A 576,716-nucleotide genomic window follows, 5' to 3' on the forward strand; every position below is an offset into this window, starting at 1 on the left:
ATTCCACCTGAACATGAGGCAGAGCTTCTTTCCTGTGCTGTGACCAAGCACTGGGACAGTCACTGGACACTGGACAGTCTGGACAGGTTGACCAGGAAGGGTGTGGAGTTTCCTTCCCTGGAGATATCCCAGGACTGCCAGGAGGCAAATCCTGTGCCATGCTTTCTGGGATGACCCTGCTTGAGCAGACGGGTTGGACCAGATGTCCCACTATGTCCCCTTTAAATTGACCAATTCTGTGCTGAGACATTGGAAGGGGCTGCCCAGGGAGGTCCTCCATCCCTGGAGGAACACCTGGACACGACACTCAGTGCTCTGATCTGGTGACAAGATAGTGATGGATCACAGATTGGACTCGATGACCCGGAGGTCGTTTCCACACTAATTAATTCCGTGACTCGGCCAGCTGGCTTCGTTACCACGCTGGGGGCAAAGAGGAAGGACTACATCTCCCAGCACGCACCGCGGCGGGCCGCAGGGTGATGGGGCGTGGCGCTGCGCGATGCACGCTGGGAGTTGTAGTCCGGCCGGCATTGGCCCGGCGCGGCACCTCCCTCGCCAGCGCTCCTCCCCGCTCCGGCTCTCCCTCGGCAGACGGAAGCCGGGCAGGGACGAGGGAGCCGGGAACGCTGGAGCGGCAGGATGGGGGACTCCAAAGTGAAGGTGGCGGTGCGTGTCCGCCCCATGAACCGGCGAGGTGAGATTCCCCCTTCTCCCTCAGCATCGTCCTCCCCTGTTCTTACCGGGAGCGGCGCGGGCCGGGGGTGCCGGTCCTTGGGGACAGGTGTCCGTGGGGACAGGTGTGTCCCAGTGCGGTGAATCGCTGCGTGTTCGTGTGCGCTTAATTATTTATCAGGAATAAACACGCCCCGCACAGGCACGGGCGGGTGTGTGGCCGCAGCCGCGCTCTGCTCACCCCCCCCTTTCCCGATATCTTTTTTTTTTTAAATCTTTCTGGGTTTATGGCTTTATTTTCCCCCGGGGAAGAGCCCTCTCCGCACCTCCTGCACCTGCTTTACAGCCGGTTCCTGCTGGGACAGCGCTTCCTTCTTCCTGCTTTGCGGTTTTTGGGGGAAAATTCTTCTTTTTCCGCATTTTGCCCTGTGCTAATTCGCCCCGCTGCTCTCCAGCGGGACGCTGTTCACCACATGACAGCGGCACAAGGACAAAAAAACAAGCAAGAAAATACAGAAGAGGAATCGAGAATTGACAAGAGAATTTTTTTTGTTGTTGTTGTTTTTGGGTTGTTGTTGGTTTTTTGTTTTTTTTTTCCCCTCGACGAAACTTGCCTAAGGGTTATGTTAATCAGACCGTGGTCTGGGCAGCTGTTTAAATGTTTATTACTTGTCTTAATTAGAAAAACTGGCTCTGGATGATGAGGAAGTGAGCATCAGCCAAGGAATGGGAAGGTGAAGAAGGCAGAAATCCAAGAAAAGTGTAGGGTAGCTTTTTTTTTTAATCCCACATTCTCACAGGATCATGCCAATAATTCTTTATAGGGAAAGGGAATCCAGTGAAGTCAGTTTAGTAGTTGAAGCAAAAATGGAGGGAGAGGGGAAGCCCTTTATTGTCTACATGATCTGGCATACAATATCTTTTTAATGCCTTTCTATAAAAAAGAAAAAGGGTTAAAATACTGAATACAGTGATTCTACATCTGTAAAATGTCAGTTCACAAGAGCTCCTGAGTCCCATTACCAGAGCAAGAGATGGAGTTGGTGTCTTTACAGTCTGGTGGTTTAGGGAAAAATTGAGGATATTTTGACCAAAAGCTGCATTTTGTTAAACTTCAGGTGCCAGCTCTCAAAACTGAGGAGGATCCATCCTTAGAGAGAATGGGTTGGAGCAGATGGAGAGGCAGTGTTGGTGGGAGCTGGAAGGTGCTGCCTGGTGTCAGTGACAAATTTGGGCTTTCCTCTTGCTCATGTCCCTTTCCTGACATAGCTCATTTCCTTGGCTGTGCCCCAGACGTCTCCTGACTGCTTGGTGTTCCTCACCCCCGGGATTAGACAATAATTCAGGTTGGAATTGTTGGAATTACTGACTTCTGGAGCACGTCAGATGAGATGAGGTTGCACAGGGCCTCGACCAGTGAAGTTTGGAATCTCCCAGGGTGAATAATGCACCTCTCCCACATAAATCCTACATCTGCCCAGCCCTGGGTTTGTCCACATGTCCTTTTCCAGCCAGGAAGCAGTGGGAGAATAAAGGAATCTAGAGGAAATCTAGATTGCATCTCTTTCATAGAATATCCTGAGTTGGAAGGGACCTACAGGTCCAACTTCTGTTTGTCTTTTATTCTGTATAAACTTAAAATTGTTATGGAGAGGATGACTCCTGTCAGGAGGCTCATCCAGGAGTGAGGGACATTTGAATTTCAGTCCTTAATGCTCATCAGAGAGAAGGGGGGTCTGAACCCACCCACTCTTGGCAGTTTGCTGCTATTAAACATCCTGTTATTTGTGAGTGATGCCTAAATCCATTTAAGTCTAGCCTAGAAGATCCATGGCTTTTTTTCCCTCAAGCAAAATGTCCTGGAAGTGTTTGGGTTTTGTTTTTTTTTCCCCAGCAGATTATTTATCAAAGTTCAGATGTGTTGGTCAGGTCTAAATAACTGATACCTCCCTATGGTATTTTTGATGCACCTTGAATTTATAGAAACAAACAGTGAAACCAAAGCTACAATTTTTCTTGCCTATTTAATGTTTAATTTAAGCATTTGTGCAACTGATTTTCTGAAGAGTCATCCTTTTTTAAGACTTCTGTGGCCTTGCTTTTTTTTTTTTTAAGCTTTGAGGCAAGAGGCAGCTTTCCTGGAAGCTCTTTCATACGCATTTTGTTCTGAGCAGTATTTATATGGAGTTCTGGGGCTTTGGACCTGAAGCAAGTATTTGTTTTCTTCAGGATCACGAGTAATGTTCTTTCCTTCCCTCTGCACCAAAAGGGCTTAACATTGCAAACCTGTCAGATGGCTGAGACTGTGGAAAGTTAAGCTTTGAAATATTCTCAGTGTTTACTTGTGGTGGTGGTGGTTGTCTTTGGTGTTTGAGTTATGAATTTCTTAAGGCAAGGGTTTATTAGGTTAATAAAAGTGGTGTGCTTAACTGTTGGGAGTTTTTACAGCCCATAAAAGTCTAATGGGTTCCTTGCCTGCATGTGGAAGGGATTTGTGTATCAAATAATTGGTTATTTATAGCACTCACATTTCAAGGTGTTTGGATTGAGGGTCCTGCCTCATTCTCATGCAGAGTGGTAATCCATAAATTCAGTTTATAGCACTAATTTTTAGTGAGGGGAAGCATTTCTAATTGTATTTGGGTTTGTTTTTTTTTTTTTTTTTTTTGCATCCAGGCTACTTTATTTTGGATCTTGTATCAAATTAGACCTCAATCCTACCAAGGCTGTGTGGAAGCTTTGTTTTTATAAAAAACTGTGTCCACACGTTTGCAGTGCCATGTCTGAAGTTGGAGGCCCTCCTGGGTGGCAACTGAGGTGTCTTTTTTTTTGCATCCCTTCTACTTTGCAAGCTGGGATCTCGATTAACAGGCTTTTATGAATTAAATAATTCAGCACTGCTTTGTTAGATAAGGCTGTTGGTCTTTTATTTTCTCGGCCCTGTAATTCGCTAAAGTATTTCCTAGTGCACTGTGTTATTCAAATGGGGGTTTGATAGCAATCAGGAAGTTCTTTTGCTGTTTTATTTAAGAGTTGTGGTGGATTTCCTTTTATGAGTGTCATGTTTGACTTCTCTTAGCAGATATTCATCATATTTCAGGTAGATGCAAATCTCAAGCCATACTATGAAGCAAAGCAAATGACAGCTGAAAGCTTTTTTAATTAAGATTTTTCTCACTGAATGCTTTGTTTTCAGGTGATGTTTGGGTATACAGGCAGTACATAATCTGTTAACTCATTGTGTTTCCTTGTGATTTTCCATCAGTTTAGTGTCGTGTTAGTTAATGCTGATAAAAGCTTTTCTCTTTTAAAAGAACATGATTTATGCTCAAGGATATGGCCAATGACACTTAAGCCAGTCCAAGCTGCCACATCTCACTTGGGTCAATGCTTTTTTGAGCAAGAAAGGCAGGAAAGCAACTTGCCTGTATTCTGGTAATGCTGCCAGATTAAACTGTTCTGGGATTGTAGTGCAAGACCTGCAGCTCCAGTTTAAATATCTGGATTAAACTGTTCTGGGATTGTAGTGTAAAACCTGCAGCTTCAGTTTAAATATCTGGATTAAACTGTTCTGGGACTGTAGTGCAAGACCTGCAGCTCCAGTTTAAATATCTATCTGGATTAAACTGTTCTGGGATTGTAGTGCAAGACCTGCAGCTCCAGTTTAAATATCTGGATTCAACTGTTCTGGGACTGTAGTGTAAAACCTGCAGCTCCAGTTTAAATATCTGGATTAAACTGTTCTGGGATTGTAGTGTAAGACCTGCAGCTCCAGTTTAAATATCTGGATTGCCTGTAAATACACATTCAGCTATCTGTTATATTAATATGTATATTTATCCAGACTATCAGTGTTCAAACAGGGATCTTCTCATGCTTTGATGCTAAAGGTTCTGTTTCTTTGTGAGGAAAGAATTTATTTCTGTACCTGGACAAGCTTCTGATCATTGTGTCAGGTGGTAATTTTGTGTCCGCCTACTCTTCTTGGAGGAGGTTTCATTTCCAGCTCCTTGAAATGTTTTTGGGGTTTGAAGTGAGGAGGTGGGGGTTGTTCCTGTGATCTTGTTTGTTTGTTTTCCCCTGGAAATTACAACAGAGACAATTTATCTATAAATTGAAGTTTGTGCAAGCAGGTTTATAAGAATAATCACAGTATTAAGGGTGTGAAATGGCACCTGTTGTATCCTGATGGCAATGTGCAAACCACGAGGCTTTTCTTCACCATTATCCTTCTCATGCACGAGTGCCTGGAGTTTGGAATATTTCCTGGTGATGGTTGATAAGCTATAAAATAGTGTTTGGGCTATGAGCAGGATTAACCTTGAGATAAGGTGCCAAATGGGTAAAGGATGCAGAGTTAATGTTTCATCTTGTGAGGCAATTGTATTTTAAGAGCTCCTAAGCTGTTACTCTCCACAGCCAGAGACTCCCAGCCATGCAAGGTGGATACCACAAAGGAATTTTAATGCTAATTGCACCTTCCCAGCTCCAAGTGCAGGGGGAGGTTCCCCTGCTGCTCTGGTTTCAGGTTGGCTGCTCCTCCTGAAGATCAGATACACCTGGAATAATTCTTTTGGGTTTTGGGTGCTTGATGGCAGAGCGAACTCTTAATTTTGTGCCTGTTAACTCCAGAGTGTTGAAATTCCTTGGAGTTCACCAGAATCCCCAAACTGATTTATTTCTCAGTCCCCATAAGCCCAGGGGTGTTTTCAGCAGCAGAGCTGGCTGTCAGCAAGGTCCATGTCCAGATCCATGAATTTAGCCTCCACTAAAAATGTTTGGGAAGCTCTTGCCTTGCAGAAAATGAAGCAGCAGAGGATACAACACGTTTTTTTTTTTTTAGCATTTGGACACCATGGAATTAACATGAGAGGGCACCTTGCCTGTTCAATGTGCTCGTGAGTTTGAGCTGACTTTCCCCTCATGGGCAAGCTTTGATAGCATCCCCTTTCCAGATGCACTTGTACATATTTAATGATCTTTAATTGCTGCAAACTGAATATTTCATGACTTACATTTGAGCAGTTCATATAACAAGAGAAGCTTGAAAGGTGCCTTCATGTTGGTTAGATGTGAGATACAAGTGAAATTACTGTGTTTTTGTCAGAATTTATCACTTGTGTCTTGCAATCAATTCCCTAAAAGTGCCTTTACCCTCTTTTTTTTTTCCATATAAGCCCTCAGCATTGTCATGTAGATGGAAGTTATTTTCACATTCACTCATCTCCTCAGTTAGTTTTGCCTTTATTTGTGTTGGCTCCTATGTAGCAAAGGGCAAAGAGAAAAGTCACTCTTGGGAAACAAATATTGGCAGGGAAACTTGAGGACTTGTTGTCTTTGAACTGGCTTTCACATTTCTTTTTCAAGCAAAAAAACAACAGTAAACCCCAGACAACAGCTTCTCATTTTTTTTTAGTTGATTTTTGTGATAAACAAATATTTTAAGTTACTGTTTAAACAATTCTGGGTTTTTGCCATTTGTTTTTCCAGACCAGAGAAACCAATTGTAATTTTTTATTCAATGCAACTTGACGGCTCAGGGCACAACATTCCAGGACTAACCTCCAAGGGAATGTTAATCTCCTGAAAATCTACTGGCAATTTAAAATATAAAATTTCTATCGTCTGTCTTCACAGGAGATTATTTGAGCTTTTGTATTTGGGGCCAATTTTGGCTTATGAGCTTAGGAGAGGCACTTTAAACCTTTCACATTTTATTTGTTATACTTCAATTGGCTTTTCCAGCTTTTTTGAGGCTCTACAAGGCCAGTTGTTCTGGTTCCCAGTGACTCTCTAGAGTTTGAGGCCCATCTCCAAAGGGTCCTGAGGTGTCACTGAAGGTACAGCTGCCCTAAATCTCCTGCTGGGATCAGGAGGAAAAAGAGACAGCTTTTTTTTTACCTGTCTTATAATGTGTCATGGCTCTGTTTTAGTGGTGTTCAGGATCAAATGCTGTTTGAAAGGGCTGGAAAATTGTCAACCTTCATAAAGTGATTTCTTAAATTGAGATCTGTTGGAAAAACTTAAATGGAAATCAAAGCTCTTGATTAATTGGGAAGTGCTTTCTCTTAATTCACAGTCATGGAATGGTTTGGGTTGCCAAGGACCTTAAAGCTCATCCCATTCCACCCCCTTCCATGGGCAGGGACACCTTGCACTATCCCAAGTTGTTCCAAACCCCATCCAACCTGGCCTTGGACACTTCCAGGGATCCAGGGGCAGCCACAGCTTCTCTGGGAATTCTATTCCAGGGCCTCACCATCCTCCCAGGGAACAATTCCTTCCCAATATCCCATCCATCCCTGCCCTCTGGCAGTGGGAAGCCATTCCCTGTGTCCTGTCCCTCCATCCCTTGTCCCCAGTCCCTCTCCAGCTCTCCTGGAGCCCCTTTAGGCTCTGCTGCCATCTCATACAATGTGAAAAAATAGGGAATGTAAACTGGAAAATTTTGGAGGCTCACAAAATTTGTAATACACCTTTCATCTCCTCTGGTTGTGGTTCTAAAAGCTCTTTCTACCCCATGCCCCCCCAACCATGAGTTTAAAACCCCCTTATTTACTGTGTCATTGTTCATTTTAAGATTATTTCGAGCTGCCCTGCCAAAGCCATCTCTTGGGATCATTTTGTTTGAGTCTGAAATGCAGTGACCTGAGGTGGGATGGTTTTTAGGGTGGTGGCTGAGGAAGCTGCAGTGTCACCACGTGGCAGTTCAGGTGTTCTTGTTGTGCCACCCTCTAGAGCTGGGTACAATTATCCAGCCTCTGTTATCAGCCGGTCCATGAAAACAGTTCCTTCCCTGATCCATAAGCAAAGACAGAAATTTCCCAGAGGTGAGAACATCCAGCATTTTCCAAAATCCCTCTCTCCCCTTCCTCCAGGATTCACACACACTCCTTATCTCTGCCCCAAGCCTGATTAGTACAATTTCAAGTGGCACTTTTGCCAGTGTTTCCTAACTCTGTTGTGGAAAATCTGCTGTGGTGAGTTTATTATTACCAGACACGTGACTGCTTTTACAGAGGGATTGGAAATTCTTACCTGTGGTGAGAATGGGCCAGTGCCTGCTGGATCCACTGGGTTTGCTTTTCCAGCTCTCTCTTGCTTGCTGACTTTTTCACCTTGTTTGAAACCCACTGAATTTCTTAGTGAAAAAGCCCAAAGCCTGTATGGGGAGTGAATTATTTTTACAACACCCACAATGCTTTTATCGAAGGCGTAGTAGTAATTTGGGATTTACACAAGTATGGTTTCAACTGAATCCCTGTTTTAGAAAAGTCTTGTGAGGAGCTGAAAAATCAAGGGAAAGGGGAAGGAGAGTGGTTTCATTCAACCCCCACCTTCCAGTTTCACAAGTAAAATAAAAACTCATCCAAGGAACTCTCTGTGAGCAGCTTGGACACAACATTTAACAATTATTCTTACACTCAGCCCAGCTTTGCTTAACACTTCTACAGCTGTGAAATGTAAATGTGGAGGAGTGACTCAGATACGTGTTACTCTTTTATTATGGATGTCACAGCTCTCTTATTCTGAAGCTGTGAAAGAGATTTTCATTCTCTGCAATAAATGGTTCTTGATGTTGAGAGTTTGAGTTTTAATTCTTCAAAGAGGAATTAGCTGATTAGTTTCTTGATTTGATGAAGCAAATGAGTAGTTGATTGTGTTTGCTCGGTAATGACTGAAAGTAGAGGCAGGTTAGCAATAATAATAGGTGAGATTTTCTTTTTATTTGAGATCTCCAAAGTTTGACAGTGAGCCGCTTCTGTCATCGTTTAATTTCATCTTTAATTTCTTAATTTCATGCTGCCTGAAAAAAACTCACTTGAAGAAAATAATACCAAACTTTGACAAGTGAGTCCTTACTACAGGAAAAATTAATTGGGATGTTTGGATGTGCATCGTTATGATCTTATCTTGGTGCATCCCAATTTTGCTTGTTGTTCAGGAGCAGCTCCTCTGGGAGACACTGAAACTAGTAAAAGTAAGGGTGGAGTCCTTGTGTGATCATATCCAAAAGAGCAGGCAGATAATTTGACTATAAGGCCAGCCTGCTTTAATGATATTAAGAACTTAATGAGGTGGAAATGATGATAAGTTTCAGTAGTGGCTAATGTAAGATTCATCTCTCAGTGTACCAGAAGCATTAAAGAATTCAGAAATCTGCCAAAGAATGTAATGGAGCCAGAATTTGAGGAAAGTGAATGATGTGCTGTTCAAACAGAATTTAAACTGTTTCTTCAGCTGAGAGTTTCCATGTGAGCCTTTGGCCAAGGTAACTGGGATAAGCAGCCTTAAGGCTGTCTGGATCCAGACCCAGCTTAGAGGCTCAATATAAAACTGTTTCTTAAGGGTTTGTTTCATGTGACACCATGAACTGGTGGAGCACTTCCTCTCTGCTGGGACAAGATCTCTCCCAGCTCCTCTTTTCCCTCTGCACAGCTCTCCCCAGCTGTTTGCATGGCCAAGCTTTCAGTGGGCTGATGGAGTTTTCCATGGGGTCTGGATATATCCATTTTCCATGCTGGGTAGTTTTCTGCTGCTGAAGTGACTTGAGATGACTTAGAAAGGCTCTGCTGAGTGTGGTAGTGGCAGAAGGTGAGCAACAGGCACGGGGGGGAAGGACTGGAACCTCTCTGTTTGGAAATTGCTGCTAGTTTGGCTCACCACATCTTCCAAAACCGTGCAGCACACCAAGGTGAGGGGTTTTACCTCTGTGAGATAATCAAACAAGGTGTGCTGCACACGACAAATTGGCTTTGAGCCTTTTTTTCTTGTGAGGACGTTTGACTTTAAGGCAATCTCTTATCCTGCCTGTGTGCTTTCTTAAGGGCATTTCACAAAGAGAGGTTTAATGAACGCTGTAAGATGGAGTTCACTGGGCAGTCATGGATGCAAAGTCTGCCATGGGTGTTCTCTCTCAAGAGCTGCATTAAAAAACGTGGCAGAAACCATGCTGCTTGCAGACCTTATGCTTTGCATGAGGCAGGTAAAACCCTTCCTCAGGAGCTGGGAAAAGCAGGTCACTGCAATGCAGGGTGTTAATCACTAACCAGCCAGACCAAGATAAAGTGCCTTGTCGGATATGGGACGTAGGAAGAACATGGTTTCATCTGAGCAAGCATGTGTTGCATATTAATGATAGGTAAATTGGCTTTCAGGGTGTGGGGGGAAATTAAAATAAACACTGGCTTCTGGAACTCGTCTGGCTCTTCCTCCTGCAGAAGCACAATGTAATAACAGAGGAGCACTTTTGCTCAGGAGAATTTCAGTTTGTTGTGACTGCCTGCTTTGGCTTTCTTTGCTGCATATCAGGTAGAAAAAGGCTGTAAGATTTCTTTTCAAAAATGTTCATGGAAGAAACTCCCTCTCATTGTGTCATTTATCAGGAGAGAGAAGTCTGCAGGATGCTGTGCAATAAGATCTGTGGTCTCTGCCTGAGAGATTTCCAGACTGAGTTTATAAGGTGCTGTGAGGTGAAAGAGCAAGTACAGGTGACTGTGCAGGAGGAAAGAGCAGAGATGAAGGAGGATGAGGATTATAATTAACATGATTAGACATGAGGGTATTTGGGTGATTCAGCTGAGGTGCTGAACCCTGTGTAGAGGTTATTCAGCATAGCCCCTCGTCATCCTGGTGTGGGAGGGTGTGAACAGTGAGTCATGGCCATTGGAATCAGCACTTGGGAGCCCTTTCTAGGTTAATGTCACTGTGCAGGGACATGTTTGTGTCCAGCCCCATGTCCTGAGTGTCTGTAGCAGTGACTTTGTGTATGAACAGTGTGTCATGGCCATGGGAATCAGCTCTTGGGAGCCCTTTCTAGGTTAATGTCACTGTGCAGGGGCTTGTTTGTGTCCATCCCCGTGTCCTACAGCAGTGACTTTGGGTTTCAAGAGTGTCGTGGCCATGGGAATCAGCACTGGGGAGCCCTTTCCAGGGCCAGTGTCACTGTTCAGGGACATGTTTGTGTCCAGCCCCATGTCCTGAGTGTCTGTAGCAGTGATTTTGGGTGTGAACAGTGTGTCATGGCCATGGGAATCAGCATTTGGGAGCCCTTTCCAGGTTAGTGTCACTGTGCAGGGACATGTTTGTGTCCAGCCCCACGTCCTACAGCAGTGACTTTGGGTGCAGGCTGTGTGCTTTATCCCATACCGAGCTCAGTTTGTCACTGGGTGGATACTTTGGACTGCTGTCAGTGTTATCTGAAGCTTTTATTTTGCTTTCCCCGCCTCTGTGGCCGAGAATTCTCACACACTCCAAATATCCTCATTACTCATAGCCCACATCTCACTGCTGAGCCTCACTTGGGAGAGCTGGACTTGCGGGGGAGCCTGTGGGGGAAGGACAAGCCCTTCTCTACGTGCTTGCACCTAAATTATTTTTGATGGGACTTGAATTTCTGGGAGCAGGTGCCCCAGGACTGACAGCTGGCACTGTATCACAGCAGTGGCCACAGAAAATGTGCTGCAGATGGCAAGGGCAGCTTTCCCCACGAGCCTGTGAGGCATTGAGGGAGAGCTCAATAAGAAGAGCTGTCAAAGTGGTACCAAGCCTAAATGGTTCTTTTCCTCCCCAGAAGAAATTTCATACTGCCCTTGTATATGCTGATTGTCCTTCAGTGAAACCCAAATGCTTTTTTTTTTTTTTTGCTTTGAAAAGAGTGCTTGCTTTAAAGCTGGACAGGATCCATCCCATCAGAATATCCCTAGAAGTGGAATTTGGCAAAAGTCCTGTTTCTATTCTCTGGCTGATGGGTGGCTGTCAGACTGCATGAATAAATTTGGTGTCTGGAGGAAGTAATGGTGTATATAATCCCAGTGCTTTAGGAGCAGCACTTGACACTCTCTCATTTCTTTATAGAGCTTGATCTGCATACAAAATGTGTGGTGGATGTGGATGCAAACAAGGTTATTCTTCACCCAGTAAACACCAACCTTTCAAAAGGAGATGCCAGGTAAGATTTTTGAATTGGGAAGGTCAGATTGCATAAATTAAATGTGAGTCTAAGAGCTAGGAAATGTGGGCCTTGAGAGAAGGCTTTTAGTTAAGAAATTATATAAATTCTTTCTGCAGTGTATTTGCCATTATTCATAATATAAGGCTGATTTTTACCATGCTGGGAAATTGCTTTGAAAACCTTTTGCATTTTTTTTTCCTGCACCCAACAATATGTTAGTGGTTAATGAGTCCATGGACATTCATTTTCTCATGTGCTGCTATGGGACAGGAGAAATTTAAATCTGCAAAACAATTTGAGCGGAGCACAGTTTGTCATTTTGGAATGAAATTAATTTTCACAGTTATTTTCTTACAATGGGTCATGGTGTAAGAAGGTGAAAGGGAGCATTTTGGAGGGATGTAGCTCTAGGAGTTTGTTGACAGTGGAGCATTCCAGGGATCAAAAATCCCTGGAGAAGTGGCTGAGGGTAAGGACCAGTTTGTGTCGGAAGTGGCATTAATCTGTTAAATTACTGTGAAACTGAAAAGTCATGTAGTAAGTGATAGAGTTAAGCTTGTGACTATTTAATTGCTTGATGCAAGGGGGAGGAAATGAAAAAAACACATGCATGAAACAAAATAATGGTACAGGAAAAGGCAAAACCTGTTGCTGCATGTCTGCAGTCAATCATCTGTTTTCTGGGGGGAGAAAAGGAAGAGGTCTTAAGGGTAACAGGAGAAAAATTCGGTTCAACACATAGAAAAGCTTTGTTTAAATTTTCATGTGATGCTGAGCTGTGTATCAGGGGTCAGTATTCATTAACTGATCTCTGATAATTTCAACTCCTCAAACCCAAGTGGTAGTAAATGGACAAGCAAAGAGATCATCAGGTGCAATGTTTACCTTCCATTGTCATTGCTGAAGGATTTATTACAGACAGAGGGACTGGAGCTTTAATAAGTTACTTAAAACCACAGAGACTGTGTGTGTGGAGGGGGGTGTTTTTGTTTGTATCGATATCCTCCTCCTCCAGGAACATGTGCATTGTTCAGCTGCCAAAACCCTGTGTTGATTTGAGCCTCTAAAAAATGGCAGGAAATTGAGATTCTCAGAAGCCAAGTCAGCCACAGCTGGATTCAAAACGTTACTCGTAGTTTCTCTTAAAACATGGCAATGAAATGCCTGGTTTCTGGTTCTTAATATGTGTTTAAAAACGTTCGTGGGGCAGCCACACATCATGCAAATCGTGTCCCTTGGCAGGGAGGGCTGGCTTGGCAGTGGCTTGAGGTCCCACACAAGGTGGTGAGCTCAGTGTGAGAATCCAGAGCCGGGGCAAAGAATGCTTCATTTGCATCCTCACAAATGGCCATTGCTAATCTAAGCAGGAAGCACAGGAAATTTATATGGGGTGGTTTAATAGAAGAGGGGAAAGTGGAGGCCCATTAACTGCACTCTGGGTTTGCCTGCACACGGTGAGACAGCAGATCCCAAAAACACGAGCTGCACAGGTGAGGGTTTGGAACAGGTGACACCCTTGAGAGGCTGCTGCTGAATTGTCTTGGCTTCTGCAGCTCCATCAGAATCTTAAATTTATCAGCTCAAGGAGGAGGTTATTTGTAGTTGCAGTTTTTCTAAGTTTGAGGCTTAATTTATGCTCAGGTTCTGCTTCCTTTTCCAAATCCACCATCAACTCCTTTGCCTTCTGTTACAAAATCAATTCCTTTGGATTTCAGAGTTTTCTGGTGTCTCAAGTGAGCTGAAGGAATTCTGGCAAACTTTTTAACTAAACAGGGAAAAGAGAAGTAATTAATATTGTAAATAACACAGTTGAGCTGCTTGCAAAGCAGAGCAAGTTTGAAAACCTCCAGAGCTTTGCTGCATTTCTCATTGAGATGCCAGGGTCAATTTAGGAACTGGGAAAAGAATTTTAGAAACAGAATTCTGTGCTGTCACATCCCCACTTGTCATGACTCAGCCTTGCTCTGGCAGGGAGTGACATTTGGAGAAACAACCCATGACTTTTGGATTTAAGCATTTTTTTTCTTCCATCCTCTCTGGGAGAAATCAAGCCTGGGAGATGGGGAGAAGCAAATAAATAAAATCCCCCCCACTTGAGATGTGTGGGACCTGACTTGCAAATTGTGTCTGTGTAATTGCCACTGAAATGTTCTCAAGTTTTCTGAAAAGTGTCTGTAGCTGTTTCAAATGTGGCATTAAAAATTAAGGAATGTTTTTAAAATCCGGGTGATAACTGATGGACCTCGCTGTTTCTTATGTCTAAAAACTGAATATATTATTTATACATTTCTCTAGAGATTTGAGGATTAATAACTACATGTAAAACACTTGCTCTTAAAAAAAGTCTCTTTTCATATGGCTGAAAAAAATCAGGTATTCTCCTGTTATTCCTTAACCAAGAAATGACCTTTCCTGAGCTGGAGAGAGACAGCAGTTATTTTATTGAGCAATCCTTAATGTTGTTCTGCAGGTTTCAGTAACTTGATCACGTACAAAAGATCAATTTTAAAATCCAGGGGATGACCTCCAGGCTGGGCAGGCTTTGCTTTATTAACCTTGGGCTTTTGAGGGGGGTGGCTTTGGTTGGGTGGCGGTTTCTTGTGTTAAAATTAAAATTATAACGTGTGGAAAATGCTCACTCTTTTCTTTTCAATTAATTGTGACAGATCTTCGAGTTCTGTCACAAATTTCCCCAAATGACCTCTGTAAGTCAGAAGCTCCCCTCCAGGATGTGTGAAGCTCCGGGGATTCTCTGTGGATGGATAATATCATTAGCATGACTTGTCTCCTCTTTTGTTTGCCCTTCCTGAGCTGTCTGCTCCCTCTGCTCTCCCTGTTGCAAAGGTCAAGGCTGAAGTTTCTTTATCAACTCGGGATTTACTCTGGGCTGCAAAGATTACTCAAAGCATTCTTACTCGGTGGCCGGGGCTTGGAGAAGAGGGTGTGAACTCATTGTGATTGAAGTGAATAGATAAGTCCCGGGCAACAATTGGAATGTTTATGGGAATTAATTTTTTTGGAAAATCTCCAAATTGACTCTTAATTACTCCAGGTTCCTTTGTAGCCTTTTTTAAAAATTTTAACTATCATTCTGCTTGTGGTGTAATTTTGCATCTCCTATACAAGACCTGTTAAAAAGATTGATTTTTTTTTTTTTTTTAAACAGGTCAGACAAAGGAGGTTTATTCTGTCTTACAGACATAACTATAATTGATGTGTAGCTGATATGAGCTCAGAGATCAGTGGTGTATCAGTCTGGCACAGCCCTGTGAATCAGCCGTGGTATTTGTGAAAGCAAAGCATTCATTAAATCTGCCCAGCAAACCACCTCTGAGCCTTTTTATTAAGAGAAAATGCTTAAAAATGAAACAAGTGCTGACTTCACTGTACTTTTGTTGCAGCTTGTGGTTTCTAGCTGCTTTCCCACTTGTTTTGCAGAACAGAGAGATTCCAAAGACTGGCACAGGGTAAAATCTCTTCCAAGGAATGAGTGCAGCTAACTGGAGCTGACAAGTGTGTTAAACCAGGCTGGGTTTTTCTTCTTCAGCTATTGTAATGTCTTTATAATTAGTGCTTTGTAGCAGATAATTCAGTAATTGAGGATCTGTATAAAGATTTGCTTTTAAGGTATCTATTTCTGGATTTAAACCGGTTTACTTTTCTATACCCACACAGTTTTTTTTGCTCATCAAATCGTGGTGCTTAAACTCAGTTTGGTTGTTTTTAAGGAGTTCTGGAAATTGAAGAGTCTGTTGTTATCTCAGGCTCAAGGATTTTTGTAGCCTTACAGCAGCTGAGCTCAGTGATTTCTGCTTTGATGAGGAACTGGATGAAGCCCAAGTCTATTTTACATAGGAAAGAATATTTTTAGAAGATTCTTCTGCTATTCCAATTCCCATTTTCTTGCTGAGACAAATGACAGTCCTGAAGAAGGTTTTGAGGAGATGGGGCTTGGAGCAGCCTGGGGTGGTGGAAAATGTCCCTGTCCATGGCAGGGGGTTGGAATAAGATGAGCTTTAACCACCCAAACTATGATTCAAGTGAGCAATAAATTGCTGATTTCAGGTGGATGATGAATTTCTGGCAGCCCTGAAAATGAACAGCCCAGTGTGTTCAAACTTTGTCTTTGGACTGAGGTTTCTTTCTTCTTACAAAGCTGAAGAATCTTTTAATCCTTTTGAAGAAATGAAAATTAGGGCCTGGCAGAGATTTAGATATTGAGAAAATACTCCCAGAAAACAAGAATTGGGCTCTCAAGGACTAAGCCGACATGAATTCACTCTTTTTGAAAGGGTTAAGCTGAAAGTGGAAGCATAGCAACAAACACACGTGACTCCGAATTTTAAAAACAAGCAGCTTGCTTGCTAAAAAAACTGGAATGGGGTGTTCTTGCAAGCCCACACAAGCTCTGTGCTAGCCAGGAATCCCGTGCTGGGGAGGCAGGATAAGCTCCAGCTTGGCACATCCTGAGCAGTTACACAATGTTGGCTCTGCCCAGAGCAAGGTGAAGTCACCTTTTACCTGGCCAGGGGTGTGTGGGTGACTCCTTAGTGTGACTCCAGAACTGCCCTTAAAGCTGCTAAAAGCTGGGAATAAGTCGTGACTTGAGCAGCTCTTGTTGTGGAAAGTGTTCGAGAGCTCAAATTCCTTAGATAGTGATGGGAAATGGTAATTTTAGTGTGGAAGTGCCTGAGTGCTGAGGTGGCAAAACTGCACTTAAATCGATTTATTGTGCAAAAATTAGAGGTAAGGGAGTGTAATGTAGATTGGGGTAAATGTACATTGAGTGGAAAAACAATTATAAATGAAAAAGATCTCTGTGATGTGACAAAGTATATTTAACACATATTTCAGTGAGCTATACAAGGAATATATGTGGCTTGATAAGCAAAAATCCCAGTTAAACAAGGGTTTGGCAAAAATTGAACACATCGTGGTCCTGTTTGTCTTTGTTCTGTACCTTAGAATTTTTGCAGACAAACATGCATTTGCCACACTCACAGAGTCGAGATGCTGACAGCATTATATAGATGTTCTTAAATATGTAGATATAAATTGGAAAAGTTGACTGGTAGGAGTAACCAGGTAAAATTGACTTTAAAAAAATAACTCATGGCAGCAGGAGCACGTTGGGGTGCAGAATTCCCTTCCACCCTGGTAAAGGAGGAAAAGGAGGCAAATGTATGAAGGCATTGCTATTTATGGAACTAATCTGCACAACTCCACAGTCCCAAGAAAACAGACAATTACTGGTAGATAGTCATGGAAAAATGCCCACATTTTCTTGAAAATCACCCAGGATCCTGGCTGATGTTAGGCAAGAACCACTTGGAGAGTTGTCTCATCTCAGGCATCTGTGTCCCCAGCTGTTCCTGCATTTGGCTGAGGAGTCTCAGCTGTTGGACACGGCCAGAAATGGAATATTGGGCTCACTGAACCATTTGCATGCTGTGGTACAGTTGCTATTTGACAGCAAAGCAATTTAAAGGGAGAAATATTATTCTCTTTGAAGATGGGTGAAAGCTAATTGCTCTGCTTTTGCTTCTCTGTATCTTTCCTTGGCATTGTATTAATTCTGTATAAACGGCTCAGGGTGAGGAGAATTCAAATTAGGATGTGTGGAAGGGGGACACAGTCGAATTAAGGAAGAAAGGTTCCCCTGGCTGAGGTGTCATAAAATTCTAGACTAGACACTAGTGCATAAAATTCTGAGAATGAAATTTCTGGGTTATATATTCTCTCACCATTGTCATCCAGGGAACAGATTTGTGCAGTTTTTTCATGTGCAGCAATGTTCCAGGAAGTTGAGAGGGTAAAGGAGTGTGTGTGTGTGTGTGTGTGTGTGTGTATTCCTGAGGCTGAGAGCTGACATCCAGAAGAAAGGGAAGTCTGCCCCTCTTGACATCCAAACTTTGGTTTTTGGGCCCAGAACAGCTCACAGGAAATTCATGTTTGCACAAACAGCACCATGAGGTTTTCCTGCACTGCCAGCTTGGCCTCTGTTGCATCCCTGCTCAACTCTTAGCTCAAGCATGAGCTTGTTCTTTAAAATTATAGTTGTTTTCTGCTGGATTTTATTGGTTACTCGACAGCCTAAAGAAGTTGGAAGAGAAGGGAAAAATAAGGCTAACTTCAAATTGACAGAGTAATTTAAATGATTGAATGAAACTGTGGTGGAAACGTTGCTTTTTCAGTCTGCTACCAGTTTTGTAGGAAGTGGTATTAAACCTATAATTTAGAGGTGAACTTGTGCTGGGGGTGGTTTAGGTTGGATATTAAGAACAATTTCTTCACTGTGAGGATTTCAAACATTGGGAGGGGCTGCCCAGGGAGGTGCTGGAGTCCCCATCCCTGCAGGAGGGATTTGAAATTTGTGTGAATGTGGCACTTGGGGACACGGAGCAGTGCTGGGAGAATGACTGAACTTGATGCTCTTAGAGGACTTCTCATAATTCTGTGTGCATTAAGGCCAGACTTCATCCAGCTGCCAACCATCTGTTTCTCTCAAAATTATCTTCTGATGTAAAAATTATATGACTGAACACTTCTGAAGAGTTCCTGCAGTGCCTAGAAATCATTTTATTAAAAGTGTCCTGGGGACAGCAGGGCTGGCACCCAAGGCTCTGGCACTGCACCTCTCAAGGCTTTGCCTGCACAAGGGAGGAAATCATTTAATTTGCACAAGGAGGTGAAGGCTCACCATATAAAATCCTTATCTTTTGCAAAATTGAGAAGTGGGAGTTCTGCCAGGAGAAAAGGGGGTTGCTGCACTTCCAAGTTGTGCTTTTGAGGAAGTGTTTGCTCCAGCTCACGTGCTTTGACTGAAGTAAAAGTGAAAATCTGAGACAGACTAATTTTTAATTCATTTTTGTGATGGATAAAAAGTAAACAGAAGTTTTGAGCTCTTCTTGTGTGTGTCAATGTGCTTAAAACAGCTCTGTAACCTATTTTGTGTTGCCTAAGTAAATAAATTGAGTCTTGTGTAAATGATTCCTTTTATAGCTGATTCCCTTCCCACCAGCTGAGTCACACCTATTTACATTTACCCTTTTTTTTATGGCAAACATAGTCATATCTAATTAGAATTATCTGTTATTTAAAAGCTTTGTGCCCATATGGCAAGTGAAAACTGTTTAACATGAGCCACGTCCTCCTGAAGTGAGAATTGGGTGGTCATGTCACTACTGGAATTATCCTTGGCCTCCTCATATTCCTTGGATGAACATCAAAGAAGCCTTTTTTGATTTTGCTGCTCATTTGACCAAATTGGTAATAACCTCTGTTGCATTTGAGGGAAAGAGCAAATAGATGAAAAAAATTAATTTTGTTTCACATCGTGTGATCTGAAGTACAACCTTCAACTTGTGCTTTATTGATTCTTAATCTCTGGTGCTTTTTCTCCTTAAAACTCCTTAAAAGTATTTGTAAAGTACCTGCAACCTTAATTCTTCACTTGATTGAAAGGTTTTGCTGTGGAGTCTTAACTGCAGGTCCTGAAGTCCTCGTGGGATTCTTGACCTGCTTGCAGATGGCATTTGGAGGTGGGTGGTGATAATTACTCAGCATCCAATCCTTCAGGAAAGCTCCTCTGGAGCTGCCAAAGGCTTTTAACTGGGATTTCTCCAGGAGTTGATTTCTGCTGCAAACAGAGAATTACCTGTAATTTCTCACAGTGGTACCAGCAGTAGGGGCCACTTCCCAGAGCTGAGTTGTTTTCTCAAAAAAACCTCTACACAACCACAAAAAAATTCCCCAGAACCCCTCTTGGTGCTTTGTTGAAGCTATTAGAATGAATGTGTTTAATATTTGAGTGGAATATAGCTTTTATTGAGCCATCTACTGCAATATTGAGGGAACTGTCTCAACAGTTTTGGTTTTCAAGCCCACCTCTGTTTGAAGCTTCCAGTAAGAGATTGTTGAAGCTTCAAGGAGACTGTGAAGTTTTAATTGTTTTCTTGACTTGTTAAATCTACAAAACAGACAAATTATTTTGTTTTAAGAGGAGTCTCTCTCCCTCTCTCTCTCTCTCTATATATATATATATATATCACTTTTTATGCTCAACCAATTTTGTTTTGGGGATGTTTGAGTTTAAACTCCAAAATCTTGATCTCACATTAATATAATGAGATCAGAAAGAGATGCAGGAGAGGATATTTCCCATCTTCCAACATGATTGATTATTAATAACCAGAATAATTGTGCTGTACAGCTCTCACACTCTCTGCTGCAGATCTGTGTAGATTTGTCCCCCCAGGCTAATTTGAAATATGATAATCTGAATGCTCAGGGTTGAGCTGCTTTGGCAGGACAGGGTTTGATGCTCCTTTAAGAAGGTGGATGATGCCTCATCACATTATCAGTGATTCTGTGGTCAACTGAAAGGCTCAGACAGATAATATTGCATATAATCTTCTAATTTCCTTATGTTTTAGAAAATTGAATAAGAAAAGTGTCAGGGTTTCTTTCCTAAATTCTGTACAGGCTTAGTATGAAAAGTAAAGCAAAGGAGAAACCTCTTAGTGTCTTACAGTCATTGTCCTGAGGAAATTTGAACAAGTTTTTAAGAGTTACTTGAGTGCATCAGTTTGAGGTAATTTGTCCTTTTTTGTTGTGCTGGTGCTAATTTTAGGATGGCACTGTTGAATCTGATGCTTCCTTGCATTTATGGGATTTTTTTCTGATTTTTGTCACCAGCCCTGGAGAGTCTGAATGTAGAGGAACTTGTTTCTGTGTATGTTTGTTACAGCAAAATGAGTAAATTGGAATTGCTGGTGCACCTCAAGATTTGCTTCAGTATTTGATGTTCTTCTACCTATTTGAATTTCAGTAGGTGAGGGGAAAACACAAGGGGGGCTGTTTGTTCTCCTCCTCCTGTGAGGAGAAATCAACATTCAGCATCTTGTAGGTATTTCTGTTTTCCATGAGCTCGGTCTGCAGGAATGCAGCATCTGCTGCTCTTGCATGGGCAGCACCCTTCCCTCTGCTGGGAATGCTTTTCCTTCCTGGAAAAAAAACTCTGCAAGTCTGGCATTTTATGGCCTCCTTCCTAAAAGGAGCACTAAATTTTGTGCTGTTGCAATTTTGGAAGTAGCAAACTATCTTCCCTTGGTTGTAATTTAAATAAGTTGTGTCTTTATCCATTTTTTTTTTTTTTTTGTGTGGAGCTGGACAGATTTTGGGGATATAAATCTGGCTGTTGGGATGAGCATTGCATTCACTGCTCTGGGAGTATGTGAAATAAAATGACATTTTAATTAGTGCTCAAAAGTTAATGGCAGCCTTGATAAGCATACAGTGCCTTACAAAACGAATTATCTAATTGGAGCTCCTTTGAGGAGAGGAGCAGTCAGGGTAACAGGGATTTTTTTTGGCTAAAGGAAGGGGGCTGGACATGATGGATGTCAGGAAGGATGGACTTCTCTAAGAGCAGTGGCTGCACGAGGGGATTTAAGTTTTGTCTCAGCTCTACCATGGGCTCCTTATCTGACTGTGAACTGCAGATTCCTCTCTTCCATTTCAAGCCTCTAAAATAAATCTAGCATTTTTCCCTTTTTTTTTTGGTTGAGATCTAGTCCAAGAAGTATTTTGCTGTGTGGGAGGGTGGCTTTTTATTGTTTGAGGAGGATGGCTTTTGGTTTCTTCTTTTTGTTATTGTTGTCGTCTTGGGGTTTTTTTGTGTTAGGGGATTTTTTGGTCTTTTTTTTTTTTTTTTTTTTTTTTTTCCCCAGCAAGAAGCTTCCTGTGCTGGTGTATAATTAATTAGGTCACATCCCTCAGTGGGGCCAGAACTCTGGGCCTTTATATTGTGATAGTGACGTAAGGAAACCTTATATCTTAATGTGTATTGTCTGAGGTTCTTAGGCTCATCCACTTACTTGAATTTTCAGCCTTTTGGAAAGCACAATCCCATTTTCTTCCTTTCTCCTCAGGGTTTGTAGCCTCCTGCCAGCATTTTGTTCTGTCCCTCAGCAGTTGTAGCTTTACTGTGCTGACCAGATAAATGAAATGAAGGAACAGGGTATCCACTCAGCTTTATCTGAGTAGTCCTGCAGTGATGAGCACTTCCAGATCTCTGGATTTTTTTAAAGCATTATTTGCATACATTCATGATCTGAGTTTTATCTATACTTGGTTGCTAATATAATCACTAAAAAAATAGGACCTAATATGAATAACTCTGATCAAAGTTTAGCTCTGATCAAACTGCCAGAGGGCAGGGATGGATGGGATATTGGGAAGGAATTGTTCCCTGGGAGGGCGGTGAGGACCTGGCACAGGGTGCCCAGAGAAGCTGTGGCTGCCCCTGGATCCCTGGAAGTGTCCAAGACCAGGCTGGACAGAGCTTGGAGCAACCTGGGATAGTGGGAGGTGTCCCTGCCCCTGGCAGGGGTTTGAAAGTGGATGATCTTTAAGGTCCTTTCTCACCCAAACCATCCTGGTTATCCATTAACCAGATATTATCCATTGTTTTATTCCTCTGTTAAACCTTTTCCTGGTTTGAAGGCTCTTCTCTCTACTCCTCTGAGCTCTTGGTGTGGTATTTGCCATCAGCCAACTTCCATATTGGAATATATATATATATGTCACAATCCATGTATTTCTGATTTCTTCCCAAAAAAATGCACCTAAAGAAAATGTCTTTGCAGAGTTTGCAGCCGTGGCACCATGGAGAATTACAAGTGCTGTGCAGAAACTTCAGAGGTGTGAAGTTAAAAAAAACCCAAAAAAACAGAGAAAAACCATACACAAATTTTGTGGCATAGAAGAGAGAAATAGGGATGGATGTGAAAGGAAGCAATTTTCTGGCTGCTGAAACCACATTTGTACCAGCTGAGGCTTACCAACATCTCTACTGCCTGCAAGTTTTCTTATTTAAACTCTGCCCTGAGCAGCAAAGAGGCTGTGAAGCAACTTCGTACTGAAAGCTCCCACCCTTGCTCTGCTCCTGCCTGTGCAAATCCTCTCTGCTGTTTGCACAAATGGTTTGATCTCTCCCTGTCACCACTGAGGAGCCTTCCTGTGCTGCTAAGAGTTGAATGGAATTGCAGGGGGAGCACTGGCAAGCCTTTCCCAGTGCTCCCAGTGCAGGAATTAAATGATGTTAGTGGAGCCCCATGGCAGGTTCACACTGCACAGGAGTGCACGTGGTGCAGAGTAAAGCTCAATCCTGGGTGCTGAGTAATTACTGCAGCATGTGGGCATAGGTTTGGAATTGGGCATAGTCCCCCCCGACCTGATTTCTGGTGGTAATTAAGAATCTCGTGGTTGAGTAGTGAGGTGTTTTACTTGTGAAGGTGGCACAAGGTGGAACTGGTAGAGTTCTCTGGAGTGTGTGATGTGAATGCTGGTACAGCTTTTTGTGGAATGATGTCAGTCTTTGGAATCACAGAATGGTTTGAGCTGGAAGGGACCCTAAAGCTCATTTCATTCCAACCCCTGCCGTGGGCAGGGACACCTTCCACTATCTCAGGGTGCTCCAAGCCCTGTCCAGCCTGGCCTTGGACACTTCCAGAGATCCAGGGGCAGCCACAGCTTCTCTGGGAATTCCATCCCAGCCCCTCCCCACCCTCCCAGGGAACAATTCCTTCCCAATATCCCATCCATCCCTGCCCTCTGGCAGTGGAAGCCATTCCCTGTGTCCTGTCCCTCCATCCCTTGTCCCCAGTCCCTCTCCAGCTCTCCTGGAGCCCCTTTAGGCTCTGCAAGGGGCTCTGAGCTCTCCCTGGATCCTTCTCTTCTCCAGGTGAGCACCCCCAGCTCTCCCAGCCTGGCTCCAGAGCAGAGGGGCTCCAGCCCTTGGAGCATCTCTGTGGCCTCTTCTGGACTCTCCCCAGCAGCTCCAGGTCTTGTGCAGGGTCCCCAGAGCTGGATGCAGTGTCCCAGGTGGGGTCTCACCTGAGCAGGGCAGTGAAGGAGAATCCCCCCCTCCCCTGCTGTGGGATGAACCCAGGGTAGTGTTGTCTGTCTGGGCTGAGACTGTTGTGCACTCTGTAGTGAAACATTTCCTCATACTTTTATTTTCTTTGTCCTTTATTCCCTGCTCAGGTTTCTCAGGTGACATTTCCCAGGTCAGGTCATGCCAACAACCCCTTTCCAGAGGCTGTGGCTGAGGTTCCATGTGATTCATCTCTTTTGCTGAGCAAGGAGATCACCTGGCTGCCTCCAGGTCAGAGATGTGAGAGGCAAAGGAGTCCTGGAATACTTTGGAATTTCTCTTGGAGTGATGGCAGGTTTACTCATGGCAGTCTTGAACTTACTCATGGCTTACTCATGGCAGTCTTGAGCACAGGGATGTGCCTGTGGAGTCACAGGCTGGAAGGGAACACAGGCTGCTCCATCTCTCCTTCCTCAGGCAGGGTCTCCTGGAACTGTTTACCCAGGATTATGTCCAGATTTATTTTTTTAATATCTCCAGAGATAATTTATGTAGCTCTCTGTGCATTAATAAAACCATAAGTTGTTTGTATACTGCTGAAGAGTGACCTGATTCCAAGTGGAATTTGGATTGCACCTGCCTTGCTGAGATTTGGGAACTAAGCTGACAGAACTCAGTATAAATACCAGCTGTCACTGGATAATTGTGTCCATAATTAATATGTTTGAAAGTGAGAGACAAGTTCATTTTCAAGGCAGTAGTGATGTCAGCAGTTAATTGTAGCTTCATTTGTGAGGGGTTGTTGGCAAGCCACAAGTCTGCACTTTTTGGTAAATTATATTTAGCAGGACATCCATCCAGAAACTATAAAAATTAATCACAATTATCTAGTGTTGGTCTCGAATAATTATCTTCTAAATGAAAACTCAGTTTATACCTCATGTTGAAGTTTTAACCCAAAGAAATTCCAATTCAAGCAGTGTTGAGTGCTGCTTGTGTTAATGGCTGCTTTGGCTTGTGTGGACACAACCTCTGCAGGACGTCCTTTGTCCTAAAAAATCAAGGCTTTAAAAATTAATTTTTCTTTCCTTCAGTCATTTTTCATTTGGGGAAGATTTTGCTTGAGTTTTGGTGTTAACTCTGGGAGGTTCTTCAGCACATCACTTACACAGATATAAATATATATATATATATATATATATATATATATATATATATATATATATATAATATAAAGATTATAACCTTTAGCAAAATTTGCCAGACACCCTCCATGTGCCTTTCATGGCTTTTGAAACAACTTTTTTTTCCTTCTATTTTGAACATTAGATCTTTGACAATGGCAGATACTGGTAAAGTGTTTTTTAAGTTTGCTGTAAGGAAAAACACTGGACAGGAGAAGATTTGAACAGATTAATTCAGACACTGCAGGCGAGGTAGAAAGATGAGTGTTTAGGATTTCATGTGCTCTTGGTCTTAGACTTGCTGCAGATTTTGGCAGATAAAATCCCAAAGACTTCACTGGCACTAACAAATTCTAAAACTGTTGCCAAATTGCATAAAAGTCATTAAGCCTTGTTTATTGTCAGGATTAATGCTTAGAGCTTAATTCCTTCCATCCTTGCAGGAAAATGAAGTTCATTTTTATCATAAAAGAAAGTATCTTCACAATTTAGTCTCTCCTGGCATCTTAAGGCCAACAACAAACTAATTATAGCATAATTGTGGTTTTTCCTGCTGTTGACCCATCTGTGTGCAGTGGTTTATGAAATATTATAAAAATGGAAGAAATGGTCATAAGTTAAAAATATTTGCTGTTTTGCAAGTGGTTGTGCTTGGAATTATGACTGGAGCTTTGGAGCAAGTTTTTAATCTGCATTTGCAAGGGAACATAATGAAAAATGAGTTTATAGTCAGACTTGAAAATCTATTTCTGGGAACTCAGAAAAGGAGGAAAAAATCTTATGCTGAAACAGTTACTCAATTTTTAATTATGATTTGAAGGATGTCATTTGAAGACCTTTTATTTATAAATATGATTCTTTTAGAATACAGTACCAAAGGCAGTATGGAAAATGAGTAATAATGGCAGGAGTACAGTATAAGATATTTGTTCTCCCTTAAAAGGAGATATTCAGTTTATTATTTGAATTTCAAGTTGCTGGAGCCTGTTCTTATGTGATTCTCTTGCCACTGATGCTTTTCATTGCTAAACCAACCGAATATACTCAATTTATGGCTTCTCCTATAAGGCTCATTTGTAGCCTTTTTCTATGATTAAATGCCAAAAGAAAGAAAATTTAAAAATCAGACCAATGGTGCATCTGAATTTGGGGGAGGGTTTCTTCTGTGTCTCAAACCTTATTTTAGTTTTTGAGTGGCAGAAGGGAAGGGACCCCAAAATGGCTTTGAAAAGTCCCTACAGAGTGACCTCACCCTGTTTCCATGGCAGTGCCTCTTGCCAGGAAGGGCTCAGTGCCTGAGACAAAGCAAACTTATCCAAAGAGAGAATTATCTGTGGCTGCAGGATTGCTGCAGAGGACCTGGAGTGATCATAAAGGATGAAGAACCCATTAGAAGTGATTTCAGTGTTTTCAGGATGATGCTTTTTCAGGAGATTCCTCTTTTTTTCCCCTTCCCACTTGTCTCCCTTCTTCCCTTGATGAAATGATGGATGAAACATCATGTTTGTGATGTACAGACATGGATAAGCAAACTGTTGGCTTGGTCTGAGTGGAATATATCAAATTATAAAATGGTTTGGGTGGGAAGGGACCTTAAAAGTCATCCCATTCCAACCCTGACACCTTCCAATATCCCAGGTTGCTCCAAACCCAGCCTGGCCTTGGACATTTCCAGGGATCCAGGAGCAGTCACAGCTTCCCTGGGCAACCTCTGCCAGTGTTTTACCAATTCTGAAGCATTTTGGGGAGCACAGTTCTCATTCTTGTCTGGTACATCAGTTTGCTGCCCAGGAAGCAGAGTTAGATGGAGAAGTGAATTTTTGGGTTCCAATCAGCTGTTAAATGATGCAGAGTAGTTGTAACACCAAGCTGGGGTGGTTTGGTCCTGTGCTGGGTGTGAGTAACACTTTTCCACCTATGAGCTGCTAATGCAGGGTATTTAACTTCTCAGCAATTCTGAGGAGGCATCAAAACCCAGCATTTTCTGCCTTTTTGAGTGAATCTTCCTTTTTTAAAGGGTGTGCTTTTCTTGGCTTGGTGTTCTTGCCTAGGTGACCACAGCTGCTCTAAATGTTGTATTAATTTTTAAGTAGCACACAGCTATGGGTTACTTCACCACTAATTGAGAGAATTTGGTGGCATCAGTGAAGTGAGCATGTGGCAGCTTTGCTGGCTCACAATTCTCCCCAAAGCCATCAAAGAGCTGCAAGTGCTGGAGTTTTGTTTTAACCCCCCCCTGCAAGGTTTACCTTGCCATTTATCAACTGAAACAATGCAGCCACAGAGAACTTCAAAAGCCTCTTTGCTTCACAGCAGTGATCCAGGCAGAGCAGGTTCCTTCCTGTAAACACTCACTTTCCATAGCTCAAAGTCTTTATTTTTAAAAATATCTTTAGTAGGAATCACCTACTGATGCTGTGTCCAGGAGGTTTTCAGTGTGTATGATCCTTCTGTGCTGTGGGAAACTAAACTGATCTTTCCATAATCTTAGGGTGGATTGAATTGAGGTTTTTTTGTAGATTTTTTTTTTTTAATGTTTTTACATGCTATAACTCTTTATTCCTGGTAGTTAAAGGCAGACCTTGCACACAGAACCCACCAATGCATACCATATTTATCTGATGAATCACTGCTTCAAACCAGCCTATTCCCTTTCATCAGGTTTTTAATTAGCAGTGGTTGAGGATCTAATGCAGATGGAAATATTGTTGATCACCTGAGGCTGCTTATTGCAGTGAAAGATTTGCTGCTGCTAAGTCTTGTGGTGTCAGCAACAAATGCTGGTTCAACACTGCTCATTTCAAATTCTACAAGGTAAATAGGGAATTCTACAAGGTAAATAGGGGCCAATTGAGTTGTTGGAAATGACAGATATTTTCTAATAATCTGAGTGATTAATTATTCCCTATTTTACCTTCTGTCCCACTTGGTTACTGATACTGTCTGCTCATCTGCTGGCACTTGAAACTTTAGATACCATGGAGATTTTGGCTGAGGATCTCTCTCATGTGGGGATGCCTCTGTAAATGGAATATTGATGTTACAGTTTCCTTGATAGAAATGTGAAATGCCTGTTGATAGATTTTATTAATAGACTTAATAGCTTTCTATTTAGCTAAATCCAAAAAATAGTATTTTTATTTCTGCCCTTTGGTACTTGAAAATTAGGTGCTTTTAAATTTTTTTTGCATTAGTAGTTCTGTGAAAACAAGGCCATTTTCGGTGCTGTAGCCTTGCATGTTTGCTCTTTTCCATGGCATTTTTCATTCTGGGATTTTATTGGAATAATCCCAGTAATAAGTAAAATATCCATTCCCATTATATAAACCAGGTAGTCTTTAACCTGGGGATATGGAATGGCTTTAGCTGCTTATCCCTTGTTTCTTAATTGTTGACAAGGAGTTCTCTTGGAAAGGTTTGTAAGACACCTTGGGATAGGACTGAAGATAAAATGTGATATTTTGTGTGTAAGATACTTTCTGTCAACGTGTATTTGTCACATTACTGAAATTGCTTTGTTTTGCTGAAATATACCTTCACACCCCAGGTTTTCGAGGCTGAGGGATCATAAATAGTGAAGTATTTCATTCCAGAGGATCTCAGTGACCTCAGTGCTTGATACAAAGTGGTACCTTGGAAACCTGTGTTGTGACAAAAGAAAGGTGGCACAAAGACCAAGAGTATGAAAGCCTAAAAGTAGAAAAATACAAATTGGGAATTTATCTGTACCACTCTTAAGGGCACAGTTTATGAACTTTTGGAGCTATGACAGGTATCAGTGAGTTCTTGTTGGCAGGAATGAGGATATGTTTCAAAAGGGAGCAGTGATGGCCAAATGCTGTAATTGTGCAGCTGCTGTTTGCAGGGTCAGGTTGGCTGTGTGGCATTTCTTTCCAGCTTTAATATCTCTGAATATTGAGAGGATGTGATGGCCAGACTTAGTGTGGTCCATGGTTGTGGTTTGGAAAGGATCCATGGTTGTGGGGTTGGAAGGGATCTTAAATCTCATTCTGTTCCACCCCTGCCATGGGCAGGGACTCCTTCCATTATCCCAGATTTCTCCAAGCCCCATCCAGCCTGGCCTTGGACACTTCCAGAGATCCAGGGGCAGCCACAGCTTCTCTGGGCAACCTATACCTCCCCATCCTCACATCCAGGAATTCCTTCCCAATATCCCATCCATCCCTGCCCTCTGGCAGTGGGAAGCCATTCCCTGTGTCCTGTCCCTCCATGCCTTGTCCCCAGCCCCTCTCCAGCTCTCCTGGAGCCCCTTTAGGCTCTGCAAGGTTCTGGTTGCCTTGGCAGGAGCAGCTCCACGAACGAAGCTCAGTTAATGTGGCAGAAGGGAAGGAGTCATCTGGGAAAAGGCAGGGCAATACTTTGGTTTTGGGCCTTAAGAAATACAATCTCCTTCTTTTTTCATCTCACACCATCTCCTTCCTTCTTCCCTTCCTTTCCTTCTCACACCATCTCCTTCCTTCTTCCCTTCCCTTCCTTCTCACACCATCTCCTTGCTTCTTCCCTTCTTTCTGAAGGCCTTCAATGCTGGACAAAATTATTTGTGCTCTGAAATTCTCTTCCTTAGGTTGGCATGACTGCCAATAAAACATGGAGTGGGGAGGGGGGATGAGAAATAATGAGCTCAGGCTCTGCTGCCAACACAGCCTTGGATAAGTCATTGTTCCCCTTTGTCATATCCAAGCAGTGGGAAAAATGCAAGGAGGCATCAACAGACTTGTGGTTCTTTAATTTTGTTAAAAAAAAAATTTAAAAAATAAAGGAAAGCTTCACATTTATTCCATCTGTTTCTGAATCATCTTGTGTGTGTTGATGGCACAGGTAATGTCAGTGAACCACTGGGCAGATGCATTCAGGAACCCAAACCCAGCCTGATCTAAGGTTTATAATATTTAAATATGGATATTTTTTTAAGTAGGGTGCTGTGGTAGTTTGATAGGATGTGTTTAAGAACATAAAGCAAATAAACTCACTGGGCTTCAAATATTGCCTACTTCATTGTGTATTGGTAATTGATAGATCTCTGGGCTCATTAGTTTAACTAAGCAGGGTTATTTTTATTTTATTTTATTTGCATCAAGTGCAGGGATGTTTATGTGTGTACTTGTCCATGGTTTTCTTTCTAATGAAGGGTTGTTTGCCATTAATGGTTATGTCATTTGAAAGGTTTTCATGTTGGATTTTTCCTTTAAGCTCTTGTAAATCTTTGGAAAAAATTACATTTAGCAGTTGAACTTAAAAAAGCAGTTCCATTGGGGAAGAATAAATAGGGGAAGATATTGAGAGATCTGATTTTTTTTTTTTTTTTTTAATTTTTTCCCCTGTTAATTTCTTTGGGGTTTGCTCAGTGATTTTTAGGCAGGCCCAATCCTCTGCCTGATTTCTGAAAGGAGCCTTGGACTTGACACAAGCCAGGACCCTTTGAAAGTCTAACAAAAAAGCTTGAGAGTTTAAAAATCAATCTCTTGGCATTGGAACCCACTTCAGCTTTAAAAATAAAAATCATTCTAGGTATTCCTGATGTTTGTAATGTGCATGGGTTACAAAGGAGCTGTGGGGAATTGCAGCACTGGCAGCTTTTCAAGTAACCTCTTACAATTTATGCCTGTAACATTTTCTCTTCCTTTCTTTTTTTGCAAGTCATGTTTTAAGCACATTTCTTTGCCTTTCAACTCTGGAAGGCAAATGTGGTGTTTGAAATGCTGTGTTGTACTTGGAGAGGCTGGATTTTCCTCTTATTCTATGAAACAATAAATGGAAACTCGTGTGTTTGGAATTGCACAACCCAACTCTTCCCCCTGGGAGCGTTCGGTCATTAAATTCCTGATGAGAAAATTGAAGTTCAAGGGTAAAAATAGAGGTGGAAAGAGGGAGATGTGTGCGAGGAAGGGTTTTTATCAGGTATTTGCTTTTAACACAAAAATGTTTTGCAGCTCTTCTGTGTGGGCCAAGTGTTGGAATTCATTCCAGCACTGATTATTGAGAGTTTCAAAACTCTGTGTCCTTTTGGTATCAGTTGTACCCAAAAGCAGGTGGCCCTGGGTGCCTGGGCAGTCAGGTGAGGCTGCTTCAGTCTTGCATAAATTCTGATTTATGGATTGCACTGTGGGAGGAGGGAGCAAACAGCACAGAAGCCACCCCTTTGATTTATAATAGTGCCACTTGTACAAAGTGCTTTATTCCCTGCAGATTGATTTCCTGGACACTGTGACCAGCAATGCTTTGGTGTCACCACTCAGTGCAGCCCTGAACCAGGGTCAGGACAGGTTGTCCCCAAGGATAAACCCCATCTCCTCATCCTAAACATGTTGGAGTAGTGATAAGCCACAAGAGAAACCCTCCTTTGTGCTGCTGTTCAGTGAGAAGCTGCTGCTGATTAATTAAGCAAAGAAATTGGGTGTGATGAGTGTGCAGTGACAGTCCCATCATTCGACATCCTCTCTTCTTCTCCCTGTGCTTAAAATAGCACCTTAAATTTCTGTGTGGCTTTATTTTTATGGGAGCTGGTTAGGAAATCCTGGATTGCAAATTCCAAGAGCGTGGGCAGTTCTAACAAAGGCAGTTCTGTTGCTGCAGTACCTGTAGACAGAAATTTTCTCTCTGTGTCCTGTTTTCCTGTGGCATCAAGTGACCAAATTGAATATCCAACATCTTTTCTGTGTTTGTTGTTATGCTTGACAGACTCATTCAATCAGCTGCATGAATGAGCATTTAAGGGTTTTTTTAAGCCAGTGGACAAATTATGGTAATTAGACATCTTGTCTATTTTGTTATCCTGGCTGCAGAACAATAATGAGGTTAAAGGGATACTCTCAAGGTGACAAAGGTACCAGACTGTCTTACCTAAAACCTGTAATTTTTCTCCTGTATATATCTGAATACTTTGATTTTTAGAGTGTTCTTTCTGCCTGTATTTAATTTCCTGACATTTAGAGGCAGAGAGAAGGGGCAGAACAATATAAATGTGTGGTGTGAAATCCATATCAGCTTATTTCCTGGAGTTTGTCTCTTTTAACTGCTGTTAAATAACTTGACAGGCTATAAAATTAATTTTATGCAATGGGTCACCTGTAATGGTTCTGGAAATTCATATTTCATTACTGAATGTGGCAAACAGGCATTTAATATTGCAGAAAACTGAATGCAATAGAGAAATGGTAACTCCTTAGGGTATTGCTGTTTAGCAATGCCAGTGTCTTTTATATGGGCTTTGCTAAATAATTGTGTTTACATGGCTGAGAATTTGATGCTCATAATCAGAGGTGATTAAACAAACAAAAAAATGCAACCAGCTAAAAGCCAATCAGTTTAGTAATATCAAAAGTGGATAAATTAGCTGATATCATATATTAAAGTTAAGCTTGTGTTCAAGGAGAGCCAATAGTGGTAGTCAAGGACAGCAGGGCTGGTCCTGAAGGTTGATTTTTGGGGAACTCACTCAGCTGGAACGTGTGATTTGAACTTTACATCAATATCCATTTGCTTTTTTTTCCTCTCCTGTACCGTATCAATTCTTGTATTTAGTTCTTATGGTGTCACAGGTTTTTATCTGAAACTCTGATACTCATTTCAAACATGTTAAGTTTGTTTTCTTTTTGTCAAAGTCCTTTCCCTTTGCAAAAAAAAAAAAAAAAAAGCTGAGGGAAAAGGACTTCTTTTACCCACTGCTTTCAGGACTGTGTTTTGGGGAAAAACAACTGTTAACTATTTTTTTGCAACACAGGCATCATCCTAGAGCAGCTGACCTTGGATAGTCTCCCAACCTGCCTGCAAAATAAGGATTTTTCCTTTCTTGTTCCTGTTGTCAGCAGCAGCAAGAGGAGGAGGAGGAGGATGATGATGGCCTGGTCTGGCTAAAGGAGTGGGTCCAAATTTGTGTTTTTAGGGCTGGCTGTGCAAGGGGACCATGGGTGTCCTGCACTGTCACTAAAGGCTCTGCAGAATGTGATTTGCTGTCTTGAAATGCAGATTTGTTCATTTTGGCTTCACGGGTTCTTTTAGAAAATTGTGATGGTTTTGTTAAGTAAATAAATATTTAATAAAGTATTAAGTCACTGTCTCACAGTGATTTCAGCCATGGGCTGTGTGAGACATTCAGCAAGGAATGTGGAGAAGGAAAATGTGTGTGGCTGTTCAGGGTGATTTTACCCTGGTGTCTGCTCATCTCCCTCATCTCAGCCCTGTGCTCCAGATGAGCAGAGCAGGCTGGTGACTCTCAGAGATCATTCTGGCTGCTCATTTTCCCCCTCTCCCTGTTCAGAAAGGAAATATTTGCTACATGTCTATGTTTTTTATGGTGCAGCATTTCTTTCAGTTTGTTTCTTTAAATCTCTTCTAGCTGCTGGTGTACAGCAAACTTCTTTGTGAAGTTACCAGTTTGGAGATGATTATTTTTCCCCTCAGTTCCTGCTTTCTGATGATTTGTAGTGGTGGACAAAATGTGAGCTCTGTGGAATAATTAATCCACAAATATTCTGTAGTTTGTTTTTATTGAGGCTTCTGGTCAACTTTCATGCAATAACTTTCCTTCTCCTTCCCATTCCCACCCCTACCCCCACCAAAACAGAGGTTGACCATTAAAGATGTTTTCATTTGGAAACTTGTACGTGTGGGTGGTTTTGTTTTATAATGAAGCAACTGAGTTGATACATCCCCACAATTTGGGGGAGTTACAGCCAGGAAAACACCCCCATGGAAATGAAGATGGTTGTGTTTATTTGTTTATTTGATGTAAGTGGGCAAAGAATTGTTGGAACAAGGAACTGTTGTTAGAAAATATTTTTTATGGTAATGATACAAATGGGAAGGAGAGGAGCTGACCTTCAAATTCCATGTTATGTTCCAAGTGGGATTGTTGGGTTTTTGCAGTGACTGTGAAGCTGCTTTGTGACTCTGAGTGATGCAGCCACCAGGGAATCCAGCAGGACAGTTTTAGAGGAATAATTTATTTAATGATTCTTGTTTTGTCATTCTCTGTGAAGAGTTGTGTGTTGTATGTATGATCTTTCATGGACAATTTAGTATTTGGTTTCCAGCTTCTCAAAAGGGTCTGGTGTATTTTGGATTTAGAAGAATAAAATATGGGTGATTATAAGAGCATTTGCTTCAGACTGAGAGTAAGCCAGTCCTTTTCATCTGATAAAATTCCAGTATCTGCCTGTTTATCAGCATAGATATTCATAGCTGCTCTTTGTAATTCAGAATGAGCAGAAGGTATTGTTGAGCACCTTTCTAACCTCCAAATTCCATTTAGCATTAGCAAAAATAACGCATTTCTTGGTGATGTGAGTGTTTAAAATAATTAAAACAGCTTCTCAAGATACAAGTAGACATCTGCTTTTATTCTTGTTTTAGGGAACTGCTGTGCTCAGTGCTAAATCATGATAGTGTCACATAAAGGGCTTTTGCATGTGCTGTCCCATATGAAACACAGTCAAGCAGACAACAAGTTGCATCTAAAAGCAAAATATTTTTCAGCCAGAAGAGATGAGCAGCAGGCAGCCTGGGAGTTCAAAGTTAGAATTCAGCAGGAAACATCCTTTGGCTCTGTTCAGTGCACATGAAAGCCTCACATCCCATCCCTGTTTATGAATACCAGCAACTTGCTGTGTAGCCTACACTTTTGCAGGCTAAAAATAACTTTTTTAACAGTGCAAACTTGGCATCAGGAGCTGACAAGTTTATTTGGTATCACCTTTAGGTGTTGTTATTTTTTTTTTTTTTTCAGGGAAATTAATTGCTTCTTTACTGTGTGTGTATGGGAGCTATCACACTATTTAATCACTGAGATCAGAAAATACAAAACTCTTTTCCACATGGCACGTACGAGGGTTTGTCTTCCAAATAGATCCTTGGAAAAGGAAAAGAGAATTTTTAAGTGAAACCAGCTGCCAGCAAGTGTCTGGTGCTGGTGGCTACTGTGGAATGAAAAAACAGTGTGAGGAGGTAAATATTAGTTCAAATTTTGAGTTGGAGTTGATTTTTTTTAATCTTATTTTAGGTTTTTCCACTTCTAGAATTTCAACTTTCTGCTGAGAGTGTTGTACCCCAAATGATCAAGAACTCACATGGAACACAGACTGTATTTCCCTCCTAAAGAAATGATACAAAATTTGCTCTAATTGTGATATTGTAGTGATGGTGGATTATTTTTAAAGGTTGCAAAAGTGCACAACTCCCTGACAGGAGGTTGTGGTGAGCTGGGGGTCAGTCTCTCCCCCCAGGTAACAAGTGACAACATGAAAGGAAACAGCCTCAGATTGTGCCAGGGGAGGTTTAGATTAGACATTAGGAAAAATTTCTTTGTGGAAAGGGTTGTCAAGCATTGGAATGGGCTGCCCAGGGCAATGGTGGAATTGCCATCCCTGGAAAGTGTTCAAAAAATGTGTGGAGGTGGCACTTGGGGACATGGTTTAGTGGTGACCGTGGTGGTACTGCTGGTTGATGCTCTTAGAGGTCTTCCCTGACCTTTATGATTCTAGAATTCCACCTTTAGGTGAAGAATTTAGAAGTATGAACAAGAAATTCCCTCAGATTCCAACAAAGAAATGTGATTGCTTTTCTTGGTTATTGGGGTTTTTTTTCTCTTTAATTGCTTCTTGACAGAATTAACTGGTGACAGTATTTTTGCAGGCCTATGGTCAGTGATGAGAATGGATATATTTTTAATATTTTCCTCAATGCCCAAGTATCCATTTTGTATTAATCATTTGTGGGCAGTGGGAATCAGCACAGAAGTCCCAGTTCCTGGGTGATGCATTGCTCTGTTCACTGAGACTTCCTATAAAACCAGTTTATAATGGTGATGTTCACAGAAAAGCCAAACAACTGCTGTCCTCATCCAGGGTGGACATTGTAGATGCTTTAGTCCAGAAAAAGCTTTGGAGCATTGAATTTACAGCATTAGATCTGTCCTGCAGTTGGAACAAAGTAATTTTAGATTAGATCTAAGAGGGTTTTGAAAAGGTGGTGAGGTACAGGTGCCCAGAGAAGCTGTGGCTGCCCCTGGATCCCTGGAAGTGTCCAAGGCCAGGCTGGAAGGGGCTTGGATCAACCTGGGATAATGGGAGGTGTCCCTGCAGGGTTGAATGTGATGATCTTTAAAAGATCCCTTCCAAACCATCCTAAAATTCTGTTCTCAGTGACTTCATGAGCCTCGTTCACACACAGCCCTGGGGCATCATTTCTCATTATCCAACTCTCTGATTCCCTGTTCTGTCTGCTCTTTTCTCTATTTTCAGCCCCTTTATATTGTCTAAGGGAGGGGAAGATGCTAAAGAGCCACAGAGCTGCATTTGTGCAGAACAGAACACTTGACCATACAATGAACTTTAAATTGGCCTGAACTGAATGTAACCCAGCACATGTGTAACGTCCTGAAAGTGACTTTTTATTTTAAATATCTGCAACCATAAACAGCTTTTGCTCCAGAAACAAGAAGGGTCTAAGTCTCCTTTTGGGGTGGTTTGGTTTTTTTTGTTTTTTTTGTTTTTTTTGCTTGAGGCAGAGGTGTTGAAAGGGATTTCAAAAGAGGAGGCATGCTGGGGAGATAAACAGCTCTGGGAATAAGAGCAGCACAGGAAGTGAATCCATGGTGTTGCTTGTGGGAAGCTCTTAGAAGTAATTCGAGATAAGAGTGAGGCAGGAGGAAATCTGGTTGGCGGCTGTGGCATTTTCAGCAGCAGCTCTGACCTTGGCTTGTAGGTGCTTTGAGGCTGCTGGGGAAAGATTTGCTGCCAGAGCTCCTGGGTTTTACCTGAATTCCCTTGGAAAATCTGCCTGCAACCTGCAGAGTGTAAGTTCTCATCCCACAGCTAAAGACCCTGCATTCCTCCTTCACTTCACTGCAAAAATATGTGATAAAAATGGGTGATAGACCAGAGGACTCGTGTTTGCACTTTTTAGAAGCCTAATCTAATCCTGGAGCACCAGGAGCAGTGTCCCAGCTGTCTGCCCAAGGGTGGGAATTGCATCCTCCTTGCAAACACTTCTCTGCCCTGCTCTGGGACAAGGTGAGAGCTGGCAAAATCCAGCAAGTCTGGCCAGGATCCAGGCCCAGGTTGGCAGGATTGGTGGGATTTAGTCTGACACAATTTATTTGGCAGCAAGGGATGAGTGATGGTGCACGGTGCGTGTTTCACCTTGTTAAATATCTGCATTCTGCTGCCAGAGCATGAAATGATAACTTAATCCCTGATTGCTCCTTACAGGCCTGCAGGCCACAGTCTCTGGAAGAATGTTTGTCAGCCAAAAAATGATGTGTATCTTCACCAAGCCCAGTTTCAGTGCCTTTTCCTGTTAACTCACTTCTGAATTCATTTGGGGCCAGATGGTTTTGCACTCTCAATGTCATCGCTCCTGCACTTGGTCCTACCACTCCCACTCCTCTCTAATGCCTGTTCCTGATTCCCATTTTCCCCAGCATGAATAAATCAGCAGCAATAATGAACAAACCCTTCAGCAGCTGCCACCTTGGTTTTTGGGGTGCTGAGTGTTGGTAAAAGTGTTTAGTGAAAGAAGTTTTTGTACACAAGAATCATTGGAACAAGAAGTAAGGAATAAAAGTGTATTCGAAATTACTTTCCTCATTAAATTCTTCAGGATTATCTGATTGCCCAAATGAGAGCTTTCAGTTGGAACATAATGGACATGAAAGAACTGCAGTGCTTTGAAACAGTTCTGTAGTGTGTTGACTCAAGAACAGTTCACAAAATATTTCCTACACTTAAAAATGACCACAGCCATTTGCTGAGGTGGGAGGGAGAAGAATAGACAAAGCAGATGGGTAGGTTCATCATGTGGCCAAAAGAAGAATTTGGGAAATTTAGGGCACAGAGGAATGCTACAGTGAAATCAGCAACACCTATTTAGGAAGAAATAATTGTGGCTTGCCTACCAAATAATGAAGAAACCTATATTTCTTCATTATATATTTCTTTCCTGCTCACTCCAAAGATCGTATTTTTTGTCTTCAGAGCAAGTCTTGATGCAGATCTGTTCACTTTAATGCAATTCTAGGTTTAAGCAAATCTTTAATTCTGCCTAGAGCACTCTGACATTTTTTTTCAGCAGTCTGGAGCCATTAGCAGGGCAGATACAGGACAAGGGAGCCGAGCTGTCATGGTGAAGGCTTGCCTGTAATTTTCATAATATGCTGTATTTTCCCTTTGCTTTTCAGCAAACAGGTCAATTATAGCTTATTTCTCATCCTCGTGCTGGGAAGGAAAAACAGCTGATTGGAGTTGTACACTGAGGATAAGGATTGCTTTTCTAGGTCAGCCAAAAGAGAGCTTGGTTCAAAAATGTTACCCTGGAAAGCACTTCTTTCTTACTTTCTTTGGGACAAAGTTGGCATTTATTTCCTCGTGCCAGGTACTCCTGTTGTAAGATTTCTGGAGGTAGATGGGATATTGGGAAGAAATTGGAATACTAGAATTGTAGAATTGTTTAGGTTGGAAAAGACCTTTAAAATCAGGGAGTCCAACCATTAGCCCAGCACTGCCAAGCCCACCATTAAAAATGTCCCTAAGCACCACATCTCTGCATTTGTTAGATCTCTCCAGGGATGGTGATAAGATTATTGATTGCTGCCTGCTTCTTTATCTCCATGCTATCAGTCAGGTTGTCTTAAATGGTTTGGAGGATTACAGACAGCATTGAAAGCCTTGATCAGGGAGGGTACAGAGTCTGTGCTCTTGGGAAGAGCAAAAGCATGACATCATTCTTTTCTGAGACATACAAACACTAATTTTACTTTAACTGAATGTTTGAGGCTTCTGATACTCATCAGGCTTTGTTGAAGTGCTCTTTTTGGGATGCCAGTTCCTTGACAAGCTGCTGTTCTCGTTAGCAGCATGGTCCAGATGAGTTGTGCTGTTCTTTCACCTCCCAGGCTCCTTGGATGCTGATGGAGGGTTTGGGTTGAGAGTACCCAGATCTTGTGCAGCAGCCTCTGGGTTCTCACTGTGATCATGGAACGTGGATGTGCTGAAGTGAGAAAATTCAGGTGGTTACTGAACAGTGGAGCCAAGACAAATCGCTTTTTAATGCTAATGACCAGCCCTTCTTGCCTGCAGCTCTTACCTTCTCCCCATCCACCATTACACCAACATCATTTGTGGTTTCCAGTGTGTTTGTATTTTAAATACTGCTGGAATCTCTCATTTGGAGCTGGATCCAAAACAAGCCAGGAATAGACTTTACCACATGAAAATATCATTGTGCTTAGCAGGCATTTGCTTCTGGAGGCACCAGAAATGACTCAGGTCTAAATTTTGGCATGGGCATGTACCCTCTTCATCAGCTGGAGATCCAGTGGTGCTGAAATTGCATCAAGATTCAGAATGTACCCAGTGAAATTCCCAATCTTGTAAATGCCCTGTGCATGCACAAACCACACCATTAAGATTGATTTCTCTACAAAATGTGGCCGGAACAATGTTCCCTTTTGAATTGCTGCCACTTCAGACATTTCCTACTTGCTTAATGCCTGGTGGATGTACTAAAAAATGGGAGAACCAAGCCCAGAGAGAGAGAAAGGTGGTGCTCTCTCCACTGGAGGACAAGGCAGACCTGTGGAACTGAAAAAGAAAGTGAAGGAAGCAATTTGACTTCTTATTTAGACCTCAGGGCTGGAAGGTGCCTCCCAAATTGCATCTGTGATTATCTAACACAGATTGCCTGGACAGTCACGAGGATAAATGACTGAAAGTTCTCTGGGGATGTCAGGAAATGTGGACTGTCAGGTGTTAGGAGCACAGAGATGCTGCTGGTAATAAGTAGGAGAGTAGATGGGGAATTAGCAAGTACTCAGAGACATTTGTGCTTGGAGGGAGTTAGTGCTAATTTAGAAGAAATAGAAAACATTACCAACATTTTTAGAGTACTCCTGCTGAGACATTTGTTTCCCTAAGTTGAAGGGTCCTTACAGTAATTTTCTTAGTGTGGAATGATTGATTAATGGGAGGGTGAAGAGCTTGTTGGCTGCTCTGGAGCCTCCATGGCTGTGGATCCCTTTGTACTCCTGCAAATGTCTCTTTTTAAATCTTTTTCTCTTCCTTGTTTGAAGCAGAGAGGGGCTGAGGGAGATTTTAGAGAGGAATTCTTCCCTGTGAGGGTGGTGAGGCCCTGGAATAAAATTCCAAAAGAAGCTGTGGCTGCCCCTGGATCCCTGGAAGTGTCCAAGGTCAGGTTGGAGATGGGGCTTGGATCAACCTGGGATAGTGGAAGGTGTCCCTGCCATGGCAGGAGGGTGGAACTGGATGAGCTTTAAGGTCCCTCCAACCTAAATTGTTCTGGGATTCTTCTTTCTTGAAAGAATATTGGATGCACACATTTGTATTTAGGTACTTGTGTAAATATCACAGAGTCCATGGAAAAATCATCTCTCTTTCATCTGGTTGATGTATTTGTGTTTTCAAGGAAGACAGAAACTCAAACTGGTTTAAGGTAGAGGCTCTAATGAATTTATGGATTGGGTGATGTAGCTGGGTGATTTACCAAAGGTGGAAAACTTAGTCTTGGTGGATTTGAGAGAGTTCTTCAAATACCCATTCAAGGATTAAATTCCTTTTAGTGCCAATCTTTTGCTTTCCATAGTACCCAGGAGATCATTCTGGGATTAATCCTGTACCAGTGGCTTGGCTAAAGATTACCCTGGATGTGAATGCTGAGTTTGTTGATGCTGTAGAACAAGATTACCATATATTGGATATTTTCCTGTACATGCTGCTCCACCTGCCATCATTTTCCATTTGGGATCTCCTGGAAAAGTTAAAAAGCTGCCACATCCTAAGGAGGCTTTTTCCCCTCCCTCACATGGTTATAAAGAGGTAGCTGCAGCCCACATCATTAAAAAAAATACTGTAATTCACAATAGCAATTGAAAGTTTGGGGACTGGCTGTTCACCAAACATTCTCTAGAGCACAATAGTGTCCTGCCATCTGAGTATTTACAAACAAAAGGATAAAGTTGTAATCCCCTTGTCATAACACCAGCTTTATGGGATCCATGCTCTGCTTGAATGTGGTCAGGACTAAGCAGATTATTGTACCAACAATACAGAAAATTTAGCTCCAAGTACAAAATACCCCAAACCCACAAAGCTGCTGCTCAACCCGAGTTCTTGGGGTTTGGGACTTTTTTTTTTTTTTTTTAATTGTTTTGAGTGAGCTGGCAAAAATTAGTTTTGTCAGTAGAAACTAAGTAACCACCAACTACGCCTGGAATGCCTTGGAGCACGGGAGGAATTTTCTAAGGAACAGTGATTACCTTTGTTCCTTTTAGTTTAGGCTTTGAACTGTGTGTGCTCTTTCACAGTTTTTTTGTTTGTTGGTTTTTTTTTTTTTCCAAAATGCATTTGGGGATTTTGTTTTAAAGAGGCTGTTTCGAATTGCAAAAAAAAAAAAATCTTTTGCTCAAATGGGGCAGTGGGATTTTCTCCCAAAGAGCTCAGTATTGTCGTGGAAGTAAAAATGGGACTCTATAAGAAATATATTAATTGCAGGACATCATCAAAAATTGGAGTTTGGCCTCAGCATTCTGATACCACCTGGCCTGCATGTAAAAATAGGGTAAAAATATTTATCAACTCTTAAACAATTATGAAACCAAACAGCCTTAGGCACTTTACAATCTGAAATATTCTGTGAAAATGGATTTTAAAGTATCATAGGATAAGCTTGAAGTGATCAGATTTGATTGAATTGACTTTTCCTCTCATTGTATATACCTGGCAGCAGCAAAATGGATTGCAAGTTGTATTTGTCTGGTAGAGAGAGAGAGGGGAAACAGCTTCTCAAAAAATTCTAATTTTTGTTACCAGCTGTTATACTGCTGTCTTTCAGTTGTGCCTGTATTAGTAAAATCATTAAATTCATTCTCTACATTTTATTTCATCATTGTCTGACGCTTTTTTTATGCCATGAAAGAAATTCTGCAGCTCTAATTTTAACAATTTTATATCTAATTTTATTTAACAATAAAACTCTGACTACTGCAGTGCTGGCTCTTCAAAATACTTCATTCTGAGTCCTTTAAAAAAAAAGCCAAAAACACACACACACAAGCTACCAGTTAAAGGATCTTCTTCAGAAAGATACCTGGGCTCCCAAACTTCAAACAAATCCAAGATCTTCCTGATTTTTTTTTTTTTTATTTTATTTTTTTTTGTGCCTCCTTTGCATCTGTTGCAAGGCTTTGAGATTTGCTGGTGCTGGAGTTCCTCAGTAATTCCTGCACCACTTCTCAGCTTCTCCACTCTAGGAAGGTCTTGTAGTGAAGGATAGGGAAGCTTGGAAATCATAAGCCCCAGTTAGTTCAGAATAAAAGACTAAATAATAAAATAAAATCCTATCTCCTGTTCAGGCAGGTGTCTGCACTTCCTTTGGAATTCCACTTCTCTACACCCAATATTTGCCCTCTGAGATCTAGCCAGGGAATATAAAATGATAGAAAATCCTGATCTGGAAGGGACCCACCAGGATCTTCCAGTCCAACCCTTGGCCCTGCACAGACACCCCAAAATCCCATCCCTGAGAGCATTGGCCAAACATTCCTGGAGCTCTGGCAGCTTTGGGAATGTCCCCATTCCCTGGGGAGCTGTTCCAGTGCCTGACACCCTCTGGGGGAAAAACCTTTTCTAATCCCAACCTAGGGAAAGAAGAGAATTTTCTTGAGAAACCCTTCAGTCCATGAAATCCATCACGTTTTAAGCCACTGCTCTTCAAACAAAGCCTCATTTCCTTAGCAGAGCTCAGTGCTGAGGTGCTGAGAATGGGATATTTGATTTTTGAGGTGATGATAATTGATGATTTGATGTTCTTGAGGTGCTCCTGGCTCTGCTGTGGCAGGTGGGTGAGCAGGAGCAAGGGAAAACACCTTTAATTCCAGTGGGGGATTGCAACAGGACAATTTTTAAGGGTCCCTTCCAACCCAAACCATTCTGTGATTCCATAAAAAAATCTGTACAGGGCCCTCAAAAGAAATTGTGCTTCAGGGTTTTCCATAGCAGTGCTATTTTGAGCCATACTTAACCAGGGAAAGAAAGACTTGAGGGGGTGACAAACTCTGCCCAGTGTAATTTTAGTTCTTTCATTTCATGGAATATTGGTAAACGATGGTGTTGTGTCTGTCAGAACCTAGGATAATTGTTGCACAGCTTCTATCTGCAACAACTTATTAATAAAATCCCAGAATTCCAGAATGATCCAAAGAGTAAATTACTGTTACACATCATGGCAACTTTATTTTTAATAATGATATTTTTTTAAGCCAGCTGGGAGCATAAAGATGTGGCTTTCCAGAGTGATCTCTGGGAGACACTGACACTTTTTCACTTGTAAACACCAAGGAGTTTTTCCCCCCATCAGTTTTTTTTTCTAGTTGCATATTTAGCTGCTTTCTAAAGTTTATGCTGAAGGGCATAAAATAACACTAATTACACTGAAATTTGATGTGGTTGTTTGTGCAAAGGTTATGGAACATTTAAAGTGGGAAGTAATAAGAATTTCTGGAGAGATTTGCTGAGACTTTCCTGATTCGTAGTAGGAATTGTTGCCTCTCTTTTTTTTTCTTTTTCCTAACCCTCAAATTTGTATTATATTAGTCCAGAAGCTTCCAAAAATGACAAAATATGATGTTTCAATCCCATAAATCCAGCATAGCCTTGTGCCACTTGGCAGTATCACTCAAATAAACAGTTTGGATGTTGTTGCAGTTGCTGTTGCCACAAGAATTTTATTTAAAAAAAAAAACAACAAAAAAAAACAAAAACAAAAAAAAACCCAAACCACCCAGAGAAGAAAACCCATGCCTGGCATGTCAGCTCCACTTCTGGAGCTCTTTCCCCTGCTTCCTGCCTTGCCACCTCCCACCTTTCTCCTCCCTTTGCCCCAGCTGCCTGTTTCTGATGGAGACAAGAAGTGAGATGTGCTGTGACTGATTTGGAGCATGTTCTGCTTTGCCAGCTGCCTGCTCTCTCGGAGCTCAGCCAGGCACAAGAGAAAGGGGCTGAGCTCTCCTCCAGCCAGGGTTCACCTCTGCTCCTTTGCTGGGGTGTTTTTCCCCCCTCAACATTTGCAAAATCTGAAATCCAGTTAAGCTTACTAAACCTTCCTATCCCTTTTGAGCGTGGAAAAATTGGGTGATACTAAAATGCCGCTGATAACTATGGTTGGAACAGTTTATTGTGTTTGAATATGTAATTTAATTATTCTATTAAAAGATTGAAGTAGTAGTGGTATTACATGTGCACTGATGATCTTAGCTGGGACCTGCTCTGATTTTATTCATGTTTTTTACAGTGTGCTTGAGATCTGTGGAACCACCAAAATGTTCATAGAAAAGCAAGCGTGTCCTGATCAAGAAGCTTTGTTTCATGTATTTGGGAATTTTGTTTTAAAGAGGCTGTTTCTGATTGAAAAAAAAAAAATCTTTTGCTCAAATGGGGCAGTGTGGTTTTCTCCCAAAGAAAACTGTGTAAGAGGTAGTTTAAACAGAAATTATTCCCCAAGCTCCGTGTCTTCATTCACTCTCAAAGCAGCAGATAGAAATCTCAGAACAGATTCCATGGAATCATGGAATGATTGGAGTTGGAAAAGACCTTAAAGATCATCTCGTTGCAATTTCCTGCAACAAATGAAATACTGTTAAATGTAGGATGTTGTTTCAGAGTAGTCTTCCTCCTTTTTTAAATTTTAGAATTAAATTTGATACATTAGATTCCCCCCCTTACTTCTGTTTGACATTGAGCTGAGAAGAGATAAAAGAAGGGAGTTGGCAAATTCCTGTCAGACTGGATACAAGTGAAAACAAGTAGCTGGAAGCATCTCAGTGACATCCTTCAGTGGCTGAAAGATAACTTTTCCCTCCCTGCCTTGGATGCTTGTGCTAGATGGGAATTTTTGGCTGTGAGCCGAGGAGCTGCCTGCAAGGATGGCAGCGTCCTTGGGGATGGAGAGGGACTGGGGACAAGGGATGGAGGGACAGGACACAGGGAATGGCTTCCCACTGCCAGAGGACAGGGATGGATGGGATATTGGGAAGGAATTGTTCCCTGGGAGGGTGGGGTTGCCCAGTTTCATCCCTGGAAGCTTCTCCGTGCCAGGGCCTCCCCACTCTCATGGGGGACAATTCTTTCCAGGTATCTTACCCAAATTTCCCCTCTTTCAGTTTGAACCCGTTCTCCCTTGTCCTGTCCCTCCAGTTCCTGCTGAGCAGCCCCTCTCCAGCTCCCCTGTCACCCTGCAGACACTGCAAGATGTTGTGAGGTCTCCACAGAACCTTTTCCAGCCTGAACAGCCCCAAATTCCCCAGCCTGTCTCCTTAGGGGAGGTGCTCCAGTCCTCTTGCTCCACCAGTTCCGTGTCCTTCCCATGTTGGGGACACCAGAACTGTGTGCAGCATTCCAGGTGGGATGTGACAAGAGCAGAGTAAAGGGGGAAAGTCACCTCCCTGTTCTTTGCACGTGTTCCTGTCATGTGTGTTTCGTTTTTGGAGATCCTTCCCTGCTGTGTGGGTGATGCTGTTCTTGGTATTTACCTTTTCCTCCCTCTGGGATGGATGGGAACGCTTGGGTGTGAACTCCTGGTGTGTCCTTGCAGCCAACCAAGCTGCTGTGGGTGCTCTGTTTCCCCATCTATTCATTTCCCAAGGGATTTTTGAATCAGGCTAAAAGTCTTTTCATGGCTTTCTGGGCTCAGCATGCAGCTGCAGCATTAATGGGCTCATATGTGCACAGCACAATGCTGTGTGATGCAGGCTGCACCCTTAATGCTTTCCTTGGGGAAACATTTGTCCCATTTATTCTCTCCATGGTTAAAAGTACATCAAACAAGCTGGAGCTCTTGTGTAGTTGTGCTGTATCCCAAATGCTGCATGCTGGGTTTTGTGAGGCTTCTGTTCCCTCGTGTTTGGATTAAATCAGACCCAAGAGCTGGGTTTGTGTGTTTGTGCAGCCCTTCAGAAAATGAGATTCTTAGTTCAGACTAAAGGTCTTAAGTTAAGCTTGGTGATACATAGCCCTGTGTAATCCATCATTTCAAAATTGTATCTGTGACAGAACTTCTCAGATTATGTCCTTATGGCTGCTTTAACCCAAATACTCAATAATATGCCCTATATTGAGGGCTGGGCAGATCAGCTGGGTTGTTGCAATTTAATCCTGCCTTGGAATTGGGCTGGGGAATGTGAGCAGGGCAGTGTCACATCTCTGTGTGCTAAGCTCAGACTCTGAATCCAGGCTTGCTGTTCCCTTTATTTTACAAAGGAGAATGTTCTTGTAGGAGCAGTAATTAATCTGCCCTGTAAGCAGAGCTTCCCTAAAAGCAGTAAAGTGCAGGAAAGTGCTCCATGAGCATTTCAGAGCACAGAAAGCCATGAAAATGCTCCTGTGTCTCTCTGAGAGGGATCCAGAGGGGCTCTCTGGAGTCTCCTGTGTCTGGCTCAAAGCCCCAGCAAAGGAGATTCCCTCGATAAAATCCACCCAGGAACAACAGCCAAGAGTCCACTCCAAGCTGGCTGCCAAGGACCTTGGGAGAGCTTTTATTTCAGCTAAGCCAGATGGCAGAGGAAAAGGGGTCATGTTGTCATTGCTGACTTGGATGACCCTGTGACACAGGGTGACCTTGACTTAAATAATCATCCTGCTCTCCCAAGTGCCTGTCGTTCCTGTCCTGTCAAACAGACACAGCAGAGATCCAGGCAGAGTAAAAAGAGGTGATGGATTTGCCTAAAAAATAATTGTTTTTGAGAGACAGTGCTCGGAAAATCCTATTTTTAAACTTGCTTCTCAAGTGAGCAGCAGGAGCTCTGAGGGTAATCCTGTATGGCTCCCATGTCTTTCTGCTGCTCTGTTCAAAAGAAATCAGTGTTGCTTGTCACAAGACTTCACTAATTGCTGATGTCAGGAGTTCCCTGATGTTGCTTGGAAGGTCCAGGACAAGGGGAATATCAGTGACTTGTTGTGTGTTTGCTGCTTTTCTCCAGCCTCTGATGTGGGGAGGCTGCATAACCTGCAGTCATTGACTGGGTATTGCTGGTATTTTAAAGGTCACTCCAGTAATTTTGTACTTGCTTAAAAACAAACAAACAGACAAAAACCTCCAAACTTTTAAATTCTGCACATAACAGAGTAGAGGAATTGCTGTTCTCTGCTCATTCTTTTGGGGGAAGCAAATGTTTGCTCTGCTGTCCCAGCAACCAGAGAGAGCTGGGTTGGGCAAGCCCAGGGGCTGGACTCTGAAATTTCCTCTTGAATAACACTCCTGAAGTTCCTGTTCAAGTGGTTTTGGAAATTTTTATGTTGCTTGGGTACTTTGTTTTTAAAAGGCAGTGACACCCAGAGAGAGGGAGAGGTGTCACAAGAAAAATAAACCTGTGAGAGAATGAGGAAGAGATGCAGCATGAGGAAAATCAGTGGCTTTGAATTTTAAATCGGCTCTAAGCAGCATCTCAAATCTTGCCCCTAGAAGGGTTTATAAAACAATTTGGCATCTGTAAGCAAGGAGAGATCCGAGGAGAGAAATGAACTTCATAAATACAGCGTTCCAATGATTAATGCTAGCACAATTAAGCTAAAATCACTACAACTAACAGTCCTTGTTTTTCTTTTGTCTTTTCTTCCCCTGACTTTGTACCAAATCCTTTCCACTCCCGATGCATTGGGGAACAGCAGGACTCACCCAAAGGTAAGGGTTTTTTATCAATGTGTGAGAGTTGTCCAATCACTTGCTCACCCTTGGGTTATCCAGATATTAAAAGCATTTTGCAGAGCTCTGTCTCTCATCAGCTGCTGAGTAAGAAACTCGAAGCATCTCCTTGCTGCAAAAATGCTCTGTGCAGCCTGTGCCAAGAAATGAGTCAGAGGAACAAATGAGAACATCCACACTCAGCACTGCAGGCTCTCAATGGAGGATATTTGTTCTTTGTGGGCTTTTTAAAAGCATTTTCTGGTATTTGTGTTAAAGCAAACTCATTTTGTTTTTTAATGGTCCCGTGACTTTGTGCTTGTTCTGAAGACTCAGCCTTGGTATATCAGGGTTCAGCTCCATGGATGTGCTCCTACAGCCAGTGGTGTTTTACTAAATCTTCTGAAAGCTAAACATAATAATATGTTTAGCTGTAAAATGAATTCAAAAGGAAAGAAAAAAAAAAAAAAAGCACCTTAATTTTTAATACACAACTTGTTGTTTCCTCAGAGGATATAAAATAACTGCTTTATCTCTCGATGCTGGTACATCACTGTAGTACAGGGGGGGAAACAAAGTATTTTTGAAGATAAGTTATTTAAATTTCAAGGATTTTGCTATGTTAAGTGTTTTCAAAATGTTGGTAGTCAGCAATGTAACAATGCAGGACATGCAAAGGGGAAAGAGCAGCTTCCATTAAGCTTGGAGGGGAAATCCACAGCCAGAGAGCCCCCCCCATTTGCACTTCCTTTTCCCTACATCCTACAGAATAAATTTTGCCTGTGTGAATGTAGGTCAGACATTACCCTAATTAATACTTTTCCATGCAGATACCCAGGGGAGGTGTTTTTGCAAACATCTGTCCCAAAATATACATTGTATTATTTCAGGTCACCTTTCAGGACGAAAGGTGCCTGTGGATCTTTTGATGGATTTATGGCAAAATTGGAAGTTTTCTATTAAAAATATTCTAGTGCTGATATTTTCATGATAAAACTGATTTGCTTCCTATTATTCATTGCAAATATTAGACTTTGATGGCTGCCTTGGTTTGTCATGGAATGTAAATAAATACATATTCCTCTTGTATGGAAAGAGCTTCCTACCCTAAGGCTTGTTTTTAATTTATGCAGACAAGAGGCAGGGGGAGATGGGAGGCAGAAAGAGCTAGAGGACATCTGTCAGTTTGCAAAAGAGAAACTCTGGTGAGAAATGAATTGCAAGGATGGGTTTGGAGGGAGAAATGGGAGAGCTCCTTGACATCCACTGGGTTGGCACAGAAAGGAGCAGATAGAAACAAGGAACAAATAAAAGAATGCAGGAAAATAAAGTGTTTGTTTAGGCTTCAAACTCCTAGAAAATAAGGAATTCAGTGGGAATGTGTGTTGAGTTCACAATGTCAGAATGTGAATAAGGTGTTGGATTTTGCAGCTGTTCTCCTAAGGTGTCCTGGTTATTTCCCTGCAGGTGTTTGCATATGATCACTGCTTTTGGTCTATGGATGAATCTGTCAAAGAAAAATATGCAGGTAATAATATTTAGTGTGGCTTGGTTGTCTCCAAGTGGGAATGATCTGATTGAAAATGCAGACCTTGCTGCAGGGCACAGGCCATATGGCACAAAGTGCTGTCCCTTCTATGACTGGCTGCTGCCAAAAGGAAAAGGGAAATCCTCAATCATTCCAGTTTCTTTTCTCTAAAGGTGACAGTGGCAATGGGCACTGCCACCCCTTTGCAGTGCAGAGTGGAGAAAACCCAGCACAACTCCTATTGACAGCTTTATTTAAAATACTGCTCCAACTCTTGTCATTTTAAATGCATCAAATCCGTTTATTTCTTTTGAGCAGCATTGTTTTATGTAATTTCATGTTTTTCAGTGCTGATGGGAGTTTGGCATCATGGTAAAAACTGAAAAAGGAATATTAATAAAAGCCTGCTTTCATTTAAGTGTATGTGAATTCAGATGCTTTAGTGAGAATGTGTAATGTATTCAATAAAAAGTTTTCTATGTATTATTATAATGCATTTTGGCATATAGTTACAGTATAAATATGAAATATATTTGGACTTGTCATTCCTATAATTTATTCCTTTCATAATTGTTATCCTTTAAAATTTGGGATCAGTTGAACTTGTTAACATTTTTAAAATAAAAATCATAAGAAAAATCAATGACACATACACTGCTTAATTTTAATTTCTTTAACAAATAACTAATGAATAATAACCTATCAAAGCACTGAGAAAAATATGACACTTTCAGCCATACATAGGAATATTACATACTTTGTTTCTCAGTTTAACAGTGGTGCCTATATAATTGATATTTTGGTCTGTTTTACTGTGGAAGTGTTACCCCAGCTGAGCCTGGCACAGCTCTTGGTGCTTTTGGTGGGGAATTTAGCATGGATTTGGCTCTAAAGATAGGAACTTCAGGGAGAGAAAGGAAGAGTTTAAAGGAACATTATTTGAGAGGACTTTTCAGTCCATAAAATTCTGTCATGCCTTGTTCAGACTTGAGGTTTTTTTCTGGTTGTAAAATCAATTCTGAACATAGTTTTTGTTCAAGTAGTTACTACCCAGGTATTTTAAGCCTTCCTTCCTCTGCTTGGAAAATGATCCAAAAAGCTCAAAGTTCAATTACAAAAGAAGGAATACACTTTACTTTTTGCTAATGCAAAATATCCTGTAAATGTCCATATCTTCCACATACTTGTGATTCCTTCTCTGCAAAAATCTCCTCGTGGTATTATCCAATATCTTACCCAGTAAAATTTTCCAGTGCTCTGCTGATTCCCTTGGATTAAAATCAACTGACTGTCATTAAAATGTATATTTTGAGGAGGTGTCATTTCCCCAGCAGATTAAATTCTGCAGTTGATCTTAGTTTAGATTCTCTGCTGATAAAACCTCTGAGTATGAACCTTGATAGGATGTTACTTTAAGCACATCCAGGTATATCCATGATTATCCCAGCCCCTGATTTTTACAGCAGCATAAACCTGGAGCACATCCTCTGCTCCTTTTCCAGGGAGCAAACCCTGGATATGATTTAGGCAGCAACAGCAGGAAAACCCTCTCAGCTCTTACCTAATTATCAAAGAATCCAAATCGAGGGACAAAAAGCTCTTGCTGTGTTACAATGTTGGCTTGTGTGTTTTATTTTCTAGGTCAAGATGTTGTTTTCAAGTGCCTTGGAGAGAATATTCTGCAGAATGCCTTTGAAGGCTACAATGCTTGTATCTTTGCCTATGGGCAAACTGGTGAGTCCCAGGGGAAGGGAGGAGCGTTCCTTCCAAAGGTGTTGTGTTCTTTCCACGGCTCTTGTGACATTGTTTGAGGAGAAAATAACCTTCTAACGTAGATAAGAAATGTTTTCCTCTTTTGTAACATCAGATACGAGGTGGGCAGGATGAGAAGGAAGGTTTTGTTGCTGCTGGCTACCCTTATTTCTCACACTTCATTTATAATCTTTGGCATGACCATGATCGTCCTTGAGCTCAGAGCATTGCTCAGATTTTCTGCTTCTGTGGTTAAAATAATCTTGAATTGTCATTTTCATGTAATGTTTAAAGAGTAATATGAAGAGTTTTCTCGTTGTGGGTGTTAGTGGCTTGTCATCTACAGTAAGGTTGTATCTACCTAAAAGTTCTCCAGCACTCTGAAGCAAATTTCTTGTTTTCCTTTTAATTAAAATAGTCTTTAGCTCAGTGGTGTTTCGGATACTTTAAGGCAGAAAAAGGAACAAATATCTTTCACTGAAATGCATTAAACTCTTTTATTTCCTATCAATATTCTGCACAGCAGGAATTTTGTTCCATGTTCTCTAATAACAGCTTCCTTCACACAGGGTCTGGAAAATCCTACACCATGATGGGAACTGCTGATCAGCCTGGATTAATCCCTAGACTTTGCAGTGGGCTCTTTGAAAGAGCACAGAAAGAAGAAAATGAAGAGCAGAGTTTCAAAGTGGAAGTGTCCTACATGGAGATTTACAATGAGAAAGTCAGAGATCTCCTTGACCCCAAAGGGTATGGAATTTGTGTGTGAATGGCACTGTACTATTTGTCCTACACTCTTCTTTCCATAACCAGTTTGCCTTAATGGATCCCATCTAAAACATTTCCCTAGGATGGCTTTTGCTGCTTCCTGATCTTAGCATCTCCTCATTCTAAATCAAAATAAAGTAGCAAGACTAAAAGCTTGGAGTAAATTTACCTTTTGTGAAGTGACAGCACTGTGTGTGTCAGCTTTTTACGTGTTATAAAGCTTTTTTTGTGTTTGCAGTCTGGCCCTTGCTCTGTGCTTCAGTGGGTATTTATGAGGCCATCCTGTTTGAGATGTGTCAGTGAGAAAATGAACTTTGTGTAAATGTTGTCTTAAGTCAGTCATGTGCTTATAAATCCCTTTTTTTTTTTTCCCCCCCAACCAGAAGCCGTCAGTCATTAAAGGTTAGAGAACACAGTGTTTATGGCCCTTACGTAGATGGCCTATCCAAACTAGCTGTTGCTAGCTACAAGGTAAGGATCAACTTTATGAAAGGTTTATCTTGACATCCTAAACACCAGGTGCTGTCCCTTAAGCTGGACAGAATCACTAAAATGCTCTTTTATCAGTAATCTTAGAGCAAGAGAGCTGCAGAATGTTGTGTTGTGATCCCTGGGGAGAGCAAGGCTGACTGCAGAAACTCCCTTCGTCTTGTGCTACAATTCTTTAATATTTTCAAAGCCCTGGAGAAATGTTGAGTGTCCCCAGACCAAATCTGAGCCTCAATATTGAATATACTGAATTTGGGCTTTTTTTTTCCCTCCTAATTTCTCAGTTTCCACCAATCTTCTTATCCACACAATAATTCTGGAAGTAATTCAGCTGTTGAATGGAGCAGATTTCCTCTCAACCTCAAGATGAGTGCACACTGTCATGAGAAAGTGTTCTGTGATTAATGACAGGCCCAGGATTGAGCAGGGACAGGCTCTCTGTGCCACACTGTGTCACTTTTTGCCTGTCATGCTCTGCTCAGTGATTTCCCTTCCCAGTAACTGGAATTATGAACTGATGGTTGTTTACCAAGCAAATTCTTGAGAGCATCACATGAAAGTGGCTTGCAGGATAGTCAGTGTTCATATGTGCATTCACAAAATGCCCTGGTTTTTTTAAGGAGCATTAATTTACTGTGGGGAAAATGGATAAATATGGGATGGAATTTGTCAGTTTAACCAAAACATGAAAACAGTGCAGTCCCACTGTTGCAGTTCCTCCAGGTGTTCATCCACCTCTCCTTGGTGGTTTCTGCTAAGACAGGACACATTTCATGCTTTGCCTTTCCATGTTGCCCAGCAGCTTTGTGTAATCCAAAATTTGGAGTCAGTGGTCTGTGGTGGTCCTTTGTTTGACTGTTTATTTGAGTTGTTTTAGCATCACCCAGCTAGAGATGCAGAAATAGAAGTTGAGCCCAAGACCCTGATAAGAACTATTTTAAAATTAGAATTATTTTACACAATTGCTGTGAAACCCCAAAGCAGGGGGGCTGCACCTTTCTCAAGCATCACAACAGATCAAGCTCTTAAAATTTGGAGGAATGTAATGACCTGTTCAGTGTGGTTCTGTTTTCTAAACCTTCTGTAAGTATTCCAGATTCTCAGACCATGACAACTGAGCCTAAAATGTGACAGGGTTCAAAACCAAGTTGCTGTATCCTCACTTCTTTCTCTGCTTTTGAGTGTTGCTGTGTGCAGCCAGGTGCATTATTTTTGTTGATAATTTGATATCTATGTTGAAGAGTGGGTGAAGTTATGACACTGTGGAGTTTCTAGGCTTTAAATGGAGGGGGGGGAAATCACTTTGATTTTTTCCTCACATTTTTCTGAATAAACAAATGGGAGGCTTAGTGAGAAAATGCTATATTTGGTCAAGATGAGATGATTTTTGGAGTTAATTGGGAAGGATTTTAATGCAGATATTCTCATGGCTGTGAAAATTTGTATTTAGGACATCGAGTCCTTGATGTCTGAGGGCAACAAATCTCGGACAGTGGCTGCCACCAACATGAACGAGGAGAGCAGTCGGTCCCACGCTGTCTTCAAGATCATCCTCACCCACACCCTCTATGATGTGCAGTCAGGGGTAAGAAAATCCACTTTGTAAGGTCCAAATGTCAGGCCAGGATGTGTCTCTTGCTTTAATATATTTGACAGGAAAAGAAACAGTTCTTTGGAAGCAGCAGTTTGTAGTAAAGGCTAAAGATAAAATAGGTGAAAAATAGAAATACGCCTGAGTGTAGCTCTGGTGATCTCCTTCCCGTGGTTATTTAATACAAATTTGTAAAAATTACCAGCTTTCTAAATTAATGCAAATTTGCATAAATTATGAACTTTCTAAATTAAAAAAAACCCGCTTAATTTAAATATTTTGCATTGTATGCCATTAATGCTTTTATGTGTATGTATTAACTATTGTTAAAGCATTTAAAGCTGCAAATACTTAATTTATGTTTCCTTATATATAAATATGCCTTGGAGGGGTATGTGAAATACATTATGTCAATATTATTTAGTCCTTCACAGAAAATGGTGATAAACTGGAATGAACTGAAAGAAGTATCTTTAAACTTCATTGATAGATTCTATACTTGGACAATTCTTTAATATTTTCAAAGCCCTGGAGAAATGTTGAGTGTCCACAGAACAAATCTGAACCTAAATATTGAATATATTGGAAAGCATAATAAGAATTTGGGCTTTTTTTCCTCCTAATTTCTCAGTTTTCACCAATCTTCTTATCCACACAATTTTCCTCGTTCTCTGTTTGGATTTTTTTTTGTCCCTTTGCACTTCAAATCAGCATCATACTGTGCTGAAACTTTTTGATTTTCCCATAATTTGTCATTCCAGTTTTGCTGTGGCTCTTCTGCATGGTTTTTGTGGTTGTGATCTACCCTGCACCCTCCAGTGACCCCTGTGTGAATTTCTGCAGCAGATTTCCCCTTTTTGCCCATCTGCTGGTCCTTTCAGTCCTGGAAATGGAACGTTCCATGGTCACATCATGTTTTGATAATTTTAGGGTGACATTTTTGAAAGCTTTATTGATTCTAATCATCCCATTCATTGATGGGAATGCAGCATTTTGCATTGGGATCCCGAGGTGCTGCAGGTGCAGATGCTGCAGAAGAACAGGATGTGAGCAAGCTGTTCTCACAGACTTCAATTTCAAATTGATTTAGGGAATTCGTGGAGTGTTGCAGAATGTCATTTTGGGTCAAAGGAGATGAAAGGATTTGTAACAAAATATATGTTACAGTTTTAAATACTCACATAGCTGGGATTGTGTTCCAGGAGGCTGATAAGGATCAAGGAGACTTTGCAATTGTGATTATTTATGCAAATTATAACATGCTACTTGTCAGGTTCATTCCTGAAAAACAGAAGAAACCCTGGTATAAAATCCAAGGATTTCAGGAGACTGTTTTCAAGATGAGATTGTGAACCTCATGTCTCTGCTTGTGACTCCTTTGGCAAAACTCTGAATTTTTCATGGTTCAGCACTTGATTATTCTGAGATATCTGAAGATATCAGAGTGACTTCACATCATCCCTGACTTCACTGTTATTTCTGAAGCTGCAGGTGGTGACTTAGCCCAGGACACTGTTCAAATCCAGCAATTCTCAAAGGGGTTGGAACAAGAGTTGAAAAACCAAAAAATGAAATTTGATTCCTTTTGTAAAATATATCAAACAATGTAACTTGATTGAAGTGACCTGACAGGGGCTGTTGTCTGATTCCTTCCCCAGACATCAGGTGAGAAGGTGGGCAAGCTCAGCCTGGTGGACTTGGCAGGCAGTGAAAGGGCAACTAAAACTGGTGCTGCAGGAGACAGGCTGAAAGAAGGAAGCAACATTAACAAGTAAGACTTTGAGATTTATTTCTTTTCATTTTTTCATCACCATTATCTGCTAAATAGAACCTAATTGTAAAATAGGATGAAGCTCTTGTAGGCAGTTTTCTCCTTTCCTTCTCCCTACAAAGCTCCTGTAGTCAATCTTTCTCCTTCTTTCCATTTCTCCTTCTGGCATGCAGTACTCTCAGATATGGGAAAAAGATCTCCATCTTTTTCAAAACCATTTCTGTTCCTGCACCTGCCACGAATTTCATTGTGAAAACCCGATTATTAAGACTGAAAACATACTGAAAAAAATAGGAGTGGAGCTTTTGTGAAGAAAGAATGATCAAAATTAAACTATGAATTTTTTTCCTCAGAGCATATTTTTGGTAGAGAGAAAGTCACTGTCTAAATATGCATTTGACTTATGAATATTTACCCTTGTTAATAACTGCTTGTGTTCTCTGGGCAGATCCCTCACAACTCTGGGGCTGGTTATTTCTGCCCTGGCAGATCAGGCTGCTGGCAAGAACAAGAACAAATTTGTTCCATATCGTGATTCTGTGCTCACTTGGTTACTTAAAGTAAGTAAGGGTTTTTTTTTATTCTTCTTCTTTTTTTTTTAAAGTGAAATAAAGAGAAGAAAGGGGGAGAAGAGTCTCATTGAATTAAATCAAAATTCTGTACTTTTTGTCTCATTTTCTGGGTTTTATGTTAAGCATAATTGTCTTTGGAAAATGAGCTGGATGTAAGCCATTAGTATCTCTGCAGACTAAATATGTTCCCTGTCTTCTGCTGACCTGCAGTGGCCTAAGGATTTAAAAATAAAATTAAAAGCAGTGTATATTTTATGGGTCAGTGTAAGTACAGCTTCACACACAACCTTGGGGCTAATTTAATTTGGGTTATGTCTGCATGCAGCTGATTTTGCATACTGCTATGATTAACTCTGAAGATGTTGATAAAGACTATTACCTTTTCCTAATTGTCTAATTTAATTGTTAAGATATTCTACTTTGGTCAGGAGAGTATAATTGCAGAGCATTTTCCTGGTTTACAGTCTGAGAAACAGGTCAGGAGACTTCAGAGATGGTGTTCATGTGAAATGAGCAGTTAAATAATTTTCTGAATTGTTAAATATGAGATTAATATATGTCAAATTCATTTTTTTTCCCCTTGTGCTCTCTTTAGTTGTTATCCAGGAGCAACTGAGATACTTATTAGAAAGAAATAATCTGAGAAGAAACTGATTTGTAGCATCACCAGCCTTTCTTTGTCCTCTTACTTTTTGTAGGTGCTCTGGCTACATTTTCTTGCCTTGGCTTCCCTACCCTTTCTTAGCAATGTTTTTAGGTGTTGTTTAAATTTCACATCCCTGGGATTTAACTGCACATGTGGAAAGAAGAAGACAAAGTGACTTGTAGGTTGTACAAAAGTGTGGAGATTAAAAAAAAACTAACACATGTTTTCTTGCAGAAATTTGAAAACAAAGTTGATTTCAGTGCTTAAGTAAAACAAAATCCAAGCTCTCTTGACACACAAACGTTCATTTTTTCTCAGTGCTCCCTTTTAATGAACCTTTTAGCATGACTTATGAAATGATTTATCCCTAACAGGTATGGACATCAAATAGCCAAGTAAAAATCTAAATGGCACAACACAAACAGTGTCTGAGTGAAACAAATCCTCATGGCACAATGTTCTTGCACTGAGGCTTTTTCAGTGTTTAAATACATTTTTACCTCTCTATATTTACACTCAGTTTTTGCTCTCATTCATAAGAAACAAGTGATTTTTTTTTTTTGGCTCTCTGCAATGATGGCAACCAAGCCACTGCTCAGCTTCACTTCTCCCCAGTGCTCTCAAGGTTCCTGATGTGGCTGCAGCAGGGTGGAAACCTCCCTCATGAATTTCCAGCCTGGCTGCAATTAGTTCTGCTGCTCCATTTCTAAACAAATGCAGGGAGCAGACTGCAATTCCTGTTCAGCACCTGTCTGAGGCATTGTGGCCACCGTGCCTGGGACTCCACTTTTGTTCTGCCTCCTTTCAGGCAAACCCTCTTTGTGTCCAACATCAGCCACTTTAATGGCAACAAAAGGGTTTTGGGGGCTTTTGGGGTTTTTTTAACAAACAAGTTCTCATTGAAGCTTTGTTTTGAAAGGGGGAAAATTTAAACTTTTTTTTTTTTTTTTTTAAATTAGAGATCAAAGGAGGGATTTATTCATTTAAAGAGAAGCCATGAGATGGTGGGCTGTCCTTTCTCCCTGGTTTTCAACTTTTAATTATGATACCAAAGCAGATTAAATGTGTTCTAAGTGCAGGAATATCTGTCATACAGTGTCTCTCCCCACATCTAAATCAGTTCAGGAGACCTCAAGATCTGACACTTTTTGCTTAATTTTGTTGAGGATTTTAGACTAAAGTGTCAGGTGAAAAATATCATTGCTTGAGCAATGGCATCAGCTTATGTGCAGGGAGCAAAAGAGTTTTGTCAGTTCTGTAACTTCTTGTTTTAATCAAATTATTTTGGCACAAACATTTCTTGTTTTCCCACCTTAATCAGAAGCCTGATGGCTGCTGTTAAAAACATCATTTCTGAGCTCTACATTTGGAGTTGTTTTCACAGTAATCTTGCTGCTAGAGGAGAAAAAGCTAGTTAATTCTTAGAAATAACTGATTTATTTCCATTCTAACACATGCAAGCCCAGCCTTGTCAGACTCGTTTACAGACTCTCTTCATTAATTAGAGGCTGATATCCTATTTTTTCACCTTTCTTGCTTATCATTAAAGAAACCAGTGAAATCAGCACATGGGTTTTATACATGAAACTTTATGAGACAGTCTGGCATTGGGCTTGAATTGCTACCAGAGGGACTTTGCCCAGTTTATAGTGGGTGTATTGTGGGTTCTGGTGTATCACTGTTACAGTGTTCTCAGCTGCCTTTACAGCAGAGCTGTAATTCAAATAATGAATTCATCCTATTTTGGAGCTAATTAGTGCAGTGAAAGACATTCCCAAAGTGCAAACCTTTAAGTTTGGATTTGGGAGGGGAGTACCTGGCCAGCTCCCTGCCAAACTTCAGCTTTTGATACAGAAGAGGGATTGCAGTTGCAGGGTGTCATTCCTAATTCCAGGAAATCCCATGGAATGATTCATTAGTGCTCCTGTTAGTCTTAAAGTTTTAAGTTAAAAAACATTTCTGTGGTACAGAGGGAACCCTCCCAAGCCATGGATTAATTTGGAGTAAACATTGGCTAATCCTTGGATGAGAAGAGTCACGGTGAGATCAGTCAGAAATCTGTTCTTTGGCACTGATTTCTGTATAAACACACTGACCTGCATGTGCTGATTGTGTTGTACACTGTAAATATAGAGAGATTTATGTTTCATATGAGCTCCATGCCCTTTTGCATGACCAGAGACAGCCAAGTGCTGCCAGCAGCCTGACTGCTGTCAAACTGGTTTAGGCATCATTCAACCAAAAAGAAGAGTCTTGGGGAAATATTAAAGGGGCATTTTAATGATTGCTGGGGAAAGCTCCACGTGTGCTTTGGAACTGAAATGGTTTGACAAGCAGCTAATGCAGTCAGATTGTTCTAATGGCAATGCCTGACCTACATTTCGTGGGTTATTGAAGATGAAAATTAGGAGCGTGGTTTGTCTCAGAAAGAGATACTGGGTAAAAAACAAACAAACAAAACCCACCCCAAAATTCCAAACAGACCAAAGAAACCAAAGTGCCAAACAGAAGAAAAAAATCTGCTACACCATTCAAACCAGAGTATTTTATCTTTAGATATCTATATTTGGTCTAAATTGTAAACCATAATCTTATGGTCCATAAAAAGATGGATTCCACGAAAGAAGGATTCATTCCTTCCTGGAATCCATCCTTCCTGGAATCCATCCTTCCTAGAATCCTTCCTTCCTTCCTGGAATCCATCCTTGTTTCCTTCCTTGTTTCCTTCATTTCTTGTTTCCTTCCTTCCTTGTTTCCATCCTTGTTTCCTTCCTTGTTTCCTTAATTTCTTGTTTCCTTCCTTCCTTGTTTCCTTGTTTCACGCCCTTCTTCTCTCACAGCCCAATTCCAGGAGGGTAATTCCTGATGTAACTCAGTTTAGATTTGTGAGCTGTGCCAGTGGGAGGAAAGGAAGGGTCCCATTCTGAATGTTTATAGGAATAAAATCAGTTGTATTGTTTATGAAGAGATATTTCAGTAATTTATTTCTTGAAGACATCTCTGGTCTTTAGAATGAGATCATCTGAATTCATCGTGGTTTTGCCTGAGCTCCCTCAGTAGCATCTGAGAAGTTCAGTGCTGAAGTGTTTACATTTCTGGTTTGTAAAGCAGAAAACACAGAAAGAAACCTTTGAAGCCTTTACCAGACCCTGTAAAGCCCCAAAACAGAGCCTTTTTTTCATTCCTGTCCAAAAATGTCCAAAGCCAAGAATGACGTTCCCTGAACGAGCTTTCAAAACCGAACACTCCAAATCACGGCTTTTTCTTAACATACACATCTTAAACCCATCAAACCAAAACAAAAAATGATGATTTTTTTTTTAAACATCAACCTTCCAGGACAGCTTGGGTGGCAACAGCAAGACAGCCATGGTGGCCACGGTGAGCCCTGCTGCCGACAACTACGACGAGACGCTGTCGACGCTGCGCTACGCGGACAGAGCCAAGAACATCGTCAACCACGCCGTGGTCAACGAGGACCCCAACGCCCGAATCATCCGTGAGCTCCGGGAGGAGGTGGAGAAGCTGAGGGAGCAGCTCACCAAGGCTGAGGTAACCAAAATGGGAGCTTTGGAATTTCCCCCTTGAACCCTTCGCGGCTCTCCGAAAGGAATTCCGTGCAGGAACGTTGGCGGGGGGATGTTTTTCATCTTCTTTCATATCGGTTTTTTTTTCCCCCCGTATCTTGACATTCCGTTGGATTGGAATGGAATGGTTTGCTCAGGGAGGTGGTGGAGTCAGCATCCCTGCTGGATGTGTTTAAAAAAAGACTGAATGTGACACTCGGTGCCATGGTTGAGGTATTAGGGCATGGGTTGGACTCTATGATCTTGAAAGTCTCTTCCAACCCAGTGATTCTGTGAATTCTGTGATTCATTGACACATTGAACACCTTGTTGAGCATTTTTGGTTTTACTCTGTGATGCAGAGGACATGGAGAAATGGATAGTCCCAGTTAAGGCTGGGTGATTTCTAGGCAGAGCTCTACCAATACATTACAAGAATTCATCGTGACCACATCCTGTGAGATGTGACTTCAGTTAAATAAAGTTTTCTTGCTTGTTTCCAGCTGTGGAATCTCTTACAGGCACTAGGCAATCTCTCTCTACAAATCCCTCTCTTCTACAAGGGAAGTTGTAGCCAGGTGGGGTCAGTCTCTTCTCCCAGACAACCAGTGGCAGCATGAGAGGACACAGCCTTAAGCTGCCCCAGGGGAAATTTAGGCTGGATATTAGGAAAAAATTCTTCACAGGAGTGATTAAACATTGGAACAGGCTGCCCAAGGAGGTGGTGGAGTCACCATCTCTGGACATGTTTAAAAGAAGACTGGATGTGGCACTCAGTCCCATGGATTAGTTAAGGTGGTGTTGGGTCATAGGTTGGACCCAAGGTCTTTCCCAGCCTATTCTGTGATTTCTTCCACAGTGAAATTTCAAGAGAAACCTGGTTTAAATGTTATATGAAGGCCAAGAATTACTGTAATTCTGAGTTCTGTTCCCAAAGGGACAAAGCAATGGTGATGTAATCCCTGTGGTTTGCACTTCAGAAAAATTATGATTACAGCATTTGCATCACGAGGTATGCAGGGAATGCTGGCTGTGATACTGCAAATGACTTGTGGATTTTGGACTCTCCTCATTTGAGCTGCTTAATATCCTAAGCATCCACTGGGTGTATTATTAGTTTCTTTAAGGTATCTCAAGTTAAATATCTTAATATTAAATATCTAAAAACTCCTCTAAAATATCAAGCACAGACTTAACAGTACTGTTGAGAGTTGCAAGTAATCCCCGTTTGTTTTATTTTTTAGCATTACTCCCAAAATAATGGCAGCTGTCCAAAGTAATGAAGTAATGTTTCCTAAGGATGAAATAATAAATATTTCCTTTCCCAAGTATTAAAATCCCACCCTAGTTGTCATCCCAGTGGCATTGACAAAGAGCAGTGAAAAACCAGAGCAATTTGCTGTTAAGAGGCTGCACAGTAAAGGTCAAACCCCACACTCACAGCCTTGTGCTCTTTTCAGTTCATTACATTTGTTGCCCATCTAATTGTTCTTACAGAAATGTGCATAAATAACTTCCTGAAGTGAACAAAAGCACTGACTCATTATGACAGGTTACATTTTCAAAGCTCATTTCCAGATATAGAAGTTGTCAAGTTGTGGGTTTGGGTTTTTTTTACCTTTTGGTGTCAGTGTCCTTTTCTTTCCCAAAGAGCCAGAACAGAACATGACAGATGACTTTCCCCTCACAGAGTATGGAATTATCCTCTTTACCCCTTTCCTTTTATAATCCATGCATTTTGGTCTTTTTTTTTTTTTTTTAATTGGAATTCACATCGTGTTTTAATTTATCTGTGCCATGGCCACCATCTTGTCCCTCCTGGGAATTCACCTGCTTCCAGCAGAGAAGCATCCTGTGGGTTGGGATCAGGCTGAGCCCATTTCTTTAGGATTTATTTGGGCATTGTAGGGAATGAGGAGAATTACTCAGGTCATTTTACAACTGAAATATGTGAAAATGTTCACTAATTATCCAAAGAAATGGACAAATTAAACCTTGAGAGTATCTGGGCTTTGTCATTATGCCTTGGAAGTGTCAACTCTTTTGCACTGATCATGGTTTTTCTGGCATTATGAATTTTTGTTTGGGAAATTGTCTTGGCTTCACTTCCCTTGCTGTGTGGAATTCATAGAATCATGGAGTGGTTTGGGCTGGAAGGGACCTCAAAGCTCATCCCATCCAACCCCTGCCATGGGCAGGGACACCTCCCACTATCCCAGGTTGCTCCAAGCCCCATCCAACCTGGCCTTGGACACTTCCAGGGATCCAGGGGCAGCCACAGCTTCTCTGGGAATTCTATTCCAGGGCCTCCCCACCCTCCCAGGGAACAATTCCTTCCCAATATCCCATCCATCCCTGCCCTCTGGCAGTGGGAAGCCATTCCTCCTTGTCCCTCCAGACTCTTGTCCAAAGTCCTTCTCCTTTTTACCCCATATTTAGGTGTTTAAAGCAGAAGAAATCCACACAGGACACATCAGCTGACATTTCCTAGACTGTTGTGTCTTGAGGCAGAGGAAACTCCTTTCTTAAAACAGGATTTTCCAATCCTGGCACTTGCTCCTTTTCCTGAAGGAACTGCAGTGTAATGAGGCCTCTCTTTGATCTGGATTCCTCTGAGAAGTTTTGGGTTTGTGGTGAGGGAATGTCTGATGCTGGAGGATGATGCTCCCATTGTTTAATTGGCATTGCTTAAATGCCAACCAGCCAAACCCATGTTCCTCATTAACAGTAATGAAATAATGACATGAGGAAGTCCACAGGCTTTTTGAAACAGGTTAGTAGGAGGTGGAAGTTTAAAAACCATGGAATAGTTTGAGTTGGAAAGGACCTTTAAAAGCTCTTCTAGACCAACCCCTTGCCATGGGACACCTTCCACTATCCCAGGCTGCTCCAAGCCCCATCCCTGGACATTTCAGGGACAGGGGGATGCTGATACCTTTTCAATTTTTGGGGGCCATGGGAATATGTTCTTATTTTTAAGGTAGTCCTTGTTTGAAACATGGGCCTTTGAATATTTCATCTAACAAAATCAGAGCTGTGGCCAATTAGCAAGAAAATGGAATTCTAGTGTCCAGAAGCACGTTGTAAAGTTTCCTTTGATACTCACTCTGTAAACTGCATGTAGAAATGCAGAGGTGCATAACCAGAAGAGCTGCATTGTTCCTCTAGAAAAAATATTGCACACATCATTTAAAAATGAGCAGTAAAAATATTTTGGTGGTGTGGCAGTTTGCTGAGATGTGTGGTGTCATTTTGAGGGTTTGACAGCTGAGGGGACATAGGCAGAGCAGCAGGATCTTTAAAAATGAAACTGTTTTTGATATGAGTCACTTGGGATGTGGAAATAAAATTAGTTTGTGTATATCTTTGTGCAAATCTGCCAGTATCATGTAATTGGTTTGTGTTGAAGCACATAAACTCCATGTTAACATCTGTATTTGAAACTAATTAAAAGAACTTTCTGGTGGATTCTGCCTTTACGTGCAATGTGTGTTTTAAAGACCCCTTTTACTTACTGCAAAGTGTGCCTTGAAAAATGAGTCATGTTGCCTTTATTCCCCCATCTGTGTGGCTGCAGAGGGAAAAAAAAAACACAAAGCACAACAAGCTTTTCTTGTTTCATTTGCTTTCATTCCTGCAGGCTATGAAATCACCAGAATTGAAAGAACGATTGGAGGAATCAGAAAAGTTGATTCAGGAGATGACCGTGACCTGGGAAGAAAAATTGAGAAAAACTGAAGAGATAGCTCAGGTTTGCAGCTTTCTTTCCTCCTTCCCTGCCCCCAGTTTTTATGAAAAATAGGTTTGTTTTCTTTGTCTGTCAGTTCATAGAGGTTGTCTGAGTCTCTCCCCACATTTATGGGTAAGTAGGTCAAGCTTGCTGCCCTTTTGAAAAGCTTCACTTAATTCCTGTGATAGATGGGTGCCTCCCAGATTACCACTCCAGTGACAATAATAAATTGTCACTGTATGCAAATGGAGAAGTTATTTAAAAAAAAAATAATAATCCACGGGTGAGAGGATTACAGGGGTTTTTATATTCTTCAGGCAGTAAAAATTGTGATGAGGGAGCATTGAGAGCATTCAGTGCAAGGTTATGGACTGAGTGCCTCAATGCACCAGGCAAAGGGCATTCAGAATGTTAAAAAATAGAACTCTTGAGGATCTCTGTGTGTTTTAATAGCTCCTAAACTGATATTTAGGGCCTCACACCATAACTGGAGATGATTACATTGGAAAAATGATGCAAGTCACCACGGTTATTGCATGACACTCCTGGCTCTTCCCACACAAATGCTGATGTGTATATTTGCAGAAGGGAGCTTTGGAGGGGGAGGACTGTTGGGAGGTGATGAATAGTGTGTAATAAATAAAGGGAGAAGGGAGCCTCTGGTACAAAGCCCTCTTGTAGATGCCACAATCAGAATAGACTGTGTTGACTTTGGTTTTAAAGATCCATTGTAAGAAGTGCTGCCTGTGACTATGAGGGCTTCCTGCTTTTCACTGCAATTCCTCCCTGTGTATAAGGGTGGAAAAAAAATAGAAAATAATAATAGTAAAAAAATCCTGCTCTTATCCTACACAATAGTTTCTAGGCATTGGATGTATGAGGACATTGAAAAACTGAAGTAATGGACTCAGCTCTCCAGACTAAATGTGCTTTGATGTTTGCATGTTGCTGCTTTAGCTCTCCACCTTTCTGTCCCTAAATTCCCAGCCTGGTAGGATGTTTCATAGCTGGGAGTTCCATGAGCCTTGAAAAAGGGATGTTTTTTCCAGAGGAGAGATAAGGATGAGTGTTTGTGCAGCACAGGCTGTTTCAGGACTGTTTGGAATCAGTGGAAGCCACTCTTGTCACTCCCCTCCTCACCTGGACAGGGAAGAGAAGATGTCACAGAAAGCTCCTGGGTCAAGATAAGGACAGGGAGAAATCATTCACCAATTACTGTCATGGACAAAACTGATTTGACTGGGGAAAATGAGTTTGTTACCAATTAGATCAGAGTAGAGTAATGAGAAATAAAAACTAAATCTTAAAACACCTTCTCTCATCTCCTCTTCTCCTTTTTTCCCAGGCTCAACTTCACTCCTGGTTTTCTACTTCCTACCCCCAAGTGGGACAGGGATATAGGGAAAAGGGGCTGTACTCTGTTCTCAACGTTGTCTTTGTTGCTTTTTCGTGTGTCAGGGTGGAGAGATATTTGTAAATCTTTGAGGAAAGGATGATTCCTAATAGAGAGCAAGGACCATCAAAGAGGCATCAATAAGAATTCAAAGCCTTTAACACCAGCCACAGGAACAGGCAATTTTTCACATTTGCAGTGAGCATTTGACATACTTTTAATGTTTGGTTTTTTTTTTCAATGTTTAAGTTAATTAACATTAGGTCTTGAGAAAAAATTAACAGGAACTGGCTCTTTTTGTCTCAGTTAATCCTATGAGATTCACATTGTGGGCCAAGTTGTCCTTAGGGCAAGATGTGCTTTATCTCTGTAGATAAAAAGGATTTTTGTGAACTTCAGAGCCTGGCACTGATGATCGGAAGAGAGATCTTTGACATCACGCTGCAGTTTCTCCTCTGTTCTTTGTTTTCCCTCTCTCACACACACACACACATGACTTTTCCTTACAAGGACATTATGTTGGGTTCGTAAGCCTGTGGGGAGACAGGGAACAGAAAAATCAAGAGCAAGTTGTGCTATTTTTTTGCAATTTTAATCTTGATTAGACCTGGTAAAACTGAGCAGAGAGTGATCCTGAATATTGTGACATTCTCAGTTTCTAAATATAAAGCACACTGATAGGTAAAGATAAACATTCCAGGATTATTCCTACATTATCTAATGTGATATTTTTAAAAGTCTCAGCAGCACATGGAAAGAAAGCACTGTAGGTCTCTTCTATGTTTTTTTTTTACTTATTAGTTTCAGCCTCTCCTGTTTCTATTTCTTCCAGTAATCCTATGAGAACTCTCCCGTATTTATTTCTTTTTTTTTTTTTTTGCTATTGCAGACGGTGAGTCTCACTTCAGTTTCTCTCTGATCCTGGGAACAATCCTCAACTTTTTTATCCCAGTGAATTTTTTCTGTAGAAGAATCCCTTTCTGTTCCTAAGTCAGAAATGTTTAATGTTCTTCTTTCACTGCTCTGGTCTCACCCAAACCCTTCCCTTTGAGAGATGTACATTTCTGCACAGTAATGCTTTGTTGGGCATTTCTATGAAGTCTTTTGACAAGAACAAAACACCATCCAAAATGCTGCTATTCTTGTTCAGCAGGAAGTGTTCTTTGCATTACTTAAATAGCAGGTTGCCAGTTTTTTGTCATTTTGATTGCTCTGGAACAAAGGATAGACATGGAGCTTGGCTTGGCAAGGATTTAACTTAACTTGTTGCTTTTTAGCTCGAAAGGGAGAATAAAGGGCTCTAGAGATGGCTTTGTGGTAGCATTTTGCTGTTCCAGTGAGGTCATGGAGAAGCTCTGCAGTGCTGCAGGAGGCTGCTCCCTGCTGCTTTCAATTCCCACTGGGAATATGGGAACGCATGGCACCAAAGCTCCGAGAGCAGAGGGGCCAGGACAGGAGGAATCACAGACACCCCTGCTCAGAGCTTGGGACAACTGAGGCTTCTGTGCCTCACCTGTTGCAGAAGGAAGAGTTTCCTGTTCTAGAAGTATCAATCCATCATTTCTGCCTGCTGGCATCAAAAGATGGGAATGGATTTCCGAAGGGTTGTGCATCAATTCCCATAAATTTTGATGGCTGCTCTCTTACAGGAGCGTCAGAAACAGCTGGAAAGCCTTGGCATATCCCTGCAGTCCTCTGGAATTAAAGTTGGGGATAATAAGTGTTTCCTGGTTAATTTGAATGCAGATCCAGCTCTCAATGAACTCCTGGTGTACTATTTAAAGGTAAAAATTTATTTTTGTATATGCAAGTTCTTTAATGTCAGAAGTGGACCTCTTAATTCATTCATTTGGCAGAGGTGTACTTGGAGAGTTTTATAAAACTATAAATCTGAAAATATTATGAGTTTTATGAGTACAACCTTTTTATTTCAACTGTAATTCTTGGAAAAGTTTTGGGATTTGATGTTTTTGTTCGTTTTGGTTTTCTTTGGCGTTTTTAAAAAAGAAATTCAGATGCTTTCTTTTTGAGAAGTCATCTCCTGTTCTGGGATGAGGGTTTTTTTTATGTAAACTTTCACAGATTTTTAACCCTGAAATTGTTCTATATGAAGGTTGGGCATATCAGTAGTGAGCTTTTCCATGTGTAGTCTAAATTCTGGCTGCTGTCTTCAGTTTATGAAATGTATTTTTAATCCTCTTCGTGCAAATTGCCAGCAGTGAAAAACAAGTTCTGTTCTGCCTCAGCACTTCTGATGTGCACTCCCTGTTTCTGATATTAACCATCAAACACATGATGTGACCTTTGGACCCTGTGCTGAAATATTTGGGCAGTTTATTGTGGTTTTTACTAATTGTAGTTTTTACTAATTGTAGATGGGGACTCAGGAGGTCAACCATTTTAAAGTCACATCTTGAAGTGCAAGTTCTAAAAATTTCACAGCAAACGTCAGTGGTTTTGAGCTTCACATTAAATCATTCTCCTCCCTTTGAAGTGGGGTAGTTACTCTCAAAACAGCCACAAAATCGGCAATTAGGCTGAAAGATGGTTTTGGTTTAGTCAGTTTTAGGAAATATGTGATCCTCTTTTATATCAGCCATCGTGGCTTTGCAGTATCTCAATAGAAACAAGGCAAAACACTTTTTCCATGTTATTTCTGCTAAAAAAAAAAACACATTAAAAAGGAGAAAAGAGCTGAGGTTTTAGGAGAGGTTGACTCTTTCCCAGACAACTTGCACATAAATGTCCAGAGTGTGACTCAGCTGCTAAATCACTGACAGATACTGGGACAGATCCCACTTTCTCCCAATGGTCACTGGGAACAAGGAAAAGTCTCAGGTGGTTCTGTGCTGTTTTCCTTTTCTAAGGAAAAATTGGGGTACATTTTATCTCCTTTAATTAGTCTTTATTATTTTTTTTTAATAACTCAGATTTGTCTTGCTCCTGGGAAATTTTGGTATAAAAATCCCCATGCTTTGAAATTATTAAGATAAAATTACTTGAAGCTGTTTTTCCTAAAATCCTGAGATTTAACTCTCTTGTTCCTCAGAATATTTGCCCACATTCTCTCTGAGCTGTGTGTGTGCTCCAGGTCCTTCAAGTACTGAAGAACAACCTGAACTGACCTGCCTAAACTGTTATATCTGTTATTCCTGAAAAATTGCTTGGAGATGCCTTAAAAAAGAGATTTTTATCCCAAAAGGGGGATCCAGCCCTGGCAGTGTTGGAGTCCCCATCCCTGGAGGGATTTAAAAGCTGTGTGGATGTGGCACTTGGGGACATGGGGCAGTGGTGGCCTTGGTGATGCTTGGGGGGGTGGTTGGATGGTTTTAAAGTGATTTTTCCAACCTCAGCAATTTTATGTGTGGGGTGATCCTTCAAATCTCCCCATACCTTGAGTATCCAGGAATTTCCTGATGTAGGTGGAACTTCCATAATCACCATGGATCTGCCACTGTGAGCCTCCCTTAATTCCTGCCTGGAATCCTTTATTCCTTTGGCTTCTACAACATTCTGAGGCACTGAATTCCTCCATTAAATCATAAAATTCTCTTCATTTTCAATTCAACATTTTCATGTTTTAACTTTTGCCTGTAAACTTCCCTGCTTCTTGTTGTGGTAAGACAAAGCTTTTATTTGCTTCTCTTTTTCCCCTCTAAGGGAATTATTGAACAGCTGTGAAATTTTGGGGACCAGATGATACAACACACCCAGAAGGAGAATGGGTGAATTAGACCCAGTGAACCTCTGCAATGCAGTGTTAACATGTGAATTTAAATTTTTCTCCAGGAGCACACGTTGATAGGCTCAGACAATTCTCAAGATATCCAGCTGTGTGGAATGGGAATTCTTCCTGAGCACTGCATCATAGACATCACCCCAGAAGGCCAGGTTATGCTGACCCCTCAAAAAAATACCAGGTGAAAGAATAAAATGCAGCCACAGCTGTTTGATAGTTGTCATTTTATCCAGTATTTTATGATTAATGGTGAAAAAGATACTTGGAAAACAAACTTCTCTATCTCCTTCATAGTAAGAAGAAAAATCCTGCTTCTTGTATGCTGCTTTTACATTTTAATTGTCACCTGTTCCTCTGTAAACTCATGTTCCATTCCAGTGAGACTTCTCTCAGGGAGGGGGTTTGTAGCCCAAATTTTCAAAGAGAAGATGAGTAAATTGCATGTGCTTTCAGCAAGCAGATACTCACTGATTTGCAGCTGTGTAGATGTAACTCCTATCAAAATTTGAATTAATTTTCTAGGGAATCTGTTGATATGCAAAGAGCTGCTGAAGCATTTGTTGCTTTATTCAATTAAGTAGCTCTACTTGAGCAGCAGCTGGCATATTCAGATTGATCACAAAATGACATGCAGAGTCAGCATCTCCAGTAATTTCTTGTTAATGTGAGAAACCGCAAAATTCAAATTTTTCACATTTACCCTGATTTGTGGCTGATCCTGCTTGGAGCCCATTGGACTGGGTGATAACCTGAGATTCCCTTAAAATTTCTATTTCGTATCTGTATTTCAGAGCAGTGTGCAAGTAGTATTTTTTTCTAGTGACCTTTTTTTCAGGCTGTTTATTTTTAAGCTCTAATTTTACTCTCCAGACACAGCTGGAGTAAGATCTGTCTAAATGTAGTGAACTTCATGAGCTTAGGAGGTCAAAAGGAGCTGAATTTGAGGCGTGTGTGAGACAGCACTAGATATATTTTGTGGGAATATTTTACCTGTTTGCAATCCATAAATCTCTTCTCCTGCCTTTACTTGTTGTAGTAATGAAAGGAATATTAGGAGGGGGGAAAAAAAATTAAGCTTGATATAAATATATTTACTTCAGATTTTTACCTTTTTGCAGGACATTTGTAAATGGTTCTGCTGTCGTGTGTCCCATCCAGCTCCACCATGGAGACAGAATCCTGTGGGGAAACAACCACTTCTTCAGGTAACAAAAATTATTAAAGCAATTGTAACTTGGCATCCACTTTGTTTTGGCTTAAGGTACGAGGAAAGATGGGGATTATAAAAGCAATACTGATGTTGGAGTGGTTTTTAATGCTAAATATTATTACAAGGTCACTGTGCTCTCTTGTCTCTTGTAATCCCAACCATATCTGTGACCTTCCTGTATAAAACAGGATCACTGTCAAGATTGTACTTTGAAACTCTCTGAAATGTCTCAAAAGTCAGTGGATTTGAATGATAATCTGAAATTTCATTGCTTTATTTTATGCTTAAAAGGAGAACCCATATAAGAAAAGTGAGATATCACTTCATTATTGCCCCTAAATTATTTGGATGTGGAATGATTAAAAAATGTCATGGTTATCTAAACTAGTATCAGGTACTTAATTATGAGAATGTAGAATAGATGAATTAGTTCACCTTCTGCTCCTGTTTTTGCCCTGAGGAAAATTACACCCACAGGAGATCAATACAATTTGAAAGGGACAAAATCTTCTGATTTTGGAGGCTCTACTGAATTTTAACAATTCTTGAAAGCACCCCTGTGTTTTCAGAGCTGACCAATTGATAGTTCTCTAAAAGTTTTCTTCTTATTTAAAGGCTGAATTTGCCAAAGAAGAAAAAGAAGGCAGATCATGAGGATGAGGAGAGGGACAACTCCATGAAGTGCAGTAACAGTGTGGAGCAGCTGGATATAGATGGGGACAATTCCAGTGAGGTGTCCAGTGAGATTAACTTCAGCTATGAATATGCCCAGATGGAAGTCACCATGAAAGCTCTTGGTAGTAATGGTAAGGAGCCACAAAAATTATTGGGAATGTCTACAAAATATGAGAATAACCACTGGTTTTTTCCCTCATAACTTCCTTTTGGAGAGTTTTTCTTGTGAATGACTCATAACAGTCATTTTTGTGCTTGAGGAGGGAAAAATAACCATGGCAGACTGTTTGGTTTGGCAGTTCTTGCTGAGGGGGAAAGCCAAAAGTGGAATGCTGGTGGAACTGCAGTCTCAAATCAAAGTGTTTTCACTTGGCTGTTTATTTTTCTTGTGTTATGTCTCACTCAGGCATTAACTGCAGTGATTTCTGTCTCTGAAACCGTGTTTTTGAGTTTTTGTGGTCTTATGGAGCTGTCCCAGAATGACATTATTTGGGAAACAGGATGACTTTTTTTTTTTTTTCCCAGCTTGGGCTCTTCCTTTTCTTAATTCTCTTAAATCATCTGCCCTGTAAACATTTCTTTTGCTTCAGAATTCACCAGCAACTTTTTAAACACACGCTTCAACAAAATCAAGAGTTTTCGACGCCCGTGCTCACACCACGCATCCAGGACGCTCCCCAGCATGGATTTCACCGTAATACTTCCATTTTCAAATTCTTTCTAGACCCCATGCAGTCAATCCTGCAAAGCCTGGAGCAGCAGCACGAGGAGGAGAAGAGATCAGCCCTGGAGAGGCAGAGGTTGATGTACGAGCATGAGCTGGAGCAGCTGCGGCGGCGCCTCTCTCCCGAGAAGCAGCAATTCCGCAGCATGGACAGGTTCTCCTTCCACTCCCCCAGTGCCCAGCAGCGCCTCAGGCAGTGGGCAGAGGAGAGGTGGGTAAACCCCCTGTGACCATCAGGGATGTTCAGTGAAGTTTCTGCAGTGAATTTCCAAGATTCACTACAATTATAGGAAATTGAGGGCTCGTGGCGGGGATTGGGGAGGATGCAGTTGAAATATTTAGCTGAGAATTACAGAGTGATGGAGCAGGTTGGGTTGGAAGGGACCTCAAAGACCATCCAGTTCCACCCCTGCCGTGGGGAGAACACTTTCCACTATCCCAGATTTCTCCAAGCTCCATCCAACCTGGCCTTGAACACCTCCAGAATAACCAGACCTAAAATGGTAGAAAATACAAGAAATAATGAGTTCCTGCTTTGTTAGGAAGGAGAAGCTCTGTCCTGATCAGCAGCAAATTTAACTTAAGGATGGAGTAATTGGATGAAATTTTGAGGTTCCTATGTGAGTTCATTCTTTCATGGGTTATGCATGACTCAGTTGCTGGGAAATTGTTTTTCCTCTTGGCTTAGATCCAGCTGTCTGACCTGAGCAGGTTCTCACAACCAGAAGAGTGCAAATATAAGAGGGGAGTAAGAGGATGATACAAAGAATTTTAATCCAGCTCATTGTAAAAACCATATAATAACCACAGAGGGGTCACTGTCCACTCTGCCTCTTCCTGGGTGATGGCACTGAGGTTATTTACTTCAGCCCCTAAATAATATTTTCCACTATTACTGTCAAAAAGAGCAGCTGCAGGAAGAAGATGAAACCCTAAATAAATGAGTGTGGTAAGGACATAGTCATGAAAAAGACAAATCTTATATATATGGCTAGAAAAGCAATTTTGGAAGTAAAGAATATTTCAGACAGCCTGAGAAGGCTGCTAGCTGTGTGCCTGGGATGGTTTTTGGCCCCAGATTGCTGGGCTGCACAGTTGCCACTCTCTGTCACCCTTGCCAGGGTGGCCAGTGAACAGGGGGGTCATGTCTGAATAAACCTTTCTCTGTAGCATGGAACATCCACATCTGTGATAGGAAAACTCTGGAATGAGTCACACAATAACTGCCTGTTCAGCAGATGAATGGAGAAGTCTCCAAAACTAGCAGCATCCTCATTTTCATATTGCTAAATTCATATAGATAGATGGTTTTTTTCCCCAGTTGAAATGTAATTTCATACACCTGATTTTTGTGTTAAAAATGATACAATTATTTTGGTGTGAAGGGACCTGAAAGCCCTTCCAGTTCCAGCCCCTGCCATGGGCAGGGACACCTTCCACTATCCCAGGTTGCTCCAAGCCCTGTCCAGCCTGGCCTTGGACACTTCCAGGGGTCCAGGGGCAGCCACAGCTTCTCTGGGAAACCTCTGCCAGGGCCTCCCCACCCTCACAGCCAAGAATTCCTTCCCAATATCCCATCCATCCCTGCCCTCTGGCAGTGGGAAGCCATTCCCTGTGTCCTGTCCCTCCATCCCTTGTCCCCAGTCCCTCTCCAGCTCTCCTGGAGCCCCTTTAGGCTCTGCAAGGGGCTCTGAGCTCTCCCTGGATCCTTCTCTTCTCCAGGTGAGCACCCCCAGCTCTCCCAGCCTGGCTCCAGAGCAGAGGGGCTCCAGCCCTTGGAGCATCTCCATGGCCTCCTCTGGACTCTCTCCATGTCCTCCTTATGTTGGGAGCCCCAGAGCTGCACCCAAGGGTGCTGTGTAGGGCAGTGTCCAAACCTTTGCACAAGTTCAGGTGAAGTCCAGGGCTTGTGAATGTGAGATTTTCTGGATTTTCTGCAGGGGCTCATCTGTCCATTATCTGTAGCAGCCTCACTCTAATGTCACCTGTCCCTTCCCTTTTCAGTCCTCACCCACGAGCTCTCAGTGGCCTCCTCATCCATTTGTTTTGCTTTCAATACATAAACCTCATGATTTTTCCTGTCTCCCCTTTCCCAATCCTGTTCTTCCAGAGAAGAAATGCTGACCCACAGCCTGAGGAAGCTGCGAGAGCAGATTGTTAAAGCCAATCTGTACGTGAGAGAAGCCAGTTTTATTGCAGAGGAACTGGACAAGAGGACAGAGTACAAAGTGACCCTCCAGATCCCAGCTTCAAGCCTTAATGCCAACAGCAAGGTACAGTCACCCTGAATTTAATGATTGTTTAGTAAGTTTAGCCCTCAAATTTCTTTTACTCTGACTGTAGTGGTTGAGTTAGTTTTCCACTAATGTGCATTAAACACGTCTCTGCTACGTCCTTATCTTATTTTATACCATGAAAATCCTATCATGTGCCTTAAAAGAGAAATGTTTTGGTGCAAGACCTTTCCCCTGGTGTTGAAGTTCCCACTTGATGCTGTTGCAGAGTGACAAAGTCTGCAGGTTGAGTAACATCTATTGCAAGTGTTTACTGTCCCTTTGTGCACATTTGACTTTACATCATCCCAGTGAGCTGTGAAAATTCTGCCATGCCCATTGTGGAGGGAGGAACTGGAGCAGGGTGGATTTGGATTATTTGTTCCCAGGCATCTTAGAAATTTTGGAAGGGGAGAGCTGAACCCAGAATTCCATGTCTCAGGCTGGCTACCTAAGCTGGTGTTATTTCTTGAGGCCAAATGAGTATTTTGGTGATACTCAGACAGTCCTTAGTACAGTAGATGGATTTTATTCCAGGTTTATCATTTTTGTTAGTTGTTTTATAAATTTTTCTCACAGTTTTCTGGGAAAGACACATCCAGAAACAGGATGATAAAGGGAGTTAAGTGTCTGCTCTTGTTGGAAGTTGCAGGCAGTAGTAATTTTAGCTGGAGCTCCAAGCCTGCTGTAACTTGAGGGTATTTGTGAAATGCTTAAATGTTCCCATTTCTAACACTTATGTGAGGTGAAAATCCACAGAAACCAGTGCCTGTAGCTGTGATTAGACTTCCCAGTTAAAATGAACATACCAATACACTGTGACAGCTGAACTCAGAGCCTGTCACATTTGGATTTGGCTGCTCAAGCCAGAATTAAAAAAAAAGAACAGACTTTTCCCAAAGATACTCTCAAGTTTGTGTTAGTTTTAAACTCTTATTTCACTGTTGTGACACGGAATTCCTTTTTGGCATCCTTTTAATTGTTTTGCAGAGAGGTGCAATTCTCAGCGAGCCTGCAATCCAGGTGAGGAGGAAAGGGAAAGGCAAACAGATCTGGTCACTGGAAAAGCTGGAAAATCGACTGGTGGATATGAGGGACCTTTACCAGGAGTGGAAAGACTGTGAAGAAGACAATCCAGTAAGTAAAAAACTACTCCTGTAATTACATTCCTGCTACATTTTCAGGAGGATCGTTGGGTGGAGATGGGAATATGCAAAGAGCTGAGTTTCCCTGAGGTTTTGCTTTTCCTAGTACTGAACTGGCCCTCAGCATTTCATGAGCCCTTATCTTGTCACTCTGATCCCTGCTTGCATGCATGGTTTGGTGAGGGAATGGAGCACACAATGGGAATCAGCAGGTAACACAACAGCAGATAATATATTCAGGAATCTGGCAAAGTAAATTTTACCCAAAGTAAAATTCATTCCCATTCTTCTTGTGATCTAATCTGGCCTCCTGCTTGAGCCCCTTTTTCTTTCACTTGGGCTGGTTGTGCAACACTTTGGAAAGTGTTTCCTGGGAGGTTTGGTTTCCTGACATGACTCTGGATTTGCTTTGCAGGTGATGAGAGCTTATTTCAGGAGAGCTGATCCCTTCTACGATGAGCAGGAGAACCACAGCCTTATTGGAGTAGCCAATGTTTTCCTTGAGTGCCTGTTCTATGATGTGAAGCTGCAATATGCTGTTCCAATCATCAATCAGAAGGGAGAGGTTTGTTATTCTTTATCATCTCTCCCTACCCAGTGTTTAATTACAGCCTGTGGGATCCTATGCCAGGATGGAGTAGATAATTTCCAGTTTCATGTGCACAAGTTCTCTGCTAATGACGTGGAATTGTGTAAATCCCATAATACTTTCCTGGGCTTTTCAGACAGCTCTGAATCTCCCAGCACAGTGATTGTGAAAGGAGAAAACTTCCAGCACCTTCCTGAGGGAAATAACCCAAAATAAGTCCTTAAGATGAGCAATAGCTCCACTGGTTTCACTGCCTGCCATCAGGAAAATAAGATTCTTAAATACATTCTGTAAGAACAATTTCAAAGGCAGCAGAGCACACCAGGCAACGTTCTCCATGCTCTGCTTCAAGTGTGCACTTTGCAGCCTCTCCAGAGGCTGGTTTGAAGGTGAGATTGTTCCCCAGGTCACCCCAGTGATTGATTTCTTTATGGTTTTTGCAACAAAAGCTTTTCGATTCTCGCTCCGAAGCATTCTTCGTGTGGTGCAACAAATTCAGAGTGCAAGAGCAGCACAGAAAGGAATAAAATATTACAGAACTGGGAGGGGCTGAACCTGGCCCTGCTTTTTGGCACATAAATAATTGTGACTCCTGTGCTGCCAGGTTTCAGGTCGTCTCCACGTGGAAGTTGTTCGAGTGAGTGGGGAAATCGATGACAGGCTGGTGGGAGGTGAGGACAGTCCTGACTACTCCAACGAAAATGACATCCAGGAGAGAAAACTTGTCTGCAGGGTGAGTTCCACGTGTGTCCCAACCTCTGAGCAACCTTTTCTCTTCCCATCCTGGGTCAGAAAGAAATCCTTGGCTTCTGGATATTGGATTTGACTTTGTTACTTCATTTTGTTTCTTATAGAATGGCTGAAGTAACACAAGATAATTAGTTGGGATTTGTTCCTTTCACTAATTACACTTATATGCCAAAGGCTCACCCCAGGAAGTTTCCTGGAATGCAGGGAAGATCTCTGTATTAGGATTGGCACTGCAATGTCCAATTCAAGAAGAGTCACAGAATCTGATAAGCTCCCATCATTCTAGGAATCATTATCTCTCAATATTTCTTTTTCTCTCGATATTTCTTTCTCTAAATATTAACTGTTTTGCAAAATATGTACAGTGTGTTTGTTACTGTTAGTAATAAAAAGAAAATCAGTAGGAAGTATTTACTAGCAGCTCTGTGTCACAGTAAAACTACAAGCTACAGGTAAGAAAAGAAAGGCAAAAAAACATTAGAGGGAATGGTCCCCAGCCTTGCTGACTTCTGGACAATATGAACAATTTGGGAGAAACTGTCCTTTTTTCCCCCCCCCACTTTTTATCCTGTCCCATAGAGCTCCAGTGCTTAAAAGCAGTATTTTGGGGTATTTTGGCAAAAAATATTTCTGCCTGATCGTGGGGATCATGCTGCAGAAGTCCAACTCATTTGGTCTTAATTTGACAAAGAGGGAATAAAAGTGATTAAATATATGGTGAACATGATGGCTTTGTTTAGATCACAGTGAGAATTCACAACATTTTCTTCCTATTTGGCCTTGATTTGATGAGGGGACAGGCTAATTTTGCATTCTTTGGGGTTGATCTTGGGTTATTTCCAGCATCACAGTGTAAGAGCAAGTAATGTCTTAAACCAAGGATCTTTGGAGCATAAAGGAGCCACTGGAAATACGAGATTTTTTTATTGTATTCCTCTTCAGTTGCAATGGGTTTAGTGCATTTCACCATTAAAAATGAGCAGAATGTCCCTTCCAGGAAATATGAGCCTGGTGACATCTAGTGACTGTCTTCAGCTCCTGCACTCCAAATATTGTCCCCAATGAGTATCAGTGCAGAAATTTTATTTCCTAAATTGTTTTTGGTTTGCTGTTCTTTTTTTTTTTTTTTTTTTTTTTTTTATCCTTTGCAGTGGAACATTGTTTTTAATTCCATGCCTGATGAAGAAGTGCTTTTCATTTCTTTCTCACCTCCTTTCCAGATTAAAATACTTCAAGCTACAGGTTTGCCACAGCACCTGTCCAACTTTGTGTTCTGCAAATACACATTTTGGGATCAAGTGGAGCCAGTTATTGTTGCCCCTGAGGTGGATCCTTCCCAGTCTTCCATCAGCAAGGAGCCACGGTGCATGGTTGTCTTTGATCACTGCAATGTAATTTATTTTTCTGTTTCATTAATTAACTGTAAGGCAGGCAAAAAAAAAAGCAAATTTAGGTTTGTGCAGCAATTTAATCTGCCTCTTTTCTCACATTATATTTCCTGATGCCCTAATCCCATTTTTAATTTCATTATGTTGATACACTAATATTTTTTAATAAGAACTTAAATGTCTTCAGAGTCCATTTTTTTCTACACTGTTCATTTGTACAAAAAGTACTGAAGATGAAGTGGGTTAATAAAGGAAAACATCACTTCATCAGAGACTCTTCTACTGTGGATATTAGAATTTATCCACAGTAAAATTCACTGTGGATGAGGGATATTTATCTGAGGATATTTGATGTCAGTAACTGAGCTGATCACTCTGAACTCTGATGAAATGAGGATAAATGTCCCAGTTTTGGGACATGGGGCTGCTGTGGATGCTGAGGTTGGGTTGGTAGAGGTCAGAACAGACTATTTAGGACAAACTCTTTTCTTCCCACTGGCTTTGGAGCAGAGGCATCTTTAACAGAGCCATCCAAAGTCAGTTTGGATGAATCCCAGCCCAGTCACCCCAGTTCTCACTGTGTTCTATCCCTCCTCATCACACTGAGCAATTTATTCCTCTTACCATTTGTGAAATGGATGTAACACCTTCTGATGAGTTTTCATTTTCTGATTCTGACCATTACAACATAGGCTTTGATTTTTTTCTGAGCTATTGGCTCAGGGCTTGCAACAGCCTGTGATCATTTTTCAGCTCCTTATAGACTTTAATCTTTGAGAAATCACATACCTTTAACCTTCCTCCTGATTTTATAGACTGAGACAACACTTCCTTTCCCTTGGATTGTATCTTGGGAACCAGGGGAATTTTTACTAAATGCATTTTATTAAAGTCAAGGCAGTAAAATCTCCCAACCTGTGTCACGTAGCCACAGTTACCAACTGATTTTTTTTTTTTTTTTTTTTTTTTTTAACCTTCCAGGAGGTTTCTGTGAATATTTCTGAAGACTTCATGGAACATCTTTATGATGGTGCTTTGGCCATTGAAGTTTATGGTCACAAGCAGAGCGGTGACCGCAAAAACCCAGCCCTGTGGGATTTGGGAATAATTCAAGCCAAAACACGCAGCCTTCGGGACAGGTGAATGTGCAAAATGCATCTTTTGGTTTCGAATTTAGGAAAAAATCACTGCCTGAGGTGCCCAGTTTTGAAGCAGCTTTGGGGTAAGGAGTTAAAATTTTGAATTGGAAAGTCCACTCCAGTTCATTCCTTGCCATGAAATGCCATCCCTGTAATGCTTCCACTGGAAAAGTATTATTCCTTATTACCTCAGTTTGGATAAATATGCAATATTGTGGTAATTCAGACTGCAGGGGGGTGTTGTTTGTTTGCTGCCACCATTTTTTTTGTCCCCAGAGTAATCTTGTAGGATTTTCTTAAATATGAGTTGTTTTGCCTCTTCAATTAGAAGGCAGCTCTGCATCTTAATTTATTGGCAATTACTTCTCTTTTTACTTGCAGCTTAAGCTTATGTTGACTGTTAAGTTGCATATAGGGAAATTTAAAATAAAATTCAGGGAAATACAGCAGAGAGGAAAAGGATGCTCTAAAATAGTGAGTTAACAGCTAAGTAGTGAGCACTCCTATCCCTTTTAATTTTGAAGTTCTACAAAAGTGGCTGTTTCTTATTAATCTCTGGGAAGAGTAGGAGAGAAAACAGTGATATGAAGGAGGTCAGGAAAGTGCTCTGAATCTTGAGAGCTTGTGAGACAATGTCATATTTCATTCTTCTGTCTTCCATCTCAATCTCATTGCCCTGACAACACCTGGGCTTCTGTGGCAGGACTTGAGACCAGAGCTTAAATGTGGAATTGGGGTTTGTATTGGAATCAGGAAAAGGCTTATTTCTGATGTTTGACTAAAATAGCTGTCAGGAAAAATCAGAAGCACTGCACAGCTGCTACCTGTGTGCTCACAAATGGTGCATTTATTGCAGCAAGTTTGTTGCTGCTTCGGTCTGCACTCTGAGCTCAGTGTTTGGATGTTTTAATTCCTTTGTGTTTGGGAAGAAAAACCCCAACAGAACAAAAGGAACAACCCAGCACCTTGATTTGTTCTGCAGGTGGAGTGAGGTGACCCGAAAAGTGGAGCTGTGGGTTCAGATCCTGGAGCTCAATGAGAACGGGGAGTACTGCCCAGTGGAGGTGACCCCTGCCAAGGACGTCAGCACAGGAGGCATCTTCCAGCTCAGGCAGGTGAGGTGGCACAGGCAGGGCTCCAGATGTGCAGGAAACATCTGGAGACCTCGGCTTTGGACGGCCAGGGAAGCACCGAGCTTAGGTGTAAAATGTGATGTTGTGGAAAACAGATGTAAAGTGGGAGACAGCAAAACTCAGCTTAAAGGTGACCAAAGCCCTCCCTGTCACCTTTTTGCTCTGTCCTGTGCCAGCACCTGGCAGAAGGGACATCAGTCTCCACTGAACTTCATTATTTTTTAAAGAGGTCCAGAGTTCCCTTTTATTCCATCCTACCAGCCAAGCACTCCTTTGTTCTTTGAATTCTACCTGCTTTAAATTGTTAATGCTTCACTGAGCAGCTCACGTTTTTAAAAGGTGAGCTGTTGAGAAGCTGCTGCCCAAAGAACACGAGGAATCAGTAAAAGTTACATCCAGGCTGCTCCTCTGACCTCACCAACTCCTTTGATTTTTTATTTTAATCTTCTTTTTTTTTTTTATTTACTTTTATTTTCCCCTTTACAGTTTTACTGAAGAGCACTTGCTTTGCTGCACAGTGGGTCAGAATTTTTAGCCAAGGAGAGCAGAGTCAGGAAAAGTTCACTGAAATTCCAGTAGCTCACCAAATTAGACTATTTGCTCTCCTCTTTTATAGGTGGGGAAAAGATCCCGTTTTCTGCCTTCAGAAGTATTAAAAATAAAATCCTATAAGGGAATGTTTGAAAACCCTCCAGAAAAGTAAACTGGGGAGTTGGTGAATGCTGAACTTTTATTTTTCACTGTAAATTCATAAATCCTATGGCTACAAATCCTTGGAACTGGAAGGGGATCTCTTGAACACTGGGTCATTGGGATTGCAGCACTTTGTTCCTCCTAAAAGAAAAATATAATACTCCTTGCCAGTGGCTGCCAGTAGAGGTCTCTGTGGAATTAAACTTTCAGCACTTTATATTCATTTATTTTAAACGAGCATTTCAAATTGTTCTTTTGGACAGGGGCAATCTCGACGAATCCAGGTTGAAGTGAAATCTGTGCAGGAATCTGGGACCTTGCCACTGATGGAGGAATCCATATTATCTGTTGGCATTGGCTGTGTTCAAATAAAACATGCCAAGTCTCAAAATTATCAGGTAAAACTCTGAATATTTACTGGCAGCTTTTTTCCTAGAGCTGGAAAGCACGAAGGGAATCATTTTCCATGGCAGAAATAACACTTGTAAGATGTTTTGTATCTCTTCTGGTTTTGGTTGGGGTTTTTTTCCTGTCTTTGAAAGCAGCACAGCCTTAATACCCCACTCTTAGAAGAAAAGAAAATACAAACATGACTAAAATCCATTAGGAGTTTTTCATGTAGTTTTTACTTCAAATATTAAACATGGAAAGCAATATTTAGTAATTATTAGAAATAAAAATTAATTTAAAGTATTCAAATAAAAAATTCAAACTAAAGTAAACCAGTGCAACATAGATTTAAATAATTTCCAATTCCAAATGTTAGAATTCCATGAACCACTTGTGGCCCACAGTGGATGTTGGACAGTTTTTTGATGATCTCATACACACTGCACCTCATGTGTATCCCTCTCTTTTTAGGCATTGTCTTCTTGCAGTGCTCCTGGGAGTTTCTGGTGCACTTTAACTTTTTCCTCCCAACAGATAAAATAGAATTCAGTGACTCCCTGGGGCTGGCACAGCCAAAATCTTGTGCAGCACAACAAATCTCTGAACTTGTTTGATTTGCTGCCCTGCTTGAGACAAGGCCAGCTAAATGAAAAAGTAGATATCCCAAAATATTTATCCCAAAATATTGACCCTGTGGACAGTGTGTGATTCAATCCATGTCTGATCCCCTTTTTTTTCTTATTCAGGATGGCATTTCCTTTGAGCTCTGAAGTATTTGGGATTTCTCTTGTCTCCTGACTGGGGCAGTCCTTTCCCATTGTGTGTCCAGGGTACAAAAACGGGAATTTTTGCACCTTTCCAGCAGCACCCTGGGCAGATTGTTCCTGTTATTTCCCACTATGCTCCTGCTGGCTCTCCCTGCAGCTTTTCCATCACAGCAGCCCCTGATAGCCACATTTCCTTCCTATAAAGCCAGGAAACTCCTGAAATGGAGCAAATTTCTCTCCTAGGACAGAATGATTGATTCTTGCAGTTTTTCCTTGACCCAAAACCTCCAAGTGCCCCTTTCAGCTGTTTTGTAGGATCAAGTCCCAGGGGAGCATCCTCTCTGCCTCACCTTATTTATTCCCCAGTGAATTCCTGACCCACTGAGCAGTTCCAGACCAGACTTATCCCACAGAGCTGACAATCCCCAAAATTAGTACATTCTGTTAAACCCAACTAGAAAGAGAGAAACCAGTGAGTTGTGCCTGACACTGATAACCCCCATGGGAAAGGACCATTGAAAATCAGATTTTATGAGACCTGTTGCTTACAATAGGATTTGGATATCAACACCTGGATTTTCAGTCCCTTTATTATCATTTCTCTTATCTCAGGTAAATGAGGTAGCTCTGGAATGTGAAAGATTTTCTAAAGACCTTGAACTGAGGAAATGCTGCCTCTTCTCTATGGCCTTTTAATTTTAGCTTAGCTAAGTTTTTGCTTTCATGATTATGGTAGAAAAGGAGGCTCTGGTGGCTCATTATTGCTTAACTAGATAAGTAATAACTCCTTGAGGATTGGAGTCTTCTTTCCTTTTCCATTCCCTGTGAGGAGGGGCAGTTGTGCTCTTGGCAAGTGACTCTGCTTGGGATGAAGGTCAGGAATTAAAAGTGGTGTCTGCCATTGGAAAATAATGGGAAGAAAAGGTTGAAGGTCTGCATTGTCCTCCTGGGGTGGCTGCTGTTTTAATTCCTTAATAATTATAGTAGATTTTTACAGTTCTTCCAGTCATTTGTGCACATCTCAGTTTTTGGGGGCAGTTCTGGGTCCCCCATGACAGGAAAGACCTGGAGGAGCTGGAGCATGTCCAGGGAAGAGAACAGAGCTGGGGAAGGGGCTCAGCCTGGAGAAAAGGAGGTTCCAGAGGGAATTTTCCTCCCTGGAATTCCCTGACAGGAGGGGGCAGCCAGGCAGGATTGGGATTTTTCCCAGGGAACAGGGTCAGGATGAGAGAGAACAGCCTTAAATTATTCCAAAGCAGGTTCAGGTTGGATATTTGGAACAATTCCTTCTTGGAAAGGGTTGTCCAGCCCTGGCACAGCTGCCCAGGGCAGATGTAGAGTCCCCATCCCTGGAAGTATTCAAAAAACATCTGGATGGTTGATGGTTGGATTCAATGATCTTAAAATTCTTTTCCAACTTTATCAGTTCTGAGATTCTGGGATTTTATCCAGACTGATTTTTCAGCACTTGCTGTAACATTCACACTTAAGTCTTAGAGGTAAAGCAGCATTTTTCTTTGCTATCCAGGATCAAGAGGTTTTAAGCTTTTTCTTTCTTGTATTCCACTTTCCTTCAATTATTATTACTTGTGATAGTTACATTACTGTGATTTTTTCCATTATAATTATTGGATTGTTCAGGTTGGTGTTTGGATGAGATGACAGCAGCAAATCTTTGGGATCTCAGTGTGTTTTAATTCTGTGACCATGCCATTGCTAAACTCAGACTTTTATTTTTATGTAAGACTGTTAATATTGCTTAAAATACCTTTTGCATTCAGTGTCTCCTGCTATTAAAAAAATTAATGGCATGTTTTTTGTGTTTTGGCCTAGGAAGAAGAGGATGAAATGGACAGTTACCAGGTAAAAATTTAAAATTCTCTCCTACAAATGCAGAAGTTTACAGATCAAAGCATTCTAGACAAGGAACTGAATGTTCTTAAGGATGCTGAGGTGCTTTGGGTTTTTTAAGGGATATGAGCACTTGAAAAAAATTATTTTCAGGACACTTTTGCAAATTCCATAACTGTGGGATGGTGTGGGGTAGGGATGGATTCCTGACATGAGTCTGCTAAACACTGAGGGGAATGGTGAGGACTTGGGGTTTCCAGCTCCAGTGGTTAGAGAGTTTTGGAGTAGTTTAGGGGCAAAGAATTGTATAAAATGAAGGTTTTTTTCAGCTGGGTAGTACAGAAAAAAAAGCTAGAGAGTTGGCAGGCAAAATACTTCAAATAAGACGTGGAAATTTGAAGGGTCTGGATGTGTCTTCCCTTTCTTCTGCTTGGCTGTAGGATGAGCAGAAATGTTGAGAAAATGTATAAACCACAATGAGGAAACCTTGGCTTTCCTGGGCCAATATTTAATAAATGTAATTCCATTTATTTAATATTAATATTTAGTGTAATATTTTTTCCCCCCCTCTCTTTTTTTAGGACAGGGATTTGGAGAGGCTCCGTCGGAAGTGGCTCTGTGCCTTAACAAAGCGCCAGGAGTACCTTGATCAGCAGCTGCAGAAACTCGTGGGCAAACCTGGTAAAGAAAATGATATTAAAAGGGTAATCACAGTAAAAGGTTGAGAGGTGTGCACACACTTCTTACCTTAATATGTCATCAGATTTAGAAGAGACGTTCCTGGAAATTTGGATCTCTGAACTCAGCTGTAATTCGCTTTTTTGGGGGGCGAAGCTCAAGTTGGAGAAGCCTTTATGAAGTTATTTGTAGTTTTGGGGTGTATCTTTGTGTGCTGGATTTTGAGCAGAGCAGGGTTTATCCTGCCATGGATGCTGTAAAATCAGTGCCACGTTGCAGAGACACTTTTTTTCAGAGCTGCTCTGCTGTCCTGACCTCCATCCTGCCTTGCAGATAAAACAGAGGACGACGCCGATCGGGAGGCTCAGCTTTTGGAGATGAGGCTGACTCTCACCGAAGAAAGGAATGCTGTGATGGTTCCTTCTGCTGGCAGTGGCATCCCTGGAGCTCCAGCAGAGTGGTAGGAACATCCATTCCCAGAGGAGGGATGTAAAAATGATGCACAGCCCGTTCTTGGCTTTGGATTATGACCTTTTTTTTTTTTTTTTTTCCTCAATCTGGCCTCTGTACCCTGCATGAGCAAAGTTGTTAAAATTAGGCCTCTTGCTTAAATTATTTTATCAGGTTGTGTCTCTGAAATCCAGAAATGCTGTTTGGTAAACGATGCTGTTATTGATCAGGGTATAATTATAACCTTCTGAAAAAAGGAATCAATATTTATTACCACTGCACTCGCCATTTAAAAAAATTAGCTAATATGTTAACTACCTAGTTCATTCACTTAAAAGGCTGCCCTCTCATCATAAAACTGCATCTCCAGGAGCATTTTGTTGCACTCCTGGTTTGAGAACAAACTCTGTTTAGTCAGCAAGTGTTCCCTGTAATTTTGTGAACATTAAAAATAGTAGAGAGCACTAGACTGAGACCGCTGTGCTTGGATCAGCTGTGAGCAGCAACTGCAGATGGGGATTCAGGGTTGTTTCACCTCAAACTCATCTTCAGTTGCTTGCAACTTCCTGAACATCTTCTCTGAGAAAACCTCTAACAGTGTTTATTGATGGAATTGAGTGTCATGGAGTTTTAAGCTGAAGTTTGTCAGAGCTTCTAAAACGTAGAAAACACCAAGTTCTTGTTGGAAACACATCAGCTTTCACATCAATGTGTTTCATTAGGTTTGAAAACAGTGGAGCTGCAGGAAACTTGCTCCAGGAGGAATCTGGTTTGTACCAGAGGAAATGTTCAGTGTGATTCAAGCACTTTATATATTACATAAGACTCCAGCCTGCTCTTGTTCGCTATAAATTCATCAGTTTTGCCTCTTCAATATTTGTTTTGTAAGGAAGAGTAGTAACTGTGTGGATTGGCAGCATCAGTATTAGTTTAAACACTTTGAGACTGACTTTTCTGATTCCCCATTTTCCCTGTCATCACTGAAGTAGAGGGGTTTGCATTTCATGAGTGTGTGTGTGTCAGAGTAAATAAACTTAATTTTGCTATTAGCATTTAAGAGAGAGAAAACACTTCAGAAAGCAGAGGTCAAAGAAGATAATGATTCCAAGAGAGCTGATATAAAAGAAATACTAATTTATTTGAGTCTCTTGGAATCTGCAGCAGTAAATTAAAATAAAGAGGTTTGGCAAGGTTATCAATGGTCTGGCTAAAAATTGCAGACTGAATGCAATGTCCTGGGGCTTTGGGTCATCAGGGACGTGTGCTGGGTAAAATCTCTGTTGCTTTAAATGCCACCATTGTCCCTGTCTTGTATTTTAGGACTCCTGTGTCTGGTATGGAAACTCACATTCCTGTCATATTCCTTGACCTGAATGGTAAGTGGCCCTTAAGATGGCAGAGTAATTTGAAAACAAATTTTGTCCATCCAGTGTCATTACAGAACTGAAGCAAGCTCTTAAAATTCACAAAAGCCTGGAATGGCAGGTGGATTAATTGGAGAAGTGCCCATTTTTTCCTGAAACATACTCTTTAATGTTTCAAAATAAACAATATTGTGTATGGAAGGAACAATAAGTTTTAATATCCCGTGTTTTCAGTGCATCCCAATGCAAGATCCAGTTTGAACAATGTCTTTGTCACATGGTCCTGCCCAGAGATGGGCAACTGGAACCAAGAAGGTGACAGCCCCAAAGCAATCCAGGGAGTTAAATAAAGCAATCCAATTAAATAAATCCTTGATGGGATGTTTAAAAGAGGGTTAACATTTGGATGAGAAGTGTCAGGGGAGGAGGGGAGGTGACACTCAGGCTGTTGTGAGGAGACCTGAGCTGCAATCTTCTGACTTTGGTGGTTTTTCCACGTGGGACAGCACATCCATGGATCCAATGGCAAAGAGAGGAGCTGGTTAATAATTCTTGAGGAGGAACTCCAGCCAGGAAAAGTTTGAGCTTCTCAAAACCCTGCTTAAGGGTTTGTTTGATCATGATTTAAAATTTTTCTCCTATTCAACCAGCAGCTTATCTTAACAGCACCACATCTTTAATGCCAAATGAGCTCAGTGCTGAAAATCCACCTGTGGGCAAGGAAGGGGTGTTTGCCACAGGGGGAGATTCCTGCCCTTTATTAGACACATTTGAGCCTGTGTCCCCAAATCTTTGTGCACATTTTCTCTGTAGAAATGGGATTTATTTATTTTTTTTTTAAGTGGAACAATGCATCTTTAATTTTGTAGGTGAAGTCTTAAGTAGCCAAGCTGGGGAGCTGAGGATGAAAATATGAATTCATGACTTGCTGATGTTTTTTAAAAAGGATGATTGCTTTGTGTTTCCTCACCTTCCACATGCCCTCCTGTTTGCAGCTGATGACTTCAGCTCCCAGGATAACCTGGATGACCCAGAGGCAGGAGGCTGGGATGCCACTCTGGTGGCAGAGGAGGAGGAGGAATTCTTTGAGCTGCAGATTGTGAAGCATCACGACAGTGAGGTAAGGGAAGCTGCACACCAGGGAATTTTAGTCTTTTAATTGTTCTTTTCATATGTTCACATGTGAAAATAATACATCAAATATGTCCTAGAAATGCATATGAAACATTTGAAAGAATGTTTCTCCTGAGAGCAACTGTGTTTTCAAGGAATGTTCAGTAGGAGTATAACCATGATTGGGAAAAGAGTAAAACTGAAGGAACATCCTTCATCCAAATCCAGGCATTCCAAAAACCTGAGATTGTGTTTAACAAAGCAAAATCCCTGAGCAAATTAGAGTGCAAAAACCCCAGCTGGAAAACCAATCAATCTTAATTGTAAACATTTTTACCTCTGCATTGTTACACTCATTATCTTCCATTGTGCCACATATCTCATAGTTTCACAACTTTACAAATGTTAGTTTATAATTTCTGCTATTAGGTTTAGAATCTCTGACTTATTTTATTCCTTAAAGCTTTGCTCCTTTCTCTGAAACTTCTTTGTTTTTCAGAGCAGCTTTATTCCTGGTAGTTCTCTTAGGGATTTTTTTTTCTTCTGATTTGTATTTAGAGCCTGGAAATTTGGCTACCAGGCCAGTTTTCTTATGGCTTGAAGAGAAACCATTTAAATCTTCAATAAAATCTTTTACTTTAACGTGCAAGAAGAAAAATTCCAGCTTTTACTGTATTGCTAGAAAGGCTTCAGCAAAGTTATTTCTCAAATACAGACAGGAAAATTTTTGTGGTGTGATGGAAGATTTCCACTGCAATCTCTGTTGCTCTCTGGTTTATCTTAATAAATTAGGCCAAATGGTCCTGCACTTCTGCATATTTTATAATTTATTTGCAATGATCCTGGGTATTCAAAGATCTTTTTTCAAGAGGAAATGTTCCAGAGTTTGAGCAAGTTGGCATTTTTAATCCCAACGTCTTCATTTGGCAAACTGATCTTGATTTTTAAATGGCCTCTTCTAAAGTGCAGGGGATTTTTTATTTTTTTTTTTCTTCCCAGGGAGCGAAACGGAGAAGCTGACTCTCAGAATTTATGTATTATGTATTTTTGCTAATGACGCTTAATTAATTACAGTTAATTATACACCTAATTATGCTTATTAGAGGATACATTTATATTTTTTTATTTTTTTCCCCCACCCCTTCTCCTTTTTGCAGGTGAAAGCAGAAGCCTCGTGGGACTCCACGGTCCACGACTGCATCCAGCTCAGCAAGGGCACGGTGGCAGAGGAGAGGGTTTACCTGATTGTCAGAGCCACTGTCCAGCTCAGCCACCCCGCAGAGATGCAGCTGGTGCTGAGGAAACGCATCTGTGTCAACGTCTATGGCAGACAGGTGCACGTCCCTGCAGCCCTTCCCACTGCCCACGACTTAAAATTCCCTCTTCTCTCCCCCCATCTCAGCCTGGGTGGAAGTTTGGGAGCAGCGAGGCTTTGAGCTGCCAAGTCTTTTCCCCTGGTGTCCCTTGTGTTGTGGGTGATGACACAGCTCGTTTTTTAGGGTGTCTAAATATGAGAAATTAATTTTTCCTCTTAACCCCCTAAGTGCTCTCTGACTGGAAAAAGAAGAGTTAATTTCTCTTGAGCTCGGAGTTAATATTTTGCAGAAAGGGATTTCTCTCTTTCCCTAGCCCTGTATTAAGTTCACACATTGCTGCTAACCATTTGTATTTTACACCTCCAGAAATTTAGAATATTTAGAAATCAACCAGGGATAGTTGGAGGAGAGATCCCTTTTGTTAATTCACCAGAGTTAATCACTCTTGGTCCTTTATGTTTTCCAGCTGGTGCTCTTACAGTAATGTGTAGGTGAGAGCAGGATGTTTGATAAATGGCAGGCAGTGAAGTTGTCATTCCATTTGCAGCATCATGCCCTGAAAATAATATAAATCCTGAGAATGATGAGGGAGGAAGGAGTTTGTTCAGCACTGTCTGAGAATCCAGCCTCCCCTGGCAGTGATAATGACAAAGCAGAAAGCCTGGATTGTTATTCTGGTTGCACATCTGTAGTTAAAATCTGAAACAGGAGCGAAGAGAAAAGGGTGTGGTCACACCCAGAAACCCTGTAGGCAGCTCCCAGTGCTGGAAGCAGAGCCCCAGTTCTTGGTGCTTCCATCAGGCAGAAGCTTTCTCTCAGCAAGGGAAGAACAGTGAATTTTTTGGTCATATGGAATGGGAGACTGTCCTGAACAGATCAATTGAATGTGCCAATAATCACAATCGGGTGAAGTCTTCATCAATTCTGTTTTCTACAGATTTAGTCAATGCCATTTTTTACTTTCATTCGACACAGAATCTTTGGCTTTCTTGCTGTTTTTCTAAAAACCCCCGTCAATAACCTTTCCTGGGAGTTTGTCTCAGCAGCATCTTTGAATGACTCATCTCTGCATTAATTCAAGAGTCCAGTTCTTAACCCTGCAAGGCGCCAAGTCAGCATAAACAATGACCATGCCCCTTAAATCATTCTTCATAACGATCTCTTTGGTCAAGAATTTAATGTCTGTACTTGTCAATATTCAAGAGAAGTCACCTAGGGCTCTGTCAGGAAAAAAAAAACCACCTCTAAAAGCAGCTGATGCTTGGTGAAACAGTCACCTTGCAAGGAAGGAAGTGAATCCTTCTCTGTAACAGCAATAAGCAAGCAAATGATTTTTTCCAAGTTGAAATCTTCAGCTCTTATATATTTGTTGGTTAGACGTTGGAATTTGGGCTTCTTTCGTTGTGAACTGTATTTATTTCAGCTGGAATTTGTTAATCCACATCTTCCTCCTGTTTATTTCAGCTGGAATTTGTTAATCCACGTTTTCCTCCTGTTTCCTCCCCTGCAGGGTTTTGCACAGAGTTTCCTGCGAAGAATGTCCCCCCGAAGTTCCATCCCTGGCTGTGGCGTCACTTTTGAGATAGTCTCCAACATTCCAGAGGTGAAGAAGAAATCCGAGTGTCTCAAATGGGCCAAGAGCCTCTAATTTTGTGCTTTCTCCCATCACTTTGAGCGTGCTGGCTCTTGCTGCTGCCAGCATCAACCGTGGTTTGTAAAAGATGGAGCCTTTACATGCTGTGACTTAGCAGCAACCTCTGTCTTATCAGTGTCACTGTGTGTTTTGTTGAGTGAGCATCTATTTGCTCAGGTCCTTGAAGAGAGAGGAGGGGGGGGAAAAAAGGGAGGAAAAATGGGCAGGTGAAGTGCCTGCTGCAGGGAGCACAAGAATCTGTGGAAAAAAAAAAAAAATAACAAAGTGGCTTTTACTCAGTAATGTAACTCTTGATTCCTGAGCATGTTCCCAGTTAGATGCTAATCCTTTCCTTCCAAAGAATTCTCTATCAGAGCACTTGTGAAAACATTAACACATGAGGAGCCAAAACCCTGATTGCTGCCTGGCTCTTTCATGTTCTGCTGCATTTTGCACTCTGTGTTGAAATGCTTCTCAAGCAATGTTCTACTTTTTTTCTTCTTGCAACTCACTCGAAATTTTATTTTCCTCTCAGGTTCGATAACGCCCCAAATGTACTCGAGCGCTTTTTAATTATGAAATATCTGAATGCAGCCCTTTTGCTAATTAATGGCAATGTCTTGCTGTGAGACTCTCAGAAAGAACCCAAAAAGCCTCAAAACAATAACCACGTACAGCTTGAGATGTCTGTGACAGTGACAGGAGCACCTGTGCAGGTTGCATGGCACGAGGTGTTTGTTTGGATCAGAATCTTAGATTGAGTATTAGGAAGAAATTTAGAATAAATATTAGGAAGAAATTTAGAATAGAAAGTAGGAAGAAATCCTTTTCTCCAAGAGTGGTGAGGCAGTGATTTCCCAGAGAGGTTCTGGACTCCCCATCCATGGAAGTGTCAAAGGCCAGGTTGGACAGAGCTTGGAGCAACTTGGGATGGTGAAAAGTATTCCTGCCCATGGCAGGGGGTGGAATTGGATGAGTTTTAAGTTCTCTTCCAACCCAAACTATTCCATGATTCTCATCTGCCCCTGAGCTTAAGGACAAACAATGCTGACCTGGTGCCATGGGGTTTAAAAATGCATTTTCTCCGGGAGTGATGTGAGAGATTTGGGGTTTATTTTAAAATGTTTCCCGTCTCTTTTTGCTTCCCCAGGATGCTCAAGGGGCTGAGGAGAGGGAGGCACTGGCCAGGATGGCAGCAAACGTGGAAGATGCAGCTTCAGCTGACTCTGAAGCCTACATTGAGAAATACCTGAGGAGCGTCCTGGCCGTGGAGAACATCCTCACCCTGGACAGGCTGCGCCAGGTGTGGCTGCAGGGCTGCAGCAGGGAGTGCTCTGAGAGCACTGTGTGCAATCCAAACGTGCTGCTGAGTGCACACAAACTACCAAACAACCCCAAAAACCAGCCCAGTGCACACCTCAGCCTCCCAAAGTGAGCCTGTGGCAAAGATCCAGGCAAGCAGAGATGTCCTCCAGCACAGATGGGGCTGGGAGTTCTCTGCTCAGGGCACAGTTCTGGGGTGCTTGGGTTGGTTTTAAGGCTCTTCATTGCTAATTCTGCTTCAGGAAGAGGAATTGTGTTTGATTTTGATTTCTGAAGCTTTAGCAGTACTTTCTGCAATTGCCAGAATTTTTGTCACTTTGCCCACATTCTACTTTGAATTCACCGAAGCCATCCTGCCAATAAAAAAAGACATTGATTGGGTTAATTTTAACTACTATAACTTGATCTGTTTACCAGGAAAAATACAGGACAGAAAAGCATTTATTGAAAATTCTCCTGGATATAAATTATGCAAGCACAAAGAGAAAAGTTATGCAAAACAAGCTGGAGCTTGTGCCTGCCCACTATAAATTCACAGGGAAGTGTGATGCACTTTAAATATTGAAAGCAAGTTCCTGTCATTTATAATTAGTTTAAAGGATTAAAATAGGAGCTCAGCTAGGAAAGAGAGTCTTTGCATCTCTGTCATCTCCTAGAATCAAGACTAGCTGCAAAATCTTCCACGTGCCAATCAGCAAAATACCAGATGTTAAAATTTATCCATTCATAATTTTAGCTGTGTAAACTTTACAGACAGCAGCCTGTGCCACAAGGCAGCTTAGAAACATTTGACTTGTATAGACAAAGCTATCCTGGGACAATCAGAGCTTTAATTCTTGCCAAATACATTTCTTTTCTTTGTTTTGTTCTCTGTGACTGCCAGGAAGTTGCTGTAAAGGAGCAGCTGATGGGGAAAGGAAAACTCTACCGCAGGAGCCTGAGCTCCCCCAACGTGAATCGGGTGAGTTTTCCCTGCTGGCATCTCCAGCAGCTCCACTCTTCATTCTCAGCTCCTGGACTCATGGAATAGAGCAAAGAATTTCCTTCTTTTTCACCCCTCTGTGCTATTTTTTTTTTTTTCTGAACACGGGAGATTTTTCCTTTCCAAGTTGAAGAGGGGATTTTTTTTCTCTTTTTCTTTAGAAGATTTAAAAACAAGTTGCAAGTATATGCTGAACTTAAGCTTTGTACCAGTGTTGTGCATAAGAAAAATGCACAAAATTTCTGCTGCCCAAAATTGGGAAATAATCATTTGATTGAACTGGTAATCACACCAGTGTCAAATTCTGGCTCCTCTGGATCAAGAATTAAATTCTCACCTTTAATCTCTTGAATTTTGATTCTGCTTTAACCACAAAACTTTCTTTTCAACCTTACTAGTCAAGAGGCATAGCTGTGATTTTTTTTTAAGTTCTTGTTAAGAAATAATTCTGCTTCTTTTAACTCTTCCAGCTTTCTGCAAGCCGCCAGGATTTAGCCCCTCCTTATAACCTGAGCAGTAACAGGGTGAGTATCTGCAGATCTCCTGGGGAAACTCAGAAAAAAAAAGGAAATTATTCTACCAGTGATTAGGAACATAAATGGGAAATATCCTTGAAAAATGGACCACTCCATGTGCTCCTGGATCCTTGGGACAGATAGGTTTGGATGTGCTGCTCTGGGGAAGTTCCCAGGTCTTGTCCCAGCCCCTGTGGGATGCTCAGGAGCATTGTGCAGCTTAAGAGCTCTTCCAGAACTTTCAGCTGGGTGGAGGGAAAAATTGTGGGAGAAAGGAAGAGGTTTGGGTCTCTATGTCAGCTCAAGTCCACTTCTAGACAGAGGAAAGGCTGTGAAGAAAGTCCCTGACCTCCCAGTGGTCCTAAATTTGTGGTGGGTCATAATTCAGGCCTTAAAAACACCAGTGTAGACCCAAAGCATTTCTTTAAAAGGTGAAAAATTAAATGTAAGCTTATTTTCCAAATCCTAGATCAACTGAAGGATCTCCTCCTGATAGATATTCTGCCCAGCAAGCGTGGAGTCATTTTGAGGGGGAGAATCTGGTGGTGACAAGGCATTTTAATGCATAATGCAGTTGCACAGAATAATAGAATTTTGATGTAGTGCTCCAGCATTGGTTGCTAAATCTGCTACATCTGATCCATGGAGAGAATGTTAAAATATGTGCAGGTGATAAAGTGTTTGTAGCAACTCCTGTTTGGAGAGAACTGTGGGGTGTTTCAATGTTGTAAGGTTTTTTAAAGCAAAAATTAAAGATTAGGATTCTTAATGATTTCTGTTTTTCTCCTCCTTTTCCCTCAATGATTTCTCTCATTGCATGTTTCAGAGTCCAAAGGTCCCAGCAGAGGTAATGCATTAGGTCCACCTAATGAGTGGGATAATAATTTTTATCTCACTATAAAGTTGATTTTGCTCACTCACACGCTTTTATTTCCTGCTTTGAAGATGCTGCTGGTGGTGCCTCATTTGCATAGCACAGAGCAAACGAGTTTTTCCATTGAAATCCTGTCATTAATGCAGCGTGAACGGGTACAAAGCAGAGAACTTTTCTCCTTGGGTGCATCTGATGGGTTCTTACAGAGCTGCAGCTCTTTAGTGCCATTTCTCACAGATTTTTTGGACAGACTGAAGTCACCTCACACATAACCCCCTTTCAGCTGAAAAAAATAGACACAAAAGCAAGCAAATATCTAAATATCTGCAGTGAATATTAGCCTGGAGATGACATAAACCTGAGACTTTCCAATCTTGCTCAGGCTTCATGGCTTTTATAGTGTGAGCAACTCTTGATTTCTGTGAACAAATGACTTTCAAATAATAACTGGGCCAATGGAAAACATGCTTTCCCTTAGTTTTATGTTATTGCTTTTCAGAGGAATGACCCCTTTACCCAAGCTTTGGTTAACTGGAATTATTGGCAGTGGTTTGCATGAGGTTTTGCAGCTCCTGGCCGTGGCTGTAGTTGCTGGCAGAGACTTCTGTGCTGCAGGAATGTGGAGCTGAGGTGGTGCAGCTGCTCCCCTTGCTTGCAGTGAGCTTCAATGCAAGGCACTTGTTCCTCAGGACATGGAGGTGCAACTTCCCCAGCTGGGAATTCCTGGTTCCAGGTCACCTTGGACTGGGCTTGGCACAGCCTGGCTTAGTGCAAAGTGTCCCTGGCAGGGAAAAATGGAATTAGGGGATCTTGAAACACTCCCAACCCAAACTATTCTGTCATGCAGTGATCCAGTTTTCAATAGAAAGGTGAGCAAAAGCTTTTGGAATCCCAGTGAAATATTTAACAAATCCTTAAATGTCCCTATAGCACACAGACATCCCAAAACTCACTGGTGAGACCAGTCCTGTCCCAGTTTAGCATAAAGGACCTGAAAATGGCTGGATAGGCAAAGTTTTGGTTAAGCTGGATGTCTCTGTCTCTTGATGAGAAATTTGGTGGCAAAGAGGTCTTCTCCAGCAGTCATGGATTGTTATTTTGTTGTTATTTTACCAGGATTTGGGTGTTGTTTATTATAATAAGCCAATCCCAAACAAGAGATTTAATGTATCACAGGAAAAAGCAGTCACAGGACAGTAACAGCGCCTGAACTGGGTGCAGAATATTGGTGGAAGCCTTTGGCACATTCCAGAATATTCCTCTCCTTAACTTTTATTCCATTACTTTATTTCTCTCTCTAATTATTCCTTGCATCCCTGCTGCCTTTACCATGGATTTTTAGCTTTGGGCAAAGGGCTCCTGAGTCTCATTCCTCTATTTCAAGCACCATCCATGCTGGTAAAAGTTTGGAATGTGGATGCTGCTCCATTCTCCAGCACTCAGAAGAGCCAGGGCTCATTCCCCTGTTTAAATTAAATTAAAAAAAAAAAAAAAAAAAAAAAAAAAAAAAAAAAAGAAGAAGAAAAAAAAGACATTTAAAAAAATAATATTTAAACAAGACTATTATATGAGTTGAAATAAGAATTAAAGATGATGTCAAAGCAGCTACAACAGGCAGCTGAGAATTTCAAGAATTAGGACATGGATTCATCTTGCAGACTTTGGTAGCAAAAACGTGGATGGGTGGTCACATCCTCCTGAAGAGCTGGAAAAGTCCTTCCCCAGGACTGGAGCAGAGGTGTGGGATTGGCACATTTTGGGAGAAAAACACCTTCAAGAATATCCCAGTGTGCTGACAGCACCAAGGGATTCCAGGGAGCCAGGGTGACTCTCACACTGAGCTGTGCATTCCTGGGAAGGATTTAAGTCACTAATGGGAATTTTTAATTTCTGAATTTACTTCAGGAGAGTTTTCTGGACTTTCATATTGTCAGCAGGACTGCACATGGCCTCACCTTTAGGTTCTGTCTGCTTGCTTAAATGAGAAAAAGGGAATTTTTTACTCCTTTTGTCACTGCAGATGTGATTAGGGGAGGGTGAAGTTGAGTTTGATTTCTCCTTGCACATAAGTTGATGTAGGGATATTGACAGTCTTGATATCAGATACAGGGGCTGAATTTTCATGTTCAGGGGGGCTTTTGTTGGAAATTTAATTCAATTCAGTTGGATTTAAATTTAAAAATCGAGTTGACTAAACTGGATGAATCAGAGGCACAATGAATGGAAGGCACCTCTGAGGTGTTTTACAGATCAGATTAAATCACATATTGATAAAAAATATCACGAGTTGCTTTAAAACACTCTGAAAAGAACCATTTTGTCTTGGACAGGTGTCCCCATAGGCCCAGTATTTGTAGCTGAAAATCCAAGTAAGACAAGATGTTGCCATCCAACCTTCAAGTTTTTCTGGGAACCAGAGTTTATTTTCAGCAAATTGATACCATGTAGATTGAACTTGAATAATCCTGCTGTTCATGAGAACAAGTGCCTTTTGTCCCAGCTGTGTGTCCCAGCTGTGTGCTTGTATTCCAGTGCTCCATGGTCACCTTTTCCTAACTGCTGAAATAATAAAACACAAGAACTATTCATTTCTCTTACCCAGTGGCTGCATTTTAATGGTCTGTCAACTTCAAGGAAGGATTTGTCAGGTAAAACCTCCAGATGACTTAGGTAGTGATCATCCCTACCTGCCCTAAAGGTTTTGTGCATGAAATAAATTCACCAGGGCTTTTCATGGATGATGTGGGAAAGAAGGGAAGGCAGAGGAGGAGAAGGTGTTATAAAAATAAACCACTTTATAAGCAGCCCTGCATTAAAACACATCAAGGGACGTGCATTTTTCTGGTGGCTACTTTGATTTGTTAAATTAAATTCACTTGACCTCTGTTTGGTCACTTGGCAGAGAGCAAATATATTCATGAAATGATGGCTCCTCTGGGCAAATGATTTATAAGCTTCCTCTCTTTCTCTCACCACCCTTCTTGAGAGAGAAAAGATTCACAGCACTTAAATAATAATAAAAAGAACAGACTTAAAACTTGCAGTGGTGCAGTTGGGGAGAGTGCTGGATGACATCCAGATGGGAAACTTGGGGACTTCACCAAGTTAATATAGTTAATTGTTATTTTTGGTTTTATTTTAATGAGGATGACATGGATTATCTTTCATTCCAGCTTAGTAAAATCATTCATAAATTCCCTTTTCCCTCTACACAGTAGTTGACACTTCCAGTTGTCTCCAGTGTTTTCTTTTCCAAATGTTTCTCCACCCATTGCCCTGATGCACCTAATTTTGATGATTTGTTGTCATCTCAGAGTTGAGGGTCACAAATCTGACCCTCAGGTTAAAACCACGATCTCTGCACTCTCCAAAGCAAGTGTAATTCAAAAACCCAACATGCCTTAAGTAAACAACCACACAAATCCTTTTCTCATTCCTGTTCTCAGGACCTTCACTTCATTTAGCCTGGCAAAATACTGAAATTTATTTAGAAAATGTACTCATCCATAGTTATCAAAAAGATCCTAGGAAAAAAACTTTTTACTACAGAAAAAGTCACCAAATGCTGCCATTCTTTCTGTGTAGGATGAATATTCTGAAAGTGTTCTGCTGGTCCTTAGTGCTACTCAATTTTTTTCAGCATTCCCCAAACAGGGCTAGAAAGTCAAGGTATTTGCCTGAAATAATTTTTCTCTTGGAACAGTCAGTGAAGGGCAATTCTGACTCAACAGATCATGACTCAGAAAATTGTTTAGTTGCTCTTTACCTGCACTGAGTCCATGTTCTAGTAAGCTACAATACTCTTGAGTATCTGTAATATTCTTTCTGTTTCTTCTTTTTCTGTGGTCTCCAGAAGCATTTGGGCTTGGCTCAAGATATGTCACCTTGATGTGTTTGTCTTTGAGTGGATCAGTATCTCAAGATCCAAAAGGATCACTAATCAAGCTTTATATTCTCCAAAAATAAAGCTTTCAGTTGCTTTTCACTCTTCTGTAGCTCTTTTTTCTAATCCAACACCTACCAGGCTGATGGCAGACTAGGCCAGGAGGCAACAAAACCAATATTTCAAGATTATTTTGAGTCTTGTGCTGTTTGGTTTGAGTCTTCTATGTTTTCCTAATCTTTGCACATGGTAAGGCCACCTGAGAGAAATCTGCACTAATGGAAACACAAAAGCCAAAACAAAAAAAAGAATAAAAGGAGTTTGGGGATGAGGAATGGGAAAAATGATTTCATGGAAGCATTTGGTGGAATTTTCCAGCCTCAGATGTGACTTTTGGATGTGTGTAAGACATCAATGAGTTGCAGGTCAAAGATAATGCTGGAATTGGAGGCTTAAGGAATGGGCAGAGCAGGAGCTTTCAAGAAGGACTTAAACACCTCAAAGTCCTCAAAAAGAACAGACAAAACAAACCCCTGCTGCTCCCAGCCTGGCCTCCATCACGTTGACTTTCAGGATGCCTCAGTGGCCTCAGACATCCATCAGTTATCCCAAATTTGTCTTCCCAGCTGCAGCACTGCCTGTAGCTGGAGCAGGAGGGCTGAGGACAGGTCCTGCTCTGCCCAAGTGAGGTTATTTGCTATTCAAAGCAGGAGAATTTCCCTGGGACTGACTTATAGATCCAAGTGGAAATGATTCTTGCCCTGGGCTGCTCACTGTGACCTTCAGCCCATTGGAGAAATCTATTCCTCCTATCCTGGCTTATTTATTATTTGTGAAACATTCATGACTTCCAAGTTCCAGTTAAGATTAGTTTGGCTGCCTGTCATTTTTATGTTCAAGGTCAGATTAATTCCTTGCATCCAACAGTGGGGAGCTTGTTAAAAAAATATATTTTCCCCCTCTTTCTCCAGGAAAAAATATGTGAAACTTATGGTCTGGGATGCAGCAGGTCCTTCCATCCCTTGTAACTCGTGCACCATTTTACTGTGGAAGTATTTCTCTTCCTGTTACATCTCTTTAAAACACAAACACAATTCAGGTGTACAATAAAATCCAGATTTTGCACCAGCTATAGTAAAACTCTTTATCAAATTTTAAAAAAAAGAGATTAGACTTCAGTTTTTATCAGTTTGGCTGCACCATCCTGTCCTTGCAACCTCTGATTGTGGAAAGGTGCTGAGAGCATTTTGCCACCTGAACAGGACAGCACTTCCCTACAAGACCCTAAGACTTCTTGAAGAGTCTGAGGCTGGACTTTTTTAACCCATAGGCTCATAAATGAGTCTCCTATAAATTAGGTAAATGAGAAGGAGCTGCTTTGGCAGCGTGCTTTTGCATGTCAAAACATTTTCAGGACACCCCCGTGGAATTTTGGTTTCCCTTCCAGCTCTGCACACTCAGTTTGGTGAAGCAAAACCGAGCCTTGTCCTGCACATCCACATGAAACTTCCAGCACACACCATGGCCAGTCACTTGGAGTAATCATTGCAGATGAATTTATAAATGACTTTACCTAGCAAGATGAGAGAATTCATAAAAAAATATTTTTTGACAAGTAGAGTCTTGATGCTCACGCACTGATGTGAAACAGTGGCCTGGGGTTTGTCTTATAGTCAAGAAGTTTTGTCACTGAGCCAGTTTTTGGCTGTGAGTTTGAGAGGAAAGTTCCAAAAGCACAGTGGACCTTGGTGAAAGCAAGAGAAATCACCCCTCGTGTGCAGGGTGGTGTGTGAGATCCATGAGAAAACCCAACCAGAGAACCCTGGGATCTTGGGAAGGCAAAGGAGCTGCTCTTTCCTCTGTCACTGTTTTTTCCTCATCTGCATCAGGCTTTTGTAGGGCTGAAAATAATCTGCTTTCATCTTCAGAACCCTAACCTGTCCTATTTTTTTTTTGTGGCTGCTGCTGTCCACAGCTTGGATATTCCAACTTTCTCTTTCCCAGAAAACTTTGCTGTGTCTCAGTTGCTTCCTCTTGATGTGATCAGCTCCTTTCTCTGACTCCAGGCACAAAGATCCAGCCTTTAGGTTTTGTATTTCTTGTCTTGTTTAAAGCTCTGTCCTCACCCTTTTTCCTGGTGCTGCTTCCACTACTCCTGAGCAGATACACGAAATATTCAGGAATTTTGGGCAGACAGCACCATATTAATTTCACCTGGTTGTAACATACTCAGCTTCCAAAACACAGCAGCACAAGTGAGTGAAATATTAAAGCTATGAGGTCTAGAAATTAACTTTTTCTGTGCCTTCAGGCTGAGGGTGCTCATCTTTGCAGGGCTGGGTCTGCCAACTAAAAGCACCTCTGGGGAAGGGTCTTTGCTCAGCTCTGGCACTCTGAGCTTGGCACAGGGGCTGTGCAGGGTGTGTGAGGTTTGTTGTGCTCCTGCTGTTGTGCTAACTTGGAAAAAATCCTTTTTTTTTTCCCCCCTCTAGGGTCGATGGGAGAGTCAGCAGGATGTGTCCCAAGGTGCCACAAACTCCAGTAGAGGCATTAGTCCCTCTAGAACCTCCCTGCCAGGCTCTGGGCAGCAAAACCACTCTCCTGATCCAGGTAAGGGCTCTCCTACAGCTCAGAAAATTCCTGATCCAGGTAAGGGCTCTCCTACAGCTCAGGAATATTCCTGATCCAGGTAAGGGCTCTTCTTCAGCTTAGGGAACTTTCTGAGTGTGGGATGAAGTCACTGCAGCTCTTGAGTGTCACAGAAAGTCAGAGAGTTCTTTCCCTTGGCTAATTCTTTGACCACAGAAGTCATCTTAGATTAAAAAGAAGTTCTTAAATTTTTTATAGAAGGTTTTAAGTCAGCTTTGGGTTTGTTGTTTGGGTTTTTTCCCCCCTTTCTCCAGAGAATAATTCTTTTCATGTATAAATTTATTTTTTTTTTCCAACAGGTATTGGTAGCCTGGCTGCTTCCTACCTGAATCCTGTCAAGTCCTTTGTGCCTCAGATGCCAAAGCTGCTGAAGTCCCTGTTCCCTGTTAGAGATGAGAAAAAGGGCAGGCAGAGCTCCCCCTTAGCACAGCAGGTAAAGCATTAAATCACCCACTAAATCCAATATTGGTGAGTGCTGCTGGGCTTGCTGGCAGAGAGCTGCTTTATAAAAGTTGTTGCAGAGCAAACCAAGCTTTTAGGCAGAGCAAAACCTCGTGATCCATTTCCCCTCCATCCTGTCCAGGGGTAGTGGAGCTGCTGGAACTTATTGACACACACACACTCAGCCCACTTGGCTTTTTACAAGTGCCAGCTCCACTCCCTGGGTGATTTATGGGCCTCCCACTCACAGCAACAATGGTGAAATTTATGGAGGGCACTTAGTGTTGTTTGTGTATTGCCAGGAGGAAAATGTAATTCTATTTTTAATTCCTTATTTCATATCCCCTCCCTCCCAACCCTCAGCCCAGCTTGTGTCACCTTTTACCATCTTTTCTTGTGTACTTGGGGCAGTTGCTTTTGTTCATTCTTATCTGTTCCACATGTCATGGAAACATTTGATTTCCTTTTTTCCTTTTGGATGTTGTGCTGCAAAGCTCCCACCTGCTCCAGGTGTGACTTCTGTGCTCTGAGCAGAAGTTGATGCACGGTCAAGCTGACTGAAAAAACACTTCTATCTTTTTAAAAAAAACCACCAGAAATAGAGAATCCTATTGTAAATCATAAAATCTCCTTTATTTGTGAGGCTGTGGTTTATTTTATAAAGGAATATTTCCCTCTAGAGTAAATTTTGAAGGTTTAACTGCTGTGAGGATGAATCTGGAGCCAGATCTTATGTGAAAGTTTTTGGGAGTCCATTCTGTCCATGCTGGCTCTGCTCTCACCCTCTTCCTTTGCATGGAGTTCTGGAAGCTCATCACTCATTAACTCAGACTTTTCCTCACCTCTTCCCATGCAGTCAAACATTTCACAGAATATCTTCCTCAAAACAAACCCTGAAATCCCTGAAAAATCTTTTTTTTTTTTATGAATACAGGTATTTTGTTTGCTAAAACTAAACTTAAACACGAACATCCCAGGAGTACAGGAAGTTGTTTTGGCATAATAGAAATACAATAAAATATTAAATAGAGCAAAAAAAAATCTGCTAACACTTAAATATTTTTAAAAGTAATTTCTGGCACATATAGCACAAATAAGAATGAGGCTGTTTTAAAGTATTTTTTAGCTTGATTGGGGATTAATTTTACATTTTCATGTTGCCCTTTGCTTGGTGTTGAGGCTGGAATTGTACAAACCTCCTCATGTGTGAACTGTGGAGAATTAAAATGAGGGTGGTGACTTTCTTTAAAGGTATTTGGGTATGGAAAGATGCAAATAGGTGCTCTTACAATTGCAGTGAGAGCCTTTCACACCTTCTTGAATCCTCAGTGAATCAGTGAGAGCTGAGAGGAGAAACGAGGCCTAATTTCCTGCCTCTAGTCTAACCACCTGTTCCCACTCCTTTCCTGTTCAAGATCAGTCGTGGATGATTTGTCTAGAAATCAAGTTTTAAACTACAGAGACAGCTCTTTAATGAGATTTTTAGTTTATTTTATGGATTACTATGGATAATCAACCAGGTCATGATCTCAGTGATTTTTAATAGGAGAGGAAATGCTATTAATGCTTTGTTTTATAAAAAATTAGTATGTGATGCTTCCATGCTGGAGAGCAGCCCAGGGTTTCCATGGCCAGTGGATCTGTGGAATAGAATGAATTCTTTACTTTCAGGTTTTGCAATGGAACAAATCAGCTGTATTGCAAATGCACCTCCCTGATTTGAGAGGTTTTACAAATTCCTTGCAGCTCTCTCTTTAGGGAACTGGGGCCTCTTCTCTGCTGTCAGCAATCCCAGGGGATTGTGGAATATCCTGAGCTGGAGAGATCCACAGAGATCATTGATCCAACCCCTGGCCCTGCACAGACACCCCAAAATCCCATCCCTGAGAGAATTGTCCAAACATTCCTGGAGCTCTGGCAGCTTTGGGAATGTCACCATTCCCTGGGGAGCTGTTCCAGTGCCTGACACCCTCTGGGGGAAAAACCTTTTCTAATCCCAACCTAGGGAAAGAAGAGAAAAGAACTGAAGGAATTGCCCCAGAATCAGCTCCAGTTTCTTCTGTGCAGCACAAAAATAAAGAGGTGTCTGGCTTTTGAAGATCATAAATGTCCCATCCCATAATCTCCTGTTCTTTCCAATGGCCTGAGGGTGCAAATGTGGGCAGAGGAGTTGAGCTGGAGGTGGTGATGGATGGCTGGGGGACATGGGGGGCTCAGGGGTCACTGCCAGCCAGGCAGGCAGAAATTCCTGTGCAACTGGAGAAACTGTGCCACTGAGGGGACACAAAAAATGATCTTTGTGAGCCCCAGGGAATACAGAACAGCACCTGGAGCTCTGTGGGAGGAGGGAATTTCAGTGCACACGGGCAGGGGACATAAATGAACGTGCAGGGTGGGAGAAGTGGGTGGTGAGCTAAAAAAATGTAAGGGAGATGCAAAGCCTAAAGGAATTTTGCCTTTCCTTGCAAAGGGATCTGACCCTTAACTGGGAGCTGCTGGAGTTTTGTTGCTTTAAACAATTTGGGAGAGCAGGGTTTAGGAATAGAAATGACAGAGGGGATGGAAGGGTCTGAATCATCCTTTCCTGGGCTGGAAGCTGAGATATGGGGAGATTCAGGTTGGATTTTGGGAAAAGGTTCTTCCCTCAGAGGGTGTCAGGCACTGGAACAGCTCCCCAGGGAATGTGACATTCCCAAAGCTGCCAGAGCCCCAGGAATGTTTGGACAATGCTCTCAGGGATGGGATTTTGGGGTGTCTGTGCAGAGCCAGGGGTTGGACTGGATGATCCTGGTGGGTCTTTGCCAGCTCAGGATATTCTTTGATTCCATGAAAAGGAAATTTCCAAATGAGCAGGACTGAACCTTTTCCCAGATTTAGAGTTAAGGTCACCACAACTATCCCAAGTGGCTGTGGTACCAAATCTCTGATGCTGGTAAAAAAGGAGATCAGTTCTAATCAGTCATTATAAAAATACACTTTAAAAATTATTTTAGCAGCTTTTTATTTCAGTCCTGCCCATAAAGCAGCATCGACATTAAGGTGAGCGAGCCCACACAAAATTACCTTTACAAAGGGATCTTCCCTTGTTCAGAGTGGTTGCTTGAGCTTAAAAAAAAAACAAAAACAAAAAAAAGGCAGAGACATCCCAGTCAAGGTGGTGGCAGTGAACAAAATTGCTGTCTTTGACCTTCTGCTGCAAGTTTAGTAACTAATCTGGAGAATAATGAACCGCAATTAATGAAATCTGCTCTCGTATTCAAGTGTGTTTCTCAGACAGCACATAAAATAATTGAAAGAACTTCCTGCTCTCTAATTAGTTAGATTGAATTAATTTGGCATAATAGGATTCTTTATGTAACTCACAGAATGGCTTCCGATGAAGCTGTTTATGTACCTAAAAGATTGGGTTCTGATGAAGCTGTTTATATACTTTAAAGTTAGAAAATGCCTATTTTCTCCTTTATCTGATGCCTTTAAGTTAATTGCCAGTAGTCTGTAAATAAAAAAAATAAATTAAAAAAAAAAAAAACAACAATTTAAACCTTTCTCGATGGCTGGAATTGCTTTTTATTTTCCCAGCCTATTCTTGAAAAAGCTGAGAATCACAGAGTGCAAGATTTGGAGCCTTCTGACCCTCACTGCTGATGGGGAGAAGTTTAAAATCTTTGTATAAAATAAGGAGGTGGAGGGAGAAGCTGAGATTCATCTGTCTGTGCTTAATTATATTATGCAGGAATTGAAACTCCTCTTTTTTATTCACATGCTGAGGCTTTCCCTGTGTGCACCAAGCAGAATTCCTGTTCTTTTCCCTTGTAACCCCATGGCTCTCCAGGAACTGTGTAATCTACATTTCAGGGCATCACTGGGTGCTGACATTAAAATGGACATATTAAATTCCAGTTTCTGGGGTTTTTTTTGGCATTGCTGTGGCAGAAGGAAATTCCTGTGGCAAATTTGGTGAGTGGATTTTGGTCACCTTCCTATCCAAGAATCTTTTTGGGTGCTCAGATGTCTTTTTGTTAGCACATGGCTTGAGAGAGAGATGTTGAGCCACAGATTTGTTTAAAGAAAAAGAGAAACTCTTTGAATTTCCATATAATTCATTTTTTGCTTTATGGTGTAACCACATGGAGAGGGCAGCTGTCACTTCTTTCCCTTCCACCTTCTGATGCAGGCATAGAAATTAATCTTAAAAACTAATGAAATGCAGTTAATGAAAGGCTTTCTAAATAGACAAAACCTCTTTTCTGGCACTCCATTAAAAAATAACAGTTTCATGCATGGGCCTGGTGCACTGTATAATTTCTAGAACTGACATTCCTTAATCAAATGTAAATAATGTGGCCTTGGAGAACCTTCTTTAACATCTTGAAGGCTTTTTTTTTTTTTTTCCCCAGAGTTTCAAGTGAAAAATCATTTGGATGCTACAATCAGCAGAGCTCGTGTGTCTGTCTCCTTGTGACTCAGTTGTTGGTGTTTTGATTTCTTCCTGAAATCAGTTTTCCCTGTCATCCTCAAATACAAATAGTTTTTGATGAGAATGAGTGTGGAAAACTGGCTTTGGAAGTTTCAAATCAAAAAGTCGAATTTCTTTATCAACTAACTTAGAAATGGCTATGAATTAGTCTTTTAATATGCCAGGATCTGGAAATGAGCTGCATATGAAATTGTGTGGTTAATTTTGTATAAATTTTACTAGAAATGGGGAATTCTGAAGTGTTATTATGGGCTGAAACATTCCACATACAGAATGTGGAATAAGAGGGGGTTGTTTGGGTTAATATTTAAATGCAGAGTGTATTTATAGAAGAAAATGAGCAAACACCAAAAAAACCCAACAAATTAACTTACACTGGATTTCAGATCTCCTTGTGGAAGGCAGGAGATTTTATATTTGAGTAATTAATGACTTTGCCCTCAATTTTTAAATAATTTTCAATAGGAATATTGTTGGGGTGGGGGGGTACCTTTTAGAAATTGATTCTTTTTTGGGGTGGGGCTACGTACTAGGGAATTTGGAATTCTCCCTGAATTTCCATGCATGCCTTGTGGAAGTATTTTCTCCTGAGTGCTCCAAACTGATTTAAATCTCTGTTTAATGAATTTAAATCTCTGTCCTGCTGCAGAAGTTCCCAGTAGCTGCTGTTAAATAGTGATGGGACTGTAACACTGTCAGTGGGAGGGTCCTTGGGCTCAGCCACTCCTGTCTGGTGATGGGAAAGCAAAAGAGAAGAGCAGTGGAAGTTTGGGATAATGTCCCTTTAGGGTTGTGTCAACCTTGGCTAAACCATACCTGGCATTCACAGGCAATTCTTGGCTGCACTGGCCTGATCTGGTCTCTTAAATGCCACTGAACTTTCTGCATATTGGGTGTTAATACTGAGGGATTTTCATCCAAGTGACACGAAATCAAAGGCTTTGCACTGAGGTCATCACTCACTGCTGCCAGAGGCTTTTCACAAAGTGTTTAATGACACAGACATACCAAGTGTGTTTTGCTGAGCTCTTTAAAGAGGTGGCCATTTTATACCTGTGGAATATATGGGATGAAAAAATGTTCATTCAGGATTAATGGTGGTGCCTCTGTAACTGGGCAGAGACACACAAAATGCTTTTCCTCTTCAAGCTCACCAGCATGGCAGGTTGGGCTCTCTTTTGGTCACCTCAGAGAATGTGCACAGTGAGCTCTCAGTGAGCAGAAAATGTGCACTTGTAGAGATCAAAGATTCATGGAATTACTGGGATGGTTTGGGTTGGAAGGGACCCCAAAGCTCACCCAGTTCCACCCCCTGCCGTGGGCAGGGACATCTTCCACTATCCCAGGTTGCTCCAAGCTCCATCCAGCCTGGCCTTGGACACTTCCAGGGATCCAGGGGCAGCCACAGCTTCTCTGGGAATTCCATCCCAGACTCTCCCAGGGAACAATTCCTTCCCAATATCCCAATATTCCCTCTGGCAGTGGGAAGCCATTCCCTGTGTCCTGTCCCTCCATCCCTTGTCCCCAGTCCCTCTCCAGCTCTCCTGGAGCCCCTTTAGGCTCTGCAAGGGGCTCTGAGCTCTCCCTGGATCCTTCTCTTCTCCAGGTGAGCACCCCCAGCTCTCCCAGCCTGGCTCCAGAGCAGGGGGCTCCAGCCCTGGGAGAATCTCTGTGGATTCCTCAGGTCTCTGTCCACAGCTCCACCTCCTTGTGCTCTTGGCCCCGGGGCTGGAGCAGCTCTGCAGGTGGGGTCTCACCTGAGAAGGGCAGAATCCCCCCCCTCCCCTGGTGCCCAAACTGTGGGATCATCCCAGCATTTGGGGGATTTCTGGGGTGTGAGTTCACCCCCCTGGGGCACGTCCAGCTTCTTTATATCCTCATCATCTCCCTGCACAGAGCAGCAGTTCTTAGGAGAAGACAATCAAAGATGCTTTAAAGTGAAAAGCTTTCATGTTCTCCCTCACTCAGGGAGTTTTGTCAGCTTGGTTGAAGAAATTCTGCCAGAAATCATCACTGTAAAAGGGCCAGTGGATAAATAGAGGCATGGAGTTTAGCAGCCACTATCTACAAACATTTCATGATAGAATTTGGCTCTGCATCCAGAAATATTTTTCATCCAGCAACATCTTCCCAGCTACTCCCAACACTTTGTTTTTAGGGTTCCCCCCCCTCCCCAAGGAATTTTACCTCACAAATTTCACCCCACAGATCTGGTGTGGTGCCCCAGTGAGGCTGATCCTGCCCAGCTGCTTCTTGTCAGCACCAAAGCTGGGAAGTGCCCCCTCTCAGAATTGCTTTTTTCTCCCTGTTATTCTAAATTTTTCTTGGCAAAGTTGCTGTAGTTTTGGAGATCTGTCATGCTTTCTGGAGGAGAACTTGATGAGGAGTGATTAAAACCTAATGGTTTTCTTTCTTTTGCTGTGTGATACCAACTGGATTTTTAGATTTTTGTGGATCTGCAGGCTGTAAGACTGGAGGTTTTGGAGAGATAAAAACCCAAACAAACGCTTTACTCTGTTTATTTGTTTTAGAGGGAGAAAAGGGACTCAAAGGAACTGAGAAATGGCTTTAAATACTTTTCCTTATTCCAATTCTGAGTGCTTATTTCTGGATAATAAGGCTGGACAAATTTTATAAAACCTAAACTTTGTAGGGTTTCTTCATTGATTTATTCTGATCCATCTGCTTCCTGGAGCCCCAGGTCCTGACCCAGTGAGGATCTCAAAATGCACAAATTTGTGCACAGAAAACAGAGCCAGTCTGCTCTGAACCCCATTCCAGTGGTGAATTTTCATTTAGCAGGTTTAGGAACAAGCAAAACCCCCCCTCTCTCCTGCTTCCTTTTATTGAACTGGAGCTTTAATGTCCTCAAAAAGTTTATTTGGGTCCATGGTGACCCTGTTGGGGTTTTGTCCATTTTTTGTCTTTTTATTTTCTGCCTTGAACCACCTTGGTTTTTAATGCCTGGCAATCTCTGTATATAAAATAAAAGCTTTTTCTCTCCCATGGTTTATTTCTCTTGAGGGTAAATCATATTCCTGCTTTACTGGGCTTAGAAGGGGGGTGCAAGAGGATGTTCCTCACTCTTCAGCTGGAAGATTTTAATGCTTCAAACAGAATGTTCAGTTCTGGGAATCACTTGTCTGGGAGCTGAGCACTGCCTGTGTGTTTGTACAGAAGGAATCCTTGAGTCCCTTGGAAAAAAAAAAAAAAGAATAAAAGCAGGCAGCTCCCAAACTATGTAATGTGTCTGCCTTAAGGAGCTCTTCCCTTCAAAGTCTGAACCTGCCCTTGCAGTGAATATTTAACAGTTCACAAGAGATTTTTCTGCCTTTTTCTCCTCTCTCCTCTTCATGCTTCCCTTTCCCAAGGTTCTGCACTGATCTGGTGGTTCCTTCCCCTCCTGTGTGACAGCCCAAGCTGACAGCATAACCTCAGATTTATATCAGGGGTCACAATGGGCTGCTCAGGTCTCAGGAGAGGGATTATTTCAAATCTGCAACATAAAAACCTGAATATGGAGCAAGTGGGGGCTGTTTTTTGTCAGTGGCTGCGTGTCCAGCCCTGTGCAGCAAGCACATGAATTTCCAGGGAATGTCCTCCTGGAAAAGGGCATGCACAGACCTGGATTCTGCCTTCCTTTCTGAGTTCAAGCCAATAATGCTCACATCCAAGCTGAATTTAGAGACTGGAAAAGGAGAAAGAGTTCTGGAGATCAAACCATAGATCCTTCATGTTGTAATAACTCAGCACCACCCCCGTGGTCAGGACCAATCCATGTCCTCAAGTGCCACATCCAGAAGTTTTTGAGCACTTCCAGGGATCCAGGGGCAGCCACAGCTTCTCTGGGCACCCCTGCCAGGGCCTCCCCACCCTCCCAGGGAACAGTTCTATCCTCATCTCTAACCTAAATCTTTTTTAGCTTAAAACTATTCCCTCTGCCTGTGTAAAAAGCCTCTCTCCCTCTTTTTTTGACAAACCCCATTTCAAGCACTGAAAGTCTGATTCAGTTTTTTCATCCTTTCATGGCAAAGGTTTGCTTAGGATCCCAAATTTTCAAATACCAGCTTTAACGTTTACCAGTTTGCCAATGCTTAATCCTTTCATTGAATGATTCTCTTCATTTCCCTCCCCCCAGGCTGTCCCACGAATTATGGTTCAGTCAGCCAGTCTGGATGCCAGTGCTGCAAGGATAAAACAGGTGAGCACATCCCAGGATACAATTTTTATATTCACCTGCCAGAGGTGGCCAAAGCTGCTTCAAACCTGTTGCTCTTGTGCTGCTGCCTCGCTGTGAGACACTGAAATTCTGCTGGGTGTTTTAGGTCCTGGTAAAATCTCCTCTCCTATTCCTGATTACACTTTTATGTTTGAAAGCATTAGCAGATAATTAGCTGAAATTTAGCTGGTTTGCTGCTTTAAAAGGAAGATTTCTAGGCTCTGACAGGGTCTATAAGCAGGATGTGTCTGTTCTAAGTGTGGAGCTTATTTCTCCATTTTGCCATGATATCATGGAAAAACTCTTGCTAAGCTGGAGGGAAAATAGAGCCTGTGATCTCCCACTTTTCATCAGAACTTCAGTCTCCTGAGCAGCACATCAGCTTCCTCCCACTGTGCTTCTATTGTCTTAAAAAACTGTGTTATCCAAAGGGAAAATCCAGAGAAAGAGCAAAGTTCCTGAGTCCACATGAACACCACCCTTGCCATAGGAAAGTGAAAAATACGTTTTTCTGGAATATTTTTTAATTTTTTTCTTCATTACATTCCACTTAGCAATAGCAAACCTTTGATTCTGAAATTCTAATAATCCAGTCAAATCCCTCTTTCTTCAAATGCTGCATAAGTTTCCAGTGGAAAAGGTGTTTTGGGAATAAGCTGAAAATCCTGTAGTTTGGGACACTCAACCACTAGATGGGAGAAATCACAAAATTGTGACTAATGACCAAAAATGTTCACCTGAGACAGGATTTGTTCAAATCTGTCCTTCTCCAGCCTCTTTTTTTTCCCCCCTCCTTCCTATTAGGACTCTCCCCCCTCCCTCCTTCCCAAAGAGATTTAGAGACATCCTAATCTTTTAGAGTACATGTGCTGGCAAAAGATATTGATCTATCAGATTTAGGAAACTTTACAGCCAAGAAATACATCACTGAAATGGGCTGTTAATCTCATGAGGTGCAGTTAATTTCATCCTCTGGAAGTGCGAGGTGCTGGCGGCACTGAGGTGGGAATGGCATTTGGAAATGGGGACAGAAATGACAGTTTAGGTGCAGGGGGGGATGATTTATCCACCCAGAGAGTTGAGCCAAGTATCTGTGAGAGACTTATGGATCACAGCTTGCTTCCCATTCCATATAAATCCTGCTGTTCAAACAGCAAATGACCATTCCTGTAATATAAATAATTTTTCAGTAAATATTGGGGAGTGTATTTCTTGGGGTTGACATTTCCCTTATTAATGGAAGGAGTGAGCTGACAATCCTCCCACGCTGGCAGGGCTGACTTGGGATCAGCTTCCATCTTCTGGAGATGGCAGCTACACAGGGATTTAGATAAGCTCAAAGCCTTGCTGCTTCTCAAAGGTCTGGTATCTGTGCTTTTAGGCCAGATTTTGGATTTTATTTTGGATAACAGAGGCCCCACGTTCCCTCTCCCCCTGTGTTTCAGATGAGCCAAGAGGAAGCAGCAAAGCAGCCTCTGGAAACTGTGGCACAGACAGCCGAGGTGGACAAGAGTCTGGAGAAGACACCCAAAGTGCCTTTGCAGCCACCCACAGGGGAAATCCAGGCCCAGGACTGCCAGGAGGGACCTCCAAGCCCCCTGAGTGAAGCCTCCAGTGGATATTTTTCCCACAGTGTCTCCACAGCCACCCTATCCGAGGCCCTGGCTGCGGGAAGCGACGCTGTGGCTCAGCCAGGTCTAACACCTGCAGGGAGTGACTCCCCTGCTCCTGCAGTGGCTCAGGTCCCTTCTGATGTGCAGGGACACTCAGACAGGGCTTCTGAGAGCTCTCTGGCCACAAAGAGGGAGAATCCCCCCACCTTCAGCCTTCCAAGTGCTCCCCCCAGACCGAGGGATAGCCCCGAAGTCAATGGAAAGTCTTGCACTTCTCCTTATCCCAGCGAGCAGGGAAACGATGCCTCTGCAGCCACTGATGCAAAACCTCTTCTCTCTACCTCCACTCTGAGGGAGTCACTATCCAAACAATCACTGGAGGCAGCAGGACAAGCCAGGAGAAAGGAGACATATTCTGGGGCTTCAGAACTGGGGTTTCCCAAAGCTCATCCCGAGCAGCCCAGCGCTGCAGCATCCCCCTTCAAAATCCAGAAGGTGAAGACCTCGGAGCTGAGATCCTTCACGAGCATGCTGGGGTCAGATCCCACGAGTTCCCTGGGCACAGAAGAGCAGCAGGAAGGAGAAAAGAGCACATCCAGTGCCCGTGGACTGAACCACAACGGGTCAGAGACAGCAGAGGAAAAACTGGAGGTGATTTCTGACTCAGAAGATGGCAACGAAATTCCTGAGTGGCTGAAAGAAGGAGAATATGTCACAGTTGGCACGAATAAAACTGGCATTGTGAGATACATTGGGCCCACAGACTTCCAGGAAGGAACATGGGTTGGTGTGGAGCTGGATTTGCCTTCAGGTAAAACATCCCCTGGATCAGGTGGGAAGCAGCTGGCGTGTCCCAGCTGGCAGAGCTCATCCTAAAGCTGTTTTTTGGGGTTTGTTACCCACTGGGGGGTGATTGCCCATTGCAGGGGGCATTTTGAAAAGGGAAATGTGTAAGGTCTTCCCTCCTGTCACCTTTTTCCAAACCTACTCTCACTCCCAGCCCCTTTGAGATCCCTACCCAAACCATTCTGTGATCCCTGACTGTCCCTTTTCAGTCATTTCTTTGGCTTCTTACACTGGAAGTAGGAATCAGGATTCCTTTTCCATGCACTTTGGTAAACAATAGCTGCAGGAGATAGGCCTTGTGTCCATAGGATTCTCTCCTGGGCTTCTGCTGTGAGGATAAGGCTGTTTAAAGCACAACAGGAGTTGTGGGATTTAGCTCAAAGGGACATTTAAGCTAAATGAGTTGCAAAATCTCTTAATAGTTTTTAAGAGGTAATAGGATTTTATTTTAAAGTAAGCTTTAAAATTGCAAAAGACTATTTCTGTGTGTGTGTATATACATATATAGTATATATATTTATATATATATAGACACTCCTATACATGTGAAAAGCAGTGGGAAATAATCATCCACTGACCACCACTGATAATTTGAGATTTCTTTCACCATCTCATTTGTCATCCCTGCCTGACTCTTCCCTGTACAGTTGTGGAACTCCCACATTTTAGTGTTTCCAGGATTTTTTTGGGACCAGGGTGCAGTTTCTGGGGAGGCTGCTGCTGTTCCTGTGCTGTTGGTGTGGAGTAGGGTGTCTCCAGCACAAGGGGAGAGGAAGATGATGGCTGGGATTTGATCCGTGCTGGAGTTCAGGCTTCCCAACCCCTTTCCTCTCCAGGAGCAGGCAGGATTGGGGGAAGTCAGGGAGTTCCAGTGGAAAATCCAGGAGAGGTACAGCGACAGTGAGAGAATTTGGGCTATCCAGGGCACATAAAACTCCTTATTCCAAAGCTTTTAGCCAAGTGCAGCATTCCCAGGCTGGGTGGTGAATGTGCACATCCCAGGGAGCCTGCACTCCTCTCTGCTGCACATTTCCCTGGGGATGGAGCAGCTCATCCAGCAGAGCACTGCCCAGGATCCAGAGCTCCCAAATCTCCTGTGCCCCGTGTGCTCATCAGAGCTGAACTGAGCAGTGACTTCCCAGCTGGTTTCAGAAAACTCTCTGGAGTTTTCCATCCTGGAAAGCAAAGTATAGCTCTTGATCCTTTTGCAAGCTATATTAGTTATTCAGTCCGAGATTTGTGCCTCATTTAAAAAAAAATATATATGTATATTTACAGATTCATTTCAATTTTGGAAGGTCACCTTCCCTCTGTCAGACTGCTCCAGTGCTTATTTGCACATCCCAGTAAGCAGCAGCTTCCATGGAAAAGTCAGTAGATTTTTGGCCTGCTGAGGACTCAGCTGCTGATGTTGCTGGAATTTTTTTTTCCCCCCTTCTGTTTCCACAAGAATTAAGACCCTGATTTGTTGGAGCATATCTAGCTTCTGGCACATCTGGGGCTTCACTTGGGGAATGTGGTCACAAAGTGGTGTCTTTGTCACACTGCAGACAGGGACAGAACTCCAAGGACATGGGAATCCAAGTCCTGGCCATGTGGGGGTACATTGGACCCAATGTGCTGATGGTGGAAGGGGGAAGGAAACAAAAGCCAAAAGGGTGACTTTATATCATTTAAAGAGCTGTTGGATCTTTCCACCTTCCCTTTATGGATGGGAGCAACCCCTGAACAGTGATCCTGAGAATTTTAAATGATCTAAAAGGAGAAATAGAAAGATCTCAACAGCACCAGTGTAGAAAAATCATCCTTCGTGTTCTGTGCAGGGTTTATGACACGGCAGGAGAGACAATCCTCAGCTTCAAACATCAGTTCAGAAAGCCAAAAGCTCTTTTAAAGTTTTGCTTTCCCTTCTTTTCTGGTACTGTGGTAATGGAATTATCAAATTATTTTTACATATTATTTTTTATTATTATTATTATTACCAATTATTTACCACTTTGGGAGAAATTACAGAGCAGGTGGGAAGGCAGGATAAGGCAGAGTGTCCCATTCAGAGTCACTCTCCATGCAGTGCCCTTGCTGAAGTTTTCCCTCCAGGGTGGATTTTTAGGGAACAATCATTCTCCCTCTCACCACTTTTCCCTTGCCTCTTCTCTGGGTGCAGTAGCACCAATTTGCACAGAATAAAAACCCATTTTGTAAGAAAAAAAACCCTTTCCCTGTGAGGGTGGCACAGTTTGTAGCCGCCACATCCCCGCAAGCGCCCAAGGCCGCGATGCAGCTCCGGGACAATGGAAGGTGCCGGGGCTGGAAGGGGAGGGGATTTAACATCTCCAAATCATCCCAGAGCAGTGTGTGACTCCCTGCTTGTCGTGTCGCAGGTAAGAACGACGGCTCCATCGGAGGGAAGCAGTATTTCAGGTGTAACCCCGGCTATGGGTTGCTGGTGAAGCCGGGCAGGGTGAGGAAGGCCCCGGGCCCGGCGCGGCGCCGCAGCTCCGGCCTCAGGCTGCAGGGAGACAACAGGAGGAGCGGGAACTTCTCTGGGTCTGCCTCCAACCTGGCCTCCCTCACAGCCCTGGCCAAGGCAGAGGGAGGATCCACGCTGCGACTGGAGAAGAGCCAGAAAAACGCGGAGAACAGGAAATCCTGGGCGAACTGAGAGATCCCAGCCCAGCAAACGCCCTGGGACGCGGCCGGGGGAGCTTCGGGAAGCAAAACCAAGCATGGCAGCTTCCAGTTGGTGGCAAACACTAATGAAGGGTTTGTTCTCTCTGCTCTGGGTGATTGACAGATAATTCTTTGCCTCGTGGTGGTGCTGGATCCTTCGTTTCCTGTCCCAAGTCCTGGCGTCTCCGATGGCAGCCGGGGTGGGTGTAATGAGCTCCTTCTCTTCCTCCTTTCTGAGGAAATTTGGTCAAACCACAGCACAGCTTCCACTAAATCTTCCCCAGGCACCCTCCAAGTGCAGGGCAGTTCCTGAAGAACCTCCCCAAAGTAGCAGCTCTGTTGTAATTCCAGAAGAGCTGAGTCGGTATGGTGTAATCATCACGAAAGGACAAGGTGGGAATGATTGCAGACGGGCAGAAAAGTGAAAGTAGAACTTGGTTTGGAGATAAAGAAGCCCCAAAGTCCCTTTATTTAAAGCAGCAGCAGCCCTTGGGTTATGTGGCTGGGACCAGTGCCTGTTTGGATCGCTGCCCTGTTATCCCGCTCTCCTGTGGAAAGCAGTGTCGTGTTTCCAGCTGGTTTGTTGGGAATGGGAGAAAGCCCAGCTCTGTCCTATTTGTGATTTTTGATCCATTTAATGTTTGCTGTCACCATGACAGGATCCCCTCTCTCACTTGCCCCAGAGTGGCAGGACCTTCTCCTTGGTTCCTCCCTGTGGGCCAAGAGGATTTTTGGAGAGCTGTCAGCACTGAAGAGCTTCCCTGTTCCCACCCAGCCTTTGGAGACACTCACAATTTTGCCAAGCAGGGGTTCTCTGTCCTCATAACAGGATCAATCCAGTCTATTTATTTTTATTTATTCTTTTAAAACATGAAATGTTTGCGCTTTACAATCATCCCTGCCCGGCGCTGCACAGAGGAGCTCTCCCAGCTCCATCCAAAGAGGAGGTGCCTCTGTGCTCCCCAAAACCAGCCTCTCTCTTGGAAAGGGGGAGGTTTGGGCTGGCTTTTATAAAACTTGATTTTATTTGTGGCTGGTTTTTAGCTGCCTGTGGCACAGGGGATGTATCCCTGTCCATGTGTCCATGCATGGATCAGCCAACGCTTGTTCTTCTATCAAATCCTGAAAAGCCACAGATTTTTCTATGCTGAGCTGTTTATATCTTGTTTAGTCATCACAGGGGGATTGGACAGCCTGAGCAATAAATGTTTTAGCTACGTGGGGACTATTTAGGATGCTAAATTAATGATTAAACTTTAATATCTCTCCAGTTGCTGCCCGTGGGTATCCAAGTGCCTTAAACATCTGGTTCCGAGGTCCAAGGGAAAGCTCCATTGGCATCAAAGGAGATAGGGATGCTTAGTGAAGGAGATAATTATGCTGATTTACTGTAATTAATATCATTTATGCAGAAGGAATAAAATTAAAATAGAAACTAATCTGTAGCAGAAATAAGTGGGCTGGGTTCCGATGCAGCCTGTGTAGAGCTCTGCCAGGGGTTGTGTATCCTTCCAGCTTGGTGTAAGTAGTTTCAGTGTTTCCTAAATTTTCCTCAAGAAATCTTAATATAAAATGTACAGAGCAGCTTTTTAAAGATATTTTTAGTGTACAGTTTTCCCTTTTTTTTCCCTTTGCACGAAGTTCCTGTCCATCCAAGCTACGATGGGGGAGGAATTTGGTAGTAAAGAATTTGGATGCTGAAGTCCCGGGTTTTAAAATTAAAAACCGGTTTTATGAACGCAACCCATACAGTGAAATACTCTTAATTTTGGGGTCTGAGGAGTCTTGCCAATGAAAGACCACCCACTAATTAATTTGATGCCTCTTACACTGCCTTGTTGGTTCTGTGAACTCCACCCTGACCGTGTTTTTAATTGCACTTTGTTCTGATGTGCTGCCGGAAGAAGCTGATGTGAAGCAGCCCCTCCCCAGAGCTGTGTGTTTTTAGTCTCAGCATTTCAGATACTTGGATTTAGGGATGTCTTTAAAAAAACTCCTCCATGTTTGCTCAGCAGCCCCGTTTGGGGGAGATGCAAAGGGAGGAACCTCCCAAGTCCTTTTGAAACCTCTTTTCTTGTGCTGCTCTTTGGGAATCCAGGATTTCCTCAGGGTCCGTGGAAAGTCCAGGCTGCAGGAGAGAAGGGGAGGAGCAGGAGGAGCTGGCTTGGTGTTTCTGCTGCTGGTTAGAAACTCCTCTGGCCTCTTCGGGCTCCAGCCCTGGCCATGGTTTGGTGCTTGCACTCCTGGGACACAGAGAGGCTGATCCGACTGACCCAGGCTGGATTCCCTCTCCTCCCACCCCCAGCCGTGCTGCAGAAGCACAGAGAAAGGTGTGAAGGATGCTTGGAGCAGCCCACACCTGCTGCCTCCGTGGGATAACCTGTCCTGGAAGCAAATCTGTGCAGTAGGGCTGGGATGATCCCAGGAATCCAGTGGGAATGAAGAGCAGGAGGAGCTCGTGGTGCCTTCATGGATGGAGGACCTTGCTCAGAGCTCTCTTGGTTTTCACCATTTCCTCTGATTTTGGAAACAAAACCCGGCCTCAGATTGCACCCTAAATTCACTCTGATGCAGTACAAGCTCCAGAAAGCCAAAAACATCGAATTTGGCCGTGAGGTTGTTCCTGGAGGATTCCCCGACTCTCTCCTGCTCCCTCGCAGCTTTCCTGGGCACGTGTGGTCTTTTCTAAAGGTGTTTTTTCAAATTTTTGGCAGAGTGAGTGCACATTCCTCTACTCAAAGCCATCTTACTTTGCCCCAGCTAAGCTAACTAAGCAGAAAAGAGGTAAAAATCATCATGGAGGTAGTAATATCTGTTTTTTACTGATAATATTAGAAAAACTCTACTCTCAGCCTAAAGGAGGAGGTGCTCTTAACTGGAACCACCCAGCACTGAGGCTGGTGTGTGAATAGCTATGCAGATTTTTCCAAGATTTTCATGCACTTTATACAGGGAAGAAGAAGATTTCATGCAGGAGAGTGTCAGTTTTATCCAGTGTCTCATCTCTGGTGTCTCTAGGGGGTTCAGTCCTGCTGGCTGTGTCCCTGAATTGTGGGTGGGTCTCAGATTCTTGGAAATTGGTGCTGGTGGGTTGGAAAAGCTCCATCCCTCCCCTGTGTTTGTAGGGCTGGGAGTCCCCCCACCCCACAAGGTGTCTGTGGCACCAAGCCAGCCAAGAGGAGGCTGCTCAGAGGGGACTTTTTGGGGTTTTCTCAAGCCAAGCCACACCTTTTTCCTGTGTTAGGTTCAGCTCTTGAGGTGTTTTGATCTCCATGTCCAAAGTCAAGCCTGTTCACCCCGAGGCTTTGGCCCTTTGCTGTTCCATGATGTTGTTGAGGAAAATGAACAGAAGCAAATTCTGTGTGGTGACACCACCCATGTCCTTGAACAGAGGGGGCTGGGGTGGAAATTTCAACACCCCTGTGCTCTCCTACAAAGGCAGGACCCCCTCATTCCTCCCCACAGTGATGGAACCCCACAAAAGCAGGGCCTGGGTGTTTTCCAGCCCTGTCCATGCCCTGTGGAGCTGCCAGAGCCGTGTCTGTGGTGATGCTCCCGCTGTCCCTTGGCCAGTTCCTCCAGTTCTTTGCACAAGATTTCCTTTTCCCAGTGCCTTATCCCGGGGCCAGCAGCGAGGCTGGGTGGCCTCGGGGTGCCTGGATTTTAGGGGATGAGGCAGTGAGGGACAATGTGGGCTGGTCACACTTCCCAACACCTCGAGTGGGGTCACAGTCAAGTGTCTTGTTCCTCCATCCCCCCTGTCCATCTTTGGTTTCTGCCCTCTCCACCGTTCCCAAACCAGTGTGTCCCTGCCAGGGTGACACACTGCAGGGGCTCTGTGTACTTTAAATGAGCTGAAATCCAAAGAGACTTTGTAATGAGCTGTAAAGTTTTTAATGATTTCTGTACCATACTAAATGACTGTAATATTGTATCATACGTGCGATGCCGCCTGCAGGACCTGAATAAACGTCTTCTTTAGAGCTGGCATGTCTGTGCTTTATTGTTCCCGTTAGTGGCACCAAAATGTTTAGAATTGGAATAGCTTAGCTTGAAAAAGTTGCCAAAATTGATTCCCAACACTGCCCAGGCCACCACTGACTCATGTCCCCAAGTGCCACATCCTCACAGCTTTTAAATCCCTCCAGGGCTGGTGATTCCAGCATGCCCTGGGCAGTTGTGGCAGTGCCTGACCACGCTTTTGGGGAAGAAGGTTTTCCTAATATCCACAGTGGCATGAGGATCCCAAGAACTTCTCTGCCTTGCTCCAGGTGTGGGGAGGTCACTGCCACAACCAACCCTGCCAGCCAAAAAGACCTCGGGGTGATAAGACCACCCCCCCTCAATATTTCATGATGTCCTTGAAACCCCCTGCCTGGGCCACATCATTTCCTTTCTCTTTGGCACCGTTTCTCTCCCAGACAGGGTTTCATGTTGGAAACAACAGGCAGGGTTTGATTTGGATTATTTTGTGTAGTTTTTCAGTTTATCTTGGCTTTTTCCTAGAGCAACAAATGCTGTGTTGATCCCCCCCCATCCCCACTGAAACTCAGCGAGCAAAGGATATTTTTATCAGCGCTGTCTTGCAATCAGCACACGAAAACAGCTTTTTTTTCTTCTTCTTTAAAGCCACTTCCCTTTTATGTTTTACCTTCTGAAAGAAAAAAAAACCCTCTTTGGCTGAAACACAGGAGTTGTTTGAAGCAGCATCACTTTGTTCAAACCTCGCTCTTCCCGGAAGGTGGCTGTGGCACCTTCCCCACGCTGCCACGTTCTGTTCTGCAGCCAAAGCTGCCTTGAAAAGGCTCCCATCAAAAAGAGCAAGAAAATAATTTTTAAAAACCTCCAAAACTAATAAAGAACACTTTTCCCCCCGTTTTCCTTCAAATTAACACAGCCTTCCATCGGCCTCTCTTGGCTTCAAACACTTTGCCATGGGAGGCAGCAGCCCCTGAGTGGAGAGAGGAGCTGCCCTGCCACGAGCTGGCCACATTTCCAAGGGGGTTTTGCTCACCTTTGGGCACCAACCTGTGATAAATTATTGTTTTTTCCCTGATCAATCTCATTTCCCACCAAAACAGGCACACAAAGGGCTGGAAGTGCAGCTTCTTTGCAAAGCACAGACCTCCAATGTGGATTTATTCCTCTTGTGTTTCTTGTAACATCTCCAGATGGAGCTTTTTCTGTATTCCTGGTTTTCAGCTGTGAAAGACAGAGTGGGCTCATCCAGCATCCCAGGTGTTGCAACAGACACCCCTGGAAGTGTCCAAGGGCAGATTGGATGGAACTTGGAGCAGCCTGGGATAGTGGGAGGTGTCCCTGCCCATGGCAAGGGATGGGACAAGGGAGCTTTGAGGTCCCTTCCATCCCAAACCATTTCAGCCTCCTCCCTCCAGAAAATTCCCTCTACAAACACAGCAGCTCTGGCAGCTGATGATGGGGAGGGTTAAGATAAATTTAATCCTCCTCTTTTATGTCTGAGAGGCACAAGGAGCAGTCTGAAAGGTTCTTCCACCTCTGAAGTCCATTATTCATCATCTGCACCCCTCCTGAGCTGCTTTCCCCCCTGTTTTGGGGTGTCCATCCTGAGCAAACTCCCCAACCACAGCTGCACATCCTGATTTTAACCAGGATGGCAGGACCCAGACACCATTTCACTGAATAAATCAATTCCTGTGACTTTGTGTCTCCTCTGCCACCCATCTCAGCTTCCACATCCTGCAGGAATTTCTTCCCATTCTGAGGAAGTTTTTCCCCACCCACCCACCCACCCCATAAACCCTCTCTGAGATCCCCCCCAAGCTGCTCAGCCCAACCAGGCCAGGACCAAAGGGCAGCCACAGCCCCCTCCTGCCTCGGGCTTCTCAAAATCACCCCTGTGCTCAATAATTCAACATCTTTTGGTTTTATCACCGAGTTGCCCCAAGGTTTGCTCCCTCCACACCTTCTCAGCTGCTTGAGCAAGAGATTTTTATTGTTGGGATGGGACTCACAGGGCCCTTCCTGAGGTGGGGGAGGTTCCCAGAGGGAAGGGCACAACAGCTTTGTATGACCTGTGGCAAAGGAGGCAAAACTCCAAAACTTTCCCAGGCAAAGGAGGGAAAACTCCACTCTCAGCATCTCCTTTGAGTGGAAAGAGCCCTAAAAGGTCTCTGGAATCAGCCCATGGCTCAAATCCCAAGTGACTCCACTGCTTCAAATCCACCATCATCGTGTCCAGCACTTTCCAGAGGGGGAGTGCACAAAGAATTAATTTTTCCCCAAACAAACCCGAATTTTCTGCACTCACTTAATTCTCAGCACACATTTTAGGTCTCACAGCCAAGCCCTGCACAAAAAGGACGATGCAAGAAAAGGGTCAGTGTTGAGTTATACATTTTTATTTTCTAATAGGTACAATACTAAAATAAACACAAATTAAAAAAAAGTTTTATTAAAACAAAACTGTACAAAAAAGCAGTTATACTACATTTTAATTACAGAACAGTCTACTGTCCAAAAGGCACTAATCCAGAATAGGAGATACAATGATACAGGACTCATTTGAACTATTTTAATCAATACAATAGAGCACTTGTTTCTCTGTCCATTCACATACAGAAACAAGGACTTTTGCTACAGTCATTACACATTGTTATAAATATGAGCCCTACATGGAAAGGTGCAGTATCGCTCTCCCCGGGCCGCCCGTCGGCTCGAACAAAGACAGGGATTAAATTAAAAAAGAAAAAAAAAAGGGCCCAAAGGGTTGATGGTTCATTTTCACAGCACCTGCTGCCAGGGGAAGGTGTGATGGACACTGACCCTCAGCTGCATTTGGGATGGAGGCTGGACCAGTTTCCTCAAGGGACTGTGGTGGGAATGAAGGTGAACTTCCAGCATCTCCTGTCTCAAGCTTTCCATCAGTTACTCCACTACACCCTGTTCATTTCCTTTGGTCCTTTGTGATTCCCAAGCACACCCAGGGTTCTTAGGTTTCCTACACTGTTCCTTTTCTCCTCGAAGGGAGCCATCAGCACCTTGCAGATAAAGGCAGTGATTGGGAGAAGAGTTTGGAATGTTCTTCTCAACATTCAGTGCCTTCACTTCAAGGGCACCTGGCATGAACAAGTGGACCCCTCTCAAGGCTGCTCCAACTTTCCCAAAGCAAAGAGCCCAAGTGCCCCAAAGCCACCAGGGGTGGATGTTGCTGAGGGGGCACAGGGAGGGTCACAACCCATCACCTCCCCAGCCTTCCTGACAGCCAAGCCCCCAGGAGCAGCTCCCCTGTGGGGTCTGAGGTTCACCCTTGGGACCATCCTGGCACTTTCTTCTCCACAATCAACTTCCCACCACGAGGATCTGCTCATCCTCCCTCCTGACCTATCCAATCCATTTTTTTTTCCCCAAAAAATGTCAGGCTGAGGAGCAGCAGCAGACCATGGAAACGTGCAGAGGAGTCGGCCAGCACATGAAAATTCAACTTCACAACAAAAAGCGCCCGGGAAATAAAACATCCGAGCAGCCCTTAAGATCAAGACCAAGGTGGATGTGAATGGGATGATGATGATGATGATGTGATGATGAGGAGGATGATGAGGGGCATCACCTGACTCATTCCCTGTGGAGGAAGGAGGTCGGACGTGCGGCAGGAGAGGGATACTGCACCTTTGGAACAGTGTCATACACATAAGACAAAGACAGGCATCTGGATGTTAACAAAAATAAGTAACAAAGAAATATGATTAAACAAAATCTCTTCTCACATCATCCTATACTACATCCTCCTTCTGCTTAGCAGAAAATTGTACGTACACAAAAATACAAATACACAATTTTGTAGAACAGTCTGATTTTAATATATTTATATATATTTATATTTATATGAGTGGCAGGTTAGTTCATTATATAGAGCTTTTTGCACTTTTGGCTCATATGCAACAAGGCTTTATAAATTCAGCTTTAGCTTTCATTCAGGTTTTATAGCTTCTTGAACATTTGTTTTCACATTTAAAGCAGCATCCAATTTGCAAGAGGAGTTGGTGGTGGCTACAGCAAGGATCAGGTCAAGAGGTTATTTGGGGGCTGGGGGGGAGGAGAATATACATTCCAGTGTGTGTGAGTGTGAGTGTGAGTGTGAGTGTGCGCTAGTGCTCATGGAAAACTGACCAGAGGGTGAGCACACCACTCCAGGATCCCATGGTTACCTCTTGAGGTAGGCAGGACACCTACAGCAGATGAGACACAGGGCCCAGCTGGGGCCAACCAGCAGCTGGGTGGGAGGAATGGACAGGGCAGGGATGGGACACGGCTCGTCTCGGGTGTCACTGATACATCTGGTGACACTGAGGTGACAGGAGATGCACGGCTGGCACCCGCCCCCCAGGTCGAGGTCACAGTGGGACAAAGTTGAGACACACAGAATTTGGGTGTGAGGAAGCTCCTCAGCCTTTGCTGGGGTTTTGCTCCGTTTTTCTGTGGCTCTGAGGATGTTCCACCGTGCCCTCGCTCGTGGGTTTGCAACACTCAACTACAGCATCCATCAGCTGTCACCAACATCCTCTGCCAGTGACAATCACTTCTCAGGGAAAATATCACTTCCAAAAGGCATCTCAGAGCAGGGCCAAGGGTCTGTGTGTGCCACAGAGTGGATTTCCATCAGGAAAATGTCCTATTTCCATCAGGATCCCACAGGATCACTGCTTCTATCAACACCCATCCACTCCCCAGGGGCTGAGTTTCTGCCCTCTGCAGAGATGTCCTCACAGCTTTCCTTGCCAACAGTCCTTTCCCACCTCACTGTTGTCAGAGTGAAAAGATTTTGTTGCTAATGAAAAATAAAACTTCTACACACTGATTGCTTTCATTTGCTGAACCCTTAAGTGGTACTAAAACACCTTCAATAGTGTTCTGTTACCTCCTTTCACTCTGGTCAGAAGAAATCTTCCTTAAATGAAATTTCTTAAACTATCACTCATACCTTTATTCTTTAAACTCACATAAAATTCTCACCTTTACAAAATTATAACCACCTGCCAGTAGTTAGGATTATTTGGACAAAATGTTTAGCAGGTGCCACTATGGTAAACCTAGAAATAATTAAAAATATAGGAAGAAACTGCCTTTGGGATTCCAGAGAGGTTTTGGCTGCCCCATCCCTGGAAATGATCCAGGCCAGGTTGGACAAGGCTTGGAGCAACCTGGGATAGTGGGAGGTGTCCCTGCCCATGGCAGGGGGTGGGACTGGACGATTTTTAAGGTTCTTTCCAACCCAAACCATTCTGGGATTCCAAAGGAGGTGATTAAAGAAGCACATCAGCTTTTTCCACCCACACCTGATTTTCCAGAGGTGGATGTTTATCACACAGAGCTCCTTCTATCTGCAATCCAAGAGGCAGTTTCCTACTGAATTCCATCCAAGCTTCCCCCCTCTTTGCCATCCACCCCAAATGAGAGATTGCAAACGTTTGGCTGAGAAAAGAGATCCCCCCAAAAGACTGAGAACCAAGGGGGGCAGCACGAGGGAAGAACGGGGAGATTTTTCCAGCCGGATTCTGCCACGCTCTGGATTCACTGGAGGGATGTGCAGAGGGATGCAGGGAGGGCTCTTTTCTTAAGAGGGAAATGAGGTCTAATCCTATTCCTCCAGCTCACTCTGGAGTCCTGGTCCTCACTTAGGCACTTTTTAAATCGACACTAAGAAAAAAAACCCAAAAACTTAAACTGAAAGAAGCACTGCACGCATCTCCCGGGCTTTGGGCAGCCTTGGGAAGATCATCAAGACCAAGAGGAAGAGAAGCCAAGGCAATGTCAGGAGAAGAGAGCTCACAACTGACTCTGACTCGTCACCCTTTGACAGAACTGAGCTGAAATCTCAGTTCTGCTCCTCCTGGGTTCTCTCTAGGGCACAGCCTGTCCCAAAGCACAGGATGTGACTCCCAATGGGACACCCAGCTCTCCCGGCCTCAAGCTGCAGCACTGGTGGCAGAAATGCTGCCCAGAACCACCCAGAACTCCAGCAGCACAAAAATTCAGCACATTTTGTTGAAACAAAATCAGGGAGGCTTTGATGAGATCCAGAAAGACATTCCTGAAGCCAACAGCAAGGAAAAAAGTGGGGTTTTGCTTTTGGGTTCTTACTGGGTGATAGAATGGGGAATCTGTCCCTCCCAAAAGACCAAACAGGGCTCTGACCCCACAGCAACCAAAAACCAGTCACCAGCTTCAGGTCAGCACAAGGCTCAGGGTGACACCCAAATTCACACAGAAGGCAAAAAAAAAAAAAAGCAACAGAAAATTCAGTGGATAACACTGGAAGATGGGAAGCTCAAAATCCAAACTTTGTTTTCACTCTTTCATTTGGAAACGTGACTTCAGGATTTTCCAATGATTTTCAAGCCTAAACTAATTTGTGAATAATAATAAAAAGTTACTCTGGCTGCAATGAGGGATCCCTAACCCTGGATAAATGAAGTGTCCAAGGGAAGCAGCAGACTCCTGGGAAAGCTGTGCCAAATCCAGGCATCCCATCCCAAACACCCACATTAAAAGCAGGCACCCAAGCTGGGAAAATCCACTGCTCCAATTAAGATTCCAGCACAAAGGGCAAGCAAGGCAAAGTAAATTGGAATAAAAAAAGGCCAGGCTGGACAGGGCTTGGAGCAACCTGGGGTAGGGGAAGATGTTCCTGCCCATGGCAGAGGGAGGAACTGGATGAGTTTTAAGGTCCCTTCCAACCCAAACCATTCCACAATTCTATGAAAAAAACCATTTCCACCTTGTCCCTCTCCCATGGTCCAACTACCTGATTTCACACAGGGCTGTGCAAGTGAAGAATCTGCTGTAAACTGGCTGAATTTATGAGCTGATTTTTTTTTTTTTTTAAACCGGCCAAAGTAGATAAAATTGTTATTTTTTTCATATAAACTTTGACTTCAAGTAATTAATGGATACAGCACCATCTAAAAGGCCAAAGGAAAGGGGAATGTTTCCCAGTAAACAAATCTTCCCAGTAAAAAAAACCAGACAGTCCAAGTAATAATTTAAAAAATACTTTAAAATTGCTATTTCTGTGATTTTTCTAATCAGGAAACTGCAAGGAGGGAAAGGAGAAGGGTCTGAGAGCTGGGAAACTCCAGAGCACAAAGTTTGGAAGCTTCTGTTTAGCACTGGACAGCTTTTTATAGAGTGGAAACAACATAAATCCCTTCCTTGGAGGCTGCAAGGACAAGAGCTTCAGGTCAGAGCACTTCAGAATAGGCAAAGCAGGTAAAATGGGATTATCAGGGTGTGAAGCAGCTTGCATGGAAGATAAAAGAAATTATTTCGATGAGAAGCACTGAAAATAATGTGACAAATTCAGTACCAAAAATCAACTTCAGAGGGAAGCAAATGGCTCAGAGCAGTTGAGGAGGGGTGAGCTCAGACTCTCCACAGGAATTCCTCAAGGATTGCAGGCTCCAGGGAGGAAATAAGGAGACACCAGTTTAGTTGTGCTGGCTGTGGGATTTTTTGAAACTCTCTTGACAATGATATTTGTGAAAATCAGCTGCTGAGGCATTGCAGCCCAAAGAAATGGTCATAATTGATCAAATTCTATTTATGCTGAATTTTTGGGGTAATGGTACAAGATTTTTATGGAACTGGAACTGGGGTTAGAGACATTAAGGCACAAACATGTTCTCTGATGGAAAGTATTTGCTGCAGAGAACCCCCCCAGAACTCAAATCTCTATAAACTATTCAATATTCTGAACAAGTTCTAAAGGTAAAAGACACATTTTATCTCTTTGGAGTCACAGATACACAATTAAGGCCAGAAGGGACCAGTCTGTCACCTACAAGGAGACCCTGGAGGTTGGGTGGCCTCCCACAATCCTGATGCAAACTTTTTATTCCATCTACTTAACAAAAAAAAAAAAAAAAAAAAAACAAAACAAAAAAAGAAACCAAATCCAACCTTAACTGAAAGTGTCTCTCTATTCTGCATCACTCTTTACAAATTCATCACATATATCCAATGGATTTATAAACATTCCCACATCTCAAGAGCATTTATTTTCTCCAAGGCCCTGGAGAAAGAGGACTGAGACTTAATCAGCTCTGCAGAATAAAGATTTGTGTGAGTGAAGAGCTCTGAAGGAAGGAAGTGCTGAATTGAACTGTTAGAACTGAACTGTTCCTGTGTGCCAGGTGGGAATGTTTGGTTAAACTGAAAGGGAACTCTGCAGGAAAACCTTCCAGCATTTTCCAGAGCCTAAAGGGGCTCCAGGAGAGCTGGAGAGGGACTGGGGACAAGAGATGGAGGGACAGGACACAGGGAAAGGCTTCCACTGCCAGAGGGCAGGGATGGATGGGATATTGGGAAAGAATTCCTGGCTGTGAAGGTGTGGCTGGGATGAAATTCCCAGAGAAGCTGTGGCTGTCCCTGCATCCCTGGAAGTGTCCAAGGCCAGGCTGGATGGGATGGGGTTTAATGGCCCTTCCCCATCCAAACAATTCCAGGATTTTCTGAAGTACCTCTGTGAGAAAATGAACAAAAGCACAACTCGAATTCCAGTAACTGCTCCTAAACCACTTAATTCCCTCCTCAACAAAAATCCCAACGTGTTCCCCCTTTTCAGGGAGCAGTTCCAGATGTTGTGCAACACCCCTGGGTCTTTCCCAGCAACATCTTGAATTCCTTCACCATTCCAAACCCAAACTCATCCCACTCCATCCCAAACACTGCAAGTGGAGATGCTCCTGCTGCTGTTTTCACTCCCTAATTTTACCAATTGTTTTCAAGGTAAGAACAGCTTGGATGTCTCAGGGACATTACGTGGTTGATAAGATCTGCTCCCAATGCATAAAAGAACTGGCAAACCTGGTCAGTGAGTGGATATTTGGGATTCCTGGCCCTGGTTAGCTCCTGAAGGGCATTTTCCACCCTGTCCCTACATCCCTGTCAAAGAGAGAGACAGCAGCAACTTCATCAGCAGGCAGACTTAAAAAAAAAAAATGTTATCCGAAGTCAAACGTGCTTTGAGGAATGGAATAAATGCTTAATATTCTTAATGGAATATACTGGGTGAGAAATATTAATTAATAATTTACTTTCATTATCTCTTTGCCCTCCTTGAGCGATCTGACGGATAAACTGTGTAAGTAAAATGTATTTTTAAATCTCAAATGATGTCAAATATATCTCAGAAGGCTGAATCCAACCTCTTAATTAAAGAGGTGGGTTATTTAAGCTACATATGCCATCTTGCCATAACAAGGAAGACTTTAATTAGTTAAAGAGAAGGGAGAGGAGGATGGGAAGCTGAATTGAGGCCAGTGACAGCAGCAAGTGAATATCTAAAAATGTATTTTCTAAAAGAGAAGTTGTTCCCATTGCTACTGTGAGTGCAGTGTGGGAACTGTGCTGGAAGAACTGAAGTACCCACGGGCACAGCTCTGCTCTGAACTGGGATTCACAAAGATTTCAGTGCAAAGAAGCTGAAAAGTAACTGGAAGATTTCAATAAAAGCCTAAGGAAGTCCCTAAATTCTCTCAAGAATTTTTTGGTGATAGAACCTGCTAGTTTTACTAAATTTAATTCAGAGTCCCTCTAAGCATCTTTACTTGCCAACAAAGTGTGGAAACCTGCCTGAAAAACGGAGAACAGCACTGTGGAAAAATGTGGTCAAGAAACTTAAGGGCAAAAATGGCTCCAGAGTGCTCAGTGGGCAACAGATACTCACAAAAAAGGATTTAAAAGGCACAGAACACCCTATGGCAGATGATTTTGGAGAATCTAGCAACAGATCAGGGGAAAATGATGATATTGGGTCACCACCAGATATCCTGGGTGAATGGCAAGGATGGTGTCCAGCCAACTCTCCTGTGGGGGGAAATTTTGAGATTTTTTTTTTTTAAGGAAAAAAGGGGAGTTAGCTCCTATCACTACACTGTGTTAACTGAGAGAGCAGAGCTGGAGGAGAACGTGGCAACAAAGTGCTGCTAAGGCTTCCAAAGAGGGAATGGGAATTTGGAGTGGCACCCAAGAGCCAGGGACATTCCCTGCCCCAAGGAAACCTCCACCTGCACACAGGTGAAAATTCAGGATGAGTCCAGTGGAGTTCATGGCTCGTCCTCTTCATCTCCTTAAATCCAAAATGAGCCAGAAGAGCTAAAGCAGGCCCTGGGCAATCTGTTCCCAGGCTGTCACACAACCAAATGTCCTCTTTGTCTCCCAAACTCACAGGGAGTGACACGTGGAACAGGGAACACAGAATCAGGGGGAGCAGCTTTGCATAGAAAACTGAGCTCGGTTCAGTCCCTGCTGTTGTAAGTCACCATTCACTGAGGTCATTATTTAAGTTTACAGAGGAGCTGTGTTCCAAGTGTCACTAATAACACTGGTATTAAAAGAGAATTAGGGGGCGGGAGATCTTCTGTTTTCAATCACAGAAAAGACAGAAATCCTTTTAATCACGGCCATGCCAATCCCCGTGGTTCTAAAGCTGCTAATTACCCGTCAGGGACACCCAGCCCATTGAAAAAGAGCTGCCATCACTGTGACTGCCATACTCCCATGCATTTATCCTGCCCATCCCAATTACCCTGGCTGCAGCCTGAAAGGATTCAGCACAAGTGTGCTGGCTGTTTTGATCAGCAGAACACACCCGCTGCCATTGAGCAGAGAGGGAATAAATGGCACAGGGAGGTTTCTGCCAAGGCAGCTGAGGGAGAGATGCTCTGCACATACAGAAACATCAAAAACCCATCACCAGCTCAATGAGCTTCAGTTCATTCCTGCTTGAGCTCTTGGCTGGAGCACTCCAGATCTCCCTGAAAGAATGGCAAAGAGCTCCACCCTGCAGCCATCAAGCACATTGGTTCTCCAGCCTGATTAAAAGGGGCATTTAAAATATTTTGTGAATTTTCCCCTGCGTGTTTCAAATGGTAAATTCTTTTCTAGCAGTTGTGGCTGCTCCATCCCTGAAAGTGTCCAAGGCCACCATGGATATTGGAGTTTGGAACAACCTGGGATAGTGGAAGGTGTCTCTGCCCATGGCAGGAGTGGGACTGGATGATCTTTAAAATTCCCATTCCACAATTATCTGAAGTAAACTATAAACCAAACAATTACAGCCTATTTTTAAGTGACAAAATCTAAGGCCAAGGATGGCACTAAAATCTTTAGTAAAAGAGTTAAATTTTTTTTCCCTCTGCCTCACTGAGATAAACTTCCATTGGTTTGATTTGCATTTGTTGGACAAAAACCAACATCAAATCGCTGTCACCTTACTGACAGTCCTCAAAACATTCAACCACGCTCTTTTAGTTGTAACACTTTTCTCACAAAGGAAAAAGGATAATTTCAGTGTCTTTTAAATCTGGATTTGTAGCTGCCACCTCTAGAATGCCTCTGGTTTTCATGAATGTGCAATGTCTTTAGTCAGACAGTTTAAACCCCATAAATTTGACAGCAGAAAGAGAGGCTGAAATGAAGGTTTTAGGGCTGTACCAAATCCCTTTTGGCCAATAACTGATCCAATATCCTGAGTTAAGTATCTCAGCTGCTCAAAAGCCCAAGGGGGAACGTTTTAGGTTGAAATGTCTCTGCAAATCTTGGGAATTGCAAGGTAGTTTTTTGGTCAGGCCATCAACCTTCCCTTCCAAGGAATCACAGTGAAAACTCCACAAAACTCCATTAAAGTAGCTGGGATCAGGATCCAAGCCCTGACTGCTGCTACAAACACACAAAATCCATGTAAGGAACATATATTAAGGTCACTGACATGTAACACAATTTGAAGACCAATCCTGCCAACAAAGATTCCTGCCAAATTCCAAAAGCTGCACCAAACCAAAGATTATTGCCTGTAAGCTTAAGACTTTGATCAAAATAATATTATCAAGTTAAAATAACTTCAAAGAGTGCAAGAGCTACTTGAGTGGGAAAACTCAGATAAAATAAGAGCAAAGTTTTGACAAAACTAAATTTGCTGGTAATTACACAGTGAGTTTGGAAGAAGCTGATGAGCACTGGGAAGTGGGAGCTGCACCATGATGGAGCTGGAGTGGGAGGAGGAACATTATTACAAATATTAATTAAAATGAGTTAGGGATAAAGCAGAGGAGGGGCTGGAAACCATCCCCAACTGAACACCCCCAGCTCAGGATTATGGGCAGAATCTCACCCTGAATTTAGCAATTTGCAAAGGGAAGTGTGACTCCAGCTTTGGACTCCAGTTAGGATCACACACAGGGAACCAACATCCTGCATCAAGGCAGCAATTTTGAGTTTGGAAAATTCTTATCCCAATTTTAGTGGGTTTATCTGTATGAAAAATAAAATCTATTTCAAATACCACAGTGCTTTTCCTAGAAGTGGCCAACAGCATAAGGAAAGGGGGATCCCTTCTTTATGCATATGTGAGCATAATCTGATTTTTTCCCAATCAAACCCTTTCAGCTGCTAATTAACACCAATTTGTGATTTACTGACCCAAAATTTCTGGCTTACCACAGTAGTCACCAGTGGGCTTGAGTTAACTCCAATTTTTCCTGAAATAGGTTCAGCTATGTGGAGTTTCTCACTTGCACTCACAGCAGCAAGACAAAGATAAATCTTCACAAATGAAGGCAAAAACTGATCTACAAACCACAAATGTTACAAAAACATGAAAAACTTACCAGTCTGATGTTAGGCAATGAAACAAACAGAGTAAGTCAAAAATCCCTGAAGAACTGTGTAAACAGAGCAAATAATTAATGAAATCTCTAACTTATGGCTTGATTGGAGCCTGGAGCCAGACCCTGCAAATAAAGCTCCTCTCTATTAGTAAACTAGCAAAGATAACTTTTATATAAACAGCAAAACAGAAAAAAAACCCTCAACAGATTTAAAGAATTTCTTTAAACAAGTCAACATGTACAAATGAGAACAAGGGAACACCTCAACCTGAGCAGGTCTGCACAGAATCAGAGACTAATTCAGGTCAGAAGAGACCTCTGGAAGTCTCAAATCCAACCCTGTCCAGTTGAATTTTGAGTATCCCCAAGGATGAGAATTTCACTGATTTTCTGGGTCATTTCTACCACTGAGCATGAAAATATTTCTATTTCTATTCATCTGGGATTTTCCTTAATGCAACTTTAGCCCTCTGCCCCCCAGGTTTTTGCTGGGCACCTCTGAGAAAAGCCTGGCTCTGTCTTCTCTGGAATCACAGCATATCCTGAGTTGGAAGGGACCCACAAGGATCATCAAAGTCCAACTCCTGATCCTACACTGGACCCTCAAGTTAAAACTAATTTATTAAGACAGTTAAAACCCCAAATCTGGGATGTCCCCAGAGCCAGCCTGGACAATCCCAGCTCCTGCAATCTTCCACTATGTGACATGTGCTCCAGCCCTCCCATCTCCCCCCTCAATGGTCCCACAAATAATGGACAGAGGGGTCTAAAGCCTTTCCATGACCTCCTGAAGGCTCTTAATGAGATTCCTTAATTGCTGCAAGGGTGCACTGCAGACACACACACAGAGCACAGGATTTCACTATAACCACGTGTGTGTCTACAGAGAATTCAGAAGATCAACAGAAAACAAATCTGCTGATTTTTTAATCAACTCATAAGGCTTTTGCAAATGTTTGGGATCTCATACTTCAGGAAAAAGGGTGGGAGAACTAAAAAAGAAAAACCAACACCAAAACAATCCAGAAAAGAAGCGGAGGTAGAAATTGTTTTAAGAAGACGGTCAGAGAACAGCAACTCAAGTAAAAAGACTTTATGAGGGATAAAATATCAGCCAGAACTCACTCTACGAAGGTAAAAGCCATCTGTGACCATCACAGATGAGGAGCTTGTTAAATTAACTCCTTCTCTGTTCACAGAACAAAAAGTTAACTCGGATCTGCCACCAGAGCCACTTGAAGGGAACCCCCAGAGAACAAACTGCAGTGACTCCAGCCTGGCTACAACTGCCCCTCCACTGCAGTGCTACCAAAATGAGGCTTCATTTCCAAGGAAACCCACAGACAGAAAGACAAGTCCCATACTGTGGAAAAAAAAAAACCCAAAAGAAAGAATTCCAGGATTCCTGAATTCCAGGACACACCTTCTTTCACCTACTCCAGATCACATTCACTGATCTCAGCACCTGTCCCATTACAGATAATTCACCTCAAACTAAAAAAGGGATTGACCAACTGCAAATGGCTCCTTATGAACTTGCAGAATAAGGGATCAGCCTGCCAGGAGCACCCTGGGGACAGCTCAGGTCCCACTTGTTCCTCTGAGGTGCCACTGGCTCCTCGGACCTCCCAATGCCCAAAGAGAAGCCAGAACAGACACACCCCAAACACAGACCCCACGGAACCAAGGGGCTGATTCCCCAAATATTTGAGATTTTCTCTGGTAAGATGATGATGTGGGAAGGTAGAAAACTGCTGTGTACAGCCCAGGAAGATCTGCCAATCTCCAGTTGTTCATATGGGGTTTTTCACCTGTTTAACCTTCAGGGAAGATACTGGTGTGGGATGTCAGCAGCTTCCTGACAGTGACAAAAAGAATTAAGACCAGATTATACTACATTAGATGGTAAAGACACACAGTTTCAGTGGTGTTACTTTGTTCCTGCATCACATGAACCTATAATCAGGATACAGAAGTTCTAATACTATTTTTATTCTTCCCTATTGCTCTAAAAAGGCAAAGCCTCAAACAATGCCTTTTTTTTTTCCTACAGATACTATAGTAAGCAATAAGCAATATTTCTCTTAAAATTGCAGCTGTCCAACAGTTTGAGTCTGTTCTTTTTAAAATGAAACAGCCAGAACAAATGGTGGTGGCAAGCCCAACGTAAAGAGGTCATCGATTATTAAAATCTCTTTACTATAAATCGTGGATGTTGCTTGTCAGCTCAGTGTGTGACTGTGGAATGAATAAGTAGGTAAAATTCCACTAAGGCTCGAGTTTGCTCGATCATTCTGCTGTGCAAAAATAGAAATAAAAGCTCTCCCCATCCTTTCACTCCTTTGTACCAAAACATTCATACAGGCAGTAAGAAAATAACTGCAGTGGTGCAATGGTCACTGATCCAAGTCCTGCCTTTCCTGAGTCCACCCTGATGCTACTCATGAATTTCTCTACTCAAGAAATGCAATAAAACAGAAAAAAAAAAAGACGGCTTCATTCTGCTCCAGTGATCTACATCTAAGGAAAGCACATAAATTCTCCAATGAAATCCATAAGTGAAAGTCGAGGCCAAGCCCTACCTATAGATCTTCCAAGGGACAAAGAGGTGGCAAGGCAGTGCCCTCTGAGAGCACAGGATCTCCTCTTGGGGGCACTTTGGGGAGCACTCTGCTCCACAGGGACAGAGGGGAAGCTGATCTGGAGGGCTCAAAGCCTGCTGAGGAGCCACACTGGAGGGGTCACAAAGCTCTCTGAGAGTTAAGAGGGAGGAAAGGATGAGAACAAGGCGAGTCACAGGAATTTCTCTTTGCTCCAGCTCCAAAGTGGAGGGGAGCAAAGGGAAAGCCATCCTTCAAACTGAGCTCTTTCCCCCTCTTTTATTCCCACACAAACTGGGAAGATCAAGTGGAATGTGGAGGAAACGCTATGCAAACTTTTTATAGATGTGTCTCCGTAGCTTTTTAATTTGTTCTCCGTTAATGTAACACAGCCCTGCCCGTCTCTAACACTTCTCGTGCTGTTTCCATCAAAATGTTTCCTCTTACCGGCAGCAACATATCATTTTATCAGGATGCCAGGAGATCATTTCCACACAATGCTAGCAGATGTAATTTTCTTAGATGCACACACAGTTCATCATTTAGATACTAGATGACAAGGTGATCGCAGGGTGACTCTGTAATGCAAGTTTGCTGTTTGGTATTTGGAATTCTCAAATGATAAAAAAAAGACTTATCAAATATAAATATCTTTAAGAAAAAAGTAACAAAAGTGCTACATATGATCAAGGAAAAAAATTCCATTAGTTCCTGCTACTTAGAGTAGGTTTGCTTTACAAATATTACCACATCCATTATCAGTATGGCTTCCAATTATTAATTAAATTGCTCGTAGCAGTATAGCTTTCTCACACCTTAACAAAGACAGAGTAAAGAGAACACAAAACATTCACACCCCATTTCTCAGGTAAGAGATCCTCCTGCTTTCAAACAAACAAAAAAAGTTCATATTTAGGAGAATATTTATGCTCTGATGGTTATCTAGCAAAGGTCAGATGTCGAATTCTCCAGTAACCTTTCAGGCTAGTCAGGACGTAGGCATTACTTACATGGGCGTGTAAAAATCCACTCACCCATTTTAGGACCTTAACAACCTTCCTGGAAAACATTGCTTTCAGAAGTGGCAAAGTGGAGAGGGGAGTAGGGTGGGGACAGAAAAGGTGAGAGAGGAGGAATTAAAGGTGAAAATTGTTAATGACAGATGGATAAAGAGTCTAGACCTCTTCTGAGCAGGCACTGCCAGCCATGCCAAGAAGGAGCAGTGGTTCTGAGAAGTGGACTGTTGTCCATTAGACATTCAGCTCATTTTTTCATTTGATCCCAGGCTGGGCTTCAACCATGGTCCCAGAGGCAGAAGGCAGCACTTCTCCACTAAGCCACGCAGCTTGTGACAGTAGAGGATGTCTGTGTTGAATATGTGAGCATCGACCAAAATGTGGGAATGTGTTTCCAATGGACATTCTCAGCACAGCACCCGAAAGTGAAGTCACTGTATGACCAGTGAGGCACGGCTTATTGCAGCTGGAAATCATTTATTCCCATGCTGGAGTGGGGTTTCTAAGTGTTCTTTTTACTCTCTGTTGATAATCCCGGTCTGGTGTCCATGGACCCTGTGCCACTACCTCAGCTTGCATCCTTTCAGTCTCAGGGCAGGGAAAGCATACAGACTATTGGTTTTAACACCATCTCTAAGGTTATCCAAGATTTTAAGTGTAGCCTAAGACTTGTAATTGAGGGCTGTCTAAAATACCTGGAAGCACTTTGAATGCTAAGACAGAGCAGCAAGATTTTTTTTTTTCTTTTTTTTTTTCTCTTTTTTTTTTTTTTTTTTTTTTTTTTTTTTCGGATTTTACCTTTCTAGCCACTGGGGGCCGGGAGAGGGAGGTTGGTTGGTTGATTGATTATTTATTGGGAATTAATACTGAGAGAGTATATGCAAAGGCTGAGGGCACCATGCCATCTTCACAGAACAAGACCCTAACAGCTAACTGACGTACAAGAAACTGCAAAGTTATACTGTAAGAACACATATTAAGGACCGAGGAAAGTCTGCTAAGGTGCTACGTCTAAAACTAAGTTACTTCTTGCTTTGACCCTCCCCTTTCTTGGCATCAGTCGTCGTCCAGAGCTTCTGTCTTGATCTCGTTGGCTCCTTGCCGGGCCAGTGCCAGGATGGTGTGGTTGACTGCTGCCATCTCCACAGCTAAAGAAATGGGGTCTTGGTGGTCACTGTGGCTAGTGCTGTCATCCTGGCAATCATGTGGGAAAGGAGCAGAGAGAAGCAGGGTTATTTCAAAACCACAGAGGACAAAACAAATGCGCTGAGTGATGGCGGAGGGGACAGAGAGGGGTCACAACGTGGGTTTTGGATTGGTTTTGCTCGTTGGGTTTAGGAGACAAAGGGGAGAGAGGCAGGGAGTGGGGAACTCAGTTCTGGAGGAAAATATTGAATTATAAAGACAGAAGTGATATACAAGGTTAAGTGAGGAAAGCAAATGAAGAAAGGAATCACTGGGCACAGCACAGGTCCATGCTTATCGTTGGAATATCCAGTTCTGGTCACCTGGCCATGGCAGGGGGTGGAATGAGATGAACTTTAAAATCCCTTCCAACCCAAACCATTCTGTGGTTCTCTGATTTTCTATTTGATGGCACAACAGAAGTCAAAAAGGCAGAGGAAAAAAAAAACATCCCCAGGGAATGAGAAGAAGCTAAACAGAGTCAAGTCCTCCAGTTTGGGGAAGAAATGGCTGATGGTTGATATGATAAATGTTTATTACAAATAATTGGAAAATAAGAGGACAATTGTCCATGGTTTTTTATGATCTAATAATCAAAGACACTGGCTGGAATGCTAATGTGATCCAAGGCAGCAGTGGGAAGCACTGCTCACTTAGCACAGCTCAGTTCAGGATTCACTGATTTTTACATCAGACAAAAGTAAAAATGGCTTTAAAAGGCGGGGGGTTGACAAATCCAGGGAAAATTAGTGTGCTAAAAATTATGGAAACTCAGGAAGCCTCCTAAAACTACTGACTTCCAGAAGCTGGGAGTTACTAGAATGAAATAATTCCATATATATTAAAAGAACTTTTTCTCAAACTGCTACTAGAACCACGTCACAAACTGAGCCTAACCCTTGGTCCAAGTCAGCATCCTGTGAAAACACTGAATTCACACAGATATAGGGGAAAAGTTGCTGGAAAACTCTTTGAATGCTAAGAAAACCAGTGACTGAAGGGGACTGGAACAACTATAAATAAAATATGGAATTTTGGGAAAAATCATGGTGTTTTCCCCTCTTTAAAATAGGGCACTAATAGTTATCCCCCTGTGATCTTGGCTTTTTAAATTATTATCATTTACAGAAAGGAAATGATAAACATTTATCAGTCTCTCAACAGCCTTCAAGTGATGAACTTGTGTGATTTGAAATTTAAAACGTGCATAGAGCATTTTTAAATGAAGATGATGGGTGGCAAATGTTGAGAAGGACAAAAAAGAGCCAGGATTTTGTAAAATCCTGAGGTTATTTAGAAGGATTCATTCATTTATAACAAGGGTCTGGTAAATTTTAGGGCCTTTCAGAAATCTTTATCACGGTACAAATACAGAGCCCTAAAATCTGGGGGTTTAGGCACTTATTTAGTATTTACATGAACTTTGTGTTTTAAAGTTTATTAGAGTTTAAGTGGTGCTGTGGAAAACAGAATTTCTGGGTTTAACAGCTAAGGGATGTTAAATGGTCATCAGGAGAACTTGCCATTTAATCTGCTTTGCTGTTAATTACTAATTAAACCTCGTAGAGGAGCCCAGATTACTGAGAAATGTCATTTCTACGGCCTCTAAACAAAGCTCTTTAAATTTTAAAAACCAATTTATTTCTCTTTTCGGAGTATGCCAGTTAAAAAAGAAAAAAATATAGAACACAAAAGAAAAACACAGAAGAAAAATATAGTTTGGGAGTCTACATCAGTCTCCACCTCAGTATTCCAGTCCTGCATCTGTCTCACAGGGAATTTTCTGGGCTTGGTAGTGGTTTCTAAATATTTTATGGCAGTCACAGAGCAGCTTCTCATCACTGAGAGCCAGAAAAGTTGGTCCCACCAAATCTGCTGGTGCTGACCTATAAAAAGGGTCTCAACCCCCATCAGGAGCAGAGCAGCTGGGGATGCCTCTGCCAAGGATCTGCTGAACTGGGCCAGTGCCAAGTGTGCCAGGGACTCATTCCAGGACACTCAGCTGCTGTTCCACTCCACCAGCAGCCTTTGGGGAGGGAGAACTCCCAGCTTCTCCCAAAAGAGGCAGTGAAAAGTGATCCAGCCCAGCTGCATCATCTGAAACACCTCCTGAAACATCTCCTCTCAAAAGCAGGTGAGTGAATTGGTTTGAGTGACTGGTGCCAAGCACACACAGCCCTGGGGGGGGTTTGGCCAGCATTGGGAAAATTGGGAATGGGATGCAATTGCAATACCTGGCAGGAAGGGTCACCAGCTTTAGGGTAGGTGAGGGCTCAGAGTGTGGGAAGGGGTATTCTTTTGCTAGAGAATTTGAAAAAGAAGTTGCTGTCAAGGGTTAAAAATAACCAAGAAAAAGAGAGAACAGGCAAGAATTAAAATGCAAAAACAAAACAAAACAAAAAGACAGATAACATGTAAACAATCAAAACAGTGGCACACTCTTGCAGAACAATATGGAATAGGCCAAATAAAGGTCAGAGCTTAGAAAATCAAATCCTTTCCCCCCCACCCTTCACCCTTTGCCTGTCAGTGACTGAGGGATGATCCTGAGAAGCTCCTGAAAGGTTTTCCCACAGAACAGAGGGAGCTCAGGACCTTCCAGGAGGGTGCTCAGTGCTCAGAATCCTGCTGGGAAAGGCTGACACAAGGAATTCTGAAGGGTCCTGGGCAGGACTCCCTCCTGCTCATGTCTGGGGCTGGGTCAGCAGCTCACAGCAGGTGTGGCCCTGACTAGAATTTGCAGGAAGAAATCAGAGGTGCAGGAGGTGCCCAGTATTTTTGGGGATAATTGTTGGTGCCTGACACACAGGACTGTGAAAGACTTGTCCATCCCTTCATGAGGGAGTGGAACTCAGTGCTGGGGAAAGAGAGTGTGCTATGGCAGGGCTCTGGCTGAGGTGAGGCTCTCCTGCCTTGTCTCAGACATTGTGTGTGGTGTGAGGGCTGTAACTTGCTTGTTTGGAGCAGATCCTCCTGTCTTCTTCTACCTTCTCTGCTTCTCTGCCTCCCTCGGAACATCGTCCCTCCTCCTCCCCGTTGCGTACTTGCCAAGTGTCCTGTTGTGAGACAGCAAATCCACCTGGGTCAATACTGCATTCTCACCTTTTCCCCACCACAATGACACAAAAAAACCACACAAAACAGGATCTTCAAGAGGGAAAAGGGCCTTTTTAGGTGTTTTGAGTTCTCCCTGTTTGGGGCATGTCTCTTAGGTTGTAATACAGGATGTGGCCAGCAGTATGAATTCTATCACCAGCTGTTAAACCAGCTGGGGCAGTGATCCTGATCTCTGTGGGAGATATTCTCTGTTAATGTTCCAGCTGTTAAACCAGCTGGGGCAGTGTTCTTGATCTTTTCCACAACCCATCCTTCCTCCAGGAGATATCTCCTGTTAATGGGCCATGGAGTCCCAGTGCATGGCTGATAAAATTCCATCATCCCATTGACTCCCAGTGCATGGCTGATAAAATTCCATCATCCCATTGGGTCCCACTAATTAACTGATAAAATTCCATCATCCCATTGGATCCCAGTGCATGACTGATAAAATTCCATCATCCCATGGAGTCCCCCTGCATGGCTGATAAAATTCCATCATCCCATTGGGAGATGCTGCACCCAGGGGGAGGGGCCAAGCCTTTCCTACCTAGATAAAATCTGAGATTTGGAACACCAGGGCAGCCTTTTCCCACTGGATTCCAGAGTAAAAACCAGACCCTTCTACATCATCACTGGAGCTTTGGAGGAAACCTGCACCTTCTACAGGAGCACTGCTCCAACTGAACCACATCTGTCACTGCAGGATTGGCAGCCACCGTTGAATGGGACTGCACCAACCCCTGAGTGACTGATGGGGGGTCAGGTTTGATTCTGACTCTGGCAGTGTTTTGGGTTTGTTTATTGTAATACTGTATTTTTATTTTAATTTTCCTAGTAAAGAACTGTTATTCCTATTCCCACATCTTTACCTGGAAAGCCTCTTAATTTCAAAATTATAGTAATTTGGAGGGAGGGGATTTGCATTCTCCATTTCAAAGAGAGTCTCCTGCCTTTCTTAGCACACACCTGGCTTTCAAACCAGGACAGGCCATGAGGCTCCAGTGCTCACCTGCTCTGAGTAGTCGTTGCCGTCCACGTCGTCGCTGTTGGAATGACCCCCTGGACTCTGTACATCTATTCCATGGCTCTCCAGGATTGCTGCTTCTTCGAAAAAAGCAAATGGATCCCTCATTTATCTGATGCATTGGAGTAGTTAAAGTAACTTGGGTGGGTTTTTTTTCCCCAGTTTTACAGGAAGTTAGAATAACTGGAGGAACAGTTTTAGCCCCTTCCTCTTCACTCTCCAACATTTGGGAAGGTAGCACAGGTACAAACATTGGTTTGCCTGAAATTCTTCCCTGCCAACTACCAGACTTGTCTGTGAGTACAAATCCCTGTCTTCCAGCCAGTCCTAACAGAAATACAGAAATCAGTGTCATTTCTAAGGTACTGCAGTGGCAAAGGGATTCCCTGTCAATCTTCCCCCATAGTTTGGACTGGCAGGACTCGAAGGGGGTGGAGAGTGTCTGAAAATAGATGGGAGAAATTTCTGAAATCACTTCAGGGATTTGAAAACACAAAAATCCATCTTCCAGTAGGATCCATATATCTACAGTTCCCTTTGGTTCTTTTTAATCTTTTTCCAAACCTCCTCCCCAAACACTAAACTCCACCCACTTTGGACAGAGTTTGTTTTATTCCCCCATCCATTTGAGAAGCCATTTTTACTTGTAGAAAAATAAATTTAGTTAAACTTCAGTAACGTGTTAAATGATGCAGTAAGAGTTCTTTTCTTATTCAGAAATAAGGCAAAATAGGGGAACATTTGAAATAATTAAAAATACTGGAAATAAGCAGATATGGATGTCTGCTCACTCATGTGTTGCAAAAGTAATTCTGCATAATATTTAAGTAAGAGCATTAAACTTTTTATAAATGGCAGGAGTTTGTTGAATCCAGGCCACTGAGGTAATTTATTCTCTGTATTATATTCTCTCTATATTATCAATATCAGAGGGTCTCCTTCCTACAAGTTCAGAGTCACTTTTGATTTCCTTCTGATCAGCTAAGAACCCACAGGGTTAACTCTGAAGTGACTTTTGTTTTTTCCTGATCATCAACAAAAAAGATGGCTTTTTTCCAGCCACTTGTCCCTGGGCAAAACCTTGGAAAGCTGTCAGGGGCAGAGATATAACCAGGATAAACACCACACTCAGTTTGTGAACCTGCCAACATCTCTATCTCCTTTATTTATAATTTTGAGGTTTCATTTCAGATTTCAGTTTGGATACTCAAAGGAGGGAAATGCAACTCTCCTTCCACTTACAAAATTCTCATTTTGCCTTTTAAAGCAGATCTTCCAGTAAAACTTTGTAACTGCATCGCTTTTCCTGCACTGATGACAGAATTCTACAAATTACACGTATTTCACCAAAAATCTGGGAACAGCAAGGGACTCATTTTCATAATTCCTCCACATTTCTCCTGAGGCTGTCAGCACCTCTGGTGTTTTCACTAATTTATTCTTACGTAATTGCCACCTCTCCTGAGCAAACCCCAAGCCTTGCAAGGCAGGCTCTGTGATACATTACCAATATTGGCTCTTCTCTTGATCTCCTTCCTCCTGTTGGCAAACCAGTTGTACACTTTGAGGGAGGTAACTCGCTCCAAATCCGATAATTTTTTTCCTAGGAAAGCAACAGAGGGGAAAAAAAACATTGTTCAGTGGTGTTAGACACTGGGTTCCAGAGAAGCTGTGGCTGCCACATCCCTGGGAAGTGTCCAAGAAAAGGTTGGACAAGGCTTGGAGCAACCTGGGATAGTGGAAAGTGTCCCTGTCCCTGTCCTGGGATCTGCTCACCCAAACTTTTCCGGGATTTTATGGGATAAACCCCTGAAACACAGACAGCACTGGCAAGTCATTGTAACTGAGAAAAAAGTGAACTTTATGTGGATCAAATTCCTGTGTTCAGGTGCTGTGGCACTAACTGCCAAATATCTCCTTTTCTTCTTTTTAAAAACCTTTTAAAAAAAGATTCTTCTTTTTAAAAAAATCTGAAATACAGGAATTTCTTTGCAGCTTCAACCAACTCAATCCAGAGCCATGGCAGAAGAAAGGGCTGCTTTTCCAGTCCAAGTACAAAACTGAGATTCCAAAAACTGAAATTCCTGCCACAAAGCCCATCCCTGGGGCTCCTTGTCTTACTATGTGTCACGGGAGTACAGTTCATTGTTTTATACAGCAGTAAAATGAATGAAGAGGTTTTGTGTCACCCTTGCAATCTGCTTTCCTTTCTCTCAGCCCCCAGCACCCATCACACCCTCTCAACTGTGCCAGGACACTCAGGATATTTTGAGAGAATGGGGGTGGATGCTGGAAACCAGATCACTGGATTTTTACACTTAAACCCACAAAAAAACCCCAATAAAATCCAGAAGGCAGCTATAGAAAAAACTATGCCTTTATCTGGTCATCAGTATAAATAAGGGAAGACTGGAGGAATTCAGTATTCCAAGGACATCCTGGAAACCTTTTCAGTTGCTCTTGACCCTATATAAAATATTCCCCATATCTGCATCCTCAGACCTCTGCAGGCTACACAGGGGTTGAGCTTCCCCTGCTTCTCACTCCTGCTCAAATTTTATTTATTCAGCATACAAAACACCCATGTAATTGCAGCAATCTGCACACTTAAGTTAAGTTAGGAGAGATGAGACAAGTGAAAGAAAGAAAACTCTGGAAATTGATAGCTTGGCTGCTGCCTAATGCTTTGCATCAGCACCACTGGCAGTATTTTACTGCTCCCTGACATGGCCTTGCAGCACTTTGTTCCAAGTTGCTCCAAAAACCAGCAGCACAGTCAGGAATCAAATCCTCATCTCTCTCTGGTCCTCTACCTGCTGGATTTTTCAGGAAAATTTCAGCAGGTGTTAAGAGTGCTCAACATTGTACAACAGGGCCCTGGAGGTGGGAAAACCTCTGGTTTTGGAGATACTGAAAACTGAACCATCTCATCTAAGCTGGTTCTGCCTCACCAGATGAATTCCAGAGGACACTTCCATTCCAAACTGGTGTGACTCTGTCACCCTGGTGACAGTCCCAGCTCTCCACAACTCCCTGAAAAGGTAACAAGGTGGGGATCCATCTTTTCTCCCAGGGAATAGAGACAGGATAAGAGGAAATGGCCTCAAGCTGCACCAGAGGAGGCTCAGGTTGGATTTTGGGAACAATTCCTGCCTGGAAAGGGCTGCCCAGCCCTGGCACAGCTGCCCAGGGCAGGAGTGGAGTCCCCATCCCTGGAGGGATTTAAAATCCCTGTGGATGTGGCACTTGGGGACACAGATCAGTGGTGGCCTTGGCAGTGCTGGGGAATGGTTGGACTCGATGATCCCAGAGGCTTTTCCATCCTAAATGATTTTGTGATTCCATGTGCATGACTCACGCCTTAGTTGCCTTCTCATTAATTTTTATTCTGGTTGTATGAAATCTAAATATATCCAAAACACAAGTTCTGAGATCTATGTAAATGTTTGGTTAGCAAAACTAAGCAAAGGCAGGTGCATCCACTAGCACTACACTGAATATTCATTCTCCTCTCCCAAGTATAACTTCTCCAGAAACAGGGAAAATGCAACCTGTTAACCTAAAGAAAAGGTTCTCCATTCTCAGGTTCTAATATGAGATCCCTGCCTGGAAGCTGAAAAATATTGAAAAACAGAAGAGCTGAGCTCCTTCCTCCTCCAAAATCCTGATTTATCAGTCAAAGGCTGATGAGCTTGGAGGTCTTTTCCAACCCAAATGATTCTGTAAATATCAGTCAGAGAACAAAAGTGCTGAAAGCTCTTTGTTTTTGGGCAGGACCCCCCAGCAGCTCCTCACCTGGTTTTTGTATAACTGCATTACAGGCGTTGGCAATTTCTTCTCTCTTTGCCTCGTCGGGATATTGATTCTCATTGAAGTAACTGCAAAAGAAGAAAGAAAAAAAACAGATTTTTTCTTAAAAAATCAGAGCATGAAGGTACCAAAGCAGCTCCACTAAAAGGTGTCAGCTGCTGATTTATGCAGCACTACTCCAGAGGTACCAGTAACAGTGAATTTTATGGGTAAAGTAACATCAGCCTGCACTTATGTCCACATGGAATCCCTCAGATAAATAAAGTATTTTCTTAGCATTTGGAATATTATAGGACACCCAAATAATAATAATAATAATAACAATAATAATAATAGCCAATAATAGGACACCCAAGAATGCAGGAAATTCCATGGATATCAGAGTTAAGATTGTCAAGTGAACCATCATCTCCAAGACACTGCAGGCCTTTGACTTTATTTTCATTTATTTATTATTTATCCCCTGACACACCCCCAGCTTAGGTAGAAGGAGCTGTTTAACATTTCTTTTGATCCTTGTTCATATATATTAGTTAATATATACACATCCACACATACTTTAATATCTATATTATGCAAAACCCCACAAATACAGCAGAGACAGATATGGTGTGGAGATGCTATGAAATTACACAGGACAGTTTCTACAGCCAGATTATTTTTTTTAAAACCACAATTAAAATTGTTTCCATCTTCCTCAGAACAACACAATGAGTACAGCACGTTTCTAACAGTATTTTTTTCTGGAATAATTGTGATTTTATTGTACTTTATATGCAGTAAACATCCTATAAAAGTTAAAACTGTTTCCTGTTTTTACCTCATTGAACCGCTCTGCAAATTTTAATGAACTGATTTACATTCCACAGAGCTTATCAGATCTGCATTAAAACCAACAAAATGTCCTGTTTACTTCAATGGACTCTGTTAATCACACCACAAGCACAAGGGACTACCACTGTTTTTTCTGTAGATTATCCATAATATATAATCCTTGCATTTCTTTTATCAACTTTGATCAGCAGCAGGTCTGGCTGTTGGACAGCTGCTCTGGATTTGAAAAGAAGATATTTATTTCCTTTAACTGCAGAACATTTGGAAGTAGGATATTCAGACATATTGAGGTAATTATTATTTTCCATTATTATTCATCCAGTGGACTGGCCCCAGTTACTTTCTATGGAAATCCAGATTCTGTTCCATACAGGAACTGTTTCTGTCCAAACTTTGAACACTCAGGTTGAATTCTAAATTTGGTGGAATTTTAGGGCAGCTCTGCCCTCAACTTTATTTCAAGTGTTGGAGAAGTTGGGAGTTTGTCAGCCAACACTTCCACTATTGGAGTGAATTAATTACTGGAATTAAGGTGACTGAGAAATCAAAGGAGGAGTTCCCTGACACAGGTTTGGTATTTTTGTTCAGCTTTATGAGAATTTAGAATGAACATCACACCCTCTGGACATGATAATTTTTAAAGTGTATTCTCCCCTCTGCCATGTCTATCCCCTTTCTGTGATTCCAACCTTTGAAGTGATGTTGTGTGTGTCTATCTCAACTTGCAAATTTCTGTTCAAAGAGGTCATGTTCTGTACAAAGGTGCATTTTTGGGGAATGGAGAACTTGGAAAGCAGAGCAGAAAACACTTTTTCCAGTACTTAGTGATGGAAGCAGAAGCTCAGGATCCCATGACAATATTCCAGCTCCATGACAATATTTCAGTTCCATGACAATATTCCAGCTCCATGACAATATTCCAGCTCCATGACAATATTTCAGCTCTCCCACCTACACAGCACTGTCCTCTGCCCAGAACTAAGAATCATTTCCTCATTTGAGCACCCTGAGATAAAGGAACACCAAGAGCTCACAGCTGAGAACTGCTGCTCTGTTATTTATTGTTATTCCTAACCAGGAATCCAGGTCAGCACCACATGTATAAAAACCAACATTTATGGAAGAAATCACAAAACACATAAAATTATCAATCAAGGTGTCTTTGAACTGCCCATTCTTGTTGATGAAAAAAATGGAGACACTAATTAAAGCAGCAAAGACAACACCAGAGCCACCAGTGACCCTTTTCTTGTCACCTAACTCAACAATGTCCCTTTATCAAGCCACAACCAGGCTTTTGCTGCCTCCAACAAGTAACAAAAATATTTTCTACCAACAACAAAACTTCAGGCCATGCTTACAGTTCTCTGGGGTAACAGGAAATCTCCCTGTGATGGAGCAAATTTCCAGAACTGGACAATGAATGAGACACCTCTTCTAGAAAATGAGGGAGTTTTGTGTATTCCAATCATTTTTGTGATTCAGAAACTGCTGAAGCAGTAATTCTTATCTCTAAACATTTTACAACTAAGTTATAAAAAATTCATCTGCCTGACATTTTTCATCATTCTGAAACGTTTTCTTTAAATTCAAACACGAATTTCTGATCTTTTCATGTAAAATGTCTAAAAATTTCTACAAGCAAAGTGATTCTCACTAGAAAACATGAAATTATTCTCATCCTACATCTCCAATTTATGAAAAAGCATCAATAATCTCAGTGAGTTGTCACACAGCTGTCCTGGTCATTTTTTGTGGGGATCACAAAGGCAAGTGGGTACCAGCTGAGAGGGGAATTAGTGGAGCAGTTAAAAATCTGTTTCTGCATTGACAATAATTTTAGAACCTGTTTCTCCTTCCCCCTGCCTGATTATTCCTTATCCTCATTAATTATGTGACTTCTCCTTCCCCCACATATTCAACCTCCCTATAAACTTGGCCAGTCCTCAACTTGTGCTCCCCAAAATTGAATCTTCTCCTCAGAACTGAATCCCACGATGGTGTGGGGTGGAAGGGACCTTAAAGAATTCAGTTCCAACATCCTGCCATGGGCAGGGACACTTTCCACTATCCCAGGTTGTTCCAATTCTTGGACACTTCCAAGGATTCAGGGGCAGCCTGTGCCAGGGTCTCACCACCCTCCCAGGGAAGAATTTCTCCCCAAAATCCAACCTAAATCTTCTCCCCTTCAGCTTAAGGCTGTTGTTGAGGCCATACAGTTCCTCTCCATGACCATATTGTGATTTTAGTGTTTGAAGGAGTGCAAGCTGCTTTATCAGAGCTCATACCCTGAAAGGAAAAAGTCTCCCAGCTCCAGGTAACCCAAAATATCCAAACCCTAATTCAGGTAACCCAAAATATCCAAACCCTAATTGCTGATTTTTCTCCTCAGCCTCCAAATTTCCCTGTGCATAAACTCTACCAACACATCACATTTTATCCCCATCCCATCAAGGTCTTGTGGCTGGCATGCCATGACACAAAGCACAACATTTAAAACCTCCCACCATGTGGCACTCGAGGACATGGCTTAGTGGTGAACATGGTGCTGCTTGGTGATTTTAAATGTCTTTTTCATCCCTAATGACTCTATGGTTTTATAATTCTATGATTCCTGGAAAGTAGATGAGAGTAATTAAGTTTTCAAGATAGGGAAGCCATGGAAAAAAAATTCAAGACTTCATCACTTACTATTTTGTTTGCTCATGTAGAAGTTGTGAAAACACTGTGATTTTTTTTGGACGACAGTTCTTCTTGCAGTAAATTAATTATTCTGCCTCTAGTTCTGTTTCTTATCAGTCAGGTACACAGGGAAAGAATGCAGGATGTCTGAAATTCCCTTCACAGCCACAAACCTGTTCACAATCTGAAAAGTTTCTGAAAGCTACAGATGAAAAATATGAAGCAATATGAACTTAAAAGGAAAGAAAAAAAAGCAAAGGAGCAGGCACAAGTAACTCCTGCAAAGGCACACTGCTTTCTAGACAAAGGGCAGCTGTCAGCTGAATACCTTCCATGAAGAAACCAAATGATCTCTTTTGTAGAAAATGACAGTGGAGGATTAAAATGAAAAGTGGCCAAATAATTTACATGAGATGAGAATCCATATGATGGTAAAGAATGTAGATATCCTTGAAGCCGTTTCATTTCAATAACACTGAAGCCCAGAAAAATTGCAGATTCAGAGAAACCCTCTTTCTTTCAGGGATAATGTGCTTAGGACAATGATGGAGAGGGAATCCATCTCAGCCCAGGGCTCTGTAATGGAAGGAAAAGCCTCCCCCTGACTCTTTACCAAGGTGCCCCTCTCTGAATTCCTGCAATAGCTGCCAATCTTTTTTTTTTTTTTTTTTTCCTTCTGTTCTCCAGGCTGAGATATCAGATGCATTAAGCAATGCCTCAGTAGTGTTCCTGATAATCCACACTGAAAGTTTTGTTGCTTCCTATCAGCTTTGCAGCTGCCAGGGAAGTGCCTGAAATGACAAACACGGAGTGGCAGAAGGACGGGTGGGGTCGGTGCTTTTCCAGATAAGGAAAGAGATAAAGCCCCCCAAAAACTGATCAGAAGACCCCAAGTCGAGGAAATGCTTACTTTAAAGCAGGACCTAATGGTTAAAACTTCCAAGTGTGGCAGGGTTCAAAGTGGAGAGGCTCCAGTGTGCTGCAGGATAACAATTCAGGTGCTGCTGCAGCTGAATCACTCAGGTGAGGTCACTCAGGTATGGGGACACAGATCATCCTCACTGGAGGAGGAATAATTGACCTTGCAATTAATGGGAGGGAAGAATACACAGATGGATATTGCCTGAAGAACAGCACATGTGCTGCAAGCTCACTCCCTTACTTCACTTCGTGTTTGCATCCCTGGGTTCCCACTTCCATCCCTGTGGGAGCTTCACCTGCCAGTGAAATATCTTTTGAATATTTCAAAATACACTTGTTGGGGTTCTCTTCTTGGGGTTCCAACTCCTCTGCTGGAGACCAGAGAGTCACAGGATGGGGTTTGGGCTGGAAGGACCTTGAAGACCCCTCTAATTCCCACCCCCTGCCATGGGCAGGGACACCTTCCACCATTCCAGGTTGCTCCAAGCCCCGTCCAAGTTGGCTTTGGACACTTCCAGGAATGGGAGATTCATCTTCCCCAAAACTCAGGCTGGAGTCCAGCTTAGCACAATTTAATCACAGAGCAAAGGGAATGATCCCATCCTCTCCTTCATTCCCCTTTTCTGCAGGAATGTTTTGTGCCCTGGTCCAGCTCCTCACACGTGCCAAGAGCAGCGCTTGTGCAGCCAAGGGAGGCGGGAGGACACGGCTGGAAAAGCAGCTGGGCCCAGCTCCTTCCACAGCAGCTCCCAAACATCCTCTCCAAAGGGATGCTGAAAGCAAAGCCAGGGCCACAGGCTCGGCCACCAGCCCAGGGAGGGATGGAAAAGCAGAACTGGCCAGCTCCCACCCCTGTGGATGAACAGAAGCTTGTGCTGTCCCCAGGGATGGAGCTCCCTGCCAAACCCTCTGGTGTCTCAAAATACACGAGGTGAAAGCTGCTCCTTTGGCTCTGATAAGATGCCTGTAATTTCAGCTCCCTATCTGGTTTCCCTCCCAACAGTTCCTCTGCTTTCCACTGACAAAGTACAGAAAACACTCAAATGGAGTTACCTGTTTATCTCTCATTAGTGCATTTATCACCCCAGTATCACCCAGCAGCCAGAGGTCACTGTTCCAGGCTTTGTGGCTTTTAGCAGAACTATTATTCAGGCTGTCAAATCAATGGAAATATTTCTGAAGTTAGTCTGTCATCTGTGCCTGAGATCTTATCTCAGCATGGCATGAGACAGACTGTCAGAGAAGTGACATTCAGAGCATAATCTCATCAGAAAGTGTAATGACTGGTTTATTTCCCAGTAAATACTGGCCAAGAATATCACTAATGCCATTCTCAGTGAGGTCAGCAGATGACACCAGTTTTATCTGCTGATATTTCTACTGATTCCCTAGTAACGACATTGCTGTCAACTAAACCCACAATATAAAGTCATTTTTATTTTTGACAGCAAAATTAAAACTTAAAGATATCCCCTCCACAGATAAACTCTGATGGAGCTGAGAACTTCCCTGGTGAACTGGGTGAACTTCAGTTGAGGCATCAGCTCAACCAGACCTTCTAAACAGCAAAACAAATTTAATAAAAAAAATCCCTAACCCAGAAAAACTACTGATAAACACGATGGCTGCAGCTCTCTGCTGTTTTTTTCCACAGCACCATCATTTAGCCAATGGATTCCACAGGTCCAGGGATTTAGAGGAATGGAGAAACCACTGCAGGACTGTATCCTGACTTCTTCTACAGCACTGACAAGAGGTCACTCAGCAATTCTGGAATGAAGCCCAGATCTTCTGTCCAACCTGCAGATACCCAGTCCCAACATTAAAAATTGGGGGTTTATCCAATGCAGGAATACTTTAACTTTATTCCAACTTTACAAACAAACTGTAAAAATCCTAATTTTTAAAAAATCTCTCTCAATTTCAACCTGAGCTTTCAGGCTCAGGGTATTGCCACACTCTGCCCAGCACAGTTTTTAAACCTCTCACTCTAAGAAATGTTTCATTCTTAGATTTCTTTTCATTCCAAGTGCAAATCCGGAGGAGAGATCTCACCAGCACTCGATCACTTAGAGCACCAGACAGAAAGAAACTGAAATTATTTCACACCTCAGGATGTGTCTGCACACATCAATTCCAGAGCCATGTCAGTACACATTAAAAACCCTCACACAACAGAGCTGACTCTCAATTCTGGTTTTACAAATCATGTCTAAACTCAGAGAATTGTTTCACTGATGTTTCTTAGCAGGAACCTCCTCTGCCACGTAGATTAAAATGCCAAAAATACACCTTGCACGGGAGTGGGTGAAGCTGGATGACCTTCAGAGCTAACAGAACAACGAGGTTTTCATTTTTTCAACCTCACTTTCTCAGAATTTTGACAGTGGTCTCCAGGACCACAATCCTATCAAGCTATTAATATTATCCTCAAATTTGTTTAGAAATAGAATTAATTGATAATAGCTCTGAAAGCCTCGTACTTGCAGAAGATAATCTGTCACTCCTAATCTCTAGCACCCTACTGTTGAGATAATTAACAATTAAAAAAAAGAATAGTTGAGACATCCGAGGTGGTGATTTACTCTTCCTCGTAATTGGATTTGGTGATAAGAGCATTTTTGAAATTACACAACAGGCTTCTTCTGAATGGCAAGATTTGGAATTTGCAGCAATTTGAAACACAAAGGTACTTCCTGCTTAAGGCACCCTGAAGACACTGACAGCTGAAATTTTGAATATCCTTAAATTTACTGGCACCACCAGAATTTCAAAGTCAACAGAGTTCACTGAATTGTTCATAAAATAAAAGTGGACATTTTTTGAAGCCAACACATCGAGACAAAATAAAGTGAGAATTGTCCTGGGATATTTCAACGAGGTTGGTGTGAGCAAACAGCATCTTCAAAGCTCTTCCTAACAAGGCATCTAAGAATGAATAATAGGATTTCTTGTTCCCTTTTATTTACTTAAAATATTTAAATGGAGACCTCCATGCTTGCAGGGATATTTATGTGCATTAAATCCACTGGACTTTATGAGTGATAAACAAAACCTTTCTGCAAACAACTGTGAAACAAACATCTCTTCTTCATTTTTTAACGTGGCACAGGGCATGAATTATTCCAGTTGTATTTTGGATTATCTGCTCCTCACAAGCAAAGCCAAAGCAGGGTCACAGCCCATGGGTGAAAGGTGTCCAAGGAGGGATGAGGCACTGCAGGAACCAGCCCTGGGCCACCCACAGGGAAAGGCACTTCTGCTGCTGGTGACCCAAAATTCCAAGCAGACAAACTCTAATCAACACTGAGGCTATTGCAGACACCACTCACAAGACAAGAGAGGATTCCAAGGCTTTATATGGCAACGTAAATAAATAGCAAATCTTGGTTTTTTTTACATTACTCAATGCAGAATATCTTTATTTGCTCTCTGGAACAAAATATTCTATTCAGCAGAGCCAGCAGGTTTTCAGCTCATCAGGTTGGGTATTCCTAGAACAGCCCATCCCTGCCTGAAAACTGTGCTTTAGTGGGAAGCTCAGTGTGTAAATAATGTCAGTGTGAACACCAAGGTCCCTCAGGTTGTCATTTTTTGTCTCATCAAGGTTTTTGTTCTTCTGGATGGGAATCTTGGAGCCTCCCATTTTCCTAAGCCTCAAGTCATGAAATTTGGGATTAATCTTAGTATAAACTGACAGCTCCCAACATCACCACCAGCATTTACCCTCAAAAATCCACAAGTTTTTGTTTTCAGTTTCCAGTCTTGGACCAGATTTGGTTCAGCTCAGCAGAGCCCTCAGTTGCTGCTGCATTTTCAGAAAATAAAAAATTCAGCTAAATGAGAGGATCCTGCAGGATTCCACAGACAAGGCCAATTCCTGCAGCACCTAAAGTCAAGATGAAATCTGACTTTGGGCTCAATACATGTATTTTTCCTAACACTCAATGTATCTCTGAGATCTGGGCCAAAATTGTTATTCCATTAAGTGTTGTACAGCCAGGTAGCAGAAAATGTATTTCCTTTTTTAATATCAATCTATTTTGTACCTTGCAACCTAAATACAACATAACAGATGGACAGAAGCAAAAGAAAATGAGAAATAATGAATGAGCCCAATAATGCCAGTGCATTAAACTACTACAGTGCCAAGACCAACTTCAGGAGGTTCTTCATACACAACACAGCAAAGAACAAGATTTAAGGGAAGTTTTAAGCCATCAGGAAACTCTGGGATCTTTTAAAGAATATTTCTCAAACCCGGCAGCAGCAACATCATTTTCTTTATTTGCTAAGGATTGTTCAGTGACCATTCACCATCCATAGGGAGAGGAAATAGGTGAATTTATTATCCTACTTTTTTATAGTATTTTTTTTTTTTTGCCTACAGGATTGTGAAGCTATCTTGGAAATAATAAGCTCCCAAGACTCAAAGATTATTTCATTTACCAACACCCATCATGTCTTCTATTTTAAGAGCACTTTTTATACCCAGATCATCAACTTCTTTAAAAGCATTCTGAAATTGTCTTTTTTCATCTTACCCTTTAATATTATTACAAGAATTTACAGGTAGAAGAACAGCAAAGTTAAAGGATACAGAGCCAAGAAACCAGATTAAATCAATCCACAGCTCTTTACTCCAAGATTTGTGCTCCTTGCCCTGAGCCATGGTTTTTGCCATGTGTTTAAATGTCACTGTCACCCTGGCTCCTACCAGCTGAGTTTCCTGAGGACAATCCTTTTAGGAGGCATGGCTTAAACAGTGCTGGTAGTAAAACTCCAAAAAACAACTGAGGAATTGTTGACCAGAAAAACTAATTATTCTTAGCATTTCTAGACATTACTGAAGTATTTGATGAAGTGACAAAGGGGAAATTCTTCATGATTTTGGAAAAGACAAAGATTAGTATAATTATGAGATAGGGTAGAAAGGAAACATCTAACTAAGAGGAGGCTGAAAAATTAAACTAATGGCATGGAAGGCAATAATCAGGGATACTCCTCAAATATCATCTTTGGAGCATCTTAAAAACAAAAACAATGATCCTGACAGAAAGTCTGCACATGGTGATGAATCTGCTGAGACCAAAGTCAGAAGCCACATCAATACAATGAATTGAAGCACCATAAAAAGTAACAGAGAATCCTAAGGGCAAGAACTAAACAGAAATTTAATGGTGCAGCATCCAAGGTCACCCACTTTGGGAACAACAACTTCAGAGGCACAAAAAGATCATCAGCTGGGAAGATCAGTTTTTGTGAAGTCACTGTGACCAAAAGATACAATGCAACAAAAGCACCAAAAAGGCCAAGCTTGACATAGCTGAGGATGCTGCTGTTCCCAAATCAGAGAGAAAAGCATTATTTCTATGCTGTTGACAGAGTTCCTCACACACAGCCAAGTATTCAAAACAAATTATGTGTCTTCCAAAGGAAAATCAAACAAATAAGAAAGCTGTGCTATCCTGGATCACCAAAAAAAAAAACAGCCCCAAAAAAAGAATTAAAAAATAATCTAGGATGTGGTAGTGACTTTTGTGGCTAAAGCCCATATGGTTCTCTGATAGAACATTCTTTCAGGCTGTTTAAAGTGCTCCACAGTCTGACCAAGAGCCCATAAATACATGATGCAACAGCTGAAGAGTTTGACTTGGAATTTTCCTCCCTCCCTTCTCCTGGTAATGACTCTCTTTATTACTTGTGTAAAGAGCTCACATCTGTTACTCCATGGCACAGAGTTTCCCCTGGCTGGACTCTGTTCAGAGCTGAGTGCAGTGAGAGTCAGGAAGGATCTGCACAGTTCTGGAAAGCAGGAATGGGAAAATCCAACCACACTCTGGGCTGGACGGTGCTCCTGGATCCTCCTTGTTGACAGGAGCAGCAAAGCCAGAGGTGACAAGGTGCCAGCCTGGTCCTCAATTCCTTCTGAACAATTCCCAGATCGCTCAGGAAGTTAATTCTGTAATTCACTTCAGTGGGTTTGTTCCAGGGCTAACATTACACACGGGCTGGGTGAATCCTGCTGGGAGGGGTAACTCTTCCCTCAGCTCAGAGCTTTTCTGGACAGACCAAACATTATGAACAAAAAATGCAGCTAGGGGCCACTTCACACAGTTTGTGTGACAAGTTTGTCATGGCTTTCCCTGCCTCCTGAATCCACATTAAAATAGCTGAGAAAATTTAGCTGATTAATAAAAGCTTTTTGTTCCTAATTCCTTCTGTGTCCTGTCACAGGAAGAACAACACCATGAAGGACTGAGGCAAATCAAGAAATCTCAAAGAGAGAGAAATCCCAGCACCAGACTTGTATTTTTACAGTGTTCTTACAGCAGGCAGCATCTAGAGGTCTCAACACGATTGTAAAGAGCAAGAGGTTCTGTGTATGAACTCAGCACAAGCCCTTGACTCACACAAGTTGTGCCCTAAAATGACTGGCACTAACAATTACATTAAATACAGCTCTGCAAGGCAAATTATTTATACTGGATACAAATAAAGCTGGCATTTTTGAAATTCACAGCAATTAACACTCCCACGACTGAACTTCATTTGTTATCTTGGCATTAAGCAAAGCACTGCACGTGGAAAAGAACAAATTCCAACTCCTCACGTATACATGACCAGTGTAAATCAGCAGCACTTCTTCAGGAAAGACTATTCCAAGAAGAGATACTCTCAATCAATACACGAAAGTGATCAGCCAAAAAAAAAAACAAAACAACACAGATGTTAGGCTGGAGGTCAGGAGAACAACAGGACTTGTATTCAGCTGCTTGTGTAAACTGGAATATTCACCCTGGAAATATGGAAATCAGCTCTGCTTGGGTCCCCACTCACCTGCCCCAGGTCACTACAAACTGAATGTAAGAATAGAAGAGGTCCAGAGAAGAGTGACAATTAATATTATTAGAGGCAAGGGAAGCCTTGGTGTCTGAGAAGAGATAAGAGAGTGACTGTTAAGTTCAGAGAGGAGATAAACAAGCAGCACATTGATAGCAGCATGTACAGAGAATGATCCTGGATAAATGCAATATTCTGCCTTATTCTTTCTCATGATACTCATGCCAGAGGGACCTTTGACTTTTTAAACACATTTTAGCATATAAAATGAAACTAGGTATAATTAGTTCTCTGGAAGTACCCTGAAGACCTCAGCAAGATTTAGAAGGAATTACATATTTATGTGAATAATAAGAACACCCAGGGCTGCAATAGCAGGATTAAAAATACAGGATAGGAGATAAGAGCTTTTGTCCACAGCCACATGGCTGCTGGCCAGGTGTGAACCAGGCACAGGATGGAGAGGACAGGTAGAAAGAATGATAAACACCACAACCATCATCAGCTGGGAGGAGACCCTGCTTGTCACCTTCATGAGCAGGAGGGCAGAACACTGAGGATCTCAACTGGTGCTGGAGAAATGCAGCAGAGTACCTGGACTAAAGGAGAATTCCCATTCCTAAAATGTGGGTTTGCTGCACAAGCCAGTGTTGTTACAGATCAGACTGACAAAGTTGCTTTTTCTAAATGTTGATTTCAGTTATTCTGACCTTGGCAGATTAAAGAATTTTATCTGAAATCTGCTGCAAGGAGCTGCCCCTCCCGCAGATCATCTTTTTATTATTTTTAAAAAGAGACAGAGACAGAGAACACAAGGATACAAAAGGCACCTGAGCTCTCTAGAAAGCAAAATAACTCATGAGGTGCTGGATCCTTGAAGAAACCAGAGTCTGGCAAGGCTTTGGACAGACATCCTTGCATTCTATTTTACTGCCTGCAATCTGCCAAACAACTGGGATTTGCTTACAGCTGATTAGAATAGGAAGCTTGTATATTATGCATGTCTGAGAGGGAACAGAGCTTGATCTAATGCAAAATAAGGCAGATCCTGTGTGCCAAGCAGAAAATGGCTGCTCTTGCATTTTATGAAGACACAGAGAAATGACCCTGAGCCAAACCACTTGAACCTTCACACAGGCAGATGATTCTTGCCTGTGTCTGAATGGTAAAGTGAATTTTGCTGGGTGCCTTTGCAAAGTGCCTTCGCTCACATCTCGAAGCATTTCAGGAGCACAAACAGCAAAGATCCTAAAAAAAACCCCATTCCCTGAGTCTCCAAGGACTTAATGAAGTTGAATCTCCCCCTGGAAGTTGCTGACTAATAAACACCTTATGACAGGATTGAAAGAGCTGGAAAAAAAAATATAAAGAAATCACCTGATGTTTCTCTCTGCATTAAGATCAAGTAGCTCAGAACCATCCTGACAGATTTCAGCTGATTTGCTCCTGAGAAATGTTCTGTAGCTCCTGTAGATAACCTGCTTAGTGCTGTGCCATTCCTGAAGTCAGGAAGTTTTTCCTAATGCCAGCATTCCTTGGTAAGCCAAGAATTAGAGGCTTTTGGCATTTTTCCCTTAGTTTGACTCATCTCCCAAGCTGGTAGTGGATATTTTACAGCTGAGAACAGCGAGTCACCAAAAGGTTCAAGGACACCTGAGGGTCACAGGGACAGCAGAGATAATTCCCAGCCCTCCTCACCTCCCAGCAAAGCCAGGAAAGATGAGCAGCATTCCCAAGCCAACCCGTGGCCATGGTTATATTGATGAGAAGCTGCTGTTCTGTTTCTAACAATGTAGCAGCCTAATGGAAGGGGCCAAAGGACATTACTTCCTGCTCTGCTGTCAGCTTGGAAAGGGAGAAACGCAATGAATCCCAAACTTAAATCTCCTCCAAAGCCTTGCAACAGGAAACTTAGATCCCCTTTGGGGCTGGTATTAAGGTTCTGCTGGAAGACATAACTAAGAGTAATGGGATGAAATTAACTAAGAAAATTTCCTAACTGAATTTCAGGAGCTAATAGAGCTCTCGTGCTCCCCAGGGAAGCCGTGGAAGCCCCGGCGCTCAGGAGAGCTGCAGTAAAAAGCGCTTTCACAGTCGGAAGGATTTCTAACGAGGCACGTCAGCCCTCATCTCACTCGGGGCCAGGACCATGCCCAGGACACCTCTTTGGGATCAGAGAGGGAGATGTGCCTCTCCCTGGAGGGGAAATGAGGTTGAATCTCCCAGCATCACGATGGGAATGCTGCAGTGGCTGATCTCGGCATGGAGATCACCTTCCCTGGCTTGGGTGCACTTTGGAGGGTAACAAAAGCACGACTGGTTAAATCACACAGAGCTGGGCAGTGATGCTGCAGTAATCATGGAATTATGGAATGGTCTGACTTGGAAGGGATCTTAAATCTCATCTTGTTACAATTCTGACACCTTCACTATCTCAGGTTGCTCCAAGCCCTGTCCAGCCTGACCTTGGACACTTCCAGGGATCCAGGGGCAGCCACAGCTTCTCTGGGCACCCTGTGCCAACCTCCTCACCTTCACAGCCTGGAATTCCTTCCCAAAATCCTATCTATCCCTGCCCTCTGGCAGTGGGAAGCCATTCCCTGTGTCCTGTCCCTCCATCCCTTGTCCCCAGTCCCTCTCCAGCTCTCCTGGAGCCCCTTTAGGCTCTGCAAGGGGCTCTGAGCTCTCCCTAGATTCTTTTCTGCTCCAGAAAAAAAAAAACCCCAACTCTCTGAGAGAAAAGATGCTCCCCTAATCCTCATGGACCTAATGCTCTCCTGTAGCTCAGCAAAATCAAAGGATCCCTCTTCCATGCTTGCCAGTACAACCATGCCTGTAAAGAAACCAGGAACTCATCCAACTCAAACCAAACAAAATCAGAACAAAACCAGGCAGAGCAAACAACTCCATGGAATCTCCATCTTTTTGTTAAAACTTCCTGAACTTCCTGGTGCCCCAGCTGTGCATTCCTGTCCTTTGCCCCAGCACAGCCCTGGCACAGCAAGCCAAAACAATTCAGGAAAATGCAAGGGGAAATAAAAAGAATTTATTTTTCCTGAAGCAGGCTGAATTGGCTGCTATTTCCATCAGACAAGAAACATCTCTGGCACAGAGCAGGGTGGCAGGAGCAGGGAAACTGAGGAGGAGGAATTGAGAAGGGTGGCAAGGCAGGGTAACACCTAAGGATGAGCTGGTGACAAACTGTTAATTCAGCTCAGCTCCAGCAGGAAACTGTACCCCCCTATCTTGGGAAATCTACACCCATTTCTCTTCTGAATAAAGCCAAGTGAAACACCTGACTCTGTTTTGCCACCTATGAAATGGGGATGATGGGGATCTGTAGCATCTCAGTCTTATTTAATCTAAATACACCTTCATGAAAGGAACTTCAGAAGCACAGACGAGTGTTAAAATAAAAACCCAGAGCCATAAAATCAAACCAAATAACCCTCAAGTCTCTGCTCCCTAGACAAACTGAAGTAAGTTCAACTGATAAATTATTCATTTTTGTTTAGGGCAGAATTTACAGTTATTTTAATTTAATCTTTGGATAAAGAATATACTTAAAAAACAACACTCAACTCCCCCCCTCAGTCTTTAACAGCACTCATGAAGAGTGCCTTAAAATGGGTATAAAATAACTGATTCTGCTGCCAATCTTAGTTATTCTTTTTTGCCTGAAAAACAAGATAAACCTCTACTCCAACATATGATTAGAAGAGAAGCATAAATCACAGGGGGGGGAAAAATAATAATTAAAAAATAGACTGACAAGACAACACAGCTTCATTTAAAAAAAAAGAGAAAGCCCTAAGGGAATTTTCAATTTCATACTTCTAATGAGAAGGGTTGAAAAGAAGAAGCAAAGCACAGAAAAGAAAAAAAAAAAAACAAAAACAAACCCACAACATTATCTGTGGGACAAGAGGTAACAAAAAAAGAACACGAAAGTGAAGCAGAAAGAGGCTTTCAAGTTTAACCTCGGGTTTGCACAGAAAGGACTTTTGCAGTCTTAGCTCTGCTCCCAAAGGAGGCCAAAGCCACACAACAACATGCACACACTCAAAACTCAGCATATTCCATGAGCAGGAGGCTCCAAAAGAGAACAGGTCAAGGTTGGCATCAGTAGCACTGCAGTTGTCTGAACCACACCTAGTCTGCAGTTAAATATAGAACTTTACTTTCTGGAACCACTGCTCCTCTTAACCTTCAGAGTATAAATATTCAGGGAGATATCTACAGAAAAATAAAAAGTAAAGGGAATAAAGAGACCCGAATCTATTGTCCAAAAAAAAAAAATCTAAGACCAGGGATTAATAAACTACCCTGGGAGGATTCCAAAAAAGCAGTGAAGGCTGGAGAATTGAATTACAGAAACCACAAGCAGCATCCTGGAAATCCAGTATAAACCAATTAGTTCCTTTAATACACATACCCTGAACTCAGACCCTCAGGTACATCAGACATTGCAGGATATGGCCCTAACTCTAATCTTTATTCTATCAGGTTGGCACCAATCTAATAATTAATTGAACTGAAATTTTTTGTTGATTTAAAGCTTTTTAACAAAAGAAAAATTACCCCTTCGACCCTCACCCTTCTCATTCAGTTCATGGATCAAATCCTGACCAGGGCTGGGCATTTTCAACTGGAGAGCCTGTTCCTAAGAAACAAATCCATCAGAATTTTGCAATCACACTCAGATTCTTCCCTTGAAGTGCTCTCACAGCTGGTTTGACACATGGACTTTCAGCAATTCCAACTTTTACCAACTGAATCCAAGACAAAAGCAAAAGCAGGGGGCACAATTAAGTGATGAAGCAGGTCAACACCTTTATCCTCAGCCAAAAAATGTTTACACAGCATCACAGCAGCATTTCACAGGGAAGGAGGAGTTCTGCAGAGATTCCACTGAGCCCTGGATTCCATCCTCTTATCTTCAGCCATTAAACTAAACCATCAAAGTTAGTTCTAATTGCAGAGAGAAAGGTGCACAGAGCCCTTCTCTGAGTGCATTAGTGGGATGGAATTGTCTCCTGGATCTCTGTTTCTCCTTCCTGGACAGGTATCAGCCCAAATAAACGAGAACTTTCCTGAGGTTCCCAGAGCAGCAGCTCCAAACCAGGTGCCTAAATCCTTTTGTGCACCAGCATCAGAGCCAGAAGCTGCAGGACACACAAACACAGAGCACTGAAAGTTGCATTTCATTAGGGAGAAAAAGTCCATTAAAAGTGAGATGTCTCCACTCAGAGTCAAAACTTAATCCTGCAGAGGAAAATGTAAATTACCAGACAAATGGCACCAGCCCACAGGCAATGCCAAACACCATTTTAGTGGCCAAATGTTTATTCCTGACCCTGGGCCATCAAGGGAACCTGATCTGCTTGGGCCAGAGGGGGCTGGTTACCTTCATCCTGCTGCTGTTATGAATCCTATCATGGCCAAGCCTGGAAAACTCCAGTGACCTGTAAGTGAAATTAGTGACTTTTTTTTTCCAAGGGCTCCCAGAAGAGCCTTTTTCTCCCATTCTTTCCAAACTTGTCACATAAAACAGCTCATCCTTACAGCTCAACGAGGCCCATTAAAGCACAACAGTTAAACAACCAGATTCCCATTGCTTTATGGTGCAGCTTTATTGTCACACAACACTTTTACTGTGTTCTTGCCTCGAGTAAAACTCCTCAGCTTTGCTTCCCAATACCCCACAAAAGGCTGTGAAAACCCAAAAGTGACCCAGCCAAGGGTTTGGCAAATTAATATTAAAAGCCAGGATTAAGGCAACGTGGAAGCAGCAGAATAAGGAGAAAACTCTGGCAGCAAAGACCTTACAGAGCACAAGACACAATGAACAAAACCAAGAACAACAAAGAAGAAGAATTTAATGAAAATTTAGATTGGGCAATTATGTATCTGCATTCACAACTGGATGATTTCCAGTGTCAAAACCAACTTGATTCTTTCAATATCCAAACCCAAATCTCCTATCTTTCTAACAGATGTACTAAAACACCACAGTTTTAATTTCTAGAGTGTCCCAGCAGAGCCTGGCTTGAGGAGAGAGGTGGATGAGGAAAGGGTGGCTTGCTCAGCTCTCTATCAGCAGTTTATCCAGCAAAGGAGTCTGAGGCACAATCAGGGTTCAAACAGCAAATAACAGCAGTTACTGCACTTTGGGCCAGACAGAAACCAGGAAAAAAAACCAGCCATGCCCAAAGAGCTCTAAGTCTACTCCCAATAAACATTTCACACACAGAGGGGTGAGCAGGAGATGGCACACAGAGCTGTGGTCGTTCTGTCCTTCTGCACACACAATCAGGACACTCAGACAAGCATTTCAAAGTGCTAAAGAATCCTGTCCTGCCCCTTGTTCTGCCTCTGTGGAGGGGGACACTAGAAAAACACACTATCAGATCACACTTTGCATTAGTTGGGTCTAACAAAGCAGAACAGATTTCAAACATTTACGTTATTTCCTTTGGGGAAACATCCAGGCAAAGCCAAAAATATCAATGCCAGATAAAATATCAGTGCCAGGCCAGAATAGGGAAACAAACATTTAAGTTACTGGTTCCAGTCCTGTAAAGACACAGAAATGTGTCCAGCCTGTGCTCCTGAGGGAGCTCAGGATTTCAGTCTTACCTCAGGCAAAAGATGCTTTCCTGCTCCTAATCAGTTCCCAAGACCCCCCATGCAAGCAAGAGGAAAGGGAAACATTAAAGAAATGGTAAAAGCACATCCTACAAATCTGCTGGCTGAGATCTCACTGGGGCTGCAGACCCAGGAGGAGTGCAGCACACACAGTCATCCACTCCTGCCATGGGAAGGAGGCTCCTCACATTCTCAGAGGGGAAAAAACTCCTCCCAGCCATTTAGCCCTCGACAGAAATAAGCATTAATCCCTAAACTCCATCCAAGTTCCCCAGTCCTTTTCTACTGTACAACATTATCCACAAAAGAGACATTCCTGTAAGCAGAGGGAAAGAGCAAAGCATGCCTGGGCTCAGAGAGGAGAGCTGGGAGCTCTAATGATCACCTCTGCATATGGATTTGAAAGATCCACTTTGCTCTGTGCTGCTCCCAGCTCCTGTAAAAGGGTTCTAAGAGCCTTTTTGGACCAGGAATCTCCTGCTTGTTAGGCAAAGTTCTGTGCCCTGAACAATTACAGCGCTGCTGAAATGCTGGTATATCCACTTTAAAACACCACGAGGCATCAGGAGGACAAGTCAGAAAAGTGGAAAGGAGAAATGTAGAATGGAAAGAGCTTGCAAGACCCTCCCAAGAGAATCTGGATCAGGATAAGTGGAAAAGTTTCTACAAAAGCAAAGGAAGAGCTGAACACCAACATGCTCAGACTAAGCTAAGGACATGATGTACAAAGAAAACCCCAAAAAACTGTCAAGAGCAGTGTTACAATTTTTTAAACAACACAAGAGGCAAAACAGCTCCTCCTACTCCAAAACTCTTACACTCTTGAAGCTACAGCACATCCATAAAGACAACACTGGGTGCTCAATAGAGCAAGGAAAAGGATTTTTATGTTGGCTTTTGATGTCCCATGTCCAAACCCCCTGAGAGAGCCAGCACATACCTCTCCATAACAGCCAGGCACTCCTTTCTCCACGTGAACCGACTGCCTCGCCGTAGTCTGAAGGTCCCAGAGGTAGCTGTGACTGGGGGAGGTGTCTGTCTCCATTCTGGCTCTTCTATTGGCATGGGAGCAGGTCTCATGCTTAGTGTAGCCCCTAAGGACAATAAACACTGTGTTTCCCAGAGGGTTAAAAGTCAGGCCCATCCTGTCACTCCTGCTCGTGGGAGAAAAAAAAAAAACAAAAAAAAACAACAACAACAAAAAAAACAAGACAAGACAGGTGATGAAACCGTTCAAACTGGGGGGAAAAAAAATTATCAAAGGTGCCTTCAAGATACACGAAGCCAGCTAGAATTCCCATTTCCCAACCTCCAAGGTAGAAGGGGATGACCATGGAAATCCAAGGAGCTGACTATGGAAATCCAAGGAGCTGATTATGGAAATCCAAGGAGCTGATGGGCACTCAGGAAAATCTGTCCTGTCTTCATCAAGAGGAAAAGGATCAGACAGAAAGGGTGAGCTGTGCCCCAGCTGGGATTCTTTTAGGTTGTGCTGCCACCTCAGCTGTCAGAAAATAGGAAATAGCAAGTTTCTATTTAATTATACAGCAGTCTCACGAAGCAAAATGGAAATTTATACCAAAGGTATTTCGACATGTCCAAAGAGCTGAGGAAATACCTGAAGCAGCTCCACCAATAGAAACACACCCTGTGGCCTGGGCAAACATGGGCTCAAGAGTGCCAGGGTGCCTGAAAAAAATCACTGAAAACAGATTAACATTACAACCTTCCTGTCCTGCTCCCCCTTCTGTGGATTTATTTCTCCTTTCTGTGAGTCTGAGCTGGAAAGCATCAGGCATGAGACAGGATTTGGCAAGATGCCTTCAGGAAAGGCCCCTTTGAAACTTACCCCTGATCCCTTCCACAACAGCCTCTCAGTTAATAAATCAAGATAAATCAAGACACTCTGGGAGATCGATCTTTCCTACATCCCTGGGTGAGGATGGAAAGCTGGGATAGGACACAAGGACAGAAACCAGGGAAGGACAGCTTTGTGTTCAGTGACTTCCACTGCAGGGAAGAGAGAGTTGTTCTAGTGTGCAACAAAAAAAAAAAAAAAATTAGAAAAAAAGGTTGTGTGAAAAGATAAATCACCACCTATACCCCATAAATATTCTGAGCTCCAGTGGAATTCCTGCACTGAGCCAGCCTGGACAGATGCAGGAGAAGGAGCAGGAATCCTGCTCACACTGCTGGGCACACTCAAGAGCAGGGCTGTGACAGCAAAGCCCTTTGGGTGCTCAGGCTCACTCAGAATTGTTGGGATTTAATCATCAAAACAATGTTAGTGCAATAACACTGCTCCTCTAATACACACAGGAGTGAAAGGGTCAAGGGAACTTAAAGAGTTTAACCAATAAACAAATTATTACAGCTAAAAAGCAAGAAATGAGCTGTTTAGGCACTTGGCCGTGTTCCTTTCCAGAAATGCACACGGAGTCTTTCCCTTCCTGCCAGGGACTTGCATCTGTGCTAGGTAGTGGAGCCCAAAAATAATTTAGAAATGTTCCCCAGGAGGAGTGAGTAGGAAGTGAAGCCCACAATCTCTGCCTTGCACACACAAGGCACGGTGCCTCTCCCTAATTCCCAGCTAACGAGCCTACACAGATTACTGGGTTCCACTGGAACATGAAATATTTCCTATAGTGCCAATTTACTGGGAGGCCATTTCAAGGAGAGCTCCTTATCTAGTCTTTCTGCTACTTGCACAGTTTTAGGGGGCTGGGTGGCTATCAAGTTGGCAGGCTTTAAATACACTTCAAAAACTTTAAAAAAAAAAAAAAATTTAAAAAGAGGGGAGAACAGGAAAAGAAATTAGCTTTCCCTGCATTGTGTTAGCAATATACTTTCTCCACCTGAAGATTTGATTTCACAGGGAGAGTACAGGAGCATCAGTGATGCCTCACAACATCAAGGCAAGAGCTGCAGAGTCCTTCCATTAAATTTGCCTGAGATTTTTCAGACAAAGGTTGAAAAAAAAATCTGCATCGAAAGCATAAATTTTCTGCTGCTGCTACAGGTATGTTCACATACTGAATATAATACAGTTTTTTTGTTTTAGTAGCCTTCCTTGATCAATTTAGCCATTTCTCTTTTCTATGGGGTAACATCAATATCAGCAGCAGATAAGAGAAGAATATGCTGAGAATTACAAGCAAGTACCCCCACACAGCAAGAGAGGAGGATCTGAATGCATAAAGAGGCCCAAAATGGGCTTGGATGAATGTCTGGAAAAAAAGGTGACATGGGATGCTCTGAGCCCCTTCCAGAGCCTAAAGGAGAGTTGGAGAGGGACTGGGGACAAGGGATGGAGGGACAGGACACAGGGAATGGCTTCAAACTGCCAGAGGGGATATTGGGATATTGGGAAGGAATTGTTCCCTGGGAGAGTCTGGGATGGAAATTCCAGAGAAGCTGTGGCTGTCCCTGGATCCCTGGAAGTGTCCAGGGCCAGGTTGGACAGGGCTTGGAGCAACCTGGGATAGTGGAAAGTGTCCTTGCCCATGGCAAGGGGGTGGAATGAGATACTTTGAACCCAAATTTATAATTTATAAATAAGGAACCTATGGAGCTTTTCCTCATCCCCCTTCTCTTCAATAAGCTCCCATTTTTCTGCTGCTCCAACACTCCATCACAATATTCTCACCACTCAGCTCCACTTCTTTATAACTTAGCAAGTTACATCCTAGTCACCAGTTCACATTCTTTTTTTAAACCCCTCAAACAGCTTTTAAGGAGAAGTGAAACTTCTCTCCTGAGCAGACAGAGTGGAGAAAACTCAGTGCAAGGTTTTCAGTGTATGCATCAAACAGCAAGACACCTGTGAGGGCTGCAGAGGTGAAGTGCCTGGGAAGAACTCCCTTCACACACACAAATGAAAGGAGACAGCTCTCACTCCCTGCACCTTCTCCTACAGCACTTGGCTCTCTGTGAATTTTTTGTGTGACTGAGGATGCTGCAGGCAGAGGTGCTCTCCAATTGGATTGTGGATTTCTCCACGTTCAAAATTCCTCCTGGCCAAGGCTTGTACATCCCAGAGCCCATCCTAAAGGAAAGGAGATGCTCCAAGAGCATCACAAGCACTCACTGCTTCCCATCCCCAGGCCCTGCTGTGGAACACTCACAGAAATCCTCAGGCATCTCCCAGCTCCAAGAAACCATTTCTGGCAAGTTTTTATTTGCAGCAATCCTGGTAAGAACAGATGCCTCACAGGATTTTTAGGCAGGCTGACCCCAGATCACACAATAAACACCTCTTGGTCAGAGTGATCCGTGCTGGGCTGAAATGAGCAGCACCCTACAGGTAGGGAGGAAAAGGAGCAGAGCAGGGACTGTTTGCTCTGCAGCTCTGTGGAACAGCACATCACCAACCATCCCTTCCCAGTGCAAACCTCGTGGGACAGCCAGGCCCTGATTTGGGGTTGGCTTTTCTTTCACAGCTAAACAAGAATTGCTATGAAAATAACAAAAGAGATGCTATGTCCTGATAATAACTCCCTTTCATTTTCCCTTTTGTTCAAGGAGGAAGAGCCCATGGCTCTCTCCAAGGTGACCACAGCTGCCTTCCTATTAGAGAAGAGTGGCAGAAATAAATACCCAGCCTAAATGGAAGCAGTCTGTATCCATCTGTAACTTTAACACATCATTTCGAGGTGCCAGCTTCAGTTTGCACTATGCAGAAGCAAGAGACAAGCTGAAGTTACTCCATAACAAACTTCCCACATTGTCCAACACCCAGTGCCAGGGAAACTAATCAGGCTAACAACTACCAATCTTAAAAAAAAAAAAAATAAAATCTTTATTTAAAACCGATGGGCTCTGAAAAAAAATAGTGAGAACATTGCAGGACACTACCAGCCTCTGAAATATATAAAATTTATCTATTGCCAACAGGCTCTTAGTTCTCTACAAAACACAGGACAGACAAGTGGTGCCTGTGTGAAAAAAAAGCTCCATCTAAATGAAAAGCATCCCTATTAATTGGAATAAAGACCTTTAAACACCAGCATTTAGCATTGACTTCTTTCCTCCAACAGCAAAAAAAAAAAAAAAAAAAACTGCCTTTCACCCTAATTGGCAACTTCTTTCAGAAAAATTTACACTCAGTAGCACACTGGAATTCACAGCATTGCCATTAACTCTGACATCACTCCTACCAAGAAAACATTGATTAAGACATTTTTTTGAGCAAGATTATTGCATACAGTGGGACAAGTGGGTGTTTTTCTCTTGTTCCATGAGACTTCAAGTCTCCTTTGCAACATTCCAGTCTGGTGCTGTCTGAACACCCACCACCAAGGACAGGAGAAATGCAGAAACTGCCCATGCAAACCAGCAATCAAACCAAGGCAAATAAACAGCACATTCAGGAGCTCAAAGCCAGCTGGAAAAGAATGGAAGGGATGGAATTGCTGAGTCTTGTCCATATAGGATCAACATCTGAAAACCAGCAAGGCCCTAAAACTGCCCTAAGGCTCCCCAGCACCAAGCCCTTTGGTTGGTAGATGCAGAACTGCTTGTGGATGATTTAAAACATCACACAGCACATTAAAAAAAAAAAAAAAAAAAAAAAAAAAAAGATAAATAAAATATCTTTTGATACATATTTTAAGTCATAATTTGTTTGTATAAGCACAGTAAAAGACAGGTCGTGCTGTGAGGAGCTGAAGGCAAGGCAGGGGTGTCACCAACAGGGAAAAGTCTCACCTGTATCCTGGAGATGGGAAAGAGAGAGAAAAGGTGAATCCTACAAGTTGTACAGAAAAACTGGCAGGGTCAAGGCAAAATCTGCCAAGAGACCTCCAGTCCTTTCTACACAAACTATTTCCCCTTCACAGTTTAGAAAGTGATTACATCTGCTGTCTAGTCCTACAAAAATGGCTCAGTTTTTGGTTTTCTTTCCATTACTACACAAATTCAGTCAAAAAATGGATTTTCTCTGAAGGTGTAGTTTTTCAAGATAAGGAATTCTAGAAATTGGGGAACTATAGAATAGTTCCCAAAAGCCTCACTTTGCCCTCTGATAGCTCAAACCTGCAGGTCCCTCTGCACACAGACCTGACTTTCTCTCAAAGGACTGAGATTTCCCTCCCAGCAGCTGGAATTGGAAAAGATGGGATTGGATGAGAACAGAAAGCCAAATGTCACCTCTTAGTAAGTGAGCAACTAGAAAATAAACACATGGCAGTTATTTCATCTCTCCAGTTTCTTCCAATGAGGACAATCTTTCACATCCTACATAGACTGTGGTGATGGCAACACTTTTTTGGGAACATGGCAGGAAGCTCCACTGATTTCCTCATTTTCTGGTTTTAAGGAAGACACCAGACCAGCTACTCTGTCTGCTAATCACAAGATACTCTAAATAGTACCCAAAACTTCAGCTCCAGATTGGTTTTTTAACAGTGATTTAAAGCCAGGATTCTCTGGACAAGGTTGGTACCTCCCTTTACACACTTGTTCATACCCATGTTAATTATTCTTGGCTATCTGCTCTGACCTGCAATATAATAGATGGCAATAATTCAAAGCAGTGGATTATCTTACAGTGAATAAATAAATGCAACCCCATTTTCCTCAGGTAGATTTTCCCAACAGTGACAGGAAAACTGAAGGTTCCTCCCTTTACCTCAGCCTCTAAAAAGAAACCAAGTGCTGTCTGGTTCTAAAAGGAATTTAAGTGCATCCAAGCAGTCCCTTGGCTTAGGCAGAGGAAACAATTTGCCTTTTACACTCCTTGAAAATGCTGTTTAAGATCTCTTATTGGGAAAAAGAAAACAACAACTCTTCAAGGAGTTTTTCCATGTCTAAAGCAAAGCAGAGTTAAAGTCGATTCATTTCCATTTCAGCCATAACCTTCAGTGTGGGAAATCTTCCTTCCTTAGACATCTCTCAAGAGCAAAAGGATAAGGTGTGAGCTCATGGATATGGGGAAAAAAAAGAAGGTAAAGAGGAAAAATTAAAGATTTTAGAGCTAAGTTGAGCAAGGGTTCTGTTATTAGCAGAAAATATTATTTCCTAAACAGCTTCATGTGATACTGCAAATAAAGAATGCAAGGCTGGGATAAATCCACACAACAGGTTTCATCTGGACAGGGTTTTGGTGGTTTTTACACTTTCCAAAAACTCTCAAGTTTTCTCCATTATTTTGGAGGCAGTATCTTTCATCAAAGGGAAATGTCTGGGAGTTATTTTGTAGGGTAAAACCTGAGCCCTTCCAAGCAGCTGGTACTGGATGCTTGTACCCAGGGATTCTGCTGATCCTCAGTACCACAATTCCAGCCAGTGTAAAAATCAAAGCTTCTTGGCACTTTGACTCTTTAAAACAATTTTAAGAAAAAGAAATATGAACATCTTATAATGCTTAACAGAAAAAAACAGGCTCAGCTGTCCCTCTGAACCCTCCCAACTTAAATCTGAATTATTCTCAGGCCAACTGTCAGCTGGAGCCTCTTGATTTTCAGTTTACACACAAAGCAGAAGTTTTGAGGCTCTGTTTCCACTGAAATTTTTCTTAATAGAATTCTGGATATTGAAGCCAAGTCCACATTAGAGAGGCTGCGTTTTAAATTCCTTAAAACAATTACCCAGTTAATTTAATCAAGCCAATGTTTAAAGGAAATTAAACGTAAATATTTTGATCTTTACAATAAAACTGTTAAAAGGGAAAAATAAGAACTGTGGTCAAACAAAATCTATGGAGAAGAACAATACAAGGAAATTAATTCAACTGTGATTTTGAAGATTGCTGGTTAGTTAAAGATAATGAGGAGCTTTACTTCTCTTTTTGTATTCAAGATCTATTTTGAGATTTGGAGAAGCAGGTGGGATTTGAAAGACACATCTCCAGCTTATCACTGTAACTATCAACATCTCATCCATGAGCTTGAGAGCCAACCCAAAACCCTCTGAAGATCCTCTCTGACAAACTGTGTGAGTTTTTTTTGCTGCAACTTTATATTATGCAGCCATTATTCATGGTTTCTATTTGTTCATTCTGAAGAGCTTCAGTTTATATTTCACATTAAGTGATTATAACTTCACTGGCTGCTTCTGATTCTCAGATTTAGTGAGAGGTGGGAGGGTAGAGCTGGACAGGCAGCTCTGGATGAGGCAGCTCTGGATGAGGCAGCTCTGCATCATTTGTTGCAAAGCAAAAAGCAGATTTGTTCCTACCCTCCTAAAAAGTAACCTGGTCAGAGAGAGAAGCTCTGGAGTGCCCCAGACCAAGAAGTGAATTATCAGTGCTAATAAATAAAAAGCTTCCATTCTGTAAATAAACAGCAGGAGATGTTTAGGCTGCATTTGTTTACCAGGATTTGTCTTCTCAAGCTGGTACCATCTGTAAAATGCCCTTTTCTTCTGTTCACTCAGGTCTGACCCCTGCTGCAACAGCCAATGGGAGATCCGGCTCTGACTGATACCTGCAAAAACCAGGAGAGAAAAAAAAAAAAGAGAGAAAGAGAAAAGTCCTTTACCAAACATTTTAAGTGGTTTATCTACTGATAACAGGTGGTGTATTACAAAGCCCAGGGACTTGTGATGTTTCAATCCCAGAAAAAGCAGAGCTGAAGCTTCCCTGTTCTGTCCCAAACTGTTTGAATTTCTCCCTGGGGTTATGTTCAACTTTACTCAAGGAACACTCAAGGAATCTGCATGATCAGCCCAAAAGCAAAGAGGGTAAAAATTGGGAAGCCAAAACTATCACAGACTTGAATTCTCCACACCTTCCCTAATGGCTAAACTTCATCTGTGAAATGGGAACAAGTCCCTTCCCCACTATTATATATAAATAATGATTGTTAGGAAATCCTTATCATTCAATGCTTGAACAAGAAGGGAGATAAACACAGAAAACAGTTTATGTGATATAGATCACATCAGCCCAGAAACGGAGCAAACCAACTGTCAGCAGCTGTAACAACAGCCAGAAATCAAACCAGAAAGAGCAGCTGTCTGTCAGCAAAGCAGGAGCCAAGGTACCCAGGCATGATCAGGGACAAAACACTGCAGTTTTTAAAGCAAAAGTTCTAAGAAAATAGTAAGAAGGGGAAAAAAATCCTAGAAGTTAATACAGTTATTTCCAAAGCGTGACAGGGAATGAAGGATCAATGCAGGAAGGGCAAAAAGTGATCAGCAGAGGAACTAAATAAAACAAAAAGTGCATGAAGAGGTCAGCAATAGGTTCATCTAAAAATATAAAAAATGCAGTTTGCTGAGGAATTGAAGCACCAGCTCAGAACTCCCTGTGCCCTCCACAAGGCCCTTCAGCCATCAGAACAGGTTAACAACATCCAAACTCTCCTGAGAAGTGAAGTTTTAGGAGGTACTCCAAGTACCAATATACTGCCAACACCACCTGTGCCACCACCTGCTTGGTGATACCACCTGGGCAGGTAGAGGCTGGTCTGCACACAGAACCCAAACCACCTCCCCCCTCTAGAGATGCATCAAGGTTTTTATAAGCTCTCATAATCATATTTAACTCATGAAAAACAGCCCCCTGTAGTTTTACCACTTCTAATGTGGGGGTTTATTATGCTTTTTTTTTCTTTTTTTTTGTGTGTTGAAGGTAGTTAACTTCAGAATGTCTCAACTTGACTCTCAGGTATCATATTCAAGTGGGTTTACAGCAACCACATTTTTAAAATCACTGGGTTTGTACTCTTAATTGTTCTTCCTCAAACAGAATTCTGGAGGCTATGAAGTTTTAATTGTCCTGGGGGAAAGGGATTGGGTGTGTTTTGTTTCTCACTGCTCTTCAGCAGAGCTGTGCCCACAAAACAGACCCTGATTTTCCCAGAACCCACTCCCAGAGATTGCCTTGCCCTTAACTGACAGAATTCAGCAACAGCTGGGGCAGCCAAGAGCTGCCTACCCCCAGGGCCCAGAGTGGGATCTAAAACTGAGTTTATACTACTGGGCCAGTGGAATTATTCAACCAAACACAACCCTCAGAGCCTGCCAAGTTTACATCAAGTAACTGTGGAAGCACACAAGTTAATACCAAAAGAAAGCCGTGTAAGCTGATAACATTCTCTGGCCCAAAACAAGGCTCCAGCCCAGTTGAAATGTTGCCATCTGATCACCAGTGGAAAGTCCAAGTTTTGAAAATTCACAGCTCTTGACCTATTATGATTTATAAAAGGCATTTCTTGTGCTGGGTTGTTGGGCACAAAGGTTTGTGTCTCACTGCTTTTGGCTGCCCTGCTCTCATTAATTAATCACTGGGTAACAGCTCCAGTCATTTACTTGTTTACTACGGTCCACTTACACTTATTGCAGTGAATTAGTGTGTGTTGAGTGTTTGGATAACAACCTAAGATACAAACACAAAGCACTGGTAGATAAAAATTATAAATAGAGATTAAATGTCTGCCCTGAGTGGAAAATCCAAATTCTGCTCAAGAGGCTGCCTGACACTGTCACATGTGGCACAGATGTCACCACTCCAATTTACTGGAGGGCAAGGCAGAGCAGCAGGAGCCAAAAAAACTCAAGCTGGGTCTTGCCATGGCCACTTTCATGGAATTACAGAAAAATTGGAGTTGGAAAGACTTTTAAAGGTCATCTAGTTCAACACCCCCTGCAATGAGCTGGGACATCTTCAACTGGATCACGTTGTTCAGAGCCCTGTCCAAGCTGACCTTGAATGTTTCCAGGGATGGGCAGACACCAACTTCCTGACCAACTTGTGCCATCTTCATTATAAAAAGCTTCTTTCCACAAATTATGCACTGTTCCAATGTCCTGAACTGCATCAAAGTTCTCCCAAACAGAGCTGGATCTGTGCTGGGATCCTTTTGTGGCTGTCATTTAGGCACAGTAGCTGAGCCTCTGATTTGCTGTGAGTACTCACAGCTCATAAAGCTGCTTCTGCAAAATGTTTTTAAGGCTTAACATTTATCTGTACCTCAGCAAGGTTTAGAGGCCCCAAAACCATATCCCAAAAGCTTGACCAAGCCAAGGTCACATGCAAAGTCTTTCAGAAGAAATTCATCCAGGATCTCCCAAATCCCAGTGCTGTGGGATCCAAACCCACCCTTAACTCTTTTTAACGTAAAAAAACAAACCCAAACCCCCCCAGATTGTCATGTCAGAGTTTCTTGCATCTCAAGTGGGTTTCACACAGCTGACTCACAGGACAGTGACCACCAGGACCCTCCTGCCACGTTGTCTCTAATCACACTTTGCTTTAGGGAATTGCACTGGCAGGAAAAAAGAAATCATTCTGTTGCCAGAAGCAATTAATGAAATAACTTCTCCAGATTAGTGAAAACCCAGCTGTGCTGAGGAAATTCACTCTCCAAGTGAAGCAGGGACCTCAAGGAGGGCTGTGGTGCTCCAGGATCAGCATCAGCAGGGCCAGGAACACACCTGGTTATGGACACCAGCAGTTTTCTCACAGAAAACACTGAAGGAAAGTTGTACCCACAAAGGATTATTGCAATTCAGATGCTGACTGCTTGTGTCACACTCACTCCTTCCACAGCAGATCACACTTCCCAGTGATAAAACAATCTGTGCTCACTCCCCTGGCCAGCCCTGCTGTCTCCTACACAACCGATTTGGGGAGAGTTTCCCTTCCAAATATATAAAATAAATAGCAAAATAAATCATCATGAGAAGGCCACTGCTATGTGCAGCTCAAATCTGCTCATAACTCTCAACTCTGCTGTTCATCAAGTCTTTGGGAACTGGTTTTCACCTTCCCAGATAGATTTGTTCAGCAGCCCTGCTTTGCATTTCTTTCATGTTTCTTTCAGGAGAGGTTTTCAGAGCCCCTGGAATACGTCAGACCTGGAGAAGAAAGTTAACTGCCTGTGTTTTAATTCTTCACTTTGTAAGCAAAGTCCCAGATTCAGAGAACAAGTGCTTGCAAAGGACATCTATCAATTCAGGAGATTAGCAAGGCTTGTTTACAGAAAACCTGAAAAGATCAAAATCATAGAAAAACAAATCTCTGTGCTGTCATGAGTATTAAAAGAAAAAAAAAAACAGGAAGGAAAATATTTCTCAAAATGCAGTTTCATGCCATTTGAGAGGATCAGCAATTCAGAAATTTTGTGAATTCTCTTCACAATAGAACTAGTTAAGTTCCCCTGTGTACTGGCATTTGCTCAGCATCCCTGTGTGTGGGTTCCAAACCTGTGGGGATTTTATTTGTTCCAGCAGGGCTTCAAGGCTGCCCTCCACTGTGTTTAGCATAATCTAAAGCCAAGTCCTGGACATCTCCTATCAATTAAGGCAGAGACAGGAGGACAGGGCTGGGTTGCACAAGTGGAATAATTGGGAAAGGTACCAGAACAGCACCCTGCAAAGCTCTATGTGTATTTAAAAACAACCCAAAAAATGACTTTGCATTTTACTGTTGATGGGTTTGGGGTTTTTTTTTTAAATGGTGGTTTGGTTTTTACGTTTTTAAGAACTGAGAAAACGGAATTGAAATTTCTGCTCTGTAACCTGAGGAAAAAAAAGGGTGTTTTTTTTTATTCCTTCACTCCATATGTGTAAAAAACAGGAAAGGTAATATTTCCAAACCTTGCAGAGGCATCATCCATCAAACCACTTTAGCCCATCTGCAGAGGGCTCATCCCTGTGCTCTCCTCCCTCTCTCCTTTACTGTAGAACAGAAAGACATCAGCTCCTGCAAACATTTCCCCACCCTCCACGTAACTCTGCAAGCTCAGACAGCATCTCTGAGAAAAGTTTACATTTCTCTCTTTTCTCCCTTTACCTTCTGATCATAACCTGGTGCCCAAGCACAATTCTTGTGGCAATTTAAACAAATTGCAGCACACAATTTCCAATTTTATTTGATAAAAATTTGGCAGCTCACCTGCCCCACGTGGGGCTGAAGCCCCAAGCCCTGAGCAGGCTGCAGTGATGTTAAAAGGAGCTCCAAACACCAGGATAGGAAATTCCGCAGGAACTATTATTAGCTCCTGTTTATACTGTCATTTTTCTTATCAGTAGGAGATTATTTATACAGAACCCAACCCAAGTGCTTCTTGTTTATCTTATTGCAGACACCATTAAAAAAGTTTCTATAAAAAGCAGCTCCTGTTTTTAGGACCAGCACTAAGAAGTGTTATGCTAAGTTTTTGCTTCTTATCAATCATCCCTCTATTTTCAAGTCACTTTTTAATACCCTGTTACTATTTTCCAACCTGCCCTGTCCTCTCCATACACCAGGCAGCTCTGTAGAATGTCTTCCACATTTAATTTTTTTCTGTCAGATTCATTATCTAAATGACTTTTAAAGTTTCTGGTAGTTTTATAAGAATTAAGAGAGCCTCAACATTTTTCTACTTCAACAGCTGACTTTAACCTTCAGCTCTGTGTTCCTCTCTCCTGTATCCTCCCTCTCCATCACTTGCCTTGTGCTACAGCAGGAAAAACAAGAGGAAAAACTGTTTACTGATGCAGAGCTGCTCTGTAGGACTGTGGATTCTGTGCTTTGCAATGTTAGAATTAAGATGGGAAAAAGAAGAAACATGCTTCTGAATGAAAGTGTAATTTAAAGAATTAACAGAATAAGGTTAAAAAGAGGTTTTGAGGGGTCACAGTTACAGCTGAGGTTTCTGCACCAAGGACAGAACATGGCAAGTTACAGAATGAGGATAAATAAAGTCATAAGGACTGAGGAAACAGAGAATTGGTAGAGGTTGAAAGGAAAAGTTGCCAGCAGAGGTAGCCAAGCCAAGCCAAGCCAAGCCAAGCCACTCTCCTGGACAGAAATTCCAGCCATAAATTTTTCATTTCTTTCTTGCCTCTTCCCAGGGCAGAAGGGGTGAAGACTAAACGCTAATTTTTCTGTTTTCCTCTTGTACAAGTAACTTTTTACAGAAAATCTTTATCAGTAAGACTAAGGCTGTAAATCCTGAGGTGATGCCATTTGGAATGATACACTCTGCAAAGCATCTGCCTATACAAACTGCTTTTTTACTGAACCAGAAGTGGTTTCCAGACATTCCTTGGGAATCTCTTCCCCATCTGAAAGGGATGTTGGAGGCATCTGAAGAATATTCAAAGTCATCCAACACTCACCAGGCCTGAGCCAGCTCTGGAAGGGAGAGCCCTGGGACGCTCTGCTCTGGATCTGTCCTGAGCTATTTCAGTCACTCCTCACCACTCCCTGCTTTTGAGAGGAAGCTGATGTTTCTCCCTGCTAGAGCCGAGCTCACTCTTTAATCTGGTCCTTCCAAACATCTCTTTGAGATTTACCTTTTCTCTCAGATAAGCCATTACTATGTACTTAAGAGTGGCATGGAAGTGCTACACATCTGCTTGCACAAGGCCAGGGGTTTATTTAAAATGAATCAGCTCCCACCAAGCACAGGGAGGATGACTGAGATGCAAAGATGTACTGGCTTCCCATGGATCTGGCTTAAAAACAAGATAATAACACAGTGCCTTCAGCTCAGCCCTCATTCTGTCCCACTGACACCCTGCAGTATTTCTCTGGTGAGCACACTGTGGATCCCCCTCGTGTTATGCAGGAGAATTGAGTGGGAAGGGTGTCATTTATTCACAGGAGGAAACAATGAGAGCTCCCAAAGGCTCAATGCCAACTGAATGCCCACTGAAATCCAAGAGAACAGGCTCAGCAGGGAAGGAGGGAAAGGATCAGGTGTGAAGGGATTGGTCTTGCCTTTCCTACAGCTTCTTGCAGGGTATCAAACACATGCACCAGAACACTCAGTTAATTATAATTAGATCCATTCCTTCCACAGACACAGACTTGGATCAGACTTGACTCAATGACCCCACATGTGGGAGTCTCACTGACCAAAAAACAAACACTGGCTCCTTTTGGAAAGATTCCTTTTGTGCAGTTTTCCCCTCTCTGCACTATTCCTCTTGTAGGGGAAGCCAGCCTGACTTGCTGGGTGTTACACAGGGCTTAATTCAGAGATGGGTTCCTCCAGGACTATATTCAGGCAAGGAATGAACAAAAGCAGGAGAGTGACTCACTAAAATTTTAGAGTTCAGGTACAATTTAAGCAACTCAACTTACACATTAACTTTTGAAGCATTAGTCCTAACATCTGGTAAGAGCAGTAACATGCCTTACATTTACACAAACTGTTAATCTCACGATTTTCCAGATGAAACTGAGACAAGTCATTTTACCCAGGATCACAGAAGACTTGGAGACATGGAAGGAATTCCTGGTTCTGTGGCTCAAGCACCAGTTTGTGCTTGCCCACCTCAAATGCTGCCATGTCTGCAAACCCACAGTTCCCAGACAGGGGGGTTCCTATGACGTTTCAAATCTTGGAAATATCATAAAAGAACAACTTCCCTCCTACTGCTTTGGCATTCCCAGACATCAGGGTACCTTAAAAATTATCTGTTTCAAGATCTTTATCCAAGCTTGGGTTAAAAAGTTGACAAATCTTAGAGGTATAACATGGGATTGAGCTTTCTGAATTTTATCAAGTCTTCATCCTAAAAGAAGGGCTGGAGTGAATCCAGGGAAGGGAACAGAGCTGGGGAAGGGGCTGGAGCACCAGGAGAGGCTGAGGGAGCTGGGAAAGGGGCTCAGCCTGGAGAAAAGGAGGCTCAGGGGGGACCTTGTGGCTCTGCACAACTCCCTGGCAGGGAAGAAGGGACAGGATGAGAAGGAAAAGCCTCAAGCTGTGCCAGGAGAGGCTCAGGTTGGATACTGGGAACAATTCCTGCCTGGAAAGGGTTGTCCATCCCTGGCACAGCTGCCCAGAGCAGGGGTGGAGTCTCCATCTCTGGAGGGATTTAAAAGCCATGTGGATGTGGCACTTGGGGACACAGATCAGTGGTGGCAGTGCTGGGGAATGGTTGGACTCCATGGTCTTAGAGGGATTTTCCAATCAAAATGGTTCTGGCTGCTCCAGGCAAGGGCTGGAAAGGAGAAACAGTAACACCCCACCCCATGGAGGAGCAAAAGGACTTTGTTACCCTCTCTGTAAAGCTCTGGGAACACACCCAGGGAAGAAGTGGCACCACTGCAGTGAGTTCACCTGTCTGGATGTGAGAGAGAAGGGCACAGGACACCCAGAACCCCCTGCTCCTTCCAGGTAAAACCTGAGCTGGTCTACTCATCCCTCAACCTCCCTTCGAATTTTCATTAATTGTGACTCAAAGGATGGATAAAATTTCCAACTCTCATCCTCCAACTCCTGGCTGCAGTGGCACTAGCTATAGCTGTGTCTCCTGACTATTCATATAGTTTTTAATATATAAATACACATTATCTCTCTCTCTCCATACCCAGAGATGCAGATATGCATCTATTTGCCACACTCAACAACAATTTAAGAATTAAGGAAAACCGTTTTCATTTTAAGATAAGAACTTCAGGCTTTATTATAACGCTGTAAAATAAAATCTGCCAGCACAAGCCACAGGAAAAAAAAAAAAAAGGAAAAAAAAAAAAGTGATTCACTGGGGAAGTTCCATGATGTGCAGGACAATGGGTCTTAAATCAAAGGCATACATTATCATGACTAAGCTGACAGATCTGCACTGCAATGCAGAAAGCCAAGTGATATTCCAACATCTGCACCATGCTCAGACAGGCAGTTCAGCCACAGAGATTCCCAAAAAGAGGAAAGGACTCTCCCAGCTCTTACCTGTTACCTGTGCAACAACTGCTTGGGAAATTCTCCGGTTGGCGAGGAAGGCTTTGATTTCCTCCTTTATCACACTGCTGTCCCTCCTACCAAAACAAAACAACAACAGGACACACAAAAAGATGGACAGACCAAAGTGTACCTGCAAGATTCAAAATACCTTTATTTTCCTTTATTTAGGGGACAAGGAGTGGGGAAGGCTGACATTAAAATAGTGCCCCAGTGCTGGACACTTCTTTTAACAAGTGTCACGTTTGATCAAAGTACCATAGCAGGAGAATGGATGACTCATGTCCCATATAATTCATATTAGGTGCAGCACTGCCATATGGAATGTACAAAGTTTCATTACACAGGGATGAATAAATCTCTCATACCAGCATAAAAAACCTCACTCATAAAAATGAGGCAGAAAAATAAAAAATAAAGGATAGCAGACCCTGCATGGTTAGTTACCCAAATGAATATGCATACACCAACCCTCCCCCAGCACCCCAAGGAAAAGATCCAAAATTTTGCAACCTCTGTCCTCACACCCCTCCTTTAGTCCCCTTCTTAGTCCAGAGCTTGCCCTGAATGAACTGAGGTCTTGGTATGATTTTTAAGAGGTCTGCACAGGTAGTTCAGAAGGGGCTGAAACTGTGCTAAAAAGCAAATAAATTGGAGGTTGCACATGTACTGTGACACATAGCAAATTTCAATTGCAATAAACACATACTTTTCTCCTCCTCTTCCTCTCTCCCTTCCTGAGAAGGGCATTTATGAGACATTTCCCTTCCCTTTCTCCTCTCCTGCCCCAGCTACACTGAAGGCTGACTCAAGCTTGCCAATGTAAAATGCAAAATGAATGCTGTGCTCTGGGTTCATTTTTATTTATGTACCCAACACTCATCTTCTATATGCCTGCAAAACACGAGTAATTTCAGTTTAAATAAGCACTAAAAGCATTACCTGAGACTCACTGCACAGGAACCCAAACCTCAGCCATGGGAATTTGGCACTGTGCTGTACTCACCCCCTTCCTGCAGCCGACAGCAAACGAGGTTGATCGGCTTTTCTTAGTGCTCATCTCTAATCCTTTCCCCAAAAGCCACATCTTTCCCTGAAATCTCCAAACTGATTCCAACACATTTCTATTCTGGAGCTTATGGACCCCAGTTCTCCCATAGGTACTTCAGGAATGGTGCAGTTTTGGGGGGGGAAAAGGAATAAATTCCAACATTATGACCAAAATTGTTTTGAGACATTTGGCCTTTCTTCTTATTTCTTTCTGCTCTCAAAGCCCACTGACTTGGACTTTCATCCTCAGGAGTATAATCCCCTTCTTTCATCTTTGCCATAATGCTGAAAAGGAAGCTGCTACAAGTAAAGGAAGGTCAGCCCTGATAAAACCCAAATGGCTCTCAGAGAAAACTTCTGCTTCTTCTTTATTATTTGTATTTTCTTGCATCACTCTGCAAATCCCTGCCACAAACTATAAACAAACAATGTTCATCCTCTCCAGATCCCACTGGAAATCACTGACCAATCCAAGCTGGATTCCTTGCTCTCCCTCTCTGTGGAAGGAATTATAATGGGTGTGAAATAGTGGAGGATATTTGATATTTGAATTGATATTTGATCAGAATCCTGAATAAAAGCAGGGTGGAAAACGAGTGCTCTAATCAATCTCAATTTTTGGTAGAACACTGGAAAAATTATTTCAACAGTCAGATTATGGGACACCCACACAGGGCCAGGGGCTGCCTCCACAAGGCAGGTGAGAGATTCTGGGATGACAACTGCCTGAAGCAGCTCCTGCTCTCCTGATAACCATCATCAAATCCTCACGGGCTGGTGTGGGTTGGAAGAGACATTTCAGGTCATTTAGTCCAAACCCACTATGATAAGCAGGGTTATCTTCAACCGTCCCACCTGACTTTGAATGTTTCCTGAGATGAGGCATCCACCAACCTCCCCGGTGCCAACATTTTACCACCCTACAATCCCTATTTTATCACCCATTCCCGCTGAGTCCCTTCCCACCTCCAAACTTTCCGCACTCACCTCATCAGCTCCTCCACTTTGTCATCGATGTCCAGATCCTCCTCGGAAGCCTCGAAGCTGTAGGACCTCTGGGCCATGCTGTTTGCCAGGGGGTAGCGGGTGGGTGACATCTTCCCGTTGAAGGCAGACAACCTCTCGTTACTCTCCCTCCCGTTCTGGTTCGTAGTGCAAGGCTGTGGGGAGGTGTCGTAACTGTTGCTCGGGGACGGTGACATCCCGGAGTGCTGCGTCTGTGTCGAAGCCGTGGCCGTGGAGGACGATGCCGGCACATTGTTGGTGCTGTTGCTGTAGGAGCCTCCTCCGTAGCCTGATCTCCTCCCGAATTTGTCGCTGTGCTCTTGGTCCAGACGGTCCAAGGTTTCCAGGGCGTGCAGGATCTCGTGCCTGGTCATTCCCGTGCGTCTCAGGCGCTGCAGGAGGTCGATTTGTTCTATGGTGAATCTTGGCTCGTCTGTGTAGTGAGACATGGTTTCCAGCAGGCTGGAAACGAGGTAAAATACAAAATACTTCAGTTCAGTAGTTCTATGTGGCACATGGAAAATATTTTATACATTTTGGTGCAAATAAGACACACACACACATGCAACAGCTCCAAAATCCAAATAACCTCAGCAAGACGCCTGTCGTGAATGCCCATCTCACTACACAGCAGAAAGGTTTATTTTCCTTGGAGTGCTCCAACAGCACTTCAGACCTTCCCTGACATCCCCCACACCTGCACCAACCCTGCAGTTTGTGCCCTTTTGCTTTGGATAAACCACTGCTACAGGGACTGTGGCTGCTCAGTAATTAAGGCTGCAACTTGATTCCAGATAAAATTTTGCCCAGTGTTAAGTACCCACCAGACAGGCATCTCAGATTTCTGTGGTGGCCACAGATCTGATTTTTTTTTTTTTTGGACACGTTTTAACCAGTTATGACATGAGATTTGTGAATCTCAACTCTTTCAAATCTTAACTACAAAGAGTTCAAGTTGCCCTAACTTTTGTTGCTACCTTGGAAAAAAAAAAGAAGATAAAAACACATCCAGCGGAAATTCTAGTGGCCTGTAGGACCCAAGTTGATTTGACTGAAGTTGGATTTCTGAAGTTAGGAACTTTTGAACCTGGAATGTTGTCAAAGATTGCCTGCCCTGACAAGGAAAGTGCAGCACATCCAATTACTCCTGAGCTTTCATTTAAAGAATTAAGTCTTCAGCCTTTTCCCCTCCAAAGACTGGCTTCTCAGGTAACTCGCCCATCCTGGTGGCTCAACAAAATAATTTTTAACTCCTAAACTTCCCAAGATACCACAACAATTAATATTATTTATTGCAAAACCTAAGAAATGGAACTGAAAAAAAAAATCACAGTGTGCTCCCTTAATGACTCTTCTTTCCTGAGTCTCCTGGCTACAGATCCAAATGTCACACAAACAACAAGATCTCCTCCTTCAGAACTCTAGATCTTGAGAAGAAGGGATGGCAGATGGAGGGCAGGCAGAACTTGGCAAGCAGAATATGGCATTTTCCATCCTTCTCAGGAATCTTCTCGTGAGTCAAGGGTTTATTAGCATTCCTGCAGGAGAGGAGGGTGAAGAGATCACTCAAACTCCAGGAGATGTGACAGAGCTGATGTACAATCCCTGTGAGCCAGAGCAAATCACAGCTGAGGGAAAGTCAAGGAAGAATTCCAAGGACCCTGTGAAAGCCAGGAAAGGGACAATGGCTGAGACACCTTCCAGGGACAGGGCTGCCTATTCCTCCCCACAAATATTGAGGATGACTCCTCATGTCCATTTCTGCCCTGGCACAGAGAAGCTCCCAACAGGAGTCATGGAATGACTGGAAATCCATAACTGGGGCTGAAGAACAACATTGAGATCTGTTTTGTTGGAGTAAAGCTGTAAAGACAAAGCCAGGATGCACAAATCCACAAAAAAGCCACTTGCAGCCTGGGAAATACAAAAATGAGAAGAAAATCCCATCTTTGCCTTTATCCAGTGACTACTGAGCCCTTTCCATTGTTCTGTGGGAGAAGGAAGCAGGAGGACAAGGCAAGGGGATGACTCCCATCCAAGAAAATGCCTGAGTGAGAAGACAGACGTTCTACATCCACATCAGCGCTTCAATGTGCTGTCCTGGAAAAATTGATTACTGGAAACGTCCAGGCCATTTTCAATTTTCCAAGACAAGCACCCAGACTGTTGAAGCACAGGAGGGCACGGCAGGCAATGCAGCAGTCGACCTGCAACTGACTGGAATTGTAACAACCACAATCTGCAAGTGGAATCCCAGCCTGAGACCTCTGGAGCTTGACAGGGAGCGTTTGGGAACAGACTTTGTGTTCTAGGTCTGGCCTCTGAGATGGAGGCAGGGCTGCTCCATCCTCCTGTCCCAGCTTTGGGAGAAGTGTCACACAGACTTACTGACTCATCACAGACAGCTCTGAGCAGCACAGTTTTCAAACAGAAAATCTCTTTAACCATCTGGCCTTGAGGTGGTTTTCACTGGATGTGCTGGTTTGGGCATTTCTTACCTGTGTTTCTAATGTCACCATTTCCTGGATCATTTATCTGTCAATACCAAGTTTCATGTGCTCAAGTTCTTTGTTTGAACTGGAGAATTTAATGAGCCAGAAATCCCTACTTTACAGACTCTTCAACATTTAATACTAAAATATACTCTAAATTATTTAATCATCCATTTATCACAGACACAGAAACCCTGAACTTTTGTCCTTGTAGTCTCATGAACTAAAACAGTGCCATCTGACAAAAGCAAGACTTTCTAGATGGCTTCAAGAATGTCAAGAAACACAGAATTATGGAATTACAGAATGGTTTGGATTGAAAGGGGCTGTAAAATCATTTAGTTATACCTAAGGAAGTAAAGGTGGACTTAAGGCAGAGACATCTTCCACCATCCCAGGTTGATCCAAAGCCTGTCCAGCCTGACCTTGGACACTTCCAGGGATCCAGGAGCAGCCACAGCTTTTCTGGGCACCCTGTGCCAGGGCCTCAGCACCTCCTGCAGCAGTTGGTGGCCATGGCCAGCGATTCTCTCTAAAATTTGGGTGTCATTCCTAATTTGTCTAAAGTGCCAGGGCTCAGCTCCTGGATCTGGGTGCCCAGGCCAAATTAATCTCCTTTAGTGAATTACACATAATGATTTGGTGAATCCTAAGTGAATTCCAGCTAATGAGGTGCAGAGTTCTCAGATTCAGGGGCAGGGGTTGACCTCCCATTGCTCGTGGCCATATGAGGGAAAGAGCTCTGGTCTCAATTTGTCCCTCTGATACAGCTGAGCTTGTGCAGGAATTTCAATTCACAGGGATGCAAAGACTGCTGGGCAAAGCCACCCTCTGCCCAAAGAATAAAGATATTCAATGGCTTCCAACTTGTATTCTGGAGTCCTGTTCATCAGTGGATTTTAAAGCCTTGCAGAAAATAATTTAAGAGTAGCAAAACTACTGTCAAATTAATCCCATGACACTGTGCTCAACACAACCTCTGGAAAAATGTGGACAACTTGAAAAAAGAAACTAAGTAAAATCAATGATCTGCTTGTCTGTCCATGCAAAAAATTCTTTCAGCCCTCCAACACTTTTAAGGCAACTTCTGGGTAATTTTTCAACACTTAAGAGGTAAGAACACCAAAATTAGAGCATCTCCCTGCTGGTCTCACTAATGTCATACAGAGATGTCCAAAGTGCCTTGTTTAAATTTGCACTGACACATCTCATTGGTCTTCTTGATCTAGAACTCCTGTTCCCATCTTCACATGCTTCTCTACACAGCCATGAGATCTAGAAATAACACTCCTGAGGGACTTTTATGTATTAAAAACAACTGTAGAAACTCGGAATTTTCCATTAAAACCCTAAAACAAATATTGCAAAATGTGGTATTATTGAACATGTTCCAACATTGCCAACTATCCCCAACTTTTTAATGAGTAACTACAGCAAGCATTATTTCAAACTATTACTGGAGCAGGGCTTCAGTTATTTTCCCTTTTTAAAATATTTTAATAAACTTACCCTGTTTAAAGATCAATTTACAAAGCAGTTAATTAAATCAGCCATTTTAGAATCACCCTAATTTCATTCACCTCATTAATGAGTGGATATTCTCCACCACTTCATCCCCCCCACGTTGCAGTAAGAGCCTCTTATCCTCCTGCACTCTTCTGGCTACCTGTAATTCAATTTACTTCCCCCTCTTTTTCCTTGTGAAATACAATCAACTGCAAAAGTAGCAAGGAATAAAATAAGATAGAAGCAAGCAGAATGATTGGGGGGGTATAGGAGAAAATCAAGTTGGAAAATATTTTCCTGAGAACACGGATTGTGGACTGGCTTTGCTGTAGGCAAACTTTGTTACCTGTGTAGCAAAATATCCTCTACATCCCATGCTTTATCTGCTATCAATACTCTCACCCCTGACAATGGGCTGCCAAATTTCTTTGGGGAGACAACCAAAAAAAAAAAAGAGACATAACCAAGGGAGAAGAGCTGTGCATTTTTCTCCTTGAAATTTTGCATGTAAAATCTCTGCAAATTTCTAATCAAGCTCAAAACTAAAAGTGACCGATTTTTTAACAACTGAATCTTGCACTTTAAAACAAAGTTTCTTTAGGTTCTGACAGAAAAAAAGTAAGTAGCCTAAAGTTTCAAAATTATTTACATTCCTTACATTAAACTGGCAATCATCCCAGAAAGATAGTCCAGTTTTACCATTCTAAAGCATTAAAACTTCCATGTTCATCTTGCATGGCTCATCCAAAATCAACCTGAGGTACCTGAGTATCACACTGAAGGGAGAACACTAAGAAGGTAAATAAAAAGGAATTTATTTTCCCTCCTAAACCCACAGATATAAAATATCCAGCAGGTCCCAACCAGCCCAGTGCAGCACCACTCCTTCCTTCTTTGTGGAGTGCAGGCTGTTCAGGGGCTGCTCTCACCAGCATTGCCTTTCCTCCTCATTCCATCAAGATTTATTTAACTTCTTTTTTTTTAATTAATTTCATCCTTTGGATGTGAGGTTCCCTCTCCAGTTTGACTGCTCTGATCTCCAGTGGGGATACATGGCCAGAGTGCTCTCTTCTCTTATTTTCCTGCACTGTACAGGGAAAAGTAAGGAAAAATACATCAAGGGTTTTCTCACCTACTCTCACAGCCCAAGCCCACGCTGATACAAGAATCATTTACCCAACATTTAAGTTTCTAGGTGATGGAGCACAGCAGAATAATCCCATAAAAACAGCTACAAGCTAAGTCCATGTCCAATTGAACTCGCAGAAGTTCAAAGCAATTCAATTACCCGTTTGGGAATAAGGCCAGACAGCAGCCTTAACACCTCTAACACTTGAGAAAATGGCTCTGGACTCTTTAATGATCACAAGAAATCATTTTTTCCACTCTTCTACTCACTGTAGATGAGTAGGAAGCACTCTAGCATCACTGAGGAGATGCTCTTCTGCAGAGGTCCTTCTCCAATTCCCATTAAAATTCACTGCTTTATCTAATAAGCAAAGCTCAAGACTCACAAAACCAGTTGTGCTTTTTGCTATAAGTCCTATATTTGATATAATCTGCATAATATGGATGTGGGCAAGAGCCAAAGTGTTCAGAACAGGATCCTAAGTCTGGTAATTGGTTTAAGAATGATTCTGATCAAGTCCCATCAACTGAGGAGAGCAGGATGGGGAGAGATGCCAACATTTACCCTTCTGTGACACACAGCACAGGGCAGGACCCCCCTGCCCTGCACTGTCCTGCTCACAGGGACATCCAGGATTTGTCACCTCATTTATTACAGCACCAACACTTTTCTCAGCATCACAGGCACCTCCTTGGTGTCACTCACTGCCACCTCACCATTTAAATGGAAGAGCAAAACCACAATGCAAATGGTGGCTTTCCAGCTGATACAGGTTCTTCCAAAGTAAACAGCTAAAAATCACTTTCTAACTTGCTAATTAAACCAGGGTTTTATCCACCATCACAGCTGAGAGTTGAATTCCTATTCCTGTGTGTCTGTGCATCCACTACTGGTGAGAACTGCAGCCTTAACAGCTCTGGAGGTGGATGTCCTCCTGATATTAAAAATGGGCATTAAGGATGGTGAATTTTTGGGAGGGGGGGGGGTTGGGTTTTTTTTTTAGGTTTGTATTTTTTTTCTTTTGAGACACACCACTTGAATTAAGAAAAGAAGTTAAATCCATGGCCTCTCTGACCAAAACGAGACATATTCAAGATCAAGAAAAAGAATACAAAGATTACTAAAGTAACAGCTTCAATGTAGTAAAGTCCTTTGACTAAAAAGGATCTTTTGCAAACATATCTTTTGTTTTTGTTACAGGGAGGAAAATCTTGGCAATTCCATGAACTGGAGGAACTACATTCTGTTCAAACTTAGGTGGCTGTTCTGCCATGTTCTGAGTTTGTATTTTTTTACTCTCAGTAAATGTGCAGCAAAGACAAATCCCCAGTTTCTCCCTAGTAGCTGGTACAACACTGTGGGTTTGGCAATTTATCATATTTATGAGTTCTGAGGACCAAGCATATGGCATTGAGAGACGAGGTTGATCAGGGCCCCATCCAAATCTTCACCCCATCCCAAAGGATGCAGCTGATTCTTACAAACTGCTCAAAGGAAGGGCTTTCACTGAGTTACAGCTGTTCACAAACAGCACTCACAAAAAAGCCCCAGAATCCCAGAATATTCTGAATTGGAAGGGACACACCAGGATCATCAAGCTCAGAGGCAAAGACTGTGACCCTTCCAAGGCAGCTCTAAGGCACTGCTGGAAGAGAATTGGGCATTTAGGGCATAACAGTATCCAGTCTTCTGAAATTCAAGCTTTGGCCTTTTCTGTTCTTACTGAACAAATCAATCTCCTTCAATTCAGAGGGTGGTGAGGTCCTGGCACAGGTTTCTCAGAGAAGCTGTGGCTGCCCCTGGATCCCTGGAAGTGTCCAAGGCCAGGCTTGGAGCAACCTGGGACATCCCTGCCATTGGAATGAGATGATCTTTAAGGTTCCTTGCAACCCAAACCGTTGTGTGATTCGATGATTCACAGCAGTGTAAGTATTTCAGAACCACCTAAAACTTTGCACCATATTAAGCAAAGCTGCCTTCAAAACCAGGAGCTGATGCTGTGAATTCTGGGGCGTAACAGAGGATTAAGGATCTGACTCATCACTTATGCTCATCAGTTGCAACTCCAGTATTTTCAGAGGAGTTGTACCAGTTTTCAAGAGAGAGAGAGAGAGAGAGAGAGAAAAAACCTCAGGCCTAAAGTGCTCATCATGTCAACGAACACAGAGCCATCCTCACCCATACGTTTGCATAATTATCTCCTGCAGTTGCATCTCTGGGTTCTGATTTTCAAAAAAAAAAAAAAAAAAAAAAAAAAAAAAAAAAAAAAAAAAAAAAAAGAAAAAAAAAAGGCCTCTACTCCCATTCATCCTGATTCACAAACAAAATGTAATTCTTGTAATGACTGCTCTCATCCCGGGGAAACGAGAGCCTGGAGCTGCTGCAGCAAGGAGGGAAATGAGGCTCTGAGCTGAGGCACGGAGCCTGAGCGTCAGCAGCTCTGTTTAGGGATGCAAAACAGCAGCTCTGGAATGCAGAGCTCTGCCACAAGCCTTAGATCAAAATGGGGACAATTAATAAGAGCAGCCTGAAACTTCTGAAAATAAATCCGGCGTAATCAAATACTCACCGCTACACAAATTAGAGGAGGCAAGCTGAGAGCAGAATATCAACACATCATTTCTTCAGGAGCCTTCGAGTTTCTCAGCTGGTTAAAGAACCCCAAACCCCGACTCACTGCTCTACACAAGCTGCTCTTCTACTTACTCTCTGAAATTCTCTGCTGATAAAATAATTTTAATGGATGCTGGCAGTGAGCAAACCCAGTCGTTTTGCCACTTGGGTGAGTAACTTACTCTGCTTTACATCTCTGGGAAAGAGAGAGAGAGAGCTTGAGATTGATCTTACAAGGCAAAAATATAATATAAATGGCAATTATTGTCATAATCCAAGTCTTACAAAAGGGACTGACCTCTGACTAAGCACAGGGCTGGCAGCCAGATACTTCTGAATTCTACTCAAGGCACACACTGATTCACACTGACACCTTATCTGTCTAACCCTAACCTTCCCTACTTCCAAAATCTGGGTTTCCTGCTATTGTTGCAATTCTACAGTAACAAGGCAGGAATTCAAACTCTGAGCCTGGATTCAAGGGCAGAATGAGGGATCAGCAGGACTAACAAACACAGAGAAAAACTGTAGTGACAGCTGAGTGCTGAAGCAGGGCCCAAAGGCCAAACCTATGCCAAGAGCAAGGAGGAGCTCTTGGATTTGGGAGCCAAAGACTAAACTTTGGATATATCAGCTCTGTAACAGCTCAAAAAGCAGGACTTGGGTGCTTTAGTTACAGTAAACCTCATTAATACACTGAAATCGTGTAATCCATGTGAAGAAAAGTCATTTAAAAGTCATTTAAAAAGTCATCAATAAAACTGAGACATGGGTCTGCCCTAATCACCAGACTGACCCATCCCTGGAAGTGTCCAAGGCCAGGTTGGATGGGGCTTGGAGCAGCCTGGGATAGTGGAAAGTGTCCCTGCCCATGGCAGGGGGTGGAATGGGATGAATTTTAAAGTCCTTTCCAACCCAAACCATTCTGGGATTCCAACCCAAATCACTCTGGGATTCTATGATAATTCATAATTTTTACCCATCAAGATTACAAGTGCTACCTTCTGCTTCCTCCATTTAATTTCAAGCAGAATCTCAGAACTCTTCTCCATTAATTCTGCCACCTGGGCTATCTAAATACTCCAATCACAAGATCCCTGAGGCAGGGAAGTGACACTACACTAATTTTTGTGACCAAGAGCTCACAGAGAGGGGCTGGATTTTGGACAAGTCCAAAGTCACACAGGAATTTTCCAAGAAGACAGAACAAGAGCCTGGCCAAACTCTGAGCATTTTCTCACCACACATACAGGGTCCATCTATAGCATCACACATGACAAGGTGCAGGAAAACTTTCAAGCAAAGCCATCACCAGGATTTCCACCACCTCTTCCACATATGAAGAAAAAGAGACATTCTGAAGTATTTCAGGCACCTTCATTCTCCTTCAGCTTCTACCACCAGCACTAACAACTAAAACACTTCCTTAGAAGAGAAATTAATTACTTCAGAAAAGTAAAATCAAAACCCAGCAAACAGTTGAACCTCATCTATCCCTGTTTTTGTGCTTAACTACAAAGCAAATTATTTTCCACTAGGAAAATAGTTTACAAGTGCAGAATTACTGGCATAGCCTTAGTGAAGACAGAGATTACACTTGGAGAACTCAGGAATAGATAACAGTGTCTCCTTGAAGAAAATAAATCATAACAGCAAAAACCATGGGCTTCTGGCCACTGCTGCTTCCATATTGGAGTTTTATTTTAGTTAAAAGCATTTCAGAAAGAAATGAATATCCTAATTAATGCTCTTAAAGCAACAAACATTTCTTTGTGTAACCCAGACCCAAAGCAGAGAAATTTCCTACAAGACAGACAAGACCCAGTCTACATTCCACACTGCCAAGGCCACCACTGACCCATGTCCCCAAGTGTCACATCCACACAACTTTTAAATCCCTCCAGGGATGGGAATCCACCACTTCTCTGGGCAGCTGTGCCAAACCCTTTTGAGGAAAAAAAAACTTTACCATTCAACAAGATTTTTTTCTTTAGGTCATTTTTGCTGTGAAATCATGAATTAACTCATCTGGTTTATTTTAAAGTAAAACCAAGGCTCAGGCAGGACATTGTTTCAGTTAAAGAAGCTAAAAAAGCCAAATGAATGCTCCCACAGTCTATTTACACAATACCTTGTCACCGAAGACAAAAAGGAGAAAATCAGCTGAGTTTTCTGTTACCTGAGTTGAATTAACCTGTTTTGTGTCACATTTTAAGGACACTGGACAGCTACAGCTCAGCCTGTGGTGATTTTCTAAGCTACTTTAAGTCCAGTGCCTGCTCTTCAATCTGTGCTGACTTGGTGGAGTTCACACTCCTGCTCTTTTCTTCCTGCTGCTTTTCCTAAACGATGACAAGGCTTCAATCCAGTCCTTCTCCATCTGCATTATTCACCCTGATTTTCTTTTCCTCACTCCCCACACACCCCTGCCATTGCTGGCAGTTAAATTCCTAAGCACTGGCCTGGTAATTCAGGTAAATTTGAAGTGATGACAGTGAAACTGTCTGGTTCTATCAGAAATCATACTTTGAGGGATGTAAAACATACTGATGGTCATAGCTCACTATTAACACATATTAATTAATCAATATGGACTACAAAGCTCCAGTAATTACTCCTATATTTATGGGGAGCCCAATAGAGATAAAGCAGTGTTGGCTACAGGACTTAGTTTTAGATAAATTCTTAATTCCTGTGAGGCCAAGATCAAGAGTTCTGTGTTCACATCATGCCCCAAACTCCTCTCCAAGCACTGACTCTCATCCCACTAAGGGTAAAAATGAGGCAGTGAAATGGTAACTGCACCCAGGTGACTCCTACTCTTAGGAGTAACTCAACTACTCTTACCATGGCAGTTCTGCAACTCTTCAATCTTAATCTTAATCTTAATCTTAATCTTAATCTTAATCACTACTTAAATTCAAACTTCTAAAATTTTTTTAAGGCTCCATTTTCTTCTTTCCCCTTCACAATCCCATTTACCCTTTTTTAAAGATATCTGTGGTTTAATCTGGAAACTTTCTATCTAAATGGGTCATCTTGGCCCATTTCCTCTAATTTAATACTCTCTAATCCTCTCCAAATAGGTTCCCCCCCAGTTTTTCCTCAGTCAAAAATTATTCACCTCTACTTCTACAGCATCTTCCACAGCCATATTAACTGTACATACATTGGAATAAATCAAGGAAGCTGCTACTGCTCCAGAAAACTGCACAGGAGCAAAACATGACTGAAATCAAGCTAAAACCCAGGAAATTCAACCTAAGCAATTCCCAGTCTGGAAATTTCTGGCAAAAGCCTGACACAAAGCTGTGAGATGTCCTTGTGCTCACTCAAAACACAGAGGAGCTCTGAGGTCACCCAGCAAACTCAGAATTACTGGAATAACAAAGATGCCCAGGGTGATGTGGCCTTACCTCCAGACTTCTCTCCTGCTGTGAAGCAGATCCTTACAATTTCAAGTGGTGATTTTAATACTGAAATCCAACATATTTTCAGCTAAATAGGAAGAAGAGGAGGTGGCTCAAGGGACTGGCAGCAAAGTAGGAAACCACCAGTTTTGAACAGAACACTAAATCACCAGCAATAGAAAATCACTAATTAATGGCTTTTTGAAATCCATTGGAGCTTGGTTTCCAACACTAAATCCCTGTCAGTCATTATTTTTTGGTGTGACTCCTTCTACAGAAAGCTGTGACTGCACTGCCACTTGCACTATCACTGTCCAAGGATAGATCTTCATCCTTGAAATAATCCATTTGGGAAAATGTGCTGCATTCACAGCAGCACAGTTCCTTGCCACCTATCCTGCAGAAAAGGTTTCTCTTCCCAGCTCAGTCTGACAGAAAGAACAATCTGAAGTCAAGAGGTCAAAGTATCTCAGGAATCTGATTGCAGGGGACAAGCATTTGGCTGTGCCTGTAACAGGGATATTGAGAACAGCAACACAGGACTGGCCAGTGGGAGGTGAGTGACAGCACAGTGCAGGTAAAGCTCTTCCTTTCAGCCTGAGAAGCTTCAAAATTTGAATTAATTTGCTTATTTATTGAAGAAACAGCATGGAAACCAATTAAATTGAAGATATATGACAGAAGTAATTAAAAGGAACAAACTGATTTCAAATTGCACAATGAGATTTGGACAATCTCGACTGGCACTGGAGTTCAAGATACTCGAGTTGCTTGGACCAACACATCCAGCACCAGGGTTAGGTGAGGTGCCCCAGGTTCTCTGTTTCTGCCAGAGGCCACTAAATTGAAGGTGGCTCATCCCTTTCAGCAAATCTAGAGTGGTGTTAAACTCTTTATCCCTCTCATTTGTTTAGCTGCTGTATGGATATCTCTCCTTTACATTGATTTTTCTCTGATCAAGACTGATTTTCTAAGAAAAGCATAATTTTTCCTTCTGTTTCAGTGACAGAAATGTAGAAGCACAAACAACTCATGAACCAGACCAAGTGAGGAATTCACTGTTACTATTCTCTGATTTAAATGTCCAGTTACTTTCCTATTCCTGGTTTAAATGTCTTCCCTGGTTAAAATCTTCCACTAAACCAGGGAAACTCTCCACCTCAGCCAACTGCTCATAATCATTGTAACCACCTCTCTGCTCTTTTTAGACAATTTAACAGAAGAACACCACAAAATTACTTTTAATTGTTATGACTTTCTTCAGCTTGTACTTACACTACTGGAAAAGTTCTGAGCATACTTTACATGAGGATGGGACGCTACAAAGCCTCTTGAGGGTCTTCAGTGTTATTCACCATTCTGTAAAACACAAGGAAAAAAAACAAGAATATTAGAGATGTCTGGGAGAGGCAAAGAGATCCAATCACATCATTCTGGATAATCTGTCACTAATCCAGACTCACAGACTTCAATGTACACGGCAGATTCTTACAGAGAAAGTTGATGTCTGGTGTTGTAATCAGTCCAGAGACAAAAATTTAAATTACAATTGATTTCTTTTGGCCACAAGTAAATTAATCTATGCAATCATTTAGCCTTATGACAGTTACCTAGCCTTTTAACTCACAAAAGCTATTAAAAGGATTATTTGGCCAACATCCGCAAAGAGCTCAGGAGACAGGTGCTGTGTTCTGAGGAGGAATGACCTAATAGAATTTTCCTCAGCTATCACTGCTGATGTCTTTCTCTACAAACTAACACGGACTGAAAGTGCTCCAAAAGTCAAAACTATTAACCAAGAGGAAAGAGAAAAGCAGGATGTTATATCCAGGCAGAGCTGGGATAGAAAATGAGTGGATACAGCAGCACAGGGATCATTTCCTTTGCTCCACCTGTAACATCAGCAATCGTGGATTGCTGATCCATGGAGAGCAGTCATGGATGGACAAATCTTGGCTTTTCTCAGTGGTTACAAGTGCTCCAGATATTAGAGAATGACTCTTCCTCCCTCAGTACCTGCTGAAGATGTTGTGGAAGAACTGCACCTCTCCCAGATGGAGCCCACTGAGCACACAGGGATGCAGTACAGAGCTGGTTAGGCTGGAAAAGCCCTCTAAGATCACAGAAGCCCAGAATGATTTGGGGTGGAAAGGACCTTAAAGCTCATCCTGTTCCACCTCCTGCCATGGACAGGGACACCTTCCACTATCCCAGATTGCTCCAAAGCCCCATCCAGCCTGGCCTTGGACAATTCCAGGGATGCAGGGGCAGCCACAGCTTCTCTGGGCACCCTCTGCCAGGGTCTCACCACCCTCACAGGGAAGAATTCCTTCCCAATATCCCATCCATCCCTGCCCTCTGGCAGTGGGAAGCCATTCCCTGTGTCCTGTCCCTCCATCCCTTGTCCCCAGTCCCTCTCCAGCTCTCCTGGAGCCCCTTTAGGCTCTGCAAGGGGCTCTGAGCTCTCCCTGGAGCCTTTTCCAGGCTGAACATTCCCAGCTTTCCCAGCCTGGCTGCAGAGCAGAGGGGCTCCAGCCCTGGAGCAGCTCCATGGCCTCCTCTGGTTTCACTCCAACAGCTCCACATCTTCCCTGTGCTGAGGACCCCAGAGCTGGACGCAGAATTCCAAGTGAGGTCTCACAAAGGAGGAAAATCACCTCCATCAAGACCATGAGTTAAACTGCTACCCCAGCACTGCCAAGGCCACCACTGGCCCATGTCCCCAAGTGCCACATGCATGCTGCTCTTCAATCCCTCCAAGGGATGATGATATCATCTCTATGTGGCTTTTTTTTTCCTTTTTTCCTCCATGAAAAAACTGATGAACTTTCAGGACCAAAGGCTGGGCTGAAAGAGCTTTCCCAGAAGTGGCAGCACTCAGCTTTTGGCCACCAGCTTTCCTGGGAGCCTGTCCATAAGAGCATTCTCCCACCCACTTGTGGCCAGGGAAAGCTCTGGGTGTTTCCAGGGAGGGGAGGTGCTGACAGTTGGCTGCTGCCCTTCCAGAACAACTCATTTGGCCCTCACTGAAGTCTTGAGCTGCCTCTTTCTCTCCAGGAAAAGAGGTCACCAAGATGAATGGTCCCAGCAGACCCTCATAGGCCACGTTCTGTGAGCTGGGAGAGAATCAGTGACACCAAACCACTGATGGATGGAAGAGCCAAACACCCAGGTCCCTCCCTGTCAACCACCCCAAACCTTTTCGAGAGACTCCCCCACCAAACCCCTCCTCTGTCAAATCTCTTAACTGCATTTTCAACATATTCCCCGAGGCAGTCACAAAAAATATGAGATCATGCTGCTGACTTCTTGCCAAATTTTAATACAGAGAGCTGTTTTGTTTTCCAAAGAGGAACAAATTAGACTTAAATATATACAAACTTTCTGAAGGTCAGAGGGGCTAATGATAAAGAACTGGATTCCTCAGAGAAAGATCTGCTTCCAGAGTGAGGAGTGTGGAGGTAGCAAAGAAGAAAACCCAGACAGGAAAGAAAAAAATCACCTTCCATCATCATGAAATGCAGGATTAAAAGTAGAAGACAAAGAGATAAGAGAAACAAAGAAAAGGCTGCTGTAACTCAGGTTTTGAGATGACAAAGGCAGGAGGATCGTATTAGTGATAGCAATGAAAGAGGAAAAAACTGGTATGGACCTGAGATGTTTTAAGAGAAGAGCCATTAGGATCTAGACCAAATTTGGGACATGATTAGAGGAGGAAGACGAGCTTTTCCAAGAGACTCCAGATCTGTGAGTGCAGACAGAGGACGACAGCATTTCAGCAGAAATAAACATCAGCAAATCCACGAGAAAATAGGGCTAATTCTCTGGTTTTGCTACACTAAAGTGTCAGGCAGGTTTATTACACTCAGAATGCAACCACAAACTGTCCCAGACTAAGTAAGGAAGGACAGGGAATGCTCAAATCTGCCTTGGGAGCAGGAGTGCTGAAAGGAAACCCAGCTCCAGAGAAAGGAGAGGAAGCTGGTGCTTCCTCTGGCTGCTGCCAGCCCCGAGCGGCCGCTATTGAAAAGGGACACAAACAGTCTTTGACTCCACGTTGGTCTAAAGTTCAGCGGCACAGAAATACCTTCCCCACCCCCAGACACATGTGAGAAGTTGCTTCAATGCTTTTGTCACTTTAAGGGCACATCAGGCAGGGAACGAGCAAATCCTTCACTTAAAATCTGAGTCAAAACAATTCAATGCTGACCAACATAAATTGCATCAGCAATAAATCCTGACTCTGAATCGTGACTCAATATCCCTCTTAGCACAAACTAAAGCACCAAAGCAGTCCGAGCACAGCAGCCAAGGCAGGTGTCACCACTCGTTGTGGTGATATTGGAGTAAGAACTCACAAACCTTTGCCCTTTTCGAATTATTCATTAAATAAATTATCTGCTAACCCAGGGAAAACACAACCAGCTCCCATTCTTATTTCTGGTAGAGACAATAAAAAAAAAAAAAGCCACTATTAATATGGAAATCATGGCTGCAGTTGTAGAATCAGATGTAATGAACAATCTTGTCCCCAGCTTAAGTTGCTATAAAGGCAGCTTAAATTTACAATGGATGAGTCTTCATGGCAATCTGTTTTTCAGATATTAAAAATCTCATTTTCTCGGTGCCAAGGACAAGTGGAAGTGTGAAGCACTGGAGTATCAACTCTGCATTTGTCTCACTTGACATGAAATCATTCTCATTTTAGTTCTGATTTTTAATACATTCTTGGGATCCCCTTCAGTTTTCTTCATTTCTCACTGTGTGCAATTAAATGTTTTGAAGTAGAGCTTGCCCTGATCCACAACACCCTACAGAAGCAAGGAGAAAGTCACTTGGTAAAGATGAGGCTGATATCACTTATTTGGAAAAGAAACTCATTTTCTCTTTTAATTTCTGAGTGACTCACATAGTATAAAAATAATAAAAAAAAAAAGCCATCACTTTGTATTTCACTAATACCTTCCTTGGTGAGTTCTTCAAATGGGCTTTACAAATAACAAACTAAAAGCTTTTGTCCTTGGGGAAGACAAACATCACCATTTTGACATAAGTAAAACACGAACAGAGGGGCAGAAATCTTGGCTTAAAGCCACCCAGGGCAGTATCAGTGGCTGAACACAGCAGAGGCCCCAGCACTACAATTGTCACATCACCCCTGAAACACAGAACCACCAAGGTCCAGAAATTCAGCCCCAAGAACGAAGTTCTACCACTGCTGAACTCACAGTAAAGGCAAATCCCCAACTCCATGCATAATTGCAAACCAATACTCTCCTAGAGGCAGAAAAAAAAATTAAAACTTAGGTATTTTACTCAATGCACAGCTTAAGGTGTGTAATTGTGAGGTTTTCTGTGCACCTCTGTGCACACATGTCCATGAATATGCGCTGGGGAGGTTCAGGCTGGACATCAGGAGGAATTTCTCATGGAAAGGATTGTTAAACATTGCAATATGAACAGGGAGGTGGTGGAGTCCCCACCCCTGGAGGTGCCCAAGGCACAAATGATGTGTGACTCCATGCTCTAGACTGGGTGACAAGCATCTGTCAAAGGTGGGACTCATCCCAGTTGGATGATTTTGGAGGTTTTTTCCAACCTAAATGATTCAACTGGCTTCTCTACACTGAGGCCAGTGTGAAGTAAAGCTGTTACCTGGTTTAATTTCTGTCCCAGGACATCTTGCCCCAAAACCAGAGAGCAAGGATCCATCCACCCTGGTTCATTCTGGTGATTAATCACCCTCTCCACAACAAATCTGTACTTGATTTCTACTTTGAAGATGCCTGGCTTCACATTCCAGACAGTAGCCTTCCTCTGCCAGCTCCAAGTCCTTTATTCCTGGGAGATGTTCAGACAGGCTTTTATTTACACAAAAGTCCAGGTACTGCATTTGTATCAACACTTAAATTCATCTGGGTACGTGCACAAAAGTAGGACTAGTGTCCAAAATACTGGAGCTAATCTAGGACTCTCTAGCCCACTTTCCCAAAATAGGCATATTAGGGGGGAAAAAAAATGTGAAAAAAGCTCTTCCATGTGACTGGAGGATGTGTTTTATTTGTGCCCTGGCTAGGAACCTTCTCCAGGCACTGCCAGCTCCTGAGCACACCCCACGGCTCGGTGACGTGCAGCATCCAGTTCCACGTGGAAATCCTTTTCTCCAAGCTCCCTGCTCAAGCAGGGCCACCAAAGCCAGTTGTTCAGGACCATGTCCTGAGTATCTTCAAAATTTAAGACTTCATTTTCTCACAGCAACCTGCGCCAGTGAGTGGAAAGCAGCAAAAGATTACTTTTATGAACACAAAAATCCTTGGAAAAAAATGCTCAGAAGTCACCTCCAGTCATTGCTGTTCTCATTCTTACTGTGACTGTGTTGTTTACCAAACCTTTCACAGTACAACCCTGGAGCAGGCCATATTTTGGGATTATGGTGAGGGAATGCAGCAGCTCCTTGTCAAGTTAACAAGTTTACAAGTTTTTTATGGGATCTTGTTTTTTCCTCTGAACTCTGAGGGGAAAATACCAGCTGAAGCCTCTCCCCTTTAGAAAACAAACACCTCAATCTTATGATACAGCCACAGCTTATCATTTATTACTGGTAAATATAAAAAAGCAAATAAATTATTTCTCCTACAATATGCTCTGCAGCACATTTGCACAGGACAATTAGCCACGGATCACACTCAAAACTATTTCTCCCTTCTTCTCCCTCCCAAATCCCACGCAGAAGAAACCTCCTTGCCCAAATTTACTGGAATTTCCTAGAGCATAGAGCAGAGGCCAGGCTCCACTTTGAGGCACACTGGCAACAGATCCCACTACAGAAAAAATGAACTCACAAAATCATGAGGTTTCCCAAACTCCAAGGCTTCCAGAAAGGTAGAAAGGACCATCTGTATTTAACTGAGAAGGACCCTGAGCTATTCCAGAAGTCCCAGAGATCCATCAAAGGCAATGCAATCCCAGTAAAAGGATGTAATTTAGTGTTGCTTTGTCCTTAATTGCAGCTGGAAATGAAATGGTGTCACCAAGCCACCTCTGCAGACCCATTTGAGCAGAGCACCCAAGCTGTACTTTGGTTATTGCTTACAACTGAGCTTCCAGCCTCAACATCCCAACCATCTGTACTCGTTTATCTCCTGGACTGCTGCATGTTGAACCCTCCAATCATGGCTAAAAATATGCCTGGAATCAAAGATCAGACTTGAGTTGGCTTTTCCTACTAAAATTGAATAAAATGGTGCCATGTGAATGTCATCAGCAGAAGAATGGCAGCAAGGCACAAATTCCTGACCAGCAGGGACAGCCAATGACTGCTACAACTCCATTTCTTTAGGGATCAAACAGGTTCTCAGTCACCTCAAATCAGTTTGACCACTGAAATGGGGGAGAAAGAGTGAATTAGGAGCCACCTGACTCCTGCTGAGCTACAAGAGGCAAGACAGGCCCTGGAGTGGAACTGAGATTTAAAGCCCCTACATGACACCAGCAGGGCCTGGTGACAAAAGTGGTGACATCTTGACAAAACTGATGGATGGGAAACTGCCAAGTCCTTGAGTCTAAGCTTGGGCCAAACATACAATAAATGAGAGGCTCCTTCAAAAACCATCCCAATTAACACAAATTACCTTGACAGTTTTCTGTGAGGGACACAGGAGCCCTGGACATGCCCAGTGAAATGAAGTTCTCTATTGCCAAGCACAACATCCACATGCCATGAATCCACCTCCACTGCAGACTGCTTGCCCCAAAGGGCATTCAGGAGTCCAACAGGAAGAGGAACTCTCAGATTCTACAGAGGTTATAGTAGGGAAAGGATAAGGTCAACAAGGGACACTGCAGAAGATACAACAGCTCCAAGAAATCAGAGTGTTCATCCAACTGGACAGGAAAGGACTTTTCTTCATCCATGACTTCTCCAGGGAACACCTCAGTAGATGCCCCAAACTCTCCTGAGTGAAACTCCAGAAACTGCACTTGGCATTGGGTCTGTGACAGAGGGAGATTCATTGCAAGACAAGGGCTTTGAAATGTGTTGATTGAATCAAACTTGATTTCCTTTTTATTTGACTTGATTTTAACTTTTCCCGTGCCAAATTAGGGAACACTTCCAAAAGCTGCATTTTTTCATGGAGTGGTCCATCATGCTTGGAATTTGCATTTGCATGGATGTAAAACCCTTGGCAGGCACAGAGAACTGCAACTACACAATCCAATGAAGATGCTCAATACAAGAGGCACATTCAGATGAACTGAGTTCAAGAACCTACAAACAGTTGCTGACCCAAAAAAAGAAACCAGAATTGTATCTGCCATCACTTGTACCATGAACAAGCAAGATAAATAAGTCATGTCTCACAATCCTTTATTTTTACACTGCAGTATGGCACAAGAAAAAGTATTAGGAGGAAAGTGGTACCATTTGACAAGAGCAAATTCACTGCATAAAATTTAAGTATTAAATGTTTTAAAACATTTTTGGATTTAAGATCATCATTACTTTTTCCCAAAAAGCAATGTGATAAAACGCTGTACAAACAATAAACTTGGTAGGAACTTTACAAAATATAAAATGGTGTTCTGAAAAATGCTGTGAGCACTCAGTTGTAATAAAATAAGAATGAGGCTCTTTTTCACCTCCAAGAAAAGTCTACACAAAAAATTGTGCCATAAAAAGAGGCTGAGAGCAGGGCAGTGTCACCAGGGTGTGCCCTCTGCTCACAGCTGCTGGAGGTCACAGGGCACCCATGTGTTGTTCACTTCAGACCACGAGGAGTTCTGTGACAATCCTGAGTCTGCCAGGGATGCTGGCACAGGGCTGGGATGTGGCAGACGTGTCCCCAGTGCAGCAGCACAGATCAAACGCGTCCCCTTGGCCCGCTCCACCCCGTGCCCTTGTCAACCTGTTGTGCTGAAAATATCGATCTGTGGCTCCACCGTCCTTTTCTGCTTCCCCCTCTTCTTCCTCCCGGCTGAGCTGGACTTTGATCAGCTTCTCCTCTAAAGGAATTATCCGTGGCAAGCAAAGGGGCCGATCAAAGTTTCCTTTTTCACAGCTTTGCCAGAAGCCTGAGGGGCTCTCCCACCCCTGCACAGGAACACGGAGCAGCAGACACAAGGGACACAGAGGATGAGCTTTCAGTCCAAGGTAAAGCTGTACTCTGGTGACTTTATACCAGAGACTTCATCTTGTTTCTACCCAGTGACTCGTGCAGAACAGAGTTGACTTCTCCCTGCCCAGAGCAGGGGCTTGGAACTCACAGATCTTTGACTCAGACACCAATTCCACGTGTGACACCCACCCTGCTGAACTGCAGGTACTGCTGGCACTCTGATGTGGGCACAGAGCACTCTCAAAGCCACCTGAAACAAAACACTGATTCCAAAGTCAAGAGCTAGAGAATCGTGGAATCACAGGATGGTTTGTTCTGGAAGGGACCTCAAAGCTCATCCAGTGCCACCCTGTGTCATGGGGCAGGGACACCTTCCACTGTCCCAGGTTGCTCCAAGCCCTGTCCAGCCTGGCCTTGGACACTTGCAGGGATCCAGGGGCAGCCACAGCTTCTCTGGGAATTCCATCCCAGGGCCTCATCATCCTCACAGCCAAGAATTCCTTCTCAATATTCCATCTAACCCTGTCCTTTGGCAGTGGGAAGCCATTCCCTGTGTCCTGTCCCCCAGGTTCTTGTCTAAAGTTCTTCTCCAGCTTTCTTGTTGGTCCCTTCATACTCCCCAAAAAATATTCCCAAAAAAGAAATAAAATATTCCCAAGCACCCACTAGAAATGGCAGTAACATTCAAGCAAACATCAACTGGATGCTCCAGCAAAACATTCCAGGAGCAAGCACAGCCACTTGCCCTACCTTAGCCCAGACCACACACCCAAATGGAGATCACTTGCCAGCTAAATATTCTTCTTTCATAGGCCTTCTCCTGCTTAACATATTAACAGGATTTATAGAAGTGACTGTCTGGAACACTGCTTAACAATGTTAATAGCACAGTTCCAAGAAATCAGTAGTTTGGCAATTGCAAATCCAGCAATACATGCTGAAGTATGTGCTCACGCTTGCTAAACCTGTAATCCGAGTTCTTTTTTTTTTCCCTCCCCATAATAAGTGGTTTAAATTTAGTAGGAATGATTCACTTGCTGCAGGTTCACTTGCTTTATTTCTTTTCTTTTTTTTTTTTTTTTTGCACTTGGAATCCATCTTGGATGACATCTAACAGGAAGATTGGAGGAGGGAGGCAGAACCTGGCTTTTTAAAGAAAAGCCAATCTATTACACTGAGCATCTTTTGTAATTTTAAGTTAAGTATCTCCATAACTCCAATTTTCTCCTTCAATAAGCAGCAGATACAGGGCAGACACAGACCCAAGCAGGGCTCTAGTGATGCTTGTGCTCTAAAAGCTGGGTCCAGGCTAGAGAATAGACCATTCTCTGTGGTCTTAAATACTCCATCCCCAGGTGTTCTGCTCTAGCACTGGGATCCCAGAACCCAGAATTACTGAGGTTGGAAAAGACCTCCAAGATCATCAAATCCCACTTGTGACTGATCCACACCTTGTCACCAGCCCAGAGCACTCCTGGCATTCCTGGACACCTCCAGGGATGGGCCCTCCAAACCTCCCTGGCAGCCCCTTCCAGTGTATGACCACCCTTTTGTTCAAGAAATTGTTTCTGATATCAAATCTAAATCTTCCCTGGCACAGTTTGAGGCAATTTCCTCTTGTCCTGTCTATTTTTACCTGGGAGAAGAGGCTGATCCCACCTGGCTGCACCCTCCTGTCAGGGAGTTGTAAATCCAGCTGGGACCCTCCTGTGCCACTCTCAATATAACCAGGCTGAGCAGCAACTTTGGTTTGCATGAGCCAGGCTTGGGGACGAGGATCATGGACTCTCAGGATGGTTTGGGTTGGGAGGACCTTAAAACTCATCCCATTCCATCCTCCTGTCACAGGGACACCTTCCACTACCCCAGGTTGATCCAAGCCCTGTCCAGCCTGGCCTTGGACACTTCCAGGGATCCAGGGGCAGCCACAGCTTCTCTGGGCACCCTGTGCCAGGGCCTCCCCATCCTCACAGGGAAGAATTTCTCCCCAGCACAGATTCTAAACCTACTCTCAGTTTAAAGCCATTCCCTTGTCCTGGGAAGGAGGGAGGCAGCAGAGCAGGTGAGAGCTTTGGGACAGCACCAGAGGAACTATTAAAGTAAAACTTTGCTAAATATATCAGCAGGGCAAAGTAGGTGGGTCAGAACATCCCTCCAAGAGAAATCCAGATTTGGAAGCATAGCCCAAGTGACAAGGTATACATTCAAAATAGGTATAAGCACAAACATAAGGGCTTTAAACAAGAACACTCAGAGGATTTGGAGTTTCCCTTCCCCCCTCACACGTATATTTTCAGCCAAAAGTCTGCAATGGAAAATACTCCTTAGGAAACAGGCAAGGAAAATAAATGGATGCACAGAGAGGGTGAACTGACCTCCAGTCTCAACTGAAATTATTTAGGAAGCTTGGGACCAAATTTAGACTGAGCTATGGGCCTAAACCCCCTCACCTGTGAGTGGGCTGAGACTCAGCAACTCATTCCATGTGTGACACCAATGCTGTGTATTTCCTGAGCACACAGGACTGTCAGAGCTCTGGAAACCAAAATACTGACTTCCAGTGTCAAGGATTATAGAATCACACAATAGTTTGGGGTAGAAATGTGGTTTAAAGCTCACCTCATTCCAACCCTGACACCTTCCACTCTCCCAGGTTGCTCCAAGCCCAAATGTCCAACCTGGCCTTGGACACTTGCAGGGATCCAGAGGCAGCCACAGCTTCACTATCCACTCAGCCAAGAATTTCTCCCTAATATCCAATCTAAACCTCCCCTCTCTCAGAAAGAGCCATTCAGTAAGACAAGAGGCTGAAGTTGTATGATGGAGGCTTCTGAAAAACTGATGAATTTCATTGGGCTGTGACAGAGTTCTGCTGAATCTTCGAACAGGAAATCCAGCTTCAGCTGTGGGTATGTATTGGAAGTGTTGATAAAAGCCAAAATTGCAGAACATTTGGAAATGCATAATTTAGTAGAGGACATTCAGTACAGATTCATAAAAGGAAGGTCATGCCTGACAAATCTGCTGAAATCCTTTTTATTATACGACCAAATCGTTAGGTTAGACAAGAGTGAAACAGTGGACATAAGTTATCAGGATCTCAGGAAAGCATTTGATTTTGTACCACTCAGGCTGATTTACAAAGTCATAAAGTATTGTGCAGGGAGAAGGAATTGAAATGGATTAAGGGACATTTTAGGGATAGGCACAAAAGCAACAGAGTGAGTGGAAGGAATCTAAAACAAGTGTAAAGGTCAGGCTGCTGCTAAAGGTGTAAGAACAGGGTTTGAGAATTGTAAAACTTCAGCTCAGCTGCCATTGGAGAGGAAAGAACACCTGAATTTGGTGGCAGAATTGCAGAAGGCTTTTACTAGTGGTAGTAAATCTGGAGGAAATCAGGTGCAGAAAGGTGCTGCACCAACCTGTGGTATTCACCTGTACTGGAGCTGAGGTGTGAAGGGAACTTCTGGCTGGGAATCCACACTCACTTTTAAAGAGGATTCAGTAATTTTATGGTCATTAATAAAATCTGCAGCTCCTCATACTGTGGTAATGATTTGGGTAATTAAATCTGAAGCTTCTGGGAATTAAGCTGATGGCCTGAAAGGGTCAAAAAAGCAAACTCCTCTGGTGCTTAATCACAGGAAGAGCTTTACAAGCTGGATGGGTGCATTAATTGTCCCATACTGCCCACGATGTGACACACAAAGTGGATCTCTGGGCTGATCCAGCACAGCTCTCCACAGAAATCACCACGATTTCATTCGTGTAGGACACAGCAAAAGAAACCAGCATGGCTTTGTTAGCCCCTCTGAGACAATTCTGCACAGACAAAAAGAACTCCACTCATCCCAAGGTTTTCCACAGGCTGCTGGTAATACCTTCTCCTGAAAAATGCCAATTATTCTCGTGGCTGGCAGACTGGACACGAGCTCTGTTGCTTGATGACGATACAAGGAGTTTTTATCCTTTGTCTTTTCTTCCCTAAGCGAGCAGCAAATCTTTACAACGACGTCCTCGTGAGCCAGGGTAAAATTCCTCACAGAAAACTGAGCCTCAGCTGCTGCTACTTGGCTCAAGGTCAGCTGAGATAAAGATGAGAACAGAACGTGGATCTTCTGATTCCCACTCCTGTGCCCTGAATTCCAGGCCACAGTGCTGCTGCCACCACCTGTGGGGACAGTCTTTCAATCTTGAAGGCTGTCAAAAGCCAGCAGCTTTTCTAAGCACTAAAAAAAATCACTTTAAATAAACTTCAGTTTGAAAAAATAAAAAAAAAAAAGAAAAAAAAAAGTTAGGGGAGAACAGGTGGACTCCTGTGACACCAGAATTCTTCAATGCACAAAGAATCTTTCATCTCACTGTTCTACACGGCACCTTTAAATATTCTTCTACATAAAGGCATGATATGCAAGAGCAAAAGAATAACTGAGAAACAGTAATCCCTAACAGATCAACTGTGCTTTATCTACACAGATTCTGCTTTCATAAAAGCACAGAGGAAAGAGGGAAAAAAAAAAAAAAGAAAGTACATTCTTATTGTTTTCTGAAGCTTAAAATAACCACAAAGTGAGAAAAATCAAAGCTGTTCCATAGAACAACCAGGGAAAAAAAGTCTCACTGAGCATTTGAGAAAGACAGTAAATGGCAGAAGATGGAATTAGAGATTTAGTGAGTACCATGGTCACCAAGCTCAGATCCTAAATTTGGTCTGTGCTTAAACCAGGGTGGTTAAATGGAAGGATCTGCTAGAATGTATGTGCCCCATATATAATTATAGCTTTCACTGGCAGCAAAGGCTACAGTTCTGGCTGCCATTACATTCTCCATTTTCACTTGCTAACTTCTCTGAAAACTTTCCTTTTTTTCCATACATAATGCAAGTGGATGCAGGCAGTGTCTGCAGGAAACCTGCTAACTGTGAGCCAGTCAGAAGGTAAAGGGATGGGAAGAATTAGGAACAAATCATCTGCACTCAACACAGACCTGCCATCAGTTTATGCTCAAAGCTGATTGATTATGAAGTTTTTGCACTTCCAGAAACAAACAGAAAATGCATTATCTACTACAGCTGGTTTATGAACCAAACATTTGATCTTAGGTTAAGTACAAGTCCAGGTTGGTGCTGGGGGAAGCAGCAGCAAAGTGGCCAAAATAATATGTAAAAAACATTAATTTATCCCCCACATTCAGATATTCCAAAGCATTGAGCTGTTCTGCACCACCAGTGGGCTGCTGACATCAGGGTTTGTCCAAAACCTTCTTAACTCAATCTGTGTTACCTGCTGGAATGACAATCCACAGAAAAAAAAAAAAAACTCTGTAACCCCCCAAACTTCTCCCTAACCCAAAATCTTCCTGGCCATGACACAGCTTATTCCCTAAACCCTCTCTGCAGCAGCATCTTCTGGGAGCTGTTTTCCTGAGAGGAGCTCTCCACCCTTTCCTACAGCCAAGGAAATGTAAGATATCCATTTGTTCCAGCCCAAAGGGGCCAGGAACCAGCTCAGAGGTTCAAAGGGATCCTCTCAGAGCAAGGCTGACTCCTCAAAGCTGCATTTCAGTGTTGTAAGGAGATAACCAGAAACCATGTGAGGAATGATTCCATCCCTGTCTTCCATCATTTCCAAACACTTCTTTCCAGCTCCACACCTCACCCTGTGTTTCAAAGATCTGGGAAGATTCTTTATATTTGGCCATTCAGACTCCTGGAGGGAGGTTTGTATTTATAGGTTGATGTATTTTTTATGTATACATTTTATTTTAAACACAAATAAATGGAAGAGTCCATTAATCCCATCCCATTCAGTCTCACTCTAAAACAAGAGAAGCAGCAGATGGAAATAAACCCAGATTTACAAATGTGTCATTCAAATACGAATTCAAGTTACAATGACTGTCAATTAAACAGAGGTGCAAGATCTTTTTGTGGTGTGAGTGCTTCCATCCCTTGATTTCCAGCTGCTGGGGTACCAAGATGAGCCAGCAGCATCCCACCAAAATATATTTCAAGAGTCATGATTGTACCATCAAGGAACTGCATTTTCCCCCTGCAACACTTGCTGCTAACAAAATTCAAAAATATCTGTGCAGTATTTCCTGTGTATCAGTGATAAAACAAGCTGCTGTTAACAAGCTTCCAGTTTTAAGGACAATTAAAGAAAAGATCCAGTATTTTTAATTCAAACATGACTTCAACTTTGATTCTGAACTTTTAGATAAGTCTCCAAACGTTCTCCAAGTGCATGGATATTGATAAAAGGACAGCCAAGACATTCAGAGGTCTACACCCCAAAATCCAGGTGGGAATGAGTGTAAAACTTTTCCTGTGAAAGCTTTTAGACCCATCCCCATCATCACCTTAAGGTTTTTCTCTGAGCTGGACAGGTACTGACTTGGAAAGTTATTTTTCCTGTCTGAGAACTAAAAATTTTGACTCCAGTTACTCAAGAAAGGTATCCAAGTTTGGAAATTGGATGTCCACCAGAAGACTGGAGAATATATAAATCAACACATCAGGCCTAAAATGTAAAAGCTACTGTTTAATGCAAAATGCCAAAAATAAAATGTGAGTTCCTCTAGACAGTCTGCAACAGGCAATTATCTAAAAAACAATTTTTCACAAAGTTCTGCACATTCCTGCTGACCAACAATTCTGCTGCCAAGCACAGGAGACAGAAGGATGAGTTTTTATCTTTTTAGTTAGTTCTAAGAATATTATCCAAAACACTGACTTAAATAAAGGGGTACTTTCAACTTCATTTATTACTTAGTTCTTTATGATTCTTTACACCCAGTTGATAATGCACTGGCACACTTATCTCTTATATAAATTTCTGTCACCATCCACCCAAGGAGACAATTTGTTAAGCCAGTTTAACCCCTGCTAAAACATGACTTACCACTGAAAGCACAGCCAAATTCCCATGCCTGAGGTGAGTCCTAGAATTTAAACAACTTCTGGAAGACATTCCAAAGTTACAGCAGCAAGACTGCTGCAAGTTCCTCTGGAGAACACAACAGCATAAAAGTCACTGGCTATGAGCTCTCATCTCTTAGTCAAAATAGATGGATCTTCCTAGACTGATTTTGTAATTAAGAAAAAAAAAAAAATCTGATTATCACAGAATCCTGGGATGGTTGGAGCTGGAAGGGACATTAAAGCTCATCCCATTCCACCCCACTGCCATGGGCAGGGACATCTTCCACTATCCCAGGCTGCTCCAAGCCCCATCCAACCTGGCCTTGGACACTCCCTTGGACCTGTTTTAGCTTTTGCTCTCTTGCTGGCATTGGATTACACATAATGAGCTCTAGAGGAGAGGGGTGATGGAAATAATGAAATACCTGCATCACTGGAAAGGGTTAATAATTACACAGTGCTGGTTGGTGTCCTGCAGTTCCCGCCAAGGATCTGCACCATTTCAGGATTTGAGAAAGAAATGGAGAAGTGGGTAACTCTGACAAGTCTCTTTTTTAGAATCCTCCTTCAGAATCCAAAGGAGAAAGTGAAACATCTTATCCTTCCCACTGTCCTCACACAGTTCACATTTGCTCTTATTTCAGCTCCAGCTCCTGAAATCAAATGATCTGAAGTGAAAAAATAAAAGCTGAGAGATGTGAAGTAAATAAATACATCATATACCTTCCTGTGTCCTTCACTTCGCCAAACCCTGACTTAATAAGAATTTATTTGGTATATGTGATGCTGTAAATAACAAGCAGCAGTTAATATCAAAAGACTACTCAGCCTTAATACTTTGGAATATAAAGGTCTTGGCAAAAAACCAAACAGGATTGGTCTTAAAAAACTTTCTTAACCTGTAAAAATGAGTTTGGGGCCACTTTTACCTGTGACTGAGACTTATCAGACAAGAACCAGCAAGTGGCCTTGGTGGGAAGAGCTCACAGCAGAGGAGCTCCAGAATGAGTGTCAAGGATTATCAGGAAAAATGGTAATGGAGAGATTTGGGCAGGGGCAGAGAAATGACACCTCATGGCCCTAATTTTGCCAGTCTATAAATCAAAATAATTTCGATTGGAAAAGATCTCCAAGATCATCACATACAACCTGTGACCCATCGTGACCTTGTCACCAGCTCAGAGCACTGAGTGCCATGTCCAGGCATTCCCTGAACAGCTCCAGGGATGGGGACTCCAAACCTCCCTGGGGAGTTCCAATGCCTGACCAGGGAGAAATTCCTCCTGGTGTCCAACCTGACCCTTCCCTGGCACAGCTTGAGGCCATTTTCCCTCCTGTCCCTGTTCCCTGGGAGCAGAGCCTGAACCCCCCCTGGCTGTCCCCTCGTGGCAGGGAGTTGTGCAGAGCCACAAGGTCCCCCCTGAGCCTCCTTTTCTCCAGATTGAACAACCCCAAAACCTGGGTGTGGTTTCTGCCACTTCTCCAGCTGCCAAATGAAAGCTGACTTCTGCAAGGAATGTTTTTATTGCCATCACAGACAGGGTTCCTGGGCTCGTCTGCCCAGTCTGACCCTGCAGGATCCGATGTTCTTAAATGGCCTGGGCACAATTTATGTGCAGCCATTCCGGAGCGTGGATGCACTGTAAAACACGGAACAGCAGGAAAGGCTCCCTCCACATCCACAAGGAGAAAACTGACACCATAAGTCAACATCCAGTTGGCTGGGGGAGAAAGGGGGATGACACACACATGGCATATAAATGGATGAGATCACAGCCTCAGCGCCCGCTCGAAAGCAATCGAGTAAGACTCGCCCTTAATATTCTTAAAACGTTTTTATTTTTGAAATATAAGATGTGGAAGTGCCCCATTTTTCACTGGCTGAAGCCAAACTTGAAATAACAAAACAGTCCTAAGTAGTTAACAGGCTACAAAACTGCCCCTGATTTCCAGGCAGCGCTGCAGACTTGCAGAGTAACACTGTGTACCCATTAACTCCAAGTCCACAATTTGGCCAGAATTTGTTTTGCTGCATTACAGCCAAATCACTTTTTGTGTCTGTCTTCCTCCTACGTGGGATTGCCTGAGCAGAACAGGATGCCAATGCTGAAAGCACTGACTGTCTCAGACGTTACCATCTCTGATTAAGAAGGCCCTTTTATTGCAGGATCACTTAGACTTTACAGATAACTGTTGCTGCATTGAGATGAAGTTACTGGCAGGAAAAGCTTACGGCAACTCAGGGAACAGCAACCAGAATATTAAGGCTCCCCAAGTGAGCTATTTCAGAAGTCCAGCACAGAAATTATTTTCCTAATATCCTTTTCTTGCTGAAAATCAGGTTGACTCTTTCCTGGACTCCCCACAGAATATGAGAAAACATCATATTCCTCATTTTCCTACAAGAAACTTCCACATTGGGTTTGCACAACTCCTGGCAGGTGGGGTGGGTTATCGAAAGCTTCACTTTAAAGGTCCCTCTTCTTTCCTTCCACTGTAGGAATCCTCTCAGAATTCATCTCTCCATCCTTTTCCTGCCACATTCTCAGCTTCTACATGAATTTCACATCTTGTTTCCAGTCCTGTTCCTGCCCCACATTCCCATCCTGCTCTGGTTTGCTTGTCCAGCTGAGCAAGAGCAGGAGTGTGCTCCAGCTGCCCAGGAGCTGCATCTACAGGGGCTGATGAGCAGGGATCAAAGACTGCAGCTCCCATATCCACATCTTTGAGGGACCAGACACAAAACAAAAGAATCAAGTGTTTCACAGCAATGGACAAGAAATCCTCATTTTTTATCCAGGCTGGCACATAACCTCAAGGATATCCTTCCACTCCATTTTATATCTACCACTCCCTGAGTTACAAGTATGGGGAAACAACTCTTCCCACTTAATTTCCCTTTACTATTTGACATTTCTATTCCATCTCAACTTGTTTTTATTGCAAATGGATATTCCAATATATAAACTATCTCAGTCAGTTGCATCGGGCACCAACATATGATTTGCAGTCAGATACGGGTGGAATTTTTTTGATTCTGAATTAAAAATCTAATCTAGGATGTGGGACAGAAGCACCCAGAGGTGGAAGGTCATGTGGACCATTAACTTCCCCTTCCAGTTTTACAGATCTAAGCAGCAAGTGTTTTGCATTCATATAAAGGCTTTTTGTCCTCATCAGAAAAAAAAATTGTTTTCTAACTTATTAAGCAGAGCTTAACATCTGCAAGAGCCTGGTTCTTGCATCACTTTGTCAATTCCAGCAGAAGCCACTTGAGTGATGGCAGGGACAGCTATTTATCACCCCATCACCAAGGAACACAAACAGCAGCAAATGAATGACCTGACAATACAGAACTCAAGTGAAACTGAGAGTGACAAAACCTTGGGACCTCACTTTTGCCCTGATTTACAGTGCAGTATATTCAACAAAGGAGTGCTGGTTCATCAGCATGGGGAGGGTGTTTGTTTTAAAGTGGTACAAAAGTCAAAAAGTACAATTAAAATAATTCATTCTAATTTTCTGGCAGGGGGAAAGGGAGGCTCTGCAACATCCTGTACTCAAACGCTGAAAAGCTTCAGCAGAGGCACTGCACTCTAAGCAGCACCACAGGTTTGATATTGTGGAAGATAGGAATTATCAACTCAACATCTCCAACTGTTGCTTTTTTTTTTCCTAAACATAAATATTTACACAGTGCTGAGGATGCAGAGTAATAAGCAATGAGTTAATTACCAAAGGATTTAAGGTGCTCCTTAGAGTTGAGACAAAGCTATCATCATCCCATCAATGTTAACAAAGTGTAATAGAAAATCTTAACAGACCCCAATCTCCTGCCTCCGCTTATTCCATCTCCACTGAAGCTGCTCTTAGGCTGCAGTAAATCTTGTAGCCCAAGAACAAAAAAATACAAGGGTGAAAGAGTTTTGGTTTTAATCATAAGAATACAGAGCAGCGTTTGCCTGCCTCGTTAGCTTTAAGAATTTAAACAGTGACCAAACCACTTGAACTCGTCTGCAAGACACACTCCACGCTCAAATTAAAAAAACCTGCTGAAGTCCTTCAGAGAGGAAATAAGAAATTTAATATGTATTCCATAGCTTAGTGCATTTTTCACCTTGACTACCAAACCAGGATTATATTCACAACCAAAAAAATGCTAGGAAACTACCTGAATTCATATTAGAATTTGAAAGGCAAGATGTAAAAAAGAAAAAGTTTTGAATTGGATTTTAATTTTTTTAGCCGTTACATTGCAATTTTGATCAACTACTCCAAAATATACACTTAGTACAATGTTATTTAAAATTACATGGAAAGTATTTAGCAGCATTAGTTATTGCTGTGTTCTGGGAGGCAAGAAAGGAAGGGAAATAAATCCCAGTCCTGGCTGGTGAAAACTATGGCAGAAGCACTGGGAAGAAGAGTCAAGTGCTAAAGCACTTTTGCCCTCTTTGGCAGATATAAGGAATAATTTGTTCATTTATAAATGTAAACGTTACACAATTTAAATGAGGATTTGTTGAATTATGTACCTTCAGGACATATTCCTACCCCACTTACCCTACCAGCTAAGCATTCCTGCTCCTGCCCAAAGAAAGAAATGAAGGAATTAACTTCAGAGCTGTACCTGTTTGCAAATAAGCACACTTCAAACAGTTACCAGCCAATGAAAATCAACCTATCTTTAGGAAAATAATGAAAGTACAATCCCAAAACAAGATTAAAATCAATGACTTAAATCAAAGCTTCCCTCTTGCTGATGTAAATCAAAGTGATTTAAATCACCAGTTTTGATCAATTCACTCATTTGCATAACATTGATCGTTTATCCCTTAAAATGTCATCTAGGGGCCAAAGTTAGCTGGGTGTTTCTCTAAATCTCAATTCAGCCAGCATAAATAAAGCTTCTGTGTTCTTACTTAAAAATTTCTACAATTCCCTATCAGCCCTAACATTTCCATTCCTGATGTCTGATCATCTTGGGGCAGCCGAAGTGGTTTGGAAGATAAACGGAGGCGATCCCGCGGTAATCCCCGAGCACAACCCAGAGCCACATCCCCCTGCTGCCAGGGCTCTGGAGACATCCTGCCCATCACCAAACACACAAAACGTGCTGATGGGACAAACAAGTGTTTCCAAGATTCCCTCAGCCCATCAATTCCCTTTAATACAGTTGGGTAGCCAGGGGTTATTGATCTATGGTGGTAAATTTTCACAGCACGCTGTTTTCCCGCATTGATCACGGGAGCAAGGCAGGGATTAACAAAGCTCAGGAGCTCCTTCACTCCAGGAAAACTGTCTTTGCCAAAGGCACTGCAAAGGTTACCCAGAACTGCTCCAGCCCTGGAAGTGTCCAAGGACAGGTTGGACAGGGCTTGGAGCAATCTGGGATTCTGGAAGGTGGCCCTGCCCATGGCAGGGAGTGGAACTGGGCAATTCTATCCATCTTGTGAAAGTCGGATTTTCCTCCCAGTCCTCCTTGGCTTGCTTTGGTCTTTCCTACAAAAACTATTTTTGATTTGTACAGTCCTTCACAGCTACCATAATTTTTGTCTCGTTTCCTTCACCCTCAGACTCTTCACCTGAATTTTCCAGTCATGCTGATACTGCTCAAACCCTTTCAGATATCAACTCTTCTCCTTGGTTCTGCCTTCTCATCCTGAAGCTTCTGCTTCAAGGTACAACAAGGAAGGAAACGCTGGAGAAGCTGAAAGGAGATGAGAGCATAAAGGATGGCAGGATGATACAAACTGAAGTCAAAAAATCAGGGTGATGAGGGGCTGGAATGAATTTCCCAGAGAAGCTGTGGCTGCCTCTGGATCCCTGGAAGTGTCCAAGACCAGGGTGGATGGAGACTGGAGCAACCTGGGATAGTGGAAGGGGTCCCTGCCCATGGCAGGGAGGTTGGAATGGGGTGAGTTTTAATGTCCCTTCCAACCCAAACCTTCTGGCATTCTATGAATTTTCAAACACATGAATCTACTAAGAATTCAAACAATGCTCTGCTCACACAACATTTTATGCAAATAACAGCTCTCAAAAACAAAAAATAACCACTGAGTGCTTTTACCTATTTTATTGGCATACACAAAAACATGACTGTCTCAAGTACCCGGCAGTTTTATTTTTTTAAAAGCAAACATTTTAACGTAACAGCACAAAGCCAATAACTGTATCCTGGTCACTTTGATCCAATTACAATACATTTTAAAGTATTACAGTACTTTAAAGATTAAATAGTGCTGCAGCTTCTCCATCTAAAGTTACCATGCTGGAAAGTTCTTGGTTAGAGAACGACTGGCCCTGACTGAGCTTTTCCACTTGGGAGATTCAAAGTGGATTTAGCAGGATTACCAGTATACTTCAGCATTTTCAAGATCAGAACTTAAATGATATCTCCAACACACAAAAAACAGTGGAAGAAAAAGAATTCTGTTCCTAAGAAAACCAGGAAGCTATAGACCCTAAGCAGCTTTATGCTTTTGACTTCAAACTAAGAGGGAAGGAATGAAAACAGTGATGGAGCTTTATCAAAATCTATGTATTTATGATCTAGTCAGTTATCACTAATTGGTAAATAAAACAAAATATGCAATAGGAAATGACAACATTTTTAGATGACAAAACTCAGATCATACTAAAGGCACTTTTTTCTTCAACACTGAAAAAAAACCCCTAACTTTATAAATACTAGATTATTATGCTGACCCAAAATATCCTAGCTGGACAAACCACCAAAAAAACCCTACCTCAAATCCCTGTGTGTAGCAAACAGCATTTTCCCCATTTTTAAAAAGATGGAGCTTAGCTCTCTTCAGGAGAGCAAACAGCACAGACCTAAGGAACAGGAAAAGTTAATATCCCAAAAAGCAAGCAGAAGCTGCTCTTATGGCTGTGTACAGACACTTCCTGCCTCAAGATCTTAAAAATTCACTCCCCAATGCACTCAGAAAACCAGAGTTGTCATAAACTGATGCCCAGATTTGTTTCCCAACCTTTTTTTCTCTTGTTAAACTGCTCACAATTTATTTTTAACTACTGCACAGAAGCTGCATCTGTCGAGGATGCTCTTTTTGCAAGCAGAGCTCCTGCTCAAGAGACTGCAGGGAGACTTGCCTGCCTTGCCTTCAGCAGAGTTAAACCATTTCTGAATAAGAAATTATTCTTCTACACAGTAATTCCAATTTTAACCTTTACAGCTCTGCCACCTGCCAAAGTCGCACTGCTTTGTCAGGAAAAGGACACGCCCAGAGAAGCTGCCCCATCCCTGGAAATGTCCAAGGCCAGGTTGGACAGGGCTTGGAGCAACCTGGGATAGTGAAAGGTGTCCCTGCCTGTGACAGGGGGATGGAATGGGATGAGCTTTAATGTCCCTTCCTACTCAAACCATCCCAATTCTACACTGCTGCTGCCTCTAATGTCTCACGTGAGCACAAAAGAAGGATTTAGAAGTAGATGGTCTATGTTTAACTCACATTTAGAGCCTTTAAAAGTTAAAGGAGTGCAACGAATGATGCCAGGACAAGCATTATCTACAAAGATAAACGAGCTCAAAATAGCCAGCAGAGCCTTGTCAGCCAGTGAGCACAGGCCATGGACGTGGATCCTGCAGCAGGAACAATTTAGGAAGTTCCTTCCCACCAATCTTCCAGGGACTCATCTGAAGAACTTTGGAGCAGGAACAAGAAAGAAGTCAAACCAAATCCTGTTATTGAAACAGCTAAAGGCTTTCACACAGACACTACATATTAAGAGCTCACGCTCAGCATATTATTTCAGGTATTTTTGAAGTCCAGACATGCCATGAATACATTCTTACTTGTAGGGTCTTTCCCCTCAAGGAAAAAATCCCTGGAATACTCAAAACTGGGCAATACCCAGAGTTTTTCACTCTGCAGCTCCAGGACAGCATCACCTCTCTCTCTGAGGCGGGGGTGAGTCCCTGGCTCAGGCTGCCCAGGGAGGTTATGGACTGACTCCCCATCCCTGAAGTGTTCCAGGCCAGGCTGGACAGGGCTGGAGCCCCTCTGCTCTGGAGCCAGGCTGGGAGAGCTGGGGGTGCTCACCTGGAGAAGAGAAGGATCCAGGGAGAGCTCAGAGCCCCTTCCAGACCCTAATGGGGCTCCAAGAAGGCTGGAGAGGCACTTGGTACACAGGCCTTGAGAGACAGGGAAAGGGGGAATGGCTTCCCACTGCCAGAGGGCAGGGATGGATGGGATATTGGGATGGAATTGTTCCCTGGGAGGGTGGGGAGGTCCTGGCACAGGGTGCCCAGAGAAGCTGTGGCTGCCCCTGGATCCCTGGAAGTGTCCAAGGCCAGGCTGGATGGGGCTTGGAGCAACCTGGGATAGTGGAAGGTGTCCCTGCCCATGGCAGGGGGTGGCACTGGATGAGCTTTAAGGTCCCTTCCACCCCAAACCACTCTGTGATTCCAGTTCAATGACTGCCTAGTCCATCCCACTGAAAGGCTGATCTCAGAGGAGCACCCAAATTTGGGAAATGAAGTCCTAGAGCAGGCACAGCAGTGCTGGGCTGTGTGTTCACCAATCCCCAGGCAGCAGCAGCAGCAGGATGCCAATCCCACATCCAGCTCAAGGATATCCACGGAGCAAGGCTGGGGCTGCCACCACACGTGCCCTTGACTTCACAAACACAGCTGCAATACTCACAAGCAAAGGTGCATCTGCATCACTGCAAAGTCATGCAGTTTAAAAATAAAAGCTTGAAAATGACTTTCTAATTTGAAATAATTTAAATTAGAAAAACGATTTTAAGATGCGTATTTTGCAAAAAAATTTTCCAAGGGAGAAGAATCTCAAGGCAGTGAGGCAGTGGAAGTCACTTGGTAAGCACTGGGAACCAGTGTCTGATGAAGTGCCAACCCATCTTTCAGGCAGAATCCTTGTCTGCAAGTACAAAAGAACAAACATTTTCTTTTTACTTTGCTTATTTAGCTCAGTTCAATGACTGCAGCTTTCAAAGTTGAGAAATCAGTTGGGAATTCAGAAAGCAGGAAAAACAGTTTCTCGCTTTTAAATGAGGAATAAAAATAAGGTAAGTTGATGAGCTCTGCCAGCTCTATGGTTTTGAAGGACAAGGTAACCAGAAATTAGGTGAAATTTAGCTTAGCAAGACTCACTGTATTTAATAAATGTATTTTAGAAGAAAAGCTGTATTTTGACAGAAGTGTAACACAGCCTTAACATCAAGTAAAACTGCACTTTGAATTGAATTAGTTTCCATCCAAATGGAGCTTGACATGACTTTAAATAGGAATCAACTGGGAAATATGCAGGATTAACCATGTTCTAATTCAGCATGTAATAAATGTATAGGAAGCAATGTAATTGCTCAGGTTACATCCTGACACCTGCTACAAAACCCTGAAGTTCTCAGCAAAGCCCAAGAAATACAAGTGAAAAACAAAAGTAAGGATCAATTATTCAAACCAAAGTTTCCTTCCTGCTTTTTAAACCACTTTGATTTGCATCGATCCACGTGCTGCAGTGTTAACTTTGTACAATTCCCCACCCTCTGAAGCCACACTCAGGTCCATGGGATGCATTTATTGGAGGAAAAGAACTTCTGGGATGGATTTCATGGATCTTATCTAGCTGGGAGACAAACCTGCTTCTGCTCTGAGCAGCTAAGGGAAGAGGAGAAAAGGAAATGCTGGGAGAGGACAACCAGAGGAATTTGGGTCTTGAGTATTACTTCAGTAAGCAAATGCATCATTCCTTTAGGAAAAAACATGCAAATTAAAACCAAATCACTTTTTCTGATCACCTTCTAAAAATATGAACTGGAAGGGGTTGGGCATGAGTTTGTAGCACATGGAATATAAAGGAAATATTCAAAGAGGTGTAGTAAGTTGTTTAGAAATTATCAAACTGCTGTGAGCAAGCAGAGTTGGTCACTTCCACACTAGGAAGCTGTAAAAGCAATATCAAGAAATTTAGAAGGCAATTTACTCACTGTCAAGAAGTAGAGAAGGTTTTAGCCTAAATGAAGAATAAGGCAATTGATGAAATTTTGTATCAGATCTATTCGAGACACCAAGATGAGACATCAACAATATCACAAGCCAAGGCCAAAGCTTTCCAACAGCCACACTGACAAACTCAAAGAGGACAAAAAACTTGTGTTTTTTGGTCAGAAGAGTCGTTTAGGAGAGTTTTATTTTAAAACAAATGACCAGGAATGTGCAACCTTTCCATTGATATCTGACTAAATACAAAGCAGCCTTGAGGAGAAGGAGCTGGGGGTGCTGGAGGATGAGAGGCTGGACATGCCCCATCCATGAGCTCTCACATCCCAGAACTGCCCCATGGCCTGGGCTGATCCCCCAGTGTGGGCAGCAGGGGATGGGGGGATCCTGTCCCTCTGCCCTGCTCAGGTGAGACCCCCACCTGCAGAGCTGCCTCCAGATCCAACAGCAGAAGGAGGTGGAGCTGCTGGAGAGAGTCCAGAGGAGGCCGTGGAGATGCTCCAAGGGCTGGAGCCCCTCTGCTCTGGAACCAGGCTGGGAGAGCTGGGGGTGCTCACCTGGAGAGGAGAAGGCTCCAGGGAGAGCTCAGAGCCCCTTGCAGAGCCTAAAGGGGCTCCAGGAGAGCTGGAGAGGGACTGGGGACAAGGCCTGGAGGGACAGGACACAGGAAAAGGCTTCCCACTGCCAGAGGGCAGGGATGGATGGGATATTGGGAAGGAATTCCTGGGTGTGAGGATGGTGAGGCCCTGGCACAGGGTACCCAGAGAAGCTGTTGCTGTGTCTGGATCCCTGGAAGTGTCCAAGGCCAGGCTGGACAGAGTAACCTGGGGTAGTGGGAGGTGTCCCTGCCCATGGCAGGGGATAGAATGGGATGAGCTTTAAATAAACCTCCCCACCCAAACCATTCCATGATTCCTTGCACAGGTGAACACTGCAGCACTGAGCTCTGCTGGGACACAGAGCAGGCAATGGGGTTTGAACACATCCCATGGTATCCCAGGGCTGAAATGGCCTGGCACAACTGGAGCACCGTGTTTGCTGTGCACAGCATTTGCAGGGTATTTTCAGGGATGTTCTCCAATGGCCTTGTCTACACAAATTGAAAGGATTAAACCAGACCTCAGAGCAATTTAAATAAATCTGCACAACCCGAGTGTCACTGTGAGTGCCTCACAAAGCTTCACCTGAAATTGGTTCCCTATCAGCTTAAATTTGTGTCTCCACACGTGGGAGCCCTGCTGAGCATAGGAGGCAGCACCCACAAATTGACCTCTAACCACTGCCCTGCACAGAAGTAAAAGTGATTTATACCTGGTTGTAATTTCACCCAGTGTAAGGTGTGTACATAGAAATAAACATAAATTCTATGTACATACAAATGCATTTGGGTGTACATAAAATATACCCAAATACAGGAAAAGAAGCCACCCACTTGTGCTCCAAATCCATAAGCTTCTCCCAGCCATTCCATAAACCTCACAACCAAATCCAGAGCTACTTTATAAAAACATGAAGTCTGCAACTAAACCTTAAAATAAATAAATAATAAAAGGTCATCATTCATCATCCTGACATCAAATCAGCAGACTGGGACTCCAGTATATCAGAGTGATGGATATAGACTTGTTTTAAGGATGGTTTAGTCTGCATTATGCCAGAACATTTATTGTTGCCTTTAAGACTGTTTCCTTTCCAAGATGTTTCAAATAAAAGCAATAGTCTTCTTCTCCCTTAACTGCTGTCTGAGAATCCACTATTCAGCAAAAACAATTTTCCCCAAAAAATCGTGACTAGGGAAGCAACAGGACATTGAGTGCTAGGAAACACAATTTCTTGTTTTTCCTTATTTTCTCTTGCTTGCCAGGTGATCTAATAACCACTCTTTGATGGATATCACGATTTAAGCCTCTCTAAGGCAAAAATCCTTCCTAATAAATGTCCAACCACCACAAAATCTTCTCCCTTCATCACTTATCACCGCTGATGTTTCACTTTGCCACAGTGGCAGGATGCTGGAGCACCACTTTCCTGGGCCCCACTGTCCCACAAAAAGTCCTCCCAGTCCATCCAGTCCAGCTTCCACCTGCCCTCTTGCCCTTCTCACTCTGCTTTTCATGGGGTGAGATAAAAAAAGCTCTTTTATCTCTCTAAACATAAACTCCAATCTTGTATTAAATGCTATCAAATGAATACACACTTCCAGTTGTAACTCATATATATACACATATATATACATATTTCCATCACCAGAGCACACTGGAAACTATTAATTCTCATCTCAACCTCTGATGGTGGCAAAACACATCAACTTTACAGGCACAACAATCTCATATGCCCTGTCCACCCTGGCTGCTGTGTACAGCACTTCTTCCCTTTGCCTTGCGCCAGGATCTCGTTTCTTAACCTTAAAAAAAGTCCAACTTTTTCCAAACAGCTCCATGGGCTACCTTGTATCCCACTAATACTACAAGACACAGCAGACTCATAAAACCACTCACCATTTTCACCAGAACATTTTCTTAATTACAAATATTGATAAAAACCTGCATCACTTCTGCTTCTCAGACAATCCCAGCAACACTTGAGAACACACAGCACTTGAGAACATGCCCAGGAGAAAGAACATTCACATTTGCTGCAATTATTTCAGGGACCTTTTTCTAACTCCTTACAGTCCACCAGGAGACAGTAAGTCAGTACCACCAATATGGAAAGTTGCTGTTTGATCCAGATCTGAACGAGACCTCCTTGGGTTTGATTTCTGTTGTAAATGGTGCTTTGTAAGCACAACTGGTAATCAATTTGGAAAAGAGGAGAAAATGTAAAGGAATAAATTATCATTTCTACCTGCTTCCTTTACTCTCCACCTCCCCCATCACAGTTTTACAGCCCTTCTTTGAGCCTGATTAGGGAAGCAGACAAACCAGGAGGGAGAGGAGCTGCAAAGGCCCAGCAAAGGGAGGAGAAGTGGCTGCCAGGGCAGGGCAGGGGGATGATGTGTTCTAGGAGCTGCCCCCATCTTCCAGGTTGCTCATATCACTTCCTTGCCTGCAGCACAACTGAATCAAATCTTTGTGAGTTAAAAGGGTGCAGGAAGCTGTTCACAGATGTGGGGGTATTTGCTCTTCAAAGGAAAAAAAAGACAAAAAGCCCCACAAACCCACCCACGTTACAGCAACCCTAGGTCTGCCTTTACCCCTTCTGTGAGAGCACTGCTGTGTATCCTTCATTATATTTATAAATAGGGCTGGTTTTGTGTCACAGGCTGTCATTTACACTGACTTCTCTTTCTCTCAGCTCATGCACAGGAGCTCCTTGGCCCGAGTTTGTAAACACAGACCTGTAAGAACAGGAATAGATACACCATCATGCAATACGAGGCCATAATTCCACCGGGGAGAACGCGTGAAAAGAACCCCAGGTAATTGAATTGTTTGTACATATTCACACAAATAATCTTAGCCCTTGTCCTGACACTAATATAAGAACACAAGCCTTATGGAGCCTGAAATCTTCCCCTGGAGAAACAACTTTGCAAAAGCAATGGAAGAAAGCACGCTGGGTAGAAAAGGCTGTTTGTAGCTTTGCTTGCTATTTAAACCAGGCTGATTAATCTTTAAGATCCAGCAGCTTTTCAGATTTTTGCCTTCCCTCCCTGATTCCCTTATTCTACAGTCTTTTTATCAGTGCTTTAAAGTAACAGCACACCAAGGGCTCAGCTACACCCAGGGCTGTGCACACAAACCCCAATAAGTGAAAAAGCAGAGGCTCATGTGAGAGCTCAGAGACCACCAGGCAGCTGGGAACAGGGGACAGAAGTGGGAAACAAGGAACATGAATCAAAGAAGAACTGGAATGAGTGAATCTCTATGAGATGCTTGAGTACAGCAACCACAGCCCTTCAGAAAACGTGACATGGCAACAGGACAGAGCCTCAAGCTGTGCCAGGGCAGGTTCAGGAAGAATTTCTTCATGGAAAGGGTGGTCAGGCATTGGAAGGGAGTACCAGGGAGGTTTGGAGGTCTCCAAGCAAGGCCTGGATGTGGCACTCAGTGCTCTGGGCTGGGTGACAGGGTGGGGATCAGTCACAGCTTGGACTTGATCTCTTAGGTTTTTTCCAGCCTTAATGATCCTGAGTTTTTTGTGTTTCCAGTTGTCTTCTCCAACTGGAACCATCAGGGTTCATGTCCAGGCTTTCACTTTGAAAATGAGATCGCAGGTCCTGGTAAAATTAGAGATAGAAAACCAATAAATCCTCAAAGCTAGCATACAAAATAACCCCACACTCTAAAAATTTGATAGAAGATGCTAATATTGACAGTTTGCTTTCATGTGCAGCAAGGTGGGAATGGAGGGCAAGAAGATATTCAGAGAAGAAATATGAATGAACAAAAGGCATTTATAAGGAGCCTGGTACCTGGAATGTGGCACAAAAGTCAGGCCACCCCCTTCCTAAAAACCTCCTGTAGCCTAAAGCCCTGACTGTGAGGTGATCCACCCCATAAGGTTAAATATCTCTATAAATATTTTCAGGTCTGGACTTTAAGATGTGAAAGGTAGTCAGTCCAAGGAAGTCCTTCAGCACACCAGTGGGAAATCTGGCTTATGTGGAACACTGAAAAAACAAGCTGTAACAAAACCTCAGTATGAAGCAAAGTACAGAAGATTTCCACCAGGAAACAAGGCAAGTGCAGCACCTCACTTCTCCTGAGTTACTTGGCAAAGAAGGAATGAAGAGAGAGAATCAAACCACCATTAGTCACTGGGGTATAACTGCACCATGTAAAGGCTGTTTGCCTTTGCTAGAACAAAAAATCCTGCCTAAACTATATAGATGCAATGCATATGTTGCACAAAGGCAAGTTTACATAATAAAGAAAAAATATATTTGCTTTGATCTCGAACTGCCCCATAAATTTTTAATAACAGCTGTAAAACAGAACTCTTTGGCTAGAAATCCTCAGCAGCAATGAAATTTAAGCTCCCTACTCATTACAGGTTAAGAAAACTCATTTCTAATCCATTCCTTGTAGAACTGTTACCAACTTCTTACAAGGAGAAATGCAAATGTCATTTCCAGCCATTTATTTGTAGATTATTCTCTTCAGCCTGGCTCTCTCCAAAACAGAGGGATAAGGGATCATTCAATCTGGTTGGTCATCTTTGGTCCTATTAACAGAGGCATTGCTAAATTCAGATATCACAATCCTCTCATTTTATATTTCACTGGAAGGATGCTTCAATCTGGTTTTTTTTTTTCTCTACAGAGAAACTGTTAAACCAAAAGTACTAAAAAAAATAACTTCTCTACGATGCACCACAAATAGATTACAGTTTCTAGTTCAAGTGCAAAGGGACAAAGAAACCAAAATCTTTTTATATGCAGACATTAAAGTAAAAGCAGGAAACAGACTTAACTGGCAAAAAAAAAAAAAATTAACCCTTGTGCTTTCAGTGATGCAACTCACAGAACTTCCTTTGCTTTCAGCTCCTTCCCTGCTAAAGAATCACTACTACTGTACAGCACTTGAAACAGTGTGTTAACACATCCCCTATAAAAAATAACTTTTTAGGTAAATTAGGAGGCTCCAAAAACCACAACTATCAAATACATTATCTAGGAAAAAAAAATTACAATAAAATAAATATGAGATTCCTTGTCTTACATGTATCACTGTATGCAAGGAAAGTGTCACACAGAGGCAGTTTTTAGGAGGAAGGTTTTTAGAAAACAGTATTTAAAGCCAGTATTTGGGGGTAAAAAGAGGACAGATGATTACAGTGCTGTGTGATAAGATGAGAAAGAGTGAGCTAATGGGATATAAAACTGCATACACTGGAGACAGCTTTACAAGTTAGAGAAATGACAGGCAAATAGCAATCACACCACACCAAAAAGACACTGACAGGTAAGAAAAAAACCTTCATTTTCCAAATGACAGCAGACTTAGTCCCTGTGTATGAAGAGTACACAGAGCTGGAGTTAAACAGTAACTGAGAGTCCAAGAGATGTTTGGAGAGAGCCCAAAATGGAGAGAAGCCATTCCCTGCCCTCTTCCCCCGGGGTTTGTGTCACTCTGGACACAGCCAGGTGTGTTTTTCTGGATGCAAATCCACCAGAAACCCAAATTGTGTCCTGTCCTCCCCTCCCTGCTAGGGCTGAGCACTTGCAGGGTTTTGTTGGCTCAAAACTTTGAACACTCCCCAAATCACTTGCAGCTAAACTATTCCTTATTCCTGTCAGACCGTGAAGTTACACACATGTCCATGTTCTCCAATTGATTCCACATGAACCAAGAGTTATTAAACAGCCCTGTGAACACATTGGTGAGGATGGGAATGGGAAGGACTCAGTATTCACCCCACAGAGTTTAAATACTTTATTTGTTCATGCTTAAAGTGGCACAGGACTGAACAGGGATTGAAAGGACAACAAAAAGAATAAAACAAGCCAAATTGGAAAAAAAAAAAAAGTGACTTAAATTAGAAATTAAGGATACTTGCTCACTAGGAACTGAACTAACAGCACCTCCCTTCACAAGGGCTGCCTGGCCTCAAGGTATGGGACATTCAGCAGGGGAAAACACTGCAATGGACATGGCTCAGGATCAAGCACATCTGGGTGGAAAAGGGGGGACACAGAGATTATCCAGCACACCTGCAAGCACACTGTGAGAATGGCTGCAAGGATGTGCTAGGGAGGCCTCAAATGTTTATTTTGTTCTTCCAGGCTCTCCTCAGCCAGAGATAAGGCAAATTTCTGGTGTGACCCCAACAGCATTTTCCTTACACCTGATTTTAACTGAACTCAGCTCCTATGCTGGGTTTTGCACTTCTTGCATAAACATTATTTTATAGCTGCCCGAATGCAGAGTTACAGACCTGCAACACTCTCAGGACATACCCCCTTATTTTTGTACCACTGCTGCCCTGCAGAAAAAGAGCAGCAAAGCAGGAGCCTCACTCAATCCCCAATTTCAAAGTCTACCGTGTAAAATGCCAATTGAACAACTGCATTCTAAGTCTCCTCTTTATCAGCCACAGCTCAATTCAGTAAGAGTTACGTGTCTTTAAAAACTACAGTAAAACACTTGAAAAGCTTCCCTTTTCAAAAATAAGGTGAGAGAGAGAACGGGACAGGATGAAAAGCACAATGGATGTATCTCCATGAAAATTACCAGTTTAATTTCCCCCTTTGCACAGACCACAGAACTGCAGAGGTTGGACAGCACCTCTGGAGCTTGTCGACTGTAACCCCTGCCTTAAGTGCAATTTTCCAGTGCAACCTGCTCCAAAAATAACTGTGCAGGAACATGATGATCCACCTGGATTTAGGTTGGTGCTGGGGTAATGACTGGACTACAAAAATACATTTTCCTACAAAGCCCAGCAGCCTCAGAGCCCTGGGGTAGGCATGGCCCAGCAGGGTGGTTTCTGAAACCCGAGGGAGGTGTTGCTAAATCACTTTTGCTTGGTGCCTGACTCAGGCCAAAACCAAAAAGTTAAGTCAAAACTGGGTTTAAGTTTAGAATTGGGAACTGTGACTGCAAATGGTACAAGAATGGATACAAAAGAAAGGACATCAACAGCAGCAGGGAAAACAAGCAAGAAAAACCTCGAGGTGCAACATCAAAACACATAATTTGCAATTTCTCTTTTGCAAATTCTTTGCAATTTTCTCAGTCACAGTCCAAAACTCTCCTGAGCAGCTGTAAGAGCAGAGCTCATATCCTGCACATCCAAATTAATGCAGGAGAGCTTAGGAGGTCTGCCCAAATAATGTCTCCACACAATTATAGCTCAGAAGTCATAACCCCTCCCTTTAATATTAAAGAAAAAAAAAAAACATATTTGCAGCCAAAATGTACTGATAATACTGCAATGGCAGCATGGTCCTGAGCCTGCAGCCTTGTCAGAAGTCATTCTCATCAGAAGAAAACTAAAGGATCATCCTCTTCATCCACTGATTTGCAGGACACTTAACACACGCTGCTCACTGGAAAGCCAGCACTGTGGAATTCTTCAGGAGTGGGCAAGGGGAGTTTTAGTGTTTCAATCCCATCCCTGTGCAGGTTTTATTTGGAAAGCATAAAGTAGAGCTGGGAAACAGCACCCAGGAGGAGACCAGAGGTGAATTTCTGCCATGAGGGGTGGAGGGAAGGCCACTCACAGTAAATTATTTTGTCAAATAACTGGAAGGAGGGCCAATGTCTCCTCTGGAAGGCTGACAGTAAGTCTGTCAGAAGCAAAAACAATGGAGAATTAATTATTCTTAAATATGAAAGGACCTAGAACTCAGTGATCTGCTAATTAAAAACACAATATCCACAGTATAGTTCCAGTTCAGTTCTTGTGAGAGCCAACAGAGAGCAATCCCACTGCCTCTAACATCAGTAAAAGCTTGTTTTAAGGACTTATCCCTTTAATATATCGAAATTTAATGGAAATTGCAGATATTTAGTACTCATCTACTCCATATTCAAATATCTGAGCTCACACAAAATACACTAGAGAGTCTTCACCAGCTCATTGTGTTTCAGCAGTTCTGGAAATCACTCAAAAGTAACTGGCAAACCAACTAAACTTCATTAGTGCAAAGCTGCTCCTCGAATGCAGCTCTGGAGGGGCTCAGAGCAGTGAAGTTTTATTTTTGTTTTAGCTGGTCATGCAGTGGGTAAGAAGCAGAAAGCAGCTCTGATGTGTGAGAAGTAGCACAGACAAGCTCTGTGACAGGGAGAAAGAAAGATAAATTGTGACTTTCTGTGAAGATGACAACACTTTAAATTAAATGTCTCTTGTCTTAATTTCTGCTCCCACGTAGCCAGTGGGTTGTGTGAGGGACAGAAGAAAACTAAGATTTCTCCAGCCTACCTTTCCCACAGTGTTTTGCAAAACAGGGAGGGAGCAGAGATGTTTTCCAGATAAATCAGGATCTGGAAGCATCCAGCTGCAGGATCCCCAGCCTTTCTCTCCTCACAGTGTCTACAAGCCATCCATCAACAAAAACAAAAAAATCCCAGAATCATTTGGGTTAGAAAAGACCTCTGAGATCATCAAGTCCAACCTGTGACTGATTCCCACCTTATCACCAGCCCAGAGCTCTGAGTGCCACATCCAGGCCTTCCTGGGACACCTCCAGGGACAGGGACTCCAAACTTCCCTGGGCAGCTCCTTCCAATCCCTGACCACTCTTTCCATGAAGAAATTCCTCCTGATACTGGAAATGCTGGACAAGGAGCAGTGTTGAAACACAAAGCAGGATGGAAGGGTTTAAATCCACCCTCCCTGAGTGTTGTGTCTCAGTCAGGCTAAAGGGAGGCAGCTCCCACAATTTTAAGACTTGAAATATCCCAATTTGGAGAAGGTGCCCACATTCTTTGCTCTAAGCATTGGGGAGCAATTCCTTTAAGGACAAGCAGAGGAGATGGCCATGATAACTCCATGGTCACTTGTGTCCCTTTAATCTGCCAGCTCACCTTTAAATTAGGAGGGATATTTATTGAGAGACATTCATTGAGCCTTTCTTGAGTCACAGATACCTGAGAGTGACCAACACCACCCTGAACATCACTGGATAACCTGTGCTCAGGGCTTAAATCTTCCCTTAAAGCTTTCATTTTCCACTAAATTTAAAAAAAACGAACTTGGAGCTTCATCCTCCAGCCAGGAACAGGCCTGAAGAGCAGCATACCTGCATTCCAGTTTCCACCCTGGGTTATTAGCCAGACTGTTTATAAAACAATTTTAAAATGCCAGCTTTTATGTATTACAGTTTTATTAATCTTGAATGATACATCATAGGTGCAGGATGCATAAAAGGGTTACAGAAACATGGTTTGCATTTTAAAATGCTTTAGTGGAAACAAATGAATTCTCTTTATTAAATGAATTGAACCTTGCTGTGTCCTCCACAGAAAGATTTTAGTATTAGTGAATCTCCTCCCTCATTGTTCTTTTTTCCACCTTATGTTAGGGGAGGAAAACAAGTATTTCGGCATTTACAGCTCCCAAATGGTTTCTCAGTTTTGAATTAAATAGGCTGTGATATGAACTATCTGAATGCACAAAAATAAAGGAAATATTCTCTATGCATATGCAGAAGAGGCTACTTCTGTCAAAAAACCAGGTTTACTGTTTGATCAGACTCTGATTCCATGTGCTCAGCCAAGAGTGACAACCACCACTCCACTGGTTTGATTTGATTTGAGATATTGGCAGTGGAAATACAATGCCAAGGTTCTGTTGGAGTCCATTACAAGAAACAGAGGCATTACAGCATAAAGGCTTAGGCTTTAGAAAAAAGGCATTTTTATATTTTAACCTACTTATAACAGAAAACATTTTTTTTAACAAAAAAACCTTATTTTGAATTCAGGTTATGAACTCAAGTTTAGGTGTAATTACAAAGAGAAGGTAGAGATGCTTCATTGCTGGTTTTATCAGCCAACTTAGCCAACAATCAGCTTTTATCCTTATCAAAGATACAGATGCATCCATTTGCCATTAAACAGATCTGTTTCCCACAAACTGGACACAGCCTCCAGGCTCCAGATAAGCAGGGAATCTGCCTTCCAGCATCCAGAGTACAGGAATTTTAACACCTTCCTGGAGCAGCATTTAAATTGATCATTAGTGTCAACAAATACAACCCAAATGGACTGTCCCAAACCTCTTTAGAAGCAGAGACTTTTCTGCTTGTTCAGTGTTTAAGACCCTGGAGGCCTAGCTCCAGCATTGCTGCCACTTTAATCTTCATTTTAACTATTTTATGAGTCATTTATACACCAAGGTAACCCACCTAAGCAATCAAATACAACGACCCAAAAAAGATCTGAATCCCAGTTTTCTGGTTTTACAAGCCTCAGAGGGGAAAGAAGATAATATCTGAACAAATTCCATGTTCCAAGCCCAAGGTTTTATGGAGGAAGGGGAAAGAAGGAGGGATGATCTTTCCATAGCACTGCAATGCCACAGGAAAGCACCACGTTTAATGTAATCAAGCTCTACATTGCAGCCATATGGAAACAATTTCAGTCAATAAACAACTCCTGCAAGAAGACAGCAGAGGAACAGGAAAATCAGATCCTGATTTAACCTGGCTCAGCTCAGAGGCTGCCATGATATGAAATAACCAAAACTCCACAGCTTTGAGTCCCCTTGCTTGCCTTCCACTTCCACACCCTGCAGTGCAGGGGTACAAAAGGCACCAGTTTATTCCAGAGTTTCCTTTCCAGCCTCCAAGATCCTGTGCCTCAGTGCTCTCCCCTTTCTTTTCCCAATCTTTCCTCAAAGCCTATCACTGTGGCCAGCTTCCCCCTCGATAGCCAGAAGGGAAGCAGACATCCCAAACTTTAGATATTTGCCCGACTTCCCTGCAATTTATCTGCCTGGGATTTGCAGGTTTCAAAATAGGGAGCAAATCCTTAAAAACACCCAACTTGGAAAAAAAAAAACAAAAAAACCCTGAAATACCACATATTTTACTTCTTCCTTTTAGTGGTATTTAAATGAGGTTTGGTTTCAAGATTCCATATTGTCCAGGATCCTAAAAACCAATGGCAAAAATACTGCTTCTCCTGCAGAAGACAACATTCCTGTGCACTGCTGATTACAGCTGCAACACTGAGAGAGTAAAAATCAGTTTGGGACAGGAAAAGGGAAATTCAAGGGAACAGCCAGCAAGCAAAGGCAGCTGCATTTTTAACAAAAAGCAAGAAGGCACAGTGCTATGAATAAATCAGAATTTCCTTGAGTGTGACAGAGGAGTGACACCAGTATTTATGAGTATAATGCCCATGAACTGAAGGGTAATTCATGAGTGTCTTCAGAAGGAGCCGCTTGTAAAGTTGGGAAGTTCACCACTGCCACAATGCCATGGGATCTGGCAGTAGATGCAGCACAACCACCCCAAAAATGCTGCCATTTTACACTTGAGGACGTCCAGAAACAAAAAGGGGATGCTTCCCTTAACAACCAAAGTGCAAGACTCACTTAAAAAACAAACACAGTACCAGTAATAAAATTTAAACCCCACTAACTTTCCAGTGGAAGGAAAAATCACTGAGAGCACTGGGAACAGCTTTGTGTAGACTGGGGGAACATGCCTTTGCCATATGAAGCACCTTCTAACTCACCAGCAATAAAAGATGATTCCCAGCAAATCCATTAACAGGGAAACATTTAAATCAGCCTAAAACCCATGCATCAAAGAGGCCTTTCACCCCAAGCAAGGTGGATGTTGCTATTTCACCAATGCTCATTTAGGGGATGGAGCAAATGTGCAAAGCTGTAAGCTGGGTGTCCATCCAGGCAAAGAACAGGAAAAGAAAAAAAATCTGCGTTTTCCCAGTAAAGAATTCTGAGAACAAGGACACCGGTAGTGCCAGTCAGCACGTTTAAATGTCTTGATAAAGGACTAACTTTGTTTTTTGGAGATTACAAATGCAGTTGAGCAGAGTCAGGTACATGCACAGAGCACACTCTGGTTCTGGTGGAAACCCACATTGGCTGCTCCGGATCCGAGAGCTGTCAGTCAGCCAGCTCTTCATCTACTTCCTGGGATTGCATCATGCTAATTTTTTTTTTTTTTTTTTTGTCACTAAATTTAAGGTCTGATGCAGTTCAACATTTTTATCACTGCAGATAAAAATCTGTGAGTGACACCAGGCCTGTAGCACAACAGGACTTTATTAGGAGGAAAGGACAGCAGGAGAAAGGAGACTGAAAACCTGCCTTAAGTTAGCTCAGGAAAGCCAAACCCATCAGAATACAAAGGCTAATTTATAATCTAAAAAATGCAGACTGTAACTACTAAATGGCAGACTTGACTTGAGTAAAGAATGTCAGTGCTGGGGCAGCGAGGCTCATGAACAGGATTTCCCTGTGGGAACCTTTTCAATGGCTGTGCAGCAAAAAGGGCTAAAGGCACCTCAGAATTTGGTATGGATCAAGCACAGGCTGGAACAGGCACCTTTTCTGCTCTCCACAATGTTAAAAATAAACGGAGACCATGAAGAATCACCGGATGATCTGAGTGCTGGAGAAAATGCCTCAGAGTGAAACTTAAAAGCTCAACTCTGTTTCCTTATCTATCAAGTAACTTGATTACATAGTGTAAGTACCTTCATGGCAAGAAAAGTCTTGGATACTAAAGGGCTCTAATCTTGTCAGGAAAACCTAACAAGAACCAGCGGCACAACTTAGACTAATTCAAATTAGAAATCAGCCACTTATAACTACCAAGAGAAGTGATGAGCCTGAAATTACCAGTGATGGACACTCAGGGCTGGAAAGCTTTCACATTGTTTTTAGCCAAACATCATTTACTGGTCTCAGTTTCAGAGTAAATGATTAAAATTTAAAGGCCTGTGATACAAAGCATATAAAACATATCAGGGAAGGCAATTTAATTATCTGTTCTCACCTTAAATTTTATGAATCTCCAATATGTTAACATGACTCGACTTCTGTGGACCAGGAAATTAAAGAGGGAGGAATAAGTTTCAAGCTCAGCAAGTTCCCTCTTTTTCAGACTTATCACTAAACAGCACCACTTCACCAAACAGATGGAACTCCCATGAAATACAAACAGGGAATGACCAGCTATGATGTCTAGAAATCACATGTAATGCAATTTTAGTTGGGCAAACTCTGCTCAGCTACCTATCCCTCCCACTTACGCCATGAAAAATCAGTATTAGCTTAAATAACCAGTTCTCATTCTGGGTAACTACACCTCTGACACCCAGGGTTATATTCCCAAGAGCAGCAGCACCCACTAAAAGCCAGCCAAGAATCTCTACAGACTTCTGAAACATAAAAGCATCTCAACAGCCCTGAAAGGATTATTTCCATATTCTACCCTGGAACACGGGCAACTCAGAAAGTTTGCCGTGGGTAATAAAATAAAATAAAACTTATGGCAGAGCCTAGAAAGGAAATTTCATTGCCAGGAAGAACTTTCCAACACTCGAGCACCACTTCCACATCAGAGCTGCTGCACACCCAGTTGATCAAACCCCCCAAACGCTGCCAGTTAAATCACAAAGAGATTTCTGGTCAAAGCTGACATTGTAATCAGAGAATCTGATCATGGCAGAGAAACTGTCCAAAGTAAAGGTCAGAATAAATATCCAAGCAGGAAGAGTGCTTGTATTTGATGAACTAACTAACTGCTTTCTGCTGCCATCAGTATTACAGTGCCACAGCAAGAACAAAAAGCAGATTCAGTGCTTGCCTCAGAGCTCAGAAGGAACGGGCAGCTCGAAATGCAGGAAATGACTATATGCTGCACTTCCCAATTGATAGGGCAAAGCTTATCAGAAGAACAAAACTGGCTGTTCACAAGGCCACTGAAAGAGTAGCCTACACTATTGTTTCAGTTGTAGTTATCCTGCTGCTGAACTAAAAAATGCTAAGGAAGTGAAAAGAAAAAAAGGCTTCTTAAATATTAAGTTCAGAAGTGGGGAGAAGACCAATACCAGGAACTCAGGACAAGATTCAACTGGGGGCAGAGCCAAACATAATTAATAGAATTTTTATGCCTGGCTTGTCAATTCCTTCCTTAACCCAACATTAAAATCTCATCTACCACGACAGCAGTGAGTGAGATTCATGTAAATTTAATAAAGCTTAAAAACATAACTTGTACATATGGGGAACAAAAAAATGCCACCTCTATGCTTGAGGCAGGTATCAAAATTTGTTTCCTCAGGCTGGAAGAAACTCTTCCCTGGAAGCAAAACTCCACCCATTGGGCAAATGGAGACTGGAAGCACTCCCTGCCAGCATTCCATGGGCACACACATGAAGTGGGATCTTTGTCAAGCCCTATTACAGAAGCCATTTAGGTGTATTCATGTACAACCTGCTGGAAGGGCTCTGCCTGATAACGAGTTTTAGGCTGGTAATTGCACTGAAACCAAGACGAGATGATGAAGTGAAAGTTCAGAGTGGAATTCTGTAGGAAAAAGTGAACTGACCTTCCAGAGCTCCTGGTTGGCTGCACAGGAAGATAAAGCAGAGCTTACTCTGTCAGGGGCACCACGGCAGTTCCCTGTTTTAAGAGCAGACTTGAACTTCAGACTCTGCCTGCAGCTTTGATTTAGAACTGGGAAAGGGAAACACCTCCACACAGACAGGGAGAATAACCAGCTATAGATTATTTAATTCTTAATAAAGCACATGAAAACAGCGATTGTTCAACCTGCATTAACATGGGGCTGAAGTAGAACAAGTGACAAATACACCTGTGCATTCCTGACATAGATCTGAAGCTCAACACCAAAAAAATCCTATTGAATTCAGCAGAAGAAAATCAGTACAAGAAAGAAAGGAATCCCTCACAGTCTTGGGAGAAAGTCTGCTTTGGACCTGATGGGAGATGGAATATAATGGATTTAAAAGCAAGAAAAATAACTGAGTAAGTAAGTGTTCAGCCACAGAAGTCACAGTGGGAAATCCTCCCATCATCATAAAAATAATCTCTCGACTTAGATATTGTTAATGATCACGTCAGGTGACCAGCAAATAAATTCCTTGTAAGATTACTGTATATCAATATATCACAGATGGAAAGAGCAGCAGATGGGAGGAGACACCTGTGTCGAAGTGCTGCTGCCTCAGTCTGTGACTTTACACGAGCCACTCGGCCTCAGTTTCTCCAGCTGTAAAACACCAGTAATACCTCTGTCAAGCACTTTTAGAGATTTACAAACAGAGGCAGAAAGCATTGTTTTGACATGGAACAGCAAAGGAGGGCAGTGGCTCGGCCAGAACAATCGAGTGGGAGCCACTGGAGCCACGCTGCTCCGGCCACCACAGGAGCTACGGCCATAAATCGATCAGCCCTCATTAGGCCGGGCTTTACAACGCTGTAACTGTCACAGCAGCTGCTCCAGGACTGTGACACGAGCCCTGCAGTGTCACACGGGGAGCCTGCACCACCACCAAACCTCTGCTAAAGCCGACTGCAACAGCAAAGAACGGGAGCTGCCCGAACCCGGCAGGCTTTTTAAGGTTATCAAGGATAAAAGCTCCTCCACGTGCTCATATGACCACAGTGTAACGCTGTGTAAGCACCCAGTTGAGAGGGGAAGGATATAACCAAGAGCCTGTTTAAAGAAAGGGATATATTCACTTGAAATCTGCAGGCACAACACAAAAATAAATGTGTTTCTCATAGTGACAAGATGAAATTTTTGGTTGGTCAGTGACTACAAAGCTGATTCTCTACTTCTGGCTGTGGACCACATGACAGCCTCAAATACGTAAGAGCATTTTATCTGCCAACTTGCAATGAAGACCACATAGTTAATAGTTTGCAACCTCCTTTCCCCCAGAAGATCTTCAGAATTGAGTAATAAAATTCCTCACATGATTTCAATGAGAGGGTTCACTTGTCAGGGGCTGTTTGGAGATAGTATCATATGTCAGGGAGGTGCTGCTCAGATCAAGTTTTCCAACCTTGTTTTTTCAAGGCTTGACTGAAAATGAAAAAAAAAACAACAACAACAAAAAAAACTTCAGGCGATAAAGTTTGAAACTGGAGAAAAGAGAAATAATCTGTAGATGTTATTTTCAAAATGTCAAAGTTAGCCAATTAACGAGGGGAGGAAGAAAAACTGATTAAAGCCCTGACAAACCCTTGAGATCACAGACTGATTGCGAGTTCTGCTGCAGACTCCCTGTAGGAACCTGGGCAAGTTGATCTCTCTACACCTTTGTTTGCCACCTGCGAGACAAAAAATAGCACTTGCTTTTCATATCCTGTCATTCTTGCTTCTATTGTTCCCCAAATTAAAAGCATTTGTCAAAACACTTATCTTTAGCATTAACCCTGGGAATTGCATTCACAGCTATCACACAACCCGTTTGCATGACTGAGTGTTCAAAATACAAACTCTTAGTACACTTTGCTACCCAGGCATCCTAATTTAATACGAGTCAGAAGGGAGCTTTAGTCAATACAGGAATATTAGAATGCTAAAATATAGTTTATTACTAATCTCACAAATAAAACCAGCTTTAGGATTACGAGTCAGACCGACCTCCCCTCAAAAAAAAATTAAATTCTCCTCATTATGTCCTAAAAATCCTGCTGTAATCACAGTATTGGTCTCACTGCATTGATAACCCACAAGATCATATCATCAGCATAGGTATAATTAAAGTCCAATCCCACGAGGACATGTATGGAGAATCCAATCCCCGCTCTGTTAAAATCAGCGTAACATGAAATCAACTTCAGGGACTTTAGAATAAAAGCTGCATGAAGTTATGGACAGGAGGAACAAAGGCATCTGTTTTTTGCAGTAAGATTCTTAAACTGACAGTATTTTGATTTCAAATTCTAGAACTTTGCAGATGAAAAAGATTTGCTACAGATGCCAATACTGTAGCCTGTCATTCTGTAATGTCCTTAAAAGCTCTGCACAGAAATCACTGTGAAGCACAAGTTGCTTTCTTTAGATCAAAATGTACTGTTGTTTCCTGAAAATTCATTTGTTTTCTAACAAAAACAACCAAACACTTTCCCAAATCCATTGGTATAAGAAACAGCAGTTTCCTCATGGTTCAGTTTCATTAATTCTCTTAATTCTCCCAATTCTCCACCCAAAGACCCAAATTTCACCCCTGCCCCACTGACACACAACACAAAAAGAGCAGTCCCAAAAGTTAATGACAGAACAATTCCCGACAGTCACACTTAATGCATTTTGTTAAAAAGTAAATTAGTATAAAAATGAATGTCAGAGCCCCACTCTTTTCCCAAATCCAGACAGCAATGAAAAAACATACCAAACATTCCCATGAACCTACGGATTATCACTATAAACACTCCATAATATTTAGTTTTCAAAACACTGCACAGCTATCAACCTCTAATACCTTTTTTCTAACAGACCAGTAAGACCCATACAGAAACTGCCTTAAAAATAAGCTTCCTGCAGCTGACACCAGCTACTGATTGCATGGAATTATCAGAATCACAATGCTAGAGAGAAGCACGTTGTCCAGAAAGGTCAATAAACCCAGGGAGTAGCTTGACACTGCTCAGTGAAACAGTTCTAGAGATAACCAGGCCTCACTCACACAGGATTTTCTCCCAGATTTCCTTACCACTCCTTAAAAATCCTGCTGTTTCACCTAGGGTAGCATTCCTGTAACCCAGCTGGCAGCCTGCATACCACAATGTCGTCTAGACCTGCTCGGAACAGTGGGATGACACAGGAGTAAAAATGCTGATGCTTGTTCTGGTGCTTGCACTGGTGCTAAGGGAACGAGGGGAGGAAGAACAGGCAGCACGGAGTGAAACACAAGTTCCTTGTTCCCAGCCTCCTGCCCAGGCTCGTCGGGTAATTCTGTCAGCCACACAGAAAAAGTTGTGGCCCTTGCAGGGCTAAAGAATAATCTTCACATAAGGGGAAAAGAACATTCCCAAACCTCAGTTTTCACATGCAGAAACAAACCCTGCCCTTCCCCAGCCCAGTGCTTCCCGGACATGCAGATAACAAATGCATCCCTGCACACACAATATTTTCCATCCCTTTCTTCCTTCTCCCCTCTCTCTGTCTCAGAGATGTTTTCTTAGCAATTTGGAAGAGAAATGGTAAAAAAGGAGATGCAAAGCACAGAAATAAATTAAGTTTGCTCTCCGCTGTTGACGGATTTGGTCTTAGCATGATGGGAGGAAAAAAAATGTTAGGAGTGATAAATCCATATATACCTACTCCAAACTACACCCCGCTTCCCAAGGGACACGGTATAATGGTAAATAAGTATAGATGCAGTTCCTACTAATGAGGCAGGGTACAGCAAGGCCAAAGAAAATGCAATCATCTCAGGGAAAAAAACTGCACAGGACTCCTCCTCTCCCATCCACGGAGGAAATCAAATGCCAGCTGCACCATCCCAGGAAGGAAGCAGAGCCTGTACCTGATGAGCCCTGCAGAAATGAGCGAGTCATATCACGGGACCCGAGCAGGCACTTCAGGCTTTCGCCAGCCCACAAATCGTCTGCAGAGCACAGTTCCTCGCTCCGGTATTGTACATGGCATCATTCATGCAAATTGTAGGGGTATTTTTCCCCAGTGTTTTCTTTTTTTCTTCCCTTCATCGCTACCAGTGTGAAGCAGGGAGACGTAGGTAGCGTCTCCCAGATCCGCGTTCCCTGCCCATCACTTTAACGCTTTCCTCCCTACAAAGTTTAAATCTCCCCAGATTTTTGTTCATAAACGTTTTGTACTTAAAAGCCACCGAATCACACTCCCAGTGTTACTTGAGCAAATTAAGACGGACTCGACTCCACAAACATGCTTAAACCTTCATTTCCTCTTCCTTCTTCCTTCCCCACCCCCCAAAAGAGCTTTTTTTTTGTCCCTAACACGAAAAAACTAGGGAAAAAACAGCACGTCCAACCAAGGCTTTTCCAGACCTATCGCAAAGAACAAAATGCTTCCGAAGAAGTGCTCTGCAAACATACCAAGAGACACTCCACCAACTAGGGAAAAAAAAAAAAAAATAGGAAAGAACCCATCAGACAAAACTGAGGTGGAATAACTCGGCGGGGTCTGGCTCGGGTGTGTATTCTGCACCTAAATACACTCGCTTCTTGTTTTGTTTTAACCCCGAAGCTGAGGCAAACACTCCAGCAGAATCTCCTGCCTCCCCCGATCGCTCCTGCGGTCAAACCGTTCTGACCCAAAACCATCCCGGGCACGGGACACAAAAGCCTTTACCCTGCACCGCTGTTCCCCACCTCTTCCCAAGAAGTACAAAACAAACAAGCGTCTGACACCCCACCCAAGCTCTCCTCGCACATTTTGGGAATGACTTCCCTCCGGGTCCTCCTCCTCCCCCACCCGTTCCCATGTTAAACTCTCCAGCAAACAGACACCCTTCTGGTTTCACGCCTTTTGCCCTCCCCGAAAACCTTCCGAAGCCCTAGGAGCTGCCAGAGACCTCATAACCCTGGGAGCCGGCGGGATTTAGGGCACCCCTGAGCCCCGTTTCCCCGACCTCCACCGGCCCAAAGCTCCCGAAAAGGAGCTCCCAGATCCCTCGCACAGCGCAGAGCTCCTCGGCAGAGCCAGGGGGTTCCGTGCCCGGCTCCATCCCCGCAGGTCGGAGCCTCCCTCCTTCCCCTGCCGATCCCGGGGGTCTCCGGGACAAGGAGCGCCGGGGGTCGCACCAGCCCACCCCAAAACTCCGCGGCGAACAAGACGCGAACACCCCCAAAGCGCAGCACCCACCCAGGCTGAGGGGGGCTCCGCGGCCGCCACTCCGTGCCCCACACCCGGGAGATGGGAGGAATCAGAATAAATATACAAATGGAAGGAACAGCGAGCCCCAAAGGTGCCCTGCCCTCCCGCTGCAGCCTCCCAGGGACACCTTCCTCCTCCTCCTCCTCCCCCGATCCGGGGGCACTCGCGGAGCCCCCCAAAAGCCGAGGCTCCAACTCTGCCGCCCGTGCTGAGGGGCTGCCCCTGCCCACCCCTGCCTGCCCCCGGCTGCCCCCCTCACGCACATCCCGCTCTCCGGCTCGGCGCGACTCCCGGCGGTGCTGGCGGAGGGGGGACCCCTTCCCGCTGCCCTCCCTCCCTCCAGCCCACCCACCCGCCCGCCCCCTCCCCTCGCCACCGCCGCTCCCCCCCCCGTATCCCCCCTCGACACTCACCTCTGGGTGCTGCCGGCGCCTCCGCCTCACCATGGACCGGCTGGACTGGGGGGGTCCCCCCGCCCCAGATTGAGGGGGGATTAATGGGGGGCGCGGAGGGACGAGAACAATAGGGGGGAGGAAATCCCTCAGCCCCCCCACGCCCCCCGAGGACACAACCCCCTCCCCGCCCGGCGCTCCTCCTGCCGCTCCCTCCTCCTTGCCCGCTCCCTCTCTTTTTTTTTGGTTTTTTTTTTTTTTTTTTTTTGGCTCAATCACACCAGACCGACTGTCTTTGTCTGTCTGACAAGCGCCATGTTGATATCAACATCCGAGCCCCCACCTGCTGCAGCTGTGAGACCCTGGGACTTGTAGTTCCCCCTCCCCAGGGTGACGGGGAGACCCGCGGCGCTAGGACTACAACTCCCAGCGTGCCGCGGGTGCGCGGCGTGCCAATGGGGCGCCGGGGCTGAGCTCGGGGCGGACTACATCTCCCGGCATGCCTCGGGGCGGCCATGACGTTATCTAAGGCGGAGGGTAGGGCGGGACTACAACACCCATGATGCCCCGGGGCTCGGCGGGGCGGGCAGGAAGGGGTGCAGGATTGTCCCGGTAAATAGAACCGGGGGACGCGATGAAGCTGGTGAGTGCCCGGGCTGGGGGGCCATGAGGGTGGGGAGGGGTCTCGGCCTTCCCCCGGCGGCGGGGGGGCTCCTGGGGTCGCCTCCAGGCTGCGCAGTTTCAGCATCGCCAGGCGTGAGGGGAGATTGAGGCGCTGGAGGGGGGCCTGAGGGAAAAGGGGAGGAGATGATCCTGAGGGAGTTGTAGGGGTGGACTGAGGGAAAAGAGGGTGATACTGGGGCGGGGAAGGGCTGAGGGAGGGGCAGGGGTCGGTCCTGAGGTGTGGGGGAAGGCGGGGGTCGGCCCTGAGTGGGGAGGGTGTAGGGGGGGCCGCTGCCCCTGTTTGAGGTGTTACATGGGATCAAATCTTAGTAGGATTCTGGAGGAGGAGGAGAAAATGTTTCTTAGCCTTCCTAACCTTAAACATGTCTCTGGCGTGGAGTTTTCCTCCTGCACGTGTGGCTTCTGGTGGACTCAGCTAGGAACGTGAATAAATCCCCGTGGTTTGTGATACAGACGTTTTCCATCTGCAGTGTGATAATACAGGGGCATACTAATTAAAAAAAATCAGTTTGGAACAGTTTGCACCTTGCTTCTGACAGGAATTTTGGTTCTGATATTACAGTCTTCTGTCAGAAAGTACATGACCCATGATATTGGTCTCCTCTCTTGAGCTGTTTAACTTTCCTGGAGACCTCGGATTCAGACGCCGCTTTGTTTTCCAGGAAGAATTTCAGTTTCACGCAATGTGCTGCAGTCCTCAGTCTGGAGGTGAAAACCCAAGCAGTTTTCAACATACCTGAGCATAATATTTGATTTATTTAATCTGAAGTGACACCGTTATTCAATTGAAGATTGTCTCTTGGTTTTGACACTGAGCAGTGTGTTATAACAAAGCTTCATAGAAGTAAATGTGGATTCTGGGCTGTTTTAACCACTCTCTCTGGAAGTGTTTACAATTAATTCCAGAGGCAGGTGGTCAAGGAGCTTGATCCTGCTTAATCTTACCTGTGTGATAAGGATCTGTGCAGGGATGAATATTACCAGTGGGACAAACACTGCAAAGTCAAGCACTTCTGGGTGTGATTGTAGAGACTGATAGAATTCAGTGGGGAAAAACAAACTGGGGAATCTTTATTTAAAGACCCCAGTGGAAATGCAGAGCACTTTTAATGTTTAGAGTTTTGCAGAGGGACAGAGAGAGGAAAGGGGTAGGGAGGGGAAATAGGGAAATACAAACTGGAGTCTGCACTGGAGCATTTTTAGACCTGTTTTAAAGTTCAAGTATTGAGAATTATACGGTGAGATTCTTCACCTTATATTTTTCTGGAGATGTGTCTGAGTTTGGGGTTGTGAGGAGAGGAGTCAGATGCTTTTCATCCTCTCTTCTCATAGATTTGGGTTCAATTTGGAAGAACAGGGTAGAGGGACCAGTGGAATGTTCCCTGTCCATGGCAGAGGGCTTGGGACAAGATGAGCTTCAAGGTCTCTTCCAACCCAAACCATTCTGGGATTCTGACTCCAGGCCTGATTCAGAATCCAGTGAAAATGTCAGACTCCCGCAAACTCCAGTGTCCTTTGACACAGGCAAATCTCAGTGCTCATTTCTGCTCAGATTTTAAGCTGGCATGTGATACTAATAGTTGAGGAATGCACTGCAGGATTTGTTGGCTCCACTTGGAATTCCAAGTGAATTGGAATTCAATTCTTAATTGAATTGCCTTTAACCTGCACAACTCTGAGTGTTTTGGAGCTGCAAGTTTGGGCCACCATCTCTGTTCTCTGTAACAGCCAGGAAAGCTGTGAGCTGAGCTGGGCATATTTATGCCTTTTGTGTGTTTTGTGTCTTTTTTTACATGACTTTTGGAGTTAAGATGTGAGGCACCTTTGTGTGTTGGCTGCACCAATCTTTAGCCATAAGGGAATAAAGCTGGAAGCAAATCTTGGAACAAAAAACTTGCATTTTAGTCCAGTCAGGAACATGACTGAAAGCTCTGGATCTCTTTTAAACAGTAAAAAATATAAACTGTGTGGAAATGATCACATTTGTAATGTGTAGAGAGACACACATAGTACAAACACTCCCATTCCTGGATTCTTAATCTAAAATTCTAACAGAGGTGCAGGTCCAGCAATGTCACCTGTGCAAACAGCTGTATAGAAAATATGAATTATTTTTTTAAATTTTTCTGTCACTTTTTTTGAATCTGGTAGAAAGAATCCATTGACTCTCAGGATTCCATTTACCACAGTGTGACAGCAACAGAGAGAGATGATTTTAACTGCTTTTAAAGAAGGAAGCAAGGTTTTCCAGTTAGCTTCGAGATGTCAGGGTTGTGATACTACTCATGATTATAAAAAAAGGCAAGAAAATGTTTTGCTGATAAAGTGGTGATATTTCATTGCCTTTTTTAATTACCAATAGTTTGAAAGCTGCAAAAATAGAACTTATTTTTCCCTTCATTTCTTTCTATTTACTTCAATTTATAGCTTCATTTGTCAAAGTTCTGGTCTGGTGAGAACTTAATTTCACGTGAGTGTGTTACATTTGTGAATAAACCAAGTGAATTCTTCACTCCTTCACCAGCTTGGCTTTGCATATTTTTCTTAAACTTTACTAAAAGAAAGGCAAAATGTGATGTAACTCCTTAATAATTAAGGCTTTGTGAATTTAAAACAGAACTCTCTGTGATATTTTAAATTTAATATTTGGGGCTTAGTCGGTTTTACTATTTAAATATAGTTTAAAGCAGGTTTTTGAGGAATGTATGTAAACAGACTCCTTGAGGGCTGTTAATCCAGACAGTTGCAGTCTTGTGTTAACATTATTGTGAGCAGAGTTAGAAAATGAAATTAATAAACTCCCTTCTTTCCACTTGATAGAAAATGAAATTAATAAACTCCCTTTTTTCCACTTGGTAGAGGGAAGTATAGAACACAAGCTTAAGGGATAAATGACTTGGAGAAAGACTGAGTCTGTTTTTGTGCAGTGCACAGCCAAACAAGTGGTATTTTTCATCTTCATTGACAAAAACTTGAATTTCAAAGCTCCAGTTTGAGCACCTGAGCTGCCAGATGCCCACACTTGGGAGACTGGAAATAAAAAAATCCCTCCTCGGAGCAGAGGAGCTCTCCCGCAGAGGTGGCCACGCTCTGCTCAGACATTTGTCTCTAATCCCACGTTTTAAACCCGACCTTTCTGTTCTGTTCTCCCTCAAAGCTGCCGTGCCTCGTTAAATGTTTGTCACTCCAGACAGGAGGTGGCTGCATCTCAATGATGCTCAAGTGCCCCCTACATCACCTGCTCACCGCCTCATTAAGCTTGCAAAGCCTTTGGGATTTGGATACACAAACCTTTCCATTCAGGTGGGGTTGCCCACTCCCTCCTGCTTCCTGTTTGTGTTTAGTAAGACAAAAAAGCAGGTGAGAACTTGCCCCAGAGCTGCTGCACCTGTGCAGGGGTTGTTGGGGCAGGTTTCTTACCAAAATAAAAACTTGTGTTCCTGCAGGGCTTCTCTGCCTCCCTGTCCATCTCGAGTCATTTTTTAATTTTCTAGACAAGTTTTTCCAGGAGGGCTGAGTTTGGAAGAAGCTGATTTCCTGGGTTTTTGGGGAAAATAGGTGATTGCAAGACAAAAAGAGATTCTGCATGTGTCTTAAATCAGAGAGAAGAGCTTTGCCATCCATTCAACCCTTGGGATCAGAAAAAGTGTCTGAAGAAAATCTGCCCCTTAATAACCTGACATAGGGAAATCTTAATGAAGACACACAGCTGTGGGACACAGATTCATGGGAAATGATGTTTTATTTTGGTGTATAAGGAACTGTGTTTAAAAACAAGGGGGGAAAGGCAATTTGTGAACTCCACAGAATCACTGAGGTAGGAAAAGACCTCCACGATCGAGCCCAACCTGTGACTGACCCCACCTTGTCACTGAGTGCCACATCCAGTCGTTCCTTGGACACTTCCAGGGATGGGGACTCCAAACCTCCCTGGGCAGCTCCTCCCAGTGCCTGACCACCCTTTCTATGAAGAAATTCTTCCTGGTGTCCAACCTGACCCTCCCTGGTGCAGCTTTGAGGCTGTTCCCTCTCTTCCTGTTCCCTGGGAGCAGAGCCCGACCCCCCTGGCTGTCCCCTCCTGTCAGGGAGTTGTGCAGAGCCACAAGGTCCCCCCTGAGCCTCCTTTTCTCCAGGCTGAGCCCCTTTCCCAGCTCCCTCAGCCTCTCCTGGTGTTCCAGCCCCTTTCCCAGCTCTGTTCCTTTCCCTGGACACATTCCAGCCTCTCAATGTCCTTGCAGTGAGTGGCCCAGAGCTGGACACAGGATTCACCAGTGCCCAGCACACAGGGAAGGGTCATGTTCTGAAAGATCCTGAGTAACTCTTCCTCATTCTTCTTCCAGTACTGCCTGTCAGGACATCCAACCTTGCCATGCAACGTGCTCAAGTTCAAATCCACCACCATCATGCTGGACTGTGGGCTGGATATGACGTCTACCCTCAATTTCCTCCCACTGCCTCTGGTCCAGAGGTGAGTTCTGTGGCCTGTCAGCACTTAGTCTGCATCTTCTTGGGTTGCTGTGCCTGAAATGGTGTATTGGAAGGAGGGAGGAGATGGGTACAAATGAACAGCATCATCTGATATCATAAATAGACTTTGTTCACTTAAAAATTCTCTTTATCAAAATAACGTCCTTTGGCTCAGTAGACGGAAGACATTTTATGGATTTATTGATTGGTTTTTCTAGATAATTTATTCTAAGCTTCAGTAAAGTATTGCTGCAACTGCTCAGCACAAGTGAGGTCACATATCTGTCATCTTTCTGGCTTCTTCATGCAAGATGAGATAAATGGGTAACTGAGCTGGAGTGCGTGGAGCCCAGCAAGTCCTGTTTAACCACCATCTTCTCAGGCTGTTCTTCAGAGCACGGACTAATGCAAAGAAAAACAGCATTTAGCAGCCCCTGTTAGTTGCCTGCATGGCATCATTGTTCCCTTTTAAAAAGTTAAATAAATAAAAGGGCAGTGCAGCTGGGCACGGGATTGGAAGAGCAGAGAAACAAAAATAGAGTCTAGAACAGAATCCTGAGATCTCCTTTCTGTGCCCTGCCACAAAGTTGTATTTCCCCAGGTTTTTAGACTGCTTTGGATATTCAGGTAGGGTGACATGTTTTGTGTAAATGGAATAAATGACAAAAATTAGCAGTTGGAAGGGTGGGAATGAGTCACTCTCAGTAATGGGAAGCAGTAGGAGTTTCCTTAAAAGCTGTTTAGTAACTTCGATCCACAAGGAAACAAGTGAGGAACATTCTGGGTTCAGGGAAGGCTTGATTGAGAGGGGGAAAATACGATTGGAAAAGGGAATTTCCTAAGTGACCTAGTGAGGTTAAAGCAGTTTGTCCAGCACTTCCTATGATTTGTTATTTTTTGGAAAGTAGAGGAAAGGAATAGACAATGTGTGCATTGTTCTGCAAGAACGTGGAGTTCAGGATCTGCTGTAGAGAGGCAACAGATGCCCTCAGAGGGATCAGTGTGAAAGTCAATTTTTGTCCCATTCCATAATGTAACTGCTGACTGCTACAACTGGTGCAGTAATGGATTTTGAACAGGTCCAGCAAATTTTGGAAATCCAGGTACAGACAGAATTGCCTTGCATTTGCTTTCTCCCCCCCCCAAAAAAAAAAAAAAAGGAAATTGAGAGAGGAAAAAGTAGCAAAATGAGGTGATTGAACAAAGGCTTAAGAGGTTCTTTAGAGCAGCAGGAATCAGCCTTCCCTTGGGATGTGGCAGCTTTGTCTGCTGATAGCAGACCCTGGGAATGAACAGCCAAATTGCAGGTCACAACCTGGAATTCCCCAAGCACCTCCAGAATGTCGGCACTAGAATGACTCAAACTCAATAAGAGAGGATGTCAGATTTGACCCCTGATGGCCCAGCGGAATGGGAGCAAACACTTGGATTTAAATCCAATCAATCTTGTCGGTGAGGTGACTGAACACCCCTTGGAGCAAGGGTTGCCCTGAGCACATGGACTTGGGCAAGTAATTGATCCCCTCTGCAAACCAGGTGTCCTGCAGAGAGTTGTGGAAATAAGTTAGAAATGTGAGGAGGAATGTGGCTGCCACTACAAAGTTCTTATCTCTGTAGTACTCACAGTTGTACCATTAGAGATTAGGAGTCCATTACCATGATGTCCAAACACCTCTGAAATTCAAATGTGTGTTATCAACATAACTTGGGGTGACAGAGAGCTGACATTGTCATCAGATGCCAGGTAAGGTGACAGGAAGGACTGATTTGAACACAGGTCTGTCAGATTTGGGGTTCTCACCAGCTGTGCCCTCTCAGAATCAGATGTGCTTGTTGGAGATGGGTGTGAGTGAGACCTTAGCCCGAGAGGAGCTCTCTGCTGTCTTTAACCAGAGATTCCAGCAGGATCCATGAGCTCCTTGGATTCTGCACATCTCAGTATGTGGTCTGCAAAGCTGCCCAAATGTGTGATATTACAGAGGGTCTTTGCTATCAGCTCAGTCCTGTGTCGTACCTGGCATGGGACCCTCCTTATGCAAATATTTTTGAGAGCCTGTGCTTTAATCTATAAGAGGGGAAAGTGCTGCAGTGTTTGTGGCATTAAAGGGTCTGGGCATTTTTTAGAGCTCTTTGCTCTTCAAAGAAATGCCAGTGCAAAGATATTTTAGATTCCCCCTTGCCCTGGAAATGGCTTTCCCTGTTCTCACCAGCCCATGGAGCAATGTGCAGAGCACCTGCAGCTGCCCAACTCTTCATGCTCTTGTACTTTAAAGGAGGTTTGTCCAATGGAGTTTTCTCCCCTGTACCAAAGTCAAATGCAAAACGGTGAAATGAACGTGTGGGAAGCTCTTAACCTTTCCTGTCTAGCCATGACACACTTGCTCACATTATTTATGGGACAGTTCCAGCTATTTTGGATTAATCAATCACTCTATTACAATGTCACAACTATGTCAGGAGGAGCTGTGTTGCTTCTTGGTTTCAAGGTAGAGTCCTTTCTGTCCTGTGTTGCTTGTTCTGCTTTCGGCCACACACGAGACACACCTGCTCATTTTGCCTCCCTTGACTCTTCACTCCTCAGTGGATGCCAGTTTAGTACAAGTTTAGTGCTCTTTTATCATGAATAAAGAAAAGCTCTTGCTAGATTAAATTATGGGGAGTAGGACAAGTAAAGTTTATTCTTCTCTGCCTCATGCTGCTGAAATCACAGATGGCTCCAGGGATTTGCAAGGCACAAGCCACTGACCTGACCTTGTGCTGGTGCTGAGACATTGGACTGCAGCCCTCGAGGTGGCCCTTCCAGTTCCTGTCCTCTCCTCCTGTATCTGTCAGAGCTGTTGGATATCAGAGTGGTTTGTTCTTGCTTTTTCCATAACTCTTTTAGACTCACTGCACCAATTCTACTCAGCCCCCTCAGTATCCAAATTACTGCTCCTAAATTGTGCTTTTGAACAATCCACTGGGGAGCACATTTAGCCACTTCATCTTTTCTATCATCAGACTTCTTCAACCTTGCTCTTTATTCTCAGAAGGGAATTGCCCTTTTCTGGCACAGCTTCTCCATGACAGATCCTTCTGCTCTCACCTTTTACCTTCTGTCTTCACTCCTTGACTCTTGGATTTCCCCCTTTCCTTCTTTGTGAGTTACTGGAGTGTCAGAATTTGTTCTTTTATACTGCTGTTAGTCTGAGCACAGCATTCCTCTGAGCCCTTGAATCACTTCCTATTTTCAAGATGTTCAGTTTGAAGGCCCTATTAGGATATAACCATGCTTGTCTGTAGAGCTTAGTGCACAGCACTTGCAAAATGCATTGCAAGCAAGTTCCGTGTCCAAATCTGAAGTTGTTGCAGAGTTTGGTTTCAGGTGGGTTCAATTCTCTTGTTTACTCAACTTTTTTTTTATTATTATTTGTGTAAATAAACATCAGTCTGGGCAGAGACTGGGTTTAGAGCTAAATTGTAGGCTCACACAAAAATCAGATGTCACTGTGAAATACAAATAAATCTCTCAGTTATAGCATCAAGAAATGCTGCAGCCATTGTTGCTGTAAACTCAGAATTACAATTTCTATCTTTAAATTCCTTTATTAGGATTTGAAACAATGAAAAAAGGGGCTCTGCTGTTGCTTAGAACCTGCAGTTCACACAAAGCCTCCCTGCCCCTGTGTCCTGTACAGCTCTTGGTGTGGGTCTTCGGGGTGACACCCAGGCACAAAACCATGGTTCATGTGGATATAAAATCCCAACCTGTGTCTATAAATGACTTAGTCCAGAGCACCAGTCTTTCCCTGCCATTGCTGATGGGAATATTTGTCTCTTGTCCCCTGTCCCACAGTTTTATAGTGCTTTTGTGTTGTTTTGAGCACAGAGTTTGTTGCTGCCCTAACTTCTGTTTATTCATCCAGTTTCACCACAGGGAACTCAGCAGCACTGAGCCTTTTTAAAATCTTCACCATAAATGACTAAAAACTCCCTGCATGCCTCATCCTCTTATTTCTTTTTACTTCTAAGTGTCATCATCATGATTTGTAAAAGTCATTTTGGTGAACACTTAACCACAGTGAAAGTGTCTGTCTGTTTTATTGGGACTGTTACTTCCCTGGGACAGAAATGGTGTTCTCTGCCTGTATGACACCAACTAGATACTCTGTGCTTAGCCACTGATAATAATTCAGTTCATATTGCAGTAATTTTTCTTCTTTCTTTCCACAGCCCCAGGCTTTCCAAACTTCCTGGTTGGGTTTTGAAAGATGGAAGCACATTTCTGGACAAGGTACTGAAGTGATGGTTGGAATTTTCTTGCCATGCAAAAAACCACGTGACAGGTTGGGAGCTGGTGCTGCAGGAGCAATGTTCCACGCTGACTCATCCCAAAGGTTTCTCTGTGTACCTTTACCAGCCAGGATGTCCTTGCAGAGCAGAACATTTCGAAACAAAAATGCTAATGGCAACTCTCAGGCTTCAGAGGTAGCTTAGATTATAAAAAAATCTGCTTAAAATGCACGAGTTGTCAGTGTGAATATTTTTGTATTTCATGGAGCTCCATAAATAATAGTGCTTCGCCTTCTTAGTGTGTCTTTTATTCCACAGTCTCACTTTTCTGACTCTGAGGCTTCAGAGCATGCCTATAAATGAGGCTGGTTTCCCTTTTTTCAGGCAGAACTAGGAGAAAGGCAATGGTTTGCCTATGGGAGGTCTCTCAGAGAGGAAAAGCATGGCTTTGGCCTCAGAAATCAACATGTGTTCTGCTGCTGGACGTAGCAGGGAGGATATTATCTCCAACCTCCTGATTCTAAGACACAGAACTTCCTCAGCAACATGAGAGACACAGAATTGCTCTTTATTTCCTCCCTCTTTTCATTCCATCAGTTTTGGAGGCAGAATTTATCTGAGGCTTCAACCAAAACTTGGCACTGCAGCAGCCAGCTTGATCTGCCATAGGGGAACAATGAACACAAAAATATGTCAGATGTTAGTAAAATAGGCAGATACATTTCAAATGTGGGCAGCAATAGGTACCAGTGGAGAAAATGCTTAATACACTGTTCTCTGACTATGGGAACATTAAAGGAAACAGTGATAATAGTTGCTTTTGTAGGGGACTTTGAGGTGGACAAAATGAATTGATCTGATTTTTCCAGACAAGGGAGCTGAAGATCATAGATTAAAGACCCGGTTTTTCTTCTCATTGGAGACAAAAGAAACTGTGCAGGCAGCATTTCTGTTGGTAAAATAGTAACAGCTCTATTCAGAGCACTTGCTAACTGGCAATTGCATGGCTGCAAAGGCTCAGGGACAGAAATGGAGTTGCTCAGTTTGAATTCCCTGGAATTTGTGTCTCCTGAACCCCAGCTTTGGTGTCAGAGCTTTAGGCTCCAGAGAATGGACAGTCACTGTAGTTTTATTTGGAATATATTTAAATTTCTGGGATGCTGCTGCTGCAGTGTGTGCTAAGGAGAAACCTCCAAACTCACACAGTGGCAATGGAAATCGTGTTAAAAATTCAAAGGCAGCATCTCTTAACTTCACCTTGACCACTGTAAGTGCTTGGAATGGTAAATTCTTTGACCCATGCTGGAAAAAGGCAAGGGAAGGAGTCAAAGGGGGATGTTTTATCATGTGGGGTGGACATTCCTGTTACAGCACTCAGTTATAAAACTTCAGTCCTGGAGAGGCATTGAAATGTGCTGTGATCTACTTTTAATCATTTTGAACTCCCTTGAGATGAGGTTAGGAGACTTCTGCCACTAGATGTAGTTGCTCATTTGTTATTAGTTGGCAGGTGCACTGTAATTATTAAGAATTGGATTCAATCTTTAATTCTGCCAGTGTGAAGCTGGCTGAGACCACTTGCTTTGGGACAGGAGAGAAGGCAGGGTGGGTGGTAGGGAGCCTGTGAGATGTGCTAGGAGTAAAGTTGGGAATATTTTTGTTCCACCCTGAAGAACATGACTTTCCATGTGACAAAAGTTTTAGATGCCTTGAAAAAGAGGAAGAAAATAGGGGAGAGAGTTGAACAAAAAGTGCCATGTGGAGATTAGATCCCCAAAAATTGTTTCATCAAATACTCTTGAGACAGTGGCTATAAATTGTATTTAGGTTCTAAGACAGAAGAGGTTGGATGTTATTTGGAACCAAAAGTAAATTCCAAACTTGCCTTCCTGGTGGTTACCAGGGCTCTTTCTTTACCTACCAGAGTTCTCTCTCTGTCCTTCCCAAGGAGGATTTCATCCCTTCAGGTACCAAGCAGCCTCATCTGGCATGAAAACAATTTCAGCAGATCTGTCTGCACCAAATTGTTTCTATAAGGGGGAAAAATGTCCTGTAGTAATGGGCTGGAAATCACCTGTGATAAAGAAAATGTCTGAAAAATCCAAAATGAGCTGCCCTGGAGTAACACTGTGTTGTATTTTTGTGTCTCCTCTGTTGGTGTGGTTTTTTTACAGGAGCTGAAGGAGTGCTCTGGCCATGTGTTTGTAGACTCTGTGCCTGAGTTCTGCTTACCAGAGGTGAGTTTGTTCAAAGCCTCACTGAAAAATCTGACTCCATTCAATCACACGGGGAAATTTTGTTTAAATTATTATTATTATTATTATTATTATTATTATTATTACTACTATTATTATTACTACTACTATTATTATGTTCCTGCTAATTTATTAATACTCAGTAAATAATACTGTTAAAACTGTGTTGTTAAGGTGCCTCCAGGCTCTAGACACTGGAAAAAGGATGGAAAGAGCCCTTTTCAACTGTGATTTTGGGAGACATGGAAGGTCTCCTTGGGCAAATATCTGACACAAGAATAAGACTGAGCTGTCCCTTGTTGTGACCTTTTCAAAGACAACCTGATCTAGATGAGGACAGGGTGTGAAGGCAAGGAAAGCTGCTTGTTTCTAACCACAGATGCAGGACATGCCAGTGGAGCTCCTTGGAGAGCCAGCTGTGGTTAAGTCAGGTTGGATTCTGCTGGGCTGCACTTCTGCCAGCAGCACTTTCAGGTTAAAAACTTTTACAGCTTCTTTGAAAGGAAGAACTGAGCCTTCATATCCACAGGCATGGCTGCAAATGGCTGCTCAAGCTGGTTTTTACTGGAATTTCTGGATTTAGAAAAATCAAGCAAGACTTTGAAGATGTTTGGATTACCTGGAGTCACCTGATGGATCAGGGGAGTGCTGTGGGAGAAATAAAGATGTAGAAAGCTGAGCAGAGAGAGGTGGGGTTGAATGATGGAGAGTAGCAGGGGAGTAGTATCCCTTTCCTCAGTGTGTTCAGAGTGTGATAACATCAGTTCTTTCATTTCCTGGTGGGATATTTTCTCTGTCTTTCATTGCTTTTGGGCAGCAATTTTTTTTCCTTTCTGCCTGACCTTGCATACAGGAAGCACAAAGCACTCCTGGAAGGTTGCTGTCAGCTTGCTGAGGTTCTGGCAATGTTGTTCCCATGTGTGGATCCCATGGAACTCACCTCTGACATCATTTTTGTCACCTTGATTCTTCCCAACAAATTGGCAACTCTGGTATTGGTTTTGGCAAGTGGTTCCAACAGATTATAACCATTCCAAGCCAGCTGGAATTGTCATAATCCAATCACATTAAAAAAAAAAGACCAGCCCAAAACCATAATAATTCTGGGTTCTTGGGAGCCTTTTGGTTACTGTCCTGTGAAACTGAGGGATGGGGGAAGCATCTGTGTGTGCAGCAAGTGCCATTATGGCCCAGATCTTGTTTAGGACAGGGTTTATGTGCTGGATTCTCTTTGGAATGATTATCTACTGGGGTTTAAGGTTCTTTAGACAGAATTTCTCATTACTTTGGGCTGGAAAATAGCCACATGTGTAGCTCTAAATATGACAGGGAGTCACTGCTTCATTTTACTGCAGTTATCACTGCACGAAGCTGCTTCCCAGCAGCCCATCCTACAACAAGAAGATGGCAACCAACTGCACAGCACCATTGCAGGGACTTTAAAAAATGGCCTCTCAGATGATTCCCAAAATTCCCAGCACATGCCACATCTCCTCCATGAGCACTGGGAAGGGATCTGCTGTGATACCCAGCTCACACCTTGAGCTCAGCTGTCTGCAGGAGGTTCAGGAGTCAAGGCCAGCTGCAAACAGAGTGGAAATGTTGCTGCTCTTTGGCAACATAGGATAAGAGGGAGCTCGTGTGAAAGAAGCTTTTACTTTTTCTCCTTCCATGCCACTTCTTTTGAAGAAACTTGTCTGCAGAAGCAGTTAGCCAGAGAATCTCAGTTCCAGAGCACCATTGCCAAAGCAAGCCAAGATCTGGATCTAATCCAGCAGCCACAAGGTGATAAGAGGCTGTCTCTGCAGCAGAGTATTCTCACACATGTCAGAGTGCAGGGTGCAGCCCTCTCTTTGCTTGGCAACCTTCTACTCTCTCACTTCACATGCAAGAAACATTTTTAAGCTTCTTCAGCTCAAAGGCACTTTAGTGAGATCGCTACAAGCCCCAGGGAAGATTTCACTTTGTTTTGATTTTGACACCCTTTTCATCCTATCAGTAAATGCTTCTAGGGTACTGAGATGTGGCTTGCTTAAGGTTGGAAAGTGCTGGTGTGTATCCTCCTGATGGCTCTCCTGGGCTGGGAGTCAGCTCAGGGCTGGAGCCCCTCTGCTCTGGAGCCAGGCTGGGAGAGCTGGGGGTGTTCACCTGGAGAAGAGAAGGATCCAGGGAGAGCTCAGAGCCCCTTGCAGAGCCTAAAGGGGCTCCAGGAGAGCTGGAGAGGGACTGGGGACAAGGGATGGAGGGACAGGACACAGTGAATGGCTTCCCACTGCCAGAGGGCAGGGATGGATGGGATATTGGGAAGGAATTCCTGGATGTGAGGGTGGTGAGGCCCTGGCACAGGGTGCCCAGAGAAACTGTGAGTGTCCCTGCATCCCTGGAAATGTCCAAGGCCAGGTTGGATGGGGCTTGGAGCAAACTGGGATAGTGGGAGATGTCCCCGTGTGGAACAAGTTGGTCTTTAAGAGCCTTTCCACCCAAACCAGTTCAGGATTTGATCCTGTACAGTCTGGACCCAGCTGCAAACCAAGGCATGGACAATCCAAGCTTTGGCAGGAGCAGCATCAGCAGATCCTTTGATACCTTGCAGGGAGAGTGCTGCTCCTGCTGGAGCCCAGGAAGATGAAAGGTGCCCTATCATGGAGCTGAGGATGTTGTTTCACCTCCTGCTCTCAGCTCGGAGATCGTTGCTCCAACATCAGCTGTGATCATGGATTGAAACCACGAGTGCTTAGGAGGAGTTAAGCAGCTTGTCACCAGAGCAGTGTGTCAGCCCTCTGCAAAGCAGAGTGACCTACTTTCTCGCCTTTTTTATTCAAATTGCTGGACCAAGCCTTGTAATCAGATAATATGTGCTTGATGAGTGTTGAATTCCATTAGCTGCTCTATAATAACTGAGTAAGAGGTCAGTAATCTTGTAAATTTCTGACTTGACACCATTTGTGTTACAGCATTACCAGTAAATATTTCTAATTAAAATTCTTTTAACAATGTGTGAAATCTTCTTTCACTCTCAGAACTCTTGTCTAAACTGTCACATCAAAATGAATTGGGCCCACCCATCGATTTTGTTGTATCCTGTGAATGGGGTTCATCTCCTGCTGTAGAAAATGTGAATGATAAAAATGCCAAACATTTACTTTGGGAAAATATAAGAATTATTTTTAAGCATATGAATAAATACAATCTTCCTTCATCTCTTTCTTGGGGTACAGTATGATGTGCTGCATAAAAAAAAAATACGAGACACCCTAAATCACTGCTGCAAAAGTTTTGGTGTCTCTTCCTCCCTAAGGAGGTGCACACGTCAGTTCTTTGATAAAAGTAAAATAATCATGCATCTCATAAAAGCAGCCATCTCATCACCTGAAAGACAGAAAAACCCAGGGCATGGTTTCCTTCCCAGGTTGGAGAATGGAATAATTTTAGGGGGATTTTAAATATCTTGTTAATTTAAAGGCAACATTAATCTTTGCCACAGCTGAGACATGCTTTTATAAAGCAGTTATATTTCTGCAATAAAGTTTTTAAAAAAGAAGTTTTTCTGTCATTTGTTAAACTGCATGAAAGGGTTACAAGTTGCTTATCTCTCTGCTCTGTTTTAGACTGAACTGCTTGACCTCTCCACAGTGGATGTAATCTTGATCTCCAACTATCACTGCATGATGGCCCTGCCCTACATCACAGAGTACACAGGATTCACTGGAACAGTTTATGCCACTGAGCCCACCGTTCAAATTGGCAGGTAAAAAGCCCCTTCATATTCTCTGCTCCCCTTTCATCACTGCTGAGGAGAAGGTGTAAAGGACAATGTGGGGAGAGGAGTGGTGTCTAATGTTCCAAAGAGGCTTTCAGGCAGGAGCTGAATGCCAGCCAAGTCCTTAGTGCTGCAAATGTGTTAACTCCATGTTTCCCAGCCTCTGGAACCATCAACGTTTCCAGCAGGTGCTTTGTGTTGAGTCCAGGCCATAGACGTGGGACAGTGGAATTTGAGTGGGCTGAGACACCTCAGTAATTGCCACATAGGCAACTTCCTTCAAAAACCATGGATCAAAGAGTTCTCCTGCTCTTCTCTGTTCCCCTTAACCAAAAGGAGCCTTCCCAGTCAGAAAACTGGACTTGTTCCCCACAGAAGCTGTGGCTGCCCCATCACTGGCAGCGTTCAAGGCCAGGTTGGAGGGGATAGTGCCTCCAGCTATCCAGCTGGGATCGTGGAATGTGTCCCTGCCCATAGCAGGGAGTGGAACTAAATGATCCTCAAGGTCCCTTGCAACCCAAACCATTCTAGGATTTTATGATTCCGTATAATCACACTTCCCTCCAATCCATGGAAAGGAATTCCAGCTGACTTCATCTCAAATGACAGCTGAGCTCTGAACTCCAGAGAGAAGCTCTAAGAAAAATGGCAGAAATAGGAGACTGAAGTAGAAAGACATGACAGTGCAGTCAAAACCACAATAGTCATCAAACTTGCCAATCTATTTTTACGAAATTGTCTTGTTGATTGGATGGTTCAACACCAAATTCTGCAGGTTTGGTGAGGCCTAACTGGAACTGAGATCTGTTCCTCTCTCCTGCAGACCTGCCACGTTCAGTAATTAGGAGCCAGATCAGGCCCTCCTGTCTGGACTACTCTGTTAGCACTTTGGGGCAGGAATCTTTGTCCACTGAAGGTCCTGTGCAAACTTCCCACGCCAGAGTAATTCCTCCATTGTGTGAAAACAAACAGAAACTGAAGGCCTTGTAGGTGGAAGGAATTGTGTAAATATGAACGAGTAGTACACCTCGGGGCTTTGCTGGTGCAGAGCTGGAGAGAACAAGCACACTCTGGTGGGAGAGTGAACTGGTGTGGTTCTCCCCATCCCGAGTCATTCCAGATGCTGTCCTTCTGCTCCAAACTTCAAGGGAAAGCCTGCACACAATTACAACTGCTGTTTAGTTTTGGGAAATCTGCAGTGACAATTTTCAATGCTTTTCCTGTCTCAAATACGCATTGGCAGATGAGGAGAGTTCACTCTGACAGCATGCTTGGTTTCCCTCAGTGATAAACAGACATAAGCTGAGGAGTTTTTGTTGTGTGTTTTGTCTCATTACATATCACAAGCAGTCAGTAATGAAGAAATTATCTTGCATTTTCCAATAGCCCATAACCCAGTGGGCCAGATCCACCTCTGTTGCAAGCAGATGGAATTGGAAACACTCTGTGGAGAAACAGGGGCAGTGCTGGAAATGGCCTCTGTGGGAAGAGCCCCACAATTTCTATGGTATTTTGGAAAGATTTGGGCCAAAGTTCTCTGCTGTGTGAGAGGAGGCAGTGCTAATTTAGGTTTGATTTGTGTTTTCAGGCTCCTCATGGAAGAGCTGGTGAATTCCATTGAACGCGTGCCAAAGGCTCAGTCTGCCTCCATGTGGAAGAACAAGGAGGTGCAAAGGTAAGGAGGAAGTCCCAGGAAAGGGGATTGTCCCAAAGCACCAGAGTTTGGGAGTCTCTGTGAGGATGGCTCAGCTCCCACCATTTGGGATTTGTTCCTCTGACTCCTTGGGTGGATTATTTCTTTAATCATTTTTGTACGTTGTGGGTTTTACAACCTCACAAATTTGTTTCTTGGAGAAAGACTTGGTAACAGCAAAGCCTCACCTGATCTCTCCTCACACAGTTCAGCTCCATGATGGTAGCAAAAACCAGCAGATTTTGGTATTAACATCATAAAAAGTTATCGAGATGACCAGGTTATTTAAATTTAATGATACTGCGTTGGAATAATTTAAATTTAAATGCTATTTACATTCATGTTTGCTGTCATACTAAGAAAGTCAAGATACAGCTGGTGGAGGTCGCTGGTGTTACCTTTCTTCCCATCTTCTTTTACACCTGAACAACAGAAGTGGGCTTTTTGGCTTTCCAAAGCTTAAAAGGAAATTAAAATCCGAATAAAGAAGGTTATTTGGAAGCACCATTTCCATTTTTCCAGCTATACATCAAAACAAGATGCTCAGGGTTTTGAAAGCCTATGGAATCTAAAAATTATCCATACAGTTTACTAATTGCAGCTGATGCTTTCCTTGGGAATAAAAACAATTTTAGGTGCACAAGATGTTCCTTGGAGGAGACAGTTTTGGTTTTAGCACATTTTAAAGATAGGGTTGGTTGATTAAAAAGTTATTTTTAAAAGCTGCTTTGTGCATTTTTAATTGATCTCCCATTTTATACTCCTAATTCTTAAGATGGCTTGATTTAGAAGTTTCCTAAAAGTGAATTATTTCTTACATTAGAAGAGTAGTCTTGATATTTTCCAATATCACAAAGCAAAAATTAAAAATCCAAATTTCCGTGGTTTTAGTTGTATTTTGTGTTTCCCTGCTGAATTTAGGAGCAGTCTTTACACTCTAACTCTCATTCTTCTGAAGAAGACAAGCAGATGTAAATCAAAACTAAATACACTTAAGTTCAGCAGGATTTCCAGAACAGTGGTGTTTTTTTTTTTAAATATTGGGGTCCACTGGCCTGCCCAGATCCACTGCTGAAGCTCCCAGTGTGTGGAGAGAGAGAACTGGAGCCATTATTCCTGTCACACCAGGCATGTTTTGTATGCATGGCTCAAAGGAGAATCGTATATCTTGCAGCTCATATAATGTCACTTTCCTGGTGGTCGTATTTTAGCAAAAGTGCTGCCTGGCACTTTGCATGCTGCTGATTATTCCAGAGGAGAACACAGAGAGGGAATCTTTGTTCTGATTCAGTCTTCTTGTGCTGTAGAAGACTGGAGCCTGTTTTTTCCTTGAAGTAGTATTTAAAATACATGTTCCTCTCTCCTATTGCTGGGGATGTCCCCCAAAATTCATAGTTGCATCCTGTAGTTGTTGTAAAGGGGTAGCAGGGAGGTGAGAGCTACTAAAGAGCTGTTTAATAGCATAAATTGGTGTATAATAAACTCTGCTGATATGAACTAATGTTGAATTTGAGCTGGAACAAGGGGACAAATGTGAACTCCCTCTCCACCTCTGCCCCACCTGTGGCCTCAGCTTCCCCCTTCACCTCCCTGTGCATCTGTAAAACAGAGCTCCCATCCAGCACAGAGGGCACACGGGGACTTTAATTAATGTTTGCAAAGTGTTTTGAGATGCCTGGTGACAAGTGTCACGCAGGCGTGAATGGAGCTGATTATTAGAGCAAAACATCCACTGATCCCCAAATTAGCACCTGGCTAATGGCACATGCAGGCTTGGACTGACATCCGTTACTTAAGAAAATGTGATCTTGATGAATTGGGTTTTTTTTTTTTTCTTACTTGACTGTTGCTAGAACAGAATACTTATTACTTCTGAGTCTAACTTTAATTTTTCAGGCTGATCAATCCCCATTACTGCTTTACAGTTCAGCTAGTTCTACTCCAAACAGTTAGTATAAAACACAAAGTATTATCATCTTCATTAGATAAAGCACTGGAGCATTTTAAATGCAAATACTGTATAAAATATAATAAGTTCATTATAGTGGTTTACATTTTTCCATTATCAGATCCAGTCTGAACTAATTGCTTAGCCAGTTTTATTGGGTTTTATTTCAAGTGAGCAGTCTCGTGGAAGTTCAGCAGATGTCAGCCAGGATATCTTTCACACTGATTGGGATTCAGGGGCTAAAGAGGAAGTTTGCCTTATGAAAAGCACTTTGTTGACTTCTTGTTTGATGGTTTCCTGTATCATTTAAAGTGTTTGAAACAGGCTGTTTCCCGAGGCTGAGCAAGGCACAAGAGAGGCCGTGGCCTGATGTAGTTCGGTGCTGCCATCCTCCTCTCCCTTCAAACAATTCTGGGATTTTCTGTCATACATTAAATGTCACCCTTTGCATTGAGCAGGAGGGACTGTCTTTGTGCAGATCCCAGGGAAAAATACAAATCCCTGAGATTTTTAAGTGTGCATTTTGTATCCTCAACCGTGTGGATTCATGGTACCTCCCTGTTTGTGGCTGTCCCAGCAGCTGCCCTCATATGTCTGGTTGTTTTGAGATGTTGCCATGGTGGCAGTAGATTTACTCCAGACCACAAAATTTCCTCTGGTAGCTCTGTAGGGAATTTAGAAGTGAGATGACAGACTGAATGCTGACAGGGGCACATCTGAGGCACCAGCACCTCGTTGCCACTCAGCTTCATGAAACCACTGGAGACTGATGCCACTGGTCTCTGCCAGGGATCAGAGTATTTTCAGTGTAGCCACAGTCAAGGCCAAGAGAAACTTCCTTCAGTCACCAAGGACAATTCCCCACTTTCTCCATTACCTGGAGAAACATTTTCCTCTTCCCAGAAGTGAAGTTCCTGAAAGCATCCAACACTAAATGCTTCTTATGGTAGGTTAAAGGCTTTTACAGGCAATTTGCTTCAGTGCAGTGGTGGACAACTCTCCACATTGTGTGGCCTTTTGTTGCTTATGACTTCCCAAAAAAGACCTTGAAGGCTTTGTTTGTTTCCTGAAGCACAGGGTGCTTTCAGCCAGCTCATGCTGGAATTACAGTTATCGTTCTGGACCTGTGCTATGGTCTTGGCAAGAGCTGCCCTTAATCCTTTCTTCAGTATCTTAAATTATGGAGGAGTTCACTGACCTAGTAGATATAACAATAAATTAAATTCCTTTAAACAAATTGATCAAGGAAACTTGACCAATTTCCATAAATCTTTGGAAATTGGTTTGAATTAGCCTTTGATTTAGCATTGGTTTAATATACAAAAAAAAAATCCTATTCTTCTTATGCATTTGGCAGCTGTGCTGCTTCCTGCCTCAGTTCATGTTGCTAAGGAAGATTTATTTCCCAGAAGTTAGCCATCCCTCTTCCAGCCTGTGACATTATAGTTCACTTCTTCCCTTGACAACACCAGCCAGCTGACTTGCAGTGTCTGCGAGGAGCAGAATGGATGGATCTCACTTTGGTGTAAAACATCTTAAATACTTCCGTGGAGGGGATTTCAAAGAGCTCTGCAGTGTCAGCTCGTGTCTCCCTGCCAGGGCACTCAGAATGGAAGTGGGATTGAAGGCAGGGAAGCTGAGCTGCAGGGACACATGCTCTTGGAAGAGACCAGTGGCAGGAATCAGGGCAGAGCCATCCCTGCTCGTGCTCTGGTAACTGTACTTGAATCACCAGATTGCTTCAGATTATTAGGGTATTATTCAGATTATTGTGATATGAAAAATAGACACTGATCCAAGATCCCAGTGCTGGAGGTGCATTTCATGTTGACATCTCAGATCAGCCACCTTTCATCAGTGGTGAAAATACTCCAAGAGTTGTGATAACACCTTGATCACAGCTCCTTCTTTGATGCAAGGGACAGAACAGCAACAAAGAGCTGGAGGAGAGCAATCCTCAGGGTGAGGCAGACTGGGAAGTGTGGCTCTGCTCCTCAGCAGTTTTGCTCCTCATTTTGAAGCACCGGGCACGCTGAAAATAAAAATTTAAAATGGTAAAATCAAAGATGAGGAGAATGTAAATGGTTGTAGAAGCTGGCCCAGCACCAGCTGTCGTTCTGGATTCCCCACAGAACATCCTGCTGGTGTTCACAGGTTGCTGCCAGCCCCGCTGAAGGATGCAGTGGAGGTGTCCATGTGGAGGAAGTGCTACACAATGCCAGAAGTGAATGCAGCCCTCAGCAAGATCCAGCTGGTGGGCTATTCCCAGAAAATCGTGAGTACCTGCACAGCTGCCCTCAGGGCAACAGCAACGATCATTCCCCACCTTTTTCCCCCCTCGAAATCCTACATTGGATCCAGTTACCCTGGCCTAGGCAAGCAAGACAGGATTACACAGACTGCCCCTCAGTCTCCCTCCCAGGAAGAGCTCTTGTTTGGTGAAATCAGGGAATATCCATTTGTTTCTTCTCTTCCTTGGGGAGGCCAATTTTAAGGCAGCATGCCCTCAAATTTGGAGCTGATGGCTGGCCCACTGAGATCTGGGAGGATGCAGGGAGTGAATGTATCCTCTCTGTCTCGAAGCCACATCCCCTTCCCAGCTCCCCATCTCACTTCTGGGAATCTTTTGAGTGCTTTAGCCTCCACTTCGTTTCATACTGTAAATTAGGAATTGTAAATAAAACCTAATGGTTCAATGTGAACTTCAGAAACTCCTTTCCCAGGGCTCCTAGATAATAGTTATTGTCTGTAATGCTGTTGACTATAATCCAGTGTAGTTTCCAGAATGAACTGAACCAACAATTCCATAGTCTGCAGATCCCATATGGATTGTAGGCAGCATGTGGGTCATGATCCCTGCACTTGTTTGGGCTGTGATACCTGGTTTTGCTGCTCAGAGGCCATAAAAAAAATAAAAATATGGGTTAAAGTATGTTGTGACTCCTTTTTATCCATGGATTGCTACAGTTCATTTTTGACTGTCCTCACAGTGTGGATGCATCTCCCCTAATTTTAGATCTCTGCATCTGAGCCAATCATTCTTTTATAGTTACTGGGGTAAAAAAAAAATATTTTTTCTCTTCCCAAAGCTAATTTTTCAAATAATCAAACTTTGGAGCCTTGGTTTACACACTCTGAGGGATGAAGACCCCCTGCCTTGCTTTTCAAGGCATCCAAATATGTATTGAAATACTAGGAAAATCATTAGTATTGCATGAATCAGATGCTTGTTCTATTATTCAGTAACCAGAAGGTGGATCACATTAGGAAGGTCTGTACATGAAGGTTTATTTTCCTTTCTCCAAACAAGTGTTCAACATTCCTGGGTACAGATGAAGGAATACAATTCCTTATGACACCTAGAAAGGAGGCAACTGTCAGGTTGCTTACACTGAAACTAAAATGTGGATTGAGTTTGCAGGGTGTTGTTGCTAAATCACCAGCAGGTAACATTTTAAAAGAAATAAAATTAGAAAGTGAGTGAGTTTGAGGTTAAGTTTGTTTTCCTCAGTAAAATTTGCAAGCCAAGCAGGGTTTTATATCAATATAGAAATACTTGTCCTTCCTTCTCTCCTGCTGGCCAATACCAATTTAATTTGACTAAAGGAGAATAGAGTCTTCAAAGATGCAAAGCTCCCACAAACTTCTTCAGTACAGCAGAGGCAAGCAGAGGATCAAGAGGATCAAGGTTGATTCCTTCATTTTGAGACATTGTTCAGTGTGAATTCAGATGCCATAAAACTCACATGGAAGAAAGACTTTATAGAGGCCCTGCCTCAGGAAAAGCCTTTTTCAGAGCATGTGTCCTGCTAGACATGGGTGGGTAAAACCAGCAGATGTAATTCTCAGCAGAGCTGCTTTTTAAATTCCTATCAGTGATGATAAAATGACCTGTCCTGATTTCTTTTGGGGCTCTCTGAAGTTAATGTCTCTCACTGTGTGTTTCAGGAGCTGTTTGGTGCTGTGCAGGTCACCCCTCTGAGCTCGGGCTATGCTCTTGGGAGTTCCAACTGGATTATCCAGTCACACTATGAAAAGGTTTCTTATGTTTCAGGATCTTCTCTGCTTACAACACACCCTCAGGTACAGCCTCTGACTATTCCTAGTCTTTAGGAGGAACTTTTGCTCAAAAAAAAATGGGATGCTCCAGCTGGGATCAGGTTTAGGATAGAGGCTACTCTAAGGTAACTGTTATCAGTGCCTGGACTTAATGGGCATTGATAAGATACACCCTGACAAATGACAGGTATCAATAGTTATGAGGAAAAGATAACTAAATTTCTTTGTTTTAGTGATTTGATGTTCACTTAAAACTGTGGAATTATCTTTCACTCTAAAGAGGAAATTTTCAACAGTTAAACAAAAGAGCATTAGTGACTTTTCTAAAAAAAATCCATATTTGACTGAAGAATCTTCACAGACATCTCACAGACTGCTTTATATCACTTCTGAAACATCCTTCCTTAGGAGGAATGATAGCTCAGTGGCTGCCAACTTTTCCACCCTGCTCTGCTAAGGGCAAAGTCTTTATAGTGCTGTAGATGTAATTTCCAGTAAATTAATTCTCTCTAGATCCATAAATTCTTAGTGCAAAGAAAGGCTTGAAGTTTGCAGTGCCGTGCTCTTCAGAAGTTGTCAGAATAGTTAAAAGCATTATTGCAGGAGGTATTTAAAAATAATTTAGAAGGTGTGTTAGGTTTTTGATCAGCAAGTGATTTCCCCCAAGGTGGGTATCTGCTGGAGAGCTTTGCTTCTGAGCATCCCTCACTTAAAAGCTTGTTCTCAGTTGAGAAACTACAGTAGATAAATGATCCTTAATAGTAGGGCCATCCTTAGGTGCACAAAATGTATCAGAGCCTCTAAATCCCTGTTTCTCATCAGCCTCCTTCCATCCTGGGCTGTGCTCTCACCCCCTCCTAGAGAAGGAGCAGCAGGATTTGACAATATGTGAATAGAATATTTGGAGTGAGGAGAAACTTTGCCCTGTACCAAGTAATTTGGTAACTGAGAATGTTTTCTCCTCACTGCCATGAAATGTGATTCAGTTTATCAGGTCAGACTGGCCAGGCTTCATCATTTTCCAAAGGTGAACATTTCTCTGGAAGCTTCTGGTAAAATCTGTTTTTAAGGAAATTAAGTCCCAGTGGCAGAGAATGGTTCATGGGCACATCTTTAGAAGGATAGTTAAAATCACATTCAGTTTGTATTTCCCTTGTTATTTACTAGATTATAGTTGTTACCCCATATAATCATTGTCTTGCATTTGCTTCCAGATGCTTTCTGAAGACAATGGATAGCTTTTGTCCTGGGGTTAATCCCTGTGAGCACCAGCACAGGCTGCTACAATCTGGTGTTTCTGTATGTGGATTCTGGGAGCTTCCAACCAGCTTCTCTTTGATGTTTGACAGACAATATGTAATGATAACAGTATCTCAAGTGGCACAGAGCAACAAATCATTTCTTCCTCAGGGAGTGAAAAACTGTTTGTCTGTCCTGGTTCTCCATAGGATCATGATGAGAAGTTCATAATGAAATTCCATTGTATTTTAGCAGGGTGTGTGAAAACAGTCACTGCATTTTGTTTTAAAAAAGGATATACTTTGAACATATCCAGAGCTGCTTTTCCAGTGAATTGGGATTTAAGCCTGGCACCATTGACTGTTCCCTGTTCTTCTGGCAGATGGTTTCCATTGAAATTTTGCCTCCCGCTCTCCTGAGGCTGGAATTGACAGTGTTGCCACTGAAGTGGAGAACAGGAGTTGACAGCACAGGTTCAGACATGTCACTAAAAGCCTTTTAAGACATATTCTTTACATTAACCTACAAAAATCAATGCAGGCCCTCTCAGTGCAATGGCATCTGAAATTATGTGGATCTAATATGCCATAATCATTATGTACATTATCACAGGCAGATTCCATATTATTTTTTATTGCATTATTGGCATTTCATTTTCATGGACACACTGGAGAGAGTCAAAGATTGTGATAAATCTCACGTGTCAGGTCTGATCCTACAAGGGGGTGCACATACCAACTCCTGTCAGAGTTGATATGAAATTCCCCTGTGTGTTTAACAGAGCAGGGTCCTTCTCAACTGCTTCAGAGTGGAGAGCTGTGAGCGGGGGAATTGACCTTACAGTGGTCCTGGAGGTTCAGCAGAGGAAATCTCTTCATCTGTCTCTCCTGGCAGAAATCTTTCCTGGTTGGTGAGACTGCAGAGAGTTGTTTATTGAGAGTAAACAGCCATAAAATACCACACAGCTGCCAGGAGTTGCCCACTTTTGCTTAATCAGTAGCTGTGGGAAGGGCATCCCAACACAGAGTGAGGCTCAAAGTTACCTTTTCACCATCTGCAGAGAGAAAATTGGATTTTACCTTATCAAGATTGGATCATGCTACATTTTCAGTATCAAGAATATGTATTTAGTGTCACACTCATGCCTAAATTCTGAATATCTGCTTTCTGTTTGCTAATGCACAAAAATGGGCTTGCATTTTCATTCTGCTTTAATAAAATAGCAGTATAAAACAAGTTAGGTTCCCACAGATGGAGCAGTGTGAGGTGTAAAATGATTGTATCTATTATGTCCTGCCTGGAGAAACTCTCCCATTCCTGATTTTATTTCCCTGTGCTCTGTTGCAGCCCATGGACCAGGCTTCTCTTAAAAACAGCGACGTTCTCATCCTGACTGGACTGACCCAGATCCCCACTGCCAACCCTGATGGAATGGTGGGAGAGTTCTGCAGCAACCTGGGTGGGTCACTGAGAGAAATCTCCTGCCTTTTTTATCATCTTATTCATGGCTTTGGGTGGGAAATAATTCTGAGATTCCTGGAATTGAATAAGTTGTCCAGCTATAGCTCCTGGCATAAAATTACCTGTTTAGATTTTACGATGTGCTCCTGATGTCATTAATGCAGTAAGTGCTTGGAGAGACACAAGTTGTACCTAAAATGTTTTGGAATGGAACAGGTATAATGAGATTTAATCATTTGCTGCTCCTGGTTTGCTAAGTATGTCACTTGGCTGCCAACAGGCTACGTGGATATTGTTCCCAGCTGAAATATTACTATTTCCTTCCTGTGTATCAGCCAGAGTAAAATCTTTACATGCTTTTTTATGACTTTCAGTTTTGAAAACAAGCACATCTGCTTCCCTTCTTACACCTGACTTTTAAATATATCAAAAGCAAACAGCACAATCTCTGTTTAAAAAAAAAAAAAAAAGTCAAGATATATTTATAGACCCCCAGAAATATAAAACCTAATCAGACGCTTTCACAGCTGGAAAAGCTGATAATTGCAAAGCTGTGATATCAGTGTGAATGGCAGCATTTTCCAGCCTGTTTGGAATGTCACATCCAGTGCTGTTCTCTCCTTTTCTCCCCTTCCCCCTGCTCAGTTCCTCTGTGCTCTCATCCTTTCATCAAAACACTTTTCCTTGTCTGTCCTGCTCTATGTTGTCTGTTCTTTCATCAGAATTTTCCCTTTATTTTAAATTCTCTACATTTTACAAATAGAATTTAAAAGCTCATGATAGGAGGATCCTTAAAAAGATCACCAAAGACATGACAAGACTAAATCAGACTAAATTCCTGCTCTGGTGGAATGGGACCCTGCCCATGGCACAGGGTTGGAACTGGATGATCCCTAAGTTCCCTTCCAACCCAACCCACTCAATGATCCTAAATGTCTGTTAATAGAGCACATTTTGGTATTTTATAAGAATGATAATCATGGATTTTACTGAAGATCCTCTCTGTCAGCATCCTGGCTCCAACAGGGACTGTGTGCAGATGCCTGAAGAAAAGTAGGGTGAGATTTTGGGATATTTTCTTCTCATGATCTTTAAGTATTTTTATTTTAGCAATTTCCTGAACTGGATGTGATTGTGTAGTTAATGATGACCAGTGGTTTTGTTCAACCTCTCCTCGAAGCTGTGTTGAACACCTGTGACTTCCTTTCCTAAATGTGTGTTTTTACATGTGTGGGTATCTCATCTGCATTTTCATTGGTTTTAAACACTGTGAGTTTTATTACCCTGCCACACATCAGCTCTGGTGACCTTGTTTTGGTAAATCCAGATGTGCTGCCCTTCTCTGTCACTCCTGGACCTTCATGGGGGTCACTGTCCCCTTGACAGGCAGTGACACAATCCCCTCCTATCACACTGAGTAAACAAGAGTGAGACTCTTAATTAAAATGCATTTACAAATTAAAGTCTTAGAGCTGTAGTTGGGCCAAAGCAGAATCCAAGAGTTGACTGTATATAAATAAACATGTTACATGTGTCAGTGCAGGTGGCTGTCTGCACAACTTGTTCTGGTTTACAGAAATATTCTGAACTATTTTCAGGAGTTTGCAGGTCCTCAAGCCAGTTTCTGTCTTGAGACAAACTTAGAGAAATTAGAAAATCATTACAGACCAAAGGAAGATACATGCTTAAAACAATGCCATTGTAATAATCTGGAATTTGAGTGGTGTTTGCCAAAAATCAGCAATCTGGAGAAATGAAATAATTCTATATTAATGCAGTTTAGGGCTGTCTTTTACATGACACCAGCTTTATTTATCTACCCAACTTCAGAAAAACAGAGAATCAGTTTTCTTTCAAATATCTTAAAAAGTCCAAAAGCAATGGGTTACTGGGAAAAGCAATTGAGTAAGCAGGCTGAGCAGAGTAGCTTTTTCATCTGTGTTTTCTCACTTCCAAAATGTGCAAGGGAGTGCACACAGAATACTCAAGGTAAAATCTCTAAAGCAGACCAAAATTCACCAAAAGTGTGTATGAGGATATAGCAGCATGCTTGTGAAGGAGGGGGGGGTGAAGCACAGAAATGGAAGTGTGAAAATTCCACCTTCATCTCTGTTTTCATCCCAGCATGTGGAGCTAGAGCCCTAATTCCCAGGATTCCCATGGCACACACGATTTCCTCCCCACACTGTCCCACCTCCAGCTTCCTCTCAGTTTACCCCAAGCCCCTTTTTTCCCTGCTCAGCTCTGCAGCAGCAGCACTCTGCAGCTCAAGGAGAGCAGTTTTATTTCCACATTGCCTTGGGCACCAGCAGCAAAGCTGCCAGTCTGTCTGTGGGGACAGTTGGTGATATTTTGTGTGAGTGTGAGGCTGTGTGTGTTTATAGAGAGCAGAAAAGAGCACAGTTTGCTTTTTAGGTGCCAACTCGACCTTGTGGCAGCAGCTGTTGGGGAAGCAAGGATCTCTTTGTGAGTTGTAAATTGAACAACTTGTTATGGAGCTGCTGAAGGAGACTAAATTTGAAATGCCAAGATTATTATACAACTTTTATCAGGAGAGAGCATCCATCAGTCACCAAGATAAATTGGGCTTTAAACAACTTTCAGATAGATGTATCCTCTTACTGACAACTCTGAAAAGTTGTTGTAGTGCTGCAGAGAGCCAGGCTGGACCTGCTGCTTGTGTGGAAAGCAATATTTTTGGAAAGGTTTTCACCCCTGCTTTGCAGAAACTGGGTGGTGATTCTTATCCCTTTGTGGATCCCTGGCCTGGTGGGCACCTGGCTGGAATAATTCTCCACTGCCTGGATTGTGATTTTATATCCATTATTGCTCACCAGCTCTGCTGGGGACACAAACTCAAGCTGAGATCTCCTCCAAGACTTTACCCTCTGTTATCTCCTGTGACCCCAGCAATCTTGAACCTGTGCTTGTTTTCAGCAGAAAAAGCTTGAGGTTTCTAGGGAGCCACTGGCTGTGGGGAAGGGAGAGCTGGGAATTCAGGCTGTATTGGGTATGGCATGGCCAGGTTTCAGTAGTGTGGGGCTATAGGGGTGGTTTCTGGTGTTTCCAGAAGTTTCCCCCATCCCATCTGGCTCCAGGATGGACCCACTGCTGGCCAAGCCCATCAGAGGTGGCAGCACTTCAGGGATAACAGAGTGAAGAAGGGGAAGGAAGTTACTGTGCAGGAGTAATTGCAGCCAGGGGAGAGGAGGGTGAGGATAAGTGAGGAACAGCCCTGCAGACCCCCAGGGCAGTGAGGAAGAAGAGGCAGGAGCTGCTCCGGGAGCCAAAGCTGAGATTCCCGGCCCAGCAGGGAGAGGCAGCTCTGTCCCTGCAGCCCATGGGGACCCAGAGGGGAGCAGAAATCCACCTGGAGACCCCACACTGGAGCAGGGGGATGCCTGGAGGAGGCTGTGACCCCATGGGAAGCCTACACTGGAGCAGGGTCCTGGCCAGGCCTGTACCCTGTGGAGAGAAGTGCAATAAATTAAACTGGTTTCCACAGGTCAAGTCCATTTTGTCCATGATGGTAATTACTCATTGATCTCTCCCTGGTTTTATCTCTTCCCCACAAGCTTTTTGTTACTTTTTCTCCCCTGCCCAGCTGAGGGATAGAGCAACTTTGGTGGGCTCCCAGCCTCCAGCCAGGGTCAAAGCACCACAAAGGAATGGAACTGACATATTTTTGTGGCCTCACACATTCTTTAACCTCTATTCTGCATCCCATCCCTGGCCTGTGCACCATTCCTGCTGCAGTGGTTTGTAGGTATTTTCCTTTCCTCTGCAGAATTTTTGGATGTGTGATGTCTCAGTGTCTCAGGTCCTGGAGCCAGAGCCTGAACTTCCACCTCCAGATGGCTTTGAAAATGTTGTTCTTAACCTCCTCATTGCTCTCTTCACATCCTGTTTACAGCTGGGATCGTTTAGATTTGCCCATGTGAGGGGAATAATGTCACACATTGCTGGGATGTTTGGGAACATCTCGAGTTCTGGACTAATGTGAGCTATTGCTGTTCATCTCCACAAATATTTGGATGGTATAGTTTGTATATGGCCTGGAGAAATAAATCCACTACCCTGCAGTTGTATTAAAAATTATAAACAAGGGGACTTTGATCAGCAGTTGTTGATAACACCGTGTCAGAGGCACTGACTGCTCCAAGGAGTAAAATAACCACAAATGCATGTGAAAAATCCTACTAGGCTCTGCATCTCCCTGAACTCCATAGAACTTAAACATCCAGCCAGAAAAATCTTCCTTGAGGAAGATTCTGTCCCATCAGAGGCAGAAACCCTTGAAGTGCTAAATCCATACCCCAACAAAGCTCAGCAAGAAATTGAAGTCAAGGAAGTGATTTTGCAGGGTATGCAATATTTGTTGTGGAATACTTGGTGCATGATGTTTCTGCTGCTGGACTGCACTTAACAGCAGTGGATGGTTCTACCCCACAGCCACAGGTGAAATTGCTCACTGAGCTGAACAAAGTATTTCTCCTTTCCCAGAAGGTGCAGTGTTTTTGTAATTCATTCTGCCAAAAGAACACAATTACAGAGTCTCAGTTACAGAATAAACCGATATTTCCTTTTTCTTCTGCTCATTTTTATTTAGTCTCGTGCTATCTGCAAGTTTTAAATTGTTCTTGGTATACAGAAAGAACAGAAATATGTAAAGTTTTTAAGGAGGACAAACATTCCATCACCCATTTCTGCCTCTGAGGGCTGTTTGAATTAACCACACTGAATTCTGCTTTCACCTGAAATCCAAGCACTGAACAGCTCACCATGTGCAGTGCTTTTGGCTGAGACCTGGGAGCTGTTGTCCTTCCCCTCTGGAGGCAGCTGAGAGATGGATTTATTTTGGGTTTATTTTGATGGTGAGGTGGTTTGTGTCACTCCTTTATCCTCCTGTGCCAGTGCACGGCTGCCCTCTCCTGTCAGGAGTTTTCCATGTGCTCAGGCTGTCATGTGCCCCCAGCTCAAGGAGTAGAAATGCTCTACTGAGCCTGGAGAAAGCAGGAAATAAATGTGTTTAATGATCAGAGGTTTTCTTCCTAACCATAATGTGTTGTGCTAATTCATGCAAAAGCTGCTTTTTCTATAGTATTTGGATGAAAGGAATTGATTAAAAGTTGAATTTCTCTCTGTGTGTCTCCCTTAGCAATGACTGTCCGGAATGGAGGCAATGTCCTGGTTCCCTGTTACCCCTCTGGAGTGATCTACGACCTGCTGGAGTGTCTCTATCAGTACATTGACTCTGCAGGACTCTCCAATGTCCCCTTTTATTTCATCTCACCTGTTGCCAACAGCTCCCTGGAGTTCTCTCAGATCTTTGCTGAGTGGTAGGTATGCCAGGGCAGCCCCAACTGCACCCTCAGCTGTGGGGAGAGGCAGGTGCAGGTTATCTCTACCTGACAGATTCTAAAATACACCTGGTTAGGATTGTGAACACGTTCCTGGAGTCACCAGGGGGCTGTGTGTGTGTGTGTAAGAACATATTCTGTAATTAGGGAAGGATCATTTCCTATAGAATGTGCAAACTCAATCTCTGCTTTTTGGTGCTTACCTTAATGAGTAAATTATGTTCCTGACTTGAGTGAGTTTTAGCCGTGCCTGTTTGCAAGTCTTAGCTCCTCAAATTCTACCATGATGTCCCTGGCTAAGCAAAATAAAGAGTTTTCAGGCTTAATTTTGCTGAGCCATGGCAAGAAAAACCAAAAGTGTCCTGGGCTGCATGAGGCAGAGCAGAGCCAGCAGGTCAGGAGAGGAGATGCTGCTCTGCTCAGCACTGCTGAGGCCACATGGACAGTGTTCTGTGCAGTTCTCACCTCCCCAGTAGGATGAGGGATTTCTGGAATGAGGCTGGGACTCTCCAGCCTGGGGAGCAGAAGGCTCAGAGGGATTTTATTTTATCATTGTTTAGAAACACCTGATAGGAAGTCATGAGGATAAAGGCTCAGTTTCTTCAGCAGGGGCAACTGGCAGAACAAATTAAAACATGTGAAATTCCATCAGGGCAGTGGATTTAAACTGCCAGAGGGCAGGGTTGGATGGGATATTGAGAAGAAATTCTTCCATGTGAGGATGGTGAGGTTCTGGCACAGGTTGCCCAGAGAAGCTGGGACTTGGAAGTGTCCAAGGCCAGGTTGGACAGGGCTGGAAGTAATTTGGGAGGGTGGAAGGTCCCTGTCCATGGCAGGGGGTTGGAACTGGCTGATCTTTCAGGTCACTTCCAACCCAAACCATTCCATAATTCTGGATTTGTGAAACACTGCAGAGACTTTGCTATGGAGACATAAAAATCCAACTGGACACAGTCCTGGATGATCTGCTCAGCTGAGAGTGCTTGAGCAGGGCTTGAACTTGGTGATCCCAGGAGGTCCCTCCCAACCTCAACCATTCTGTGATTCTGAACCCTAGAAAGGAGAATCCAACCAATTGGAACTCTTCCCAAATTCTTACTAATGGAGGCATGCTCTAGAATATTAAATACAATAAGGCAGCTCTTCTCTTCTTCCTCTCCAGATTTTGGAGTTCAGGAAAGAAAAGACAGGCCCTGGAAATCTTGTGGGAATTGATCCCTCAGGAGGATTGAAATCTGGTGGATTTACATGGAAATGGAGGCAAAGGTTGAACATCTGTAAAACAGAGGTTTGGGGTCAGAGATGTGGTTGATATTCAGGGATTCCAGCCTTTAATTCTACCCTTTACACAAATGGAAATGTCTTGCTCTTAGTATCCCGTAGACTTTATCAAAATTGGTTTGACCCAGGCTCATTTCTTTTAAATAAAACATTAAGGATGAGCCAGGCAGTGTTTTCCAGAAAAGCCACCAAGACAGTGTCACTGCAGATCATTGTAACGTCACCCAGATCTCTGACAAACAGCTTTTTTTAGCTGCTTTAATAGGATGAATCAGGAGTCTGGGTAGAGCTCATCAACAGCTCTCAATATCTGTTTTAAAGAGAAGTGATTGATGGAAAATGTCAGGTCACAGTGAGCCTTGGGCCCTGGGAGAAGCAGTTTACCAACATTGAACTGCAATAATTAAATGCACGGGGGAATTAGATTAGAAAGAGCAAAAGCACCAAGTCACTGCTGAGAAGTGGGATGAGGCAAGTGGGATTTTTCTGTTGACAGATGATTTGACTTTGCAAAAGCTGCTGGGATCTGGATGAGGAACCATTGTGGATGCTGAGTTATAGATTTGTCTTGAGCAGCAGAGGAGCTCTGTTCCAGTGTGTACAGAATTACCTTCAGCTGCCCTGCACCTTCTCTGTGTCATCCTGCTGTGACTGAGGTGTTGTGTCCTGCAGGTGTGGGTCCTCCAACCACAGACTGGCAGCAACAGGACAAATCGGTGATTTTGCACCTCAGAACCAAACCGGTTTTCTCCAAAAGTGTAACAGTAGATGGCAGCAGATGCTGCAGGATGTGCTGCACCTCTAACTCTGGCTGATTTCCTTTTCTTTTAAAGGTTGTGTCATAACAAACAAACAAAGGTGTATCTTCCAGAACCTCCTTTTCCCCACGCTGAGGTGAGTCTTGTTCACTTTCTGGATAACAGTCCACACAATGTAGCTGTCGTTTTTCTGATGAACCCTTCTACAGCTATTTAAGTTTTGTTGAATTTTTCATAAAAGTGTTGTTTTCCTTTGCTTTCTGTGATGAATTTGGGAGCGTGGGGGAGGAATGAGTGATGGTGTTCCCTAAACTCCAAAATTACCCTGTTTATTCCAGCCTGTCACTTGCACAGGCTGGCCTGGTTCACTCCTTCCCCCACAGAATGAGATCTGGTGTGGGATATTTGCTCTTACCAACTGCAACCACCAGCATTCCCTTTGTCCAAGCAGTTTATTTCCAAGTCTGTGAAACTAAGAGCTTATTATCAGAGACAGCTTAGTCATGCCAGCTCCTTCCTCCCTCCCTGAATCAGGCACCATGTCTGCTGCAGGAGGAATGGTATCTTGAAATGGAGATTTTTATATAAAAATTTAAAGTTTGCAGCACTGAGTGCTGTCTGTGGCAATTTTAAATGAAATTACTTGAGCATTGTAATGAAGCAAAAAGGAATGAGGCATCTAAATCTGGAGGATTTCCCTACAACAAAATAATAATTTGAGGAGAAGCTTTAGCCAAGCAGACATTAAATATAACTGATGCCTTCAGAGTTACCTCACGTATCAGGAGAGGAAATTCTCCCCTGGGTAGTTTTCCCACTGAAGTAAACAAGAGGCAGGCTGGGAAAGGAGGAAACAGGACTGAGAATTTAACTGAATCCTGCTCCTGTGAGCCACTGAGCCATTTGGGACATTCAGAAACCTGCCTCTTTTAGCTGCTGTGGTCCAGACTGTTTGATGAGATGTGCAGAGGGGCCATGGCAGGTTTAAGAGCCCAGAAATTCAATGCTTTTACAGACACTGGGTGGTTTTTTTTTTTTCCTCTGAGATATCTCATCCAGGGACTTGTTCTAGAAATTGCCATTCCCCATCATATCTATCATCTGTAGGTGCTTCAAAGGCGTTGTTGGAAGTAGGATCTGTCCAGGAGCCCTCACTCTTTCCAGATGCTTGAATGTGTTTTGAGCAGGATGTGCAGTGAATTATGTATAATCTGTTACCAAGAATAATGTGGACTGCAGGGCAAGCCACCTGTTCACCACTTATTTCATAACCAAAAAATTCATTCCCACTGATAAATCAATTCCAAATTCTCTCAGTACAAGGCTCTGCAGCCTTGCTGCTGGCTGTGCTGTCTGTCTTGCCCTCCATCCTTGCTTTCTGGGGTGTCCTTGTTGATGCACAGTGTCATTGGATTCACTGACAGCCCATATTCTGCTATACAATATCCACTAGAACTGTCAGATTTAAGTGAAAACCCATCCAAAAAAATGAGAAACCAAACATGCAGCTGTCAAAGACTGGATTAATTAACCCATCTTACATGATGGGTCTTTGTGTTTATAGAGTGATAACTCTGTCCTCTAATTCCTGAGACGTTTTATGTTCTCTGGGGGCCTGTTGATTGTGAGATTTTGCCAAATTATTGGAAGAGCTTTGCAAAGAGCTGCTCTGTGCTTCATGTGTAGATCAGGGTAGTTATGCAGGAAAGGCCTCCCAGCAGTGGATCCCAGCTCAGCTTCCCTGCACAGAGGGAGGAATGTGCCTATTCCAGGTGCAGGATGAAACATCCCATGGGATGTCCCTGCCTCGGGTCCCTTGTTAAAGCTCCAAAAATCTCACACCAGACACTGTATTTCATTCACACAGTGTAAAACATCCCTAGAAACTCTTCCCAGCACAATCCTGGGCCTCCACACCCCTCTCCAGGCAGGAGCTTTCCTTACTGGCACTTCAGGGGATTTTTAATGAGTATCAGAAGCAGACAGTGAATGATGGTTTCTATCGGAGAGGTTGTTAGTGGAGAATTGCTTGGCTTTTTTCAAAGTAATGCTAGGCTTGTGCAATGTAACCTGTGCTGAAATTGCCCATCATGAAAAGATGTGCTTAACTGCTCAGTTGTTGGAGGAAAATAGGGAATTACTCAGACATGCCTCTTACTTCTTAGGAAGCATTAATAACATGCCTGGCATGATACATCAGAGAGGGACAGGCCAGGAAATAAGCTTCTAATTATCCACAGAACAAGCCCAGCCCAGCATGCTGCTGGTCCTGAAATTTGATGTTCCTGTTAGTTGTATAAACAGCAAGATTTAAAAACAAAGAAGGCAAAAAAATCCCCCAAATCCTCGATGTTGTCCCTTGTAGCAATGAGATCCTGATGTGTGGTAAAACAGAATAATTCCTTCCTTTAATCAGCTGTGATTGTATTTGGCATTTCACTTAACTATGCCTTTATTATTGTCACAAGAAGGTAAATATAAACATCTTCATTGTTTCTACAATTACTATTTTTATTTCCCCTCACTCTCTGCACTCAGTTGTTTGAAGCTTTTGCATTCTCTCTGCATGGAAATTTTTTGTTTTATGATTTCTGTTGAGTGTTTTGAACTCATTCCTTGATCTGCTCTGCTGACTAAAAGCAGCTCTACAGAGAACCTAAAACATTTCTCCCTCCTTGTTTAACTCCACTTTAATGGAGCAGTAGATGTTCATCTTATCTCCTCCTACACAGTCCTGGTAGTTCTTGTGGTGGCAGTCTGAGTGAACAGGGAATACTTTCCCTCTGTTAGGAACAAGGGATGTGAGCTGAAGTGCTTCAGGTTTGTAGGAATGGATTTGAACATCAGTTCCTGCTAAAGTTAATAAAAATGGAGTGGCCAGGTTCTTGTTGAAGTCTCTCCTGCAGCCTTTTAGTGGTGCACTCACTAAAAGAGCTTCTTTTTAAAAGTGTTTCTGAGGGAAGAGTTGCTCTGACTGCAAAGCCTAAAACTGGAGATCCCAAATATTTGTCAACACAGGCTGGCAAGGCAGGGGGTGGCTTTCACTTCCAAGGCCCTGTAGCCATTTTATATCCAAGGATCAACTGTCTAAATAGGCTCAGATTAAAGCTCCACAATGCCTTGCTGAAATACTGTGGAGCATAAACCAGTCATTTGTTTAGCTTAGATTTGTTATTCTGGTATCCCAGAACCAATGTGTGGTGTCTTAGCAAATTCCATATGGGAATATTCCATCCCAGCACATCCCCACATGAGGAATTAGGGGTCTCCTTGATCATTTTCAAAGGATCCTTGGATCCTTGGGACTCTGCCCCATCCCTTCTGTGGAGGTGGAGGTTTTATGTTTATAAAGGAATGGCTCAATTGTTGGAGCTGAATTGTTCCTCTCTGTTCACTCTTTACAATTTCAGGCTCAAAGATAAGTGAATCCAGACTTCTCTAAATGTCTGCAACAATAAAATTTGAGAGGTAATTTGTATTGATCAGTATTTGTCAGTGGAGGGAGGATTTGGATTTACTGTGCTCTTATTAAGGATTCTGTTAGCAAGATCCAAGAGGAATGGCTGCAAAAACCCTTTTTTCTGACTCAAAAAAGAGCCAGAGTGGGAGTAATATTGATTTTGTGGTCTTAAATACCACTATTTGTCTTCTTCATCCTTGATTCCCTCCTGCATTTACCAGTTCCTGCATAACACATTTAAATAAATACCTGGAATCAGGTGATTGTGGAGTATTATGGTTTGTTTTATAGAATTGTGTTATAAATATTATCATAAAGGAGTTGAGCTCATTGATCCCTTCCAACTCTGGATATTCTATGATAAAATTAGGCCCCTGTTAGTGTTGATCTGATGAAGGGAGTGAGGGAGGTGAAGCAAGAAATGCATTTCTCATTCCCTGATAGGAGCCACATCTGTTCCAAATTCTGGATACAGAGCACACACACACACACACAGACACACACACACAGAGTAAATATCAGTGTATTTTGGCTCACTTCAACAAAGGGTACACAAAGGCTCTGGAGATTTATCCTGTTTATAGCAGCAGTTGCTGACCCTGTAAATCAAGTGTACAGCTTTAAAGGGAAGCACAGAACCATTTGGGAGTTCAGAAAAATGCAGCTCTCACTCTTGATTCAGTACTTTACCAGCCCCTATCTCTTAAGCTTTCAGTCAATAGTGGTTGTTGCTGTAAAAAGATGCTCAGAACGTTGCTTGTGCTTTCCAGAAACCAGACCCCACTGTGGAAATATTGGCTGGCTCACTGCCAGGCATTGGGGTTTGGTGTCCAGGCTGGAGGTCTGACCATGGCACAGCAAAGGTTTACACACCCCGTCTCATCTGGAGCTACAGAAATCCTGCACAAATCATTACAAACTCAGTCCCCTTAATAAGTTAGGAAATTTTGTTGGACCTGTTTTGCAAGTTCAGCTCCATATATTTTTGATGGGGTGATTAGAAGAGACTTTACTGTAGACACTAAAATCCACCAGCTGCTTTCTCACTGGAGTGAGTAGAATGTCTCTAAATTTGTTTTTGTAGCCTTTCACCCCTGCTCTGTCCACCTGTGAGAGTCAGGGATTGTGAGCTGAGCTCTAAAGCATCACCAGACTTATCAGAAAAGATCTGGCAAGATAAAAAGAAAAGATGAAAAAAGAATCATCACCAACGAGCTCCTGCAAACTGGATTAGAGCTCCTGTGTCTTTTTACAAAGCAATAGGAGGGGATTTGAAGCTTCCATAATGCTTTGAAGAAAATACAGCTTTTATGTTGCTGAGCAGTGAATGTTTGTGGAGGTATGGCAGGGAAATGAGCTGTTCACTTTCCACATCCAGTGCTGCTCTCAAATCTTCCCAAAGATCTGAATGCTCCATACAAATAAATGTAATTTGATAGAACCTGTGAAAGAAGATGCTGGAACAACAGTTTGTGGTTTTCAGGGGTGTCTTAGATCAATGCTGGCTGTAGAAATGTCTTTCCTTGACCTCTCTGCCTTCCTTAGAAAAGCTTTCCCCTGGAATGTCACATATCCCACTTAATGTTTGAAATAGAAATCATCCTCCTCTTCCAGTTTACCCAGTTGAAACTGCTCCTGCAATTTCAATTTTGAGACATTTGGCTTCCCTCAAAAAAAAACCAGACCAAAACAAAACACAAACAGAAAAAAGCTTTTTGAGGCCATTTCCTACAAGTTCATTTAAATGTCAGTATTTTATGGATTCAAATTTGTTTTACCCATTGTCTGCTAAGCTGCAGTTTTTATTACTGAAGCTAAGTTTAGATTCTAAACCCTGCACTCCAGATGTGTTAATCAGAAATCTTTACCAGTATAATTGCAGGAATGTTTTTGAGATTCAGTGCCTATCAACTGCCAGAGCAGTTATTGGGTGTTTTGATCCAATTTCCCTCTTGAAGATTAAATAGGAATTAGCTATTACTTGTAAACTGCAGAAAATTTAGTCCAATTTCTACTTCTTCCATGATTCAAGGGTCCAGATGGAAATGATCCATGTGCATCTACAGGACTGTACAATAACCTTGAATTCTGAGGTGCTTTGTGGTGCACAGGTTGCTGAGAATTCTCAGTTTCTCTTCATTTCCATGCAGGGACTTTAGATCAGTCATGGTAAAAATTAACACAGGACAAGGGGAAATGGCCTTAAACTGAAGAGGAGAAGGTTTAGATGAGATATTAAGGGAGAAAATCTTCCCTAAGAGGGTGGGCAGGCCCTGGCACAGATTCCCAGAGAAGCTGTGGCTGCCCCTGGATCCCTGGAAGTGTCCAAGACCAGGCTGGATGGGGCTTGGATCACCCTGGGATAGTGGGAGGTGTCCCTGCCCATGGCAGGGGGTGGAACTGGATGAGCTTTAGGGTTCCTTTCCAACCCAAACCATTCCAGAATTCTATGATTTGTTGGACAGCCCAACCTCCTTTTAAAACTGATTGACAAAGGAAGCCCCCTTCCCTCCCTCACACTCTTTATCTCTGTGGTTTTTCTCTCAGCTGTTCAGTCTGTGATTCCATGTGTTAAATTCTTTGCTTTTTAAACTGTATTTACAGTTATTTTCATGCTGGAGATGGAAGCATATACCTGCCAAAGGAAAACTTGCAAAATTTTGCATGAAAGTGCTTCACAGCCTGCTTATTAAATTGCTTTTTAAGTTGCACCTTGTTTTGCAGATTAGAAAACAGTAGCAGGAAGAAATAAAGCAAAACTCTTTGAAAAGTGCCTTGATAAATAAACTTCTCCATCTTAGTAAAGAAATCTGTTCCACCTGCAGAGCTGATTGCACTGTGTCTGCAAAACATCTTATTGCTCTTAGTTCATGTTTATTGCTGGTTTCAGAGATAGTTAGAGGAAAGGAAAGTCAATCTGTTCTTTTTCAGCAGGTTTGACTTTGTGTGAACCCTTTAGACCAGGGAAGCTCAGCAGCATTCTGCTGAAGGCAAAAGTGCCTGGTACTGCTGTGATGCAAGAAAAGCAGGTTAAACATGAGCCCAGAGCTCTTTGCAGACATGGCAAATAGGAAAAAGGAGCTTATTGTGAATTTGGCAGCTGAGCACTCTGCTCACTCCAGGGAGCTCCAAGCAGGGAGTGTTTGCAGAGTTTCCTCTCAGTCACCATCCTGCTGGTACCAAAGAAGTGAGAGCAAGGACTTGGAGGCCCCATGCTCTCTGACTTCCTTTTCATAACATTTATGACAGTCATGACTAAATTTGTTGGAAAAATCTGAGGGGTATACAGACTCTCTGATGAGTTAGGAATAAATTGTAGAGCATTTATAATGTCATGTAAATAAACACGCTCAAGCACACAGGCATGAAAAGTTGCACTGTCTGGATTTTTGTTTTTCTTTCAGCTCATTCAGACAAACAAATTGAAACATTATCCCAGCATCCATGGAGACTTCAGCAATGACTTCAAGCAGCCCTGTGTTGTGTTCACTGGGCATCCCTCTCTCAGATTTGGGGATGTGGTGCATTTCATGGAGCTGTGGGGAAAATCCAGCTTGAACACTGTTATATTCACAGGTAAGTAAAATGCTGATACCATTATCAAATTAACAGTTTGTGCACTCTGCTTAAATGTGGCCACATCCCTGGGGCTTTAGTCATTTGTTCTGGGACAGAAGTTTTTGACTTCAGTAGGAGCTTATCTAAATTAAGGCCCCGGGACTGGCTGCAGGGACAAATGTAATTATTGTGCCATTTAATTCAGTGTAGCCCTGCAGAGCCAACCTTTGCCATGCAGAGTCCATTCCTGCCACGTCTGAGCAAAATCTTTGTTATGCACAGCAGTAAAATGCCTACAGGAAATTAATTTTTGAATTAAAAGCAGCTGGCTGCAAGTTAAACCCAGGCAAGACCTAATGGATGCTGGTCAGAAAGGAGAAAACTTTTCCATTTTCCAGTGGAACCACAAACCTTTCCTCATCCCTTCTGCCTTTTCATCTTTCAGTGTTTCTAAAGAGGTTTCTGTCCTCTCTGCTGTCCCAGAAGTTGCACCTCACACAGACCTGGCCCAGGGCTCTGAGCTGGTCCTGCCTTTGGGCTGAGCTTTGTTCAGATGCTTTTTGGCTGGCAGACACATTTGTAGCTGAAGGTACAGCTCTGGCTCGTTCCCCACTGGAGCTGTTTCCTTTCTCAGTGCTCAACAGATCTTTTAAGTCCCTCCACTTCTCTCCATCTGCTTCTAGTGCTGACCCTGATTAAAAAATCCTTCAAGGCCTTCCCTGGAGCTGAGGCTCTGTGCAGGTGTGTTTGTACCTGATGTGTCACCCAGACAGAGCCCTGCAGTGGGCATTGCCCTGATCTGGGAAGGTAAAAAATAATCCTTTAGGTCCTTACTCCTGATTTTGTGTCTAAGGTGCTCTGGGATACTGAGAGGTGTGTTCTCTATGACTTAGCCAGGTAAAAAAGGTGTGGATTTTTGGGCAAAGTAATTAGAACTGGGGAAGAGAGCCTTGAGGAACAAATCAAGTCTACTCCCACAGCAAGGGTGGGATGGAGTCCCAGTGTTAATTTTATTTTCCTCCAGTTTTTAGTGAATAGGAAAGCTGCTGGAAAGCACAAAACCTGAAGAAAAGAGGGCTGGGAAAGGATTATTTCCTTCTTCTTTCTTTTTTTAACTGTAGACTCAAGGCCAGTGACAAGCAAGTCCCTTTGACTCTTTCACGATATTGGCACCAAAAAGTGTGACAGTGTCATGATACTGTTAAGGCAATTTGGGGATATTTAGAATGTATAATTAACCCTATTCAGTGAGGGGGGAGATATGAGGGGGTTCCTGCAGGGAACTTAAATCCATACTATTTTTGTGCTGGAAAATGGTGCAATGTAGCACTAAAGGTAGAGCTGCTGCAGTGCCCATCCCTCCTGACCTTTGAGGCAGTTCAGGAGACATGCCCTAATTACAGTAATTGGATAAAATTGCAATGTGGATATGCATTGTCTTGGAAATGGTGAATTGTACTCCAGTGAAGACTTCAATGAAAGCAGAGTTTGCAGAGCCTTTGCTGGGGTGTGTATTCCATGAATCCCCGGGGAGCCAGTGGCATTAATCACGTTGTGAATGTGCTGCCCAGGGTGTCAGGAATTGGCTTTTCATGGCAGGAACTCTTCCTCTTCTGGAAGGAGAGGCAATTGACCTTTCTGTGTGAGATCCTAATCCTTCAGTGAACTGAGGCAATCGAGCACTTCTGTCAAAGCCTGGCCCTGGCAGGTTGTAAAGGAATTAAAATGTCACTCCTGCCAACCTGGGGGTGCAGCAGGTCACAGTCTTGGAGATTCATTCCCAATTTGTACTTAGTGAAACTCCAGTTGGAAGCTGCTTTAGTTGGGTGACTTTTGAGTGCACGGTGATTCCAGATGCTTGTGGGGTTTGTTTTTTTTTTCCTGAATTCGTGTTTTTTGTTTCTCTCGGTGGGCACATCCACTGGGCAGGATGGTGCTACTGCCTTATGACTGTTTAGTCCTAAGCCTATTTCCTTATGGTTGTCTCAGCTGGAACTACCACAGGGTTTAGTGCTGGTTTGGCAGTTGGACTTGATGACCTTAGAGTTTTTTTCCAGCCTAAATGATTCTATGTCTATAGAAATTCCTAGCAGATTAAATTCTCCTTTTCTTTTCCAGTGAAAATCTGAAGCATCTCCACTGATGCCACTGATTTCCATTATTTAATTACTTTTCTGTTTCAAGCTAAAATCTCCTGTAGATATGAAAGAGCCCCAGTCCATTGGAGCAGTGTGTGAGAGCAGATGATGTTGTAGCTTTTCCTGTGAAAAAATCCTGGTTTCTTTTAATTAGAACCTTTAAACTCCAGACCATCCTACATTGTTAATGAACACTGCTTGTTTAGTCCATAGGAACCAGTCAGTCTCCACATTTCCAATCTATAATGTAAAAAACAATGACAAGAATATAAATTCAAGCAGCCAGGACCTGGCTGTGAAGGAACTGTGGTGCTGCTTTGTTGCTGGTGTCACCTGCAGACATCACTGCTGGAGCACTATTGAGGAGATTATTGATTAAAAATATCGAATACCACTAAGCCACAAAGAAATTCTAGGAGAAGACACGGTATAAAGAAGTCTCCTTTAAAAACCAGCTCCCTGGGAGATGTAAAAACAGCTCATGCACGTCAGTGCTGTACAGTGGAAGGTTTTATAAGTCAGTGTCACACAGCAGTAAATCAGGAGTCTTGGGGGGAAAGCAAAAGACCTGTAATTCTGTCAGGAAAAGTCAATATGTGTCCTTGACAAGCACTTGCTGCCCTCAGACAGGTGACTTTGGGATTTTGGATTCCCTGTGTTCTGTTTTTAATATTCTAAATCTCCAAGTCCCATGTTAAGATCCCTCCACTAGAATGTCTCCCTTTTCCAAGGCTCTCCTGTCCTAATTAGGAGTTCAGAGAGGCTTTGGGCTGGATTTAATATGGGATTCCTCCATGTCTGTGCATTCTCTGAACCTGCTGATTCAGAAATGCTGAATAGGTGCTGCCTCAAATCTCTGTGTCCTCCACAACTCCAGATGGGATGGAAAACCTCCCTTCTGGTAACTTTTTAAATTTCATTTTTACAATTTCACGGCACATCTCTAGCAGAGAACCTCTGCCTGACTTAAGCTTTCTCTTTTCACCTAATGACTTTTTCAATGCTCTGTCATTTAACCCTAACTGATCACTGATCATTCTTCAACTACCAACTTTCTCAGTATTCCTATTTTTACATTTTTATTTATTGTTATTAAACCTAACTCACATAAAATGCCATTTTTACATCGATATTTTTAGGCTTTGTTTCATTGCCACCACCACATCAGCTTTTAACGTGGCTTTTTGCCCAGAGTAATTTTTATTTCATGTTTGTGGATTTATGTGCACATCCTTGTACAACACTCATTTTTTGTTAATATTTCTCTCTTTAACGTTCCCAGGCAGCTACTCTGACAATTGCTTTAAACTTGGGGAAATTATCCTTTTGGCAGTTCCAAACATTTGTATCATTGCCTGGTGCCATGTTCTGTTCTCTCAGGGTAAATATCCCCACATTGTGCTCAGTGGTGCTTAGCCAGCAGCAGATTTTGAGATTTTGAGATTTTTAGGTGAGCTATTAACTTGTCTTTTTGTTGAATGTCACACTGGTGCTGAACTTCCTCTGGTAATGTTTGAAGGAGATTTTTTTTCTTGCTGTCTGCTTGAGAAATCCAACCAGTGCTCTGCTCTGCTGCCATGTCAGAACATCCAAGATGGATTTTTTAAATCTAGACTGGAGACTTTGAATTTCAGTTTCCTTTAAGTTCATCCTTTCACAGCCTCAGCAGGTCCCAGAGAATTCCTCCTGCTGTGCTCCAGACAGGTTTGAACTGCACTTCACTCTGCCTGATGTCATTTGAGGCCCTGTGGTTCAGGATAATCCAGCAGATGAGATTTTCATGCATCCCTTTCTTTTTTCCCATTTTTTACTTATCAAACTAATACCAGTTCTTTTTTCTCCAGCATTCCCTTTGTCCCATCTATCCCACAACTGTCAGGGAGACAGGGATGGCATAATCTTTTCCATACCATTAGTTGGTGACCCCCAGAATCAAGAGGTTACCTGTATCCTACACTGTGTCACCTGAGATCTACATTTGTCATTCACCAGAAAAATAATGGGTTTTTTTCTGTAGTATTTTCAGTGTTTTATTACTCTCTGTGGGAGTAAAAGCCCATTCAGTGTCTGACTTTTCCCTGGCAAACCTCTAATCCAGTAATAAAAGAGCCTTTGGTTTCCCACCAGTCTAAACCTGGCTCTTAGATACAAAAGAATAAATTGATATATATTTATATATCAAGATACCATCTTTATGCTGCATTTTTGTCATAGTGAAAACCAACTTGTCATTTGGATTACCTTACAAGACTCAAAATGTCTACATTTTGCCTTCCTTTACAGGGTCTGATTAAAAGTAAGAGATGATGTTTTTGTCTTGATTAAATTTGTTCTAAAAATCATGCAATAATGTGTTCAAATGAAATAGTATTGCTGTGTTGCTTGATTAAGATAAGATTAATTGTGGGCGTAATTTTCATCAAATTAATTGAAAATAATGGGTGAGGGGAGGAGGAAGGGAAGAGAAATCTGTAACAGAATTAACATTGAGCAACAGCTCTGAGTAAACTGGAATTAGAGAGGAATTGGGCAGTTTTTGTTGTTTAATGAGCTTTAAATGTTTTCACCATTTCTCTTTCCAGAACCTGATTTCTCTTACCTGGATGCCTTGGCTCCCTATCAGCCCTTGGCAATGAAATGTGTTTACTGTCCCATTGACACAAGACTCAACTTTATTCAAGTGTCTAAATTACTCAAAGAAGTCCAGGTAATGAATTTTCTCTTGGCTTTTCTTGTGTTTCTTCACACAGCTGAAATTAAATGAATGAATTGTGAGCAAATGTTGCATTAAACAGAAATGGAGACAACACCCAGATCTTTTCCCATGAAGAGGACCCAGTATTGAGCTCTGCTTTAGGAGAGGTCTAAGAAAAAGAAAGTTCTTGTAGTATCTACTGTTCCCCCTTGATTCTTTGGGGTTTTAGTGGCCCATCCCATTTGTTTTTATTAAAATTTGCTCTCTGACTCATGACATAATTAAAATAATAACCAGATTTTTTTTCTGGCTGAGTTTTTCTCTGTCTTCTATCTTGCTGAACTCTGAAATACACATTTTTCCAAACCTCTTAGCAATGCCTGCATCACTTTATCTCATTGTTCTGCAGCCTGGCTTGTCACTGCAAACTGATAGTGATGCCCTGGGTTTTAGCTTTTATATTTTTCAGAATCTCTGCTACTTAGTGTGTAACTCTGAAATGTCATATCAGGTGTTAGTAAGGTCTCTTGACAGGGTAGTCAGACAAAACAATCCCTTCCTAGCTAGAAAATCAAGGACAACTGGTACCCAAAAAGCAGAAACAACAGGGAAGGAAAAGGGGCAGGCCAGGGGGGCTGAGACTTCATAGCCTGGGGCTGTGCTTGGATAATTGACCCCAATGTGTGGGTGAACCAAAACTTATCAAAGTGTAAAAACTCATGACTGGGATCCATCTTGGATTTGATTTGGGTGTAGCCCTGCCAGGCTCTTGCACTGCCCAAAGTGTGTCCTTTCAGTAAATTCCTATTTTATTCCTTTTGCCCTGTCTAGTCTCTATTCCAGGTCAGCCTTTTCAGGCAACAAAAGAACTGCCACTTCCTGGCTTTGGATAAATATTTCCTTCCATGTTACTGATGTGTTGTGCTGTCTTCAGGGCAGCTTGCAGAACCACTGGTTTCTTCTTTGGCTTTCTTAAACCCTGCAGTGGCAACCAGCGTGTTTATGCTTTGTTAACATATAGCTGGAAAATTGGAGCTGGAAAACTCCAGGAGTTGTTTTTGCAGCCTTGATTATTGACAGCCAAGATTTCTGCAGCTTCACATGTTGACACTTGAGATGGTCTCCACCACTGTTGCCATTTCCTTCCAGTTTATCTGACAAAGATTTGGGAGAAAAAGCTATGTAATATTTTTATTTTTTTCCTCTCCTTGCGACAAATATCAAAGTGCCGATTAAAGCCATAAATTCCCGGCGGGTCACCTCTCTGCATTCAACTCCTACTCCTGGAGCAGTTGATTGAGGTTCTGATGAGAATCCCACAATGTTTTTTTTTTTTTTTTTTACAGCCCCTGCACGTGGTGTGCCCTGAGCAGTACACGCAGCCCCCTCCCACGCAGTCGCACCGCACAGACCTGATGATTGACTGCCAGCCCCCGGCCATGTCGTACCACCGCGCCGAGGTGCTCACGCTGCCCTACAAGCGCCGCTACGAGAAGATCGAGATCATGCCCGATGTGAGTGCAGGGCACAGGGTGGGGTTCCTGCTCACGCAGTCAAATTCCAGCCCTGCTGCCTCTGGGAAGTCATGGAATTATAAAGTTGCTGTGGTTGGAGAAGGTCTGTAAGGTCATGGAGTTGTGCTGGTGGCCGGTGCCACGCCGCTGTGGTTGGCATCAAGTGTCGCTTCCAGGGGTGGGGACTCCTCCACATCCCTTTCCATGAAGGAGTTGTTCCAAATATCCAACTTAAACCTCCTCTGGTGCTGCTCAAGGCTGTTTCCTCTGTCCCTGTTCTCTGGGAGCTCAACCCCCCTCCACCCCTGCTGCCCCTCCTGTCAGGGAGTTGTGCAGAGCCACAAGGTCCCCCCGAGCCTCCTTTTCTCCAGGCTGAGCCCCTTTCCCAGCTCCCTCAGCCACTCCTGGTGTTCCAGTCCCTTTCCCAGCTCCCTCAGCCTCTCCTGGTGCTCCAGCCCCTTCCCCAGCTCTGTTCCTTTCCCTGGACACCATCCAGCCCCTCAATGTCCTTCTTGTCAGGGGGGACCCAGAACTGCTCTCAGGACTGAGGTGCAGCCTCAGAACTAAAGGTATTTGTCCTAATTATGTCTTATGGCTGGGATTTACAGTTGATCTCACCATGTAAAGCACATTCTGTCAACTAGACAAGCATTTTGAGTGATAATTTCACTCTATAAACTAATGGGAACTGAAAAAACAACCATTGGCTGTCTGAGAGAGCTGTTCAGCCTGGATAAGAGACCATAGAGCCCCTTCCAGTGCCTAAAGGGGCTCCAGGACCTAAAGGTGCTCCAGGAGAGCTGGAGAGGGACTTGGGATAAGGGATGGAGGGACAGGACAGAGGGAATGGTTCCCACTGGGAAAGGGGAGATTAGGGTGGGAACTTGGGAAGGAATTCCTGGCTGGGAGGGTGGGGAGGGGCTGGGCTGGGCTGGGCTGGAATTCCCAGAGAAGCTGTGGCTGCCCCTGGATCCCTGGAAGTGTCCAAGGCCAGGTTGGAGCAACGTGAGATAGTGGAAGGTGTCAGGATTGGAGTGGGATGACCTTTAAGGTTCCTTCCAACCCAAACCATTCCATGACTCTGTGATTGTGAGCAGGCAAAAACTCTGTTCAGGTGAGTTGTCCTTTGCAAGAAAATCCCACCTCACAAGACAAACAGTGATCTCTGCCATGAGTGAAGCAACCAGTCACCTCCAGTTTCAATATGAGGAAGTTTTAGGCACAACATTTTGAATTAGTGCTCCAGGACCATGGAAAGGATCCAGAGAATCTAGAATTGTAGCCAGGAGTTGTTTTTCTCCTTCCCCAAATTCACCTGCTGTTAGAAATACCCTTTCCATTAAGGCTCTGTTTTCAGTCATGTTAAAGAAGCAGTGAAAAGGCTCATTTGTATTCCAACCATTTCCATAAATGGTTAATTCCTACAGGCTGCAGGAGCCCAGCAGGTTAATGGATTGCTTGTAGCCATCTAAAATGTGGATTACTTATCCCCACAACATCTATTAATGATTTATTAACCCTGTAAGTCAAATCCAAATGTACCCATATTACCAAGGGTGACCCATATTCTGACAGACACGAGCTTAAAATATTTTTTTGACAATCCAATCAGCACAAATGTGTCCTTGGATCAAAGGTGACAGTGGCTTTTTGCAAGCAGACATTACTGCCCTTTGGAAACTGGAATATTGAGTGACTTTTCATTGGAGTGTAGAAGGAAGAAGCATCCTTTAGATGAGCCAAATATGAAGTGCAGAACTGAGACCCACATAACAAATCCCTCAGCCAGCCCACAACACCCACTGCCACCATTTCACACCATTTCTGTGAGGAGCCTGCCCAGCCCACTGCTTGGAGACAAGAAGGCTTTAATTACAAAATATGCTTGGCTGCAGCTCCATCCTGCCATGTATATTTAATTGTTTGGGAAATTTGCATGTTTATTGGATCCCATTAAACCTGAGATTGGTGAAATGTGGCTTCAATTCACCAACATGAAAGCAATCCTGAGTTCAGAGTGCAGGGAGCCAGCCTGGGGCTCACTGATTATTCAAATTCCACTGAAGCTTTGGGTTTCCACCTAAACTGTGGGGTGGAACTGAGCCTTTGTGTGAGAGCCTGTCCTTTGTGTCAGCCTCTGAAGGGACTGGATTCCAGCCCTCCCTGCACTTCCCAAAGCTGCTGGGAGGGAGGGAATGTGGCATTCACCAACCTGGGAAAAGCAAGGTGGTTTCTATTGCATTCCCTTTAACTTGGAGAGGTCCAGCAGAAATCGGGGAAAAGGACAGAAATTACCTTTTTTTCTCCTCCCCTAACAAATAACATCCAATTCTATTCACACAGGGGTCCTAATTTGAGAGCTAACCATGCTCAGGGAGGAGAAATAGCTTGTGATTGTCCATATCCAAGGATTCTGATTGTTCAGCCTGAGAAGGCTCTGGGATGATCTTTCAGCACCTGAGGGGAGCTCCAGGAAAGCTGGAGAGGGATTTTGGACAAGGGGTGGAGTGCCAGGATAAGGGGGAATGGCTTCCCACTGCCACAGGGCAGGGTTAGATGGGATACTGGGGACAAATTCTTCCCTGTGAGGGTGAGGAGACCCTGGCACAGGGTGCCCAGAGAAGCTGGGGCTGCCCCTGGATCCCTGGCAGTGTCCAAGGCCAGGCTGGATGGGGCTTGGAGCAGCCTGGGATAGTGGGAAGTGTCCCTGCCCATGGCAGGGGGTGGCACTGGATGAGTTTTAAGGTTCCTCCCAACCCAAATCCCAAATTCTGGGATTTCCCTGGTTCCAAAGCTGCTCTTCACAACTCCTTGCAAAAACTGCTTGTTCTGTAGTGATGCTCCTGCAAAGACTCCTGAGAGCAGGGCTGTGCTTCAGGACTGTTAACAGGATGCCATTCCTCAGCTCTGAGATATGCAGATCATCCTCCAAAAGAGGATCTTGCTCTTGCTTTTTAAGGGAACTACATGGTCCTGGTAAAAAATGGATGCAGCTTCCCCTTCTGCTGAGTGGGTTGTGCAAGACAGATTTCAGACATGATGGATGGGGCTCCCTGGTGTGGGAGTATTTGCTGCTTAATGTTCCCTTTTCAGTAGTTTAGGGTTCCTGAATATAGAAATTTCTGTACTGCAAGGAAAGGGCATTTATTTAATATGGGCTCCTACCAGCCCTGGGGTTCTGTACAGGCTCAAGTGGCAATTGGAAAGGGTATTTTATAGCTCCTGGAAACCTTGCAATGGCTTCTTATTTGTCAAAACCATGTTAGCCTGAAATGGAATGATGAAATCCACCCTGGAAAAACCAGTAATTGCTACATCTGCTGCAGGGCTGGGATTTGTGTGTGAAGTAAACCTAAAAATCTCATAAAAGAATGGCTGCTGCAGTGAAGTCCTGATCAGGACCCTCTCCTGACATCTCCAGGATGTCAGAACTTTTCACAGCTCAAAGTTCTTCCTGGATTCTTCCAGCTTTTGAAAACCAAAGGGTTGGCTCAGCATGGCTCCACTCATTGCAGGCTGATGCTGTGGTAGAGTGAAATTTGCTTCCCAAAACTTGCAGCGATGCAGATCCTGGCTTGTCAGACTAATGGAAATTTACTTTTACTGCTGGACCTTGTCTATATTTCAATCACTTCACCGAGGAGCAGAGGCAGGTCAGGCAGGCCTGTTGTGTGATAATGAGATTTACACTCACAGCAGCCTTTGTTTGGAGAGAGTTTTTAACAGTCCCAAGGCATCAGGCTGGAATGGCTCTCCCAGGGATTGTGCAAACCTTTACACTTTAAATAATTTCTTCTCAGCATTTGCCTTTCACTTTAAAAAAAAATATAAAATAAAAATTTTAAAAAGCTTCCTGGAAATTGTCTGCTCACAGGAGAAAGATGGGAAATGGAAAACACTTTCTGGAGCAAACAGATAAAATTAAACAGTAGTGTCTGAGCAAATAAAGTGCCTGCAGTTTAATTACAGCTGAACAATGGTGCAGATCACTCAGTGCCTGCAGCAGACACTTCACTGAGGGCTCTGTGCTTTTCAAATTCTCCATTTGCCAGTTCTTCAGGACACAGCCCAGTCAGGAGAGTGTCAGGGTACAAGGCACAGCCTGACACCAAGTGAAATGATCAGAAAATACTGCAGAGAAGAATTAGAAAAAGAGCCATTATAATTATGGAGCTTTCATCTTGACTCCTTTTCCTTGCTTTTACCTGACATTTCCAACTTCCTTCTGTGTTTCAGGGACTAAGGAGTTTGGAATTCTGTCCTTCTTTCCACCCTCAGCTCATTTTGGTGACCCCACATTATCCAGTCTCTGACCTCTGTGTTCCTTTTTCCCTGACTATTCCCCCTGGGTTCAATGTGCTGTAGCTTCACAAAAAGTAAATGAAAAACCAGTTTAAATGAAATACAGCCAGTTTAAATGAAATACAGCCTGTTTAAATGAAATACAACATTTTTGCTTCTGCTGCTCAGCCCTGCCCCAGCTCCCAGCTCACTGCAGAATTGCCTGGAGTCTCTCTCAGAGTTGGACCTCACCTTTTGACATTCCACCAAAACTGCTCTTTCCCAGCTTTTACCAACTTGCCTCATACAAAGCCAGAACCAGTGCAGATAAATCCCTCTGATTTACATCAGCAGAGCTCACTGCAGCCTTTATTTTCTCCTTAAAAACATCTCCCATCTCACTCTGGTGTCTCTTCTCTCCTGGCCATTCAGCCTGAGAGAATTTTCCTCCCTCCTCTTCTCTTTTGTGGGCTTGGAATGTGTTTTCCTTCATTTCCTTTGCCTTTTTTTGTTGCTGTACCTTTTCTGTGTTTGGTCTTAGCCACAGGTTGTCCTATTTAGTCAGGTGGAACTCAGATGTGCTTTTCTGCTTCCAGCCTGCTTTTGCCTGCCTCTATTAATGTCTAGGTTTGTTTTTTCCTTTCATTTTTGATGGCTTGCTGGAAGATAACACTTTTCTAGCCAGGCACTCAGCTCTCTCTTCCCAGTCAGCTTCAACAACAACATCCCATCGTGACTTGACATTCTGACCCATAAAACAGTTACTATATTTTGAATATTTTGATTTATGCCATTTTTATGTCTTTCAAATGACTCATCTCTTGCATCTGCAAGCTTTACTGCCTTTACTTTGAAGATATTTCATGTCCTTGCTTCCCCTACCTGTCATTTTTCATTCAAATCCAAGCATAATTTCTGCTTCTGCTGGTTCTGTTTTCCACCATCCTTTTGTAAGTTCCTCAAATAACTGTTCCCTGCCTGCTCCCAGGCTCCTGGGGAAGAGCTTCATTAAACAGCCATAAATCTCCTTCATTACACTATTTAAATACTCCTTAAACTGCTTTTTTTTTGGCACAGGATTGACAAAAAGCCAGCGGTTAGAGTTAGTTCTGGGTGGTTAGAGTGAGTTGTGGTGCTTGGAATCCCACCCAGGATTATTCCTTGCTGGTTGGTTGGTGTCTTTGTGGTTTGAGATTTCTCCTGCTCATCTGGAGCCCTGATCCAGTAGCTGCCTGTGGAACATATGCCCATGGAAAAGAAGAGTTTGAATTAATTGCTCAAAACTGCAGACTGCACCTCGTGCTTCTTTTATTTCTTCACTGGACGTTGGCTCTGTGGAAGTCCAAAGGCAAGATCTGGGCTTTTGCAAGTGAGAATAGCAAAACCTTTTAGGTATTCATGGTAGGATTCTTTACCCACTGAAGCTAATGAGATTTTAAAATCTGCTCCAGGGAGAGCTGTGGGACACCCCCAGTCAGTGACAGCTCTGTGAAGTTGGGGTTAACTCAGCAGCTGAATTTAAACCCTTGGATTGTGTCAAATGTGAGGCTGAAAGCCCAACCAGACCTGACTCAGATCACCCACTAATGATTCTACAGATGCCTTTTATTTCTGGGATGTTCTCTGGTGGAAAAGCCTTTGTTCCTTTAGGTCTCATTAGCAAAATTCCCCAATTTCCATCCTGCCTGCAGCATTCCTGTGCCTTGTTCCCTGTGCCTGCTGGTCACAAACCCACAGACACATTTCAGTTCCTGCTTCACCCTTCAAATGTGTTTGACCCCACATTTTTTTGTCCCTCTGAAGGATCTGACAATTGCAGGATTCCTGCACTTGGCCCTTGGTTCAGCAGGGACCGTAAAACCAAGGCTGGATCTGCTGGAGACTCCTGATACCTAAATAATTAATTAATTAGTAACTCAATTCCTTTAAAAATTAAGGGATAAGAGGAGGCAAGGAAACAATAGGTGAGGGAAATTATCCTTCTCTCCTGACCATCCAAATTTAAGTGACATGGCAAAGACCATGGTTTTAATTCTGCTTACAGTACTGACTCTACACATCCTCCCTGCTTGTGAAAAGGCTACTGCACAGCCTTGAAGCAATTTTTATCCTATTAAAGATGCTTTCCTGCACCCAGAAATTGGATTTGGTGTGTGTGAGGAGCAGGGGAGTGGAGGGATGGAGGATGAGGCAGGTTCTCCATTCAGATTTTGTTGAGGAGTAGTTACTATAAAAACCTCTGCAGGTGTGATCTTCAGGGCTTTCTCTGAACTCAGGCAGATTTTAAAATCCTTGGGCTTCTCTAATAATTGGCAGGGGATTTTTTTTGTCCCATACAAATTCTATCCTATTCAGGGACTGAGATCTGGGTGGGAATTGCAAAGTTATATTCCATCATTCCCACCTAGAAATGGAAGTGCCCTCGTGGCCAGAAGCCAGCTGCAGTTACCAACAGTGTTTATAATGTGCCTCAAAAACTTGTAAGGTTTTCAAATTGCAGAGACTTTTTTCCCCTGCTGCTCCCAGTAGATGCTGTTCAAGTCCCCACTGTCTCTAGAAACATCCTAATTTGCAGCCTACACATATTCACTGCTGGCCTGCACACATTTATTCCTAACATCATGTTTGAGCATAAATACATTTTCCTTTTTGTTGGTATTTTTCCCTGTGGTGTTTATGTAGAATAATCAAATTCTCCTTTTGGCTTTCTTTTTTTGCCAGGCTAAACAAGCCAAGGTATTTCATTTCTCCTTACAAGACAGCTCCTCCTGCCCAAATCTACCCTTCAGAATCTCTTACTTGAATTGAAATTACCCACAATTTACAAGTAGTTCAGGTAAAATCTTGCCAGGCCCAATATAAGAACGAGAACCCATCTCAGAGAGAATTACCTGATAATTTCTGGGCTTGCATTTAGCTTTTTCATGGCCATGTCACATTTGTGACTCTCCTGGGATGGACTAATAAACCTGAACCCTTCATCTCTGTCCTTTGCAGCAGCTGCCAGTCCACAGCAGAAATTCTCAGTGTTAGCCCCATCCTAGGCCTTCATTTTGTGCTCTTGAATTTCATCTTGGTTTTCTCACTCCAGTTCTTGAGATCTTTTGAGTTTTTCCTCTTTTATAGCCTGGTCCTGCTTTCTGTTAAAGGTGCCCTACAAACTTCTGAACACTCCTCCTTGTTCTGTCCTGAGGTCATTAATGAAAACTGGGATTAGGCTCAAGAATGACCCTTCAGGAATTTCAGTAGCAGCCCAGGAGTTGCCTGGGAATCTCTTGCCTTTAACCAATGCTTTCCCCACCTCAGGACTGCCAGAAAAATCCACAGTTTGGGATTTCCCATGTGCTTCTCTGGTTTGATCCCACCTCTAATGCAGAGATCCCACATTTCTGCAGTTTGAAAATCTGGAAAAGACATTTAATGGTGTAAAAACCCATCTGACCCTCTTTCTAAATACACATGCTAGAATCTAATGTACACATCAGTGATTTCAGGTCCTAAAAGTTCAGGGGATTTTAACTGCTGGTCAGTTTGCTGTGCTCCTGCTTGTTCTCCACATCCAGCTCACCTCACTCACACCAAACTTTGCCTCTCCCTGCAGGGTCAGCTTTCTGCACCCTCTCCAGTGTAAGCCAGAGGAAAAAAGGGAAAAGGGAGGAGTTTGGGGAGATGTCCCAAAAATCTAAGAAGAAATTACTGGGATGTTAAAATACTGTTGTACAATCCAGCATGTCTGTCCCTGGGAGAATCCTCCACAGGACAAGACCATGTGTGCTCAAAGTCTGGTCCTGCCTTGATTTTATTCACTGATTATTTAGCCTCATTTTATTTTTACTGTGGAGTTTCATGTCCCATCCTCAGTGGTTGTTCAGCCCCTCATTGCCAACAAGAGGATTTTTGGCTGGTGACTGAAGGCAACTTAAACCTGGGGAGAATTGTCCCCATTGAAGCCTTTAGGAGAGTCTTTAAAAGTGACTTAACCCACGTTGTTCTTTATTAACATCTTTAGTTTGGCCAACAGCAGTGTTTGTGCTCACAGGATGTGTGTCAAATCCCCTTTTGGGGTGGAAAATGCAACCCTACAGGAAAGACTTCATGGTAAAAATATCTTTCCTCTGGTTTAGCGTGGGCAGACAGCTCTGATCACAGGCAGAGAAGATCCCAAGCTAAAATCTGAAATAGTGCACACATCCCCCCCCCAAATTTATCCCAAGGCAGTCCAAGTGCTCATCCTTGGGCAGGAGACTGATTAATGTGGTGTTAGATCTCAGTGTCCCTGCTTTGGTGGCTTTCTTGGTGCCAGCATGTGACATCAGGCTCGGGATAATGACTGGAAGGAAGACTCATTTATTCCTGCATGGTGGGGGGCTTTTCAATCTCCCACACAAAGGCACAAGAGCCAGCCTCTGCAAGTTGGACAAATTCAACCTTGAAATGAGACAAGGTTTCCTGGCTGCCAGGAGAATTAAAGTTTGAAACCACTTGTGAGGGGAAACCGTGGAGTTGCCACAGCTTGGAGTTCAGACAAGACTTGCTGCCTGTGTGAAAAGGGTTTCTTTAATGCAGCTTTTTGGAGGAGTTCTGTGATTTGTGTGTGCAGGAGGTCAGTTGAAAGGAGTGGAGCAGTGCTGCCTGGCCTTGGTGGGTGAATTACTGGATGTGATTAAATGACCTTTTTGGTTTGGGTCACTGAGTTTCTATAATGAAAGGATTGGCTGCCACATGGAGAAGGCTGTGAGCTGGGAAGGAAATAAAAATGAATGCCTGTCCTACTGTCTTTCTGACTGTAAATAATCCAAGTGTTGCTCTTTAGCCTGTTTAAAACCTGCAGAAATGTTAATACCAAAATCCTTCCGTGGCAGGCAGGAGAAGACTTTGGTTCCAAGCCATTCCTTGTTCTTTAAGGATCTTTCTCTTCACAGGATTTGTCACTTTGCTCATCATCAGAGCCTGTTTTGTATTGATCCTCCTCAGGAAGGTGGTTGGAATGGAAAGGGCCTTCGACCACAGGGAAGGCAGCAGAATTCACTGCTGCAAGTGCTATTTTTAGGTCCCAGGAGAAATCTGAAGCAATGATTGTCATTATATTTTCATTCTCTTTGCCTTCAACAGCAAACCATAAAGGCTATATTCAAATTGCCTGTTTTAAAGATCTTCAGTAGAGTCCCAGAGTAACAGTGAGCTGAACTGCTCCATCAGATTTGGATTTCTAGGATTCACCATGGCTGAATACAGACAAAATTTAGGGACTTTAAATGCAGCCTGTGTTTTTCCAACACACCAACTGCTTTATTCCAAGGAGCTGCTCTCAAAATGTTCCTGCAGCTTTAACAGTGGCAGGTGAGATTTTCAGAACTTATTAAAAGAACTTTGCCACCATCGAAGCCAACAGAAAAACCCTCTCAGTGCTTTCATGGCAAAAGGATTAGACATCCTGGCACCTTGAATTCCCTTGGAGGGATAAAAGGGAATCATTTTCTCCATTCATGAGCACTGTTTTCTGCAGAATTCCTTTGGAAGGGTGGCTGGAAGAGGTGCTTCCCAACTGGCCAACTTCCACTGGTCTCAGCAGGTGCAGCACTGCCCACTCCAGGCACTGCCAGCAGTGTTAGATCCAAACTCCAAGCCAAGACTAAATTTTATGTCTTTCAGGGAAGAATTATATAAAAGGCAGTGGGAAGGGTTTTGTGCAGCATTGTTGGAATCATTTCAAACTAATCAGCAGTGGGTTGATTGAAAACACTGGGGTTTTAAGGACAAACCCTTCTTATTCCAGATATTCTGCAGTCAGGAACTGAAAGGAAACTCACTTTGATTTTTCATTGTCCATCAGCATAACAAACATAATAATGCTGGATTAGACCACGAGTTTCACTGACTAAAATTATTAATGAAGCAATTGTCTTTTCACACAAGGGTTCTCTGTGCTTATTATGGTTTTTGAGACCAGCCCTGCTTCCTGCAAACCTCGTGCTGCTCTGCTCATGGTGTGAAATCCATAATTTTGGGAGCTGGAAGGAGGCTGGGCAGGTCCGAGGAGCTCTCAGTCTATCAGTGGCTTTGTGTTTACAGTTCATTAGCCCATGTTTAAAAATACCACACTGCCAATTTATCTCACAGCTGGGTTCATGCACGTTTCGAGCTGATCACTTGCTGAACAAAATCTCCTTTTGCTTCAGCTTGCAGATTCCCTCGTGCCCTTGGAGATCAAGCCTGGTATTTCCTTGGCAACAGTTTCTGCTGTGCTGCATACTAAGGACAACAAGCATGTGCTGCAGGTACAGTCTAATGGGAAAGGGAGAAAAATATCCTTATTCTGGCTTTTGCTGCCATCCAGGACCCCAGCAACCCCTCCTGCAGCTCCTTCCCTCTGGAGCAGAGCCCTGGGCAGAGGCTTTGCCCTGGCATGTGCAGGTGAGGAATTACACCCAGAGCAAGGAGTGGGATGCAGATAAATCTCTGTGCCCTCTTTTCCTTGGCCATGTGCCTGGCTGAGATAAAAGGGGAAATGAGATAATTCCTGAAGAGAGGCTGCAGATCATCCTGCTGTCTTCCATGGTCAGTCAACCTCTCAGGATCAAGGCTTAGAGGAGAGAGATGACCTGGGACATCAAACTTGGGAGGTTGTACGTCTCTGTACCCTCCCTTCCTGCCACCCCCTGCAGGCTGGCACTGGAATTCCTGGCATGAGAGCTCTGCAGGTGGAGGTGATGCCCAGAGCCTGCTCAGACCCTGCTCCCCTTTCCCTCAGCTCCATGAGCCTGCAGGGCCTCACTGAACAACCCTTCCCACACTGGGCAGCAGAGCTGGCTGGGCCCAGGACACTCGGGAAGAGAGCCCAGTGTGGAAATGTCAGGGATGTGAAGGCTGGGTGAGGATTTCTGTCAGAGCACAGCAGACAGGCTGCCCTCCTCTTCCCAAGCTGCTTCCCTGGAAACCCTCAGCAGTGCTGGAAACATTGAAGTGTTGCAATGGAATTGTCTGAGGCTGCTGTTGTTCATTTACTCCCTTCTCCACTCATTCCTGCTGCCAAATAAACTTAGACCTGGGCTTAAAATGCCTGAGTCCTCATAAATAGCTGCAGCTAAGCCACATTCTCATTCCCTGAGTAGTTGCTTGCTGTGAATTTACCTGTTCCCCTACCTGTTGCATCCTTCAGAGTGGGATTTTTTTTTCCTTCTCATCCACCAGCTGCCTCCAAAACCTCCCCAACCTCCTGCCAGCAAGAAGAGGAAGCGGGTGAGTGATGATGTGCCCGAGTGCAAATCTTTGAAGCCTCTGCTGAGTGGCTCCATCCCTGTGGACCAGTTTGTGCAGACTCTGGAGAAGGTGAGGAATCTTCAGTGGCAGGTGGGATTCCAGCAGATTTCTGCACATCTCAGATCTGCTGCTTTGGTAGCAGAGAGAGGGGAAAAATCATTTTAGTGTAGCTTGAAATGGAGAAAGGCCAGTGAGTTCCCAAAGTGCTCCAGGGTGTCCCTGAACTTCAGAATAGAGGGAATTGTTCCCTGTGGAGCCGTGTCCTGCTGTGTGGGGTTCATGTCAGTGATCTCCTCCTGTTTCCCATGGAAGCAGAGATTTTGGGTGGGTGATTTGTGGATTCCACAAGATTTGTGAGAAGGTGACCAAGTGAAGAACAGATCCTGGAAATGTCTCCACTGGTGGAGGAGCCTCCTGAGGAAGCTGCACAAATTTGGTTGCTGTTCTGTGGAGTCATGTTCTCACCTGCAGGAGATAATTGGACATAATTGGCAGGGAAAAGGGCAGGATTGCAGACTTCCAGTGCCTAAAGGGGCTCCAGGAGAGCTGGAGAGGGACTGGGGACAAGGCATGGAGGGACAGGACACAGGGAATGGCTTCCCACTGCCAGAGGGCAGGCATGGATGGGATATTGGGAAGGAATTGTTCCCTGTGAGGGTGGGGAGGCCCTGGCACAGAGAAGCTGTGGCTGCCCCTGGATCCTGGAAGTGTCCCAGGTCAGGTTGGATGGGGCTTGGATCAACCTGAGATAGTGAGAGGTGTCCCTGTGACAGGGGGTGGCACTGGATGAGATTTAAGGTCCCTTGCTACCCAAAGCAATCTGTGATTCCATGGAATTCCCCTTCACCCCTGTGGCCTGATCTCTCCTCTCTCCCACTTTTCCTGGGCTGTGCTGATTTCCCTCTCTGTCCCTCTCCCACCCCAAACCCAGCACGGCTTCAGCGACGTGAAGGTGGAGGACACAGCCAAGGGCCACATTGTGCTGCTGCAGGAGGCAGAGACCCTCATCCAGCTGGAGGAGGACTCCACCCACATCATCTGTGACAATGATGAGCCCCTGAGGGTCAAACTGCGGGACCTGGTGCTCAAATTCCTGCAGAAATTTTAGCTCGTGGACATCAGGAGGCTCTGCAAGGAGAGAGCCTGGAGCAGCAGAACTTGGAGCTGTCCAAGGACAGAGAGAGAGAGAATTCTGTAATTCAGACAGACCAGAAACCTTCCCCTTCATGGAGGAGCAAGGGAGTATTTTTAATATCTATTTTTTAAATCTTATTTTTAACTTGTTTTGGAATACTTTGGAGGAGATTCCTGTTGTGTAAAATTGGGAGCTGGGAATCTTACAGGAAATAGGAACTGCAGAGTAAATAACTGGAGTGTTTATTTACAACATCAGGGTGAACTGCTGCTCCTCTGTGTCCCTCAGCAGTGTCTGCCCCAGTCCTTCACCTGCCAGAACTCTGCAGGAATATTGAAACAATGGCCTTTTTCCTCCCACTGCTGCTTCCCAGTCCCCAGAGCCCATTCCCTGCCTCTCTTCCCTGCCTGGTGTTCACAAGGAGGGGAGAGCTGGTGAGGCAGAAATTGTACAAATAAAAATGGGAAAAGGGGGTCTGGTGGACATGGAGGATAGTGGGAAGAGCCTGGCCATTCCCTGCACAAGCAGAGGCACTTTGGAAAAGCTTTATCCCTTAGGAATTCAAGTGTTTATTGATGCTGCAGCCTCACCTGTTACACCCAGATCCATCCCTGGAGTTCCAGGCCCTTCCCTGCTTCCTCCTGGGTTCCTCCATCAGCAGTGGAGGAAACAGCTCAGGAAGACACTTAGGGAAGTCCATAAAGTAGGAGAATTCCTAATGCTCATAAAAAACCTTTCAAGATTTAAGTGCCTCTTGTTTCTACCTTCCAAAAAATTCGTCCTTGCAGCTCCCCCATCCCAAATCCTGGGTGGAATTCTGAGTAATTTATCCAAAGCCATCAGTACTGCAGACCTGGGGAGGCTTTTCCCTCCCCAAATCACGTATTTGGGGCCTCACCTCAGTCAATAATATTGCTTTTAAAGGCGACCCATTTCTCAGATTTACTGCTGTTCATTTTTTATTGGACTGTTTTGTATTTATTTGGTGTTAAAAAATAAAAAAGCAGAGTGAGACTGCCCAGGAGGGAGCACATCCCGTGGTTTATAAAAGCCTCTCCATGTCCATTCCACATCCTTGTCCTGACACCTTTGGGAAATAAAGCTGCTCCTCCAGTTCATCCTTCTGGGGAGATGGAGGCAGTGGAAGCAGCTCTGTAATAAAATCTCTTTGCCACTGCAGTGTCCCCATCCCATTTCACTGCCATGAAGGATTTCTGTTGGGTTGGGTGTGCAGATCCCAGCACCCACACCTTTATTCTGTGTGTGCCACAGGTGAGGAGTGGTGTCAGCAACATGAAAAGCTTGGGGCAGTGGAATTAAATCCTCATCAGGGTTTACAGGTTTGCTGCTTTAGCATCACTTAACCAGAGTAAAAGAACTGGGATAATTCCACTTTAAGAAACTCCAAAGGGATTGTTCCTAACCCAGAGAGATCATGGAATAAACTCATCTTTCTGCTGGTTACCTCAGCTCCAGCACTGATCCCACTGCTCCAGTCCCTTCCTTTTCACATTCCCAAGGCTTTCCCACCTCCTCAGGGGGAGAAAGTAAAAATTAAAAGCTTTGACATTTTTCTTCCTGTCATTTTGAGCAGGAAAACTTCTTGTTGTTCCATCAGTCCAGCAGCTGAGAGTGGATTGGTTTTGTTATATTCAGGTTGTGCCTGCTGGAAAAACAAACATTCTGGGAGGGGAATTCTTTAATGAGAAACCCTAATTAAAGTGGAAAAAGAAATGCTTGTTCCTTCTGCATAGAGAGAGAAAAACAAACAGCATTTCTTTGGGCTGGCTCAGTCCTGCAGAGGGAACTGTGGCAGCCCAGGGAGGAGATTACCATGGATGCAATCCAGGTTTTATCCAGAAGTTCCCAATTTAATGGCCAAAGAACAGCAAAGGTTCCTGGTTTCACTCTCCTTCTTCCAGAAGGGAAAATAAATCCCTTGGCCCCCATGTGGGTTCCTTGTGCTGTGGCCATTCCCTGGATCCCACATCCCTCCCTGAGCTGCTGCAGCCTCTCTCCACTGCTCCCCTCATTAAACACAATTAATGGGGGGTGTGGCAAGTGATTAATTACCAGTGACTTCCCAACCTTGTGCTCCCACAGGAATAATGGAGAGGAAAGGTAAAAATCAGATTTCTGCTCTTGGATGGCTTTTATGGAACAGCTGTTCCTGGGTAGAGTTTATTGTGTTTTCTCTCCATTAACGTGAGACCCAATGAAAACACAAACCAGGTCAGTTAATGCCAGGTCCCTGCCCAGACTCAGTCACTGGCACTGGGGTCTGTCACCACTGGGAGGAGCAGAGGGAAACTGGAAACTGCCCCAGCAGCAGCTCAGCCTTGGGGAGGAGTGGGAATGAGAGCAGAGGGGTTTGGGATTGGCTGCACATCATGGCCTGGGCAGGCTCCTGGTGGGAAAGGTGGGATCTGATGGGTCACAGGTGAGCTGTCACCTGGGGATCCATTGACAGTGACCCCAATTCCTCAAGGATCCATGGACTGTGACCCCAATTCCTCAAGGATCCATGAATTGTGAGTTCATCCCTCAAGGATCCATGGACTGTGAGTTCATCCCTCAAGGATCCATGGACTGTGACCCCAATTCCTCAAGGATCCATGGACTGTGACCCCATCCCTCAAGGATCCATGGACTGTGACCTCAATCCCTTGAAGACCATGAAGGGGACAGGTCCTCCCTGAAGGACCCATCAGCTGGGACCAGTTACCTGGGAAGGGGTGGCAGCAGGTCCTTTCCTGGGTCCAGCAGGAGCTGGTGGCTTTTATGGCACTGCCATAAATTCATAATACCAGTGAAATTGTTATTTATCAAGGAGTGCATCATCCAAAAAGGGAAAATCAAGGGCACTTTGTAGTGCAGAGGAGTGGAGTGTAAAGCACTTCACCCTGCCCTCCTGGGAGCAGGGAATGAATGAATGAATGATTAACAGGATTGATCACCTCTGTTTCCTTGTCCCAGGGTACAAACCCTAACACAGAGAAATGGAACCAGAGCTCTGGCTCCCCTCACCAAACACAGCAGTTACAGCAGGAAAAAATATTGATCAGGAGATTTTTATCTCAGGAAAAGCCTCAGGAGAAAATCAGCTCCAGCTGAGTCCATGCCCACAGTGCTGCTGGGCTCGTTTGAGAGGCAGATCCCAAAGCAGCATCCACTGCTGCTGCCAGGGGCATCCTGCAGTGAGGAATTCTGTGCCCTGCCCTGCCAGTGATGGCCCTGCCCCCCTGTCCTATTTTGGGGAGAGATCACAGGCTTTGGGAGGCTGAGCATCCACCAGAACCAAAATCCTTTGGGGTTTCTCTGAAACCTCTCCTGCAAACAAACCCAAGCACAAACCAAGCCTTACTCCAAGGCAGAAGGGAAAAGAAAGGACACAATTCCCAGTGGGAGCAGCAGCAAGGGCAGGAAACACACAGGTGAAAAGTGACAACAGAGGTAAAAAGTGACCATGGAGGAAGCAGCTGCTCAGGAGAGAGGGCAAAAAACAAAAGCAGGAAGGAAGAGAAGAAATCCAGCCACATGCAGGAAATCCTGGGGGATTCCCAGGCCAGCATGAAGGACATCCCATGGTGGAGGAGATCCCATGGTAGAGGGGATCCCATGGTGGAGGGGATCCCATGGTGGAGGAGATCCCATGGCCCAGCTGGCTCCATTCCTCCCTTCTTCTCCTCCCTGCAGGTTTGAAGCTGGGGATCTGCTTACAAACCTCGTGGATCCCTTTGGTTTTTCCAGCTCAGCCTCCTGCACAGGAGAGGGACCAGGAGCATCCTGAGCCAGCCATGCCACAGGAACTGTCCCCAAAGGTTCTTGGCTCTGGATCCCCAGCAGGGATGGGCAGGTTTCATTGCCCACAAACATCCACACAAGCAGCAGCCCCAGAGCTGCTGGGACATCCCTGGAAGCCACTCAGGGTCCAACCCCTCCCTGGGGCTCTCCTGGCCCAGCCCTGAGCTCACCAGGGACAGGATGGGGTTTGGTTCCAGGCACTGCCATCCTTGAGGAGCTTCCAGCATTCCACACCAGCTCACCTGCACAGTGGGAACAGAGGCTCAGGACATGCCTGGTTTTGGTTTTGGGGTGTCCCAGGGCCAGGAGCAGCAACAGCCCCATCCTGGTCCAACCCCTCTCCCAACCCCAGCAAAGAGGCACCGAGACACTCCCAAGTTAAACTCTCCATTTATTGGAACCTTTTACAAAAAACTCAACATTGTGCTCGTGTCGAAGGAGTGTTCCTTGTCTCTCAGTTCCTGTTGGATTTGAAATCCTGGTGCTCAGGGCACCGTGGGCACAAGGGGAGGGCAGGGGCCGTGTGACACGACCTCACTCGTTCTATTTACAGCGGGAAAGGCCTCGCTCCGTGCCCGGGGGAAGCAGCAGAAATTCTGCAATGGGGGGAAAAGCTGCCAAGAGCCCCTTCCCAGCTCCTCGGGGCTGGCGTGGTGGAGGCCCCAGGAGCTGGGATGGATCGTACAACCAAACCTGAGCTTCGGAGTGAGCCTGGGATGCCCCGAAAATCCCGGGAGAACGATGGGTGGTAGCAGGGAAGGATGTTTGGGATGGTGGCACGGGCAGGAGCACTCTCTGGAAAAGCCCCTCTCCTGTCTGGTGGAGGGGCCTCAGGACAGCTCAGGTCCTGGTGTGTCTCAGGAATAGAAAGCTGGGCTGTGAATCCCAATCCTGAACTCCAGGGAGTTTGGTGATGTTTGGGATGAGCAGGAGGGGCAGCAGCAGCCCTGTGGGTGGGGAAGATGTTCCTGCTGGCATTTCATTTTCTCACAGAATCCCACCCCTCCCAACGCTGCTGCTGCCCAGGTATCTCCCTTTATGAGCCTTTTTACCCTTTCACCCCCAAATCCTTCCCCTTTAGGGGCGCTCAGAAAGGAGGAATTTATCCCACGACAGGCAGAGAGATTCCACTGCACATCTGTCCCTGCTCCAGCACAATGGACAGGGGGATCCTCCTAACAAAAAAAAAAAAAAAAAAAAAAAAACCAGCTTGGGAAAAAGGCCAAAGATCCAGGGAGGAAGAACAGTTGGGTTTGTTCTGCTGATCCCTGATCTCAACTGGCCTTGAATCTAAACACAGCAGGGGAAAGCAGAATTCCCAGTCTGGGGCTCCCACACCCTGAGCATCCAACCATTCAGCAATGCCAGCACTTCCCATCCCACCCGTGTTCCCCCAGGCTCTCACTGGAATTTCCCTTTGGATTTTGGGAAGCCTGAGGGCTGTGAGCAATGCCTGTGCTTGGATAAAGTGCAGTCCATGGCCACATCACTCCGTGCTCTGGGAGGGCTGGGAAGGCAGAGCTGACCCCGGGCCTGGGCTCTACCTGAGCCACAGCATCATTACTAATGAACCCCCTCTAATGAGGGTGAAATTAAAGCCGAGGAAGAGGAGCTCAGGCCCCTCGGGAATGCTGGAGCTGACACAGCTCCTGATAAGTGCCACATTTCCACTCTGTGCAGGGAAAAGAATCCTTCCAGGTGTGCCAGGGCCTCTCCTGTGGAATTTTTAAGGAGACTGTAACACGTGCTGCATTTTGGGCATCTGATATTAAAGCAAAAAGGGAATGGAAAGGAAAAAAAACATAGGAAAAGATTCCTTGATCTGTGTTTTGCTGTGGTCAGTGCTGCTGGTGAAGGCACAAGCCATGGGCTCTGCTGGGAACAGGCTGCTCCTTCCCTCCCCTTCCCCCAAGGAAGTGTCAGTGCTGATGGGAAAACGTGGGGAGAGGAGTTTGGAGAGGCCCCAAAACGTGATGCAGGAGGAGCATGGACAGGACTGACCTTGAGAATGAGCCCAGGAGCTGCTGCTGGACCATCCCTGCTCCCACACACCAGAGACACACCAGGGGTGACATCCAGAAAATCCAGGGACATCGAAGTGACCACACAAGTGTCACCTTCCCACCTCACAAACATCTGGGATGTGCTGAGGGAGAACATCACACGAGGTGTGCCCTTCCCTCCTGAAGCAGGATGGAGCAGCAGCTGAGCTCAGGGGGTCACAGATGTGACAGCATTTTGCTTTGAGGGACAGGAACCAGCTCCAAATCCACGCTGTGAATGTGATCCCAGCAGCATCACACACTGGAAAGCTCCTGCTGGGATTAAGCCTCAGACACAGCCCAAAGCCAGGGCGTGAGGCTGGGCTGGGTTAAGGCAGAGCAGGAATTGCAGCTCTGGCACACCCAGGCTGGGCTGAGCACCGAGAAGGGCCAGAGCCTCCAGCAGCCTGGAGCACCCCCAGCCATGGCTCTGCTGCTGCTGCTGGATCTTCCCTAAGCCCCAAACACACTCCTTGCCTTGAGAGGATCAGCAGGACAAGGTGGGAAAAGACAGAGACAGCAGCAACTGAACCCCCTGGGCTGCAGGGGAACAGCACCAGGCCAGAGCTGGGGCCAGGAAGGATCATCCAGGCCAACCCTGCCCCTCTCCAGGGGCTCAGGGTGGGGAGCAGAGCAGAGCAGAGAAAAAGGGCTCCTCACCAGGTGACACCTGAGAGGCCTCAGTAGTAGCCACAGGGCAAGAGAAGCCAGGATCTGGTGGGTGGGAAGGGCTGTGCCATGGGAGGAAGGATGGGGAGGGACAGCAGTGGTGACAGGAGCTGCCCTGATGCTGCACCCAAACACCTCCAACCTGGCCTTGCTTAGGTCCCCTGGGATGGGCTGAAGGGTCCAGAGGGGGAAATGGGGTGGGGAGAGGGGAGGGAAAAGAAAAGAAAACAAAAAAGCGCCTCAGGCGGCAAATCTAAAACACTTTCATTTTAAATAACAATAATTATAATTAAAAAGAACGGCTGCCCTTGGCTAGCGAAGGGGCAGAGCCAGTGGCCAGCGAGCCATTCCTCAGTGTACGATCCGTGGGAGTGTCCCACTCCACATGGGAGTGTCCTTACAGGAGCCATGGGATCCCATTCCCTGTGTGGGTGAGCCCTGGGGGAGCTCAGGGAAGGAGGGAAGTGCCCGTCCCAGTCCTGTTTGCCGGCGGAGTCCACAGCAAACAACACTCACAGCCCCACAAAGCAGCCCCGTGCCAGCCTCTCCTGCCAGCTGGGAGTGTCCAGCTGCTCCCACTCTGCTCCCACTCTGCTCCCACTCTGCTCCCATTCCTAGATGAACTTGAAGCATTTGGTCTTGTCGTGGGGCAGGCGGGTCTTGAAGAGAACGGAGTCGACGCGGAACTGGGTGTAGAGCAGGGGCATGTACCCGTACACCTTCACAAAGAAATTGATGCACTTGTGCCGCTCGTGGAAGTGGGAATCGTCGTGGGACAGCGCCTGGGGACAGCCAGGACAGCGGAAGGTCCAGCGGGAGGTGACCTGCAGCAGGGACAGAGGTGTCAGTGCCAGCCTGGGGCACTGCCAGGGGGCTCGGATACAGAGGATTCTCAGCATGGATTGAGCTGGAAGGGAGCTAAAGCTCACTCAGTGCCACCCCCTGCCATGGGCAGGGACACCTCCCACCATCCCAGGTTGATCCAGCCTGGCCTTGGACACTGCCAGGGATCCAGGGGCAGCCACAGCTTCTCTGGGCACCCTGTGCCAGGCCTCACCACCCTCCCAGCTAGGAATTCCCTCCCACTATCCCACCCATCCCTGCCCTCTGGCAGTGGGAAGCCATTCCCTGTGGCCTGTCACTCTATGTCTTGTCCCAGTCCCTCTCCAGCTCTCCTGGAGCCCCTTTAGGCTCTGGAAGGGGCTCTGAGCTCTCCCTGGATCCTTCTCTTCTCCAGGTGAACTCCCCCAGCTCTCCCAGCCTGGCCCCAGAGCAGAGATCATCTGTGCCATGGGCAGGGAATGTCTCAGCAGACAGGAACTGAGTCTGGTTTAGCCCTGCAATGTCAAACCTCAATTCACCTGCTCTGTGGCAGGGATTTGGCTGATTCCAAAGGCTGAGCTTTCCACCGGAGATGGATTTCCCTGGAGCAGGCACCACTCACTTCCCAACCACAGCTTGTCCAGCAATGCCAACCCCGGGACAAGCCCGGGGTTGCTTTACCTTGATGGGAGGTTTCCTGGTCAGGTGGGACACGAGGAAGTTCATGGCGATGTCCTCGCAGTTGATGTACTCGTCCACCATGTCCCGGATGGCCTGGGGCATCACGTAGGAGTACAGGTATGCGTAGTACTGCAACGGGGACAGGCACAGCAAAGCTCTCCAGGTGCTCCACAGGGCACAGCAACACATTTGGGACATTTGGGACGTGTCTGACTCAAAACTCAGGGATCCCAGTGGTGACATTCCCCATAATGGAGTTAATCCCAAGATCTGCTGTAGCCACAGCAGCAGCAACTCTCCCACAGCCACCACCCGGTCCTGGAACCACAGAAACCGAGGAATGGGGGTCCCAGCCCCCTCAGATCCTGCTCTCTGCTGCTGTGGATTCAGCCAGGCAGGAATAACCTCTGGATATCCTTCCCAGTGCACTCAGCACCAGGTTCTGGTTGTGTTGCAGTTTGGAGAGAGTGAGGGCACAGCAGCAGAGAGCTCCCAAACTTGTCCTTAAAAAAACCCCACAACCTCCCAAAGCTGCAGCCTGGGGTGCTGTGAGCAGAAGGGGCAGCTCCAGGGAGGTCTCACCTTGTGGAAGAAGGCAGCACCAGTGAGCACCATGGAGAGCTCACAGGAGTAGTTGGAGTTGTAGAGCCAGGACTGGTGGGGGATGTCCCAGGCGTGGTAGCGCCCAGGGAAGCCCACGATGCGATCCCTGGCCTCTCTCCACACCCTGCAAACACACAAATGTCCATGAGACACAGAGCTGGGAGCCCAGCCACAGGGGCTGCGAGGGGTGGAGGGGTCTGTACATAAAGGAGTTTGGCGACTGCTTACCCAAGGAATGGCCAAAGGGCAAAAAGGAAAACAATGTTAAAATGTGCTCCTGTCCTAGAGCACAGCTGAGATGCTTGTGCACAGGGAAAGGGTTCCTAATCCATAAATTAGGGATTTTGTAGCTCATAAAGGCTGTTCTGGAGGTTTAAAAAAAAAAAAAAAACAAAGGCCAGAGCAGCCTGGAGGGAGCCCAACATCTCCTGGCCTCTTCCCCAAATCCCTGGGACTTTCCATCTCCCTGCAGCTCAGTAAAGCCAAGATAAAATCAACCTCCCTTAAGGAAAGCTTCAAGACCAGGCTGGACAGAGCTTGGAGCACCCTGGGACTGTGGAAGGTGTCCCTGATGGCAGGGGTGGGACTGGATGAGCTTTGAGGTCCCTTCTCACCCAAACCATTCCAGGACTCTGGAAATTCCATAATTCCATAATTCTGTAAAAGGCTGCTGAGATGCTGAAGGCCCTGGTGTCTCCTGAGGGAGGACCTGGATTGCCAAACTGCCTCAAACAGCTCCTCATCCCAAACTGCAGCTTCCCAGGCTCTGGCCATACAGGAAAAGCCTCCAGGGCCCTGAGTGCCTCCCTCACCCCAACACGTGCTCCCAGTTCAGCCTTGGGAATGAAATCCTGAATTCTGCACGTGGAGCGTGGGATTGCTTAATGCTCTGCTCTCATCTGCACTCACACTTCTCCAGAGAAATCCCCCAGGAGAGCTGCAACACTGGCACGAATAATTAAGGAAAAAGTCAATGCTTGATGCCTAAGCTGGGAAACAAATCCAGCTTCCAGAGGCAGGGGTGCTGCTTTCCTTTGGATCATTCAATGCCCTCTCCCTTGGGCTCAGTGCCCAAGCTGTGACTCCAGACTGCATGAGAGAACTCCCTGTGGACACAAAAGGGTTTTCCCTTCTTCCCAGGCACAAAACTGGGCAGAAAGTGCTATTTTTGGGGTTTTTCCCTCATTTGGATGGAAGTTTCTCCCACAAGCCCTGTTCTGGGAGAGCTATAGGAAAAGAGCAGCTGAGGAGATGAAGATTCCCTGAGCTTTCCTTACACTCATGGAGCACAGAGGTGTTTGTTCAGTGCTCCACTCCAATTAATGAAACTCCAAGATAATCTCAAGGAATCAACACCACCAGCAGCTTCCCTGGCTCCATCCTCCCCCCAGCACTTGTTTGCTGCAGTTCCTGTCAATCCAGGGTGATTGTTTAGAAAAGCTGGAAATTGAAACCACTTATTCCTCTCACTTCTCCCACATCTTGGCTTTCCTATGAATGTGATGCTTTTTCCTTCCCAGCTCAGCCACAAAAATCAGGATTTCTCTGGAGAATCGTTGTGGGGGTGCTCAGAGAGCTGCCTCCAGCTCCCTCCTGAGTGGCAAACAGGGAAAAAAATGATGCTTTTGGCCCCAAGAATCAAAGCCTGGAGCAAAGTTTTGACAAAGCACAGTTGTTGTGGGCAGAGGTTCACTCCAATGCCAAGACTCCAGAAGTTGCTGGGAATGTGTTAACACAGGGAGGCTTTGTGGGAACAGGGTGTCTGTAAGCAGGGATGTGAGTGAGAATAACACAGGGCACTTACAACCTTCACTTGATGCTCCCCAGGGCTAATCAGCAAAACCTCAGCCAGGCAAAGGAAAACAGAGACCAAAAAAGGGGAGAGAACAGAGACCAAAAAAGGGGAGAAAATAGAGACTAAAAAAGGGGAGAAAACTGAGATCACAAAAGGGGAGAAAACAGAGACTAAAAAAGGGGAAAAAACAGAGACTAAAAAAGGGGAGAAAATAGAGACTAAAAAAGGGGAGAAAACAGAGACTAAAAAAGGGGAGAAAATAATAGAGACTAAAAAAGGGGAGAACACAGCCCAGTTTGGATAAAGAGCCTGGAGTGGGGCAGGGAAGGGAAACCAGGAATCCTGACGCCTCCTCCTGCACTTCAATCCCTCTCACACCTCATTTCTCATCTCTCTGAGGGAGCCTGGTGGGTTTGCAGGCGTTTGGTGCCTTTAATCCTCCTCCCAAGCAGGTTTTGGTGCCCAGAATGGCAGTCCCTGCTCCTGGTGGCAGCCTCAGTCCCCAGCAGTGGCTGGCAGGGAGGGAGGTTTGGCTGCAGGAGCTGCAGGAGCACAAACCTCCCCCAGCAGGAGCCCCCTCGTTCCTGTGATCAGGAAGATTTTGCCAGGGAAAAGAAAAGGGAAAACTGGAGCAGCACAGGGGTGGGAGTGAGGCAGCACCTGCCTTTGCTGGGTGACATCGTTGTCACCTTTGCCTGCTCTGCTGGAGCAAATGCCCAAAGAAGTGTCACACCCTGGTGTCACACAGAGCAGAGGGTGTGAGCATCATGGCCTCCTGGATTTGTTTTCCAGGCTCTACCCGCCCCAGGGAGGGCATTAAAACCACTCAGGGACCATTTTCAGCACATCAAAAGCTGAAAGTTGGGTTAAGAAGTGAGGGAAATGGGGTTCCCCACCCCAGTAATGTGTGTTTCTCCAAGAAACTGAGCTGGGGAGCCACAGGAAGGGATGTGCCAGCCCTAACTGTGCCCCTGGCTGTGGGCAGTGCTGGAGTCTGAAAAACAGATGCAGGGTTTGAATTAAAACCTTTGGATGGAATAAAGTATATTAAGCCACTCATACGTGAAATAGAGGTGCAGGCTTAAGTTTTAAGTAAGTTTAATTAAGAATATATTTTAAGTGCCTTAAGAAGTAAAAGCCTTAGAATTTAGTGTGAAAAACAAGTTTTAGTGAGAGTTCAAAAACATACTTTTAGGCATAATAAAAATATAGTAAGAATATTGGTTATATTCTTCAGACAGAACAGACAGGCCATATATATGTAAACTTTCCTATTAAAAAACTAGAATTCTAATAGGTTTAGAAGAAACGTTTCAGAGTTGTGGGTTTGGCTCAGTGGGTAATTGATAAATAAGAATCTGTGTATTGGAGTGAGAGCTCTCTGGCTCTCTCTTCCTCACCATCATCACCATCACTAGCACCACGTGAAGAGGAAGAAGAAAAAAGAACAAAAGAACAGAGCAGGGAGCATCTGCCTCTGGAGACTCTGCCCCAGCCACAGCCTCTGCTCAGGGCTCTGCTCCAGCCTGCAGCTCTGGCCCTCTCAGGAGCTGCTTCTGCTTCTAATGGGGACTTTACTTCTATTGGGGACTTTACTTCTATTTGGGACTTTAATTCTATTTGGGACTTTAATTCTAATCAGGACTTTCATTCTATTTGGGACTCTATGCCAAAATCTTTTAGCACAGACTTGAACATTTGGGACTTTTTGCCTTTTGACTTTTTGCCTTTACAATGAACAACTTTATAATAAGTGCTGAGCTCTTTTGAAGATACAAACCCATAACTGTAAGAGCTGAAAGGGGAGCTCTAGGTGGCTCTTTAAAACGTTTATTGTGTGCAGAGGATGCAGCAATTCCCAGGTTGTGGGTGACAAGAGCCCAGCTCACAGCTTTTCCAGCCACAGCTGCAGGTTTGTTTGAAGCCACTTTAGTTTTGGTTACATTCATTATAGACTTTTCATTGCAGAGCATCTTAAAACACGACAACCAATTAATACTTTTACCCTCAGCTTATTATAACTACTAACATTACTATATTTATGTTACTATTTTCTCATCACAAAAGTTAGTATGTTACAGTTTAAGCCACAAGTTGTTTTTTTGTTTTCTTGTGTGGATGCTGGTGAGAGCCAGGAAAAACAGCACTTTGATTTTTCCCAAGCTACTCAAAGGAAAACAGAAGGGAAAGAATTAATACCAAAGTTTAGCAGCTGGTGCTGTGGACAGGAGTGCCTGAGGACCGTGATGTTTTGCTAAGAACAAGTTTACAAGAGGTGTTGCCTTCCTTGGGCCAATGAGCTGATTCTATCCTTGGTTCAGTGAACCAGTCTATAAAAACGTGCCTACTCCTGCAATAAATCACTTCTTCTGCTTTCTGGATGAAGCCTGTGTTGCATTTTTCACCACTCCCTAACCCTACAGTGACATTCTTGCAGAGGAAATTTTTGAGATTCTTCTTTTTACTTGCAACATGGCATTTTTGTTTGCTTGTGAAAACTTTTTTACTTGGTAAAAACATGTTTGTTTGAGGTGGATTCATAAAAAAACACTTTCAACCCATTTGCTCTTTGCCTTCTTAGTTATCCAGTCAGACTGGCTCAGCAATTCTTTTTTTTTTTTTTCTATATCAAAACTCGCCATTATTTCTATTCCTTCTTCACATTCCACATTCAAAGATCTTTCTGTTACACATAAATACCTGTGAGACCTTTCTGTCAAACCCTTGTCCCTCCCAATCCCTGGCACTCCCGGGGTTTGGGGGCAGGGCAGGGCAGGGCGCTCACCTGAAGCCGAACATGATCTCATCGTGGCGCAGGTGAGCGTCGTCATCGATGGACAGGATGGCCTCGGTGTCGATCTGGTCCCAGGGCAGGAAGCGATTGTTGAGGCTGTTCTTCTCCGTGCGCACCACCTGGGGGGGAGGGACGGGTTTGGGGGTTTGGGGGCTGTGCCAGCTGTGCTGCCCCTGGAGGCACAAAGCATCGGCATGCAGCTCCAGCAATTCCATCACCCCCAGCCATACACCTGTAAAATCCCTGTGAATTCATCCCTGTGAATTCATCCCTCTGAATCCATCCCTCTGAATCCATCCCTCTGAATCCATCCCTCTGAATTCACCCCTCTGAATCCATCCCTCTGAATTCACCCCTCTGAATCCATCCCTCTGAATTCACCCCTCCGAATTCATCCCTCTGAACTCACCCCTCTGAACTCACCCCTCTGAATTCGCCCCTCTGAACTCACTCCTCTGAATTCACCCCTCTGAATTCACCCCTCTGAACTCACCCCTCAATTCACCCCTCTGAATTCACCCCTCTGAACTCACCCCTCTGAATTCACCCCTCTGAATTCACCCCTCTGAATTCACCCCTCTGAACTCACCCCTCTGAATTCACCCCTCTGAACTCACCCCTCTGAACTCACCCCTCTGAACTCACCCCTCTGAACTCACCCCTCTGAACTCACCCCTCTGAACTCACCCCTCTTCCAAGAGGCACAGAACAGAATCATGGGGTTGGAAGGAACTCACCCTGCACAGACACCCCAACAATCCCACCCTGTGCATCCCTGAGAGCATTGTCCCAACACTCCTGGAGCTCTGGCAGCTTTGGGAATGTCACCATTCCAGTGCCCAAACACCCTCCAGGGAAGAATCTTTCCCTGATATCCAGCCCAACCCTCTCCTGGCACAGTTTCACACCATTCCTGACAGCCCCATCCACCCTGGATCCTTTCCCTGCTCTTACACTTTCAGCCTCTCCTGGCTGATCCAAAGCCACTCCATCCATCCATCCATCCCATATTTCCCACCCCATTAAAACCCCCTCAGTCGTTTCCCTGCCTCTGCTCTGAACAATCTCCATTTAAAAATTAAGCCCAGCCTGGTGAAAAGACCAAAGCATCACTGCAATAGAACTCCATTAAATAAGATTATATTTGATCCCACAAAAAAGCCCACGCTGAAACCATTAACAGTGGAAATATTTGTATCAGGATCTGTGTGACAGATGGGATGATTAAATTCCCATGGAAAGCCAGTCTTGGAGCTTTCATCTGCTGATAGCTCTGGGGGGATGGAATATTGGGCAGGAATGCTGAATATTTCACTGAAGAGCCATCAAAAGCACCAACAATTTACTGCAGGTGAGCAAACTGGGCAGCTCTGGGCTATGGAAAAGCAGGGCCAGAGCTGAGCCAGCAGCATTCCCACCCTGGGAGCTCTGTGGTTTCATTAGGACATGGAAAAAGCAGGGACAATGGCAGCACAGGAATGTCTGATCCTGCTCCTTCCCAAGGTGCAGAGGCATCACAAAACTCAGCTCAGTGTTTGGCTTGGCTGAAGGGTTATCCAGAGGCAGCAGATGCTCCCAGGGGGGATCTTCTCTGCCTGGGAACTGCTGGAAAAGAGGATGCAGGAATCAGGGTGGGAATGGGGGGAGGAGGGAAGCAGGAGGAGGCAACTCCACACTCCATGTTCAGCTCAGGGGTCCTCAGCACAGGATCTGCTGGAGTGAGTCCAGCCTGGAGCAGAGAAGGATCCAGGGAGAGCTCAGAGCCCCTTGCAGAGCCTAAAGGGGCTCCAGGAGAGCTGGAGAAGGACTGGGGACAAGGGATGGAGGGACAGGACACAGGGAATGGCTTCCCACTGCCAGAGGACAGGGATGGATGGGATATTGGGAAGGAATTGTTCCCTGTGAAGGTGGTGAAGCCCTGGCATAGAATTCCCAGAGAAGCTGTGGCTGCCCCTGGATCCCTGGAAGTGTCCAAGGCCAGGTTGGATGGGGCTTGGAGCAGCCTGGGACAGTGGGAGGTGTCCCTGTCCGTGGCAGGGGTGGAATGAGATGATATTTGAGGTCTCTTCCTACCCAAACCATTCTGGAATCCTCCAAGTCACCAACATGAACCTCCTGTGTGCTCCAGGGCAGTGGAGCTGTCACTCCACCTTTCCTCTGCCGCGTTCCCTCTCAAACACCAACCTTGCTCCTTGGGAATTGTCTCCCTTCAGCTCCCACCCCCTGCCCTGGGTGGGTCTCACCCCCCAGAAGAGCCCAGAGGTGCCATAACCAACCCTCTGTCTGTCCTTGTTCACACACTGAGCTCTCAATCTCTCCCCCAGCACATCTTCTCCTGCCCTTCCATCATTTTCATGACCCATTTTGCCACAGCTTTGTTCCTTAAGGGTCTTGAGCCAAGAGCTTTGTCAAAACCCAAGGAAAGATGTTCCCTCAGCAAAGCTGAGAGGCTCTGGCAGGATGAGGAGTCAGCAGTTCTCCTTCCCAAGGAGATTCAAACACAAAATCAGCCAGAGAACAGCAAGGGACCCCAGCCCATCACCAAAACTCCACAACAAGGACTCCAAACACCAAGCAGAGCATCAGTGGTGAGACCTGCACCAAAATCCAACTCAAAACCACGCCAGACTGTGCCCTGCTCACCTTATTTTGGTTATTTTTGACTTTTGTTTGTGAATAATTCTCTTTCAAACACTTTGCCATTAGCTAAATGGCCCAGTGTTCAAAACCATGAACCTCCTGAGCAGTTTGCAAGGTTTGGAGACACCTAAAATGTCTCCAAGCACCCAACAGGCCACACATTTCTCCTTTTAGAAAATCACTTCCAGGTGATTCAGTCCCCCAACATGGGATTGGTTTGACTCAAAGAGTAAAAAACCCCACAACTCCCTGACATTCCATGGCAGCCAGACACATGGATCTTAAAAAACCTGAGAAAAAAACTAAACCAGAGCATAAATCCAGAGTCTGCCCAGCAATAATATCCTTTTACCAACACTTTAAAATACATTTTTATACATAAACACAAAAAAACACAGCAAAATCAATACCTTCCAGCAATCTCCTTGCTAGTGAGGCTTCACATTTAAGCTTTAAATTAAGTGTCACATATAATTTGATGGTGGAAACATGAGGAATGCCCGTGCCCTTGGAGAAGTTTTGACAGCTCAACTTAGAATTGGATTGATTCCTGGGCAAAGAGCAAACTCTGCAAGAAACTGTGAACCTCATTGCTCATGTCAGGTCTCTGTGAGGGGGGAAAAAAAGCCTGAAGGATGCCCTTAGGAGAGCTGGGTAATTTGGGGAGACAGTGAATGAGCTCTCAGGATCTGTTTCCATCTTTGCCAAAGATTGGGAAATTCTGCCCCAATGGGCTGGGGGAAAAGGGCAGGGTGGGGTGGGGACACCCATGGGCTCCCTTTGCCTCACTGAAAAACAGGCAGGACTCAGATCCTCTTGGCTCCAGAGGTGCCACCACTGTCCCCACCCATCAAGGAGTGTCACATGTGGGAGGTGATGATCTTCATCCCACCTTCATTTCAAATCCCCTTTCCCAGCTGAGCAGGTCACTTCCCATCCTCCTTTTTTTTTTTTTTCTGCAGAAGCACACAGGAAGCCAAAGCTTCTCCCATGTGCACATGGGGGAAAGAAATCAATTAAAAATCAGCCAATCTAGGCTTAATAGAGGTCAGGGAGGGCTCTGTTGGAGGACTTTGGGAGATGGCAAACTCTAGGAAAAGGGAACAACGAGTTCCAAGGATCCTTGAAGCCACCCTGTCACGTACATTTAATTTCAACTCCTGGTTTGGCCAAATCCAGGCATGTTTTGATTAAGAAAGTTGCCCAGATCAGCATTTGAGACCCACAGACTGAGATCCACCAGGGTCTCTTCCCTCTACACATCAGGCACAAGTGCTGGGATTATTTACAAGACTCCCTGGAAGAGGGAAGGGTGTGCAGATCCAGAAACAGAATAAATCACATATTTTATTACCACAGCCAACTCCATTGCTGCTCCCTCTAGCTGAGGTGTGAGATCAGACTGGCACTTGCTGCTCTGCAAATGCAAGCAGAGAAGGGCACAAAGAACACAAAACTCTGCCTGGTCCCACCAAACACAATCCTCCTGGAAGTTGGGTCATTTTTTGGAAGTGAAGCTGTCAGACTGAGCCTGCACTGAGCCAAGAACAAATTCAGACAGGGACAAAGCACACAGCCTCAGGCTGGGTAAAGAGGAGGAATTTCCTCATGGAAAGGGTGCTCAGGCTTTGGAAGGAGCTGCCCAGGGAGGTTTGGAGTCCCCATCCCTGGAGGTGTCCAAGGCATTCCTGGATGTGGCACTCAGAGCTCTGGGCTGGTGACAAGGTGGGGATGGGGGCACAGATCAGACTCGATGGCCCTGCAGGACTTTTCCAACCTGAATAATTCTGGGATTCTCTCAACATCGTGGCTACAGCAGGAATTGTGGCACTGGGCAAGGCTCCATATGGGAACTACACAGCCGAGGCTCCCTTTGCCGACTTGGATCCTGATGTCTCTGAGCTCTGTCTCATTTCATGGAAGGAGAGAAAAGGCTGATCCTGGCTCCAGGACAAGCAGCCAAGCTCTCTGCCAGGACAGGTGCCAAGGAGAAGCCAAAGGAGCTGCTGTCATCACCAAAACCTCTGCAGCCCATCCCCAGTGAAATTACATTGGAGAAAATCCCCTGAGTCTGACCACAGCCACGTTTTAAACCCGATTTTCTCAGTGTTTTACCTGTTCTGGCCAAGCTGAGCTGCTCCACAAAAGCTGGCAGGATCACCGTGGCTCTCAGCCCAGACCTGAAATCTGCTTGGCTGCCCCTACCAAGGACAACCATGGTGGTGCTTTTTGAAGATTTCCAAGTGCAGCCTCACACCCAGCCCTGCCCACGCAGAACCTTTTCCCTCCTGCCAACCTCAACTCCCACCATGAGAAAAACCCTCAGAGGACAGAAATTCATCCAGCTCCTCCTGGCCAGCATCCTGTTTTCCAAAGCCAAAAGCACAGATCCAGACCTTCGGCTCAGCCAGGAGTTCTTCGTTTCATGAGAAATCAAATAATCACTCGATACAACACGAGGCTCCTCCCAGCTCATTGCCAGAGCTGCACGGGCAGGGAGGAGATGGAGATTTCCACCAGAGCCAAGCCCCTGGGATGATGCTTTTCCTCCCCAAAACCATGGGTTTTTTTCCCCAAAACAGACCCAAAAGCTCGAGGAAATGAGTCTGGCACAAGATGGGACTCCAGGGTGTTTGTGGCAGCTCCCAATGAGCTGCAAATCCAGTGGGAATTGCTGCCCTGCACTTTGACACTGTGTGAGCATGATGTCAAAGCCCCTTCCAGACATGCTGCCAGATCTGAGCAGGCTGGCATTTTGTAAAAAAGAAAGAAAAAAAAAAAAAAAAGTTCTTTTGGCTCTGTTTGTGACAACGAACGTTTAAAAAACTTTAGAGGTGAAATGGCAGATGCACAAAAAGCAGCTTTGAGGTGTCTGTTAGGACAATGATATTTGGGTGTTAACACACTCAGATCCTGATGTATCAATAAATGGGAATGGCTGGGACCTGAGCTCCTTTAACACATCCAGAGGGAGATGCCTGCATCCTCCTGCATCCAGGCAAAGCCACAGGGGATGTGCTCCTCTCCTGACTGGTCCCTCCCCACCATTCCCAGCTGGCTCCCAGTTTTGTTCCAGGACTGGATGAGTCCCAGGACGTGTTTGGATGGAGCTGTAGCCAAGGGGGATATCAGTGCTCACCCATCCCATAGAAATCCTTTGGAATCTGCTCCCTTGTTTGACTTGATGGCACCAAAAAATCTCCATTTATCTGAGCATCCATCCCAAAGCTGACACTTTGAGCAGGATGTTTCCTCAGTCATGCATTGCCTGAGGAGCTGTCCCTGCTTTTCACAGTGCTTTCCCCTGGCAATTCTTCACCTTCTTGTTTTCCCTTTAATCCTGCCTTGTAAAGATGGATCGGGAAGTTGCTGTTATCCCCTTTCTCATGTATTAATTATTCCCTGCTCCTTCCTCTTCACCTTGAAAAAGCCACAGCCTCTCCTTTATGCCCTGAACCTCCAGCTTTGCTACCTCCAACTCAGAGCATTTTCAAAATCTGAATTAAAAGGATTTATAGACTATTTTAAGACTCATCTCCAGAGGTATGAGAAGGGTATTTAGCTCCAAAGCCATCCAAAGGCAGCACACTCTGAATATAAATTGGCAAAACAGATGCATTTTAAAAATACGTGTAATTAAATAATGCAACATAAAACCCAGCATAAATTATCCCCTGCTGAGAACAAAACCACACAGGAAGATACCCTGGAAAGGCTTTTTTTTTAAACTGATGCTGTGTCCATGCACAGAAAATGTGCAAACACTTGGTCTCCCTTTAAACTGAGATCAGTGGATCGCTCATCTCCGAGAGGAGAAAACAGCTTGAGATACAAATAAATCTGATTATTTATTCATTTTCATACAGGAGCAGCTGTCACATCTTCCCAAAGAAACTAAAGGAGAAGGATGCTCTTTTTAACATTAAAGGGATGCATATACTTATTTTTATTCTCTGTGTGCTGCTGTTAGTGGCTGTGCAATTAGAGATGCACACGGAGCTGGTTGTCCAATTAGATTTATTTTACAATTAATTGTAATTATTTGGCTCAAAGAAGGTCCCTGGGATAACACGTTGTCATGTTCCAGTACTTCCACTGCTGCAGCTCATTCCCTTCTCAACTTCCTGAAATTCCTGTGTGTCCTTTTCATGAAAGCTCACAGGGAAAAACTGCAGAGTGTAAAGCTCATGATCCAACTTCCACTGGCAGGTCTGGGATCACGAGCCAGATTTAGGAGCTGCTGTTTGCTGTGAAGCCAAGAAAAGTCATTTCAAGAAGAAAGAGAGTTTTGATACTGATAACTCAAATTTTTAGTTTGGTGGTTTGGATTTGTTTTGGGTTTTTTTTTTTTTTTTTTGCAGTGGAATAGGCAATTCCCAAAGTTGTGATCATGGAATCACAGAATCCTTCAGGCTGCAGAGATCCAACCATTAATCCATGATCCACACCCAGCACACCCACATGTTTTAAAACCATCTCCAGGGATGGGGTTTCCAGCACTGCCCTGGGCATTCCAATGCCTGACCACCCCTTCCATGGAAAAATTTCCTCCTGTTGTCCAACCTGAGCCTTCCCTGGCACAATTTGGGGTCATTCCTTCTCATCCTGTCCCTGGAGCAGAGCCTGAGCCCCCGTGGTGTCCCCTCCTGTCAGGGAGTTGTGCAGAGCCACAAGGTCCCCCCTGAGCCTCCTTTTCTTCAGGCTGAGCCCCTTTCCAGCTCCCTCAGCCTCTCCTGGTGCTCCAGGAGTTCTGTTCCCTTTTCTGGACAAGCTCCAGCCCCTCGGGGTCTCTCCTGCCACAAGGAGCCCCAAACTGAAGCAGTGCCCAGCACATGCCAGGTGTGATGTCCTGACTGTTGTCCTGTTCTTTATCAATGCTCTCTCAAGTTGCAGCTCCACCAATCTGTTTTCACCTTGCAAATCCTGGTAATCCAAGGCCTGAAAATTCCAATGGAATTCTGCCCAGCCCAGAAACAGACCCAGAGGCCAGGGCTGAAACACCCCAGGGAGATGATGGATGGCAGCAGGAGTGTCCCCAGCATGGATTAGCACAAGCAGGGCATCCATACATTATTTATCAACTCTGAACTTCATCCTCTGTGCCTCTTCTTCATCTCCAAACACCCCTTGGCTGCCTTAGTGGCAATTTTAACAGTAAAAAAAAAGGTTGTTCTGATGAAATGGGGACACCTTGCTCACACTGCCTGTACCACACCCACTTTGCTAATATTAGGTAAAACACAGAGATGCCATTTGGGACCACTGTTGAGAAAGAGAAAACACAAAAAAAGACAGAAAGAGGGCAGGCAGCAGCTTTTAACTTTTCCATCCAAAAGGTGGAATGTTACTGCCTGGAGCTCAGGGATGAAAGATTCAAACCATTTGTGGGTAACAAAAACTTCCCAGACTGGTAAATACCAACAGCTCAGGAATGGATGTGTGCAGTCAGTGAACAAATCCCACCCTCCTGCTTCAGATTTGACCCAACTCAGACCCCTGGGATTCAGCAGGAGTTTGGCTGAGCCAGCTGCACACCCCTGGAGCAGAGAGAGCCCGAGGAGAACATCAGGCTGGAGTGATCACTGCCCTGAAGCAGCTCCCTTCTCCTGGATCTGGTTTGGGAATCACAGAGAAGCTGCCACTGCACCAGACAGGGCAGGGCTGCACAAGGAACCGACTGGGAAAGCCTGGCCTTATTTTGGCAAAAAATATTCATTTTCCCTGCCTGCCTCACTTTCCCAGATGTGCTCCCAGTGGAGCACTCAGGGCTGTGTCAGGCCAGGTACAAATTCCTTGTTATCCTTGGAAGAGCCAAACAAGAGACTGGAACAGCCACACAGGAGCCCAAGAACCACTCACAGACTGCAGCTCCCCGACCTGATTTCAACAAACAAGCAAAAGCCCAAAACTTCTGAAGTATGAAAGCCCAGATCCCCCCTCAGCCCATCCCCAGCTAATTCCTGCACTTCTGATTTCCCTGGGAAAGGCACACTGCCAGTGCTGAGAAGTCTGGCAGCAAATGGGCTGGGAGCTCAGGGGTGGATGTGAGAGGGGCTCTCACATCTCATCTGTGAGACAGGAGGTGGAAAAGTCAGGAGGGGGCTCAGGAGCAGCCCTGAGGTCTCCTCCCCTTGCCAAGTCACCAGAGCCATGCAGCACCAGGTCATGGCATGGGGGGGAAACCCAGCAACTTCCATCCTGGAGACACAGAAATGCACAGCAGAGAGGAGCAAAGAGCTGGAAATCCAAGGGCTGTGATCCCAGGGGATTATTGGAAATACCTCCTTTCTGCTCACTAAGTGAGGCAGAGCTTATCTTTCCACACTTTGCTCTTTGGCCGATGGCCCGGCTGCTTTAATTACCCAAGGCTTTTCACCAGTGCAAATCCTCTGTATTGTTGTGCAATTACTTCTTCAGCAGGTTCCTCCTCGGGATCTGTCAGCCAGGATTTCCACCACAGCAGGAAAACAAAACACCTGGCAAAGCAGGTGCCATTATTTGTAAATTTGTTCACATTGCTGCATCTGACTCTTTGGAATACATCACACCCAAGGATGCTCAGAAATGTTTCCAGCATTTAAAAGCTGCTCTGACCCATCCTGCAAGAGCTTCAGTGCAAACATTTGTATCTGAGGGTATCCAAATGAACATCACAGCCCAACAAAGGGAGGAGGGAACTGGAGTCAGACTATAACTCACTGAGCAGCTACTAAAAAACCTGGAATATAAAGTGTGATACAAGCAGAGCCAAGAAGCCATCAAGTTTGCAGGCAGGTTATTGTTTTGATGGGAAGAGGACAGTGGATTTATTAATGTTTATGTGGATGGGAGCAGCAACCATAAAGCATTCAGGCACATAAACTCACTTTGGGCTTCCAGGTTGATTCCAGACCGGAATCTTTCTGGGGACTTCTGAGATGGGAAGGCTGAGATCTCACTGGGGAAGTTCTGGGTGAAATGAAGACACCTTGCTGCCAGCATGGCTGCCCTCAAATCCATCATGGAGGGATGGGAGCTCCTTCATGGAATGTCAGAAGAAAAGAGCTGTCCCAGTACCCCGAAGTGGCATTTTATCCCTCGTTGTTCCTGCTGTTCCAGGAACACAATTCACTGAGAACTGCAATTTCCATCAGCTCCAACAGCACAGGATGGGGTTGGGATGTCCTCCTGAATGTGGCCAAATAAAGGGACAGGGATCTCCCCCAAACACACAATTTCCCTTCCAGGTGGCAGAGCCAGCCAGTGACAGATCCCAGATGGGTTTCTGAGGAATTTCCCTTTGCTTGTAGACTTCAATTTTTGGATTCTAATTGCTGGAATCCTTGGCTAAATCCTACTTTACCTGCTCCATGTCTCACACCAGCCCATCATTGTACCCAGAGGAGCAGAGGACTCAAGCCACGAGCAATGTCATGTCCTTCAAAACTTGATTTAACCAAGGCTTTTAATATTTGCTTCAACAAAATCCAGGGGGAAAAAAAATGCTTCCATCAAGAGGCAGTTAATAATTACTGCCAAACACATGGTTGGGATGAATCCAGACTCCCAGAACCACCTCCCACAAGTCACAGTATGGGCTGGGAATTAAGGACCAGCATGTGTTAGAAATTATGGAGATCATATAAATGAGTCACAATTCCAAACAATTCCTTTTTATAAATTTCCAATAAAATCAACCTAATTAATATCAGTGTTTGAAACCAATTTGCTTTGTCACCTGCATTCAAGAGCAAGAGGAAAATGAGCCCTACTGGAAAGAATTATTCAGTTTATGGCTGTTCTGAAGCCCCAGGATGGGGCTGTCCCTTGTCACAGAGATAAACCAAGCTTTGGGCAGCTCAGAGATTAAAGCCATGATCAGACTGGAAATGCAATTTCCCTGCCCCAAATGCTTTCCATGTTGAGAACAAAACTCAAATTCTCTTCCCTCCACAAAGCTCAAAGCCCTCAGAGTTTAGTTCCAATGAGCATTCAGGAAGCTGAAGACTCTGCTGAACTTTGGGTATCTTATCAGAATTACCTGGGAAAACAGAAGCTTCACCAGATTTCCCATCTTTCTGCTGTTGGAAAATCTGGGAATAGGTAAAAACAGCATTTCTGTGAACTTATATGGAGACATAAAAGTGGATGTTTTAGTGACCAGGTGTGGCTTTCTCTGTGCCTCAGTTTCCCTCTAGTGCCCTTAGCTGATGGTCCTTTGGCAATTTCAGGGGAAGGAAAAAAATCCTCACTTTTCTTAACAGGACTAACACAGATTTTCATTAGTTAACTAAAGGCTTTAAATAAATGGAAGTGTCTAAAAACTAGTGATTTCCCTCCTGATTTTCTCACAGGCTCTAAAATTGTATCCCCTCACTGTCGTCAGGAGAAAAAGCTCCATCCTTTCTGGGTGTTTGCAGTGAAACAATTGATTCCAGGGATTCTGGGGACAGGACAGAGGGAAAACAAACTGCAGCCCTTGGTTCTGAATCCAGCTACTCCATCACCTGCTGTCAGTGGCTTTTCACAGGAGATGAACCTTTTCCAAAAGTCCTGGAAAAGCCAAGTGCTGCTTTTTGGAGAGGGCAGGGAGACCCATCAGGCTTTATCACCAAGCACTGTTTGATTTGATGAAAATGGGCACGAAAAGCATCCATGAGGATGATAAGAGAGCAGCATCTGCTTCCTCAGCAGACACAGGGGAAGAAAGGGGCAGGAGATTGCCCAGGGAGTGGCTGCTGCTGCCAGCCCACCCCAAAATTTGGGAGTAAATCTCATCCCCTTCTCCTTGAGAGCTGCAATGTCTTTGCTGATCGATCCACAGAGCTTGGGGAGGCACGTGGGAGCTACAACAGACATGCAGCAACAAGCAGTGATTAAAACCTCTCTGCTGCTTCTCTTCTCTTTCTCTAACCTCACCTCCAAGAGGAACCTTCCTCTTTGTAACCTCCTCATGTCCCTCACAGCTGCCTCTTTGATGTCCCAATGCCCCACGAGCTCCCTCCTGGCTCCAGCAAACACAGATTTTCTTTTTTCCTGTCTATTTAATACCCGATTTCCTGACCTCAGTGAGTCCTGCTCGCTCCTTCCCTCCTGTACCAGGGGATCCATCCGTGTCTTGTGGCACAGCATCAAGTTATGGCCACCCTGGGAGACAAGGCTGTCTTCACAAATAAGGCAGCCCGTGCAGAATGCACAATCAAATGGCTTTGCAGAGCAGAACTGCTCCACCAGGACAGATAAAAGCCTGGGAAGAAAGGAAATGCAGATATCCAGGCTCTGGGACTTCATGGGAAGAAGGACATGGCTTGCAGTGAAGTGGACATCAACACTCAGCTCCATCATAACAAAGTCACACAGGATGAAAAGTAAGTGAAAACAAAAGGAAAAAAGAGAGAAAATCCATCCAAATCCATTCCCCCCCATGCTTGTTCCAGTGCACGGAATAATTTGGGGACATTTGGAATTCTGTTGGTATTTAAACAGGTCACAATACAAGCCCTAAAAGTAGCAGGAAGGCAGCCCTGGAAAATCAATGTGGGTTTTGCTGCTGCACTGCCCCTGGTGCCAAGTCCTGCCGTGCTGCTTTTGTCCCCCAGCAGTTGTGACAGGGGAGCATTTGAGATGCACAGGCAGCTTTTGTGGTGATGTTTAATGGCTTCAGCACAGGGCACTGGCCCCTGTGACACCTTCAGGCTTTCACATGTGACAAAACCCACCCAATTATATCCCCAGCAGCATGCAAGGATGCTTCCTCCCCTCTTGATTTTCCTTTTCAATGCCCCAAACACGCTTCCTTCTGGTCACCAACCCCATTAACTGCACCCTGAGCTGAGGAGATTCACACAGCTGGGGCTACAGGAAGGTTTTCTCAGTAGAAAAACCATCACAAACCAGCACATGGCATGGGTAGAATGAAATGCTGGGTCTAGGCAGTAGCAGTGAGGGTGTTGGAGTTAATATTCCGAGTGTAAATTCCGAGGAGTCGGCACTGCTTGTTCCATTATCATCCCGCGTTCACGCATGGCTGCACCTTTGCTCGGGCCCTGCAGTGACAAGCATCTGGATTTTAGGATTCACAGGTAAACTAAGCAGCAAATTTGTTCCTTCCTCTGCTGCTACACAACAGAAAAAAAAAAAAGAAAAAACCACATATGGAGATGTCAAAACTCACCGAGGGATTTCAGAACTCAGCACCGGCTCCGCGGGCAGCAGGTGGTGCTGCAAACTCAAGAGCAGCACTCGGGCACTTGTGTGGAGCATCTCCCTGCCTCCTACAACTGCTCTCGTGGAGAAACTGAGCTCACAAACCTGCTGGTAACCCTGGAGCATTAAATACAGACTGTTCAAGCCAGGGATGGGACAAATCTCCTGTGAGAAGGGAGTCAGTGCTAAGGAAAAGGGATTTTCTCAGCTGATTTTGTGTGAATTGTTCCTTCTGGAGTTCCCCGCTTTCGTAACCAATCCAGGAGCTCAAAGCAAAGTTGGGTTTTTCCTGATTTGGAACACAAGAGCTGTGAGTTAAAGTAAGGCAGGGAAAAGCAGGATAAAGCTGGGACTCACCAAAGAGTTTCTGCAGGTGAGTCGGCTCAGAAAAGCACAAGTCACATCACCAAGGAAGAGTTTGGTAAAAACTGAAATTACCAAGCTGAACCAGACTCAGAGCTGGTATTTAGGCAAAGCTCCCAGGAAGGAAAAGGATTGACTGAAATGATTGTGTTGATCAGTATGGGGATTTTATTCTCTTTTTTAACTCCTGGTCAGAGTGATGATCTCACTCTGGATCACACACACTTATCTTGAGCTGCTGCTTAGTTTGGAAGGTTGGTGCTGCTCTTATCAGAAAACCAAGCTTGAGGATCCAGCTGCTTGCTGAAGGACAAGCAGAGAAGCTCATTCTGCCACCATGGCCACCAGCCTGACCAGGTTCTGTCCTCCTCCTCTTAGCCAGAAGCATCACCTACAGATCCTGCCGTGCTCCTTAAAATGGAGACACGAAAAACCCTTCTGCTGGAAAGGACGTGCAAACCTCAGGCATGTGAGCTCAGCACAGCACATTTACACAGCCCAAAGAGAAGGGAAAGTCAGGACAGCATTCCCTGCCCAGCCTGCTCCTGATTAATAAATGCCATGTCGAGGGAGCTGTGTGCAGCCAAACAGGTCTGCAGACCCAGATTTGCCGTTTTCCACAGATGATTCCTTTTTAAACAAGCAGCTAAATGGAATGAGCCCTCTCAGCCAGCCCACCAGGCCAGCAGCAAAGGACTTTACACCACTGGAAGTGGCTGCAGGGATCAAAGGCAGTGATTTATTCTGGAACAAAGCTGGAGGAAGGGATTAGTCACTGCTGGCAGCCACAGGAGCTGGCACTGAACCCAGCCTAAGTGCTCAGAGATGCCTCCAGCACTCCCAGCTTAGCTGAGCCCCGAGCAGGAGGAGAAACCAAACTGCTGCAGGGCTTTTCCAGCCACTGAGGACCTTCACAAACCCAGCAGAGGGAGAGGAGCTGGAAGTTCTGGCTGTCACTTCTTAGAATGTGAGCAGAGGTTGTGAAAATAATGCTTTGGGCTAAATGAGGTTTAGCCCCAAATCACAGAATCCCAGAACGGTTTGGGAGGGAAAAGACCTTAAAGCTCACCCAGTGCCACCCCCTGCCACGGACAGGGACACCTTCCACTGTCCCAGGCTGCTCCAAACCCCCAACCAGCCCGGCCTGGAACATTTCCAGGGATCCAGGGGCAGCCACAGCTGCTCTGGGCAACAAAGAAGAAGTTCAGCAGTGGCTGTGATGTGGCTGCTGGAGCTGGAACAGTCACACTCTTCCTATCCTGGGGAGGTCTCCTAAGGCAGTGCTAGAGATACAAACACTTGGGGGAAAATGAGTTTTTGAGCTTGGCAAACAAGATTTCTCATTCACAGCCTTTGGGTTTTGCTGCAATACTGATTAACGTGAGATGGGAAGAGTTTTTACAGCTTGAAATGTGAGGGTAAAGTGCCTACATCTGTTCCAGGGGCAGCCCTGAGTGACTACAAACAACTTCACATTACGTTGGATTTCCACCTACTCACTTCAGGCTGGGGACAGGGACAGAATATTTGATCAGACTCCTGTGCAGCTTAAGAATCTTTCTGACATTTTAGTAAATTATACCATCTATATTTAAGTCAAAGTTGGTTTTTTTTAAAAAATCAAAATATATTCTGTAGCCCTGTTTATCTCGTTATCCATGAAAGATTCAAAGTTCCAATGCAGCTTTGAGCTTGACTCTTGATTAATTCCCAGCCCACCAGGGAAAAGAAATCTGCTTGGGAGGACAACCCCCAAATCACAGCCAAGCAAAGGTTTGCAAATGATGTTTTAAGGAACTCATCAATAAATAAAGCTGACACATGGAGTAAGGAGAAGTCCAATTCTGCTAGCACAGAGCCACACATCTCTTGCCACCAGCAGGCCCTGGGGGGGTTTAGGGCTCTATTTTGCTTCCAAAAGCTCTTAACATGCTACACACGTTGCTTTGGCTCATTAGCCTGCAATTTACATAAAATGAGAAATTCAAAAGTTTGGGTTGGAAGGGACCTCAAAGATCATCCCATGTCATGGGCAGGGACACCTCCCACGATCTCAGGTTGCTCCAAGCCCTGTCCAGCCTGGCCTTGGACACTTCCAGAGATCCAGGGGCAGCCACAGCTTCTCTGGGAATTCTATTCCAGGGCTTCACCACCCTCACAGTCAAAAATTTCTTCCCAATATCCCATCCATCCCTGCCCTCTGGCAGTGGGAAGCCATTCCCTGTGTCCTGTCCCTCCATCCCTTGTCCCCAGTCCCTCTCCAGCTCTCCTGGAGCCCCTTTAGGCTCTGCAAGGGGCTCTGAGCTCTCCCTGGATCCTTCTCTTCTCCAGGTGAGCACCCCCAGCTCTCCCAGCCTGGCTCCAGAGCAGAGGGGCTGCAGCCCTTGGAACATCCCCATGGCCTCCTCTGGACTCTCTCCAGCAGCTCCACATCTTTCTCATGCTGGATTTTCTTCCATAACCTTCTGGCTCCAGGTGCTCTGATCCCGGATCATGGTGGCACACGTGTGCTGCTGCTGTGCTGCTCCTCCTGGGAGTCAGGTGGTGCCTGGACCCACTTCAATCACAACCCAAATTCACCCTCATCCCCTTCTCTTCTCCCCTCAAGTTTCCCCACAAAGCTCTGTGCTTTGGGACCTGAACAAGGAGCAATTCTTTGTATCCCAAAGTTACTGGGAAGGTGTTTGTTACAAAGAGATGCAGCATCACTGCCAGATCTGAGAGAATTGGATATTCCCCATCAAAAGAGCTTTTTTTTCCTCATAAAGAAATCAGAATCACAGCTCCTCACGTTCTTTTGACACTGGCACACACTGGTTTGTGTCTCCTGCCAATCCCACATCCCCACCTGCCTCTTCCCCTGGCCAGCACATCCCACATCTCAGCCAGCAAGGCTCCCACAGAGCCTGCCCTCTGTTCCCAATGTTCCTGTCACCCTTTTCCAGCACAGACCTCAGGATTTCTCAGTGTCTGATGAAGGCCAGGGAAGTTTTCCATCATTGTCACACCAAATCATCCTTGTAGATGAATGGTACAAACTCCCAGCAGGATTAAACATCCAGTCTGGAGATGGCATGTCAGGGGGATGGATGCCTGGAGGCTGCTCAGGGTTAACCCTCCTGGGAGAAATCCCAGATTTGGGCTCTTTTAAAAAGTGGGATTTAGAAAAACGAGAAGAAAGCAGAGCTACTATCAGACCAACACACCTTTTCAGAAAAGACCTGGAGAAGCTCTCTGTGATCCAGCCACTTCCTGGCACACCAGCACAGTGTCACCATCCACCATCCCAAAGCAGGAACACAACAATTCCCTCCTCTGGAACCACACGGTTCCCAATATTCCCCAAGGCACATCCCACCCCCGCCCAGGAAGGTGACACAAAGCAACTCGTGTGTGTCAAGTCCCCCCAAAAAAACCAGCAGGTCTCCAACACAACAGATGTGCAGATGAGAGTCAGGTACAAAAAGCCATTATCTTCCATCAACAGAAATGCATTTTTCTTTCACAAATAACACCCATTAGCAGCTCCAAGGAGAACAAGCCCCACTCGGGTTTTTTTGGCAGATACAATACAAAGATTTTGTAGAATTCACAGGTTCAAAAGGACTAATGTGAAAGATTATTTTGCAATTAAGCAAGCAATTTTCTCTCCTCATTGTTCCCGGACCGTAAGGGTTTTTAAATGTGGGCAGAAGGATTTATTCATCACAATAATAATAATAAAACGAAATATTAAATCAATGAATCTCTTTGCATGCAGCATAAAGCTCACATGGCTATTAAGCTCAGTAGCGTCCTGTCACATAAACCACATGCAGTTTGTGTATTTAAGTACCATCTCCCTCTTTTATTTTTCCCTTCCCTGATTTGTAAGGCATTATCCTTCCATTTGTCCTCTAAACACAAGCAGATTCAGAGCACTCAGTGTTAGTTCTTGTTAGTGGCTCTGCTCCCTTGCTCTCTTTATGAGCAGAGATGTATATTTAATTTTGATTGTTAACAACGGCCAGTGAAGAAAGTTGTGCTGGGAAGACAAGGAAGTCCTAAAAGAAATAAAAATTTGAGGAGAATTCACTCCTTACAGGTCAATGCCCAAGTGAGTACATTTTAATTGGTCTGAAAATTAATGTTGGCTTTTGAAGGTGTCACTTCTTCAAAAAAAATCAACCCAAATACATGCAGAAGTCAGTTACAACCTTGAGAGCATGGAAGCTCTCACAGCCTTGGCTTGTAATTCCTTCTCTTGTAATCTAAAATGAGAAGTGAGTTTTGAGGTCTTTGCAGTGACACTAATTCAGTGGGTCCCTCTTTTGTTTTAATAAAAAATTCATCTGGCAAAGTGCAGAAACAGTTCCTACTTAGGTATTTATAAGGTGTCAACTGTCCTCACAGGGAGGCACTTAAAGAGCCTCAGCAAAAATTTCCAAGGAGCAACAATCTTTAGCTTTAAGCACCAAAATTGACAATAGGCTCCTCAAAAGCAATTCCCATTCTATTGAGTGCTAAATACCTGGCACCTCTTGACTTTCTCCGCTGATACAAATATTCAAATGAGGCACAAACACCTTCAACCATCCCCTGAGCCGTCACAGCCGACTCCAACACGCAAACCCCACCAAGGACAAGCCCCGTTGTAGCATCGTCTCTCTCTTACCATGATCGGGACGCCGATGTCTGGCCACAAGAGATCCTCGGAGGGAAGCTTGGGTGAGTTCCACACCACCACCACTTTATTTAAGTAGGGGAGACCATTGAGCCTTTCTAGGGAGTTCATCAACACTTCCTCCCGCTCGTAAGTCAACATCACCACGGTGAACTGCTCCCGTGGGACGTTACCACCCAGAGCAGCCTGGAACTCCTTCCCAGAGCCACCTGCTCCTCCACCAATGGGTCGAAATCCAGTCCCAGACCCCAAAAATTTCGCTTCTGATGGTAAAACGGGGTCAAAGGGAGTGTAGGGGAAGAGGTGGAAAGGCCCCGGGGCAGAATTCCAATTCCTGTAGATATCCATGGCGGTGAGGGTGAAATTGCGGAGATATTTGGGAGAGGCGTAGGGTGGCTCTGTTTCCACAGGCCCCAAGTCCAGGTCACCATTGTCTGCCATGTTGGGGTCTGTACCAGCAGCTTTGCCAGAGCGGTGGGGGATCTCCACAGCGGGTTCTTCTCGGATAGGAGCAGCTGGGATTTGGATTCGAGTCCTTATGATAGCTAAGACCGTGCTGAAGACGTTGTCGGAGGTGGAGAAGTAGGTCTCCCACAAGAAGCGGCCCTGCCTCCTCATGGCAAGGAGATCGTTGTCAGAAATGCTTCTCAGAAGAAAGTGCACTTCTGTGATACGTGGCTTTGGTATAATTAAGGCTGCCTCGTTCCACCGGATCACATCGTTGTAGGGTAGCTGAACTTGCTCTCCGAGAATCACCGGGATGGCCCCGACCTCCAGGGCCTCAAACAGTCTCATGGTGCACCCGGCGGAGATCACTAAATGGGTGTCCCCGGGGGTGATGATCAGTGCAAAAGTAGAAAGCTTCAGTAGCTCTAGTCTGTCGTCCCTTTCTCCACACAGAGCCCACTCAGTGGGCAGACTCGCCTTAGGCTGGTTCTTACAGGTGAACTCCACCAGAACAAAGTCCAGCTTGCTGTCCTGAACAGCCTTCAAGGTGGTGATGATCCGGTCGTCGTAGTCGGCCGGGGCGTTGCCTTCGATCTCCTCCTCGAAAGAACGAACCTCCTGCAAGCTGGAGCGGAGAGATTCGATCTTCTCCCCCTGGAAACTGAACAGGTACTTACGCTTGACCGGCACCTGGGGTGGGATTTCTAGGAAGTTGGGCTCGGACATGGCGTGGACCAGAGGCGATATCACAATGTCAAACCCCGGTCGATACTGGGCGTCGTAAAAGGTGGACTGGGCGATCATGGCGCGCCCCGTGCTGATGTTGTACATGAAGTTCTGAGTTTCCGACTTCCTCGAGAGATTGATGATGAGATGGTTGTGTCCATCAGTCCTCCAATATGGCAAAGAGTGCAACTGTTGCTCTAGTTCAGTAGGTTTTGGCATTACGGGCTCTTGCATTTCCCCCACTAAAATTATATACACACAAGCAATATTTGCATTCTCAGTAACATAAACGTTAGTTCTGACAGTCGCCTCAAAGGCCTGTTTAATCAAAGGGTCTAAGGAACTACCAAAAGGGTAATCGTCACTGTTGTAGACATAGACTGGAAAGCCAGATGTCAGCGGGCAGCGTGAGTAGTCAAAGCAGTTGTGCAGCCTGCAGTTCCTGTTGGATTTTGGCAGGGGGAAGGTCACATCATCCTTGTCTGGCAGCAGCCGGATGGGCAAGGAGAGCTTGGGCTGGTTCTGAGCCATCAGCTCTTTGTAGGAATGCTCAGTCTGACTGATGACGTTCTTTAGCTGCAGCAGGTCCTGCTTGGCATTTTCAATGCTCTTCTTGCACGCCTCGATCTTCAAGTTGAGCTTGGCGATCTCGCTGTTGAGCTCCTGCCGCTTGGCCTCGAGCTGGAGCAGCTCCTCGCTGACCGACTCGCGGATGCGGCACAGGTCCTGCACGTGCTTCACCTCGCACAGCTCGTTGCCGGTGCGGGGGCCGAAGATGCGTTTGCCGGCATCGTCCGCGTCGTCGATGGTGGTCAGGTAGTAGTGGGCAATGAGGGGGAAGAAAACGAGGATGACGAAGAGGGTGAAGCTGAGCCAGGTGAGCCGGATCCTACTGGACCACCTCAACACCCAGGGCTGGCCTCCGTTCCCCACTCCCCCATTGCGCAACATCGTATAGCCAGTCATGAGTTCCGAAGTCGCCGCGCGCGCAATCACGTTGGGTCAGTAGCCATAACCAAAAGAGTTTTTACGGCGAGTCTCTCCAAGGGAAATGTTATTGTGCCTGCTCAACGAGAAGCCAATGGAAGGGGAATTTCATCTTCTTGCCGTGCCGGCGGCTCCTCCACGGTCGTTTTGTTGATCCCGTTAGACTCGATCATTGACCTTCTCACCCACCCCCCAGCCCACCCCTGGTCCACGGGCAACCTTTGCTGGAAGTGTCACAGCGTTGTCATGGTGACTCAGAGTCGAAACCGGCGGAAGAAAAACACAGTGGGACCGAGCCAAACTCCACGGCTGCCGCCGACATCCTGCATTACCATGCAATGAATATGCAGAGGCAGCAGCCCTTGTGCAGGAGGAGCCAGAAGGGACTCACAGCACTGTCAGTCTCTCTCATCGCTGCTGGGAGGGTGAAGCTCTGCCATTCCTACAAGAGAACAATCACACAGTCAGGCAACACAACCGAAATGACCCATTGGTGACCTAAGGCATGCTCAGATTTAACAGCAATTGTCCTCTCTCAAAAGAACAACCTCTGGGTGTAAGAGCCAAAACAGGGACTCCAGGTTGATTTTTAAAATGCTGTTTATTGTATGCAGAGGATGCAGCAATTCACAGGTCGTGGGTACAAGAGCCCAGCCCACAGCTGCAGGTTCCGCTGAAGCCACCCCAGTTCTGGTTACAATGCATTAGAGACTTTATTTTGTAGGGCATCTTAAAACACCACAACTAATTAATACTTTTACTATTACCTACAGCCTATTATAACTATCAACATTATTATATTCATGTAACTATTTTCCAATCACAAAAAGTTAGTATGCTACAGTTTAAGCTCAGAAATTGTTCTTCCGTTTTTTTGCAGGGGAAAATGTTGAAGTTTTTCTTTTTACTTGCAACGTGGCATTTTTGTTCACCTGTAAAAATCTTTTTGTTTGGTAAAAACATTTTTTATTTGAAGCAAATTTATCCTTTGTTCTGAGTCATAAAAACTCCTTCCAACTCATTTGACCTTTTAGCTGTTTAGTTATCCAATAAGACTGACTCAGTAATTTTTTTTATTCTATATCAAATCTTACTATCATTTTTATTCCTTCTTCAAATTCTACATTCAAAAATCTTTCTGTTATAAATACATATTGGTAAAACTTTCCTGTCAAATCCTTGTCCTTATCCACCTGCTCTCCCTGTGATCCTGGGACACAGCAGTGCTGGGAATTTTAATCGCCATTGTTCTGCTCTGGTGACTGGAGCTGATGAGGAATTTTTAGATGAAGCGTTTTGCTTTCATTTCCTGCTGGAAAATTTTGATTCAGTGCATGAGAAAGTTTAAAGGGAACGTACTTGTGTTGGTTACAATTAACTGGCTGGCTGCATATGAGGGAATTTTTTGGTCAACACTGGAAAAGTCTACAATGTACATCAAAGTGAAGATGCTGAAGTCAGGATCTGTTGGGAACCTCCTGGGAGAAATTTTTCCCTGTCAGGGTGGTGAGACCCTGGCACAGGGTGCCCAGAGAAGCTGAGGCTGCCCCTGGATCTCTGGAAGTTTCCAAACCAGGCTGGACAGGGCTTGGAGCAACCTGGGATAGTGGGAGGTGTCCCTGCCCATGGCAGGTGGAACTGGATGAGTTTTAAGGTCCCTTCCCTCCCAAACCATTCTGGGATTCTATGAAATTCAGCTCTGACTCAGCTCTAGGTCAACAGATTTAAATCTAGGCCACATCAATTTGCTGTCACTAGAAAATCTCTTTTATTGGCATCCTCCAAGGTACTGAAGTTTCTGGGATATTCTTTCATACACTGGACTTCCCACATCACTGATGAATATAGAGCTGGGCTTAGCACCAGCTCCTGCACGGCCTCAAGAGAAGCTCATTCATTTCCGTTTCAATTTTTAATTAGAAGAAAGTCATCCACGCCGGTGACGGTCATTTTTCACTAAATCTATTTAATGCCCCTCTCATCTACTCATCAAGAATTCCCAGAAAGAAGGTGAGGAAGCAAATCCCAGCTGAAAGAGAGATCTGGAAAGGAGCCAAAAGCAAAATAAGTTCACCTTAAAGCAGAAGAGTGAAGTCAGGAGAAATTTTCAGTGCTGTACTCAAGTGCACATCAGAGAAAATAAAGGGGAAATTTGATTTTAACCAGGAAAAATCATCATGAAGAGGGGAAATATGTGGGGTAATAAAGCACAATCCCTAGGCCTACTGTTACACAGCCATTTGTTGTCACTAACTTAACACCCCACGATTAAATGGGATTTCCATCCCCCACCACCCCCAACCCAGTTACAGAGCAGAATGAACACTTAAAACTAAGACAGATTTTAAATTCATGACATTGGCAAGCAGCAGTGGTGTAAATCTCAAAAAGCCAGGAGGATAAAGGGGCTAAAAAAGTCAGCAAAAGGCTAAATCAGCTTTCTTGGATCTTGGCAGCACACAGCCATGGGCAGATGGGAGGCTCCAGCCTCTGGGACTGCTCTGCCCAGCAGCAGGATTTTAGCAGGCACCAATATACAACTGAAGGCAAAAAATAATAATAATATTAATATTTTAAAAGCTTTTCTTTTGTTTTTCCTTCTTTCTCCCTTTTTTCAAGTCCTCTGCAGGAAGTGAAGCTCATGTTCTGTGTGTGTGCCAGTCCCTGCTACTTCAGCCTGCTCTCATGGGGGTTGCAAAGATCCTCCAGTTGTCACCAGTTTTCTGCAAACAGCTGGCCAGGAGATGAGCTGCCCTAATAATGCTTTTCTTGAGGGAAATGCCAAAGCACACACTCACTTGAACACCACAGAATCTAAAAAATCAGCTTAACTTCAAGGCACACACGGGGAAAACAAGCTTTGTTGGGTTTTTGGGGGGGATAAGTGGGGTCAAACCCTGCAGAATTATAAATGTGGCCACATGGACACGTTGCATTGGGCTGGTCAGAAAAAACTGCAGCCTCAAAGGTAAAACTCCATCAAAATCTTATTCCTTTGTGGTTACTTTGCTCATTTATAAGCCATAAATGGTAATGAAATGGACTCCCTGAAATGGCAACTGGGGTTTTTTGAAAAGCCAAATCCATCACCCCACACCTGATCCTCAGCATTTGTTCTGTCACCTGATGCTTCCAGTGGCTCCTCTGCTCCTTCCCTTCCTTGACACAGAACAAAATTCATCCTCCTCACCTCAAAATGTGGGTTGTGAATTAAAAATATCCTTATGCTCATAAGTCTTGAGGTTGCCACTGTGACTCAGTTGCTCTCTTAGAAAACACCACATGGGAAAGAGCAGAGGGATTAAAAATGCACCACACGTGGCTTGGGATTAGCTAAAAGTATGGACTGTCAGTATGAAATATGTGCTGGTGATAAAATGAGCACTTTAGACACACTCCTGGACTCTTCTTCACTATTAAGACTTTATTTCCTCATCAACTCAATAGAGCCTGAGGTTGTCACACGTTGCCATTAGGACATATAAAAAAAAAGACAAAGCAAAAAAACCAATCTGTGGTTTTATCAAGAGAGACTTCAGAGCTGTATTTATCAGCCCTGGAGAAAAAGGCTGCTGATTCCCATCATTCCCAAAAAGAAATTTGGGAGGAGGAGAAGCAGGATAGCTGCTGGGCTTTCCAGCCAACTCATCCTTTTCACTCCCCAGTACTATTTAATTTTTTAAACTTACCAAGCTCCACACTGAAAACTCTTGTTGATGTTGTAGCACAGTGTTGCTGCCTGGATGGAGCTAATTACACACACACAGAAAGAGGCAGGAAGAGCTCTTAGGAGATCAGCAGATCAATAATTACCAAATGCCAAGCTGACTGAATTCTCAGGCACGACAGGTTTGCACACTACAGCTCCTTCTCCCAGGAAATTCAGCTGCTCAGAGCACATTGTCAAAGCTCAGGCTGCATTCCCAGCTTTCCTCAGCTCCACAGCAGGCACTCCCTGTGCCAGTGAAGTTATGGGAATACCTGAGGTTCTCCCTCAGAAATAACCTGGCTGCTCTGATCCACGAGTGTTTGTGGAGTCATTACCGTGCAAAAGTTCACCTACTCCTCCCTGCTTACACCTCTGTTACCCATCTCCCTGTAAAATTAGGGAAATGTTGCTCTTTTCTCAGCATATTTGTGAACAGAGCCTGGAAAATTTAAACTTACGGTCCTTCAGAGCTCAGCAAAGTAATGCACAAGTGTGAGGCAGAACACGGTGGCACAGACTGCACTGTGGGGAGGAAAATCCTCCTGCACCTGCTAAATCAGAGTTCCCAAACTCTCTGTGTGTATCCATACTCATCCTTACCCCCTTTCCTTAAGAAATGAGGGGTCTACAGTGTTATTATCCACAAAGTTCTGCTGTGCTGCTCTCCGTGGAGAACAAACCCAGCTCCCTCCTGGCAAATGGACAAGGAGCTCAGGGAGTGTGGAAGTGGCTTCCCCTGCTTCATCTGGGCTTGGAGAGACACCTTTTATTGCCAAGTGTCTCTTTCATCAGCACTAAGAATGAAATCAAAGAGAGAAAATAAAAATACAGTGTATTCTCCCCTTCAGAACAGGCTGCAGTGGAAGAAAACAAACTCCAAAGAACCCTTCAGCAATGATAACTTTCTATTTCCTAATGCTCTCAAAGAGAAGGATTACATCCCAAATCTCCCAATCACTTTGGGAACAGGAGCAGTTGAACAAGGAGAAGAAATCTATCAGGTGTGTGCTTTAAGGTACAGTGGGTTGGGAGCAGATCCTTCAAAGGAGCAGATGGAAAATTGACTCTGAAATGTTTTGCATGCAGCAGCCTTAGGGATCATCCCGAGGGATTTGTACCAGAGCTCCCAGGTACAGAGCAATTCCCCCAGGCTGAGATCAGTGCTGTTACATGCACAGGTTAAAGGGCTGTAATCTGGAAATTCCAGGGATAAACTGGCTTTAGGGAGTTTTATCCAAACCAAGGAACATTCTGAATATTTAGAGATCCATGCAAAGCCAAACCTGCTCCCAGCCCTGTTCCTCATCCACATGGGGTAAAGAGATCCTGGAAAAATGCTCCAAGAGCCCCTCCAAGTAGGAAACCACATGTGCTGAAGAAGGCTTTAAAAGTAGCATTTGAGGAACTTTGACTTTGCTACCCCAAGTTCTTGGGGAAGAGAATTTTGGGGCTTTGGATCATGGATTGGTTTACACCACACCAGGTCTGGTGGCAACAGGCAGGGTTCAGCTGTTTCAAAGGGAGGAAAGGATCATCCTGCAGGGGTTAGGAGGGCTCAGGGAAAGAGCTTTAAATAGGATTTGAAGGAGGATATAAGAGGCCAACAGTCACCCAAAATTTGCTGGAAAATTCTCAGGTTCAGAGACATCCCGAGGTCCCTTCCCACCTAAATGATTGTATGGCTCTGTGTCCAAGCTTCCAGATGGCAGAAATTCAGGAATGTGTGGAGAAACCTGGAGTTAAGATGTCCTGGACCTGCCCCCAGCTCTGACACTGCCTCTCTGCAGCACCCAGGGGAAATCAGGCACCCCCCAGACCTCCATCTGTCTGTCCACAAAACAAAGGTGACCTCAAATGCTTCAAGGCAGAGTGAAGAACTGAGTCTGGCTCTCAGCTTTGTGTTCTCATCTGGGCATTGGGATGAGGTTGTGCTCCAGGAGATGCTCAGTGTTGAGAAAATACAGAAAATACAGAAATCTCTCCCCCAGGTGCTCACAGGTACCTGAGCTCTGTCCTCTGCCAAAGGCTCACGGGCTGTCCCTGCTGCTCAGCCAAGCTCTTCACAAACACTCACTTACGATTCTGATGAAATCCTGGAGCCAGGAGAACCACATCCTGTTTTTAGAGAGCAGGTAATGGAGGTGTGGAGAAACAACTTGCCCAAGGTCACTTGAGAAGCTGTGCCAGTTTGGGATTCACTTCACGTCTCCTCATCCTGTCCACAAGATCATCCATCTTCCCAGCCTGCCTTCTTCCAGTGGTTTCCTTCTCCAGTGCCTTTCTGCTTTTTGCATAATGCATTGTGAAATCTACTTTACATATAGAGCTTTTAGCTCTTAAATTCATTATTTAGTGTTGTTTTCTGGTAATAAACCAGTCACAGTGTTTTATTTATTCTTCCAGGCTGTACACAAGCACTTCTCAGCCCAAAGGAACATCCAGCTTAGGAGTAAATCCTTCTGTGTCCTGTGGGATAGAATGGCAGAAAATTCTGGATGCCAAGTTCACCCCTCTCCTCTTCAAAGCTCAGAGGGCAGAGTTTTCCAAGAAAGTTGGAAAATCCCTACAACCACCGTGGCTGATGTTGCAGTGCTCACCACATTCCCGGTTTTACAAAGTGCTGAAGATATTTCGGGACGTGGGAAGCAAACCAAGGATGCTCCAGGATGCAGTGGCACAAGCTTTTACTTGCTTCTAAAAGGGATAAATTAGGTGTGGGAGGAAGCAAAGCCTCTCTTTGCTTTTACCTTGAAGTAATTAATGAACAAGAATTCTCTTGAGGTTTAACCACATCCAAGGGCCGGGCGCTCCCCATCACATGAGAGGAGGTCAATTCCAGGCAGGAAGAGTGGGATGGTTTCCCAAACACTGACTCCACGAGACAGTTCAAATCCTTGGTATTCTTTGTGGTTTCCAGCCCTAGATAACTCAGGCACGTTATTTTCCCCAAGGCAAAACCACAAGCCTCTCTCACCTCCCTAAAACACCCTCGTTGCTGCTTCCACAGTAGGAAATAAGCACGTGGCAGGTTCAGGCTCCTGCTCTCTGACAGAAGCTTCAGGTCATAATTAAGCACAAATTTAAAAGTTTCATTGTCCTGGGTAAGTTATAAGGAAAAGGAAATAGTGCTTGAAAAGCACAGAAACACACACAGAGTGTTCAACAGCATCTCACTCAGCAGGGTGGGTCTCTATGGAAAATAATCCATCTGTGTGGGGTTTATGGAAAGTTTGCCCCTTTCCTGCACACAAGGAATAAACCAGTTCTGGAGACTGAGCACCTCCACTGAGAGGCCTCTAACAAACATGAAATCACACAGATGGGTTTTTGTGCAAGGAGGGAACTCAGGACTGAGTCCTCACAGCCCAGGGACACGAGCAAGTTCACATCCAGGGCAAGCCAACACAAACCTGGGAGCCCTGGCTGCTCCATCTGAGCAAGGTTCAGTGACATTCATCAGTGCCAAATTAACCAACTCCAAATGTACCTTCCCTCCCTGTAACAGCTCCTTCACCTGCTCCCATGTTATCCCTGGTGTTATCCATGTTATCCCTGGTGTTATCCCATGTTATCCCGTGTTATCCCATGTTATCCCATGTTATCCCTGGTGTTATCCCATGTTATCCCATGTTATCCTGTGTTATCCCATGTTATCCAGCTCCTCCCTCCTCTCTCAGATGCATGGGGTGGGCACCCACCCACAGCCTCATGCTGAGGGCCTTCTGCACTTTTTGGAGATGCTTCAACACCACCTAAAAATGGGATCTGTTCTGTTCCAGACAGCTTGATCAATCCCAGCAAAAAAAATAAATTACCTGATGTGTTGGATCACCCATATTTATACAGCAGGTGGGTTTTTATCCTACACAGTTTATTGCAAAGCAAGCTGGAAATCCAATTCCAGAATGGTTTGGGAGGGAAGGGACCTTAAAGCTCATCCCCCTGGTATGGGCAGGGACACCTCCCACTATCCCAGGTTGCTCCAAGCCCCATCTCCAGCCTGGCCTTGGACACTGCCAGGGATCCAGGGACAGCCACAGCTTCTCTGGGAATTCTATTCCAGGGCTTCACCACCCTCACAGGGAACAATTCCTTCCCAATATCCCATCCATCCCTGCCCTCTGGCAGTGGGAAGCCATTCCCTGTGTCCTGTCCCTCCATCCCTTGTCCCCAGTCCCTCTCCAGCTCTCCTGGAGCCCCTTTAGGCTCTGCAAGGGGCTCTGAGCTCTCCCTGGATCCTTCTCTTCTCCAGGTGAGCACCCCCAGCTCTCCCAGCCTGGCTCCAGAGCAGAGGGGCTCCAGCCCTTGGATCATCTCTCTATATCTCCATTTCTCCCTCCTGAGCAAAGCTGGAGGGCTTGGAGCAACCTGGCACAGTGAGAGGTGTCCCTGTCCATGGCAGGGAGCAGAATGAGATGAGCTTTAAGATCCTTCCCACCCAAACCATTCTGAGATTCCATAAAACTCATTCTGAGATTCCATAAAACCTAATGAAGGTCCCTGCAGGACACTCCACTACACGGGACTTGCAGATGTGGACGTGGCCAAATAATTCAAAACACACTGAGGGCACCTGAGGTTTGTGTGTGTGTGTGTGTGCCTAACACAGTCATTAGCCAGCAGCAGAGTGGATGATAGGAGATTAGCAGCAGCACAATCCATGGTGATTAAATTCCTCCAAAGCACTGCTGCTGCTTGGATTTGGGATGCTGGATCATGGATCATTGCACACACGCTGTGCTCTGTCTTGTCACTGGTGCCCAGTGCTTCTCTTCCAACATAAAAAAGCTTTTCTCAAGCTGTTTCTGCCTAGAGAAGACCAACACAGCCAGTCCTTGGAAAAGGCAGCATGGGAGATGGCAAATTCCACTCAGCACGTGCATCCAGACCAAACAAGAAGGCAGAAAATATCCAGAAGATGCTGCAGGGCAGATGCAGCAATAACAGCAGTTAGGAAGAGCAAAGTGACACTGTTCTGTTTATTGGAGGGCTAAGAGAGAGGTCAGGCAAGGAGGGATCCAAAGAACTTGCCCAGAGCTGGAGGTGAAGGAAGGAATTAACTTTCCACTTGCACAAGGTGGATTCAATCACTGAGTGAGATGAGATGGGTTCTGGAGAGCCACGGGTTATAAAAGTTAAGCTGAGGGTTAGATTGAGCCTGCTGAGAAATAAATTGGTCAATTTAAGACCTACTCAGCAAAATATTCAGTAATGCAGCATTGGTCAAAGGAGGTCTCTGCTCTGGAGCAGCACCCTCCTGCCCCAGGCCTGTGCTTGTGCTTCACACCTGTGTGATGGCCACTCCTGAGAAATGCTTTGGAATCCTTCCAAGTCACAGGTGATTCTGCCTGCTCCCAGGGCAGGGGATATTAGGAAGAATACAGCAGGACTCTCAATTTGAGGGCTGCAAACTTAATGAGCAAACACAGCACTTCTTTTGACCTCAAAAATTACCTTTTAGGATAAAAGAGAAGCCTTAAAATAAAAAAAAAAAAAAAAAAGCACGATGAAATGCTTTAACCAATGGCACTACTGCATGGAACCTCTTCCTTAGCATCCCAGAGCAGATGTGCTGCACTCAAAATGTCTTTGTCTATTAAAACTGTGTCAGCTTCAGAGACTCCAAAACTCCCTGTGGCATAAACAGAATTTCTAATGAACAGCTGCAGGATACAGGAGTGGCCACACAAAATGCAGCTGCTGAGATCGTTTTCTTTGCCCCCCTCTCTCACCAGCTTTTTTTCCTGCTGTCCAAATCCCATTTCCACCCATTTGGGTCTCTCCTGTCTTCCCTTTCCCACAGTTCTGGTGCCTCACTGTTCCTTCTGCACCCTCCACACATCTCCTGGTCCAAAAGAATCCTCGACCTCTCTCCTGCTGGAGTTCTGCTGCTGCTTTGCCTGCTCACACCAAGGAAGTGCAAAAGGGACAAATTAAGGAGAAAAATGTTCAAAAACCCTGTAATTCCAGAGAACAAGAGCAATCCTCAGGGAGGGATTTATCCTGAGTAAATTGAAACCCACTAATAGATTTTTTAGCTTCCATGCTGCCTTCCAGGCCAAGGCACCAAAGCATGGCTCCTTGTGTGAGCTGGGGGAGCACTTTTCAAATGCCTTTGAAACCCAAAACCTGCCAAGCTTAAAGCCTGGTCCAAATGCACTTTTCAGCTGTTCTCCCAACCTAATGGTGTCCTCTTAGCTGGAGAAAGAGCTGCAATGATTATAAATTTTGTCAAGTGCTTGTAATGGCCCTGCAATTCTCAGCATGGTATTTGGAAAAAAAAAAAAAATCTGTGGTGTCAATGTGCCCCCATGAGTTCTGGGAAGAGCAGCATAAATGAAGCTGAATTTTTACTGACTGATGCCTTTCAGTTTTCCATGGGGTTCTCCAGTACCCCATGAAGAGCTTCAGTTCTGTATTTTCAGCTCATTTAGACAGAGTTACTGCTTTGGTGAGCTCCATCTCTCAAATCTGAGTGCAAACAGCTGATGGATTCAACAGTTATTGGAAGACTAACAGGTAAAAACAGATGCCAAAGCCCTGTTTTATTAGAACCCTCTGACAACATTAAAGAGCATCTAATGCTAAGCAATGTGTCTTTTTAAGGAAATTTTTATTAACTGGTATGGAACATGAAAGCCAATTAATGCCTTGTGGCTTTGAGACAATCTGTCTGCTGCAATCACACCAAGTCCAAGTGCTTCAGCCACCAGTAGTGTTGTCACTTCAAAGCAGCCAGGTTTTTGCAGGTTTTTTTTGCAGAGTTAATGGTTTAACAGCTTCACTGGACTGGCAGCAGGATGTTCAGGACAGAGATTGTTGTGATTCTATGGCCAGGAGGGAAAATTCCCAGAGAAATCACGGATATTGTGGATACACCCTGCACTCCAGAGATCACCAAAATAACCCTCACCATGCAATCCCTCCTGCACAGGGTGGAGGGAATCCAAATGTCAGCAGAGAGGGCACATTTGGGAAAGCTGGAGCTCCTCTGGCTCCCAAATTCTCCAGGCAGGAATCTCCAACACACAGCAGCTATTTTTGTAGGGAAGAGAGGCCAAATGTCCTGAGAGCAGCTCAAAAAAATGGGTCACAGTGCCAGCACAAGGCTCATGCAGATGAAGGAACTGCTTCCAACACAAGCTGCTGTCTCCCAGCCATCATCCCAGAGATCAGACTGGTTCCAACTCACAGAGCTGGTTCCAGCTCACTTCAGGGACCTTTTGGAAAATAGATGCTGAGAGGTGCTAATGGATGAGCAATCCACAAATGCCTCTTCTGGCCATTCACAGCAGTTATTATGGACAAAGAGGCAGCCCCAGCATCTCAAGCTGTGCCATCTCACTCTCATCTCAGTGGCTGGAGCCACGAATGGATTGCACAAAATTTCCCTGAGGGGCAGCAGAGCTGCTCTCTCCCTTTCAGCCTCACACCATCCCAGGCTGGACAGTGTGGGGAATTTTCTATTGCCACCCACAGCACAAAAGTAGCCAGAATAAACACGTGATGGTCAGCCAGGAAAAACGGGAGCCATTCCCAGAGGCTGGGAAAGCTGCTGGCAAACACAGCTCCACTGTGAAAGTGCCACAGGGATGGACACGAAGGCATCAGCCTGGAACAAAGTCATTAGGATGGGAACAAAATTCACAACTCAATTTGGCCTCTGTAGAGAGTCCAAAAAAAATATTAGGGAAGCACTAGGATGGCTGTATTACATCAAGCCAATGATCCATTCACTTCAGCCCCTCACTCCTCATTTCCAGCTGCTTTGGTGTAAAATAACCATAAATCATAGCCATGGAACAGTTTATTCAGGACAATTTCCCCCAAACCATTAACAAATAGGAGTTGTAGGAGCCCTTGAAGAACAGCAGCTGTCCACTAAAATATCTTTTTTTGAAGCAATCAATCATAGACATTCTCAATAGTATAGAGTCTGAACTGTAATAAAAAAAAGAAAAAAAATCGGGGAGTGAAAAGGGAAGGAAAAACACACCAAGCACTCAGTTTCACAGCTTCCTGCAGCAGCAACTTCCACAGATGAGATCTGCAAGTTGCCCAGAGAAGCTGTGGATGCCCCTGGATCCCTGGCAGTGTCCAAGGCCAGGCTGGATGGGGCTTGGAGCAGCCTGGGATGGTGGAAGGTGGCCCAGCCCATGGCAGGGGGATGGGATGGGATGGGATGAGCTTTAAGGTCCCTTCCCATACAAACCATTCAAGGATTTTAAGGGATTTCCTTTCACCAGCTTTAAGGTCTCCTGATTCAGTCTCTGCTCCCTTCTCCAGCATTACACACATCCACAGGCATGGGGATGACAGAATTCACACCCAAATCACAGCAGATCCAAAGGAACAACAGTCCCAAAGCCACCACCAGGAACAAGAAGTGCCACCTTACCTTCTCCTAGCTGCCTGACATCCCACCACATGCTCCTCTCTGCACCAGGCAGTACAAATCTTTCCAATGCTGGCAGCCAGCAGAGTTGGCAGGGAAGCAGAAATACAAGGATCCTACTGCCAAGGGATAATTTCAGCACAAATCTGCACTTCTGTTATTGTCTCTCCCTTCCTGATGGACACCCTGCATCTCCAGCACACTCCTTTTGTGGAGCAGCCCTCCCTCTCTTTTATCCAGCATCCCCTCTAACATCTTTGTTCTGTTCCCATTCCACTCATTTCCCAAATTTGTGCCTAGTTTCCTTTTTTTTTTTTTTTTAATTGCTCTCAATATGTCACTCTATATTAGTCAACAGCAGATTTATTTAAACGTGTCAATGCTGTTGCTTAGCAGATCTGACTGTGCTTTACCATTTCAGCCTCCTTCAGAGTCACATGTTCCCCTTCCCAGAGCTCCCCAGCATGTTTGGATCACCAGAAAGTTTGAGGAAAACAAAAATAAGTCTGATTCTAAAGGCAAGCCACCGGCCTGCCTGGGAAAGCTTCAGGAAAACAAAAAAAAATCTCCAAAAACAACCAAGAAAGGGGATTCTGCCCCAAAACCCACATATTTTATTTCTCAGTTAGGAAGCAGCATCAGGTTCTGTTTTTTTTTTCCATTTTCTACCTTTTACCCATGAGTTTCAATAGGAGCCCATCAAGTAAATGATTATCCAGAGCTTTGGAAAGGCTCTGATATGGAACCAGTATCAGCTTTCCCCTGCAGCAGCTAATTTTAGGAAATGGCCTTCAACCACTCTATAAAAGGCAGGGAACGCCCAGGTGAGAGCATGTTCTGACCTTTGAAATGAGATTTGGGTCTTTGCTGAGGCACAGAGAGAAGATAATGTGCTGCTAAATCCTGCACTGGAGGTTTTGTGCTTGGGCTTCCTGAGCTCTCAGATTTGGTCACTGCACCCAGATTCCAACTTGCACATTCACAGCTGAGTAACTGGAGAAACCAGGGGCTCCAAACAGCAACAGCTCCACACATAAACTGTGGCACAGCTGTCCCAAAATGCTGATGGAATCATGGAATCATGGAATTATTAAGGTTGGAAAAGCCCTCTGAGATCACTGAGTCCAACAACAACCCAGTGCTGCCAAGCCAACCCTAAACCATGTCCCCACATGACAAAATTCTTCATGAAAAGGACTAAGCAAAACCAAGAAAACATCACCCTTCTGCAATCCACTGAAGCAGAATAATCCCAAACTCCCAAGAGCACCCCAAAAGCTGCTGGGTGGCCCCTGGCAGATGCCAAATCTGCACATTCATGGGGGGCTCCAACTATGAGATCATCTCCATGGCTTGGCTCCACTCCAGGGGCATCTCCCACGTTGCCCCTAACCCAACCTCATCTTCTGCCCCAAAATCTCCAGCTCAAGCATCACCCTGCATCCCTCCTGGTTTAGAATCCCAGAATCCCAGACTGGTTTGGGTTGGAAAAGCTCTTAAGGCTCATCTCATTCCAGCCCCTGCCACGGGCAGGGATGTCACTCACTAGATCAGGGTGCTCAGGGCCCCATCCAACCTGGCTTAGGGGGAATTAAATCCCAGAAATTGATGCCATCAACGGGATCTCCACAGCAGCTGCTAATTCCACATTCAGAATGCAGATCACATGCAAGAAACCAGGTTCACAACCTTGGGAACTGATAGCACGACCTGAGACAGCCGAGCTGAAAACAAATCCCCAGAGCAGGACCTGCCAGAACGGCTGCTGATGGGTTTCCAAAAATAACCCAGTCCCCTTTCCATGGTGCCTGATGTCCATTTACTTAGAGCCACCTAAAAATAGCCCTTCCCATTCAGGATCGATGACAGAAGTGAAAGGAGCTCATCACTCTACAAACACTAAGGACTAAAGGAGATGAAATACTTTGGAAATGCAGCGTAGGGAACAATCCCACTCTGGCCCCGAGACAGCCAGCTGGATGGGCCTAATGATTCTTCTCCAGGCACCAGCTGTGATTGAATTTATTTCCATTTGGTGTGATTAAAAAGAAAGAGACAGATAAAAGGGAGAACAAAAAGTCCAAGATTTCAAAAGACGCTAAAAATAAAATAGTTTGTGTGAGCTTGGCACCCTACCTTGGCAAATTTTCTGTGTCAGCCAAGCTCAATAACCCAAAAGGAAGGCACAAGTAATTTATAGGTGGGGAAACGAATGCATTGAAATGTTAAAATACCAATTCAATGATCAATAAAATCAACAGCAGGAACAGGTTTAAAGGGCAGGCATTCCTGAGGCATCCATGCCCTAAGATCCCTCTGTATTTACTCTTCATGGAGTCATTTTGTTTCCATTGCCTGGCAAGTGCAGATCGATGCTGAGGAGTTCAGTGGCTCCTCAGGACAGTTCCAGTCCATTTAGCTGCTCAAAGGGAGCCCCTTTGTACCTTGCAGAGAAAAGGCACTTCCTCAAAATTCAAAGTTTAGCAGCAGGAGGCCTGAAATTAATCCCTTTATTTAAACATGAACAACTTGAAGTATCTCTAAGCAATTGTAAAGAAGGCAATGAAAGCAGGCAAGTCAAGAGGAAGCCAAGGTTACCTGCACTCACTTTTTGAGTATTAACTTTGACAGCACAAACTCACTCTGCAGAGGGTTTGGACCTGGAATAAACAGGACAGAAACACCTGAAGTGTGTGGGCAGGGATGGATGGAGCAAACCCTCCTGGAATCCACTGCCATGGCCATGAAGGGTAAGAAGATGTGCTGTGGGCAAACTGAACCTCATTGATTTGTCTTCTGAAACCATCCTTGGCAGATGTTGATCACCTCGACAGCAGCAAGGTTTCTGATGTAGTCTCCTCTGTGGATATTCAGTAGGAAAATTAATGACTGGAACAGGAGCCTGGAGAGCTGGTGGAACCCCCCAGCCCAGCACAACCAAACTTTGGACAAAGCCTCGAGCAATCCCATCTACCTTTGCCATAAGCAGGACATTGAATTAGAGACTTCTAAAGATCCCTTCCAAATGTATCTGTTCTACAATTCAAAGAAATGCCAGAGAGAAGATGGAAGCCTTTCCTGGAGATATCTGAACTAGATAAAGCTGTAATGGGTAACAAAAGTAACTCTTTGTAAGCTTTTCACTGGATGTATGAGCTGGTAGCAGTGAGGAGCCTCCCAGCACACTGTGCTTCCTTCTCTCTTACCTCTGGACACAGGAATACATCTCTTCAATTAAGACACTTACAGCACTTTCACACTGAAATTCAACGTGTTTTAGTGGCATTGTAGGACTTAATACTTGTAGGAGGTGATAAAACATTCATGAGAGCAATGCTGTGAGATTAAATGGGTCAGGCTGGCATTAAAAGACATTTAAGGGACAGCCTGGTAAGGACCAGCTCTCTGCTCAACCACTACACAAAATCATTTCCCCAAATCCTCCCATTGGATCCAACATGCAGAGAGATACACAAGGTGTGCACATCCCACCCTGGATCCTGTCTGCTTGCTGTAGTGGGAGAAAAAAAGCACGGATTAGATGCTATCTGAATTGCACATGTCACCAGGTTTGGCTGGTTTTTTAATGCCTCCCTGTTACTGGAAAGTAACTATTGAGTTTCACCAAAGTCAAAAGCTCCTCTCAGGTTCATTTCCCTTTCAACTGCTCCAAGAACTGTCTTGCCAAAATCCATAGAAGACAAAATCTATAGTTCCTAGGATTCACATTTTGAATCAGCTCCAAATGCAGAGCAAAAGCTTCACCTTTAAGACACTCTTGCAAGGCACACAGCTATCTCCCTGACTTAGCTGGTCCTGATCCAGATGGTAAAAAAAAACCCCCAGAGCACAAGTCAGGTTTTTTTGCTGACCAGGATTACCTGGCTTAGTATCAGCAGCATTCAAGGACATGGTCTAACACAGCCGAGTGGAAATCACCAGTGCTGGATGCAGTTCCCTTAAATCCTCTAAGCCTCTGCTTCTCTGCTGGAACAGCTAACTGCTGATAAACTCACTTTCAGGCAATTTTCATAAAACTGAAGGTCAGCAAATGATTTGCTAATTAAATCTGTCACATAATTCTGTGCCTGATGCATAACTCAAGGCAGCTCCACGGAGCAGAGAGGCAGGCAGGGGTCAGAGGGGTGAGGGCTGTGGGGTCACCAGGCCTTGGTGACAGATTCCTCAGAGCCACATCTTGCTGCAAGCTGCGTTTTGCAGCCTCTCCAAGCCCTGCACCCACCTCTGCAGATTTTGTCCATGCTCAGTGACACGTTCTTGGTGGTTTTGGTGCATCCCTCGTCCTCCTCCAGCAGCTCAGAAGTTGCCCCTTGCCCATGGTGGCTTTGCAGATGAAGGGGTGAGATGTTGCACTGATCAACTCTCAGCATCTAAAATGATCCTGACTCTTTCCAAAGTCACTCTGAAGAAACACAACAATCCTGCCCCCCAAAAAAAGTCTCTGGTCTCGGGAAGTTGTTCTGTTTTCAGCCAGAGGAGGGCAACCACACACGTTCACAACAGGCAGAATCCTTCTGCCTCATACAGAAAAATGCTCTTTATTCCCATTCCCAACCACCAGAAGAGTTGTTTCATCTTTCCCAATTTTTGTCTGATTTATGTCTATTCCCTTCCTTGTGATATTTAAAGAGCATCCTCCGTACAGAATTGCAAAAGGTTTTGGGTTGGAAGGGAACTTAAAAATCATCCAGTTCTGGGATGGGCAGGGACACCTCCCACTATCCCAGGTTGCTCCAAGCCCTGTCCAACGTGTCCTTGGACACTTCCAGGGATCCAGGGGCAGCCACAGCTTCTCTGGGCACCCCGTGCTAGGGCCTCACCATCTTCTGAGTAAAGAATTTCCTCCTAAAATCCAGCCTAGCTCTGCCCTGTGTCAGTTTAAAGCAGCAGAGTATATTGCTGTGTTAGAGAGAATTCCTGAATTCCTCATTCCTCCTGTTCAGCAGCAGCCAGAAGGCATCGAGCTTGTCCAAAGTGTGTGTGCCACCGACCTAAGGAGAATCCATCAATGCCAGCTGGGAACTTGGCCACTGGGAGCACTTTGTGACATGGCTAAAAACAGCAAAGGACTGGGGATATTTTCTCCCTCTCATCAACCCCTGCCTGCCCTGCTCACACGAACCCTTCAGAGCCTGGATCTGCTCTGATGCTCTCCTGCCAGTTTTGAATCACGAGATGGAGGTGAAAGGGTTTGCTCAGGAGAGCAAAAACAACCTGAACTTTTATATCCTGAGGGAGAATATCCTGCAAGTAACACCATTCCTCAGGACTTGGCTGGAAATGGCAGGGAAAGGCAGGAGTTTGTGGGAGAGGCCCCAGGTGACAGCTTTTCACCCTCTCCCTGTGGACATTTCAACAGCACAAGGTATTGGAGTTACAGGGTGACACACAGGGATTCACTCAGTGCACAAAATGGAAATTCAGCAACCCCATCAACTCCAATTTTAAGGATACTCATTTCTCCATCATTGATATGCTCTGTGGTAAAAGGAATTTTATGAGCTCAGCTAATCTGGGATGCTGTTGCATCACCACCTGATGTTACAAACTATTATTAAAGAGAAAAAAAAGAGGCAAACAAATCCATGTTTCTCATCTGGCCTGGGGTGGTTTTCAGTATCAACATCAGTGAAAAAGGGGAAGAAGGAGCTCTGTGGTTTTGGCATGGTCTGCTGTGGTCCCAAGGCCTGTTCTGGGGCCCAAATCCAGGGGTGGAAGCCAGCCACTTTCATGCTCTTGAGCTTTCTCACCTGCCCAAACACCCAGGCCACATCTGGCCTGCCTCGGAGGTTTGATTCCACATCTGGATCAATGGCAGCTGGCTGAGGCCACCATTGGGTGGTTCCAGCCTGGACAAGCTCATGTCCCAACCCTGAGCTCTGCACCCATCTGGGAGCAGAGCCTGGCCCCTGGCTGGGGAAGGATTGGGAATTCCAGTTTTGCATTTCTCCATGGCATTCAGTAACAAATAAATCCCATCAGCCTGGGGAGGGTTATCACTCCAGCATGTACAAAGGAGATGTTGAAGTGACAGGGAACTTCCCACATTTTGTGGGGAATAATAAAAACCAGCAGAGCATAAAGACATCCAAAATATCACTTTTCAAAGCAGCAACAGATTTTTGTGTCGAAGGAGAGATTTCACAAGGACGTTTTGGGCATGGGTGGAATCATGGCAAAACAATCAAGCAGCACAAGAGACAGACACACGACCATTTTCTCTGCTCTGAGTGTTGAAAAGCTTTCAGGAGATTTATAAAATTAGAGCTGTTGATGTTGAACATCACAAAGAGAAAGGGAGGGAAAGGAAGTGTTTCCCCCATGCAGCAGCTCCTGATTGTACTCAGTGGGGAAACAGGAGCACTCTCAGCACCTTCCCTCCCATCCAGCTCCAGGCACAGGGGAAAGCTCAGCAATCTGAAAGATTTGGATCCTTGCTTTTGTTCCCCTCCCCATCCTCCCTTTGACAACCACAGATGGAAAAGACTGAGGAGAACACAGCAATTAAAGGAATTTGAAGCCTTGCTAGCAGCTACTCTGAATGCAGGCACATGAAGCAGCAGGATTCTGCTGGTGACATTTGGACCACAAATGAAGTCCCCAAGAGTAATAAACAATCAGGTAAAGAAATCTGGAAAGAAATTACCCAGCACACCTCGTCTTCCTGGCCCCCATGAGATCCATATAAAATGTGTTAATGCATCTGATTATGATCTAAATTATGTACAGAGGCTCCTGCCAAGCACTCTGTGAAGTTTCTTTATTGTTAAGTTGGAAGCTGTTTAAGAACGGTCCAGTCATCATGTTTCAAATTAGATTTGGGGAAAAAAAAAAACATTTTCCTACTTTATTGCTGGCTCAAAACACAGGAGAAGATGAGGATGTGGGTTTTCTCTGCTGAAGAAAGAGTAGGAAGAGTGGGGACAGAACAGCAGAAGAGCCAGTCTGTTACCTGTCCTTTATTGTCACCTGAGCTCTGTGGCTTTACTGTACTCACACATGCCAGAGAATTATTGCAGTTTCAGCTTTCTACACATTTTTTTCCTGCAAGTGGGGTAAAACACCAAGGTGCTCCCATGCACAATCTCCACAGGCCCAAAAACTTTGAAAGAAAAGATTTCTGGAAGAGTTCTGCTGAGAAGGGCTGGCAAAACACCACGTGAGATTTTCCTCACACCTGTGAGGGCCACCTGAGCTGTCACTTTGTGCTGCTTGGAGGCAGGTAAAAAAACTGGTTCTCTTTCCAGAATGCCACACCAGGACTGGAGCTTTTTAAAAAGCATAGATGCACCCCTCCCAGGTGTAAATTCAAATTTGGGAGAGCAGCCATAGTTTTAACTGCAACCTCACATGTGCTGAAAATTCCACCAGCCCAACCTTTGCCTTCTCTTCTGCTGCTGTCTGGCTTTGCTCCATGGATCAGCATCTCCTTCCCCCTGCAGGGCTGGATTCCCAAATCAGAAGCAGAGCCAAGGTCACCTTGCTCAGAGGAGCTGGATTTTAAAAGGAGGGTCCCTACAGTTATTTAAAGTCTTCCATCCATTACCTCTGCCCTTCCAAGCTCACAGCTGCAGCCACAACTGCATAAATCTGGACTAAGCAGGGCCCTGTGGAAGTGAAATAGGATATAAATAGTTCTTGCAGCTTTGTTTTGCTCTATATATGTACATAAATCATACACACACATAAATATGTCAGATATGTCTGCACCTCATTCAATCGTGGAATGATTTGGGCTGGAAAGGACTTTAAAGATTGTCCCATTCCACCCCAGGGACACCTTCCACTATCCCAGGGTGCTCCAAACCCTGTTCAACCTGGCCTTGGACACTTCCAGGGATCCAGGGGCAGCCACAGCTTCTCTGGGAATTCTATTCCTCACCATCACTCTTTATAGTAAAGAATTTCTTCCTAATATTTCATCTAACCCTGTAAATCTGCAGGAAGTTAGGGGTAAGAACTACCATTTCTAGCCACTGTGGTAATGTAGTGGTTTAAACACTCCAAAAATGCTTTAATGTAGGATCACAGGCTGGATCCCAGCCAGGCAACAGCACTGCTTTTAAAGGAGTATTTATCTCCATGAAACACTTCCTAAACAGCGTGCTCAGTGCTTGAAAATAAAGCCTTGCTAAACAACCAGATTTTAACCTGGAATTCTGCATGTTGGCATTCTCTGCTGCTCCAGGTAAGTCTGATTCCCTTACACAGCCTGGTGATTTTCTTTTTAAGAAGAAAAGGAATTTTCTCTTTCAGTTTAACTTTGAGGAAAGATGAAGACCACAGCCTGGCCTCAAAGACGTGAGATCTTTTGAACTCCAAGTCAGCAGGAGCTGAGCTCGAGGGCTGCTCTGGAATAAATCAAAAAGGATTTACTCTTTCACTTGAACAAGGCAGGAAAAAAAAAAAAAAACTCCATAGATGCACAGATAGAGAGTTGGGGGTGGGGAGACAACTAACAGGTTTTAAAAAAATAATTAAAAAAGGCAACTTAAGAATGCCATGATGGTTTGATAGTCACAGTCCCATAAGCTAAACACCATCCAGCATGGTTGGATTTCCTGCAGGAAATCACAGGCACAGTTGCTAAGCCTGCTGGAAGCACTTCAGCCCAAGAATATCCAGAGCAGATGCTCCAAGCACAGCTCACAAGGACAAGGAGCTCCTGGAGAAATCCTCTGACAGGGAGTCCAAACAGGAGCTTGAACTGGCCATGTGTCATTAGAGATGCAGAGTTCATGGCCAAAAGGGACCTTGAGAGAACCTAAGGTGCTTTGTGCTGTATCCAAAACACTTCATCCCACTTTTCCTAAGAGCAAGAGTCAGGTTTAACAGCCAGATTCTGACTTGAGTAACTCTGGTGGCCCCCCAGTCACAACCCATGTGCTGCTTCCACTCCAAAACTTGGGCTGACAGAGTGGCTTTGTGCAGGATGCTACTGCCCCGTGGTGTCCTTGTGTCCCCGTGCCAGGAAATGCTGGTCCCTGCAACAGGCAGGAGTGAGTCCTTTGCTGGAGCCCAAACTCATCAGCAGTTTTGATAATACTCCAGAGCCTGAGTTTGCCTGAAGGAGATCAGCACAGGGCACAAAATCTCATCCTCTGGCTTCCTTACAGCAGTGAGAAGAAAACTGGGGAAGGAGAAATGTGCTGCTGGCAGCAATTCCAGCCTCTGCAGTGAGATTGGAAGGCTCCCAGGCAGCCACACACCCCCACAAGAGCTGTGATCAGCACCCATGGACTAATCCTCACACCTCGATTACAAAGAGTTTGGGGACAAGAATCTGCCCAGAGAATGATGCTGAAGAAGAAAAATGTTCAGAGCCCAACTTCCCCCTGAGCTCTGTGCAGGGATTTGGATCCTGAGGGACCCAGACACTGAGCTCAGACCATCAGTGACTTTCAACACTGCTTTTAAAATCAGAATTGCAAACTGCTGAAACTAGAATATTGTGAAATGCTGCTTCTTTGCCTGCAGTTCTGCCAAATCAATTTGGCTAAAACTTTCAGCAATTAATGGATAATTAAATGAAAGAGTTGATGGCCAAAAAAAATATGTAAGGGGCTCGATTAAAGCTCTAGAGGTGACACTGTGCTGGTCCTGCCCTATTTTTACAAGCTTTCCTCATCTCACCATTATTTCAACTGGACTATGGGGAGGAGGAGAGTGTTGTTAGAAGGGTGTGAGATGTTTTGGTAAATTATGTTTAAATCCAGGGAAGAAAGGGAAGAAGCAATTTAACCCTGGGCATGGGGCAGCCTGACACTGCAGTGCTCCTTTGTGCTTTACCTGTTGTCCCACATCTCACATCGACTCCTTCACCACCTCTCTTCTTTCTCCCAGTGCTGATCTCAAAGAGTTTCCCTCCTGTTTAACAGAAAAACACAGACAAAACCACACGGACTCAAAAATAAATGATGCATGGCCTCGAGGCATCGTGCAAGAGAGGCACTCTGACACAAATATTCCTCCTGGACCTCTCCAAGCAGGGATTGAGCAGCCTGGGAGAGTGGAAGGTGGAACATGAGCGTGGAACAAGATGAGCTTTAAGGTCCCTTCCCTCCTAAACCATCCCGAAATTCTGTGATTTATGACATGGTCTAAAGCCTGGAAGCTCCCACAAGTTTGATAATTTGGGATGATGAGGAGTAAGAGAGGCTGAAGGAACTAAAGGGGGAATCAGGTACATATGAGACCACCTGGAGAAGGGATAGTGCAAATCTAAAAAGGATCAGATGTGGCTCATCAGCTCCCTGCTCCATCAGCTCTGAGCCTGCTTCCAGCCATCCTCAGCTTTCTCAGCTCACTTCACACAAAATTCCTCCCTTACAACACCTGATAATCGACAGCTCTCAAGTTCCATCCATGCAATTATTTCCCACAGAAATATTAAATAAAATCATTATCTTCACTGTTCCATAAGTGCCGAGGTCCAAGAGGATCATTGCAAGCCACCCAGCCCGACCTGTTCTGTGACACACCACGAGTTCCACCCACCAAGTCCAGCAATTCCCACCAATTCTTCATGCAGCTTTTTCCTTAACTCAAATCCTCTCTCAGCCACACCTCTGCTGCAAACAACCTGTCTGATCTCAGCAGACAAACAGATTAAAAAAAATTAAAATAAATATAAAATACCTTTTGTTAAGAAAAGCCCGAGGCTCCAGGATTATCCCTTCCTTGGCTGTCAGTGGTATTTCCCTTTGTTTTAAAACAAAAAGGAGCATTCCACATCCTGCCTTCATCCTCTTACACAGCCTCTGGGACAGCAGAGCATCTCAAGCTCCCTCTCCCCACCCTGACTCTCATTAATGTGTTCCATATTCCAAACCTTTCCCCATTCCCAGCTCCCTGCAGGGAATCAGGGTTGGTGCTGCTTATAAAGTTGCTGCTTCCATCCCTTTCCATCCCCTTCCACTTCAGCTGGCAAAACATTTCCTGAGTGCCCACATCTTTGGGATACACAAAGAAGGAAACACATCGTGATGGGAGCTGGTCTCTCCTGGCAAGCTGCAGGTCCTGGCATGGCTCCATTCACACACACAGCTACAAAATGTTTGCAGAAACAAGAAAAACCACGACCCTTCCATCCCTCCTTCCTTCCCTGATTGCAAAGTTGTTCCCGGGAGTTGTGCAGAAATCACGAGTGAAGCTGTTACTCAACAGTCACAGGCGAGGGTTTCATTTCAACGTGCCCTGTGAAATATCCAATCCCAAAGCTCACCCACGCTGCCTCTCCCAGGTCTGCAGATGTTTTATTGGCAAGTTTGGAATGCTGACAGTTTACTAAATAAAAATCTGCTTTTTTTTTTCTTTAAAGCCACCGATTATTTGGAGTCCCTGCTGAAATTCCAGCCACTCGAGGTAAAGGAGCCAAGGAATCAGAGCATCTGGCAATGGGATGTCCAAATCTATCAAACAAACCACTCTTCTGAGAAACACAGAATTGTTTGGGTTAGAAGGAACCTCAAAGATCATCTCATTTCAACCCCCTTGCCATGGGCAGGGGCACCTCCCACTAGAAGAGAGGTTAAGAGTTTTTTTTAAAAAGCCTAATTTTCATGTAAGCTCTAGAAAACAGGCTCTTCATAGAATAAATGCCACTTTATGATTAAAGTGAAGCCCTTGTCTCATAAACACTATATAATTAATATAATGTAAAAATTCCAGCATATATTAATATTTTATTCTGATCACTGTCATTAAAGCAATAACAGCACCCCAGCACAAGCTCACCCCAAAACAAAAGGATGATTTCTCCTTACTCTCCACCAGAGAAGAGGTGGCAAGTCACTGTTCCAACTTCATTGTACATTTTATTAGTTTTTACAAGCCAGCTATGCTAAAAGGTTGCACGAGTAATTTAAAGTGCAGTTGTCAGCAGAAGTGAAGGACATTGTGGGATACATTTTATTCCAGCCCTTTTATTGCCTGGCTCCTTGGAGTGATTCAAGCAGCTTAAGGATTTTAAAGGCACTGTCACAACAGTTTCTGGCCCTTTGCAAGCTGCTATTTGAACCAAAAAAAAAAAAAAAAAAAAGTATCCAAAAACTCCAACTTTCAAATAACTGTCTGGACCAGCAGAAGCTGTTCAAGACTCAGCAACTCCTGAATGCCACCAAATTGTTCCCTCATGGAGACAGGCACTTTCTGCAATGTTATTCCTGCTTGGCAGAAGGGGAGGGGAGGGTCCATAAAAGAGGGGGGAAATGCTGATTTCTGCAGCACTGCCAAAGCACAGGAACACACAGAACCACGTCGTGACTGTCCCCACCATCAGGAGCCACAGTGCTCTGTCACATCTGCTGGGACACTGCAAGGCAGGTGACAAACTGGGGACAGGAACACAACGAGGCTGGCACAGACTCAACCCAGCAGTGCTGGCCAGAGGAGAAATTGTTTTAAAGATTCCTGAGAATCACCCCAGGTTCTGCTGGACTCTTCCCTACAAATGATCAAAAAGGAAATGAATTCCTTGAACTCAGGGACCACCCCAGGCTGGTGTTGGTTTTCATGCCCATCCAGCTGCCCTGGACACTGCAGGGCTGGAGGGAAAGGACATCCCTCCCACTGCTGAGATATCTGCTGGCTGCTTGCCTGGATTCCAGGTCCCATTAGGGAAACTATCCTGGAAAAACAGGGAAATGTTACTTTATGGGGGGGTGGAATGAACAGGGCCATTCCTGGTCAGAGCAGACAAATGGTGTGACAGAACCTGGTGTCCCCTTTGCTCTGCAGGGTGCTGAGCTTTCCTCAGGTCCCCATCTCCTACCACACACAGCAAGCCATGAAACACATGTGGGTCACTTATCCCACTCCTGGGGTGCAGGCAGAGAGGGAGACCCAAGGTTGACAATCCTGGAAGGGTCACAGGGCCATGGGGTCACCTGCATTGATCCTGACTCGGTGTGGAGGGGACCCTGATCGCTCTGTGCCATGGGCAGAGAAATCTTCATCCTCATCCTCACCCCATCCAAGCTGGCCTTGGACACTTCAGGGATCCATGGACAGCCACAGCTTCTTTGGGAATTCTATTCCAGCGTCTCCCCACCCTCCCAGCCAAGAATTTCTTCCCAAAATCCCACCCAGCCCTGCCCTCTGGCAGCAGATTACCAGATGATGCCACACAAGTGTTGGAGCATGGATCTGTCCCCCTTCAGCACATGCAGACACTGTGCCAGGAGAGGTCCATAGTTCCCAGAGCTTAAAATCTGTGAGGACAAGCAAAACTTATTTTGCAAAGAAACATTTTTAAGCAGAGGAGAAGTTCTTAAATCTGGACTTTAGGATTTTTAAGTTCGGGACATGTTTTAATGTATTTAAAAATGTTTTTCAGGTCACCTTTGATGCAGAGTTGTCTGGAAGGAGGAGGCTGTCAGATGGTGTCTTAGCAAGGGAATATCTGTTCCCTGGGCATGGACTCAGAGCCTTGTGAGCCCCCTATGGCACCTGAATATTCCATGTTTGTCCTCCAAGCCCCATGGACACTCCTTTGATGTGGTGAGCTGCAGCTCCTAAAGGTCCCTGCAGATCACAGGATGTGAATGAGGAGCCTTCCACCCTTTGAAACAAAACTTTGCTGTTGTTATGCTTTTTAAAGAACATTTAAATTGCTTTTTTTCTTTTTTTTTTTTCATGCCTGATGCAGAGAGCAGCTGTGGAGAGATGCCCAGGAAGGCTCCTCTGCTCCATGGGGAATCCAGCCCTGCTCTTACACACATGGTTTCCTCCTGGCCTCTCCTGCTTGCTGCTCCAACATAAACAAATGAGACCTACATCCTCCTGGAAATTAAAGCCAGCCTCTCAGATATGTCCACACATCTCCTTCTGCCCTGCAGGAAATAGAGATGGAGAATTTGCAGCCCCAGGTGGCCCAGAGCAATCCCTGTTCATGGGGGCTGGGAAAGGCCAGGAGAGGAACACACAGCACTAAATGGCATCTTGGGATATTTAAAGCTCTCAGTTTTTCTTTTCTGACCTCATCTCTTCACCAGCCAGAGAAATTTGTCCATTTTCCTCTGTTTATCCTCACAGTGTTCACCAAAAAGCTTTTTCCTTTGCTCCTGGTCACAAAAACATCCCAATCTGCTTCCATTTCACTCTTCCCTGGCAATTATCTCCACTTGCTTCCCTATTTTCTCTTCTTTCAAAGCTCTTATCCAGGCTGGTTTTTCCTTTCCCTTACCTGCCTGCACCACTATTATTTCTCCTACTGTCAGAGGTGCCACTGCCAATCTCAAATTTGGATTCAGTACAGTTATTTAAGCTCATTCTCCTGCACTAAGGCAGACAAATATTGCAACCTAATACTGAAATATGCCCAGGAAATGATTCCTGGGATGCTCCAATCTGAGCTCAAGGCCAACATGATGGAGACAGAGCAGCACAAGCCCAGATCCACAGGCCTGCATGGAAAGAATTCCTGGCACTCCATTCCAAGTGCCATTAAGGAGATGCCAAAGTGCAGCAGATGTTTGGACAACACAAAACATTAAATCGAGCTCTGATATTTAAGAACAGAAAAGTTTCCCAGGCTAATTCAGGCAACTGGTTACAAAAAAAAAAAATAATCTGGGTCCATTAACTGCATTCAGTCTCCAGCATTTGCTCCTGAATTGTTTATGCACAGAGGTTACTCAGTATATTAATCCTCTAGAAAAGAACAAGTAAAGCAGAGCTGGAAATGAAGGAGTGCTTGGGAATCCTGTTATTATGAGTGGGATAACACAGGAGGGGGTCTATTGGGGAATAAATCCCCACAAGAAAACTCCAGAAAGCCCCTATTTATGTTCCACTTCAGCAAATAAAATCCCACAAACAGGGAAATTAAGACCTGTTGTTGCAAGCAGAGAGAAAGTCAAAGATTTTATGATCCCTCTGTGAGAAAGGAATTTTAACAGGCTGGTGAAGGATAAACTGTTAGTTTCTTCCATAAACCTGAACAAAACCGATTGATTTCTCAGAAACAAATTGGGAAATTATCCCCCCTGGCCCCAAGAGTCAAGTCCCAACCTCCCACCGAATTTTTTTCCTGCCTTTTTCTTATCCTGTAACTTCACAGGCTTTGCTGGGCTGGGTTCAGACTCACAATCCAAATTGAAGCAGGTTGGAGATGCCCTAAAAGCTGCTGAATCACTGGAAGGGAAAGGGATTTAAGGTAATCATTTACCTTCCAGCTGAGCAGGAACACAAGGCAGGGTGTAACCCACACTGGAAATGCTGCACTGGGAACTCTGGGTGTTCCCAATCACCCACCCCACAATTCCCCTTTTCACACCCTCTTGCAGGACACACAACTCTAGACCTTGACCTGTGGATGGCCAAGTGACCACTGAAATCCCAAATATTCCTTTTAAAAAATCCCTAAATTCCCTCAGCAAGCTCAAGTCAGCAAATCGATGGAGAGGATTTTGCATAGGAAAAGGAGGAATGTACAGGGATTTCCAACCAGGAAATGAAGGTGGATAAGGAAAACAGGACATTTACCGTGGAATTGTTCCTCCTAACATTTATTTATCAGCAAGGAGCAACAAAAGGAAATGTTTAAATTGGGTATTAGGAATAATTGCTTCCCCAAAAGAGTTGTCCAGCCCTGGCACAGCTGCTCAGGGCAGTGGTGGAGCCCCCATCCATCCCTGGAGGGATTTAAAAGTGGATGTGACACTTGGGGACATGGGGCAGTGGTGGCTTTGGCAGTGCTGGGGGATGGTTGGACTCAATAATCTTAGAGAAATCTTCCAACCTATTTGATTCCATGATTAGGACTTGCTTTTGAGAGAAAAGACTTTTTCCCTTCCCTTACCTAACTCAGAAAAAAATTTATTAAATAAATCACTTTGCACACATTTCAGAGACTCAAGACATTCAGGGATAAAAACTGGACCTTCAAATTAAGGTTCTTATTGTTCTTATTCACCTGAACCAACAGCTGGGGATATTACAAATCCTTTTCACCTTAAACCAGTTGAGTGGCACAGAGAATGAGCATGAAAGTGAGGGATGCTCAGCAGGGGTAAATGAACTGCTGCAAAGAATAATTCAGGCACATCAGAGTCTGTCTTGGCACCTTCTTCCTTCTCCAGCAGGAAGAACACACAGAAGTGGCAACGATCCCCTTTCAGAAAATTGTCCTAAGCTCTCAGCCCACTGCCAAAATTCAAAAGGAACTGGTCCAAGCAAGAACTTCCAGGATTTTATGGTGCAAAGCCACCCTCTGTTCCATGAGGGAATTTTTTCTGCTTTCACAGCAGAAAAGTTGCCTTGAGATTTTGTCTTCAAGAAAGGCAATGGAAACTTCCTTTGCTCACTGCCACCAAACTGGTGTCACCCTCTCTGCATGTCAGCATTCCCACAGGTAAAGAAAAAGCAAGTTCAACCTCCAAAAATCAATCCAGAGGCAGCAAATCCATCCCTTCCTGGCAATTTGCTCCAGTGATTAATCCCAGCCCATGTCTACCTTTCAATCTTACTTTCCAAAGAGCTTCTCCCCACCCTCTCCCCAGGGAAGGGACTCAAGTTTTGGTCTCTCTCCTGACCCATAAACACAGTGGGAAAGTTTAAAAGTTCAATTCTATAGATATTTTCACCCTGATCTAAAAGCTGCTCCTTCTGCAGCATCTCCAGCTTTTCCCACATCTATTTTAACATAGGGATATCTAAATAAGCTACTTGAACAGTATTTTCAGAAATTCAGTTTTTGGAGTGAAAACATCTTTTGTTCCTATTTCCCAGCTCACATAGCTGGCATTAAACACTTCTTATTTTGGGAAGTGAAGTGGATTTGGCTGCTCAGTCCAAGCACAGGTACCTTTGCACTGTGGCTGTTCCTGGAGGGCTGAGCCTTCTGCCCCAGGCACTCCATCCTCCAGTTTAAAAATCATCTGGATTGCTCCAAATCATTTCTCATATTCTTGGTACAATTTATTATTCCACTGGTGTTGTGAACTCCACAGATTTTCTAGTTCTCTGTACTTGTTGAAAATCACAAGGGCCAGGATGCAGCTACTCCTAAGAACTCCCACGATCACATTTACAGCTTTATCACAGCTTTTCCGTGACTTTTATTTCCTATCCTGATGAAAAAAAAAAAAAGAGCTGAGACAGGGGCTCACACGATCTTCCTGACAGTTCTGATGCTGCCTGGTCACACAAAGATGGATTTCTTCAGAGAAAATTATGGAGAACCCACTCCTCCCTATTTTACTACAGTTTACTACACTCCTCCCTTTTCACTACAGCCAAGAGAAAACTGATTAAGCACCAGAAACACTCCTTAAAAAATGAATCTGCTTCTCTGCTCTCTATCAAACAAAAATAACCTTAAAAAACTGGCAAATATAAGTGTTTGCCCAGCAGATAAGATAAATCATCCTTCAGTGATTCTCACATTTTCCTGCTGCTACCTGGAACTCCTGCAGGCCTTTGTCACCACAGTGATGTTTAATTCTGTAAATTCAACGTGTCCAAAAGCTTTATTAGAAGGCTGTGAAGTCCAGAGCTCTGCTGCTTTTTGTCACAGGCTCCATCTCCAAGTCAAGCAGGTTGTTTGCTGGTTTGGTGTGTTACACAACAAATCTCCTGCACTAATTCCTGCTGGGTTCACTGAGCATGGGGGAGATGAAAAATTTCCTGTATCAGGAAGACAGCCCCACAATACTCTGTAATGCCTCATCATATTTGGTTTTTTGCAGGTCACCAGCACCTCCACCAAAAGGAAAAGAAGGGTTTTTATCCCCACTGTCCCCCAGGAGGCTCCAAGCCAAGAGCTCAATGCACCATCCCCCCTCCAGCCTGGATTGTTACAGAAATACAATTTATACAACTGTATTTTCTGACACTTCTTTTAAAAATTCTGAAGTTGTTTCAACCCAAATTTGGCCCAGGATGAAGCTCTTAAGGCACCAACATTGTCCTTCCACAGGGACAGGAGTCTCAGAGGATGGGCAAGGACCAGCAGCTTCTGCTCATCAGGGGGTGCCTCAGATTTTAATACATCCCAGAATGGTTTGGGTTGAAAGGGACCCAAAATCCACCCCCTGCCACAGGCAGAGACGTTTTCCACTATCCCAGGTTTCCCCAAACCCCATCCAGCTCAGCCTTAAACACTTTCACATTTATACCCAGGTATATTTTATCATTTTCACCACCACACACCTATATATACACACACATTTTCACATACAGTCACACAGAGAGGCCAAGTCCCACTGAATTCCGTCATCCCTGCAAAAACTAAATCCAAGGTGTTCAAAACCAGTGCTCTGGGAAGAAGAATATTTCTGAAGAGATTGTTTCCAGCAGCTTCCCTAAAATGACACAGCCCATGGGAACAGCAAGGACAGGATCCAACCTGAGGGTGGAATTCAGTGATGATTAATAAAAACAGCTTTTCTCCCTCCTCTCCCTCTTAATTCCCTGCCATTATTCCCTCAGTGTTTCCAAACTGGCCCAGCTTTGGTGGATTTTTATTTGCCAACCATCCAATCATTGCTCCCAAGTGCAGAGGCACCGTGATTTGAATTGGTCACCCTGCCTTTATTTGTATTTATTTTTATTTGTAAGGAAATTTCTTTTCTCAGTTTCATCCTCCAAAGCAGCTGAACAGTTTTCATTACAGTCTTCCCAAAAAGAACCAGCAAGCAACGAGTTGGAATATTCTACCTGAAGCTTGGTATAATATAAATAACTGAAAACAGGATTTTCAAATATAGAAAAAGCTTAGAAATGCCACCATTCCCCTGTCCCAGATTAAGAACATCCATCAATCCCCTCTCAGGGCTCTTCATTCACCTTTCTCTGCTGGTTTGCTTTACTGCAATACCCAATTTAGGTTGCCTTGTCCTTTGGAAAAAGATCTCAGCAGTTTATTTGTCCATAAAATACACATCAGTGCTGCCCTGCACCCAAAACCACCCATTTTAGCCATGAAGGTATTGCTTTCACACAGCCACCCAAACAAGTTTTTAAAAATTCCCTTTAGATGCTCATGCACAGGCCACCAGCAGGATTTCTGAGCAGACAGAACATGAATATGTGTGTTGTGATACATGATTCACATTTCCATAATCAGGATTTCACGTTACTCAAAAGCAATTTGATGTTTGCTTTGGGTTGTTTCTTTTTTTTTTTTTTTTTTTTTTAAAGTCTCCAGCAAACCCTGAAGCTGGGGATGAAGGAGAGGAAAGGGAGGTCAAACATAACCAGACATTGTTTTTCACGTGATCCTTGCCCAATTCTATTTCTCCACAGCCAAGCAACAAAAAAAATTCCCTCTCACAAAAATCAAGTGGCACCATAACACCAAGCCCACCATGAATAATAAGGAATCAGAAGGGGAAGGGATGGGGCAATGATGCTGATAGGATCTGATGCTGCCAGCTCATTATTTGAGGCAGCCTGGGCTCCCCATGAGGTCCCATGGAGCACTAATGACTTAATCAAGGGACCTCCCCGGGGCTCAGGGAGATGCTTGTGAATAACAGCATCAAATCAAAGCCTGGGAAATCAGTGGCACCCTATGGAAAACTGATGGGATCAGCTGGTAAATCCTTAAGCCTTTAAGTGGTGCCTCATACCAAAAAAATTGCCCTGACTATAGAGCTGGAGGCACGAGGAATGCTAAAAAGCCAGAAGTGGGGAGCTGGTTTCCAGAAGTCTGCAGAAAACTGATCCAAAGATATCAAAGATGAACTTTGGGATAGTGCCACGAGGAACAGGACACAGGGAATTCTTCCCTAGGAGGATGGGGAGGCCCAGAGAAGCTGTCCCTGGATCCCTGGAAATGTCCAAGGCCAGGTTGGATGGGGCTTGGAGCAGCCTGGGATAAATGGAAAGTGTCCCTGCCATGGCAGGGGGTGGGATGAGATGATCTCTAAGGTCCCTTCCAACCCAAACCCTACTGGGATTCCATTTGTGCACACCCACAGGGACACAATTTCCAAAGTTAAAAGCACATTTTTTGTGTAATCTCATTTTCAAGCCAAACCAGACAGCAACTTTACAGTCACCAAGCTCCTCGTGCACACTCAGTGCTGCAAAATCTGCAATGACTTCAAATTCTTTACTATTAACATATTCTCCATATTAATCTTCCCCAAATGATCCATACTGGGAATTTATGTATGACTCAGTATTAAAATCCACTGTAACTGTGTCTCTGAGCATGTCATGGAGTTTAAATAGAGGCGAGCAGAGGGCATTAAGAGGCTGCTGAGAATCATTTTCTAGTACATTGGAAAGGACAAACTGTTTTTATGAGTGTGTGTTTTACAGTCTGTTTTTTCAAATTCTATCTAAAATAGTTCCCAGATGGAGGCTGTATCACTCCAGCTTCAATCTAAGGAATATTTTATTTTAAAAAATATATTTTTTTAAAAAAAAAAGAGGCAAAACTTCAGAAAATCTGACTCCACTGAAAGGCCAACAGTGTCTTGTGCTGCTCAGACAGGACCAGAGACACGGTGAAAAAAACCTTGAGACTTTTTTCTGAGCAAAGATTCAAATAATAAGGAAGCAGTCCTAAAACAGTAGCATCAAAGTTTGTCCTTAATTCCACAATGAGTTCATCAGGCTGTGGCAAATTTCTTTACAAAGCTCCAGGCATCCACGAGGCAGCTGGAGAGAAAAGAGGATTCCCTTCCCCACCGTGTTCCCATCCACTGCCTCCAAGCAGTTCTCCTTCTGCAAATCAATATTTTCCATTATTTTTAAGTATCCCATATAGCTGTAACATAGTTCTAACACTCTTCCCAACTCACAGCACCTCCAAAGCTGGAACTCAGCTTTTAATGAGCATCAGGAATGATGGTCCAGCTCCTCTCTGATTCCAGTGCTGGAGAGGTGATGCAGATCCCTCTGGTTTTGCCAGGTAAAGTAACACTTGGAAAAGTGAGAGCAGGAGATGAAACCAGGATGCTTGGAGTTGTAGATGAGGGTAAAAGTGCAATCAGCACCTGGCTTGATTTACATCTCTCACATATTTGTAATTTGGTTTGGACAAACATAGGAGTGGTTTGATTATAGAACCCCAGGGATGGAAAAAGCAACTTCCAGCCTGGCTGTGACAGGACAGGAAGGAATAGGAGGGGAATCCTTACAAACACCTGCTCTTCCACACTGCAGGAGGAATAATTCGTGTGTCCTGCACACTGAGCATGGTTTGCTCTTCCTCTCCCTCCAGTCAGGATGGCCACACACCTCTCCAAACAGCTCCTGGGTGTCCTGGCCCTATCCCAGTCAGGAAACCACAACAGCAGCCCAGCACTCCCCAGCAGGTCACCCTCCAGCCCTCTGCCAGAGACAAATGCCTGGGGATCACCAGGGAACACAGTGCAAACAAACAGATGTGCTTAGAAAGAAATGGAGGAATTAAAAGCAGATTCACATTTCCTTAACTCTCATTTCCTCTCTGTGGATCTCATCTCCTACCTGCTCATGTTGTCCTTACTCCAGCTTCTGGCTCCTATCCAACCTTCTGAAATTCCTCATCCATTATAGAATCGTGGAATATCCAGAGTTGGATCCATGATGATCTCAATCCAAACTCTGGCCTGCACAGACACCCCAATAATCCCACCCTGTGCATCCCTGAGAGCACTGTCCAAATGCTCCTGGAGCTCTGGCAGCCCTGGGAACATCACCATTCCCTGGGGAGCTGTTCCAGTGCCCCACCACCCTCTGGAGGAAGAACTTTTCCCTGATATCCAAGCTAAACCTTCCTGACACAGCTCCAGCCATTCCCTGTGTCCTGTCCCTGCTCATAGAGAGATCAAAGCTGCCTCACTGTTGGCCCTCAGGAGGAATTATCCAGCCACCCTCCCTTCTTTCTGACATCCTCCCATCCACACCAAATCCTAACCTGCATTACAAAATTCTGCTGAGCACAGAGATCCCATTACAGCAAATTACCAAAAATGTTGCTCAGCTTTGCAGCTCAGAGAGGATTGAGCTCAGTCCTGTCAGTACCATCAGGAAAGCTCCACTCTGCCTCACGGAGGGACAAAACCACTCTGGACAAACTGGAGAGCTGGGAGGGAAGAGTTTTGATTGAAAAACTATCTCCTAACTGGGTAGAAATAGTGCTGTCAGCAGCAGCCAGACACACCACGCCAGAAAAGAGTTATCCCTTCTCCAAACAATTTTAGGCAGCATAGTCAAGAGTGGCAACAGCAGTTTATTCCATGCTTGCTCCCTCCTAAAATCAATTTTCCAGCCACACATCCATAGTTCATCTGCCAAGTGGCCGTGTCTGTGCTGTATTCACAGTTCTGAGTCCCCTCGGGCAGAGCAGGGAGCTCTCCCTGGAGCTGGGATTAAACACAGACATCTCTGAGCAGGGATCTTTCCCCTCTCCATGTCACCAGTCTCACTCTTTGCTGCCAGAATCACTGAAACCCCAACCTCACGTGAGGTTCTGCTGGCAACCACAGCACAAAGAGCAAGTTTCCATATTAATTTCTGCTCCCTGAAAACCCTAGGACACAACAAGAGCAGAATAATAATACCAATTACTGATATTTGATGCAGTCATTTCGGAGCCAATTAACATAATGAACCTCAGCCTCTTTCAGATAAGCAATCTCAGAGCTCTCCAGTTAAAGGTGAGGGGCTGAAGCACAGAACAAGAATGTTAAGCACTGATTGCAGAAAGGGAATTGAGAAAGATTTCCACACAGTCCTTCCTCCAAAAATCCACCTCCCAGCCCCTCTCTGCCTCCACACACACACACTAAGGAGTACTTGTAGTATTTTTTATCTCTATTTTGATGGCACACTGAGGGATTAGAGCAGGAAACTTTTTATGACAAAGCTCCTGAGCCCACTCAAGCAAGAATTCCGGGGGAAAACAAGGAAAAGAAAAATGAGCAAGTTCTGGGTGAGAAGCAGCACATTCCACCTGCTGCACGATAGAGAATTCCCTGCAGCAAAGGAACAGATCCATCCCTCTCACAGGGAACATACCTGGAGCCACGTGTGCTGTTTGCTCCATGCTGTGTCCTCTGCAAAATGTGGCCACAGAGATAACACTTGACACACATTTGTGACACTACAAATCATCCCAGAACGGTCTGGGTTGAAGGGACCTGAAAGATCATCTTGTCAATGACTCTTAAAAAATCAATTCCCTGCCATGGGCAGGACATCTTCACTATCCCAGGTTGCTCCAAGTCCCATCCAACCTGGCCTTGGACATTTCCAGGGATCCAGGGGCAGCCACAGCTTCTCTGGGAATTCTATTCCAGAGCCTCACCACCCTCTCAGCCAGGAATTCCTTCCCAATATCCCACCCAAATCCCCCCTTTTCCACTTCCAAGCCATTCCCTGTCTCCTGTCCCTCCATCCCTTGTCCCCAGTCCCTCTCCAGCTCTCCTGGAGCTCCTTTAGGCTCTGGAAGGGGCTCTGAGCTCTCCCTGGATCCTTCTCTTCTCCAGGTGAGCACCCCCAGCTCTCCCAGCCTGGCTCCAGAGCTCTAGATGTCCTTGAAGCATCTCAGTGCTTCCTCTGGACCCACTCTAACAGATCCACATCCTTCTTGTGCCAAGCATTCCAGCTGTGGAGGAAGAAAAACATCACACTAACATTTAGCACACTAAGTGCTGGGAGAAAAGCTTATTTATGACTTCCCCTGAAGATAAATCTTTCTGCTCCATCAGTTACAAGACCATTTGTGGGGTGAACATGAGAATTCACCATGGATGTGGGGACAACAGAAGTGCACTGAGCTGCCAGGGGGTGCTGGAGCTGTCCAAGCCTGTCCATTTGGGATAGCCTGGATTTCTGCAGCCAGACATGGAGCTCAGAGAGCCCCAGCAGCCCAGTCTGAGCTCACTGTGCCATGGCAAGGGGACTCGAGGGTGATAAAGCTGAGGCCACCAGCATGGGAACGGGCTGATAAAGCCACACCACAGTAATGTGGATTTCCTGCTTTTGAAGCAGACTATAAACGGTTTCACTATTTTATTTCTCTTCTTAGAAATTAACTGGAAGTGTGGGTATGGTGAGGGCAAACGGCAGGAGAAGGAAGTAAAAAAATATAGGAGAAAAAAAAAAAGAATGAAATCAGGGTGTATGGCCTCTGCCTACAAACTGAACACGTCTCCTCATCCTGGACACTTCCCTCCTTTGCTTCCAACTCCACCACAATCCTCATTCCATTTCTCAGCTCCTACACATTTGTCCTTCTCTGTGTCATCACAGAAGTGCTCCAGGGTGCTCCAGTAAATGCATGAGGATTTCTTCCCCAAAATGCTGATCCTTGCCTGAAGCATTACACAAGAGATCTACAATACTCACAAAAAACAGGCAGCCCAAGAAGAACAAACCATAAATGTGAAAGATCCAAAACACTGGCTGGGCTTTACCCTGCTACTTAAAGGACATAACCTGCCCATGGGAGGAGGTTGGAACTACACTTTTAGGGTCCCTGAAAAACCCAAACCTGTGTTTCCATGATTCCTTCTCTTGGGCAGAAAGGTTTCATCACGTTTAATAACCATAAATCTCACAGTTTCTCAAATAATACAAACTGTAGGCACACAAAATGTGAGTCTAAGCTTGTGAAATGAACAGAGTTTAATGCACTAAAGCTCGTGCTCTGTCACATGGAACCAAAAATTCTACCCTATGATCCAGAAGAGTTAAAGGACCAAGGATGGGTTTCAGTGAGGATCAAATGAACAAATTGATGAAAATAACACGAGGTTTGATTTTCAGACAACAAGGTCACAACAGTACAATCTGAGTGCTGGAATGGCCACAGCTTTGGGTTAAGCTGTGGCTTCCCCACCCCTGGAAGTGTCCCAGGCCAGGCTGGAATAACCTGGGATAGTGGAGGTGTCCCTGCTCATGGCAGGCGGTGGAATGAGTTTTAAAGTCCTTCCAACCCAAACCACCTGAGATTCTAAGCTCAATCATCACCTCCAAGCTGTCACATCAAACAGCACACAGGAGTTTTGATGTTTATTTGCCCACAGACTAACAAGGAGCCAGGCTGAACATGCCCAGGGCTCTTGGTCACTGCACCAGAAACACCAATTACCAGAACTTTGAGATACCTTGAAGGCACTAATTAGGCCAATTAAAGCAAGAAAGAGCTAAATTACTTGCCCAGGGCCATAGAAGGCAGTGACCAAGTGGTGTTTAGGAGTTTTGTTCACAGCCCTGAGAGAACCCCCACAGACTAATTCACAGGGGGCTGTGGGGTGAGAAAGCTGCAGCCAAAACCGATTTATTCCCCTCTCCCTCCCTCTCTGCCCACAAAGCCAAGAGTTTTTAATGAGTGATTTCACACAAGATATACAGCCTGACTTTAACCACGAAGAAACAAATCACAAATCCTTCACCCCAATGCTCAGAGCACCTGAATGCTGCTGAAGGTCCATGCTCCTTTGTGAGTGAGCAAAGCTACAAACAGGAGGAAAAAAAATACAACTTCCCATGTGCTGCAGCAGCAGGAAGGAGTGTCAGGGATGTCCCAGTCAGGGATGTCCCAGCCAGGGATGTCCCAGCCAGGGATGTCCCAGCCCAACCTCAGGAACCCCACACTGCTGTGCCAGGTGAGGCTCTCCTGAGCACACAGTTTCCTTAGGAAAGGAAGCAAAACAGGATAAATCTTACAGGGCTCCACTGCCTATGACTCAGGGCATCCTGATACTCCCAATTACCCTGGAGATGGGAATAACTAATTAATCAGGAGATTTGGGATTGAAGTGAGCAGCTAGATATTTTGGGTTAATTTAATTACTTTACCTCAAAAGCATCCCAAAGTTCCAGCAACAAGAGATTCCCTTTACAGCATCCCCCCAGAACAGCAATACTCACACTACCTGTATTCCAACCCCTCCTGCAGCTCCTGACATCTCCAGCGCTTCCAGATTTCCCTGGGAGAGGTTTCTGGCAGCCTCGCTGGTTTTCAGTGTTAGGATGTAATAAAAAAGGAAATTCATGAATTGTCTGCAGCAATTTGAGGGAGATTTGTGGCCATAGCAACATTACTACAATCTATGCTGCAGGGGAACAAAAGCCACTTTGATCACGTTGTTCCCACCCTCCCCACCCCACCCATAAGGCTGGAAAATGCTGTCCAGACACTCCCCAGTCCCCAGATGCCCAAATGTTGCTCTCCCATTGACTGCCCGTGATATGAAATCACTGAAAAGGGGATTGAGAGTGACTCTGGAAGGTTGTGCAGGATATTCACCATCCAGATAAACCATCCTAAGCAACAGACCACGCTCCTGAGCTGCTTCAGCAAGGGGACAGTGCCTGATTTTCCCAATTATCCACCAAGCACCAGCCATCCCACAGCTCCCAGTGAGGAGCCTGTGACAGCTGACTGGGCTGGGGAAGAGCTGAAAACATTCATTGTGCTGTAACAGAAAATAAACAACTCACCCCAGGTTTATTGCTGTCGGTGCCACGTGGCTGCAGGTTCTGTCCCCTCCCTGTCACTCACTGCATTTCCTTACTCGGAAATTCATCTTTAAGCTCACACAGTCTCTTGCAATGCTCTAGTGCCATGCCTAGCTGGGGGTCTAAGCTGCCTGCAGGCACTCCTTGAATGCAAATAAAACAAGGAACCAAACCAGCACGGAGGAATTAATCCTGCCTGCTCCCTGTGCCCTATGGCTCCCACAAGGAAGATGCCTCTGGAGAGGCTGGGCTGCCCAGCCAGCTGAAGGCAGAAATTCGTATTAATGCTCTCACTATTTTTAGCTTCACAAATCAGGGAGAGCTGACTTGTGCTTCCTGCCCCCAGCCTACAACATCTGGGCTCTTTATGGTCATTCGGGCTCTTTTTCCCACAAGGCAGAGCCTGGAATGTGGCAAGGTGGAGCTCGGGCAGGGGGGGGAAGAGGCAGCAAACTTTCCAAATTAGCGTGAAAAGCAGAGGGCTGCAGTAATTCCACCGCTGGGATAACTCAGCAGCAGTGATTACAATCTGCCCACTTCATTTGGCCGTGGAGTTTCTATTAGAGGCACAGCAGGAGGAAATTCTTGTACAGGAGTTAAGGGTGTCGGGTGACTGGGGTTTGATTCCCAGATGTGCCTCAGATCCTTCTGCACAACCTCAGGGAATTCTGCTCCAGTTCCCTGGCTCGCAGCATTCCTTGGGAATTCACCAGGGAGCTCACGGGTCACAAACAGCAGCTGAGAGGAGAAATATAATCAAAAGCTACTTCCTGTTCAGCATCTTACAAATTTGTTTGTAAGGAGACCAAAAGATGTAAGTACTACACAAAATTGATGGATTGGAATCTTCCAACCATCCCAGTTTTACAGGAAGGAAAGGAAAGGGCACAGCCTTGCTGAGCCATTCCCATAACCCCCACACCACCAGGCAATCTATTTGAGAACATATGTCTTGATAGTCTCAAAAGATGATCTTGGGAGACAGGAAAAATTAATCATCTTGTGCTGGTCTGACTTCACAGCTCTGACTCTGAAATGAAATCTGAGCATGGGAGCAAGAAATGCCAGAACATACAAAAACTCAAACTTGAAGCTTAAAAAATTTTTAAAAAAGGCATTGAACCCCAACAAGTTAAACACAATAAAAGAATGAAAGGAAGGAGGAAAGGGTGCTTATTGCTGACCCTTCAGTCATGGGGCCCTCAAGTTGGGGTTTTTTTGGAAGAGAACATATTCCAGTATCCAGGACCTTTGCTGGTTTTCTAAAGTAGGGGTAGTTCTTTGTAAAATAATCTGAGGTCCTCAAAACAAAGGCCAAAACAAATTAATAATGGAAGTTCCAGTCTAAAACTCACTCCCCATCAACTCTGAATTGCTGAGACAATGTATTAACCCCTCAGAGAGGCTTCAACACCAGGGAAGCAACATGGGGTAATCTGGAATAAAAAGTTATGGTAGAAATGGGAGCACCTCGGCAGCATTTTCTCCCATCACCTTCCCATATCCAGAGCCAGCAGCAGCACAGGGATCCCATGAGTCCCTCAGCACATCTGTGCTATGGGATCAGTGGCTCACAAAAGCAAGGCAGTGCCACAGCAGCAGACTGAAGTCACCCTGTGCCAGTCTGAAGGCCAAACACGTAACCCTGAATAAAGCAAGAGGCCAGGAAACAGCCCCAGAGCTCTGCTCTGCTTTCAGGGGGAAGTGTCACGAGCAGCACTGGTACCACTGACCTACTTATCCCCACAAAAGGGCCACAGAAACAGGCAACAGCCCCAGCTCCGTGCCTGCTCCTGTGCTCAGCTCCCACAGCACTGAAATCTCTCTGGAAAATGCACTATAAGGAACACAGAACAGGTGGGACCTTCCAAGACTGCTCCAGTTTTCCCAGAAAGAACTGCTATTTTTGCCACTGTGTTACACAAGGGCAGAGCTGGAGCAAGGCTGTGTTTAGGAAATCCCATTTGCACCTCTGCCTTCCAACAGCACTTCTGTCCAATAATCTCCCTAAAGCTAAAACCCTTCTGTAATCATTCCAGGAGGAAAGGGCAGACAGGATTCATTTTTTTTCAGGGTGAAAGCTTGCAGGAGTGTTTCAAAAAACGGTCGTTCCCACTCACCAATCTGAACACAAACCCAAGGATGTGGGAATGCCAAGGAGGAAGAGCCCAAGAGTGAGCAGCATCCCACAGCTCCAGCCAGAGCCATCACCTCAGGGATCCAGGCATGGAGTCAGGAAAAAAAGAGGACAAAAGAGGCTAAGCTCATCCATTTGGCAACTCAGGAACACACCAGATACAAGCAGGATATGAGGATGAGCAAAAATCACCTCAGAGCCCAGCCAATCCATTCGGGGTATTTGGTGAGGTCTGAATGAAATCTGGAGTTGTGGCTTTATTTTGAGTCATGTTCAGAAGTTCAGTCCTAAAGGAAACCTTGCAAACAGCAAAAAGATAAATGAGAACTCCACAGTAACAAAGAGACAAGGCCACACTGATTAATTTAATTAAGTCAGCAGGACCAGGGCAGTGATGGCCCCTGATGCCTGGCACTGCTGAGGCACCTCCAGCCCTGGGGACACCTCTGGGACAAGGAGGACATGGAGCAGCTGGAGCGTGTCCAGGGAAGGGAACAGAGCTGGGGAAGGGGCTGGAGCACCAGGAGAGGCTGAGGGAGCTGGGAAAGGGGAAAAGGAGGCTCAGAGGGGACCTTGTGGCTTTGCACAGCTCCCTGACAGGAGGGGACAGCCAGGGGGGTCAGGATTTCTCCCAAGGAACAGGGGAGTTAAAAGCACAAGAGTGGGAGCCCAGCAGGTCTCATTTAATTTTCAAGGAAAGAACTTCAGAAAAGTCATCCAATAAAAGTTTCCTGAACAGCAGCCATGACTTCTGAATCAACACTCTGGTAGCAGATTCCTCCTCTCTCCCAGCTGATGGTGTGAGGGTTCTTTCCTTGCCAAACACCTGCTCGTCAGAAAGTGAAGCCGAGCACTTCCTAGCCCGAAACAGACTCTGCAAACATGTGAACCCTCCATGCAAATGAGCCATTTGTTCAGCATTCACACACAGCAGCCTGGCCCTGCTTCCTTCATCCTCCACGGATCTGCAGCAAGGCACGGCCTTGGTGGCTCGTGGGGGTCACTGAGCAAGGCTGTGGTGGCTCATGGGGTCACTAAGCCAAGCCTTGGTGGCTCGTGGGGGTCACTAAGCCAAGCCTTGGTGGCTCGTGGGGGTCACTAAGCCAAGCCTTGGTGGCTCATGAGGGTCACTGAGCCAGGCCTTGGTGGCTCGTGGAGGTCACTGAGAAAGGCCTTGGTGGCTCATGGGGTCACTAAGCCAAGCCTTGGTGGCTCATGGGAGTCACTGAGAAAGGCCTTGGTGGCTCATGGGGTCACTAAGCCAAGCCTTGGTGGCTCATGGAAGTCACTGAGAAAGGCCGTGGTGGCTCATGGGGGTCACTGAGCCAGGCCTTGGTGGCTCATAGGGGTCACTCCCAAGTTAGAGAGGTACAGCCTTGGTGCTCATGGGGGTCGCTCCAAGCCAGGCCTTGGTGCCCATGGGGATCACTCTGAGTTAGGGACACATGGTGGCTCATGAAGGTCACTCTGAGCCAGGAAAGCACAGCCTCAGTGGCTCGTGGGGGTCACTCCAAGCCAGGAAGGCAGAATTTGAACCCTGAGAGCTTCACTCAGTCCTGGATTATTCTAAATCCTTGTTCCTCATCCCAGCACCAGAATGACCATGGAGAACAAGCACTACAGACAGCACTCATGGAATAAACACTCCAGATCTGCCCCATGCCCCCATCTCCTGGAGATGTGACACTGTGATGACGATGTCTGGCACACAACTGCCACCAAGCTGGGCAGGGACAGGCGGCTGCTGCCATTAACGCCGCGCCCTGCTGCCTTCAATTAAAACGCTCCATTGATGGCCCGGGGGGGGAGGAGCTCCCTGTCTGCTTTCATCCTGTGCCTCACACTTCACACAGCACAGACTCCTCTCCAAAGCCTCTGCTGGATTTCACACAGAAATTGTTAAACTCTGAAAAGTTTTCCAAGATCATCGAGTCCAACAATCAAACAGTGTCACCACAAAACCATGTCCTCAAGTGCCACATTCACACGTTCTCAGTGACTCCAGCACTGCCCTGAGTAGCTGTTTCAATGCTTTACAACCTTTTCCATGTTTTTTTTCCCCCCCATATCTAACCTAAACATCCCCTGGTGCAACCTGAGGCCATTTCCCTTGCACTAAAGCATGAAGAGAAGAGAAGAGAAGAGAAGAGAAGAGAAGAGAAGAGAAGAGAAGAGAAGAGAAGAGAAGAGAAGAGAAGAGAAGAGAAGAGAAGAGAAGAGAAGAGAAGAGAAGAGAAGAGAAGAGAAGAGAAGAGAAGAGAGAAGGATCCAGGGAGAGCTCAGAGCCCCTTGCAGAGCCTAAAGGGGCTCCAGGAGAGCTGGAGAGGGACACGGGACAAGGGATGGAGGGACAGGACACAGGGAATGGCTTCCCACTGCCAGAGGGCAGGGATGGATGGGATATTGGGAAGGAATTCCTGGCTGTGAGAGTGAGGAGGCTCTGGCAGAGGTTTCCCAGAGAAGCTGGGGCTGCCCCCGGATCCCTGGAAGTGTCCAAACCGGGCTGGACAGGGCTTGGAGCAATCTGGGATAGAGGAAGGTGTCCCTGCCCATGGCAGGGGGTTAAATGAGATCTTTCAGGTCCCTTCCCACCCAAACCATTCCATGACTCCATCACAAACAAAGCACTTTTGTCTTTCAGCTGCATTTTTTTCTGAAGTATGGCTGTAACAAGAAACAGATACACACAAAAGGTAACTCAAAGGCACTTAGCTGACCTAAATAATGGTAATTTCCTGGAAATTTCACTTAACTACTTGGGAGTTTGCAATACTTCAAGCAATCAACACGCAGTGCTCCACAGATAAAAGCTGGGGGTTTCACTTCCCCGTCTGAGACATCTCTGAGAAGCACCAGCTGTGCAAAGAGAAGAACCACAACACTGAAAATCTCAGATCTCCTTTTGATTTTATGTGGCTTCTAGAAGGAGGCACTTCCAGGCTGCAGAAGCTGTGAAGAAGCACTAAAAAGAATAAAACCAGTTCCTTACTTCCACTGTCACAGTCCACAGAGTCCCACATCCTTAGAATGAGACATCCCAGCCAGTAAAGGTGCACATGAACTTGAAAGCTCAGCATCCTTTACAGATCTGGATTCATAAAAAGGTAACATTTTGTTCAGAAAAGAAAACTGAAATGTGAATTTCATGGTAACAGCAGTCAGGAGTAAAATATCTATTTTATTACACTTTTGTGTATTAGCCTCAACTGTGCCTGGTTCTGCCAACACGAGATGTGTGACATGCCTCAAATATGAATACCTAAGAAGTGTCAATATTTGTCTTGGATTTCTCCTAAAAAAACAAAAAACCAACAAAAAACAAAGCAAAGCAAACAAACCAGCCTTTGTAAAGTCTAAAGTTGTAGCCATGGGATGAAGAAACAGAGTTTAGTGAGGTATCACCTAAGGCAGCCTATTGCTTTTGAACTTCCTTGCTCACCAAGAGAAATCAGCCTCATTCTCTCTCCCCATAACCTTAAACCACGTGGGATTGCATTTTGTAAATTACTTAATAGATTAAAACCACACAAACTGAGAAATATGCTGCCAATTATCTCTTTTGGTGCTGATTTCAGCATCTTGTGCTTAAGAAGCCCTTGGATGGTGCAGATTTCCATCAGCACTGCTTCCCCAGCCACCCTGAGCCACCTCATGACCAGAAGTTGGGAGGTTTTTTGCTGATGTAGTTTGGATTTCCCGTGGTTTAATTTCATATTAAGGCCTGAGCACATTGGTAGAAGAGAGAATTTGGCATGATGATACCAATTTTAGGATAAAGACCAATCAGAGGAATGTCCTGTGTTGTGACAAAATTAAAGTTTTGAGGCTCCAGACAGGACTATAGAGAAAAGCCTCTGCCAGAGCCTTAAACACTTTTTTAAAAGTCAGACTAGAAAATCAAAAAAGGGACAATCCTGCCATGGGAAAACCAATTATTATCAACAATTCTAATGCCAATATTAGTGTGAATAGAGATGGCCCCATGGGCACCATCCTGGAAAAGTGTCCCTCACCTGGAAGGGCTCAGTTCCCACACAGAGAGGTGACACAAGGAAAAAAATCAGGGGTTAAATGACAGGGACAAGGACTAAACCCGAAGCTGGATCTATAATAATGAGTTAAACCAAGCCAGAGTGGACACAAACAGTCCAAGAAAAAGATCAGGAAATGGCTCAGGCTGGGGAATGTCCTCAAAGGGAGCTGGGACCAAGCTGTCCTGATTTTGGAGCTGGAAGTTTAACAGTGGGATCGTGCCCAGGCTGAGCCAGGTGGGCTGAGGCCAGGGGACAGGGCAGGAATGTCACACTGGGATGTCACCAATGACATCCCAGAGCCAGAACTGCTCCCAGAGAGACTCCAGGGACTGGGGATGGACGTGGAGGAGACAATGAAAAGGTGAGTGTTTCTTTGGGGAGAACCCTGCAGTGCCCCTGCTCATGGAACTCTGAGCAGGAACGCTCCAAATGCACAGCAGAGAGGAGGTGAGGTGGCTTCACATCCTCCCCTGAGTGCTGCAATTGCTCTCCTTGGCATCACACAGACTCCATGGGCTGCCTGTCACACTCTGATCCCACCACAAGAACAAAGAGCCCTCACTGCAAAGGTCCTGCCAAAAGCCACCGTCAGTCACTAAAACACTTTCTGCTATAAAAGATCTGAGAAATCTCTTTCTTTGAGCACTTCTGGAGACACTCCAAGCTTTCTCTGCACTGCACATTCCAGCACCACCCGAGACACCTCAGCTCCAAGGGAAGCAGCTTTAGGCTTCTAGTGAGACCAAAAAAAAAAACTCCTGACTTCAAGAAAGAAATCCATAAATGAATCCAATGCTTTTCTTCTTCCCCAAATCTCTCTGAAAGCAGCACAAGACCGAAGCAGTGCTTAGAACCAGCAAAGTGTCCATCCCTTATCAGTACAGATAACCAAGGGGGCCTTACAGGAGAGCTGGAAAAGGACATTTGGCAAAGGCATGGAGGGACAGGACAAGGGGGAAAGGCTTTGGGCAGAGACAGGGTGGATTTCAATGGGATATTGGGAAGGAATTCCTGGCTGGGAGGGTGGAGAGGCCTTGGAATTGAATTCCCAAAGATTCTGTGCCTGCCCCTGGTTCCTTGTCCAAGGTCAGGTTGGGCAGGGCTTGGAGCAACCTGGGACAGTGGAAGGTGGAACAGGACAAACTTTAAGGTTCCTTCCACCCCAAACCAGTGTGGGATTTTATGATTTACCCACTGTGCTGAATTCCTGATGCCAATCAGAGCTATCCATATCCAAATATCAGGCAGGCAAGATCCAAGCTTTTGAAACAGTCATCACATTTACACTTGGTAATTTATTACAATTAAACTGCAGCACTGTAATTCAAGTGGAAAGGATAATACTCAAGGTAAAATAGCCAAGGTCTAATGTTAAGAGGGGCTTTTACAGAGAGGAATTGTGTTTAATCTGTGCTTGAGAGCAGTGGCAGGTCCCTCTCTCCTGTTCACACTTTTCCAACACCATCTGCTCGAGTTCAGCTCAGTGTAAAGTGTTCCTCTCCTTGCAGGAACTGGAAAAGGAACAAGATTTAAAAGTCAATACCTACAAAAAGAACAGCAGCTTGAGATGAGGAAATTGCCTTAAATTTCATTTCTCCCAAGTACCTGCAAAAGCAGCAGCACAGCCCTTTGCTCAAAGATCTCAGCACTTGTTTTCCTTCTTTCCTTCCTCTGTTTATTGATTTTACAAGGAAAAGCAGCACCAGAGCTTTTGCCAGGAAGGATGAATTATGTGTGTAGATTCAAGAGGTTTAAAGCAAACTTGCACTGAAATCTGAAAATCAAATTGTAAGCAAGATTTTTCAGCCTTTACTACATCCACAAGAAAAAAGCACTTTCCATAGGAAAACAGATCCATGAGCTGCCCAAGCTTTCATTTGAACCATCTTTAAAACCTTGATGTTTACAACAGAAATGTTCTTTTCATTGTAGATTTCAGAAAGAATAAAATTAAAAATGAAAACTGAAATTTCCTATGAGCATCCAGGGAGCTTTTCTTCTTTACTACTTTACTGTGCCAAAAAAAAAAAAAATCCCAGTGCTTGCTTTAAAATAAATTTTCAATTAAAACTGCTCTGCAAGACTCAAGGCATGTTTTTTTATATACTTATAAAATATATATCGTTTATATATTAGGGAAGGCAGATTTTCCTTGATGAGGAGGTGGATTTGCTGTGGACAACACACACAAGCCCACGGTCAGTAACACAAACATTCAGGGTCCAGCCACCACGGAAATGGGAAATAAATCAAAGTAAATCAGAATCCCTTTGAAAACAGCAAGAATCCTTGGGTCCTACCCCAACTCTGACTTCACTTAGTGAAAATGACTCCATTTTTAACTAAAAGGGTATTAATCCAAGGCAATTAGTCCAACAATACAAAACCTCTACTTGCAGAAGTGACCTTCTTTCCAATTACCTTCATTTTAACTCTGGAAGTAAATGAAGACAAACCTTCAGGCAAATTTCATTCGGAGCAAGAACTAAATTTCATCAACTTCAAACAATTGAACCTGAGAAGCTGAATTCTCATTAATTTGCCTGTGTATCCAAATGTAGATGAGCCATGAAGTTCTCAGTACCCTCAGCCCAACTTTCTGCTCCCAGACCAAATTGTGATGCTGTTCTTGCTGTCAATAATCATTTTTCCACCTCCCAGAAGGCTGAATTTCCAGAGCTGTGAATGTTGAGCTGCCCGAGGCTCACAGATCCTGGGAATGGGAAGCATTACATGATGCTTAAGGCCATTAAAAGTGTGTTGAGTGTTGGAGCCTGGAGCCAGCCATCAAACGAGATAAAAACCTCCAACAAAAGGATTTCCAGAGGAGGTTTGTGTTAAAATAAAGTAAAAATGGGAGGCTGGGGAGTTTGAAATATTAAGGAATAACAAATCTGTTTTCCAAGTTCCTTTTACTGTGTTGACTCTGCTAAGTGAAAAGGGCTGTTTAAAGGGAGTGAATGGAATCAATCATAGCAGTTCAGGGAAAACACAGCCCAGAGGTGGGGGGGAATAATTCACCCCACTTCAGAAATGCCAGTTTGCTCAAAAAAAAAAAGAAAAAAAAGAAAAAAGGCCACTGGGGCAGGCAGACAGTGAAGAGATGTAACACTAGGAATGGATTTCCACCTGATTTTTAAAGTGAGGGATGGCTGAGCACCAGCTGAAGTTCCTGAGACTCGGCTCACCAGTTAAATCCAGCCCCCAAAAAAGGCTGAGGGTGAGACAAACTGAACGAGAGGGAGAGACAGGAAAAAATCCCTGCCCTCAAGTGCTGTAATTAAGGAATATGTAAGGAAACAAATAATGACAAACTTGCTTGTTGATCACCTGTGCTCCAGGAACAGAAGAGCCCCAGAGTGAAGAGAAGCTAAAAAAGGAACGTGCACTGATGGCTGCTGGTATTTGGAGAGAGAGGAAATATCTGCCAACGATACACAAGGCTGTGCTCCTGTGACAGCATTACAATTTCACAGATTTAATCCTGAGTTTTCTTCAGGTGATGAAGCACTACTGGAACATCAAAAAGTCTCTAAAGAGAGGGAGTAGGAGCCTCATTTTTCAGCAATAAAACCACAGGATGACACACGCTGGAGAAGCAGTTTGGTTCCCAGCTCAGGGACACAACTCAGGAACTTCCCTGGATGCTCATCCTGCTCCACTCATCCATAGCTGAGAGGGTCATTAGGGCACAGAGCTGCTCTTAAGCAGAGCTCAGGGTTGCAGAAACGAGCTCTGCTCACATTTGCTTTATTTGCTTTCTTTTCCTTTTCCAGGTCTGTCCTCACAGGCACTTGTCTCCCAAGAAGCTGTGGCTGGCCCTTGGATCCTTGAAGTGTCCAAGGCCAGGGCTTGGAGCAACCAGGGACAGTAAAAGGTGTCTCTGCTCATGGCAGGAGGTGGCACTGGATGGGGTTTAAGGTCTCTTCCAACCCAAACCATTCCAGGTTTTTCTGATTCCCCCACCCGTGGCTGCTGGGCACAAATAACCAAGTTGCCTTAGGAGAGACACCTGCACTGCCACAGGCACCAGATAGGAAAGAGGAAGAAAAAACCCAAACCTTCCAAAAAAGGCAGGGAAAGCAAAAGTGATTTCCAAATATCAGACAACATTTCGTGACATTTTCATTTCTCAAGAAAACATTTAGCTAAAAAGGTAACTAGAAAAGCTCCCCCAGGTGAGAGCAGCACAGGGAATGCCCCTTTTGGACACCATTCCCAAAGGACACAGCAGGAAAGGAGATGCCATAAGCTCAGATCTCAGCAGATGCAGAAAGAGGAAATGATTATCAAGGTGCTCCGTTTTTAATCAAAGTTGTTGGTTAAGTTGTCACTCACTCTTAGATTTTTTCATTCCCTCTCAAGCCCAAAGCAAAGGGAGGCAGTGGTGGATCTCATCCCAGCCCCTGGTAAGGAGGGAAGTGCATGCACTGTGGTCAGATTTATTCTTTTTAAAACCATCAGTGACACACTTGGCAGCATTCAGAACTCTCATCTGGAAAGATGAAATTTGCTACATTTGACGTGGGAGTCATTCATCCCTTCTCCCATAATGGAGTTGACACTGACAAACACGGACACAAATCTTTGGGAAGTCACAACTCCCTCCATCCTCAGTGGGAACCAGGGCTATTCATTTCAATTTGGAGCATCAAACTCCTCAAGCCAAAAGCACCAGGCAGAGAATAACCACATTTTGCTGTGCAATCTGCGATTTATGACCTGGAATTTCAAGAGTGGAAGAAGAAGAAGAGTTCTTGTGCTTCATTTCACTTTTCTGCCTCTAAAACCACTGCCAATAACAACAGAATGTGACTAAAAATCAGCTCCCTTCCCAAAGGAGCAGCACACAGTGGGACAGAGCCCAACTCCTTCTCCCACAGCATTATTCCATGTGAAGGGCAAACAGGAGCAAGGGTTTAAGTGCTAAAGCAAACAGAGGCAGCTTTAACACCCAGGTTGATGAAAGAGGCTCTACACAGCTGCTCTTGAAGTCATTTCTTTGTAGTCTTCATTCCCACAGATAATTATGAGCTTGGAGGTTCCAAGACTTCAAATGATCATTTGTTCTTCCTTCAAATATATATATATATATATATTAAAAAAATAAATTTAATATGCTTTTTAAGTCAAGATTAATGAATCCTCACAGAAATAACAGTAATGGCCACAGTTACCTGAGTGATAGACTTGGGGGGGCTCAGATGTGCTTCTGGTTTTGTAGAAAGGCTGAACCTCAACCTGGCTAGGATCTGGAACTATTTAATTTATAAATTCTTAGGGGTAATATTATTGCCTTGGAGACTACATTCATACAAGCCTTCCTTTAGAAGTAGATTTGAGAAATATTGATTTTTAAGAGGATTTCACAAAGCACTGTTAGCAATAAAAGCAGCATTTGAGAGAACAAAGCTGGAAGTTTTAACTCTCCAAATGCTGCAAGTGGGAACTTGGGAGAACCTGAGTTCAGAGAATGCAAGAATTCATCTGGTTTTTCACATCCACCTTGAAATAAGAAATGACAGTGCATAGGCCAGCAGGCCTCTCTGGAGTGACTGGTATTTAATAAATTATGGCAGTGTTTTAAAAAGGGATACAAAAAAAAAAAAAAACACCAAAAGTATTTTAAGAATAGAGAGACCCAAAATAAAGAAAAAAGACAGTTCTACTCCAAGGGCATAGACCAAAACAAGAGCTCCAAGCAAGAACATAACATGAGACACGAGTTTGTGGAGGAAAGGAAAAAGGAACAGGTTTATTCTCCATCCCAAATCTGGAGAATACACTACATTTTACACAGCAATTGCATGGGGAGAAGGAGTAGGGGGAAGAGAGTATCAAAATCCAAACAAGTCACAAGGCATCAACAATCCCTTGATGACAGCAGAGTAGTTTTTGTTGGCACAGCTCACGACAGCTGCAGGAATAATTGCAATGCTGAGTGAGGATGCCGAGAATATTTTGCTTCAGAGACTCAGATGAAAGATGTTATCCACAAGCACTTTGCAAATGTTAATTAAACCCACACAGCCCCTTTTTGGCAGATCAAGAAGTATTTATCCATATTTTGCAGAGAGGGGAATGAGTATCTCAGGCACTTTTAACTTTTAAGGTTAAAGCTGCTCTTTGTACTTAGGAAGTGCCCCACAGATACACCATTAAAAACACAAATTAACCTTCCCAGTCCAGCACAGCCAGGATGGAGCTGATCCCTCTCACTTCTCTCTGACTACTGCCCCAACAGAAGCCTTGACTCTGCAGAAAAACCAAACTTTGAGATGAAGATGGGCACTACAAATGAGCTTTAAAACAACAGTGACCCTTGGTGAGTTGGAAAATAAAAAAACCCAAACCAATTCAGCTGCTCTTCCTTTGGTTTTCCCCTTCAAAAGTGACAGCTTTTTCAGGGCTTAAAATCATGGAATAGCCTGAGTTGGAAGAGATTCATAAGGATCAATGATCCAACTGCTAATCCCACCCTGTGCATCCCTGAGAGCATTGGCCAAACACTGCTGGGGCTCTGGCAGCTTTGGGAATGTCACCATTCCCTGGGGAGCTGTTCCAGTGCTCAAAGAACCTTTCCTTGATATCCAACCTTCCCTGACACAGCTCCAGCCATTCCCTGGGTCCTGTCCCTGTTCATAGGGAGCAGAAATTGGAGTTGTCCCTCAGGAAGAAGCTGCAACCCCTGATGAGTGTCCCCTCAGCCTCCTCTTCTCCAGGCTGGACAAGCCCAGTGACCTCCTTGTGGCTATTCCTACCATTCCAAACAAACTTCACATTCCATAAAACACCATCCTCCAACAGGATAAAACAGTAATAGTGTCAACTGAAGGCAAAACAGTGAGTTAAAGCAAGCAGAACGAGTGGAAATAAAAAGGAGCAGTGAAATCATTACCAAAAAAAAAAGACAAAAGAAGCACAGAGTATTTGAGGCACCTACACTGGCAGGGCAGGAGTACCACTGTGTTCTGGAAAAAAAGAGCTTTTCCTCTGAAAAAAACCCACTCCATTATTTGCTGAATTGACATGGAACATTTGGTATTTAAGAGGGGAAGGGTCAGTTTGTCAGATCTATAAAAGAGTAGCTGAGAACATCTGCAAAGGTCAGGAAGAAAAATGCATAAACACACATGTGAACTAAAACACCAAAATCCACAGTGGTGGCCGATGCCTGTGATCTTACCATGAAAATAAGCAAATTTGGAGTTCTTTCCTGTTAAAAAAAAAAAAACCCAAACCCCTGAAGCAGCTGATTTAGGATATATTTCAGTTGGAAATACATTTAAGGATGCAGTTGGAAAGGAAACCTACGAGTAAGTGGAGCACTTTCAAAGACTCGCAGCTCCCTACCCAGCAGAAATGCTGAGGGTCAGGGTCCCTCCTGCAGAGCTCACTCCCAAAGGCAGACACTGATTCCACACACAGTGTAACAATGCTTTTATACATCTGTAGTTTATATTCCATTTATGTTTATAGTGGAACCCACAGGGCACAGCACACAATTCACCACCCTGTGCTCATCAGACTGTCCAGGGCTGCAAGCTGCATTCAGAGCAAGCACAGGAACTGAAAAGCTTTTCCTGGGCTAATCCTAAGCTTTTTTTGGGAGCTTGCATGATGATCACAAGAACTTTAACAGCTGGAGCTGGCTTGCAAAATCAAGCACAGCACAAGGGGCCACCATTGCTAACCCAGCTTTGTCACCATTATCTCACTGTTAATCCAAGGAAGCTCCAAAGAGCCAGGGAAAACCTGAAAGCTCCCCAGGGAGGCAGGCAGTGCAATGCCAGCATTACCTGTGCTGCTGCAATGTGGCACAGGCAGGAGACAAACTGGGGGCACAGGCAGCAGATGTTTGCTGCTGCATTTGGTTCCCCCCTCTGGGACCCTTTGCAGGTTCACTCCAACCAGATCCAGCTCCTGCTCTTCCCATGCAGAGACAGCAGGGAAAGGTTCTTCCCTAGAGGGTGTCAGGCACTGGAGCAGCTCCCCAGGGAATGGTGATGTTCCCAAAGCTGCCAGAGCCCCAGGAGTGTTTGGACAATGCTCTCAGGGATGCACAGGGTGGGATTTTGGGGTGTCTGTGCAAGGCCAGGGGGTTGGATCCATGATCCCTATGAATCCCTTCCAACTCAGGATATTCTGTTTCTGTGATTCTTTGCCATCCAGCTCAGAGCTGCTTCTCCAATGTGCTCACTCAAGACCATGGTGCTACAGGCATTAAAATAATGTTTTAATGTCGTTTTTAGCGACCAAGTCAAAGTATTTTGGCTCATAATTCCATCTGTGCCTTTGGCTCCTGGTTAGATTAAAACTGCACACAGTGAGGTAGATATTGAGACATTATTAAAGGTGCTCTGCATCCAGAGCAATTCCCACAGAAATGTATTTGCAGTCCACTTGATCTCGATGACAAGGCTGGAATGAGGGCAATTCCAGCTGGGAACTATTCCTGTGTTTTAACACACGCTGCAATGCAAGGCAGCTGCACTGACCTTTCCTGGCTACTGCTCTGGGGTTTTTTCCCCACAAACTTTTGAAGGGTTTGGACTGGTTGTGGATCTGCTGCCACTCTGCCCCAAACTCCTGGGAGAGGTGTGAGGCTGCAGGAGGAGCTGGGGTCTCCAGGCAAGGGGCAGGGGTCAGGTTTTGTTATTGCACGTTTTCTGGTAAGACACCCAGCACATTTTTGGCCTTCCCACACAAATCCATATTTGTATGGCTGCCAGCTCTCTATCACTTCCCTTTTTGCTTTTTTGGTAGCTTGTTTTAAGCTTTGCCCAAGGTTACATTCAGCAAAGGCTGCTCCTTCAGAATACAGCATTAAACCCACTATCACATTAACATCTGGAAATCACATTTAAATCCTTCTTGAAAGTGAACGTTTTGCAAAAGAAAGCCCCAGCTGAGCAGAAAGCAGAGAATTTTTGCACCACATCCCTTTGCACATGAGGCATTTTGCAAAGGCCACCTTGCAGCTGTTGTCGTGACCTTCTAGAGATCAATGTCCCCACCTGTGCTCACCCTCTCCTGGGGGAGCAGACACCACACACAAAACAAGCATCGTTCAGTAGCCTGGAATTTGACACTGGGTATAAACAATCAAGTACAACCAACTGAAAGCCCCCTCTGAAATGGCTCAGAAAGAGCCCAGCAGCTGCTGAACTAATTCCCTTTTCTGCCCACCCAAACTCATGTTTGGAATCTGCACATGTCTGACTAAAAGCCACTTTGTAACTCTCAGTCACTGTTCGTGGCCTTTTATTATTGTCCTTTGGGGATTCAACACCTTCCTTAAAGTTAAAGGTTGGGGTTTTTTTCACCACCACGGCATCATCTGTATTTCTTATTTACAGAATCAGACATCATCTGTAATTAATATTTTCAGTAACCCCTCTGCTGGCCCTTCACCTCTGCTATCACCCTGCAGCTGCTCAGGGATGCCTGACAAGGTCCCTTTTTGCAGCTCCCACGTCCAGCAAATGTTCCAGACAAACAGGAGACTATTCCAGATTATCCCTCAGCAGATTTAATGACTCTGGAAAGATCCCCAGGGAAGGAGTGTTTACTGCCAACGAGCTCCATTAAATATCCAACAACATCCAGCAAAAAAAACCAGCAAAACATTGGGAGTTTTAATTATTTTTCGAGCTGGCTGTAGCACACAGAACATCACAGAGCATGTGCCACATATGAACGGGCTGCCCACAATTCTCTGCATTCTTTTGGGGACTGTCAGCAAAGACAGCTACTTCCACAAGGAGTAACTTTACACAGGATAACCAAGCAGGAGGAAAACCCTGCCTTTTACCCCACAGTGCCAACAGGGAGAGAGAATGAATTCTGGGAGCACCTTTGAGACAGTGACATGTGCTCCTGGCACTGTTGCTCAGCTGATCTCATGGCCTGGTGCTGCTGAAAGCTTCCAAGCCTGAATCAGGGAGTTAGGCTGGAAATAAACTGTCTGGACTGAGAGGGAAAAAACTGGATCTGTATCAGTGCAAAAAGATCAGGCTGAGAGCAAAACCTTTCCTTTCAGCACCAGCTTGCCATGAGATCAGTTCAACTACAATGCACAGGCACACTCTAAATTTAGAGAGCTTTCTAAGTCTAAAGCTGTATCCCACGTCCATTATTCCTCTCCAACACAAGAATGAGCCATGCTATTTTAAATGCTTTTATACCAGCCTTGTGCTCTTCACTCTACAGGAGCACACATCAATTGTGGATAAAGTGGTTCAAGTTTGGAATGTAGACAAAAACTGAGACAACGCTAATGGTGGTGAAAAGCAGGTTGCCTGGGGATGGAAATGATCAGAGATTTAAGAGGAAAAGGAGGGGGGAAAAACCCCTACAGATAATTTACCTGTGCTTGGGTCACTGCTCATTAGTGCTCTGAAGAGAATCACTTCACAAGTTATAAATTAGGCTGCCTTACTCCCTTATTATCCAGCTCAGGCAGCGGCCAGGAGCCTTTCACAGAACGGGATAATGGGAACACTTACTCGGAATAAAAGGAACAGAGGCAAAGAAAAAAACAGGGGCCTTCATTTGGGCAGGAAAACCTATCAGGAGACCCAGCAGTGGCATGGGTTTCACCAGTCACTTCTCTGTCACTCTGCATTTCCTCTTTCTCCAGAGAAGGGAAAAGTGCTCCAAAACCAAATTTGGGCTGTGCAGAAGTTGTTTTCTCCTGTTGATATTTCCATCTACTCCCTGCTGATTTGGGATTTCCAACAGGCTTTTTAAAAGCTTTCCCATTCAGGCTGAGCTCTACTCTAAGGAGTTTCTGGAGAGACTGTTTAAGGCAAACATCTAAAAATTTTTAATTTTGGTTATTAGGCAAAGCTCAGTGTTCAATAGCAAGTAATTTCTGTCTCAATTTTTTTATCCTTTTGTAATCGTGGCTTGAAAAAAAATGCAGCTGTAACACTTCTTTAAACATTCATGATTTTTTTACTGTATAGAAATAAAATCCAGCAGACAGTAAGTAATACCAGTGATACCTATCAGAGCTGGCAAGGGCAAGATCACTCTTTTCCCACACACCTTCTAATCTCCTGCTTATATCTCTGATGAAACAAACTCATTATTTAAAAGTCCTTTAGTCTAAAGGTTAAAGGTTGATAAAATCCACAACTTTGGAACGACAAAAGCCAACTTTGACCAGAAAAGCTGAGACAGCCAATTCAACCCAAAAATTTTGGCAATTTTCCCTCCTTAAAGGATGAGCTGTGCAGCTGCAGCCCTGCCACCAGCAGCAGCCTGACACTTGGCCTTGCTCTCAGGATTCCATCTCAGAGGCAAAAGCACATGGAAAACAAAGACACACTTGGCCAGTGAACCCAAGAGGATCTGTATAAATTAGCTCCCTAGAGACCTGACAAAGGCTCCCTCCCCTCCTCAAAGGCATCAGCTCTGTGATGCCTCACGGTGAGCACTCCAGATGGAATTGAAAGGACTCTCAATCTGTCCACAGGGAAAGGCAGCAGCTGGATGAGCAGGATGAAGCTGAGACTTCAGCAGCCCCACACAGGAGATGGGAAGGAAAAGGGAAGAAGTAAATCCTCCTTTCCTTAGGGGCAGTTTCAGTGCACTGCAATGCCCTTCCACTCCTTCCAGGTTAAATCTCTCCTCTAAAAATACTTTCACTGGTACAGAGATCTGGAATGGCTCTGATCTCATTACAGACCCAGCCCCACTTAGCACCAGCTTCCAAAATCTTTCCCCTCTCTTTTCAACGGTGTAAATACTAATATGCAAAACAATAACCTGAAGAGAGATTCAAGTCCCAGTTTTCTGGGGAATGGTCACAGCCCCAGGGCTGCCAGAGCTCCAGGAGCATCTCAGAGATGCACAGGGTGGGGATTGCTGGGGTGTCTGTGCAGGGTGAGGAGTTGGACTGGATGATCCTTGTGAGTTCCTTCCAACTCAGGATATTCTGCAATTCCAGGTAGATTTTTTTGCAGCATTAATGCAGGTCCAGGCTGAAGCAGAAATGAAATCTGTTCTGCCCAAGAACCTCCCTGGCAAGGTAAAGCTGCCCCCCTTGCTCATCACTCTGGACCAAGAATTCCTCTTCTAAAATTTTAAGGATCATCTTCACAGGAAGATGCCCATGATTTCCACATCAGCCTTTTTGCTGCCAGTGGGAGGCACAGATCTTGGCTTGCTTTTAGCTCCTGAGTCACTTGGGAGCTGGGAAAAGAAGGAATAAGTATCCTTCAGTCATCAGCATCACCAGCTAAAAACACCCGGAGAGCAGCAGGTCTGAGAGCCACCGAGTGCAGGAAGCACGTGACAAAAACATCTCCAGCAGTGGAAAAAATTTAACAACCTCGTTATTAATGCTGAACAAACAACAACACTGATTCCCACTTTTCCTTTGATTTGCAACAGGAGGAGGAAGAAATAAAGTTGTTCAAACAGGAACAGCTGTTACATCAATGCCGGTATAATGGAGTCTTCAGCATCCTGTTCTCAGGAGAGCCATCGCTGTTTGAGGAAGAATTTTGCCTTTTCAAGAGGACTTCAGAACCTCAAACATCAACCTGCAGCTAGATTTTTCTCCCTAATCAGAAGTCAATTATCCTGCTGAGTGATGACAGAACAATTCACAAAGTAAATCCTTCTCATCTCGGGGCCTCTGTGATGGAGTTCTGCTGGGAACTTCCTTAGAAAAGCAAGGAGGATTTCACTTGTGCTTCCCACAATTATTCCCAAGGGTCTCCCTCTGATCTGCCAGGTGAACCTGCAGTGTAGAAAAAGCTTCACCTGACAAATGAGCTAATGCACTTTTATCCACAGCAAGAGCTCCCAAGTTTTTATCAAGTCTGAGGAGATCCAGAACACATTTACACCCAGCTGACTCTAGAGTTCACTCACAGAATCAAACTTGTGCTACTGCCATTGTTTCTCACTTCCCAATCATTCCTACAGTAATGCAAAGCTCCTGGGGAGTCCTTTTAATAATTTTTAACCACTTTGAAACAGCTTTATTGTACTAAATAATTATTGGAAAATTTTCATATCACAAAGAAGTTTTCATCTGTTCTCAGGGCTTTGTTCCTTGCAGGGTTCTCATCCCAGCACCGCTGCCTTCCCAGCTGTCTGAGGTCAGACAAACTGAAATTATTTCCAGAGATGACTCTCAGTATCTGCTGTTGGATAAATAAAGCCACAAGTTCATAGAATGGGTTGGGTTGGAAGGGATCTCAAAGCTCATCCCCATCCACAGGGTGGCTGAGTTTTATTATTTAACAATGAAAAACAGCAAGACCAAGAGAAGAATCAGGGAACCGTTAAGGTTGGAAAATCACGAAAATCCAACCATCAACCCAGCACCACCACGTTCACCACTACAGCAGGTCCTCAAGTGCCACATCCAAACTTACTTTGAACACTTCCAGGGATGGTGATTCCACCACTGCCCTGGGCAGCCCATTCCAATGCTTGACAACCCTTTCCATGAAGAAATTTTTCCTAATATCCAACCTTAACCTCCCCTGGCACAATTTGAGGCTGTTTTATACTCTCCCTTTACCTGGGAGAAGGCCTGACCTCCACCTCCCTACAACCTCCTGTCAGGGAGTTCTGTGGAGCAAGAGGAGAGCTGGAGAATTGCAGCCCTGCACTAACACACCATGGAGGATCTCACAGCAACCTGATGGCTTTCACCTACCTCACTTGAGCTCTTTCCCTCTAACCCTCTGTGTGATCCAAGCAGAACTGTGAGCAGAAATGAAATAAACACACAAACAGGGACTTATTCTCCCCAAATCTGAAGCAGCTCCTGCTGGGAAAGGGAGGAGAACAGAAGCCAGGCTGACATTCCAGGCTCAGCATGCAGGAGAACTCCAGCACATACTGCTGTCTTTGTGATGTGCCACAAAGGCAGCCTGTTCCAGCTCCCCCATTGCACATTGTCCCACACAGCCTCTGGTCCCAGTTTCAATGGCTGCATTAAATGGAAAAGTCCCCTGGGTGATGGCATGAGCTGGATTCTCCCAAGTTCCATTTCCCCAGTGTGGGATCCTGAGGAGGTCTCCAAACCTTCTCTCACTCCAAGCTGATCCAGGAGGTTTCCCCTACATGGAATCTCTCATCACAAGAGATTTACTTGGGCACAGCAAAATTCCACCACACAACTCAGCATTTTACAGGCCCCTTCCACACTGGCTGCATTATTCAGGCAATGTACTAAAAAAGGTAAAATAGAAATAAATAGATGCAGTGTTCCAGGGCTGTCCAGGAAGAGCTGACCCCTCATTCAGGGAGATCAATGTCTGCTGCATTTACACCCTCTAAGGCCAAAAATAATTCTGGAACCACCAGGAGAAACAGCCAATTAAGCTGTTTTTCTCCCAAGCAGATTAAAAATTACTCTCAATTTATCACCTTACTAAGCTACAGCTGAAATGATTACAGTAGGCTGCCTGTGGGCTGGCAGTGTGGCAACTTCACATATACAAGAGTAAAAGAAGAATGAGAAAGAGCCATAAATATAAATTTATGCATATCTATGTAGCTAGATATAGATGTAAATTTATGTATATACATAGATACAAACAGATATAAATAGATATATTAGATATAAATAGATATATTAAATAGATATGTTAGATATAAATAGATATATTAGATATAAATAGATATATTAAATAGATATGTTAGATATAAATAGATATATTAGATATAAATAGATATATTAAATAGATATGTTAGATATAAATAGATATAATTTATGTACATAGCTATAGATATACATGAAGGGAAGGAATACTAAAAAACCTCCATCCTTCACCAACAAGCAGGGGCTGGGACACCCTGAGAAGTGACAGAAAATCAACCTATGGATGTAGTTCTCTCCCTCTCTCCTCCTCATGGTGTCCCCTGTCCAGGAGGACTCCCCAGCTGGGTTCAGGCTGAGGCACAGGTGACACATCCTGGCAGGCCAGGTGAGGCTTTGGGGAACTTTTGGTGTTTTATTGCCAAATCTGGGCAATGAATTGATTGTGCTGCACAAATTGTCTGCTTTGGGAGAGAACTGCTACAAGGACTTGGTCCTTTGGCTGCCCAGTGCAGAACAGAAGCCACCAGGGGAGCACAGACACACCCCGGGAGCATTTTTGGGGTTAAAGGCAGGAAGGAAGCACTGGGGAAAGCAGCAGAGAGGAAAGAAGAAAAGCACAGTAGTGGAAATAACAGTGCAGGCGTGGAAGATAAACCTCAACACTGGCAAAAACTGCTCTGGATGGTCCAGAGAGCTGTGATTCAGCGCTGAGGAAAACATCCAAGAGTTCTCAGCTGAAGAGAGGCCCAAGTTTCCCAGGCTGCCCACAGGGCAGGGCTTTAATCACCCCTGCAGGAGCCCTGACTCACCTTAGGGCAGCACAGAAGCCACAGATGTGAGTCAGGGCTGATAGACAAAACCACAGACTTGGCAGCCCCGGGCATGTCAGTGTGCAGCCCCGGTGTTAACACTTTAATCACATCATATTCCACTTCTACTGTTTGGAAGCCACCAATAAAAGAAATATTATTTATGCAAAGCAGAGGAGATGGAGAGCCAGGCCCTGCCCTTACAGAACCAGAACCTCTTTGATGACTCTGATTTATATTTATCTAAATAAGACCAATTCTCTGACATCATTTCTTAACCATTTCTGGGTTTAACACCCAGAGTGTTTCTTGTCCTCATTTAGAAGGTGCAGTAGGCACCAGCAGCCATTTAGTTTCACCAAAGTGCTGCAGGATACAAAGACACATCCCATATCGTGGCTGACAGCTTCAGCACAAAGCCACACAGCTCTGCCAGGGCTCCTTGTTAACAATGTATTGTTCTAGTGACTCAGTGCACTGGAATGCTATCAGGTTTATTCATAGCTTTTCTGATAGAGATTTTAGATTAGACACACAAATCTCTGCTTTTTAGAATAAAAAAAAAAAAAAAGAATAAAAGGTTATGGCTTGTTATCACATGGAGCATCAAAATTCCTGGTTTCTTTTCTATGGTTAAACATACAGAGAACTTCACAGCAAAAGGACAGGACCTCAGAAACCAAAGGTTCTTTCAATCTTCTAGTAAGAACACTTAAAAGGAGAAAAAAAGGACCAAAAATTGGAAATAGTGAATATAGTGAAGATGGTCAAAAACATGAAGCATCTCTGTAAGGACTATTGAATCAATTAGGACATTTTAGTTTGGAGAAGAGGCCCCTGACAGGGGACACAGCAGGGATTTACAGAATTTTATGCAACTGCAAATGACAATTCCCCAAACATGAACTTCTTACAGTACACGAGCTGGCAGCAGGTGCAGTTACCAAAAGGAAGTGGTTCACCACACAAAGTTAAATTTTGAAATGCCTGGACAGAGGCTGAAAGCACACAGGGGGTTCAACCAAGAGCTGAATAAACTGATGGGAGATGAGGCCATTCCTACTGGCATGGCTGGAGACAGGACAGACCCAGCCTCTCACAGCTCAGGTGATTTTTTTTTTTTTTCCACATTCTGAGTTTTTTAAGAAGCAAACAAAAGTCCCCAGCATCTTTGAGGAGAACAGCAGCAAGAAGCAGGAATTCCACCCCTCACTTGCCAGGGCTCCTCAGAGAACTGCAGGAGGTGCAGGCAGCACAAACCCTCCCTGCCATACCCAAGTGCTCTCCCCCAGCCCTTCTTCACTGCAGCTGTGAGCAAAGTGACACGAGCCCCAGAGAAGCACAGGAAACACCAGAGCCACGCTCATGTTCATGTGGATGGTGCCACATCCTCACAGGAAGGGCCCTGCTACCAAACTCCTGCAGAACTTGGCTTTGCTGCCAAGCCAGGAAGCCTCAGGAGGTGTCTGAAGATGAGTCTCCTGAAAGTATTTTTAGATTGCAGGCCCAACCCCGTTATTTAGATATTTAGTGTCATGGAGAGAGTCTTGCATAAGAATGACTTGTTAAGGAGTCCCCTGAAACAGGTTATTTTCCCATTCTGCTCCATGGCAATCACAGACTGTTTCCAGCATCTCCTCTGTTCCAGCTCCCTGCCAAGAACAGCTTTTCCCTCAGCTATCTCCTACTGACCTAAATTCATACTCCTTGCTTTAATCACAGTCTTCCACCCTAAAAAAGACTCCAAACCTGAAATCCTTCTCTCCTACATTCATTCCTTTAGCCACCAGGCCCACTAACCCAGAAGGGCTTCTGAAAGTCAATGCTGAACCTGCTGCACAGCACAGCAGTGCAATAAATGTTGCACAGGCCAAATGATGTCCTGGGGGAAGCCTGTGACACCCGTGGCCTTGTGCAGCGTGCACAGCTGTCAGCCTGAGACTTCCCTCTGCTTAAGATATGCAAAGAGAAGGAGAATTCGATGGTATTGAGTGACTGCAGCTCCCCAAGTCAGCAGATCTGGCTCAGAGCACACACAGGGATTAGAGCTGTCGATGAGCACCTTGGCACGGTGGCACCGTTGGTCAATACCGGCATCGTTTGTCCTTGACGTCACCCTGCTGCTACTCCCATTTTTGTTATTCACTGCTGAGTTTTTCACAGGAGTTCTGTTCCAGCTGAGGGGAGTCCCTGCTGTGTTTGGCAGGGCACAAAGATTTCCTGGATCCAGAACAAGAAATGCTGCAATACACAGGAACAGACACCTGAGTCCAGGATATCCTGCATGTACTGGTTGGATAGGGGAGAAATGAGGAAGCTACAAGTAAGTTTTCCTCTCTTTCCCTTCTTTCCCAGAAGCACAGGAATTCTGTGCCCTGCTCCCTGGATCTATCCACACCAATCAGATGACACAATCCAGTTTCTAAATGCATTATTTCATCCTTGACTTTCGTTAACAAGCACTTTCAGTTTCAAGATTCATCATCCCACATTATCCCTAGGGAATCACCTGCTAGGGCTGTCACAATAAACTCAACTGCTGCAGCTCCCACACTCACCTGAATTTTACAGCCCATACTAGAGCATCCTCCTGGCTTCCAGACACCTGGACAATCAGGCAATTCCTTATTTCAGTCTGGCCACACCACTGCACCACGTGGGCCAAGACGTTCCAATAAATGAGTATTTACTAGCTCAAGTATTTACTCCCTCACACTAGCGAGTTCTAAGATGTTTGCAGACACCTCATAAAGCACAGGCTCATTATTACAGCCCATTAACACGCATGCAAGACATTTTAATGTGTAAAAATTCCCCATGAAATAAAAATTTTCTCCTCCACTTTCAGGGCAAACCTGCCATCCTTACCATGAACTGGACAACGCTTTCCAGTGGTTTTTTTTTTTTCCTGCTCTTTTCCACCCACCAGTCAAGCCAAGCCTCATTTGGCTAATTTCATAGCACTCCTTTATGAGTAACCCTGACATGTGCCATGGCAGGTCCCTCATCCACCCTCCTCACTCAGTTCCAACACCTCCAACAAGGCTGGAAGAGCTCTGGGGAGCATTTCCCTGCAGCACAAGAAGCCTCAGGTGACACCTGGAGACCTTTAGTGTCGATTCCCCACAGCCCTGAGCAGGCACCAGATGGAACTGCAGCAGTTCTCTCTGCTTTGCCACTACTGAAAGTGGGATGAGGACACAATTTACTACTTCAGATAAAAGGAGTTCCCAAAACAAGAGTTAAGCCAAGGAAGCTTGTACTTTTAGGAAAACAGTATCCAAGCATGCAGACTTAATGCTGTGTCCCAATGGAGGCAATTTAAGGCCGAAATCAGGCACTACAGAAAGTTTTATTCCTGAAATATGAAGGTACTCACTGTACACAGTGATCAGCTGGCAAACTGGAATCTGTCCCTCTTCTGTAGTCAGCTCTCTACTCATCTGTCTGGAGCCTGATAGAGAGGAAAAGGAGCTGTAAATATAAAGTGACCAAAATTTTTTTTATTTTTTTTTTTAATCAAGAAGTAGGCCAGGTAATCAATGCAAAACAGACAAGGTCATCTCCCCAGCTCTGAGGTCAAGAACTCAAAGCACCTGCAAACCTCTCAACAAAATCTCTCAAGCAAATGCTGTGATGCTTGAAAACAACTACAGCACAGGCTGCCTCTGGAGGCTGGTGAGGTCAGAGATGATCCAGCCCAGGAGAAAAGCAAGGTATTTATACATGAGAGCAGCAGCAACAGCTTCCCAAAGCCACTTACTCCGGGGACAGTGAGTCACAGCTCTTGGTGACACGTCCTGATCCCCACAGCACCATTGCACACGCAGGGGAACAAATGTTTGTGCAGCCACGGTGCTGAAGGGTTACACGGGCTCTGATCTGGAGTGCACCAAAGAAGTTCCCTTCAATACATTTGTTGTTTCAACACACTTTATCCCCTTAATGAGGAGCCACTGAAGTTCTGCTTAAACCCATTTTGATGAAGGAAAAGATTATCCATAGAATTGCCAGGCGTACATGTTGGTATACATCACACACAGACCAACTGTGCTTCAGGGAGACATTAAATCCCCGTTCAATTAATAGAGACACCTCTTAAAATGAGCATTAAATAATTCCCCACAATGTAGCAAGACAACTGGCTACTCGAGTAAATTGGAATAGAAATAACTTCCCATCTCTCCACCAAGAAAATCCCAATCAAAGCTTGCCCTTAAAACAAGAGGTCAGTACAGAGGGATGAGGGCAGGAATGTTACTACCTCAGTGCTATTGTGTGCTTATATTAAAAGCTCTTCATCAAAAAATTAAATTAAATGGATGCCTTTCATGTTTATCAATAACGGAGCTAATGGTTTTTATGTAAATGCCATTACTTTCAGCCAGATCTGCGAGAGACTGGAGCCACATAGCCCCATCTCCCCTTGCAAGAGACTCCCTTCAGGCAGCCAATCTAAATGCAAATTACAATCAAATGCAAAACCAAGAGTTTTCTGGATGATACTGAACACATAAAACTAGGGACAAAGCAGAGATATTTAAGAACAACGCTCCTCTTCTGGAAAGACCTCCTGATCTCACATTGATTTTCTATCCTGAACACACATAAAAATTAAAGTATCATTTTGTTCTTATTTACACTCATATTATTTACCAGCTTCTTCCATTCTACTGCCTTCAGTGTTAAAAAAGGAGGGGAATGTTCTTCTGGGAGACAATCACCTCTCCGAGATGTTTCCCCCCACAACAGGAGCATTCCATCAGCATGGATATTAAATCAGAGAGCTGATAATAAAGCCCCAGTTGGATTTGCCAAGAACAAACCGCACTTCCACATTTTCAGGAGGAAATTTCTTCTTGGAATGGAGCTGTTTTGCAAATGAAGGAAGAAGGTGTTACTACAGGATGGTTATTAAGAGGCAGAGACACAAAACTCTTGTCAGCACAAGGAGCACCATGTTCCTGCAGCATAAAAAGCTTCTTGAAGAACTCTTAAATCCAACTCCTACCTGGAGCACAGATCCAACCAGGACTTTGTCAGCACTGATTAAAACAAGGTTCTAATGGCAAAGCTGAAAAGAACAAATCTTGGCAACTGTGCTGCTCAGTAAAGAGAATGCACAGAGGAGAAGCTGAGATTAAAACAAAAGGTAAAAAGGTGACAACCCAACTGTGGATGGCAGAGTCTGCACGTGAGTCCCAGTGGGGACTTGCTCTAACGACCACAGGCAGCTCCACACCAAACTTCCTTTCCCAAGAGGAGCACAAGTGCTTGGAGGGATGCTGCTAATTATCAATGGGGCTGAATCCACACTCATTACACGGGTGAGGAGCTGAGCACTTTGTGTGCTGCAGGAATACTCACAGAGCAGAACCTCGCTAATTAACATTAATCACTGCGAGACCACTGCTGCAAACGGCTGGATTTTGGGAATCTCAGCCAGCAAAAAACCATGCAAAGTGGGAAACCAGAGGGACAACACAGCCCAGCAGGCGTCTGGTTTGTTTCTTTGGGTATCTGTAATTAAATAATTTATCATTGTGCTCCTGTGTCTACGAGTGAATGTGCAGCCTGTAAACAGAGCACCTCTTGTTATGCAAAGCCTTGTTAAATCTGAAAGTTTGACTGCCTGTGGAAAGAGGTCACCAAATGAAAAACCACAGCCCTGATTACCTTCCCTCAGAAACTTTTCTGGTGGGCCAGCATTTCAGAAAACTCATCCACTTCTTCTTCATCTGTTCAGTCTCACAGGGCTATATTGTTCTGTACACAAAACTTGTGCCTTTCAGTCCTGCAGTTGCTAGGGCTCCCTTCCTTCATAAAGCTGGTGAGGCAAGTTCTGGATCCTCTCTACCAAAAGGAGACTGGGACTCCAACTTGGGCTTTGTCACACTGACCATGCAGAACAACCCATGAGCAATGAGAAAAGGACGAGGCCCTTCCAAAACAAGCAAATCTCTTTTTTTCCGCCTTTTTTTTTTTTTCATGTCACTGCCAGAACCACTCATGATTTCACACCCAGCCACAGCCATGTGTGAGCAGAGTCTGATTTCACAGCCGTGCTCTGACTTCAGCTGTCAAACCACAGCCACAGCAGCAACGTGCCTGCAGAGCTGAGCTGCTCCTACAGCAAAGCCCCCAAAAATCACAGACAGCCACACATCCCCAGCCTCCACCCAAATGCTGCTGCTCAAGGCCTCGACCACTGGCTTAGCCAGCAAAATGAAGATTTTTTTTTTTGGTGGCAAAAAACTTCCAAGCATCACTTGAATTTTGTGATTTTGCAAAGGCAAGGAACAAAACTGGAAATATTTCCTTTCCTAACAGCACCTGTTCTTTGCTGTACAATTCACAGCTACACTAAACTTACTCAGCACTATAATTTTTATTTCTCCTTTCTGTCATCACACAGCCCATGACTTCACTTGCCAAAGCTCAGGGTTTTCCCTTTGCAAAGGTTCAGGTTTATGCACAGCAAAACGGTCTCTTAAACAGTCTTTTCTTATTTCCTTTTGTCAGAGGTTTCATGCTATGATGGATGTGTAGAAATGCAAAGCAGAAGTCCATACAAAAAGAAGCCAGTGTGTGAGGTGGTTTTGTCTTATAAAAAAAAAAGAGAGCCAGGATTGACTTAGGCCTCATTAAAGAGCTCCAGTCTGCATTTTTATTAGATATATTTAGATACCAAGGGCTTAAAAAAAAAATAAATTAAAAGCAGTTATATTCTTAACATATGGCCCTGGATCAGTCACGTGGATATAAATCAAAGTGGGCACAGCAGATTCTCCAAACATAGGCATGGAAATCATTTTAATGTTGCACATGACCTATAAAATTTCAAGCAACACCAAACTACACAATGGTGTGACAGAATTCAACAGGGCTGTGCCTTGTCCCCAGTCCTGGCATTATCACACATCCCTGTGCATATCACAGCTGCTCCAGGAGACAGGAAGAGGGAGGAGAGTAATTCCTGCTAATGAACACACTCAGGCAAATCGGGCAGCATTCATTTTTTGGTGGAGAAACTGAGGCATGGAAGAGGCATTTTTTGCTATAATTCATTTCCTATCATAAATAAAATCCAGACAATATCCCAGCCATCAGCTTCTTCACTACCAAGAGTCTTTGGCAACGCTGCTGTAGCCCAGTGTCATCCCCTCCTCACACCCTGGTCTCTATCCCACAAAACACACAGCTCCAAGAGAAAACTTATTTCCAAGAGCCAGTGGAGCTAATTCTGGCCTGCACAAAGCACTAATTACTAATGTAAATGATATCTCCCCAGCTTGATGGCAATGATAAATGATGGCCAACCATGTGGGCAGAGACTGGCACTGAACAAAACAACCAGACACACCCAGAGCAAGCATGTCTTGCAACCACAAAACACACATTTCTGTGCTCTACGTGGGCAGCAACTGCTGTCCAGAATATTTTAATAGCAGAAACTGCACTGGGGAAAAAAAACAAACCAAAAACACCACCACAACATAAAAAAACCTGAGTACATTCCTCCTCTTAGTCGGAGCCAGAACATAAGAAACAAGCAATATAATTATTTCCACACCAGAAGGAAAATAAACCCAAGAACACACAGAGGGAAAGAAACAAACCTCCAAAGCAGATCTGCAAAATAGTTCAGGGCTTCTGTGCTGAGCTATAATTTCCCAGCACAAATCAGGAGAATAAAAACTAGAGGGAAGCTAACTTTGGGGTGATGAACACCTCGGAGCCCACAGCACTCCCTGCAGAGTGGGTGCCCAAAATCATCCTTCAGCCCATGACCACATTTCATTTTGCCTGAAATGACCCTTCCTGGTGTGGCCTCTGGTACAAGCAGAAAGAAAAACATTTTTAAACGTGAAAACAAATTTTTTTATACATCAAGCACAAAGAGCATCAACCCTACCAGTGACTGCTGGTCCCACCTGTCCAGAGGTGCTCATCCACAAAAATTCCAATATCCCAAGATGATGCATCCAGCATGCCCAGCCCAGGTTCCCCAGCTGGGAGCCCAAAATCCTGGAAGCAAACGGGAGCAGAATCTCTGTGCTCCATGCAGATAGTGGAAGCACGGCTGGGACACACTCACTCTTCACGGATAAGTAAAAGCACTTTAAAAAAGAGCTTTTTTTCCCTCCCTTCACTTTGTTTTAAATGGCTGAAGAATTTCCTCTGTGAATGCTCCCAATTGTGGCTCACGCTGAGTTATTTTTAAAAGCACAGAACCAGATTTTCAAGGCCCTGAATGAGGAAATGCAAAGCTTTTATTAAGCAATAATAGCCCAGACAATGGTCACAATTTCCCAAGGGTCTGAACACGGCAGCTGACAATGAGCTTTATTCCTCCACAAAACCCCCTTCACAGGCTCGAAGGGTTTGCTTTGTATGATCCAGGCTCAAGTTAGGGAGTTAAAACAGAAAGCTCTGTGGTCGTTTTCAGTGTGATTTCCTCCACCGCTGCACATTTGATCAGAGATACAAAAATCACTGGGAAAAGGAGCTGGCTCTTTCCCTCCTTTGCTACCAGGACATCATTTTTTTCCTCGCAGATGGATCCCAGCTGACAAACCGGCCAATATTCCCAGGGTCAGGAGAGTGAAAACAAAGCCTTTCAGCTTCCTTCATTGATATCTGAACCACTTCAAAATGTGGTTGTCTCACTAAAATACTCCTCAAACCTCAGACCTGCTACCACGGGGGATAATCAGATCCAGTGGCCACATCAGCTCTTTTTTTGTTCCAAGCAAAAGCAGCTATGAGGAACTTGCACAGTCTCCAAACCCACCCAGCAGCCAAGGTTTGGCCTTGCAAAGGCTCAGATTCATTGCAGTAATGCTGCCCACAAGTCATTCTCAGCACACCTGAAACAGCTGGACTGGCTCTCTCTGCAGCCAGCATGAGCAGCAGGCACTGCTGGAACACAGAAAGTCAGATTGGTTCAAGATGTCTGCTTAGAACAAGACGAACTGTGCTGCAGAAAGGAGTGATTTTCTCTGCTGGTTATAAAGCAGACCTCCAGAAAGGAGGGGGGAAAAAAAAAAACCCAACTTGATAAACAACCAGATCTGCAGAAAAAAGTCCCAACCTAAATGTCTCCCACACGAATGCTGTCCTCACCTTCAGCAGAAAAAGCAGCTAACACCATAAATTCAGGAGCTGTTCCAACCAAAACAAGTGTAATTTCTGTCCTCCCACCATCTCTCCCCTTCCCTGTCCCACTGAAAGCACAGAGTGGCTGCACAGCAAACCGAGATTACAACTAAACCTCGCAAACAAGAAGTGATCTTAGATTCAATCTGAGCACTTCCCAAACTGCTCTGCCACACAGCCAAGGAGAGACCACAGGAGCTCTTTCTTCCAGCTTACCACAGCCTCCAGGGGTTGTAAAAACACTTCCTAATCTTCTGCACATCTGTCAGTCAGTCCATAACCAAGAGAGCTCGTGTGCCCAAAAGGAGAAAATATTTCAAACCCCTTCAGAAACACCTGCAATGCTCGTGCTGCTGCTGCAGCTCCACCACAGCTGCACACCTCTGGCACCAGAGGTGAGACCTCTGTGTTTCCTGCATCAGAGATCCTTCTCAGAACGGTGCAGACACTAGAAAGTGCTTTCAAAGTTTGTCTACAACTTCCTGGAGGAAAGGAAAAGGTGTTTTTGAGGATTAATTAAAAATATGCTTTGTCCTCCTTGGTGTTTTCAATCGGCCATAAGGCAACAGCCTCCACTATCCTTGGTCTTTTTTACAGTAAACTTCAAGGCCCCTGCCTCAGTATAATCCCTGAACTTGGCTTAAAATGCTACTGAAAAATAATTAATTGTCTGCTTGTGTGTAAAACTGCTGTGTCCAGACAAGTGTGCAGGAATTCGGGGTATGTTCAGAAAATGGATGCACTCAAAGACTGAGGATGCCAAAGGTACCCAGATATTGCCATTCAGAGAATTCACTGAAGCACTTTTTTGTGCAGCAACATCTGTAAATCAAAGCATATTATTTTCCACCCTCGTAATCAAGAGATTTGCTAGATTATCTCGAGCTCTGTCTGGTATGACAGACGAAGCTGTTGAACCTCACAGCAGCTGCCTGAAACGCTCACTCAGGCAAAGAGCTCGAACAATGAATGCAGCCCCTTCAGTGCTCGCTTCCAATTAGGAAAACTCTCGGTGTGATGAGGAAAGAGCCCCTCACAGCCAGAGGAGTGGCCACAGGTGACAAATGTGCAGGCCAGCAGCCATTGCTTGGCAGAGGGAGGATCAGGCAGGCTGCAATGAGGAACCAGAGAGGCTGGGATGTGGTGGGGAGGACAGACAGCAGAACTTTAAAAGGCAGCTTTGCCAGCAAGCACAGCTTCAATTAGAAAGCTGCATTTGCAAGGCCAGACTCCAAAATGCTCCTCAATATCCAATCATCTAACCTGTGCTTAAAGACACACCATTATAGCATGGAATTGGGGATCAGCTGGATGAACTAATCTCAGCCAGATGCTAAAACTACCAGCAAACAGGTCAGTAATGTATCCCACAGCATGCAGGGCCCTGCACTGGGGAACAGTCACACACCACCACTCCTGTACCTGTGCAATGGGGTTGGAGAGGTTCCTCCCAGCTCCAAATCCATTTGCTAAATATTTCCTTCTGTGTTTTGGGGGAAGGGAAGTCACAGCCCACCTCATTGCCAGGAAGCTTTTTCATTGCTACCTTTCCAGGTGATGTTAGGCAACAAGTAATTCATTCCTACACACGTAGGAGCAAAAATGCCCTTGGGCATTACTGACAATTCCAGATTACTACAACCAGAACAGAAATCAGATCGTGCAGATTTTATTCTAAAATTCTGAAAATTACTTAAATCAAGCAAAAAAAGGGACAAGGTTAAGCTAAGATTCATTTCCTGCTCTGCCCTCCATTCCTGCCTGTGAGTGCACACAGGACAAAATTAAATACAGCTGCTCACTTTCAGATGCAGCACAAGAGTCATTTATTAACCTACACAAGGTCCAAACAGGTACCTCCAAAAGCATGGGCTGAGGATAAGTTATTCCAGGTACTTTTTAAGACACTGCTCTCAAAAGAGAGTGGTGACAGATGCCATCTTTGGAAAGATTCAGGACTGTATCTTACTGAGCCTCCACTGCCATCAGTGACCTTTACAGTAACACAATAAATATTTTAGCATATAATGAATTTGCTGCATCACATTTGCTCTCTGAGCTATTGAAGATCAGCCAGGAACCAATCGATTGGAGGCACAAAGCTCCCATAAAACTAAAAGTTACAATGGAGGTCTCACTACCTGCAGCAAAGAGTTAAGGGGTGAAGAGAAAAAAGGTGTTGAAAAAAAAAAACAACCCAAACCAACTCATGAGCTCTCCACTTACATCAACATCCATCAGATTCACTGTACCAGCCCTGAGATCCCTGCAGTCACTCAAGCAGGACTGGCCCTGAAGCTGCATCTTTATTGCTTTGAATTCCAAGATTCATTTATGCCAGCAACAAAATAACCTGAAAAACCCACAAGCTTCCCAGGAGCTGGAAGGACAGGCTCTGAAACACGAGGGAAGCTGCGTGGTTTAGCTCCAGTTCTGCCATCAGCTCGTTTGGATCACTTGGATCCCTTCAGACACCTCCTTGCATCTCCATTTCTTTGCCTGCTTGGAGGTGCCAGGGCTTTGTCATTTTGCAGCAGTGCCTCAGGAACACGTGGAGTTGTTCACCTGCAGAGGTGAACACACAAAGCCAGCAGATACCAGCACTGAGGCTGTTGATCTGTGCCAAAACCTCAACCAGCCAGATTGTCTCTTATTTTTTTCACATCTCATTTTCAGTAGATTTAGAAAAATTATCCCAGGGGTATGGCAAAGGCCCAGAACGTGGAAGATCATTTCATGACATCTGTAATAGCATACAGTTAACAACACCACCTCAATTTTTGTCTTATGACCTCACTCATTGGGAAGAGGTTTTATCACCCTCAATATCTTTACAAACACTCCCCCTCTCTGTCTCCACCAAGTCTTTCCCTATTGCCATATAAGCCCAAGGCTTCTCTTTCCTCCCCTTGAGCTGCAGTCAAGGTAAGATCTTAATTTCCTCTACCATCTGCAAAGAAACTGCTTCCACACCCGTGCCAAACAAGCTGGAATTACACCATTAATTTCAGCTTAGTCAGCTCACCCTACAGACTAAGTCAATATTTGACAGATATTTAGCAAAGACTACAATTTATTTAAATTCAGCACATCGTGCCCACCAGAACAGATAGAGCAGAGATGAGAGTCAGCAGGACTTGCTGCTTGGGGGGAAAAAAACCACCAGATAACCAGAGTTCTTTTGGCTGGAGATCTCCTGTCATTAAAAAAAAAAAAAAAAAAAAAAGGAGGTTAGGGGTAGAAAGACCAGCCCTCCTTCCCGAGAAACAACCAGCATTCCCGGGAATGGGAACGGCACTGCAGGAGTGAGAACATCTCGGCTTTCAGAGAGGCAGGGTTGCTAAGGAAAGCAAACAAAAGGCTCCTTGTGTGCAGCCCACAGCTCCTCAACACATCCCCACCACTGCTGGAGATGGGTGGTGCAGCCCATCCGAGGAGCTCCAGCTAAATCCAGGCTCCATGGCCAAGCCGTGCCCCTCTGAGCAGCCCTTCAGAGCACTTCGTGTTTTTCGGTATCTTCCCAGCTGCTCCACAGCTGGCAGGGAGCAGGGAAATTCTGAGGAAAGGGATTGATGTGAAAACAATGCCAAAAAGGAAGGAGTCAAACCAGCAAGCAGAGCGTGGGGAATAAAATCATAATAAACAGAAAAGATCAAGCACAACTCCACCATAATCTGCAAGTGGCTCACTACTCTTAGTTTTCAACCATGGAAAAAAAATCAACCATCAGCTGCAGGACAGCCCCTCAGCTTCCCACCCCTCACAGAGTTTTTGTGAGATCCTGAAATCCAGCTGTTTGAAAGCAGCACATCCCAGCAGATCTGGATGCTGTGAGTCAGCTCTCACAGATGTGCTCTCTCCCCAAGTGCTGCTTTCCAGAGCAACAGCTCCAGCTCCAGCGTCAGCACAAGGCACCCTCAGAGGAAGAAAAACTGCTGAAGCCACCCCACATGGCAGGCTGGCTAATGACATCCCCAAAAAACAGGCTCACCCCAGATTGGGGCACCTTTTAAGATGAAGTTGCTCTGAGTTTGAAGAAAAAAACAAAAGCCAGAGAAGATGGAAGCAATTCCTTGAACTGCCACTTGAATTTCTCGTGTCACATCTTCCCTCCTCCATCAGCACAGGCAGACACTGCAGCTCCTGGATGTCTCTGACCCTGCTGTGTGTGCCCTGGTTCATCCTGCTGGTTGGCAAAGCTTCCTGTGCTTACACAAGGCCTGGGAAATGGTGCCAAAATTGAGGATTAAAGGAATAGGTCAGTAAAAAATTCCAATAAACAAACCATCCCACGGAGGAGGAGGGGAGTGTTGATGCAAACCTCCCTTTTCCCCAACCAGCCAAAGTCCCCTCCTGTCAGCAGACAAGAAGCACTACACAGACCAGCAGAGAAAGTTGCTCGTGTCTTTTTTTTTTTTTTTTTTTAAAGTGTGAAAATTAAGCGTTCCTTGTTTTGTACGAAACTGGCTGGGAGAGCAGAGTCCAAACACCAAGTAAACAATTCACAAGCAGCCCAAACCAGCTGCAGAACAAGGAGTCTCTCACCCAGCAGTGCCCCAGAGACCCTGCAGGGAGTGAATCTTGCTTGGCCAAAGGAACGTGCCTGCAAAGAGACAAGATCCAAATTCAGAATAAATCCTGTGCTGAAGATCATCAAAGGGATGGCTCAGGATTTTAATTCAGTCACAAAGTAAAACTTAAAGCCAAAAAGATGCATATCAAGGTTTATAGCAACAAAAGGTTTACAGCAACATTTTTTCTTGCCCCTGGACAAACTCTTTGGCTGCAGAAGCTGAAGGAAACCACACAGTGTGGACACACAATCGTACCCTGCATTTGAAAGCAAAAAGAACAAAGCCCTGGTGAATGTGGGAAATTAGAAAGCCTGAACAGATTTCACCCTGGTTTATCCCCTGGCAAATTAGCTACTGTTTAAACATGGAGCTTGGGCATTACATCATCTGTTTGCAGGGGACGGGTTTTTTATTTTTTCTTTTATTTTTTTTTTAAAGCTAAACCATTCTTGTATTCACAGCTTGAGGAAGATTGTTCATTCCAAACAGCCTCAACTAAATGAAGGGGTGGATCAAGCTTTTTGCAGGAACCCTGCAAGCAGGGAAGCACACACCTAAACTGCTTTGCAAGTTCAAACAGTAAAAGATCTTATCTGGAATTTAGCAGGAAATATGGAGCCCCTCAGGTTTGTCTATTCAGATCCAAGGATTTAAAACCTACTTTTTCAAGTCGGGATGTGCAAAACCAGCCTGATGAGGAGGCTGAAATCCCACAGGCTGCTGCTCACTCAGCTCCAGATCATTGTGGCTGAGTCCCATTTGATTCTTCCAGTCATTTCTGTCCCCTGTGGAAACAACCCCAGGTTTCAGTCCTTCAGGACACCAAGCTGCCTTGAGGGATCATCCTGAGAGGAAGGGAAACTCCAAACTGAGCTGCTGCACATATTTCTGGCATCTGTTTTCTTGTTCCAGCTTGGACACTGATTTTGGAGCCTTAATTTTCCCTTGAGAGATGCTGATCTCCATCAGTGCTGTTTTCTCCAAAAGTTGGCAGAAGCTGAATTTTGCAGCACCTGCTCCTTGGCACAGCTCTCACAGAGTTGGGGTTTTTTTTGTGTGTTTGGAGGACCAGGCTCTCAGAGCCTCAACAAGTGCAGCTCCAGGAAGCACACTGAGCAATGGGCTCTCATGTGAAGACTTGAATGCTGAGAGATTTCACACAATGTGTTTTTCTGACCCTTCGTTCTCAAGGGTCGTCAGATTTTTCAAGTGGAAAAATGCCAGAATTTTCAAAAAGGAAAAAGGAAGAAGCATTGGTTTCATCCCTGAGAAGAGCAGGTTTCACACAGAGTTGGTGTGGAGCAAGGCTCTCAGAAATTGGACATTTTCCTACAAATCAAACCCACAGTGGGCTCTGACCACAACCCAGGGGCATCGAGGAACCAGATTTCACAAGAGGTCTGCTAAAACTTTGTAAAAAAAAAAATATTTTTTCTTTCCCTAAATCTGGCAAGGTTCTATGATCTCATCACATTACAACCTCTAAATCTGAAAAAGACCAAAAAAAAGCAAACAAAAAACCTGTAAACAGAATAACACAAAATCAAAACAAACCCACAAAAAACCCAGAGACCTTTCATCATCATGTCTCTAGACATTCAAAAATAGACTTTTCTCATTAAGTTAATAAATAAGTCAGTAAATATGTATTTTGTAATAATACCCAGGATTAATAATTCTAGCTTAAAAAAATTCCAGGCAAACAACCACACCAGAAAGTTTCAAAAACTTCATCTGTGCAAGTCCTGTCAAACAGAGCTTAACCTTTAAAAAAGCAAAAACAGTAATGCACACAGAAAAATAGGCTTTGCTGTCAGAATGTAATTAAAAAACCCAAAACAACTCAATTTTGCTCTATATCAAGATTGCCAGGAGCTGATCTGGGAGAAAAAGTCAAGCAAACAAATTTTCTCTCCGAGATTCCAAAAGGTCATTTCAAACAATTACTAAAACACAGTCATGCAAACAACATGTGCCAATTCTATTTTTTTTTTCAATTTATTTTCAAAATATCTTTACTGCTCCAGTTATTACCTGGAAAGAATAATAATCCCAGGGATCGTGCAGCTGATTAAATAATTGCATGAATTACCAAGGAACCATTAAAACTGCATTTCAAAGAGAATGGAGAACTGCTTGTTTCTGCTTCCTCTGCTTTTACATAACAGTTCCCAAAACAGGTCTCATCTGCAGCTCAGCTTGGGCCAGGATGAAGACATTCCTTCCCATTGGACAGGAAGTAAGGGAGATTATTAATTTCACTTCTCAAAACAGAAAAGCAGAATTCATAGCAAGGAGACAACAGGCAATAAAAAAAGAAGTCTAAAAAATTTGTACCCAATACACATTTTTCCAGTCGTCTCACTACCAAGAACCTTCAAAATGTGGCATTTTCTTCTCTCAGTGCCACTCCAGCCCCATTGACAGGAACTGCCTGTGTCAGCACAAAGCTCTGCTGTACCCAGCAGCAACGAGGAGCTGAAAAATGAGCATCTGATTTTGGTGACCTTCATAGTCATAGACAACAGCCAAGTATTCTTGTTCATTCAGCGTGTTCGTGTAGAACGAGTCCCTGAGCTTCATTAAATCTCCCTCCTTGGTCCTGAGCACACTCTGGGGCTGCAGGGAAGATAAAAGGGTGCTGAGGCAGCTCCCTGACACAGCACAGTGCCTGTGGCACTGTCACATTGCCCATTTCTCACCTGTCCATGCTCAGCCACTCCTATGACTGCCAGGGAGAGGGGTTGGAAAACTGCTGGGTGGAAAAGGACCTGGGGGAGGTGGCCCACAGGCAGTGGCCATGAGCCCAGGTGGGCAAAGAGGGCGGTGGCATCTGACTTGTCCCAGCTCTGAGGTGGCAGCAGGGCCAGGGCAGTGCCCATCCCCTGTGCTGGCACTGCTGGGACACCTCCAGTGCTGGGGACAGCTCTGGGACAAGGAGGACATGGAGCAGCTGGAGCATCCAGGGAAGGGAACAGAGATGGGGAAGGGGCTCAGCCTGGAGAAAACTGGAGGCTCAGGGGGGAACTTTTCCCTCTCTGGAATTCCCTGACAGGAGGGGGCAGCCAATTGGGATCTGGCTCTGCTCCCAGGGAACAGGGACAGGATGAGAGGAACAGCCTCAGGCTGGGCCAAGGGAGGTTCAGGTTGGATAACAGGAGGAATTTCTTCACTTAAAGGGTTGTCCAGCCCTGGCACAGCTGCCCAGGGCAGTGGTGGAGTCTCCATCCCTGGAGGGATTTCAAAGCCATGTGGATGTGGCACTTGGGGACACAGGTCAGAGGTGGCCTTGGCAGTGCTGAGGGATGGTTGGACTCCATGATCTCCAAGTGCTTTTCCAATCTAAACTATTCTCTGATCCCCCTCCAAGGACACTCCAGCATGAAACCTCCCAAGGCACCAACCCTTGCCTTGTGCTCCTTACCACTAAGGGGACTCCCCATCTCCTACCAAAAATCCCTCAAGCAGTTTGCTGTTGGATTTTCAAACTGAGTCACTTCACTGAGGCATCATCTGAAATACAGGGACTTCAGAGCTGAGAGAGGGAGAGAGACCAAGGCCACCCCTTCTAGCAGCAGGCTGTGAAATCATTTCTACCATGTCACAAATCTCAAATTCGGAGGTCAGTGTCAACAAGCACCAGGCAGTACTTCCCTGCCTCACAGACACTCTGTGATACACTCAGATACTATGGAAACATTAACCTGTATTTCCTGAGCAGTTATAAAGCACAGAAGCAGAAGGAGGTGACAAAAAAGCTTGGAGTCCTCAAAAGACTCCACATAAACACACCAACAGCCTGACCAGGGAGATCTCTTGATGCACATACAACAGCTTTTGGTAAACAGGCTAAGAATAGGTACAGGGACAGCAAAGTGTCCAAGTGAGACTCCCCTGCACAGGAACACCGAGCTCACAAGAAGCATTCCCAATACTGCTCCTGCTTCCATCAGTCTTGAGGAGAGGAAATTTGCTTTGGTTCTTTTTATAACACTTGCTCCATTGCATTTGTCAAACAGCTGCCACTTTGTGTCCCAGGCAGAGCTGCTGGAACCCGAGGCTCGCGTGTCGGTACACGCAGCAGAGATCAGAGATGAACACGGAAACAGGAGCCAGATCTGTCTGCAGATTCCAAGTCACCCCTTCCAAGGAAGTGGAATTATACAGAGACACAAGTCAGAGCAAAGCCTGGGTCATGCTGGTATAAACTACCCATAAAGATGCTCGTGGCATTGCCACCTGAGCAATGTCACCTGAAACACAAGCTCAGTGAAATACTCAGCACGTGCAAAAACATCGCCCCCAACATCTCGTTTGACAAGGGAGAAATAATTCTGCAGCTCGGCCTTTCTAATCAAAATCATCATTGTCCCAACAATGTAAAAGTCATCTCCAGAGAAGGAGCAGGTCTGATCCCTGAGGGACGGGGGGAGATCAGCTTGTGTACAAAAACCTGGAGATATCTGCCAGCTCCAGCTCAATCGTTATTCCTAACTAACTACACCCTTGAGACACTGGCAAAAGGCTTGGTGCTATTCATCATTGCCACAAAGTAAAAACAGAGTCAGAAGACCCTGGAGGCAAATGCAAGAAACCAACTGCAAGATTTCTTTGAATCTTTTTTTTATTACATCTTGATTTTTTGTTTAAAATTCTCAGATTAACATCAACAATGACACTTTGCAGATGTTACTGATTTACAGCTTTCCCTGTGAAGAATGACAGCCTCAAACCTCTTTTAAAGGTAAGGAGTGTAAGAAGTTTGCAGACTGTGACAGAACCCAGCAGCAAAAAAACCAAAATGTTTCTGGGTCCATCAGATCTGGCCTGCTCTGGAAGGGAACCACGTCAGAATCAGCTCCACCTCCTGCTTTTAACAACCACCCTACAAGAGCAGCTCTCCCCTTTCTCCAGGTCCTTGTTTTTGTTTCGGGACGCACCCGTTGAGAACTTTGCAAGGAAAGGCTTAATAGCTAATTGTTAGATGCCACAGTAATTAGTGGCACCTTTCCAAGGCATCCATCTCTGGCTGCTTTTCCGATAGCTGGCTCCTCCTCAATCCCCACATTAAAATGAAGGTACACAAGGTAGGCGGCAGATTCATTTACAAGCACCAAGGTCTTCCCAGGAGACATGCCTAAGGAAAGAAATATCTCAGCTAAACAATGCACGGGTTGGTTTTTTCCCTTCCTATTTGCTACGAAAGTGCTATCTTTATTAATTCTCTGAGAACGATGCTAACCTATTCCCTGACATGTATTATTAGATGTACAATGCATTTCTGGGAGTCTGGGCTCCTGTATCACATGGCCAACAAATTACCTCTAAATAAGGAAGACAAGATCATACTGTCTGCCCACCTGCTGGTCACACATCACAGCTTTGATGTCACTACTGCACTTTGATAAAAGGTTTATGACCTGTTTTACTTGCAGACCCTCACAAGTCTGCCTGCAGACAGAAAGGCTCGGGTAGGGAATTCAGGATTGCTCTGCTTAGACGTTCCAGACCCCTTACAAAGAGGCTCACAGCATTGCTTTATATATTTAGGCTCTGCTCTCAACTCCGAGGCTCCCCACTTGTTTGGCAGCTTCTTCTTGTCACAAGCTCCAACGCTTCCACGCCAACCTTTTCCAGGCATCATCTGCATGTCAGCAGCACTCCCCAGCATATCCTCCACTCCACACCAACACGATCCAGAACACATCACTTCCCACTAAGTGCCTACACAGAGCAGACCTGCAGCATAATGACTTCCTCATGCCCGTAATAGAAGCACTAAAAGACGTGTACGAATCGCAGCCCCATGTGCTCCTGCCTTGTGCACGATGCACAGGCACTGGATCACGGGTAGGAAAGATAAAGAAGCTTTTCCCACATTCTGTGACATGCTCAGTTCCATCAAAACCTGGCCCAGAAGGTGGGGAATATGGGATGGGGAAAAGGAAAGCTTCTCTTCACGTTGGAAATGGAGATGTATTGATGGGATAACATAATGGAGGAGGTTGGATGGTTTTTAATTGTATTGTTTTTAATGAGCAGAGAAGCCAATTTGCACATTAAGTGTCCAAACTTGAATTCGTCACCTCTTTGTCTGGATTTACAAAGTACCCAAGCTGTCAAGAAGTGTTCCCTGAGGAAGGCAAGGCATGGGCAGAGAAATGCATTTCCTGCTCTCTGGCACTGTGGCCTTTAAACAAATAGAACTCACTTCCAGATGAATCCATCGATGCCAAATATTCGGGCACAGATTTGAGATGACTTTGTGACACTGAACAGGAAAACAGCTCATCCAGAGGCAAATTTTGGAATCCACATTTCAGGAAATGCTAGTACCAAAACACAACAGGAAAGAAAACAAACCTCAGGCTACCTGCACTGTCACTGTCCCTAAGACTAAAGTCAGATGAGAAGATACCTGGAAGTATTTTGAACCATAAAAGAAAGCATTTTATGATATAAGACAGGTAAAAGACCAAGCAGCTGGGCACTGTGCAAAGTAGGGGAATAAAAATGTTACTTCTGCATTGGGAAATGTTCTTGACATTTTCTATTAGAAGAAACTTGGAAGTATTTCTTAGGATCCGTGGGTTAATCCCATATTCTGATACCACTCTCAGGCAGGCATTTGCATTAGAAAAGTGCTACATTTCCTTAATGCACCAAAATTCACAGGGAAAGGGGAGGGCAGAGGATAGCAGAGAAAACACAAACCCCGACTCCAGGCAACGAGATTCCAATCATTTAAGAAGCTGAGTGCAAGAGCAGAAATTCTGACACTCATTAAGAATATGTGCTTTAAAATAGTCCTTATTAGTGGCTACAGATTAACTGCTGGTTTGGAGGTTTAGGGTTCTGTCCCACCCAAAAAAAACCTACAGGATTGTTTTGATTGATTAATAAGTCTCAATTTTCTGTATTTCACTCGATTTTACCCTTGAGGAACAGATCACTTTGTAGTGTTATTGGTTATGTCAACATAGCCCTGAGAAACCATTATCCATTTACCACCAATTAGCAGGGACAGATCATCAAATCCCAGAATGGTTTGGGCTGGGAGGGACCTTAAAGCTCATCCCATCCCACCCCCTGCCATGGGCAGGGACAGTTTTCCACTATCCCAGGTTGCTCCAAGCCCCATCCAACCTGGCCTTGGACACTTCCAGGGATCCAGGAGCAACCACAGCTTCTCTGGGCAACCTGTGCCAGGGCCTCCCCACCCTCCCAGCAAAGAATTCTTTTCCTAAAATCTAACCTAAACCTGCCCTCTTTCATCCGAGATGGATTAGTCAGACCTCTAAACTGCTCTTGCCGGTAACAGGCATCAATTAACAAACAGCAATGACTTCACAGCAACGGGATTTCAATTTGCACTTCAAAACTGGCCCTGCAAGAGCTGTAATAACATCAATTTACCTGGTGGGCCAGCGCTCGAGGCTTCCTACGCCCAGGCAGCCCGGGGATCGATGAGCTGCAAGCCACGGAGCTGCACATGCTTCTGTCTTTATCCTTCCTAAACAAACCCCAAAACCTCAAACTGGCTTTGCACCTCTTCTCAGGCAGCATCCACCAGCACGATTTGCATGTGCTGAGCAGCCAGAGCCAAACTCAACCACGACAAGCCCCAGTAAACAGCACTTTCAAGTGTTCTCCGAGAAGAAAATTCTGCTTTTGAGGATTTTTTGCAGCCCCACAACTGCAGCTCATTACTCGTGCTGGTTTTAGCCCAGCAAGCACAGCCTGTGTCAGCACGGGTGGTGGGAGACAAATGGAGGCCCCAGCTGCATCCCCCCAAATCCCATGGAAATGCTTTCCCCACTGCCAAGCCACACAGCAGCAGAGATTTTTTTTTGTCTTTTCGGTATAGAGTGGTATATCCAAACAAGCCTGTGAGTTACACTTGTCTTTTTCACATGAAAACAAACAAAAACCACCAATACTTTGCTTTTTGGGTGGTGAAAACATAGGAATCCCGCTCTGGGTTTCACTCATGAGGAGTAACACCAAATATTCCACCCTGAGTTAAAATCCCAGAGTTAGGAGCTGCTTCAATATGTTCACAGTTTGCTCCTTCTCAAAAAATGAACGTATTTAGCACAGATTGCAGGGAAAATCTCTGGTGATGGTCCCTTCCAGTTCACTGCTTCTGTGGGGTCTCCAGAGCAGAAAAATTGTCTCTGGACCAGGAACCAATTCACAAAGGGCTGCCGTGATCTTGGCATCAAACAGGTAACATCTGTGGTTAGCTGCAATTCCCAGCCTGCTGAAAACATTACTGTGGGCAGCACGAGGAATGCCCTGGGAAAACAGGCAAGGCAACTGGGAGAGGTGATAGGAGTCAAAGAGTGAGGAGAAAAAAAAATCAGACAACAGAGACTGCAAGGAAAAAACAACACACAAACAAAACAAAACAACTAACACACACAAAATATACATGGCCAGAAGGAGAGAGACAAACTAAAAGCTTAAGCCAAAGGTGTCATGACATTTCAAGAATTAATAGTCATGGGAAGCAAGCTCAGGAAGGGCTCTGGATCCCCATAAGCAAACAAAGCTTGGGAATGCATCACTAACATTCAACTCATCAGCTAAATAGTCCCAGAGATCCACAAATATTCAAGGGAAGATGATGATGATGATAATGGTGATGATGATCTTTCCCAGCCCATCTGAACGGCACACAAACAACCCTCCGATTGAGACCCTAAGTGAAGGCAATTCAACAATCAGATTTTACTTGTTCCCAGCATTTGCTGCTTTTGCTCTGACTTGGCAACTGCCAAAACTCATCATCACGTGTAAACAAACATGAGAGCCAACAGTCCCCACTTGAAAAATCAGAGAATTCCAGAAAACTGCTCTGGACTTCCTTTCTGCAACACAGCATCAAGAAGTTCAAGAACTGTCTGTACCACAGCTGAGCTGGTGGAAAAATTTACTCAATGAAAGCAGGCAATTACCCCAGCTCCAGAATCCCTGAACACCGAGCTGAACCCATGCAAACTCCCATTTCTGGAACGAGAAATGGAAAAGCAGAGGCATCCCAAAGGCCTGAGTGGGTAGAGATAACACTGCATGATAACAACTGGGCTCTCAGATGGTACGTGAAGTTAAGGGATTTGTCAGGGGGAGATGAATCTCTCTCCCCATCATCACATAATCAGACTGTGGTTCATTTCTGATGCTATTTCTGCATAGAAAGGAGTTGAAGATTACTCAGTACTTGATAAACCCCGCCAACCCACGTTCCAAGATGTTACTATCTCGGATATCATAGATTTCTCCATGAGAACAGAAATATCTAAGATAATCACCTGCATGTGACACTCCTCTAAGGAAACAAAGTTACTTAATCTTCTTTACACACATGAGCACAAGAAACCCAGGCACTTTAAAGGCAAGTTATCATATCACAGTATCAACACACTCGATCTATCAGACTCACGCAAAAGCAACAAGAGGTCAGAAACTGGTCAATGTTTGGATTTTAACGTGCACACAGCAACAGAACAGCTTATCTAAAGTGCTTCTCAGCATCTCTCTGAATCCTTAGTACCCCCTGAACAATTTCCAGCCCCTTCAGGCTCCAGATTGTTTGGGTTTGGACGGTAACGGGGCATTAGCCTGTCGGCATTAAGTTATTATTATCGCCACACAGGTAAAATTTTTGGTAAAGACCCCGATGTTTCTTGAGCAGGAAGAGACCTCATGTGGGGAAAACAGCTGGGAAAAGAGAATAACACGAATCTCAGCAAATAACTCACAGCAATAATTAGCAAATAACTCACAGGAGTGCAATACCAGCCACGCTAAGAAGCCCAGAGTGAGGGCAGCCTCGTCCTTGCTGTCCTCACCACCTCAGAAGGCAGAACCTCAGCAAGAACCACAGGGACCACAACTCAGGCACTGCCTCAGAGTGAGAGAAATGGGTGGACGTGGACGTGATGGTCCCTGAAAAGCTGGGGATCCACAGGCAGGACAAGGAGGTCTCAGGATCCTTGCTGGATGCAGGAGAGAGGAGAGGCAGGAAGGCTGGAGCCTGTCAGCAGCACCTGGGCACCACCATGAGGGTCCCCTCCACAGTGTCCCTCACTCTGTCATACCCCTACAGTGCCCCTCATGCTGTGAGGGACTCACTCACAGCCCACCAGCCCTGAGGGGCTCTCCCAGCCTTGTGGAGGTCCCCCATTGCAGTGCGACATGCCCACAATGTTTCTCACGCTGTGAGGTGACGAGGGAGTCCCTTCACAGCCTCACCAGCCCTGAAGGAAGCCCCAGCCCTGAGGGAGCTCCCGCACCGAGCCCCCAGCCCTGAGCTGTGACCCCCTCACAAACCCCCATTTCTGAGGGACCCCCCTCACAGACCCCCCAGCACTCAGGAACCTCTCCCCAGCGTGCCCCCAGCCCTGAGGGATCCTCGCTCACAGCCCCCCCGCCCTGAGGGATCCCCGCTCACAGCTCTCCCCAGCCCTGAGGGATCCCTCTCGCAGCAGCCCCCCCAGCCTTAAGGGACCCCCATCAGATTCCCCCAGCCCTGAAGGACCCCCGCTCACGGCTCCCTCAGCCTTAAGGGACGCCAGCTCAGAGCTCCCCCGGCCCTCAGGGACTGCGCGTCCCCCTCCTGCCCTCAGGGACGCCCCAGCCGAGCCCACCCCCCCCCCCCACGCCGCCGCTCCAGGGGGCTTCCCCCGGACTGTACCATTCCCGCCTTACCCGGCCCCACGGGTTGCCGCGGGGGGGTGGTTCCGGGGGGGTGTTACCGCTCTCCCACCCTCCTCCCTCTCTCCCCGTGCGTGGTACGGTCCGCTCCTACCTCTCGGCGCCCTCACTTCGCCCTCCCGGCGGAGCCGCGAGTGGCTGGGGGGGGAGCCATAACCGCTGCCTCGTCTTCCCGCTCCGTCCGCCCTCCCCTGCTCCCCCCCCACGGGCCGGACACAGTTGGTTTATTCCGAGAAGCCGGCCGGTCTTCTCCCCTTAAACCGCTGGGTCTCGCACGTCTTCGGCCATTTCCGACCGAACCGGCGGAAGTTGCCGAAGTGGCGGCGGAACTTAACGAAGAGAGGCGGCGATAGCCGAAGCGGGGGCGGAGATAGGCGAAGCGGGGGCGGAGATACCCGAAGGGTTGAGGGCGGGGAGCAGCGAGACTCTCGCCTCCGGAACCTGCCGGGAACAGCCGAAGCTTCCCCCGGCTCGGCTCTCGCCACTGCGCACGCGCGCCGCGCCCGGGCGCGTTTTCCCGCCTAAAAGACAGGCGGGCGCCCCCCGTCCCTCACACCCTCCGCTCCCCTCATGGCGGAGCCGCCATGTTGTCAGTGTCCGATGCTGCCTCGACGGGGGCAGCCGCAGCCCGGCCCTGTCGGCAAGTAGCCCTGTGTGTCTCCCTAAAACCCTGTCAGTGTCTCCCTGGAGCTCAGTCTGTGTATCCTCCAAGAACCTCATGAGGATGCCCCCATGGAGCCCCTTCATGCCTCAGCCCTGTAGTGATGTGGACACAATGGTTGCCACTGACCCCCTGGGAGACGTCCAGGTGCCTTTTGGCAAAAGGGGTTAGAAAAACAACTGTATTGTGTATTTTAATATCAGCAGATATTAAAATAGCTTTATGGTTTGGAGTTTGTTACAAAATAACATCCAGATCCAAGCTGGAGGGTTGGTGTGAGCAGCATCAGTGCTTAAATGCTGTGAAGTCAGAGGAGCCACGTAGAAATCAGCGACTAGTACCAAACATAGCATGCAACAGATGGTAACTGAAGCAAAAGAGGGGGGAAAAAGCAATGGAGAAATAAAAGTGGAGGGGAAAGGCAAGTAACAATGCCAGCATGTTCTCACAACAAAACCATGTCCCACAGGTCCAGTCCTCAGTTTATGCCTTCTAATTTTATATATTAAGAGCTCCATGAAAGGTATTTGTATCTATGGCAATCAAATTCCACACCAAAACACACAATATAACAGCTTTGGGGGAATTAGAGAGTTTTTCACAGGAAGAAATGGAGGTTTATCTCCAGGAGCAAAGAGGGTGGTGTGTTTCTGGCCGAAAAGCTCCCAGGAATCTCAGATTTAATAAAACATGAGCACTTCAAAACGGCGAAATAACCACTTTTCCATCACTCTGCACTTTTTAACAGTCATTTACACATGTGTAAAGAATGCAAGGAGAAACTAAACTTTTATTCTGAGATGAAAAACCCGCGAGGGGTGAGGCAGGGGCACAGGTCTGCCCTTTGATAAGGAATACAAAATCCAATCTCACCGCGGGGAACGCGCTGTACGGAAGGGCACGAATAGGTACTGCAGGTTCAAAGGCTCAGAGAAACAATACTTTTTACATTTTATCAGAACAAAAATTTTTAAAAGACTATGACTATAGCACAGTATAAAGACTAAATTAACATTCGAATCGCTGAACACACCCACGTTGTCCTACCACACACATCTGTTCCCACTGTGCTAGGGCTCGGGGTTTTGTATTCCACCCTGATCTACTTGGAGCTCTGCAGGAGAAAACAGGGAGACAATCATTCCCTTCAGGTCCTCACTGAGGAAGAAACACCAGTGCAGAATGTGCACTTCAGGGACAGCTCAGGAGAACAATTCTTCTCCCAGCTCCCAAAAGAAAAGAAGCTGTCAGGATCAGCAGCCAGTCTGGCAAGTCTCCCTTTCAGGAAGTGCTGTCAAGGCTATTATAGATTATATTGACAAAGACACGTTTGGATTTAATCTCTTTCTCTGTGTGTTTCCCCTTCTTCCTCCAACGGGAATTGGTTTTAAAGGGGAGTTTTTAGCTTCCCTTTTACCAAGTGAAAAATCCAGTGCTCCACTGCCTTCTACTTATCCCAAAAGAAAAATTACTGTATTCAAATACCCTAATTTCCCACTTTTTCTACCATCTGGGCTTTTATTTCTCATATACATGTAAAATTTCCACATCAGAAATGAACCCTACATGGCAGGGTCTAGAAACTATCATTAATAATTATTTAAACAAGAAAATAAGTTGCCGATAAAGTTGCTCGACGCTTTCCTGGCAAGAAAAAGCCTTTGACTCCTATCAGCTTCCAAACCTGTTTTCCCAAAGGAACAGACACAATTCACACTGCCAGTCCTGTTAGAGACTTGGAAACTCCGTGGTGACCTTGAATTGAAGCTGACAGGGTGGAGGACTAAAAACACTAATCCTGCTGTAGGGAAACATAAAGCAAAGCCACCTAAAAAGCAGCCAACAGTTTAGATCTTGGCCCTCTGATCAACCTTTAGGAAGAAATTCTTCCCTGTGAGGGTCATGAGGCCCTGGAATAGAATTCCCAGAGAAGCTGTGGCTGCCCGTGGATCTCTGGAAGTTTCCAAGGCCAGGTTGGAGATGGGGCTTGGAGCAACCTGGGACAGTGGAAGGTGTCCCTGCCCATGGAGGAGTTTTAAGATTCCTTCCAACTCAAACCAAAGTGGGATTCTGCTCACCCAACGACTTCTTTAGGCACCTCTGTATCATTTCAGGCTGGGAACCTCCCTTTATTTATTACTTTATGCTTGGCAGCTGCAGCTGAACACAGTGAATGCCATCACACCTTTGTGTCCTCTCCACATAAATGGTCCCCACTTCCCTTGTTTTCCTTACCTGCACCACATTCCCACTTCCTCATTCCACTTCCTCCTGAGCATGTCTTGCAACCTGGTGTCTCCAATCTGCTCTAAATTACACTGAGTCACTGCAAGCAGGTATTAAGGAGTTTCAGAGCCAGCTAATGCACATTTCCATGGCACACTTCCATGACCTGAAATAAACCTCAGAAAAAAACATGGAACAACGATGGCGGGGAGGACTCTGAGCTTCCATCTTTTCCCTGCTGCAATCCTTTTGGTACATCTTTTTTAATCTCTTTCTCCTCCCTTGCACAGGAGACGGTACCAAGGTCGGACCATCTGTGGATTTTACAAGTTCCATGGAATGTTTTCAGACCACACTCTTAACCTCAGACACTCCTATCGGATTTCATAGGATTCAGCCACTTTTTAGCCCCAGGGTGCTGTAGGTGCTAAATAGATTATCTACATCTCTCAGCCACTATGGAACAACTACACAGCAAAGCTCAGTTTTTAATCCTGCTGAGACTCCGACTGCTTTTGGCCATCAGGTATCCCACGGCTTCACGAGAGGAAATGTTAATCTGGAATGCTGGCCAAACTCCAGTTTAGGTAATTATATTCTGACAATTTACATTTTCCCTGCAGTTTTTTTAAATGGATATGGAAATTTTTTTTCTTCCCTAACTTTATGACATAAAAGCAGTGGCCTGGTCGTGCTCCTGCTGTTGGAGCAGCTGCCAGGCTTTGCAGCTTAAGTAGCTGCATTTCAGTGGTAGGTAAAGGCATCTCAGTGCAGTTAAATAAAGCCCTTTGAAGACTCCATGGGCACGAGGAGTATTGTAACAATACACCCCACCGCTGGCCATTAAAACATGGCAAGGGCTGGAACATGAAATAAAACACCCAGGAGCAGTTATCTCCTGGCAGGAGCAGGAAAGGAAAAGTCAGCACAGGAATGGACACACAGACCCTTCCCTCCCAAATCCTGATTCTGCTTTGGATCTGGGATCCAAAGAGCAAGCACAATGAACTGTCAGCATCCTGCACAGAGGAACCAGCTCCTGACAGCAAAAGAAAATAAGCTTATAAAAGTAGTGGAAGCTTTTGGCAAGATGCTGGAGGACACTGCCTGGTGCTTAAATGGGATGAGGAAAAGAAATACCTGTTCCCTTGTTATTGAGGGTACAGTTACTGGTTTTATTTTATTTTACCTGGCTTTGTAAAAGAAAAATCATTGGGCAAGAAATGGAGTAGAAGCTTTTGTTTGGGGTGGAATATTATGGATCACACTCTGAGTATGTGGAATTGCACTGCCGCATGCTTGAATTCTAGATAAATTAATTAAATGACTGTATTTTCACCGAATCACATAGTGGTATGGTTGGAAGGGACCTTAAAAATCATCTTGTTCCAACCTCATTACCACAATGCTTTGTTTGTAAAACCATTCATAACCACTCTGAGTTCTTTTCTTCACCAGAAGCTTTCTAAAACGCATATTTTCCTATTTCAGCAACAATGATTTAACTTCTGAGAGATGAAGATGGTGGTGACAAATAAACCATGAGATACTGGATGGACACTGACACCTGTAGCTTTCCCTCCTTCCCAGTATGTCCCAGATCACTGTCAAGCAGAGGTTGTTACCAGTACTAGGTGAGTCTTTTTCACAAGTAGTTTGTTGATGAAAATATGTTTTTCCCTATCCCCAGAATGACCAAAAATTAATTTCAGTGTGATGGGTCACTCCTGGCTTTGGTGGAGCTGGATGTAGTGGGAGAGAGTAAAGGTAGAGCAGGTTTCCCTCCCCTTGCTCACAGTAATTCTACACCAATCCAGCATCAAAAGAAATGATCTAAAACATATCTAAATAGAACTTATCTACAGAAAGAATTTTTAAAATCCTATTAAGAAACTTCCATATTGTAATACTCCTGGAAATTCCACGGACTGTTAGGAAAGATGGAATCCAAAGCAGGAAGCAGCAGCCCAGCCTGGTGACAGCCAAGCAAAACCCTGACTGGGTCTTGGCAATGGCTGAGCAACAGCACAAAATACCAGCCCTGCCTCTCTCTTCAAGGCTCCTTCCCCTGCATTTCTGGAAAATTCCCTTGAATTCCTGGAGTATTACAGCTAACCATGCTTCCCCTTCATCTCAGCACAGATACTTTGAAGTTTACCAGAGATACCCAAGGAAGAAGACACATCCAAATACCTAGACTAGCCCCAAACTCCACCCTGCAACAGATGTTCTAAATACAGACACATCTGGTAACCACTGGTATGAAAAAGCTGGCAGGCATCAGCTTATTCTGCTCTACTAAATATTCCATCATTTGAACTATATTTAAACAGAAGTTAAAAAGAAACAATTGTTTTGCTTGTCTATAACATAATCCCCAAACACCTACATATGGTAACTGTGGCATAGCTAGGGCATTATACTCTTGTCTACCAAAAGCACTTTTTTTTTTTTTTTAAATTAAGTACTCAGCACTGTCTAAACTTAAATTAAAAGTGACTGCAAACCAAGCAGTTGGGTAAAGTACAAAAGCATCGTTTTCAGTGTGTGCTTTGTTGCACCAGGCTACCAGACTCGAGGCTGTGATGCTCCAGCACTTCAGCTCACCCTCGAGTCCACACAATTTGAGGGGCCTTGACAAGCTGCCAGATTGCTGAGAGTGCTTGAAATGACTGGGGGAGCACAGACTCTGTTCACACAGACCTGTGTATTTAAGCCAGCTGTTCCATTTCTCCCCAGGTTCAGCTCCCACTATGTAAACCAAGGATAATTCTTCCTTGTCAGGAAAACAATCTGTTAGAAATTATCATCATCCTGTAGTAAAGGCAGCTGGCAAACACGTCTGTAGGTGGCTGGGGAAAACACCCCACCCTCAAAGCCTCACACCAAAGTCAGACCTTGAGCCTACACACTACTCATGGTCACCCCAAATCCACTCCCAAAACTCCATTTAAATAATCTTTTGGGACATTGTTCCACGGTTCTTTCTGTGAGCTGAGTGAATCATCTGTGTTTGCTAAAAATCCAAAGCGATAGCAGGCATAAAAAGATCGTTCTGGATTAGAGTCACTTTGGGAAAAGGCTGTAAAAGGCTGTCTGCTGGGATTGTGCTAGAGGTCCACTGGAGACCCCACCGTTGGGTTTGGATGTGTGCAGAGAGCTTTTAAAAATGGCTAGAGAGAAAGAGAAATACTCCAAGGAACTGGCTGATAAGGGAGTCTTAAATTCCAGATATAGAAGGAAGAATAAATACCAACAGTGGGGCCCTGTAAGTCCAGGATGTAAGAGCCAACAGACCTCAGAACAAAATAGGCACTGAGCAAACGATTCTGCACGAGACTTTTGGCAAATAGTGAGGATGCTGTAATAAAAGCTGCTTGTGATCACTCAATTCAAGCCTATTTTCCACAAATTGACTCAGTTTAAGCAAAATAAAAGCAGGTCTGCAAGGTTTTCAGTTTCAAAAAGTTGAGGTAATTAAGCAAACTAGTTTGAGAGGCTGAATGGCTGAAAGGCTCCAGTGAGAAGACCTTGAAACCAAAAAAAAGAAAAACCATCTGCCATTTGCATCCTGAATAAAGTGAATAAAGTGAATAAGAAGCACACGTGGGAAGCAGGAGAACACGCTGGAGATGGGAGATAGTCAGGGTCAAGCCCCCAGGCTGAATAGAGACGCTGCTGCTGAGTGAAGAGAGCTCTGACATCCTACAGCCATGTCCAAAAGTGCATCTGAAGTTCTCCTGTAACCACAGGCATCCCATATTTCCACTGACCCTCTGGAATCATGGAGACCTCCAAGCAGAATATTCCTGCTTAAAGACAGAGGATGGGGAAGACTCAGCTCTCAGTGCCAGCCAAGGCTGGAGAACTGAGGCTGAATCAGAACATAAAAAATATGGAAATCTTGAGCACAAAGTGCCCATGAAATTAAAGTTACACCACGATAAAACAGCCTGGCACTTGTCTTTGATAAAATAACCATGGCCTTGTGACAAAAAGGCTCCTGGTCTTATTTATTGGGATTTTAGTAAAGCAAGCAGAAATCTGGGGACTATTTGTAGGTGGGAAAAACGGGATCAATAATAAACACCAGTGTGCCTTAAGTGCTGCAGATTTTTTAAAAAGCACCTTACAATGATAAATAACAATAAATGTCAGTGTTTTGAGCACAATCTATTTCAAGGCCTAACTTTACTATACAAAAGGCTTTAAATTTTAAAAATTTGATATCTAAGTAGCACAGGCCAGCCACCAAAACCGATTGCTAAAATAAGGAAGCAGGTGACAGCTGCTGCTTTTTCCCAGCTCAGAAGGTATTTCCTCCTTTCCACAGTTCACCCCGTTCAGTTATTAGTGCACTTGAAACAGTGAAACCCACTCCAAGCTGAATCAGAATATTCTGAATCAGAAAATATTTCTTAAAATGTAAACTTTCCATTTTTTTTTTTTTTCATACCTACAGGATTCTTAAGTGCATTTGCAAAAGCGCAGGACTGGAAATCCAGAGTCTGATCCCTTAATACTGAAGCCAACCACATTGTATAATCCCATTAATACAGTTATCAGGCTCCATCTTCACAGCAATCAGGTTTTTAGCCCTTTACACAATTCCCATTAGAAGGTTCTTCAAGCACCTCCCTTGCTCTGAAGCTATTCTGCTTTTTTCCAGCCTAAACTTTTTCAGAGCCTTTTGTTCTTGTGCCAGAATTGTCATTTAACTTAAAGAACTCTTCTCTCTCTCTGGTATTTACACCAGTGTATTTATAGAGAAGGAATCTAATTTTTCTCTGCCTTTTTTTTGTCACCACCTCACCATCCAAGTTTATTTCATCATTTTGGGATCCTGATTCTTTGTTCTCCAGATCATTTCTAGCAGATGCCCTCCACTGCACCATTTCCAGCTCAATCAATCAATCTTTCTCCTATGGATAAGAAATGCAGAATGCATTTTAAGCAATGCCTCACTAAAACCTGTGGCAGTGGCATTCACATTTCCTTGTCACCAGTGGGAATAATTCAGTTGACAAATGTGATCCCAGAATGTATCTTCATCATCAGGACATCACAATTATCCTGTGCTTGATTAATACATCCCAGTTCCCACACAGAACCCCCAGCTTTCTATCAGAGTTTGCATTACAAGAACTCACATTTGCTTACAGACAAATGGTCCCAAAGTCAGTCATTCTTCTCCTGGGATCTCCTGGTTTTCCTCTTTTGATGACACCTCCAAATCCCATTAATTTCTGTTCTATCATTAGTCAATACCTTGATTAACACCAGGCTTGAGACCAGTCCATGAGGAACACTAATGCTAACTTGCCTGCCAATCCTTCTTCAACCATCCTGCCTTTTCTACCTTTAATACAGGATTTATTGATGCAAAACAGGAGCAAAATACTTCAGTTCTGATTGATTTAACCTCTTTTGCTTTGCATTTTTTTAGTTTGGTTGTTTTTTTTCTTTAATGAAAGGCTGATTTTTGCTGGTGGAGAACAACAAAGGCATATTTCTCCATAAATCATGAAATTGCCTGAACTGCAAAGCTGTCCTATTTTTACAGTTGGGCATCTGTAAAAATTTAAAAACTATGCAAGTCAACACATTTGATGTTGAAAATGGTAAATGAAGTTTTCTTAATGACTAGTCTGACTTTTTCATTGTACTTTGAGCTTATGTCACAAATTTAAAAAACGATGAAAAAGACATGTCAAACTTGTAGTTAAATAAAATTAAGCTAAATGTGCTGAATGCATAGTTTAAATTAAAACAAACTGGTTTATTGCACAAAGACATTCTGCTACCTATAAATAGAACAAACTTCTACCTATTCAGCATGTCTTCAGGTTTCCAGAACTTGAAACAAAAATGAATTTCTATTCTCATGCAAAGGAAGAGCTGATGCACAAGTAAAATGAAAAGTGGCCAAAACCACTTCAGTAAACATTTTTTTTAACCCACCTGTCAAGGAGAGGACACTCATACAACCCAAACACAGCCACTGTCCTCTTCCCATCCCTTATTTCCCTTCCCATAAATCCATGCCCACACAGGAACTGCAGAAACACAGCACAGCAGTGTGAAGTCCTACCAGCCACAGGCAAGGAAGCTTTTCCTGCTGCAAGTGCAGCCAAACAGAGCTCAGGGAGAAGGGCAAAGTGGAGAATAAACATGGCAGTCACTCCAGCTGCTGTGGGCAGGGTTTGATCCAGCTCTGCACATTCCCTGCTACAGATCAGGAGCTGTCCCAGCAAGCATTGCCTCGGTATCAGCCTCACAAACTTTCTTCAGCTTCTTCAGCAGACAGGAAAGCAGAAAAGGTGATGACATTGTCCAAATCTTCATTCTCTGAGATCCTCCAACACATGGCAATGTTTTTGTTTCATCAATACCAGTATTGGCTCTCAAGAGTCCAAGAGTAAACAATCATTTGCTCTTCCAATTACAGCAAAGTTCCACTAAAACCGCTACGAATTTTGAGATTTAAATTCAATCAAGTTTAAAGATGAGGGAAAATCCGCCCTTTCTCCCACTACCAGTGACAGAACAATACTATGCTCTGCCTTTTTTTTTTTTTTGTAATTAAAAATAGACTGAACTTTAGAAGTGCTATTGCACTTGAATCAGTAGAATAAAGTGCATCATAAAAAGATGCCACTGGGATCGGTTGAAAGCCAAGAAAATTGAAAACGTTTCAAAGGAACGAAGCCAAAAGCACAGAACCAGATTTAAACTTGGCGTGTGCTGTGGCAGGAGGCCAGGGGAAGCAGAACCTGCTGGGGGATTGTGGAGAGGGAAGGCTCCCTGCTGCAGCCCACGGATCAGGTGTGTTGAGCCAGGTAATGGGGTGGCACAGCTGGCACAGCTGGGGGCAGAGCATTGAAGCAAAGCCCACTGCAACCTGCTGGGTTCTGTCCCATCCCGGCTGAACTGTGCTGTGAAACATTCTCACCACATTAAGCCATGGCATTAATAAACATCGAGCTGTTATCCACCACTTGCCGTCTTCAAAGAGCTCTAAACCCAATGACTAATTCTCACAACCACCTCCTTAGGTGCAGGAACTGTTTTTAAAAATGAGAACAAAGAAAAAATGGTGAAGTCATTTGCCACAGCTCCTAAAAAGCAATTTTTTAAACCAGAGGAGCACAAGGCTCCCAATGACACAGCCCCCTCAGTAGATGGAATTTCCCTCGTGTTTCTTCGACAGCAGGACACATCTACAATCTGAAACACTTGTCCCCAAACCTGAAATTCGCATATAAAGTTACTTCTCTAGCATGTGGAACTGATTTTATATCTTCTCCGTGCTGCAGGCAAGGAGCAGCAGAGCAAGTAAAATGGGTGAAGTGATGCTACGATGGAGATCAACAGCAAGTTTTGGGCACTAAAATTGCATTTCAGCTGATATAGTTTAACCAAAAAAATAAAAAAAAAAGCATCTAACTAAGCCTCCTCACTAAAAGGTTGGTAAATTTCAATTTCTACATTCTCTTCTTCATCTCAGTTTTTCCTCCAGCAATAAAACTACCTTAAAATTTACAAGAAAGCTTTGAAACAGATTCAGGTTTATAGCAAACTCTTGGAGAAAAGATGCACAGAGCATCTCTGTTACCAATGCTCAGCTCAGCGGAGATCTCCAGAGGAGATCAGAACTAAAAAAATATCTTAACAAAACGCCAGAAACAAGAATAAGTTACTAAAGGGAAAATAAACCCAACACACTTGTGTTTCTAAGCACCTCAACAATGTTATCAATAAACCCAGATGCAGCCTTTCCACAAAAGCTGCAGTGACAATCGATTCAAATGGATGGCACTTCTGTAATGCCCCTATATTTGACTCTCTCTCGAGCTGAAGCAGATAAAAATTCAAAGATTGGACCTCCTTGGTATTTTTATGTTAATCTGCACAGCTTTAGGGAAATTGTTGCGACTCAACTCCAATTCACTCCGTGCAGTCAGAGCCATTCAAGTACCTACCAGCAATTTTCATAGCCCTCCAAGTCTATCTCATAAACTGTCATCAACCCAATGCATTATCTTTCCCGAAAAAAATCTGTCAGGAGCACCAGGCAGGCTCTTCCTCGGTTCAGATAAGCAGAGCAGACCTGACTCATCCTTTTTTTTTTTTTTTTTTTCCCTCTTTCAGCCTGATTTGTATTGTGTCCTTTACAATTTATTTTCCTGTATAGCATAAGATCAGGCTATGTATATGTATAATGTGTGTGCAAGGGACAACAAGAGAGAGAAAGTGTTTTTAATCTCCACCTATCCCTCTTTCTAACAGTTCTTTTTGCTTCATCTTTTTGGAGGCATTTCAGCATTAAATTCAAATGACTTCTCCCTTTCTCTTGCTTTTGTTGAAAGAAAAACAACAGGACGTGTGAGAAACCCAGGTAGGAGGAAATGCTTTGCTGACCTGGAGTGCTTGGACTTGCTCAAACCTTTTCTGCAGAAAGCAGACGAGCAGCTACACCTCACTCCGGGCTACTTCTGCCCAAACTGCCACGGCATTTAAACTCAAAACCAGTTTTATTGCAAACAGAGATGGGCATCCACAGGCCTGAGTTCTGCCAAGGCAGCAAAGGGCCCGAACTCTGGCTCTTGTTGATGGATCTCATGGAACAGCTGGAAAATCTCCCTCCCTCCTGGGGCTTGTCTGGTATCAGGCAGCTGGAGCTCCACCCCTCCCCGAGGCTCTGTGACTACCTGGGCTATCCCTCGTGCCTCACTGCCTGTTTTTCATGAACTTACACAACCTTCATTACCCTTCAGCCCGGTGTCTCTTTGGCAGGGCTTGCCTGAAACAAGCAGGCTGGCAGGTCCAGGAGGTGTTGGGGTGGCACAAACATATGGGGTGATTGGGTGAGATTGGGGCTCGTTTTGGTTATTGTGTCACAGATCTGAGCAAAGATACCAAGCAGTGAAACAACCTAAAGATATAGGTGTAAAAAATCGGTATTTGGATGAACTTGGGAACGTCCAGATGTTTAAAATACCACAGTGATAAAGAAACCCCAGTTTCTTGGCATCAGCCAGCAGCAGAATGACACTGCCAAGGTCCCAGGGCAGCTGATGCCAGCCAGGACCCCTCACAGCAGTCAGAGGTTGGACCTAAAGGTCCATCCCTTTACTCCAGGCTGCACAAAGTTTCACCTCAGTCATTTTCTTCCATAGATCCACCCGAGATTCTCCAGGGTTTCTTCAGATTATGGTTGTCAGGCCCAGGTCAGTGAGAACCCAAAAGCTCGAACTCATGAATCATTTTTAATCTTTAAGCCTCTCTTTTCACCACCATTGTGGTTATGTTTTCCTTTTAACAAGGCCTTCAAGGCAACATGAAACACGAAAGAGCAAGGAGTAAGAAAAGTCCTCAGGTGGTCAAAGATTCATTACAACAGACAGAAGCATTCCCTTTATCCTCTCTCCAGCCCCTACTTAATTGAGTAGCCTGATAAATTGATGAATTACAGTTAAATGATCTTGCTGTGATGCCTCTTGCTGATGAATGAAGAATATCCTGCCAGACTCTCCTGGTTTCAGGTGATGGATTTGAGCCCAGGCTGCAAAACAATTCCTTGTGACTGACAAGCTCAGCTATTTTCACTCTTAATCTTGATAATATTTGATTGAATAAATCCAAGGTCATCATTTCCCAGGTGGATAAATTGTTCAAAACATCACCAGCCCTCCAATTACTTCAAACTGCATTAACAAAAAAAAAAAAAAAGGTGAAGAATATTCACATAAGAGCTGCTGAGGTTTCAGCCTCGTGGCTGGGGAAATATCTACAACTCAAAACCAAAGCTTTGCTGGAGCATGAACGAGCAACTGTGGAGTTCCATTTGTCATCTCACGGCCCACAGCCCTTTTCCTGCAGCCCTCAAACCTCAGGGACACGGACCCCTGGGGAGCAACATTGCTCATGTTCAGTCACAGCCCAGCAGATCCTTTCTTTTTTTGTGTGAAAGTTTGATAGGAAGCAGCTTGGCTGAACTGGAGTGATTTCAAGACGTGGGAAGCTGGGAAAGGATAATTATTAATTGGCATCATTTTCTTTCAGCACATACAAACACTTTCTAATAGAGGGAAACCTTAAAACTCCCATACTTCAGCTTTAGTGAGCACTTTGGGGATGCAACCTGATTTTTCCTTCCTATTTTCTTCTCCTTCAAGAGGCAAAAATGGAAGCAAAAACTTCTGCACCTTGGCTGCACAGAACTTTCACACAGATCTCTGCACAGCATCAGCTGGATCGAAAGATGGTGTGTCATTTGTGAAATATTCCAGTCCTTTATTGTGCAAGCTCCTAATTATTAATGTCTAGGCTCCATATTTCTGCAGTGAGATTTATGATGTAGTTCAAGGTGGTGGATTTCATCTAATTTTTCCCTCAAATCTACAGATGGGAAACCACAGAAATGCTTTTTATCCCCTCAACTTCTGTAGTCTCTGGTGCAGAAAAACCCCAAGGAACAAACAAGCCCCTCAAAGGAGGAATCTGAGGTTAAAATTGTCCTTCTCTGCCTCCACCACCACCACAGTGGCATAAATGTCTTTTAAGCAGCTCCACATGTCCCTTAGGGGCAATACAGACAGATTTTAGCAAAATTTCTCTGTTGTGTCTGTTTTTAGGGGATATAAAGTGCACTACTGCAGGCCTCCTTCCATTCCACTGAGGCTTTTCAGACCAGGTGCAGAATGGAGACTGCAGCAGGAACAGGACACAGCTGGTGCCCTGGAATCAGGAGAAAAGAGGCAACTGATGCAAAAAAGCCAGTGGCCACACATATCCCTTGAGGAGAGAGTCAGAAGCTGTCCCAGAAGCTGGAACAATAGCAGGAAATGCTGTCACACAGCTGAGCATGGAAAAGTCCTACAGGGAGAAGCAGAGAACTTCTGGGGATAAAGGGTTTCACTTCCTCATGTGACTCCCACAGCAAACTGAAAGGGAAAGATTTTAAGCCTGGAAATTAAGATGGTTTTGGAGGTAAAAGCATGATTGGAGAGTCAAATTAAGTTAATCCATGTAGAGTGAGCAACCAGCACTTGGACTGGTGGCACACACTGCTTTTAGTGGTCTTAACACAAACAGCTTGTGCTCCAGAAAATACTCATATTTATATATTCATGTACATATAAACAGTTCATAAACCCACAACATCTTTTGGCTCAAGGATGTGGGATTTAAAAAAAGAACAGTCTGCACGTGCTACAGCAGAAGTTGTATTAAAATAAGCACTGCTGGTCCCAGTGAGTTATGGGTGCTTGCAAGAGGCAGCATAATGGGATTTCACTGTGTTTGGTTCCCTCAGAGGTAACTGCAGCCTTATCAGGAGATGCAGGATATGAGGCTCTGACACTGCTCTGATTCATGCTTGGAATAAAGCAGACATTTGATGGCATCTGCATTGCTGACTCAATTGCGTATCTTCGCTGCTGATCTTGTTGGTGCTGGCAAAAAGGGATTGGGAGGGAGAGAGAGAAAAGTGCTCCTGGCTTTGCTGTTTGCCTTAAGGCCTCACTGGTGAAAATAGGGACATAAAGAAAATAAATGTGTTCCTGCCTCCAATCCCACATCCACCAAGGCAAGGCTTTCTCCACCCAAATTTGGCAAAGCAACTTCAAGGAAAAAAAAAAAGGGAATTCCAACTGCTCTGCTTTCGGAATATATTTGAAATTAAAAGAAAGTAAACCTTGCCCTGTCTTCTCCCTGCACTTTAGCCCCAGCCAGTCTCAGAAAAAGGTGGAAGACAAACATTTTCTTGTTGAGGCTCATTCTACCTCCAAGTGGTTGTTTCCAAAGTCTGGATTTAGTTATTTTTTAAACTTTCAGCCCTGGCACGTCTAATTTAAACTTTCACATCTGGCACATCTTCTGGGGAATAAACAAGAAGAGCAGCAGCCCAGCAGGTAATGAAACAGATTCTTCTCCAACTCTACAAGTGGAAAGCTGAGACCAAGAAGGTGACAAAGAAGATAAATGACCACCTTAGAGGATGCTAATCACACATGGGAATGGTGATTTCCAGCAACTTCTGCCTCCTCTGGAGCTCTGGCATCCCTTGGTGAACATTGACAGCCCCATGTGCCAGACCCAGCACGGGATTGCTGCTCCTGTTCTCTTCTTGCCCTGCCTTCACCACCAGAGCTGTGATGGATGTGGCACCTCAGCCTCTTCTTCTCACAGAGAGGGGCTCTGACACCTTCTGTGCTTACAAGTGGGTGATTTAGCAAGGAAAAATAAAAATCTACAGCTGCATTTTGTAGAATCATACAATCATGTAGTGGCTTGTGTTGGAAGGGAGCTTAAAAGTTCATCTCATTCCAACCCCTTGCCATGGACAGAGATGCCTTTCACTAGACCAGGTTGCTCCAAGCCCCTCCAACGTGGTTTTGTGTGGAGGTTCATCCCCATGGCATGACCCGGGCTGGGTTATCCACGCTGGACAAGGATAATATGGGAGAGGACCCTGCCTTGTGCTCCTCGTGGTATTTTACTCATCAAGGGTGCCAAGAGGACCTCAGGAGGGTCAGGCTGAAAATCCTCTGCTGTCCTGGTGGAGACACCGTGCAAGAGCCAGAGCCTTCCCCTTGCAGCTCCTCCCAGCCTGGCTCACTGGAGCCCACACACCTGCCATACACAGCACCCACGCTGCCTCTGGACACCTTTGGGATCATCCAGGAGGAGCCATTCCCCACAGGCTGCTGAGGCAGCCAAGACCAGCCCAATCCCACGTGGCCTGTGGCAATGGCCCCACCAAACCCAAACCCTGAAACTGCCAGAGGATTTCGAGCAGATGAGAACAGGCCCAGGGTTGACAGCCTCGATGCCCAGTGCCAGGGCTAAGCCTCCTTTCCAGGGAAGTCGTGTCTCATCAAGCTTTGGCTGAGCTCTGGTCCAGGCTGGGGCTTGCCCATCTTCCCAGGGCTGGCGGGGAAATTACCCATGGCTGGTAATGACTAATTACCCATGACTAATAATCACCTCTTCCCTCCATCATGGCACTTCTGCTGGCACCCACTCATTTGGCACAAAGCCCCTTGGGTTGCCTTCCCTTGGTGACCTCACTGCTCCACCAAACGTGGTCACAACTAGCCCAGAGCCATCAGGGATGGGCAACAAGGATCCTCTCATTAAACCTCCAGGATTTTGGGAGCTACCTCCAGCTACAGCCACCACCAGCTGTGCCAAGCATGCAGCCTGTGCCCCCCTGCATTCCTGTTTGGAGTTCCACTGAATTTTCCCCATTCCAGTTCATCTCTGCTGTTTAATTAATTACAAGCAGAAATTCAGGGGAGGGTGGCTGTTCTAGGATAGCACACAGCCATTAAATAAAATATAAACACCTCATCCATACTTAACATCAGGTTTGATCGACACTGTTTTCCTTCCCTTTTTCAAGGTGCTTTGCAATTTCTTTGGTTGCATTTTGGGAAGGGGAGGGCTGACTTACTGTATAATCTCATTTTTGATCTATTATTAAATGCCTGCTTTCTTTTTTCTTTTTTTTTCTTTTTTTTTTTTTTTTACCCTTTCTCTAGGAAGCCAGAAGTCCCAGTAGGAATTACAGCCAGAAAGGAAGGCGAATTGTGAAATGAAAGCTGCAAGAGAAAGAATTGCCTGGGCTTTTGTTTGAAATTTTCAGAGTTTTCTGATTTTTGGTTGGAAAAAATCTCACATTGACAAACCAAGGCCAGAGCCAAGGCTCAGTGGAAGTCTGGGACAGGACCACAGCACATGAGGGCAGTGGCACTCAAGGCAGCCAGGAATATCAGATTTTTTTACCATTTTGATACTATCTGAAGGTGGATCCATTCCTAAGGCCACACTGGAGATGCATCAGAGCTGATGAACGATTTTCATCACCCTTTTTGCCTGCCTCCAGCCCCTCTTCACCACTGGCACCAATTCCTGCTGCTGCTGTATTTCAGAAATGAGGAGTTTCTCCTCCTTTGGCATCAGGACACAACACACTCCCACCTCCCAGCCAGATGAGTCAAAAGTGAGCCTGGCTTTGCTGCCAGCTCCTGCTGAGAGCTGGATGCTCCCCTTGCCACAGTGGCCAGCAAATGGTCCCCTCATGGAGCCATGTGGCCAAACTGTGTCCCCCAGCTCCCCAGTGAAGCCTCTGCTCTGATATCTGGAGCTTACACTGGCTCATACAGAGATCATCCACTGGCAGCCCCAGAGAAGGGCAGCATTTCCTATTAATTGAATTAATTAGTTTAACAATTTCCTGTTAATTTCCTAACAAAATAATTGCCTTATTAACTAATAGGAACAAAGACATCGTTTAACCACCAGGAATGTGACTCAGTGACGGTCACAGCCACCAAAGCTATTTTTTGGGGAAAATAATAGGTTTTTTAAGTGCCTTTGTTTTTAAAGAGTGGCCCGTGCAAGCAGCTGAGGGTTTTGCAGCTGAATTGGACAAGTTCAGACTTATTCTGAAGGAAAAAGAATCCCTGGGCCACATTCCATAGAAAACTCTCTGTTTTAATCCAAGGGAATACAGAAAGGGCAGGGATGTGACACACAGCCCAGAGAGCAGCTCCTGGACATCCCAGTATCTCCTCCCTGGAAAATCCAGGGGATGTTTGGGGAAGAAATCCAAAAAATCTGGAAAAGAGCCATCCCTGGCTGGGAGCAGTCAGCAGATGTCAAGTCCTCAAGGACTTGAAGAGCCACCAAGAGCTACCAGAACCATAAAACTTCTGCTTGACCATTTCCAGGCAGCTACTTCCAGGACCCACCAGAGACCAACTATAGATAAAATAAAAATAAATGCTGACATGGGACTGCAAACCCTTTCCTCATTCCCGAGGGAGACAGAGAAATAGAAGAAATGAAGGAAGAAGTGGTGAACCTTCAATGCCAACTCACCCAACAGTCACAAAATTCTTTTTGGGATCCCCAGTGACCAAATCACAGCTGCCACAAAAACTGATGTTGGTGACATGGGAGCAGATGTTCCCTCACCTTCATATTTTTGCTGGATATGACTGATTCAAGTTTCTGGGCACAAAACCAGTTGGAAAGAGCCTGTTCCCAGAGATTTATGTCTGCTAAAAACACCAGAGGGACACTGTGACATGAGGGATGTGTGTGCCACCTCCTTTCTCCACCTCCAGCCTGAATCCCATCCTGCCTTCCCTTAAACTCAGCAAAAGGGAGCCAAATCAAAGCAACTGTCTGTATTTGGCTTTATCTGCTACAAAATGTCAAACTCTTCAACGGGAATTGCAACATTTCCATCCTCCCTCCCTCCAAAGCAGGAAGACTGGTACAAAGAAGCCAAAAATGTATCAAAAAAAAAAAAAAGAACCAGCCACAAATGGACTGAAGCTGGAGGTCCCTCTTGGGCAGCAAAGGTTCCTGCAAGGGCAAAACCCACCTCAATTTCTCCACATTCCCTCGTGTCACCTCTGAATTTGCTTCACGTGCATCCATTTATACAAAAATGTGAGTGCACGTGTGGCACGCTGGAAATATTGTGACTAATGGATGGAACCTGTGCAATGTGTCAAAATCTTCCCTCTCTCCCGATGTAACAGCATTTCACACGCCCTTGAGACATTGGCACCTACGTTTAATCTGTTTTCTCCAGAGAGGATGGAATGCGTTTAATGAGTTACAGTGATTTGATGTCTCAGCAGTAGATTCTGTGCTGGCATCGCTGCAGAGAAGCCACAGGTTCTCCCAGGCCATTGCTGTGGGATCAACAGGCTTGCATCCCCCTCTTACTTCTTTTGGAAGAGCACAACATAAAATTTGATTTTGATTTTTTTTTTTTTCCCTGCTAATACCCCATTTTCCCCATCTCTGGTCTTTGACTGCATCTCCTCATCACTCCTGCACACACACAGTGCTCACCCTGCATTGCTGGGACTGCCCAGGCTCTGCCAGCAGGGAGAAAACTCTTGCCCAAGGTTTCTCTGGGACCATTTTTAGTCTCATAACGATGATATGTGCCCTGAAATCCCCTCAGCTCCTGCTTTGCACAGGCACTTTCCCATGGTCACTGGGACACAGCTGGGCTCCAGTGGGGACGGGCAGAGAAACACTTCAGCACCTTTTGCTTTTAGAAGGGATAAAAAAGTGTTTTCCCTCCTTTGCAGCATCCTTTCCCTGCCGAGCCGAGCATCGCTGGCACATCCCTGGGCAGAGCAGAGCGCAGGGAGGGCTCCGGCTGACGCACAGCCCTGCCAGGTCAGCCATGCTCACACTTTCCACGTCTGCAGCATCTCAGCCTGGAGCAGAAACCCTGCAAAGCCCCTTCCTGCAGCAACCCAGGCGAGAAACACGCAGAGAAAAGCCCGAGGGAGGCAGAGGACAGAGCAGCCTCCGAGGGGAGCGAGGTGTGCACGAAGGAACAGAAGTTTCTTTGCTCGGCCATTGAGGCACGTTTGAGGGTGAAGGTTGGACGGGGCTGGAGGGAGCTCAGACTGCCCAGAGCAGAGCGGAACACAAAGAAACCCAGCCCCAGCATGATGAAATACAAGTTTATTTGCTTTAGCTCGGCTCCAACTTCCCTCCCTGGCTCAGGAAACATTTCTTTAGTGCTGCTTTGGCTGAGGGCTTTCGTGCAAACTCAAAACACAACTCGAGAATGATGGCGAGTCTTGAGCACCCCGAGATCCACGACACGAAGGGAGACCAGAGCATCCTGGTTTCTCCAAGTCCTTGTGCTCTCCTGGTTCACATCCCAGACAGGAGTTAACCCCGAACGATGAGAGGTACCACGACACCGGCGCTGCCGAGACGCCTCTTTAAGGGCAGCCCAAACCATTCCTCTGCTCTCGGCGATCGCTCGCCTCCTCTCTGACCATTCCCGTCCCCCTTCCCTGCGGAATTTCTCCTTGTGCCACCCTTCCAAAGCCTCCAATTTTCATTGCATTCCCCACGGGCTAAATTACCAAACTCGAACGCAACTTTCACCGGGGGCAGAGCAGCCCCCGCCCGCTGTTCCATCGCAGCCGTCACATTAAATCTAATTTATGTTGCACCATCCCGGCGCAGCGGGAGAGGAGCCGCTGCCACCCCAGGGCCACCGGCACGAGTTTCCCCCAACTTTGGGGAGCTGCATTAAAAACCCACTCCCCTCTTCAAAAAAGCAGCTGCCAGCTCAGCCAGGATTCATCCCGCTGGAAAAAACCCCAGAACCCAACCAGTCCCAGCCCCATGGACATCTCCAGCCCGGGATGGGGAGGGGAAAGGAGGAGGAGGAGGAGGAGGAGGAGGAGGAGGAGGAGGAGGAGGAGGAGGAGGATGAGTCCGTCCAAGAGGGACCCATCCCGAGAGGGGCTGGTGCTGCTCCCCGGTTCAGTACAGGGCACCCCTCCTATGGGGCGGGGAGTGATTATAAAGTAGATCATAGTAAATATAATCTATATAGTAGATTATAAAGTAAATAACACAAATAAAATATTAAACTAAATGGAGAGGGGAAAATTAAAAGAAATGCTAAACCAATAAAATAAAATTTTAAAAAACCCCCACAAAATAAATACAATAAAATAACGTACCATGAAATGAAATGAAACAATACCCTACGGCCCGAAGTGTCCCGGGGAGCAGCGCTTACCTGGCGGAGGGGCCGCTCTGCCCCGCGGAGCTCCGCGCTGTCCCCGCGGCCGCAGCCCCGGCGTGCGGAGCCCCCGGCCCCACTCGCTGCATTCTGGGAAGCGGAGCCCAAAAATGGGGGCGCGGTGCCCTCTGCTGGCACCTCCTGCCTGTGGGGTCCCCTCGGGTGGGAAGGGACGGGGGGGACACCCTGAGACCCACAGGGTGGTTTGGGGTTCTAATAGGGTGTGTGTATAAATGTATATCGTTATATATCTATGGATGTATACGTGGTGGTTTATATTTATATATATATATATATATATATATATTCATATATGTGTATATATTTATATATGTATTATATATATTAATATATATTCGTATATGTACATGTATATGTATGTAATTTTATTAATATCTGGTATATATATATTTTATTTGTGTGTTTATATATACACATAAAATATATGCATACCAGATATCCGTATTTATTTTTATTTTTGTATGTGCAAAAACTTGGAATCCCAGAGTGTTTTGCTTTAGAAGGGACCTTAAATATCACATTATTCTACCCCCCCTGCCATGGGCAGGGACACCTTCCACTATCCCAGGTTGCTCCAAGCCCCATCCAGCCTGGCCTTGGACACTTCCAGGGATCCAGGGGCACCCACAGCTTCTCTGGGAATTCCAGCCCAGCCCCTCCCCACCCTCACAACCTGGAATTCCTTCCCAATATCCCATCCATCCCTGTCCTCTGCCAGTGGAAGCCATTCCCTGTGTCCTGTCCCTCCATCCCTTGTCCCCAGTCCCTCTCCAGCTCTCCTGGAGCCCCTTTAGGCTCTGGAAGAAGCTCTAAGATCTCTCCAGAGCCTTCTCTGTGCCCATTCCCAGGCAGAACCCAAAAAGGTGTCTTAAAACACTTCTGGAAAATAAATGGGAAGCAGTGGTTTGGAGAGGAAGGGGCAGATGTTGGGGCACATCAGCTCTTGGGGTGAAACTCGTGGCTGGAGGTGTGAGGTTCAGAGCATTCCCCTTGTCAGAGAGAACTTGCTGGACACACTCACAGTGGTCTGTAGTTATAGAAATGGATGCATTGATGGACTGGAAATGGATGGATTGGAAAAGGATGGATTGGAAATGGATGCATTGATGGACTGGATGTACCCCTGGGTGTTGCAGGGGGATGTGGGGCCAGGGTGGGTTTGGGGACTCTCTGGGTTACAGCCCCAGTCCTGACTTTCTGCCCTGCTTTTCCCCACAGGCATCTCCTCTCCTCGGTGCCCAGGCTGCTTGGAAAGGTAATTAATGCATCTCAGGTGGGTAATTAATTCATCTTGGGTGGATAATTAATGCAGCTCCGTGGCAGAATCACCTAAATATTAACAAGACTCTGTGGCTTGACCTCCCTGGGTCAGCACTGCAGGCACTTTGCTCTGCTGAGCCCAGCACTGGGATCCTGCTCAGAGGCCAACCCATAGCTCAGCAAAACCCTGAGAAAAGTGATCCCAGTGGGATGATGATCCTACACCCAGCCACGGTGGGATCACCCTAAAAATGGGATTAAAGCAGTCCCAACCAAAACCCAAATGCTGCTCTGAAAGTGAGACCTCACAAGCCTTGATCCACATTCCCAGTTTGCATCAAGATCCATTAATGTAATTCCTGGGTTTTTTTGTTTTTGTTTTTTTGGGGTTTTTTTTGTTTGTTTGTTTTTTCCTGACAGGAGAAGCAGCTGCAGGTCATGAATTCATGAATAAGACCTGGAAAGGACCCACCAGTGACAAGAGAGGAGACTCTGCAGGACTCTGAGGAAAACCAGAGGCACAGCCATCAGGTGTGTGCACACCTGGAGCTCCAACTTGTGTCTCTTGCATGGCAAGAGAAGCCTCGCAGGAAAGACTTGGCTTTCTGATGCCACCTTGTGTCTGCTGCGGATGTGAAGTGACATTTCAGACCCTGCCAGTAGTTTGTTCTGACTCAAAAAGCTTCTTTTGCCACCAAATTCCACATTCTGCAGCCTCTATTCCCATGATGTCTTTCCACAGGCTCCCGTTTCTTCCCAGCAGCAGGAATGTGGCTCTGTGGAGATCAGGGTTCCTGTCCCAATCAACATTTGGCCAAATTCTGGGGAGGGCTGCAAGTATTTCTCAAATCCCAGGAAATCCCATGTTTCCTTGGTGTGTTTGTCAAGTCTCACATCCAGAGCAGCAATGACTGTTCTGAACAGCTTAAATAAAATAAAACATTGTGAATGTCCCCAGGGAGTGACCAAGGATAGGGGCTCCTTTGTGAGAAATTTTACCTCTTAACTTGTTTTCCTGGCACCATTTCCTCCAGCTCCAGGTGGCAGCATGGACACAGATAATCCTGGTGGAGCACAGCAACGAGGAATTTGTGGAGATTACAAGGGCTGGAAATATTTCCATGGAGCATCCAGGTCTGGTCAGAGGACAGGGAAGAGCAAAGCCAGCAAGGAGCATCTCCTCTCCATCACCTGCAGCTCCTGGGGTGCCTGGAGGGGGTGAATTTCATCTTTTCCACTCGATTTTAATCAGCTCATCAGTGAGGGGCACTGCCAGCACACCAGTTAAGAGGTTTGTGTCTGTTATTCCCTAAGGATTAACCTTTGGAATCCAAGAGAGGGAAGTGGTTGTGTCCCCAGCTCACTGGGGGTGTCACACCAGAGATTCCCTGCAAAGCTGTCTCCCCAAAATGCCCTGCTGCTCCTCCATAATTTATTTACACAACCCAAGGACCATTTCCTTCCTTCCTGGAATCCTTTCTTCCTCCCTGGAATCCTTCCTTCTGTCCAACAAATCCCTCTTCTTCCAGCCTGAGGATCCCATATGGACCCCATAGGATGGAGGGATGTCTTGGTGGGGCCATACATGGCGCATGGGTTTGTACTTGTGCCCTTAGGTGTGTGCACACACGGGGAGGAGCTAAAATAGCAAAGCCTGACCCTACAAATGTCCCAAAAACTTCTTGTCCCCCTTTGACACCCTGAAACAGTCTGGGGAACGTGGCCATGGAGGGAGCTGGGACATGATGGGGGATTGAAATCATCTGAGGAGCTGAAATCAGGGATGGGGCTCCTGGGGGCTCATTTCACAGGAGCTGAGCTGCACCCGGAGGTTCCATCAGTGCCAGGGTGTCAGGGTGACACCCACTGGGGGGTTTCTGGTCTCTGGGGTGCTGGGGAGACACCCATCGCCCGTGCTTAATTAAAAATACTAAAATTAAAATATGAATCAAAAAATAATTGCTTCCCCCCAGCCGTCTCAGAGGTCACAAGCTGTGACATCTAAATTATCCCAAATATCCCGCAGGGGGTTTCTCCTGGGCGGTGCTGCTTGGTCCCAGGGCTCAGAGGAAGGACACGGGACTCCTCCTGCATGGTCCCTGATGGGAATTGCCGTGGCTGTCCCCAACATCTCCCTGCAGGGCAGGACACGGAGCAGAGGAGAGGACTCTGTGGCCCAGGCACTGCAGGGCACCGGGAAAGATGAGAAAAGCATAAACCAGCACCAAACTCCCGTGTGCAGCTCCGGGAAGCACCGGGTTTGATGTCATTTCTGCATTTTCCATCATTCTCCTCTCACTGCTTCCCTACAAACCATTTGTAGGGACGTTTTTGTCCCCTGCAGGATCCCAGCTGCAGTGGGATCGGTGATTCCCATGGAATGCCACCCTTTTCCTGCCATGGGTGTATCCCCACCGCGGGGTGTTGATGCTCAGTGCCACCACCTTCGTGCCTGTCACCCATCCGTGTCACTCGGGCCGTGGTGAGCCCAGGGCTGGCTACTGCCACTGGTGCACAGGGTGGCACTATTGCCTCAAAAATCCCGCCTGGCCTCTGGGGACGCCTCTTTTCTGGGCTGATTCTCCGCTGCCGTCCTGGCCCCAAGGAGGGAGTGGAAAAACTGCGGCGGATTCTGCCAAACTGCCCTAAGAGCGGATGTGGGGCATCAGGACCCCGCACTGGATCAACCCCCTGGTTTTTCCCATAACACCCTCCCAAATCTTCCAGCTCGAACCATTCAAGGATTCTGCGAGCATCCCAAACACCAATTCCTCCCCACAAGCATCCCTCCTCATGAGCATCCCTGCACAGCAAAACATCCTCCCTGCACCCCGTGCTGCTCCAAGAGCTCTTTTAAAAGGACCCCGAGTCCCCAGTGTCCCAGGATGGAGGAAAAGCATTTAAGGATGGCTTATCCTTGAGAAAACAGGATACAGGGAAAACAAATGTTGTACAACGAGCTCTGACTACAGTGGGAGCGGGGGAGGAGGAGAAGGGGCCGTGCTGATGCCTGGAGCCGGTTGAGGCCAGCATTGGGAGCTCGTGGGATAGCGCAGCTTTTCCTGCTCCTGCACCACCCCTGATCCGAGAACTCTGACTGATGCCAAGCCCCGGAGGGTCCGGGGCAGGAGCAGCACCGGGAATTCCATTTACGGCTGCTCCAGCCAGGAACGGAGATGTCCCCGTGACATCCACGGTCACCACCGGGGCCGCGGGGCTCCTCCCTCCTGGGCTTCCAGCGAAAAAACAAAAAGTTTCAGTCCTGCCTGTCACAGCTTCTCCACCAGCAGCTGCTCCGGACGGGGATGAGAACCCTCCCCAGCAGCTGCCCCGCGGACAGGTCGGGAGGCTGAGTGGCAGTGAGTGACAGGGGTCAGGTTTTTGGGGTGACCCGGCACCTGTTAACGGCCGCGAAGCTCGGCACCTCCTCATTGTGCCGCTGCTAATTTCTCACAGCTCTGGAGGCCGTCACTCCAATTAGCGCCGTGTCCTTCTCCCCGCTGCTCACGGACTAACGAGCTCTGGCAGGATTCGGGCCTTTTGCTCCCAAAGACCGGGGTTAACCCTTCACCTGCCCAAGCAGCGCTGCTGCCAAGGTCGGGTCACCCCGGGGAGCGCCAGGTGGAACAAACTTTGTGGAACAAGGAGGTTCTTCGGGGTTGCTTTTAGGGAGAAACATTCCAAGTGGAGAAAAGGAGTTGAAAATTAAGATGGTTTCTGGTTTTGACAGAATTATTTAGGTAGGAAAAGACCTCTGAGATCATCGAGTCCAAGTTTTGATTGATCTTGCACTGAGTGCCCCGAGTGGGATGGGGACTCCACCACCTCCCTCCCAGGGTTTTCTGTGAGGAAATTCCTCCTGATGTCCAACCTGAATCTGCCCTGGCACAGCTGGAGGGCGTTTCCTCTCATCTTGTCACTACAAGTCCAAACTTTTGGTTAGTCCCAGATTTTACAGCTCTTCCAGGAGCCAGCACATCCCTGGCCACGCTCCCTCTGTGCCATCGTCCCCAAGGGCACCTCATCCTCAGACTCTGAGGACCACCATGAAAGCCCCAAACCCGCCCTGCAAAGCAGAACTTGGGAGCTGGTTGCCTCCCAAAAATTACAACTGAGGTGCAAGGTGAAGTTTTCCCTAACCCCCCTTTGTGCAGCCCAGCAGATGTTCTGTGTCTTTTGGCAGGGGCTGAGCCCTTATCTGATGGTGTCGTTTCCAGATCAGAGGGCTTTGAAGGCATCGGGGGAATGTCGGGGCTCGTCCCTTCTGACGGATTCCAGGTGGGATTTGGAGCTGGATTATGTTGCAATTGAGGGCCTTGAGGGATCTTTTCAGCACGTTCTCCCAAAGGCAGGAACCCTCTGCACCAGCACTGAACGGGAAGCAGCAGGGGATACGTCTACACCAAAATATTTCTATTTAAAATATTGCATTACAGCAGCTTGGGAAGAGGCTGGCAACCATTTGGATCCATCCTTCTTCAGCTTTCCCACCGTTTCAGGTATCAGGACATCTCCAATTTGCTGATCATCCATGCAACACTCTTGTGGGAGACCCTGGAAATATTTTAAGCCAGCTCCTGGGATGCAGAGGTTTTGAAATGCATCGAAGTGCTGCAGGGAGAGTGTGTGGAGGCAGAAATGGGGGCAGGAAACAAAGGGGAAGGTGGGATCTCATAAAACCCAAACTCAAGGAGATGGGAGAGGAGAAAGCAGCTGTCCCCACCCGGGATGTCCCCGTGGGATGAAGGGGGAGCAGGAGGTGCCAGTGGGGTGACAGCAGAAGGATGTGGGTGCAGGGAAAAGGTGGCACACAGGTGCAGCAGGCACTGAAACTGGAGACTGAATATCAATCAAAGGTGTCTGAGTGTTATCATAAAAACCAGTCGGACCGGTAGCCGAGGGCGTTGGAAATGTGGATCCCAGCCGGTCACGCTCCAGGGCCGGCAGTTTGATCCCACTGAGCTGGAGATATCTCCTTTAAAAAAAGACTTTTCTTGAAAAAACATCCTTCTATTTCCACCTATTTTGTTTCAGCCTTTTGTTACCGATGATTTCTTGGAGTAGGTTCAGATTGGATATTAGGAAAAAATTTTTCCTTGAGAGAGTGGTGAGGGCCTGGCACAGATTCCCAGAGAAGCTGTGGCTGCCCCTGGATCCCTGGAAGTGTCCAAGGCCAGGCTGGACAGGGCTTGGAGTACCCTGGGATAGTGGAAGGAGTCCCTGCCCACGGCAGGGGAACAGAATTACAAGATAAATTTAAGGTCCCTTCCAACCCAAACCATTCCATGATTCAATGAATTTATTTTTAGGATTAGTGCATGGCCAGATGCTCTTCTCTCTTCCAGCTGGAGAAAAAAATCACAACAAGGGCACGGGCTGGCAGAGCTGAGAGACAAAGCTGGCACCAAAACAGCTACGGGGTGCTAAAGTGCGCCAGGAATGTGATCGTGACTAAAATACCCCCACCCCTAATCCCAGCCCGGGGGTCTGAACTGACCTCGGCCTCTGCTCCGACCACGCCCCCTCCTCCAGCTCCTCTTTCCCCGCTCCTCCCACCTCCCTCACCTGCAGTTGTTAAACCACCTTGGCAGGGCCAAACAAGCTCCAGGTGACTCCATCTCCTCCCCAGCCCTGCATTAACCCCTTCGGGACCCAGAAATGCAGCACAGAGGGGAGAGAAACGCTGCGAGCTGCGGTTCCTCATCCCTGATGGGCTCAGCAGCAGTAATTAGTGAGAGGAGTTATTTTATCACCAGCCCTGCAAGACTCAGCACACAGCTTCCAACTTAAAACCACCACGTATCCGCCCAACCGCCAGACAGCTCCTTCAGATAAATCAGTCATCCTGTCCTCAGCTTGGATTTGGCAATAAAAAAAACCCCAAACATCCCTGGCATTGCTGCTCCCAAACTTGTTTGCTCTCCGCTCCTGTGTGCCTGTGAAACGCTGGCGCTTTGAGTGCTGTGTTCTTGTCAAAGGGCGGAGCAAGGCAGAGCTGAAATGTGCCGAGAGCTTTGTGTTTGCTGGAAGGGTGCCCGGCGTCCACGAGTGCAGATGCTGGCGGGAGATTAAGTCTAGAAAGTCTTTCTTCAAATTCAGAGAGCTGCTGGCCACAGTAAAATCGGATCTTTAATTATTTAACCTTTATATCTCAACTGCTGCTGAACTGGGTTTTTTAAAGGAGATAGGATTACACCCACAGGAGAAGAATTGCAAACCTGTTGCCAGAGTTTTTCCATCGTTTTATTAAAAACTTCCAAAGGTCTAAAATGAAAATGTACACCAACTACAAGGGAACCAATTTGTACACTCACAGTTAAAGTGCTAAAAATTAAACGTTACAAAACCGACACTGGACTACTGTAAACAAGTCTACCGAGAGCTGAGTGCAAGTGGGGTCAGCCCACACATTCCACGACGTAGAGGATTCATGGGAGCCCCTTCCCCTGTCCTGAGGAGCTGGGCGTTGTCACAGCACGGACACCGCAGTGCCGAGGGAAGAAGGAAGGGCTGGGACAGAGGCTTTACATGCACCGAGTTCCCCATGCACAGGCAAAACCTGGGAAAACGCCGCGCCTCGGGGGGAAAATCAATCCTGATCCCGTTAGAAAAGAAGCACAAAGGGGCTTGGGGTAAAGCTTCACATTCAAATGGACATTCTGCTGCTCAAGGTGGGGCTGGGGATGTCTCCTGCTTTCACCACACAGAGCTGCCAGCTCCCCGCTGCTCTTTGGGATCCTCAGTGCCCCAGAGCTGGGCTGGACAATCAGCTCCTCCGGAGAAGGGTGGGCACTGCTCTAAGGCAGGCCTGGCTCTTCTCCTTGTGCCCTTCCTGAGGGGTTTTCTCCCTTCCATCCTTGCTGGAGCAGCTCGGGAGCAGTGCTGGATTTGGCCATCACTGGATTTCAACTGGAGCTTCCCGTGCTCACCACTGACCCCCCTAGAGCTGCTGGCTTAAAGCTTCCAGCACAAAATCTGGGTGTAAGGTGGAAGAAGTGGGAGAACACAAACACACTGACACCCAAGTGTGGCTGTTTGCTGCTCCTGGGTTACGATTTAAAAAAGAGGAGCAGCCTCTTCCATGCAATGCGAGTGCAGCTCCAATCCGGGATATTTCACGGGAGCGATGCAGGGATTAAAAAAGAGGGAACACCACAAACTCGGCGGGATCTGCTCTCAGCACAGGCAGGTTGGTAAAACAGGAGCTGGAGATCCCCGGGAACACTGGGAATGAGGAGTTGTGTGTTTTGCAGGAAGCTTTGACGGAGCAATTGCACAGGGCAGAGTTCCGGGGCTGCAGCGTGAGCGAGAGGGACAGGGATGAAGTTCGGGATGAGCTGGAGAACCAGGCACGGTCCAGCTTCCCTGCCTGCCTCCCCGGGGGAGAGAATCCAGCCTTTGGTGGCTGCTGGAGAGGGACAAAGCACTGCAGGGACATGCAGGGAGCCCAGAGCACTTGAGTGACTGCAGAAACGCCCTCCTGGCCAGGGGTTCAGCTCGAGGGGGAATTTAAAGCTTGGCACCAATGCCACAGACCAGGCTCTCTCCAGGCAGGAAAGCATCCCAAAAACACTCCTGGTGGCCCTGCCTGAGATGCTGGTGGGGCCACATTCAAACTGGGATGCACTGCAGAGCCCCTGGACACGATGATTCGGGAGCTGAAGCCCTGTGAGAACTGCACAGAGCTGGGGAATTCTTCCATGGGTGAGGAATTCTCTTCCAGGGAGGAATGCTCTGCCAAGAGAGCACAGCCTGCTGGCTCTGCTGTTGAAGGTAGAAGGGATGGGGCAGGGAGGCAAAAAACCCAGCCAGAACTCCAGTGTGAAGGTGAATCACCTCTCTGGGGTGACAGGAGCCTGTCCCTTTAGGATCCATGAGCAAGGAACGATTTAGATATTCCCATCAGGAAGCAGTATGGGGACTGAGGCTCAACTAATTAACAACATTTCCAGCAGGATCCTTCTCCAAGCTCCATCAGCATTCCTCTCCCTGTCCCCAAACAAGTCAAAACATTACTACAATTTATGAAAAAAAAAAAAAAAAAAAAAAAAAAAAGATAAAAGTACTGGAAATCGAGCCAAGAGGATCAACGTAAACCCTTGAGCTTATTTAGTTCTGTTTCAGTGTTTAGGAAAACTCAGCTTCCACAGGCTCAGATTTCTACCAGACCACCCCTCTGAGGCAGCACACGAGTCAGGAGGAGCTCAATTTGAAAACAGCAGAGGTTCCACCCTTGGGGCTTCCAGGGGGTTGCAGCTTCTCCAGTTTAAGTCACTCCAAAGGATTTTCCGTGCGCTTTGGATCAGGGCAGTTCCCTGGGCTGGCCCCCAGGGCTCCGGGGGCAGCACCTCCCTCCTGGGCTGACAACAAAAAACTTTGTTACTCCACGCCGGGCTCCTTTTGTCTTCTCCTCCCCGGTGGGAGCAAGAAAGACAATTTGGGATAAATCCCTCTGGGAGCCTTTGATTCCACAGCACACAGGTTATGAGCTTTGCTGTTGTGTCATCAGCTGCAATTAAAAGGAGTTAATTGTGGAGCAGCTCCTGCCCTCGAGGTTGGTGCACAAAGGCTTCTCCATGTGCCTCCAGCAGGTCAGGGAGGGAATCAGGGAAGGACAAAGCAAAAATAAAGATTCATTTCCCAGCAGTGATCTGCAGCAATTACTGAGGTAGGTCTGCAGGCCAGCCGTGTTTCCTCGTGCTGAAGGAACCTCTGCACAAGATGCTCCTGAAGATCTCCAGCACCATCCTCCATTTCTCCTCCAGTGGATCCCAGTGGATCCTTTCCACACAAAAAAAAGCCCAAACTGAGAATTCTCTGCCATGAACTTGCAGAGGTGGATCTGTAACCAAGATCCCTGAACTGTGGATCCTGTCTCCTCCCCAGCTTCCAGCTGCCTCATCCTCCTTTTTCCCCATCTGGGAGCAGCTCCTGCCTCAATTTCCCCCACTCATCTCTCAATTCTTGCTCAGCACAGAGAATCCTCCCCAGACCAGCCATGACATCACAAGGAACGTGGGGCATCCTTGATTCAACTCCTCTGCTCCTTCTGGCCTCGGGTGCTGGGGTTTGCAAACAGGCTCAGCTCTGGGCTCTACATTCCTGCTTGGGTGACAAATTCAGCTTTTTTATGATTTTTTTTAATAGATCAGGAACAGGCAATCTCAGCTTTTGTATGTGACTCTAAAAAATAAATGGCTGAATATTATCTAGATAACTGCTTTTAAAACCCATCTCTTCCTACAGAAATTGTAAACGAGTAGAAAATTTAAATAGTCTTTTGTAAAAAAGCAAGGACAATCCAAGTTATAAAAAAATCACTCTTGCCTGCCTCTCCCTTCCCCCCACGCTGTGGATAACTGAGGAAGAGCTGGTGATGCTCAGAGGAGTTTCCTTCTCCAAAATGTTCATTCCTGCGGCGTTTCCAGTGTGGCCAAACGCTGCCAGCTCACACGGGTGTCCCTCAGGCAGTGCTGGAGGTGTCCCCTGGAGGGAAGGATTCCTTCAGCCATCAAGAGCTCCCTCAAATCTCATCACAACAACTCCCAGCATGACCCCAACACCGAGATTTCGGGGCTGGCACCTCCCGACATGCAGAGCCCACGGAAGGAGGGACAGAGAAGGAAGGGGGAGATGGTTTTTCCACAGAGAATCAGAAATTCAGCAGTTGTGTCTGATGAACGACAGTTACCAAATAAATAATTACCTACAGAGAGGTTTCAGAGGACACAACCAGCTTTTTTTTTTTTTTTTTTTTACTCAGCGATTCAAACCAGCTCTCAACCCCGGCTTCCAAAAGAGCCCAAATGCAGCACCTGAGCAGAGTGCCAGGGTAATACTGAGCGTGTCACCTCGCTGAGGAAGGCACCGGGAGCACCGGGAGCCTCTCGATGCCCGTCAGGCACTGGTGCCATCCTCCTCGATGACGCGGTTCATGCTGGTGCCGTGGCTGACGTGTGTCATTGCGTTGCTGCTGAGGTCCCTGACGCTGCTGTGCCGTGACTGCTCGTTGAGGCGGTGCGAGCTGCTGTGCCTCGAGTGGTCGGTCAGTCGCGACATGCTGCCGTGAGGTAGTCGTTCCTCCACGCCCCTGTAGCTGCAGGGAGTGTACCTAATGCAGGGTAAAAAAAAAAAACAAAAAAAAAAAACCCCACGGGGAGATGATGGCAGCGCTGCTGAAAGAATGGAAATTATAGAGGTTTTGTGTGAGGAAAGGCACAGCCCCCGGGCGAAGCGTTTCAGCTCCTCGCACAATGGGTCTCGCTCGTTTCTTACTGCAGCTAATTGATAATTAAGGGAGTGAAACGCTCGATGATTAATTACTCTGGAAACCTTAGCTCCACCCCGACTCAGAGCGGGGAACTTGTGCCCTTGTTTATTCGGGCACGGCCGGGAGTATTGGCAGACACAAAATCCACTGACACACGGACAAAAGCGGCCAGGAAAGCGCTGAGCTGATGTTGGGACAGGTTTGTTTTCCCACCCAGATCGCTCCCGTGCAGGAAAATCAGCCCTGCTGTGTAATTAATTCACCAAAACCAGTATCTAAAAATATCATGGCATTTCTTCTCTCTAACAGGCACAGGAGATGCACCAGAACATCCCATTTTAGCAGAATTATGGCTGCAAGGAGCCTGGCCAATCTTCTGCACAAGATTAAGCCAGAGGAAGTTGTGGACTTCCAACATCTGGAATTATTTGAGGACAGGTTGGACGGGGCTTAGAGCAAGCTGGGAGAGTGGAAGGTGGAAGGAGATGATCTTTAATGTCCATTCCCACCCAAAACACCCAGGATTTTTTGGAGCCACTTAGGAAGGTGGAAGGAGAAGATCTTTAAGATGATCCCAGCCAAAACGCCCAGGATTTTTTGGAGGCAGCTCAGGGAGGTTGAATTTGATCTTTAAAGCCCCTTCCCACCCAAAGCACTCCGGATGTTTTGGAGCCACTCAGGGAGGTGCAAGATGATCTTTAAGGCCCCTTCCCACTCAAACCACACTGGATGATTTGGAGGCAGCTCAGGGAGGTTGAATTTGATCTTTAAGGTCCTTTCCCACCCAAAGCAGCCAGGATTTTTTGGAGCCACTCAGTGAGATGGAAGGAGATGATCTTTAAGATGATCCCCCCCAAAGCAGCCAGGATGATTTGGAAGCAGCTCAGAGAGGCTGAATTTGATCTTTAAGGTCCCTTTCCACCCAAACCATGCTGGATGATTTGGAGGCAGCTCAGGGAGCTGGAATTTGATCTTGAAGGCCCCTCCCCACCCAAAAGATCCAGGATGATTTGGAGGCTGCTCAGGGAGGTGGAAGGAGATGATCTTTAAGATGTTCCCACCCAAACCATTCAGGATTTTTTGGAGCCACTCAGGGAGGCTGAATTTGATCTTTAAGGCCCCTCCCCACCCCAAGCAGCCAGGATGATTTGGAGGCTGCTCAGGGAGGCTGAATTTGATCTTTAAGATGATCCCACCCCAAGCAGCCAGGATGATTTGGAAGCAGCTCAGGGAGGCTGAATTTGATCTTTCAGGCCCCTCCCCACCCCAAGCAGCCAGGATGTTTGGGATGCTCGTACCGTCCGTCCCGCGAGCGGTGCAGGCTGCCGTGGTAGCTGCTGACTTTGCTGTGCACGCTGCCAGCTTTGCTCCTCTGCTCATCCAGCATGGCCAGCTGCGTGGACGAGGCGTGGGTGGAGGTGCCCTGCGTGGAGGTGCCCCTGGATTTTCGGATGATGGGGGTGTTGGGGTCCCTCAGCAGGGACTGGGCGAAGTCGGGCTCTTGCAGCACTTGGCGGCTCTCGTTGACGACTCTGGAGCAATTAACGCTAATTAGCGCGGTATGAAGTGATCACAGCGCTGTGACTGTGCTTTACAATCAGAACAAGCAGCAAACAAGAGCGTGATTTACATGATAATGTCCCCGTTCGCCTGATTTTGAAGCACCTCCCTGTCCGGTTATTTTAGCCTGGGAGGATGGACCAAAAGTCACGGAGGAGTCACCAAAAGGCTTCTGTGTTTGTGTTTTAAAAGGTGACATTCAGATGCATTTTTATATTTAATTATTTATATTTACATTTCATGTCTGTCCACGGGGCCAAGTCTCCCCCAGCAGAACTTCTGGCCTGAAGGGAATTTAATTTTAAAACATCTTAAAGGACTTCCCCATGGCTACCACAAAATCACACAGCTTGTCTCTAAATGGATGCCGACCTGAATCTAAATTAATTTCAACCTTACAGAAGCTCCAAGAAATTCTTATTGTCGCTGTCAAACTGCTCTTCAGCACCAATGCACAAGGAAGATGAAAAGCAGAGACAAATTCTTTCAGCTGCAACCACGGTGAGAAGAACCTGTGTTTAATTTCAATTTAAAGCTCTGGTTCAGTTGGCTAGGTGCACATTTATAAATAAAAAATTTCCATCCCACTGCTCAGTAAGAGGCAGAGTAGTTGCAGCGTTTATTTAACATTTAATTCTCATTAAAAACATTCTGAAGACAGACAAGTGCAGATTTGATTCTGGGAACAAAGAATAATTAGGGGAGAAACAAGAAATTTTTGGAGCTGTTGCCTGCATTGTGAACAGTGACTTTTCCATCCATTCCTGCCTTTGCCTCCATGAAAAACCAACCCCAACTCTCTGTGGGCACAGCAAGGGAAGGGTTTCTCTGGAAAAGATCTGTACCCACTCTTTTTTCCTGCGCCCATGGAAGAAGCTGGCCCACTCAAAGCAGGTCTTCTTGCTTCCCACCCAGAACACCGAGGGGATCCCAACCACCAAGGCCATCAGGTACTTCATGAGGAACAAAATCAGATCTGGTCGGCTCATCTGAGTCACCTGCAGAGAGAAAAAACAGAGAAAAACCAGCTCGTGGAATCTTCTTTTTTTATTTTTTTTAATTTCACACATTGCAGTCATCCCTCCCTGCCTGCAGCCAAAGCAAACACGGGCAGGGTTCCTTTGTTCCCTGGCTCCTCGGAGCATGACCGAGGCTGCAGGGCCCAGGGCTGCCTCACACAAAAAGCTCCACTGCTGTGAGGTCCTGGCCTTTATTTTTGTATTTCTGCCCTTTTGTCCGCCGTGCCCTGAATAATTGTGAAATGTTTTCTAGTCTGCAGATCGGGAAGAGTGGTTCCTTTGATGGCATTAACCGATATAGGACCAGGTGCCTGTGGCTGCTCTTGGGAAAAAAAGCTCCGTGGATGGTCAGCACTGAGCCTTTTATTCCCTGGAGGGTTTCCCTCCCTCTGCAATTCCATGTGCCTGGTTCTTATCAACCCTGCCAAACTTTCTCTCTTCAGGGAGATCAGCTGAACTCTGAAAAAACCGCTCCCAGGATCCGTTTTTCCAAAGGTTTTTACACGCGAAGGGTTTGTTTGGAAAAGAAGACAAATATTTTCTTTCCAGGGAGCTCGGTAGGGTAAGCTGCAAAATAAACAGCCAGGGGTTTTCTGGAACTGATAACCTGGCTCAAAAACGGAACCTTCGAGGAGAAAAAAACTTCCAGAGCAAAGCTGCAGGAGGCCACCGAGCTGTGGAGGGAAGGAAGGAACTCTAGTGCTGTGAAATCCTCTGTGAGCATCTGGGTGATTCTGTGGAATTCCAACAATTCCAGCAACTGGGAGAACTGGGATAAAGCTTGGGAGTGTTGGGAATGTTCACCTGGAGAGGAGAAGGATCCAGGGAGAGCTCAGAGCCCCTTGCAGAGCCTAAAGGGGCTCCAGGAGAGCTGGAGAGGGACTGGGGACAAGGGATGGAGGGACAGGACACAGGGAATGGCTTCCACTGCCAGAGGGCAGGGATGGATGGGATATTGGGCAGGAATTGTTCTCTGGGAGGGTGGGGAGGCCCTGGGATGGCATTCCCAGAGAATTCCCAGAAAACACCATTTCCCCCAGCATTTCATCCCCATTCTCCTGAACCTGCCATAGCTCACACATCATTTCACCCAGCATTTCACCCACATTCTCCTCACCTGCCATGCCTAAAATATCATTTCAACCCAATTCTCCCCAGCTCTCCAGAGCCAAAACATCATTCCAGCCCCATTTTCCTGAGATTTTCAGAACTAAAACATCATTTCAGCCCCATTTTCCTGAGATAAAACATAATTTCATCCACCTTCTCCTGACCTGACATACCTAAAATATCATTTCAGCCCAATTCTCCTGAGATTTCCAGAACTAAAACATTCCAGAGCTAAAACATCATTTCAGACACCTTCTCCTGAGATTTCCACAGATAAAATATAATTTCATCCACCTTCTCCTGCCTTGCCATAGCTAAAACATCATTTCAGCCTCATTCTCCTGAGATTTCCAGAACTAAAACATCATTTCAGCCCCATTCTCCTGAGATTTCCAGAACTAAAACATCATTTCAGCCCCATTCTCCTGAGATTTCCAGAACTAAAACATCATTTCAGCCCAATTCTCCTGAGATTTCCAGAACTAAAACATCATTTCAGCCCAATTCTCCTGAGATTTCCAGAACTAAAACATCATTCCAGCCCCATTCTCCTGAGATTTCCAGAGCCAAAACATCATTTCCCAGGCAAATCACCATCCCAGCCCAGAGATCCCTGGGAGTTTCCAAGGCCAGGCTGGACCCTGGGAGCAGCCTGGGATGGTGGGAGGTGTCACAATTGGAATTGGATGAGTTTTGGTCCCTTCCCAAACCCTGATCTCAAACACCCACTGGTCACTAAATGACCTGGCCTTTAACAGCAGCTTCCCTGCTTTTTGTCACAGCTCGGGGAGATTTCCAAAACCTCTTGAAATTACAACTCAGTGCACATCCCACATTAATTGTGGCTGTTTAATTGTGAGGAGGTGCCCATGAAATCTTTCCAGAGAGAAGATTTCCAGAATCTTCTTTCCCAGAAGCTGTCTGAGCCAGAGACTGCTGCTCTGTGAGGTGAAGGTAAGGTTGGAATACTCTGGGAATTCCCAAGGAAAAACCTTGCAAGGAGCTGCTCTGGCCTAGAAGGAATCAAAAGTCAAAAAGAATGAAAAAAAGAATGGCTGAACACTGAAATTTGGGTTAAAAACCACCAAAAAAAAAAGTTTAATCTAAGCAATAGGAAATATTGCAGCAGCCTTGAAAGAATTCCATGAATTCCAAGTTTGGAGCAGGATTTTGGAATGGCTTCAAATACAAATTGTGACACATTTGGAGTCCCTGACAGAGGCTGACAGAGACAACCAGAGCTCCCCTCTGATCCTGTATTGATGTAGAAACAACACCCAGAACAGGTACAGCCTCCTGAACACCCAGAACAGGTACAACATCCCAGAACAACACCCACAACAGGTACAGCCTCCTAGAACAACACCCAGAGCAGGTACAACATCCCAGAACAACACTCAGAACAGGTACAGCCTCCTGAACACCCAGAACAGGTACAGCCTCCTAAACAACACCCAGAGCAGGTACAACCTCCCAAACAACACCCAGAACAGGTACAGCCTCCTGAACAACACCCAGAACAGGTACAACATCCTAGAACAACCCCCAGAGCAGGTACAACATCCCAGAACAACACCCAGAAAAGGTACAGCCTCCTGAACACCCAGAACAGGTACAACATCCCAGAACAACCCCCAGAACAGGTACAGCCTCCTGAACACCCAGAACGGGTACAGCCTCCTAAACAACACCCAGAGCAGGTACAACATCCCAGAACAACCCCCAGAGCAGGTACAGCCTCCCAAACAACACCCAGAGCAGGTACAGCCTCCCAAACAACCCCCAGACCCAATTTCCCCCCAAAGTGACACTCGCAGTCCAGCCCTGCCCTGTGTCGGGGGTTGGGGGAAGCTCCCAGCCCGGATATTCCAGGGAATGTTTCCCTTGGTTGAGTGCAGCAATCCCTGGTTTAATATTTTGAATTATTGCACATTTTCACTCCTGTCACCACTGGAGGTGGCAAATTAAAGTGCAATGAGCAGAATGAAACGTTCCTTGGGATTTCTGCATCCCCCTGTGCCCCAGCAAAGCCAGGGATGCCGAAGGGATTTGGACACCACTGCACCTTCCTGCTCCATTGAACAGAAGGGCTCCGAGGTGATTTAGGAGCCAAGTGTGAGATTCTGTCCAGGAATCAAAAATATTCATGATTCCCCAATAAAAAATGTCCCAGCAAAACAAAGCTCTCAAAAATCCACTTTGTTATTCCATCACGAGCTCCTCTGGCACTGAGTGGTGAAATTAATAATTTCTTAATGAAGGTGACATTCAGGTGCATTTTTATATTTCATTTTTTATATTTACATTTAATATCTGTCCACGTGGTCAGCTCTACCCTAGCAGAACTTCTGTCCCGAAGGGAATTTTAATTTTGAAATTTTTTTTTTTTTAACCACCAGTTTTAGTGCTAAAGCTCCACACTGGATTAATTCCACCAAGATTATGACAGTAAATCACTCAACAGCAAAACTCTTGGCTTCAATGTGTTCGTGCTGAGTGCTACAAAGAATTCCAAGTGAAAAAAAAAAAAAAATGAAAAGAAATACATCCAACAAATCTTTCAGGTGAAAGGAAGCACGTCCTGCTCTTTGGAAAATAAACCAAATGAAACATCAATATAAACTTTGCTCCAAATTAAGGCTCCAAGCAGGCAAATCAGGGAGTAACACCCATTACACTCCCATTAATGCTGAGAACAATATTCATCTGCACACACCAGGTATTTAGAATAATTAACAACATTTAGAATAATTAACACCGGAAAAAAAAAAAAAAAGAAACTTGGAATTATTCTTCTTCCAGATTTAAAAATCAGGTGTTTTGAGCCCAAAGGTATTGGGGCACCTCCAAGCCCAAAACATTGGGACTGAGATCAGTTTTCAAATCAGCAAAATTAGGTAAAAACTCACTCGTGCTCACCATCAAAACTTACAACTTTTTTTTACTGCCCAGCTATTTAGGAAGAGTCAAAACCACAACTTTAAAGAGGGCAGATTTGGATGGATTTATTCACCACACATCAAATGATGAACATCCAAACTCAAGACAAAATGCAAAATATTTTCCAAAATCATCTGTGATGATGATTTGCTCTGGGGTTCTTATTTAGAATAAATTCTCCCTGACAGGGAATGTAACCTCGAAGAGGAATCAGAAATTTAGAAAAGTGACAATTGGACAGGATCCCTGGTTTCCATTTATCCTCTTGGAGACAGGAGATGATGCAGGGAATAATCAAGAATTAATAATTAATAATAATAATCAATATTTGAGGCGCTCTGGAGATGGGTGAATTTATGCATTTTCCATCTGTGCTTTTGCAAATTCAAACCCTTTAGGTTTAAAAGCAGATTTCTTTGAACACTACCTGACTCTATTTCTATTTACACCTGAATAAAACTGTTGGTTTATTTAAGAGACCTCCCTGAAAGCTGAAAAGGAACTGAAATGAAATTCAGGAGAATTTCAAATATATTTTCTTCAAAACTTCCCTCAGGAGAAATAACTCCAAAATAAAAATCCCCTTCTCAGCAGCACACACATCCCTGCAACGAGGTGATCCTTCCAACCCAATGCATTTTATTAAAAAAATTCATTTAAAAATTTATTTTAAAATTTTATTAAAATATTTATTTAAAAAAATTCAGTTTGCTTGTGCTGGTAAATACATTGGCACTGAAGCCACAATTCGAGATTTAAGGGTAATTTAGGGAGGTGTGCTGAAGGCATTGCTGCATTTGATGGATTTTTATTAGGGAAAATGTCACATCCCTCTGTTTTCCTGTAGAAATTTGGGATTTCCACCAAAGGACCTGCTTTCAGAGGAAAGGTCTGAGAGGGGATTTGATCCTAAAACACCCTCCAGGCAACCTCAGCAGCCCGGGTTTAATGAATGAATGAATTAATTAATTTAATTAAATTTCCAGAATTAAGCACAGACCCCACACAGGACACGATTCCCCTGAAATTGAGCCCTGCAGGAGCTCTGGCCTCACCTTTCAGCTCTGCAAGAATTCTGCAGCTAAAAACAGAACTTTCAGCTATTAAATAACCATCATCACCTTTTTACATTTTTATTTTTTATTTTTATTTTTTTGGTGTCAGATGTGGGAATGTCACAGAATGCTGATCCCTCAATATCACAGTGAATTTTATTGCTGGTGTAGCAATAAAAAAAATTCCTCCTAAATCCAATTTTAGCCTCTACATTCCTGTCAGCAGCTGGAACAATAAGTGGGGACTATTATCTGCTAAGGAATTGAATTTTGTCATTTCTTCTTGGCACCTTGGCCAGTCTGAACCTTCAACCTTCCCCTCATAAAGGGGCTTTCAAAATTCCCCCTTTGCACTGCAAAAGAGCTCCTCTGGGCCTTAAAAAATGGGAAAATGTCATTTTATTGAGATTAAAAACTGCTTGTTCTGATCACCAGGAGCTGCTTTGCTCTCAGCAATGGGAGGCCCTGTCCTGAAAAATGAGAATTTTTCCAAAGGGAAGAGAATTCTGGTGGTGATTCAATGTTTTCCTTCAGGCCTGAGTGAATTTTTGGGGATTTAAGAGGGGTTTGTGCACTCCAGAACACAGAAATTCCCAGAATTTCGTGGAATTTCACAACGGTTTGGGTTGAAAAGGAGCTGAAAGTTCTTCCAGTTCCAAACCCCAACACTTGGTTTGGAGGAATCGCTTCCCTCACAAAATATGGGAGCTCAGAAAAGAGGTTAAAAACATCCATTTCCAAATAAATCCATTTTTTATCCCATTTTTTCCCTCCCATCTGTTGAGCATCCAACAGAAAAGTTTGGATAAATCCAAATTTGAAAAGTTGGTGAATCCCAAAATCCTCAGCACTGGTTTGGAGGAATAATTTTCCTCACCAATCTCCAGGAAGGTTCTCCCAAAGGTTAAAAAATTGTAAAAAATTTCAATTTCCTGCAGGGAACTGCAGGCCTGCCCTGTGGGCACACTGCTCATTAAAATTAATTAATTAATTTTTAATTAATTCGTGAATATTTCCCCCCTCCTGCCCCTGAGTGATCAATCATTCTGCTTTTTATTCTGATGGGCAGCGGCGGCCTCTTTGTCATTAAAATGTGTGAAAATTCAAAAAAAATGGGAAAAATGGGAAAAAAGGGGTAAAAATGGGAAAAAATGGGGTAAAAATGGGGTAAAAATGGGAAAAATTGGGAAAAAATGGGTAGAAAGGGAAAGAAATGGGAAAAAATGGGGTAAAAATGGGAAAAAATGGGAAAAAAGGGTAAAAATGGGGAAAAATGGGAAAAATGGGGTAAAAATAGAGAAAAAATTGGGTAAAAATGGAAAAAAATGGGAAAAAATTGGAAAAAATGGGGTAAAAATGGGAAAAAATGGGGTAAAAATGGAAAGAAATGGGGTAAAAATGGAAAAAAATGGGAAAAATGGGGGGAAAATGGGGGAAAAATGGAAAAAAATGGGAAAAATGGGTAAAAATGGAAAAAAATGGGGAAAAAGGGGGTAAAAATGGGGGAAAAGGGATAAAAATGGAAAAAATGGGAAAAAAGGGGTAAAAATGAAAATAAATGGGGGAAAAAAGGGGGAAAAATGGGGAAAAATGGGAAAAATGGGGTAAAAATAGAGAAAAAATGGGGTAAAAATGGAAAAAAATGGGAAAAAATTGAAAAAAATGGGAAAAAAAGGGGTAAAAATGGAAAAAAATTGGTAAATATGGAAAAAATGGGGTAAAAATGGGAAAAAAAGGGTAAAAATGGGAAAAAATGGGAAAAAATGGGAAAAAATGGAAAAATGGGGAAAAATGGGGTAAGAATGGAAAAAGTGGGGTAAAAATGGGAAAAAATGGGGTAAAAATGGGAAAAAAGGGGAATAAAAGGGATAAAAATGGGGAAAAAGGGGAAAAAATGGGGTAAAAAATGGGATTGTCTATTTTTGTTGCCAATAAAAAAAAGATATTTTTGCTATGACATCATCTTCCAGCTCAGAATAATGAAGTTCTTCAAAACACCAAGGCAGTTTTAATTTTTTTTTTTTTTTTTTTTTTTTTTAAAGAGGAGATCAGAAGGAAAATTAAAAAAAAAAAAAAGATTTAGAGATATAAACACGGGAATTGCTTCAAAGAACTCGGTGAAAAATCACTTTTGGAAAGAGTTGTGCTCATTGTTCACTGCAGAAAAAAAAAAAAAAGTTTATTCTCATTTTTCCCCTAAAAATGTTCATTGAATTTTGCAGAAAAAAAAAAATTCATCAAAATTAAAAATACCCAATAAAAGCCAATTTGGAAAGAAATCATAAATTCCAACTGCTCAGTTCCTCTTCTCAGGACTCCCATTATAGCTGTAAATATTTTTGAAATTGTTTCTTTATCTTGATTTTATTTTTTTTTTCCTTTTTTAATATCGAAATTCGAAGCCTCTCCCTTGCAGCTCCAATGCTGAAGAATTTATGGAAATTTTGGAATCTATTTAAGTTCGGATTTGAGATGAATGAATCCTAAAAAAAAATTCTTTTATTTTGCAGGAAATCCGATTTTTTTTTTTATTTTTGAAGCCCTGCTTTTCAGAAAAATACATTACAAGCAGCTTTGGGGACAGATTTTTTTACTGAGTTTTTATTTCATTTTTTAATCCAATTCATCCCAATTTTGAGACTTTTTTTTCTACAGATTAGGGCAATGTGGGCCAGGTTTTAATTTTCTTTTTAATTGCAAGAAGAATAAAACTTTTCTCATAAGGAATAAATCACTGTGCAGGACGAGGATGTGGAGATAAATGAACTTCAAAGTTGATTTTTAATTTTTAATTTTTTTTTTGCTTTTATTTCTGGAGTGAAATGGAAAGGAAATCACAGATTTTTCTGGTGAGAAGAATTGAAAATTTGATTGGAACTTTTTTTTCTTCAAATCCAACCTGAGCATCCCCAATTAACCTGAACCATTCTGGGCTCTGAATAAATTAAATTTTATCCCAGTTCTTCCCTGATCTGATTTAATCCCTTTCCATCAACATCTGGGAATAAATTACAAATAAAAAAAGCAAAGAGAGAAATTTGGAGAGCTGGATATTGGGACAGGATTAAAAAAAAAAAATCCCAAAATCAAGAATTTTTGAGGAATGGTGAAATTTTGCCCCGAGGTTCAGCCCTGGGAAGCAGGAGATGATTTTGGGTTCATTTCTTTTTTAAAAACAATGAGTGAAAATTAAGATTTTCCAACAATTCCCTGTTTGAAAATTTCTGTGCTGAAAGTAGATTCCAAAGGCATTGTCTCACCCTTCCAGAAAAAAAAATAAAATAAAAAAAAACTAAAGGAGAATAAAATAAAAAATAAAATAAAAATAAATTTAAAAAATAAAAAAATAAATAAAAAATGAAAAATAAATAAAAATGAAAAATAAATAAAAATGAAAAATAAATAAAAATTTAAAAATAAAATAAAAAATAAAATTTAAAAATAAAATTAAAAAATAAATAAAAATGAAAAATAAATAAAAATTGAAAAAAATAAAATAAAAAATAAATAAAAATTTAAAAATAAAATTAAAAAATAAATAAAAATTAAAAAGAAAATAAAAATAAAAGAGACATTGATTCCTTGTGGCAAAGATTCACACAGAAGCCTTTAATGGACTGCAGCTCCTCATTTAGGATGGTCTGCTCTTACAAATATTGGAATTTAATTAAATAACATTAAAGCTTCATTAAAATACTCTCTTATTTCACCACTGAGGGATATTCCCCACAAAACCCCACATTTCCCCTTAATTTCAGGATATATGAGCTAAGGAAAAAATAATTTCCCTCTCCCCCCACACCTTTGAGAATCTGTTTCAATTATAAATTTCAATTTCAATTATATAATTTCAATTATAAATCTGGATTGTTCAATATGGGAAGAATATTTAATTTGAGGGGGGGAAAAAACTACAAATGGATGGGTTAAAAGGAAAAAAAATAATTAAAAAATAATAAAATAAATTAAAAAAAAAAAAAAAATCCCTGGGGTCTGCAGGTCCTTCAAGCCAATTTGCTGTGAATGAAACCATTATTGTTCTTTTGACTCCTGCTGGGCCATGGCAGCAAAGTTTTGGCAGCGATTTCAGGAACATTTTCCTATAAATTCTCATTATTTCCAGCCCTTTTGGAGATTTAAACCAAATTTTTGCACCAAATTTTTTGCCTCATCCAAACCCCTCTTGATTTTCTAAATCCTTCAATTTATATTGGTACACAGTGGGTGTTGGAAATTCAGAGAAAACCACTTTTTTTTTTTTTCTTTGTTTTGTTATTTTTTTTTTCCTCTTTCTTTTTAAACATCAACCAGTTCGAAGAGATTAAAACCTGCAGCAATGAAGATTCAATCAAACCAATGGAACTGCACACAAACCCAATGCCAGAGAAATTTCCTGCCATAAAAATGTTCCCACATAGGGTGGGAGAGAAGAATCCCACCCTAATAAAACCTAATTTTAAAAAAAAAAAAAACAACCCACAAAAATAAACAAAAAAAACCCCAAAAAACCCACCAAAAAAAAAAAAACCAACAAAAAAAACCCCAAAAAACAAAAACAAAAAAAAAACCAAAAACCAAAAACCAAAAACCAAAAACCAAAAAATAAAAAACAAAAAACAAAAAACAAAAAACAAAACAAAACAAAAAAAAACAAAAACAAAAAAACCAAAAAAAAACCAAAAAAACCAAAAAAACAAAAAAACCCCAACCAACCAAACAAACAAAAAAAAAAAAAAAAACAAAAAAACAAAAAAACACAAAAAAAAACACCAAAAAAAACCAAAAAAACCCCCAATAACCAGAAAGGGTTAAAAGGTAATAAAAGGATTTTTATCAAGCCTAAGCCAAACCTTTAAATGATATTTTATTGCATTAAAATGTAAGCTTGGATGACTCAGCTGGTGTTTTAACTGCTTCAGAGCCAAAATGTTAATTTTTAAATATCCCTCTGCTTGCAGCTGTAAAATAAGAAGTTTTACTGTAAAACCTTCTGGAAATAAAAGTTCCTTTCAAATAAATCACAGAAAATATCTAAGGAATGTCATTCCAAAAACAATCTGCCATTTTGGCCCAAAAGCAGGCAATTAATCCCTAAAATACTTTTTTTTTTTTTTTTTTTTTTTCAACTGCCTCTGAATAAACCAGTGGAGGGTTTGATCTGAGGGCTCTTGGAGGCTTCTGGTCCTGTGATAACTCAATTAAAGTGAGCAGATAAACCTCAATTTCTTGGGAAAAAAAAAAAAAAACCCAAAGTTGATGAGCTGCAAGCTCTGTTTTTTTTTTCACAGGACAGATTTTATACAAATGTTCCTGGCACGAAATGAGCACAAAACCTCCAGGCCACCAAAGCCCCCCCAAAAATTGCTAGAGATGAACAAGAATTACAAAAATCAGCCTGGTGACAACTCAGCTTAAATGCTAAAATTCCTCACCAACAAAACTTCCAAACGACCAAAAAATAAACTCCTCAAGCCCTGCTCTTGAGTTTGGTTTAAAATAAGATTTTTACATCCCATATAGGTGTCACACAGCCCAGAAATTCCAGGAAAAATCACCAAGAAGCCGATGGGAATTTCCAATTTCCCAACAACACCCAACCTGAGGCATTATAGAAATAATTTGAGTATGGCAACAAGGTTTTTTTAATAGGAACAGCAGAACTTTTGAGTGAGGAACAAGGAACTCATCTCAGCTTCCACACCCTGCAGGAATTTCTTCTCATTCTGAGGAAGTTTTTCCCCACCCACCCACCCACCCCATAAACCCTCTCTGAGATCCCCCCCAAGCTGCTCAGCCCAACCAGGCCAGGACCAAAGGGCAGCCACAGCCCCCTCCTGCCTTGGGCTTCTCAAAATCACCCCTGTGCTCAATAATTCAACATCTTTTGGTTTTATCACCGAGTTGCCCCAAGGTTTGCTCCCTCCACACCTTCTCAGCTGCCTGAGCAAGAGATTTTTATTGTTGGGATGGGACTCACAGGGCCCTTCCTGAGGTGGGGGAGGTTCCCAGAGGGAAGGGCACAACAGCTTTGTATGACGTGTGGCAAAGGAGGCGAAACTCCAAAACTTTCCCAGGCAAAGGAGGGAAAACTCCACTCTCAGCATCTCCTTTGAGTGGGAAGAGCCCTAAAAGGTCTCTGGAATCAATGGCTCAAATCCCAAGTGTCCAGCACTTTCCAGAGAGGGGAATGCACAAAGAATTCAAACCAGCATTTCCCGCGCTCCCTTTGCTCTCAGCGCACATTTCAGGCGTCACAGGCCGAGCAGAGAGGACGGTGGAAGGAGAAGGGTGGGAGCTGAGCTCCGTGGTGCTGCTCACCTGGTAGGGACAGGGGATGTGGTACTCCCTGCAGCGCTCCTGGATCCACGTGGTCTCCCACACGCCGCGGTACGCCTGCTCGTAGAAATAGCAGCCGATGACCACGAGCAGGGGCACGAGGTAGAGCACGCTGAACACGCCGATGCGGATCATGAACTTCACCAGCTTGTCCTGGTTCTCCTTCTCCAGAGGGATCTCGATACGCACACGGTTCAGGGAGATGATTCCAGCCAGCAGCAGGGACACTCCCACCACGACATAGAGGCAGAGAGGAGCCAGCACGAAATACCTCAGGGCATCCACGTCGTAGAGGCCGACGAAGCAAACGCCGCTGATGTTGTCGCCCTCGATTTTGTTCATGGCCAGCAGGATGATGGTGAGGGTGCCCGGGATGCCCCAAGCACTGGCATGGAACAGCAGGGCTTTCTTCTCGATGGCCTCGCTGCCCCACTTGGGCACCGCAGCCAGGAACCAGGTGATGGTGAGGATGACCCACCAGACGCTGCCGGCCATGGTGAAGAAATAAAGCACCATGAAGAGCATGGTGCAGGCTTTGTTGTGGGAGCCTTGGGTCACCGTGGAAGCTTTGTACTGGGAGGGGCTGGAAGCGTTGCAGGCCACCCTGTCCTCGAGCAGGAAGCCGATGAAGAAGATGAGGGACACCATCATGTAGCAGACGGCGTAGAAGATGATGGGCCTCTCCGGATAGCGGAAACGCGTGACATCGATGAGGAAGGTGAGGAAGGTGAACAAGGTGGCCGAGAGGCAGACGATGGAGATGACGCCGATGAAGTAACGGGCGAAGGAAAGCTCCTCCCGGCGGAAATACATGTTGGGGCAAGGAGGGGAACAATCCCTGACCCTCAGGAAGGTGTAACCCAGGTCGGGGTCGATTTTGAGCTCTCGGGGACACCAAAAGCCGTAGTCCCTCTGCACGGCCATCGGCGAATCCTCCGTGGGCTCGCCAGCCAAGTTGAGGTCAACCAGGCGGGGATAGGGCTCGTCACAATCTGGGAACCTACAAAGAGGCATTCACAAGAAATGGACCCACAGCTCAGTGCTGGGAAGGATAAAGGTTTGACAGGGAGGTTTCATAGATATTTATGTGTAACAGGAAGATCTTTGAATGTGGAATGTGAAGAAGGAATAGAAATGATGGCGAGTTTTGATATAGAAAAAAAAAAAGAATTGCTGAGCCAGTCTGACTGGATAACTGAGAAGGCAAAGAGCAAGTGAGTTGAAAGTGGTTTTTATGACTTAGAGCAAAGGATAAATCCACCTCAAATAAAAGATGTTTTTACCGAGCAAAAAGATTTTCACAGACACGTTGCAAGCAGAAAGAAAGATTTCAACATTTTCCACTGCCAGAAAACCAAAAAATAACTTTTAGCTGAAACTGTAACATAGAAACTTTTAGTGATTGGAAAATAGTAACATGAATATGGTGATGTTGGTAGTTATGATAGGCTGTAGGTAATAGTAAAAATATTAATTAGTTGTGGTGTTTTAAGATGCCCTACAAAATAAAGTCTCTAATGCATTGTAACCAGAACTGGGGTGGCTTCAGAGGAACCTGCAGCTGTGGGCTGGGCTCTTGTACCCACAACCTGTGAATTGCTGCATGCTCTGCACACAATAAACAGCATTTTAAAAATCAGCCCGGAGCCCCCCCATCCCTCATTTCGGTTCTTACAGTTTACAAGGACTGGTAATTTCATTGCTAGGTGTGACTTCAGGCAAACCAGCTGGAGCAAAACCAGACAATCCAAACCATGGGGAAATTCTGCACTATTTAGTCACAAACTCATCCCACAGAACAATGTTGAAACCATAAAATAAGTTTAAAAATGAAACAGCAGAGGAGCCCATTTGGGCTTTAAGAATGAAGGTAAGGATGCAAAATCCATGCCAGGAAATCCATGAATTCAAGGCCACGGCAGCAGGATTTTAAAAACATTTTAAAGCCTTTCCTAGCTGTCATCAGACAGGGCAGTGAGGTGGTGACACCAAAATTCCAACTAGCACTGCCACCAGCTTTGATAAATGGAATTATGATGGAGATATTTGTGTAAATAAAGCCCTGACTGGAAGATGAGGACTGCTGGAGTTTCAAAGGAGAGATTGGAGCAATCCCAGCAACCTACAAACATCCTCTGACTTATCTAACTAAAACAATTTTAATTGCTTTTCATTCTCTCCAATCCAACTGTAAATAATTTCTTCGTGTTTCTGCTCCTCAGTTTCATTAACAGTTGGAGTCACTTACAAAAAAACAATAAAGCATGAAGACAGTGCTTTTAATTTCATGCATATTCTGTCTCCACCAGCTTGGATCTTTTTTCCATGAATTTATTCGTGCAGTGTAAAGCTGAACACAGCTGTTTGCAGCTCAGCAAAGGGTGCACACTCTGCAAACAGCTTTGAGGTTTCAGCCTCATCAACATCAGCCAATTTTCAGTTGCCCTTTTGGGCAGAAATAGGAACTCACTTCCCACCTCAGGAAAAGCTGCTGGCAAATGGGAAGGAGAACACAGCTTTGTGATGGAAAATGTTCAAAACCTGCTTTTAACGGGTGTCTTAGGTTGGGATACAGGATGTGACCAAAAGTTTGTATTTTATCACCATCTGTTAAACCAGCTGGGCAGTGATCCTGATCTCTGTGGGAAATATCCTCTGTTAATGTTCCAGCTGTTAAAACAGCTGGGGCAGTGTTCTTGATCTTTTCCACAACCCATCCTTCCTCCAGGAGATATCTCCTGTTAATGGGCCATGGAGTCCCCCTGAATGGCTGATAAAATTCCATCATCCCATTGGGTCCCACTAATTAACTGATAAAATTCCATCATCCCATTGAGTCCCAGTGCATGACTGATAAAATTCCATCATCCCATTGAGTCCCCCTGCATGACTGATAAAATTCCATCATCCCATTGGGAAATGTTCCACCCAGGGGGAGGGGCCAAGCCTTTCCTACCTAGATAAAATCTGAGATTTGGAACACCAGGGCAGCCTTTTCCCACTGGATTGCAGAGGAAAACCAGAGCCTTCCACATCATCACTGGAGCTTTGGAGGAAACCTGCACCTTCTCCAGGAGCACTGCTCCAACTGAACCACATCTGTCACTGCAGGATTGGCAGCCACCATTGAATGGGACTGCACCAACCCCTGAGTGACTGATGGGGGGTCAGCTTGGATTCTGACTCTGACAGTGTTTTGGGTTTGATTTTTGTAATACTGTATTTTTATTTTAATTTTCCTAGTAAAGAACTCTTATTCCTATTCCCACATCTTTGCCTGAGATCCCCTTCATTTCAAAATTCTAATAATTTGGATGGAGAGGATTTCCATTCTCCATTTCAAAGAGAAGCTCCCGCCTTTCTTAGCACACAAACCGAGGCCATAAAACATCCCGGATGGGAGTACCATTTTATCCTGAAATCAATTAAAAATATAAAAGGGAGGGGAGGAATTGGGGAAGATCTCACCTGGTACACTCCATATCCTCGGGCCAGGAGACACCAAACATCTCCATGAGCTTGGAGCACTCGCTGTGGGCGCGCTGGCAGAGGCGGCGGCAGGGCAGCGTCACCCGCCCGTACTCCATGCACACCGGGGCGTACAGGGCACACAGGAAAGGCCTGAAATCCCGGGAGCATTCCAGGTTCACCATAGGGTGGAAGGGCTGGAAAAAAAAAAGAAAAAAAAAAAAATTAAAAAAAAAAAAAAAATTCAATATATTCGATATTTCGGTTTTGGTTTATTAATTTGAATTTTTTTGTTGTTGTTGGTGGGGGTTAGGAGGAAGGTAAAACAGGTTTAGTTTTAAATGGTACAAAGAGAAACTTTATTATTAGAAATGATAAGAAAAAAAATTCAGGATAAAACTTTTTTCTTCTTTTATACAGTTTTTTCTTTTATACTGAAAACGTACAGAAAATAACTTAGTTAGTTTATTATCTTTCAAATAGCTTTTTACTAATTTATTTTTTTCTTTAGTTCATGGAGATTTTCTTATAAGAAACATTTTTTTTTGTGGTTTTGATGTTACAGTGCTAAGTCATTCCAGAGAATGAAATTCTGATAACTATGTAAAATTAAATCTTTTTAACTAAGTTTTCTTAGAATTATTATTGAGGACTATATTAATTATGGGGCACATTTTAAGGCTTATAACAGTTTAAACAAAAGTTTTTTTTATTTTTGGTAAAACAGAGGTTCTCTTTTCTCTTTTCTTTTCCTTTCCTTTCCTTTCCTTTCCTTTCCTTTCCTTTCCTTTCCTTTCCTTTCCTTTCCTTTCCTTTCCTTTCCTTTCCTTTCCTTTCCTTTCCTTTCCTTTCCTTTCCTTTCCTTTCCTTTCCTTTCCTTTTCTTTTCTTTTCTTTTCTTTTCTTTTCTTTTCTTTTCTTTTCTTTTCTTTTCTTTTCTTTTCTTTTCTTTTCTTTTCTTTTCTTTTCTTTTCTTTTCTTTTCTTTTCTTTTCTTTTCTTTTCTTTTTTCTTACCACCACATTGGAATATCTCACTTTTGTGTTGTAACCGTAACCTGTTGGGGGAAACGATCACCAGGAACAGAAATTGGGAGTTTTAGGAAAACAGGTGACCATGGGGGGACAATGAAAATATTCCCAAGGGATATTTACATCCTCCATCTGCATCCAAATCAGTGGGAATTACAAAAATCTAAATCAATAAGCGGTGTCTCGTGCTCCTGTGGTGTTTTATAACAGGTTTGGGTATCAATGACAGAGACAATCCTTGGAAGCTCTGAGAGAAAATCGATCAAATTTAAGCAAATACAGCTGGTCTGGAATATTCCTGAAGGATAAAGAAGGAAAAATAAAGAGAACAGGGATTTATGTCTCAGATAATCCAGGTTATTGTCCAGTGTGGTTTCATTCTGCTCTCAATTCCTCTGGTTTGTCCATAAAACTCTCTCAGAATTAATCAATGTTTTATTCCAAAGCCTCACCATCTCTTTGGATATCAATGGAAGATCAATGATATTCCCATGAGAGTGCAATTAGAGAATATTGGAATACATTAGGACTAAGTAAAATAAATAATAAAACAAACCCCAGACTGGAAAAACCCCTCCACGAGCCACTTCTTCTCCTGATTTATATTTTAAATCACAGCTCAAAAGGAAAAGTTGATTTCATCAATAGCTTTGTTCTACACAGAATTTTAGAAAAAGTTCATTATTTGGATAGCAGGGTTTTCTCCACAGCCCAGCAGGAATTCTGATGCCTGGAATTTTGCAATGCACAATGAAGCACAAATGAACCTGCTCTATATAAAAACCCCATAAATCCTAAATCTCGTTTCAAGAAGAGGAGCTGCACAAAGGTTACGTTCTCGAGCAGTAATTTCCTGAGAAGTGTTTGAAAGCAATTCAGCATTTTCTTTCTCCAAACTGTAGAGCAGAACTGATCTAACAGGAATAAGGGGGTCATTCTCTGTGACCAGAAAATGGTAAATACTGGGAACTATAAGAAAAGTTTCACTTCTCCTTTACTCTTTACTCTCCCAATCTTTCCCAGAAGTCTCCTTCCCTCTGCAAAAGGTTAATTTTGGGAATACAAGACACAACCATGCTATGATTTTAATGTGCTTTTTTTTTAAAAAAAAAAAAAAAAAAGTTGATTAAATTCCCTTAATTTCTCAAACATCCCATGAAATTCAGCAATAACTTGCAGGAAGAGCAGGATGAGGCTCCAGAGTTCTCAACCAGGAAAAAAGGCAGCAGCAGTTGGGAAATATTTACATTTACAGGCTCAGGTTACTCCAGGAACTCCTTCTGTTAGGCTGGACATGTACTTCAGATTTATTTTTATTTATTTATTGATTTGTGAGTATTTATTGTCCACAGCACAGTTAAAGCCTTTGTTTGACCACATGGATCCAAGAAATTGATTCCAGGGAGTTACAACATCTGCCTGGAAAAGCTGAAGGTAAAAGTCTTTACTTGATGGAAAGGGAAAAGAAAACAATAATTCCACTTTTATTCTGCTAAGATTTTAACCTCCCTTCTTTTCAAAAAGCCTTGAAAATGAGAAAAGGAAGTTCCAACTTTATGAAAAAGAGTTCCTGCTTTCATGCCTGCCCCAATCCCAAAGTTTTGCTTCCTGCCACTGCAAATTTTCACAAACCTACCCCTAAATTTCAAGTTCTCCTGAGAATTCCTCCCCATCTCATTCACTTCCCACCTAGAAAAGTTGCTCCCAGAGTTTCTCTTTTGCCTTTGCTAAAAGATCGCTTTGGTTTTGGTGGAGTTGCAGAGGCTGAACAGTTTTAGGAAAAGACCTCAGAGTATCTCAGGGTGTGCAAAAACAGCTCCAGGTGAAGGGACAGGACAGAAACAGCCTTGACTGGGCCAGGTTGGACATCAGAGGGAATTTCCTCATGGAAAAACTGGGAAACATCACAAGGGACAGCCCAGGAATCCCCATCCCTGGAGGTGTCCAAGGGCAGCTCTCTCTGTAAGCACCCCCAAAAATTATCTCCAAATTGTCCTCCCCCCTCATGGCTCCTGAAATCAAAGGTCACCTCCACCTACTGATTTCTGAAATTCCAACACAATTTCCTCATGGAAAAGCTGTTAAACATCACAAGGAGCTGCCCAGGGAGGTTTGGAGTCCCCATTCCTGGAGGTGTCCAAGGAACAACACTCAGAGCTCTGGGCTGGTGACAAGATGAGGAATTTGATGATCCTAAAGATCTTTTCCATCCTAAATAATCCTGAAATACTATAAACTTTAAAAACATGAAGAGGCTGAGCTGGACAACAGAAGAAAAATTTCTACAACTTCTGATAACACAGAAAAAGAGACTGGCTCACCCTGAGCCAGCATCTGTGCCTGTGGGCAGCTCTCTCTGTAAGCACCCCCAAAAATTATCTCCAAATTTTCCTCCCCCCTCATGGCTCCTGAGATGAAAGGTCACCTCCACCTACTGATTATGGTGTTCCCTATTAAAAATAAACACAGGCAGATTAAAAGGTTCTTTTCATGCTCTTGCCCAAGGACGCAGTGCAAGTCATGACATCGAGCTGAAACAAAAGGCTCCTCTGTTACACGGGATGTGCCTCACAAAAACGCCTGGGGAGCGACTCCAGGAGGAAAAAGGATGAGGGCAAGAGGAACTGCGGCAGCCAAATTGATCTCAGTTTTTCAGGAAATCCAAAAGAAGGAAGAGAGAAATGTTTAGGAAAGAGAGAAATTCTTCTTGGCCTTCCCTTTGGTGTTGTGTGAAGGGACCTTAAAGATCGTCTCGTTCCAACCCTCAACTTTCATCCTCCAAGGCATGAAAAGCAAAGGAGAGACGGAATGTGGAGATTTTCCCCCACTCCAAATAATTTTCTGAACAAATCCTCACTTTTGGTTACAAAGAAAGAGCAGTAACTCGAAACGGAACAGAGTTCTAATTTCAGACCTCACAGCGCTGAGAGATAATAAACCAAATTATTTTCTTTTACGCAGCCATTTGGCTGCTGTTTGGGAAGTGGCTTTGCAAGATTTAAACCAAATTACTGGGGTGATCTTTCCCCATTCTGTTTATTTATACATTCTATTCTTTGATCAGAGAACCAAAGAGGAAGCATCCTCATAAAGTCAAGAGAGGGAAGGAGGGAACTTTTGTGCCCTCGGGCTCCAGGGAAGAGAGTGATTCTATGATTCTCAATTGCTGTTGTAATTCCCGGGTGGAAGCAGCTGCCTCGGGGCACATCATGAGCTGCTCTTTGTCCTCAATCTCCCGGCTTTTGATGGAGCTCGCTGTTCATTAAGGGGAAAAAAAAAATAAAAAAAATCGGGAATTGTGTCTCAAAGAGCGATGCTTTCCAGGCTGCCTCTCTTGGAGAATTGGATCTGGTTTGGATTTAACTCTGCAGGCAGCTCCTGCTTCCACTGAGCATTTCCAGCCTCCTGCTCTAAAAAGCAGAATCGGTTTTCTCATGAGTCTGAAAATTTATTTTCTGTCTTCCCAGATTCCTGTGAACCCCTCTGGATTCACTGGACCCTGCAGCCCCTGCTCCAACTCCACCTGGAAATGTTTGCTCCAACTTCACACCTGAGCTGAAGAGCTGCTGGAATAAAACAGGATCCTGCCTCAACCCAGCTGCTGCTTCCTAAAAAAAAAAAAAAAACCCAAAAAATTAAAAAAAATCAGGGAATGTTCACCTAGGCACAGCAGAACAACAACAAAAAAAAAAAAGCAGAGATTTGGGGCACGAAGTTGGCAGAAAATCTGAGCTATTTCTACTTTTCCCTCCCGGTTTGGCTGGCTCATGCCACGAAATAAAAGGTGGCAGAGAGAGCCATGAACACAACCAGGTGTGCAGGAGTCGAGTTTGTTTCTGCTGGATCCAGCTCAATTCACCCCCCTTCACGTGACTCTGGCACTGCAGCCCCTTTTTTTTTTGTGTTTTCTGAAGGCAAAAGGTGACTTTGCCCAAACCTGCTCCCAGTGCTGGGTGCCAAGACACGTTCAGTGAGGATTGCTGGCACAGAGCACATCCCAGATTACCTCACCACCAACTTCCCTCTTGAGAAACCGAGGTGTACTTGGATTTTTTTGGAATTATTTCTGGTTTCTTGCAGCGTTACACGTATGAAAATTCAAATGGGGCACAGCTCTGGCTGCCTGTTGAGCTTTCCCCATTCAGCATGGAATAAAGCTATTCCAAATTATCTGTATGAACCCCACATCTCATAAATTGATGGTAGCTGGAAAAATCTTGATTGACACTGCACTGCTTTAAGGGCTGGGAAGGAGAAAAAAAAAATCAGATCGTTTTTACCTTGGTGCCAAAAATAAATTTAAATAGTAATTTAAGAAATTCCAACAATTAAAAAAAAAAGACATTTAATTATTGTGGGTTTAAATGATATTTTTCCACTCTATAGGTTGAATTAGGCACTCACCCTGTTATTCACTTTAAAAGCCAAGGTCAATTATTTTTACCTGCCTTGCCCTGAGAGGGCAGCAATCATTGAAAAACCATCCCAAGCTTTCTGTCTGCAGACAGACAGCCAAGGTTAATTTCTGCAGGGGAAAAAAAAATAAATTAAAAAAAAAAAAAAAAGGAGGATAAAAATGGAAGCTATTAAAAGACAGTGAATTACATTAATCTCTGCCTATAGGTGCAAAAAAGCAAAGCCATCTGCTCCTCTTGTTCTTTAAAGATGTCTCCTGCTGCATTTTAAATTCCAAAGTTCCTCTGGAAAATGGCATCCATCTGTCAATCTGCACTTTTCCTGGATGTTTTGGGAATGGGGGGGGGATGCAGATGGGTGCTCCTGGTAACCATTTCCAGTTGGGTTGGTGGCAGCTGAGAGGGTTTGGCCTTCCTCCTTCCTCTCTCCGTGTGCCTGCTGTGATGGGCTTGGGAGAATTCCAGAGGGATATTATCAGGGAAATTAATAAATCCACTAATAATAAATCCACAAATAATAAACCCACTAATAATAAATCCACTAATAATAAATCCACAAATAAATCCATTGGAGTGCGTTTTAGATACTGTTAAATAAAGACACAGGAAGAGAGACTCAGGAGCTGTAAATCTTGTCAAAATCCTGTTTTTCATAGAAATGACACATTCCCATCTCCTGCAGGGATGACATTCCCAGTGGGAGTGTGATCACAGCTCCCAGGCCTGCTGGGAAATGCTCCAGTGCTGTTCTCACCGTGGGGAGGGGAAGGAAACTCGTGGTGAGAAGTGGAGCAAAACAACTTTCTCCTTCTTCTCCTCCTCCTCCTCTTCCTTCTTCTCCTTCTCCTTCTTCCCCTTCTTCTTCTGATCCTTCCTCCTTCTCCTTCTCCTCTTCGTTCTCCTCCTCCTTCCCCTTCTTTTTCTCCTTCCCCTTCACCTCCTCCTTTTCCTTCTCCTCCTCCTTTTTCACCTTTTCTCCTCCTCCTTCTCCTTTTCCTCCTCCTTCTCCTTTTCCTCCTCCTTCTCCTTTTCTTCTTCTCCTTTTCCTTTTCTCCTTCTTTTCCTCCTCCTCCTCGTCCTTTTCTCCTTCTCCTTTTCTCCTTCTCTTTCTCCTCGTCCTTTTCTCCTTCTCCTTTTCTCCTCCTTCTCCTTTTCTCCTCCTTTTCCTTTTCTCCTTCTCCTTTTCCTCCTCTCCTCCTTTTCCTTCTCCTTTTCTTCTTCTGTTTCTCTTTCTCCTTTTCTCCTTCTCTTTCTCCTCTTCCTTTTCTCCTCCTTTTCCTTTTCTCCTTCTCCTTTTCCTCCTACTTTCCTCCTTCTCCTCCTCCTTTTCCACCTCCTTCTCCTTTTCCTCCTCCTTTTCTCCTTCTCCTTTTCTCTTTCTGTTTCTCCTTCTCCTTTTCTCCTTCTCTTTCTCCTCCTTTTCCTTTTCTCCTTCTCTTTCTCCTCCTTTTCCTTTTCTCCTCCTTTTCCTCCTCCTTCACCTTTTCTCCTTCTCCTCTTCCTCCTCCTTTTCTCCTTCTCTTTCTCTTTCTCCTCCTCCTTTTCCCGTTCCCTGATCCACATGATCCACACAATTCCCACCAGCTCCAGGAAGGTCTCCTTGCAAAAATAACAGGAGAGAGGAGCTTGGCAATTCAGTGCTCAAAAATTTCCCTTGCTGAGCAAAGGAGGAAAAAAAAAAAGGGGATGGGGAGATTTCTATAAATCACAAATAGGATGGAAAATATAGATAAGGACAGAGCCAAAATTCAAAGCCACCATTTGTATTCAGCTCCTCTTTTCATTTTAACAGCTTTAAAAATGCAGGGTGGCAGCGTCTGCCACGTAACACACACAAAAACACGACACAAAACCCTGCAGAATACAGGCAGACAAACCCAATTTCCAAACCTAAGAAACACTGAGCCCTCCCACTGGTGACAATTGACTTTTTATTCTCGATGCCTTCACTGTGGTTTTTCACCCAGCTGATGTCCAAGGATGTTTAACATCACAAGCCAGAGCAGATAATTCCATTTCTGGGTTTTCCATTGGCATGAGGATGGCACAAAATTCCCTGAATTTTGATATTTAAACCCAAGTGTTCATTGGCAGATCAACCAAGGGGACCTGCAGGGTTCTGACTGCCTGAAATGTCACAAAAATCCCAGCTGTCACCTAAGACACTTCCACAAGAGGCAGAAGTTTCTTTGTCCTCTTCCTCTGCTGCCCTGATTTGGGTTTAATGGAAATTAAAGTGAATTTCAGAACCTCAGCCCCACAGCAAAGCAGACAAAACTTTCTTGCTGTGGCAGACAAGAGGCTGTCAGAGCAGAATTTTGGCAGCTGGGAATGTTGAAAAGTCTTTTCCAAAATGGAATTATAATCCAACAGCTCTCCTGTCTTCCCTGGTTACAATCAGGACCAGCAGCTCCTTGGGAAGAGGTTTAAATGAATTTTTAACCTCTGAATTTTGAAAAGAAATCTCACCTAAATCCTTCAAGGAATGATCCTGCAATATATCCACAAAGTTTCTGCCCCACACTTTGGGGTTCCCAAAATTACTCTGGGAATAAAATAATGATGTATCTCCACGGAAAAGTCCCCAAAAAGTTTTGGTGTTTTTTTTTTTTTTTTTTTGGTGTTGGGAAGGAGCAGAGCACAGCCCTGATCCACTAAAGCAATATCCAGAAATAACAGGATGCAAACAATCTAATCTGTTGGATTAAAAGTTAGAAAAAATTATTCGTGTCTGCAACTGTGTCTCAATCTAACACTGCAGACTGTGAAATCTGTTAAATTTATATCCAGTAAAACCACACACAAACATGTTGGATGGGAAATTTCCATCTTTGGGCCTCAAAATTAAGGATATTTGAGAGAGAAAGAATTGAAAAGTATTGTTTGGAATAATTTTAATAAAGGTATTCTATTCTTTTGCACCTCCCATTTAATTCTGTATTTACTCCACCTGCTCAGCTGTTACTGCTTCTCTTTTCTCTCCTGCCCCTAGAACAGGAATTTCCCAATTTTTAACTTTTAATTTGGTTTGTGAGGATTCTCATGGTCTGGAGATTATTTGAGGCGATTTCCAACACCACAAAAATAAAACTGCAGCACTCAGCACTCTTCCCATGCATTAATTGGGAAAATGTGGCCACATGATGACATAATTCAGATTTTACTCAGGAAAATTTGTAAATTTACCTGAAAATCTGGTTAAAAAAAAAAAACAAAAAACAAACCAAGAGGGTTTCTCTCAACGTCCCCTGAGGCTCCACACAAAATCCTCCCGTGCTGGGAGCAAACCAATAAAGTCACAACAAAAATGAAATGTGAATTTAGCTGAATTTCAGCAACAACTTCCCATATTTTGGTATTAACCAGGGAATTCTTCCAAAGTGCCACCTGCACAGCTGGACACAAACAATGAAATGAGGTGGTTTTGAGGGGAAAATTTCAGTTTTTGGAAAGATATTTTCCTTTTTTTTTTCCCATTATTCTAATTTTCCAGCCAGCCTCTGTAGGCTCTGAATAAACACTGAGTGAATTTTTGGGGGATTTTTCCTTTTTTTTCCCCCACACACATCCCAATATAAATTTCTTTTACCCAATTAAGAAATTACAAGAGGGCAACCAAAATAAAAAAAAAAAAAAAAAAAAAAAGAAAGCCTCTCTGTTCACCAGACAATAACGGAGAATGAGAATATCTTAATTTATTCCAACGGACGAAATGAAAATTAATTAAGTTTTAAATAGAAGAATTAAGATAATTAACGGGCAACTTCCATTTTTAAGCTTTTTTTTTTTTTTTTTTTTTTTTTTTTTAAAAAAAGCTGTTAACCATTTCTAAAACAACATGTGAAGGCAGCAGCTGTAAATGAAAATTTCACATTCATCAGGCCACGCTCTGCCCTCCATTCAGTGCTGAGTTAATGAGGTCACAGCTGAACTCTACGGGGGGAGGACACAAGGGAAAAAAATTCAAAATAATTGCAATTGTTTCCCATTTTCCCACTGACCAGCCAGCTGTTACCAACCTCAAACCCCAAAATCCTCACCAAACTGAGCACAAACTCAAGCCCCTGACTTGATTTTTATTTTTATTTTTTTTATTTTTTTTCCCCCCCAGTTAATAATTCACCAGATCAATATTTGACAGGAATTCCCACAGTGCCTCCATTTATTTGTTTCTGAGGCACCCTAAAAAGGTTTTTTTAGTGCTCTTAAAATAGATTAAAGGACGTTTTGCACTCAAAAGAACTGGATTTTTTCCCTTTTTTTGAGGCCAGGAATTTGTTGCCACCTCTTTTTTTTTTTTTTTTTTGTACCAAAGAGTTTTGGGGGAAATCTCTGGAACATTCCCAATAATTGGGATTAATAAGAGAGAGGGATGTGGAGAAACAAGGGAAGAAATAAAATTTTGTAGAGAATAATTCCAAATTCTTTCCTAATGAAATGGAATAAAGAAAAGTAAAATATCAGTGGATGCTGTGGAAGAATTCCTTCCAAGCCTTTTAAATCAGAAAATAATTATGAGACAGGATAGAAGTTCCTGAGTGTTGTCTCTTTTTTCCTTCTTTTTCATCATTTCAGGTGGATTTTTGGTCTGAGGGTCACAAGTGTTCGCTTCTGAAGTCAAAAATAGAAATAATATCGATGCAAGCCCTTTATGAGATTATTTAGAATTTAAATATTTTGTAATTAGCTGAATTTGTCTCCATTTTGCTCGTTTTTAGCTGGAAGTGGTGCAGAACTCTTTGTACTTTAAATAAAATGTAATGAACAGCTGAGCCCAAACACAACAAAATTCATCTCCTGTGCGTTTTGGATCCTAACTCTGAGTAAAAACAACCAAAAAATAAAATAAAATTAAAAAATATAAAGGCAAGCCATTAATTAAATGGTGCAACCAACCCATGACAGGTAGGGAAGGCAAAAGAATTGGAAGCAGCAGGATGGGGCAGTGTGAAAAATCAGGTTTATTTATTATTTTTTTTTTAAATAGATTTTAAAAAGTTTAATAATAAAAGATAAAGCAAAAGGTTATAACTGCAGGGTGCTTGGCATTTAGCTAAGAGCCCATTTGTTATTTTGGAGACACTTCCTAAATGTATTGGTTTGTTGAATATTTATAAACTTCTCATCTATTTGTAATCCTTTTTTATAAACGATTTTTTGCATGTTTTAGGAATTGTTTTACGGGGTTGCTTTTGGAGTCTGCTTTTTTTTTTTTTTAGAGTATGTGTGTTTTTTTGGCTGCGGTTTTAATTTCTTTTTTAAATTAGCTTTAATTTGGGCTGTGGTTTTGACTTTTTACTGATGGTTGGTATATTAGTAGGAGGTGTTTTAATTGGGTGTTATCTAATTAAGCAGGTAGCGTGCTTACAACAGAGACATTTTACTAAATTTATGTTTCATTTTCCTAATTTTAATTACTAAACTTTATTAATTTATGTTATTCTTAAACTGTATCTTAAAAACAATTTTAACACCACACATACAGCATTTAAAAAAAAACAACCAATACTATAAATTGTATTTATAACAGGCAAAAAACACACATACACTAAAAAAATAGACTGGAAAAGTAACCATGTATAACAATTCCTAAAATATTTTAAAAAAAGAGTTTTAAAAAAAATTAAAAATATGTCTATGAATATGCAACAAGCAAATAAATTTAAAGATTGTCTCCAAAACAACAAGTGTGCTCTTAACTAAATGCCAAGCACCCAGCAGTTATAACCTTTTACTTTATTATTTGTCTCTTTTTACTTTTTATAAAACCTTTTAAAATCCACCCAGAAATTTCTCCTTTCTCACATGAGGAATGATTTGTAAAAGAGGAAAGAAAATGTCTGAGGGCTCTGCAGGGTGGAGGATAAATTCCCAAATAATTCCTTTTTTTTTTTTTTTTTTTTTTTGGGGGTAAAAATTCTTCCTTTTCTGGAAGAATTGGAAGATCTGTGATTCAAAAAAACCTGGAGGCAAAATGACTTCCCTGTCCTTTAATGCATTTATATCAAACCTTATCATTTATTATATCGCAGATAAAATGTCGCCACGCCACGATATTTTTGTTTCCTTGTCTTTTTAAATTTTTTTTTTTAATTTTTTTTATTGACAACAAGCAGCAAACCCTAAAATCCAAAATCAAATTTCACACCCTCGTTATCCTCTGCGCTTCCATCTCCGTTTTGTACCTGCACCGTGAGGGGTTAAAATGTAAAATTAAAGAATGGAAATGAATTGTCAGGAGAGGGGGAAATTCAGCAGCGACTCTGCTGATTTTCAAGGATAAACAATTCACCCACTGCCCCCACAAAGATGAGGATGCAAAATAATCCAAAATACGATTGAGTCCTTATGGAGTGGAAAATATGTAATACACGTTGAGGGTTTTTTTTTTTTCAGGGAGAAATGTTAAAAAAAAAAAAATAAATAAATGAGTGATGATTTTCGGAGCTGTGAGTGGGGAGAAGAAAATGAGTGGCTGGTGGGAGCTGCCACCCTGAATTTCTAAAAAAAAAAAAATAATAATAAAAAAAAAAAGTTTCTCTCCCTGCTCAGCACAACTTTTGTCCTTTAAATCAAGAAACGAGTTTACAAATTGAAAGCGACTTTCCGCAGATAAAATTTCGGGTTTTCCTCACATGAACTAAGAGGAGCCTTGGTCCCCTTGTTCAAATTCAAATTAAACAGCCCTTTGTGCTTCTCTTTTCAAATTTCCTTCCCTGTTTCCATGGGAACCCCCCGGCTGACAAGCCTGGGATGGAGCAGGAGGCCAAACTCAGCGAGGGGTGGGAATGAAAGGGCAGAAATTTGGCTTTTTCCACCCCACCCATAAAAAAAAAAAAGGGGGGGGGGGTAACCATAGGAACAACTCCACGGGATACGGGAGGGACGAGCTGGGGGAAATCCCGGCCAAAAATCACCAGGAAAATAGGAATAAAATAGGAAACACCAGGACTTTGTAAAAGTCTTTGAAAGAAACCAAAATGAAAGAAAACTTGAAGGGTTGAGCGTCCAACTTCGTGTTGGTTGGTACAGTCAGTTAATTGCATCAGATTGATTGAGAGATCACAGAAAAAAAAAAAAAATTTGGGAAGAAGGGATTCCCAAATGTGACAGGAGAATGGAATGTTCTGATGCTGAATAATCCCCTGGGATTGGAGGGTTTTGGAGGTGTTTCATGTGTCAGTCTAGGAGAATTACATCTCATCCATCCATTAAAAAAAACAAAACAAAACAAAAAAAAAACCAGAAATAGCTGCTCCATAAAAATAGAAACATGGCACGGGTTTTGATTATTGCACCTCGTAAAAGAGACAGAGGGAGGACGAGCTCTATAAAACCACGAATGGAACAGCAAGGAAAACTTTGTTGTGTGTCTTCAGCATCAAAAGCAGGGAATGTAAAAGCAGCAGGTGGTTTATTGAAGATTAAAAAAACAAAAAAAAAACAACCCAAAACAAAGTAGAGAAACAGCAGCAAATTGTGATTCGTGGGGATGTTCTTTTGAAAGTCAAGAGTTTGAGGAGAAAATGAATAAATGTGGAAAATATTAAAATATATCCCTGTGCTGAGCATGGTTCTGGATCCAGAGGAGGTCACAGAAATGCTCCAAGATTTCCCACAGAAGCTGTGGCTGCCCCTAAAAGTGTCCAAGGAAAGGTTGGAGCAACCTGGGCTAGTGGAAAGTGTCCCAAAATTCATAAAAACCCTCTGAACTTCATCCAAAATCACCAATGTTTCCCCAAAAACAAAGCAGGAAACTGCAGCAAGAGAAATATTTCTGCCAGCTGCTCCTTGGTGCTGAATTTATTCCAGGTTTATTTCTTGTCTTCTCACTTTGGTGTGGATCCAGCCAACCTATAACTGGAACCATCACCATGCAGAAAAATCAGGGAAAAACCAATTTCCAACACACAAAAAAAAAAATTAAAAGCACATCCCAGCCAATCCACCCTGCTCTTAAGCAGTCAGATATTATTTACTGCCTATTTTTTGGTAGTAAAAAATCATATAAAGATGGGAAGGAATAGCTGGGACCTCAGAATGGAGGTGAGAGTGGTAAAAGGCAAACCAAATATTCCCAAAATGCTCAGGCAGCACCACGTTCCTTGGCTTTGTTATTTAACTATTCCAAATAAATCTGTGTGTGTTCCACCTTTCTTAATAATTCCTCCTTAAGGCTCCACCAGCTGCTGCAGAATGGAGGCACAAGGCAGAGCCATCTGCCTCCCTGACCCTGAAAATAAATATCCCCCTGTGGATACATCTTGATTAAGATGTGCAGCATTGACTTTCAACTGAAGCTTTGCAGAAAAGTCTTTTTTTTTTATTTTTTTATTTTTTTTTTTAATTTTTTTTTTTTTTATTTCCCCTATGTTTGCACGAAGCCATTCAGGCTTAACTTGGTTCTCCCATTTCCGTTGTTCAGAATTAATCTTGGATTTGAACAAATGTAAATGTGGTGACAGAGTTCATCCCCAATGTCATTTTAACAAAATCCCAAAACCTTTATTCTCTTCCTTTTTTCCTCTCACTGCCATAGCCAATATTTTAAAAAATACTCACGTGGCATCTTGTTCTTATTAACAAACATAAAAGACTAAAAATCGGTATTTCTTAAATTATTCCTTGTGGAACATGCTAGGCAGGGGAAAAAAATTCAGTGTTTTTCACCCCTGTGATTTGGTTTTGATATTTGGGCACTGGTGATCTCCAGGCAGGAGTTTGATCTCCTTGAGTGCTTTGTGTTCATTTTAGGAAAAAAAAAAAATCTTTTTTTGGTGCTGGTTCTTTCAGGCTGCCCTGTGAAGCCTTTCCCTGGTTCCCTGGAGTGCAGGGATAGGAAGGAATATTATTTTGAATATTCAGAGACTGCTCCATCCCACCTGGAAATGCCAGACAGGGACACCTCTCACGATCCCAGCTCGCTCCAACCTGGCCTTGGACACTTCCAGGGATGGGGCAGCAGCCACGAATTCTCTGGGAATTCCATTCCAGGGTCTCACCACCCTCACAGGGAGGAATTTCTTCCCTTTACCCCACTCAACCCTGTCCTTTGGCAGTGGGAAGCCATTCCCTGTGTCCTGTCGACTTTTTGAATTAACACATCCCCCCCCCACCCCAAACACAAATCACAGCAGCTCCAAATTCCAAAATTTATTCCTGAACATTATTTTAGCTGGATTAACTTCTCCCAAAGATTCCCAACCGAAGCTCCTTCCCTTTCTCCCTCCATCCCCCACCATCCTCAGAGCATCCCCATCAAACACAGAGAGCTCCACGTTTTATCCGAATGCAAATTCCCACCTCCCGTGGCTGCTCTTCCTGTGCAGACAATCCCAATTATTCACCATTCATGGAATTTACGATATTCCCTCAGATTAGCTCTGGAGTACACTGAATTTTTCCTGTGCAAAGGATCTAACACGAGCCCAGCACAGGTTCTGCTCCCTCAGCGACCTCGTTTAACAAAATTATCAGCTCATGCTCATTTCTGTATGAAACCTGCTGGGGGATGTAACAGCTCTGCTCCTTCCCAGATTGTTTTTTCCCCACTCAGGATTTCACCTTTGCACGACACTTTGTAGATGAAGTCTGAACCAGAGGTTGCTGCATTTTAAACAGTGGAAACCCCCAGGTATTCCTAGAGCAGGAATTCCTCAGCTCTGGAATCATCCACACGACTCCAGCTTTGCTTGAACAATAAAATAAATAGAAAAAAAAAAAAAAAAAAAAAAAAAAAGCTTCACGTGGTGGTTTCCAAGGTAAAAAAACTGCAGCTGGAGAGAAGAGAATATCAAATGAATGGAATTGAAGGCTTTAATCAGCTGGAGCATTGCTCACATCCCTGTGATCCTGCACAGCTCCATTGTTCTGAGGGGATCACAATGGGGTGTGCTAACGAGAAAATTAATCCTTGCTGCAAATTAGTGCTTAAGATCAGGGTGCTTACAAAACAGCAGCTGATTAAAATTAAAAGCAACTTTTCCATTAGCTTCATGTGCCTGGGCTTTCAGGAGTCTGGGAGGCAGGAGTGGGGAATAGAGAGCAAAGGTGGAGTGTGAAATTTGGGATTTGGTGAAGAGGGAAGGTGGAAAAAGAAAAGGAATAAAGGTGGGATTATGTTCAGGATTTCCCACTTTAAATTCTCCCCACCTTTGGTGATTATTAGGAAATAAATAAATGAGCTACTTAATACCTGACCTACCTCTGCTGGAAAAAATTCCTCTTATCCCAGGCTGGGAATAAATATAGCTATGCCTTCTGTTGATGCCATTTTAAACACACTCTGGTTCTTTCCTAATTCCAAAAAAAAAAAAGGTGGAAAAATAGACTAAGACACCAAAGGTGATAAAAATAGGGCTGGCAAAGGGCACACAGACCTTGCAGCTCTGGGGCAGGTCAGTGGAATTGTCCTCTGTGAGCACCAGAACAGGCAAGAAACCACTAAATCTGAAATCAGGTGTCCTCACAGCTGTAGTTGGATATTCTGTGGCAAATTAATTTCTAAATATTTTTAAAAATGGGGGTTTTATTTATATCAATGCCCTGATTTCCTGGTGGGAACAGCACACGAGTGGACATGGCTCCATTGATTTTACACCTTCTTCCCTCACACTGCAAACCCCAAATCAACTTCAGGATAATCCAATTCCTCCATTTCCCCTTTTTTCCATCTCCTAAGTCCCAACTGCTGCTCTTTTTCCATAGGGAAAATAGGAATGGAGTGCAAAGGAGGAACCATTATCTCCTTGGCCATATGGTGACTGCATCAGTTCCTTTTTAGAGCTTTTGACCTGCAGTTTAATCCCAAAAGAAAACTCAGATTCAGCCCTCAGCCACGTCTGAGCTCCTGTCCTTTAAAACCTCTTTGATCCCCACCATCATTTGTGGGGTGGTGCCATAAAAATTAGGATGAGGAAAAAAGAGTGGTGACAGTTTATTTAATTCATAAATCTTGGCAATCAGCCAATTAAACTGCTTGGCTTCATCGGTGATGACAAAAGCTGTGGTTGAATGGCCACAGGTTCCAACAGGCCCAAAAAAATCAAAATGTTTGCCCACAAAATCTGAATTAAAGCAGATAAACCTCAGTGCTCGCTGCTCCCACCCCTCAGCGAATCCTTCAAGGAGTATTAAATGGAAAAGGGACAGGAGATAATTCTTTGGAGCAATAATAACCCAAAGAGATGGCAAAACAAGGTCAGCTCCCTGGGGGGTGGGGGGGACAGGAATAATTTGACTTCTCCACCAGCTCAGGATTTATGGATTTATGGATTTATAGAACACAGGGGAGCTGTGAGAGCAGCACTGCAGCATCCTCAGGAAGATTTGGGAATTAAAAGTTTGACCAGCACCGCTAAAAGCAACCATTGCTGATGGGTATTGACCAAATCCATCCTGTCAGCAGGTCACAGAAAATGTCACAGCCGGCTGTGACAACACCACAGGCAAAGAGGAGAGACCCCTCCCCTCCCCACACACACACACACAGAGCCAGGAAATGAGAAATCCCTGCCCAGCTCCCAGCTCTGGACACCTCATCCCAAAAAATTCCCCAGGAGCTGCGAAATTCCTGCCCTGGACACCAGCACCTCATCAGGGACACTCACATGGTGGAGTCACCACTCCTTTATTGCTGCTTTTTGAACAGCACAGGTAACTTTTTTTTCTTTTTTTCTTTTTTTTTTGTAGCAGCAGAGGTGAAATAATTCTCATTTCAGTCTCTGTTGGATTGGTGTTTGTCCTCTGCTGAAAGCACCAAAATCCTCCGGGGATATTTGGGAATAAAATAATGTTCCAAAGGGTTTGGATGCAGCAGCCCTCCCTCCTCCAAATCCTCCTGGATTAAAGCACAAAAGTGAAGGAATTCTCTTTTCCAAGGAGCAGGAACTGAAGGATCCTGATGGGGAATATTTCATATTCGAGGATGAAAAAAAAGGGGAATTTAAACCTTCCCTGAAAAGGTGTGGATGAGAATTCCAAGAGAATTCGTGGCTTCCCCATCCCTGGAATTGTCCAAGGCCAGGCTGGAGCAATGTGGGATAGTGGGAGGTGTCCAGGTTGGAATTGGATGAATTTTAAAATCTCATTTATCCCAAACCATGCTGGCATTCCCTGATTTTGCTGATTCCCTGATTTTGCTGATTCCCTAACCCGATGATGTGATTTTTATATAATTATGAAGGAATCACATCAGCTTAAAGCCTCAAAAAGACAATTTAATTGGATTTTTCCAGCAACAAGAAATAAGTTTTTAAGCAATCAGCAGCATTGGAAGAGAAGTTCACAGAATTTACTGATGGCAAGACAACACCTACAATAATTCTCATTTTTGCTTCACCTCCACTCTTTGTTTGATTGCACCAAACCAGCTGAATTTTTCTTGGTGTTTTTTTGTGTTTTTTTTTAAATCAAGAACCGCTGTGAAAAAGAGATTCTGAAAACCAGAGATTTACAAGGCCTTCCCTCCAGTACACAAAATGAATCACCCTGATTCTGGGTTTTTTTATATTATTTTATGTTCACAGCAACCAGGGAAAAGGGGGCTTGGAGACCAAAGAAATATTCCCAGAAAATACCAAAATGCAACATTTAACAGCTTTCAACCAGTGCTGAGTGCTCAACAACAACTGAGTCATTAAATAATGTCCAAAAACCCAAATCATAATAATAATAAAAAAATAAAATTCATCTCTTCTCAAGTATATATTAAAATGCAATCTAAGATAACACAAAGAATGGGAATATATTTATGAAAAGCTGTGGATTTTCAGTTTTTCTTTTGCTTCTCAAAATCTTTCAAATGACAGAATTTCATCTCAATGAATCTTTGTTTTCCTCACAGCATTCACCTTTACTCAGAAATGACCCATAATCCATCCCCAGCCTGCAATTACCACCTTAAATCCTGATTTTTTTTTTTTTTTTTAATTTTTTTTTTTTAATTGGCAAAAAGGGAGCTTTAAACAAACCCTGTGCTAAGTCTTTGGTGTGAATTGCAGCATTTTGTACCAGGTAATTTCTGCTTTTAACTCCAATTTTTTGCACCACAAAAGGCAGAGAAGAAAAAAAAACTCAAGTTCTCCTCTCCTAAAAATCAGGATAATTGCACCAGGATTGTTGTGGTTCAGGTTGGAATTATTCCTCTTCTTCCAACAAATGGGATTTAAGGAAAAATTCTGTTTCTGATAATTCTCTGAAAGCAGGGGTTTTATTTAATGTGCAAAAAAAAAAAAAGAAAAGAAAAAAGAAAAAAGAAAAAAAAAAGCTGGAAAAAACCCGAGCAGAATGTTGGTCATTATGTGGGAAAAGTGGGATTTTATTATTATTTATTATTTATTCTTTATTCTTTATTATTTATTATTTATTATAAATGGTGTCCACACCTCGAGTGATGTGCCCTGAACAAGGATAGGAAAAAAAAAAAAAAAAAAAAAAAAAAGGAGAGGGGAAGGGAATTCAAATCAGGAATTCAAATCAGGAATTCAAATTAGGATTTCAAATTAGGAATTCAAATTAGGAATTCAAATTATTCCAGGAATGAAGCAGCACTTGGAGAAGGACATTGCAGGAAAATGTTGCAGTGATTCCATTTGGAGAGGAAAAGCCTGAGGGATAAAAATTGAAGTTTTTGGAACCAAAATCCAAAAGGAGATTGAAGGGAAAGCAGCAGGAAAAAAAATGGTTTCAAATAAGTGAGAGAATGAAAAAAAAAAAAGGAATAAAATGATGAAAATTCAGCACGGTTTGGGTTGGGAAAAGTTTTTAAATCCCATTTTTGACACCTCTCACTATCCCAGGGGGCTCCAATTTTCCTTGGAAAAAAGAAAATTCCAACTTCTCTGGGAATTCTGGGTCAGAGGCTCAGGATTTGCCAGAATGAATTCTATAACAAAATTCACTCTTTTTGCTGAATTTTGCAATAAAATTCACTCCTATTGCTGCAATTTACAATAAAATTCACTCCTTTTGCTAAAGCTTTATATTATTTACCAAGAGCAATGAAAATTCTTTTTTTTTTTTTTGTGCTGTCAGGAGGAGCATTCCAAGATGAAAACACTGAATTTATTCTTTCATTTCTCACAGATTTACCCACAAAGTTTCCCCAAATACTTTTAAAAAAAATAAATAAATACAAATAAACCAAAGTTGCACAAATCCTTCATGGAATTTTAAACGGGTTGAGAGGAAGAATTCGATTAATATTGTGAATTTGAATTTATTTTAGTTTTATCACAGAATACCAAGTGAGGAAACTCCTTGGGTAGGATGGAAAATAGACTGAAAAAAATCCATGGATAAATGAGACTTTAGGTAGAAAATAGATTGAAAAAAACCATGGATAAATCAGACTTTGGGTAGAAAATAGATTGAAAAAAACCATGGATAAATCAGACTTTAGGTAGAAAATAGACTGAAAAAAACCATGTATAAATCAGAGTTCAGGTATTTAAAATAACAAGCACAGCCACATTGATGTTAAATTAGGCATGGAATAAAATATGGAAATTTTAGGAAAAAAATAGGAAATATTTTGTCTATTTAGAATATCCTATTGGGATTATATTTGAATTATTCAATACCTTTATATATATATATATTTTTATTTTTTTTTGATTATCTTATCAATTATTGCTGAACTAAAAGCACACGTTAAATAGGTATATTTACCACCAAAAAAAAAATATAAATAAAATAAAATTTACCTCCATAGCCAGAGCTGCAGTTTGCTGGTCGTAGTGGTTGAGGAGGTTGGGCATGAAGGTGGTGTTGTAGGGCAGGTCCTGGCACATCCTCAGGATGATGGGCTCACAGGAAAAGAGGCTGTGACCTCTTGTGGGGACAAGCCAAAGTCCCCAAAAAATGTAAAAGGAATAAAACAGGAGGTCCCAAGGCATCCTTTCACCCCAGCACATGGTGGAGTTGCAATTTTGTAATTTTATTTTATTTGATTTTATTTTTTTTACCAAAAGATTTCCAGGTTTTGTTTGAGGTTCTTCCAAGCTGGAAGAGTTTTTGTGTTCAACATCGTCGGTTCAGTGCAGAAAAACGTGCAAGAAATCTTCTTTTTTTTGTTTTTTTTTCTTTCTTAAAATTTTTTTTTATCCTTTCTCAGTGGAATAAATTAAATATTGAATTTTCAACCACATTCCCACACCACAGACCCCATGGTGACAGGGCAGAGTTCCAGGGGGTTTCTTGCTTTTCTTCCTGGAAAACCTGGAGAACAAAACACATTGAAAAAAAACAAAAAAACAAAAAAAAAACCTGGTGAGCCAAAGAAAATATTCAAATATTTCACCTCTCAATTCCTAAACTGCTTCAAGTTCTCCTGTGCAAGGCTGCAAGTTTGAATCCTGATTTTTTTTTTTTTTTTGGGGAAATTTCTGGAGGAAATGAATGGAAGGTGGAGGAGTTGAATGGAAGGATTTGATGGGAAGAATCAAAATGGAAGAATTTGATGGAAAGTGGAAGATTGGCACCAAAATTGGCACCAAAATTGGCACCAAAATTGGCACCAAAATTGGCAGAATTGGATGGAAGAAAACACAGGGGTCACATTCATTCTGATCTTCATCTTTTTAACGTTTAATATTTCATATTCAGAATTTTCAAATCTTGATTGTTATTCTAATATTCTTGGAATTATTGGAATATTGAAGAGTCAGGATATTTTTAGCCACACTGAAACCAGGCTGTGACTCACTCACACAGATAGAAATCTCCTTCCCTGCATTGGGAACTGCTGAGGAATAATTAAAAATGATCATTCTAAATGATAATTCTAAAATAAAAACACAAAACCAGTCACCAGCATCACCAAGCCCACAAGTCCCAGCTCGTCACTGACTTGCCCAGGGAGGTTTGGTTACTTGGCCTCAAATGTGACTTTTTATTTTATTTTATTTTTTTTTATTATTTTATTTTTTTTTTTTGTTCTTCCCAAATCCTCCTCTCCATTCACAGAGCCCCAATAAGATTAAAAAAAAAAAAAAAAAGTCAATTTTTAATAACAGTTTTATATCACAACGGTAAAATTTGCAAAATCCAGTCTCTAACCAGCTGCTTTAAAGTGAATTCTTGTTAAAAAAAAAATACCAGAAATTTAGAAAAGCCCAAGTACTCCACTGATATTCCCAAAATCTGAATGGATTCCCAAACTTGAGAGAACAAAGTTTTTCCTGGGAAAATGTTTTTTCTTTCTGCCTATCCTGAGAGATAGGAAAAATTGAATTACCAGACATTGTTAGGCACATTTTTATTTACACAGGCCCATCTTATGGTTAAAAAAAAAAAAAAAAAAAAAAAAAAAAATTAAGGTTTGAAAGCTTTGGTGCAGTTTGTGGGTTGGACTGGATAATCTCAAGAGGTTCCTTCCAACCTAAACAATTCTGGGTTTTTCTGTGGGAGGGGAAAAGGGTTTGGCTGGAGATTTTTGGAGATAGGCTGGTTAAAAAAAAAAAAAAAAAAAAAGCAAAAAAAGGGAAAAAAAAAAAAAAAAAAAGAAAAAAAGCCAAGCTGCTAAAGATAACCACGTTAAATTCAGTTTATTGACAACTTTGCTTTCACAGGCTGCTTCTTCCCCTCACAGGGATTGGTGGGGAAGCTGTGGTTGAAATAAGGGAAAAAAATAAAATTAGGAGAAGTTCTAAAGCCAGGAAAAACAAAACATGAGCCAGGAAAAAAAAAAGAAAAAAAAAGGGGAAAACAGAACTTCCTACACACCTAAAGTGGTAGAAGCAACACAGCACATCCCTGTCAGTTACAAACCAAATAAAAAAATGGTAAAACCAATTCTTGATTAGTTTGGTGAAGTTCCTTGGTAGAAAAATTGGAGAAAAAATTCCAAAACCCAAACCAATCTGTGATCCCACGTTGGACAAGGTGTTTAATCCCCCCTTGGAATCCATTGCCTTGGCTTTAATATTTTAACAACAGCTCCTCAAAATCAGGGAAAAAAAAAAAAAAAGAAAAAAAAAAGAAAAAACAAAAGCTTTTTGAGTTTGTTGGCATCTCCAGAAGTCTGGAGTCACTTTTTTTTTTGTTGTTGTTTCTCCTGAACCAACTCCAAAGGATTTTATTCCCCAGTTTGAGTGAGGTCACCTTGCAGTGTGGATGAGTAAGGGACTTTTTTTTTTTTTTTTTTTTTTGCTCACTGTAATTATTGCAGTGATCTGTAAAAAAAAAACCTTCCCAAAAAAAGGTTCAGAAGCAACCTAAGATGAACTGTGCTCACACCAGTTAAAGTCTGCACCACAAAAAAAAAAAAAAAGGGTAAATCGAGGTCAGGATTGGGAATTTTTGGGAAAAAGTCTAAGAATGCTCCATGGAAATCACAAAACAGCAGGATCCAAACCTCTCCTCTGCCTTCCCCAAAACCTCGAGGTGAAGAAAACATGCAAAAACAAAGATTCGATGAGCCACCCAAAAAAAAAAAAAAAAAAAAAAAAAAAAAAAAAAAAAAGTTTTAACTAAGCAGGAAAACAAAATTTCATCGTGTCCCTTCAGGACTTTTCCATTTCACGTTCAAGTTAATAATTATGAGTATCGTAAGTAAAATTAAAAATGTATTTACAAGAGGTGGGAAAGCACACCCAAACAGACAACCTGGCCCTGGGAAAACTGAAAGAATTCCAAAATGAAACCAAAAAAAAAATAAAAAAAATAAATAAAGATTCCATTGCGAAAGGAGCCCCAAGTTTTGCAAGGCAGCCCATGGGTGATCCGTGAATTGGTGCAGACAGACGAGTGTTGTAATAAACAACCCCGAGTGTCAGGAGAGTTCCTCACCACAAATCCAGTTTGTGCACTCTTTGTTCAGCCTCTGCAGAGAGGAGATTTTGTGGTTATTTTTGTTATGTAGATGAAAACAAAACACTTTCGATGACACCGGGGATAAAAAAAAAAATTTAAAAAAAAAGGGGAGGTTTCCCCTCCCACCACAAGCACTGGAAATAAAACGCAGCAAAAGGAGCAGTTTGTTCGTGTGGTTGTGGAGTTTTATGTTATTTATCAGCAGGAGAATCCCATGCAATTCTTGCTGGGAAGGATTAATTAAGACATGCACGGACAATTATTACAAAAAGTGAAAAATCACGAGGAGAAAGGGTTGATTCCCACAAGGAATTGGTTTTGTTTTTGTTTTTTTTTTAAACTAAATTTCAAAGCCCCTAAGGGAGCAATAAGGAAGAAAAAAGAACTCACCAGACTTTAGAAAGAAAGGATGGGATTAATTCCCAGAGAAACGGGGAGATAAAACAACAAACCAGAGGAGAGGAAAATGTCCTCTCAGCCATTCCCCACCCAATTCTGACCCTGGAGAAAGGAGAGGAACTCATTCACTGCATTTCCCCCGCTCTTTCCTACCCATACAAAGGCACAAAAAAAAGGAGAATAAATTATTCTCCCAACTCCATTCTAATGAATTACTCAGAGGGAAAGAAACTCCCGCGCTGTTTTGAGGAGGAACCACACCATCATCCCCCACACATCCCCTATTTCAATCAGCACCAGAGAGGATGGAAAGGCAGAAACAACCCCGGCGAGATTTTCCATGCTCGCCACGGGATCATGGAATGGTTTGGGTCGGAGGGGACTTTGAAGCTCATTTAATTCCAAGCTCCGCACCACGGGCAGGGATGCCACTCGTCAGATCCGGAGGGCCAGGTCTGTCACCTCTGCCCGCCAGCAGGGACTGGATGGAACAGGAATTCCATGGGAAAGGCCTGGAGAGGGAAATCCTGGCACGGCAAGCAGGCCAGGCAGGCTGAGGGCTGAGCCGGCATCGCTTTCCTTGTGCAAAGCTACAAGGAACACAAATGCACAGGGGGGGACCGGCACCGCTGCAGCCCGGCCGAGGAGAGGAGAACAGAGGACCCAGCCCCGAACACCCGCAGCGCCTTCCCCGAGGGACCCGGACAGAGCCGGCACCACCGAACCCTCAGAGAGGGAAATGAGGATCCAACACCCCTGAACCCTCAGTGAGGGAAATGAGGATCCAACATCACTGAACCCTCAGTGAGGGAAGTGAGGATCCAACATCCCCGAGCCCTCAGTGAGGATCCAACATTCCCCGCGCCCTCACCGAGGATCCAACATTCCCCGAGCCCTCAGTGAGGATCCAACACCCTCAGAGCCCTCAGTGAGGATCCAACATCCCCCGAGCCCTCAGTGAGGATCCAACATCCCCGAGCCCTCAGAGAGGATCCAACATCCCCGAGCCCTCGGCGAGGATAGAACAGACCCGAGCCCTCAGAGAGGATCCAACATATCCCGAGCCCTCAGCGAGGATCCAACACCCTCCGAGCCCTCAGCGAGGATCCAACACCCCTGAACCCTCAGAGAGGATCCAAAATCCCCTGAACCCTCAGAGGGGATCCAACATCCCCCGAGCCCTCACCGAGGATCCAACATCCCCCGAGCCCTCAGAGAGGATCCATCATATCCCGAGCCCTCAGAGAGGATCCGGCATCCCCCGAGCCCTCAGAGAGGATCCAACAATCCCCGAGCCCTCAGGGAGGATCCATCATATCCCGAGCCCTCAGCGAGGATCCAACAGCCTCAGAGCCCTCAGCGAGGATCCAACACCCTCAGAGCCCTCAGTGAGGATCCAACATTCCCCGAGCCCTCACCGAGGCGCGGGTGAGTCTCCAGCATCCCCTCCCCGGTGCCGCCGTACCGCATTACGGCACCGGGGAGCCCTCGCCAGCATCCCCGGCCTCACAGGGAGCGGATCCGGCCCTTTCCCGGCGCTCAGGGCCGGCATCCCCCCGCCCTCCGCCCATCCGCCGAGCGCAGCAGCACCGGCATCCCCCGTCCCCAGGGTGCTGCGTGGCCGCCCCACGGTGGGCAGGACGAGCCCCTGAGGGCAGCGCAGTGTCCCCGCAGTGTCCCCGCCGTGCCCCCGCCATGTCTCCGTTACCTGCGCGCCTCCCGCCGCCCTCACGGTCCCGCGCGCGCCGCTCGGGTGGCGGCGGCGGCAGCAGCGGCGGCGGCAGCGCCCGGCCACGCCCCTCACCATGGCCACGCCCACCGCGCCATCGCGCTCCGCCCACTCCCTCCGCTCAGCCAATCAGAGTGCGCCGTACTGGTTGCTAGGTAGATCGGAATCCCCGGCCGCTCTAACCCCGCTGGGGGGCTCTGATTGGCTGGCGCCCCCCGGGGTTGCCATAGCGACGGGATGCGGATGGGCGGGAGGAGGAGGCGGGAGCTGATTGGCTGGCGCCGTCTCCCCCCCCAGAGGTTGCCATAGAGACGGGATGCGGATGGGGGGAGGAGGAAGAGGAGGAGGCAACGTCCGCAGGCGGGAGGAGGAAGGTGAGAGGACACGGGGGACACGGGGGCGCACGGGAGGGCGCGGGGAGCGGGTGTGGCTGCGGTGGAGCACGAGCGGACCCATCCCAGGGGACACTGGGGGTGGAGAGCGTCGTCACACGGGGACAACCGCAGTGTGGCACGGCGGGGAGGGGACACAAAACGCGCCGGGACACGGCGGGGAGGTGGCACAAACTGCGCCGGCAATGCCGAGGGGATAACGGGGAGGAAGGTGGGAAACGCCGGTGGAAAATGTCATCGGTGCTCCCGATGTTTACATCCCGGCAGTGCAGGATGGATCCCTATGGATGGGGGTGCCCAGGTGGGCAAAGAGGCCGGTGGCACCTGGGTTGTCCCAACTCTGGGGTGGCAGCAGGGCCAGGGCAGTGCCTGTCCCCTGTGCCGGCTCTGCTGGGACACCTCCAGTGCTGGGGACAGCTCTGGGACAAGGAGGACATGGAGCAGCTGGAGCATCCAGGGAGGGGAACAGAGCTGGGGAAGGGGCTGGAACACCAGGAGAGGCTGAGGGAGCTGGAAAGGGGCTCAGCCTGGAGAAAAGGAGGCTCAGGGGGGACCTTGTGGCTCTGCACAACTCCCTGACAGGAGGGGACAGCCGGGGGGGTCAGGATTTCTCCCAGGGAACAGGGACAGGAGGAGAGGGAACAGCCTCAAGCTGTGCCAGGGGAGGCTCAAGTTGGACATTTGGGTGGTCAAGCATTGGATCAGGCTGTGGTGGAATCTCCATCCCTGGGAGTGTCCAAAAACCACGAGGATGTGGCACTTGGGGACATGGATTTGTGTGCTGGGTTCGTGTTTGGATTTGCTGATCTCAGAGATCTTCCACCAAGCTGAACAAATTCTGTGACTCCATGAAGGGAGTCCCCAATGACGGGGGTTTGAAGGCATCAGGCAAACAAAATAAAATCAGGGAATGTCTGGAAAACACGCTTGGAAAAGTCCCGGCCTTGCTGGATTGTTGATTGTTGATTATTGATTATTGATTATTGATTTCAGCCCCAGCTCCTTCCTATTCCCCCTCTCCCCCTCTGTGCTTGGTGCTGCTGCTGGAAGCCTTCCTCCCATCGCTGCACTGTTTATCTTGATAAAACAATTTACAACCAAAACTACCCCTCCTGTTTTAACTCGAGGTTGATTCAGTTAAATCCTCAAATTTTAAACTTTATTCCCCAGCTGAATTTTTCTATTGCTCCGTTGGTGCCACGTGGATTGATGGGATTAAGGGGAATTCATCCTTAAACCTCAGCATGCAGCAGGCTCTGTGCACCACAAAAGTTTTATTTCTGCAGAGATGTGGCCAAAAATCATTCATAAAATGGTTCTGCTTCTGCAGGACTTGTTTTGGGTATGGTTAAGCAAAGATTAGCCCAGGTGAAGGAAATTCCTCGTGGCTAAAGGGATAAAATCATGATGGATTGTTTATTTTTTAAACCATTTTTTAAATTCCAACTTGTACTGGAATGAATGGAGGTATTCCCAGTGGTTTCCAAGTGACATTTTCCTGCTGATACAATTCACCATTCCTGTCTCCTGCCCTGTGAAAATTTGTGTCTCCTTCATATCCAAATTTCTTGGATCCTCCCATCCCACCTGTGAACAATTCCAAGGAACTCTGGCAATTTTGCTGTTTTAACCCTGCATAAACTCACAAAACTTGGGATTTTTTTTCCCTCATATCTCTTCTGCACTGATATTCACCACACCTGCCACCCGCTCCTACATTTATTTCCATTTTATTTTTTTTTTTAGAACGACAATAGATTTTTTTTTTTTTTTTTTGCTATCATGTGTCAACAGCTTCTCCTCTTTGAGCAATGAACCAACATTTTCCCGATGTCTATTTAAGGCCCGATCCTTGTCCACCTCCCCTCCTGTCTCTCGCTGCTGGAATGTTTTGGGATCACCTGAGCCTGACAGATTTCATCCCAGGATGTGGGAAGAAGGAGCTGGAGCAATTTCTGCAATGTTATTTTGGGCAGCCAGTCCAAAGATAACAAACCTTGCAGGAAGAAAAACCAGACCTTGGCTGGGCAACCTCTCAATCCCAGCCCTGCTCAGAATTCCAGCTGCTTTTTCATGGGGCTGGAGCCAGGCTGGGAGAGCTGGGAATGTTCCCCTGGAGAAGAGAAGGATCCAGGGAGAGCTCAGAGCCCCTTGCAGAGCCTAAAGGGGCTCCAGGAGAGCTGGAGAGGGACTGGGGACAAGGGATGGAGGGACAGGACACAGGGAATGGCTTCCACTGCCAGAGGGCAGGATTTTTTGGGAAAGAATCCTTCCCTGTGAGGGTGGGGAGACCCTGGAATAGAATTCCCAGAGATGCTGTGGCTGCTCCTGGATCCTTCTCTTCTCCAGGGGAACATTCCCAGCTCTCCCAGCCTGGCTCCAGCCCCATGGAAAAGCGGCTGGAAATGCTGAGCAGGGCTGGGATTGAGAGGCTGGGAGAGCTGGGAATGTTCCCCTGGAGCAGAGAAGGATCCAGGGAGAGCTCAGAGCCCCTTGCAGAGCCTAAAGGGGCTCCAGGAGAGCTGGAGAGGGACTGGGGACAAGGGATGGAGGGACAGGACACAGGGAATGGCTTCCCATTGCCAGAGGGCAGGATTTTGGGAAAGAATCCAACCCTGTGAGGGTGGTGAGACCCTGGAATAGAATTCCCAGAGATGCTGTGGCTGTCCCTGGATCCCTGGCAGTGTCCCAGGCCAGGCTGGATGGGGTTTGGAGCAGCCTGGGATGGTGGGAGGTGTCCCTGCCCACGGCTGGGGGTGGCACTGGATGATTTTTAAGGTCCCTTCCCAGCCAAAGAATTCCATGAATGAATTCCTAAATCGTGCAGCTCTGATGAACTGCAGGAAATTCTTGAATATCCGGCCCAGTCCAGGCAGTTCTGTGGCCTGTGCAGTTTTATGGAATTAGGGAATTAGGGAATTAGGGAGTTATGGAATTATGGAGTTATGGAATTATGGAAATATGGAATTATGGAAATATGGAATTATGGAATTATGGAGTTATGGAATTATGGAATTATGGAGTTATGGAATTATGGAATTATGGAGTTACAGAATTATGGAGTTAAGGAGTTATGGAATTATGGAATTATGGGGTTATGGAGTTATGGAATTATGGAAATATGGAATTATGGAGTTATGGAATTATGGAGTTATTGAGTTATGGATTTATGGAATTATGGAATTATGGAGTTATGGAATTATGGAGTTATGGAGTTGTGGAGTTGTGGAGTTATGGAATTATGGAGTTATGGAATTATGGAATTATGGAGTTATGGAATTATGGAATTATGGGGTTATGGGGTTATGGAATTATGGAATTATGGAGTTATGGAATTACAGAATTATGGAATTATGGAGTTATGGAGTTATGGAATTACGGAGTTACGGAGTTACGGAATTATGGAATTATGGAATTATGGAATTATGGAATTATGGAATTATGGAATTATGGAATTATGGAATTATGGAATTATGGAATTATGGAATTATGGAATGTGACTTCTCCAAGTGACCCACCCAGACCCATCACATCCAACCCCCCGGCCCTGCACAGACACCCTGGAATTTCAGACACACTTTCCCCACATCCTGAAATTTCCCACAGACTTTTCCACATCCTGAAGTTTCAGACTTTCCCTAAATCCTGAATTTTCAGAATTTTCCCAGATCCTGAAGTTTCAGATATTCCCCAGATCCTGAATTTTCACTTTCCCCAGATGCTGAATTTTCAGATTTTCCCCACATCCAGAAGTTTCAGATTTTTCCCAGATTTTGATGTTTCAGACAGAAATGTTCCTAAATCCTGAATTTTCAGTCTTTCCCCAGATCCCGAATTTTCAGACAGGTTTTCCCAAATTCTGATCCACATTTATGGCTGAGGCAGGGAATGATCCCAAATCCACCAAAAAATAAAAAAAATAAAATAAAAAAAAATTTGAGCAAGGAGGATAAAATTGGAGAGAGAATTTGGTATTTAAGGATCTTTGGCACAAAAAAAAAAGGAAAAAAAAGGAAAAAAAGAAAAAAAAGAGAAACTAGAAAAAGAAAGAAAAAGAAAAAAGAAAAAAGAAAAAAGAAAAGAGAAAATAAGAAAAAAGGAAAAATAAAAAAAGGAAAAATAAAAGAGAAAATAATAAAAAAGGAAAAAAAGAAATAAGAAAAAAGAAAAAATAAAAGAGAAAATAAGAAAAAAGAAAAAAGAAAACAAGTAAAAAGACAAAAGGAAAAAAGGAAAAAGAAAAAAGAAGAAAAAAGAAAAAAGGGGGAGAAAAAAAGGAAAAAGAGAAAAAAATAGAAAAAAAAAAAGAGAAATTTTGGTAAATGGGTAATTTTTGGTTTCAAACCATTGAATTTCGAATTATTTTCCCATTTTGTGCCATTGCTGTGCTATGAAATCATTGGATTCCTTCTTAAAAATATTATTTTTTTAAATGAAAAAAATGTGCTGTGAAATCATTGCACACGAAAGGCATTGAAATCATTGGATTCCCTCTTAAAATTTTAATTTTTTTTCCAAAAAAATAAAGGAATGGCACAGGGATTACACCCATTTTTATCCAATAAAATCATTAAATTACTTGCTAAAAATCACTTTTTTTATTCCATTAAAAAGAAGAAATGGCACAGGGATAACGCCCATCTTTGATCTATGGAATAATTGAATTCCTTGTTAAAAATCTTATTTTTTTTTCCATAAAAATGAAGGAATGTCCCACGGATAACGCCCATCTTTATGTAATAAAATCATTAAATTCCTTGTTAAAAATTTCTCTTTTTTCCTAAAATTAAGTATTAACGGCACAGGGATAACGTCCATCTTTATCCAATAAAATCATTAAATTCCTTGTTAAAAATCTCTTTTTTTTTTCCATTAAAACAAAGGAATGGCACAGGGATAACGCCCATCTTTGTCCTATTAAATAATTAAATTTCTTGTTAAAAATTTCTTTTTTTATTTTTTTCCATGCAGGAGATCCCGGCCCCCCCATGGCCTTTGCACCTCCCAAAAATCCGGGGGGCTCCAAACTCCAGCTCAGCACCTGGACTCCCCTCAGCCACCACATCATCAACGACCAGGTGAGTTCCTAAAAAAAAATAAAAAATTAAAATTAAAAATTAAAAATTAAAAATTAAAAATTAAAAAATAAAAAAATAAAAAAATTAAAAATTAAAAATTAAAAATTAAAATTAAAAGTTAAAAATTAAAAATTAAAAATTAAAAATTAAAATTAAAAATTAAAATTGAAATTAAAAGTTAAAAATTAAAAATTAAAAATTAAAAATTAAAAATTAAAAATTAAAAAATTAAAAATTAAAAATTAAAATTAAAAATTAAAAATTAAAAATTAAAAATTAGAAATTAGAAATTAAAAATTAGAAATTAAAAATTAAAATTAAAAGTTAAAAATTAAAAATTAAAAATTAAAAATTAAAATTAAAAATTAAAAATTAAAGATTAAAGATTAAAAATTAAAAATTAAAAATAATTAGAAATTAAAAATTAAAATTAAAAATTAAAAATTAAAAATTAAAATTTAAAATTAAAATTAAAAATTAAAATTTAAAAATTAAAAAATTAAACATTTAAATTAAAAATTTAAAAATTAAAAATTAAAAATTAAAAATTAAAAATTAAAAAATTAAAAATTAAAATTAAAATTAAAATTTAAAATTAAAAATTAAAATTAAAAATTAGAAATTAAAAATTAAAAAATGAAAAATGAAAAATGAAAAATTAAAAATTAAAAATTAAAATTAAAATTAAAAATTAAAAATTAAAAATAAAAATTAAAAATTAAAAATTAAAAATTAAAAAATTAGAAATTAAAAATTAAAAATTAAAAATGAAAATTAAAAATTAAAAAATTAAAATTAAAAATTAAAAATTAAAAATGAAAAATGAAAAATTAAAAATTAAAAATTAAAAATTAAAATTAAAAAATAAAAATTAAAAATTAAAAAATTAAAAATTAAAAATTAAAAATTAAAAAATTAGAAATTAAAAATTAAAAATTAAAAATGAAAATTAAAAATTAAAAAATAAAAATTAAAAAATTAAAAATTAAAAATTAAAAATTAAAAAATTAGAAATTAAAAATTAAAAATTAAAAATGAAAATTAAAAATTAAAAAATTAAAATTAAAAATTAAAAATTAAAAATTAAAAATGAAAAATGAAAAATTAAAAATTAAAAATTAAAAATTAAAATTAAAAAATAAAAATTAAAAATTAAAAAATTAAAAATTAAAAATTAAAAATTAAAAATTAAAAATTAAAAATTAAAATTTAAAATTAAAAATTAAAATTAAAATTTAAAATTTAAAATTAAAAATTAAAAAATTAAAAATTAAAAATTAAAAATTAAAAATTAAAAATAATTAAAAATTAAAAATTAAAATTAAAAAATAAAAATTAAAATTAAAATTAAAAAATTAAATCTGAAAATGGAGCAATTGTTGGGTTTGGAAGGGACTCGTCCAACTCCTCCAGGAAAAAAAAAAAAAAAAATTTGAGGATTCCTCGATTTCACCAATTCCCCCCCTAAAAAAAAAAAAAAAAATTAATTAATTTGATTTTTTTCCCCCTTGTGGAGGTCACAAAAAACTCAGAGATTTTGTTCCCTGTTGGAACTACAGAGATCTCTTCAAGCTAAATAAAAATATTAAATATTTACCATTCAAAGATGAAAAAAAAATCTGATTTACCTATTCCCGTTGATTTCAACGCTGCTTTTTGCCAAATTAAAAAAAAAAAAAATTCGATTTTTTTTTTTTTTTTGGCTGAAAGTCACCAAATCCTGCTTTTTTTTTTTTTTTCGGGGGGGAAATAGAGAAATGAAAACCCTTAAAAAAAAATTAAAATTTCACCACTTTCCTAATAATTTTCTCATGATTAATCCCCTATGCCATAAAAAGACAAAACTTTGCCTCCTCTCTGGATTCCTCTGCCATCAAAATTAATTCGATTTTTCCCTTTGCTCCCTAATTCAACTCTTCTACATCCAAATTTTATTTTTTTTTTCCCCCCACTTCAAGCCAACACTTGAATTTATTTTATTTCTGATAAACTGAGGAGATCGAGCTCTTTGAAGTCCTTTCAATCTGGCAAATCCTCCAAGCCTTTGAATTATTTTGATTTTTTTTTTTTTTTACATCCTCCCAAATTTATTTTTGCAGATAAAAATCTCCGGGAAATAAAGTATGACCTAATCCGAAATTAAAAAAAAAAAATCACATTTTCCCACCTTTATTTTATTATTTTTATTTTTATTTTTATTTTTATTTTTATTTTTACTTTTATTTTTATTTTTATTTTTATTTTCATTTTCATTTTCATTTTCATTTTTATTTTTATTTTTATTTTCATTTTTATTTTTATTTTCACTTTTATTTTTATTTTTATTTTTATTTTTTTATTTTTATTTTTATTTTTATTTTTATTTTATTTGTTTATTTTATTTTTATTTTTATTTTTATTTTTTTTTTTTTTTTAATTTTATTTTAGGGATTAATATCAGATTGTGGAATAATCCAACGCTTGGTGATGTTCCAGGTAGGGAGGAATATACAAGAATATCCCAGAAAATGGTAGAAATTAATATTAAAATATATTAAAAAAAAAAAAAATTAAGGATGAACTGGAAAGGCTTTTGGCACATGGGGAATGTAATTCATGGTTGGACTCGACGACCTTGGAGATCTTTTCCAACCTTAAAAAATTCTTGGAAATTCATCATAAATTATATTTATTTTTTTTATTCTAATCCAGGTTTTAAATCACTGACCTGGCCAAAAAAATTCCTTTTTTTTTTTTTTTTAAATTTTAAAATTTTTTTCATATCCATTTGCCACTCTGCAGCCAAAAAAAAAAATATTTAAAATATTTGCAGCAAAATTAGTTTTGATGTTTGGAGATGTTGAGTGAGGGATTTATAGGGGGAGAAGGGGAAATTTTTATACAGCCAGGGAGGCAGGAATTTATAGATGGAAGGATGGGAATTTAAAATTTATAGATGGAATAACGGGAATTTATAATTTATAGATGGAAGGATGGGAATTTATAATTTATAGATGGAATAATGGGAATTTATAATTTATAGATGGAAGGAACAGGAATTTATAGATGGAAGGATGGGAATTTATAATTTATAGATGGAATAATGGGAATTTATAGATGGGACAGGAATTTACAGATGGAAGGAATTGGAATTTATAGATGGAAGGAATAGGAATTTATAGATGGAAGGATGAGAATTTATAATTTATAGATGGATGGAATGGGAATTTATAATTTATAGATGGAAGGAATTGGAATTTGTAATTTATAGATGGAAGGATGGGAATTTATAATTTACAGATGGAAGGAATGGGAATTTATTGATGGAAGGATGGGAATTTTTAATTTATAGATGGAAGGATGGGAATTTATAATTTACAGATGGAAGGAATGGGAATTTATTGATGGAAGGATGGGAATTTTTAATTTATAGATGGAAGGATGGGAATTTATAATTTATAGATGGAAGGGACAGGAATTTACAGCTGGAAGAGATGGGAATTTATAATTGACAGCTGGAAGAGATGGGAATTTGGAATTGACAGCGGGAAGGGAGGGATGGGATGTGTGAGAAATGGACTCTTTGGAGCAGGGACTGGGGGCAGCACAGGTGGGAATTCAGAGCTGCTCCGAGGCAGAAACGCCAAAATTCCTCCCAAACTCAGTCGGGAGCAGAGCTGGGAATTTGTGGTGTCCCAAATTTGCCACTTGACAAATATTTTGGGTCACTCTGGGGGCTCTCCTTTGGTGTTCCCTGTAGATTTCCCTGTTTTTTTCCAACGGGGTGGGAGTGCACTTGTCACAGAATTCCAGGACGGTTTGGGTTGGGGGAATCCTAAATCCCATCCCATTCCACACCTGCCAAGAGCAGGGGACACCTCCCACTACCCCAGGTCACTCCAGCCTGGCCTTGGACACTTCCAGGCATCCAGGGAATTCCAGAAATTCTCTGGGAATTCTATTCCAGGGCCTCACCACCCTCACAGGGAAGAATTTGTTCCCAACATTCCACATCTTCTCGGGGGGTTTGGACTGAGGTGATGCTTGAGGTTTATTCCAGCCCCAAACCACTCTGAGATTCCACGAATCCTCCTGGATTCGATGCCCCCGCATCCCTGGGAGTGTCCAAGGCCAGGCTGGACAGAGCTTGGAGCAACCTGAGATTCTGGAAAGTTTTTGGGCTTTGGAATTGGATGAGCTTCAGGATCTCTTCCAACCCAAAATCGTTCTCCCATCCCGCGATTGCTTTAAAGGCAGGATCACAAAACCCCGAATTGTTCACGGTCAAAAAAAACCCAAAAAACCAAACCCAGGGATGAAATCCCAGCAGCGGCAGGAGATGGAGAATCCCGCAGGCTCCAGCCAGGATTTGCCTTCTGGCGGGGCAGGAATTCAGCTCTGAGGCAGAAAAGCCTCGGGTGGAGTTTGCAGCCAAGGCTGGAGGAATTTTCTTGAGCATCTTTAAATCCCCCGAGGCCACGGATGCGGATCCCAAAATCATCTCGGGGACCCCCGGCTGCGTGCCCAGGTGTGCAGCGCACAAAGCCTCGCCAGGAGAGGACATGGCCTTGATAATTACACCCAATTTGGGTCATTCTGTTGCTTTAATTAACCCTGCCAAGCGCCTGGAGAGGCAGAACTTTGCGAGAGCCTCAGCTCAGGAGCGTCTCCAAGAAGGCTGAAAGCAAATCCGCGTCTGGCTTTGATCAAAGACCATAAAAAGCTCCCTCCCCCCCCCGGAATTCTCCAACCCAAAACTCGGAACTTTGACTATTCATCCCTTCCTCGGGGTAAATCCTTTCCCAAGTTCAGCTTGTCGGGGTTTTATTTGGATTTTTTTTTTTTTTCCTTCTGTTTTACCGGTATCCCCCACGCGAATAAAGCAAATAAAAACCCGTCAAATGTCATTTTCCAGCCCTGGCTGGGAGAGACAAGAGCTGGAGCTGTCAGCACTGAAAATGTTCAGGATCCATCTCTGCGGGCTGGAGTTTATCGAGCCTCTTCTCCTTTTAATCGCCGTTTTATGTGCCCTTATAAGCCGGGCTTTTCCCCACTCCACCCCTTCTTTTCTTTGATCTGTCTGCTGGAAAAAAAAAATTAAAATAAAAAAATCATTCCCAGCATCCTCTCACTTCCCAGGTGAGCACGCCGAGGGTTGCAGGTGGATTTTGGTGGTGTTGGGGTCCAGCTCCCCACGGGTAAAAGCTCATCGGGATTAATCCTCCTCTGGAATTTGATAGGGATCGTCCCCCTCGGCCGAGGAACGTTCCTGAAGGTTTCTGCTGAGCTGGGATGGAATCCGTGCTGGATTTCAGGCAACCTTGGAATTTTGGAAACGAAGAAAGGGGGGGAAGTTCAGCTCCTGGGGCATCCTCGCATCACTGCGTGTGCAGGAGACGAGAATTCCCATGGAGCCAGGCTGGGAGAGCTGGGGGTGCTCACCTGGAGAGGAGAAGGATCCAGGGAGAGCTCAGAGCCCTTCAAGAGCTGGGAATGTTCCCCTGGAGAAGAGAAGGATCCAGGAACTCCTCAGAGCCCTTCAAGAGCTGGGAATGTTCACCTGGAGAAGGGAAAAATCTTTAGAGCCCTTCCAGGAGTTTGGGAATGTTCCCCTGGAGAAGAGAAGGATCCAGGGAGAGCTCAGAGCCCCTTGCAGAGCCTAAAGGGGCTCCAGGAGAGCTGGAGAGGGACTGGGGACAAGGCATGGAGGGACAGGACACAGGGAATGGCTTGGAAGTGGAAAAGGGGAGATTTGGGTGGGATTTGGGCAGGAATTCCTGGCTGGGAGGCTGGGGAGAGGCTGAGATTTCCCAGAGAAGTTGTGGCCTCCCAATCCCGGGATATTTTGTGCTGGAAGGGACCTTAAAGCTCCTCCAATTCCAGCCCTGACACCTCCCACTGTGCCGGGGTGCTCCAGCCTGGCCTCGGACACTTCCAGGGATGTGGCAGCGAATCCAGGAGGAGCGCAGGGATGATAAATTCCCAAAGGATCACCAAGGAACAGTCGAGGGAAGGGTGTAGGTGGCAGGAGAAGGGATGGGGATTCTTTCTCCACAGGAAAGGTCGGGAATTCTGAGTCCATTTCTGAGCTCCTCAGCCCGGTAAATTTAGAAATAAAGTTGATTTAAATTAAAAGTACACGGATTTATGGAATAAATCCAGCACAGGGCCTGGGGGAATGATTGAGGAATTGGAGAATCTGATGTTTAGGGAATTTCTGGAATCTCCATCCAATAAAATACCCATGGAAAAACCTGAGCTACTCCTTTAGCTGATCCTATGAGGGAATTTAGATTAAAGGATCTCCATAATTTTTTTTTTTTTCCAAAATCACCCATTCAGTGATTCCATCGATATTTTATGGACTGTTTTTGAAGCTGGATTTTTCTCAGCACGTATTGACTTTAAATACTCAATTTTCTTTTTTTTTTTTTTTTTTCCCCTCCTTGTGTTTTATAGGTATTTGAAGAAAGAAGAGCCCTGCTTGGAAAATGGGTAAACTTTTCTCTTTCAATAAATATTTGCTACAGGCAGATTTTGGAAGCGATCAGGACTTTATCTGATGGGAATGTAAAACTTCTCCTCTTTGGAAAAAAAGGAATTCACTTCCCTGATGTGGCTGCTCTGCTTTTGAGGAGAGTAAAGTGATAAATTCCCTCAGCTCCCACCTTCTGTTCACTTCTGAAGTTGGGAAATCATATTCCATCATTGGAATGAGCTGAAATGAGATAAAAAAATAAAAAATACAGGAGATGTCTGTGGAGTCTTCAAAGGAGATGCTGGATGTTCAGATTTGCCATGGCCTGCTGGAGGGTCTTTGAAATCCGTAATAAATGACATTTTATCAACCAAGTGCACACATAGATTGGTTTGGGTTGGAACTGATTATTCTTTTTGCTTAATAAGTCACTCATGAATTTATTTTTTTGCATCTCGGATGGTCCTTGCAGGCAAATATTTTGATTTTTAAGGATTATTTGTCTTTATAGGAAATAATCATTCCGTAATTTGTTGTGTTTTGATAATAAGGGATTTCGGGGACACCAAGGAAATTGAATATTTGAGTGATTACTGTTCAGAAATCAGCTTTTAATGGGATAGGCAGCGAGTGGAAAACATAAAACCCCAATCTCTTGGAAATCTCTGGGTGTCTAAAAATGCCAAAACCTGGGAAGAACTTTCCTCCAGCCGCTCTCACAGGCTCTGAATCACCTCCAAAAATCCCATTTTCCAACCCTAACTCCTGTTGAGAGTTTTCAGTGATGTCCAGATGATGGAAGGGGAATAAAATCCTCATTTAATGGTTGGACTCGATGGTCTGAGAGCTTTTCCAAGCCTGGCCATTCCCTGATTTGGAGAGGTTTTCCTGAATTTTGGAGGTCAGAAATCAGGCTGGGAAGAGAAGGATGTGGGAAAAGTAAAAAAGAAAGAGAAAATCAAGTCAAGTACTTAAAAGTAAAAAAAAAAAAAAAAGTGAAAAATGAAAGAGTGACACCCAAAAACTTCACAGCTGAGAGAATCCAAGGATGCAGCAGCTGTGCAGAAAAAAATTACTGGGAATGAGGGTGGGTCACAAATTGGTTATAAACGGATTTAAAATAAAGGGGAATAATCCCCAAGGCAGAGTCACTCCTGTGTTCTGAGAAAGCTGGGAATGAAACAGGGAAAACATCCTGGAAGGTGGAGAAGTGGAAATGAAACACAGAAGGTGTCAAAAAAGAGGAAGGGAGGGATTCTGATCCCTGTGCTCACTTGGGGGAGGGCAGGAAATCCTGGGCTCCCTTTGCAGCTTTGGAGACAGGATTCAGACACAGCAAAACCCAGAGCTGCATACAAAAATAATAAAAATAAAAATAAAAATAAAAATTTTAAAAAATGAAAATAAAAATAAAAAAAATAAAAATAAAAATAAATAAAATAAAATAAAATAAAGAATAAAAATAAAAATAAAATAATAAAAATAATAAAAATAAAATAAAAATATAAAATAATAAAAATAAAAATAAAAATAAAAATAAAAATAAAAATAAAAATAAAAATAAAAATAAAAAAATAAAAATAAAAATAAAATAATAAAAATAATAAAAAGAAAATAAAAATATAAAATAATAAAAATAAAAATAAAAATAAAAACTAAAACTAAAACTAAAAATAAAAATAAAAATAAAAATAAGAATAAAAATAAAACTAAAAAAATAAACATAAAATAAAAATAAAAATACTAAATATAAAAATAAAAATAAAAATAAAAATAAAAATAAAAATAAAAATAAAAATAAAATAAAAAAGAATAAAACTAAAACTAAAACTAAAACTAAAATAAAATAACAATAAAAATAAAAATTAAAAATAAACATAAAATAAAAATAAAAAATACTAAAGATAAAAATAAAAATAAAATAAAATAAAAAAGAATAAAAATAAAAATAAAAATAATAAAATAATAAAATAAAATAATAATAATAATAATAATAATAATAATAATAATAATAATAATAATAATAATAATAATAATAAATTCCCAGCTGGAATAGCTCACCTGGGGAATTAGGGGTGGAATCTGGAGCCTTCTGAGGCTACACAAACTCTGCCAGGAGCATCCAACCTCCTGGAAAAGGAGAGCAGGAAACGCTCACGTGGTTTTGCCACAGAGGTTTTCCTTTATTTGGTCTTCCAAACAAAGATTGGATTCAATCTGGGATTTAATTCTTCCTGATTTTACTTGCAAGCATCCAGGGATTTACATTTTCATTTTGTTATTTTGGTTTTTTTTTCCTGCTGTTGCCACAGGACACCTTTGATGTTTCCCAGGGTGTTTTGGTCCTTAAGGAACAGTTTGAGAAAGGAGGAATTTGGGGGCACCTGAAGGGATTTAATTTTGATTTAATTTTTGTTTCTGTGCCCAGGTGGCATTTGGGACAGGAGGACAGGAGGAGAGGGCAGGGCCTCAAGCTGTGCCAGGGGAGGCTCAGCTCGGACACCAGGAGGAATTTCCTCATGGAAAAGTTGGTCAGGGATTGGAAGGAGCTGCCAGGGAAGTTTGGAGTCCCCGTCCCTGGAGGTGTCACCTGGATGTGGCACTCAGAGCTCTGGGCTGGGGACAGGGTGGGGAATCAGTCACAGGCTGGACTGGGTGATCTCAGAGGGATTTTCCAACCCGAATGATTCTGGGATTTTGGGATTGAACCTCTGGTTTTTATTTCTGTCACCTCTCAGTGTGTCCTGCCAGCTGAGGACGGTGGCCACTGAGCAGGCCCCTGTGGCCACCTGTGCTCACATTGCAGCACAGCACACGAGAACACTGCCCCTAAAATCTGCTGATGACAACTGGTGTTCCCGTGGCAGGACTGGCCCTGGCCTGGGTCTCACTTTTCCTGCTGTAGCTAAAAAATATCTAAAAAATATCTAAAAAATATCTAAAAAATATCTAAAAAATATCTAACAAATGTCCAACAAATATCTAACAAATGTCTAACAAATGTCTAACAAATATCTAAAAAATATCTAAAAAATATCTAACAAATGTCCAACAAATATCTAACAAATATCTAACAAATATCTAACAAATATCTAATAAATGTCTAACAAATGTCTAACTAATATCTAAAAAATATCTAAAAAATGTCTAACAAATATCTAAAAAATATCTAATAAATATCTAACAAATATCTAACAAATACCTAATAAATATCTAACAAATATCTAACAAATGTCTAACAAACATCTAACAAATATCTAAAAAATATCTAACAAATATCTAACAAATGTCTAACAAATATCTAACAAACATCTAACAAATATCTAACAAATATCTAACAAATAAACCTGGCATTTTACACAAAGATTTGGGATGGAAGGGACCTTACAATTCCTCTCATTCCACCTCCTGCCAGGGGCAGGGACACCCTCCACTGTCCCAGGCTGCTCCAAACCCCATTCCCAAGAGGAGATTCCTGGCAAGGCTGTGAGGAAGGGAAGGTGACAAGCAGGAGCCATGGCATTGTCACCTGCCTGGGGTGACAATGGCAGCTCCTGGATGAAGGCCAGGAAGGAGATTTAAGGTTCGTTCCAACCCAAATCTTTCCAGGATTCTGTGAAATATCGGATTTCTTTGTGTAACTACAGAGGTGAATCCAAAGAGTTGCTGATTGCTGACGAGGAGCTGCTTGGCTGGCAGCAGAGATATTTGGGATTTGGGTGGATTCGGGTATTTTATGGATATCAGGTGTTTTGTCTGCTCCTCACCTTCTCTCCTGACCCTCCAACAAATCCTTTCAGCAGGACTGGGAGAGAATGGCTGAGGAAGGAGGAGAAAATTTTTTATTTTCTGGAGAATCCAGCGTTACTTTCGCTGAGCACGGCGTGGGCTGGACGTGAAGGTCGTGTCCAAAAAAAAAAAAAAAAAAAAAAAAAAAAATCCAGCAGCCAGCCCGGGGGGCCCCTCGGGGCTCTCCCTCCACTCAGGCTGGATTTTTTGTGTTATTTGTTATTTTCATTGTAAACGGATCCCGCAGGGCCCGGTGTCGCACGGTCCCCCCGCGGTGACATCGTCGTGGCCGAAGGAGAAGGCACCGGGAATCCTGCCCGACTGGTTGGGCTGCTGGAATCGCGTCCAAGGGGAGGATCCGTGCGGGAAGAGGCCAAACGTGGGATGGGGACGAGCTCCTAAATGCTGGAAAAGTGACAAATCCTGACAATTTAACCCCTTGGCTGCCGCTGCCGGGTGTTCCCAGTGCTGCCCATGCCGTGGCATTGGTGTAAATGGAATTTCAAGGGTGATGGATGGAATTTCAAGGGTGATGGATGGAATTTCCCCCACCGGGAAACTCATGGCAGGGTGGGATGATATTTTGGTTTAGGAATAATTTTTTTTGTATTATTTTTTTGTATCTGTGTAACTTGTATTTTAACTAAAGACAATGCCATGAGTGTCAGTATTGGAGGCAGGATCGATCTAAACTGGTTTTTTTTTTTTTTTTTTTTTTTAACAAATTTTTGTCAGGTATTACCGGGAAGGGTTAAAAAAGGAGCAGCTCTCCCGTGTGCTGGGAAGCGAGGCTGGATTTGTTTTTTGGATTCCCTTGGTGTGGCAGGGACTGAGCCTGTTCCTCCCTTGTGTCCCGTGGGGATTGATCAGTGCAAATTGGTGATCAGGGGTTGTTTTAATGAGCAGAGGATGGGGCTGGGATCATGGATGGGGAACAGAAATTTTCCTCCTTCGTTTGACAGAGAAAATCTTTCAAAAGCTGAGACTCCTCTGTCCCCCTCTGCTACATCTTTGATTTTATTCTCATTTCTAAATCCTAAATCCTCAGGTTCTACTTCGCTTTTCCCTTCGTACCCTGCTAAGCATCATTAGAATTGAAAGTTATATAAAAAAAACCAAAACAGGGATTAAAAAAAAAAAAAAAGGGAATATTCCTTAATTGACCGTGCCTGAAAAGCCAGGGAGCTTTTTCTGTTTGGCTTTTCATCTCTCCAGGATCTCAGGAATGCCAAGCCCACGCTTTTGTCATCCTGACCTTCTGCAAGGTCTTGCAGAGATGTTTGTGAGGAGAAGAAGAAGAAGAAGAAGAAGAAGAAAAAGAAGAAGAAGAAGAAGAAAAAGAAGAAAAAGAAGAAAAAGAAGAAAAAGAAGAAAAAGAAGAAAAAGAAGAAAAAGAAAAAGAAGAAAAAGAAAAAGAAAAAGAAGAAAAAGAAGAAGAAAAAGAAGAAAAAGAAGAAGAAGAAGAAGAAAAAGAAGAAAAAGAAGAAAAAGAAGAAGAAGAAGAAGAAGAAGAAGAAGAAGAAGAAGAAGAAGAAAAAGAAAAAGAAAAAGAAGAAAAAGAAGAAGAAAAAGAAGAAAAAGAAGAAAAAGAAGAAAAAGAAGAAAAAGAAGAAGAAGAAGAAGAAGAAGAAGAAGAAGAAGAAGAAGAAGAAGAAGAAGAAGAAGAAAAAGAAGAAGAAGAAGAAGAAAAAGAAGAAGATTGTGAGAAGAAGAAGAAGAAGAAGAAGAAGAAGAAGAAGAAGAAGAAAAAGAAAAAGAAGAAGAAGAAGAAAAAGAAGAAGAATAATTTTTTTTCCTTCCTGCAGTTTATTCTCCAGCATTGGAATTCAGCCAAGGGAAAATAAATTAATAAAGGAGGAGCTCTTCAAAATGATGAGGAGAGAAAATGCTTCTCAATTTCCTTCACCTGCACAGTGAATTTTAAACTATTATTCTGCCAGCTCTCCGTTTGAGCACAGATTTGGGATGGGGAGGAAGCAGAGGGGAAAAAAAAAATCTGCATTTCTAATCTGCTTCATTCTGACAGGGAAAAGAAGGGACACTGGCCATTAAACAGTTTATCCACCTATAATAATGAAAAAACACTGGAAGAACTTTTTTTCTTGTTTTTTTAAAATATTGTTTATTTGTATTAATGTTTGTGTTTCTATTTTTATATATTTTTATTTTTTTTACATATTTTTATATATTTTTACAATTTTAGTATATTTTTATATATTTTATTTTTATATATTTTTATATTTATGTTTGTATTTGTACTTATATTTGCACTTCTATTTCTATTTCTATTTCTACTTGCATTTATATTTATATTTGTATTTATATTTATATTTATATTTATATTTATATTTATATTTATATTTATATTTATACTTCTATTTGCACTTCTATTTCTATTTCTGTTTCTATTTCTGTTTCTGTTTCTATTTCTGTTTCTGTTTCTATTTAATTTTAATTTTTATTTTAATTTTTATTTTTATTTTTATTTTTATCTTTATTTTTATTTTCATTTTCATTTTTATTTTTATTTTTATTTTCATTTTCATTTTCATTTTTATTTTAATTTTAATTTTCATTTTAATTTTCATTTTTATTTTTATTTTTATTTTTATTTTTATTTTTATTTTTATCTTTATTTTTATCTTTATTTTTATCTTTATTTTTATTTTTTGAAAGTCACATTTATCGAAGGACCTAACTGTCCCCGGGGAGAGATGAGGACAGGGATGTGACTCGCAGAGCTGTGGGAAGGTGGCTCCAGGGCTGCCTGGGCATGGAAAGGAACTGGGAAAAGTTTCCCCAGAATTCCAGAGGCTGGGGTGGTTTTAAGGCTCATCCTATTCCAGTATCCCAGTTTACTCCAGCCTGGCCTTGGACATTCCAGGATGGAGCAGCCACAGCTTCTCTGGGAATTCCATTCCAGGGCCTGCCCTCCCTCCCAGGGATGGATTTCCCCCAAATATCCCATTAAAATCTCTCCCTTTTGAGTTTAAAAGCTGTCACCAAACCCTCTGGTGAGACAGCACGAATCAAAATCCACATTTCCCCTTCAGGAAAATCCTCTCCAACCATCCCACCCTGCCTCCTGCCATTCCCACCAACAATTCCTGCTGCTCCTGCTGCTCCTCACCCCCCAAAAATAAAATAAAAATCGTGTCGTGTCCTCGGAGTTTGGCCCCGCACGGCGCTCGGTTTCTGGGCATCGTCCCTGTTTTATTTTCATTTTAAATTCTTTATTTTTCACCCAGCTCCGAGCATTAGAGACTTTGTTTTGTAGGGCATCTTAAAACACCACAACTAATTAATATTTTTACAATTACCTACAGCCTATCATAACTACCAACATCACCATATTCATGTTACTATTTTCCAATCACTAAAAGTTTCTAGGTTACAGTTTAAACTAAAAGTTATTTTTCGGTTTTCTGGCAGTGGAAAATGTTGAAATCTTTCTTTCTGCTTGAAAATCTTTTTGCTCGGTAAAAACATCTTTTATTTGAGGTGGATTTATCCTTTGCTCTAAGTCATAAAAACCACTTTCAACCCATTTGCTCTTTGCCTTCTCAGTTATCCAGTCAGACTGGCTCAGCAATTCTTTTTTTTTTTTTTCTATATCAAAACTCGCCATCATTTCTATTCCTTCTTCACATTCCACATTCAAAGATCTTTCTGTTACACATAAATATCTATGAAACCTCCCTGTCAAACCTTTATCCTTCCCAGCAGCCACCCTTGCTGTGACAGTAAGAAAGGACAAAGAAAAATCTAAAATCCAGATTTGCCCCTCAGGAAAAGCCTCTCCAACCATCTCATCCCCCCCCAAAAAAAAACCAAACAAAAAACCCCAAAACAACAAAACTAAACCAAACCAAACCAAACCAAAAAAAAACAAAACAAAGCAAAACAAAAAAAAAACCCAAAAAAACCCCAAAACAAGAAAAAAACCTCGTGGGCCCGAGCTGTGAGATTGAGAGGGAAAAAATATTTTATAAATTGTGAGATCGTGGGGGCCCTGCTAGAAGTGAGGAAAATGGAGGAAGATAATTAATACTTGTATTATTTATCCTTTTAACCTAATAATTAAATTCTCATAAGCTTGAATATAACACTAACCAAGCAAAAACTACTATTTAAAACCCATTAAAAATAAAAATTAAAAACCCCACCTCCCAAAATCTTCCATATTGTCCCCTACCTATTACTACACTATAAAAAAACCTCAACTTTAAAACTTTTTAACGTAGAAAAACACACACTTTACTTCCCTACACCCCCATAATTTCAACTTCACCACTCAAATTTTAATCTTTCTCCTTCAAATCAAAAAAGCTCCAAAAAATTAATACCAAAAAATGCTCCAAAAAATTTCTAAAATCCAACAGGGGCCAGGGAAGTGTCAGGGGAGAAGAAGGAATCAGCAGAGAATTCATCACTGGGGCCATTTCACTGTAAAAATCCATCTGAGCCTCCTCCTTTTTTTTTTTTTTTTTTTGGAGAAGCTGAGCCTTGGAGCTGGACCCAGGAGCAGAGTGGGAAGTCCTGGCTTGGGCCATTTTTTGAGGATTTAAAAAAAAAAAAAAAATTCTGTGAGTTCAGAGGTTTTTTTTTTGTTTGTTTGTTTGTTTTTTTGTTTTGTTTTGTTTTTTTTTTTTTTTTTTGGGTTTTTTTTGGTTTTTTTTTTTTTTTTTTTTTTTTGTTTGGTTTTTTTGTTTGTTTGTTTTTGGGGTTTTTTTGGTTTTTGGTTTTTTTGGTGGCCTCTCCATTTGTTCCCAGAGCTCTGCTCCTTCAGTGAGTCACCAGCAGCTCTTGCCTCGATTTATTTCTTTATTTTAACCAGCTGAACCTCTGGTTCCTCTGCACCTGAAACGCCTCATTTTAATTTTATTTTTAATTTTTTTTTTATTTTTTTTTTCAGTTTGACAAGTGGACAGACGGCCAGAGGAGGAGGATCCTGCTGGATCTGCTGGAACGTTGCTCCCTGTCCCAGCAGAAATTTTGTGCCAAGCAGCTCCAGGCTCGAGTCCCCATCGAGGCCGTGGATTTTACCACGAGGCTCCCTCGGGTCCTGTCCTTGTACATCTTCTCCTTCCTGGACCCACGGAGCCTCTGTCGATGTGCACAGGTAAAAATAAAAATAAAAATAAATAAAGCCAAACACCTGCCTAAGGTTCAGAAAGTCAGGGCAAAGCAGTTTAAAAAAAAAAAAAAAAAAAAAAAGGGATAACACTGATTTTTGGTGAAGACAAAAGGTGTAAATTCCGTGCCAAATGTTCAGTGATGCTCCTTCCTCAGATCCTAAATTAAGCCAGATTGGCCAAGATTCATGGAAATGAAGAATAATTTTAAATGCTCGGCTCTAAAGCTTTTTTAAAAATGGCATTTTCAAGGCTGATTATTCCCAGAAAGGTTCTTGCTGAAAATCACATTCCTCTGCCACGCTTTGCACTGTGTGCACAGCCCTCAATTCTTTGAGAAAGAATTCTCATTCTTTGGTTTGTGCTTTTGCAAAGAACAACACTTGATCCTTGAAGGATCCTTTAAAATGCCTCAGGGTCAAGTGTTGGATGTGGAAAAGCAGAAAATTACAGACGGGCTTTGGAGAGAAATGATTAAGACTCCAAAAATTAGAAAATGCTGTGAGAGATGCTGCCCAAAGTGGTTTTAAATTAATATATTTAGTTTGCAGTGATATTATTACTGCCCTAATGTAATATTCCATGTTATTTAAGAATATATCACAATCTCAGCTTGGCTAAGCCTCGCTTTAATAACTTTATCCAGCATTTCATGGGGATGCAACTCAAACTCTCCGTGCTCAGGAATAGGTTGGAAAATGTTTTAAATCCCACAATAGCTTGAGTTGGAAGGGCCTCACATCATAAAGGCCTTGGAAGGTTGAATCAAAAGTTTAAACACAGAAGAATTGAACCCATTTAAAGATACGAAATCCAAAAAAAAAAAAAAAAAAAAAAAAAAATCTCGGGATGCTTTAAAAACCCCAAGCTTTTCACCTTGCCCGACATTTCACAGGTGAGCTGGCACTGGAAATACCTGTCAGAGCTGGATCAGCTGTGGATGCTCAAGTGCCTTCGTTTCGGGTGGCTCATCAACTTCTGCCCCACGCCCTTCGAGCAGGGAGTGTGGAAAAATCATTACCTGGACAAGGTGAAGGAGCTGCGCCTGAGCGCTGCCAAGGTACGGCCCCGCCCGTGCCGGCTGCTCAAGGGTTAACTCGCACCTTTTTAAAGGTGGGAGCCGGAGAAACGCAGTCCCGAGCTCCTCTGAGATGTTTCAAGGTGCCAAGTGTGAAGAGAAATGATATGAAATAGGGGTGTAAGCTCGAGTTTTAATAAGTAAGTTTAAGTATGGAGATGGTTTAAGTGCCTTAAAAAGTAAAAGTCTTAGAAATTGCTGTCGAAAACCAGTCTCAGTGAGAGCCCAAAAACATAGTTCTAGGTATTAGTGGAGAAAGCAAGCCTCAAAAACCAGTCTCAGTTAAAGCTTAAAAACATAGTTTTAGGCATAATAAAAAGATAGTAAGAATATTGGTTATATTCTTCAGACAGAACAGACAGGCCATATATATGTAAACTTTCCTATTAAAAAACTAGAATTCTAATAGGTTCAGAAGAAACGTTTCAGAGTTGTGGGTTTGGCTCAGTGGGTAATTTGTAAATAAGAATCTGTGTATTGGAGTGAGAGCTCTCTGGCTCTCTCTTCCTCCACCATCATCACCATCACTAGCACCACGTGAAGAGGAAGAAGAAAAAAAGAACAAAAGAACAGAGCAGGGAGCATCTGCCTCTGGAGACTCTGCCCCAGACACAGCCTCTGCTCAGGGCTCTGCTCCAGCCTGCAGCTCTGGCCCTCTCAGGAGCTGCTTCTGCTTCTAATGGGGACTTTACTTCTATTTGGGATTTTACTTTTAACCAGGAGTTTATTTCTATTTGGGACTTTACTTCTAATAGGGACTTTATTTCTAATAGGGACTTTATTTCTCATCAGGACTTTCATTCTATTTGGGACTCTATTCCAAAATCTTTTAGCACAGACTTGAACATTTGGGACTTTCTGCCTTTGGAGACCGATGTGCCTTTACAACTGCTCAGCTCTTTAATAGAGAGCAACAATCCAGGCTCTGTGCTGTGTTACTGTATGACTCTGAACTTCATGCAGAGTGTCAGAAAGTTCTCCTCACAGTTTGGTTGGCCAAAATAATCCTTTTTCCAGCCCCAGAAACAAGGACACTGTCACAGCTTCAGGCCCAAAAAAAAAAAAAAAAAAGAAAAGAAAAACAACAGCGAATTGATGGGAGCAAACTGGGAGAATGTGACTTCATTACCTGCAGCTGTAATTGGACAATTAACCCCAATATGGGAATGCACCAAAACTTATAAAAATGTGAAAACCTGTGACCTGTCATCCATCTTGGGTGGAGGCTCTTGTACTGGCCAAGGTGTATCCTTTGAAGGCCTTTTTAATATTTTTAATAAATACCTAATTTATTTCTCTGGCTCTGCCTGGCCTCTGCTCCAGGCAGCCTCTCCACGGGTGTTTGTCCCCACTGGGAAAACTGGGGGTCCCAACCCCTCTGCCTCTTGATCTTTTTGAGATCCTCCTGCCCTGAATTCAAAGCCAAGTCTAATAATTTGATTTAATTTAAAGCACAGTCTCCCACAGGCTCTCTGTAATCGATAGAGAGAAGCTGATGCATCTCAACAGCAGCTCAGCTCATCTTAATATGGATTATAGGGCTTGGGTGGTGACAAGCACTGACAAGGTGCCTCTTTCTCTCCACTGACCATAATGGAGCCCAATTTTGAGTTAATCCCTAATTATAGAACTCTAAATTTAGACCAATCTGATTTTTTCACCATGGGCTAAAAAAAAAAAACAAACAAACTTCTTTTCTTCTTTCCATCTTCTCTCCAATTAGACTCCTTCCAAGGACGAGTTCATCGTTATCGATGTGCAACCAGTAAAAATCAAAATCCCAGAGAGAAAACATCCCCTGGCAGCACAGGGGACGAGCAGGGGGAAAAAAGAAATCCCTCCTTGGCGTTCATCCGACAGGAACCCCACGGACACCGTCCGCTACAACTACCTGGACAACGAGCAGCCCATCGAGCAGGCCAGGCAGGGGTAAAGAGATTTTCATCTCTTTTCTTTTCCCTGTGGTTTTTCCACGTCCTCTGCAGGCTCACTCTGTCTGTTCTGGCTGCAAACCCGCTCTCCTGCTCTTTTTTTTTTTAATTTTTTTTTTTTTGGGGGGGGTTGGTTTTGGTCCAAAGCCGTCGCTGCTTTGTGTCTTTTCTGCACGACTCGTCAGGCTGGAATTCCTGGGGGAATGTCACAGAGCTGGAACGGGAGGAATGGGGACGAGGGTTTGTCGTTGGAGAGGTTTTGAAATCGAGTTTGCCAGGCTGAGAGGGATGTGTGGGTTTAGCAGGGCAGAGGAAGGATGAATGAATCGTGATGAAATCTAATTCTATCGCTCCCAGGATCTCCTGGCTGGCAGGAGGTTGGGATGATTGAATTGCAGGGCAGGTGTAAGAGGATGTCAGAGCATGGAAGTGATGAATGGTGTTTGTGTCTGCACTGCCTGGATCCATCACTCCCTGGGCTCCCAGGATTATCCACACGGGGGGGAAAGAAAAAAAAAAAAAAAAAAAAAAAAAGGCATTTCCCTCCCAGAATTTTGCACATGGATCTGTGTTAGAGCCACCACACGTTTTCCTTTGTCACCCCTGGCATCAGAGATTTTCCAATTAGATCCAGAGTCAGTTTTCTGTGCATGAACAAGCCCAGGGAGGGTTAGGGTGGGAAGAGTTCACCCTTTTCTTCCGTAAATCCCTGGAAACTCCACCTGTGACGCTTCCTTGGGGGTCACCTCAGCCCAGCTGATGTGAAAAAGGGCGATGCTGTCATTAATCCAAGCCCGGCAAAGAGGTAATGGATCCTCTGGAACATTCCCTGGAGAATCCACGCCGAGCAGGAGATTCCTCCAAATAAAAAAAACCTTGGGAACCGACGGAACCACGACAAAAAAAAAACCAAAAAAAAAAAAACAAAACAAAACAAAAAAAACCACCCGGCTTGTGTTTAAACAAATACCCAACAGAGCCAAGATGATCCCTGCACCCAGGAACAATCAGCCCAGGGAATGTTTGGCCAAACGCTCCGGGAATTTTTTCCCAAAAAGTGATTCATTCATTCAGCCGGACCCATCGCTCCTCCGGGCTGTTCCCCGGAGCTCCCTGAGCAAAAAAAAAAAAAAAAAAAAAAACCAAAAAAAACCTCTCATGAATCACGTTTTAATCCGCGTCCCCTGCTCCTTGGGTACTGCACTACTTCAAAGAGATTCCCAGTTTCCACCTCACCCTCTTTTCTGCGGGATGTTTCCCAACTCCGACATCACTTTTGGGTCGAGTTCTTTGAGGTTTTTAACTGAATATTTTCGCCAAGTTCTTCCCGCTGCGAACGAAAGTCCTGGTATTATTTTTCCAGCCGTGCTCTGTGGTTTTATGTAGAAGCTCCCAGAGGTTTCTGCGAGGTTTAGGATTCTCTTGCGCCGTTTCTGTGAGGTTTAAGATCCTCCTGGTGCCGTGAAAAAAAGTGAGACGGTTCTCAGGTGAAAAATCTCATCTGCAGCTCGACGCTGGGACAGCGTCGAGCTGCAGATGAGATTTTTCACCTGAGAACCACGAAACAGCAGATATTAAATAAATACCCTAAATAAATAAAAAAAAAAAAAAATTAGATAAATAAATAAATACACTCCCTGCTTGCCTCTCCCGAGTGAGATCCCAGCCTCTCTCCATTTGCGGAGAACGTTTTAACGGCGAGCGCTCCTGCAAATCTCTGCCATTTATCCGCAATTACAGAGGATTACTGCGAGCAGAGAGAGGAATTCTCCGAGCTTTGCCTGTTTATCAAGGATCTGCCTTTAATATCACTTAAGCTGCAGGTAATCAGGTAATTGCTGGTGCTCAGGCTCGTCTGAGCTGATTATTCAGCAGCGCAGGTGCCACGTTTCAGGTGCTGACCCAGCCTCCCACTGCCACAACCGTGCTCTGCTGCTTCTTTTCCACAGTTTTTTTTTTTTTTTTTTTTTTTTTTTTTTTTGCTGTCCCTTCCCAAAAATTCTCCCTCCGAGGTTCTGTGTTGTGTTCTTCACCTTTTAGGAATGGGAATTCAGCTCTTCAGCTGAATCCCTGGAGTAGGGGGACACCAGCTTGGAGTGTCCCAGCTTGGAGTGTCCCCCAGGTTTTGGTGGGGGTGGCAGGAAAAGGTGACCACGGTCCCGGTGTCCCTTCTGGGATGCCAAACCTTGGTTTGGAGTCTCCCAGGAATCCACGCCAGTGCAGGCAGCCCCTGCCTGACCAGGGCTCAGCTTGGAAGGCAGAACAGAATCCTCAGATAAAAATCTCTGACCCCTCCAGCGATTCCAGGTTCTCCTTCAGATGAGCCAGATTCCCGGAGCTCAAGGGTAAAAAACAACCTCTCCTCATGTAAAATGGATGTGAGGAGGGATGGCATCGGTGTGAAACCAGATCCTGAAACGAGAGAAGCGATTTCCCGGGCTTTGCCCAAGGGAACCTGGGAGAGGAAATCCCTTTTGCTGCAGCCTGAGCGCTCGGGGAAAGGAACAGGGGGTGAGGGTTTCCTTGAGGACATGGCAGAATCTCAAAGGGATGGTGGAGAGAAAAGGACTGCAGGAAGCTTTTCTAGCCCAGCACCTTGACTCGGGGAAATCTCTGAACCACCAAACTCTTTTTTTCCCCATTTGAGTGCTGGAGCTGTGGGGAATTCCTTGTGAATAGACAGGATCACATCAAAGGAATACCTGACGCCACCATCAAAGAAACGTGAGAGTCACTGGCTGCTACCTTGACTCCAAGTTAATCTCCCTAATTCCAGGTTGGATTTTGTAGAATTTAAGAGGTAATCAACCTAAAATAATTTTTTTTCCTAACTCTTGGGCCTGGTTAAAATCTCCTCGGAGCTCGACCTCGCTCTGCAGTTTTTTTTCTGGTCCAAAGGGAGGGGAGGACACACATCAAGGTGAAATATTGACATTTAAATGGCAAAGTTCATGGAATTCCAGAATAGCTTGGGTGGAAAGAGACGTTAAAATTCATCCAGTTCCAACCCTGACACCTTCCACTGTCCCAGGTTGATCCAAGCCCAGTGTCCAGCCTGGCCTTGGACACTTCCAGGGATCCAGGGGCAGCCACAGCTTCTCTGGGAATTCCAGCTCAGATCCTCCCCACCCTCACAGGGAAGGATTTTTTTTTCCTAATATTTAATCTAAACCTCTCCTCTTTTAGTTTAAAACTGTGGAAAAAGTCACTTCTTGCCATCTGTGATGCCAAAGAGTTTTCATCTGTTTCTGGGTTGGCCTTTTGAGTCATCAGCTGCCTTCTCCCTTCCACAGCAGCACCAAAAAAAAAAAAAAACCACTGCTGAGAATTCCTAGCAGAGAACTCATCCTTGTTTAGACAAAAAAAAAAAAAAAGGGGGAATGTGGGAAGCAGAATGAGCTACAGTCAATTCTCAATTAGGCAGTGCAGTGGAAATGGAGTGCTCTAAGTGGAAATATAAAACATATTCTGCAGGCTGTGAGACCATAATTGGCTTTTTAGCTTTGCAAAACAGATCAATACCTTTCCAGACAGCATCTGGGCGAGGGTTTGGCCTGGCCAGTGCTCACTGGGGAGAACAATAGCTGGAGAGTACCAAAAATGGGGTTAATTTGCAATCTGCACGATCATTGAAACCTAATTTTTGTTTCTGCTGGATGTCTTTGCTGCTTGCTCAGAAAGGCAGGAGTTTGTACCCTAAAAACCGTGCCCAGGAGTTCAGTGAAAACCCCCCCTGGCAGCAGGAAGGAGATGGGACAGAGATCCCCCAGTGAATTCCTTGGGAGGTTTTGGTTTTAGACAGGACAGTGTGGGAAAAGCTGCTCAGTCACCGAGCAGGGAAATTAAGAATAGCAACGATCAGATGTGCAGCCAAGGGAGTGGTGAGGTGATAGAGAAGAGATACAGACAGGCTGGAATTACAAATTGCCTGGAAGGGGTTATCAAAACCCCTCAATAGAATTATAGCCGTGACTATCGGTGCTGTAATTCATCACAGCGATGATTTCTGGTAGCTCTGGTTTGTTTTCTGCCTGAATTGTCCAAGCAGCATTTTGTTACAGACAAAAAAAAAAAAACAAAAAACAACCCAACAACAACAACAACAACAAAAAAACCACCTCCAGAGATCAGCAAGGAAGGATTTACCTCTCTGGGCACAAAGAAATATCACGAAGGGGAAAGTGCAAGATTTTTATCGGGAACGCGGAGTGGAATCAGGAAATTTTTCAGTGGGGCTCTGCTCTGCCTACAGAGGCCCAGGAGGGCGTTTCTGTCAGGCCCTGCTGGAAGGCATCTGCTGTTTGTGCTGCTGCTTGCCAAGAAATCAAAAGGTTTGCCTCCCACTTGACCATGAATAATGAATTCCGATTCCAGCGCTGGAGCGCCGCCAGCACCGCGGCCTGGTGCCTCAAGACAGGGCCCTGCCACTTGTCACGACAACAGCACGGCCAAAACGCCACCTCCTTCCCCCCCTTCCCCAGCCTTGGCTAATTTATGGCCTTGGGCTGGCTCTAAAAAAACAGTTGAATATTGTTCTGGAGTGTTTACCCGATGAGAAAATAATTACTTTCGGTAATTGTTCTGCCGGGGCCTCGTTTCTGACAAAGAAACGCTGGCGTGAGAAGGACTCGGAGCAGCCCCGTCCTCGCTGATCCCCCCCCACGCTCGTCTCTCCCTTTTCCTGCTGCTGAAAAGCCAGCCCAGCTCCCCACCGGAGTGTGGGAATCCAAAAAAATTCCTTAAGGGTGGAAAACGGGGTGAGAAACAGCGAGTTCAGCGCGGGGAGTGAGACCCGCCGTCCTTTTTCCTCATCCTCACTCCTTCCATTCTCCTGAGCCGGGGTTCCTCACCTGACACCACGATCTGGACACCAGAACACAGCAGCAGATACCTACATTTACAATAATAACTTACACTATTAATTTACACTATTAATTTACAATAATATTTTATAATAATAATTACGAGTCACAAGGCCAGGGCTGCCTTGTCCCCGAAGGTCGCAGCGTCATTTAGGATGGAAAACACTTTTAGGGATCACAGAGTCCAATCATAACCTGGACACTTCCAGGTCCACCAAAAGGACCAATTCATTCCCAACTGGAATATTTTGGATTGAATTTTCTCTCTTGGCTTGTTTGTGTTTATAGACAGGTTGCAGTTTTTCCTCAACTTCCTATTTGAAATGATGATCGAATTCAAATGAAGATTTGACTTTATGGTCCTGGGCTGGGATGAGGGAATACTGAACACGTGCAGGTGTTGTGTGTGTGTTATGTGGGGTGATCCTGGCTTTTTACAGGATAAAAGCTGCTTTTAGAGTCCATTTCCACCCTTTATATCCACGGTTTTGTATTCCTATTGTGCTTTTTTTTCAACCCAGAGACACGGGGAGAAGCACTCAGAGCTTTCAATTCCCCAATTCCATATCACAGAATTTGAACTTGGAATGAACACCTTCAGACAATGAACCTGCCTGAGTGCTTAGAAATACTGCCTCAGAGTCTGGATTTCACTCCTGATATTGGAGAAAAATGTGGCAGCTGGCCATATTCCAGCACAATTCACTTAATCTTCACACTCTGGAATATTCCTGTTCTGCCAGCTAATTGTGTTGAATTTAACAGCAGCAAAAATATGCAAATACATTTATAGAATTATTTGGCTACAAAAACACTGAATAAACACCTTGTTGGAGGGGCCTTTTTCACACTTGGGGTCACACAGACTTCACTAAAAATTCCCAAATCGATTCAGCTCAACTTCTTTTCTGTGAATTTCCCTAAGGAGCTGCAACATCTTAGGCAGATTTAGCTTAAATCACCGAGTCCCGAGCTTGCATTTGAGCGCCGGAATTTATCACAACTTGAAAAAAAAACGAATTAAAAAAATAATAAAAAAAAAATTTCCAAACCACCTCCCCCCTGAGCCCTGGCAGCTGCCTGTGCTCTTTGTGGGGACAAGATAAAAATGTGTTATGGGGCAAGATAAAAATGTGTTATGGGGCAAGATAAAAACGCGTTATGGGGCAAGATAAAAATGCGTTATGGGGCAAGATAAAAATGCGTTATGGGGCAAGATAAAAACGCATTATCTCAAGCCACGTCTTTTCAGGTTACGAAATCCCGAAGGATTTGATTTTTATCACCGCCAGGGCAGCAAGTGCAGAGCGTTTATTGACATTATTGTGCTGTTCTCTGCAGGAGGAGGAAGGGAGGAGGGCACACCCCGGACCTGAGCAGGCAGGAGGCCGAGAGGAAGAAGAGAGGGGGTCGTGGATCAGCTCAGCTCCGGAAGGTGAAATCCCTGGCAAGCGTCCCCAGGGTGTGATCCCAGCATTCGGGGTGGTGTCAGGCACTCCCCGGGGATGATGGAGCTCGGAATTTTTTCCTGTTGAGAGGAGGGAAGGAGTGGGACACGAAGTCCCTCTGTGGCTGCATCCCAGACATCGCTGTGGGTGGGAAAGGGACAGCACTGTCAGTGCAGGGAGTGACCCTGTTGTTTATCTGCTCCTTCTTCTCTTTGCTACCCCCCCCCCCCAAAAAAAAAAAAATTCCCTTTCCATGTTTTTTACAAAGTGCTGCCACGGTTCTTTTATGACTTTTGCATCTCCCCCCCTAAAATTTCACAATTTTGGGTCGCCGCGGTTTGACGTTGGCTCGTTCTCCGAGCAAAGCAGCCCCAAACCTCCACACTGAGAACTCTTTGTGCTGCTAAAACTGGGCATCCCCCACCACGAAAGGAGCCCGGGGAAGAAATTCCAGAAATTTCCACGGGTTCTGCGGGTCTGGAAAACAAACGACCGGCGGGAGAAGGCGGCGCTCACCAGCGTGAGCTCCCTGAGTTGTGCTAAAAAAGGGTGGCTAAAAAAAAAAAAAAGGGGCTTTGTCTCCCAGATGGGGAAGCATCTTCCTGTGACCCAAATACCCAAATACAGCCCCTGTGTGCAAGGAAATTGGTTCTGGCACTGCTGGAGAGCAGAAAATGTCGTGGCCCGGCCTCTTGTCGCACGGTTGGCGCTCGCTGGGGGGATCGGTGTCCTCAACACGGGGTCAGCCCAACTCAACTTCCCAATTTCAAATTGGTTCATTGCCAGGCCAGAAGTGAAAGGATCTCAGCTCAGAGGGTTTTTTTTAAAAAACAAAAAGTGAATTTTTTCTCTCCCCAGATTTTAGAAAAATGAGCTGATCTTCAAAGCTAATTAAGCTGCAGCCCCGATCAGGAAGCATTTGAGCGATGAAAAAAAATCGGAGAATCAGGGAATTGTTGAAGTTGGAAAAAGATCTTTAAGATCATCCAGTCCAACCATTCCCAGCACTGCCAAGGCCTCCACTTGTCCACGTCCCCAAATTCCATAGGGATTTTGAATCCCTCCAGGGATGGGGACTCCATTGGAGCTGTGCCAGGGCTGGACAGCCATAAACGAGAGCAGCACTAAAAACAATAAAGCCGAGGTTAAACCAGGCTGATGAGCAAGAGAGAGTAAAATATATATAAATATAGTTCTCCAGGAATAATCCAAAATTAATTTCCATCTCTTATTAAAAGTAGCGTTGGGAAACCTGGTTGAAAATGAAAGACCTTTGAAAAGGCTCCCATTTAATCAAGCCTAAATAAAGAGGTTTAATGTGCAAATCATTCAGCAAATCCTTAGAAGAAGAAGAATAGGCCGGGATGAAAAGAATAAATGCCCAAGGCAGTCAAATTAAAATGAAACCCTCAAATGGATCAATGATCCAAAGTGCAGAGTGTAGGTGGGAATAAAGAACATTACAGCCAACAATGAAGATGTAAAAAAGGGTTATTAGGTGGAGCTCCCGCTCAGGAGGCTCAGCTAAAATAAGAATAAACACCTAATTAAGGGCACATCCACTGGCTCCATGAATGAGAGAACCTGGGAGGGGTTTGGAGTTTTTTACTCATCGTGGAAAGCAGAAAATGTGACCAGGCTCGCTGTCGGTTTGGAAGAAATTAAAGTCAATTGGCCCAATTAGAATAAAGAGTCAATTACAGCGAATGAAGTTAATTAGGTTTTGAATGAAGGGCCGCACGTGGAACTCCCCCCCATGTCTGTGCAAGGGGGGGCAGGGAATTCCTGAATTCCTGAACTCCTGAATTCCTCAATTCCTGAATTCCTCAATTCCTCAATTCCTCAATTCCTGAACTCCTGAATTCCTGAATTCCTCAATTCCTGCCCTCTCTTTAAGCAGGGAAAGGTTTTAAGGACGCTCCCACCCTGACCAGGAGCTGTGATTTCTGCAGAAATCACATTTCTCCAGGAAACGTGAGAAATTTCTGAAGAGCCCAGTGCCCTTCCCACGAGTCCTTCCCAGTAAATTCCCAGAAATTCGATGGGAAAAGTAAAACTGGGTGGATCAACATCAGCAAAAAAAGGGCTGGGTCTGCCTTTGTCTGCTCCAGACGCTGCCCCACCCTCACAGCTGCTCCCAAATTATTTTTAGTCCTCTGAAAATTATTTTTAGTCCTTAAATGACATCTTTTGGACAGGGTCAGTCGTCCCTGCCTCCCTGCCTGTGTCCTGTGCAGGATTTGAAGGCAGGATTGTATTTTTTTTTCCACAGCATTTTGATGGGGAATTGATGTTCTGAGTCAAAATTTCATTTTCAGGAGGTGGGATTAGCCAGCAGGAAAATCCAGGATTCCCAGCACACGGTCCTGTGCTATTTATATTCATATTTTAAAAGCCTTACTTTGAATTTTCTTTATTCAACATAATAATGTTTGTTCTCTATTCTTACCTTTTAAAAAAAAAATTAAAAATCCAAGCTATTATTTTCCAGAATCTGGATTTTTTTTTTGTTGTTTTGTTTTGTTTTGTTTTTGTTTTTGTTTTTTTAATTTTTGAGATCTTTCTCACAGAATAAACTGGGTTACTATGATTTTTTTTTTTTGCTTAATTTTTATACTAAATAAAAGTTAAAATAAACTTCATCCTTTACACTTTTGAGTCTTCAAACACTGAGCAAGACTGGGGACGTGCACAAGGGAGAATTTGGGCATTAACATATTAATTGGTTTGGAGAATTAATTAATGTGGGTTTAGCTTTACAGGCACCAATTTCTAATTAGGTCCTTCTGTCCTTAAGGGAGTTTTGTACCTCAAATAAAGCAGATCATGGCTCCACTTTTTAGGAGCATCATTCAGGGATATAATTTAGGAAAAAAATGTATAGAATCAGTATTTATTGATATTATTCTATAGAATTGATAGAATAGAATTTGGGAATAAAATTTATAGAATTTATAGAATTTCTCAGTAGATTCCAATGTTTTCAGATCCTCTGAAGATGTTGGGATAATGATCTTCTCTTCTCTTCTCTTCTCTTCTCTTCTCTTCTCTTCTCTTCTCTTCTCTTCTCTTCTCTTCTCTTCTCTTCTCTTCTCTTCTCTTCTCTTCTCTTCTCTTCTCTTCTCTTCTCTTCTCTTCCTTTCCCTTCCCAATCTATTCACATTCCCATTCCCTAAATCCCATTCCCATTCCCATTCTCCTTCCCAAAATCCCCTTCCCATTCCCAACCCCATTCCTATTCCCCTTCCCAAAATCTCCTTCCCCTTCCCAAAATCCCATTCCCATTCCCCTTCCCAAAATCCCCTTCTCATTCCCATTCCAATTCCCAAAATCCCGTTCCCATTCGGAATTCCCATTCCCATTCTTAAAATCCCCTTCCCATTCCCCTTCCCAAAATCTCCTTCCCTTTCCCAAAATCCCTTTCCCAAAATCCCATTCTCCTTCCCAAAATCCCCTTCCCAAAATCCCATTCCCCTTCCCAATCCCCTTCCCAAAATCCCATTCCCCTTCCCCAAATCCCATTCCGATTCTCAAAATCCCTTGCCCAAAATCCCATTCTCTTTCCCAAAATCCCATTCCCCTTCCCAAAATCCCTTCCCGATCCCATTCCCATTCCATTCCCAATCCCATTCCCATTCCCTAAATCTCCTTCCCCAAATCCCCTTCCCATTCCCTAAATCTCGTTCCCCTTCCCTAAATCCCCTTCCCAAAATCCCCTTCCCCTTCCCAAAACCCCCTTCCCATTCCCATTCCATTCCCATTCCATTCCCAATCCCATTCCCCAAATCCCCTTTCCATTCCCAAAATCTCATTCCCATTCCCTAAATTCCCTTCCCATAATCCCATTCCCCTTCCCTAAATCCCCTTCCCTAAATCCCATTCTCATTCCCTAAATCCCCTTTTCCTTCCCTTTCCCCTTTCCCTTCCCTTCATCCTCTTCTCTTCATCCCATTCCCCTTCCCTAAATCCCCTTCCCCTTCCCAAAACCCCCTTCCCATTCCCTAAATCCCCTTTCCCTTCCCTTCCCTAAATCCCCTTCCCAAAATCCCCTTCCCATTCCCAAAATCCCCTTCCCATTCCCAAAATCCCATTCCCCTTCCCTAAATCCCCTTCCCCTTCCCTAAATCCCATTCTCATTCACTAAATCCCCTTTTCCTTCCCTTTCCCCTTCCCTTCATGCTCTTCTCTTCATCCCCTTCCCCTTCCCTAAATCCCCTTCCCAAAATCCCCTTCCCAAAATTCCCTTCCCATTCCCTAAATCCCCTTCCCAAAATCCCCTTCCCATTCCCTAAATCTCCTTCCCCTTTCCTAAATCCCCTTCCCATTCCCAAAATCCCATTCCCTAAATCCCCATCCCATTCCCTAAATTCCCTAAATCCCCTTCCCCAAATCCCCTTCCTTTCGCAGCTGTCAGTCCCCGCAGACCCGGATCCTGTCCCAAAGCCTCCAGTCCGTCCCAGCTGGGTCTGCCCTGGCCAGCCCGAGCCCGAGGCGCCGGCCCGGAGCTCCCGGGGCTCCCAGAGCTCCCAGAGCTGCAGGACCGCGATCCGGCCGGGACCCGCCCGAGCTCCCAAAGGGCGCCAGGGAGGAGCCGGAGATGTCCCCGGGGGGGACACCGGGTCCCCATGTGAGTGCGGGGTCCTGTCCTGTCCTGTCCTGTCCTCCATCCAAACTCCAAACTCCATCCAAACAATTTATGGAGCCGTAAAATCATGGGATGGTTTGGGTGGGAAGGGATCTTCAATCCCATCCAGGGGCACCTCCCACCATCCCAGGCTGCTCCAAGCCCCGTCCAGCCTTTCCTTGGACACTGCCAGGGATCCAGGGGCAGCCACAGCTTCTCTGGGAATTCCAGCCCCTCCTTGCTCACCCAGCCAGGGATTCCTGCCCAAATCCCATCCAAATCTCCCCTTTCCCAGTGGGAAGCCATTCCCTGTGTCCTGTCCCTCCATCCCTTGTCCCGTGTCCCTCTCCAGCTCTCCTGGAGCCCCTCTTGGTGGGGTGGGAATCCAGGGAATCCAGAGGACGGGGATTCCAAAAATAAGAGTGACACAATCCCAAATAATTTGATCCCATTTCAGTCTGGGCTTGGCTTTGGAAACTCTTCCTGGTGCATCCTGAAGCTGCCCAGGGGCAGGAGCCTGCTGGGAAAGCTTTCTTGGGATCTTGGGAATTCCTGGTGGTTCACCCGGGGGTTGTCACCACGAAGGTTTCAATCCGTGACCTCTGGTGGTTTTTTGGTGCAAAAATGATGAAGAACCCGGAGGGAGCAAAGGAAAAGAAGATTTTGATGGAATATTGTGCCAAATCCCATCTCTGGCTGCATCCAGGAAAATTAAAAACTCTGGAAGTGGAAGGGGTTGGGAGGGAAAAAAATCTACCCACACTGCTGAGGGATCCCTGAGGGTTGCACATGGATTAGGGGCAGTTTTTTTGCAAGGCAAAAAAACTGTTTTGGGGGTTTTTTTTTTGTATCAGAGAGAGACAAATCCTATCATAATTCCTTCAGTGACCTCTCCCTGACCTCAGGCTCTTCCCAAAGTAAACATCCCAATTTTGGATCCTGCTCCAGCTGGGCTTTGCCAGGCTGTGTTTGCAGGTTTGCAGGAAGGGATAGAAAAAGAGAAAATGTTTTGATTGATGATAATTTTCCCTATAATGAGATCATGAGTGGGAATAATCTTCCCACTCAATCCCGATTTGGAAAGGTATTTGAGGTATTAAATACCACAAAAAATCCCAAGGATTGGCTGAGCACTTTGATAAGTTTAGAAGCCGAATTCTCTAAATTAATCTGATTTTTAATCATTTCTCTCTCATGCAGCACCTCCCCTGTTTGAGGCTCAACCCTGGCCCATTCCTTCATCCAACCAAGGATCTGACACGGAATGAGGGAGGATCCAGAGCATCCTTCATCCAAGCACAACAGGAATTTATTCACCTGGCACTGGGGAAATAACAGGAAATTTCCTGCTGGGTTTGAGATTCCAACCTGTTTTCCTGTAGCTGGTGCTACATTGCCTTTTCCTTCTGGATACATTCAGAATTTCTGGAATTTTGATGCTTTCTTAGATCCTTGCCAGAGCTGCTGGATCTCATGGGAGGTTTTTCTTGTGGATCATTTGGATATCTTGGGGCACATCCCATGGAAAACCTGGAGACAGAATTCCTTCCTCATAAAGCAATTCCATCTTTTCCATTGTGGCAGAGAGAAGGAAATCAAATGTCACCCTCTGGATTTAAGGTGGAAATTTGCCATTTAAGAGATTGGGAATCCTGTGCTCTCTCTGATCTCATTGGTGTTTTCTGCAATTTGGGAAATTCCCAGAAAATGGAAAACAAAGAGCAGTTTTTGAGGATAAGGGGTGACTTTAATTCATCTCAGAGAGCTGGGACAAATCTGAACCATTTTGGGAACAAGCTTTGGGAAAAATCACGGCAAGCACACGAATCCTCAGCATTTATGGACAAAAATCACATTTCAGAGGAAATTCCAACCAACAATCACGGACTCACAGAATTATAAAGGATGGAAAAAAAAAAACTTTTAGATCACCAATTCCCAGGCACTCCCAGGAAAGGTGATTCCATTCAGTGGAAATGAAAATTCCATTCTTTCCATGAATCAATTGCTCCCAATATCCCAACCCAATCCTCCCCATGTGCAATTTGAGGCTGTTTCAACGTGGATTAGGAGGAAAATTCTGCTCTGTGAGCAGATCAATCCGTGTCACTTCAGGGTTTCACAGATTTTGGCAACACCAGGCATCAAAATCATTGATTTGACAACTCAGTGCAGCTCCCTCTCCCAGATTTTGAGGTTTTTTTCCTGGTTTTCCTGGCTGCTTGGAAGGATGAATTCATCCCAACCAACACAAATGCCTAAAAAACAATAAATCTGAGCTGCCACCTTCCAAAAAAAAAAAAAAAAATCAAACCAAAACATTCACCAGCAGATCTCTCCTCACCAGCCTTTTTTTTTTTTTTTTTTTTTAATGTAGGAAACCAAGTTAAACCAATCAATCCATGGGTGCTTCCTTGGCTTCCGAAATCCAAGCTTTTTTTTTTTGTTTCCATTAGGCAGCAGTTGAGGGTCAGATCCACGTTCCAAACATGGGAATGATGTCAGTGGTTTATCTTTTCCCATCAATATTCCCTGGAATTGTACAATTCCCAGGATCTGGGTGGTTTTGGAGGTGAGTCTTGGACAGGCTCTGTGCCTTTGCTGTATCTTAAGTGCTCACTGCACATTTTAAAGCTTAAACCTTCTCTGATTTATTATTTTTTTCTTTTTGTACTTATGATGCTATAAAACAATAAACAGAAATATCCAAGAACGTGTTGGGCCAAGTCAATTGTACTAGCAGACCTACAGAAACCCTTTTAATCAGAATAAAATCAGATGTATTTACACTGTCTCTAAACATATTCTACCTCATTCCTGAGGTCATGGAATGGGCTGGAATTTGAAATGGAGAGGGGAGAAAAAAAAAAAATTCTCCATCAGCTTGGGGGCAAATTGCCCTGAGTGCCTGAGGTTGCAGATGGTCCTTGCCCCACTTCAGAGGAGTTCCCAGATAAGAAATTGCCGAAGTGCAGAGTTGTGCCTTTGGAGATGCTCATTTCCCTGCCCTGCTCAGGCTTTCCCAGCTCCTGCCCGACTGGAATCAGCGCCAGCCTGTGATTAAAAGGCACCTCTGGAAGCCCAGGGGCCACTGAATCAGCAGCAGCTGAATTCCAGCAGAGATGAGAATGCCAGCCCTGGGCTACAGCCCCGCTCAGATGTGGGGAACAAACCCAAACACGCCAAACTCCATCAGACTCCAGCTTTGCAATCCCAAATCTCCACCTGCACCTTCCCCGGTGTTCCTTGCCCCGGAGGAATGGCAGAGTTTGGTACTCGGGAGCCAAAACGAAGTTTTGCTGATTATTCTGAGCTGAAGAAGCAGAAATTCGGGGAAAGAAAAATGTGTCACTTCTGTGGATGGGGGCAGCGGGTGGGAGGATTTTTGGAAATGCCCAGCTCGGTGTGGAGAGGTGGGAGATGAGGGAAGGTGAGCAGGAGGAGAACAAAGTCTCAGCAGCAGCGTTGGAGGCACGAAGGGTTAATGGATGGTTCTGGAAGAGCGTGGAGACCTTGTGGCAAAGGGAGAGCAGCCAGCAGAGAGGAAATAAATGCGAGATAAAAAGTTGCTGTAATGAGTGGATGAAGCTGATAACGAGCAGGGAGCAGAGCTCAGCTCCAGGGCTGGGATGAGGAGGCAGCACGGGGTGTGAGGAGCTGTTTTTAGGGAGGCACGAGGATATGGGAATGGGTTTGAAATCCATCACTTCGTGCCTGCTGGAGGAGGCAGCAGTGGGAGCAGATGATTTAAACCCGATTTCAACCTGTTCCACCCCAGGATCTGATTTCCAAACACCCTCGTGCCAACCTCAGGCACCAGAGGAGGCTCTTTAAAAGCTTTAAAAATCTGCCTTTTAAATCATCCCCCCGCGGTGGGAAGAGCTCCTTCCTTGTGCCCTTTTCCCTCCCTGCAAGCCCTGCTGACCCTTCAGCCCCCAGGCACACCCCAGTCATGAGAGTGGTGCCAAAATTCCTCCAGAACAACCCCTGGATCTGGAGATTTTCCAAGAAAATGTTTCACCATCCCACAAACCCCCAGAACAGGTCACGTAGCCATTGCCAACATCTCCCTTCAGTTTTATCTGTAATTTAGTGGGGTTTTTTTCCCTTGCTGCCTGTCTTCTCCTCCTCCTCCACACTCCTGTTTTTTTCATCCAGGCAGCATTTCCTCTCTGCTCACAGGTAGATTCCTGATCCACCAGAATCCAGGGATTGACCAGGATGCCACCAGGAAGGAGATTTGGGAGCTGGTGGCATCACCAAACCCTGGCAAACAGCGACAACCAAACATTTGCCAATTCCCCCAACAAGAGCCGAGGAAATCCCTGTCTCCAGAAGCTGAAGCTCACGTGAGTTTTAGAAATCACTGGATACTCACAGAAGAATCCCGAGCTGATTTTGTAGGATTGTTGCAGAATTTGGGATGCAAGAGACCCCAGGAGACCTCTGGGTGTCCAGGCTCCTGCTTTAAGATCTGGGATCATCCCAGGCTGCTGAGGGGTTGAGGGGCTGCAAAAAAGGAGGAGAAGGCAGAAGAGCTGTTCGTGGGACATGGTGACACTCGAGGAATTGTGGAAAACCCTGAGTTGAAAGCATCATCAAATCCAACCCCTGGCCTTGCACACACCTCAAAAATCCCATTCTATGCATCCTTGTCCTTGGGAATGTCACCATTCCCTGGGGATCCTGTTCAGTGCCCAACCCTTTGGGGGAAGAACCTTTTCCCAATAATTTTTTTCCCAATATCAAGCATGGCCGTGCTGTGTTTGCTTCCAGAAACACCTTCAGCCTCTTCCCCCTTTGCCCCTCAAAAATCCCATTCCCCTTCCCTGCTGCCCTCTCCGTGCACTCCCCGGGAACCTGTGGGTCTCTAGGAGGGATTTTTCTCCTTTTGTGAGGAAAACCGAGCCCATTTTTCCCTCCCTGAGCCGATGCTTTGCTTCCCTCTAGCGCTGAGGGGCCGCGGCCTCCTCAGGCCCCTCCTCAGGGCGGGTCCGAGCGGGAGCGGGAATTAGGGAACAACATCGTAGAGAAAATTTGATTTTAACGGGGAAAAACTGGATTTTAACAGGGAAAGAGGGTGATCCCATTAGTGGGGATTTCCATCATCAGCTGTAAGAACAGCCACAAAGATGATTTGAATGCTGTGTCCTCCTCTGGCCCCTGTGGGAACCCTCAGGGCGGGTCCCAGTGCGAGCGGGAATTCGGGAATGAGACCCGGGGAAAAAACGGATTTTACGGGGGAAAACTGGATTTTAACAGGGAAAGAGGCTGATTCCATTAATGGGGATTTCTGTGTTAGAGCAGCCACAAGGATGTTTTGAATGCTGTGTCCTCTTCAGGCCCCTGTGGGAACCCTCAAGGCGGGTCCCAGCCTGAGCGGGAATTCGGGAACAACACCCCCGGGAAAAACTGGATTTTAATGGAGAAAAACTGCATTTTAATGGGGAAATAGGGTGATCCTACTTTCCTCCTGCGGGGGATTCCATTATCAGCTGTAAGAGCAGGCACAAAGATGATTTAAATGCTGTGTACTCCTCTGGCCCCTTTGGGAGCCCTCAGGGCGGGTCCCAGCACAAGCGGGAATTTGGGAACGAGACCTGGGGAAAAAACGGATTTTACCGGGGAAAAATTGGATTTTAACGGGAAATAGGGTGATCCCATTAATGGGGATTTCCATTATCAGCTGTGAGAGCAGCCACAAAGATGTTTTGAATGCTCTGTGCTCCTCAGGCCCCTGTGGAAGCTCTCAGGGCAGGTCTCAGCTCGAGTGGGGAATTTGGGAACAACACCCAGGGGTAAAATTGGATTTCAACGGGGAAAAAATGGATTTTAATGGGGCAATAGGGTGATCCCATTAATGGGGATTTCTGTGTTAGAGCAGCCACAAGGATGTTTTGAATGCTGTGTCCTCCTCAGGTCCCTGTGGGAGCCCTCAGGGCAGCTCTCAGCATGAGCGGGAATTCGGGAACAACACCCCAGGGAAAAACTGGATTTTAACAGGGAAATACTGGATTTTAACACGGAAAAACGGGATTTTAGGGTGATCCCACTCGTGGAGATTTCTGTCATCAGCTGTAAGAGCAGCAACAAGGATGTTTTGAATGCTGTGTCCTATTCTGGGATCATGGGGACGGGATGGACACGGAGAAATAAAGATGAGGAAGGGCCTGGAGCATCTCCCTGCCCAGGCTGAGGGAGCTGGGGTTGTGCAGCCTCGAGAGGAGATGAATGAGAGGGAATCTCAACCCTGGTTGTCCCTCGGTGTCCCTCTCTGTCCCTGTGTGTCCCTGTAGTTCTGTGACTCTGTGATTCTGTAATTCCTTGATTCTGTAATTCCGTGACTCTGAGTCTGCGATTCCATGAGTCTGTGGCATTCTGTGTCCCCAATATTCTGTGATTTCATGGCTCTGTGGTTCTATGATTCCGAGATTCTAGGAGTCTGTGAATCCGTGACTTTGTGATTCCATGGTTTCGTGATTCTGTGGTTGAATGTGAAACTCTGTAATTCAGTGATTCCATCACTCTGAAATTCTGAGATTCTGTGACTCTCTGACACTGTGATTTTGTGATTCCACTCCATATCTCTACAGTTCTGGGATTCTGGGAGTCTGCAAATTCCATGATTTTGTGATTCTGACTCCATGACTCTGAGATTCCAGGATTCCATTATTCCATCCCTCTACAGGTCTGGGATTCTCTGATCCTGTGATTCCATGATTTTGTGATTCTGACTCCGTGACTCTGAGATTCCGTGATCCTGTGATTCCACAATTCCATCATTCTGCACTTCTGAGATTCTGTGACTCTCTGACACTGTGGTTCGGTAATTCCATGATTCTGCCATTCTGTGAATCTGTGATTCCATGATTCTGTAATCCTGTGACTCTCTGAGCCTGTGATTCCATGATTTTGTGATTCTTACTCTGTGACTCTGAGATTCCTGTGATTCCACAATTCCATCATTCTGCACTTCTGAGATTCCGTGACTCTCTGACACTGATTCAGTGATTCCTTGATTCTCTGATTCCTTGATTCCCTAATTCCATGATTCCTTGATTGATTCCATGATTCCCTAATTCCATGATTCTTTGGTTGATTATTTGATTGATCCCTTGACCCAGGCGACTCTGCATTCACCTGACACCGCAACTTTCCACAAACACCATCCAACCGACAATCTCAACGGGGGCGACACGGGCAGGGGGACCGAGGGACCCCAAACCCCCTCCCCAAAACCAGGGGAGACCCCGAGAAACCCCCAAATCCCGGGATTTTCCCCCCAAAAATCCTGGGGTGGGTCCCGTGAGGTCCCGGCGCCCTCCGGTGGTTGATGGCGGAACCGCACCCCCATGTGGGCGCTGCGCTTTTCGGCGCTTTCGCGACGGCGCGGGGCGGCGTTGCTTTACGGCGGGGCGGCGTTGCTTTACGGCAGCGCGGCGGGCCAGGCCACGGGATCCGCCGGGATGAAGCAGAAAAGGAAAAATGGGAAAGGTAAAAAAACCCAAAAAAGAGATCTGAGGGGCTGGAGTGTATCCGGGTGAGGGAATGGAGCGGGAGCACGGACGGCTGAGGGAGCTGGGAGGGCTCAGCCTGGATAAAAGGAGGTTCAGGGGGGACCTTGTGGCTCTGCACAACTCCCTGACAGGAGGGGACAGCCAGAGGATCCCAGGGAACAGGGACAGGACGGGGGGAGACGGCTTCAAATTCTACTTCAGGTTGGATATTTAGAGGAATTTCTTCCCTTAAAGGGCTGTCCAGCCCTTACCCAGCTGCCCAGGGCAGTGATGGAATCCCCATCCCTGGAGCGATTTAAAATCCCCGTGGTTGTGGCACTTGGGGACATGGGTGGCCTTGGCACTGCTGGGAATGGTTGGACTCTGCTCTTGGAGCGTTTTTCCAACCTGAACGATTCCCACACAACCATTCCGTGGTCCCTGGGCAGGAATTTCAGGCCAACCCTGGGATGTGACAAGCAGGAAAATCTCTGACTCTTCCCTATTTCCCCCCCCGCCGTTTTCCCTGATTTTCCCCCTGTTTTTTCTCCCATTTCCCCGCGTTCCCCACCTGTTTCCCCCCCAATTTCCCCCCATTTTTTCCGTTTTTCCCGCCGTTTACCCCATTTTCCCCCTTCCCCCTCATTTTCCCGTTTCCCCCCGTTTTTTCCCATTTTTCCCCTGTTTTTCCCCCATTTCCCTTGTTTTCCTCATTCCTCCCCCTTTTCCCCGTTTTTCCCTGTTTCTCTCCGTTTCCTCGTTTTCCCCCCTATTTTCCCCCATTTTCCCACTCTTTTCTCCCTTTTTTCCCGTTTTCCCCATTTTCCCCTGTTTTTTTTCTGTTTTCTCCCTGTATTTTTACCATTTCCCTATCCGCCTCTATTTTTTCCGTTTTTCTCCCTGTTTTTCCCGTTTTCCCCCCATTTTCCCCCATTCCCCCAATTTTTTCCGTTTTCCCCCGTTTTTTCCCTCATTTCCTCTTGTTTTCCCTTTTTTTCTCCCCCCCGTTTCCCCCTGTATTTTTCTCATTCTTCCTCTTGTTTTCCCCTGTTTTTTTCCCATTTTTTCCCGTTTTCCCCTGTTTTTTTCCCATTTTTTCCTGTTTTCCCCTGTTTTTCCCTGTTTCCCCCCCGTTTTTCCCCCCCGTTTTTCCCCCCCGTTTTTCCCCCCCGTTTTTCCCCCCCGTTTTTCCCCCCCGTTTTTCCCCCCCGTTTTTCCCCCCCGTTTTTCCCCCCCGTTTTTCCCCCCCGTTTTTTCCCCCCCGTTTTTCCCCCCCGTTTTTCCCCCCCGTTTTTCCCCCCCGTTTTTCCCCCCCGTTTTTCCCCCCCGTTTTTCCCCCCCGTTTTTCCCCCCCGTTTTTCCCCCCCGTTTTTCCCCCCCGTTTTTCCCCCCCGTTTTTCCCCCCCGTTTTTCCCCCCCGTTTTTCCCCCCCGTTTTTCCCCCCCGTTTTTCCCCCCCGTTTTTCCCCCCCGTTTTTCCCCCCCGTTTTTCCCCCCCGTTTTTCCCCCCCGTTTTTCCCCCCCGTTTTTCCCCCCCGTTTTTCCCCCCCGTTTTTCCCCCCCGTTTTTCCCCCCCGTTTTTCCCCCCCGTTTTCCCCCCCTCGTTTTTTCACCCCCGTTTTTCCCCCCCCGTTTTTTCACCCCCGTGTTTCCCCCCCCGTTTTTCCACCCCCGTTTTTCCACCCCCGTTTTTTCACCCCGTTTTTTCCCCCCCCGTTTTTCCCCCCCGTTTTTCCCCCCCGTTTTTCACCCCCGTTTCCCCCCCCCGTTTTTCCCCCCCCGTTTTTCCCCCCCGTTTTTCACCCCCGTTTTTTCCCCATTTCTGCAGGGGAGCTCAGCCAGGCCGAGCTGATGGTGATGACCATTGCTGACATCATCAAGCAGCTCCTGGAGGCTCACGAGCAGGGCAGGGATGTGGATCTCAACAAGTGAGTCCCTGGCCTTTCACCTCTCATTTCTCTCACATTTTCTCCTAACAAAGGCACCAAAATCAGTAAATTCTGGGCTGATTTTGAGTCTCAAACGGGTGGGATTGCTGAAAAACTCCAATAAAAAATCTCTCTTTTTTTTTTTTTTCCACCTGTGTCCATCCCTCAGTCATCCCAAATCTATCAAGGAAAGAAAACATTAATACAGAAATAATATTTAATCAGATTTTCTTAATAATGGGTCACACCCAAATTTATTGACAGAAACTTCTGTTTTCTTCACATTTCTATGGAGCAAGAAAACCTGAATTTGTTGTTCACAGGAATTTCTTTCCCTTTTATTCATGTGGAGTAAAAAACCCTGAATTTAAATTTCTTCTCCTTTTATTTATGTGGAGTAAAAAAACCTGAATTTAAATTTCTTCTCCCTTTATTTTTGTGGAGTAATAAAAACTGAATTTGTTGTTCACAGGAATTTCTTCCTCCTTTATTTATGTGGAGTAAAAAACCCTGAATTTGTTGTTCACAGGAATTTCTTCCTCCTTTATGTAAAGTGAGAAAACCTGAATTTATTGTTTATAGGACTTTCTTCCTCCTTTATTTATGCAGAGCAAGAAAATCTGAATTTTCCCCACTTTTCTCCACTTTATTGACATAACTCTAAACTTTTCCCTGGAAATGCCTGCCAGGAATTGCCTTGGAGATGAACTCAGCTACAGGCTGGCTGTGTAAGGGTTCAATTAAATTAATTATCATCAGGAATTAAACCTCAATCACGAATTATCCCTGGAAATGTACAAGGGGCCTTGCCAGCCTACACAAAGTTAGGATAAAACCAAATTTAGAAGAAAATAAAAAACCATCAGCAGTTTCGGGTTGATTTTTTTACATTTTAACGCTACAATGATTTGATTTTTATTAATTCTGCCTGGAGAGCAGAACTGGAAGAACCTGCCTGGTTCTCTGTGGCACTGATGGAAATGAGAGCAGCTTTTGATGATTTTTTTTTTTTAAATTTTTTTTTTTGGCGTTTTCTTCTTGCAGGTTGAAAACCAAAACCTCGGCCAAGTACGGGCTGGCGGCGCAGCCGCGCCTCGTCGACATCATCGCGGCCGTGCCCGCTCAGTTCCGGAAAGTTCTGCTCCCAAAACTCAAAGCCAAGCCCATCAGGACAGCCAGTGGGGTGAGATAAAAGGGATTTCTTTTTTTTTTTTTTTTTTTCCTTCATCATCACCCTTCCCTGCTCCAGCACAAAATTTGGATTTAAATTCCCCAACCCAAAATTCGCGGCGCTGCTCGGCCCGCGCGGCAAAAAAAAAAAATAAATTTTTGACGTTTCCTTCCTCGGAGGTTTTCACGTTGGCTGCTCCATCCTTGGCAGCGTCCAAGGAAAAATTTGGAGCACGTTGGGATAGTGGAAAGTGTCAGGATTGGGATTTAAAATCCTTCCAAGCCAAAATATCCTGAGGTTTTTTTCAGGAAAAAAGGGGAATTGTGTCGGCGTCGCCGTGGATCTTTTCAGCAGAGCAAGTCATCAAATTCAGTGTAAACCATTTAATTTTCGTATCCATTTCAATCAATTCATATAAATTTCACCAGTTTCTGCTGAAACCACCTAATTCTTTATATCAGATCCTAATTTCTATTGAAACCACCACATTCTTTGTATCAGACCTCAATTCCTGCTGAAACCCACCAAATTTTTCATATCAGATCCCAATTTCTGCTGAATTCTTTATATTATTTATAGCATACCCCAATTTCTTCTGAAATCACCTAATTCTTTATATCAGACCCCAATTCCTGCTGAAGCCACCAAATTCTTCATGTCAGACCCCAATTTGTGTTGAAATCACCACATTTTTCATATCAGACCCCAATTCCTACTGAAACCACCTAATTTTTCATATCAGACCTCTATTTCTACTGAATTCTTTGTAACCTTTATATCAGACCCCCAATTTCTATTGAAACCACCAAATTCTTCATATCAGACCCCAATTTCCACTGAAACCATCAAATATTTCATATCAGACCCCAATTCCTACTGAACCCCCCAAATTCTTCATGTCAGACCCCAATTTCTGCTGAAACCACTTAATTTTTCAGATCAGATCCCTATTTCTACTGAATTCTTTGTATTCTTTATATCATATCCCAGTTTCTGCTGAAACCACCAAATTTTTCAGATCAGACCTCTATTTCTACTGAATTCTTTATATTCATTATATCATATCCCAATTTCTTCTGAAATCACCTAATTCTTTATATCAGACCCCAATTTCTACTGAAACCATCAAATATTTCATATCAGACCCCAGTTTCTACAGAAATCACCAAATTCTTCATACCAAACCCTAATTCCTGCTGAAACCACCTAATTTTTCAGCTCAGACCCCAATTTCTTCTGAATTTTTTGTATTCTTTATATCAGACCCCAATTTCTTCTGAAATCACCTAATTCTTCATACCAAACCCCAATTTCCACTGAACCCCCCAGATTTTTCATATCACACCCCAATTTCTCCTGGAACATGAAATCATTAAATAATATTTTTTTTGGATTCTTCCCATTTTTTGCTGTTTCTTTCTTTTTTTTCCCCCCCTTCAAAGGTTATCCCACAGCTATTTCATCCCAGAACATCCTAAAAACGAGCCCAGAGATGCCCCAGCCCTGTGAGAAGCTCGTTAATTTGGATGATTTCACAGCTAATTAACGTGATTAATTCTCTGCCCGCAGATCGCCGTGGTGGCCGTGATGTGCAAACCCCACCGGTGCCCCCACATCAACTTCACGGGAAACATCTGTGTGTGAGTTTGGGGAGGCCCAGATGTGCCAGATGTGGCCCCCAGGAAGGGCTGGGGAAGGAGGAAAAGAAGAGAAAATGAAGCTGGAATTCCCTAGACCAGGGAATAAAGGGACAGGATAAAAGGGAACGACCTCGAGCTGCACCAGGGGCAGCTTCAGGTTGGATTTTTGGGAGCAATTCCTGCCTGGAAAAGGTTTTAAAATCCCTGAAGGGGTTAAAAAAATCCTTGTGGATGTGGCACTTGGGGACACAAAGCAGTTCTGGGAATGATTGGGTTGGATGCTCATGGAGATTTTTTTTCCCATCCTTTCTGGGATTCCATGAGTCAAAATTTAATTTTTCCAACGTTCCTGTATAAACCCAGCTTTGCAGAAGCAGCCACCAAAAAAAATTCTTTTTTTTTTCCCACTTTTTCCTCAAGGGAGAAAAGCTCCTTTCGTGTCCCAAACTCACCATTCCATATCAAATTCCCACCTTGGTGATTATTAATTGATTATTAATTTCTTAAGGATGGAAGGGAATTCTCCAGCTGCCAAAATCTGGAATTAGCTGAGTTTTATTTTATTTATTTATTTATATAAATTAAAGAACACAAACTTGGCTTTACCTTGAATTCTCTTCCTCATTTCACTCTTTGAAATCTGCTCTTGGTTTTGCTTTTCCCATCTCTTCATTTATTTCCAAACCTTCCCTGCAGTCAATCCCTGGATTTCACTCTGGTTTTATTTTCCTTCTCCTTTCATGACCCAAACCCTCCATTCCATATCAAATTCCCACCTTGGTGATTATTAATTGATTATTAATTTATTATTAATTTCTTAATGATCAGGTGGGATTTGTGTCCCTGATCAGATGGAGGGGAAGCCTCCAGCTGCCAAAATCTGGAATTAGCTGAGTTTTAATCTTTTATTTTATTTATTTATATAAATTAAAGAACACATTCTTTGAAATCTGCTTTTGCTTTTCCCATCTCTTCATTTATTTCCAAACCTTCCCTGCCATCAATCCCTGAATTTCACTTTTTTAATTTTTTTTTTTTAAAGCTCCTCTGAGCTGTTCCAGATAATTCCATTCCTTGGATTGCACAGCAAATGAATGTGGGCACGATGATCCAATTAATTAATTAATTAAGAATTCATTTTTATCAAGGATGGCAGGTGACTGGAAGTGAGAGCTGGCAGTGAGGAAATAAATTAATTATCCTTGGGATGCAAATGAGGCTGCTTTGGTGGGATCTGCTCCATCAGGAAAATTCCCCTGGAATTTTCTCCCATTACTCCATGCCCCAAAAAAAAAAAAAAAATTAATATTCTGTATCACATAAAGTGAGAGAATCATGAAAAACACTCAAATAGTGAATTTATTTTTTTTTTTTAAATCAATTAATCTGTGTGTAACTCTTGCTCCCTAAAATAATTCAATATCCCAGAAATAATTTTCATGGATTTTGTTTCCAGAAAGTCTTGCTGGGTTTTTTTTTGAGGTGGATGCAGGGATTTGAGCTGGTTTTAAAAATCCCATTCTCATTAAAATGAATTAAAATTCCTCATTGTTTGTAAACACAGGCTCAGCTCCCTCCAGCATTTTATTATTTATAATAATAAAATATTTATATAATTTTTATAATGTCTATAATTCAAATAATCTATTATTATGTACTATATACTTAGACAATTATTATATATTTTACAGAATTATTTTATATTATTCAGAATTTTATCATTACATTGTATAATTCCAGAAATTGCTGGAATTTTGAGAGTTTAATTCCTGATTTCTCTTTTTTTTTTTTTTTTTTTTCCACCTTGCAGGTACTGCCCAGGGGGCCCTGACTCTGATTTTGAATATTCCACCCAATCCTACACAGGATATGAGGTACAAATTTCCATTTTTTTTTTTTTTAAGGGAATTCCCAACATTCCTTAAGCCTGGCTTTGGGTTAGGCTGGGCTTTATTTCTGCAACTCAGTGGTGTTGGGAGAAAAAAGGCAAAAAAAAAAAAAAAAAATCAAAATACTGAAACAAAAAAAAAAGCAAAAATCAAAGGGCTGAAACAAAAAAAAAAGCAAAAATCAAAGGACTGAAATAAAAAAATGAAAAAATCAAAGGATTGAAACAAAAAAAATCAAAAATCAAAGGGCTGAAACAAAAAAAAAAGCAAAAATCAAGGGACTGAAATAAAAAAATGAAAAAATCAAAGGATTGAAACAAAAAAAAATCAAAAATCAAAGGGCTGAAACAAAAAAAAAAGCAAAAATCAAGGGACTGAAATAAAAAAATGAAAAAATCAAAGGATTGAAACAAAAATAAATGCAAAAATCAAAATACTGAAACAAAAAAAATGCAAAAATCAAAGGTCTGAAACAAAAAAATGCAAAAATCAAAGGACTGAAACCAAAAAAAAAATACAAAGATCAAACTGCTAAAACAACCAAAAAAAAATTAATTAAGATTTTAAAGCAGGAGGGAAATTCTTAATTCCAGGAATTAATGCAGAATTAAAATTTAAAATTGTGTAAAAAGGACAAACACTGGAGTAGAGACATGATTTAAAAAAAAGATAAATTTGGTTAAAAAAATCCTCATTTTTTTAGCTTTTAATGCCTCTGGAATTACATTAATTCCCTTTTCTCTGCAATGATAGATCCCTAAATTTTTTATTTTTCCAAACTGTTGTCTGGATAAAGTTTAACAGCAATTTTTGACTGAATTATTGTGCCTGGTTTTAACCAAAAAACTCAAAAGTTGTGGTAGGGATGTAAAAAAAAAAAAAAAAAAATTAAAAAAAAAGGGAAATACCAAGTGAATTCAGGGTGAAAAAAGGTGCTTGAAAAAATCTTCTGAAAATATTATTTAACAGGTTTCCATCAGCTGGTGATAGAGAGAAAAAACAAAAAAAAAAGAGATTTTTAGGGATTTAAATAAAAGGAATAAATTTAATTTAGAAATCTTTGAAGGCCAGATTGAATCTAGTGGATTCTGCTTGAATAATTTGTAAAAACCTTTTTTGATTTTTGTGACCTTTTTGGGACTTCATTGCATTTTTGAGCTGTTGGAGAACCCTGAAAATTGAATAATTTTGGGTTTTTTTTTTAAGGTCACGTTGCCATCTCGGGGTAAAAATGTATCATTTTAAAGGAGAATTTTAAATTAAAAAAAAAATTGAAGTTATTTAAGAATTGTTTAAAAAAACCCCCAATTTTGCACAGTTTTGGTTCGTGGGGTTGGGTCAATCGGGATTTAAATTTTCAATGTGAATTTTTGGGGGGGGGGGGGTTAATTTTTTTTTTGGGGGAAAAAAAAAAGTTTTTAAAATGAATTTTGTGATTTTTTTTTTTTTTTCCAGCCAACATCCATGAGAGCCATCAGAGCTCGTTATGATCCTTACCTGCAGACCAGGCACAGAGTGGAGCAGGTACATTTCCCCTCGGGATACCAAAAAAAACCCCAAAAAATAAAATTATTTCCAATTTCATGGGTTGGTAGGTTGTGCAAAAATGAAATTTCTACGTTTTTAATCTCGTTTTCATGAAATAAATGGTGAGTTTTGAACTTTTTCCTGAGTTCTTTTCTGTGAAATATCTGATTTTTAATAAAAATAAGTCCAGAATTATTTTATTTGAGCGTTGCTGGGAGAGTTGGGTGTGAAAAATTTTCTCAATTCTTTTCTGCTTTGCTCATTTTCCTCATTATTATCTCCAAATCCATTGGAAAATTCTTCTTCAATTTTTATTTTCTCCACCAGGATTTTAAGGAGAATTCATCCTGCATGGATTGAAGGAGATTTCAAGGAAATTTTTTAAATTTTTTAATTTAAGTTCTTTCAACAAATACAACACAAATAATTCTGATTTTTCAGGAAAATCCTCTGCACTGAATTATTATTTATTTTTTTTTTTTTTGCAAGAGCGAGTAGTTATAAAAAAACCACGCCAAAAAAAAAAAAAAATTAATTTTTTCATCGATTAAAATAAAACATAAAAAAAATCAAAGATTTCACAGAAAACTCCTCATTTCTCTGGTGATATTTTGAATTTTTCAGCTGAAGCAGCTGGGTCACAGCGTGGACAAAGTGGAATTTATTGTGATGGGAGGAACGTTCATGGCTTTACCCGAGGATTACAGAGATTATTTCATCAGGAACCTGCACGATGCTTTATCAGGTCACACCTCCAACAACGTGGCTGAAGCTGTCAGGTGAGGATTTGTTTGAAATTGAAATTTCAAATTGATGAGAATAATTTTTTTTTTTTTTTTTTTTTTTTTTTTTTGGGAGAGAGTGTTTAAATTTATTTTTGAGCCTCGGGGGTGTTTGTAGCTCTGCAGAGCAGCAAGAGAAACAGGCAGAACGATGGAAACATAGCAAAAAAAAAAAAAAAAATTTTGATTTTTTTTCTGAATTCCAGCCGGTCCTGGCACACCTCATCACCTCGATTTGGAGTTGTGACAAACGCCAGGGCCACGGGATTTATTCCTGATTTATTCCTGATTTATTCCTGATTTATTCCTGATTTATTCTGGATTTATTCTTGATTTATTCTTGATTTATTCTTGATTTATTCCTGATTTATTCCTGATTTATTCTTGATTTATTCCTGATTTCTTCCTGATTTATTCTTGATTTATTCCTGGTTTATTCCTGATTTATTCCTGGTTTATTCCTCATTTATTCCTCATTAATTCCTGATTTATTCCTCATTTATTCCTGATTTATTCTTGATTTATTCCTGGTTTATTCCTCATTTATTCCTGATTTATTCCTCATTTATTCTTGATTTATTCTTGGTTTATTCCTGATTTATTCTTGATTTATTCTTGATTTATTCCTGATTTATTCTTGATTTATTCTTGATTTATTCCTGATTTATTGTTGATTTATTCCTCATTAATTCTTGATTTGTTCTTGATTTATTCCTGATTTATTCTTGATTTATTCCTGATTTATTCTTGATTTATTCCTGCTTTATTCCTGATTTATTCCTGATTTATTCTTGATTTATCCCTGATTTATTCCTGCTTTATTCCTGATTTATTCCTGCTTTATCCCTGCTTTATCCCTGATTTATTCCCTGCAGCTGGGGAGGGGCAGCTGCTCCTGCCTTGGGACGTCAGGGATGACTCAGCCCCCCAAAAAAAAAAAAACCCGTCAGAGCTCGCAGCCCCAGACCAGCTCCCCCTGCAGCAGCCGGGTGTCACAATCTCCTCTGAGCAGCTCAGAAAACACAGCCCTGCCCATTCGGGGGGGCAGAAAATACCGAATTTCAGGTGTTTTCTGGACAAAAAAAACAAAAAAAAAACCCCCAAGGTTTGATGTTTTGGAGTTGTCGAATGAGTGAGAGTCCCTTGGGTGGGTTCACTTCGATGCCTCGTGGTTCTGGGTTTTTATTTGTGATGTTGTCAGCTCCAACAGGAGGGATTCTAGAACTTTTTATTTCCAGCAGAAGGGATTTTAGAAGTGTAAACTCCATAAAAAGTGATTTTAGAACTGTAATCCCTAACAGAAGGGATTTTAGAGCTGTAAATTCCAACAAAAGTGATTTTAGAAGTGTAATCCCTAACAGAAGGGATTTTAGAACTGTAATCCCTAACAAAAGTGATTTTAGAACTTTTATCCCCAACAAAAATGATTTCAGAATTGTAATCCCTAACAGAAGTGATTTTAGAACTCTAAACTCCAACAAAAGTGATTTTAGAACTTTTATCCCCAGCAAAAGTGATTTTAGAACTAATCCCCAACAGAAGGGATTTTAGAACTGTAAACCCCAACAAAAGTGATTTTAGAACTTTTCTATCCAACAGAAGTCATTTTATAACTATAATCCCTAACAGAAGTGATTTTAGAACTTTTATCCCCAACAAAAATGATTTTAGACCTGTAAACCCCAACAGAAGTGATTTTAGAGCTGTAATCCCTAACAGAAATGATTTTAGAATTTTTCCCTCCAACAGAAGTGATTTTAGAACTTTTATCCCCAGCAGAAGTGATTTTAGAGCTGTAAACTCCAACAAAAGTGATTTTAGAACCTTTATCTCCAAGAAAAGTGATTTTAGAACTTTTATCCCCAACAAAAGTGATTTTAGATCCAGCTCTTTGTATCTCAAAGCTGCGACTTAATTCGAATTTTTCCTCTGGAGGGCACCAAACTCTTCTGCTGCTTTTCTTCGCTTTTTTTTTTTATTATTTTTTTATTTTTTTTTTTTCCCCCTTCCACCTCTCGCCGTTCAAAGACCGAACAAAAAAGCTCCCTGCTGCTCTTTCCAAGTGGATTTTATGGAGGATAAAATAGCAAACGAGTTAAGCAAAGAATTTCTGAAGGACACAGCTCCTCAGGGATGGAGGTTACAGGTTGTCCATTCAAATCACTGCTGTGATTCACGGTGTGGGAAGTCCCATTTTTTATTTTTTTTATTTTTTTTTTTCCTTGCTGCAGGTGTCTTAACTGATTTTATTTGAGCCTGAAATAATTTTTTTTTTATTTTTTTTTTTAAGCAGCCTGGGCCTTTGCTCTGTAGATAATAATAAAGGAACTATTTTTACCAGAGCATTTTTAAACCCAAAGTGACTCCTTGGAGTCAGAGCAACAAAGATGGAACAGGGTGACAAAAAAAAAACAAAAAAAAAAAAATAAAACCCCCAAAAAAATCTGGCAATGTGTGGGTTCTTCAACAGATAAATAAAGGTTTACATTTTTAACATAAAACTCATGCTAAGTGCTGGGTGAATGGAATTCTGTGGGAGTTACTCGAGTTGCATTTTTACATGTTGGGAGAGGTGGAGATGAATCAGAGCTTTTTCTTTTTGTGCTTTTTCTTTTTGTGCTTTTTCTTTTTGTGCTTTTTCTTTTTGTGCTTTTTCTTTTTGTGCTTTTTGGTGCTTGTTTGTTGCACTGGGACGGTCAGTGACACTTGAAATAAAGAGTCAGGCTTGAATTTTATTTTATTTTTATGTTGAGGATTCAGCTAATCCATTGTTTCCAGCTGGGAGGAGTGAGGAGTTCTGAGTTTTCCCTGTTCTCTGCTGCCCTGGGATCTGCCTCTCTCTGAAGGGACACCTTCCACTCTCCCAGCTCTCTCCAAACCCCAATTTTTCCTTTTTTTTTTTACCCAGTAATTTCTATTTTTTCTGTCCCAAACCCTTGCTCTGCTCTGCTGTCACCGTGGCTCTGACCTGAGCTGATGGATCATCAATCTGGCACCTTCCTCCCCACGTCATTTTTCCATTTTTTTTCTTGTGTTGCTTCATCTCCATCAACCCTCTGAGGCTCCTGGTGTTGGTTAACGTCAGGAAAAAAAAAAAAAAAAAAAAAAAAAAGTGATTCCATCGTGATTCCATCGTGATTCCATCGTGATTCCATGCAATTCCCAGCCTGCCATGGGGGGAGGTCCATCCTGACCCTCACCAGGGATGGGCACCGAGAGCCTGGAGACAGAAATTATCCCTCAAAACCATCTTTGGATTTTATATTCCAGCTGAAATTCCAAGTTTTCTTGCTGATAAATGCACGAACCCGCCGACTAAAAACGTGATTTTTTTTTTTTTTTTTTTTTTTTTTTTTTGTAAAGATAAACGGGGGAAACTTCGAGGCTTTTCACAGTGGAGGAAGGAAATGAATTCCCCCAAGAAAACATTGCAGGGTTTTAATATTTCTGCAGCACCCTCCATTTTGGGGTAATAAACTCTTTTTTTTTTTTTTAGACCCTTCAGACAGAAATCTTTGCTCGAGGTGCTTGGGTTTGTTTGAGAAATAGGTCGGGCCGAGGAGTTGGTTAAAAAATTACAGAGCCAGGGGGGTGAAATCTTGGATTTTTATTTTTTTTTTTGTATGTGAGAGAAGTTTTAATTTTTCTCACTCAAGAATTTCTGGGTGCCTGTGAGCTTGGTGATAGAAGCTTCTCTTTTTCCTTAGATTTGGAATTATTAAGAATTTATCAATCGCCCCAAAGAATCTTTTGCAAGGATGGATTTTTTTTTTTAAATTTATTTCTTTATCAAGCCGCAGAGCAGTTGAGTTGATTGCTGCTGCTTTTACTCTTTTTTTTTTTTTTTTGCTGAGGACAATCAGAGGCCCGAGAAGGTGTAAAAAAAAAAAAAAAAAAAAAAATGAACATGCAAATGAGAATTTGCTTCTCCTCCTCTCACCTGACCCGTGAGTCATGAGGGGTGTTGGGTTTTATTGAGCTGCCACCCGTGAGTCACCACCCGAGCCTGGAGCTGACTCCTAATGAGAGGCCCCCCGAGAAGAGCTTTGGGAAAAGCAGGAAAAAAAAAATCAGGAATTTGTATCCCTGCAGCTCTGCCTTCTCCTGCTCAGCCAGGCTGGGAATGTTCACCTGGAAAAGAAAAAGATGCAGGGATTACATCAGAGATCCTTCCAGAGCATTCCAGGAGAGCTGGAGAGGAACTGGGAACAAGGCATGGAGGGACAGCACACAGGGAATGGATTTTTTTACTGCCAGGCAGCAAGGTTAGGTGGGATTTTTGGGAAGGAATTCCCAAAATTCCCTCGTGCATCCCTGGAAGTGTCCAAGGCCAGGTTTGGAGCAGCCTGATCTAATGGTTGGAATTGGATCATCTTGAAAGTCCCTTCCCACCCAAACCATTCCATGATTTTCACGATTTCTGTGATATCTTAAGAGACATCACAATAATTTCTAATTTTAATTTTTTTTTTGTTTTGTTTTAAGGGTGTGGTGGGTTGCTCTGCAGTTCAGTCTCTCCTGTACCTGATACTCATGAGACAACATCCAGGTGCAGAGCAGACACAATAATTCCCAAAACAGATCCAAAACCAGGGCATCACTCCCTTAAAAAGCTCATTTTCCATATTGAACCTCACAACTCTGAGGAGCCATCGCTGCTTTTGATTCCTCCTGGAGCAGCTGCAGCTCCTGACTCCACCTTTTCCTTGGATTTCCATCGATTTCCTGTGCCAGGAGTCCTTTTGTGTTGCAGCATTATCTGTGTGTCCTCCCTGGAGCTGGGGAGCAGGCAGCAGTTATCCACAATTTTCCTGGTGGGGAGGGAAGTTTCCTTCAGATATCCCAAAAGCCAGATTGATTTTTTTATTTTTTATTTTTTTTTGGGGTGGGGGAGGAAGAGGACAAATCCAAACTCTGCCGAAAGAGAAGACACGGGTCGTAAATAATCAGAATTTAGGACTTCTTAATCCATTGAGGGGGGAAAAAAAAACAACCCAAACCCAGGCAGTTGCTGCAGTGCTTGCTTTGGGATGTGGAGCTCCAGATTCCTTTTAAAATCCCAGCTGGAAACATGAAGAGGCCAGATCAGAGCCGTGACAAATGTGTGATTATCAGGTGATGGGCTTTGTGTAGAAAAAGAAAAATTTGGAGAGCTTGTGGAATGTGGAGACCCTCAAATCCCCACCTGGATGTGATCCTGTGTCACCTGCTCTGCTGCTGGAGGCTGGGTGATCTCCAGAGGCCTTTTCCAACCTCAGCCATTCCCAAATTCTCGTGTTCATTTCAAATTCCAGCGATTCTTTGGATGGAAAATGGCAATTGCTCCGAGAAATCCTGGTGGCTGGAGGCAGAGGACGTGTGGGGTAGCCCTGGCACAGAATTCCCAGAGAATTCGTGGCTGCCCCTGAATCCCTGGATGTGTCCAAGGCCAGGTTGAAGCGATGTGGAATAGGGGAAGGTGTTGGGGTTGGAACTGGATGAGTTTTAAGGTCCCTTCCCACCCAACCCGGTCTGGAATTCTGCGATTGTGAAAGTTCACAACTCGGCCCCGCCTGAATTTGCTTTTCAACATTGAGGAGCAAACCTGCTTTTTAAAAAAATGATTCTTTATAAAGTGGATATCTGTTCTAAACTCCCCAAATAAGACTTTTGAACCTTTTCTGGTAGGGAGGTTCCTGCAGGGAACTCTGGGCTGTATTTTAACCAAAATTCAGCCTTTTTGCTTGGCTTTTAGGACACCGAGCCTGTACCTGTTTTCCAGTGACCCCAGAGTGAGAAATCCTCCCGGCCAGAGCTCAGAGCAAACCCATTTCACCCGGTGGCTCCTGCAGGCAGCGAAGGAACTGCCCTGCAATTCCAAAGCTCCTTCCACTAATGCCTCTTAATTGAGCTTCCCGAGTGCTAATTGTGAGAAAACGAGGCAGGCTTTGAGTCACTCTGCAGTGATTCACGCCGGGGCCATCCAGGAGCTTGCTCTTCTCCTTTTATCTACCTTGACCTTCTGCTCCAGGTGATCCCTTGCAGAGCAGGCAGCTCCTCACCTTTCAGCTGCCACGCTTCACCCCGGGGCAAATCCGTGGAATTTTGGGAAGGGGAAGCGATTGAAGAAGCTCCTTCTGTGTCCGGGGATGGGGGGGGAGTAGGAAATTAAAAATCGCCGGGGTTTGACAGTCAGCTCCCACCCCTTGTCCTGCCATAATGAGTGGGTGCAGTGACAGGGAGGCTCTTGAAGCTTCAAATTGCCGGGTTCAGCTCCAATTCCAGCGGCAATTTTGGGATGTGGGGACTCACCGGCCCCGTGTCCTCCCCTCCTGTGCCTGGCTCCTGGCAGGAGGAGGAGGAGGAGGAGGAAGGGAATAGCAGGAGGCAGCAGCAGCATTGGAAATTGCCGTGGCTGGATCCATCAGAGCTTGTCTGTCAAATCCCTCCGGACATCTGAGTGAGCCAGGCAGGAGATAAGTGGCTGTTGTTTTAGTGCCAGATCGTTTACAGCAGAAAATTTGCCTAAATTTCCTTTTGTTCCCAGAGATTTGGAAGCTTGGCTCTTCATAATTCTGGAAAAGCAGGCAGATTTTCTTTGTTTTCAGCTTGGGATGTGGTGAGGCATTGGCACAGAGAGGCTGTGGTTCCTCATCCCTGGAAGCGTCCAAGACCAGATTGGAACAACCTGGGATAGTGGAAGGTGTTGAGGTTGGAATGGGATGAGCTTTAAGGTCCCTTCCCACCCAAACCATTCTGTATTTTCCATTTTTCACTGCGTGTTTATCCCTAAATGCCTTCCTAAGTCTTGCACAATTTAAGGAATTTTACCCCGAAGCCGTCTGGCCTTTGTTGCCCTCATTTCTTGTTGCATTTTCCAGCTTTTTAACTGCTGGAGTTGATGTTATTTGGAAGTTGTCTAAGCAAAAAGTCATTTCATCAGATCCTAATCTCGTGGCAGGGAGCAGGATTGCTTATCCTGTTATCCAAACCCACACTTTTTTTAAATTATTTTTTTTATTTTTTTTTTTTTTTGTTGTTGGCCATGTCATACTGTGTGATTTTGGGTTTTCCACGGGGAATACTGGAAGCTTTGAGGATCCCGAGGTGTTTACTCAGGAATTGGAGCCACCCCAAAATTCGAAATATTTGTAAATCCACGTTTTATCCCTTGCTGGTGGAAACAACATCAGCCTTGGCGGTCATGACATTGTCACAGCTAAATAATGAATTTCCCTGCTTTTTCCTGTATGTTTCCAGCAAATTACTGCTGAACACCTGCCAGAGGGAATACTTTGCTCGTTCTTGCTGTGCCTGTGTAATTTGGCAAAGCACAACAAGTTCTCCGGTGACCTGCACTAAAATGTTAATGGTGGGCTGGGATCTGAGTGGCCAGCTGGGGTTGGTAGTTGGAGATGGAGCTTTTTTTTTTTGGCTTTTTTTTTTTTTTTTTTTTGGCTTTTTTTTGGCCACCTGTGTGAATTTGAAGCTGGCCTGGTGATTATACGGTTTTAATTCCAATTGTGCCGGTGATGCAGAGGTAATGTCACAGACAGAACAGGGTTTTTGGGTTAATTCCCTCCTCCTTTCCACCATCCTTGGCTTCATCCTCTCATCATTTACACCCAATCCTGCAGCTCACAAGGAGCAGTCTCTGCTATATTCCGATTTCCCAAGCAGCCACCAACTCCAATATTACCAATTTCCCCGAGCTGCAGGAGGATGTGAACCATCCAAACCCATCATCCCGTGCCCTGCGGCGTTGACAGGGGACCCACACTCCCCCTTTTTTTTTTTTTTTTTTTTTTTTTTTTTTTTTTTTTTTTGCAGAGATTGCTTTGCAGCCCGGATGGAAATGAGTTGGTGGAATAGGGAGATGTGGTTGATGGTTCCCTCAGCTGTGCTCTGCTCGCCTCATTGACGCTGTAAACCCGGAGCCCGCCCGCCTTTCAACGCCGCCTAAATTAATTTGAAACAAAACTCATTTTCTGGTGACATGGTGGGTGCAATCAGCATGAAAAAAAAAAAAATTAAAAAGGAAAAAGAACAGGTTTAATTTTTATACTTTTGCAGAAGGGGAGTATCAAGCAGAAAGTTTTTCTGTGGTTTTGGGGAGCGCCGTGCTGGGGTTCGAGATACGCGAAGGCGCCTCGGGAGTCTGGGCTTTCCACGGCTCAGAAGTTTGGGAAGTTGGATGCTCCAAAGCTGGAAATTCAGAGCTTTGGGAGGTGTTTGTGCAGCTTTGATTTGCTCACCCTGTGTCTGGGCCTTGGGTTGTGCAGTGACCTCGTTCTTTAACTCTCTCTGCACGACCTCTGCCTGCTTCGACTCCGGATGCGGTCGCTCTGAAAATTCGGAAATTAGCAGGGATTTGTTCCTTGGGTTAAAAAACAAAAAACCTCTTCTTTTTTCTCTGGCAGCTGTGGGGTGAGGTGTGGGTTCAGAGCTCGGCTCACATGTTCCTGGGTGCCCCATGAGCCCTTACAGGAGGTGAAATCAGCAGGGAGGGATGCAGCTCCCGCTCTGTTCCCATGGCAGGCGAGAGGATCCCGCCCCAAAAACCACACAGGAGGAGTTTCCACCTCCCATTTCTGGCTCCCTGAGCTCATACCAATCCTTGCTTGATGGAAGATACTCCTGTGCCTTCCAGTGTTTGGTGCTATTCTCTTTTCCTAATCATGGAATAATTAAGTTTGGAAAGGACCTTTAAGGTCATCAAGTCCAGCCATCAACCAGCAGCACTAAACCACGTCCCCAAGTGCCACATCCACGTTTTTGAGCACTTCCAGGCATGGTGACTCCACTACTGCCCTGCACAGCTTGTTCCAACCCTTCTGGGGATGAATTTATTCCCAATATCCCATCTAAACCACCCCTGGCTCAATGTGAGGCCGTTGTTCCTTGAGAGGAGAGTCCCAACGCCCACAATCTCTGCTTTTCCCCACCTCTGGGAAGACACAGGTGTCTCTCACCTTTGGCTGTGTCCTCTCGGTGTATTTCTGATTAAAATCCAGGTGGTGCCATTGGAGGGGGTTTTAACCACCACGGGAAATATTTCACCTCAGTGCCATCCCTGGGACAACACATCATGCCTGGAGCTGTGAGGGATGGCTGTGCCCGAGGATGATGCAGTTTTGAGCGACTGCAGCAGCTAAAAGCTGAAATCATTTTCCAAACAATGACTCAACCGCCATTAAAAGTTGAGTAAAATCATCAAATCGGCTTGGCCAGGGCCTTAAAGCTCCTCTTGTTCCATCCCCGTGCCGTGGAGGAGGAGCTGTGGGCACCTTGGAGCTGCAGGAGGAGCTGGGGCAGAGGCTCCAGCAGTTCCTGCAGCTGCAGCAGCAAACCCAGCAGTGGTTTTGTGTGAGGATTTTTCACTTTTTTCACTTTTTTTTGAGCGTGATCCTATCGCAGTTTTGTAGGTGAGAGACTTGCTTTGGCAAAGGATCAAGATGAGCTAAACCACAGCTCTCCACTGGCAGTTCTGGCTGATGGCTGCTTTTTATTAGCTCTCTTTATAATTTTATGGATACAATTTCTTCGTTTCCTCAAAGCAGCAATCAAGCTGTTTTCCTTCCTCGAGCTAAAATGTTTTGTCTCACGGAGTCAGATGGGGACGAGCTCAATCTCATTTCAGAGGTGGAGAAAGAAACTAAAAAGCAAAAGGCCGGGCTGGACGCTTTTTCTTTGTGCAGCAGCACTTTTAGGGCATTGAGTTTGTGGTGTTTTTCCACAGGAGCAACTGAGAAGTGGTTGTTCCTAAGAATATGCAACTTTCCTTAGGCTGCAGTGAGTCGATATCAGAGCTGAAATTGGAGCTGGGTTTTTTTTTTTTGGTTTTTTTTGAGAATCCGTGTCAGTCTCACCCAGCAAGGAAAAAAAAAAAAAAACCAACTCGAATTTCAGGGCGGATTTAATAAAAGAGGCTGTCGTGTCGTTTCTTCCGTAATTTTAGATGTAAGGATTTTTCTTTTCTTTTTTTTTTTTTTTTTTTTCTCTTCCTGCATCCTTTGTTAGCCCACGCCTGCAACTCAGTATTGACTATTCCCTGAGAAACTTGTCTTTATAGTTATGACCTAATGGTTGATTGTATTGATTTGGCAACAGGCGGCAGAATGTTGGTTTTTTTTTTTTTTTTTCAAGTTTTTCCTGAAGTAATTGCACGGCAGAGATGAAAAAAAAACAAACAACAAAAAAAAAAACCCCAAGGACAAATCTCCTCACAGAAGTTTTCCACCAGGCTCAGAATGTTCCAGGGTCACTGTGGTGAAGAGCTGGCAAAGCTGAGAGGGAAAGGAGATCAAAATGAAATATTGACCAAACGCTGCCCAAACCTCCAGCTTTTCACCCCCTGGAAGGAGATGCTTCAAGCAAAGAGACGCTCAGGAGTGTTTATCCCGGAATACTGCATGGGAATCACTCCTTGGATTGCTCTTCCCTGACATTGGGAAGTTTGGCACAGTTTTCCCAGAGGAGCTGTGGCTGCCCCATCCCTCAAAGTGTTCCAGGCCAGGTTGGATGGGTTTGGAGCAGTGGAAGGTGTCCCTGCACGTGGCAGAGGATTTTTAGGTTAGGGGACAAGGTGATCTTGAAGGTTCCTTCCAACCCCTCTGTGATTGTGTGATTCTGTGAAACCTCCAAATTGTTCCTGAGAAACGAATTTGGTTCTTTCTGAACCAGGCATCTCCAATTTTCTCTCTTTGTGCTGAGCATCCCTGTGTTCCTTCTGAGCTTTCCTTCTGCACCACGAGCCAAAATCTGCTTTGGAAAATCGTCCTGCTTGGGGTTATTATCCCTCACAAAAGGGATTTTTCCCAGTTGAGCGTGGCTTTGGTAGCCTGGCAGGGCTGCTTTGTAAAATTACTTTTACAAAGAAATCGGTTTAGCCGTGCTTGGGACAGGGGTGAGTGCTGGTTGGACTTGAAGGGCTTTTCCAAGCTTAATAAATTCCTAATTCTGTGATTCCAGATCGAGGAGGAGCCTGAGGTTGGCACAGGAAACCTCACCCTGACCTGTAGCAGGCCCAGATCTTCACAGGGCTCTCAGGCTTCTGTCCTCTGAACCATTCCTTTCTTTTTTTTGTAGCTTTGTCACATCTTTCAGGATGGCTTTTGTTGCTTCTTTTCATTGCCAAGTGCTGTTAGTGGGAATTAAAGGAGATGGGGAATCTCTGGGAGCATCCTGGGAGCAAGGACAGGAGCTTTGGGATGTTGAAACCATCCCTTGATTCCATCCGTGATCTCTTTGTCCTGGCCGGGATGATCAGTGGTGTTTGCTGCATTTCCCATCTCCAAGATGAATTGTTGGGTTTTTTTTTTTAATTGACATTCACACATTAATCTGAGATTTAAACTCTGTGGCTCGTGGTGAAACAAAGCGTGCGCCCCTCCTCACCTGATAAATTGAACATGGGACATTTTTACAAGCACTTCGTGTATTTTCCCCCCCCTTCCAGACATTTTACAAAATGTGTTTTGCCGATGTTTTGGGCCTCGGTCGTATTTATCAGGACAAGATTTTATTTTCTTTAGCTGCTGAAACCCCAGAGCACCTCCCTGTTCACGTAGATTGAGTACAGAGAGGTTCTTGTTTCCACAGAGCTTGTTCCCATCGTGTGGCAGATGAATTCCTGCCCTCTGGCTACAAGAAATGCTTTCAACAACACATTCGGCTTGTAGCTTTCTCTGGAGCGTTTGACAAATCTCTGTAACTTTGCCTGCGTTTCTAAAAACCCCTTCAGTGGATTGTGGGAAGAAGAGTTGGGAGGTTTTGCACGCAGAAATTACAGGATAATATTAAGAGATGGATTAAATGATGAATTAACAGAGGGAGGTCATTAGTGGTGTGTCCCCGTGCTGGAGCAGGTTGTTTTGACATGAAAAATCAGTTTAGATATAAAACATTGCTTATAAAAGAGATTTTTCCTGTTGGTTTTTTTTTTTTTTACTACAGAACAACGATCTCCAGGTTAACTGATGCCAGTCAGGAATAAGATTTAAAAGTTTTAGTTGATAACTCTGAGGAACACAGCCCTGGTGCTTGGTATTAGTTAAAAAACCAGCTCAGTGTGAGGAATGACAGCGATGGGAATAAAGAGAAAAGTGGGAAATGGTGTCGTGGAGCCGCCTCGTTCACAGCTTGAACCTGGCTCATTTCTTCCCTTCAAAAATCAGGGAGGAGGAAAATGATGCTGTGGAAGCAGGGAAAAGATCTCTGAGAGAGATATAATCGAGATTTATGAGGTCCTGAGTGGCACAGAGGAGAGAAAGGAAGGATAAACGTTGATTTTTCTCTGACACAACAAGAACTGGGAATGGTGAAATGAGAATTAAATCCAAAGGAATAATTTCCTTTGGCAGGCCATGACTGGGCTGAGAGTGACCAAACACAATCTGGGGGGAAAAATACCCAGTGAGAAATTCCTGATCCTGCAGGCACCACAACCACTAAAACCATTGCAAATTCCAATTCCAAAGGCATCCAATTCCAGACTCAGGTCTCCCTAAATTTCAATGTGAGGAATCTGAGACCTCGTGTTGCTGCTTTTGTGCTGGGAGAAAGGTGAAGCAGTAATTCCCAGACTGTAATTTGGCTCTGCTCACTGGGAAAAGCAGAGAGCTCACATAAGGGAGGAGGAGATAAGCATTTGTTTGTTTTTTTTTTTTTTCCTCCTATAAACATTTATTTTTTTAATGGAGCTGGGTAAAAAAAAAAAAAAAAAAAAAGAGGTTGCAACTCTGCTCCTGTTCCAACCACGCATTTTCCTTGTTGGAAATATTTCACTCCAGCATATGTTAATTCATCCTGGTGTTTGCAGTTACAGCTGGCTAATAATTACAAAAAAAAAAAAGAAAAGTTTTCTGAATTGCTGTTGCCTTGAACTTGATGGATGGGAGCTCAGAAAACACCGCAGGCTCCAAAAACCCAGCAGAGTGAGAAGGTCTTGTCAGGCTTTTTCTGTTCCATGTCCTTTTTTTTTTTTGTTTTGTTTTGTTTTGTTTTGTTTTGTTTTACTTCCTGAGCTAAGACAGAGCTTTCAGGACCTGCTTGGATGTCTGTGAGAGCAGGCAGTGATTATGGCTTTTGGGATAATTAATGCATTTTATCAGCCCAGCATGGCAGGAGTGGCAGGATCCCTCCAGACCTTGCCCAGAGGTCTTTGATGGAAGCTGTGAGGGAAATAAAAATAAACCAAAAGCACTGTTCCCTCTCCTGCATCAACCATTCCTGCTCCTCATTACAGCCAGGAGGTTAATTAGTCCATGCAAACAATCCTGCTTGGGTTAGGCCTGAAGTGTCTCTGAACTGAGCCACTTGTGTTGCTGTCTTGCTTTTTTTCAGAGGGTTTTTGGGTGGCAGAGCCATTCCTTGGGGTTAAATTGTGGTCAAAATATTGAGAAAGAGGAGAAAATGTGTGTGTTTTATGGGTTAAAATGTGGTCAAACCATTGTGTGGTTTAGGGTTTTCACCTCAGAATGGATTAGGCCTGAAGTGTGTCTGAGCTGAGCCACTGGGCCATTTTTTCAGAGGGTTTTTGGGTGGCAGAGCCATTCCTTGGAGTTAAAATGTGGTCAAAATAGTGAGAAAGAGGAGAAAATGGGTGTGTTTTATCAGTTAAAATGAGTGTGGATTAGGGTTTTCACCTCAGGAAGGATTAGGCCTGAGGTGTGTCTGAACTGAGCCACTTGTGTTTGTGCTGTGCCTTTTTTTCAGAGGGTTTTTGGGTGGAAGAGCCATTTCTTGGGGTTAAATTGTGGTAAAAATAGTGAAAAAGAGGAGAAAATGTCTGTGTTTTAGGGTTAAAATGTGGTAAAACCATTGTGTGGTTTAAGGTTTTCACCTCAGAATGGATTAGGCCTGAAGTGTCTCTGAACTGAGCCCCTTCTGCTCTTGATTTGCCTTTTTTTCAGAGCATTTTTGGGTGGCAGAGCCATTTCTTGGGGTTAAAATGTGGTGCTGTGCCATTTTTTAATGTGTTTTAGGATTTTCCACTCAGAATGGATTAGGTCTGAAACATCTCTTAACTGAGGCACTACTGGTCATGCTGTGCCTTTTCTTCTTTTCAGAGGGTTTTTGGGTGGAAGAGCCATTTCTTGGGGTTAAATTGTGGTAAAAATACTAAGAAAGAGGAGAAAATGTGTGTGTTTTATGGGTTAAAATGTGGTCAAACCATTGTGTGGTTTAGGGTTTTCACCTCAGAATGGATTAGGCCTGAAGTGTGTCTGAACTGAGCCACTTCTGTTCATGTCTTGCTTTTTTTTCAGAGTTTTTGGGTGACAGAGCCATTCCTTGTGGTTGTGGTAAAAATATTGAGAAAGAGAAAAAAAGTGAGTGTTTTGGGGGTTAAAATGTGGTTATAAACATTGAGAAAGAGAAGAAAATGGATGTGGTTTAGGGTTTTTACCTCAGAATGATTGGGCCTGAAGTGTGTCTGACCTGAGCCACTTCTGCTCATGTTTTGTTTTTTTTCAGAGGGTTTTTAGGTGGCAGAGCCATTCTTTGTGGTTAAAATTTGATAAAAATACTAAGAAAGGGGAGAAAAAGGCTGGGTTTTAAGGTTTTGATCTCAGGATGGATTAATCCTGAAATGTGTCTGAGCTGAGCCACTTCTGCTCTTGTTTTGCCTTTTTTTTCAGAGGGTTTTTAAGTGGCAGAACCATTCCTTGTTGTTTTGGTAAAAATATTGAGAAAGAGGAAAAAAAAGTGTTTGTTTTATGGGCTATAATGTGATAAAAATATTGAGAAGGAGAAGGAAATGGGTGTGTTTTAGGGTTTTGACCTCAGAATGGATTAATCCTGAAATGTGTCTGAACTGAGCCACTTCTGCTCTTGTTTTGCCTTTTTTTCAGAGGGTTTTTGGGTGGCAGAGCCAATCCTTGGGGTTAAAATGTGGTAAAATGGTGAGAAATTGGAGAAAATGTGTGTGTTTTATGGGTTAAAATGTGGTCAAACCATTGTGTGGTTTAGGGTTTTCACCTCAGAATGGATTAGGCCTGAAGTGTGTCTGAACTGAGCCACTTTTGCTTGTGCTGTGCCTTTTTTTCAGAGGGTTTTTGGGTGGAAGAGCCATTCCTTGGGGTTAAAATGTGGTAAAAAGAGTGAGAAATTGGAGAAAATGTGTGTGTTTTAGGGTTAAAATGTGGTAAAACCATTGAGAAGGGAAGGAAATGTGTATGGTTTCGGGTTTTTACCTCAGAATGATTAGGCCCGAAGTGTCTCTTAACTGAGCCACTTCTGCTCCTGCCGGGCCATTTTTTCTGAGGGTTTTTGGGTGGCAGAGCCATTCCTTGGGGTTAAAATGTGGTCAAAATAGTGAGAAGAGAAAATGTTTGTGTTTTATGGGTTAAAATGTGTTAAAAACATTGTGTGGTTTAAGGTTTTCACCTCGGAATGGATTAGACCTGGTTTGTCTGAACTGAGCCACTTCTGCTCCTGTTTTGCCTTTTTTTCAGAGGGTTTTTGGGTGGCAGAGCCATTCCTTGGGGTTAAAATGTGGTCAAAATAGTGAGAAAGAGGAGAAAATTGGTGTGTTTTCTGGGTTAAAATGTGGTAAAACCATTGTGTGGTTTAGGGTTTTCACCTCAGAATGGATTAGGCCTGAAGTGTGTCTGAACTGAGCCACTTCTGCTCCTGCTGGGCCATTTTTTCACAGAGTTTTTGGGTGGCAGAGCCATTCCTTGGGGTTAAAATGTGGTAAAAACATGGAAAAAAAAGAGTAGAAAATGTTTGTGTTTTAGGGTTTTTATGTCTGAAAATATTAGGCCTGAAACATCTCTTAACTGAGCCACTTCTGCTCCTGCTGGGCAATTTCTTCTTGGTAGGGATTTTGACTGGCAGAGCCAAAATCTTGGAGTTAAAATGAGGTAAAAATATTCAAAAAGAGAAGAAAATGATTGTGTCTTAGGGTTTTTACCTCAGAATGATTAGCCCTGAAGTATTTTTTAATTGAGCCACTTCTGCTGGTCCTGTGCCTTCTCTTCTTGGGAGGGATTTTGGGAGGTAGAGCCATTCCTTGGAGTTAAAATGTGGTAAAAATAATGAGAAAGAGGAAGAAAATGGGTTTGTTTAGGGGTTCAAATGTGGTAAAAACATGGAGAAAGAAAGAAAAAAATAGTTTGGTTTAGGGTTTTTACTTCAGAAAGGATTAATCCTGAAATGTGTCTGAACTGAGCCACTTCTGCTCTTGTTTTGCCTTTTTTTTCAGAGGGTTTTTAAGTGGCAGAACCATTCCTTGTGGTTGTGGTAAAAACACTGAAAAATATTAGAAAAAGGGGTGTTTTTTTAAAGGTTTTTTTACGTCAGGATCCCCTTGTGGATTTCGAAGCAAGTGGCACAGCAGGAGGGAGCAGAGTTCTGTGTTGGTGGCATCTAATGGAGAAAAAAAAGTTGTTCTCCTTTACCTTTTAGCAGGCATAGATACTGTTACCTTATCAAAACTGGGAAATGGTGTTTCAGTCAATAAATGGGTGTATTTTTAGTAACTTTTTTTTAAGATTTGAAAGCTTGAACCTTGGGAAGCTGATGCTGCTAAGAAACCGAAGATAAAGATAAAGAAAGCCCTGAAATGTTGTAATAAAAAAAGTTATAATAAAAAGGGAGCAGTATAAAGTCAAATAATTGACATTTGAGCTTTCAGAAATTCCTGCTCTGGGCAATCATCAAAGCTGCAGTTTTGAAATAAGTCAGCTGAGTAAGATGCCACCTGCTTTGTCAGAATATTCCTGATTCTGGCTTAATTCCCAGGGAATTGCTGAATGAATGAATTCTTCTTGCTGGCCGTGTTTTCACAGGCTGCCCCGTGATGAAGCAGAGTTGTTAAAAGATCAAGGAGGTGATTTAAGTCCATGGGGGAGGATGTGGTACATGAGATCCTCGCGGCTTGTGGTGACAGTTTTCCTCCCCAGAAATCCGTGACTTCGTTCTGCACTTGTGGATGTCACTGAGCAGTGACACTGTGTGACACTCAGGCCTGTGCTGCTGCAGCTCAAGGGCACCAGAAGGGGTTCATTCATGATTTGTTTAATTTGTTTGAGCTGCTGGATGTTCCCAATCCTTGTTCTTTAAGACCAGGAACTTTCCTGGCCCCTGGGCTCCTTCTGTCGCTGATTAAAATTTTTTTTTTTTATTTTTCTCACCCGACCCTCCAAACATTCCAATCTTTCCAGAAGACTCTGACAATCTTTTCTAAGGACACTTCTGTCCTCCAAGAAGGACATGGAGGTGCTGAAGAATATCCAGGGAAGGGTTTGGAGCACCAGGAGCTGGGAAAGAGGCTCAGCCTGTGGAAAAGGAGATTCCAGAGGGAATTTTCCTCTCTAGAATTTTCCCTGACAAGGAGGGGAACAGCCAGGTGGGATGGGGATTTCTCCCAGGGGACAGGATGAGAGGAAATGGCCTCAAGCTGCACCAGAGGAGGTTCAGGTTGGATTTTGGAAACAATTCCTGCCTGGAAAGGGCTGCCCAGAGCAGGGGTGGAGTCCCCATCCCTGGAGGGATTTAAAATCCCTGTGGATGTGGCACTTGGGGACACGGATCTGTGGTGACCTTGGCAGTGTTGAACTCTGTGCTCGTGGAGGTCTTTTCAAACTGAAATAATTCCGTGATTTTAAGTTTGCAAACGTTTGCTGGTTTGTTTTTATTTGTTTTTTTTTTTTTTTTCTGGGATAGTCCAAGGGCAGATGAGCCAGCCCAGCTGTGACCGTGCTGGATTTGGGTTTGGGGCATCACTTTTTATGGGAATTGGGATCCAATCCGTTACCAACAACACCAATACGAACACTCACATCATTTATTCCATCTTCACCTTCAGGAATCACAAATTGATGGAATGGTTTGGGCAGGAAGGGACCTTAAAGCCCAGCCCATCCATGAGCAGGGAGCAGGTAAAGCCCAGCCTTGGACACTTCCAGGGATGGAGCAGTGCTGGAATATCCCAAAGGCGATTTTTTGGGGTTGGATGAGTTGGTTTAGATCCTTCTTTCCTCAACATTTTCTGGTGATCACTTTTAAGCCCTTTCTTCTTGCAGCTTCTGCTGTTTCCTGCACCTCTCCCTGCTCTTTTTTTTTTTCTTTTTTTTTTTTTTTGGTGTCTTTTCCTGTTCTCTGCTTCTCCAGAAGGATCAAGGTGTGATATTCTCCTGCTTTGCTGCTGGAATCAGAATTCTCTGAGTTCCTCCAGCTCTGCCTGGCTCCCAGCCATCCCCATCCTGGCTGAGGATTTTTTGGAAGCTGCCCTGGCTCTCTGGCTGTAAATAATTGAGTCTTTGATCTTCAGGTCTCTCAGCTGACGAGGCTTTTGTCAGGAGAGCAGAGTTTAATGGAGAGGCTTTGTTAAAGGAGCTGTTGCCTGCCAGAGCTGCGTTGGTTTTTCTCTCGGGGAGAAAGTGTTCAAGACCCCGTGTCTGCTGGAGGAGTAGCTGCCTTTTAGATCTACCAAAAAAAAAAAAAAAAAAAAAAAGAGTTTATTTAAGAGGCAGGCTCAGATCTGAAGGTCTGTGTAATGCAGCAGAGTTCTCTGCAAATTCACTCAAAGGGTTGGCCAGTGATTAAAATTAATTTCCTCACCTTTATTTCTCCCTGTTTCAGACAGTTCTGTAATCACTGACTTCACAAAATCTGTCTGCACAAATCTTTTAAGGCTTCTGTGGATCTTCATTTGCATGACTTAGCAGCTGCCTCATTTGCATAATGAACCTCTGTGGTCAGCCTATTATTAAAATTGCCCCTCTCTCATCTCGTGCTGTTCTCTTGTCTTGATTCCTGATTATTCCTCGGATGATTGGGGGGGGTGGAGGGGGGGATCCTCAGCAGTGCCGTGGTACAAAAACACCAAATAATTCTGTGTTCCAGGGAGGCAGGGGGAATATTCCAGGGGGTTTGTTGGTGCTTCTGGAGGTAAAATTGATCTCCTGTGGAGCCAGGCTGGGAGAGCTGGGAATGTGCACATGGAGGAGGATCCAGGGAATCCTCAGAGCCCCTTCCCGAGCCTCGAGGGGCTCCAGGAAAGAGCTGGAATTTGGGAAAAACAGGAGCCAGGGAATGGAAAATGGGAACTTGGGGTGGGATTTGGGAAGGAATTCCTGGCTGGGCTGGAATTCCCAGAGAATCCCTGGATCCCTGGCAGTGTCCAAGGGTGGGTTTGGATCACCCTGGGACAGTGGGATTGGAATGGGATGGGATTGAAGGTCCATGGATCCCATCCCAAACCATTCCGGGATTCTGGGATCCAGGACACTCAGGATTCATCCCTGAGGGATTTTTATGGAATTCAGGGATGGAAAAGGGAAGGGAGACCCTTCCTGGAGTCCCCAATTCCCAAAATTCCTTCCCAGAGAGGAGTTGGGATGGGGATGGATCCAATCCCAGAGAGGAGTTGGGATGGGGATGGATCCAATGCCAGGCTGGGAATGTGCAGCTGGATCAGGGAAGGATCCAGGGAATCCTTGGAGTCTTTTCCAGAGAGGAAAAATGAGCTGGGGAAGGACTTGGGACAGGGAATGGAGAGCCAGGAGCCAGGGAATGGGGAAAGGGAGCTTGGGGTGGGATTTGGGAAGGAATTCCTGGCTGGGCTGGAATTCCCAGAGAATCCCTGGATCCCTGGGAAGGTCCCAGGAAAGGCTGGAGCAGTCTGGGATCATGGGAGGTGTTGGGGTTGGAATGGGATGGGATTGAAGGGTCCCTTCCCACCCAAAGCAGGCTGGAATTCCAGGATCCCATGGGATGGGAAAGCAGCAGAGAAGATGGAACCCCAGGGTGCAGGAATTGCTTTTCCAGCAACTTGGATCCTACAGATTGGGATAGGGGAAAAATTCCCATGGGAAGGGTTGGAATGGGAGGAGCTTTAAGGTCCCTGAAGGAAGGGAGGGAAGAATTCCCCAACCTGAGCTTTTCCCAGCACAGGGATGAAACACTGGAGGGAAAAGTTGGATTTGCACAGGGAAAAACTCCTCTCCGAATTTCAGGAAAAAACCCAACATAGCAGGGAAAGGGGATCTTGGGAAGGAATTCCTGGCTGGGCTGGGATTCCCAGAGAATCCCTGGATCCCTGGGAATTTTCAGGAAAGGTTGGAGCTCCCTGGGATTGTGGGAAGTGTCTGGATTGGAATGGGATGGGGCTGAAGGTCCAGGAATCCCACCCCAACCATTCCAGGATTCCACGACTCCTGGTCAGTCTCAGCTCGGGGTCGAATCTCTCGGGGTTTTCTTTATGCAATTAGTAAAGTTCAATCAGTGATTTCTTCACCTTTTTTTTTGTGTGGGGTGTCCTGAAACCCCTCCCTTCAAAGCTCTCCACATCCCAGCTTTTCCTGCTTGGAAAGAGGCAATTCCCTCGTGCTGTAACCACAGCATTCCTGCAGGAGCTGTGGCTGGAGCTCTGTTGTTTTTAAAGATCCAGAGGTGGCAAATCCATCGTTTCCATTGTCACCATAAATCCCCTGGATGCTGAGCTCCCAGGGGATAGGGGTAAAAATGTGGAATATCCCTAAAATTCTGCAGCAGATTTGACCCAGAGCTGATGTTTGACATCCAAAAAAGAGCTCAGGATAACGTTTCACCCCATATTCCCTGGATTTCCAAAGGAGAAAATGATTGTGATTGATCCCAGTGGTTTCTAATGGGATTCTGCTGTTTCTGCCCCCCGGGCTTGTGTTTAAAATTGTGTTGAAATCCTCATTTCTCAGGGCTGGCAGCATCCATCCATCCATCCATCCATCCATCCATCCATCCATCCATCCATCCTGCAGCTGGATAAATCCTTTACAAACTGCAACAGGATGGGGGAAAAAAAAATAAAAATAATAAAGCAGGTTTTTTTTTCTAGGAACGGGGCAGGATTCTATTCCGAGCGGCGCCGAAATCTCTGGGAAAAAAAAAAAAAAAAAAAGATAAAAATAATTTAAGAAAAAAAAAAAAAAAAAAAGAAAAATTTCGGGTTGAAGTCAGAGAATCATGAGCTTTCTGTATGATTCAGCAACCAAATTACCCCTGACTGCATAAATAGTTGGGAAATTGGATGGGAATAGGCAAATCGTGTCCCAGCTGGATGCGGCGCGGCTGCGGCGCTCGGAGGCTTTTTTTGGTAGCAAAAAACCCCCATCCCCCCCCCAAAAAAATAAAAAATAAAATAAAAAAAAATCTGGAGGAGAGCTGAGAATAAGGATGATGATGATGATGATGCAAGAATTGCAATCTGAGAGCAAGGACATGGGATGGGAACAATTTTCCTTCCAACCTTGAGCCATCCTGGGATTTTTTTGGGGGAATTGTCGATGAGCAGGAGACAAAACTCCTTGGGTTTGATTCTCTTGATTCCTCAGTGGCAGCACGACCTCAAATTTAGGAGATTCCTGGAGGGATTTTTGTTGGATTTTTGGCTCATCCAGAGAGATGGAGAAGGAAAAGGAAAGGGGGGGGATTGGTTTCCCATTGGGAAAAGGGAGATTTGGGTGGGATATTGGGAAGAAATGAGGGTGGGGAGGCTCTCAGGAATGGAATTTTCAGGGAATTTTTTGCTTCCTCATCCCCTGCAAGTGTCTGAAATGATATTTTTAAACCGTTCTGGAATTTTGGGATTGAAAAACTTTTCCCGCTGATGAAGGTGTTATTCCTAAGCACACATCAATTTTCCTTTTTTTTTTGTTTTTTTTTTTCCCCTCTTCTGACTGTCTTAGATCTGCTTTAAACTAAGAGATCCTCACAATTTAAAAAAAAAAAAAAAAACTTAAATCCCTGCTGTAAATCCATATTTAAGAGATGCCCCTCATCCAGTGTTCCCTGCCTTTCCAATCTCTGTTTCACAGCTCGCCCTCACCACTGGAAAAAAAGTGGAAATTGAATATAAAACAGAGCCAGATCGATTTTATTTTATTTTATTTTATTTTTTTAATGAAATACCAAATGTAATTTAGTTGTATAAAGCAGCTTTGTGCTGGGTAATAATAGCCAGTTCAGCTTTTCCAGGCACTCTGTGATAATTCCCTGCAGGTTATGTAAATCCACTACAGCTTTTAATTCCTGTCCACTTCTGATATTTCTTGTGTTTTGCCTTCTAAACCATTCAAATCCTTGCCTTTGGTGTTCAGCTTTTGAATGAAATAAACTTTTCCTTTTGCAAATAGGAGAAAATGTTGAATATCCAAATGAACCTTTTGAGTTTGGGAGCGGAGAAAAGACACCAAAAAAAAAAAAAAAATCAAATTTCTCTTTTCTTTCATCTGCAGACGAGGCTGATTTAATTATTTTTATCTCCCCTCTGTATTTTTTTTTATATTTCTCTATTTCTACCCTCTTTTAAGTGTGGATAGGAGCAGATATTCTTCGTCCCAAGTTATCAGAAGAATTTTTTTTTTTTTTTTTCTTCCTCCCCACCTTTCTTTTCACTCCAAATTCCTCTCTTTAATTTTTGCAAATCACGTCTTCCAAAGTGGGTGTTTGGGAGTCTGCTGTTAATGAATCACACTTTGGCTCTGTTTTCCCTGACATAATAAACAATTGCTGCTCTTGGGCTGTCAGATTACTGAGCCACAAATTTGGAAATGTTTCACGTAGTTTTTTTTGTTATTTTGGTTTTTGTTTTGGTTTTTTTTTTTTTAACCAGCTCTTCTTTTGACAGCCCATTCCCCAAATACCTGTGCCTTTATATAGATTTGAACAGTTTGAAGGGAATTAATATTTTTTTAACGAGTCTGAGCCCACTTGGGGAATTTTTTTTTTTTTTTGGAGGTTTGAAGGATTTTTTTTTTTTTTTTTTGGGGGTGGGGTGGTGAAATTGTGTTCCATTCTGCTTTAAGAGCTTTATTTCCATTCAGAAATTTCCAGCAACCCAGATGATGAATCTTTCCAGACTTGTACTAAAGAGCTGAACTCAGTCATCCTTTCAATCTGAATGTGCAGGTATGGGAATAACATCCCTCACTTCCTCAAGGTGTCCCCTTTGTCAGCACAATTTCCTATTAACACCCCCCCCAAAAAAAAAAAAAAAAAAAAAATCATTTATGGCCATTAAAAAGACTGAGATCACCTGAAATATCCTGCTTTGGGGTTTAGCCAGCTTTTCTCTGCACTTCCAAAAGAAATTTAAAAGAAATTTCCCCTCTTCCTGCTGTCAGTTTGTGCTCCTGGGCTGCAGTTTTGTTACAAGGTTCAGGAAAAAAAAAATCTTAAAAATCTTCTGGGGAATCCATTCCCCTGTGGGAAGGAATTTTCTCCTCGCTGACCATGGTGGGGATCGATTATTTCCTTTTTTTTTTGTTGTTTTTTCCTTTTTTTTCTTTTTTTTCTCTCTCTCACAGGTCAGTGACTTCCCATTTGTCATCAGGAGTGGAATTTTTTTTTGCTTTTTTGCTTTTTTTTTTTTGTTTTTTTTTTACCAGCTGGAGTAATTAGTCTTCGTTAGACCTGCAGTGAGAAAAGGGCACGAAAGGAGGAAAAAAAAGCCTTAACAATGGATTTTTGCTTTTGTTAGATTCCATCCCAGCTCCCAAAAGGCATTTTCTGGGATTTTTCATGGATATCCTTGTCCATCCCCTCCAGCCTGCCACGGCTCTTTGTGACCCAGAACAACCCCCAGCCTCTATTAATTACAACCCCAATTAATTACATTAATGCCCGTTTTTTGATGCATCGTTTCACCCAGGAATTTCAAACCTTTCAGCCTCAAAAAAAAAACCTCACCTGGGACACAGCAGAAACCCTGAAACCTGGGAATTTTGGAATTTCTCTGCTTTTGACTTGAGGCCTTGGACAAGGCTTCCAAAATTGAGTGATGGAGGTAGAAACGCTGGAGTGTGGGTGGAATAAAAATGTGATTTCACATGGTGAAAGGGTTGGAATTTGGGGTTTGGAATATTGGAATAGTTATGGGACAAGATACAGGTTTATTTTAAATAGAGGTGTGTGATTTTACATGGTGAAGAGTTGGAATTTGGGGTTTATAACACAGTAATAGTTATGGGACATGATGGAGATTCTTTTTGAATAAAAGTTTAATTTCACATGGTGAAGGTTTGGAATTTGGGGGTTTAGAATACTGTAATAGTTATGGGACATGATGGAGATTCTTTTTGAATAAAAGTTTAATTTCACATGGTGAAGAGTTGGAATTTGGAGTTTATAATACATTAATAGTTATGGGACAAGATGGAGATTCTTTTTGAATAGAATTGTGTGTGATTTTGCATGGTGAAGAGTTGGAATTTGGGTTTAGAATATTTTAATAGGTATGGGACATGATGGAGATTCTTTTTGTATAGAATTGTGTGTAATTTCACATGGTGAAGAGTTGGAATTTGGGATTTATAATACAGTAATAGTTATGGGACAATGTGGAGGTTCTTTTTGAATTAAAGTGTGTGATTTCACATGGTGAAGAGTTGGAATTTGGCTTTTAGAATATTGGAATAGTTATGGGACAAGATACAGGTTTATTTTAAATAGAGGTGTGTGATTTTACATGGTGAAGAGTTGGAATTTGGGGTTTGGAATATTGGAATAGTTATGGGACAGGATGGAGATTCTTTTTGAATAAAAGTTTAATTTCACATGGTGAAGAGTTGGAATTTGGCTTTTAGAATATTGGAATAGTTGTGGGACAAGATACAGGTTTATTTTAAATAGAGGTGTGTGATTTTGCATGGTGAAAGAGTTGGAATTTGGGATTTATAACACAGTAATAGGTATGGGACAGGATGGAGATTCTTTTTGAATAAAAGTTTAATTTCACATGGTGAAGGTTTGGAATTTGGGGTTTAGAATATTGGAATAGTTATGGGACAAGATACAGGTTTATTTTAAATAGAGGTGTGTGATTTTGCAATTTGGGATTGGAATTTGGGATTTATAATACAGTAATAGTTATGGGACATGATGGAGATTCTTTTGAATAGAGGTGGAATTTCACATGGTGAAAGGTTTGGAATTTGGGGGTTTAGAATACTGTAATAGTTATGGGACAAGATGGAGATTCTTTTTGAATAAAAGTTTAATTTCACATGATGAAGAGTTGGAATTTGGAGTTTATAATACATTAATAGTTATGGGACAAGATGGAGATTCTTTTTGAATAGAATTGTGTGTGATTTTGCATGGTGAAGAGTTGGAATTTGGGTTTAGAATATTTTAATAGGTATGGGACATGATGGAGATTCTTTTTGTATAGAATTGTGTGTAATTTCACATGGTGAAGAGTTGGAATTTGGGGTTTATAATACATTAATAGTTATGGGACAGGATGGAGATTCTTTTTGAATAAAAGTTTAATTTCACATGGTGAAGGTTTGGAATTTGGGGGTTTAGAATATTGGAATAGTTATGGGACAGGATGGAGATTCTTTTTGAATAAAAGTTTAATTTCACATGATGAAGAGTTGGAATTTGGCTTTTAGAATATTGGAATAGTTATGGGACAAGATACAGGTTTATTTTAAATAGAGGTGTGTGATTTCACATGGTGAAGAGTTGGAATTTGGGGTTTAGAATACTGTAATAGTTATGGGACAGGATGGAGATTCTTTTTGAATAAAAGTTTAATTTCACATGATGAAGAGTTGGAATTTGGGGTTTATAATACATTAATAGTTATGGAACAATGTGGAGATTCTTTTTGAATAAAAGTTTAATTTCACATGGTGAAGGGTTTGGAATTTGGGGTTTATAATACATTAATAGTTATGGGACAATGTGGAGATTCTTTTTGAATAAAAGTTTAATTTCACATGGTGAAGGGTTTGGAATTTGGGGTTTATAATACATTAATAGTTATGGGACAATGTGGAGATTCTTTTTGAATAAAAGTTTAATTTCACATGGTGAAGGGTTTGGAATTTGGGGTTTTAGAATATTGGAATAATGGGACAAGGTGGAATTGTTCTTCCTTCTTGTTCCTTCTTGGTTTTAGGCAGTTTTTGGTTGGATGGAAAATGCTGCACTGCAGGTCCCAGGTGTTTGTTCATTGGGATAAAAGTATAAATAAAATAGATTTCAGCTTTTAATTGGACTCTTTGCCTTTAAATGACCTCGAGAGAGGCTCCAGCACATCCAGAGGAGCCAAGGAGGCTGGGGAGGCTTCAGCTGTTCCAGGCACTCTGTGACAATTCCCTGCAGGAAATCCACTGCAGCTTTGCATTCCTGTGCACTTCTGATATTTCTTGTGTTTGCCTTCTAAACCATTCAAATCCTTGCCTTTGGTGTTCAGCTTTTGAATGAAATAAACTTTTCCTTTTGCAAATAGGAGAAAATGTTGAATATCCAAATGAACCTTTTGAGTTTGGGAGCAGAGAAAAGACACACACCAAAAAAAAATTTCTTTCTTCTGCAAGCAATGGTGTTTTAATTTAATTATTTTTATCTCCCATCTGCATTTCTGTATTTCTATCCTCATTTTAGGTGTGGATAGGAGCAGATATTCTTTGTCCCAAGTTATCTGAAGAATTTTTTTCCCCCTTTTCTTTCACTCCAATTTCTCTCTTAATTTTTGTCAATGACATTTTCCAAAGTGAGTGTTTGGGAGTCTGCTGTTAAACCCTGTGAGGGAGCTGGGGATTTTCAGAAAATTTTGTTTTTTTTCCTGGAGAAAAGGAGATTCAGAGGTGATTTTATCACTCTCTACAACTCCCTGAAAGGTGATTTTGGTCAGGTGGGGTCGGGCTCTTTGTCCAGGCAGCACTGACAGAAGCAGAGCACACAGCCTTAAGCTGCTCCTAGGGAAACACAGGTTGGATATTAATAAAAAGTTTTTTTAATGAAAGAATAATAAAATACTGGAATGGTCTGCCCAGGGAGGTGATGGAGTCACCATCCCTGGGTGTGTTTAAAAAAGCCTGGATGTGACACTGAGTGCCATGGTTGGAGTCAGTGATCCTGAAGGTCACTTCCAACCTTTCCATTCTGTGAAAATTGCTGTAGAAATCGCTGTACTAAAGGTAAGAATCAATAAAGAACCCGAACAGGATCACCACACATTTGTGTTTATCTTCTTTTCTCCTGTGCCTTCAGTCAGGGTGGGGAATGTGAAGAATGAGAGACACAATTCAGTCACCCCTCCACATCTGCCCAAGAGCAGGGCTGGGCTAAAGGTGGCCCGAGTTGAGGCCAAGCTCTGATAAATGCAGAGGTTTCATTGTGACAAACAATCCCTTCAGCATCTCACCTGTCTGATCTCCAAAGGGATGAGCCAAATCTGCTCCTCTCCTTTTCCATAATGTGATTCCTTCTCTGATCCAAAGGGATGAGCCAAATCTGCTCCTCTCCTTTTCCATGCTGTGATTCCTTGTGTGATCTCCAAAGGGATGAACCAAATCTGCTCCTATCCTTTTCCATAATGTGATTCCTTCTCTGATCCAAAGGGATGAACCAAATCTGCTCCTCTCCTTTTCCTTGATGTGATTCCTTGTCTGATCTCCAAAGAGATTAAACCACATCTCCTCCTCTCCTCTTCCATGCTGTGGTTCCTTGTCTGATCTCTGCAGAGATGATCCACATCTCCTCCTCTCCTTTTCCTTGATGTGATTCCTTGTCTGATCCAAAGGGATGAACCAAATCTCCTCCTCTTCCATAATGTGATTCCTTGTCTGATCTCCAAAGAAGTGATCCACATCTCCTGCTCTCCTTTTCCTGATGTGATTCCTTGTCTGATCCAGAGATGAAACCACGTCTCCTGCTCTCCTTTTCCACGCTGTGATTCCTTCTCTGATCTCCAAAGGGATGATCCACATCTCCTCCTCTCCTTTTCCTTGATGTGACTCCTTGTCTGATCTCCAAAGAGACTGAACCACATCTCCTGCTCTCCTTTTCCATGCTGTCATTTGTTCTCTGATCCAAAGGGATGAACCAAATCTGCTCCTCTCATTTTCCTGATGTGATTCCTTGTCTGATCCAAAGAGATGAAACCACATCTCCTGCTCTCATTTTCCATGGTGTCACTCCTTCTCTGATCCAAAGAGATGATCCACATCTCCTGCTTTCCTTTTCCATAATGTGATTCCTTGTCTGATCCAGAGATGAAACCACGTCTCCTGCTCTCCTTTTCCACGCTGTGATTCCTTCTCTGATCTCCAAAGGGATGATCCACATCTCCTCCTCTCCTTTTCCATGCTCCGATTCCTTGTCTGATCTCCAAAGGGATGAAACCACATCTCCTCCTCTCCTTTTCCATGTGACTCCTTGTGTCTGATCCAGAGAGATGATCCACATCTCCTGCTCTCCTTTTCCATGCTGTGGTTCCTTGTCTGATCCAAAGGGATGATCCACATCTCCTCCTGTCCTTTTCCATGATGTGTCTCCTTGTCTGATCCAGAGGTGATCATCATCTCTTTGACATCTCCTCCTCTCCTTTTCCATGTGACTCCTTGTGTCTGATCCAGAGAGATGAAACCACGTCTCCTGCTCTCATTTTCCATGGTGTCACTCCTTCTCTGATCCAAAGGGATGATCCACATCTCCTCCTCTCCTTTTCCATGTGACTCCTTGTCTGATCCAGAGATGATCCACATCTGCTCCTCTCCTTTTCCTGATGTGATTCCTTGTCTGATCCAAAGGGATGATCCACATCTGCTCCTCTCCTTTTCCTGATGTGATTCCTTGTCTGATCCAAAGGGATGATCCACATCTGCTCCTCTCCTTTTCCTGATGTGATTCCTTCTCTGATCCAAAGGGATGATCCACATCTGCTCCTCTCCTTTTCCATGCTGTCACTCCTGGTGATATCACCCCGTCGACTCCGCCACCAACCCAACAACCCAGGGCGATTTTAACCACCTCTGGCCTATTTTATTTTATTTTATTTTAATTTTATTTTATTTTTTTTGCTGCAGGTACTCGGAGAGGAGCCTGACCAAGTGTGTGGGGATCACCATCGAGACCCGGCCCGATTATTGCCTGAGGCAGCACCTCAGCTCCATGCTCTCCTACGGCTGCACCCGCCTGGAAATCGGCGTCCAGAGCGTCTACGAGGACGTGGCCAGGGACACCAACAGGTCAGGGAGGGTCACAATTCCTGGGAATTTCATTTGGTTTGGACGGGAGGAATCTCAAATCTCTGCTGTTTCCACTCCCCAGTCCTGTCCTTGCCTTGGATGTTTCCAGGGGTTCAGGGGAAGCCACGGCTTCTCTGGGAATTCCAGCCCAGCCAGGAATTCTTTCCTGAGATCTCCCTTTTCAGATTTTTCTTGAAATTTGGAGAGGAGTTTTTCCCACTTTTCCCTCCAGTGTTTCATCCCTGTGCTGGGAAAAGCTCAGGTTGGGGAATTCTTCCCTCCCTTCCTTCAGGGACCTTAAAGCTCCTCCCATTCCAACCCTTCCCATGGGAATTTTTCCCCTATCCCAATCTGTAGGATCCAAGTTGCTGGAAAAGCAATTCCTGCACCCTGGGGTTCCATCTTCTCTGCTGCTTTCCCATCCCATGGGATCCTGGAATTCCAGCCTGCTTTGGGTGGGAAGGGACCCTTCAATCCCATCCCATTCCAACCCCAACACCTCCCATGATCCCAGACTGCTCCAGCCTTTCCTGGGACCTTCCCAGGGATCCAGGGATTCTCTGGGAATCCCAGCCCAGCCAGGAATTCCTTCCCAAATCCCACCCCAAGCTCCCCTTTCCCCATTCCCTGGCTCCTGGCTCTCCATTCCCTGTCCCAAGTCCTTCCCCAGCTCATTTTTCCTCTCTGGAAAAGACTCCAAGGATTCCCTGGATCCTTCCCTGATCCAGCTGCACATTCCCAGCCTGGCATTGGATCCATCCCCATCCCAGCTCCTCTCTGGGAAGGAATTTTGGGAATTCAGGACTCCAGGAAGGGTCTCCCTTCCCTTTTCCATCCCTGAATTCCATAAAAATCCCTCAGGGATGGATCCTGAGTGTCCTGGATCCCAGAATCCCGGAATGGTTTGGGATGGGATCCATGGACCTTCAATCCCATCCCATTCCAATCCCACGATCCCAGGGTGATCCAAACCCACCCTTGGACACTGCCAGGGATCCAGGGATTCTCTGGGAATTCCAGCCCAGCCAGGAATTCCTTCCCAAATCCCACCCCAAGTTCCCATTTTCCATTCCCTGGCTCCTGTTTTCCCAAATCCCAGCTCTTTCCTGGAGCTCCTTTGAAGATCCCAAATTTCTCTGGATTTTTCTGGAATCCTCCAGCTCCACTTTCCTTGTCCAGTTCCCTTCCCCCAGGGAATTTGGAAACATTTCATGGATTTCCTCGTGGAAATGAACAAACAAACCCCAGTGGGTTCCTGGCTCCTTTTGTGCCATTTGGTGGCAAAATGGAATTTTTTGGATCCAATTCCTCAGCAGGAGAAAATGGAATTGGGATGTTTTGGTTGGGACTCTGATCCTTTCCTTGTATTGCACTTTTGGGGTTTTTTATGTGGAATTTTTTTCCCCCCTGAATTTTCCATCTCTTTTTTTATCTGTTCTTTCCTTTTTATGCCACTTTTTTATTTTTTTTAAATATATTCATTTTTATTCCCTTTGTTTTAACGTATCCATTATTATTTTAATGTATCCATTCCTCTCCTCTAGTACCCACCTCTTTATTTTAAAATATTTTCGTCCTTTCCCTGTGTTGAGCACCTCTTTCCCTAAAATAAAATCAATTTTGGGAGGAACAACGATGCCCAGGCAGAGCCTGCACTTCCTGTGCCGCAGAAATCACAAATTTACAACACTCTGGAATTTTTGGGGGGCTTTTTCCACCTTTTTTTCCCCCTCCTCCTCCAGGTGCATTTTTGGGACACAAATATCATTCATTCCTCATCATTTTTAAACCCAAAAAACTCTTTTGTTCTGTAGGAAAAATGTGGTAAAACCAAACCAATCTCTGTTTATTTATTTATTTCTTTATTTCAAACCTGAGAATTCTGAGATTTTTATTTTTTTAAATTTTTTAATTTTTTTTTTTTTTTCCCCACTCCTCCCATTCTCTCAAGCTGTTCCTTCCAATTCCACGTTCCTGTCACCTCCCAGGGATGTTTAATAAAAAATAATCAAAGGTAATGGCAGAGAAATTCTGGCTGGGTGGGCAAAGCACATTTTTATTAATTCCCACCTCAAAAAAAAAATCCAAGCAAAACCGAAAACTTTGGGCATTTTCTTCTCAGGGATTCCCAAGGAGGAATCCCAAAGGAATTTGGATCTGCCAATGGTCCCAAAACCCAAGAAAATCCCCCCAAAAAATCCAAAAAATCCAAAAAATTCGAGGTGGATTGCCAGAGCATTCCAGAGGGAAAAAATCTGAATTATTACAACTCTCAATTTAACAATTAATTCCTCATCAACCCTTTAAATCCCCTTTTTTTTTTAATTTTTTTTTTTTTTGTTCCCCCACCTCAAATTTGATTTTTAAAGGCTCTTCCTAAAAGGTTCCTCAACTTCTCCCAGTTTTTGGAGCAGTGCCTTGAAATCCACTTGGAGAAAAATTAAAAAAATAAAAAAATAAAACCGATTCAAGGTTTTTTTTGTTTTTTTTTTGTTTTTTTTTTCCCCCTCTGTCAGAACGACCTCATTTTGCTTTCCTGCTTCGTGTGGGGGTTGTGTTTTGGGCTGAGAAACTTTTTAATATTTTTTTTTTTTGCTGGTAGCAAAATGTCAGATTCCAACCAATTAGGGTAAACTGTTTTGAAAATTACTTTTCTATTATGTTCCATAAGTCATTAATGAGGGTTTCTGAGTGCTTGCAGTGGCTGTGAGGCAGAAAAAATATTCAAGAGCAGAGCTGAGGCATCAAATAATCAAATTATTGATGCAGCTCCAAATTCCACTTCTAATAAGAAAATAATTTTTATTTATGAAGCAAAAGCTCCCATTGACTCCCCTCGGGCTACTCAAGGTCTTTGAGTGATGCTGTCCTTGAAAAGTCTCAGAAAAACACTGTAATGCTCCTGAAAATAAAATAAAAAAATTTAAAAAAAAAAAAAAAAGAAATAAAACTTGAGTTTAAAGCTGCATGGAGGGGTTCAATCCTGTGGCAGAGAGGGAGGAAAAGAGATCCTTAAAAATAAAAAAAAAAATGAAAATAAAAATAAAAATAAATTAAAAAAAAAAAAAATGGGAAGCAGCAGCTGGTTTGGTTTCTGTGAGGGTCAGAATTCAGGATAAATGAACACGGGGATGCCCAAAGGGACTTGGATTTTTTTTTTATTTTTTTTATTATTTTTTATTTTAAATCCAGAGGGATTTGAAGGAGAGAGAGAAAAAAAAGAAATCACCTGCAAAGCTCGTGTGGGTGCCAGGAATTCCAGGATTTGGGAAATGCCCCAGGAATGTGGGAAGGGGTCAGGATTTTATTGGGAAAATTGTTCTGTGCTGGGAATCTCCTGATGGAGCTGGAAGGAAAAATGAATTTTCTCCAGAATTTTAAAATTTTTGGGGTTCTTTTTTGGGTTTTTTTGGGACTTGGAATCCTCCTGGAATTCCAGAAGGAATTTTGGGCTGACTTTCAAGTTTGGTTCTTTTTTCCCTTTTTCCCATTTCCCTTTTCCTGCTGGGTTTTTTTTTTATTTTATTTTATTTTATTTTTTTCTTTTGAAATTCCTGGTTTATTCTTTTATTTTTTTTTTCCCCCCCAGGGGTCACACTGTCAAGGCTGTTTGTGAATCTTTTCACCTGGCCAAGGATGCTGGCTTTAAGGTGGTGGCCCACATGATGCCAGACTTGCCCAACATGGGGCTGGAGAGGGACATGGAGCAGTTTTATGTGAGTATTCCTTCAAAAAAAAAATTCCAAAAAATCCAAAAAACCCCCCCCAAAAAAACCCCCAGCAATTTCCACTTTTTTTAAAATTTTTTTTAAAATTTTTATTTATTTATTTATTTATTTTTTAAATTACCCACAAAAAAACTTTTTTATTCAATCACCAAATTTCTTTGTAAAGGACAAACCATTTCAAACTCTTCGTTGGGTTTTTTTTTTTTGCTTTTTTTTTTTAATAAGAAGGTGAAAAAAAAAAAAAAAAAGATTTGTTGAATTACTTCATCCAGAAAATTATATCCCTGTCTGAGTCACTCAGGTCCCTGTGGAAAACAGCTCTTCCCATATTTATTTCTTTTTATTCCAAGGTGCTTTTTTCCCCTCTTGGATTTAGAGCAGGATACAATTCCAAACTCAAAAATATCATCTCTGAAAGATAATTAATTGCAAAATTAAAAAGAGAGAATGTTTGTGTTTTATGAAGCATTTTGGCTCAGCAATGTTCAAGGAAATCTGAAATTATTCCTGGAGAAAATTGGAATGAGAGGAATAAAGACTGTGGTAGATTTTTCAGGGGTTTTTTGGGGGTTTTTTTGGGTTTTTTTTCCTGATTTAAAATTGGATGTTTCTGGTTTGGGATGGTGCAGAAATTGGAATCGTGGCAGAGGAATCCCAGGGGGAGAGGCTGAGCCTGGTTCTGTCTGGCACTAAAAATAAAATTTAAAAAATAGCAATGTAATGAAATAAAGTGATTAAAAATAGGGGCAGAAAGCAAAAAAAAGGCACATCTGGAAAAAAAAAAAAAACAAAAAAAACCAAAAAACAACTGGAAAATGCAGCTGTGCAAGGGCAGGAAGGGAACTTTCCTTGAGGGATTTTGTGCAGAATTCCTGGAAATTTTCCAAAATAAAATGTTTTGGTTCTGGGTCAAGGTGAGAGGTTGGAAGCACAAAAATCCAAATTCCTGCTCCAGATTCTGCCCCTGGATTATTTTTAATTTTTTTTTTTTTTAATTTTTTTTTTTTTATTTTTTTTTTTTTTTTTTACCATTCTCTGCTCCAGTAGAGTGTGGACACGACACTGAATTTTTCCATGGAATTTTTTTGTGATGCAGAACCCGGCAAAACTTTGAATCTTTCCTCCAAAACCTCGTGGAATTCTGTGGGATTGGGCTGGAATTTGTGGTGGAAAAATGAGAATAATGACCCCAAAAAAAAAAAAAAAAAAAAAAAAAAAAGAGGGAAGGGTCAACCCTGGGCAAGTTGAAACATAGAGGAGCCCAAAATCTGAGATATTTGTGAGGTGGGAGGAATTAATGCAAATTTTTGTGATGAATTTAATAATAATAATTAATAATAATTAATAATAATTATCCTTTGCTGCTTTGTGGGTGATGAGTGGTTAAAGAATTTTGCCATCCGTGTGCATTAATGAGAATTTTCCCAGGGATTGGAGAGGCAGGAGGTGAAAATTTTGGAATTGGGAGAGGAGGAATGAAAATAAAAGAGGGGAGAGGAGTTGAGGATGGGGAAAAGAAGAGAAATAAAAAGAATCTTTACCCTTTTCTCATCCTCATTTAAATGCTTTATAATTAATTAAAAAAAAAAATCCTTTTAAACACCAGAGAATAAAACACCAAACCGAATTTCCTGCTTTATTTCCCTGGTGAACAAACCAGGAATATCCAGATAAATTCCTAAAATTCTTTCATTCAGCTGCTGGAGAGTTCAATCCCTCTTTTCCAGCCTTTAAAATTTTAAATCTTCATTTTGAGTTGATAAAAAATTAAAAAAAAAAACAAAAAAAACAAAAAAAACCCAACAACTTATGGACGTGTTGGGCTGTGTAAATGTTAAATATTTACTTCAATCCCATTCCAGGGACAATTTCTGCAATCCCAGGGTGATCCAAACTTTCCTTGGATGCTCCCAGGGATTTTCTGGGAATTCCTTCCCAAATCCCATTTTCCCTTTTCCCAGGGAATTCCCTCCATTCCCAGCTCTGGCATTGGATCCATCCCCATCCCAGCTCCTCTCTGGGAAGGAATTTTGGGAATTCAGGACTCCAGGAAGGGTCTCCCTTCCCTTTTCCATCCCTGAATTCCATAAAAATCCCTCAGGGATGGATCCTGAGCGTCCTGGATCCCAGAATCCCGGATTTTTTTGGGATGGGATCCATGGATTTTCAATCCCATCCCATTCCAATCCCACATTCCCAGGATTTTCCAATTTTTCCCTGAATATTCCCAGGGATTCTTTGGGAATTCCAGCCTTTGGGAATTCTTCCCCTTTCCCATTTGAAGCCATTCCCTGGCTCCTGTTTTTCCAAATCCCAAATCCCAAATCCCAAA

At 43.6% G+C, this 576,716-nt stretch overlaps 7 protein-coding genes across 40 annotated transcripts in view; 4 read left to right on the forward strand and 3 right to left on the reverse strand.

The window, feature by feature from the left end:
• The first annotated feature begins 595 nt into the window (after window positions 1-595).
• On the forward strand, window positions 596-118,701 carry KIF13B (kinesin family member 13B). 5 transcript variants are annotated; one of them, XM_014886489.2, is made up of 41 exons: window positions 596-697; window positions 11,533-11,626; window positions 47,380-47,395; window positions 48,863-48,923; window positions 50,565-50,657; window positions 51,245-51,425; window positions 51,827-51,914; window positions 53,383-53,517; window positions 55,182-55,294; window positions 55,743-55,854; window positions 59,852-60,064; window positions 63,719-63,829; window positions 66,851-66,985; window positions 68,991-69,121; window positions 70,059-70,145; window positions 70,766-70,956; window positions 71,550-71,760; window positions 73,660-73,822; window positions 74,813-74,959; window positions 75,383-75,532; window positions 76,161-76,289; window positions 77,527-77,697; window positions 78,676-78,833; window positions 79,816-79,948; window positions 80,923-81,057; window positions 83,650-83,679; window positions 84,249-84,348; window positions 84,679-84,805; window positions 86,116-86,171; window positions 87,155-87,279; window positions 88,430-88,606; window positions 90,099-90,191; window positions 91,372-91,524; window positions 92,428-92,505; window positions 92,997-93,050; window positions 93,868-93,888; window positions 100,291-100,408; window positions 100,747-100,880; window positions 109,504-109,566; window positions 111,030-112,008; window positions 114,425-118,701. In XM_014886489.2, the coding sequence occupies exons 1-41, from the start codon at window positions 643-645 to the stop codon at window positions 114,703-114,705; spliced, it is 5,802 nt and encodes a 1,933-aa protein (XP_014741975.2). In that variant the 5' UTR covers window positions 596-642; the 3' UTR covers window positions 114,706-118,701. The 5 variants fall into 5 exon arrangements, with proteins under 5 accessions (XP_014741975.2, XP_088018694.1, XP_088018695.1 ...); XM_088162568.1 differs by having other exon boundaries at window positions 47,383-47,395; XM_088162569.1 differs by lacking the exon at window positions 93,868-93,888.
• A 17,108-nt stretch (window positions 118,702-135,809) lies between these two features.
• HMBOX1 (homeobox containing 1) lies at window positions 135,810-238,754 on the reverse strand. 14 transcript variants are annotated; one of them, XM_014886498.2, is made up of 11 exons: window positions 238,555-238,754; window positions 193,124-193,207; window positions 180,681-181,160; window positions 178,635-178,720; window positions 170,334-170,444; window positions 162,962-163,115; window positions 144,079-144,161; window positions 141,791-141,886; window positions 140,269-140,363; window positions 139,148-139,216; window positions 135,810-136,169 (listed from the first exon to the last, which is right to left on the reverse strand). In XM_014886498.2, exons 2-11 carry the CDS (start codon window positions 193,144-193,146, stop codon window positions 136,032-136,034), a joined length of 1,335 nt encoding a protein of 444 aa, XP_014741984.1. In that variant the 5' UTR covers window positions 193,147-193,207; window positions 238,555-238,754; the 3' UTR covers window positions 135,810-136,031. The 14 variants fall into 14 exon arrangements, with proteins under 14 accessions (XP_014741984.1, XP_088018704.1, XP_014741983.1 ...); XM_088162578.1 differs by having other exon boundaries at window positions 140,269-140,357; window positions 238,555-238,751; XM_014886497.2 differs by having other exon boundaries at window positions 139,115-139,216; window positions 140,269-140,357; window positions 238,555-238,751.
• A 320-nt stretch (window positions 238,755-239,074) lies between these two features.
• Window positions 239,075-298,830, forward strand: INTS9 (integrator complex subunit 9). The gene is made up of 17 exons (XM_014886490.2): window positions 239,075-239,176; window positions 243,558-243,685; window positions 247,897-247,957; window positions 250,131-250,193; window positions 253,820-253,959; window positions 255,560-255,646; window positions 259,767-259,887; window positions 261,561-261,695; window positions 264,258-264,369; window positions 269,530-269,710; window positions 271,846-271,906; window positions 278,635-278,806; window positions 283,509-283,633; window positions 284,968-285,135; window positions 295,596-295,694; window positions 296,608-296,745; window positions 297,608-298,830. Exons 1-17 carry the CDS (start codon window positions 239,168-239,170, stop codon window positions 297,782-297,784), a joined length of 1,977 nt encoding a protein of 658 aa, XP_014741976.1. The 5' UTR covers window positions 239,075-239,167; the 3' UTR covers window positions 297,785-298,830.
• A 3,158-nt stretch (window positions 298,831-301,988) lies between these two features.
• Window positions 301,989-436,145, reverse strand: EXTL3 (exostosin like glycosyltransferase 3). 7 transcript variants are annotated; one of them, XM_088162586.1, is made up of 8 exons: window positions 436,051-436,104; window positions 394,501-394,575; window positions 352,947-353,024; window positions 328,864-331,474; window positions 311,013-311,140; window positions 306,412-306,556; window positions 305,830-305,958; window positions 301,989-305,150 (listed from the first exon to the last, which is right to left on the reverse strand). In XM_088162586.1, exons 4-8 carry the CDS (start codon window positions 331,009-331,011, stop codon window positions 304,941-304,943), a joined length of 2,760 nt encoding a protein of 919 aa, XP_088018712.1. In that variant the 5' UTR covers window positions 331,012-331,474; window positions 352,947-353,024; window positions 394,501-394,575; window positions 436,051-436,104; the 3' UTR covers window positions 301,989-304,940. The 7 variants fall into 7 exon arrangements, with proteins under 7 accessions (XP_088018712.1, XP_088018711.1, XP_088018710.1 ...); XM_088162585.1 differs by lacking the exon at window positions 436,051-436,104 and adding an exon at window positions 415,668-416,039; XM_088162584.1 differs by lacking the exon at window positions 436,051-436,104 and adding an exon at window positions 414,643-415,147.
• A 7,410-nt stretch (window positions 436,146-443,555) lies between these two features.
• Window positions 443,556-490,513, reverse strand: FZD3 (frizzled class receptor 3). The gene is made up of 7 exons (XM_088162587.1): window positions 490,458-490,513; window positions 485,242-485,755; window positions 465,093-465,289; window positions 461,607-462,624; window positions 450,014-450,162; window positions 448,903-449,136; window positions 443,556-447,445 (listed from the first exon to the last, which is right to left on the reverse strand). Exons 2-7 carry the CDS (start codon window positions 485,449-485,451, stop codon window positions 447,232-447,234), a joined length of 2,022 nt encoding a protein of 673 aa, XP_088018713.1. The 5' UTR covers window positions 485,452-485,755; window positions 490,458-490,513; the 3' UTR covers window positions 443,556-447,231.
• Window positions 490,514-490,727: 214 nt separating this feature from the next.
• On the forward strand, window positions 490,728-527,985 carry FBXO16 (F-box protein 16). Of its 9 annotated transcripts, none has more exons than XM_088162589.1 (9): window positions 490,728-490,852; window positions 495,842-495,948; window positions 502,387-502,422; window positions 511,110-511,316; window positions 512,225-512,389; window positions 514,131-514,336; window positions 520,542-520,647; window positions 525,056-525,275; window positions 526,473-527,985. In XM_088162589.1, exons 1-9 carry the CDS (start codon window positions 490,795-490,797, stop codon window positions 526,538-526,540), a joined length of 1,173 nt encoding a protein of 390 aa, XP_088018715.1. In that variant the 5' UTR covers window positions 490,728-490,794; the 3' UTR covers window positions 526,541-527,985. The 9 variants fall into 9 exon arrangements, with proteins under 9 accessions (XP_088018715.1, XP_088018717.1, XP_088018722.1 ...); XM_088162591.1 differs by having other exon boundaries at window positions 520,542-520,635; XM_088162588.1 differs by lacking the exon at window positions 490,728-490,852 and adding an exon at window positions 491,043-491,171.
• A 4,679-nt stretch (window positions 527,986-532,664) lies between these two features.
• The window catches only part of ELP3 (elongator acetyltransferase complex subunit 3), a 98,448-nt gene continuing 54,396 nt past the window's right edge, over window positions 532,665-576,716 (forward strand). For 2 of the 3 annotated variants that reach the window (XM_088162599.1, XM_088162598.1), the window contains exons 1-9: window positions 532,677-532,766; window positions 534,596-534,695; window positions 535,740-535,878; window positions 537,436-537,506; window positions 539,317-539,380; window positions 540,851-540,919; window positions 541,547-541,701; window positions 570,495-570,656; window positions 574,246-574,372. In XM_088162599.1, coding sequence (XP_088018725.1) covers window positions 532,739-532,766; window positions 534,596-534,695; window positions 535,740-535,878; window positions 537,436-537,506; window positions 539,317-539,380; window positions 540,851-540,919; window positions 541,547-541,701; window positions 570,495-570,656; window positions 574,246-574,372 — 915 coding nt within the window. In that variant the 5' untranslated portion in view covers window positions 532,677-532,738. Of the gene's footprint in view, window positions 532,767-534,595; window positions 534,696-535,739; window positions 535,879-537,435; window positions 537,507-539,316; window positions 539,381-540,850; window positions 540,920-541,546; window positions 541,702-570,494; window positions 570,657-574,245; window positions 574,373-576,716 lie in introns of all 3 variants that reach the window. The other variant, XM_088162597.1, reaches the window with a different exon arrangement.

This window comes from Sturnus vulgaris, chromosome 3, assembly GCF_052056855.1.
Source record: "Sturnus vulgaris isolate bStuVul1 chromosome 3, bStuVul1.hap1, whole genome shotgun sequence".
NCBI lineage: Eukaryota > Metazoa > Chordata > Aves > Passeriformes > Sturnidae > Sturnus > Sturnus vulgaris.

What these genes read in the sequence shown, in the direction of transcription:
- INTS9 (XM_014886490.2), top strand. An exon ending in AATTACTCAAAGAAGTCCAG is followed by an intron (nt 283,634 to 284,967) that starts GTAATGAATTTT and finishes TTTTTTTTACAG; the next exon opens with CCCCTGCACGTGGTGTGCCC. An exon ending in AGATCGAGATCATGCCCGAT is followed by an intron (nt 285,136 to 295,595) that starts GTGAGTGCAGGG and finishes CTTTTGCTTCAG; the next exon opens with CTTGCAGATTCCCTCGTGCC.
- FZD3 (XM_088162587.1), bottom strand. Translation starts at nt 485,451, where the DNA reads ATGTGCTGGGGTGAAAGGATGCCTTGGGACCTCCTGTTTTATTCCTTT. An exon ending in CTGCAGCTCTGGCTATGGAG is followed by an intron (nt 465,290 to 485,241) that starts GTAAATTTTATT and finishes TTTTTTTTCCAG; the next exon opens with CCCTTCCACCCTATGGTGAA. An exon ending in CATGGGCGCAGGAAAAAAGA is followed by an intron (nt 449,137 to 450,013) that starts GTGGGTACAGAT and finishes TAATTGCTCCAG; the next exon opens with AGTCGTCAACGAGAGCCGCC.
- EXTL3 (XM_088162583.1), bottom strand. Translation starts at nt 331,011, where the DNA reads ATGACTGGCTATACGATGTTGCGCAATGGGGGAGTGGGGAACGGAGGC. An exon ending in ACATCGGCGTCCCGATCATG is followed by an intron (nt 311,141 to 328,863) that starts GTAAGAGAGAGA and finishes CCTCCCCCCCAG; the next exon opens with GTGGTGCGCACGGAGAAGAA. An exon ending in GAGATCATGTTCGGCTTCAG is followed by an intron (nt 306,557 to 311,012) that starts GTGAGCGCCCTG and finishes GTGTGTTTGCAG; the next exon opens with GGTGTGGAGAGAGGCCAGGG.
- FBXO16 (XM_088162588.1), top strand. Translation starts at nt 491,102, where the DNA reads ATGTCATCGGTGCTCCCGATGTTTACATCCCGGCAGTGCAGGATGGAT. An exon ending in CTATGGATGGGGGTGCCCAG is followed by an intron (nt 491,172 to 495,841) that starts GTGGGCAAAGAG and finishes TTTTCCATGCAG; the next exon opens with GAGATCCCGGCCCCCCCATG. An exon ending in TGCGCCTGAGCGCTGCCAAG is followed by an intron (nt 512,390 to 514,130) that starts GTACGGCCCCGC and finishes CTCTCCAATTAG; the next exon opens with ACTCCTTCCAAGGACGAGTT.
- KIF13B (XM_014886489.2), top strand. Translation starts at nt 643, where the DNA reads ATGGGGGACTCCAAAGTGAAGGTGGCGGTGCGTGTCCGCCCCATGAAC. An exon ending in TCCTGGTGTACTATTTAAAG is followed by an intron (nt 66,986 to 68,990) that starts GTAAAAATTTAT and finishes ATTTTTCTCCAG; the next exon opens with GAGCACACGTTGATAGGCTC. An exon ending in TAGTCTCCAACATTCCAGAG is followed by an intron (nt 90,192 to 91,371) that starts GTGAAGAAGAAA and finishes TTGCTTCCCCAG; the next exon opens with GATGCTCAAGGGGCTGAGGA.
- HMBOX1 (XM_014886491.2), bottom strand. Translation starts at nt 193,146, where the DNA reads ATGCTCAGAACTTTTCCAGTAGT. An exon ending in AGTTGTTGCACAGGTAACAG is followed by an intron (nt 170,445 to 178,634) that starts GTAAGAGCTGGG and finishes TGGTTTTTGCAG; the next exon opens with GTATCAGTCAGAGCCGGATC. An exon ending in TGCAGTTATACAAAAACCAG is followed by an intron (nt 141,887 to 144,078) that starts GTGAGGAGCTGC and finishes TTGCTTTCCTAG; the next exon opens with GAAAAAAATTATCGGATTTG.